Source organism: Ranitomeya variabilis, chromosome 3, assembly GCF_051348905.1.
Source record: "Ranitomeya variabilis isolate aRanVar5 chromosome 3, aRanVar5.hap1, whole genome shotgun sequence".
NCBI classification, from domain to species: domain Eukaryota; kingdom Metazoa; phylum Chordata; class Amphibia; order Anura; family Dendrobatidae; genus Ranitomeya; species Ranitomeya variabilis.
In genome coordinates, this window is record NC_135234.1 from 597,857,023 (window position 1) to 598,433,738 (window position 576,716).

Consider the following 576,716-nt stretch of genomic DNA (forward strand, 5'->3'; position numbering starts at 1 on the left):
TTTCTGTATTTTCATGACTATGAAAATTGTACATTCACAATGAAGGCATCAAAACTATGAACTAACACATGTGGAATTAAATACTTAACAAAAAAGTGTGAAACAACTGAAATTATGTCTTATATTCTAGGTTTTTCAAAGTAGCCACCTTTTGCTTTGATGACTGCTTTGCACACTCTTGGCATTCTCTTGATGATCTTCAAGACATAGTCACCAGGAATGGTCTTCCAACAATCTTGAAGGAGTTCCCAGAGATGCTTAGCACTTGTTGGCCCTTTTGCCTTCACTGTGCGGTCCAGCTCACCCCAAACCATCTCGATTGTGTTCAGGTCTGGTGACTGTGGAGGCCAGGTCATCTGGCGTAGCAGCCCATCTTCTTCTTGGTCAAATAGCTCTTACACATTCTGGAGGTGTGTTTGGGGTCATTGTCCTGGTGAAAAATAAATGATGGTCCAACTAAACGCAAACCGGATTGAATAGCATGCTGCTGCAAGATGCTGTGGTAGCCATGCTGGTTCAGTATGCCTTCAATTTTGAATAAATCCCCAACAGTGTCACCAGCAAAGCACCCCCACACCATCACACCTCCTCCTCCATGCTTCACGGTGGGAACCAGGCATGTAGAGTCCATCCATTCACCTTTTCTGCGTCGCACAAAGACACGGTGGTTGGAACCAAAGATCTCAAATTTGGACTCATCAGACAAAAGCACAGATTTCCACTGGTCTAATGTCCATTCCTTGTGTTCTTTAGCCTCTTCTGCTTGTTGCCTGTTCTTAGCAGTAGTTTACTAGCAGCTATTTTACTGTGAAAGCCTGCTGCACAAAGTCTCCTCTAAAGAGTTGTTGTAGAGATGTGTCTGCTGCTAGAACTCTGTGTGGCATTCACCTGGTCTCTAATCTGAGCTGCTGTTAACCTGCAATTTCTGAGGCTGGTGACTCGGATAAACTTATCCTCAGAAGCAGAGGTGACTCTTGGTCTTCCTTTCCTGGGGCGGTCCTCATGTGAGCCAGTTTCTTTGTAGCGCTTGATGGTTTTTGCCACTGCACTTGGGGACACTTTCAAAGTTTTCCCTATTTTTCAGATTAACTGACCTTCACTTCTTAAAGTAATGATGGCCATGTATTTTTCTTTACTTAGCTGCTTTTTTCTTTCCATAATACACATTCTAACAGTCTATTAAGTAGGACTATCAGCTGTGTATCCACCAGACTTCTGCACAACACAACTGATGGTCCCAACACCATTTATAAGGCAAGAAATCCCACTTATTAAACCTGACAGGGCACACCTGTGTAGTGAAAACCATTCCCAGTGACTACCTCTTGAAGCTCATCAAGAGAATGCCAAGAGTGTGCAAAGCAGTCATCAAAGCAAAGGTGGCTACTTTGAAGAAGCTAGAAAATAAGACATAATTTCAGTTGTTTCACAATTTTTTGTTAAGTATATAATTCCCCATGTGTTAATTCATAGTTTTGATGCCTTCAGTGTGAATGTACAATTTTTGTAGTCATGAAAATACAGAAAAATCTTTAAATGAGAAGGTGTGTCCAAACTTTTGGTCTGTACTGTATATCGTTTTTTGTGTTTTGGCACTTTCACACAATCAAAACTATTTTATAGAAAAAATAATTATTTTGCATCGCTTTATTCTGAGAGCTATAACTCTTTTAATTTTCTGCTGATGGAGCTGTATGGTGGCTTATTTTTTACGGGACAAGATGACATTTTCATCTGTACCATTTTTATTTACATCCGCCTTTCTCATCGCGTTTTATTGCACTTTATGTTTAGTGATATGATGATTAGGCATGGTTTTTCCTCGGTTTTTTTTTTGTTTTTTTACAGTGTTCACTGAAGCAGGATTAACTAGTGGGAAAATTTTTATAGAGCTGGTCATTACGGACGAGGATATACTAAATATGTGTACTTTCATTGTTTTTTTATTTACATAAATAAATGTTATTGGTAAAATATTTATTTTATTTATTTTTCTCTATTTGGGAATTTTTTTAAAAAATATATTTTTGCACATTATAATATTTTTTTTTAAACTTTACTACATCGTCCCAGTATGGGACATTACTATTGTACAGCAGATCGCTGATCTGACAATCTGCACTGCAGAATATCAGATCAGGCTCTGACAGGAAATGAAGGAGGCATGCCAGTGCCTGCTATCAGTAGGCGCTACCAAGCCACCTTCCCTGCAGGAACTGAAATAACCCCACAGCCATCTTGGTGCCAGGGGTCTCCATGGAGACCATCAGAACAGCACGATCACATCTCATTGTTCTGATGAAAGCACGCAGGGAGTCCCCTCCCTGCGTGATGCTTCTCTATGCTGCTATCACTACTGACAGTGGCATCAGAGGAGTTATTTGCCCACAATCGGTGCTAGCACCAATTATGGGCATTGCTACGGGGTGTCAGCTGTTACATACAGCTGCCACCCACACTTGATCACCACGGCGCTCAGAATGAGGCTACACGAACGTGGAGTCATACTAGTACTGCTCTTGGCATGAGCACATCTACTGCAGAGCAGTACTAGTACATGTCACGAAGGGGTTAAAAAGTTCTGAGGTGATCACTGATAGATACTCACTCATAACATTGTCTCTTTTTTCTATATTTTAAAAGTATAGCGTGGCTATTGCTACAAAGAGTGTCTCTCTTTTCTATATATAAATAAATATTTGTATGTCTCAAGAGCATTGTTCCCTTTATCCTCACTGTCCAGTTTGTGGTTGTAAGTCTACTGGATGCTGAATAAATCTTCCTGGTGGGCTCTGTAGCTTTAGCAGAACAAAATATTGAAAAGCTTCAAGTTCCACAACCTGTCCATTTGTTTTTATGGGACATGTGTCTCTAGATCTCCCTGGCAGTGCTTATGAACTAATCTAGTGACCTTACGGCATAATCCATATTATTTAGAAAATCCATATTACTACTATTAGGCTAAAGTCACACTACCAGCATTTGGTCAGTATTTTATATTAGTACTAGCAGTACTGTTGTGAATTTGGATTCTGGGCTCCCCCGGTGGCTACTGGTGGAATTGAACTTGTGACATCATCTTCCCTGTTCACCTGTTCTGATTAGATCTGGGTGTCGCTATATCACCTGGCTTCTCTGTTAGATGCTTGCCGGTCAACAATGTTATCAGAAGCCTCTCTGTGCTTGTTCCTGCTCCCAGACATCTACTAGATAAGTTGGACATTCGTCCATGTTTTGTTTTTGTATTTTGGTTCCAGTTCACAGCTGCAGTTTCGTTACTGTGTCTGGAAAGCTCTTGTTGATCAGGAATTGCCACTCTGGTATTATGAGTTAATGCCAGAGTCCTAAAGTAATTTCTGGATGTGTTTTGTTAGGGTTTTCTACTGACCATGAAAGTATGCTTTCTGTCTTCTGCTATCTAGAAAGCGGACCTCAAATTTGCTAAAACTATTTTCCTGCTGCGTTTGTTGTTTCATCTCATATCACCGCCAATATATGTGGGGGGCTTCTGTCTCCTTTTGGGCATTTCTCTAGAGGTGAGTCAGGTCTTATATTTCCCTCTGCTAGCATTATTTAGTTCTCCGGCCGGCGCTGGGCATATAGGGATAAAAAGTAGGACATGCTACCTGGCTACTTCTAGATGATGCGGTAGGTTTAGTTCATGGTCAGTACAGTTACATCTTCCAAGAGCTTGTTCCTATAGAGGCTTATGCTAGTTCTCTGGCCATGGAGATCATGACAGTTTGACCGGCCAACTAAAGGGTTAAAATCCTTGGCTGAGAAAGGAGAGAAATAAGAAGTCTGCTGAGAGTTTTTTTTTTTTTTTTTTCCTCTGTGCTCTTAATTGGATCACTTGCCAGTCTGTCTATGCTGCAGTCTTTCTTTTTTTTCTCTCTCCTTATAATCTTTGAATGGCTTTGTGTTCACCTGTTAATAATGGATCTTCAGAGTGTAACTGCAGGTTTGAATAATCTCACCACGAAAGTACAAAATTTGCAAGATTTTATTATTCATGCTCCGGTATCTGAGCCGAGAATTCCTTTGCCGGAATTCTTCTCAGGGAATAGATCTAGCTTTCAGAATTTTAGAAATAATTGTAAGCTATTTTTGTCCCTGAAATCTCGTTCTGCTGGAGACTCTGCACAGCAGGTTGGGATTGTGATTTCCTTGCTCCGCGGCGACCCTCAAGACTGGGCTTTTGCATTGGCACCAGGGGATCCTGCGTTGCGCAATGTGGATGCGTTTTTTTTGGCCTTGGGCTTGCTGTATGAGGAACCTCATTTGGAACTTCAGGCAGAAAAAACTTTGATGTCCCTATCGCAGGGGCAAGATGAAGCTGAAATTTACTGCCAAAGATTCCGTAAATGGTCTGTGCTTACTCAGTGGAATGAGTGTGCCTTGGCGGCTACTTTCAGAGAGGGTCTCTCTGATGCCATTAAGGATGTTATGGTGGGGTTCCCTGTGCCTGCGGGTCTGAATGAGTCCATGACAATGGCCATTCAGATCGATAGGCGTCTGCGGGAGCGCAAACCTGTGCACCATCTGGCGGTGTCCACTGAGAAGACGCCAGAAAGCATGCAGTGTGATAGAATTCTGTCCAGAAGCGAGCGGCAGAATTTTAGACGGAAAAATGGGTTGTGTTTCTATTGTGGGGATTCTACTCATGTTATATCAGCGTGCTCTAAGCGTACTAAAAAGCTTGATAAATCCGTTTCCATTGGCACTTTACAGTCTAAATTTATTTTGTCTGTGACCCTGATTTGCTCTTTGTCATCTATTACTACTGACGCCTATATCGACTCTGGCGCCGCTTTGAGTCTTATGGATTGGTCCTTTGCCAATCGTTGTGGGTATGATTTAGAGCCTTTGGAAACTCTTATTCCTCTGAAGGGGATTGACTCCACCCCATTGGCTAATAATAAACCACAATACTGGACACAAGTGACTATGTGTATTAATCCGGATCACCAGGAGACTATTCGTTTTCTAGTGCTGTATAATCTACATGAGGATTTGGTGCTGGGATTGCCATGGCTGCAGTCTCACAACCCAGTCCTTGACTGGAGAGCTATGTCTGTGTTGAGCTGGGGATGTAAGGGGACTCATGGGGACGTACCTTTGGTGTCCATTTCATCATCTATTCCCTCTGAAATCCCTGAGTTCCTGTCTGATTATCGTGACGTCTTTGAAGAACCCAAGCTGGGTTCACTACCTCCGCACCGCGAGTGCGATTGTGCTATAGATTTAATTCCGGGTAGTAAATACCCAAAGGGTCGTTTATTTAATCTGTCTGTGCCTGAACATACTGCTATGCGAGAATATATAAAGGAGTCCTTGGAAAAGGGACATATTCGTCCATCGTCATCTCCCTTAGGAGCCGGTTTTTTCTTTGTGTCAAAAAAAGACGGCTCTTTGAGACCATGTATTGATTATCGGCTTTTGAATAAAATCACGGTTAAATATCAATACCCATTGCCGTTGCTGACTGATTTGTTTGCTCGCATAAAGGGGGCCAAGTGGTTCTCTAAGATTGATCTCCGTGGGGCGTATAATTTGGTGCGGATCAGGCAGGGGGATGAGTGGAAAACCGCATTTAATACGTCCGAGGGCCACTTTGAGTATTTGGTGATGCCTTTTGGTCTTTCTAATGCCCCTTCAGTCTTCCAGTCCTTTATGCATGATATTTTCCGCGATTTTTTGGATAAATTTATGATAGTGTATCTGGATGATATTCTGATTTTTTCGGATGACTGGGACTCTCATGTCCGGCAAGTTAAGAGGGTTTTTCAGGTTTTGCGGTCTAATTCTCTGTGTGTCAAGGGTTCTAAGTGCGTTTTTGGGGTTCAGAGAATTTCCTTTTTGGGATATATTTTTTCTCCCTCTTCCATTGAGATGGATCCTGTCAAGGTTCAAGCTATTTGTGATTGGACGCAGCCCTCTTCTCTTAAAAGTCTTCAGAAATTTTTGGGCTTTGCCAACTTTTATCGTCGATTTATTTCTGGTTTTTCGGATGTCGTTAAGCCATTGACCGATTTGACTAGACAGGGTGCTGATGTTGCTAATTGGTCCCCTGATGCTGTGGAGGCCTTTCAGGAGCTTAAGCGCCGTTTTTCTTCTGCCCCTGTGTTGCGTCAGCCTGATGTGACTCTTCCTTTTCAGGTTGAGGTCGACGCTTCTGAGATCGGAGCTGGGGCAGTGTTGTCGCAGAAAAGTTCTGACTGCGCCGTGATGAGGCCTTGTGCCTTCTTTTCCCGTAAATTTTCGCCCGCTGAGCGGAATTATGATGTTGGGAATCGGGAGCTTTTGGCCATGAAGTGGGCGTTTGAGGAGTGGCGCCATTGGCTCGAGGGGGCCAGACATCAGGTGGTGGTATTGACTGACCACAAAAATTTGATTTATCTTGAGACCGCCAGGCGCCTGAATCCTAGACAGGCGCGCTGGTCATTATTTTTTTCTCGGTTTAATTTTGTGGTATCGTACCTACCAGGTTCTAAGAATGTTAAGGCGGATGCCCTTTCTAGGAGTTTTGAGCCTGATTCACCTGGCAACTCTGACCCCACAGGTATTCTTAAGGAGGGAGTTATCTTGTCAGCTGTTTCTCCAGACCTGCGGCGGGCCTTGCAGGAGTTTCAGGCGGATAGACCGGATCGTTGTCCGCCTGATAGGCTGTTTGTTCCTGATGATTGGACCAGTAAAGTCATCTCTGAGGTGCATTCTTCTGCGTTGGCAGGTCATCCTGGAATTTTTGGTACCAGGGATTTGGTGGCAAGATCCTTCTGGTGGCCTTCCCTGTCACGAGATGTGCGAGGCTTTGTGCAGTCTTGTGACGTTTGTGCTCGGGCCAAGCCTTGTTGTTCTCGGGCTAGTGGATTATTGTTGCCCTTGCCTATTCCTAAGAGGCCTTGGACACACATCTCGATGGATTTTATTTCAGATCTGCCTGTTTCTCAGAAGATGTCTGTCATCTGGGTGGTGTGTGACCGTTTTTCTAAGATGGTTCATTTGGTTCCCCTGCCCAAATTGCCTTCTTCTTCCGAGTTGGTGCCCCTGTTTTTTCAAAATGTTGTTCGTTTGCATGGTATTCCTGAGAATATCGTTTCTGACAGAGGAACCCAATTTGTGTCTAGATTTTGGCGGGCATTTTGTGCTAGGATGGGCATAGATTTGTCTTTTTCGTCTGCTTTTCACCCTCAGACTAATGGCCAGACCGAGCGGACTAATCAGACCCTGGAGACATATCTGAGGTGTTTTGTGTCTGCTGACCAGGATGATTGGGTTGCTTTTTTGCCATTGGCGGAGTTCGCCCTCAATAATCGGGCCAGCTCTGCCACCTTGGTTTCCCCGTTTTTCTGTAATTCGGGGTTCCATCCTCGATTTTCCTCCGGTCAGATGGAATCCTCGGATTGTCCTGGAGTGGATGCGGTGGTGGAGAGATTGCATCATATCTGGGGGCAGGTGATGGACAATTTAAAGTTGTCCCAGGAGAAGACTCAGCTTTTTGCCAACCGTCACCGTCGTGTTGGTCCTCGGCTTTGTGTTGGAGATTTGGTGTGGTTGTCTTCTCGTTTTGTCCCTATGAGGGTCTCATCTCCTAAGTTTAAGCCTCGGTTCATCGGTCCGTATAAAATATTGGAGATTCTTAACCCTGTTTCCTTCCGTTTGGACCTCCCTGCATCCTTTTCTATTCATAACGTTTTTCATCGGTCATTATTGCGCAGGTATGAGGCACCGGTTGTGCCTTCCGTTGAGCCTCCTGCTCCGGTGTTGGTTGAGGGTGAGTTGGAGTACGTTGTGGAAAAAATCCTAGACTCCCGTGTTTCCAGACGGAGACTCCAGTATCTGGTCAAGTGGAAGGGATACGGCCAGGAGGATAATTCTTGGGTCACTGCATCTGATGTTCATGCCTCTGATCTGGTTCGTGCCTTTCATAGGGCCCATCCTGATCGCCCTGGTGGTTCTGGTGAGGGTTCGGTGCCCCCTCCTTGAGGGGGGGGTACTGTTGTGAATTTGGATTCTGGGCTCCCCCGGTGGCTACTGGTGGAATTGAACTTGTGACATCATCTTCCCTGTTCACCTGTTCTGATTAGATCTGGGTGTCGCTATATAACCTGGCTTCTCTGTTAGATGCTTGCCGGTCAACAATGTTATCAGAAGCCTCTCTGTGCTTGTTCCTGCTCCCAGACATCTACTAGATAAGTTGGACATTCGTCCATGTTTTGTTTTTGTATTTTGGTTCCAGTTCACAGCTGCAGTTTCGTTACTGTGTCTGGAAAGCTCTTGTTGATCAGGAATTGCCACTCTGGTATTATGAGTTAATGCCAGAGTCCTAAAGTAATTTCTGGATGTGTTTTGTTAGGGTTTTCTACTGACCATGAAAGTATGCTTTCTGTCTTCTGCTATCTAGAAAGCGGACCTCAAATTTGCTAAAACTATTTTCCTGCTGCGTTTGTTGTTTCATCTCATATCACCGCCAATATATGTGGGGGGCTTCTGTCTCCTTTTGGGCATTTCTCTAGAGGTGAGTCAGGTCTTATATTTCCCTCTGCTAGCATTATTTAGTTCTCCGGCCGGCGCTGGGCATATAGGGATAAAAAGTAGGACATGCTACCTGGCTACTTCTAGATGATGCGGTAGGTTTAGTTCATGGTCAGTACAGTTACATCTTCCAAGAGCTTGTTCCTATAGAGGCTTATGCTAGTTCTCTGGCCATGGAGATCATGACACAGTACTACCCGGCTTCGCCCGGGTTAATATCTGCTGTTAGTAGGGTTGAGCGAAACGGGTCGGCCATTTTCAGAAGTCGCCCTGAAACCCGACCCCTGTGTGGGGTCGGCCATGAGGTCGGCGATCTTCTGAATCTGGTGTCGGAATTCCGATACCGAGTTCCGATATGTTTGCGATATCGGGAATCGGTATCGGAATCCATATTTAAGTGTAAAATAAAGAATCAAAATAAAAAAATATTGATATACTCACCCTCGGACGCGCCCTGGTACTAACCGGCAGCCTTCCTTCCTAAGAATGAGCGTGTGAATGACCTGCGGTGACGTCGCGGCTTGTGATTGGTCACGTGAGCGGTCACATGGGCGGTCACACGACCAATCACAAGCCGCGACATCATCTAAGGTCCTTAACGCGCTCATTCTTAGGAAGGAAGGCTGCCGGAAAGAAGCAGGGTGTGTCCGAGGGTGAGTATATACCTAATAGGAATATACTCACCCTCGGACGCACCCTGCTTCTTTCCGGCAGCCTTCCTTCCTAAGAATGAGCGTGTGAAGGACCTTAGATGACATCGCGGCTTGTGATTGGTCGCGTGACCGCCCATGTGACCGCTCACGCGACCAATCACAAGCCGCGACGTCACCGCAGGTCATTCACGCGCTCATTCTTAGGAAGGAAGGCTGCCGGTTAGTACCAGGGCGCGTCCGAGGGTGAGTATATCAATATTTTTTATTTTGATTCTTTATTTGACACATTAATATGGATCCCAGGGCCTGAAGGAGAGTTTCCTCACCTTCAGACTCTGGGAACCATAGTATCCCGTTGCACTGCATTGGGTTTCGTGTTTCGGCCGACACAGACCCCGACTTTTTTATAGGATCGGCCGATTTCACTCGACCCGACTTTTGAGAAAGTCGGGTTTCGTGAAACCCGACCCGATCCTATAAAAATAAAAGTCGCTCAACCCTAGCTGTTAGCAAAATAGAATGTGTTAACAAAAATTTATTCTGCACACAAAACCCACAAAACAAATAGATTGAAATGCAATTATTAAAAGGCAAAAACTAAGCTAATAGTAACATAGTAACATAGTTATTAAGGTTGAAGAAAGACTTTAAGTCCATCTAGTTCAACCCATAGCCTAACCTAACAAGCCCTATCAGACTAGTTCCCTGATCAACGTCCTATCAAGGAATCTAATTTATATAACCTGCAACATTATACTTTTCAAGAAAGGTATCCAGTCCCCTCTTAAATTTAAGTAATGAATGACTCATTACAACATCATACGGCAGAGAGTTCCATAGTCTCACTGCTCTTACAGTAAAGAATCTGCATCTGTTGTTATGCTTAAACCTTCTTTCCTCCAGACGTAGGGGATGCCCCCTTGTCCCTGTCTCAGGTCTATGATTAAAAAGATTATCAGAAAGGTCTTTGTACTGTCCCATCATATATTTATACATTAAAATAAGATCACCCCTTAGCCTTCGTTTTTCCAAACTAAATAGCCCCAAGTGCAATAACCTATCTTGGTATTGCAGACCTCAAAGTCCTCTAATAACCTTGGTCGCTCTTCTCTGCACCCGCTCTATTTCAGCTGTCTTTCTTATACACCGGAGACAAGAACTGTACACAGTATTCTAAGTATGGTCGATCTAGTGACTTATATAGAGGTAAAATTATGTTCTCCTCATGAGCATCTATGCCTCTTTTAATGCATCCCATTATTTTATTTGCCTTTGTAGCAGCTGCCTGACACTGGCCACTAAATGTGAGTTTGTCATCCACCCATACACCCAGGTCTTTTTCATTGACGGTTTTGCCCAGAGTTTTAGAATTAAACACATAGTTATACATCTTATTACTTCTACCCAAGTGCATGCCCTTACATTTATCCCCATTAAAGCTCATTTGCAATTTGTCAGCCCAAGCTTCTAGTTTACATAAATCATCCTGTAATATAAAATTGTCCTCCTCTGTATTGATTACCCTGCAGAGTTTAGTGTCATCTGCAAATATTGAAATTCTGCTCTGTATGCTCCCTACAAGGTCATTAATAAATATGTTAAAAAGAAGAGGGCCCAATACTGAACCCTGTGGTACCCCACTGCTAATCGCGACCCAGTCCGAGTGTGCTCCATGAATAACCACCCTTTGTTTCCTATCCCTGAACCAGCTCTCAATCCTCTTACACAAATTTTGCCCTATCCCCATTATTCTCATTTTTTTTAGCAACCTTTTGTGTGGCACTTTTGAAAAGTCCATATACACTACGTCCACTGCGTTCCCTTGGTCCAGTCCGGAACTTACCTCTTCATAGAAATTGATCAGATTTGTCTGACAGGAACGGTCTCCTAGTAAACCCATGTTGATATTGGGTCATGAGGTTTATTCCTCCTCAGATACTCCAGCATAGCATCCCTTAGAATGCCCTCCAGGATTTTACCCACAGTAGAGGTTAAGCTTACTGGCCTATAATTTCCGAGTTCAGTTTTTTGTCCCCTTTTTGAATATTGGCACCACATTTGCTATATGCCAGTCTTGTGGTACAGACCCTGTCATTATGGAGTCTTTAAAGATTAAAAATAATGGTCTACCAATGACTGTACTTAATTAGTACTCGGGGGTGTATCCCATCCGGGCCCGGAGATTTGTCAATTTTAGTGATTTTTAGACGCCGCCGTACTTCCTCCTAGGTTAAGCAGGTGACATTTAATGGGGAATTTTTGTTATCACTGATCATATTGTCTGCCATGGAATTTTCTTGTGTAAATACAGATGAAAAAAGTCATTTAGCAAATTGGCTTTTTCCTCATCCTCATCCACCATTTCACCCAGACTATTTTTAAGATTGCCAACACTATCATTTTTTAGTTTCTTACAATTTGCGTAGTTAAAGAATATTTTGGGATAATTTTTACTCTCTCTGGCAATGAGTCTCTGTGTCTCAATTTTTGCTGCCTTGATTTGCTTTTTACAGAATTTATTTAATTTTATGTATTTATTTAATGCCTCATCACTACCTACTTCCTTTAATTCTCTAAATGCTTTCTTTTTGTCACTTATTGCGCCCCTTACAGCCCTATTTAGCCATAGTGGTTTCCTCCTATTTCTAGTTTGTTTATTCCCATTGGGTATATACTGTGCACAGGTCTTATCCAGGATGCTAATAAACGTCTCCCATTTTCTTTATGTATTTTATGTCTCAGGATATCGTCCCAGTTAATTGCACCAAGATTATCTCTCATCTGTTGGAAATTTGCCCTCCTGAAGTTTAGTGTCCTTGTAACCCCTCCACTACACATCTTATTGAAGGATACATGAAAACTAATTATTTTGTGATCACTATTTCTTAAGTGACCCCCAACCCTTATATTTGCTATGCTGTCTGGCCTGTTGGTTAATATTAGGTCTAGCAGTGCCCCCCTTCTTGTTGGGTCCTGAACCAGTTGTGAAAGGTAATTGTCTCTCATAGTTGTCAAAAACTGATTACCTTTGCTGGAACTGCTGGTTTCTGTTCCCCAGTCTATTTCAGGGTAGTTGAAGTCCCCCATAATAATGACTTCTATTTGCTTTATGAGGATATTCTCCATTGCTTCCATTATTTTTGGAGACTTACAACAAACCCCTATAAGTAATGTATTATTTTTTCCCCCTCCCCTTATCTCCATCCACAGGGACTATATATTTTCATTAGATTCACCTATATTATCATGGAGTATGTGTTTTAAGGATGATTTTACATATAGACACACCCCTCCCCCTCGCTTATCCATTCGGTCATTTCTGAACAGACTATAGCCCTGCAATAGAAGCATTTCACAACATATATTTCAACACCAGAGATATTCCACACAGATTTAACTAAATTGGCCAAGTAATGTGAAGTAATCTTCTACTACTTATTCGAGAGCCTTTTGATAAATGACATTCTTAGTTTTTCCTTCAGGTGCAAAGACAAACAGATTTTTGGCTGTTCCAACTCTTGAACAGGCCACATAAAGTTGACCATGAGAAAAGCATGCAGATTGTAAATCGATTCCAACTACTTTCAAGGACTGTCCCTGAGCCTTGTTGATGGACATAGCAAATGCCAATCGGACAGGAAACTGGAGGCATTTTAAATCAAAAGGCAAATCAGATGGAATGAGAGGAATTGTTGAAATGAAAGCATCTTCTCCTGTGGCACATCCTGTCAAAATGGTTGCCTCAATTACATGTGGAAACAGGTTCTTAATCAAGAGTCCTGTTCCATTACACAGCTTTGGTGGATCCAAATTTCTCAATAGCAGAATAGGTGCTCCAGGTTTTAGAAAGAGGTTGTGAGGAGGAAGTCCTTGTGGCTCCAAGGAATTGAGGAAGTCAGTTGTATAAAATAATGCTTGAGCAGGGTCTATTACTGTATCCACTGACTTGTAGGTTGTGCACACACCTGGAAGGAGATTTAGAATTTGTAGAATGATCTTGTTGACGCTGTCATTTTTGGGAGCTAGAATAGCCTTTTCACACAGCCAGACAGAATTTTTGAAGTGGAGTTGAATGTTTGGAAAAACCTTTGCTTTCAACTCCTCAATAGAAGTCACAATGCAACAAAAGTTGCTTGGGAAGGTGATCTGTCCAGTGGTTGAGTTTACTGGTGCCTTGCAATCTCCAATAGTCAACAGCTGGCTTGAAAACAGTCCAGCAGAAACATTGCCTGTCATGTAGACCCTCATGTTTGTGTTCAGTGACATTTTCTTTACTTTTCTCCAAAGGTACGATGCTTTGAGACAGGCATTGAGTTCTTCTACAGGGGTTGATCTTGATATAACAGGTAGTGTTTGCCAGAAGTCACCTGCCAAAACAACAACTACTCCTCCCATGATATATTTGTTGCTACGCCGGTCTTGCAGCAGTCTGTCCACTGCTTCCAGAGCCCTTTTGTGTGACATGGTGCATTCATCCAAAACGATGGCACTGCATTTTTGAAGCAATTTGGCCAGTCCTGATCCCTTGGCAATATTACACACGGGGCTGTCACTATGAGACAGGTTAAGTGGTAGTTTGAATGTCGAATGTGCTGTCCTGCCACCTTTTAAAAGCGTAGCTGCAATTCCAGAAGATGCCACTGCAAGTGCAATCTTTTTTTGTTGTCGAAATTTTGCCAGAAGCAAGTTGATTACAAATGTCTTTCCTGTTCCACCTGGAGCATCAAGGAAGACAATCCCACCTTTGTTGGTTTCACTGACACTTAAAATGTAGTTATAGGCATCCCTTTGATCTGGTACCAATATTGGCTCATTCTGAGACACAAATGCTGTCAGTTCATCAATATTGTAGTTTATTTCTATGAAAATCTCCCTACACATTTGGATGCCTTCAGGATTTCTTATTGGAGCAGGCAAACCAAGCAACTGTAAGGCTTTTCCTGACATTGCTATGCACTGATCTTCACGGAGCATTAAAGTTTCATTGAACATTTCCTCAGTGAAGTTGATGAGTTGCTGAGGATTTTCCCTTCTAATCTGCATGAGGATGTCCTCACTGAGATCAGTTTTGTACTTTGTCCAAATATCAAGAGGATTTGAAATGCTACAGGTTGTTAGAATAATAGCAAAGAGGTGTCTTAGTCACTTTGGGGTTTGTGTGGCTGCTGCTTCACTGAGGGTCATGTCCCAGTGTCCATCATTTTCCAGAAGTCCTTTTCTTTGGCAAGCTTCCCTGAATGTTTCACACACATGGCCTCCGACGGTCTTCAGGTCAGAAAATGATGTAGGGCCTTTGACAACATGAAGTAACATGCCCAAGTAGAAGCACTCTGCATTTGATGGATGAACAGTGTAGACACGACCAAGAGTAGCAGTTGCTTTCACCCCTGGATAGCCTTCAATATCAAGCCCCCGTTTCCTCTGCTCCAATGTTTTTCTGGAGGCATTCCAAGTGTAGTACTTTGGCAAATCACAGTAGAGAATTGTTTTTGAAAAAGGGTCTTGTTGAAACAGCTCAAAAAATGCCAAGAGGGTGGTCTTAGGTGGTGTTAGGAGCTGCTGCTGCAAGTTTGCTGGGTTAAAGTAAATTCTCTGTCCATTTTCCAAGTGCACACTCAGATGCACAACTGGTGGGTAGCACTCATGAATGGAGAATCCTTGTATTCTCCAAACAGCTTCATTGTTGCTTATGTACCTGCCCATCTGTAATGCCTCCACTTCATCAATAATAGGTCCATTTTTCAGGAGTTCAAAAACTGCTTGATCACTTCCTTTGTTGACATATTTGCAGATATACGTGATTGATTTCACAGAGTGGCAAGATTCGACATTTATGTAGGCCTGGAAGATTTTTGAGAGCAAAGGGTTATAAGGCACTACCCACCTGTTTTCAATTTCTATCTCTTGGAGTGATGATCCAACATGCATTTTGAGCTTTGCTGTGAAACCACCTACCCCTGGCTTTCTTCTTCGGTAGCCTGGATATCCATCTTGTCCTGTTTGGGTTTCTTGGACCAGGGATTGTGGGTAATGTTTGAACACCTGCCATCAATCATACAGGGAGAATTTTTGTTGAGACGCCCACACGGACCATGGATCATGTTTTTTGTGATGGTGTCAAACAGCAATGGGTCAATCTGAAGGTCTGGCAATTCGGCACTGAAGATATTGTCAATTTCGGTAGGCTGTATTTTTTGCTTCAGCCAGATCAAGATGTGGGCGTGAGGAAGGCCTCTTTTTTGCCATTCAACTGAATACATCCAGCACTGTGTCTGACCATAAATATGTTATTTTTTTATGAGATTAGTCATTTATGAAAGTTTCTGTTTGAAAACCCGAGCAATAAGGTCATGGCGATTCACTGTTTTTTGGTCCGGCAACAGGTGCCCTCCAATTTCCTCCCAGACACGATTGCAAGTAAAGGTGATGAAAAGATCTGGACAGCCATACTTTCTCACATAAGTCATTGCATCCTGTGTGTATTCATGCATGTGTCGTGGGCTTCCAGTGACAGTTGATGGAAGAATAACCATTTTCCCCAACTCTTTTGGATCAGCATCATTTGCAACAGCATCTCTAAGATGAATATATTCCTCTGCCCTGAGCTTCTTTAGATTTAGTCGGATATATAAAAGATGTTCACTTTCAATCTTTGCATACATGTCAACAATAAATTGGTGGAAAAGGTGTTTGCATTTCAAGATGTGATTTTCCTCTGCAAATCTTTTCATGATCCTATATGCATAGAAGTCCATGGCAGACACTTCTTTCCTGAAGGGTTGCCTGTTGTAGGATATGTCTGAGGTATTCCAAAGTGATAGCCATCCTGTCCCTGCCAAAAGATTATTGGATATTGCAGTGCATCATAGGACCAGTGAGTTTCTGCCACTCGTTGCAAACTATTGTTCCTTTTCTGAAGAATGATGTCACTTCTTTGAAAATCATTACCTACAATCAAGATGGCTACCTCATCAAATGTGGGAGCATTGAAACATCACTGATGTTCACCTTGTGGTGTTTTGTCAGCTTGAATGACAACCTTGTAATCGTCATTTGGCATACATTCAAGTGCAGTCTTGAAAAATTGAACATATGGATTGTTGGGAGTGAAGCAACTGCTGCAAAATAGTGACAATATCAAGGCTAGTGTTAGGAATTAAAGAGTATCCCCGCTGAGCCTCTGCTTCTGCATTTCCCATGAAGAAGAGTTGAAGAAATTGAGGTTCTTCTCCTTGTAATGGAAGCAGTGAGCCAATTGAGTGGTAAACCTGTCCTTGAACTTTAAATGTCGACAAAAATCCTGTTGTAAACATTTCTTTTGTTGCACCAAATTATGTCATTTGGAAGCAGGAGTTGTACTTCCTGATGTTGTCCAAGAAATGCTTTGATATTGTACTGGTACCTGTCATCAGAGACTTTAAGGGATCTGGTGGTGAAAGGAGAGGTGGACGTTTTAACTTGCCATTTGCACAGCATAAACCTGGTGGTTCATGTTTCCATTTCAGGGCACTGCAGTACATGCAGACCACATCCATTTTTCCTATCTGAACTTTGGGATTATCCTGATAGTTGATGTCTGACTGGTAACAAAAGACAGCATGTTTCAAATCTCCAACCATTTGCTGTGCCCTGGTAGAAGAAATAGCAATTCTCTTAGTGGCAAGTCGGCCTTCTCTCTGCTGAGATGACTCATTGGCCCTTGAGGAAGCAGCTCTTCTCTTATCTGCAAGCCTCGCTTCCCTCTCCTCAGAAAGTTCATTGGCTCTTGAGGAAGCAGTTCTTGTTCTCTTGTCTGCAAGCCTTGCTTCCCTCTCCTCAGAAAGTTAATTGGCCCTTGAGGAAGCAGCTATTGTTTTAATGTCTGCAAGACTCGCTTCCCTCTCTTCAGAAAGTTCATTGGCTCTTGAGGAAGCAGCTCTTGCTTTCATGTCTGCAAGCCTTGCTTCCCTCTCCTCAGTAAGTTCATTGGCCCATGAGGAAGCAGCTCTTGTTTTCATGTCTGCAAGCCTCACTTCCCTCTCCTCAGAAAGTTCATTGGCTCTTGAGGAAGCAGCTTAGATTTTCATATCTGCAAGCCTTGCTTCCCTCTCCTCAGAAAGTTCATTGGCCCTTGAGGAAGCAGCTCTTGTTCTCTTGTCTGCAAGCCTCGCTTCCCTCTGCTCAGAAAGTTCATTGGCTCTTAAGGAAGCAGCTTCTGTTCTAATAGACAGGTCATGTGACTGACAGCTGCCGTATTTCCTATATGGTACATTTGTTGCTATTGTAGTTTGTCTGCTTATTAATCAGATTTTTATTTTTGAAGGATAATACCAGACTTGTGCGTGTTTTAGGGCGAGTTTCATGTGTCAAGTTGTGTGTGTTGAGTTGCATGTGGCGACATGCATGTAGCAACTTTTGTGAGATGAGTTTTGTGTGGCGACATGCGTGTAGCAACTTTTTGTGTGTAGAGTTGCATGTGACAGGTTAGTGTAGCAAGTTGTGTGCAGCAAGTTTTGCGCATGGCGGGTTTTATGTGTGGTGCGTTTTGAGTATGTGCAAGTTTTGTGTGCGGCAACTTCTGCATGTGTTGCAACTTTTGTGCATGTGGCAATTTTTCCGCGTGTGCAAGTTTAGCATGTGGTGAGTTTTCCATGGGGTGAGTTTTGCACGTGTGGCGAGTTTTGCGTGAGCCTAGTTTGCATGTGGCGAGTTTTGCATCTGGTGAATTTTGCGAGTGGCGAGTTTTGAGTGGCGACTTTTGTGTTTTGACTTTTATGTGGCGAGGTTGCTGTATGTGTGGTGAAATGTGTGATGAGGGTGGTATATGTGTTCAAGCATGTGGTAGTGTGTGGCACATTTTGTGTGTGTGTTCACATCCCCGTGTGTGGTGAGTATCCCATGTCGGGCTCCACCTTAGCAACTGTACAGTATATACTCTTTGGCGCCTCTCGCTCTCATTCTTTAAGTCCCCCTTGTTCACATCTGGCAGCTGTCAATTTGCCTCCAACACTTTTCCTTTCACTTTTTCCTCATTATGTAGATAGGGACAAAATTGTTTGGTGAATTGGAACGCGCGGGGTTAATATTTTGTCTCACAACATAGCCTATGACGCTCTCGGGGTCCAGACGTGTAACTGTGCAAAATTTTGTGGCTGTAGCTGTGACGGTGCAGATGCCAATCCCGGACTTACACACATACTGTACATACATACTTACACACACACACACACACACACACACACACACACACATTTATCTTTATATATTAAATTATTGATGAGCGAGTGTACTCGTTGCTTGGGTTTTCCCGAGCATGTTCAGGTGGTCTCCGAGTATTTCTGACTGCTCAGAAATTTATTTTTTATTGACTCAGCTGCATGATTTATGGCTACTAGCCAGCCTGAGTACATGTGGGGGTTGCTTGGTTGCTAGGGAAGCCCCACATGTATTCAAGCTGTCTATCAGCTGTAAATCATGAAACTGAGACAATGAAAACTAAATCTCCGAGCAGTTACAAATACTCGGAGATCACCCGAGCGTGCTCGGGAAAACCAAAGCAACGAGTATACTCGCTCATCACAAATCAGTATCTGTAAGCCAAAACCATGAGTGGAACAATCAGAGGAAAAGCATAATAGAAACACATCACCACTTTTTGCGTTTTTCACCCACTCCTGGTTTTGTTTTACAAATACTGATGTGAAATACTGACCAAATACTGAATGTGTGACCGTACCCTAACAAAAATAAAATGTCAGCATTATATTATCCCTGAATATGGGAACAAAGGGGTGCATTAGTAAGTACACTAAGAAATTAACTATTAAGGTATGGGTGCATGCTAAATATTCGATGCATACACTTCTGCAACATTTCTGCATCTCTTGTCCAGAAACACGCAATGTAAATTATTTGCTTTTTGCAGCGGTTTTAATGTGGTTTTGATGCATTTTTTAAATATGTTTTTGGTGCAAATTTTCCCCCACTCATTAGTATGGGTGAAATCTGCAGCAAAGGCCTTTTTAATTTTGTACATTTTAGTCTTGTTTTTTGGATTCACTATCCAAATTTTGGCACAGGTTGTGTCATGATAAAGTCCGGGGTTTGTTTCTGATTATTCTCTCCCCATGATAGTCGTGTGGGGGTTAATCTTCCTTGCCTCATTTTGGAATCTGTCTGGCTATTACCTGCAGGCTGTGTCAGCTATAGTACCTGTCTCTGGCTTGAACAGCTGACCTGTTATACCCTGATTTATCCTCTGCCTCTTTACCTAAGTCCTGTTCCTGTGTTCCCCTGTGACTTCGCTCATTGTAGTACTCGCTCTCCGTGTTGTGACCCCTTGGTATTTGACTCAGCTTGTCCTCTGACCTGTTTGACTGTCTTGCTTCACAGGCTTTCCTGCTCCCGATCAGATCTGACTTCTTTGGCTTATTTCCAACCACATGTATTGCTGTGACCTCTGGGAATTTGTTCCCTCTCTGTTGCTGACCCGGCTTTTTCTGACTACTCTTTCGCCACCTAGTGGCTCCTGCTTGCGGTTCTGTGATTTCACTGTGAGTGTACCTATTTTGCTTCACCCGCACCCGCATATGGTATATGATAGCCCATCAGAAGGATGTGGGACATACCAGAAAGTATAAAGTTTAAGGTCTGCTTGGTGGCGAGCAGGTGTTTTGCGTGGTAAGCCATTTTTATGTAACAACTGCTATCTGTCTATGTATACGCAAATGTTGTTAACCAGCACAGGACTTTAGTTGGTCATAGAGGAATGCTTTATGTGAGCTGGTCCATATAATATGCCATGTTGTGGTCTTATACAATTGCGTACTGTGGCATGAACACACACAACCTGGTTGAATATCTGACTCGTTTTTCTAAATACTGTGTACAGTTCTGGTCTCCGGTGTATAAGAAAGACATAGCTGAACTGGAGCGGGTGCAGAGAAGGTTATTAGAGTACTGGGGGGTATGCAGTATCAAGACAGGTTATTACACTTGGGGACATTAGGTTTGGAAAAACGAAGGCTAAGGGGTGATCTTATTACAATGTATAAATACATGAGGGGACAGTACAAAGACCTTTCTAATGATCTTTTTACTCATAGACCTGAGACAGGGACAAGGGGGCATCCTCTACATCTGGAGGAAAGAAAGTTTAATCATAATCACAGACATGGGTTTTTTACTATAAGAGCAGTGAGACTATGGAACTCTCTGCCGTATGATGTTGTAATGGTCTGGATTTTTTGTTCATTCCGCTACTTTCTGTTCCATGTCCATCACGACAATGTTTTTCCATATATCCTTTTCCTCCTTACCACAGGGGTTGATTACGGCACATTTTAACACCTCTGTTATACTTGCTTCCATAGGCACAATACACTTTGCACTGACTGTTTATGTGGAAGAAACTTGTCTGTTCTACAGAATTAGATCTCCATGGGAATTGCACTTCTTCAATTCAGGAGCACATATATCCTTTACAATGTGTTATCTTATATGCCCATATGGTTGTCCTCCTTTGAAACATGTAGGTTATACCCATGCAAACAATACCTGCCCCTTGGGAATGTCTGTGGTTGCACGACCTTACTATTTATATATTGTATACCATGACATATAAACGTTATTCAATGTATTCATTACCATAAAATGCTAGACAGGCTTTGTGGTTCTATTTGTTGTTGTTTCTAAATTTTTTCTTATTTTCTGTATTTTTATAATTAAAACGTTCAACAAACAAACTGGTTCTATGTCTGGATAAAAATAAACTGTATTTTCTGTTTTTCACAAAAAAATATTTGCTATTGAGGGTTGGATACCCTACTCGAGCACCAAAACTCATATTTCCACAGAGTGCCGTGTTTATTTGCTTTTACTAAAATTTAAGAAGGGACTGAATGCCTTTCTTGAAAAGTATATTGTTACAGGTTATATATACTAGATTTCTTGATAGGGCATTGATCCAGGGAACTAGTCTGACTGCCGAATGTGGAGTCGGGAAGGAATTTTTTTCCACAATGTGGAGCTTACTCTTTGCCACATGGGTTTTTTGCCTTCCTCTGGATCAACATGTTAGGGAATGTTAGGTTAGGATATGCGCTGAACTAGATGGACTTAAAGTCTTCCTTCAACCTTAAAAACTATGTTACTATGTTACAATGTAAGCCAGAACTAGTTTACAATTGATGTTGGGTATTGCTACCTGAGGATATCAACAACTGCTTTATTGTACCACGTAGGGAATAGACTGGGGGTCCATAAAAGTCTTCTATAGGCTACTGATTTTCCTTGGTTTTTTTGTGTGTTTTCACCACATTTGCTTTGTCTGTTCTAGCACCTTGCACTTTATTTGGTTTCTCTGCATTTTATTGACATACTTATTAAAAGTTATATTTTACCCACTACGCTACTTACAATTGAGACTAGTTGCATCTGCTACATACCTCCTCATGCTTTTTGCAGCATTTTACAGCATTTTTTGCACTACTCATTGCTTTCCAAGGTTGAAAAACGCTGCAAAAATGCGAAAAGAAGTGACATGCTCTTTAACAAAACAGACAGGAAAAAAGGTGTGTGCATGAGATTTCTGAAATTATTATATGCAACCGATTTTGTCTTTGACTTCTGTTCTAACATCAAGCGTAAAAGTAATTGTTGAGATTAGGGTTGAGCGAAATGGATCGGACAAAATAAAAAAATTGCCGACTTTCGGCAAAGTCGCGTTTCGTATGACGCTTTCAGCACCATTTTTCAGCCAATGAAGGAGGACGCAGAGTGTGGGCAGCGTAGGTCTCGGTCCCCACCATCTTAGAGAAGGGCATTACATTGATTGACTTGCTTTCTGCGGCGTCACAGGGGGTATAAAGGGGCGTGCAAGCCGACCACCATCTTACTTCTGCCGATCTCAGCATAGGGAGAGGTTGCTGCAGTTTCGTCAGAAGCAGGGATATAGTTAGGGAGGGAAGATTAACCCCCAAACCGCTTGCTCCCTGATAGCTGCATTGCTGTTTGCACCAGTGCTGTGCAAACCAACTGCTTTTTTAAAAGCAAAAATCCTGTTGCTCCTTTCTGCAGTTATCTTGCTTATTTGTCCACACTTTTGTGTGCAGCAGTCCTTTTTATTGCTGCCATACTTGTCCTGAGATCAGTGTAGGGAGATAGAAATAGTACTACAGTCCTTGGATTTTTTCAGATATCTTCCAGCCACTTGCTGCCATTTACATTGCGTTGTGTTACACACTGTGCCTGAGTTGTGGTGCTGTCTCCCCCCCCCCCAAAAAAAAAGGGAGATTCAAATTCTCACAAAGTGGATATACGTCAGTTCTGTTAGTTTGTCGTATATCAGCCAGCCACGTTCTGCCACTTACATTGTGTTGTGAAATACAGTGGGCCTGAGTTTGGGTTCAGTCTCCCCCCAATAAAAGTGAGACTGAAATTCTCACAAAGTGGATATACCTCTGTCTTCTTGTTTGTAGTGTATCAGCCAGCCACTTGCTGCCACTCAAATTGCGCTGTAAAATACACTGGGCCTGAGTTTGGGTTCTGTGTCCAAAAAAAAAGTGAGGTTGAAATTGTCACACAGTGGATATACCTCAGTCCTCTTAGTTAGTGGTGTATCAGCCAGCCACTTGCTGCCACTCACATTGCATTGTTAAATACACTGGGCCTGAGTTTGGGTTCTGTGTTAAAAAAGTGTGATTGAAATTCTCACAAAGTGGATATACCTCTGTCCTCTTTGTTTGTGATGTATCAGCCAGCCACCTGCTGCCACTCACATTGCGTTGTAAAATACACTAGGCCTGAGTTTGGGTTCTGTGTTAAAAAAAGTGAGATTGAAATTCTCACAAAGTGGATATACCTCTGTCCTCTTAGTTTGTGGTGTATCAGCCAGCCACTTGCTGCCACTCACATTGCATTGTTAAATACACTGGGCCTGAGTTTGGGTTCTGTGTTAAAAAAAGTGTGATTGAAATTCTCACAAAGTGGATATACCTCTGTCCTCTTTGTTTGTGATGTATCAGCCAGCCACCTGCTGCCACTCACATTGCGTTGTAAAATACACTGGGCCTGAGTTTGGGTTATGTGTCCAAAAAAAAAAGTGAGATTGAAATTGTCACAAGGTGGATATACCTCTGTCCTCTTTGTTTGTGGTGTATCAGCCAGCCACTTGCTGCCACTCACATTGCGTTGTAAAATACACTGGGCCTGAGTTTGGGTTATGTGTCCAAAAAAAAAAGTGAGATTGAAATTGTCACAAGGTGGATATACCTCTGTTCTCTTTGTTTGTGGTGTATCAGCCAGCCACTTGCTGCCACTCACATTGCGTTGTAAAATACACTGGGCCTGAGTTTGGGTTATGTGTCCAAAAAAAAAAGTGAGACTGAAATTCTCACAAAGTGGATATACGTCAGTCCTCTTAGTTTGTGGTGTATCAGCCAGCCACTTGCTGCCACTCATATTGCATTGTAAAATACACTGGGCCTGAGTTTGGGTTCTGTGTCCCACCCCCAAAAAAAGTGAGATTGAAATTCTCACACAGTGGATATACCTCAGTCCTCTTTGTTTGTGATGTATCAGCCAGCCACTTGCTGCCACTCACATTGCATTGTAAAATACACTGGGCCTGAGTTTGGGCTCTGTGTCCAAAAAAAAAGTGAGATTGAAATTCTCACAAAGTGAATATACCTCAGTCCTCTTAGTTTGTGGCGTATTAGCCAGCCACTTGCTGCTACTCACATTGCATTGTAAAATACACTGGGCCTGAGTTTGGGTTCTGTGTTAAAAAAAAAGTGTGATTGAAATTCTCACAAAGTGGATATACCTCTGTCCTCTTCGTTTGTGGTGTATCAGCCAGCCACTTGCTGCCACTTACATTGCGTTGTAAAATACACTGGGCCTGAGTTTGGGTTCTGTGTCCAAAAAAAAGTGAGATTGAAATTCTCACAAAGTGGATATACCTCAGTCCTCTTAGTTTGTGGTGTATCAGCCAGCCACTTGCTGCCACTCACACTGCATTGTAAAATACACTGGGCCTGAGTTTGGGTTCTGTGTCGAAAAAAAAAGTGAGATTGAAATTCTCACAAAGTGGATATACATCAGTCCTCTTAGTTTGTGGTGTATCAGCCATCCACTTGCTGCCACTCACATTGCGTTGTAAAATACACTGGGCCTGAGTTTGGGTTCTGTGTCCAAAAAAAAGTGAGATTGAAATTCTCACAAAGTGGATATACCTCAGTCCTCTTAGTTTGTGTTGTATCAGCCAGCTACTTGCTGCCACTCACATTGCGTTGTAAAATACACTGGGCCTGAGTTTGGGTTCTGTGTCCAAAAAAAAGTGAGATTGAAATTCTCACAAAGTGGATATACCTCAGTCCTCTTAGTTTGTGTTGTATCAGCCATCCACTTGCTGCCACTCACATTGCGTTGTAAAATACACTGGGCCTGAGATTGGGTTCTGTGTCCCAAAAAAAAAAAGTGAGATTGAAATTCTCACAAAGTGAATAAACCTCAGTCCTCTCAGTTTGTGGTGTTTCAGCCAGCCACTTGCTGCCACTCACATTGCGTTGTAAAATACTCTGGGCCTGAGTTTGGGTTCTGTGTCCAAAAAAAAGTGAGATTGAAATTCTCACAAAGTGGATATACCTCAGTCCTCTTAGTTTGTGGTCTATCAGCCAGCCACTTGCTGCCACTGACATTGCATTGTAAAATACACTGGGCCTGAGTTTGGGTTCTGTGTCCCCCAAAAAAAGTGAGATTGAAATTCTCACAAAGTGGATATACCTCAGTCCTCTTTGTTTGTGGTGTATCAGCCAGCCACTTGCTGCCACTCACATTGTGTTGTAAATACTCTGGGCCTGAGTTGTGGGGCAGTCTCCCCAAAATAAAAGGGAGATTATAATTGTCACACACTGGATATACGTCAGTTCTGTTAGTTTGCCGTATATCAGCCAGGCACTTTCTGCCACTTACATTGTGTAGTGTAATACACTGGGCCTGAGTTTTGCTGCAGTTTCTCCCCCCAAAAAAGGGAGATTTAAATTGCCACTAAGTGGATCTACGTCAGTTTTGTTTGTCGTATATCTGCCAGCCACGTTCTGCCACTTACATTGTGTAGTGTAATACACTGGGCCTGATATTTGCTGCAGTCTCCCCCCCAAAAAAGGGAGATTTAAATTCTCAACAAGTTTAGATACACCTTCCACCTTGTTTTACAGTACCATATAACGGTTGTTATTTTGGTTACATTTTCCCAAAAATGAGGAATTCTGGTGGAAGAGGCCTTGGGCGGTCGTTGCCAGCTGGTAACGATGGTGGTGGTGGTGGAGCATCTGGTGCTAGTGGGAAAAGCAAAATAGCACCTAAGGCTGGAGGTGTTGAGCCAGCGTCATCGTCTGGCTACACAAGGCCTTGAAGGCTCCCTTATCTGGGAGTAGGAAAACAGCTTTTAAAGCCGGAGCAGCAGGAAAAAGTTTTGGCTTTCATTGCTGACTCAACCTCTAGTTCTTTCGCCTCCTCTTCAGAAAGTTCCAAATATAAAAGCAGCGATTCATCAGTGGATGCTCCCGGTCAGGAACAAGTCGCTTCCTTGTGTCCTTCACCCAAACCAAAAGTGAAGGATGTGTCAGGCGACACTACAGGTTACTCCATGGAGCTCTTTACATATACCATGCCTGGGTTAGAAAGGGAAATTGTTAGCAGCCCATTACAAGATGAATCGGACATGGAGTGCACTGATCCACAGCCGCAGCTAGATTATTATGCTGTTCCATTTACTCAGATCACTACATTGCCCTCGCAGTGTACTGAGCTAGCAACTGACCCTGAAGAGACTATGGTGCCCTTTCCCGAACGCTATAGCACCTTACATGGTGACACAGAGAAAGGTGCACATGACATTGAAGAGGAGGTGATAGATGACCCAGTTGTTGACCCAGATTGGCAGCCATTGGGGGAAGAGGGTGCCGCTGACAGTAGCTCAGAAGCGGAGGAGGATGATCCGCAGCAGCCATCAACATCACAACAGCTTTCATCTGGCAGGCCCGTATCAGGCCAATAAAGTTTGTCAACCAAAAAAACAGTTTTAGGACAGCGTGGCCATCTGGTGAAAGTAGCACAGCGTGCAATGCCTGAAAAGGTATTGCATAGTAGGAAGAGTGGAGTGTGGCAATTTTTTAACCAAGATCCGAATGATCAGTGCAACGTTATCTGTAAGAAATGCTCAAGGACCTTTAGCAGAGGGAAGAATCCCCTAAATTTAAATACAACGTGCATGCATTGACATTTAACCAGCATGCACTTGCAAGCCTGGACTAACTACCAAACATCCTGTACCGTTGGTGCACCTGCTCAGAATGAAGGTAGTCAGCAACGCTACATTGCTTCCCTCACTGTAAGCCCACCAGTTAGGATACCACCAGCAGCGAATGTGGAGGTATCGTCGCAAGGCCAAAGCAGTCAGGGAATCACAAGGTTTTTGGTAGGAAACACTGTATGTATGTCAACATCAAGAATACCATCACCAACCCTCTCTCAATTCGCCATGTCCACCACCACCTCTAGTTCCACCATATGCACCTCTCCAGTCCAGCTCACCCTACAAGAGACTCGTTAAGAAAAGAAACTACTCATCCTCTCATCCACGTACGCAGGGTTTGAACGCCCACATTGCTAGACTAATCTTGTTAGAGATGATGCCCTACCGGTTGGTTGAAAGTGAAGCTTTCAAAGCCCTGATGGCCTATGCAGTACCACGCTATGACCAACCCAGTCGACACTTCTTTGCGAGAAAAGCCATACCAGCCCTCCACCAGCATGTCAAAGACCGCATTGTCCATGCACTGAGGCAATCAGTAGAAAGACGTTACGTGTCCATCACGGCACACTGGGTTAATGTGGTGGATGCAGGGTCCACAGGGGACAGCCATAGTGGGACAGTTCTGCCTAGCCCACGGTCTAGGAAACAGTTGGCTGTAGGCATTCGCCCCTCCTCCTCCTCCTCCTCCAGAAGCGAGAGCTCTTTCACAGAGTGCAGTCGCACAACCACGCCATCCGCAGCTGCCAGTGCTGCACACGAGGTGTCCCATTATTGAACAGCTTGTGGTAAGCATCAGCAGGCTGTGTTGGAAATGAAGTGTTTGGGCGACAACAGACACACAGCGGAAGTTCTGGCCGAGTACTTGCAGCAAGAAACTCAGTCATGGCTGGTCAGTGTACATCTTGGGGCTGGCAAGGTAGTCAGTGATAACGGAAGGAATTTTATGGCTGCCATAGCCCTTTCAGAACTGAAACACATACCTTGCCTTGCTCACACCTTGAACCTGGTGGTGCAGTGCTTCCTGAAAAATTATCCAGGGTTACCAGCCCTGCTCCTGAATGTGCGAAGACTTTGCTCGCACATCCGCTGGTCACCCATACACTCCAGCCGTATGCTGAACCATCAGCGATCGCTGAGGCTTCCCCAGCACCACCTAATAATCGACATTGCAACAAGGTAGAACTCCACACTGCACATGCTTCAGAGGCTGTGTGAACAGAGGTGTGCTGTAATGTATTTGTGGGAGGATACACATACACGGGCAGGCAGTTGGATGGCAGACATGGAGTTGTCTGCTGTGCAGTGGTCAAAGCTACAAGACCTCTGTCAAGTCCTTCTGTGTTTTGAGGAATGCACATGGCTGGTAAGTGCAGACGACACCATCTGTTATGATCCTAGTGGCTGAGGATCACAAAACGGACTAGCTAAGTTTATGAACATAAACACGAGCTCTAGGGAGGTGGTAACTGAACTGACCGCAAACCTGAACCTAAACAACACACCAAAGATAGCCGGTGAACGTGCCTAAAATCCTGGACGTCTCGACGCAGCCTGAGAAACTATCTACTCCTGGAGGGAAAGTAAGACCTCACTTGCCTCAAGAGAAATCACCCCAAAGATATAGGAAGCCCCCAACAAATAATAACGGTGAGGTAAGGGGAAAACACAAACGTAGAAATGAAAACAGATTCAGCAAATGAGGCCCGCTAATACTAGATAGCAGAAGACAGATAGGGAACTGTGCGGTCAGTAAAAAACCCTATGCAAAATATCCACGCTGAGAATACAAGAACCCCCACACCAACTAACGGTGTGAGGGGAGAAACTCAGCCCCCTAGAGCTACCAGCAAGCAAGGAAATCACATATTAGCAAGCTGGAAAAGAAACAAAAATAAACCAAGAAACATATGACCACTGATGGTCAAAAAATGAACAAAGCAAAACTTAGCTTCTCTTGAAGAGACTGATAACGAAGGACTGCAGGAGAGCTCCAAAATAGCACTGAAGACATTGACAGCAGGCATCAACTGAGAGTCCAAGTGAGCTTAAATAGGAAACCAGCCCACATATAATGAGACAGCTGATGCCAGTCACAAACCTGCAGAAAGACAGCACTCAAACAGTACCACTTGTGACCACAAGAGGGAGCCCAGAAATAGAGTTCACAACAGTACCCCCCCTTGGGGAGGGGTCATCGAACCCTCATCAAGACCCCCAGGGCGATCAGGATGAGCAGCATGGAAGGCACGAACCAAATCGGCCGCATGAACATCAGAGGCGACAACCCAGGAATTATCCTCCTGACCATAGCCCTTCCACTTAACCAAATACTGAAGCCTCCGTCTGGAAATATGAGAATCCAAGATCTTCTCCACCACGTACTCCAATTCGCCCTCAACCAGCACCGGAGCAGGAGGCTCAACAGAAGGAACCACAGGCACCACATACCTCCGCAACAAAGACCTATGGAACACATTATGAATGGCAAACGATGCTGGGAGGTCCACACGAAAAGACACCGGGTTAAGGATTTCCAAAAAGGACCGATGAAGCGAGGCTTGAATTTAGGAGAGGAAACCTTCATAGGAACATACCGAGAAGACAGCCATACCAAATCCCCAACACAAAGTCGGGGACCAACACCGCGACGGCGGTTGGCAAAGCGCTGAACCTTCTCCTGTGACAACTTCAAATTGTCCACCACATGGTTCCAAATCTGCTGCAACCTATCCACCACAGAATCCACCCCCGGACAGTCAGAAGTCTCAACCTGACCCGAGGAAAAACGAGGATGAAAACCAGAATTGCAGAAAAAAGGCGAAACCAAAGTGGCAGAACTAGACCGATTATTAAGGGCAAACTCGGCCAATGGCAAAAAAGTCACCCAATCATCCTGATCAGCAGAAACAAAACATCTTAAATAAGTTTCCAACGTCTGATTAGTTCACTCGGTTTGGCCATTCGTCTGAGGATGGAAGGCCGACTAAAAAGACAAATCAATGCCCATCTTAGCACAAAAAATCCGCCAAAATCTGGACACAAACTGGGATCCTCTGTCAGACACAATATTTTCAGGGATGCCGTGCAAGCGAACCACATTCTGAAAAAATAAAGGAACCAAATCGGAGGAGGAAGGCAACTTAGGCAAGGGCACCAAATGGACCATTTTGGAAAAACGATCACACACCACCCAGATGACAGACATTCTCTGAGATACTGGAAGATCTGAAATAAAATCCATGGAAATGTGCGTCCAAGGCCTCTTCGGGACAGGCAAAGGCAAAAGCAAACCGCTGGCACGAGAACAGCAAGGCTTAGCCTGAGCACAAATCCCACAGGACTGCACAAAGGAATGCACATCCCACGACAAGGAAGGCCACCAGAAGAATCTAGCCACCAAATCTCTGGTACCAAAAATCCCAGGATGGCCTGCCAACATCGAAGAATGAACCTCGGAAATAACTCTGCTGGTCCATCTATCTGGGACAAACAGTCTCTCTGGTGGGCAACGGTCAGGTCTATCTGCCTGAAATTTCTGCAGCACTCGTCGCAAATCTGGGGAAATGGCAGACAAAATCACTCCCTCTCTGAGGATACCAGCCGGCTCTGAAACTCCTGGAGAGTCAGGCACAAAACTCCTAGAAAGAGCATCAGCCTTCACGTTCTTCGAACCAGGCAGGTACGAGACCACAAAATCAAAACGGGAGAAAAACAACGACCAACGAGCCTGTCTAGGATTCAGCTGCTTGGCAGACTCGAGATAAATCAGATTTTTGTGATCAGTTAAGACCACTACACGATGCTTAGCTCCCTCGAGCCAATGTCGCCACTCCTCAAATGCCCACTTCATAGCCAACAACTCCCGATTACCAACATCATAATTCCGCTCGGCAGGCGAAAACTTTCTTGAAAAGAAAGCACAAGGCTTCATCACAGAGCAATCAGAGCTTCTTTGCGACAAAACAGCCCCTGCTCCAATCTCAGAAGCATCAACCTCGACCTGAAAAGGAAGAGAGACATCAGGCTGACACAAAACTGGAGCCGAAGAAAACCGGCGCTTCAGCTCCCGAAGGGCTTCCACGGCCGCAGGAGACCAATTAGTCACATCAGAACACTTCTTGGTCAAATCCGTCAAGGGTTTAACCACGCCAGAAAAATTTGCAATGAAGCGACGGTAAAAATTAGCAAAACCCAAGAACTTCTGAAGACTCTTAACAGATGTAGGCTGAGTCCAGTCATGAATAGCCTGGACCTTGACTGGGTCCATCTCAATAGTAGAAGGAGAAAAAATAAAACCCAAAAAGGAAACCTTCTGTACTCCGAAGAGACATTTTGAGCCCTTCACAAATAAAGCATTAGCACGCAGGACCTGAAATACCATCCTGACCTGCTTCACATGGGACTCCCAGTCCTCAGAAAAGACCAAAATGTCATCCAGATACACAATCATAAATTTATCCAGATATTCTCGGAAGATGTCATGCATGAAAGACTGGAACACAGAAGGAGCATTAGAGAGTCCAAAAGGCATCACCAAGTACTCAAAATGGCCTTCGGGCGTATTAAATGCTGTTTTCCATTCATCTTAATGCGCACAAGGTTATGCGCACCATGAAGATCTATCTTGGTGAACCAACTGGACCCCTTAATCTGAGCAAACAGATCAGACAACAATGGCAAAGGATACTGAAATTTGACCGTGATTTTATTTAGAAGACGATAATCTATACAAGGTCTCAGAGAACCATCCTTCTTGGCCACAAAAAAGAATCCTGCACCAAGAGGGGAGGAGGACGGGCGAATATGTCCCTTCTCTAAAGACTCCTTTATATAGCTCCGCATTGCGGCATGTTCTGGTACAGACAAATTAAAAAGTCGTCCCTTAGGGAACTTACTACCAGGAATCAAATTTATAGCACAATCACAATCCCTGTGAGGAGGCAGGGCACCGGATCTGGGCTCATCAAATACATCCTGGTAGTCCGACAAAAACTCAGGGACCTCAGAAGGAGTGGAAGAAGCAATTGATACCAAAGGAGCATCGCCATGAATCCCCTGGCAACCCCAACTTGACACAGACATAGCTTTCCAATCCAGAACTGGATTATGGGCCTGCAGCCATGGCAGACCCAACACGACAACATCATGCAAATTATGCAGCACAAGAAAGCGAATCACCTCCTGATGCACAGGAGTCATGCACATGGTCACTTGAGTCCAATATTGAGGCTTATTCTCAGCCAATGGTGTAGCATCAATTCCCCTCAGTGGAATAGGGAATTCCAAAGGCTCCAGGATAAAACCACAGCGCCTGGCAAACGACAAATCCATCAGATTCAGGGCAGCACCTGAATCCACAAAAGCCATAACCGAGTAGGATGACAAAGAACAAATTAAAGTAACAGACAAAATGAATTTAGGCTGTATAGTACCAATGGTGACAGGTTTAGCGATTTTTTTTAACGCGCTTAGAGCATGCTGAGATAACATGAGTTGAATCACCACAGTAAAAGCACAACCCATTTTGACGTCTATGATTTTGCCGCTCAATTCTGGTCAGAACTCAGTCACATTGCATAGACTCAGGTCTCTGTTCAGAAAACACCGCCAGATGGTGCGCAGATTTGCGCTCCCGCAAACGCCGATCAATCTGAATGGCCAAAGCCATTGAGTCATTCAGACTTGAAGGCGTGGGGAACCCCACCATAACATTCTTAATGGCTTCAGAAAGACCTTCTCTGAAATTTGCAGCCAGGGCACACTCATTCCATTGAGTAAGCACCGACCATTTCCGAAATTTTTGACAATACACCTCAGCTTCATCCTGGCCCTGAGAAAGAGCCAGCAAGGCATTTTCTGCCTGGTTCTCAAGATTAGGTTCCTCATAAAGCAGTCCAAGCGCCAGAAAAAACGCATCCACATTCAGCAATGCAGGATCTCCTGGCACCAGAGAGAAAGCCCAATCTTGAGGGTCGCAACGTAACAAGGAACAATTTTAACTTGCTGAGCGGAATCACCAGAGGAAAGAGGTCTCAAAGATAGAAATAATTTACAATTATTCTTAAAATTCAGAAACCTAGATCTATCTACAGAAAACAACTCAGGAATAGGTATTTTTGGCTCTGACATAGGGCTATGAACAACAAAATCCTGAATGCTTTGCACCCTTGCAGCAAGATGATCCACACTAGAAGTCAGACTCTGAATATCCATGTCTGCAGCTGAACACAAAACCACCCAGAGATTAAGGGGATGAGAGAAGCTGGACAGACTGCAGCAAAGATAGAGAGGAAAAAAAAAAATTGTACTCAGGGCTTCTCTTATCCCACTTCTGCGATGCATTAAACATTTTTGGGCCTGCTGTACTGTTATGATCCTAGTGGCTGAGGATCACAAAATGGACTAGCTAAGTTTATGAACATAAACACGAGCTCTAGGGAGGTGGTAACTGAACTGACCGCAAACCTGAACCTAACCAACTCACTAAAGATAGCCGGTGAACATGCCTAAAATCCTGGACGTCTCGACGCAGCCTGAGAAACTATCTACTCCTGGAGGGAAAGTAAGACCTCACTTGCCTCAAGAGAAATCACCCCAAAGATATAGGAAGCCCCCAACAAATAATAACGGTGAGGTAAGGGGAAAACACAAACGTAGAAATGAATACAGATTCAGCAAATGAGGCCCGCTAATACTAGATAGCAGAAGACAGATAGAGAACTGTGCGGTCAGTAAAAAACCCTATGCAAAATATCCACGCTGAGAATACAAGAACCCCCACACCAACTAACAGTGTGAGGGGAGAAACTCAGCCCCCTAGAGCTACCAGCAAGCAAGGAAATCACATATTAGCAAGCTGGACAAGAAACAAAAATAAACCAAGAAACATATGACCACTGATGGTCAAAAAATGAACAAAGCAAAACTTAGCTTCTCTTGAAGAGACTGATAACGAAGGACTGCAGGAGAGCTCCAAAATAGCACTAAAGACATTGACAGCAGGCATCAACTGAGAGTCCAAGTGAGCTTAAATAGGAAACCAGCCCACATATAACGAGACAGCTGATGCCAGTCACAAACCTGCAGAAAGACAGCACTCAAACAGTACCACTTGTGACCACAAGAGGGAGCCCAGAAATAGAGTTCACAACAGCCATCATAAGCATGAGCATCCCACTAATGCGTCTGCTGATGCAAAGTTTGATGCACATTAAGGAGCAGGCTTCTGCAGCTGAGGAGGAGGGAAGCCTTGATGACAGTCAGCCATTGTCTGCTCAGGGAACTCTCCTGGACGAGGTGGCGGACAAAGAGGAGGAGGAGGAGGATGATAGGGAAGAATATTTATTGGAGGAGGATGCTTCTCAGGGGACAATAGAAACTGGTGGTGTTGCAAGGTCAGGTACAGGGTTTTTGCGGGAGACAAGTGATGTTAATTTGCAAGAAAGTGCTCCTCAACCCAGCACAAGCAGTGAATTGGAACCTGGAACATTGGCCCACATGGCTGAGTACACCTTGTGTATCCTAAAAAGGGACCCCCTCATTATCAAAATGATGACCGGTGACAATTACTGGTTGGCCTGCCTCCTGGATCCACGATATAAAGGAAAATTACAAAATATCATGCCACATGAGAACCTTGAGCAAATATTGGCTACCAAACAAGCAACTCTTGTAGACCGTTTGATTCAGGCATTCCCAGCACACAGCGGCGGTGATGGTTCTCACACGAGCTGTAGGGGGCAACATGGCAGAGGTGTTAGAAGTGCACAAATCAGAAGTGGCGTTGGACAGAGGGGTTTTATGACCAGGTTGTGGAGTGATTTTGCAATGACCGCAGACACAACAGGTACTGCTGCATCAATTCAAAGTGACAGGAGACTGCATTTGTTCAGTATGGTTACGAACTATTTTTCCTCCCTTATCGATGTTCTCCCTCACAGGTCATTCCCCTTTGATTACTGGGCATCTAAAATGGACACCTGGCCTGAATTGACAGAATATGCATTACAGGAGCTCGCTTGCCCAGCTGCTAGTGTGCTATCAGAAAGAGTCTTCAGTGCTGCTGGTTCAATACTGACCGAAAAAAGGACTCGTCTGGCTACCCAAAATGTTGATGATCTAACCTTCATTAAAATGAACCAATCATGGATTTCAAATTGTTTTGCCCCACCTTCCCCTGCTGACACATAGCTTGTCTGGAAAATGTCTTGCTTTTGGCCTCCTCTGACTGACTGACCCAATTCCTCCATTTGCAGCTGCTGAATGTCCACCATAGGCCATTTTTTACCTCCCTAAATGGGCTGACTCCCCCCACAGGGCCGTGGTCACCACCTAGCGCAAGCACCCGTGCGAGTGCCATTTGCCTGGACAGGTGGGTGTGCCCACTCTTGGGCGATGGCACTGGCACAGGGTCCCTCATAGTACAATGAAGTGTCTCTGACGGTGGTGGTGCACAACCAACGTCAGACACACCGTCGTAATATGAGGGGCCCTGTGCCAGTACCGCCACCCACAAGAGAGTGTTCCCCCCAGGCCAAACAGCGCTCTACCACTTGCAGAACTTACCTCTCCCTGCTCCACCACTATGTAGTCTGTGCTGTTAAATCCTTCAATGGCACTGCCAATACAAATTTGTTGAAATGATAGATGATAGCAAAAATATACAGGGGCCCTGGCTTCCATTTAGACCAGTTAATATTTTGCGCCAACTACCACTGTCTGCTACTCAGCAGAGGAGCCCACCCCTGTACCTAGCTATGCCACCTGTTTATATATGAACATTTTGGGGGCAGACATTTACCTGACTTTATTATTTTGGCCTACTAACTGTGTCAGCCATTCCTTACAGTTGTCCTCCCCTGAACAAATCTCTGCCGCCTGTGTACTTCAGTTATCAATTTTGAACTGCATTTAGCCTACTTTTTTATTTTAGGCCTACTAACTGTGTCTGTCTGCGCCACTCAATACAGCTGTCCTCCACTGAACAAAGCTCTGCCGCCTTTGTACTCCAGTTACCAATTTTGAAATGCATTGAGCCTACTTTTTTATTTTAGGCCTACTACATGTGTCTGTCTGCGCCACTCCTTACACTTGACCTCCGCTGAACAAATCAATGCCACCTGTATACTCATGTTACCAATTTTGAAGTGCATGTAGCCTACTTTTTTATTTTAGGCCTACTAAGTTTGTCTGCGCCACTCCTTACACTTGACCTCCACTGAACAAACCAATGCCGCCAGTTTACTCCTGCTACCAGTTTTGAACTGCATTTAGCCTACTTTTTTATTTTAGGCCTACTAAGTCTGTCTGCGCCACTCCTTACACTTGACCTCCACTGAACAAACCAATGCCGCCAGGTTACTCCTGTTACCAGTTTTGAACTGCATTTAGCCTACTTATTTTGGCCTACTAACTGTGTCTGCCTCCCATTACAGTTGTCCTCCAATGCACAAAGCTGAGCCACCAGTTTACTCCTGTTTCAACTATTAAACTGCATTTGGCCTACTTGTTTGGTTGGGCCCACTAATGGTGTCTGCCGCTCCTTGCTTTTCTCCTCCACTGAACAAAGCTGAGCCTCAATGTTCATCATGTGTTGAATATTAAACTGCATTTGGCCTACTTGTTTGGTTGGGCCTACTAACGGTGTCTGCCGCTCCTTGCTTTTCTCCTCCACTGAACAAAGCTGAGCCTCAATTTTCATCCGGTGTCGAATATTAAACTGCATTTGGCTTACTTGTTTGGTTGGGCCTACTAACGGTGTCTGCCGCTACTTGCTTTTCTCCTCCACTGAACAAAGCTGAGCCTCAATTTTCATCCTGTGTCGAATATTAAACTGCATTTGGCCTACTTGTTTGGTTGGGCCTACTAACGGTGTCTGCCACTGCTTGTTGTTCTCCTCCACTGAACAAAGCTGAGCCTCAATTTTCATCCTGTGTCGAATATTAAACTGCATTTGGCCTACTTGTTTGGTTGGGCCTACTAACGGTGTCTGCCGCTGCTTGTTGATCTCCACTGAACAAAGCAGTGCCGCCTGTTTACTCCTGTTTTGAACTGCATTTGGCCCACTTTATTACTTGGGCCTACTAACTGTGTATGCCACTCATTACAGTTTTCTCCACTGAACAAACCAATGTTGCCTGTTTAGTCTTGTTACCAATTTTGAACTGCATTTAGCCTACTTTATTATTTGGGCCTCTATCTCTGTTTTTCCTCCTCATCCTGCCCATTGCCCAGCCAATGAGTCTGCTGGTACATTGACCCAGACCACTACATTCCCTTTGCACTCTACACAGCCAGAATCTGACCCTGCTGAAAGTCAGGTTCCCCTTCCTGCATACTATACCACCTTACTAGGGGACAAAGGGGAAGGTGCAGATGAAAGAGCAGGTTCCTTCATCAGGTGGGGGGGCATACTCGTTGGCGACGTCACTGGCACAGGGCCTCTCATAGTACACAAAAGTGTCTCTGCTGGTGGGAGGCGCCACCGCCGTCAAACACACCGCCATACCTTGAGGGGCCCTGTGCCAGGGCCAATGCGAACAAGTGGGCCCCCCCTGCTTGCTCAGGATCACAGTACTTGCAAAGTTGAAATACTTACCTCTCCCTGCTCCACCGCCGTGACGTAGTCCGCGTTTCCTGGGCCCACGACAAACTTGAACCAGCCCTACCCCCCACAACTTTAGCCAAATGACCCCCAATTTTCAATGCCTAACTGTTATTATAAGGTAAATTAAGATTGACAAGCTTAAGTAACAAGAATTGATGTTTTTGGCGTTAAAATGGGCACCATAGGTGTTTTCCTGTCCTCCACTCACTGCCGACTTTGATTGCCCATTGACTTGCATTGGGTTTCGTGTTTCGGTCGGCCCCCAACTTTTCGCAATAATCGTCCGATTTCACCCGACCTGACTTTTCAGAAAGTCGGGTTTCGCGAAACCCGACTCGATTCTAAAAAAGTAAAAGTCGCTCAACTCTAGTTGAGATATAGATGAATTTCCTGATATGTGTTATATGTGTTATACTATAATCATGTTGGGTTGAACAATTAATAAAATGTTCACTCTCTAGTTGCCTACTCCTGGCCTAATGGATATTGATCAGGTGCACACCAAAAGAAATAAACATATGACAACAAACAGTCAGCTGTAAACTCTCCTTGATCAATCTATGGCTCAGCTCCAAGGGGCTTTATTCAGTCAGAACACAAGTTTATATATCTCCTGTAATGGGGCTCGGTTAGCTCTAAAATGGGAGTGAGCAGATGTATTTCATTGGTTAGTGGGTTGGGCAATGAGCAAGTCCATGGGAGGATCCATGAGGTCATCAGGGTGGTTTGGTCCATGAGGTCATCAGGGTGGGCATCACTGTGGGTGGATCCATGAGGTCATCAGGGTGGGCGTCATCTTGGATACCAGCACATGGCATGCTGATACAGGAAATGGCAGCCATCTTTAGTGTCTCACTATCATCTGAGAAAACTTATGCAAGGTTAAACAATACACGTTATGGGTTACGTCTCTCAATCTCTTACGTCTTGAGCAGTGTTGAGCGATACCTTCCGATATTTGAAAGTATCGGTATCGGATTGTATCGGCCGATATCCGAAAAATATCAGATATCGCCGATACCGATACCCGATACCAATACAAGTCAATGGGACACAAATATTGGAAGTGATCCTGGATGGTTCCCAGGGTCTGAAGGAGAGGAAACTCTCCTTCAGGCCCTGGGATCCATATTCATGTGTAAAATAAAGAATAAAAATAAAAAATAGGGATATACTCACCCTTGGACGCACCCTGGTTGTAACAGCTGCAACCGGCAGCCTCTGTTCCTAAGAATGAGCGAGTGAAGGACCTTCGATGACGTCGCGGTCACATGAGCGGTCACGTGAGCGGTCACGTCAGCGGTTACGCGACCAATCACAAGACCGCGACGTCATTGCAGGTCCGTCACTCGCTCATTCTTAGGAACGGAGGCTGCCGGTTGTAGCGGTTACAACCAGGGCACGTCCGAGGGTGAGTATATCCCTATTTTTTATTTTTATTCTTTATTTTACACATGAATATGCATCCCGATCCCGATTCCCGATATCGCAAAAATATCGAAACTTGGTATCGGAATTCCGATACCGCAAATATCGGCCGATACCCGATACTTGCGGTATCGGAATGCTCAACACTAGTCTTGAGGTTAATTAAGTATTTGATCTTAAGGCTCTCCTCAACAGTCCCCTTAAATACTTTATTAACCTTTTTTTATCTTGATCCCACCGTGGTTCCCTAACCCACCCGTGTTAACTGTCACTATGACATCAGAGGCTTCATAGCAACACGGATGCTATTGACACCAGAGAATGTGTGACCAATTATGGGTATACCGAGGAGGTATATCGGAGCACATTACCAGTGTACTCGGGACTTTCCTACCTGCTGGATCTATTACTCTCCAATCTCCCATCTCCATGGTTACATAAAATACACATGTGACTAACCCTGATGTACACATCCTAGATCTGACCTTCTCGCCCGGGAGGGGGAATTGGAGTTTTCACCAGTTTGAGACAAGTTTTCCCTTGTGGAAAACCTCCCTTTGTAGCTGGACTTTGGCAAGCAGGTCAGATCCTACTCTGTCCCTAACTGTCTAACACGTTTACAATGTGAGAGATGGATCCAGGAGGCGCTCAGCAACCCTGACCGAAGTAGGCATAGTCAGGAGCACTTGGTAGGGACCCTCAAATCTTGACTCCAGGGATGTCTTTCTGATGAACTTATTTACCAGCACGTAGTCACCAGGTTGGAAAGTATGGGTACCTTCACTGGAATCTGGACCTGGAATGGATGATAAAACTTGTACATTTGTTACTGACAGTTCTTTAGTAAGGGCAATTACATAATTTACAAGAGTATCACTTCCTAAGACTAGCTGTTGTGAAAAATATTGACCCAACCTTGGAGGCCCCCCAAAAAAATCTTGAATTTTGTAAGTTTAGTGGGACCCCTTGGAGTGTTTTTGACTGAGTATAAGACAACGGGCAAAATGTCTGTCCAAGTCTGACCTCCTAACTGGCTTTCAGTAATTTATTTTTGAAGGTGCCATTCAGTGTTTCTACTTTCCCACTGCTCTGTGGGTGATATGGAGTATGTAAACCCAAATCAGCTCCCGCCAATGTCCATAGTTCCTTAGTGCTGCAATGAATGCGGGTACTTGGTCACTCTCAATTACCTCTGGGACCCCATATCTGCATACTACTTCAGTCATCAGTCTCTTAACAGTCACTCTGGCAGTCATGTTTGCTACTGGATAGGCTTCGGGCCATCCTGAGAACATGTCAGTTACTACCAGTACATTCTCGCACTTCCCTACTTTTGTCATTTGAATGTGATCTATCTGAATTCTCTGAAAGGGATAGAGTGGTTTAGCCAAATGTTTCTGAGTAACTTTCTGAGGCGGTGCTGGATTGCATGTTGCACACACAAGGCAGGACTTGAAATATTTTTGGGTGACAGTAGAGGTCACAGGTGCCATATAAGTCTTCCAAATCAGGTCATTCATCTGATTCTTGCCTCTGTGGGTGATACCATGTGCCCTTTCTGTCACCGAGGGGTTCAGATTACGGGATAGGCAGAGCTTTTTGTTCATCCTCCAGACTCCATCTTCATCCTTTTTAGCTCCTCCTTCTTGCCATGACTTCTTTTCATCATCTGATGTCTTGTCTTAATGTCGATGGATAATCCTCATAAGAGAGCCTTTAGTCCCTTCTTCAGTGTCTTGTGACACGTACACCGCTGCTTTCTCTTTCCCAAATGGATCCGTAGCATAGGTTTTTGCTGTTTTGTCAGCAAAGAAGTTCCCCCTTGCTTCTGGAGAATCCAATCTCCTGTGAGCTTTGATCTTGATCACTGCAACCTCCAAAGGTAGATCTAGAGCGGCCACAAGTTCTTTTGTGATAGCAGCATGTTTTACAGGAATTCCACTGGATGTTAGGTATCCTCTGGCTGCCCAGATACTGCCGAAGTCATGAGCCACTCCGAAAGCGTATCTTGAATCCGTGTAGACGTTGACCACCTTCTCCGTCACTTCCTGACAAGCCAACGTCAAAGCCTTAAGTTCCGCTTCTTGTGCAGACATGTGCGGTGGTAGGGATCCGGCTGAGATGACCTGGTCATGTGTAACCACGGCATATCCCATATGGAATCTTCCTGTTTCATCTGCAAATCTGGAACCATCAGTGAAGAACATCAGGTCAGCATGTGGGAATGGGTCTTCAGACACATTTTTTCTTGGAGGCTGCTTCTTCCTGCATTTGTTCGAGAAAGTCATGATCCTCCTCTGAGTGCGTAGAAGCATCTTCACCGAGAGCATCAGCATCATCATCCACATCCCCTCTGGAAAGAGGAAGCAGCGTGGACGGGTTAAGGATGGTGCAGTGGACAAGAGTGACATTATCCGGACCAAGAGGGAACATTGGAGTCTCACATGACACTGTAGCGACAGGTGTTTAGGTTGAGTCTGGCCTAGAATAGCTTTTATGTAGTATGGAGCCATTAAAAGAACCGGATGTCTTAAGATGATATCAGAATTTGGGATTCCAAGAGCTGGTGCAGACTGTATGGCCTGTTTAAGAGCGTAGGAAGCTTCCATGGATTTGGTACTTAGTGGAAATGCTGACGTCTTGAGGTCATCATACAATGGCTGCATCAGCTTGGAGGCATCTGGAATCTATTGGTGACAATAAGCGATAGGTCAGCCAGCTCATCTGAGGCCCATGTCTTAGGTTCTTGGCAGAACTCAACACTAGAGTCCCATGTGGTGTCACTGGCAAGTGAGGCATCATTGAACGCGATCTCCATAACAGGCCAATATGCATTGCCCGCTTTAAGATTTGCCAGGGAAATGAGATCTTGCCACGTGGCTGAGTAATTCCTTTGGATTTGAAGCATGCTTCTGTAGAAAGGCATCGGCTGTTTTTCTGGATCTGGAAGTTGGTTCAACAGAGTAGCAGCTTGCTGGGGTGTAAACTTGACATAGAGGGTGGGCTCGTCAGACATGAGCATTGGCACTGTTGGTGGTGGCACCTGAGGCGGGAGTAGAGATGGCACCGGGAGTACAGATGTATTCCCTTGTGTATGAGGAGCAGGAGGAGGTAACAGTCCTGGAATGAGGGGCTCTATTTGGGCAGCTCCAGTATCATGGTGTGGGGTACAGGTGATGCAGGCAGTCTTAAAAGCTTTAACAGTCCTGTCCGCATTACTAATTAACCTGATTTCAGAAAGGCAGCAAATGCTTGGGGGGCTACACTTGTTTATTATAATTTCAACGATTTCCCTTGTACATGCATGAACAATGAAACCGAAAATGCCAACACCAATGGCGGGAATTGCCAAGGTCTCAATCTGCTCACTAATATTCGCATAATCTGAAATGCGAGTTATTGCTGCACGAAGTTGTTGAGCACTAACGTCTGGATGAATAGGGTCAAAAGTAGAGGTCACAGTGTGTATGATCATTCTACACGGGAGATTGCCAGCTTTAGTCACCGCTATGTCCCCAACAGCTATCTGACCACGTGACTCAACAATGATTCGACTGTCAGCTTGAATAGTCGCCCCTCCTGCTTCCACTATAACTCTACCTACACCTCCATTGTGCTCTAACCGAGAATTGGCAGCATTAGCAATAGCGTCTGTCTCCATTGTTGTTATGTTGTCGGGGTCGTAAAACGACAATATACCCTTCCTTCACCAGTCATTCCAAATTAATATGTGTGCAGGGCATCTGGTACCGGATAAGAATAAATCAGACAGGTAGCTGGTTCAAACTTAGTTAATGCCCCGTGCATCCACACATGTCTGCAGCGGTCACACCAACTGGCTTTATTCTAAAATACACAATACTATATTGAGTGTTAGGGGAAGGCGTGCATTAGGCGGGGTTTAAGCTAGCATCCAGTCTTCCTGATTTGTTCTGACGTCTTCTGGTGAATCCTCCCTTTCTTCACATTCCTGAGTTTCGTTTCTGAGGAAATGGCTTAACCCTTCGGACACTAAAACCTGAAACGAAACTAAGCTCTGGCGGCCATCTTTAAATACAGTTACATATGCATTAACTAGCAGATAGGAAAAACTTATTGTTTCACAGTATAAGAGTATAAAAGTACAAAAAGAGTATAAAAATATATATTTTCACCTTGACAATCCCCCCTAAACACTAAGTTTTTCCCTTAAAGAAAGATCCTTCGAGACTGTCCATGTGATGGGAAAAGGGGAGGTGGATTTCTTCATCCAGACACCTCAGAAACTCTCCCCTAGCGAGAGGCCTCCAGGCAGCTGAACCCTTCACTAACCTCACATGGAGTTCTCCCACTGTCCCTAAACTAAATCTCTTAGCATCATCTGAGAATGAGGGATTTTGTCTACTCTCTTGAGAGGAATATACTTCGGGATCTCCCCTGGATCAGTACCATTGTACTCTGATGGATCTACTTCTTGATTGAGGAAGGTGCCAGTCGGAGTTACTTTGGCAATAACTTTTTATACAAGGGAATAACACAACAGAAAATTATCGATCCAATTACAAGGAGGGCAATTAGTACTAAACAAACTTATTGAAGGAATCCCTTGATCCCACCTAACCAACTGGAGAAGAATAATGTGTCCACTCCAGCATACATGACACGTCGTCTTATTGTCCTAATTTGTTCAACTTCTTTAGAAACCTTCAGGTCTTTCGGATCTACATTTTGCCATTCAGGTCTGGCTGTCTATATTTCGTCTCGTAAGTCTTTGGTCATACCGTCAATGAATGTATTTACCAATACTTTAACATCAAGTGGGTTTATGGGACTGTACCTCATGTCTTCCTATTTCAGCTGTAACCGTCCAAAGTATAGCTCTACACTCTCTCCTTTTGTCACATCTGCAAAAAGTCTTAACTTGCGTCCTAGCACGTCACCTGTTTTTGTGCTCACTAACTACCTAGGCCTGCCTAGGTGGATTTATACATCTATCATATGGTCATTATTTGTCTGTAGAATGAGAAAGGTTGGTTCTCAGGGTCAGCCAATTGTTTTTTGCGTAGCTAGCTAGTCAGTGGGCCTCCAGGGATAATACTCCTGTATCTGTCTTACCCTACCTGATGTGGTTGGTTCTCTGGTGGTGGGGGCGACATGACATGCTGGTCTACAGCTCCTTCCCAAAAGGATTACTGTCAGCCTACTCCTAAAAGTTAATGTCCCCACTATCCGCCAACCACAATCCTGTGTCAGCTTCTTATATCACTACATGTGATCTTGTCTGGACAGGATTCAGTGTAATTCTCTTAGGTCGGGTTGCAGCACGGGTCATACAAGTGTTAGGGCCCAAATCCTCAACTATACCCTAAAAGGCATCACAGCTATAATTGACAAATCTTTGTTCACTGTAATATATATATTTGATCCATTCAACATTTTTATTAATCTGCACCTGTGGGATTATAGAAGCAAAGCCGGCATAAATCTGGTTCTGGGCTTCAAAACTGGTCAGGCACCCCCCTTGGCACTCCAATGGCATCAATATATACTAGTGGATCTTCTTCATAACTCATATGGAGCTGATCGAGACTTCTCCTCTTTCTGGTAGGTTCGTCAGGTGTCTTTGGATCCCAAGGTAAAATCTTGAACTGCATAGCTAGTTTAACAAGGGTGCATTGGCCTATCCAGGCATTAGGCAACCTAGGACGGAGCTTACCATCCCCACATAACCAATAAATGTCGTACATATAATGTGTATGTTTGATTAGCAAGTCAGTATCTAAAGAACTGTTCTCCCTGCAGAAACCTGTCTCGAAGATCCCTACTGGTGTAATTGTCAGCTAATACGGTTACTTCTCCTGGGACCTTTAGTTTGGGTTTCTCATGAATTAATGGGACATAGTCTGGGCAATCAGTGGGCTTCAAACCTTTCAACAGATTCATAACACAGGCAGTGATGTTGTCATCAGGGAAAAGCAATGCATGTGTGTAGAGGTGCGTATTCGCAGCAGCACAAGCAATACATCCTACAGAGATGTTCTGGACTTTTACATTGTATCTTACCCATTCTAACCATAGGTTTTTCCTTGGGGCTGTTTGTGTTTCTATGGAGAAAACCTCTTGCCAACTGAGACCTGGAATGGGGATCACTTCATTAACTACATTTTGCAAACGCTCACCTGGGCCTAAATTCCCATGGTATCCACTACTAAGTACATAATTATAAGATCTTCCCAGTACAAACGTCTGCAGATCAGCAGATTGGGGGCTTTCAAGATTCAGGAGGAGGGGGTGACAACTTTTACCCCATTTACAGCCCCTGAGTGGTTGCAGAAGGGCTGTTAGATGCATTCTCTCACGAAGACTCCTACCCGTCCCATCCTTGGGAACATGGCTTCACTAGGTTTATATCCCCAATCGTCTCCCGTATTCCAGGCAGCATCTGACCAATAATAACGGTTATTGTTGTCATTTCTGGTAACGCACATATAAAACTGGATGATCTCCTCTACCACCCGTTCAGTCTCGGGACACTTGACTACATCACAGAAATCAAATCGCCAGATATTTACCAGGGCTGTCAGGTTTACCCAGAGAATAGTGGGACCAGAATTCTTATTTACAATAGGGGCCGAAGAGGTAGGGGCGAGGATGGCCCTCAGTTCCAGGATCAAAAACAACAGCAACATTTCCCTTCAGTCACTTCTGTGACTAAACACTGGTTCGGTCTCTTTTACAGTGTGAAGCGTGAATCCAGCGACAATCTCTACGCACAAACTTTTTCACATACACCAGGTCTCCTGGCACAAAGGGATGGTGTCCAGGAACCTTGTCTGGGTCTGGAAGAGAACTGAAGACAGTTAAATGCACTTTGGCAAGGTGTCCATGTGAGGCCTGCACATAGCTAGTCAAGTCCTGGTACTTGGGCTACAACTGTTGTGGAAAAAAAAAACATTCAAGATTGGGGCTCCTGCCAAACAGAATCTCATACGGTGACTGTCCTGTCTGGGGTATATCTTACTGAAAACAAAGCCAGAGGAAAGCATTCTGTCCATGGTTTACCAGTCTCTGTCATTGCCTTCTGGATTTTAAGCTTAAGAGTTCCATTTAGTCTCTCCACTCTTCCACTACTCTGCGAATGGAGTATGCAATGCTTGACTTACCCCCAGTGCTGCCATTACCTCTGACATGATCTCTCCAGTAAAATGGGAACCCTGATCGCTTTCAATGACTTCAGGAACTCCATACCTGCATATGATCTCAGCCATCAGTGTCTTCGCCGTTGTCTTAGCCGTAGCTTTGTCAACTGGGTAGGCTTCTGGCCAACCTGAAAATAAATCAATGCAGACCAATACATACTCATACGTCCCTACCCTGGGTAACTGAATATAATCATTCTGCAGTCTCTGGAATGGGTAAAGGGGCCGGGGAGTGTGTTTGGATGGGGTTTTCACTGTCCTACTCTGATTATGTGTGGCACATATCATGCAGCTCTGTACCTGCCTTTCTGCGCAGGTGGAAAACCCGGAGGGCAATCCATTGTTTCTGTAGGGTGTCACACATGGCCGTCTTCGAGTGGTGCACATTCCCGTGCAGAACCTGTGCCATCATTGGGTACAGTACCTGTGGTAGGCAGACCTTTTCACCCCTCCCCCATAGTCCGGTAACGGTATCAGAGCAAGCCCCTATCTTTTGCCACCTACTTTTCTCCTCCTTACTTGCCTGTTTTAGTAACCGGGCTAAGATGTCTTTCAACACAAGTGGAGATGGTGGGGTGTCTAGGTGATGTACTTGAGAGGCTACAGGAGTGCTTGCTGCTTTCTTGGCAGCCTGGTCTGCCAATGTGTTACCCTTCGTCCGTCCATCAGTGCCTTTGCTATGTGCCTTTACCTTTATGATGCCTGCTTAGGTGGGAAGCTGTAGTGCATTCATAAGTTGCTGGACTGCCTCAGCATGTTTAAAGGGGTGGCCATTTGCTGTCAGGAAAGCCCTGGCTCTCCAGATAGGCCCATAACCGTGTGTAATGCCAAAAGCATACCTGGAATCAGTGTAGATATTTACAGTCTTACCTTCTGCTAGTTTGCATGCTTCTTGTGCAGACATATGAGCTGGCATTGACTCTGCCTTGATTATCTCATGTTCTGAGACCACAGCATATCTGGTACAGTAGCGTCCTCGGTCATCTTGGTGACGGGATCCATCTACAAAAAGCTCAAAATCAGCATTAGAATAGGCACACTAGAGACCAGCCGTTTCCTGAGACATCAATTCTAGACAATCATGTGGTTTGGAAACCTAATCTTGTTCCTCTGGATCCATTCTAGAAAGAAAAAGAGTGTCCTTTTTCATGTCACCTACTCCTCCCCCCTTTGGATCCAGGGGAACTAGGAGAAAAGTAGCGGGGTTCAGGACAGCGCACCTTTTCAAAGTCACATTAGTAGGCATGAGAATAGCACACCGAAGTCGCAGCTGTCTGGTCATGGACATGTGGCTAGATTATACTTGGTTAGGGATACTATATACATCGTGTGGGGTGTGGACCATCAGTGGGTAATCCAAAACAATCTCTGAAGATTTGTGTAGCAATAGCTGGACAGACAACACAGTCCAAATACAGGAGGGACTTCCTCTTGCCACCCTATCCAGGCGGCCGCTGTAATAAGCAACAGGTCTCTATTTGTCTCCATGAAGCTGAGTCAGCACACCTGTAGCATGTCCTGCATAGGTGAGCTCTGTCTGCAAGGCAGTCTGCAATACTGTACGGCAGTGCTCGGGTGTCTTGTAATCAGTATCTAGGGCCTGCAGTGTGTAACACTATATCACAGGGCAAATTCCCTCCCTGGGTAGTCATAGCATCTCCTGGATGCAAGGGGCCATAAGTGGCAAGGTAGGCCTGGCACTCTTGGGCTATGGATGGGCCCCCCTTTTTTTTCTTAACGGGAAACACGGGTGTGTTACATGGGGAAACACAGGGTATCAGGGCACCATTATCGAATAACATTTGTATTTGCCCCTTGAGACACTGCTCCTGATCATATTTCAAAGAGTATTGATGGACTTTAGAAAAAGGGGCACCAGGTTTGAGAAACACTTTTACTGGTTCCACAGGCATTATTGGGGGAGAATCTGGGTCTATCAGGACCATCATAACTGTGGGAAGGGCAAGTAGGATACACATCTCTTTATATTCATCTGCATAGGAGTTATATAACGCAAGGACCATCTGACCATCATCTTGGAATTATATCCTGGAGCAGAACTGTAATAATAAATCTGCCCCCAGTAAATTTACCGAACATATAGAAAAGATTACGAACTGAGCAGTTACTTCAGGGAAAGGTCCCACAGGGATAGGTTTTATAAGAGTATATTCATTGGGTCTGTCATCTACTCTAATTAAAACAAGCTCTTGATCTGAGAATTTGCATGGCGGGGCTGGGGAGATAATGAAATTCCCATACGGGGTTAAAGGCGTATTGGAATGTGAAGCTGGACTCACGTGTACGAAGGGAGGAGGCAGAAACTAGAGTCTGTTACATAGACAGTAAGAAGCGCTGCTGATTTAACCCTTCCTTTCCTGCTGGACTAAATTCTTTTGAAAACCTTTTACTATTTGCAATGCATCATCCGGAGTGGAAATCCCAATATCGGATCTACTACAAAAAGGTATGAATGGGCTTTTTATTACAATGGGAATCCCAGATCTTCAAACACTACCATAAGACGCACATAGAACTTCTCGGCAATCCAGTATATATATTGCTGTAAGGGGCACAGGGTTTACAGTCGGGAGTAGAGGCTTAATTTCCTGGGGAGGGACCATATTATCCAGCAGGGAGACCCCCCCCCCTATCCCAAACTTTTAATTGCTTGCTTTACTCAACTCTTTTACCAATCTTTCAATTACACTGATACAAATCTCCTTATAAAACCAGGCACTATATCTCACTTTCAAATTCCAGATTATAATATTTCTTCATACTTCAAAACAATGTTGTCGCTTTAAACCAGACACAGATCCACCAGAGAAAATACAGAGAACACCATTACAGTATGTGCTCTCTCCATTCCAAGGACACAGAGATAAGAGATCACAGCATTCCTCTACACAGAGAAAAAAGACTACTAGAAACAGCACAGAATTCTTCAGCGTACAAGGGAGAATATTGAGCCCAGCTCTTTGCCCCCCTTGCTTCTCCGGCACGTAGCGTAGATAAGGAGAAAGAAGAAGAACTGACAAAGAAATCTCGCAGCGATCTGCTCAGCCCCTCCCCTACACCACATAGCACTGATACAAAGCTCCGTATCTTCTACAGTCACAAATTACAGCAGTTTTCAGACCTAATTTCTACAAAACTTTCCTATAATCCTCCGTGGTCTGGGCGGAGCCCCAAGGACGGTCCGTACGCACACACAAGGCAGGTCTCCACCCAGGTTGGATTCTGCACAACACAAACAGGACACACCTACGCTTCTGGAGATCTCTTTCCGCCGCCATTACAGGGCGCTGGCTGAGACTGCATTTTCATCATCAGTGGCACGGCGACCATTTTACAATCTGTAAGGTCACAGTTCACAGGCATTTTATAACCAAACACGGGCTCTACATTATCTGATCCTCCCCTCCATCAACCTATTCTCATCCTTTGTTCTTTAAGCCTCGCGCAACTCGCAGATAAGCTTCTTGACTGTCTCTTGCCCTCCCGTGACCATTGTCTTGACTTCCACAGCATCCTCATCTAACTTGTGGGGCACTGACTTCTTTTGCTTTAAGATACGCAGCTTGGCTCCCAGAATACTACGCCCTGCTATAGCTCAGGATCGCTGGCAGCGATTTCAACGCTGGTATTCCACAATACGGAAACTCGCTCAACGTATTAGAAAAAGACGAGCCTCGCGCTCAATATTTTCTGTCCCTAACCTGAACACAGCGATTAACAGACTATCCTGCCACGATATTCTAAACAGTCGGGAGGCGGTCTCCTAGTGAGAGCCCTCCACAGAAATACAGGTGGTCCCTGCTCGGGACGTCTTAATTACCTAGCTGGTACAATATCACAGAGGCTGCGTCTCCTATCCCTTCCTCTAAGCTGCCCCACAACCTACAACTGGCTCAATTTTTCAGTCCACTTCACTACTAGACAATAGTCACGGGTAGGGTGGTTGACCGGAGTACAATGACCGGTGAGGGAGGTGTGGTGTACAGAGGTCGCACAGGATGGGACGTCTCTCAGTTGCTGGTTCAGAGCGTGGCACAGGATCACGTTTGATCTCACCACTCGATCATTCACCTCCCGGACCCAAGGAGACTACAGACAAACCAATAACGGCTGAGGCACTAGCAAGTGGGACACATACAATGTATATGATCGCCACTTACCGCGTGCAGAGGGTGATCAGTCCTCGAGGTCAGCCACTATGGGTATCATCCACAGACATCCAGGCATGGGTCCAGGGGGCCTCGGATCGCTGGCCACGCCCCCCGTTGGTCGCGCCAAAATTGTCGGGGTCGTAAAACGACAATATACCCTTCCTTCACCAGTCATTCCAAATTAATATGTGTGCAGGGCATCTGGTACCGGATAAGAATAAATCAGACAGGTAGCTGGTTCAAACTTAGTTAATGCCCCGTGCATCCACACATGTCTGCAGCGGTCACACCAACTGGCTTTATTCTAAAATACACAATACTATATTGAGTGTTAGGGGAAGGCGTGCATTAGGCGGGGTTTAAGCTAGCATCCAGTCTTCCTGATTTGTTCTGACGTCTTCTGGTGAATCCTCCCTTTCTTCACATTCCTGAGTTTTGTTTCTGAGGAAATGGCTTAACCCTTCGGACACTAAAACCTGAAACGAAACTAAGCTCTGGCGGCCATCTTTAAATACAGTTACATATGCATTAACTAGCAGATAGGAAAAACTTATTGTTTCACAGTATAAGAGTATAAAAGTACAAAAAGAGTATAAAAATATATATTTTCACCTTGACAATGTCACCCTTTCCCACCACTAACAAGGATCCCTCAGGAAGTTCTTTTTCAAAAACAGGTTGCCAACATTCCCTCCCCTTTGTGCTTCCTGTGTTGCTGGTATCCCCCTCCCAGATTGAGCCCCCCTTGTTAGTTGCCACTGTCCAATACAGGTGTGCGCTTGGCTGCGAGAGAGCCTGTGGGGTACCGGGCATAGGGTTAGGTAGACTGTGTGAGACTGCTGTTGTAGTGGAAGCATTGGGAGGAGAGGCCGTTGCTTGGAGCATCTCATGTGGGGGTGTGCGGCTAAATTGGCATTGAAAGTGATAGTAGAAAGGGTCGGTGCCGGGGATGATCCAGGTGGGAGGATAACTGGATTCACGACATGAGTGATAGGGGAAAGGGTTGGTGCCCCATTGGAAACCACTGAGATGGGAAACATGGGTAAAACCTGTTCACTTCCCGAAGGAATATAGTATTGGCCGTTAGTGGTCATTACTGGGTAACAAGGATTTAGTCATGTGGTGTGTAGCCTTAGTCTGAGATGTTCACCACCAGGAGCAGCACATTTGCCATCCACAAAATGGCCACCGTCAGAATTACATTTGCCATCCACAAAATGGCTGCCGTTAGCATTAACACATTTGCCATCCACAAAATGGCTGCTGCCAGAATTACATTTGCCATCCACAAAATGGCTGCCATCAGAATTAACACATTTGCCATCCACAAAATGGCTGCCGCCAGAATTACATTTGCCATCCACAAACTGGCTGCTATTAGAATTAGCACATTTGCCATCCACAAAATGGCCACCACCAGCATTAACACATTTTGCCAACCACAAAATGACTGCTATTACAATTAACACATTTGCCATCAACAAAATGGCTGCTATTGGAATTAGCACATGGCCCATCCATAAAATGTCTGCCACCAGCATTATATTTGCCATCCACAAAATGGCTGCTGCCAGAATTAACACATTTGCCATCCACGAAATGGCTGCTATTAGAATTAGCACATTTGCCATCCACAAAATGGCCACCGCCGGCATTAACACATTTTACCAACCACAAAATGACTGCTATTACAATTAACACATTTGCCATCAACAAAATGGCTGCTATTGGAATTAGCACATGGCCCATCCATAAAATGGCTGCCACCAGCATTATATTTGCCATCCACAAAATGGCCGCTGCCAGAATTAACACATTTGCCATCCACGAAATGGCTGCTATTAGAATTAGCACATGGTCCTGGGCCACCATTATATGGTGGTAGCCGCTCACAGGATATATTTTTGTAATACACATAACTCAAAACTCTACCCTTTTTATTCCTTTCCTCTTCTACCCAATTTTCTCTATACAAAGGGCAGCATGGTGGCGCAGTGGTTAGCACAGCAGCCTTGCAGCGCTGGAGTCCAGGGTTCTAATCCCACCTTGGACAACATCTGCAAAGAGTTTGTATGTTCTCTCCGTGTTTGCGTGGGCTTCCTCCAGGCACTCCGGTTTTCTCCCACATTCCAAAGACATACTGATAGGGAATATAGATTGTGAGCCCCATCAGGGACAGCGATGATAATGTGTACAAACTATAAAGCGCTGCATAATATGTTAGCGCTATATAAAGATTATTATTTTATACAAACTTTCAGAGACTCTTTCCCCAGCCCTAGCAATAGACAACAATCCATTATCTTCTAGGATACCCTTTTTTTTTTCTTCAAGACAATCTTCCACTCCAGGGGCTGTAACCTCCCCTCTTCTGGCATTCCACACAACTTCATAAGCTTTTTACATTGCTTAACATGACTCTTCCCTTCACAAGTCGCCACTAATGTTCACGGGTCTAACTTGCCATCTGAATTTGGCTTAGTGCCAATACGGCAGAACTGCATTAATTTCTCCATCTTTCTATAGATATACAGTATATATATCTATCTATCAAGATAGCAAACACCAAACAAACAATAAGATGGGGGAGATGACTCAAACCTGAGATTTTAAAGGGAACTGAGTCTGCAGCACTCAGTTCCCATTCCTTCTTGTCACGTGGTCCCTGTCTGACTTCCGTGTTCCGTACTTTACAAACCAATTATTCCCTACTTATCAAGTTGCTCCCTAACTTACCAGTCCCCGTGCAGAGTCAATTCACTCAATGTCACAAGGCAAAACTATAAATTTAATTGGCTCAAACTGAGTCATCCCACTCCAAGTTTAACGGGCCGCTACACAATTTATTAGGTGCCGAACTGAGTCATCTCACTCCAAGTTTAACGGGCTCCTCCTAGGCCGAGTCAATTCACTCAAGGTCCTAGTCTCTCCTATACAGAACTGAAAATCGTATCACAGGTGACAACCGTGTACTGTACCACAGACAATTTTTTTTCTCTAACACTTGCTTTTCTTTTCTAATACTTGCTTTTCTTTTCTAAAAAATGCTGAAAAGAAAATCCGCTTGCTCTCTTAACTACCAGTCATCTCCCCTCTTCACAACACGTAACAGGCAGTAGGCAACTAAAACATGTGACGGTTCTTGCAATTAAATGACCAGCAGCGGAGAGACTCTTCTGCCGTCTTACAGATACCACGAAAACCAGACACAGTCAGGCAATCTGCACAGGATACCCCGAAGGACACAGGTAAAGACTACAGATTATAAAAATCAGCAGACTTGCCGTGTTCTGATAAGGAGGTGATCAGTCTCCAGGTTCGGGGTATTCAGCGCGTCCTGCTGTTCCACTCGCCGGTCCTCAGGGTTCTGGGCTCTTCTTCTGCTGGCCCCAGGTTGGGCGGCCAAATATGTTGGGTTGAACAATTACTAAAATGTTCACTCTCTAGTTGCCTACTCCTGGCCTAATGGATATTGATCAGGTGCACACCAAAAGAAATAAACATATGACAACACACAGTTAGATGTAAACTCTCCTTGATCAAACTATGGCTCAGCTCCAAGGGGCTTTATTCAGTCAGAACACAAGTTTATATATCTCCTGTAAGGGGGCTCGGTTAGCTCTAAAATGGGAGTGATCGGATGTATTCCATTGGTTAGTGGGTTGGGCAATGAGCAAGTCCATGGGCGGACCATGAGGTCATCAGGGTGGGTTGGTCCATGAGGTCATCAGGGTGGGCGTCACTGTGGGTGGATCCATGAGGTCATCAGGGTGGGCGTCATCTTGGATACCAGCACATGGCATGCTGATACAGGAAATGGCAGCCATCTTTAGTGTCTCACTATCATCTGAGAAAACTTATGTAAGGTTAAACAATACACGTTATGGGTCACTTCTCTCAATCTCTTACGTCTTGAGGTTAATTAAGTATTTGATCTTATGGCTCTCCTCAACAGTCACATATTAGAAGTACAGGAATTAGGTGACACATTGTTTTTATTAATTTGACAGAAGCACAACACGTGTTCTTCCTAATGTCATTAATACTATGCAAACATTGCTGGCCAGTAAGTAACCTGGCAGAATTGTTCTCACCCAATAGCTGCAGAATTGATTAATTCTTACATAAAGCAATTAAAGATTTTAAATCTCTGTATATTAATCTTTCTCTAACTTTCACTGGAAATCTGTGTTCCCTTTGTGCCCACCAAGCCAGTTAGTTCTGTAGGTAATTGCAGCTGTGCAGGTTAGATCCGCACAGATATGCAGAGTAGCAGAATAAGATTAGCTGATAACGTTCTTTAGGCCAGTGTCACACTTGCTTGTGCAATGCGAGAAACTCACATCAATTCCTGGCACTGCCGCTTGCGGTTCAGACAGGAGCATTCAGCTGCATAGAAATACATGCAACCGCACACTCCAGTACCGAGTGTCGGTGGCAGTGCCAGGTATTCATGAAAGTTTCTGGCATTGCACACACAAGTGTGGCCCCAGCCTTACAGTTCAAGATGGTGTGGTTTTGTTGGTGGTGGGATTAATGTTGTATTTTTATCTATGATAGTTCCAACCTTGTGTCAAGGGCACTTTAAGAAATTAAAAGAGCTCTAAAGATTGACACCTAAGATAGGTGAATTGGCCTGTAATCTTGGATGGATTCCATGGGAGATAGGTTAAGTGACTCCTTCATTCCTAAAATCATTAGTTGAAATTCTTCTTTTTTAGCCTAATTTTTTGTATTTTCAAACAATGAACTTTAAGCTTGAAAAAGCATCTATTGACTGATACTGATTTGTTATTTATAAAAATGTTATGTATAAATAGAAGGAGAAAATCACCAATACAGCTATAATGAGTTGCCAACATTTTTAGCTTAAATGTTAATTATATTCTTAATTGGTAAATATTGTATGTGTAATGCATTGCACTTATCTCTCTTCAACTGTGCAGATTGATTTTAAAAACATTTCCTTGAACGTATTTCTTTTATTTCTAATCTTCATCCATTTCTTTTAATTGTACCTTAATTTTTAAATAAATTTAATTTTGATTCAAATTATCTGTGAGACCAGATTATTGCATTGCACAAATTTCCATATTACTGCATACTAGATACTAAACACCATAAAAACAAAACCCAAACAATGGCAGAATTGTTAATTTTTGTTTTTGACCTTTGTCATTTTTTCAGTACATTGTATAGTAAAATGAATAGTGCAATTCACAACTATAACAACTCGTCCTGCTAAAAAAGGCTCAAATACGTTTTTGGAAAATTATAAAAAATTACGATCCTTGGAAGAATGGGAGGAAAAAACAAAATCACAATAGCTAAAATTGCATAAGGGAAGTCTATGTTTTTAACAGGATTCGCATGAACTTACCAGTCTTAGATGTATACACACAGTACAGTCAATTTCATGCAAAGCCAATTATCTTATGTGTTTAAACAAAACACATTAAGGGAGTTGTACACTACTAGGAAAACCCCTTGTCAATTTGAATTTTTGCCTCCGTTAAAATAAAAACACTTCAATGCTCGTCCGGTGCCGGCGCGATTCCAGCAGTGTGTTCCCGGGGTCATGTGAGGTTGTTACATCATGTGAACACTGTGTCCAATCAGTGCTGGCTTCAGTTTCCCTATCTTTGGACAAATAGACCATGAACAGTAAGTCAGAGAGAAGCCGCAGCCCTGACTGCCTGTTGATATTTAATACATCCAAAGGTGGGGACAGTGAAGCCAGATTTTATTGGGCAAAGGGCTTGTTTTACGTAACAACCTCACATGAGACCCAGGAATGCAAGTGTTGACATCTCTGGAACAGTGAAGGCACCGGAGGTAAGTGTAATTGTTCTTATTTTAAACAGAGCTAAACATTTAGATTGAGAAGTGGTTGTCCTAGTAGTAAACAACCCCTTTAAACCACATTCTGCAATGGTTCCTAACATGCCAGTATTGGAATCTTCAGTAACTAAGCCACAACATTAAGATAACACATCCACACTCAAAAGGTTTCAACAATGTGTAGTTCATTATGGAGAATTGTCATCTAAAAACTTAAATTTTTTTTTTAAAAAAATACACAATATATAACTAGATAAACTGAAGTGTTACATTTTTCTTCCTCCTTTTTTCTTGCTCTTAGAAAACATCCTGTAAAATATGCAATAAGTAAAATGAAAAGTCTCACATGTTACAACAATACAAGGATACATTTTTAAGGTGTACTTGTGTTTTGGAGTCTTTTATCTGTTTGTGTGAGACTTGATGACATTACAAGCTATTCTCTAGCAAGGACTTCAGCGACATAAGGCACATTCTGGCAAAGCTTTGGATACTTGGAATTCAGTAGATAGGAATAGGGTTTAGTTTATGAATAGATGAAAGCAGACGGCAGACATGGTGGCCTTGTCTATTTTTCACAAAACAATCCTAGCTGAAAATGGCCTTCTTACAATGTATTCCCTATGTAAGTTATATGCAAAACAGAAATTAGAATAATGTATGTGCTGTCGTATCATTTTGTGATTGAAAACAAAAACAGCCATGGAAATCAGAAATTAAAAATTAAATAGCATAAGAAAAAATAGACAAAAAAAGGAAAATAAGTTCATTAGATGTTGCAAACAGATATTATGCTACATTTAAGCTTGGAAATAAAAAAAACAAAAGGCAATTCTATCTTAATTATGAAGGGTACTTAGTGGCAGAAATGGTTCCTAGTAGAAAACGGTCAAAATAAAAATGTAAAAAAATATTTTGAAGTGCAGATGCTATTCTAAAAGTTATACTCACATTAGTATCATTCATGGCAAAGCAACAAAATCTCCTGTATGATTATCTAAATAAATCCAAAACAATCCTGAAGAAGCCTGTTTACCTGTTGACTTTTAATGGGGTCTGTGAGGTTTCTGTTTTATTCCTGTGTTTTTTTTACATTCAGAAGTGCAAAAACACCAGAACCTTAACCCCTTCCCGACCCATGACGCCACGTAGGCGTCATGAAAACCCGTGCCAATCTGACCCATGACGCCTATGTGGCGTCATGGAATGATCGCGTCCCTGCAGATCGGGTGAAGGGGTTAACTCCCATTTTACCCGATCTGCAGAGACAGGGGGAGTGGTACTTCAGCCCAGGGGGGGTGGCTTCACCCGCCCGTGGCTACGATCGCTCTGATTGGCTGTTGAAAGTGAAACTGCCAATCAGAGCGATTTGTAATATTTCACCTAAAAAACTGGTGAAATATTACAATCCAGCCATGGCCGATGCTGCAATATCATCGGCCATGGCTGGAAAACCTGAAGTGACCCCCCCCCACCCCACCGATCGCCCCCCCAGTCCTCCGTTATGGGGTCCGGTCCCCTCCGTCCTGTGCTCCGCTCCCCCGTCCTCCTGCCCGCTCCCCCTGCTCCTATGTCACCCCCCGGTGCTTCGACGCCCCCCCGTGCCCCGATCTCCCCCCCTTATACTTACCGAGGCTCCCGGTGTCGGTCTCCTCGCTGGGCGCCGCCATCTTCCAAAATGGCGGGCGCATGCTCAGTGCGCCCGCTGAATCTGCCGGCCGGCAGATTCATTACAAGTACATTTTGATCGCTGTGGTAGGTTCTATCACAGCGATCAAATAAAAAAATAATAAATAAACCCCCCCCTTTATCACCCCCATAGGTAGGGACAATAATAAAATAAAGAAAACATTTTTTTTTTCTTTTTCCACTAGGGTTAGGGTTAGAACTAGGGTTAGGGTTAGAACTAGGGTTAGGGTTACGGGTAGGGTTAGGGGTAGGGTTAGGGTTATGGCATGTGCGGATTTGGCTGCGGATCCGCAGCGGATTGGCCGCTGCGAATTCGTAGCAGTTTTCCATCAGGTTTACAGTACCGTGTACACCTATGGAAAACCAAATCCGCTGTGCCCATGGTGCGGAAAATTCCGTGCAGAAACGCTGCGTTGTATTTTCCGCAGCATGTCAATTCTTTGTGCGGATTCCGCAGCGTTTTACACCTGTTCCTCAATAGGAATCCGCAGGTGAAATCCGCACAAAAAAACACTGGAAATCTGCTGTAAATCCGCAGGTAAAACGCAGTGCCTTTTACCTGCAGATTTTTCAAAAATCGTGCGGAAAATCTCACACGAATCCGCAACGTGGGCACATACCCTTAGGGTTAGGGTTGGAATTAGAGTTAGGGTTGGAATTAGGGCTGGGGTTGGAAATAGGGTTAAGATTAGGCTTGTGGTTAGGGTTACGGATAGGGTTAGGGGTGTGTTGGGGTTACAGTTGTGGTTAGGGTTGGGATTAGGGTTAGGGTTGGGATTAGGGTTAGGATTAGGGTTAGGGTTGGAATTAGGGTTACGGGTGTGTTGGGGTTAGGGTTGTGGTTAGGGGTGTGTTGGGGTTAGGGTTGGGATTAGGGTTATGGCTACAGTTGGGATTAGGATTAGGGGTGTGTTGGGGTTAGTGTTGAAGTTAGAATTGAGGGGTTTCCACTGTTTAGGCACATCAGGGGTCTCCAAACACAACATGGCGCCACCATTGATTCCAGCCAATCTTGCATTCAAAAAGTCAAATGGTGCTCCCTTCCTTCCAAGCCCCGACGTGCGCCCAAACAGTGGTTTACCCCCACATTTGGGGTACCAGCGTACTCAGGACAAACTGGGCAACAACTGTAGGGGTCCAATTTCTCCTGTTACCCTTGCAAAAATAAAAAATTACTTGCTAAGACATAATTTTTGAGGAAAGAACAATTATTTTTTATTTTTACGGCTCTGCGTTATATACTTCTGTGAAGCACTTGGGGGTTGAACGTGCTCATCACACATCTAGATAAGTTCCTTGGGGGGTCTAGTTTCCAAAATGGGGTCACTTGTGGGGTGTTTCTACTGTTTAGGCACATCAGGGGCTCTGCAAATGCAACGTGATGCCCGCAGACCATTCCATCAAAGTCTGCATTTCAAATGTCACTACTTCCCTTCCGAGCCCTGACGTGCGCCCAAACAGTGGTTTACCCCCACATATGGGGTATCACTGTACTCACAACAAACTGGGCAACTAACATTGGGGCCCAATTTCTCCTGTTACCCTTGTGAAAATAAAAAATTGCTTGCTAAAACATCTTTTTTGAGGAAAGAAAAATGATTTTTTATTTTCACAGCTCTGCGTTGTAAAATTCTGTGAAGCACTTGGGGGTTGAACGTGCTCATCACACATCTAGATAAGTTCCTTGGGGGGTCTAGTTTCCAAAATGGGGTCACTTGTGGGGCGTTTCTACTGTTTAGGCACATCAGGGGCTCTGCAAATGCAACGTGACGCCCGCAGACCATTCCATCAAAGTCTGCATTACAAAACGTCACTTCTTCCCTTCCGAGCCCCGGCATGTGCCCAAACAGTGGTTTACCCCCACATATGGGGTATCAGCGTACTCAGGAGAAACTGGACAACAACTTTTGGGGTCCAATTTCTCCTGTTACCCTTGCAAAAATAAAAAATTCTGGGCTAAAAAAATATTTTTGAGGAAAGGAAACACATTTATTATTTTCACGGCTCTGCGTTATAAACTTCTGTGAAGCACTTGGGGGTTCAAAGTGCTCACCACACATCTAGATAAGTTCCCTTGGGGGTCTAGTTTCCAAAATGGAGTCACTTGTGGGGAGTTCCTACTGTTTAGGCACATCAGGGGCTCTGCAAACGCAACCTGACGCCCGCAGAGCATTCCATCAAAGTCTGCATTTCAAAACGTCACTACTTCCCTTCCGAACCCCGACGTGTGCCAAAACAGTGGTTTACCCCCACATATGGGGTATCAGCGTACTCAGGAGAAACTGTGGGCTAAAAATCATTTTTGAGAAAAGAAAAATTATTTTTTATTTTCACGGCTCTGCGTTATAAACTTCTGCGAAGCACTTGGGGGTTCAAAGTGCTCACCACACATCTAGATTAGTTCCTTGGGAGGTCTAGTTTCCAAAATGGGGTCACTTGTGCAGGAGCTCCAATGTTTAGGCACACAGGGGCTCTCCAAACGCGACATGGTGTCCGCTAATGATTGGAGCTAATTTTCCATTCAAAAAGCCAAATGGCGTGCCTTCCCTTCAGAGCCCTGTCGTGTGCCCAAACAGTGGTTTACCCCCACATATGGGGTATCATCGTACTCAGAACAAACTGGACAACAACATTTGGGGTCCAATTTCTCCTATTACCCTTGGGAAAATAAAAAATTCTGGGCTAAAAATCATTTTTGAGGAAAGAAAAATTATTTTTTATTTTCACGGCTCTGCGTTATAAACTTCTGTGAAGCACCTGGGGGTTATAAGTGCTCACTATGCATCTAGATAAGTTCCTTGGGGGGTCTAGTTTCCAAAATGGGGTCACTTGTAGGGGAGCTCCAATGTTTAGGCACACAGGGGCTCTCCAAACACGACATGGTGTCCGCTAACGATTGGAGCTAATTTTCCATTCAAAAAGTCAAATGGCACGCCTCCCCTTCCGAGCCTTGCCGTGCACCCAAACAGTGGTTTACCCCCACATATGAGGTATCAACGTACTCAGCAGAAATTGGCCAACAAATTTTAGGATCCATTTTATCCTGTTGCCCATGGGAAAATGAAAAAATTGAGGCTAAAAGAAATTTTGTGTGAAAAAAAAGTACTTTTTCATTTTTACGGATCAATTTGTGAAGCACCTGAGAGTTTAAAGTGCTCACTTTGCTTCTAGATAAGTTCCTTGGGGGGTCTAGTTTCCAAAATGGGGTCACTTGTGGGAGCGCTCCATTGTTTAGGCACACAGGGGCTCTCCAAACGTGACATGGTGTCTGCTAGCGATGGAGATAATTTTTCATTCAAAAAGTCAAATGGCGCTCCTTCCCTTCCGAGCCTTACCATGTGCCCAAACAGTGGTTTACCCCCACATGTGAGGTATCAGTGTACTCAGGAGAAATTGTCCAACAAATTTTAGGATCCATTTTATCCTGTTGCCCATGTGAAAATGAAAAAATTGAGGCTAAAATAAATTTTGTGTGAAAAAAAAGTACTGTTTCATTTTTATGGATCAATTTGTGAAGCACCTGGGGGTTTAAAGTGCTCACTATGCTTCTAGATAAGTTCCTTGGGGGGTCTAGTTTCCAAAATGGGGTCACTTGTGGGGGAGCTCCAATGTTTAGGCACACGGGGGCTCTCCAAACGCGACATGGTGTCCGCTAAAGATTGGAGCCAATTTTTCATTGAAAAAGTCAAATGGCGCTCCTTCCCTTCCGAGCCCTGCCGTGCGCCCAAACAGTGGTTTACCCCCACATGTGAGGTATCAGCGTACTCAGGATAAATTGGACAACAACGTTCGTGGTCCAGTTTCTCCTTTTACCCTTGGGAAAATAAAAAAAATTTGCTAAAAGTTCATTTTTGTGACTAAAAAGTTAAATGTTCATTTTTTACTTCCATGTTGCTTCTGCTGCTGTGAAACACCCAAAGGGTTAATAAACTTCTTGAATGTGGTTTTGAGCACCTTGAGGGGTGCAGTTTTTAGAATGGTGTCACTTTTGGGTATTTTCAGCCATATAGAACCCTCAAACTGACTTCAAATGTGAGGTGGTCCCTAAAAAAATGGTTTTGTAAATTTTGTTGTAAAAATGAGAAATCACTGGTCAAATTTTAACCCTTATAACTTCCTAGCAAAAAAAAAAATTGTTTCCAAAATTGTGCTGATGTAAAGTAGACATGTGGGAAATGTTATTTATTAACTATTTTGTGTCACATAACTCTCTGGTTTAACAGAATAAAAATTCAAAATGTGAAAATTGCAAAATTTTCAAAATTTTTGCCAAATTTCCGTTTTTTTCACAAATAAACTCAGAAATTATCGACCTAAATTTACCACTAACATGAAGCCCAATATGTCACGAAAAAACAAACTCAGAATCGCTAGGATCCGTTAAAGCGTTCCTGAGTTATTACCTCATAAAGGGACACTGGTCAGAATTGCAAAAAACGGCAAGGTCATTAAGGCCAAAATAGGCTGGGTCATGAAGGGGTTAATTAGAAAGTAAGAAAATGTCAATGTCAATTGAGCCCTAAACAAGCATATAACACAAACAGACTATACTTGCACTTAACCCCTTAGTGACCTGGCCAAATTTTTGAAATCTGACCCCTATCACTTTATGTAGTAATAACTCTGGAAAGCTGAAACAAATCCCAGTGATTTTTGAGACTGTTTTTTTCATGGCACATTATAATTTATGATAATGGTAAACTTAGGTCAATTTTTTATTTTATAAATAAACAGAAAACATATCAAAACATTTGTCAAAAATGTAAAAACAAAATGTGCAATTTTCAAACTTTGAATGATTATCCCTTTACACCAGATAGTCATACCACAGAAAAACATTAATAAATAACATTTTTCTCAAGTCTGCTTTACATCAGCACCATTTGTAAAATTTACAAAAGTTATTTTATTTTGTTAGCATTTTACGAGGTTTAAAAAGGCTTCCATTGCTCAACCATACAGTGTTACATGGTCTGTAAACATTTATGAGAAACTGAAAAAGCAGTGAAACTTTTTTCTGGATTAAATTTGATTGTCATCCATACACTTTTGCATTCTTTCTGTTACATTATGGTGGCGTAGACTCACAAAAAGCACTTGATTGCTGCAGGTGACCTTTTTTATTTTAATAAAAATAAATTTGGTTTCAAGAGACCTAGCAATTACAAAATGCATAAGATGTTCAGTAATAAACAGGGAATTGAAAGTGCTTGTGGTGCTGCATGCAGATGCCAAGGATGTGGAGCAGGTGTCACTATGCCTGTTTCTGGAGCACAAGAAACATGCACACCCACGACACATAGGTTCCTGTCCCACTTTGCAGTAAATCACGGTATACCACTTCTGAAGCCACACCAGTGCAAACAGGAGGTCAGTTGGAAAGCAGAAAATGCTACCAGCAAATTTGGCAGCACCACCCAATCTTCTACACAGAACAGTCTCACAGCCTAAAGTATGTATAATTTAATTCTCACCCTGATCCTTCTTCCTCCCACCATGTTGAGTCCCAGGAGACTATTGAACCCACACTAGGACACTCTGGGGAGCTCTTTACCACAACATTTTTTGATTGTAGCTTCTCAACCTGCATGCTCAAAGAGGGACAAAAGAACATGCTGTTTAGTGATACACAAAATTTAGAGTAGCCATGGCCAATAGAACATCAGAGTGAGGAATAGCAAACTTGGGATAAGGAGGAGGAAGATGATGAAGAGACACCATTGCCGCTAAGTCTTGTTGTTAAGTCACAAAGTCAGGAGGACCAGGGTGTGGTGGTAAAAGAAGAGGTGGTGGATGACAAAGACACCAATTCAACCTTGGAAGCTGGAATGCAGACTGATGCCAGCAGCGCTAATGGGGAGAGATAGGCAGCACCAAAACAGACAGGAAGCGGCAGTGGGAGACCAGAGGGATAAGGTGGGCAACTGTTTTGCAAAGCACCGACAGTCCTGAATTTCTTCATCAAAGAGTTAGGTGTTACTCCACTCTTGGACTTTTTTAAAGAGATTTCTGAGACAAATAAAATAGCCATTTCCAATCTGTGCCATGCCAAGATCAGCAGGGGCCTGACCACTACGAACATCATCACCACCAGCATGATCAGGCATATGTCATCAAAGCACCCTACTCAGTGGACCAAATGCCTGGGACCACAATTGGTGCCATCAAGTCACACCACTGCCTCTTCCCCTGTGTTAGGTGCTTCCGAATTTCCTGTCCAAAACTCTGGCACAGATGCTTCCTGCCATACACCTAACCCTGCAAATTCTGATTTACCATTATCAGCTACTTCCAAATCCTTGTCCCAGCCCAACACTTAGCTGACCCTACCCTAGGCCTTGGAATGAAAAACAAAGTTCTCAGCCTTTCACCCACAGGTCCAAATGCTGGTAGACACGGAGGATTTCTGCCTACTCATGATGGCACCTGTCCTTCAGTACTTTGTCCCCAGCTGACACTTTCTCCCGGTGTGGCGTCCCTGCCTTGCACCAGCATGTGTCCAGGAACATCACCGGTGCTCTTATGAATGCATTTACTGGCATTGTCCACTTAACGACCGACACATGTATATTCACTTGTGGCCAGGGATGCTACATTTTCCTGACGGTATGCTGGGTGAACATTGTAGAGGCTGAGGCACAACGCTTGTGCTCCCAGTTTGCTGGCCCTACTTTTATCAGGATTTCCTCCATCTCCAAGAGCAATTCCTGCTCCTCCTTAGCCTCCATCTCTGAGGTTGTATCTCAGAGCACGTCATCCATATCAGTTGGAAGCTGGAAGCTCTGCAGCACTGCCTCAACGAAGCAGTAAAAGGCACTACTAAAGCAAAATTGACTAGGACACACCACGGCAGAGTTACTTAAAAGGAATAACAGACCTGATAGATCTGTGGCGTTTGCTGATGAACCTGCAACTAGACATGGTCGTGTGTGATGACCTGATGGCGGCTGGGAAGCTTGGCAAGCTCACACACGTACCATGCTTGGCACATGTGCTCAACTTGGTAGTTCAGCGGTATCTGAGAACCTGACCAGATTTGCAAGAGCTTCTTGTCATGGTACGCCACATCAGCACCCATTTCTGCTCTGGCAGTGCTGCAGTAATGCATGTAAGTGCCTGCTCATCAACTCTTGTGTAATGTCACCACGTGCTGGAACTACACACTGCACATGCTGGCAAGTCTTTGTGAGCAAAAGAGGCCAGTGGTTGAGTACCAGCTCCAACACACCTGTTGGTATTCTGGTCAGCCTCCACACAAACCACTGAAGAGTGGACATGGATGTCTGACATTCGTTTGGTTCTCCAAAGCTTTGAAGACTCCACAAAGATGGTGAGAGGCATGACCAGTTATGAACGAATTTGTTCAGAAAGTTCTCCTGCTCACAGTGCCATCAGACAGGTCCTGTGAGTTCACGGACAATTAACTCACTTCACCTTTCTAATGGCACCCATCTATCTCTTCTATCCTGTCGGGTCCTGTAGTGATTTCACAGTACACAGCAGATGAATTGCTGGCTTTTCGTCTATCTGTATAATATGTGTGTATATATATATATATATATATATATATATATATATATATATATATATATATATATATACAGGTATATGTGTGTGTCAGTGACAACTATATATTCTATGTGTACATATCCACTCTATCTATTCTACTCTAACCTGTCACACTGTGATTTTACTGTACTCGGCACATGAATTGCCGGCATTTGTTCTATATAATATTTATATATATATATATATATATATATATATATATATAGTATATATATATATATATGTTTGTGTGATGAACATTTCCTTTTAAAATGATGTGTAAATGGCTTAAAAAACTGCTCTATGTACTGTATAAGCTCATTTTAAAATCGCGTTGCAGTAGGATAGCTAGCACACTGTATCACACTGTATTCAGATTTAAATCGGATGCTAGTTGTGAAAAATTGGATTGCACTTGCATGAAAAACGCATGGCACTTGCATTTTGCTCGTCCAACACTCCTGCATAAAAATCGGACTGATTTTTAAATCGCTAGTGTTACTTCAGCCTGACAGCGCAGAGAGGTTGCTCCTGATGCTGGCACTATTAGCAGCAAGATTTTAGCTAGTTAGCTAGGTGGTTGTATATCAGTCAGATAGTGTAGCTAGTAGTGATGATCGAGCACTAAAATGCTCGGGTGCTCGTTGCTCGGGTCGAGCAGATTGGAATACTCAGGTACTCGACCCGAGCAACGAGCCCAATGTAAGTCTATGGGAGACCCGAGTATTCTTACCCCCGGGGTCCTTTTAAGGTTTAAAAACATCTGAAAATGATGGAAACACTGCTCAAATGACACAGGAACATCATGGGAATCGCCCCTGGAAGCATTCCTGACTCCTAGTTCACAGCTTTAAATAATTTTTTCTGAGATTCATGCCATTTTTCGCGGTGCCACAAAAAACATACTAAAACGAAACAAAAACGGATTTTGATAGGAAATATGTTAAGGCACATCCTTTGCAGGTTAATGACTTGCCTATAAGGCCAAATAATTAACCCCAGACCGAAAATGTCCTCCCCCACTTGGGCGTAGTTCAGATGCAGCATTTTTGAATCGTCTTTCAACTTTAACATTGCTTTCAACCACTACAAATGCATTCACTGGGAAATGTCATTGTAACATTTAACAACCCTAGCTGGCCATGTGGAGTGTGACACATAAGTAGACACATGTTGTTTCTTTTATGAAGGAGGGATCCTTAAAGTCACAGAGCCTATTTTTACTGGTGCATCAGGTGGCATTAATCTTCTTAAAGGGCCATTATTAAATAGTGGGTCTCCTAAACTATAGTAGCCTATGCTGTGAGTGGATGGGCTGCCAAGAATTACGACGCACCACAATACCTCTTTCATAAGATGTCCAGGAGTGCCTCCTGAAAAAAAGTTGCATTGAATGCAAGGCCTGCCCTGCTACCAATTCATATGCACCCCAATAAGCCATTGAACCCACATAATGGATGGGCCCATGCAAATCCACTTCACAATATTAATTTTTTACTCCTGTACTCCTTTGTTTTACACATTGCTGCTGCACATAAACATAAGGGTGAATGACCTCGGGGAGATCAAAACATCCAACACCACGGAGACACCATCACGTGTTTCTCAATGCAGTGATCCAGAACACTGCCCCCATCCCAAAGGGAAATATGCAAATGCATGTAGAAAAGCCGTGGAGACACCATCATGTGTTTCTCAACGCAAGCAATGAATAGCCAGGTCTTTCACCGGGAAGGAACAACCATTGGAAGGGCAGCATCCAATAAAGGAAAACCACCTATGCCAAAACATGGTATCCATCCACAGACAGCTGTTTCGGGGTATTTGCCCCTCATCAGTGTGGAGTAGGAAACTGGCTATTAGGAGCAGTGCCTGGTGAAAAGACTATAAACATAAGGGTCCTTTTCTGCGGCCTCCCTGCTAACACCCTTGCACCTCTCCAGTCCATCCTTAACTCTGCTGCCCGACTAATCCATCTCTCTCCTCGCTACTCCTCCGCTTCCCCCTTCTGCAAATCTCTTCACTGGCTCCCATTCCCTCAGCGTATTCAGTTCAAATTACTAATACTGACCTACAAGGCCATCCATAACCTGTCTCCTCCATATATCTCTGAACTAATCTCCATATATCTTCCCTCAAGTAATCTCCGGTCCTCCCAAGACCTCCTTTCTCCTCCACACTTATTCGCTCCTCACCCAATCGCCTCCAAGACCTCTCCCGAATATCCCCCATCCTCTGGAATTCTCTGCTCCAACACGTCCGGTTATTCACCACATTCGGATCCTTCAGGCGGAGCCTGAAAACACATCTCTTCAGGAAAGCCTACAGCCTGCACTGACCCCGCTGCCTCCTCATCACTACCGAAGCTACCGCGTCACCAACACTGGAGCTCCTGCAACCTCCAAACTACTGTCTCCTTCCCCATAATCCTGCAGAATGTAAGCCCGCAAGGGCAGGGTCCTCACCCCTCTGTATCAGTCTGTCATTGTAAGTTTGTCTACTTTAAGTGATATCTGTAACTTGTATGTAACCCCTTCTCATGTACAGCACCATGGAATCAATGGTGCTATATAAATAAATAATAATAATAATATGCAAATATGCAAATATATGAAATATGATATGATATATGAAATATGCAAATGCATGTAGAAAAGCCACGGAGACACGATCACGTGTTTCTCAACGCAAGCAATGAATAGCCAGGTCTTTCACCGGGAAGGAACAACCACGGGAAGGGCAGCATCCAATAAAGGAAAACCACCTATGCCAAAACATGGTATCCATCCACAGACAGCTGTTTCGGTGAAAGCTTTGGCTATTCATTGCTTGCATTTCCCGGTGAAAGACCTGGCTATTCATTGCTTGCATTGAGAAACACGGGATGGTGTCTCCGTGGCTTTTCAACATGCATTTGTATATTTCCCTTTGGGATGGGGCAGTGTTCTGGATCACTGCATTGAGAAACACGTGATGGTGTGTCCACGGTGTTGGATGTTTTGATCTCCCTGAGGTCATTCAGCCTTATGTTTATAGTCTTTTCACCAGGCACTGCTCCTGATAGCCAGTTTCCTACTCCACACTGATGAGGGGCAAATATCCCGAAACAGCTGTCTGTGGATGGATACCATGTTTTGGCATAGGTGGTTTTCCTTTATTGGATGCTGCCCTTCCCGTGGTTGTTCCTTCCCTGTGAAAGACCTTGGCTATTCATTGCTTGCGTTGAGAAACACATAATGGTGTATCCGCGCCTTTTCTATATGCATTTGCATATTTCCCTTTGAGATGGGGGCAGTGTTCTGGTTCACTGCGTTGAGAAACATGTGATGGTGTCTCCATGGTGTTGGATGTTTTGATCTCCCCGAGGTCATTCACCCTTATGTTTATAGTCTTTTCACCAGGCACTGCTCCTAATAGCCAGTTTCCTACTCCACACTGATGAGGGGCAAAAAACCCAAATCAGCTGTCGGTGGATAGGATTGCTTCTCGGCCTTTTGGCTGCAACCCTGTGTCACGGTCAGAGGGTGCGGGTATTTCTGGGCAGCGTGCTGCAAATTTTCGTCTGCGGTATTCGTATCGGCAGTGAAGACTGAAGATGTTCATTAAGAATACGATTCGTGTGGTCGTGGAGGATGGTGCCAAAAATAACGTGGTGTATGTGGTTCGTGACCTGCTGGAGGGAAAGGCTGGAGCTCATAGGACTGACATTTTCAGTGTGAATGAATTTCACAACCAAGGTATATATGACGTTACCTTTGTGAGTGATCCTTGCTGTCTAACTGTCTTCAAGTAGTTAAGAAGCCATGATGGTGAGCCCTGCCTGGGGGGAGTGCGGGTGGAGCCTCTGTTTGGGCTCAAGGAGAAAGTAGTGACTGTTACCGTGTATAATCCTTACACAGAAGTAAGGCTGCTGGGGCCATTCCTGGCTCGGTACTGCAAATATGTGAAAAGTGGAGAGAAACAGAGAAATTGTTTGGGCATTTTTAATTGTATATATGTGTTTCGTGTGAAACTGAGGAAAGACCCAAGCTGTTTGGGAGGTTTTTTCCCATCCCCGGGCGAACTTTTCAGTGGCGGGTTATAGGGGCTTTCTGTCGTATGCAGGGCAGCCTCTATACTGCAGGAAGTGTTTCCAATTTGGGCACTTACAGAACATGTGTGAGAAGAGCATGGTTTGTTGTAACTGCAAGCAAGAAGGCCATGCGGCGGCTCAGTGTCCGATGCCACGTGAATGTGACCAGTGTAATAATACAGGGCACCTGTATAAGGACAGTCCATATGGTGTGCCAAGGAGGCCAACTAGAGAGGAGGAGAGGCGGGAGGAGGAAGAAAAGAAACGTAAGGAGGAGCGGAGGCAGGAGGAGGAAAATAGAGAGAGGAGGAAGTTAAGAAACGGGAGGAGGAAAGGAAGCGGGAGGAAAGTGAGGCATCTGCGCCGGAAAGCGCTGAGGTAATTCCGCCCTCCATGGTTGAGAGATGGCAGGATAGACGGCAGGCTGAAAGGAGGAAGGAGGAGCTGGAGGACAAGTTATTCTGGAGAGCCCCAAAGCAAGAAGAGCGTGCTATGGTTAAAAATAAAAAGGAAAAAAAGGAGGCCCCAGTTACCAAAGATGAGGAGTTGGGTGTTTTGATGGATTTTGACACTTCTGGGGCGGAGGAGATGGCTGCGTCGTTGATTCTTGATTCTGATCCAGAAAGCATTGGCATTTTTTCCTCAGAAGAGGAGCCTGGAGGTCGAAAGTGTCCGAGGGAGGGTGGTGGGGAAATCTGTGACTCTGAGGTTCGTGAAGGTGGAGGGCCCCAGAGGAAGGCTGGGCAGAAGAAGACGCGTGTGGAGGAGTGTATGGAGGTCAGCGGCTCTGAAAGCTGCTCAGCAGAGATGGTGGAGGAGGACAGTGGCGGTGCTGTGTAGTTATGTGCTATTATTTCAGTAGCTAGGTGGTTTTGTATATAGCATTTGCCTTTAAAAATGTTTTTTTGTTTTTTGTGTTTTTCATGTAAGTTGAGTAATGTCATGTTCGTAGGTTGTTTTCTTTAGTATTTTTTTGTGTATGTGATGGGTTTTGTAATCATATCACAAAATGTGAGGGTCTTTAAAAGCAGGTTGCGGCGGGCAGCCATTTTGGATTTTTTTGCAACCCAGAATGCAGGAATTTTTTGTCTGCAGGAGTGTGGGATTGTGGATGGTGTGAAGGGGAGTGAATGGCCTCATGGTGCGTCTGTGTGGTCAGGGAGAGTCTGTAATAAAAATGATGGTGTGGGTTTTTTGGTGAAGGGAAATGATGTGAGTTTGTGTGACTATATGGTGATTGAGGTTGGAAGGTGTGTGTTGGCTAATTTTGAGTTTAGAAATGTTCGTTTTTGCGTTATTAATGTATATGCACCTGTGAATAAACAGGAGCGTAGAGTTTTATTTGAAAAAATTAAGTTTTTTATTCCAGGAAGAGTGCCTGTTGTGATAGTGGGTGATATGAACTGTGATGTGGGAAGTGTGAATGTCGATGCATCAGGGAAAGTGTTAATGGATATGGTGAGTGATTTTGGTTTAAAAGATATGCAGCGGGCATGCAAGATAACTCCGTCGTTAAATACATTTTTTTCTGACAGTGGGAGGGTGGAGTCTAGATTGGACTATTGTTTTGTTTCAAAAAATCTGATTCCTGTTAGTTATGCACAGGAGAGGGTGTTTTTTTCGGATCATGTGTGTATGAAGTGTGAATTGGACCTGCATGTTAATGAGGTGGCTGGGAAAGGTGTGTGGAAGTTGAATGTGAGTTTGCTGGAAGGTGGGGGGGTGAGAGAGGAGTATGAAAGACATTATGCAGAGTGGTGTGGGTGCAGGAGTGATTTCAGAAATGTGTGTGAATGGTGGGATTGGGTTAAATGGAAAACCAAGAGTTTTTTTAAAAAACTCGGGTACAAGTGTGCGGCTGCAAAGAGAGAAAGGTTTGTTTTTTTAAATGAAAGATTGAGTGTGTTGTATAAGTTGAGGGCGGGAGGGATGGATGTGAGTAAAGATTTAGTGAAAGTGAAAAAAGAAGTGAATGATTTTTTGTTAGAAAGAGAGAGGAATATTGTGTATAGAGCCAAATTAGAGAATTTGGAGAAGAATGAGAAGTGTTCGCGTTTTTTCTTTAAGAAAGTTTTTGGGAAGAGACAGAGTATGAGTGTTTTGAATGGGATGGATGGAAATGAAGTTAGTGGCGCGGACTTGTGTGAGGAAGTGGCAAAGTTTTATGATGATTTGTATGCTGTGAAATGGAGGGATGAAGGTTTGGAGGGTGAGGTGTTGAATAGGATAGAAAGGGAAAGTTTGATGGGTGATGTGACGGGTGAAGAAGTATGGAAGGTGGTGTGCAGTATGGCGCTGAATAAAACGCCGGGGGAGGATGGTCTACCGGTGGAATTTTATCTTGTGATGTGGGATGTGATTGGGAAGGATTTTGTGGATGTATGTAAGTATATGTGGGTGAATGCAGAGGTGGCAAATGGTATGCGTGCAGGGCTGGTTGTGTTATTGCCAAAAAAAGGTGATTTGAAAAATCTAAAAAATTGGAGGCCGGTCACATTGCTGAATTGTGATTATAAGATTTATGCAAAACTTTTGACTAACAGGATGTGTGGCGTGGTTGGGAGTGTGGTGGGTGAGGAGCAATGTTGTGCTGTACCTGGAAGACGAATACATGGAAGTTTGTGTATGTTGAGAGATTGTTTGTGGGACTGCATGAATCGTAAGAAAGGGGTGTATGTGTTGAGTTTGGATTTTGAGAAGGCGTATGATAGATTGGCGCATGGTTTTTTGTTTAGTGTGTTGGTGAAGATGGGTTTTCCTTCTGAGTTTGTTGAGAGAGTGAGAAGTTTGTATAAGAATATTTATAGTTGTGTGTTGTTAAATGGAAATGTGGGGAGGAGAGTAAATGTATTTTCGGGTGTTCGGCAGGGGTGTCCTTTGTCCCCGATTGTTTTTATTTGCGCAATTGAGCCTTTGTTATGTCTGTTAAGAAAAGATAAGGTGATTCGGGCTGTGCAAGTACCCGGGGGTGGGGGGACAGAATGGAAGATGAGTGGCTATATGGATGATGTGTGTGTGCTGTGTGATTCAGAGTGTTCGGTACGGCGTGTGAAGTTGTTGGTTTCTATTTTTTGTGGAGCATCTGCTTTTAAAGTGAATTGGGAGAAGAGTGAGTGTAAGAATTTTGGGGGAAGGAGTCTGAGTGATGATGTTGGAGTAAATGTGGTGAGTGGATCGATAAAGGTTTTGGGTGTGAAATTTTCAGAGAAATTGGATGGAGAGGAAAGCTGGGTGGATGTGAAAGAGAGAGTGGAGTGCAAGTTAAATTTTTGGAGTTTGAGGGATCTTACGTTTTTTGGTAAAATTTTAGTTATTAGGAGTGTTGTGTTACCTATTTTTTTGTATGTTGCAATGGTTTTTCCACCAAGCTACATGTGTATTAGAAGATTAAATATGGTTTTGTTTGTCTTTTCTTGGGGTTCATGTATGGAGCGTGCGAGGAGAGAGATTGTTATGAAGAGTTTGGATAAGGGGGACTGGGTTTCCCAAATTTGAATGTTTTTTTTGGCGTGAATATTATGGTGTTTGTATTAGGTGTGATTAGGATGGATGGGAAGTATGAATGTATGTGCGGGTTTTTGTTTGGAAATTTCTTGTTTCATTTGAAATGGCGTGAAAGAGATATTAGGAGCCCAGTGGCTTTTGAGGTTCCTGTGTGGTATGTGTGGGTTTACAAATTTTTATTGAAGTATGAACTGTGTGATGTGCATGTGAGATTGTTAGAAAAGAAGAAAGCTGTATATAAGATGATTGAGTGTAGAGAGATGGAATGTGACATTATTGTAGGACGAGCCCATAGGCTGTCCTTGCCAGATTTTAAAATGGTAAGAGGGGATGATGTGCAGAAAGTATGGAAGAAGGTACATGTGAATGGTATAACAAATAGGCAGAGTGAGATTGTATGGCAGTCATTGCATGAGGTGTTGCCGGTGAGGGAGTTTCTCAAAAATCGGGGTTTAGTGAGGAGTGAGAGGTGTCCGAGGAGTGGATGTGGTGGGAGTGAGAGTGTGGTGCATTTGTTTTGGAATTGTCAGTATGCTAGAAGTGTGATTGCAGGTCTGGGTCGTTTGTGTAAGCAGCTGTGTGAGGTGAATCTGTTGTCTTTTGAGCTTTTTATGTTTGGATTGGGTATGTGTGGGGAGAAGGAGAGAGTATTGTGGTTTATGATGGCATGTATAAAAGAGGTTTTGTGGGATGTGAGGAATGTGTATGTGTTTAAAAGGAAGGATATTGAGGTTAAAAACTGTGTAAAAATTATTTTGGGAAAATTGTATTTTTGCTTTGTGTGTGATCAGAGGAGGAGAGGGGAGGTGGATGCAGAGGGAATTTGGAAGACTAAAAAGTGGAAACATTTTGTTAATGTATCTTGAAGTGTTTTTTTGGTTGTTAATAAAAAAAATTTTCTTGTGTTTTCCAAGGATGATGGGAATAGCGGTTGCACTAAGTATGTGGCACGCTGTTTTGGGAGATGAGTTCCTTATAGTTTTGGTTACCTGACTGTGAAACTTCCCATCTGAGGGAAAAAAAAAAGCTGTCTGTGGATGGATACCAGGTTTTGGCATAGGTGCTTTTCCTTTTGATCTCCCCGAGGTCATTCACCCTTATGTTTATAGTCTTTTCACGAGGCACTGCTCCTAATAGCCAGTTTCCTACTCCACACTGATGAGGGGCAAATACCCCGAAACAGCTGTCTGTGGATAGATACCATGTTTTGGCATAGGTGGTTTTCCTTTATTGGATGCTGCCGTTCCCGTGGTTGTTCCTTCCCGGTGAAAGACCTGGCTATTCATTGCTTGCATTGAGAAACACGTGATGGTGTCTTCACAGCTTTTCTACATGCATTTGCATATTTCCCTTTGGGATGGGGCAGTGTTCTGGATCACTGCGCTGAGAAACACGTGATGGTGTCTCCGCGGTGTTGGATGTTTTGATCTCCCCAAGGTCATTCACCCTCATGTTTATAGTCTTTTCACCAGGCACTGCTCCTAATAGCCAGTTTCCTACTCCACACTGATGAGGGGCAAATACCCCGAAACAGCTATCTGTGGATGGATACCATGTTTTGGCATAGGTGGTTTTCCTTTATTGGATGCTGCCCTTCCCGTGGTTGTTCCTTCCCGGTGAAAGACCTGGCTATTCATTGCTTGCGTTGAGAAACACGTGATGGTGTCTCCGTGGCTTTTCTACAAGCCCTGCTGAACAGTCATATGCACCCCATTATGCTTTGGAACCCACATACTGGATGGGCCCATGAATATCCACTTCACGATATGCATTTTGTACTCCCATACTCCTTTGTTTTACACATTGGCAGCAAGACCAGCCCTGCTGCACAGTCATATGCATCCTATTACGCCTTGGAACCCACATACTGCATGGGCTCATGAAAATCCACTTCACAATATGCATTTTGTACTCCTGTACTCCTTTGTTTTACACATTGCCAGCAAGGCCAGCCCTGCTGCATAGTCATATGCACCCCATTACGCCTTGGAACCCCCATACTGGATTGGCCCATGAAAGTCCACTTCACAATATGCATTTTTTACTCCCTTACTCCTTTGTTTTACACATTGGCAGGAAAGTCAGCCCTGCTACATAGTCATATGCACCCCATTACCCCTTGGAACCCACATACTGGATGGGCCCATGAAAATCCACTTCACAATATGCATTTTGTTCTCCTGTACTCTTTTGATTTACATATTGGCAACAAGGCCAGCCCTGCTGCATAGTCATATGCACCCCATTACGCCTTGGAACCCACATACTGGATGGGCCCATGAAAATCCACTTCTCAATATTCATTTTATACTTCCATACTCCTTTGTTTTACACATTGGCAGGAAGGAAAGCCCTGCTGCATAGGTATATGCACCCAATTACGCCTTGGAGCCCACATACTGGATGGGCCCATGAAAGTCCACTTCGCAATATGCATTTTGTACTCCCGTACTCCTTTGTTTTACACATTGGCAGTAAGATCAGCCCTGCTGCATAGTCTTATGCACCCCATTATGCCTTGGAACCCACACACTGGATGGGCTCATGAAAATCTACTTCACAGTATTTATTTTGTACTCCCATACTCCTTTGTTTTAAACATTGGCAGCAAGGCCAGCCCTGCTGCATAGTCATATGCACCCTATTATGCCTTGGAACACACATACTGGATGGGCCCATGAAAGTCCACTTCACAATATGCATTTTGTACTCCCGTACTCCTTTGTTTTACACATTGGCAGGAAAGTCAGCCCTGCTACATAGCCATATGCACCCCATTACCTCTTGGAACCCACATACTGGATGGGCCCATGAAAATCCACTTCACAATATGCATTTTGTACTCCCGTACTCCTTTGTTTTACACATTGGCCATTGGCAGCAAGGCCAGCCCTGCTGCATAGTCATATGCACCCCATTACGCCTTGGAACCCACATACTGGATGGGCCCATGAAAATCCACTTGTATTTTTTAATGGTATGATGGTTCCCTCTTTGGAAAGTTATTTACAGGAAAATTTGGCAATTTTATTTGCCATGTTTTTAACACTAAGTTTCAGATACGGCTTTAAAGAAGGCTAATGCTTGCAATACAATGCAATTTTATTGAAAAGTACAAAATTCAAGGAATAGTATGATTGAACAGTATGAGTGCGTACACTTTTGTATATGTACTTAACATACAAAGGTTAACAAGTACATATAATGATTAAATACATATACTGTAATGATTACGCATATATAAATATTAACTACATACTTACATCATCAACAAGAGGCTTTTAAATATCATCCATCTGGAATATCAGAGAAGCAACACCAAAACAGAGAACCCCTAGGAGATTACCAACACTGCATGGGCATCCCCAGTTATGCAGAAATGAGCACACTGTACATGTACAGGTACTTTTGGCATCTGTCTTAGTCATGTTTCTCTGGTCTTATATAGTGATTTACACTATGTAGTAACTCCAGTTTCACCCAGCCCTTCAAGTGGCCAGCTTTCAAGGTTGTATGAAACTGAGATATCATGGAGTCATTAGACGAGGGGCCATAAACCCCTAGAATATAAAAGCCACAAAGATTTAGATCAAACCACCACAGGCAGAGTTTCAGTAAACCTTAATGTTTTACAATGACAAACAGCAAACATATAGAGGCTTAGAACTGTTTGTGAAGTGAATAAACAAACAATTATCAAAATTGTGTCACTATGAGCATTGTCTGTCACATCTGTAAATGTTTTACAAGAAATGCAGCTATGTAATTGTCTGAATGCATTCGGTATACAGTATGTTAATCTGGATTCCAAATTGCCATTAGTATATTCGCCATTTGTACATTTGATGCAGCCAAAGTTATGGCTCTCAAGGAGAGAATCTAACATAGTGGACAAAGAAGTATTTGTAATGAACTACTGAGCCAAACTAACAGCATTGCTTCATCAAATTTATATGAAGTGTATTGTGTCCAACGTGAGCAACTAGGCAACACAAAAAGGAGCTATTCAAGTGAGCTCTTTAAGGTACACAAATGTTATGAAGTCTTTGCCAACAAGGATGTGGTTTCACCAAAGGGGGTTCCTTTTTTAAAAAATATACTATTGCCATCACAGCCCCCATTTCTCTAAATTCTGTGGCCTGTAACAGTACAGAACACGTTCACCCAGGTGATGTCGTCGGAGATAAGGAAGAGAAATTGCAGGAAACCGAGTTAAGAAGTAGGCCCAATGTAGGGGTGTTGGTCTCTGAGACTTGTAATGTAGTGCATGAGATGACAAACAATTCCCCAATGGTGGTACATTTTTTAAAAATATACTATTGCCATCACAGCCCCTCTTGCCCAACATTCACAGGCCTATATCAGTACAGAACACGTTCACCCAGGTCATGTAGCCCAAGATAAGGAAGAGACATTGCAGGAAACCAAGTTAAGAAGTATGCCCCATGTAGGGATGTGGGTTTCTGAGACTTGTAATGGAGGGTATAAGCTGACAAACAATTCCCCAATGGGGGTCCTTTTTTAATAAATAAAATAGTTCCATCACAGCCCCCTTGCCCAAAATGCAGTGGCATATAACATAGTAACATAATAACATAGTTATTAAGTTTGAAGGAAGACTTTAAGTCCATCTAGTTCAACCCATAGCCTAACCTAACATGCCCTAACATGTTGATCCAGAGGAAGGCAAAAAAAACCCATGTGGCAAAGAGTAAGCTCCACATTGAGGAAAAACATTCCTTCCCGACTCCACATACGGCAATCAGACTAGTTCCCTGGATCAACGCCCTATCAAGGAATCTAGTATATATAACCTGTAACATTATACTTTTCAAGAAAGGCATCCAGTCCCCTCTTAAATTTTAGTAATGAATCACTCATTACAACATCATACGGCAGAGTTCCATAGTCTCGATGCTCTTACAGTAAATGATCTACATCTGTTATTATGCTTAAACCTTCTTTCCTCCAGACGTTCAGGATGCCCCCTTGTCCCCGTCTCAAGACTATGATTAAAAAGATCATCAGAAAGGTCTTTGTACTGTCCCCTCATATATTTATAAATTAAAATAAGATCACTTCTTAGCCTTCATTTTTCCAAACTAAATAGCCCCAAGTGTAATAACCTATCTTGTTATTGCAGACCCCCAAGTCCTCTAATAACCTTGGTCGCTCTTCTCTGCATCCGCTCTAGTTCTAGTCTTTCTTATACACCGGAGACCAGAACCGTACACAATATTCTAAGTGTGGTCGAACTAGTGACTTGTATAGAGGTAAAATTATGTTCTCCTCATGAGCATCTAAGCCTCCTTTAATGCATCCCATTATTTCATTTGCCTTTGTAGCAGCTGCCTGACACTGACCACTAAATGTGAGATTGTCATCCACCCATACACCCAGGTCTTTTTCATTGAACCAAACAAGGGCATATATCAAATAGGGTCTGCCATAAATAGTTACATGAAAAACCAAACAAAAATGGACAACTGAGCTAAATAAAAATATATTATATTTTATTAGTACAATATTATTTCCATAAATAAACAAATACAGTAAGAAACAATTAAAAAACAGGAGGAACACCAATAGTGCCACGTCCTATACGATATATAAGATTAGAGTACAGACTGAAATAGGGGTCAGTTAAACTGCACAACTCAGCCAACTCCAAGCAAGCTATAAATACTAAATAGACACCATATTTAAAATACTATTCCACACCGTATACCTGTTGGTAACATAATCAAACTCCAGTACACATTCTCGGTGCCAGCCAATCAGATAATATAATTCATGAAAAAATCATCAGATAAATAGAGTAACAATACTTTGCAATAAAGTGGCTAGTGCTCAGTGCAAACTGAAATCATATATAAATAGATACCTGAACCATATATGTATATAAATGTATATTCAAAGATAGCCAGATTTTAAATAACAAAATTGCATTTAATAATTGGTAATAAATTGCGTAATATGGTAATATAAGGTGTATATACATGCCAAAAGTCACCATACCAGTATAGGATACATATATAAACATATATTCACAAGTGTGATAGAGAAATAACCTACAATTAAGTGCCTAATGACATATTACTCTAAGAGCATTCTGCCAAAGTAGAATATATATGAAAAAAATAAGGCAGAGATATAGCTGCGAAGATACAGCTAAAACTCACCAACCTGTAAAGGACGTGGAAGGATGGGGACCCCAACGCGTGTTTCGCACTCGGCTTCCTAGGGGGGCGTGGTCAATCTGTACTCTAATCCTGTATAGGACGTGGCACTATTGGTGTCACTCCTGTCATTGATGGTTTTGCCTAGTGTTTTACAATTAAAGGGACACTGTCACCTGAATTTGGAGGGAACAATTTTCAGCCATAGGGGTGGGGTTTTGGGGTGTTTGATTCACCCTTTCCTTACCCGCTGGCTGCATGCTGGCTGCAATATTGGATTGAAGTTCATTCTCTGTCCTCCGTAGTACATGCCTGCACAAGGCAATCTTGCCTTACGCAGGCGTGTACTATGGAGGACAGAGAATGAACTTCAATACAATATTGCAGCCAGCATGCAGCCAGCGGGTAAGGAAAGGGTGAATCAAACACCCCAAAACCCCACCCCTATGGCTGAAAATTGTTCCCTCCAAATTCAGGTGACAGTGTCCCTTTAAGCACATAGTTATACATCTTATTGCGTCTGCCCAAGTGCATGACCTTACATTTATCCCCATTAAAGCTCATTTGCCATTTATCAGCCCAAGCTTCTAGTTTACATAAATCCTCCTGTAATATAAAATTGTCCTCCTCTGTATTGATTACCCTGCAGAGTTTAGCGTCATCTGCAAGTTTTGAAATTCTGCTCTATAATGCTCCCCACAAGGTCATTAATAAATCTGTTAAAAAGAATAGGGCCCAATACTGACCCCTGTGGTACCCCACTGCTCACCGCGACCCAGTCTGAGTGTGCTCCATTAATAGCCACCCTTTGTTTCCTATCCCTGAGCCAGCTCTTAACCCACTTACATATATTTTGCCTATCCCCATTATTCTCATTTAATGTATCAACCTTTTGTGTGGCACCGTATCAAAAGCTTTTGAAAAGTCCATATACACTACGTCCACTGCATTCCTTTGGTCCAGTCCAGAACTCACCTCTTCATAGAAACTGATCAGATTAGTCTGACAGGAATGGTCCCTAGTAAACCCAGGCAGTTAAAGAAGAGACATTTCAGGAGACAGAGTTTAAGAAGTAGGATCAATTTTGGGGTGTGGGTCTCTGAGACTTGTAATGGAGTGCATGGCCTGACAAGCATTTGCACATAGGGGGTTAATTTTTAAAAAATATTTCATGGGGATCATAGACACCCTTGCCAAAAAAATTGACTGTCTGTAACAGCATGGAACACGTGAACCCTGGTGATCTAGTTGTGGAGAATGACGAGAGGTGGAGGAAGGCCTCAATAAAACCTATTTCCAATTTAAAGGAGTGCGTCTCCTACACTTGTAATGCCCAAACACTAAGTGCATGGGCTGTCAAACATTTCCCCATGGGGGGGTTATTTTTTTTAAAATTTGTTAACAAGCATCATAAACACCTTGCAAAACTGTAAAGTGGTTTCCTTCACAGTTGCTGCTGGGAAGATGCAGGATTTTTCCAAAAATAGGGCGGACGAATCGTTGGATGAAGTGATCAGGAAAAGGGGCACGGTGATGACAGGAATGGGAACATACATGATTAATAACAGTGGTGGCTATGGGAGGTATGAGATCCAGGATACAGCCTACAATCATTAGTCATTTAGCCACCACCAATTACCAGAATGTGTTTCATGCCCGTCAGAAGATCTGTATAACAGATGCCCGTGTAAGACTCGGCCTAAAAAATGCCTGTCATGTTATTTTCTGTTCGCCCATCAAAGGCATGTTTATTCTTTCTGTTTTGCTCATTATGCTTATGAGCATAAATGGTATAGTTACTAAGTTTAAACTGTTAGGGGGGATGGGAGGGGGGGAGGATCTCTGCGTGTACAAACATAATACTTTTGATTTGGGAGCTCTCGCGCCCACTCGCTGGGATGGGGGGGAGTCTCACTCACAGTTTATAAATACTGGTCAAATGTTTAAACATATGGGTGTGGGCTGATGACAGATCAGGTTAATTCTGAGGATGCCACGATTCGCTCTCTACACTGTGCTCATGGAATGTTAACGGGTAGTGTTGAGCATTCCGATACCGCAAGTATCGGGTATCGGCCGATATTTTCTGTATCGGAATTCCGATACCGAGATCCGATACTTTTGTGATATCGGGAATCGGTATCGGGATCGATATTAATGTGTAAAATAAAGAATAAAAATAAAAAATATTGATATACTCACCTCTCCGACGCAGCCTGGACCTTACCAATGTAACTGGCAGCTTCCGTTCCTAAGAATGAGCGCTTGAAAGACCTTAGATGACGTCGCGGCCTGTGATTGGTCGCGTGAGCGGAACGGAAGCTGCCGGTTACATCGGTAAGGTCCAGGCTGCGTCGGAGAGGTGAGTATATCAATATTTTTTATTTTTAATCTTTATTTTACACATTAATTCGGCGATTGCCGATACTTTTCGGGTATCGGCCGATACTATCCGATACTGATACTTTCAAGTATCGGACGGTATCGCTCAACACTATTAACGGGTTAAATACCCCATTTAAGAGGAAAAAGGTACTACATTTTTACATAAAAAAAAATTCCATATTATTTTTCTATAGGAAACACACTGGATAAAAAATAATCACCTATGTATAGTAGGAAGTACACCCTATGTGCCAAGGCTTCATATTCAAAAAAGCAGCGGGGAGTGGCCATACTAATTCATAATAGTCTTAATATTGAAATTCTTGATACGTTGGAAGATCCACAGGGGAGATTTCTCATGGTTAAAATTGTGATAGAGGGGATGAGTTTTAGTCTAGTTAATATCTATGCCCCTAATAATCCGGACGCACAATTTCAAGCTAAAATACTAGAGAGCATGGCGGGGTGGGACACATCTCGGGTAGTTATGGGAGGCGACTTCAATGAGGTATGTGATGCCTCTATGGATAGATCTAGACTGCGGACTTCACAACAAACATTGCAGGGAAACTGTATTCAGTTGTTGTCGGAACAATTAGACTTGGTAGATGTCTGGAGAGTGCAGCACCCAATAGAAAGGGACTACTCTCATTACTCCCATGTGCATGACTCTCACGCCAGGATAGACTGTTGGCTATTACTATTACACTACTACTATTAATACTGCAGACAGACATACAAAATATTCATATATCAGATCATGCCCCAGTAACATTTACATCAAGCTGTTAAGGGGTCAGATTATTTCCTATGTTAGTCATAAAAGAAAAGAATTAATGAAACAAACGTTGGAAACACAAAAATTACTAACCCAAGCTTATAAAGAATTCAAATTAAACAATACACCACTAACAAAGCAGAAATTTTTAGAGGCCAAAGAGGAAGCAGACGCTCTGGCACACGAGTCGGCCAAGCATAATTTAGACTATCAAAAACATAAATATTTTAAATGGGGAAACAAACCAGGGAGGGTGCTAGCATCCCTTATGCGACCGTATAGGACAGCCGTGAGAATACATAAAATACAGAAATGTAACGGTCCCATATTAACAGGAAATAGTGAATGAATTTAGGTCATTCTTCAGGGAGTTGTATAAATTAGAGCCAAAAGAGGATGGGGAAAATGGGAATATTTTAAAAAGCCATTTAGCACCAACACTTGTGGAGGAAGAGAGGGAGGCCATTAGCTCTCCCATTACCTCCACGGAAATACTACAGGTCATCAACAAACTAAAAAACTCCAAGGCACCTGGCCCAGATGGGTTCAGCAATGAACATTATAACATTTTGGGAACTTCCTTGGCATCTCATCTCAGTGTTTTGTACAATAATATAGTCAAAAGTGGTCATCTGCCGGATCGGTTTAACAAAGCTGTTATTATTGTTCTTCCAAAACCAGGCAAGGACCACATGCAAGTTGAGGGTTACAGACCAATATCATTACTCAATTCTGATTTTAAGATATTTATGAAAATTTTAGCCAACAGGCTCCAAAAAATAATTCCAAATCTGATCGTGCCCCAGCAAACTGGATTTGTACATGGAAAATCAATTACATATAACGTTAGAATGGCTTTGGGAGCTATATCTTACAGTAGAGCGCATAAACACATGAAGACTATTGTGGTTAGCCTAGATGCCGATAAGGCGTTCGATAGGGTGGCATGGGATTATTTGTATGATCTGCTAACATTTAGAAATTTTGGCCCTTGGTTCTGTGCTGCCATTAACCCCTTAACGACCGCCGATACGCCTTTTAACGGCGGCCGCTAAAGGTACATAAACCACAGCGCCGTTAATTAACGGCGCTGTGGAAAAAGTGAATAGCGCCCCCCAGAGTCAGATTTTCTCTGGGGTCTCGGTTGCTGAGGGTAGCCGAGACCCCAGAGAACATGATTCGGGGGGGTTTTACCGACCCCCGAGTTGCGATCGCCGGTAATTAACCGTTTACCGGTGGTCGCAACAAAAAAAAAAACACGATTTGCCATTTAATTTCTCTGTCCTCCGATGTGATCGCACATACTCACCCGGTGTCCCTGGGTCCTCTTCTGTCTTCTCCTGCCGGCCGGCTTTTTCATCATGGCGGGCGCATGCGCAGTGCGCCCGCCATCTGCTGCCATCTGCCGGCCGACAGGAGAGACGAGTTGGGGCTAAAATTAGGGTTAGGGTTAGGGTTAGGGTTGGGGCTAAATTTAGGGTTAGGGTTAGGGTTAGGGTTGGGGCTAAATTTAGGGTTAGGGTTAGAGTTGGGGCTAAATTTAGGGTTAGGGTTAGGGTTGGGGCTAAATTTAGGTTTAGGGTTAGGGTTGGGGCTAAATTTAGGGTTAGGGTTAGGGCTAGGGTTAGGGTTAGGCTACTTTCACACTAGCGTTTTTTGGCTTCCGCCGCAATGCGTCGTTGGAGAAAAAACGCATCCTGCAAAAGTGCTTGCAGGATGCGTTTTTCTCCATTGGCTTGCATTAGCGACGCATTGCGATGGATTGCCACACGTCGCATCCGTCATGCGACGGATGCGTCGTGCTTTGGCGGACCGTCGGCACAAAAAAGCTACATGTAACTTTTTTGTGCGACGTGTCCGCCATTTCCGATCGCGCATGCGCGGCCGGAACTCCGCCCCCGCCTCCCCGCACCTCACAATGGGGCAGCGGATGCGTTGAAAAAACAGCATCCGCTGCACCCATTGTGCGGCGCTTACAACGCTAGCGTCGGTACATCGGCCCGACACACTGCGATGGGCCAAGTACGACGCTAGTGTGAAGGTAGCCTTAGGCTTCTTTCACACTTGCGTCGGTATGAGGCGGTCGCAATGCGTCGGCCCGACGTACGTTGTGAAAATTGTGCACAATGTGGGCAGCGGATGCAGTTTTTCAACGCATCCGCTGCCCAGTCTATGTCCTGGGGAGGAGGGGGCAGAGTTACGGCCACGCATGCGCGGAAATGGCGGACACGACGTACAAAAAAAAGGTTACATTGAACTTTTTTCGTGACGACGGGGCTAAAGTTATGGTTAGGGTTGGGGCTAAAGTTAGGGTTAGGGTTGGGGCTAAAGTTAGGGTTAGAGTTGGGATTAGGGTTAGGGTTTGGAGTAGGGTTGGGATTAGGGTTACGTTTGGGATTAGGGTTGGTATTAGGGTTACGTTTGGGATTAGGGTTAGGGGTGTGTTGGATTTAGGGTTTTGATTAGGGTTATGGTTAGGGTTGAGATTAGGGCTGTTTTGGGGTTAGTGTTGTGATTATCGTTAGGGTTGTGATTAGGATTATGGATCGGGTTGAGATTAGTGTTAGGGGTGTGTTGGAGTTAGGGTTGGAGTTATAATTTGGGGGTTTCCACTGTTTAGGTACATCAGGGGGTCTCCAAACACCACAGCCAATTTTGCGCTAAAAAAGTCAAATGGTGCTCCCTCCCTTCTGAGCTCTGCCGTGCGCCCAAACAGTGGTTTACTCCCACATATGGGGCATCAGCGTACTCGAGATAAATTGGACAACAACTTTTGGGGTCCAATTTCTCCTGTTACCCTTGTGAAAATAAAAACTTGGGGGCTAAAAATCTTTTTTGTGGAAAAAAAAATATTTTATTATTTTCACTACTCTGCATTATAAACTTCTGTGAAGCACTTGAGCATTCAAAGTTCTCACCACATATCTAGATAAGTTCCTTAGGGGGTCTAGTTTCCAAAATTTGGTCACTTGTGGGGGGTTTCTACTGTTTAGGTACATCAGGGGCTCTGCAAACGCAACATAACACCCACAGACAATTCTATCAAAGTCTGAATTCCAAAATGGCGCTCCTTCTCTTCCGAGCTCTGCCAAAACAGTGGTTTACCCCCACATATGGGGTACCAGCATACTCAGGACAAATTGGAGAACAAATATTGTCATCCAATTTCTCTTGTTACCCTTGTGAAAATAAAAACTTGGGGGCTAAAAAATCTTTTTTGTGGAAAAAAAAATATTTTCTATTTTCACTACTCTGCATTATAAACTTCTGTGAAGCACTTGCACATTCAAAGTTCTCACCACATATCTAGATAAGTTCCTTGGGGGGTCTAGTTTTCAAAATGGGGTCACTTGTGGGGGGTTTCTACGGTTTAGGTACATCAGTGGCTCTGCAAACGCAACATAACGCCCGCAGACCATTCTATCAAAGCCTGCATTTCAAAATGGCGCTCCTTCCGAGCTCTGCCGTGCGCCCAAACAGTGGTTTACCCCCACATATTGGGTACCAGCATACTCAGGACAAATTGGACAACAACTTTTGGGGTCCAATTTCTCTTGTTACCCTTGTGAAAATAAAAATTTGGGGGCTAAAAAAATCTTTTTTGTGGGAATTTTTTTTTTTTTTTTTATTTTCACTACTCTGTATTATAAACTTCTGTGAAGCACTTGGGCATTCAAAGTTCTCACCACATATCTAGATAAGTTCCTTGGGGGGTCGATTTTCCAAAATAGGGTCACGTGTTGGGGGTTTCTACTGTTTAGGTACATTAGGGGTCTGCAAACTCAACATAACGCCCGCAGACAATTCTATCAAAGTCTGCATTCCAAAATGGCACTCCTTCCCTTCCGAGCTCTGCCGTGCGCCCAAACAGTGGTTTACCCCCACATATGGGGTACCAGCATACTCAGGACAAATTGGACAACAACTCTTGGGGTCCAATTTCTCTTGCTACCCTTGTGAAAATAAAAACTTGGGGGCTAAAAAATCTTTATTGTTAAAAGAAATATATTTTTTATTTTCACGACTCTGCATTATAAACTTCTGTGATGCACTTGGGCATTCAAAGTTCTAACTACACATCTAGATAAGTTCCATGGGGGGTCTAGTTTCCAAAATGGGGTCACTTTTGGGGGGTTTCTACTGTTTAGGCACATCAGGGGCACTCCAAACGCGACATGGCATCCGATCTCAATTCCAGTCAATTTTGCATTGAAAAGTCAAATGGCGCTCCTTTGCTTCCGAGCTCAGCCATGCGCCCAAACAGTGGTTTACCCCCACATATGGGGTGTCGGCGTACTCAAGACAAATTGTACAACAACTTCTGGGGTCCATTTTCTCCTGTTACCCTTGGTAAAATAAAAATTTGGAGGCAAAAAGATCATTTTTGTAGACAAAATGCGATTTTTTTATTTTCACGGCTCTACGTTATAAACTTCTGTGAAGCACCTGGGGGTTTAAAGTGCTCACCACACATCTAGAAAAGTTCCTTAAGGGGTCTAGTTTCCAAAATGGTGTCATATGTGGGGGGTCTCTACTGTTTAGGCACATCAGCGGCTCTCCAAACGTGACATGGCGTCCGATCTCAATTCCAGCCAATTCTACATTGAAAAAGTAAAACGACACTCCTTCTCTTCCAAGTTCCAAGCTCTGCGGTGCGCCCAAACAGTGGTTTACCCCCACATATGGGGTATCGACGTACTCAGGAGAAATTTCACAACAACTTTTGTGGTCTAATTTCTCCTGTTACCCTTGTCAAAATAAAAATTTGGGGGCAAAAAATCATTTTTGTAGAAAAAATGCGATCTTTTATTTTCACGGCTCTACGTTATAAACTTCTGTGAAGCACTTGTGGGTTCAAAGTGCTCACCACACATCTAGATAAGTTCCTTAAGGGGTCTAGTTTCCAAAATGGTGTCACTTGTGGGGGGTTTCCACTGTTTAGGCACATTAGGGGTTCTCCAAACGCGACATGGCGTCCAATCTCAATTCCAGCCAATTCTGCATTGAAACAGTCAAACGGTGCTCCTTCACTTCCAAGCTCTGCGGTGCGCCCAAACAGTGGTTTACCTCCACATATGGGGTATCGGCGTACTCAGGAAAAATTGCACAACAAAACTTGTGGTTAAATTTCTGTTTTTACACTTGTGAAAATTTAAAAAAATGGTGCTGAAATAAATTGTTTGCAAAAAAAAGTTAAATGTTCATTTTTTTCTTCCACAGTGTTTCAGTTCCTGTGAAGTACATAAAGGGTTAATAAACTTCTTGAATGTGGTTTTGAGCAGCTTGAGGGGTGCAGTTTTTAGAATGGTGTCACACTTGGTTATTTTCTATCATATAGACCCCTCAAAATGACTTCAAAGGTGATGTGGTCCCTAAAAAAAACATGGTGTTGTAAAAATGAGAAATTGCTGGTCAACTTTTAACCCTTATAACTCCCTAACAAAAAAAAATTGTTTCCAAAATTGTGCTGATGTAAAGCAGACATGTGGGAAATGTTATTTATTAACTATTTTTTGTGACATATCTCTCTGATTTAAGGGCATAAAAATACAAAGTTTGAAAATTGCAAAATTTTAAAAATTTTCGCCATATTTCCATTTTTTCATAAATAATCGCAAGTAATATCGAATAAATGTTACCACTAACTTGAAGTACAATATGTCACGAAAAAACAATCTCAGAATCAGCGGGATCCGATAAAGCGTTCCAGAGTTATAACCTCTTAAAGTGACAGTGGTCAGAATTGTAAAAATTGGCTCGGTCATTAAGTACCAAATTGGCTCTGTCACTAAGGGGTTAAAACAATTTATAAACACCCGATATCTAGGATCATTGTAAATAATACTCTATCTAAGCCTTTTGAAATCCAGCGAGGAACGCGTCAGGGTTGCCCATTGTCTCCCCTGTTATTTAATTTGGCGCTAGACCCACTCCTAAGAACGCTGCAGACTGAGAGGGCATTCGAAGGCGTTAAGGTAGGAGCCACCTCAATAAAAATCTCAGCTTTTGCTGACGATATACTTTTATTTATTGCTAATCCAACCCAAGCAGTTCTGGCCATCATGAAAATTTTAGAGGAGTTTGGCAGATGCTCTGGCTTCAAAGTCAATTACAACAAATCTGAGACTCTGGTGATATTCAGGACTGGGAGATTGAGAGATCCCTTATTCCCATTTCATTGGAGCCAGGAATCTATTGAATATTTGGGGATACGGCTACCGGCAGATCCGTCCATTTTATATAGAGTCAATTATAAACCACTAATATCCTCAATAGTCTCCTTCATTCGTGGAAACATTTTACATTATCTTTTTCAGGCCGATGTCACTTGATAAAAATGATAGCCTTTCCTAAGTTGCTGTATGCTTTTCAGACTCTGCCTCTTTTGCTGTCTAGGGCAGATCTTAGTCTACTAAATTCAACATTTCTGAAGTTTATCTGGGGTGTTGGGGGCAGATTGCGCATAGTTCTCATAAAACTGCAGGCATCAAGTGCAGAGGGCGGAATTACCTTCCCTGACATAGGAAGGAATAACCTGGCGGCCAACTTTAGGTATGCCATCGATTGGATATGAGGTGTCTCTCATTTCGCTAAGTTGGTTTACAGCAACAAATTTGTCCACATGTCACATTGTCAGCAATGCTACATCTGGGTGGGGAGGGGCTTCCGACGGAGCTACAGGAAGACCCGACGATGTGGCAAACGATACTGACTTGGAGACGTTGTAGAAGGCTTTGTAATTTACGAGCTGGTTTTTCCCCATTCCAACCATTTCTCGGTAACCCTGGGTTTCTAAGGGGTACTCCACCATTACTCTATAGGCTTCTGGCTGATCAGGGATGTAGGCAGGCAATAGGTTTAATGGACCTTAATTTCTCTGTGTTCTCCTTTGATGTAGCATCACAGCGTTTTCCATTATTTAATAATAATCCCTTTCTTTTCCTTCAAAAATGCCTGCAGAGTGGAGGGATAGGGGAGGAACAATTTAGACAGCTTTATCAGAAATAAGAGATCACAATCGGCATCTATAAGTAGTATCTATTCTCTATTACGTAAAAGATGGTCATGGGAGGGGAGAGATACGGCAGAGCTGTCAAACTGCATTCCTCGAGGGATGCAAACAGGTCATGTTTTCTGGATTTCCTTGTGTTGCACAGGTGATAATTTAATCACCTGCACAGCATGATTCCAGCACCTTGTGCAATGCTAAGGAAATCTTGAAAACACGCATGGTTTGAGGCCCTCAGGGAATGCAGTTTGACACCCCTGAGATACGGGATTAGCAAAATGGTCAAAAGACCTTCCAGGCCTAGGGGCAGGGGATTTCCTTGATGCCACCACAACGCAGAGGAAAACCTTGACATGTAGCAGCTACACCGACATGGCTCTTTTAATTCTACACAGGGCTTATATCACCCCACACTTGCAGTCTCGGATGTCTCCTTCTACTATATATTTCTGCTCCAAATGCAAAACACGCAATACTGACATATATCATCACCTATGGAGCTGTTTAAAGATCCAGGAGCTGTGGGGTACTATACATGATGATTTGGGTAGATTGTGTGGGATTAGCTTCACACTTACACCACAGTGGGCCATTTTCAACATTTTGGAGGAAGCACATCATAGGCTGCCTAAACATATCAAAGCAACACTCATGATTTGGGCCTCGGCGACTAGGAAAAGCATATTGCAACACTGGCTGAGCCCGATTGTCCCACCACACTCCCTTATACATGCCAAGGTTATGTTCCTTTTCAAAATGGAGTGGTTGGACATGCTATCCAATAGGGAGAAGATATCCGGCAAATTTTTAACCACATGGTCTCTCTTTATTCCGTCTCTTCCTTTGGGGGTCAGGGAAAAATTGCGAGCTCAGTTTGAAAATACCCAATGGTATCTAACACAGCGGATAAGTGGTCATACACCAATTCCATAACATAACTAGGTTGTTGAGTGCACGCAGAGAAGGGGATTTGGGGAGGGAATGGGGAGGGTGTGGGTTCTTGGGTTCTTGTGAGTGCTGTTTATTTGTCTTGTTATTCTTAAAATTTAATAAACAGATTTATAAATAAAAAAAAAATGCCTGTCAAAAACATGTTGCCAAAGACGCACGTGTCTGTCTAAAGATGTGGATTTGTCACACAACCTGATGCTAGAAAACTGCATAAGAATCGTAAAGCATCATGCACACATTGAGTATTTTAGACTTGCAGATTTGGTATATGTCAATTCTCTGTGCATTTGTGCACTGCAATTTTCACCATTGATTTCACTCAGAGCAATAAAAAATTAAGCAGAAAAGCACCCAAAATGCGCATTTTTGCAGGTGCGTTTTTCCTGTCAAGAGAAATAGATCAGTAAAGTACCTTATCGGTATTATCGGTATTATATTGCTCACTCATAGAATATTCCGTGGTCTGGAGCACATTTCTTTGGTATATAACCCTCAAAACTAGTTAAAAACTGATTGGTATTATGTTGCTCATCCATAGGGTATTATATCTTCCTGGGTATAGTTCGTTGCTATGTAAACCTCAAAAAACTTGTTAAAAATTTTAGGCTGTGTGTACATGTTGCAGATTGGCTGCGTTTTTGTTGCATTTTTTAGGCTCAGATTTTTGACAAAACCTGAAGCAAAACCTGATGACATCAAAGTGAATGATAAACATAAAGTGTCATGCACACATTAAGTATTTTTGACTTGCAGATTTGGTACAGAAAATTATCTGCTGCATTTAAATTTTTTGTGTGTTTAGCCCTGCTTTTTTCACTATTGACTTCACTCAAGTCAACCAAAAACACAGGGCAAAAATGCACCAAGCACAAAGCAAAAACGCAAAAAAAATCCTTTTTTTAAATTTTGGCTTATACACAAGTCATTATACCAGAAAAAATGTTAACATTTTTTCTGGTAAAATGCAATTTGTCGTTGGCTTGGATTGTTTTTTTGTCACTCTCTAAGGTGAAGTTAAAGTATGACACCATTGTTCTCAGCAGCGATCTGGGAGTCAGAGGTACTTCCAAGGGTCTTCCACATGCTGTTCTCCTTCCATTCAGCACTTGTCCAATCTATTTAAACAATTGTACTGACCCCAAGAACTCTTTGTAGGGTCTGCCGGAAAAAAGCTTGGCTTTCTCATTGACTTCCATTATACTCGCTATTTGAAATGAGCATGCGAGTATAATCGACCGCTCATCCCTAGTTTACATGTGTATAGAAAGATACAGTTATATGAAAAAGTTTGGGCACCCCTATTAATCTTAAGCTTAATGTTTTATAAAAATTGTTTCTTTTGCAACAGCTATTTCAGTTTCATATATCTAATAACTGTTGGACACAGTAATGTTTCTGCCTTGAAATGAGGTTTATTGTACTAACAGAAAATGTGCAATCTGCATTCAAACAAAATTTGACAGGTGCATAAGTATGGGCACTAGTGTTGAGCGATACCGTCCGATACTTGAAAGTATCGGTATTGGATAGTATCGGCCGATACCCGAAAAGTATCGGATATCGCCGATACCGATACCCGATACCAATACAAGTCAATGGGACACCAAGTATCGGAAGGTATCCTGTATGGTTCCCAGGGTCTGAAGGAGAGGAAACTCTCCTTCAGGCCCTGGGATCCATATTAATGTGTAAAATAAAGAATAAAAATAAAAAATATTGATATACTCACCTCTCCGACGCAGCCTAGACCTTACCGATGCAACCGGCAGCTTCCGTTCCTAAGAATGAGCGCTTGAAAGACCTTAGATGACATCGCGGCTTGTGATTGGTCGCGTGAGCGGTCACGTGACCGCCACGCGACCAATCACAAGCCGCGACGTCATCTAAGGACTTTCAAGCGCTTGAAAGACCTTAGATGACATCGCGGCTTGTGATTGGTCGCGTGGGGGTCACGTGACCGCTCACGCGACCAATCACAGGCCGCGACGTCATCTAAGGTCTTTCAAGCGCTCATTCTTAGGAACGGAAGCTGCCGGTTACATCGGTAAGGTCCAGGCTGCGTCGGAGAGGTGAGTATATCAATATTTTTTATTTTTATTCATTAATTTACACATTAATATCGATCCCGATACCGATTCCCGATATCACAAAAGTATCGGATCTCGGTATCGGAATTCCGATACAGCAAATATCGGCCGATACCCGATACTTGCGGTATCGGAATGCTCAACACTAATGGGCACCCTTATCATTTTCTTTTTTTAAATACTCCTGCCTACTTTTTACTGACTTGCTAAAGCACTTTTTTTGGTTTTGTAACCTCATTGAGCTTTGAACTTCATAGCCAGGTGTATGCAATCTTGAGAAAAGCTACTTAAAGTGGCCACTTGCAAGTTGTTCTCCTGTTTGAATCTCCTCTGAAGAGTGGCATCTTGGGCTCCTCAAAACAACTGTCAAATGATCTGAAAACAAAGATTATTCAACGTAGTTGTTCAGGAGAAGGATACAAAAACCTGTCTAAGAGATTTAACCTGTCAATTTCCACTGTGAGTAACACAGTAAGGAAATGGAAGAACACAGGTACAGTTCTTGTTAAGGCCAGAAGTGGCAGGCCAAGAAAAAAATCAGAAAGGCAGAGAAGAATGGTGAGATCAGTCAAGGACAATCCTCAGACCACCTCCAGACAGCTGCAGCATCAACTTGCCACAGATGGTGTCACTGTGCATCGGTCAACTATACAACGCACTTTGCACAAGGAGAAGCTGTATGGGAGAGTGATGCGAAAGAAGCCGTTTCTGCAAGCATGCCACAAACAGAGTCGGCTGAGGTATGCAAAAGCACATTTGGAGAAGCCAGTTTCTTTTTGGAAGAAGGTCCTGTGGACTGATGAAACCAAGATTGAGTTGTTTGGTCATACAAAAAGGCGTTATGCATGGTGGCAAAAAAACACAGCATTCCAAGAAAAACACTTGCTACCCACAGTAAAATTTGGTGGAGGTTCCATCATGCTTTGGGGCTGTGTGGCCAATGCCGGCACCGGGAATGTTGTTAAAGTTGAGGGACGCATGGATTCCTCTCAGTATCAGCAGATTCTTGACAATAATGTTCATGAATCAGTGACAAAGTTGAAGTTACGCAGGGGATGGATCTTTCAGCAAGACAATGATCCAAAACACCGCTCCAAATCTACTCAGGCATTCATGCAGAGGAACAATTACACTGTTCTGGAATGGCCATCCCAGTCCCCAGACCTGAATATCATTGAACATCTGTGGGATCATTTGAAGAGGGCTGCCATGCTCGGCGACCATCAAACTTAACTGAACTGGAATTGTTTTGTAAAAAGGAATGGTCAAAAATACCTTCATCCAGGATCCAAGAACTCATTAAAAGCTACAGGAAGCGACTAGAGGCTGTTATTTTTGCAAAAGGAGGATCTACTAAATATTAATGTCACTTTTCTGGTGAGGTGCCTATACTTATGCACCTGTCAAATTTTGTTTGAATGCAGATTGCACATTTTCTGTTAGTACAATAAACCTCATTTCAAGGCAGAAACATTACTGTGTCCAACAGTTATTAGATATAAGAAACTGAAATAGCTGTTGCAAAAGAAACAATTTTTATAAAACATTAAGCTTAAGATTAATAGGGGTGCCCAAACTTTTTCATATAACTATAAGTTAAACAATTCCAAGGTTTATTCACATTTAATGAACAGATATTACTGAAGGCAATGCTATTTTAACATAGGTAACTCTGGTCTGGACTGTCCTTCACTGTCTAATATTAAAAACCTTACCATGTGTTAATGTTGACCTCAGGACTGTCCCGAATGATCCGGTCCAAACTGCCGGTGGCAGTGCCAGGTATTGAGGCGAGAGACTCGCGGGTGTTTCTCCCATTGCAGTTGCTAGTGTCACACCGGTCTAACTTTCAAACTCAGCTATGTGTGTTATGATCTGTTGTAAATAAAATACAGGTATAAAAGACAAATTGACAGTTATTAAATAAATAAAACATGCACACATTTTGCTTCTAGAATACCTGTTTTACTTGTCCATTTAAAGTAACTGTAAACTACTGCTGGTTAGACCTTCCTGTGAATGTACCTACTGTAGTGCAGTGATATGCACATAGATGCAGTGAGGAGGCAGTGACCCACAAAGTTCCAACACAAAGTCTCTTTTACTGTGTTACTTCACAGCATTAAAGATTGAAACCGGTGGGTTTGGATGGACATCGTTCCCCACTGCTATCTAGGGCACAAACCTCCAATCTAGTGTGATCCTCACCCTTCTAACTCTAAGTTCAGATAAGTTTTTATGATTTAATGCAAAGTATGTCTCCTGGTGAACCATCCTCGGGGAAACGCGTCGAGATGAACATGCTTAATAATTATGCTAACTAAGATGTATTACAGGGGTTGGACAAAATAATGGAAACACCTGGAAACATCAACAAAAGTTAGTTTAATATGCTGTAGGTCCACCTTTTGCGGCGATTACAGCCTCAATTCTCCGAGGTATGGATTCATACAAGGTGTGAATTGTTTCCAAAGGAATTTTATCCCATTCTGCAGTTAAAACACCCTCCAGTTCTTTGAGCGACGATGGCGGCGGATATCAACGTCTAACTTGAATCTCTAAAATCGACCATAAATGCTCAATAATGTTGAAGTCTGGGGCTTGTGGGGGCCAGATGAGATGCTCAACTTTATTAGAATGTTCCTTGTGCCATGCTTTAATGATTCTAGCTGTATGAATTGGTGCATTATCATCCTGAAAGATGACGTTCCCCTCCGGGAACAGTGCTTGAACCATTGGATGCGCTTGGTCTCCCAAAATGCCTAAATAATCTCGGCTGTTAATTCTTCCATGAAGGGATATCATTGGCCCGGCGGATCTCGATGAAATAGCACCCCAGATCATCACAGAACCGCTACCATGTTTTACGGTTGGGAGAAGGCAGTCTGGATGGAATGCTTCTTTTGGCTGTCGCCAAACGTACACTAGGCCAGAGGTCGGAAATAGGGTAAATGATAATTCGTCTGAGAATATCACATGTTTCTACCGCTCGACGGACCAATTCTGGACGTTTCTACACCAGTCTGAACGCTTGGAAACATTTGTCATTGAGAGCAGCGGATTTCTAATTGCAGCTCTTCCATGGAATCCAGATTTGTGCAGCTCCCGATGAAAAGTTTTCATGGAAGCTGGGTTCTGTAGGTGTTCATTGAGCTCAGCAGTGATTTTCGGAACCATGGTCTTGCGATCCTCTCTCACAATTCGCTTTAGAGTCCGAAGGTCTGTCTCAGTCAATTTTAACTTTCAGCCGGACCTGTGCTTTGCTGCGGACGTTTTTCCTTCTCTTTCAAACGCAGTCATTACTTTGGAGACAGTACCTCTTGACACGCCAAGCATTCGGGCACTTTCTGTTACACTAGCGCCTGCCATACGAGCACCAACAATTTGGCCTCTTTGAAAATTCGAGAGGTCTGCCATTGGTATCAGGTTCTCATCAATGTTCTTACAATTATGCAAAACAAACAGTTAATTTACATACACATATCACATAACACAAATAATCAACTACAAAACATTACCATATGTCACGGTTTGCATGTTTATCACATGTTCGAAGATTATGATGCCAAAACGTTAGGTGTTTCCATTATTTTGTCCAACCCCTGTATATTATAAGGGAGAAATGTCATTAATATAATTAAATAAATATTTTGCACTGTGAACCTGGTGCCCAATCTGGTATATTTGTATCAACTCCTACCACTATAAGAACAGCATACCATTCCTATATCTTAATGTCCCCCCTAGATAAATGTTGATAGGGAAAACTAGGGGCAGACGACGATGAGTGGGGGCACCAATTGCGCAGGAATCTAGGGTGCCAACCTCTGCAGGTAGGTAGGGCGAACCTAGGTACAGTGTATAATTTTATTCCCCAGTGTTTATTAGTAGGGTTGAGCGACTTTTGCTTTTTTAGGGTCGAGTTGGGTTTTGTGAAACCCGACCTTCTCGAAAGTCAGATCGCGTGAAATCGGCCAATTCTACTGTAGAGTCGGGCTCCGGACCGGAACACGAAACCCAATACAAGTCAATGTGGATTATTTTGTGGATTATTTTGTTTTTTTATTCTCTCTCTCTCTCTCTCTCTCTCTCTCTCTCTCTCTCTCCTCCGTGCAAAGCATGTGTTGTGTTTGACTGCGGAAATCACTGCAGCCCAAACGGTAATATGGCTCTATGATGCCACAGAAACCAGGCCGGAACCTATGTCATCACGCTGCCCACACTCCTTAATTGGCTGAAAAAATGGCGGGGAAGGCGTCATACAAAACTCGACTTTGGCGCCAAGATCGCCGACCACGTGACCGATCCCACGCTGGAGTCGGGTCGGGTTTCACGAAACCCGACTTTGCCAAAAGTTGGCGACTTTTGAAAATGAACGATCAACCCTATTTATTAGCACACCAGCTTCTGGGAGTAGGTGCAATAATATTAAGTGTGTATTGTAACTTAACACACAATATTGCACTGGGCAATGTGCAATATATCTGAGCATATGTTTTCAATTTAATATTGATGATAATCTTTTGTATTTGTCTGTTTGAATTGTATGATCTGCTGTTTGATTTGCTGTCTTTTCCTGCATGACAGGGCACATTAGGGTGAATTAGGGAGAGCCTATGTTGAGCGGCCCCCGCACCACTGCGCAGGACTTAGGGTACCAACCTCTGCAGCAAGGTAGGGTACAGATAGTCTGTTAACTAGGGATACTGTGCACCCTGTATCTTTCAGCCAAACAATAGGCATTGTCTGAAGGTCGCCAGAAAAACCTCTTTAGCATACTTGCATCCACCTGGTAGGCATCCACCTCCCTTGAGAAAGCGGTCTGTTGTGGACGCGAAACGCGCGTCGGGGGGCTCTTTCTACACCCGGCCCCGGAATCCCTCCAACTTCTGCCCGTGGTAAGTGCTGGCTGGCCCCATATGATATTGTTTTGTTACTCTATTCACTACATACTCTTTTCCCTGCTGGGGTAATCGCATATACTGTATATGGGCTGTGCCAGCCTACCTGTGCCGTACTCTGTTGCACGTGCACTTTACATTTGATTAGACTACTAGGCACTAAGGGGCTTAAGTTGTTGGAGGCTTCTGGTTGCCCTGTTATCCTGTTTGCGCATGTGTCACTTTACTGGGTCTCTCTTTCTTTTTATACTGTTGGTATTTATATGTAATGTGAATTTTCAATAAACTTTTGTCTTTTATCTTCTCATACCCAAAAGAACTCTTGTTTCTCTTTATGAATATATTGTCTGAACGTTGTTTGTGTTATGTGGTTGTCATTTTAAATAAGTATTTTAGTAAATGTTAAGTTTTATTGGTATATTTAGTCTATTCTGTGTATATAGTGCTTTATGTCGGTGAAAAACTAAGCCTGACATAGCAGACTATATAATTTTTTTTTTGTTTTTTTGGTGAATTTTATTTTTTAAATGAGTGGAACAAAGCTAGCAGACAGAACTATGCTATGTATGCCTGTGAAGCTACGATTTTTCAACCACGGATACACCAGGCCTCAGCCTGACATAACAGAATGTATACATTTTTTTGGGGGGGTGAATTTTTGACAAAAAAAATTAGTGCAGGTCTCTTATAGACCTGATGACGCTGTGAGGCCAGCCAATTACTGTAATGCCACAACAAAGATGGCTGCGGTATTACAGTGCATGGCTGACAATCCCTGCATTGTCACAGATGCTCTAAAGAGTGCCAGATTTGCAGGGCGGAAACCCGAGCTCCCGCCGAATAATCCCGGAAATATGCAGTGCTTGCCGAGTACACCGAGCATACCGAGCATAGTGATACTCGTAGTGATGAGCACGTTCGCTCATCACTAATTATAATCAATGCTTCTCCAAAAATAAGAAATCACTAGTCTGGCTTTACAAGGACCAAAAGGGTGGAAATATAGATGATGTTGAATGATAAGACGAACATGTACAATGTTGGAAAAATTAAAACAGACAGGGGAAATTACAATAACTTATTGTCATGCAGCTGCAGTGCAGTACAGCACAACCTCCACCAGGGGGAGCTTGATAGGGAAGAGAGACTGCACACACTCAGCAGCAGAACAGATGCCACCTAGTGGCAAGAGAGTTGTCAGAAAAGCCGAGTCAGAGCACAAGATAGCATGACAGTACAAAAAGGATTTAGACAGAAAGAAGAGTCAGGAAGTAGCAAGAGATCAGTAAACCAGGACAGGCAAAATATGGTACAATAGGGACAAATCAAAACAGAGTCAATAGCCAAGCCAGGAGGTCAGAATCAGAGAATCAAGCAGAACAGACAAACGCTGGGAAAGGGCAGACAGAGGGAGATAACAGACACAGGACAAGTCAGGGTTCACAGCGGGACAAATCAAGGGCTTCCAGAGTCAGATTCACAAGCCAAAAACAGAACTATAGCTGACACTGCCAGCAAAATTCATGGGAGCTAAATAGCAAACCTGAACCCAGAATGAGGCACAGCAAAGTTAACCCCTGACATGATCCATCCAAAAAAGGGCAGACACTAATAAACCCTGGAACGGATCATGACAGTACTCTCCTCTCAAGCGGGGGCCACCGGACCCCCAGGTTTCCCAGGATAATGTGCATGAAATGCCCAGATCAATCGATCAGCATGGACCGATCACGCCGGGACCCAAGATCGATCCTCAGGACCATAACCCCTCCAATGGACCAAATACTGAAGTGAACTACGGACCATACGAGAATCCACGATCCGTTCAACTTCAAACTTGGTCTGACCATCCACAGAGACAGGAGGCAGAGGGGATGGGGGCCCAGCGGAAGATGGTACAAAAGACAAGAAGGGATTTATGGAACACATTGGGGATCCGAAGTGACTGAGGAAGGTGTAAACGAAAGGCAACTGGATTGACCACCTCAATGATCTCGTAAGGACCAATGAACCTGGGACCAAGCTTAGCAGAAGGAATCTTTAGACGAATGTTCTTGGTAGACAACCACACTTTATCTCCTACCAGGAATATAGGTCCTACAGACCATCGCTTATCAGCAAAAAGTTTATGTTTGCCCTGAGCCTTCCCAATGTTCTTCTGGACCTCACTCCACACCTCCCCCAACCGTTGCATTGCCATATCAGCCCCTGGACATCCTGAATCCAGCCTAGAAAATTCACCAAAATGGGGGTGAAAACCATAGTTACAGAAGAATGGAGAGGTGCCTGTGGACTGGTTAATCCAATTATTAAATGCAAATTCAGCAACGGGCAATGAAGAACACCAATCATCCTGCTGAGACATAGTAAGACACCTCAAAATCTGTTCAAGTGACTGATTGGTCCTCTCCGTCTGCCCATTGGTCTCAGGATGGTAAGAAGAGGAGAAGGTCAAACAAATACCCAATCTTTTACAAAATGCCCTCCAAAATTTGGACACAAATTGTACCCCTCTATTAGAAACCACACTCAAAGGCACGCCATGCAGCCATGCAACGTGCTCAACAATCTAGATAGTGTCTCAGCATTAGGCAATCCTGCCAGAGGTACAAAATGCGCTTGCTTACTGAATCTGTCAACCACTACCCAGATTACAGTTTTGCCATTGGAAGGAGGGAGATTAGTGATAAAATCCATGGACAAATGAGTCCAAGGTCTATCTGGAATTGGCAATGGCACCAATTCCCCGGCTGGCCGGTTATGGGAGCTCTTAGAACGGGCACAGGTATTACAAGCAAACACAAACACAATGATATCAGAGTTCATGGAGGGCCACCAAAACAGCCTAGCAATAGCTCTCTGTGTGGCAGAGATTCCCGGGTGACCACTAAGAGCAGAATCATGGAACTCCCGGAGAATCCTCAATCTGTACTGAACTGGGACAAAAAGCTTATTGTCAGGCAAAGAGGGAGGAGCAAGAGACTGAGCCTTTTGAATCTCCTGCTCCAATTCAGAGGATACCCCCGCAACAACCACCCTATGCTGAAGAATGGAGGAAGGAGGTTCGGGGGGTGATATCGGATCAAAACTGCGAGATAAGGCATCAGCCTTAACATTCTTGGAACCAGGCCGAAAAGGGACTGAAAAATGAAAACAAGAGAAAAAAGCGACCACCTAGTCTGTCTAGGAGTTAACCGTTTGGCAGTTTCAATATAAGACAAGTTCTTGTGGTCAGTAATCACAGTGATCCGATGAACTGCCCCCTCCAAAAAATGCCTCCATTTTTCAAAAGCCAATTTTATAGCCAATAACTCCCGGTTCCCAACATCATAGTTCCTCTCAGCAGAAGAAAACTTCCAGGAGAAAAAGGCACATGGCCTTAAGTTGGTCAAAGTAACGGGTCCCTGAGACAACACCACCCCTACTCCCACCTCTGATGCGTCCACCTCTACAATGAATGGTTTAGATGGATCAGGCTGAACTAATAAAGGAGCAGACATAAAAGACTTTTTTAATGTAATAAATGCTTCAACTGCCAAGGATGACCAAACTTTGAGATCAGCCTCCTTGTGAGTGAGATTGGTGAGTGGCTTGACAACCTGAGAAAACCCCTTGATGAATTTCCGGTAATAATTGGCAAAACCCAGAAAACTCTGCAACCCCTTGAGGTCTCTGGGTTGCACCCAATCAACAATGGCCTGTACCTTTCCGGGATCCATCCGAAACCCATTTGCAGTAAGGATGATCCCCAGAAAAGAAAGCTCCTGGACACAAAACAAACATTTAACTGGTTTAGCAAACAAAGAATTTCCCCGTAACCTGTGAAGAACAGCACGTAAAGGACCAATGTGAGATTCCTTGTCAGGCAAGAAAACAAGGATATCATCCAGGTATACAACCATAAAGCACCCAATAAAATCAGAAAAAAACATCATTTATGAAGTTCTGAAACACAGCGGGCACGTTCGTGAGACCAAAGGGCATGACCAAATTTTCAAACAGGCCCTCGGAGGTGAGAAATGCCGTTTTCCACTCATCCCCTTCCTGAATGCGGATAAGGTTATATGCTCCCCTAAGATCGAGTTTGGAAAACCACTTAGCCCCAGACAATTGGTTATAGAGATCAGGAATGAATGGGAGAGGGTAGGTATTTCTCACCATAATTTTATTTAGTTCCCGGAAATCGAGACATGGATGTAAACCACCATCTTTTTTCTTGACAAAAAAAATCCCACAGCCACAGGTGAAACAGAGGGATGGATGTGACCTTTGCGTAGACTATCAGAGATATAGTTTTTCATAGCAGTACATTCTGGTCCAGAAAGATTGTACAAACGGGCTTTGGGCAATTTAGAACCTGGAATAAGATTGATGGTACAATCATAAGGATGATGGGGTGGTAAGACCTCAGCCTCTTTTTCGGAGAACACATCCCCAAAGTCCTTTAGGTACTCGGAATACCCTCCGGACTAATGGCGGACACAAACACAGCAGAAAGACAACCATTGGAACAATTAGGACCCCATTTAACAATATCACGAGATCCCCAGTCTATAACAGGATTATGCCTCTGCAACCAGTGGAACACCACCACCAGTCCCACAGGAAGATTATTCATAACATAACTTGAAATTTGTTCCTGATGCAAGGAACCCACCTTGAGGAGGAACTCCTCAGAGACAAATTTAAGGACATTTTGAGCCAATGGTGTCTTATCAATGGCAACGATATGGATGGGAGTCTCTAGCCTAACTGTCCCTAACTTTAACTTGGACACCAGACTATAGTCAATGAAGTTCATGGAAGATCCACAGTCCACAAACGCTGAAGAGGAAGCAAAAACACCTCCATAACACAGTTCCACCTCTAGCAAAACTTTTTGAAATGATGAAAATGGTACCTGAGAGTCTGGATGACCTCCTAGACCATCACCAAGACTCGGCAGCTTGTTACTCGATGGACAAGAGGGGCAGTCTTTCTTCCAATGTCCCAGATCTCCACAATAAAAACATAATTCCCCATTACGTCGCCGTTTCCTCTCCTTCTCCTTGAAATTGATGGCACCAACTTCCATAGTCTCCTTGAATGACATAACCTCAGACTTGGCAGGCAAAACAGGAATCTCACGCTAAATAATTCTCTCCCGTAATCTCCGGTCCATACAAATGGCCTGGGTCATAGCCTCCTCCAGGGAACTGGGTGGCGTATGAAGGGCCAGTGCATCCTTCAGATGATCAGAAAGTCCTCTCTCAAACAGGCATCTCAGAGCAGAGTCACCCCAAGACACCTCAATGACCACCATCTAAACTCAGAACAATACTGTTCAGCAGTGAGTTCATTCTGGGAGAGACTCATAATTATGTCCTCTGCAACCCTGACCCAGTCTGATTCATCATAAATAAGTCTCAAATCCTCAAAGAATCTATCCACAGACACACATTCAGGGGCAGAAGAAGGTAAAGAGAAAGCCAATGATTGAGGTCCCTCCCGCAGTAAGGAAATAATTATCCCCACCCACTGACTCTCATCTCCAGAAGATTGAGGTCTAAGAGAAAAAAAAGCTTGCAACTCTCCTTAAAAGTATGAAATCTCTCCCTCTCCCCAGAGAAGGTATCTGGGAGTTTGACAGTAGGTTCAGGAGAGTGCAAAGAGACATCAACAGTGTCAGAGTGCTTACAGTCAGTCTGCAACAATTTAACTGAGTCAGAAAGCTCCTTTTGCAGGTGATTATGAGATGAGGACAAGACCCTCTGTTCCACAAACAGGTCTTGTATCATAACTGTCAAACTGTCCATTTGATCCGCTAAGATATGGAGTGGATCCATAGCAAACAGAGCAGAGAAAAAAATGCAGAAATCCCTTTAAATGTAGTGTGTCAACTATAATGTCATACAGCTGCAGTGCAGTACAGCACAACCTCCACCAGGGGGAGCTTGAGAGGGAAGCGAGACTGCACACACTGAGCAGCAGAACAGATACCACCTGGTGGCAAGACAGTAGTCAGAAAAGCCAAGTCAGAGCACAAGATAGCACGACAGTACAAAAAGGATTTAGACAGAAAGGAGAGTCATGACGTAGCAAGAGATCAGTAAACCAGGACGGGCAAAATACGGTACAATAGGGACAAATCAAAACAGAGTCAATAGCCAAGCCAGGAGGTCAGAATCAGAGAATCAAGCAGAACAGACAAACGCTGGGAAAGGGCAGACAGAGGGAGATAACAGACACAGGACAAGTCAGGGTTCACAGCAGGACAAACCAAGGGCTTCCAGAGTCAGATTCACAAGCCAAAAACAGAACTATAGCTGACACTGCCAGCAAGATTCATGGGAGCTAAATAGCAAACCTGAACCCAGAATGAGGCAGAGCAAAGTTAACCCCTGACATGATCCGTGCAAAAAGTGCAGACACTAATAAACCCTGGAACGGATCATGACACTTATAAGAAAGAGGAAAAGCTTAATTGTTCATTTAAACCAACAGGGTCATAGTGTCCAAGACAGTTATCCAGTGGCATTCAAGTTGTGCCAAAATCCATTTACTATCGCCACCCATGATGACACAACTTACCCGGTCAATACCAATTACCTTAAATCCTTTAGGGTTACATTTGTGGTGTGACCTGAAGTGGCGAGTGGTGAGGGATAGTCTTTAATCAAGCAACGTCGCTCACCTCACCCACGGCCATAATGTCTCTAACGCGTTCGCGGGTACGAACTCGTAACTCCCGTGATGTGAGACCAATATAAAATGTATCACATGGGCACTTTGCCCTATAAATGATATTTTTGGTGCTACATTAAATATATTCAGTGATCTTAAACTCCCTTTGATTCCGGCAGGCCAAACAATCGTCGCAAGGGTAAAAACCCCATTTTCCCTTACCAGTCTCAAATAACTTACGTGGTCTTGGTAAATTTCTGTGATCTCTAAAACAGAGGAAAAGTGTTCCAAAATTTTGTAGGGTTGGATTTCTCAGCCATTTTAATTGAACTTTATGAGGATACTCCTTTTTTATCAGAACATTCACTTGCATAAACACAATGGTTTTTTTGCATCTCTTGCCTGATATATTTTAGAGGCATATATTGCTATTTTTTTCCTGAATTTCGAATATATAGGTGTATAGCTCCAAAAGATTAAAAACTGATGGAGGTATTATGTCAGCACACTAAAAAAGAGTGGCTTCCTGCTTAGGGTCTGAAATGGTTGAATATTTCCAAACTTAAATATTTCTAAAAAATATTATTTTTATATTTTTTCCTCATTTGTATTTATTTATTTTTTAAAGAGGAAGAAAATAAATATTTGCCTTTCAAGAGTTAAAAGAAGAAATAAATTACATTATTCAGTTTTACCATCTCTCTATATATAGGGCTCAGGTTCAAATGCAAAACCTTGTCAAATATGTATTATATTTTCAGTGTGCAGCTTTTCTCTAGTTGCATGCTTTCAATATGTTCTGTAGATCACATATACAAATAGAATACTTTATTTTATTTTCACATAAATACTTTATTGCTTTAGCACACAAAGAGACTTATGTAGCATGTAGTTTCTGTGTGAGAATGAAAATACATTTGAAAACATCTGGCACTCTATATTTTGACTACACTTGTGTTTTCATAAGGAGAAAATATTTGTACTGCTCTTTATACACTGTATGGTCAAATTCTAACGTGCACTCTAATGGAAATTATATTCTTTACTTTACAAAACACTGGACATTAACCCCTTTACAACTTTGGACATATACATATGTTCAGGATGGCTGTTTCTTATCTACCTTGGACGTATATATACGTCATGGCGATTTTGCGTGCACAGAGGCTGCACGTGTGCGATCTCTGCCGGGTTTCACCTGATTCTGAGAGCCGACACCCACCATTCAGTGCCCGCACCACTCCTGGTACACTAACCCCCTAAATACTGTGATCTCTAGCAATCACAGCATTTAGCATACATGCAGAGGGAGGGAGCCCCTCTGCACTCTGATCAGCACCCCATGATCATTGCCATGGTAGCCCAACATCTAGGTCACCAGGCACTGGCAAGGCAGTTAGTTCTAATGGTGCATTGCAAAGCATTGGAACTGCGATCAGAATGCAGAAAAAGAAAGTCCCGTAGGGGGACTTAGTAAAAAAGTTAAAAAAAGTTTAAAAAATGGTAAAAATATTTTTTAACAAAATAACAAAAAATGTGGGCAGCACGGTGGCTCAGTAGATAGCACTGCAGCCTTGCAGCACTGGAGTCCTGGGTTCCAATCCCACCTTGGACAACATCTGCAAGGAGTTTGTATGTTCTCCCCGTGTCTGCGTGGGTTTCCTCCGGGTACTCCGGTTTCCTCCCACATTCCAAAGACACACTGACAGGGAATTTAGATTGTGAGCCCCATCGGGGACAGTGATGATAATGTGTGCAAAACTGTAAAGCGCTGCGGAATATGTTAGCACTATATAAAAATAAAGATTATTATTATTATTATAAAAAAATATATATTGTACCCATAAATAAATATTTTTATGACAAAAAAATAAACAAAACAGTGCACTTATTTGGTATCCCTTCATCCTGAAGGACCCAACTTATAAAACTGCCCCACCAGTAAACACCGTGAAAAAATAAAAATAAAAAAACAGGCAAAATATTATGCATTTTCAATATACCGCAGAACAAAAATTGGAATAAAACACAATCAAAAAGACAAATGTTAATAAAAATGTTTCCGCTAAAAATGTAATCTTGTCTAGGAAAAAACAAGCTGCCATAAAGCTTAGTCAGTGAAAAAATAAAAAAGCTATAGCTCTCAGTATAAAGCGATGCAAAAATAATTATTTTTTCCATAAAATAGTTTTTATTGTGTAAAAGCGGCAAAACACAAATAAATTATGTAAATGTGGTATTGCTGTAATCGCACTGATCCAAAGAATAAACTTGCTTTAATAATTTTACCACACATGAAATGGCATAAAAACTGCAGAAGAAAAGTATTCGTGAATTGCTGGTTTTTATTCTTTCTGCCTCCAAAAAATTGGAATAAACAAAGATCAAAAAATGTCATATACCTGAAAATGGAAACAATAAAAACATCAACTTGTCCCACAAAAAAGAAGCCCTCACATGAGTCTGTCAGCTAAAATATTTAAAAATTATAGCTATTAGCTATAAAAATATGGTGATGAAAACTTGTTTTTGCAAAAAAAGCATCTTTTAGTTTGTTACAAAAGCCAGTCATAAAAATCCAATAAAATCTGTTATCACTGTAATCGCACCGACCCAAATTATAAAGTCGTCTAATCACTTATACTGTATGAGGAATGGTGTAAATGAAAATAAAACAAGTTTTTTTACCTACTGTTGATTTGTTCATTCTGCCTCTCAAAGATCACAGAAAGTCTTGGTGCATATTTATCCTGGGCTCTACACTGAGCGCTTACATCGGGGTTTCCAAGCAAATCTCTGAAATATGTGATTCAAGCAGAACCCTAGGCAGATGGAGGCAGTGTGTGTTTCTTCCTCTTCTAGCACTTAGGAGCTCTGATATGGTGTCCACAAATTATTCTAGGAAAATCTGCACTGCAGGAGGCATATGGTTAAGGAGTACTGTACAGTCACATATGGCATATTTCAACATTCATAAGATATTGAGGGACAAATTTTGATTACATTTTTACCCATTTCCCAGTGTGAAAATGTAAAATCTGGGGCTAAAACAAAATCTTGGTGGTAAAAATGTTATTATTTTTTTCTTCACAGCTCAATAGTATAAAATTCTGTGACTCACCTGTGGTGTCAATATGATCATAGCACCCCTTGATGAATTATTTGAGAGGTGTAGTTTGTAAAGTGTGGTCTTTTATGGGGGTTCAGGAGTTTGGTCACCTTAGGGGCTAGCAGGGCCCTCACTCCTCCTGTAACTGTTGAAATGTGTTACATTGTAGTGTTTCTATTGTCTGTACATGTCCCTGCTTAATAGCAAAGTGCTGTGGAATATGTTGGTGCTACATAAATAAAATGTATTATTATATTATTATTGATCTCTGACCTTTCCTTAAAAAAACAAACCCAAATTACAGATACAGTACATAAAAAGCTCAAACACAAGTATACAAACACTTGTTCACATGCAAAGTTGAAGATTGTTTATTGCAATTACAGCTGTTATGTCTCACATGGTAAGGTGGAACTTCCAGATAAGTAGTTTTGAACCCCAAGGACAGACGGTGCTGATGCAGCAGATTAGTTGAATGAGGGTAAAGTGGTCATATAGATGTAACAAGGTGTAGTGTAGAATTCTTACTATTAGAGCAGATCTGGAACAGCTGTGACAAATTTAGCAGAGCTGGTATAGTAATGAGAGATGTATTAGAGCTGGATCTGCAATTACAGATGCAGCAGGGCTGTATCAGTGATGACTTGTGTAATAGAGCTGGAATTTGAAATTACTGATGAAGAAAAGCTGGCGCAAATATGACTGATGTAGCAACGCTGAAATGATGATGACTAGTGTGACAAAGCTGGCATAATGATGGGGGACAGTGAAATTACATAGTGGCAAGAAGCTAACTACATTAATACTCAGGCTGTGTACTGCCGCCTCAGTTAGGCTGGGTTCACATTACGTTTTGAAAGTCCGGTAGATGGACTGCGTTACACCGCGGCCGGCATAACGCGGTGTAATGCAGTCCGTTAACGCTGCCATTATGCTCTATTTCGGGCGCATCACTAGCGCATGCCCAAAATGGGCATGTGCTAGTGATGTGCCATCATTGAATGATGGACCCTGGGATGCGGGCTGCAGCTTTTCCGGGTCCGTCACCGCTAGCGCAGATAGAGCATCTGCTAGCTCTATCTGCGCTAGCGATATGACATGTCGGCACATGCGTTAACACAGCCCATTTAACGCATGTGTTGAACGGGCTGCTTTAACGCAATATGAACCTAGCCTTATGTTTAAGTGATCTGCCTTCTTTGAACAAGTTGACAAATGAACATTACTTACCTATGACATGTTCCCTGTGGGAGACTGCTGTGGCCAGGTAGAAGTCCTTTTAGTCCATTAATGTCCTCTGTCAGACTTGGTCATTATTGGATTTTTCACCTGCAAAAAATAATGGGTTCAAATAAATTTTCCCTAATGTACTTCATATTTATTACGCATTTTCCTTGAACACTAATCTAGCTTAATTTAATTTTAAAACTCTGAAATTTTGTGTTATATTAATTTTCCACATGTATCTTAGGTTTCTTTTTTGTCACCTTCTTGCCCCTTAATCTTCCCTTTATGTTTATAGCTCCTTGGTACACCTTATTACTTTTCACTAACACATTATTGTTTCCACTTACCACTATTCCATTATATTTTAGCACATACTTTCCATATTCTTTACATTACCATATCATCTTTTTTTCATTACTAATTTCTCCAGTCCCCTTTTTACTATAACATCAAATGAGTCATATATGGTATATGCGTTTTTTTTTACTTTTTTCCCGGGATTTTCATTAATAATTTCACATCTCTATATTTGCCCCTCTTTACACTATTTACCCTGTTCACTTATTACTATTTTATTTCAATCACTATTATTCCAGTCCTTTATAGACATTTCCTTCTTTCCCCTTATTTGCAGGATTGTTCTTGACACTATGTAATTGCTTTTCTCTTTTTTTCTTATGCCCCTCCCTCCTTTCCCATGCATTCCTCTTACCCTGTTCAATAGCAATTTCTCCACCTTGGCATTCAGTTCATGCATGCTCGCTTCGGGACAGCCTCGTGACTTCCGGCCCTACTCACCCGGTGACGTCAGTGTTCCATGCTTGCGTTACTAGCACAGGGATACGGAAGTCACTTTGTGCAGAGAGACAGTCTGGCGATCTGCGCATGCGTATTAATCAGCTGAATTCTCCAATCTGGGTAACAGCTGCTATGCCTTCTATTTAAACATCTGCAATGCACGGACCACACACATGCCCCCTTTGGAAGTAGCCAATTAGATGAAATGGCACTGTTGGGATGTAGCTGTGTGGTCTGTCCATGGCTCTGTACTGCATTTATGTAATTAACATAAGATCTATCTTTGCTTTATAGCTTCTCTTTTACATACTTCGGTAGTTGAACTCTCATCGCATCCACTAAACTGAAATCCTTTCTGTTGATTGAAATTTTGCACTTTCAAAGATTATTCCTTTCTTGCTCAGGCACTATGCACTTTAATTTACATCCATGTAGAAAATAATTTTTTGTTTACTGCAGTTTTGCTAATCAGATTCAGCCTTATCATATTCCTAATTTATAGCTAAACAATTGAGCTGCTGCTAAATCTTCCAACCACTAACATTCCACACCTGCTACCTCAGAGAATATGCTCTTAATTTTAAAGAAATTATTTTAATATGTTTCAAATAAAATATATTTTATACACTCCTGCTTATGCTTTTTTATCCCATTGATACCCTCATTTGGGAAGTTGTGCACTTTTGATAAATTGGAGGTTGCTTGCAAACTAACATGGACTGTTAATCTATAATAACTATCTAGCACTGCCTGACTTCGGAAGTTATTGCAAAACAATGGGGAGACAAAGTTCGCAATAGGGTCTTATTACACAGAGGAGAATATACACCAAATTTGCTCACCTGGTTAGGATGAGATTAGAGCATATAGATAGGGCTGCTGCAGATCCACAGGTCTTCACCAACCAGAGAAAATAATTTCTTCAAAGGGAGATCTGTAGTTAAATTTCTGCGCTGCCGCTAAGATGAATTTCAGGAGAGTATAGTTGATTCACAGTAGTTTTATTCAACGCATTTCAGGGGTCTCATGCCCCCTTCATCAGGGAATACCACGTGGTATTTCCTGATGAAGGGGGCATGAGACCCCTGAAACGCGTTGAATAAAACCACTGTGAATCAACTATACTCTCCTGAAATTCATCTTAGCGGCAGCGCAGTATTTTAACTACAAATCTCCCTTTGAAGACATTGACTTCGGAAGTTGGCACCCTATAAAATATGAGACTGGCTCCCCCCCTTGTTGACGGCTCTCCCGCTCTTCCCCTGTTATACCCTGTTATAATTAGATAAACAGATGAGAATACAGGTGAATTGAAAAGAGATGATAGAGCATATATATTAAAATTGAAATCCCATCATGATGGGATCGCTGGCCCACCAGGAGACAGGCAATATAAAAAAAAGGTGATCTAAAAAATTGAAGTTATAATAGATGCTAAAGAGCATGCAGATCATATTGATAGTGTAAATATAAAAGGGGACTTATCGCTGATAGTAGCTCTGCCTTAAATTGTTTCCTCGTCCATATACATATACATTAAAAACACACAAATTAGAAACATCAGCAGGATACGAAAATAATAAATTGAGTTAATTCAGTTATAAAAATGCACTAAAACCCAAAGTCTCATTGAGAACTTGTGACGCCATAGTTCCCAATTGGTACATCCACCTTCTCTCTCTGGGCCAAAATCTTATATAAATAACCACCCCTAATATTTAATTGTACCTGATCAATTGCTTGAATTTTTAATTCTGATGGATTCGAATTGTGGTACAATTTAAAGTGCTTAGGTAGGGTTTTCAACATACTAACATCCTCTATAGTAACCAATTTCTCAATGTCTCTGATGTGTTCCCTTGTCCTTATTTTGAGTTCCCGCATGGTTAGGCCTATGTAAATCTTGTTACAAGGGCATTGTGCATGATAAATAACTCCTTTAGAAGCACAATTTAGTATTTTCCGTATCTGGTAAATTCTTGTGCTGTCATGGTTAGTGAAGGCTTTGGAAAAAACCCATTGGAATCCGATTTTGTAGCTTTATGAGTAAAAGTAGAGGCAGTAGAGTAATGAGTTTGTACCAAAATGTTAATTACATTTTTAGATCGTCTAGGCACAATTATTGGATGTTCAGGTAATAATTCCTTAAGTATCAGGTTCTCACTTAAGATGCCCCAGTGTTTCTGTGTTGTGGCAGTTTATTCAGGCCATTGTTTATTATAGTTAGTAATCAGCCTAATCTGGTTTTTGTCCTGATGTTTACTGGTTTTCATTCTATTCCCATACAGCAATTCGTCTCGTGAGGCTTGATGCCTTGTTGTATCCTTTCTTTACCTGTCTACTGCTATAGCCAAGATCATTAAACCATTGAATAAGATCTGAGGATTGAGTTTGGTAATCCATTTCGGAAGAACAGATTTTCCTGATCCTCAGGAACTGACCAATTGGGATGCCATTTACTGTGGATTTATGATGTGAAGATGTGGCTTGTATTTGTAGCTTTCAGTTTTCTGAAAACATTAGTGATGGTTTTGCCATTTGGTAATGCCGTTATATTTAAATCTAGAAACTCTACTGACTTTCCGAACTTGTATGATAATTTTATATTGTAATCATTCTGTTTCAATTTACCCAGAAATGACACTAATTGTTCAGTGGTGCCCTCCCAGATGAACAATATATCATTGATATATCAAATCCACCCTCGTATGGCCTCTGTTCCTGTGAGTTGTTCATCATGAAAAATATTTCTCTCCCAAAATCCCATAAACAAATTTGCCTAAGATGGGGCACAAGTGGACCCCATTGCTGTTCCCTATTGTTGTAAATATGTTTTTATTGAAAATAAAAATGTTTTGTTCAAGGACAAACTGAAGTAGAGTAAGAATTAACTCTATCAAAGGTGCTTCTAGATTGCTTTCACGCAGATGATGGGAGACCGCAGAAATATATCATTGATATATCAAATCCACCCTCGTATGGCCTTTGTTCCTGTGAGTTGTTCATCGTGAAAAATATTTCTCTCCCAAAATCCCATAAACAAATTTGCATAAGACGGGGCACAAGTGGACCCCATTGCTGTTCCCTATTGTTGTAAATATGTTTTTATTGAAAATAAAAATGTTTTGTTCAAGGACAAACTGAAGTAGAGTAAGAATTAACTCTATCAAAGGTGCTTCTAGATTGCTTTCACGCAGATAATGGGAGACCGCAGAAAGACCATCAGAATGTTTGATGGAAGAATAAAGAGCTCTACATCAGCAGTTACTATCACAAATGCAGAAGATCTAACCTTTGGAGGGCTGTTGTGGTGTCCTTTATATAGGAAGGGAGTTTCTGCACAAGTGATTGTAAATAAAAGTCAATTATTGTACAGATAGTTTCACAGATACTACCATTCCCTGATACTATTGGTCTTCTGGGGGGTCCCATTATGTAATTTAGGTAGGAGATAGAAAGTTGTGAGTTTTGGTTGTAATTTCATTGTTAATTACGCTAGTTTTTTGGGGAATGATGTTATCCTCATATGGTGTCTCTAAAATGGTGATTAGTTGTTTGTTGCTGAAATTTTCTTAGATGGTTAAAAAAAAGTCTTTTATAGCATGCTTTATTGCTCAAAATTTTCTTAGCTTGCTTCTCATGTAATGCATTAATCCAAATCACCATGTTGCCACCTTTATCGGCTTGCTTGATGACTATGTCATCAAGTGCTTGCAATTCTCTTAATGCCTGATTTTCCAGCTTTTTTAAATTAGAGACCCAATAAGAGATAGACGGTAAGGCCTCTATGTCTGTAGTTACCATTTTTGTGAAAATTTCTACTGCAGGGCATGTACTCAAACTAGGGAACTTACTAGATTTGGTAATCAGGTGTAGTGAGAACTTACCACTATCAGTTGTGGAGGTGGTAAATCTTTTTTAGGAAGCTGCCATTTAAAGACTTTATCTGTCTCATAGTCATTGGTGTCCCTCATATATTTTTTTTTATTTTAGTTCATTGATTTCATTTTCCCACTTGTCAATCTCTTTTTACAGTAATTTAATAAAGTTCTCTAGTTTATCAGCAACTAATTGTCTCTTCAGACTTTTATGGAGCTCTTCAATCTGATTGTCCAACAGGTTCATAGAAGCAATATTCTTATCAATTATGACTGTCATAAAGTCTAAGGAGCATATTGTAGCTGCTTTTTTCATCTCTACCAGTTCTGAATCATTTAGGTCAAAAGATGGGCAAACCTGCACTCTAAGGTCTCTAGAAATAGTCTTCTGTTCTGTATAGTTTTCTAAGGTGGTTTTGTTCCACCACAGTTTCAATTTTTTGTGCAATGCATTTTTATACTGCAATGAAAGATCTCTATTTTCCAATGAAATATTCTGTGATGTGAAGAATTCCATTGTTGAAATAAATTCATAGATTTGGACCCCCAGATGGTCTCCCTGGCTTTAATGTCCATCTTAAATAGTAAGGATAGTCTGCTAGAAAACAGCAACATGCAAAATTATTATAGATCAACAGTCTATGTTAGTTTGGAAGAAACCTCCAATTTATCAAAAGTGCACAACTTCCCAAATGAGGGTACCAAATGGGATAAAGAGGCATAAGCAGGGTATAACAGGAGAAGAGCAGGAGAGGCATCGATGAGGGGAGGGCCAGTCTCGTATCTTATAGGGTGCCAGCTTCTGCAGTCAGGCAGTGTTAGACAGTGTATCAATTAGGGAACAATAGGAAAAGATTTTGCTTATATTCAGAATAAAAGGTATTATCAATGTCCGTCAAAACTCCCTATCATATGCACACTACCTGCACTATTTTCACTTTTAATAGTTAGTTCAGCATTTTGTGCAACATCTTTGGGGTCATCTTTTGAGGTCACTTGTTCCGATACTAGTTGTCTCTATATAAGCCGGTGACTCTTTCATAGTAGGAATATATATTTTTTCATATATGCTATACTGCCATATTATTTTAATCTTTTTTACCTTACCTGTACTCCCACCTTCTCATCTAGGTATATTATAGTTAATCAGGGTGAGAGATGGAGAGCCGCCAGTGAGCTTATAGGCTGCCAACCTCCACTGTCAGGTAGTGCCACATCAGTTTATATGATAGAGAACACTAGGATTTAGGTACTTGTAAATGATATACGGGACCTGCTGATATCATCTTTTTGAGTGGTCCAATTCACCTTTGAATAAGGAGACATTGTGTACCCTAGGTTGACTCTCTTAATATTAGGTGTTTTTTAGTATTTGTACAATTAAATTATTTACAGAGCAGGAGCGGTTGATGAATACTCCCATCCGGCCTTCCTGTTCTCACAATTATTAGCGGCAGCAAGTGTCAGCTGATGGGAGCTGTAGTTCCATTAGCTGATACCAATGACCGGAGGTCACATCAATAACATCACTGCCAGTTACTGATGCTGTTCTCCCAGCAGCTCAGTCACCAGTGGTTCTCAGCCTGGACAGTCGCATCTTGGCACCATCCAAGTTGAAAACTATTAATCCCTCAGACATGGATTATGGCATGGGACAGAACAACAGACAGGTATGGTATGTTGTTGATTTTTTATTTTAGTTTCATTACAGGAGAATGAGGCCTTCGGTGGAATTAGGCATTAGGTGAGTATAACTGTGTTTGTTATTTTTAAATAAAATGGAAAGCTGTTTAGTCTTACTTCTAATAATGGAATTTATTCTGGCTGTGTCTTTATTTACCATGTAACTATGGGATTAGTAATAGATAGGTGTCTTATAGATACCTCTCCATTAGTAATCCGTGGGCTTGATGTCACCTGACCATACAAAGGTGACATCAACCCCACAAATATGAATTCCTCTTGTCACCACTACAGGGCAAATGGGAAAAGCTGGGCAGTGTGCCAGAATTGGTGCATCTGAAAGATGTGCCTTTTTGGGGTGGCTGTGGGCTGCTATTTTTAGGCTGGGAGGCCACTATCCATGGCAACTTACCAGCCTGAGAATACCAGCCCCCAGCTGACTGCTTTAGCAAAGCTGGTTGTCAAAAATTGGGGGACCTCATGTAGTGATGAGCGAACGTGCTCGCCACTACTCGTTACTCACCAGAGTATCACTATGCTCGGTGTACTTGGCGAGCACCGAGCATTTCTGGGATTATTCGGTGGTAACTGGTATCTCAATCCAGCATTTTTGGCGGACTTTAGAGACCCAATCACGCTGCAGGGATTGTCTTCCAGGCCATGAAATGCCACAGCCATCTTTGTTGTGGTCGTGCAGTGATTGACTTGGCCGCACAGCATCATCCCCAGTATAAGAGACCTGGCGCAGCCCTGCTCACCGCGTTCTGCTCCGGATTCAGCGAGAGTAGGGAGAGCTGCTGCAGAGATAGGGTCAGAATCGTGCTTTTAATGGTTAGTGTAGGTCTGCAACTGTTAATTACACAACTCATGAGAAACCAACAGTCCTTTTTAGGGCTAATTCATGGTTCCCGAGATTGCAGCGCTAGGTAGGCAGGGCAAAGAATATCCATATCAGTGCAAGGTCTGCAGACACTGTATGTGCGTAGATAGCTCCCACTGCATCCCTCCCAAAGCTCCATAACTGTCTGCTGCTGCTATTTATTTACTATATACCTAGTTGCAGTTTTCATTTTTTTTCCAAAAATTCACCCCCCCAAAAAAAAAAAGATACAGTCTGTTATGTCAGACTGAGTCCTGGTGCATCTGTAGAAAAATCATAGTTTGTCATGCATACGTAGCATAGTTGTGTGTGCTAGCCTTGTTCTACTACTTTTTTTTTTTATATAAATTCACCCAAAAGCCCCCCAAAAAATTTAATACAGTCTGTTATGTCAGGCTGAGTCCTGGTGTTTTTTTTTTAAAATCATATTTCCACAGTAGCATAGTTCTGTGTGGTAGCCTTGTGCCAAAAAACAAAAAATATATCGTAGCTTGACAGGTATAAGTTTCATAGTTCCGTCTGCTAGCCTTGTTCTTTTTTTTAAAAAAAAATTATACAAAACCTTAAAAAAAGTTAATACAGTCTGTTATGTCAGGCTGAGTTCTGTTGTATCTTGTTTAGAAAAATCGTGTTTCAGCAGGCATACTTAGCGTTCTGTCCTGTCTGCTAGCCTTGGTAAAAAAATTTTTGTTTACATTCACCAAAAAGAAAAAAAAGACATTCGTACAGTCTGTTAAGTCAGACTGAGTCCTGGTGTATCTGTTTTTGAAAAATCAAGGGGAGTGACGAAGCTGCATAATGCAGCGATGCGCGTGGGGCTCTCTTCACACCCTCTTCCCTCTGAGACCAGACCCCATGGGCGCTCTTTATCAAAGGCTTATTTGATTCAGGCTGCAGCAATCTGAGCCTCATACAGCTTCTTTGACTCTAGGACACTTCTGATGGCATCATACACTATTTTCTGCTGCTCAAAGACAGGTAGTATATTTCTCTCTGTTATATCGATACCCCGTGCGGGTTTCTAGATACGCTACCGCGCAATATACATGCTGTCCCAATGTTCTTACTGCCCCTGGGTCTTTTGCTTTGTACCTACATGGGTTGCTGTATCCGAACTTTATACCAATTTTTGGATTGAAGAGTCATTGTTACTTGTGAATTGTGGGCATTTATTTATGCACATTCCACAAACCCAATTGTCGGTACCCCATGGGACCATATGCATTTCACTCTTGGACTCTTGGGCCGGTTTTCCACTGTTTTTGCTGTCTGTAACTCTACTTATATACAGCACTATTTAGCAGACCCCCCAAAAAGTACAGGCCACATATTTGGCAGTGTGTTATATCCGTCACAGGCCTCATATATCTGCGTGCTCCAAGTTTGGGTATTGTAGACCGGTTTCCCCCTTTTTTCTGTCTGCTGCTCTACTTATATACAGCACTATTTTGCATTTAAAAAAAATACAGGCCACATATTTAGCAGTGTGGTATTTCTGTGGCAGGCCTCATATATCTGCATGCTCCAAGTTTGGATATTGCAGGCTGGTTTCCCACTTTTTTGCGGTCTCTTACTCTACTTATATACAGCACTATTTTGCATTAAAAAAATACAGGCCACATATTTGGCAGTGTGATATTTTCGTGACAGGTCTCATAAATCTGTGTGCTCCAAGTTTGGGCATTTTAGGCCGGATTTCCACTGTTTTTGCTATCTGTGACTCTACTTTATATACAGCACTATTTTGCATTTAAAAAAGTACAGGCCACATATTTGGCAGTGTGGTATTTCCGTGGCAGGCCTCATATATCTGCGTGTTCCAAGTTTGTGCATTGTAGGCCGGTTTCCCACTGTTTTTGCTGTCTCTTATTCTACTTATATACAGCACTATTTTGCATTAAAAAGAAACAGGCCACATATTTGGCAGTGTGGTATTTCCGTGACAGGCATCATATATCTGCGTGCGCCAAGTTTGGGCATTGTAGGCCGGTTTTCCACTGTTTTTGCTGTCTCTTACTCTAGTGATATACAGCACTATTTTGCAGAACCCCCCAAAAAGTACATGCCACATATTTGGCATTGTGTTATTTCCGTGACTGGCCTCATATATCTGCGTGCTCCAAGTTTGGGCATTTTAGGTGTTTTCCACTGTTTTTGCTGTCTCTTACTCTACTTATATACAGCACTATTTTGCAGACCCCAAAAAGTACAGGCCACATATTTGGCAGTGTGTTATATCCGTGACAGGCCTCATATATCTGCTTGCTCCAAGATTGGGCATTGTAGATCGGTTTCCACCTTTTTTTGCTGTCTGTTACTCTACTTATATACAGCACTATTTTGCATTTAAAAAAGTACAGGCCACATATTTGGCAGTGTGTTATTTCCGTGACAGGCCTCATATATCTGCGTGCTCCAAGTTTGGGCATTTTAGGCCGGTTTTCAACAGTTTTTGCTGTCTGTGACTCTACTTATAAACAGCACTATTTTGCATAAAAAAATAAAAAATACAGGCCACATATGGAAGTGTGGTATTTCTTGAAAAATACTTCTCTTTCAAGTTGTTATGGCTGCTTCATGACTGTCTTAAATGTTCCAACTAGTACTACCACCACCATCATCATCTTCTGCGTAGAGGCAGTCACTGCACACATAGAAAGTCTGAGGAGCAGAGGGTGAACGCTTGGGCGGTGTTGTACTCTGTCTCTGTATTATAAAGGCATTTTCTCCCACCAATAAAAGCGGTACTGCCATAAAGCGAGGAGCCATGTACCCAATGACCGCCAGAGAGCGAGGCACCGTGTGCTCCATGAATGTGAGTACATTGCACATGCGCATTATAGAGAGACTCTAGTTCATGCTCCATGTTCAGCTTTGCTAAACAATAATTAAAGGGCACAGAGGATGTTGATACGGTCAGCAAGGTACTCCCTCTGCATTTTCCCAAACTTTTCACTCCTTGTGAGAGTCCACCATGCCTCAGGGCCAGGGCGATGGGAGGGTCTGAGAAAACTCTCCCCGAACTTTCCCAGTGTTCCACTGCCTCTGCTGGATTGGAGTTGTGTCTCTCTCACTGTACTCCTTACTTGACCAACGAACTGTGACCTCTTCAAAGTTTTGGAGGATGGTACATATGTCTGACATCCATGTTCACTCCTGAGATCTTATGTGTGAAGTGAGAACTGAATGCCAATGGCCTTGTTGATGCTGGTAGTCAACAACTGTCCTCTATGCAGTGTAGAGTTTCAATGCATGGGGAGGACATCACACACCAGTCGGTGAGACAGAAGCTGCAAGTAATGCAGAATCATGGCAAGGGCGGATGAAGCTCTAGCTGACTTTCTTACATGGGTACGCAGAGCCTCGTTCTTTTCCTAGCAGATCTGGCACCTCCGTGTTGCTTTTCAGAAAATGTTGAACAATGAGATTAAGCACATAGTCCAGACATGGCACGTGTGTGAGCTCGCCTCAACACAGAGCAGCCACCAGGTTCCAGCCATTGTCACACACAATTATGACTGGCTGTAGGTTCAGCGGTGTCAGCCACAGATCTGCCTGCTCTTTCAGAGCTGTCCACAAGTCTTCATCATTGTGCGGCTTGTCACCTAAGCATATTAGCTTCAGCACAGCCTGTTGCCACTTGGCTGAGGCAGTGCTGCAGTGCTTCCAGCTTGTGACTGATGCGCGACTTGTGGAGATGGAGGCTGAAGAGGAGGAGGTGCAGGAGCTGAAGACTGTGGGGGCAACCCAGATTGATGTACGTATGGCCTGCAATACTCATGGTTGGTCAGACGTGCACAATCCCAAGGTCGGACTGGGTTCCGGCTTCCACTATGTTAACCCAGTGTGCTGTTAGTGTGATGTACCATTTCTGACCACAAGCATTTGTCCACGTGTCTGTGGTTAGGTTGACTTTACCAATAACAGCATTGTGGAGGGCACGGATAATGTTTTGGGACACGTGCCTCTGTAATGCCTGGATGCCACACTGGTATAAGAAGTCCCACATGTTTGGGGCCTCAGGGTGATCCTCAATTCTGCCCTTTCTTTCAATATACATATCCAAGCCCTTGCCTCCTCCTGCCCACTAAAACTCAAAAACAGTTCTAGGATCCGTACATTCCAAGAAACTGCAAAAATGTTTGTGCATGCCCTCATGATCTCCCGCCTCCACTATTGCAACCTTCTACTGTCTGGCCTCCCCTCTATCACTCTTGTACCACTCCAATCTATCCTAAAGTCTGATGCCCGAGTAATCCAACTGTCCTCTGTTATTCCACGGCCTCTTCTCTCTGCTAGGCCCTTCATTTACTTCCAATTGCCCAGAGGCTACAGTTCAAAACCCTAATTATGACACGCAAAGCCTTCCACAACCTGTCTCCATACATCTGTAACATTGTCTCCCAATGTCCGACTGGGTCATGGCTTCCTCTACGTTAACCCAGCGTGCCATCAGCGAGATGTACCATCCCTGCCCACAAGCACTTGTCCACGTGTTCCGTGGTTAGGTGCACTTTCCCTGTAGCAGCATTTTTGAGGGCCCGGGTAATGTTGTGGGACATGTCCTTGCTTGTGTAATGTCGTGATGGCAGACCTGGCAAAATTGTGGTGGCTGGGTAATGAGTAACTTGTGATGGTCACCGCCATCAGGTTGCTGAAAGATTAGGTCTCACACAGGCCTAAAATGCAACATTTCGAGTGCAAACAGACGGGAAATGTGTGAATTTAGTACTGTGGCATTGGCTGCATATTTCCACTTGCGATCAGAGGACTGGGGTATGGACAACTGAACGGTGTGCTGGGACAAGGATGTGGAAGTGCTGGTTGAGTTTGTGTGCAACTACAGATGCAGGGCATGACGCATCTTTGCATGCTGCATGGACAGGGGAGTGGCTTGCACGCACAACATCGGAAGAAGCAGAGGTATCACCTGCAGACATTGTTCATGGAGCCTTGTGTTCAACCAATAAAGTCAGGTGCTTGCTGCCATGTGCCTGATCATGCTTGTGGTGGTTGGGATGGGAGTTTTGCTACCCCTGCTGATGCGGGCATGGCTGGTGGTGCAAATGGCCTTTTTTGGTTTATCGGTCTTTAAAAAACAACTCGGCTGTTACGGGGACATTCAGTGTCTCCGTTTCCCACACCACCTCCTCACTCCTCACCTCGACCCCGGACATTTGGTGTCCCCAAGGCTCATCTTTGGCAACATATTTTTGACAGGCATTTTTTAGGTCGAGTCTAAAATGCGCATCTGTTACACAGATCTTTTAACGGGCATGAAACACATTCTGGTCATTGGGTGTGGCTAAACGACTAATCATTGTAGGCTGTATCCTTGATCTCATTCCTCCCATAGCCACCGCTGTTATTAATCATGTATGTTACCATTCATGTCATCACCATGCCCCTTTTCCTGATCACTTTATCCAACAATTCATCTGCCATTTTGTTATTAAAAACCTGCACCTTCCCAGCAGCAACTGTGTAGGAAACCACTTTACAGTTTTGCAAGGTGTTTATGATGCCCGTTAACAAATTTTTTACAAAAATTAACCCCCATCGGGAAATGTTTGCCAGCCCATGCACTTAGAGTATGGGCATTACAAGTGTAGAAGATCTTGCTCCTTTAAATTGGGAATAGGTTTTAATTAGGCCTTCCTCCACCTCTCATCATTCTCCACCACTAGATCACCAGGGTTCAAGTGTTCCATGCTGCTACAGACAGTACATTTTTGGGCAAGGGTGTCTATGATCCTCAATAAATATTTTTAAAAAATTTACGCCCCATGAGCAAATCCTTGTCAGGCCATGCACTCCATTACAAGTCTCAGAGATCCACACTTCTACATTGAGCCTATTTCTTAACTCGTTTTCCTGCAATGTCTCTTCCTTATCTCCGATTACATGACCTGGGTGAACGTGTTCTGTACTGATATAGGCCGGTGAATGTTGGGCAAGAGGGGCTGTGATGGCAATAGTGTATTTTTAAAAAATGTACCCCCAATAGAGAATTGTTTGTCAGCTCATGCCCTACATTACAAGTCTGAGAGACCCACACCCCTACATTGGGCCTACTTCTTAACTCTGTCTCCTGCAATGTCTCTTTTTTAACTGCCACGAAATGACCAGGGTGAACGTGCTCTGTACTGTTATAGACCAGTGAATTTTGGGCAAGGAGGCTGCTATGGCACTATTTTAATTATCAAAAAAGGACCCCATTGGGGAATTGTTTGTCAGCTCATGCCCTCCATTACAAGTCTCAGAGACCCACACCCCTACATTGGGCCTACTTCTTGACTCTGTCTCCTGCAATGTCTCTTCTTTAACTGCCACTAGATAACCAGGGTGAACATGCTCTGTACTGTTATAGGCCTATGAATCTTGGGCAAGGGGGCTGTGATGGCACTATTTTATTTATTAAAAAGGACCACCCATTGGGGAATTGTGTGTCAGCTCATGCCCTCCATTACAAGTCTCAGAGACCCACACCCCTACATTGGGCCTACTTCTCAACTCGGTTTCCTGCAATGTATCTTCCTAATCTCTGACTACATAACCTGTGTGAACGTGTTCTGTACTGATATAGGCCGGTGAATGTTGGGCAAGAGGGGCTGTGATGGCAATAGTTAATTTTTAAATAAGGTACCCCCATTGGGGAATTGTATGTCAGCTCATGCCCTCCATTACAAGTCTCAGGGACCCACACCCCTACATTGGGCCTACTTTTTAACTCTGTCTCCTGCAATGTCTGTTCCTTACCTGTCACTAGATCACCAGGATTAACGTGCTCTGTACTGTTATAGGCCACTGAATTCTGAGCAAGGGGGTTGTGATGGCACTAGCTTATTTATTATAAAAGATACCCCCATTGGGGAATTGCTTGTCAGCTCATGCACTCTATTACAAGTCTTAGAGACCCACAACCCTACTTTGGGCCTAATTCTTAACTCGGTTTCCTGCAATGTCTCTTCCGTATATCCAAATGGGTAACATGAACATGTTCTGTACTGATATAGGCCGGTGAATGTTGGGCAAGAGGGGCTGTGATGGCAATAGTATATTTTTAAAAAAGGTACCCCCATTGGGGAGTTGTTTGTCAGCTCATTCACTACATTACAGGTCTCAGGGACCCACACCCCTACATTGGGCCCACTTCTTAACTCTGTCTCCTGCAATGTCTCTTCCTTATCTCCAACTACATGACCTGGGTGAACGTGTTCTGTACTGTTATAGGCCACAGAATTTTGAGGAAGGGGGGGCTGTGATGGCAATAGTATATTTATAAAAAATGTGCCTGCCATTGGTGAAACCACATCCTTGTGGGCAAAGACTTCATAACATCTGTGTACCTTACAGAGCTCACTTGAAAAGCTCCTTTTTGTGTTGCCTGGTTGCTCACATTGGACACAATACACTTCATATAAATTTGATAAAGCAATGCTGTTAGTTTGGCTCAGTAGTTCATTACAAATATTTCTTTGTCCACTATATGTTTCTCTCCTTGAGAGCCATAACTTTGGCTGCCTCAAATGTTCAAATGGTGATTTGGAATCCAGAATAAAATACTGTATACCAAATGCATTCAGACAATCATGTAGCTGCTAGTGTTGAGCGATACCGTCCGATACTTGAAAGTATCGGTATCGGAAAGTATCGGCCGATACCGGCAAAATATCGGATCCAATCCGATACCGATACCCGATACCAATACAAGTCAATGGGACTCAGGTATCGGACGGTATTCCTGATGGTTCCCGGGGTCTGAAGGAGAGGAAACTCTCCTTCAGGCCCTGGGAACCATATAAATGTGTAAAATAAAGAATTAAAATAAAAAATATCGCTATACTCACCTGTCCGACGCAGCCGGGACCTCGGCGATTGTAAGCGGCAGCGTTGTTTCTTTAAAATTCGCGCTTTTACTTGCTTACGTGAATTCCCGGCTTCTGATTGGTCAGGGCGGCCATGTTGCCGGGACTCGGACCAATCACAGCAAGCCGTGACGAAATTACGTCACGGCTTGCTGTGATTGGTCCGCGTCCCGGCAATATGGCGCCGTGACCAATCACAAGCCGTGACGTCACGGGAGGCTGGACACGCGCGCTTTTCAAAATAAGCGCGTGTCCAGCCTCCCGTGACGTCACGGCTTGTGATTGGTTAATGGCGGCCATGTTCCTGGGACGCGGACCAATCACAGCAAGCCGTGACGTAATTTCGTCACGGCTTGCTGTGATTGGTCCGCATCCCGGCAAAATGGCGCCGTGACCAATCACAAGCCGTGACGTCACGGGAGGCTGGACACGCGCGCTTTTCAAAATAAGCGCGTGTCCAGCCTCCCGTGACGTCACGGCTTGTGATTGGTTAATGGCGGCCATGTTGCCGGGACGCGGACCAATCACAGCAAGCCGTGACGTAATTTCGTCACGGCTTGCTGTGATTGGTCCGAGTCCCGGCAACATGGCCGCCCTGACCAATCAGAAGCCGGGAATTCACGTAAGCAAGTAAAAGCGCGAATTTTAAAGAAACAACGCTGCCGCTTACAATCGCCGAGGTCCCGGCTGCGTCGGACAGGTGAGTATAGCGATTTTTTTTATTTTAATTCTTTCTTTTACACCTTTTTACATTAATGTTGTTTCGATACCGATATCCGATATTACAAAAATATCGGATCTCGGTATCGGAAATTCCGATACAGCAAGTATCGGCCGATACCCGATACTTGCAGCATCGGAATGCTCAACACTAGTAGCTGCATTTCTTGTAAAACATTTCCAGATGTGACAAACAATGCTCATAGTGACACAATCTTGAGAAATGTTTGTTTATTCACTTCAGAAACAGTTGTAAGCTTCTACATGTTTGCTGTTTGTCATTGTAAAACATTAAGGTTTACTGAAACTCTGCCTGTGGTGGTTTGATCTAAATCCTTGTGGCTTTTATTTTCTAGCGGTTTTATGGCCACTTGTCTGATGACTCCATGATATCTCAGTTTCATACAACCTTGAAAGCTGGCCACTTGAAGGGCTGGGTGAAACTAGAGTTACTACATAGTGTAAATCACTATATAAGACCAGAGAAACATGTCTAAGACAGATGCAAAAACTGTGGTACCTGTATATGTACAGTGTGCTCATGCCTGCATAACTGGGGATGCCCATGAGGTGTAGTGATCACCCCAGGGGTTCCCTGTCTTGGTGTTGCTTCTCTAATATTCTAGACAGATAATGTTTAAAAGCCTCTTGGTGATGATGTAAGTATACTGTATGTAGTTAATCTTTATATATGCTTAATCATAACATGTAGTAAATCCTTATATGTACTTATTAACCTTTGTATGTTAACATATACAAAAGTGTACGCACTCACACTATTCAATCATACTATCCCTTGAATTTTGTAGTTTGCAATAAAATTGCGCTGTATTGCAAGTATTAGCCTTATTTAAAGCCATATCTGAACCTTAGTGTAAAAAACATGGACAATAAAATTGCCAAATTCTCCTGTAAATAATTCTGCAAACAGGGAACTATCATACCATTAAAAAATACAAGTGGATTTTCATGGGCCCATCCAGTATGTGAGTTCCAATGCCTAATGGGGTGCATATGACTATGCAGCAGGGCTGGCCTTGCTGCCAATGTGTAAAATAAAGGCGTACGGGAGTACAAAATGAATATTGTGAAGTGGATTTTCATGGGCCTATCCAGTATGTGGGTTCCAAGGCGTAATGGTGTGCAAATGAATTTGTAGCAGGGCAGGCCTTGCATTCAATGCAACACTTTTTCAGGAGTCCCCCCTGGACATCTTATGAAAGGAGTATTGTGGTGCATCATAATTCTTTGTAGCCTATCCACTCACAGCATAGGCAACAACAGTTTAGGAGACCCACTGTTTAATAATGGCCCTGTCAGGACTCTGAACATTTTTTACCTTTTGTGCATTACTGCCGTCTTCCAAGATGGCATCTTTGGACTCATGTGCACTGTGTCTTCCTGCTATAAAACTCCACCCCAGCCTTCAGTCTGTGCTAGAGTATTCTGCCTTGCATCCAGCTCCTGACCTCTGATTAATCCCTGGCTATACACCTGCTCCTGTGAACCTGTGTGGTGATCCAGCTACTCTACTCTGAGTTCCTGCTGCATACACAAGTTTCCAGTAATCCTCCTTCATCTGCTGCTCGTGTTTACTTCATCTGCATTTGCTGGACATGTAAGCTGCTGCTGCTTTGCATTAACCTGAGACTAATAACCAGGCCTCCTTGGTTGAGCTAAGATATGATTTGAACTGCCTATAAGCATATATATCTGTGTCTGGACTAAGACAAGGATTTATTTGTGTCAAGTATCCTCAAGAATAACTGTGCTTTATAGATTTTCTGCTTGATTGCATTTCTCTCTGAAGACTGCTGAGCTGCGTTTATTATTTGCACCAAGTGTTGTGGACTTGAGTTTCTCTCTGCACCTGTTTGAATCACCGTGTGATAATGTAGACTTTACCACTTATAAAACTGTGTCCTGTAGTTTTGTTCCACGCAAAGAGTCTCCTGAGTTATCCCCTATAATTATTACAGGATACTCTAGCCTTTAAAAAAAAGGAGACCGCTGGAACAATGACTGCAGAAAGCAGATTAGAGCAGGTGTTTTCCATAATTAGATCACTGCAGAAAGATGTGAAAAGTCTGCAAAAGAAGTTTGGAAGCTTTGAACTCAATCAACAAGTGTTTGGACAGACTTTTCAGGACTTGAGCAACCGCATGGCAGCCCAGGAAAACAAACTTGCTGGCATAGAGTCCCAGTATGGACAGGCTTTTCAGGACATAAGCACGCAAATAGCTGCACGAGTGACTTTACCCTCTGGGCAACCGCCACCAGCTAGCCCACCTAAGTTGCTTCCATTCAGATTTAATGGTGATCGCGACAAATTGTGGCTTTGTGAATCAATGTATGCAATATTTTGATGTGCATGCTGACCGTTTTCCTACTGATAGATCCAAAGTATTGTGTGTAATAATGCTACTGACCTCACGAGCGCTCGCCTGGGCGAATCCGATGATTGAGTCTCGTGACCCACGGTTAAATGACTTGGATGATTTCTTGGCCGCTATGGCATTAATGTTTGATGACCCTAATCGCCATGCAACCGCTGAATCTGCTTTGTTGTCTTTACACCAGGCTAAACATTCTGTTATTGAGTATGCCACTGAATTCAGGAGATTGGCGGTAGATACCAATTGGGACAGTTATGCACAATTGCCTATTTTTAAAAGGGGTCAGTCTAGTATTGTAAAAGATGAACTAGCCCGCTCTGAGTCACCACAAGAGCTAGAGACATTTATACAGCATTGTGTGCGCATAGACATTCGCCTTACTGAGCGTAGGCAGGAGAAATTTGCTGCATATAACTGTGTTTCTAACTTTTCCCTTCCTTCCAAAGAGCCTGCAGGTAAAACCTCTCGGGAGGTGGAGGAGGTGCCCATGCAAATTGATTCCATTCAGAGGCGCGAGATCAATGAGCGCCGGGAGCATCGCCTTCGTGAAAGTCTATGTTTCTACTGCGGCCAGTCTGACCACTTCTTGATCAATTGTCCTAAGTGTCCTAGACAGCCTAACAAGGTGCTAGCAGCAATAGGGGAGTATGACAACTGTGATGATGAATCTGACATCTCTGAATGTAGCCTGCCTTTAAACGCTGTATTTCATTCACTTTCTATGACTTCACCCCCCAAGGAGCTGAAGGAAAAGAACTCTCACTGTTCTCTCCCTATTAAGATCCTGTGTTCAGGACAGTGGATTTCCAGTTCAGCTATGATTGACTCTGGTGCAGGTGGAAATCTAATGGATATCGCATTTTCCAAGGAACATGGTATTAAAATTCAGCAAAGAGCCTCTCCAATTACCATGGAAACAGTGGATGGGTCACATTTAATCTCTGGGCCTGTGGATCAGGAGACCGTACCCCTTGAAATTTTGTTGGAGCCTAATCATCAGGAGCAACTTTCTTTCTTGCTAATTTCTTCTCCTCATTTTCCTGTGATTTTAGGCATTCCTTGGTTGCGTTCTCAGAACCCAATTATCAACTGGGAGACCAAGGAGATTATCTTCCCAACAAGGAGCAACTCAGCATTAACAGAAGCTGTCCCTGAGTCCACGACTACGGAACCACATGTACAGGTATTTTCTTTACCTCCAGCTTCTAAACAGTTCTCTGACATCTGTGACAAGAAGAATGCAGATCAGCTTCCTCCACACAGGCATTATGACTGTCCCATTGAGCTGCTTCCCGGGGCAGCCATTCCTTTTGGTAACGTATACCCTTTGGCGGCACCTGAGCTTCAAGCCTTAAAAGAGTATATTGATGAAAATCTGGCCAAAGGCTTCATACATCCTTCTTCCTCACCAGCAGGGGCACCTATCTTTTTTGTAAAGACGAAGGATGGGACCCTGAGACCCTGTGTTGACTATCGAGAACTCAATAAGGTAACCGTACGAAACCGCTACCCATTGCTTCTGATTCCCGAATTACAGGAAAGAGCCCGCCATGCTAAGGTGTTCTCTAAACTGGATCTTCGTGGGGCTTATAATTTGGTGTGTATTCATCCAGGGGATGAGTAGAAGACAGCCTTCAGATGCTGGTATGGACACTTTGAATCTCTTGTGATGCCCTTCGGGCTTTGTAACACCCCTGCAACATTTCAACACCTTGCTAATGACATTTTCAGAGATTTGTTGGACCAGTTTGTAGTGATCTATTAGGACGATATACTAATCTTTTCTGACTCTCTACAGGAACATGAAGAACATGTCAAAACTGTTTTAAGACGTCTGAAAGAGAACCATCTGTATATTAAGCCGGAGAAATGCGAGTTCCATCGTTCTGAGATACAGTTCTTAGGTTATATCATCTCTCCCCAGGGGCTGAACATGGAATCTGGTAAGATTCAGGCTATCCTTACTGGCCGGTACCCAAGAACGTTAAGGAGGTCCAACGTTTTATTGGTTTTGCAAATTTCTACAGACACTTCATTCAAAATTTTTCTGATATTGTCCGTCCCATTACTTCTTTGACAAAGAAGGAAAAGCCCTTTAAGTGGTCATGACAGGCTCAAGAAGCTTTTGATCGGCTTAAGATCTGTTTCACATCAGCACCACTGTTGATACACCCAGATCCATCACAACCTTTCATTGTGGAGGTGGACGCTGCTGATAATGCTTTGGGGGCTGTTCTCTCCCAAAGAACTGGAGAGAAGGGTCTGCTACATCCTTGTGCTTTATTTTCCCGTAGACTAACCTCAGCAGAGAAGAATTATGACGTGGGAGACAAGGAATTGCTGGCTATTATTGCGGCTTTCAAAGAATGGAGGCATCATCTGCAAGGAGCTGCACAACAGGTCATAGTACTAACTGACCATCGCAATTTAGAGTTCCTTAGATCCGCTAGATATCTTTCGCCTCGTCAGGCTCGTTGGAACTTATTTTTAAATCAATTTAACTTTGTTATCTCGTACTGTCCAGGTTCTCGTAATGGGAAGGCTGATGCTTTATCCCGAATCCATGCTGCGGATTCCGTACCTGGAGCCCTGTCCAAGACCATTCTATCTGATGCCAATTTCATCGGAGTTATCCATGATCAGGACTTGTGGAAGGAGTGCAGGGAGGCCTATGAAGGTGATGTATTTCTGGCCAACCCACCTGTGGATATTAATCTTGTTTTTAAGGGTGGCATGTGGTTCAGAGATCAACGTATCTACATCCCGGAGGTCGTCCGTCTGCAGATCCTCAAGTTGGTACATGACTCCAAGTTGGCTGGTCACAGGGGGGTACAGAAGACACAAGAGTTCCTGAGCCGATTCTTCTGGTGGCCAACTTGCCTGAAGGATACCAAGGACTATGTTCTCTCTTGCAAGGTATGTGCCCATTACAAGACTCATCATGTGGTACCTACGGGTCTTCTACAACCATTACCGGTTCCGTCCCGCCCTTGGGGGTCTATATCAATGGACTTTATTGTGGAGCTGCCTACATCAGGGTGCATGAATACAATCATGGTGGTAGTTGATCGCCTGACTAAAGCTGCTCATTTTGTTCCGTGCACCAGCCTCCCCTCAGCTAAAGATACAGTGAACTTGGTTATACAGAATGTCTTTCGGTTGCACGGGGTTCCGGATGAGATCATCTCTGACCGTAAAGTGCAGTTCACTTCAAGATTCTGGAAGGGGTTTTGCTCTGCACTCAATATTAATGTCTGTCTCTCTTCTGCTTACAATATCTAAGATGCTATGTCAGCCATCTCCAGGATGATTGGTTGGAGTTGTTGCCGTTAGCCGAATTTTCATATAATAATTCTCAGAGTGCCTCCACTAAATTTACACCTTTCTTTGCCAATCTGAGTTATCATCCGTGTATTTTACCTAAGTCTCCAATTAACCCTAGAACACATGATGTTAAAAATATACATATTAACGTATTGGGGGCCTTTTAGGCCCCCATGCACAAAATGTAGAAAAACACACTTAAATAACTTTCACAAGTTTATTTCAAAATTGCTCAATAAAACATGAATAGTGGACAAAATTTTAATTATAATTTTTCACAGAAAACACCCAAAAATCTTTTTTTTCCCAAATTTCACACAAAGACATGAAAACACACAAAAACGCATAGAAATCTATAGCAAACTAGCTGCAGCTACATTTTATTCTAACTTTCTTTTCTATTATATTAGTCTTCCAAACAATTCTGACATGTTATTTTTTCAGAAGAGTGTTCTTTGCAAACAGTTTCCTTACAAGTGGAACAATATCGCTCAGTTTTCCTCTCTATGTTTCTTGGACACATGAAACAACGCTTTCGTTTTCTTTCTCCTGGCTCTGGAATAATCTGAAACTGTACGCCACACCGTTTCATTGCTTCTTTAGTTTGCTTTGGCAAGCATTTCAAGTCACTTTGCTCTATCATGTGAGGCATTACAAGTTCATGACAAAGGTCCTTCAAGAATATGCGTCTCCTGTCCTTCCTCTGTGAATGAAATTCCAGATGAGTTCTGTATAAATAATGAATGAATTTAGGGCTGCTACATCAAGCATATTTGAAAATAGTACTACAAGCCATCGTTTTGTTTGCCTCTTACATGAATATTCTCCCACCATCTCATCCATTTTATCTACACCTCCTTTTGTTGTATTGTAATGCAGGATGATTTCTGTTTTCAATTTTTTGTCATTGCTGTCAACCCCTCAATCGCGATGCATGGTACTGAGTAAAATTATAGATTTCTCCTTCTTCGCCTTGTAAGATACCAAAGTCGCTTTGTTATTGAATCCAAAGACACTCTCATAAAGTGCTCGCTGACGATTGTGTTTCAGTGCTTCTGGAATTTCTGAATTTCTCGTCTGCTTTGCTTTATAGTACCAACAAGTGTAATAGCTTTTGCAAGCAGAAAATTGCCTAGTTCAACATTGGTGAAATAATTGTCCATGGTAATGTTTCTACCTGAATTGAATATTGGAACAGCAAGAGTTTTGACTATTTCAGACCCCAGATCCTTCTGTACTGGTGCACCAACCTCTTTGCCACAGTAGATTATGCCATTTATGCCATAATAGTTTGCAGAATCGCACATCCAGAAGATTTTTATCCTATACTTGGCTGGCTTGCTGGGCATGTATTGTATGAACTTGCAGCGTCCTCTGAACGGTACAAGTTGCTCATCTACAGTAAATTAGTACTAGGATTATAAAGTTTTGTGCAATTTTTTATAAATATGTTCCAGATATAACTGATAGGGGCTAATTTGTCTGTTTCAAACCTCGCTGCATGAGTTCGCTTATCATCAAAGCGAATGATTCTTCTATTTCCTCATATCTGCCCACTGACATTGTCGCCTCTAGCCTTTGCAAGCTTCTTGGAAACAGAAACTGAAAATGAATCAGATTTCCTCTCAACAGCTGATCTTATCACAGGTCCTTCAGCAATTAGCTCACAGTGTATACTGTCCTCAGTACTCTATACACAGCTCATTACTGTGTTCCGAAGGACCTGAGGTGATGTCATGGCATTATCACTCCCTCCAAAAATCACATGACATCCTCACATGTTATTATCCACACCCTGGCCCCTCCACCAGCATTACTGAGTACAAATAAAGTAACTTGAGACACAAACACTACTGAGAACATGATAAAAATAGCGGGGGCCTAAAAGGCCCCCAATTCGTACAGATGTAGTTTTCACCAAACAAGCATTGTTACACCATAATGCCTATGAAAAAAATTATATGAACAACTGGATATTATCAACAACGACATACTTGAGGAATACCTGGAGTTTCAAAATTCTAACTAAAGTAATTTTGCAGATATTAGCAAAAATGTAAGCATGGGGAAAATATGCGTTCTAGGGTTAATTCTCCAGTTCCAGCAGTGGAGGAAAGGCTGACTGCAATGAGACAAAATCTGGAGATTCTGAAGGAATCCCTGACCACAGCTCAAGAATGTTATAAGAGATCAGCTGACAGATTCTGTAAACCTGCACCCATGTTCAAGGTAGGAGATTCCGTATGGTTAGCAACTAAGAATCTGAAGTTAAACGTTCCTTCACAAAAACTTGGACAGAAATTCATTGGCCCTTTCAAGATCAACGGTATTGTGAGCTCTGTGGCCTGCCGGCTGAAGCTGCCTAGGACAATGAAGGTACACCCAGTTTTTCATGTATCTTTACTAAAGCCTGTATCTCCTAATACCTTCCAGGGACGTGTTGTGCCACCTCCGCAGCCTGTGGTGATTGACGGGCAATAACAATTTGTGGTGGAGGAAATTATTAATTCCAGGATTCGCAGGAATCGGCTCCAATATCTGATAAGAAAGCAGGGATATCCCCCTGAGGAAGACTCTTGGGAACCTGTGGAAAACATCAATGCCCAACAGAAGATTTCTCGTTTTCATCAGAGATTCCCTGAGAAACCAGGTTCAGGATCGTCCCGAGGCCGCTTCTAAGGAGGGAGTAATGTCAGGACTCTGAACATTTTTTACCTTTTGTGCATTACTGCCCTCTTCCAAGATGGCGTATTTGGTCTCATGTGCACTGTCTTCCTGCTATAAAACTCCACCCCAGCCTTCAGTCTGTGCTAGAGTATTCTTCCTTGCATCCAGCTCCTGACCTCTGATTACTCCCTGGCTATACACCTCCTGTGAACCTGTGTGGTGATCCTGCTACTCTACTCTGAGTTCCTGCTGCATACACAAGTTTCCAGTAATCCTCCTTCATCTGCTGCTCGTGTTTACTTCATCTGCATTTGCTGGACATGTAAGCTGCTGCTGCTTTGCATTAACCTGAGACTATTAACCAGGCCTCCCTGGTTGAGCTAAGATATGATTTGAACTGCCTATAAGCATATCTATCTGTGTCTGGACTAAGACAAGGATTTTTTTCATGTCAAGTATCCTCAAAAATAACTGTGCTTCATAGACTTTCTGCTTGATTGCATTTCTCTCTGTAGACTGCTAAGCTGCGTTTATCATTTGCACCAAGTGTTGTGGACTTGAGTTTCTCTCTGCACCTGTTTGAATCACCGTGTGATAATATAGACTTTACCACTTATAAAACTGTGTCCTGTAGTTTTGTTCCACGCAAAGAGTCTCCTGAGTTATCCCCTATAATTATTACAGGCTCTTTAAAAAGATTAATGGCGCCTAATGCACCAGTAAAAATAAGCTCTGTGACTTTAAGGGTCCCTTCATCATAAATGAAACAAGATGGGTCTGCTTATGTGTCACACACCACATGGCCAGCTAGGGTTGTTACATGTTACAATGACATTTCCCAGTGAATGCATCTGTAGCGGTTGAAAGCAAAGTTAAAGTTGAAAAACGCTGTGTCTGAACTATACCTAAGAGGGGGAGGAAATTTTCGGTCTGGGTTAATAATCTGGCCTTACAGGCAAGTCATTAACCTGCAAAGGATGTACCTTAACATATTTCCCAGCAAAATTAGTTTTGGTTTCGTTTTAGTGTGTTTTTTGTGGCACCGTGAAAAATGGCATGAATCTAGGAAAAAATTGTTTAAAGCTGTGAACTGGGAGTCAGGAATGCTTCCAAGGGTGATCCCCATGATGTTCCTGTGTCATTTGTGCAGTGTTTCCATGATTTTCAGATGTTTTTAGATCTTAAAAGGACCCCCCGGGGGATCACGGTAAAAATACTCGGGTCTCCCATATACTAACATTGGGCTCGTTGTTCTGGCTGAGTATCCAAGTATACCAATCTGCTCGACCTGATCAACGAGCACCCGAGCATTTTAGTGCTCACTAGTGTTGAGCGATACCGTCCGATACTTGAAAGTATCGGTATCGGAAAGTATCGGCCGATACCGGCAAAGTATCGGATCCAATCCGATACCGATACCCGATACCAATACAAGTCAATGGGACTCATGTATCGGACGGTATCCCTGATGGTTCCCAGGGTCTGAAGGAGAGGAAACTCTCCTTCAGGCCCTGGGAACCATATTAATGTGTAAAAGAAAGAATTAAAATAAAAAATATTGCTATACTCACCTCTCCGACGCAGCCTGCACCTTACCGAGGGAAGCGGCAGCGTTCTTTGTTTAAAATTCGCGCTTTTCTTTCCTTTACGTGAAGTCCCGGCTTGTGATTGGTCGCGTGCCGCCCATGTGGCCGGGACGCAACCAATCACAGCAAGCCGTGATGTAATTTCAGGTCCTTCAGGATTTTAAAATTACGTTCCGGCATTGTGATTGGTTGCGTCGCAGTCACATGGGCGACGCAACCAATCACAGCAAGCCGTGACGTAATTTCAGGTCCTTCAGGATTTTAAAATTACGTCCCAGCTTTGTGATTGGTTGCGTCGCGGTCAACCAATCACAAGCCGGGAGGCTGGACACGCGCGCATTTTAAAATGCGCGCTTGTCCAACCTCCCGTGACGTCCCGGCTTGTGATTGGTTGCTTCGCGGTCAACCAATCACAAGCCGGGAGGCTGGACACGCGCGCATTTTAAAATGCGCGCTTGTCCAGCCTCCCGGCTTGTGATTGGTTGATCGCGACGCAACCAATCACAAGCCGGGACGTCACGGGAGGCTGGACAAGCGCGCATTTTAAAATGCGCGCGTGTCCAGCCTCCCGTGACGTCACGGCTTGTGATTGGTTGCGTCGCCCATGTGACTGCGACGCAACCAATCACAAAGCCGGGACGTAATTTTAAAATCCTTAAGGACCTGAAATTACGTCACGGCTTGCTGTGATTGGTTGCGTCGCCCATGTGACTGCGACGCAACCAATCACAAAGCCGGGACTTCACGTAAGGAAAGAAAAGCGCAAATTTTAAACAAAGAACGCTGCCGCTTCCCTCGGTAAGGTGCAGGCTGCGTCGGAGAGGTGAGTATAGCAATATTTTTTATTTTAATTCTCTCTTTTACACATTTTTACATTAATGTTGTTTCGATACCGATACCCGATACCACAAAAGTATCGGATCTCGGTATCGGAATTCCGATACAGCAAATATCGGCCGATACCCGATACTTGCGGTATCGGAATGCTCAACACTAGTGCTCACTCATCACTAATCTCATGCCATTTTTTAAAAATATTTATTCAAATAATTAAAAAATGGGGCCTTGCTGAAGCTGATAGCTGAGGGTTGCAGCCCCCAGCTGTGAGTTTTGCCTGGCTGGTTATCAAAAATACAGGGGAACCCAAGCAGGGTTTTTTAAATTATTTATTTACAGCACAGGAGTGGTTGATGACGGCAAGTGTCACAATACCCTAGAAAAAGGAAGAGTGCTATGCAAGAAAATAGTACTCAGCCCAGTGTTAATCTATGGAGCAGCTCACATCAATGTTTATTGTCTCAGTTGTATTCGGCGAGCGTGTAAAATCATAGCATGCTGTGATTGTCACCGAGACTCATCAATGCAAGCCTATGGGTGCGAGAAAAAAATCGCACAGCGCTTGGACCATGAGAGTGCTATCTGATTTTTAAGCACCAATGTCCTTTGAAAAGCCAGCAATTTATGTGCCACGTACAGTAAAATCACACTGACAGAATAGATTAGATAACATAGATATATACACATAGAATATATATATATATATATATATATACAGTACAGACCAAAAGTTTGGACATACCTTCTCATTTAAAGATTTTTCTGTATTTTCCTGACTATGAAAATTGTAAATTCACATTGAAGGCATCAAAACTATGAATTAACACATGTGGAATTATATACTTAACAAAAAAGTGTGAAACAACTGAAATCATGTCTTATATTCTAGGTTCTTCAAAGTAGCCACCTTTTGCTTTGATGACTGCTTGCACACTCTTGGCATTCTCTTGATGAGCTTCAAGAGGTAGTCACCGGAAATGGTCTTCCAACAATCTTGAAGGAGTTCCCAGAGATGCTTAGCACTTGTTGGCCCTTTTGCCTTCACTCTGTGGTCCAGCTCACCCCAAACCATCTCGATTGGGTTCAGGTCTGGTGAGTGTGGAGGCCAGGTCATCTGGCGTAGCACCCCATCACTCTCTTTCTTGGTCAAAAAGCCCTTACATAGCCTGGAGGTGTGTTTGGGGTCATTGTCCTGTTGAAAAATAAATGATGGTCCAACTAAACGCAAACCGGATGGAATAGCATGCCGCTGCAAGATGCTGTGGTAGCCATGCTGGTTCAGTATGCCTTCAATTTTGAATAAATCCCCAACAGTGTCACCAGCAAAGCACCCCCACACCATCACACCTCCTCCTCCATGCTTCACGGTGGGAACCAGGCATGTAGAGTCCATCCGTTCACCTTTTCTGCGTCGCACAAAGACACGTGTGTTGGAACCAAAGATCTCAAATTTGGACTCATCAGACCAAAGCACAGATTTCCACTGGTCTAATGTCCATTCCTTGTGTTCTTTAGCGCAAACAAGTCTCTTCTGCTTGTTGCCTGTCCTTAGCAGTGGTTTCCTAGCAGCTATTTTACCATGAAGGCCTGCTGCACAAAGTCTCCTCTTAGCAGTTGTTGTAGAGATGTGTCTGCTGCTAGAACTCTGTGTGGCATTGACCTGGTCTCTAATCTGAGCTGCTGTTAACTGGCGATTTCTGAGGCTGGTGACTCGGATAAACCTATCCTCAGAAGCAGAGGTGACTCTTGGTCTTCCTTTCCTGGGGCGGTCCTCATGTGAGCCAGTTTCTTTGTAGCGCTTGATGGTTTTTGCAACTGCACTTGGGGACACTTTCAAAGTTTTCCCAATTTTTCGGACTGACTGAACTTTATTTCTTAAAGTAATGATGGCCACTTGCTTTTCTTTACTTAGCTGCTTTTTTCTTGCCATAATACAAATTCTAACAGTCTATTCAGTAGGACTATCAGCTGAGTATCCACCAGACTTCTGTTCAACACAACTGATGGTCCCAAGCCCATTTATAAGGCAAGAAATCCCACTTATTAAACCTGACAGGGCACACCTGTGAAGTGAAAACCATTTCCGGTGACTACCTCTTTGAAGCTCATCAAGAGAATGCCAAGGGTGTGCAAAGCAGTCATCAAAGCAAAAGGTGACTACTTTGAAGAACCTAGAATATAAGACATAATTTCAGTTGTTTCACACTTTTTTGTTAAGTACATAATTCCACATGTGTTAATTGATAGTTTTGATGCCTTCAGTGTGAATTTACAATTTTCATAGTCATGAAAATACAGAAAAATCTTTAAATGAGAAGGTGTGTCCAAACTTTTGGTCTGTACTGTATATATATATACAGCTCTGGCAATAATTACCACCACATCAAAACCCTGTCATGGGCAGCCCAATCTCCAGACCTAAACCCCATTGAAAACCTCTGGAATGTAATCAAGAGGATGATGGATAGTCACAAGCCATCAAACAAAGAGAAACTGTTTAAATTTTTGTACCAGAAGCAGTGTGAAAGACTGGCGGAAAGCATGCTAAGATGCATGAATGCTGTAATTAAAAATCATCGTTATTCCAGAAAATATTGATTTCTGAACTCTTCCCGAGTTTAACATTAGTATTAGTGTTGAGCGATACCATCCGATACTTGAAAGTATCGGTATCGGATAGTATCGGCCGATACCCGAAAAGTATCGGATATCGCCGATACCGATACCCGATACCAATACAAGTCAATGGGACACCAAGTATCGGAAGGTATCCTGATGGTTCCCAGGGTCTGAAGGAGAGGAAATTCTCCTTTAGGCCCTGGGATCCATATTACTGTGTAAAATAAAGAATTAAAATAAAAAATATTGATATACTCACCTCACCGGAGACCCCTGGACATCACCGCTGGTAACCGGCAGCCTTCTTTGCTTAAAATGAGCGCGTTTAGGGCCTTCCATGACGTCACGGATTCTGATTGGTCGTGTGCCGCTCATGTGACCGCCACGCGACCAATCACAAGCCGCGACGTCATTCTCAGGTCCTAAATTCCTAGAATGAGGAGTTTAGGGCCTGAGAATGATGTCACGGCTTGTGATTGGTCGCGTGGCGGTCACATGAGCGGCACGCGACCAATCAGAAGCCGTGACGTCATGGAAGGCCCTAAACGCGCTCATTTTAAGCAAAGAAGGCTGCCGGTTACCAGCGGTGATGTCCAGGGGCCTCCGGAGAGGTGAGTATATCAATATTTTTTATTTTAATTCTTTATTTTACACAGTAATATGGATCCGATACCGATTCCCGATACCACAAAAGTATCGGATCTCGGTATCGGAATTCCGATACCACAAGTATCGGCCGATACCCGATACTTGCGGTATCGGAATGCTCAACACTAATTAGTATTGCTACTTCTAAATGATTATGAACTTGTTTTCTTTGCATTATTTGAGGTCTGAAAGAACTGTTTTTTTTATTTTGACCATTTCTCCTTTTCAGAAAAAAAATCCAAAATTGTATTGCTTAGAAATTCAGAGACCTGTTGTCAGAAGTTTATAGACTAAAAGAACAATTTACATTTTACTCAAAAATATACCTATAAAGAGAAAAATCTGACAATCTAAAAATTTTGCAAGGGTCTCTTAATTTTCTCTCTCTCTCTCTCTCTCTCTCTATATATATATATATGTGTCAGTGGCACACACACACATATATATATATTACATAGATAGATAGATAGATGAAAAGCCGGCAATTCATCTGCAGTGTACAGTACAATCACTGCAGGAGCTGACAGGATAGAAGATATGGATTACATACAGTAAATACAAATGGAATAGGTAGATATATAGATGTTAGTGACAGATACAATTACAGTGTGTGTGCAGCTTACTGTACATGTATTTAATTAATTATGGAGCTCGCATTGATGTCATAAAGGTGAAGAGAGTTCATTGGCTGTGAACTCGCAGGACCTCTCTGACGGCACCGCGAGCAGGCTGAGTTACAACAATTCTGGAAAGATAAGTGGGCCAAAATTCCTCCAGAGCGCTGAAAAAGACTTGTTGCCAGTTATTGCAAGTGATTGATTGTAGTTGTCGCTGCTAAGTATGGCACAACCAGTTATTCGTTTTAGGGGGGCAATCACTTTTTCACAAAGGGCCCTGTAGGTTTGGATTTCTTTTTCCATTAACATAAAAGACTTTCATTTAAAAACAGAGTTTTGTGTTTACTTGTGTTATCTTTGTCTAATATTTAAATTTGTTTGGTGATCTGAAACATTTAAGTGTGACAAATATGCAAAAGAATAGGAAATCAGGATGGGACAAACGCTTTTTCAAACAGCTGTATCAATGTATATACATATCAAATCTATATACACTGCTCAAAAAATAAAGGGAACACTAAAATACCACATCCTAGATATCTCTGAATGAAATATTCCAGTTGCAAATTTTTATTCATTGTATAGTGGAATGTGTTCAGAACAATAAAACATAACAATTATCAATGTACATCAAAATGAATATCCAATGGAGGTCTGGATTTGGAATGATAGTCAAAATCAAAGTGGAAAATCAAATTACAGGCTGATCTAACTTCAGTGGAAATGCCTCATGACAAGGAAAATATGCTCAGTATTGTATGTGGCCTCCACGTGCATATATGCCCTCCCTACTGTTGAATGCCTGGCATGCTCCTGATGAGGCAGCGGATGGTCTCCTGAGGGATCTCCTCCCAGACCAGGACTACAGCATCCACCAACTCCAGGACAGTATGTGGTGCAACGTGACGTTGGTGGATGGAGCAAGACATGATGTCCCAGATGTGCTTAATCGGATTCAGGTCTGGGGAATGAGCGAGCCAGTCCATAGCTTCAATGCCTTCATCTTGCAGGAACTGCTGACACACTCCATTCACATGAGGGAATTGTCCTGCATTAGGAGGAACCCAGGGCCAACCGCACCAGCATATGGTCTCACAAGGGGACTGAGGATCTCATCTTGGTACCTAATGGCAGTCAGGCTACCTCTGGTGAGCAAATGGAGGGCTGTGTGGCCCTCCAAAGAAATAGTAAACCAAAAAGAAAGAGACATGCAAAACTGCAGGGATCATCCAAAAGTAATACATTTTATTATAGTCCTTAAACCACACCACTCACAGTTAAAAACATTTAAAAATACATAAAACACAACAAAAGTCTACCCAAGAGGATAATGGGAAGACAGATCTATAAACACAGGTGCGGACCCTTTTATAAATGTACCTCCATACTTGTAATATAGCAAATTAATCTCCCTGAAGCATATACAATAAGACTAGATTGGTACCCAATATATGAGCATAGAAAATTTACTAGCTGAAATAGTGTATACAAAACATCGTGTCTCTAGCCACTCAAACTACCAGTAAAATGCCATAGCTAAATATAAAGAAAATCATGAAAAGTTATGGTAAACTGGCTGTGAAGGCAATATTAAAGATCTACTAGCGAATACTGCTTCTGGTAAAAAATAGACATGAATTCCTAGTGGACATGCTCATACCATGAGAGTGGTCAGGGAGGCTGAAATGAAGAGAAAAGGGACCGGATCCTGCGTGGTCAACCCAACGCGTGTCGTCACCACTGTGACTTCATCAGGGGTAAGAATAGTGTGGTGACTATAGGACCCCAATATATATAGTACTCACAATTTATTATCCATTATGCAGCTGCAGCTAGAAAGCACGCTGTCAGGCATGCTGGCTCCCTCAGCGTCCCGGAAGTTACTACTGCGCATGATCAGGCGTTACCAAGGATACCCTGCGATGCATGTTACGCTGCGCTGCGCAGGCGCCGTTTAGAACTGAAGATAGTGCTATCAGGCACGCCGGCACCTTCAGCGTGCAGAGAGCTGCTAGTGCGCAACGCTAAGTGTTTTCTCTTCATTTCAGCCTCCCTGACCACTCTCATGGTATGAGCATGTCCACTAGGAATTCATGTCTATTTTTTACCAGAAGCAGTATTCGCTAGTAGATCTTTAATATTGCCTTCACAGCCAGTTTACCATAACTTTTCATGATTTTCTTTATATTTAGCTATGGCATTTTACTGGTAGTTTGAGTGGCTAGAGACACGATGTTTTGTATACACTATTTCAGCTAGTAAATTTTCTATGCTCATATATTGGGTACCAATCTAGTCTTATTGTATATGCTTCAGGGAGATTAATTTGCTATATTACAAGTATGGAGGTACATTTATAAAAGGGTCCGCACCTGTGTTTATAGATCTGTCTTCCCATTATCCTCTTGGGTAGACTTTTGTTGTGTTTTATGTATTTTTAAATGTTTTTAACTGTGAGTGGTGTGGTTTAAGGACTATAATAAAATTTATTACTTTTGGATGATCCCTGCAGTTTTGCATGTCTCTTTCTTTTTGGTTTACTGTATTGTATTGACATGTTGCGGGTTGAGCATCTTTGGATATTAGTTAGATGGTGCCCTCTATGTCTAGTGTTTTGCCCTCCAAAGAAATGCCACCCCACATCATTACTGACCCACTGCCAAAGCGGTCATGCTGAAGGATGTTGCAGGCAGCAGATCGCTCTCCATGGCATCTCCAGACTGTCACGTCTGTCACATGTGCTCAGTGTGAACCTGCTTTCATCTGTGAAGAGCATAGGGTGCAAGTGGCGAATTTGCCAATCCTGGTGTTCTGTGGCAAATGAAAAGTGTCCTGCACAGTGTTGGGCTGTGAGCACAACCCCCATCTGTGGATATCGGGCACTCAGACCATCCTCATGGAGTCAATTTCTAACCTTTTGTGCAGACACATGCACATTTGTGGCCTGCTGGAGGTCATTTTGCAGGGCCCTGGCAGTGCTCCTCCTGTTCCATATTCACAAAGGTGGAGGTAGCAGTCCTGCTGCTGGGTTGTTGCCCTTCTATGGCCCCCTCCACATCTCCTGGCTTACTGGCCTGTCTCCTGGTAGTGCCTCCAGCCTCTGGACACTACACTGACAGACACAGCAAACCTTCTTGCCACAGCTCGCATTGATGTGCCATCCTGGATAAGCTGCACTACCTGAGCCACTGTGGGTTCTAGAGTCTGTCTTAAGCTACTACGAGTGTGAAAGCACAACCAACATTCAAAAGTGACCAAAATATCAGCCAGAAAGCATTGGTACTGAGATGTGGTCTGTGGTCCCCACCTGCTGAATCATTCCTTTATTCACGGTGTCTTGATAATTGCCAATAATTTTAATCTGTTGTCTATTCCATTTGCACAACAGCATGTGAAATTGAATGTCAATCAGTGTTGCTTCCTAAGTGGACAGTTGGTTTGAGCAGTGTATATATCCACACATACATTTAAATAAAGCATATTTCTAATCTTCCTTTTACACATTCAGGTGCTTCTCACAAAATTAGAATATCATCAAAAGGTTAATTTACTTCAGTTATTCAATACAAAAAGTGAAATTCATATATTATATAGAGTTATTACAAACAGAGTGTTCTATTTCAAGTGTTTATTTCTGTTAATGTTTATGATTATTGCTTACAGCGAATGAAAACCCAAAAGTCTCAGTAAATTAGAATAATTAACAAAAAACACCTGCAAAAGCTTCCTAAGTATTTAAAAAGGTCCCCTATTCTGTTTCAGTAGGCCCACATTCATGGGGAATATAAACATGAGGATGAATGACCTCAGAGAGATCAAAACATCCAACACCGCGGAGACACCATTACGTGTTTCTCAACGCAGTGATCCAGAACACTGCCCCCATCCCTTAAGGGAAATATGCAAATGCATGTAGAGAAGCCACGGAGACACCATCACGTGTTTCTCAACGCAAGCAATGAATAGCCAGGTCTTTCACCGGGAAGGAACAACCACAGGAAGGGCAGCATCCAGTAAAGGAAAACCACATATGCCAAAACATGGTATCAAGCTAGCAACATGAAACAGGTATATATACAGCTGTCGCATGACACCAATCAGAGAAAGACCAGAAAAATAGATGTGCAAGCCTGTGGTGTATTTCACTTGTGCTTCTGATAACACTCAAGGCAGAGGTAAAATTCAAAAAGTTTAATATTAAAGGTTTTAAAAAGTCAATGCGTTTCAAGGCTCTACATGACTTCTTCATCAGGAAAAAATCTTAAACTGCTAACACTGAAGGCAGAGTAAAATCCAAAAATTGAATATAACAAGTTTTATAAAGTCAACACGTTTCAAGGTTATACATGACCTCTTCATCAGGACAAAAACCCGATGAAGAGGTCATGTAGAACCTTTAAACACGTTGACTTTTTAAAACCTGTAATATTAAATTTTGGGGATTGTACCTCTGCCTTTAGTGTTATCAGCAGTGCAAGTGAAATACACCACCGGCTTGCAACACTAAATAAATAGTTGCATAAGTGTGAACACCCCCTTAATATTGGGGATGTGGCTGTGTTCAGATTTATCGAACCATATTTAAATTCATGTTAAATAATAGTCAGTACACAGCAGCCATGATTTAAAGTGATTTAGATTGACACAATATAAAGTTTAGCTGTTCTGACATTTTCTTAGAGATGCAACTTACAGCAAAAGAAATGGAATACTTAAATTTTACAACACAACAAACTGATTTTATTGTTATAGTTATCAGTCAGAAGAAGGGAAGAACATGTTTTTTAAAAGCATTAAATATACCATGGAACTCTGTAAAAGTAGTTATCAAGAAGTGGCTTAAATTTAGCACAACTTTGACATTATCTAGTATTGGACGTCAATCAAAAAATGATGAGAAAATGAGAAAATTGAGAGTCTGCCGAAAGGCCTACAGCAACATTAAAGGAGCTGCAGTAATTTCCGCTAAGTACTGATTGTGTACTGCATGTTACAACAATCTACCAGATGTTTTTGTATGTCTGTGAGACTTTAGAGTATCGTAGCCTTTACTTACCAAGAAAAACATCTAAGTCCAGATATATTTTGCCAATCCTACACTACAGTTCCAAAGTTTAGGGTCACTTAGAAATTTCCTTATTTAGGAAAGAAAAGCACAGTTTATTCCGATGAAGCAAACATTAAATGATTCAGAAATAAACTCTATACATTGTTAATGTGACTATCCTATCTGCAAACGTCTGGTTTGTAATGTAATATCTTCCTAGGTGTATAGAGGCCCATTTCCAACAACCATCACTCCAGTGTTCTTACGGTACTTTGCGTTTGCTAACTATGTAAGAAGGCTAATGGATGGTTATAAAGGTAAAATACCCTTGAAAACCGTTGTGCAATTATGTTAGCACAGCAGAAAACAGTTTGGCTGATTAGAGAACCTATAAACCTGACCTTACTTTGAGCTAGTTGAGAATCTGGAGCATTACATTTGTTGGTTCCATTAAACTCTCAAAATGGACAGAAAAAATCTGTCAAGCATGGTGGAGGTATTGTCATGGTCTGGGGTTGCTTTGGCGCTGGTAAATTCGGAGATTTGTAAAAGGTAAAATGGATTTTGAATAAGGAAGGCTACCACTCCATTTTGCAATACCATGCCATACCCTGTGGAGAGCACTTGATTGGAGCCAATTTCATCCTACAACAGGACAATGACCCAAAGCACACCTCCAAATTATGCAAGAACTATTTAGGGAAGAAGCAGGTAGCTGGTAATTTATCTGTAATGGAGTGGCCATTGAAGTCACCAGATCTCAATCCCATTGAGCTGTTGTGGGAGAAGCTTGACCGCATGGTAAGCAAAAAGTGCCCATCAAGCCAAACTAACTTGTGGGAGGGGCTTCTGGAAGGATGGGGTGACATTTCTCCAGATTACCTCAGCAAACTAACTGCTAGAATGCCAAAGGTCTGCAATGCTGTAATTGCTGCAAAGGGAGCATTCTTTGACAAAAGCAAAGTTTGAAGGAGAAAATAGATTTTCAATTCATTTGGCAACTCATTTGATTAATAAAAGTATGACCCTAAACTTTGGAACCGTAGTGTACATCAAGTCTGCTGAAAGGATGTGGGAAAAAGTGCTATGGTCAGAAGAAACAAAGGTTGAAATTTTTCACCATAATTCTAAAAGATATGTTTGGTGCGAAGCCAAAACATTGTACATCACCAAAAGAACACCATCCCCACAGTGATGCATGGTTGAAATGACATTATGCTTTGGGGTTGATTGTCAGCTGCTGGATAAGGGGCTTTAGTTGAGGGAATTGTGAACAGTTCTGAATCTCAATCAATTTTGCATCAAATCGTTCAGGCCTCTGCTAAATAAACCTGACAGAATTATCAAAATAATGGCTTTGCCGGAAGGAGATACAAGTTTCGAAATGTCCACACTGGAGCCCAGATCTGAATCCAATTGAAAAATCTGTGAGCTGACATGAAGAGGGCAATACACAGGTGCTGCCCTAGCAATCTATCATCAGATACTGTTCTCCACACTTATAACAATATGAGCCTAAAAATTGTTTTCTCTTCAATGTAACTCATTAAATTACTTGTTTTGTGCTATTTTTTATATACCATGGACAATGCACATTCAGTATTGAATGCTTTTAGAGTTTATGTCTTTTAAGAATATGTAATATAAAATCTCATCATACACAAATTTAACTTCAATATTTAATACACTGCACATTCAATAGCATTTTATTATTTAAATACATGTTTTATTTCTCATTCTCTTTTTCCTTATCATATCTCCCACACTAAGTAAAACAATCCAAAATAATCTATATGTATGAATATACAGATAAAGACATAAGTACTCTGCATACAGAATGTCTGGTTTTATTGTTAGGAACATTGTTTTTCATTGTAGACGAATATGTATGATGAATGCAGCTTTAGTTGCTAAGTAAATCTGGTGAAATGAGAAGTCACAGGTATAGCATCACTTTTACATTTTGCTTTTAAATGTAATATGATGACTATAAAATTAAATAAATATCAGTCAGCAAAATAAAGGAAACACGAAGAAGCCAATCAGCAGACATCGCAGAATATTTTACCAGGTTCAAATTTAGCAGTAAAGCAGTTATTTTCATAATGGAAAATCAATGGAAAACAGAATAATTAAGGATTAATTCATCTTTACAAATAGTAAAATCAATATACTTTGAGGTTTTGCAGATAATCACTACTATTTGCATTTTTGGGATTAATGGTAAAAATATTTTTAAAGGAATATACTTTGAAGTTTTTTTATACGAAAGGCTGCCATGTAAATGTACCTTTACCTTAGAAATTGTGTTTGAAAATTCACTCATTCTTACTGCGGGTCAGAAGCATGTATAAATAAATAATATAATAGAAGACATTTCTAAAGCGATGACCACAGGAAAAAAAACAACAATGTGCTTTATGCAGATATATTAACATTCACAGCCTTTAAGTATCTATGTATTTTATAGAATCTACTAACTTGTAGATAAGAAAGTGAAGGAAACTCAAGCATAGACAGAGTCAAAAGGAAGCACTTATAATAAATATCACTTGCATGACTAAGGATATTACTTGCAGGTAATTTTACAGCATGATTAATTCAGAGGGTCTCAAGGAATGAAAGGTTGTCAAAATAGTTGGATGAATTTATTCAAGATGAATTTAATTCTGCTTGAATTTGACAAAAATTCATATTCTCCAGATTGTGGATTTCTTTGCAATTCTGAGTTAATTCAGCAATATAAATCCAGCCATAGTAGGACGTCAAAAAATTAAAAAAATAATAGTCACCACTCACTTCCCCAGCCACATCCACAGTTCAAAATAACCTATATGTTCCTTCCTGGGTTTTCATGCTTGTGGCGAATAACCTGGGCTGCTTTGATGTGACAAATCCACTTGTCTCATAGAGTACTTCTGTGACATGACAGTTTAGGCTATACATGACAGTAAGCCCACAGCAAACTGGGAAGTTCTTGCCACTGGTCCATTTGTTGACCCAGAAGTTCATTAGTTTGGAGCCCAGGGTACCACCTTGGGAAATGACACAGACTATGAATAACTAAACCTATCTGTTCAACCAGTGCATCTGTGTTTGCTGAAGTGCACCAGGCTGACACGATGACAGATAAAACATCTGGTAGATGTTGCAGCTACTTCTGTGTCTGCTAAATCACATACGTGATAGATAAACTCATTGGCACTGGAGCTCGCAATTCATTGACTTAATTTATGATTAGTTCACAAGTATGGAGACCCAACATAAACACTCACTACTGTGAAAAAATAAACAGAAAAGAAAATGTGTTCCCTCACACTAAAGAGCAGCTGAAAGTCATTGCAGTGTCAACAGTGTATTCACCATTGAACTGTGAATGCACGATCATTAACTGTATTACAGTGGCATGTAAAAGTTTGGGGACCTATGGTGAAAATTACTATTATTGTGAACAGTTAAGCAAGTTGAAGATAAAACAATCTCTAAAAGACCAAAAGTTAAAGATGACGTATTTCGTTTGTGTTTTAGGCAAAAATAAACAGCGTCATTTTATACATTTTAAAAGTTACTAACAGAAAATTGGCTGATGCAACAGTTTGAGCACCCCTGGAGATTTATCTAGCAAAAAGCAAGCAGTGTGCTTGGGATCATTATCATGCTAAAAGACCCATCCACGTTTCATCTTCATTGTCCTTGCTGAAGGAAGGAGGTTTGCACTCAATATCTCACAATAGATGGCCCCATTCATTCTTTCATGTACATGGATCAGTCATCCTGGTCCCTTTGCAGAGAAACAGCCCCCAAGCATGATGTTGCCAACCCCATGCTTCACAGTAGGTATGGTGTTCTTTGGATGCAACTCAACATTCTGTCTCCTTATAACATGACGAGTTTTGTTTCCACCAAACAGTTCTACTTTGGAATCATCAGACCATATGACGTTTTCCCAATACTCTTCTGGATAATCTAAATGCTCTCTAGCAAACTTCAGATGGGCCAGACATGTACTGGCTTAAGCAGGGGAACATGTCTGACACTGCAAGATCTGAGTCCCTGGCGGCGTAGTTTGTTACTGATGGTAGCCTTTGTTACATGGTCCCAGCTCTATGTAGGTCATTCTCTAGGTCCCGCTGTGTGGTTCTGGGATTTTTGTTCACCGCTCTTGTCATCATTTTGACCCCACTGGGTGAGATTTTGCGTGGACCCCAGATCGAGGGAGATTATCAGTGATCTTGTATGTCTTCCATTTTCTTATTATTGCTCCCACAGTTGATTTCATCACACCAAGCTGCTTGCCTATTGCAGATTCAGTCTTCCCATCCTTATTGCAGGGCTACAATTTTGTTTGGTGTCCTTTGACAGCTCTTTAATGTTCACCATAGTGGAGTTTGGAGTGTGACTGTTTGAAGCTGTGGACAGGTGTTTTTTATACTGATAACAAGTTCAAACAGGTGCCATTACTACAGGCAATGAATGAAGCGCAGAGAAACCTCTTAAAAAAGAATTTACAGGTGTTTGAGAGTCAGAAATATTGCATGTTTTTAGGAGACCAAATACTTATTTTCCACCATAATTTGCAAAATAAATCTTGCCAAATCAGATAAGGTGATTTTCTGGATTTGATTTCTTATTTTGACTCTCATAGTTGTGGTCCACCTATGATGCCAATTACAGGCCTCTCTCATCTTTTTAAGTGGGAGAACTTACACAATTGGTGGCTGACTAAATACTTTTTTTCCCACTGTAAATGTGATCCTAAATGTTATGTAAAATGTTCCTAATAAAAACTTCAACACAATCCATAAAAAAGCAATTCCCCACTCAGGTCTGTCATTTGTTAATGGAAATATAGGGGACTTCCATGTTACTGGCAGCACAAAGACTATGTAAAAGTGAAGTTGCTCCTCGCCCTTCAAAAGAAATTCAGCAACTTCTGCACATCCAAATCCAAATGCCCCCTCCCTTCTGAGCCCCAGTGTGTCTAAACCACATTTAGCACCCACATGTTTTGCATTTCTGCAGTGATGAGAGCCCGCCTAATTTACGGGTGCGTGTCCAGAAGCATGAGCTGGGCATAATATACTGGTTACTACAACGTACTGGTCACTTCAACATACCGGTCACTAGAATGACAGTTTGCCATTTTCATTCAGCAACATCCACTACTGCTTGTTTCTGGAAAACATTCATGGAGTCAAGATCATCACTACACCTGTAGATAAATTCCCAAAGGGGTATCATTTCCAAAATGAGGGCACTTGAGGGGGATTCTACTTTTCTAGCACTCAGGGGCTCTGTATTTGGAGCCCACAAACTATTCTAGGAAAATCTGCGCTCCAGAAGGCAAAAAGTGCTTCGTCCCTCCCGAGTCTCTCTGTGTGGCTAAGCAATACTGTACAGTCATATATAGCGTATTCCTACATTCAGCAGAAATTGTGGGAATAATTTTGGTGCCATTTGTACCCATTTCCCAGTAGGACATTGTAACACACAATCTTGGTGGCAGAAATGAACATTATTTTTTATTTACTGCCCAATTATATAAAATTCTGTGACACACCTGTGGTGTTAATATGATAACTGCACCCCTAGACAAATTGAGAGGTGTAGTTTGAGGGTCACTTTTGGGTGGTTCTGCTATTTTAGCACCTCAGGAGCTCTGCCAATGTGACATGGTGCCATCAAACCAGTGCAGCAAAATCTGTACTGTAATACGGCTCTCCCTCCCTTCTGAGCTTTACACTGTGCCTCAAAAGTAGTTTTTGACCACATATGGGGTATCTGTGAACTCGAGAAATTCTACAACACATTTTGGGGTCCATTTTGTCCTGTTGCCTTTTGGAAAATACAAAATTTAGGGAAAATACAAAATTGGTGGAAAAATGTGATTTTTTTTTTAATTTTGACGGCTCAACATTATAAACTTCTGTGAAGCACCTGAAGGTCCAAGGTGCTCATCACACATCTAACTACATTCCTTGATGAGTCTAGTTTCCAAAATCGGGTCAATTGTTAGGGGTTTCCACTGTTAAGGCACATCAAGTGTTAGGTGTCGAGTTCCCGCCTCTGCACAGGGGGAATCTCAAACCATCTCCGCTGCGGTCTCCCATTCTTCTCCAGCTGCATTGGAGTCTGCTCAGCGAAGATGTCAGTCCCAGCATCTAGCTCAGGCTGATACTGGACAACTGGTTACTACTGCCCTTCCAGGCTCTGTCCTTGTAGCCAGCAATTTTCAGCAGTGAGCAGGTCTTTCTGTGTCTAAGTCCTGCTTTTCCCATACTGAGCATGCCCACGGGATGACCTCCCATTGAAGGTCAGGGGTCACATGCTCAGGTCCTGTTGCGGCTCCTATTGGACAATCTGGAAGGCCTTGTAGCACTGCTGCTATTAAAGGTTCGCATGGCCACTCGGCCATGCGCTAGTGGACTCTTGAAATCGTGTGTGTGTTGATGAGTGAAAGTCGTTCATTAATCATCCCCTCCCTTGTGTATGACTGCGATCTAGCGCCCGGCTGAGCAATCAGCAATAAACACACAAAACAGTGTCTAATTGCTGTGACCGCCAGTGCAGCGCCGTGCATGCACTCTTGTGCATTTAAGTTATTTTACAGTTGCTCTGACACCCCAGTTGCAGTGTCGAGCACAAGAGGTCTAGACGAACTCTAATCCTGTGTCTTGGGATTGAGTTCTGAGACTCCTTGCTTGCGCTCTTAGTGCGGTACCACGGCCCTTTGATGCAACAGGGTTCACTGCCTTCACACATGGTGAAGTTAACCCATGTGCATCCACACTGTACTGCCATATAGTCCGTCATTACTTAGCAGCAGGTTCCATCTCTGCACGGTGGACCCCGGGCTGCAAACGCACCTTACCCTATCTTTCTAATTATTTGGTGCATTCCGCTAGCACTATCATCAAGGGCTCTCCAAACAGGACATGGTGTCCCCTAATGATTCTAGTAAATTTTGCATTCAAAAAGTCAAATTAAGCTGTTTAACTTCCAAGCCCTGACCTGCGCCCAAACAGTGGTTTTCTCCCTCATATGGGGTATCGGCACACTCAGGAGAAATTGAAAAACAAATTGTCAAGTGCAGTTTCTCCTGTTACGCTTATTAAAATGCAAAATTTGGGATAAAAACATGTTTGTGGGGATGATTTGATTATTTTTATTTTCACATCTCAATGTTATAAACTTCTGTGAAGCACCAGGGGTTTCAAGATGTTCACTACACATAGATAAAATCCTTGAGTGTTATAGTTTCCAAAATGTTGTCACTTATAAGGGGGTTCCCACTGTTAAAGTACATCAGGGCTCTCCAAACATGACATGGCATCCGCTAATTATTCCAGCAAATGTTTTATTAAAAAAGTCAAATGGAGCTATTTCCCTTCCGAGCCCTGCTGTGCATCAGTGGTCCGTCCCCCCCCCCCCCATATGGGGTATTGGCATGCTCAGAAGAAATTGTGCAATAATAGTATGGTCCATTTTCTTCTGTTACCCTTGTAAAAGTAAAAAAAAGAAATCCTTCCATATTCCATCAATTCCTGTGAAGCACCTGAAGGATTAATAAACTTCTTGAATATGACTTTGAAGCTCCTTGAGAGGTGCAGTTTTAGAAAGGTGTCACTTTTGGGTATTTTCTGTCAAATAGGCCCCTCAAAGTCACTTCAAATATGACCCTAAAAAATGGTTTTTAAATGTTGTTGTAAAAATGAGAAATTGCTGGTCAACTTTTTAATCCTTATAATTTCCTAATGAAAGTCATACCAATATCATGAAGTACAATATTCCTAAAAAAAAAAAACAATCTCAGACTCAGTGGAATCCATTGAAGCTTTCCAGAGTTATGACCTCATAAATTGACAGTGGTTAGAATTGAAAAAATTGGCCTGGTCAGAAAAGTGAAAACAGGTTTCAAGCTAAAGGGGTTAAAGAGGACTTACCACCATCATAGATACTATAGTATATTATACTAAGGATACTGCATATATGAATAAATATGAAAAAATTATTTGGAAGAATTATGACTATACTGAAATTTTATGTATTATGTTATGAGAAAATCAGTTTCTAGGAGCCACCATCATAGGATTGGCAGATCAGCGTGCTATGTTCTAAGGAGACATTGCCCCACATTCCAGGCTGTTTGCTAGGCAGCACCTCTGGTCAGAAGCAGTGTAGCAACCTTAAAAGCTTATTTATCAAATTGTACCAATATAGAAACACAAATAGTGTATAAAAATGGGCTATCTGTTTATTAAGTTTGTGTAGAATAACTTCTGTGGTGTGAATTTAATTTTTCAAGAAAATTTACTTGAATACGCAAATTCTAATTTTGCCTGATCCACTCATCACTAGTCTACACCATTCCTTGGCTCCAAGAAGGATACAGCTGACAATAACCATAATTTTTTTATGTTATTTTGAGTTCTAAGACTAAACTCTGATGAGTATTTGGGAGGAGGTCAGGAAGCAACTTAACAGTCTATTCGTGTTGTACAGCACGGGAGTGCTGTTCTGTGAGTGATGCATAATCCCACATATATATCTTTATACTACTTGTGTTAAGGCTGGCGGAATGCTCCAAATAATAGAAAGGTAAGAAGGTGCATTCGCAGCCAGGGGTCCACCGTGCAGTAATGTTACCTGCTGCCCGGTAATGGCGGACACTATATGGCGGAATAATAGATGAACACATGCGGGTTAACGTCACCCGGTGTGTACAGAGGTTGACTCTGTTGCTTCACAGAACCGCACTACCGAGGAAAATATATTCTGTAGCCTGTTAAAGCTCACAGAGCTCGGCAAAGTGAGCGCTAGTGTACAGTCACAGGACTCTGCCCAAAGGACACATGGTTAGAGTCCCACAAGCGCTCAGCACCGCAGGCCAGGGAGAGACTACACTAAAGATTTAGTGCAGTACATGCGTGCAGTGCTGCTCTAGCGGACGCCACTAAGCATCCTGACTACAGCCTGGAAAGCGCAATAATTGCGCACGGCGCCGCACTAGCAGTTGCTGCTAATTTTGACACAGTATACTCATGCCTAGTGCTAGATGGCACAGTATGGCACTAGTTAGCTCAATCACCCAACTACATGCAACAACACTAGGGAGGAGAACGATTAGGAGCTTTCACCAGATAACAATCACACATCCACACACACACTTGAGTTCAGTTTGATACTAGCGCATGGCTGAGCAGGCATGCAAGCCTTCTGAGACCTTCCCAGTGATCCAATCGGAGTCACTACAGGACCTGAGAATGTGACCTCCGACCTTCAATGAGAGGTCGTCCTACGGGCATGCTCAGTAGACAAAAAGCAGGACTTAGTCCCTGGAATGTCTGCTCGCCGCTGATACGCCATTTAACGGTGGCAGGTAAGGGCCTTATTCCTCAGTGCTGCTTTTTAATGGCAATGGGAAATACATGTACAGTTTTTAGAAAAGTCAATTTAAATGTGAGCTGGTCAATGGTGAAATTCTTGGTCAACTTTTAACCTTTATAACTTCCTAAAAAAAAAAATTGGTTTCCAAAATTATGCTGATGTAAAGTTGACATGTGGGAAATTTTATTTAGTAACTATTTTGTGTGACACGACTCTTTGATTTACGGGCAAAAAAATTAAAAGTTTGAAAATTGCAAAATTTTCTAAAGTTTTGCCAAATTTCTGTTTTATTAAAAAATAAACGCAAGTCATGTCATAGAAATTTGACCACTGGCATGAAGTAAATATGTCACAAAAAACAATCTCAGAATCAGTGATACAGGAAATATATATATCTTGGTACCATATTAGCCAGTGGATAGAAAAATATTTAGAATTGAGAGTCCTCAGTGGTTGATACCTTTTAATGGCTAACTGAAAAGATGGCAAAAAAACTGCAAGCTTTCGAGACTACTCAGGTCTCTTCATCAGGCATAGACTAATAGAAATTCTGAAGAAACACATATTTATGCAAAACACAGCACAGAATAATGCCATAGATAAGACAAGTGACGTTAAGCAGAATTACCATTATGTGAGTGATAAACAGTTATGTCCATAAATATTAGAACAGTTCGTAGATAAGGAGTGTGAATGTTTTATTGTGCTCTGATTGGGGTCTGGTTCTATGTTATGGTGACCCCACATGGTCTGAGGAGCAAATTCCTTAGTTGATGTAAAAAGACATAAATCCATGCAAGACATTCATTCCTACACTGAGTGTCAAAGGTCATCATCAGCTTATATTCCCAGACTCTTCTGTCTCTCTGAGATTTGAAGTTACCTTTTAATGCAAGTAATTTCATGTCCATAATGCTATGATCAAGGAGACAAAATGTATTGCCACAGGTAGATCCATTCTTTTTTCTCTTATTGTATGGCGGTGAGAGTTCATCCTTGTTCTCAGTTTCTGCCTTGTCTCCCTACATACAGACCCCCAGATGCATATTTAGTACAAAGAATTAAGTAAACCACATTAGAAGTGACGCAGCTGAAAGTACCTGGTATCTTGTAGTCCTGATGTGAATTGTGGATCTTTATCTTGTCCGTGGTCATTATAAATGGACAGGTTTTACATTTTTTCTGGTTGCAAGGAAAGGTTCCTGCAGCTGTTGGAGAAGCCAGCGAGCTTCTGACAATGATGCTTCTTAGATTTGGGGGCTGCCTAAAACACAGTAGTGGGGGTCTGGAAAAATGGATTGTAAGCGGGCATCTTTTTGTAGTAAAGGTTGTAATTTCCATGCAGCTTCCCTTAGCACCTACAGATTTGGATTGTAGATGCCTCTAGTAGTCACCTTGGTAATTGGGTAGGTGCCTCTAGTAGTCACCTTGGTAATTGGGTACCTGTCCTGTTTTTTTGGTTGGCACCTGTTCACAATAGCTTGGATGTGCTGTTCTGGTTCTCTATTTGTATTAAGCCTTTTTGGACATGTGCACTCCCACTCCCAAAAGCCACGGGTGATTTTAAGTAGTTAGCTGGTCCACTCCTGACCCATAAACTGTAGGCTTTTTGGCCCAGGAGAGGTGACAAAACAGGACAGGGACCCAACTACGAAGGACACCTTGACAGAATAGAAATTTTTGCAGATAAATATTTCATGTGTACATTATATAGCGCTTTTTCCCTATATTTTATTGTAATATAGTTCTGCACGGATTTACTGCATTTTACTGATCCCTCAAGGCATATAAAAGATTAAGAAACAAACAAAATATCCTTATTCTCACATTACCACTCACCTCATCATACTTCTGGATCTCACTGCATCTTCTAATCCCCTTTGTGAACCTCTGTTCCAATGTTGAAGCCCAAAACGGTTTTGCATGTGCTCTTGCAAGGCCATGGCGTGCATCGTGGCAAAGATCAAAAGATGAGTTAATTGCTCAATACGTGACTAAAGGTACCGTCACATTAAGCGACGCTGCAGCGATATCGACAACGATGCCGATCGCTGCAGCATTGCTGTGTGGTCGCTGGAGAGCTGTCACACAGACAGCTCTCCAGTGACCAACGATGCCGAAGTCCCCGGGTAACCAGGGTAAACATCGGGTTACTAAGCGCAGGGCCGCACTTATTAACCCGATGTTTACTCTGGTTACCATTGTAAATGTAAAAAAAACCAGTACATACTCACCTTCTGATGTCCATCAGGTCCCTGGCCGTCTGCTTCCCGCACTGACTGTGAGCGCCGGCTGGCCGTAACGTAAAAGCAGAGCACAGCGGTGACGTCACCGCTGTGCTGTGCTTTACGGCCGGCCGGCGCTCACAGTCAGTGCGGGAAGCAGACGGCCAGGGACCTGACGGACATCAGAAGGTGAGTATGTACTGTTTTTTTTTTACATTTACAATGGTAACCAGGGTAAATATCAGGTTACTAAGCGCGGCCCTGCGCTTAGTAACCCAATATTTACCCTGGTTACCATTGTAAAACATTGCTGGCATCGTTGCTTTTGCTGTCAAACATGACGATACACGCCGATCTGACGACCAAATAAAGTTCTGGACTTTCAGCAACAACCAGCGATATCACAGCAGGATCCAGATCGCTGCTGCGTGTCAAACACAACGATATCGCTATCCAGGATGCTGCAACATCACGGATCACTATCGTTATCGTTGCAAAGTCGTTTAGTGTGAAGGTACCTTAAGAGGAGGATAGGAGTCTAAGAGGTGAGTATAAGCTTAATTTTTACATATTACATTTACAGCATCTCACAAAAGTAAGTACACCCCTCAAATTGTTGTAAATATTTTTTTATGTCTTTTCATGGGACAACACTGAAGATATGACACTTTGATACAATGTAAAGTAGTCAGTGTACAGCTTGTACTATAACAGTATAAATGTTGTGTGCTCTCTAAGTACCGTGGCAGTGGCACCGCTTGTCTAAAGGTAAATACACCGGTTTACATGGCTTTATTTCCCTCCATGTTTTCTATATGCTTACCACTGCATATTTTTTTCCAGGTTAGTTTGCGCACTTTGCTTAGTCAGCATTGATACGATCAGGTATATGAGTATTTATTCTGGTAGGGTGCTAGTATAACCGTTATGTTTAATTGCCTTTGATGTGTGGTTCCACCTAGTAGTTGTCTCCATTATCGAATCCCATTGTTTGTACTATGATATTTTACAATATACTTTCAATAAAATGAATGTTTTTATTATTTGGATCCCTTTAGTGCAATTTTTATAGATTTCATATATACTCAAGTATAAGCCAAGATTTTGAGCCCATTTATTTAGGCTAAAATTGTCCATCATGGCTTATTGTCTCTTCAGAGAGGAAGAGGACTAGAACTCTAGTGCCACCTATTGGAAGTAGCAATCCTAACAGCCTTTAACGAGCCTTGTCACATGACTTAGGATAATAGCCAAACCAGATTCTCAATTTGCCGACACTGTGTTTTGGGGTACTGCCCCTCGTCAGTGCAAAGTGGAGATCTGGTTTGGCTGATTGAGAGGTGTCTGACCGGGATCCAAGAAGTATCTTAATGAAACTTAAAGCCGCAATGCTCCTCTGGGAAATACGCAAATTGTCTCTTCAGAGAGGAAGAGGACTAGAACTCTAGTGCCACCTATTGGAAGTAGCAATCATCATGGCTTATACTCAAGTCATTGTCCCAGGGCATTGGTGGAGGAGGGGCAGGAGCGGCAGTTGTCACATCATACTCACCAGCTCCCGGCACAATCTCTGCACTTCCCTGCTTCTCTGATGGTCTCTGGTGCCTACAGCTCTTCCTGTGTTCAGTAGTCACGTGGTACCACTCATTAATGTAATGAATATGGACGCGACTCCACTCCCATAGTCTTAGCACATATTGATTACTTTAATGAGCGTTTCCATGTGACCGCTGAACACAGGAACAAGCTGCCACCACACCGGAGACCATCGGAGAAGCAGGGACTTGCAGACCACGTCAGGATGGGGTGAGTATGATGGGGGAGGGTGAGCCATGCGATATTCACCCATCCCCGTCACACCGCCGGGCTCTGTCTTCCGCATCCTCTGGCTGTGACATTCAGGACAGAGGGTGCGATGATGTTGTTAGTGCATGCCCTCTGCATGAACAGTCACTGGAGAAACCCAGACAACACAGCAGCGCACGGGGTGAAATGGGGACAGGTGAATATTGCAAGTGCCGGTGACCTGAGCCAGCAACAACTCCCACACCTGGCCCCCATAGCGCCCCATTGTCCCCACCTGCTCAGGCCCCTGGCCCTCAGCACCCAGCGATGAGAGGTATGTATTTTTTTTAATCAAATCAGCAGCAGCATACGGGGCATATTATTCTATGGAGCATCTTATGAGGCCATCAACCTTTGTGCAGCATTATATGGGGCATAATATTTTATGGAGCATCTTATGGGGCCATCAACCTTTATGGAGCATTATATGGGGCATAATATTCTATGGAGCATCTTATGGGGCCATCAACCTTTATGGAGCATTATATGGGGCATAATATTCTATGGAGCATCTAATGGGGTCATCAAACTTTATGGAGCAGCATATGGGGCATAATTGTTATGGTGACCTGGTGGTTAGGAGCACTAGGAATGACCTGATGAGCAAACTAGTGATACAGGACCAGCTCTGGGAAGTGGGAGCTCTGCTGACCGCAACCCCTAATCCTATCACAACAACTAGAAATAGCCGTGGAGCGTACCTGACTCTGCCTAGACGCCTCTTCACAGCCTAAGAGCTAACTACCCCTAAAGATAGAAAATAAAGCCTACCTTGCCTCAGAGAAATTCCCCAAAGAAAACAGGCAGCCCCCCACAAATATTAACTGTGAGTTAAGATGGAAGTCACAAACACAGGAATGAAATAGGTTTCAGAAAAGGAGGCCAGACGTAACTAAAAAGACTGAGGATAGAAAAGGCAACTTTGCGGTCAGCACAAAAAACTATAAAAACCACGCAGAGTGTGCAAAAGAGATCCCCGCACCGACTCACGGTGCGGAGGTGCCACTCTGCATCCCAGAGCTTCCAGCTAGCTTGGCAAAATCATGATAGCAAGCTGGACAGAAAACAGAGATAAACAATTTAACTAGCAGGGACTTAGCTTTTGCTGGAGTAGACAGGTCATCTGCAAGATCCAGGAGAGAACTGAACCAGTACTAGAACATTGACAGCTGGCATCAAGTAACGATCTGAGTGGAGTTAAATAGAGCAGCCAGCCTAGAACTAAATGAGGTCAGCTGGAGAAGGAACCTCAGAACCAGCAGCTCCACTCACAGCCACCAGAGGGAGTCCATGGACAGAACTCGCCGAAGTACCATTCATGACCACAAGAGGGAGTTCGAGAACAGAATTCACAACACATAATATGCTATGGAGCATCTTATAGGGCCATCAACCTTTATGGAGCAGTATATGGGGCATAATATTCAATGGAGCATCTTATGGGGCCATCAACCTTTGTGCAGCATTATATGGGGCATAATATTCTATGGAACATCTCATGGGGTCATTATTAACCTTTTATGCAGCTTTATATGGGGCATATTTTAATATGGAGCTTCTTATGGGGCCCATCATAAAATTTATGGAGCATTATATGGGGCTCCTAATTCAATATGGATATTCAAAAACACTTAACCTACTGATGTCTCAATTAATTTTACTTTTATTGGTATCTATTTTTATTTTTGAATTTTACCAGTAGCTGCTGCATTTCCCACCTTAGGCTTATATTCGAGTCAAAAAGTTTTCCCAGATTTTTGTGGCAAAATTAGGGGTCTCGGCTTATACTCGGGTACGCTTACACTAGAGTATAAAAGGTAATTCAGAACACAGCCATTAATGTCGAAACCACTGGCAACAAAAGTGAGTACCCCCTAAATGAAAATGGCCAAATTGTGCTCAAAGTGTGAATATTTGTGGCCACCATTATTTTCAAGGACTGCCTTAACCCTCCTGTACTGTTTGAGTCTATTTGACCCGAGAAAAAGTTTGTGAATCTACAGATTATTTATTATGAGGATTTGCAAATCGTGGTTAGGTGAGTTTGTTTATGGATAGGTGTTGATATTACTACTGTTTTTTATTTTTTTTATTTTAACTATTTTTCTATGAAATAATGATTGATACATTTGTACTGTTCAGGTCATTACATTACTGTTTTATACAGATCTCCTTCCATATTTTCAGTCATATAAATTATTTATCGTGTCACTGTGGATTATTACTGAATTTACAATTGTTTATCAATTTCTCCAGTTCCTGCTGGTCCGTACTATCCATACATTTGCAAGTTACTGCAGATGGATGGATTTAAAGTAAATATCTGTGCAAGTCAGCTCTGTTAGTATATAAGCTTTTATTGCTGCTAAACTATTTAGTGTTTGCTGAGATTTTATTGCTATTGTTGTTATTGATATAGTGCTATTTTATTCCACAACGTGATATTACCTAGTTAAAATCGTGAGTGGCCATTATTTCAAAAGTTGGATAAAAATGTGGCAAAGACATCCACTGAGTGAAGCTGAACTGGAAAAGCGTGCCAACATCTGAGATTCTGAAGAAGATATCCAACTGGAAAAATTGTCGGAAGATGAGGATAACATATGTGGCAGGGAAAGTGATTATGCAAATTCTGATTCTGAAGTGGAACAGATGAGGCACAATACCCAGACAACTAGTCCAATGCAGGCAATTTAGCCGAAACACAAAAATGTAATTTGGAACTTGCAGCCTTCTGCCCAGGCAGGAAAATTATCCTCTGCTAAAATCATATAATTCTGTAATAAATAGCCACTTTTAAATAAATGGATAGAGAGTCTTCCAAAACTATACAATACTGGTGTGATGGAAATATATATCATATAGATCTCACTTGCATATACTGTATACTTCTATATAGTTATATATACTCATATATCCACAGCTAATATATATACTATAATCAATTGCTTAAAATGGCTGACATAAACTGATATAAGCCAGACAGACTGTTCGGGGATTTCCATCCAAAAGCAGAAACAGCACCAGATGTATTAAGTGATGATCAGATGTCTCAACTTTGTCCTAGATGCAGACAGCTACACTTTAGTTGCTTAATCAGCATTCATATGTGCATTAATCACAATATTCTATATATATTTAGATAACCAATAACAGAGGAGCTAGACAATATGGTAATTAACTAACCACCCGTAACCACCTCCTTTCTATATGCAATTATAAAACCACGTATGTACAATAAATCATCAGTATTGGTGGAATGTTATTGTCACAATGGTGTGCAGTCTCATTCTTGAGCACTCAAAATACTCAGTCTAATTGGGAACGGCCACAGCACACACAGGGATAGATTTAATCCAAACCAAATTTCCATAACATCTGGCGCCTGCTTGCGGGGCAATGGACAAAATGCATGGGGACCCTGCTGACTGGAGGGATGGAGGTGTTGGCCACAGCCTTGGGTCACAGGACAGAGACTGTACAGCTCCATAAGTAAGGTAAGAAAATGTTATCATCTTACCTGAAAGCCCCCTGTGCCTGGTCCTGGTCTATACCTTTGCCAGTCAGGTGTGGTCACCACCGCATTTCCAGGTAGCGTAAAAAGTCCAAGCCCATATCCAAACGCTGGGATATAAGCCAAGGTGACTGCTGTGTGCCTTGTATGTGTTCCATGTTTGTGTAGATCAGGAAGACAGCTGGATTGTTTGTGGTGGCTGTGTAACAGATGGCAGGAGGTCAAATCACTCGATAAGTTATTGCAGAATTCCCGTGCATAGGAGGGACAGGTAGAGTCAGGACAGGTAGTCCCAGGCTCGGGTAGTGATAACTTAGAGGGCTACCGCAGATTCCCATAGCACCGGCAAGCCAGTTAGGATGACCAGACCGGGGAGGTTGGATCCCCGCTTGTTGTGCTTGTCACTCAGGTGGCCCAGGCACAGGTGTGCCCAGTGCGATTGGCAGTAGTCTGTTCCCAGAGCAGTTAGCACCTGCCACAGAATAATAAAGAGGGTATTGGTTCTCCCGGACGTCTATATCTGTTTTGTTCATGTCATGTACTGTTGCTTTAAGTGCATACAGTTATAAAGGAAAGCTTTTTTTTTTCTTTTCCGCACTTCCCCTTCTGCTGTAAGCAAAGAAACATCCATTGTAAATCACACTGTCACATCTGTTTTTTGCAAAGTTTCCTGTGTCGTAGCTGTTTTCATTCTGACCCAAATGTCAGCTGACAGATCACCAGTGAGGCCTAATTGTGGAATTACGCCCGTTATTTTACAAGCGCGCTTGGAGACAAAAGACACCTCACACGTATCCTGTGAGCAAGTCACTTTTATCTGATATATAAAAAGCCAAAGCAATGTTTTATACCATTTACATCAAATGCATTTCAATGTAACTCATGTAGCCCCCACCATCACCCAGGGTCATATTCTATTTACCATAGCTCAGAACATGTTGTGACTGACTATTGAGAACATACATGATAAGAAGTGTAGTCTCCTTGAAGGGGGAGACCATCAGACTACTGCGTCAACAGATTCTAGTAATTCTACCACTTAAAGGTAAAAGGCACTTAAAGGCAAGGCAGTTAAAGGCAAACTATTAACCCTTCTATAACAATTTCCCCCTTTTGTAAATGGTATAACCTTTGCTATGGGGTCAGCTGATGTCCACAAAGGAGCTACTGTCTCATGGGTCTAGTACCCACAAGGGGGCTTTCTACCTGCTTCGCCCATCCACCCTCAGTGTGGACACTCAACTCCCCCGTCAGCAGTGGCCATACGGGGCCTATGATATACTACAGAAGGTTCAGCCTTAGATAAGACATATATTAGCGCTTTTACGGCTACATAAAACAATAAGCAAAGTAATAAAATTTGCATACAAGTCTGGAAAATACCAAAAATAATCCATCCTGCTAGGCAGCTAAGCCAATCGGCTGGATTTAAAAAGGAGTCTCTATATTGTATTAGTCTCATTAAGAGCCTTAAGGAACCTAGAAAACCTGAGTCCAAGTCTCATTGGGTATGCTGTGTGGTGTTAATACCTTCCTTGGCTCCAGAAGTAAAGGCTAAGTACAGCATAGCCATTACAAATACTGGGCTGTGTATACAGATCCAACAGTCCAGCAGTTTTTGTCCTTCCGCGTCGCTTGTAAGAAAAGCAAGACGCTGAATAAGTTTGTTGTCCTTGTCAACACTTAAAAGTTTATCCAGTGTCTATGTAAGGTGCAGACATCCTACCACTGCCAGCAAGGTGATTAGAACAACAGTCTTTCTGCTAGTAAAAAGATATTTTTGCTGTGACTGGTATGGATCCAGGTGGGCGTTCCCTCAAGTGAATGTGGTCAGCTGGACTTTATAAAGGGCCGTCAAACCGTGGATATAGGCTCCTTCTCACGTGTCTGTGTATGACCACCCAATCACCTGGAATCAGCAGATGTGCGTCTGCACTGGCATTAAGATCTGGAATGGATGAAAACACATGTTTATGCACCACAATAAGTATTTTCTGCAAGGTCTGGACATGGGCTGCGGTTATAGCACCGTGTTGCATTTGTAGCTCCTGTGGGAAGTACAGACCAGTCTCTGGCAACTACTAAACAGGACATCAAAAGGGGACAAGCCTGTCTTTCTATTTGGAGTATGTCTGACTGACAAGAGTGCAAGAGACAAGCACTCTATCCCGCTCTTTCCTGTGTCTGCCATGGCCTCTGAATTTTCAGTTTAAGTGTCCCACTTAGTCTTTCCACTTTCCCACTACTTTGTTGTCTATATGGTGCATGATATGCTTGCTGTACTCTCAGGGCCTGCATGACTTCCCTTATTATTTCTCCCGTGAAGTGTGTGTCCCTATCGCTCTCTATGGTTTCTGGGACACCATACCTGCAGATCAGTTCTTTCATCAGTTTGTCTGCAGTCACTTTAGCATTTGCACATTTTTACCAGATAGGCATCCAGCCAACCAGAGAAGAGATCTACACATACTAGGACATTTTTCACACACTCCTACCTTGGGTAGCTGTATGTAGTCAGTCTGCAGTCTCTGAAACGGGTAGAGAGGCCTGGGTGTCGCTTTCTTAGGGATTTTTTTACTGTTTTACCAGGGTTGTGCTGTGCACAGATGAGGCATGACCGTACGAGCTTTGCTGCTGCGTAACTGAAACCAGGAGCGATCCAGAAGGCATCTACCATGGACACATCTGACATTTTGAGGTGTGAGTGGGGCCAAGTGTTGCTTGTGCCATAATTAGGAACAGGGACCTTGGTATATACAATTTATCCTTATTCTCCCAAAACTCTTCTTGAATTCAGCTCAGCTCCCATTCTCCCCCGTGGTCCTTCTCTGTTTGGGCAGCTGAAGGGATTTCAGGACATCTAGGCTCAGTGTGGCTGGAATACGTTGACTCTCCGCCACCGTCCACTGCTCCCTAGGCCGCCGTGCTGCTACTTTAGCAGCGTCGTCCGCCCTTCTGTTGCCCTCTACCTCCACAGAGTCACTGTCCGTGTGTGCTGTTACCTTGACGATGCCAACCTAGACTGGTAACGTCAATGCCTCCACTAATTGTTTCACCAGCTCTGCATTTTTAATGGGCACACCGGCTGATGTAAGAAACGTTCTGCTTCTCCAGACAGGGTGATAATCATGGGATATTCCCCATGCACAATTCGAATCTTGTGTAAATATTAGCGACTTTACCTGCAGCAGCTCTACACGCCTCAGTGAGTGCCCTCAACTCTGCCTCCTGCACTGACATGTGAGGAGGGAGTGGTTCAACTCGGATTACCTCATGTGAGGATACTACTGCATGTCCAGTGTAGAATCGCCCATCCTGGTGGTATCTGGAGCCATCTATAAAAATAAAAACCTCAACATATGCATTAGGAACAGGTTTTTCATGAACATATGTAAAACATACTGTCTCCTGACTCATCAGTTCCTATGCAGTCATGTTTGTGCGTCATGTCAACGTACCAGTGTACTTTTCTTTTTTTTTTTTTCTAATGCTGTCACCAATTCCCCCTTTTCTGAATCCACAGGCAGATGAGTGGCTGGATTCAGAACACTATGTCTTTTGAGGGTGACGTATTCAGGAATTAGTATTAGAACACATTCGAGTCTGATCTGTCTATCCATAGACAGATGTCTGTCTATCCATAGACAGATGTTCTGGTTGTATTTGTATGAGTATGTCATTAATGTCATGTGGAAAACAAATTGTCAAACGAAAAAGTCAGTGTGAGCTCACATGCCTAGCTGTAATACAGCAGCTCTTACAACACAGACACACGTAGGAGACCCTCTAATCACTGGGTCTAATTGTGCTGAGTAGTAAGCTATTAGTATCTGTTCCTCTCCACGTTGCTGTGTCAGTACTGCGGTAGCATGTCCTCCCTGCTCTGTTCAAAATAGGGAAAATGGCTGATCATAGTTTGGAATGCCTAAGGCCGGGGCTTGACACAATGAGCAGCTTCAGAGAATAGAAGGAATCAATTGCTTTTTGATTGTAGGGGTTTGATGACAACCTGTCATAGAGTGGTTGCATCATTTGTGAAGCAGACCTTATCCAAGGCCTACAGTAGGTCACCAAACCTAGGAAAATACGTAGATGCTGGTGTGACCTGGGTAAAGGGAGATTTTGTATTGCCTGTTTTCTGTCTTCAGTCAGGTGTCTTGTACATTCAGCAATACAATGTCCTAAAAATGTCACCTTTTGTTTGTAATACTGTAATTTGTCACATGAGACCTTGCAATCCTTCTCTGCCAAAAAACACAGCAAGGAAACTATAGCTGTGGCAGGACGTCTGGTCCGGGCAGCAGAGCAAGAGGTCATCCACACACTGCAATAGTATGGTCTGTGGATGAGGTGGTTGCCACTGCTCAAGAATCCCTGCCATCGCTGTTGAATAGATGGTTGGGGAGTTCTTTCCCCCTTTTGGGAGGACCGTCCAACAGTATTGTTTACCTTCGCGAGTAAAAAAGAAAAGATGCCGTCAGTCAGGGTGCAGGGGTATAGAAAAGAATGCATTTTGCCAAATTAATGACTGTGAAACATTTTGTGACCGTACGGTGTGTGTATTAGGGACAATTGAGATTACACTCACTGTAACATTATTAATGGCCTGTAAGTCCTGAAATATTCTGTGTCAGGGGAACCCTTGGGTCCTTTTTTTTTTTTTCTTCTTAATGGGATACAAAGGGGTGTTGCAGGGGGAAGATCTCTGCACCAGAACCCCTGCCTTAACATACCGTATATACTCGAGTATAAGCTGAGATTTTCAGCCCAAATTTTTGGGTTGAAAGTGCCCCTCTCGGCTTATACTCGAGTCACGGTCTGTGGCAGGGTCGGCGGGTGAGGGGGAGAGGGTGCTGACGCATACTTACCTAGTCCCGGCGATCCTGACGCTCCCCCTGCCCGTCACACTGTCTCCGGGTGCCGCAGCTCTTCCCCTGTACAGCGGTCACGTGGGACCGCTCATTAGAGAAATGTATATTAATTTCTCTAATCAGCGGTGCCGGTGACCACTGATAGAGGAAGAGGCTGCGGCACCCGGAGACCAGCTGTCCGGGGGAAGGAGCGGGACGCCGGGAGCAGGTAAGTATCGCATATTTACCTGTCCACGTTCCACACGCCGGGCGCCGTTCTGTCTTCCCGGCGTCTCTCCGCTCTGACTGTGCAGGTCAGAGGGCGCGATGACGCATATAGTGTGCGCGCCGCCCTCTGCCTGATCAGTCAGTGCGGAGAGATGCCGGGACCGGACGCTGGGGAGCTGCAAGCAAGAGAGGTGAGTATGTGTTTTGTTTTTTTTATTGCAGCAGCAGCAGCGTTATATATGGCACAGATTTATGTGGAGCATCTATGGGGCCAAACTGAACGGTGCAGAGCATTCCATATGGGGCAGCTTTATAATGAGCATCTATGGGGCCAAACTGAACGGTGCAGAGCATATAGGGCACAGCTTTATAAGGAGCATCTATGGGGCCAAACTGAACAGTGCAGAGCATATAGGGCACAGCTATATAATGAGCATCTATGGGGCCAAACTGAACGGTGCAGAGCATATAGGGCACAGCTATATAATGAGCATCTATGGGGCCAAACTGAACGGTGCAGAGCATATAGGGCACAGCTATATAAGGAGCATCTATGGGGCCAAACTGAACGGTGCAGAGCATATAGGGCACAGCTTTATAAGGAGCATCTATGGGGCCAAACTGAACGGTGCAGAACATATAGGGAACAGCTTTATAAGGAGCATCTATGGGGCCATAATGAACGGTGCAGAGCATATAGGGCACACCTTTATAAGGAGCATCTATGGGGCCAAACTGAACAGTGCAGAGCATATAGGGCACAGCTTTATAAGGAGCATCTATGGGGCCAAACTGAACGGTGCAGAGCATTCCATATGGGGCAACTTTATAATGAGCATCTATGGGGCCATACTGAACGGTGCAGAGCATATAGGGCACAGCTTTATAATGAGCATCTATGGGGCCAAACTGAATGGTGCAGAGCATATAGGGCACAGCTTTATAAGGAGCATCTATGGGGCCAAACTGAATGGTGCAGAGCATATAGGTCACAGCTTTATAATGAGAATCTATGGGGCCAAACTGAACGGTGCAGAGCATATAGGGCACAGCTTTATAAGGAGCATATATGGGGCCAAACTGAACGGTGCAGAGCATATAGGGCACAGCTTTATAAGGAGCATCTATGGGGCCAAACTGAACGGTGCAGAGCATATAGGGCACAGCTTTATAATGAGCATCTATGGGGCCAAACTGAACGGTGCAGAGCATATAGGGCACAGCTTTATAAGGAGCATCTATGGGGCCAAACTGAACGGTGCAGAGCATATATGGCACAGCTTTATAATGAGCATCTATGGGGCCAAACTGAACGGTGCAGAGCATATAGGGCACAGCTATATAAGGAGCATCTATGGGGCCAAACTGAACGGTGCAGAGCATATAGGGCACAGCTTTATAAGGAGCATCTATGGGGCCAAACTGAACGGTGCAGAACATATAGGGAACAGCTTTATAAGGAGCATCTATGGGGCCATAATGAACGGTGCAGAGCATATAGGGCACACCTTTATAAGGAGCATCTATGGGGCCAAACTGAACAGTGCAGAGCATATAGGGCACAGCTTTATAAGGAGCATCTATGGGGCCAAACTGAACGGTGCAGAGCATTCCATATGGGGCAACTTTATAATGAGCATCTATGGGGCCATACTGAACGGTGCAGAGCATATAGGGCACAGCTTTATAATGAGCATCTATGGGGCCAAACTGAATGGTGCAGAGCATATAGGGCACAGCTTTATAAGGAGCATCTATGGGGCCAAACTGAATGGTGCAGAGCATATAGGTCACAGCTTTATAATGAGAATCTATGGGGCCAAACTGAACGGTGCAGAGCATATAGGGCACAGCTTTATAAGGAGCATATATGGGGCCAAACTGAACGGTGCAGAGCATATAGGGCACAGCTTTATAAGGAGCATCTATGGGGCCAAACTGAACGGTGCAGAGCATATAGGGCACAGCTTTATAATGAGCATCTATGGGGCCAAACTGAACGGTGCAGAGCATATAGGGCACAGCTTTATAAGGAGCATCTATGGGGCCAAACTGAACGGTGCAGAGCATATATGGCACAGCTTTATAATGAGCATCTATGGGGCCAAACTGAACGGTGCAGAGCATATATGGCACAGCTTTATATGGAGCATCTATAGGGCCATAATGAACGGTGAAGAGCATTCTTTATGGGGCACAGCTTTATATGGAGCATCTATGGGGCCATAATGAACGGTGCAGAGCATTCTATATGGCACAGCTATATATGGATAATATATGGGGCAATAATCAATGGTATGGAGCATTATATATGGCACAGCTTTATATGGAGCATCTATGGGGCAATAATGAATGGTATGGAGCATCTATTTTTATTTTTGAAATTCACCGGTAGCTGCTGCATTTTCCACCCTAGGCTTATACTCGAGTCAATAAGTTTTCCCAGTTTTTTGTGGCAAAATTAGGGGGGTCGGCTTATACTCGGGTCGGCTTAAACTCGAGTATATACGGTACTCTTTAATATCCCTGCTCAGGGACATTGATTTCACTAGACTTAAGGGGGTATTGCTTTAACTGGAGAGTAGTGGTTCCTTCTTTTAATTTAATCATGACAGGGCAGCTGACCCACATCAGATTTTCCCCTTGCCCAAACGGTGTCTGGTACCTGACTCTTTTCCCTGTCCTCAGACATTCCTGGTGTCAGGTGTTACTTTCACTACTCTTGCCATATACACCAGTTCTGCAATATTACAGAAGTGTTTATATAAGTCACACATTAATGTCCAAATATTATTTATACCCGTATTTGATTGGGTAGGGTACCCCTTAAGAAAACTAAATTTGATTCACAGAATATGTTACCAAAAGAAAATTATATATATGAAAATATATATTTATGAAAGATACTGAGTCGTAAAATGGGAGAGCACAATGCCATAGGCCACAGCAAAGCACAAGCTTATTCTAAGAAGGTAGCAGCCCTATATAAATCCATAACTAACAGTTCCAAATACAAAAGAAGGGATTTGAAAAATACCAAATATCAATACCAGTTGCTTGCGATAAGGTATAGGAAATGGAAAAGACAAATAAACAGTGACTATGATTTGAACCAATATAATGAATGGCTAAAAACTATATATCATATGAAGACAACCCAGAAATACACGGTAACTATACAACCTTGTGTAAGGAAACTACTAAACTGGCAAATGAATGGAATTAAGTGTAACTATAATAGGGCATGATTTACCTGTGGTATAATGTGGTAATAAAGCGCTGCGGAATATGTTGGCGCTATATAAATAAAATTATTATTATTATAATTATTATTATGTGCACGTGGAAGACCCTGGCGTCCCTCTGCCCCAAGTGTTTATATGAAAGGGGACTTGTGACTGTAATACCCTCAGGAGAGTACTGTATGGTGGCCTAGCCAGCACTCCACTCTGCTCCCAGCAAATTCATAGGGGAATTGTCACTAACAATAAGCTTGTAAGCACCTCTTGGCTGTCTCGTGATTCTAGCCTTATTTGTTTAGTCATAGGGGCTTCAGTCGCTTGTCCTTCTACACTCACGCATTCCACAGTCTCGTCAGTAATCATGTCTGGCATTATCAAGTCTTTGTGTACCACAGTTCCGGCTGCCCCAGTGTCAATCTAGAATTCTGTCTCCCTCCCTCCCGGCATTGTTATGGTGGTCATCAAGGCAGGACCAGGTCCGGAGGGAACAAGAACAGGGCACACATTTGTCACTGGGTTGTCAGTTTCCTAGTCTGAAGGTGAAGGAAGTGGTAAATTGGTCTGAGTGTCCATTTTCTCCACAATTCCAGCACTTAACTGTTTCTAAGTCCTTACTACGTCTCTACTGTTTTCCTTGTACTCCAGCATACATGACACGTCGTCTTATTGTCCTAGTTTGTTCAACTCCTTTAGCGACTTTCAGGAGATATTTTGGATCTACATTTCTCCATTCAGGTCTTTTTGGATCTCTGCATTTGCGTCTCATAAGTCTTTGGTCATACCGTCAATGAATGTATTTACCAATACTTTAACATCAAGTGGGTTTACTGGACTGTACCCCATATCTTCCTATTTCAGCTGTAATCATCCAAAGTACATCTCTACACTCTCTCCTTTTGTCACATCTGTATGTGTCTTAATTAAGTGTCCTAGCAAGTCACCTGCTTTTGTGCTCACTAACTCCCTAGGCCTGCCCAGGTGCACTTCATGTCCATCATATTGTCTTTATCTGAAAAATGGGAAAGGTTGGTTCTCAGGGTCAGCCAATTGTTTTAGCGTAGCTAGCTAGTCAGAGAGCCTCCAGGGATAATACTCCTGTATCTGTTTTACCCTACCTGATGTGGTTGGTTCTCTGGTGGTGGGGGTGACTAGACATGCTGGTCTACAGCTCCTTCCCAAAAGGATTACTGTCAGCCTACTCCCAAAAGTTAATGTCCCAACTATCCACCAACCACAATCCTGTGTCAGCTTCTTATGTCACTACATGTGATCTTGTCTGGACAGGATTCAGTGCAATTCTCTTAGGTCGGGTTGCAGTACAGATCATACAAGTATTTCTCCAGTCTGGGTTTGTCTGACCACAGTGTTTAGAAATCCATCTGTCTTGTCTGGGTCTCTGGTTATATAAAGGTATGACCGTAGCAGTAATGTGTCAGTCATAGTCGGACTTTTAAGCATCAAAACATTCACAATACACCTTACTTCCGTCCTGCTACACACTCTCAGACGCCATTTATTCACTTGTTATTTTCCTCCTTTGTCTGTGCCTTTTTGAACAACCAAACATCCACTCACTGGCATTTTTGCCTTTTTCAATATTGGTTTTTCATCTTTCACTGCTTCCTTTTTCCAATCTATACAGCGGTTTTTGGATCCCATTGGGGCACTGACTGCACACAGAATAAGTTGCCCATGGCTTCAACTTATCCGCTCAACAACACCGAGCAGGTTCCCTACCTACCACTCGGTGGATTTAAAGGATTTTACCGAGCAGGTTCACTACCTACCACTCGGTAAATCAGCTGGCTAGCACAGCTCCATGGACGGCAAGGTTACACCACCTAAAGCCGTAGACTGACTGTAGCAGGTTACTCCGTACACTACATCAGCCGTGCAGTTGGCTACCTCCTCTGTATTTTGTATAAGGCCGTGGTTTTTGTTGTTTGGCCTTAAAGTGTTTTCAGAGTGTCAGTGGACACTGCTGCAGTTTTATTTATATAGAGTTGTGTTAATTCCAAAGTGCAAAATAGGCAGGCTGTGTGAACCTTGTATGTATGTCTATGAGAAGCTCTGATTGAGATAAGGGATTTTCTTCTTGTAAAAATCAACTGAAAAGTGAAAGGAGAAAGAAAGAAAAAGAAAGAAAAAAAACAATCCCTGAATGAGCATGTATGAATGAGTGATCACAAAAGTATCATTACTTATCTAACTGTTGCTGAAGGTCCAGGATGAATGAGTTGTGGATATTTTTAATGTACATTTAATTTACATCTGAGATTCAGTGAAACCTGTGTTATATATGGTTTGACACTGGATAGGTTTCTATGTGTGTCTATGTGTGTTTTGGCCGGACACGGTCAGAGTCAGCTTCTTCAAGATAAAAGTGACTTGCTCACAGGATATGTGTGAGGCGTCCTTTGTCTCCAAGCGCACTTGTAAAATGACGGGCGTAATTCCACAATTAGGCCTCACTGGTGATCTGTCAGCTGACATTTGGGTCAGAATGAAAACAGCTACGACACCTGTTTCTGCATTCTGACATGACTGCTAGCTACAGTGTAGCAATTTTTGAAGAAGTGAAAATAAGTGGTATGTGTAACTTTCTGTGAGCTACTTGTTTTTAGATACGTGATTTTAGTGACTTTGGATACAGCAGCATAAGAAAGGGGATGTGTGCGTGTTGACTGCGTTTGAGCACAGACAAAGTGTTAAAAAATAGCCGTTTTAACTGTTTACTCTTTGAAGTTTTTCCTTCTGTCTTTTTTACTTTTTGCAGTTTTTCTTTCTGTATCAAAATTTTAAGTTTGTCTTTTTGTACCAATCTTTTTGCAGGTTTTCCTTTTCTTGTTTTTGTTTATATAACAATCTTTTTGAAGTTTTTTGTTGTTTTTTTCATTTTTGTTTGTTTTTCATTTTTGTTTTTGCCATGGGGAATAAGGTGGCCAAGCATCAGGAGGGTCTTTTACTTCCTAGAGAGAAAAAACAGCACCCCCAGATAGTGGCAGAACACGAAGGTGTTAAGTATGCAAAGAATTTTAGAAGGTATGAAGTATGTGGGATTCATGAGAATGGCAGACTTCAGACTGCAGAATGGCATGACGTAGAAAGGAAAATAAGGGAACTTAGCTGATGTTAAATTGCTGAGTACTAATACATGGTATAAAATGGCAGCAGACCTTACATCGTTTAGGTGGTACAGAAAGATATGTGAACAAATCTGGAAATGATTTTTATGTGTATAAGATGGGGAAAGGTATTAAGCCATCAGTGCCTCCTCATATGGGGATGGGAGATATTAGACATGTGCAGTCTGCTCTCAACAGAATCCATGGTATAGGGAGACTTGCGCAGTATGTGGCACACCCTGTCCCTCCCTACAGGGAGAAGGCATCATTGTTCCAAACATGCCCTCTCAGACTGCACAGAGGAGGGGGAATTCTCTTCTCTGTCCTCCTCTTTCTCTGTCACTTTCTCTCCTCCTTCACTCTCTCTCTCCTTTCCTCTCCTCCTTCTCCACACCTTTCTACTCCTCCTTCTCCTTCTTCTCCACACCTCTTTCCTCCTTCTTCACTCACCCCTTTTCTCTCCTCCTTCTCCCCTTCTTCACCTCTCTATTCCTCCTTCTCCTTCACACCTCTTTCCTCCTTCACTCACCCTTTTTCTCTTCTCCTTCTCTCCTTCTTCTTCACCTCTCTACTCCTCCTTCTCCTTCTTCTCCACACCTCTTTCCTCCTTCTTCAGTCACCCTTTTTCTCTCCTCCTTCTTCACCTCTCTACTCCTCCTTCTCCTTCTCCACATCTCTTTTCTCCTTCTTTACTCACACTTTTTCTCTCCTCCTTCTCTCCTCCTTCTTCACTCCCCCACCACACCTATCTCCTCCTGCTCTTCCTTCTCCACACCCATCTCCACACCTTCTATTTCTCCTCCACACCTCTCTTTCTGCACCACACCTCTCTCCTCCTCCTCTTTCTTCTCTGCCACAGCTATCTTTTCCTTTTACACACCCTTCTTCTTCTTCTTCATCATCTTTGTTGCCTGCTGTATTCAGTGCTTACAGGCACAGTCCAGCCATTGCCAGTTGTGATATCGGGGAGAGAAGGTGAAAATCTCCCTACCCTACAGCCGGCAGCCCCCAGACACATCAGGCAGCAGACAGCTCAGCCCTGCGTGCAGAGGGGGAGGACTGACATCACCATCTGCTGATAATGTACAACTTCAGCACCGGTCAGAGCTGCCTACATTCACACCAACATAGAACTATAAGCCTATGCTTCAGCAAGGGGGGAGACATCCTCAAACAAAAAGGCAACTCCTAAGTCCAAAATCAGCCAGTGTATGACCCCAGCACACGCTATCACAACTATTCCTCTGATGAAGATGAGGAGGGAACATCATACATGCTGCCGAGTACTAGGAGAAGAAACCCACAGGCACCAAGAATGCAGGGGCAGATAGAAGCACCACCATTACACTATGTGCACTTCACCCCAAGTCAGGTGACCAGCATTCTCAACAATCTTCCAGACCCAGAGATGCACCCCATGCCATTTTACCGAAGAATGTAGCAGGACCAGCGAACATATGCAGCCACCTAAAATGATCTCTGGGCCATAAATTGAAATAAAAGCAGGTGATGCACTCTGGCCAATCATGAAGGAACAATTCAAACTTCCAGCAGAATTAGATGTACAAACTTGGGAGTCAGACCCACAGCTAATTGAACAGCTTAGAGAGTGGGCCAAAGGCAGATTGGCAGGACAAGCCCTCAGTTTACATGACATGAGCCAAGACAAGACAGAGTCTGTAAAGAAGTTTCATGGCAGAGAAATGCAAGTGTTCCAAGACTTGAGCTTCACCATTCATGACCAGATACAATGGCAAATGTTGGCACAGGCCTTTGTGCATAGACTGAGACAGCCAATCAGGAAACCACTGATAGTGGCTAGGCCCGAGAACAGGTCAATAGCAGTGGACTGACCCAGCAAAACGGGTCATGTGTGCCTAAGAGACTGTTTATTGCCAATTGCCGCCAAAACTGTCATCATTATAGCGCCACGAAGAGCGCGAGGGAAGAAGAGACGTACCTTTGAGGGCAGAGCCAGCTGGAAAGAGCGCTAAGAAGGAAACGGGTGCCGCGCTGCTGAGAACGCTGGAAGGGGAGCCAGAAGTGAAGATGCTGCAAAGTGCCGAGCGACACACCGGAAGAACCGCTGCAGACTCTGGAGAAGAGACACTGACCTCAATAAGGTTAGCAAAGGGGAGAAGCTATGTCAGACCAGGGGGAAGAATTGGCAGCAGATGCAGCCGCAGCCCCTGTAATACCACAAGACCTCGGGCTGGATGCAGCCACCAGTCTCATGGCACCCCAGGGCCTTACCATGGATGCACCTGCATGCCCCATCTTACCACCAGGCCCCGCAGGGTCCGCAGCTTCAATCAGCAGGCCGGACCCCACTGCGACTACAGTGCCCATCATGCCGTTGTACACAGTAGCCAAAGGGATTGAGTCCCAACCAGGAGTGCAGAAGACAGCCCCTCTCATGGTGACCACTGACCTGGAAGGGCAACCACCCTACAAAGACAGAAGTGTCAAGTGTTACAACTGTGGCAAGTTTGGCCATTTCCGGAACCAGTGCAGAGCACCCATGCAACCCAAGAGCTGGTCCAGAGAAATAGGTCAAGGAAGAAGTACAGAAACCAGTAGAGTACCCCATCCATGGGACAGGGGCAAGCAAGCCAGGTCCGCAAGACACTACGCTCCTGACATGTAAAACCCCATCTGCAGGACCAATACCTCAAATTACCCTGAAAGTGGATGGCATTGTCAGATCTTTTCCTCTGCACACCAGTGCAGCCAGAAGTGTGAGGAGACCTGTGAAACTCCCCGATCCAACCTGCCTATCAGAATCCTCTGTGTCTCACATGGGCATTGATGGTCAAGTCAGACATTCTCAGCTTACAAAGCCTCTGAGCGTGTGCACTCAGCCAGGACTGTCATGATCTCAATGGCAAGAGATCATAGCATAAGCATATATAGGAACTAGCTCTTGGAAGATGGGAACTGAGCTGACCATGAACTAAACCTAACGCACAACTAGCAGTGGCCGGGTAGCATGCCTACGTTGGTTCTAGATGCCCAGCCCAGCCGGAGGACTAAATAAAGCTAGCAGAGGAAAATATTAGTCCTAGCTCACCTCTAGAGAAATACCCCGAAAGGAGACAGAGGCCCCCCACATGTATTGGCGGTGAGTTGAGATGAAATAACAAACGTAGTATGAAAATAGGTTTAGCAAATTTGAGGTCCACTTACTACATAGCAGAAGACAGAAAGGACACTTTCATGGTCAGCTGAAAACCCTATCAAAAAACACCATCCAGAAATTACTTTAAAACTCTGGCATTAACTCATAACACCAGAGTGGCAATTCCCGTTCACAAGAGCTTTCCAGACACAGTAACGAAACTACAGCTGTGAACTGGAACAAAATGCAAAAACAAACATGGACAAGAGTCCAACTTATCTAGTAGTTGTCTAGGAGCAGGAACAAGCACAGAGAGGCTTCTGATAACATTGTTGACCGGCAAGCAACTAACAGAGCAGCAAGGTTATATAGCGACTCCCACATCTTGATGGGAACAGGTGAACAGAGAAGATGAAGACACCAGTTCAATTCCACCAGTAGCCACCGGGGGAGCCCAGAATCCAAATTCACAACAGTACCCCCCCCTCAAGGAGGGGGCACCGAACCCTCACCAGAACCACCAGGGCGATCAGGATGGGCCCTATGAAAGGCACGAACCAGATCGGAGGCATGAACATCAGATGCATTCACCCAAGAATTATCCTCCTGGCCGTATCCCTTCCACTTGACCAGATACTGGAGTCTCCGTCTGGAAACACGAGAGTCCAAAATTTTCTCCACAACGTACTCCAACTCACCCTCAACCAACACCGGAGCAGGAGGCTCAACGGAAGGCACAACCGGTACCTCATACCTGCGCAATAATGACCGATGAAAAACGTTATGAATAGAAAAGGATGCAGGGAGGTCCAAACGGAAGGAAACAGGGTTAAGAATCTCCAATATCTTATACGGGCCGATAAACCGAGGCTTAAACTTAGGAGAAGAGACCCTCATAGGGACAAAACGAGAAGACAACCACACCAAATCCCCAACAGAAAGCCGAGGACCAACACGACGGTGGCGGTTGGCAAAAAGCTGAGTCTTCTCCTGGGACAACCTCAAATTGTCCACCACCTGCCCCCAGATCTGATGCAATCTCTCCACCACAGCATCCACTCCAGGACAATCCGAAGATTCCACCTGACCAGAGGAAAATCGAGGATGAAACCCCGAATTACAGAAAAACGGGGACACCAAAGTGGCAGAGCTGGCCCGATTATTGAGAGCGAACTCCGCCAATGGCAAAAAAGCAACCCAATCATCCTGGTCAGCAGACACAAAACACCTCAGATATGTCTCCAGGGTCTGATTAATCCGCTCGGTCTGGCCATTCGTCTGAGGATGGAAAGCGGACGAAAAAGATAAATCTATGCCCATCCTAGCACAGAATGCCCGCCAAAATCTAGACACGAATTGGGTCCCTCTGTCAGAAACGATATTCTCAGGAATACCATGCAAACGAACAACATTTTGAAAAAACAGAGGAACCAACTCGGAAGAAGAAGGTAACTTGGGCAGAGGAACCAAATGGACCATCTTAGAAAAACGGTCACACACCACCCAGATGACAGACATCTTCTGAGAAACAGGCAGATCTGAAATAAAATCCATCGAGATGTGCGTCCAAGGCCTCTTAGGAATAGGCAAGGGCAACAATAATCCACTAGCCCGAGAACAACAAGGCTTGGCCCGAGCACAAACATCACAAGACTGCACAAAGCCTCGCACATCTCGTGACAGGGAAGGCCACCAGAAGGACCTTGCCACCAAATCCCTGGTACCAAAAATGCCAGGATGACCTGCCAACGCAGAAGAATGAACCTCAGAGATGACTCTACTGGTCCAATCATCAGGAACAAACAGTTTATCAGGTGGGCAACGATCAGGTCTCTCCGCCTGAAACTCCTGCAAGGCCCGCCGCAGGTCTGGAGAAACGGCTGACAATACCACTCCATCCTTAAGGATACCTGTGGGCTCAGAGTTACCAGGCGAGTCAGGCTCAAAACTCCTAGAAAGGGCATCCGCCTTAACATTCTTAGAACCCGGTAGGTATGACACCACAAAATTAAACCGAGAGAAAAATAATGACCAGCGCGCCTGTCTAGGATTCAGGCGCCTGGCGGTCTCAAGATAAATCAAATTTTTGTGGTCAGTCAATACCACCACCTGATGTCTGGCCCCCTCAAGCCAATGGCGCCACTCCTCAAAAGCCCACTTCATGGCCAAAAGCTCCCGATTCCCAACATCATAATTCCGCTCAGCGGGCGAAAATTTACGGGAAAAGAAGGCACAAGGCCTCATCACGGAGCAGTCAGAACTTTTCTGCGACAACACTGCCCCAGCTCCGATCTCAGAAGCGTCGACCTCAACCTGAAAAGGTAGAGCAACATCAGGCTGACGCAACACAGGGGCAGAGGAAAAACGGCGCTTAAGCTCCCGAAAGGCCTCCACAGCATCAGGGGACCAATCAGCAACATCAGCACCCTTCTTAGTCAAATCGGTCAATGGCTTAGCAATATCCGAAAAACCAACAATAAATCGACGATAAAAGTTAGCAAAGCCCAAAAATTTCTGAAGACTCTTAAGAGAAGAGGGCTGCGTCCAATCACAAATAGCTTGAACCTTGACAGGATCCATTTCAATGGAAGAGGGGGAAAAAATATATCCCAAAAAGGAAATCCTCTGTACCCCAAAAACACACTTAGAACCCTTCACACACAAAAAATTAGACCGCAAAACCTGAAAAACCCTCCTGACTTGCTGGACATGAGAGTCCCAGTCATCCGAAAAAATCAGAATATCATCCAGATACACAATCATAAATTTATCCAAATAATCGCGAAAAATATCATGCATAAAGGACTGGAAAACTGACGGAGCATTAGAAAGACCAAAAGGCATCACTAAATACTCAAAGTGGCCCTCGGGCGTATTAAATGCGGTTTTCCACTCATCCCCCTGCCTGATTCGCACCAAATTATACGCCCCACGAAGGTCAATCTTAGAGAACCACTTGGCCCCCTTTATGCGAGCAAACAAATCAGTCAGCAACGGCAATGGGTATTGATATTTAACAGTGATTTTATTCAAAAGCCGATAATCAATACATGGTCTCAAAGAGCCGTCTTTTTTTGACACAAAGAAAAAACCGGCTCCTAAGGGAGATGACGATGGACGAATATGTCCCTTTTCCAAGGACTCCTTTATATATTCTCGCATAGCAGCATGTTCAGGCACAGACAGATTAAATAAACGACCCTTTGGGTATTTACTACCCGGGATTAAATCTATGGCACAATCGCACTCTCGGTGCGGAGGTAACGAACCAAGCTTGGATTCTTCAAAGACGTCACGATAGTCAGACAGGAACTCAGGAATTTCAGAGGGAATGGATGATGAAATGGAAACCACAGGTACATCCCCATGAGCCCCCTTACATCCCCAGCTCAACACAGACATAGCTCTCCAGTCGAGGACTGGGTTGTGAGATTGCAGCCAAGGCAATCCTAGCACCAAATCATCATGTAGATTATACAGCACCAGAAAGCGAATAATCTCCTGGTGATCCGGATTAATACGCATAGTTACTTGTGTCCAGTATTGTGGTTTATTATTAGCCAATGGGGTGGAGTCAATCCCCTTCAGAGGAATAGGAGTCTCCAAAGGCTCTAAATCATACCCACAGCGTTTGGCAAAGGACCAATCCATAAGACTCAAAGCGGCGCCAGAGTCGACATAGGCGTCCGTGGTAATAGATGACAAAGAGCAAATCAGGGTCACAGATAGAATAAATTTAGACGGTAAGGTGCAAATGGAAACAGATTTACCAAGCTTTTTAGTGCGCTTAGAGCATGCTGATATAACATGAGTAGAATCACCACAATAGAAACACAACCCATTTTTCCGTCTAAAATTCTGCCGCTCGCTTCGGGACAGAATTCTATCACACTGCATACTCTCTGGCGACTTCTCAGTGGACACCGCCAGATGGTGCACTGGTTTGCGCTCCCGCAAACGCCTATCGATCTGAATAGCCATTGTCATGGACTCATTCAGACCCGCAGGCACAGGGAACCCCACCATAACATCCTTAATGGCATCAGAGAGACCCTCTCTGAAAGTCGCCGCCAGGGCGCACTCATTCCACTGAGTAAGCACAGACCATTTACGGAATCTTTGGCAGTAAATTTCCGCTTCATCTTGCCCCTGAGATAGGGACATCAAAGTTTTTTCTGCCTGAAGCTCCAAATGAGGTTCGTCATAAAGCAACCCCAAGGCCAGAAAAAACGCATCCACATTGAGCAACGCAGGATCCCCTGGTGTCAATGAAAAAGCCCAGTCTTGAGGGTCGCCCCGGAGCAAGGAAATCACAATCCTGACCTGCTGTGCAGGGTCTCCGGCAGAGCGAAATTTCAGAGACAAAAATAATTTGCAATTATTTCGAAAATTCTGAAACCCGGATCTATTCCCCGAGAAAAATTCCGGCAAAGGAATTCTCGGCTCAGATACAGGTGCATGACAAACAAAATCTTGCAAATTTTGTACCTTCGTGGCGAGATTATTCAAACCTGCAGTTACACTCTGAAGATCCATTACAAACAGGTGGACACAGAGCCATTCAAGGGTTAAGAGGAGGTAAGAAGCAGCTAGACAGCAATTAAGGGCTAGGCAGCAAAACTCTGAGGGGAAAAAAAAAAAAAAATTTCCCTTCAACACTTCTTTTTCTCCTGCTTCAGCCCAAACAATTAACACTTTGCGGGCCGGTCAAACTGTCATGATCTCAATGGCAAGAGATCATAGCATAAGCATATATAGGAACTAGCTCTTGGAAGATGGGAACTGAGCTGACCATGAACTAAACCTAACGCACAACTAGCAGTGGCCGGGTAGCATGCCTACGTTGGTTCTAGATGCCCAGCCCAGCCGGAGGACTAAATAAAGCTAGCAGAGGAAAATATTAGTCCTAGCTCACCTCTAGAGAAATACCCCGAAAGGAGACAGAGGCCCCCCACATGTATTGGCGGTGAGTTGAGATGAAATAACAAACGTAGTATGAAAATAGGTTTAGCAAATTTGAGGTCCACTTACTACATAGCAGAAGACAGAAAGGACACTTTCATGGTCAGCTGAAAACCCTATCAAAAAACACCATCCAGAAATTACTTTAAAACTCTGGCATTAACTCATAACACCAGAGTGGCAATTCCCGTTCACAAGAGCTTTCCAGACACAGTAACGAAACTACAGCTGTGAACTGGAACAAAATGCAAAAACAAACATGGACAAGAGTCCAACTTATCTAGTAGTTGTCTAGGAGCAGGAACAAGCACAGAGAGGCTTCTGATAACATTGTTGACCGGCAAGCAACTAACAGAGCAGCAAGGTTATATAGCGACTCCCACATCTTGATGGGAACAGGTGAACAGAGAAGATGAAGACACCAGTTCAATTCCACCAGTAGCCACCGGGGGAGCCCAGAATCCAAATTCACAACACAGGACACTATATCCTGTCCCAGTTTGCAGTGTCAGGGACCTTCCACTCAATCTGCTGGGAGCGGACCTACTGCAGAAGCTGAAGGTGACCACAGTGTTCCAGGGAGATGGGACCATGACACTTTCTTCATCCCTGACCCAAGAAGAATCATGCTGGCAGCCCTACAGAAACCTCAAACAACCGAAGGAGGCCTACCCAAGGAGGTACTGGATGTAGTACCAGAAAGTCTATGGTCTAGGGGACCCCAGGACGTGGGAAAACCTCAAGTTGCCCCAGTGCAGGTATCACTCAAGCCTGGCATTCCATATCCTCGTAAGGCCCAGTATCCCCTGTCCATCGCCTAGAGTCAAGCTGCCTCAGACAAACTAAAGGTCTACCTGGAAATAGGAATCATTGTTCCTTGAACATTGCCTTGCAATACCCCGCTTTTCCCAGGCAAGAAAAAGACGGTAAAAGGAGAGCCAGCCAAGTTCAGAATGGTACATGACCTGAGAGCTGTGAATGCAGCCACGGTGTTTGAAACTCCAATTGTGCCGAATCCGCACACTTTGCTCTCAAATGTGCCTTCCACAGCAAAACTGTTCACAGTGACCGACCTGGCTAATGCTTTCTCCAATGTTCCCCTTCATCTGGAAGTCCAGTTCCTGTTTGCCTTAATGCACCAGGGGGCACAGCACACATGGACACTGATGCCACAGCAGGCCTAGAACAGCCCTTCACAGTTTACCAAAGCAATGTCCACAGTCCTCACCAACTGGGTCACAGAACATGCAGAAGTAACTCTGGTACAGAACATGGACGATCTACTCCTTTGTGCAGTTGACTTTGACATGTGTAAAGCCCATTCCTTGTCTCTCCTACTCTACCTGGTGGAGCAGCACTGCAAGGTCTCAAAGAACAAAGTCCAGTGGTGTCTGAAGCGAGTTACGTTCCAGGGACACTGTATTGCTCACCAGATGAAACACATGACAGATGATCGGAAGACCACAGTGGAGAAGATGGTTCCTCTAACAACTCAAAGGCGCTACAGGCCTTCCTTTGTCTAGTTTCGTATTGCAGAGCCTGGATCCTTGATGCCTCAGTCCTAATGCAGCCTCTGTATGATTGAGTCAACGTAACCCCATTCCTCCTGACAGATGCAGCCTTCTGCTCTTTCAAGAGGTTAAAAGACTCTGTAGTCTCCGTACCAGCACTAGGCCTAACTGACTATGAGAAGCCATTCCGTCTCTACCTCATGGAAAAAGAAGGCCTTGCTACTGGAGTCCTGTTGCAGCTTCAAGGGGGAAAGCAGAGACCTTTAGGCTACTTTTCAGCTCGCCTGGATCCAGTTGCAAGGGGAGCCCCCTCCTGCATGAGAGCAGCATTTGCAGCACATGCCCTCCTGGACAGGACTGCTGACATCATTCTTGGATATCCATTGGAAATCCTGGCTCCATTTGACATCTCAGCAATCCTCAACCAAACCCAGCCAAAACATCTCTCCACCGCCAGGCATCTTCACCTCCAGTGCTCTCTACTCCTGCCCGACAATGCCACCATCTACAGATGCACGGTCCTCAACCCGTCCACTCTACTCCCACTCCCAAGGGGGATACAGATATGGACCCTCAGATCAAAATTCTGATCAAAATCTGCATGACGCCTTCCACAGGGATCTGGATTTGCTCCGGATGGATGACCATGATTGCTTCAGCATCATGCAACAGGAAACAGCAGGACTACCCAAGGTGGCAGAAGAGCCCCTGACCAACCCAGAGTTGATCCTCTACATGGATGGCTCCAGATTTGCAGATGATGAAGGAAGATTCCACATGGGATGTGCAGTGAACAGCAATCAAGAGATCCTGTGGTCCAGAAGTCTGCCGTCTAGCCTGTCAGCCCAGGAAGCAGAATTGATAGCACTGACGAAGGCCTGCCAGATGGCAGAAGGCAAAACTGCGAACATATACAGTATACCGAATCAAGGTACTCGCATGGCATAGCACATGACTTTGGACCCATCTGGGCTGCAAGGGACTTCATCACAGCAAGCGGAACAGTCGTGAAGCATCATGGAGCCATCAAGGATCTGCTGGATGCACTCCAACTTTCAAAAATGGTGGCAGTACTAAAGGTCAAAGCACATGGAAAACTGAACACAGTAGAGGCACAGGGTAATAACATGGCGGATATGGCAGCCAAAGAAGCAGCCAAAGGAAGACGATATGGAGAAGTGGGAGAGATCGTAGAGCCGGATGGCTACTACATGACGACTGAAGACGAGAAACCTGACTAGATGATTCTTTTGGATCTGCTCAAAAAGCTGCAAGAGCAAGCCCCAAAGGACAATAAGGAATGCTGAATGCGGAAGGGAGCAACACATGAAGAAGGAAGGGTATACTCAATGGACTACAAACCCAGTTTACCTCAAAGCATGTGCCCTATGGTGGTTCAATGGGCATATGGGCCCACACACGGATCAAAGACACAGTTGAATGAACTGAAAGGTGCTTACTGATTCGCTCCAGGGATCTCCACCCTAACAGCCAAATTCACTAGCAGCTGTCTGACTTGCGGCAAATGCAACCCTGGAAGAATGGAGAAAGTTCCCACACATCATCTTGCCAACCACTGTACCCCTTCCAGAGGATCCAGATAGACCACATCCAGACGCCACCAAGTGGGGGATCTGAATATGCCCTTGTGGTCGTGGACATGTTGTCAGGATGGCCAGAAGTTTTTCCTAGTTTGGAACCAGTCAGCAAAGACTACTGCAAAGAAGCTACTCTCAGAGATGAGATATGCAGATATGGGGTCCCAGAAGTGATAGAGAGTGACCAGGGACCCGCATTCACAGCAAATCTCAAACGGGAGATCTGGTAAGCAGTAGGGTCAGACTTAGGGCTACACACTCCCTACAATCCCCAGAGTAGAGAGAAAGTAGAAAGACTGAATGGGACACTTAAGAACAGGATGTTGAAAGTTGCCCAAGAGACAAACAAACCATGGCAGGTGACACTCCCAATCACACTACTTAGTGTTAGACACACTCCCAGAGGCCCAGAAAAGCTGTCACCATATGATATTTTGTTTGGGTCTAGTCCCAGGTTAGGGGTATTCTTCCCTCGGCAGCTGACTATGCAATATGATACTTTGTCTGCTTATGTAATTGAACTCACCAAGAAACTTGCTAATATCTATTCTCAAGTTTTTTTCTTCATTGCCAGATCCAGATTCAGTTTCCGGTACGCACTCCTTGAAGCCAGCAGACTGGGTGTTAGTGAAAAAGATTGCAAGGAGAACACCACTCAGTCCCAGATTTGATGGTCCTTTTTTCAAGTGCTGCTGATGAAACCAACCTCTGTGAAACTGGAGGGAAGACCCACCTTGATCCACTCATCGCGTTGCAAGAAAGCTCCCCTACCAGAGGATGGCACCTAAGCCAGAATGATATTGTGGATGCCCTGCCTGATGGGATAGTGTCATGTCAGACGCTATTCACACTAGGGCGTCCGACAGACAGCAGTAATTCCACATTCGTCCACTATACGCTCAGTGGCCCTGGCTAGACTTTATCCAGGTTGTCCGGGGTTAATCTAGCTGGTAATCGGGTTGGAGGCTGGGTCACGCCCGTGGCCTTTAAATAGTCATTCTGGGCTTTGGGCATCGCCGATTATAGCTTGTGCCTCGTGCCTGGTGATTACGGTCTGGAGTGGTGGTCTTGGTGTAGAAATATAATATCTGGTGGTGTATTATCCTTTGTCATATTTCTCCTTCCTATATTTGTATTTGTTTTGCCCTGTGCACATTATAGTGTTTTCATGTGCATCTGCGGCGTGGTGCGTTTTCAGTTTTCCCTGTCTGTGCTTTCTGTGGGGATTGGTTTGTGGTCTCTTCACTGGGTGGCGGGTGGAGGTTTCAGCGTAGGGCTCAAACAGGAGTCAGGGTCAGGCCTGGTGGCCCAGACAAGCACACCATTAGTGTAAATTCTGGGAAAGGGTCAGACAGGGTTTTCCCTAGCCTGAGGGATATCGCAGGGGCCCGGGTAACCAGCCTTAGTCTACTCAGTACCCCCGTGACAGATAGATGACCTACCTGATAAAGAATACACACCGCTGACTACACATGCTGTTGACTAAGAGACTGATTGCAACAAACCCCCTTTAGGGACAGATCTCTTGACTGCCCATGTGCGAAAAGTCTGTACGGAAGGGGTGTATGTGCTAGGCATGCGTCAGCTCACCGGCAGCATAAAAGAGTTGCAGCATTTGGGACAGGAGGCGAGGATTAGGGCAAGTGATATCTAAGGGGGGATTGTGATGGAAATATATATCATATAGATCTCACTTGCATATATACTTCTATATAATTATATATACTCATATATCCACAGCTAATATATACAATGACTACAAGTAGTATTCAACCCCCTGCAGATTTAGCAGGTTTAATAAGATGCAAATAAGTTAGAGCCTTCAAACTTCAAACAAGAGCAGGATTTATTAACAGATGCATAAATCTTACAAACCAAAAAATGTTGTTGCTCAGTTAAATTTTTATAAATTTTAAACATAAAAGTGTGGGTCAATTATTATTCAACCCCTAGGTTTAATATTTTGTGGAATAACCTTTGTTTGCAATTACAGCTAATAATCGTCTTTTATAAGACCTGATCAGGCCGGCACAGGTCTCTGGAGTTATCTTGGCCCACTCCTCCATGCAGATCTTCTCCAAGTTATCTAGGTTCTTTGGGTGTCTCATGTGGACTTTAATCTTGAGCTCCTTCCACAAGTCTTCAATTGGGTTAAGGTCAGGAGACTGACTAGGCCACTGCAACACCTTGATTTTTTGCCTCTTGAACCAGGCCTTGGTTTACTTGGCTGTGTGCTTTGGGTCATTGTCTTGTTGGAAGATGAAATGATGACCCATCTTAAGATCCTTGACGGAGGAGCGGAGGTTCTTGGCCAAAATCTCCCGGTAGGCCGTGCTATCCATCTTCCCATGGATGCGGACCAGATGGCCAGGCCACTTGGCTGAGAAACAGCCCCACAGCATGATGCTGCCACCACCATGCTTGACTGTAGGGATGGTATTCTTGGGGTCATATGCAGTGCCATCCAGTCTCCAAACGTCACGTGTGTGGTTGGCACCAAAGATCTCGATCTTGGTCTCATCAGACCAGAGAACCTTGAACCAGTCAGTCTCAGAGTCCTCCAAGTGATCATGAGCAAACTGTAGACGAGCCTTGACATGACGCTTTGAAAGTAAAGGTACCTTACGGGCTCGTCTGGAACGGAGACCATTGCGGTGGAGTACATTACTTATGGTATTGACTGAAACCAATGTCCCCACTGCCATAAGATCTTCCCGGAGCTCCTTCCTTGTTGTCCTTGGGTTAGCCTTGACTCTTCGGACAAGCCTGGCCTCAGCACGGGAGGAAACTTTCAAAGGCTGTCCAGGCCATGGAAGGCTAACAGTAGTTCCATAAGCCTTCCACTTCCGGATGATGCTCCCAACAGTGGAGACAGGTAGGCCCAACTCCTTGGAAAGGGTTTTGTACCCCTTGCCAGCCTTGTGACCCTCCACGATCTTGTCTCTGATGGCCTTGGAATGCTCCTTTGTCTTTCCCATGTTGACCATGTATGAGTGCTGTTCACAAGTTTGGGGAGGGTCTTAAATAGTCAGAAAAGGCTGGAAAAAGAGATAATTAATCCAAACATGTGAAGCTCATTGTTCTTTGTGCCTGAACTACTTCTTAATACTTTAGGGGAACCAAACAGAATTCTGGTGGGTTGAGGGGTTGAATAATAAATGACCCTCTGAAAAGACTTTTCACAATTTTAACAAAAAATAAACAAAGAAATAACATTCTTTTTTTGCTGCAGTGCATTTCACACTTCCAGGCTGATCTACAGTCCAAATGTCACAATGCCAAGTTAATTCCAAATGTGTAAACCTGCTAAATCTGCAGGGGGTTGAATACTACTTGTAGGCACTGTACACTATAATCAATTGCTTAAAATGGCTGACATAAACTGATATAAATCCAGGAAAAAGATGTGCACACTGTCACTGGGTTGGTGCAGGCATGAACAAAAATAGTCCAAGTATAGGAAAAATCAGCCGCACTCAATTGGTTGAAAGTTCAGCAAACTGTGTAGTTTCTTTATTAACATATACAATAAACATCACCAGGTGCTTTTTTAGGAGGTAAATGGGTGGCGGACTATTCAATTCGGGTAACGTTTCGACCCCAGCGGGTCTTTATCAAAACCTCACTTGTGCCAAAGAGGTAGAGGAGAGGAGAAAGAGCCGAGTTCCCATAGGGCAGCTCTGGTGCAGTTGTGTGGAAGCGCGTCCGCCTGGTGGGTGATGTCGCCCACCAGGCGGACGCGCTTCCACACAACTTCCACACAACAAGTGAGGTTTTGATAAAGACCCGCTGGGGTCGAAACGTTACCCGAATTGAATAGTCCGCCACCCATTTACCTCCTAAAAAAGCACCTGGTGATGTTTATTGTATATGTTAATAAAGAAACTACACAGTTTGCTGAACTTTCAACCAATTGAGTGCGGCTGATTTTTCCTATACATAAACTGATATAAGCCAGACAGAGTGTTCGTGGGACAGACTGTTCGGGGATTTCCAGCCAAAAGCAGAAACAGCACCAGATGTATTAAGTGATGATCAGATGTCTCAACTTTGTCCTAGATGCAGACAGCTACACTTTAGTTGCTTAATCAGCATTCATATGTGCATTAATCACAATATTCTATATATATTTAGATAGCCAATAACAGAGGAGCTAGACAATATGGTAATTAACTAACCACCCGTAACCACCTCCTTTCTATATGCAATTATAAAACCACGTATATACAATAAATCATCAGTATTGGTGGAATGTCATTGTCACAATGGTGTGCAGTCTCATTCTTGAGTGCTCAAAATACTCAGTCTAATTGGGAACGGCCACAGCACACACAGGGATAGATTTATCCCAACCAAATTTCCATAACACTGGTGAAAATGTCACTGTGAATGAACAACTTGTGGCATTCCTAGATAGATGCATGTTTAAACAATATATACCGAATAAGCCAGCAAAGTATCAAGAATCAACATATGGACACTTTGTGACAATAGTGGTTCATACGCTCTAAACGCTACGTTATATCCAGGAAACTAGCCTGGAAAAAAATCTGAAAAGGGTATGCAAGTTGTTTAACCCTAGAACGCGTACCTGGGGCCTCGCAGGCCTGCTAGGTTACTTGTTTTCTATTATCTGTAAAACTACTTTAGTTAGAATTTTGAAACTCAAGGTAATCCTCAGGTATATAGCTGTTAGTAATATCCAGTTGTTCATATATTTTTATGTTATAGGCATCTCGTATAGCAACGCTTTTTTTGTGACTACCCCAGATTCACGTACCTGGGGCCTTTGAGGCCTGCTTTGGTTTACATGTACTCCTCAGTCTTTTTGTCTGTACTGTTGTTGGGGAAGAACTTATGACTCAGTCTTTATGACTATTGGTCGATGGCTGTTGCTGGGAAGAGTGTGGATTCTGCCTGACATGGTAATGTGATCCTGGAAGGGAGTTTCCCCTCACAAAGTAACGTGATTATGATATCAGTACAGGTCCTTTAGTCCTAAATCCTAGTTGCTGGAGAGACTTTGGAGGAAGAAGTCAGCTTTCTTTGGTCTGTAACAAAGAACCTTTCTGAGCTCCAAAACCAGAGGCTTCTACTGCACTTACAAGAAAGTGATCTGTTGAAGGTAAGAGTAGGGGGGCTGTACTTTACCCTAAGCACACAAACACTAACAAAGTCTTAGCACACACAGTGTATAGTGCACAAGCCTGATTGTAATCTTTATTTTTTACTTTTCATTTTAGTTTACTCACATCTAAGATTACAATGGCACAGTCTACATCAAGGGGATTGACTGTCCAAGAAATTGAGGCGATTATTTTCAATAGTGATGAAGACAGTGACATTTCTTTGTCGGATGAAGAGTATATTCCACCAGCTAATGTATCAACTTCATCGTCCAGCGATTCCTCAGATGATGAAGAAGTAATGGATCCAGCAGAATGTGCAAGTAGAACATCTAAAACAAATGTTTTTTGGAACAGTACTGCTGTGGCTCATGCACGCACCCCATCACATAACATTATTAGAGTTCCTCAAGGAGCTGTCGGAATTTCCCAATTCATGTCCAAAAAAGATGTTTTCAGTAAATTTGTTTCAGATGATATTGCAGATGAGGTAGTTTTGTGTACGAATGTGGAAGGTAAACGTATTGCTTCGGAAAAAAAAAAAACTTGGAAAAATTTAACTAAAGAGGAACTATATGCCTATATTGGCCTTACTCTTCTGGCAGGGTCGACTAAATCATATGATGTGCCAATCAGAGAGTTATTTCTGAACCCATTTGCAGATCCACATTACAAAGCCACTATGTCCGTAGATAGATTTGAGGCTATTCGGAGATGCATTCGTTTTGATGAAAAGAGAACTCGGCCTGTGAGGTTGGCAACCGATAAATTAGCGCCTATTAGCTATATATGGAATCTTTTTATCAAGAACTGTTACAAACTTTACAATTCTAGCGAATATGTGACAGTGGACGAACAACTTCTTGCCTTTAGGGGACGTTGCAAATTTATCCAATATATGCCCAGTAAGCCAGCTAAATACGGCATAAAAATTTTCTGGATGTGCGATTCAGCAACTTATTATGGGATGAATGGCATGATTTACTGTGGAAAAGAAGCTGACGCTCCAGTCCAGAAAGATCTATGTTCCAACATAGTGAAAACACTAGCTTTACCAATTTTCCATTCTAGAAAAAATATCACTATGGATAATTATTTTACTAATTTAGAACTGGCCAATTTTTTGCTTCAGAAACAACTAACACTTGTTGGTACAATGAGACCAAACCGCCGCGAAATTCCACCAATAATGAAGCACAATGCACAGCGACCAATCTACGAGAGTGTATTCGGTTTCTGCAATGAGGCAACAATGGTGTCCTATAAAGCCAAGAAAGAAAAATCTGTGATATTACTGAGCACAATGCATCACGATGAAAGTATTGACACCAATGACAGGAAACAAAAACCTGAAATTATACTTCATTATAATAAGACAAAAGGAGGTGTCGACAAGATGGACGAAATGATTACTGAATATTCGTGTAAAACGCAGACTAAACGTTGGCCTGTTGCCCTTTTTTCCAATATCCTTGATGTGTCATCCCTCAATAGCTATATTGTTTATTGTCAAAGTAATCCAGAATTCCATGCCAACAGGAAGGACAATAGACGTATATTTTTGACAGAACTTTGTTATGAACTTTTGATGCCTACTATGCTAGAGAGAAGCAGCACAAAATGCTTATCAAGGCAAATTACAGAGGCAATGATCCGATGTGGAATATGCTTTCAGGAACAGCCAGAGCAAAGAGAAAAAAAAAGAAAGCGCTGCTATATTTGTCCAGCAAAGAAAGAAAGAAAATCGGAGCGTTTCTGTTCTTCTTGCGGACAAAATGTATGCAGGGAACATTCTGAAGAAAAAATAATATGCAAGAATTGTCGGGGGAATATGTAAAGTGGAAAATAAATATTCCTGCACCAAGTTTGCTACAGACTTTATGTAAAAACTTTTTATAAGAAAAAATGTATCCATCATAAAAAATTGTACTGAGTGAATATATTGGGCGTGCCCGTTTAGTTACATTTTTGTTGTTTTATGTACATAATTTTTTTTTTTGAATTATACACATCTTAGGCTATGTTCCAAGTAGCGCTGGGGTTCACCAGAATGGGATCCATAATGGATCTGACCTCCTGGTAACTCCAGCTAAGGCTGATGGAATGCCGGGATTCCACCAGCCTTAGCTGAGGTCACCAGGAGGTCAGATCCATTACGGATCCCCTCCTGGTGGACCCCAGCGCTAGTGGGAATGCATCCTTACTTTGCAAATTTAAAATAAACTTTGAAAAGTATTTTTAATTGAGTTATTCCATGTTATTTGCACACAGGCCTAAAAGGCCCCAGGTACGTGAATATGGGGTAGTCATAAAAAAAGCGTTGCTATACGAAATGCCTATAACATAAAAATATACGAACAACTGGAAATTACTAACAACTATATAGCTGAGGAATACCTAGAGTTTCAAAATTGTAACTAAAGTAGTTTTACAGAAAATAATAAAAAAGTAACCTGACAGGCCTGTGAGGCCCCAGGTACGCGTTCTACCAGCCTTAGCCGGGGTCACCAGGAGGTCAGATCCATTACGAAATCCCGTCCAGGCGGACCCCAGAGCTAGTGGGAATGCATGCTTACTTTCAAATAACTTTGAAAAAAAAATTTTTTTGAGTTATTCCATGTTATTTGAAAACAGGCCTCAAAGGCCCCAGGTACGTAATAGTGTAGATTTCTATGGTCACGCATTCTAGGGTTAAGATTTGGCATGTGGACTGAAAGGACAAAATGTGATAACGTTTTACATTGCACCAACTGGGGCAGCTGTTGCTAAAATGAAGACTTACAATGCTGGGCACTGTAAGAAAACACAAGCCTCAACTGCCGCAAGATATCCTTGGTAAAAGAGATGTTCAGAGTTCAATGTTTTACTTTACTATAGCTACAATAGTGGTTTCTTACATTCCCCCAAAAAACAAACGGGTCATTCTGATGAGCACGATGGACCATGACAATGCAATAGGTAGTCTAGATGACAAAAAGCTGCAGATGATGTTAGATAATAATTCCACCAAAGGGGCATTTGATACACAAAATAAACTAATAGCTACGCACACAAGCAGACGCAAAACTAATCGATGGCACAAATTTTTATTTTATAACATTGTTTATGCATTTGCCTACAATGCATTTGTTTTAAGGTGTGAAATAAACCCAGATTGGAATGCCAATAAACTGCATAAATGAAGACTCTTTTTGGAAGAATTAGGAAAGTCACTTGTTATGCCATCTATTTTAGGAAGAAAAGTAAAACTTCGAAGTGAAGGAGCATCCATAGTAAACTGAATCCAGCAGCAGGCTCAATAACACAAACCCACTGCCTCCATCAGCTCTCAAAAAAGACTAAAAGGGAAAATATGCATTTGTCCATCTTCATACGATAAAGCAAACAATACATGCACTAAAGGAGAGAGGGCCAGGGAGCTTCAAACGTAGCAGCAATTGTGTCCAAATGAGGATGAGAATAGTGGAATCACAGGTGGGTGCCGATCCCACTGTGAGCACAGCCGTAGACATCAGAGAAGTGGAAAAGGATTTTGCCTGGCACACCATCTCAGTAAGAAACAAAAACTTTATTAAGGCATATGACGCCATGGTTAAAATAAAGATAAAAACACTGACGCGTTTCTGGCGTGGTTAGTGCGCCCTTAGTTGTAGGGCTAAAGAAATGCTCAAAGGATAGCAGAACATTTATATAATATTAATAATAAAAATAGTGTTAGGGGTCGAGTTCCCGCCTCTGCACAGAGGAAATCTCAGGCCATCTCTGCTGTGGTCTCCCATTCTCCTCCTGCCGCAGTGGAGCCTGCTCAGTGGAGACGTCAGTCCCAGCGTCTCGCTCAGTCTGACTCTGTACAAAGAGTTACTGCTACTTTTCCTGCTTCTGCCATTGAAGTCAGTGATGGGCAGCGGCGAGCAGACGCTTCTGGGACTAAGTCCTGCTTTTCTCATTCTGAGCATGCCCAGAGTAAGATCTCTCAGTGGAGATCGAGGGTCACATGATCAGATACTGCAGCTAAGGCCATTGGTCTTTCAGGAAGATCCTGTAGGTGCTCACGCTCTGTGGCAGCCTCTCATTGGTCCTTCTAGGAAGGTCCTGTACGTGTTGCAACTATTTAAGGCTCGCATGGCCGCACGGCCATGCGCTAGTATTGTTCTATGTTATGTGCTTTGCGCCAGTGTGGTCATGTGAGTTTGTGTTCAGGGACCCGGCTGAAATAAGCCCCTAGAATGCTGGCACCTCCGGCGAGGAGATTTTGTGTGAATGTATTCAGGGACCAGGCCGAAACAAGCCCCTAGAATGCTGGCACCTCCGGCGAGGAGCTTGTGTGCATGCATGACCACTGACTGCTCTCAGTTGGGTAGTTAGCCTGTGCCACTGTGAAGTCAAACAGGGTGCCGTGCTTTGAGTTTCGGCTACTCTGTGAAGTAACAGGGTTAGCTCATACCGCCTTATAGTTCCGCCGTTTGCTAGCAGCAGGTTCTCCTGCACGGTGGACCACGGGCTGCGAACGCATCTATTATAATAAAACCTCTATATTTACTTGGTGCGTTCCGCTAGCCCTAAGATATAGTTTCTATCCAGGAGCAACAAAACATTTTGTCAATGTTCACAAATGGGACGTTACTCATTTTGTGCTTTTTGGTTTTGAAAAAGTTGCTTATCTTGCACGTAACAGATGAAAACAGCTTACCATCAGGGAAGCCTTTTGGATTTTAAATTAGATACCAAATATCCACAAGGGATGCATTTCAGAATCAATCTGCTTTATATATACTAATGAAATATTGTTTTCCACTCTGACTATCCCTTGTTACGTCGGTGCAGTGCACTCTTTGTGCATTACCAATGTAATTAAGTTAGTCATTGCTGATTGGTCCTTTTTCTTGATATGTTTGTATATATTGTTATTTCTATATTCCTATGATTAAGGGTGCTCTAACTGTGCCAGAAAAGCATCAGGTGTTTTTATCTCTATTTTAACCATGGCTTGACATGTCTTAATAAAGTTTTTGCATCTTACTGGGATGGTGTGCTGGACAAAATCCTTTTCCCCTTCTCTGATTACATGTACTAGTCATAGTAAATATTTATGCAAAGCACATGTGAGTTATTTCTGTGCATAATGTAAGAATGCCTGAATATATCAATAGGTGAACATGTGCAACCTTTTTGTAAAGAAAATAAAACAAACTGAAGTTTTGATTTTGATTTGTGTTTGACAACCTTGTTCACATACAATTAAATAATGCTACTGGCATTCAAATAATATGCTTAGATGTGCTAGATGTAAAAATGAACAGACTTTAATAGGTCATATTGACCTGAACAGTACAAGTGTATAGCTAATAAGAACAGAACATCAGGGATAACTTTCTTGGACATGCAGGTCACTGGAGCATCACAGGTGGAGTTTAAAGATGCCCCACAGATGTTCAATAGGGTATCTTTACCCTCAGTTTCTTTAGCAAGGCATTGGTCATCTTTTAAGTGTGTTTGGGGTCGTTCTCATGTTGGAACACTGTCCAAGTTTCCTAATAGAGGGGATCATGGTCTGCTTCCGTATGTCACAGAACATGTTGACATTCATGGCTCCCTCAATAAACTGTAGCTCCCCACAGCCAGCAGCCCCCAACCATGACACTCCCATCAGCATGCTTGACTGTAGGAAAGACACAATTGTCTTTGTACTCCTCACCTGGTTTATGCCACAGATGCTTGACACCATCTGAACCAAATAGGTTTATCTTGGCCTCGTCTGACCACAGGACATGGTTCCAGTAATCCATGTCTTTAGTCTACTTGTTTAAATCAAACTGTTTGTGGTCTTTCTTGTGCATCATCTTTAGAAGAGGCTTTCTTTTGGGATTACAGCCATGCAGACCAATTTGATGCAGAGTGCGGCTTATGATCTGAGCATAGACAGGCTGACCCCTCACCCCTTTATCTTCTGCAGCAATGCTGGCAACACTCATACGTTTATTTTGAAAGTACAACCTCTGGATATGACATTGAGCATATGCACTAAACTTCTTTTAGTTGACCATAGCGAGGAACCTGAATGGAACCTGTCTTGTTACACCATGTATGGTCTTCGCCACTATGCTGCAGCTCAGTTTCAGGGTGTTGGCGATCTTCTTATAGCCTAGGCCATCTTTATGTAGAGCAACAATTCTTTTTTTCTCAGATCCTCAGAGACTTCTTTGCCATGAGGTGCCATGTAGAACTTCCAGTGACCAGTATGAGAAAGTGTGGGAGTGATAATACCAAACTTAACACACCTACTACCCATTCACACCTGAGAACTTGTAACACTAATGAGTCACATGACATTGGGGAGGGAAAATTGCTAATTGGGTACAATTTGGCAATTTTAACTTAGGGGTGTACTCACTTTTGTTGCCAGAAGTCTAGACATCAATGTTACACAAGCTGTACACTGACTACTTTACATTGTATCAAAGTGTTATATCTTCAGTGTTGTCCAGTGTAAACATATAATAAAATATTTGCAAAATATATGATGGGTGTATTCACTTTTGTGAGATACTGTATAATGCTCTGTGGTGCAGAAAGACCCCCAAAAAAAAATCCACGCACAGAGGCAAGCTAAAATTTTGTCTAATACCCTCATCTCTACTTATTATGCATATCAAGTTTATTGATGGGGATCCCTAGCTTAAATTTTTAGACAATACCACAATACCATGTATTAATTGGTTTGATACTTCTCTGCATGAGCATCGTGCAATGCAAGTACATTTTTACAGCTACACCTCGTGTGCAAATGTCAGTGATCAGCTGATTCTTGAGCATTTGAGGCAAACTCTTTAATATTTTGTTGCTTGTTGTTCTTGGTAAATCCTTTACGTTTTCTTACATGAGAAAGGTCAAATGAAGATATTCTACATAGGAGAGAAATGATACACAGGGATTTCAAGGTCAGAATTTGCAATTCTTAAAGTATTTAATATCAATGCCTAAAGCCATTCCTGCACTGAAAACATTTTTTGTCTTTCTCCAAAATAAATATAATACAGCTTAATTACACCATAAAAAGCAGTGTGTTCTATAATTTATAGGCACCTTAGAAATATATCTCAAACTTTCAGACGTGTGTGCATATAGACTAATCTCATACTTTGTTCTCAGCAGGCTGCTAAATAATAGAAGCTGAGTAGGTTGATGCTACGATTGTATTGGAGGAAGGAGCAATTCAAAGTTTAAGTATTTTCAAGGGCTCTTTAATACAATGCAAATATGGGATGGTATTACGCATACTGATTGTACTGGGGCAAAAACAACTTTTGGGGATTTTTTGATGACATTCATTCTAATTACACATGTTTTTTCTTATGGGGTAAAATGTAGATGCAGCAATAGGGAAAATTACAGCGTTGGATAGTATGAATCATAATTAATTAATAGTCATAGTTACTGAGAGTATCCCATAACTTATGTTATTGCCCTCGGTGCTACACTGAGACTTTTGTTCTCATTATTACATTTACTCAAAAATCTTTGTCAAAAGGAATTTATTAAATTGCAGTAAAATCACTTATAAAGTCAAATAAAAGACTAGCATTTTCTTATCCTTACTTATGAGATTAGCCGAGTTTTTCTCTATAGAAGGAATATCAATTGAAAATCTCTCATTCATGTTCTGATTACCGTGTGGAATAAAATCTCAGCATAGCCATGCATTTAGTGTAAGAGTTTAACTATGCGTGACAAGGTATAGCAGATGATGCAAAATACAGCAGAGGATTAAGCTGGTTATCAGTATATCTGGCTGATAAATCATCGCCGGTAGATGCTTGAAAAGACAAATTAATTGTTATGTATGGTTGCCATCCAAATTATTATGCACTGTTTCTTCTTTTTTCCTTTTTATACTTTGAACAGCCTCTATATTTCAGAATGGCTTCTTAGTTTACACAATACGTGTATGATAAATATATTAGGGTGTAGTAATCTCTGCTCCAGGAATGCACCAGGAATTTAATCTGAGATTGCTATTTTGAGACATTGAAGTTTTTTTAAGAAGGTAAATCAGCATGTATCTTATAGGGTCAAACATTGGTAATATAATTCTATCCTTTTATTCAATCATAAATCTTATTCATACTGGATTTTTTTAGGCATTTATTGAAAAAACGTAGGATAGTGCTTAGTAGCAGACCCCATTTAAATTCTATGGGATGCAACGTAATACAAAAACATGTTAATAATAGTTTATGATTCAGAATATGGCTTTATAAAACAAGGGTCTCTCTGGTCTTGGTAACCAAATTTGCTTACTTACTTATTTTCTAATTTGGTGGAATTTATCAAAGATGCAAAAAGTTGCAAGTTAACAAGGAACTTGTTTTTGGCACTCAGCACATTTGTTCAACGACTTTTGCAATTGTATGTTTTCTTTGTCACTTTGTAAAGGTGTCTAACTTAGTGAGCGGGTTTAGCAGTGGGCAAGTCATTGGTGACAGATTTTATTTAAGTTTTGACAAAAATTGGTGCAAATGATTGCCTATAATTGGAGTATACATTATGGTACATGGATAGTCATGTGTTCCTTATGATAATTTGAACTCAACTGCACTTTTGGCTAAGACAATCATGATAAATTCCACCATTTGTGTTTAGAATTGAGAGTCCTCAGTGGTTGATGCCTTTTAATTTCAATTCTAAATATTTTTCTATCTACTGGCTAACACGGTACCAAGATATATTTCTTTCCTGTACCATTTATGTTATAATTCTTCTTTCATGATCCTAGATTTATGCTAATTTAATTTATGCATTAAATTTTATATTAATTTGTTTGCGTTGGAAATCTGGTGAAAAACATTATGAAGTCATAACTTTTTTTGCGCAATGCAGAGTTGTGCCAACATTTTGGAAAAGCAGGGGAGGAGCCAGGCCATAGTTTGGGTATAAAAGTCCACTTTCCAGAATATAGCGGGTATTACCGGCACTGAACGCTGTTTAAATCACCAGTCTATAGCAATGTGATCTTCTACGGATAGGACAACCTGGGCTCACTGCTGAAAAGGGTGGTGCTCCACGCGAAAAAACCACAATCCATATAGCACACAAAGTGAAGAAAAGAAATGTGGCACTCACCCGATTTCTTCAGCTAAATGCATATCCTTTATTTAGCACTTAAGTGTGAACATTTTTCGGCTTTGGCAGGAGTGAATGAGGGAGCGGGGAGTGAAGAGACCGGATGATGGCCGTTTCGTGCACCAGCGCTTCTATGGGTCCAAGTGAGCAAAGGCTACTGGCAAATCTCACATGGACCCGTAGAGGCACTGGTGCGCGAAACGGCCATCGTCTGGTCTCTTCACTCCCCGCTCCCTCATTCACTCCTGCCGAAGCCGAAAAATGTTTGTTCACACTTAAGTGCTAAATAAAGGATATGCATTTAGCTGAAGAAATCGGGTGAGTGCCACATTTCTTTTCTTTGCATAGTTTGGGTATGCCTGCTTGTTGAATTAATGGAAAGTGTTTATTACAGCAGAAATGTTACTCCAGTCATTGTGCATTGAGGTGCACGGCCCTGATGAGATTTGGGTGCATTGAGGTGTTTGCCCCTGAGATTGGGTGCATTGAAGTGCATGCCCCTGATGAGATTGGGTGCATTGAGGTGTTTGACCCTGATGAGATTCGGTGCATTGAGGTGTTTGCCCCTGATGAGATTGGGTGCATTGAAGTGCATGCCTCTGATGAGATTGGGTGCATTGAAGTGCATGCCTCTGATGAGATTGGGTGTATTGAGGTGCATGCCCCTGATGAGATTGGGTGCATTGAAGTGCATGCCCTGATGAGATTGGGTGTATTGAAGTGCATGCCGCTGATGAGATTGGTTTCATTGAAGTGCATACCCCTGATGAGATTGGGTGTATTGAGGTGCATGCCCCTGATGGGATTTGGTGTATTGAGGTGCATGCCTCTGATGAGATTGGGTGCATCGAGGTGTTTGTCCCTGATGAGAATGGGTGCATTGAAATGCATGCCCCTGATGAGATTGGGTGCAATGAGGTGTTTGACCCTGATGAGATTTGGTGCATTGAAGTGCATGCCCAATGATATTTGGCGCATTGAAGTGTATGCCCCTGATGAGATTGGGTGCATTGAAGTGCATGCCCCTGATGAGATTCGGTGCATTGAGGTGTTTTTCCCTGATGAGATTGGGTGCACTGAAGTGCATGCCCCTGATGAGATTGGGTGCATTGAAGTGCATGCCCCTGATGAGATTGGGTGCATTGAAGTGCATCCCCCTGATGAGATTGGGTGCATTGAGGTGTTTGCCCCTGATGAGATTGGGTGCATTGAAGTGCATGCCCCTGATGAGATTGGGTGTATTGAAGTGCATGCCGCTGATGAGATTGGGTTCATTGAAGTGCATGCCCCTGATGAAATTGGGTGTATTGAAGTGCATGCTCCTGATGAGATTGGGTGCATTGAGGTGTTTGCCCCTGATGAGATTGGGTGCATTGAAGTGCATGCCCCAGATGAGATTGGGTGCATTGAAGTGTATGCCCGATGAGATTGGGTGCATTGAAGTGCATTCCCCTGATGAGATTGGGTGCATTGAGGTGTTTGTCCCTGATGAGATTGGGTGCATTGAAGTGCATGCCCCTGATGAGATTGGGTGCATTGAAGTGCATGCCCCTGATGAGATTGGGTGCATTGAAGTGCATGCCCTGATGAGATTGGGTGTATTGAGGTGTTTGCCTGTTATGACCCCAATGGCAGAGGGTCTCAGAAATAATTACTAAGTCTGCAAACACAAAAAACCAGCTCATAGGGCAGTGGTAACTGAGCTGACCAGATATCTAATCCTAGCACCACAAATAGCAGCAGCCGGGGAACGTGCCTACGTTGGTTCTAGACGTCTCGCGCCAGCCGGAGAACTAACTAACCCTAGAAGGGAAAAGAAAGACCTTTCTTGCCTCCAGAGAAAAGACCCCAAAAGTTGGATACAAGCCCCCAACAAATAATAACGGTGAGGTAAGAGGAAAAGACAAACGTAAGAATGAGCTAGGTATTTAGCAAAGAGAGGCCCACTAGCTAATAGCAGAATATAGTAAGATGACTTATATGGTCAGCAAAAACCCTATCAAAATATCCACGCTGGATATTCAAGAACCCCCGAACCGTCTAACGGTCCGCGGGGAGAACACCAGCCCCCTAGAGCCTCCAGCAAAGTCAGGAATCACATTTAGTACAAGCTGGACAAAAATAAGAGCAAAGCAAGTAACCAAAAAACAAAGAAGCAGGACTTAGCTTAATTTTGCACGAACCAGGACCAGCAGACAGGAGCAAACAGAAAGGATCTGATTACAACGATGCCAGGCACTGGACTAAGGATCCAGGAAGTTTATATAGCAACACCCCTGGACTAACGACCCAGGTGGGTGCCAAACTGAGGAAAGACAATCCCAGAGTCATATCACTAGTAACCACAAGAGGGAGCCAAAAAGTCTAATCCACAACATTTGCCCCTGATGAGTTAAATTCATTATCTGCTGTGTGCCTTAAGAATTTGGCACATATTATTTCTGCATTGTGCTCATTAAAATTGGCATATGACACCCAAGTCTTAATGAAATGAAGACTCAGTTTGAAAATCCATGCATGAGACCAGGATTCAGGTTGAATAGCTGAACCGGTCCTGGACTTTCTATGGGTCCCCTGTGGTTTGCCAGTAGCCTTTGCTGCTTTTAAAAATGTTCTAATAAATCTGAAACTTTATTTACAATCATGCCTGTCATCACTGGAGAATTGCTATTTGTCTCTGAAAATCCATGCAGACTTGTTCTACAACCACACAACAGGTTACATAGGGGCAAAACAAGAAGCTTCTAACCCCAAAGTAAAATCTGTAAAGGGCTCTTCCAAGTACCACCTGTTGCATATTAGAGTGTGCTCTTACATGACACCGGTATATTTGGCATATGTCAGGCACTAAGGCCCTACAATAAGTGTTATCTCTTCATTCTTTTTGACAGGGTAGCAGAACACATCTTTTAACTGTACTTTTCTATATTTTATGATTTTCTACTTTTAAATCTGATGCACAAAGTGTCAACCTGTATTACAGCCTTGTTGCTTTTCAAGGCAATTCCTAACTAAAGGGTTTTTCTTATTTTATTAAATGGGTAAAATTGCAAAGTGTTTGAAAACACAAGAAACTTTTATATTTAAAACTTATTAAAAAATCCTCTTTGCTTTAAAGAATAGAGGGTTTTTAATCAGATTCTTTAGTGCTCATTGGTAAGGTGGTCAGTTTCCTAAGCAAAGAGCGCATCCTTGCAAGCTTTGCTCCAAAGCTGACAATATGGCTAGATCAGACGGTTATTATACGGCTCCAACTCTGCAGAGGCAAGTCTACCAGCATCTGAGAGAGCATAGTTCTATCCTGAGACTTAGCTATGCTTAAGGCCCAATTATCATGGGCACACTGCCTTCTGGCATGTATGAAGCTGGAAATCAGCTGTGCCGTGCGCTCCTAAATACACAATACGGACACACCCTACTATTAATTCAATTTTCCATAAAGAATGATATAATTGTGTGAGCATACTGTACATTCCAAGCAAAATCATGCAGTGTACACATGTGATATTCAAGGAAATGTTGAAAATAAATGAAATTTTGCATTGTATAGCAGGTCTGGCAAGTAGATACTGCTTTTTTAAGTAAAAAAATCACCTGGTTGACCACCCACATGAAAAAATCCCACCTAAATGATGTCTAAATATGGAGAAGGTGCACAAACTATTTTCCATCCAATAATAGTTTGTAAATATATACAGTACAGACCAAAAGTTTGGACACACCTTCTCATTTTTCTTCTGTATTTTCATGACTATGAAAATTGTACATTCACACTGAAGGCATCAAAACTATGAAATAACACATGTGGAATTATATACTTAACAAAATAGTGTGAAACAACTGAAAATATGTCTTATATTCTAGGTTCTTCAAAGTAGCCACCTTTTGCTTTGAAGACTGCTTTACACACTTTTGGCATTCTATTGATGAGCTTCAAGAGGTAGTCACCGGGAATAGTCTTCCAACAATCTTGAAGGAGTTCCCAGATAAGCTTAGCACTTGTTGGCCCTTTAGCCTTCACTCTGCGGTCCAGCTCACCCCAAACCATCTCGATTGGGTTCAGGTCTGGTGACTGTGGAGGCCAGGTCATCTGGCGTAGCACCCCATCACTCTCCTTCTTGGTCAAATAGCCCTTACACAGCCTGGAGGTGTGTTTGAGGTCATTGTCCTGTTGAAAAATAAATGATGGTCCAGCTAAACGCAAACCGGATGGAATAGCATGCCACTGTAAGATGCTCTGGTAGCCATGCTGGTTCAGTATGCCTTCAATTTTGAATAAATCCCCAACAGTGTCACCAGAAAAGCACCCCCACACCATCACACCTCCTCCATGCTTCACGGTGGGAACCAGGCATGTAGAGTCCATCTGTTCACCTTTTTTGCGTTGCACAAACACATGGTGGTTGGAAGCAAAGATCTCAAATTTGGACCACTGGTCTAATGTCCATTACTTGTGTTCTTTAGCCCAAACAAGTCTCTTCTGCTTATTGCCTGTCCTTAGCAGTGGTTTCCTAGCAGCTATTTTACCATGAAGGCCAGCTACACAAAGTCTCCTCTTAACAGTTGTTGTAGAGATGTGTCTGCTGCTAGAACTCTGTGTGGCATTGACCTGGTCTCTAATCTGAGCTGCTGTTAATCTGCGATTTCGGAGGCTGGTGACTCGGATAAACTTATCCTCAGAAGCAGAGGTGACTCTTGGTCTTCCTTTCCTGGGGCGGTCCTCATGTGAGCCAGTTTCTTTGTAGCGCTTGATGGTTTTTGCCACTGCACTTGGGGGACAATTTCAAAGTTTTCCCAATTTTTCGGACTGACTGACCTTCATTTTTTAAAGTAATGATGGCAACTCGTTTTTCTTTAATTAGCTGCTTTTTTCTTGCCATAATAAAAATTCTAACAGTCTATTCAGTAGGACTATCAGCTGTGTATCCACCAGACTTCTGCACAACACAACCGATGGTCCCAACCCCATTTATAAGGCAAGAAATCCCACTTAATAAACCTGACAGGGCACACCTGTGAAGTGAAAACGATTCCCTGTGACTACCTCTTAAAGCTCATCAAAAGAATTCCAAGAGTGTGTAAAGCAGTCATTGAAGCAAAATGTGGCTACTTTGAAGAACCTAGAATATAAGTCATAATTTCAGTTGTTTCACACTATTTTGTTAAGTATATAATTCCACATGTGTTAATTCATAGTTTTGATGCCTTCAGTGTGAATGTACAATTTTCATAGTCATGAAAATACAGAAAAATCTTAAAATGAGAAGGTGTGTCCAAACTTTTGGTCTGTACTGTAAATTACAATGATGACAGAGTGGAGCCTATCTTTCTTAGGTGGGTACATTTTGACACCCCTCATTATAGTGCTAAATAAATGCGAAAAAGAATGAACATATGCATTGCAATGTAAAAACGACCTGCTGTGCTTAAGTTAAGCCTTTTGAGCTTCTTTTAACCACTACACTTTTCCATAGATGAACTGACCAAACTTCAGGCAGCTCCACTAGTTTATAAAATACAGATAATAATAATAAAAAATAAAAGATGTAGAAAACAAAATTTCAAAAATGTTTCAACCTGATGCACGTTAAAAAGGCTAAAATGTTCTGACCTTTTGCGTTCTCATGCCATTTTCACCCAGTTCTGACAAATTGTATGCACATACCTTTGTATAAAAAATATTTCACACTTTAAGCACTGCTAGTCAATGACTGTTGGAGTGGATTGCATTTAGACCGATTTCACAGGCCTGTGAAACATTGACAGTGCTGGGGTTGCAATACACATTTCAACAACTGGGTCTCTTGCCCTGAGCTATCTTCATCACGGTCATATATTACTTAATTCAGTCAAGTCAGGTGTCTTGGGAGGGTATTGCGATGTGGACACATTCTTTAATGCACAGACGTGTAAAGTTGACCTGAATTTTAATTGATTGCAAGTTTACAATATGCATTTATACTTGACACTTAACACTTTAGAATGACTTGAGAAAGGTTCAGTACAAAGCTGAAATGTAGTACACATGTGGTGGAGAATTAAACCATCTTGAAGATCATCTGTAGTTCTGGCTCTTTTACTTTTCTTGTTATCAGATGTTTTCAACCCTCTAGTGATGTGCAATGGGTTCATACTGATATAACGATTTGTGAGTGTGGCTTCCGCTGTGGATTTCTGGATCATATCCATTATCGATTATGCATTTTGACCTCCAGAATTTATATTTGAATCATATTTCTAACAACGTTAACACAAATTGATGATCCTTTCATGTATTTAATATTATTAATGTAAGTCTCTGTTATTAGAATGATTGGATCAGTTTTGCTATAGCCATGTATTAGTTATGCCCATTTGAAGCAAACCACAAATAATTTCCAAAATACCATTACATTTTAGTATCCATTCAGATAAAATAGAAACATACAGTGTTAAAAAATACAAAGACGACTTGTAAACATAACATGGCCGTTCCGTTCGTCAGGATATCTAAATGTCTCAGTGCGTTTTGGCTGAACTGTAGAACTGCAGAATTTTTTAGAGCCCAGAAGAGACGTAGTTTTGTGTAGGAAATCCATTGACTTATATTTTTATCAAATCAGCAAATTAAAGCATTAAACCAAACTGTGACTTATTCCATCAACTGTAGTTGCCTACTGAAATAATTATGTAGAGGCGAGAAATGAATTGGATTTTACTGTGGAATTTCAGTTGTCAAGCAAAATCAAGCTTTACCCTCCTGCCGGATAGGAACATTGCAGAACACATAGACATCACATTTAGGTACATAAATTGTCCAAAATATGTAGAGCAGTGCAGCATTTGTACACAGTCAGTTGCTGATGGCACCCTTCGTACCATGAAAATGAGATACAATTAACAATGCAACGCAGCTAGTAGGCAATTGACAATGAACCGCTGTCACAAGACATATCCTGGAGGAATGAAAAGACATGGAATTCTCAACCACAGACTCACAAGTACATGTTCTGACTTTTAATTAGTACAAAGGAATGGTTTGACATAGAGTTATGATAAAGCCAGTATTAAACCTGTCGGCGAGTTTATATGGTCATTATAACACCATCTTGTTCAATCTGAATCCAAATTCACATTCTTTTCTCCCAGCTCTAAAGAGATGTTGTATACATCATACATAATCTACACGGGGGACAGTAATGTTTCATCAGCTCAGTATCTGTGTGTGCATATCCTATGTATAAAAATCTTCATTTTTTTGTTTTGTATTTTTATGCCTTTGTTTTTTTCTGTTTATTTTATAAAGATGTATTAAAAAGACAAAGAAACATGCACTTATTAAAATTATACCTTTTAGAAATGTCTCTGGACACAAGAATATGATTTTACATATATATTTATAAATAAATCCTAATATTTTCCTATTATTATGGCACATATTTGCTAAGTGTGGCCTTTTCATAAGAAAGCTCATAATGCCAAATAGAGCTCTAGGCTTGGACATTCTTGAGTTGTCTTATGGAATTTGCGCTGCTTAGGAAACATGACATAGGCTTATTTTAATGAGACTTTGGTGGAGATCTTGAATGAAAAATCTATTGTATACTAGTATACTTTATTTTTGCCCTTTCACAAATATAAATTATTCAAGTCTGCATCAAAGCCCCTGAAAGGGGTTGTCACGATTTAGAAAAAAGGGTTTGCTTTATAGAAACAGTGCCACTCCTATCCACTGGACGTGTCTGCTATTGCAGTTCAGCGTCACATAATTCATATAATAGTAAGCTATCATGTGAAAAAAATATATGGGGTAACCTGCATGTTATTAGCATTCTGAACCTGTTTGGCACCTTCACCTACACCACTGCTGTCTGGAATTAATGATATGTATTCCTCCAGGAAGAGTTCGGGTTTCAGTTACGGGAGTGACACCAGCGCGGGTTCAGTGCATAGAGACTGACAGCCAGCCAGTCAGAGCTGTGGGTGGGGTTACAGCCGCTGTTGTCTACACACAGACGGTGACTGAACCCATGCAGGTGCTGCCCCTATGACTGAAACTGGAATGCTGCCAGGGGGAATAACGATCATTTCCTCCACGCAGCAAGGCTCTCAGTGCCGGCACCAGGCAGGTCTAGAACACTATTAACCTGCAGATCAATCCCCTATCTGCCGGATAATAGCGTTTTTTCACGTGAAAGGTTCCCTTTAAGCCGGTTTACAATAATAGACAATCAGTAGACAAAAGTAAGGCTGGTTCTGGGAAAAAAATATAAGTAGACCCTTTTTCTTAACATTAAAAACCCCCTTTAATAAGCCTTTAAACGTTTTCATTTGTGCATGAATACATTTCAAGAAAGATTCGTATTTAATCTGTAGCTTTATTTATATAATTCAAAATTGGTGCTATTGATATGATCCAAAATCGGTGCCAATACGGGAAGGAAGAAAAAAATGTTGCTAAGGCTTTAAATATTTTGTTCTTTTTTTGGTTTCCTCATATGGGCTTAAATGTAAACTTTTACAATGGCATGGTTGAAGAACGTTTGTTTCTTTCTCACCTTGCTCTGACAGTCCACTTGAACACATTTTGAACAGATTATGTACTACTGCAGATTGAAGACCATACATGTAACAAGAGACTCCGCTCTGAGGCGCTGCTTCCCATACTCCACAGGGGAAGAGGAAACAGGAAAACAAAAACTCATAGAGTTCGACAGCTACTGAGGCAACACTTGCCATTTACAATATAAGCCCAAATATTTTTTTTCTTTTTTTTTTTTTTTGCAACACAACTATATATTAATTTAATAAAATACACAATATAGCTCTTATACACTCAACGATTTGGCTCATATGCACTAAAATTGCAAAGAAATCATAAAAAATATGCCATTTTGATGTAAACACATTTAAATCTTCTTACATTTGCACATTTAAATGGTGATGTGATATTTGCTTCAATGAGTAGGACATTTACTTTCCTGAGAAAATTTTAGTGTCCACAAATTAATTTAAAAGAAAACTTTTTTTTATGACTTTGCTATTTAAGCTTTTTACCTTTTAAATGGTAAAAATATCTTTTTTGTTAAGAACCACCTTAGTCAAGTTGAAAAACATAATTATCTCTCTGGAGTGAATATACTGTCTGTTTTTGTCGGACACTAAAATTCTTTTTTTTCAACACTTTTCATTTTACATAAAGTGAATTAGCGTATGCTAGTGCAGGACACAATAAATTGACTATATATTTTTTTTTTATATCTTACTATGTGTGGCATGGAAATGATCTACATGACACGGACATGTTGTACTGAAATGGTCTGGAATGTTGCTCATTAATATAGAAATGTTTACCACAAATGGGTGTTGATGTTTGGTGCGGCTAGGACTACAGCAAAATTAGTCAGGACTTTAATTAGAAGCTAGTGATGCTGTTTAAAATCCACACATAAATTAGTCAACCCTGTTAATCAATGGGTTTATCCTCAGCAAATGAAAAGTCACATCAACAAGAAGTTCCGAGTTCTGTTCCCTTATATAACAGATTGTCAATATTCACTACAACATATTTTTTTTGTTGACCGAGTTCAATAGAATTTTTTTTGTCAAAATAAAGCCAGTGTAATCTGAATTACAGAAAAAAAAACAGTACAAGATTTTGGGGGCACTTTAAGCGTTCACTTAGAGCCACAGAGCAGCATCTGTCTCCTTTCTCCCCTGCAAATGTGCTGTTCCAAGGGAAAACTATTTCCTTGACAAAGGCAAACATAACAGCCTCTCCGTCCTTCTCACTTTCTTACAGCCACTGCTTCACTTCCTCGACAGTCTTGTAAAAGCTTATCAATTTCTCTCACAACTTCCTCAGCATCTACAGATTCTCGGCCCAAATCACGATTTGAATGCTCCAGATGGTCTAAGACAGCGTCCATTTCACTTGAGTCTCGGCTCACTCTGGAGTGCACATCGGCAAAAACATGAGCCATAGGGTCTGATGTGATGTACTGAGGGTCCTTTGTCTGTTTGTTAGGTGATATGTACTGACCATCAGAAGACAGGTATTGATTGGTTGTTTCTGCCAAGACTCCTGATTTGATTTCACAGCCATTCAATGGTCCCTTAGTGGAGGCACAAGGCTCAATGCATGTCTTGGTTGGGCTGCTAGATGCAGAAGGAACCTCTTGCAGAAGAGGACTCAGGGCACGCTTGGCTTTTAAATATGGTTTTACATTGGCAATGAGAATGGTGTGCTCTCTTTTGTCTTTTCCAAATGTACAAAAGGTCTTTTTCCCAGTGGGGTTTACAGTTTCATAAGTCTCAGTCTCAACGTGAGCTTCAACAGTTGGAACAAAGAGATTTGTGCGATAATCTGCATTTTCCACCTGGTTTGTTGTGGGAAATTGTGGCATCCAACACCTGTCAGAATGACCGAGTACTCTGCATTCATCTGTACAATTAACGCACTCCTCTTGCTCTGCAAAACAGAAAAAAAAACAAAGAAGGTGACTTCAATATACTAAACAATATTCATGCATTAGGGTGTATAGAGTTAAAAAAATATATATCTTTAGAATATAAAAAAAAAATTCATTTGGTTAGAAACAATTCTGACTGATGGGTAGAAGTTGGGCTCCTTCACTAATACATTTTTCTACTTGCAAACAAAGCACATTCATTTTAAATATTTTAAAAAAAATTTTTTTAGGAAAAATAAACGTCTAAACAAAAATCATACTAAGAACGTGCTGAAATTTAGTAAAAATGCCACTGACCCCACAAATGCTACATAAATTCAACAAACCAAGGCATTCTAGATAAATAAAGGCATAATTGAATATGAATCTCATCAGGTTGTAAAAGTAAGGGGGCCGTATAAGGTCGTAAGGTAAAATGACAGTGTGTCATTCTGTGCCAAAAACAGAATATTACACCTGTAGCCAATCATTTGCTGCCACCCTCCACCTTCTCTCCAGCCATGATATCATGGAGTGATCTGTAAATGGGCAGAAGGTGTGTGACTAGAACTGAGGCTATTTTATGTGCTGCTGCTTAAATAGAACCTGTCAGATGAAAAAATGCTATTGGACAGTTCGTATCTACTGGCTAACATGGTACCAAGATATATTTCTTTCCTGTATTGGACAGTTTAGAATGCAATTAACCTGCATATTAGTCCCATATCTGCAGGCTATGCCAGCATTTACACCCTCTGCTGCTAGTAGGAAATTAACATTGTTTCTCCCTGTAGCATTTGGGGTTCAGTCACCAAGGTGGCATTGAGTCGTGTTCAGTAAGAGCGCTGTGTATAGAGCACAATGTCTGTAACTGCGCCCCTGGCACTGACTGACAGCCAGCCCTACTGCTGAGCTGCTGTCAGTTCCGGGGTCGAGGTTACCGCTGCCACAGAGCAATGATTGAACCACCGCTGGCACCATCCTACGACTTAAGGTACCTTCACACTACACGACTTTGCAATGATAACGATAGCGATCCGTGACGTTGCAGCGTCCTGGATAGTGATATCATTGTGTTTGACACGCAGCAGCGATCAGGATCCCGCTGTGATATCGCTGGTCGTTGCTGAAAGTTCAGAACTTTATTTGGTCGTCAGATCGGCGTGTATCGTCGTGTTTGACACCAAAAGCAACGATGCCAGCAATGTTTTACAATGGTAACCAGGGTAAATATCGGGTTACTAAGCGCAGGGCCGCGCTTAGTAACCCGATATTTACCCTGGTTACCAGTGTAAATGTAAAAAAAACCAAACAGTACATACTCACCTTCTGCTGTCTGTCACACGTCCCCCGCCGTCCGCTTCCCGCACTGACTGTGAGTGCCGGCCGTAAAGTAAAAGCAGAGCACAGCGGTGACGTCACCGCTGTGCTGTGCCTTATACGGCCGGCACTCACAGTCAGTGCAGGAAGCGGACGCCGGGGGACGTTACGGACACCGGAATGTAAGTATGTACTGTTTTTTTTTTTTTACATTTACACTGGTAACCAGGGTAAACATCGGGTTACTAAGCGTGTCCCTGTGCTTAGTAACCCGATGTTTACCCTGGTTACCCAGGGACTTCGGCATAGTTGGTCACTGGAGAGCTGTCTGTGTGACAGCTCTCCAGCGACCACACAGCGACGCTGCAGCGATCGGCATTGTTGTCGATATCGCTGCAGCGTCGCTTAGTGTGAAGGTACCTTTAAACCTGAACGCTGCCGGAGGGAGTAAAGTTAATTTCCTCTCGGCAGTGGGGCTCAAAGCATGGGCACTGGGCAGATTCAGAACGCCATTAACCTGCAATTTAACCACATATTTGCAGGTTAACAGCATTTTGTCACCTGACAGGTTCGATTTACAGTCCTATACTAAAAGATTTCCGCCATTGTAATTTTCTTCTGTGGGGGTGACAGAGTATGTTCACATTCAGTATATTTCACTAAAATATACTTTGGAGAACAAAAAAGAAAAGATACAATTTGTATAAAACAAACGAATTAAACAAACAAAGAACACGATGAGCAAAATGGATCAATAAATCTATGGATTCTTTTAAGGCGCTCTTAACTATATTGTGGCTTTTATGTGCTGCATTCAGTGTAGAAAACGATTGCTAAGTTAGATGCGTTTTCTATTATCTGTTATTTGGTAGAGTAAGTTTTATTTTCTTTATGTTCTGCGTATAATAAATTTATATAAACAAGAAAAGAAATATTTGATGCAAAGATGAATAAATGATGGCTTATTGCTTCGGCTTTATTCTCCGTAAGAATGGTGCTGAATGCTATCCTCTAATGCATTAAAATAAAAATAAATGAACACTATACTATGGTCTGTGTTCTTCAGCTAGGAGTGAATAATTGATACGCTTCGCTGTTCCACAATCCTCCTTGTTAACATTTTTTACATTTTAAATTACATCGAACACAATAAGCCCTCACCATTTATGTTTCCAGTGAAATAAATAGCTACAGTTAGCTTTTATTAATGTACTTAGGGAATATCTAAAATTCACTTCATTATATATACGTAGAAATCATTCCAACACAAGCTCAATGATACTCCCACTCATTTTCTATTTCCACTCATTTTAGAACCTATGACTACAGTAAATTGTCTTCCAATTCCGCCTGTTGTCATATTACAAATTATAACCGCACATGTTGGACATCACACTATCAATATTATTTACCAACACTGAAGAAAATATCACAAAAGTAATGAAAGGGAAAGTACAGGGATTTCCTATAGCCATTAATTCTTCTAAAAGGGACATTAGAAAGTGATACCTAATGTCTGATGGATTGATCTGAGCAACTGTTCCATATTTTTTGCATTAGTCTTTAATTTAGTAGAATTTTCAGTACCAATGACAGCTGCAAAACCAAGGTTGCAGACTCAATTTTTTATTTTTTCTGGACAGCTCATCAAAAATTCATTGACAGCCAATACTTTGTACTGGAAAACCATAATAAATACTTTTTAACTGATAATTCTGGAACTAAGATATTAGCTGCATTTACTGCCAAATAATGGTAATAATTACAGTCAAAACCTGTACACATTTCTCAAATGTTGAAAAGTTGACAAACGTGTCTTTTTTTATGGAAAGAGGAAAAAAGTGCCTACGTCCATGGACTGTCAATTGGGAAACTCGGTCAAGACCCTCATTCCTGCAACAGACCTCTGTGATCAAAGTTCAGCTCACTTTTCTTTTGTAAGTCAGTTCTAATATATTAAATTCATACATTAACCCATTCAAAACATCTTATGTACAAGTATAGCACAAAGTCACAAGTAGGTGTATGGACAGGACGGGAGAGGTTATGGCTCTGGAAAGAAGGTGAGGAAAAAAACAGAAACACAAATTGGCCACATTGTGAAGGAATTAAATGAAGTGTTAAAACAAATCAAATTATATATGAATATATAGACAGAACAGCTAAATCATTAGACCGGCCACTTATCACACATGACACTATTGCCATAGAACTATTGGTAGGGTAATTTACGTACCATATATCAGAAAGCCATGAAGCATATTTTTCATGGAAATGTTGTTGCAAGGTTCACAAAGAGTGTCCTTTTTTGTGGCTTTGTTCTATTTAACATTAAAAAAAATAAAAATAAAATAGAGTTTGGATCTATGCGGAAATTAGTGAATTGATTTGATGCAAATCAAATTTATGTTGAACGTAAGAGGTCTAAGGGGTTAGCGTTTCTCCTTGTGAAGAGTAACATAACAGCTCTGACATGTCAAAGTTAGATGGCTTATTCACCGTGCAATGCTCCTTTGGGAAATTTGATACGCAAATTGCCTCTTCAGATAAGAAGAGGACTTAAAACTATATAGTGCCACCAGTTGGAAGCAGGAATCTTACAAGTCAATATTGTCCCTTACTTTGGCATGCCAGAGTCGGTATGTCACTTTCCACAAGGAGAAATGTTACCCCTTAAGACCTCAGTCCTGAGCCTCTCACCTAGCCAAATCAGTTCTCATACTTTGCGCTGACAAGGGGCAATACTATGAAACACTGTGCCTGCAAATTGAGATTCTGATTTGGCTTCTATCCTAAGTTAGATTGCAAGACTTGTTAAAAGGTCGATAGTGATTTGTACAATTGCTGCTTCCAACAGGTGAGAGTTTAATCTTCTTCCTCTTGGAAGATGCAATTTTCATGCTGAATGTTAGGAAATTGACTGAATCCAACAAATTCAAAATTCTTAGAGATTCGATTTGTGCAGTTTTGGCAAAAATGCCCACCACTATGTTCCCCCATGCAGAAGATTGCATCAGCCCGATGACTCACATGACCATAGGAACAACTTTCCAATAACGCTTTGCAACTATCAATCACACAGTATGGCACAACCATCACATAGTATAGGTCATTACATAGTACAGCACATAGCCTGCATATAAACCAAGGCAGGGGAATGCAGCGCAGCAATAAATTGGGGGTAAATCTGTTTAGTGAGAGGATATATCACAGTTTAGTAATAGAAACAAGGGAAAAAGCCCCCCCCCCAAATCAATGAACTTTCTGATACAGATAGATATAGTGTATGGGACAAATCAACAGTGAAGAACAGTCACCATCCGTTTACCCATATTCATATATGTGGAGGTCACTGAAATTACTAAGGATGTGTTTGCATCAAATAGTTTAAAAGGAGTTCTATACAGTCCTAGGAGACCTGGATGTATTATACACATCTTTATAGGACAATTGGTTTATTTGCAATTCGTGGAGACTAAATTTGTCTCACATAAAATTTTGGGGAAAAATTTGCCAAAGGTGTCAAATTTGAATTTCAAAAGATGTGATCATCGCTAGTTATATGTGATCTTTAAAGGCAGCAGTTATAGAAATGTTCTCTATTCAATATTTCTGAGGTTATCTATTGCTATTATTTATTTCTTTTTCTGTTTGGTTAAGATTTTAATTTAGATAGAAGAGAAAAAAAAATATTATTAGTCTACCGTGATGAGTGACATTAAATGTTTTCACTTTTTTATGCTTATTTGTCTGTTACTTGATAGGAAACATTCTAAAGGAAATCACTGTAGTATAGTAACTCCATGGGAACACAAAACTATGAAAGTATAATGGGATTTCTGCATAACAAACACGCAGGTTATCACTAGGTCACAGATGGCAGCAAAACTTGAAAATGAGAATGACACGTTAAGCATTACTGAATCATATTACAGCTCCTGTCTACTTTGTTATTCCATCACAAATAACAGAACACACTCTAAATTTATAGAGGGCACATTTCATTAGTACGGAGACGTACAGTGTCACTGGGGAACGCCCCGTGCCTGACCTTATCATGCATATGCTGTCACCTTTTTACCATTAATTCACATAACCTAGTGACTGATATACGTAAAGGAAGAAGAAATATTTACTCTGAAAAAATTGTAAAAGGGTAATTATGAATGTTTTTTATGTAGACGTATGGATGATATATTGAAATATGTTGTAGACTATGCTATACGAAATCTCACAGACCAGCATCCAAACATAAGCCTTTAAAAACCCTTTTATATATATATTTAATAATCAAAGCTGAGCAGTTTATCAGTGAATATGTCGCAGGATTTTTGGTGAATACGGTAAATATGGTGTAAATAGAGCCTCATTCATTTTCACTGCATTCTTCCGAACTGTCTCAAATGCTTTGCAACTTTCCGTTAATATAACCCAGCACATCAGTAGTTTTCCCATGCTATCAGACGGTACAGTGTGACAAACACTGAATTTATTATTCGCTATACCCAGGGATGAGAACTGGCTAAAATTCTCATTTACTTGTCACATAGTATGCTTTGTCAGACAAATACACAGGCAAATAAACATTTGGATATAAGACAGTAGACAGTAAAATCCAGACACAAGCTTTATGGCCCAGAATCATATTACACAAATGGAAATGAAGTTTGAAAACTTGATAGCCGCTGCAAAAATACAGTAAAACAGCAACATAAGAACATAGGCACACCATTCAGTCTATTTTCCAGACAGACAGTATACACTAGATTCCTGCAGTGCCTTTGTTTGCATGTTCTCCATTTTCTTTTATTACATTTTTAGTGTATATTATGATGATAGTATATACACTGGGGGATTAGTCACGTGTCCTCTGCCTAATTTATCCTCAATAGGATATATACTTTTTCAATAGGTCTCTTTGACTCAGTGGTAAATGTATAAAAGAACTGCAAGATCTCTGTCTACTGCATATTTTGGGGTCTCCATAAGTCACCACATTGTCCAATCTGCCGAATTTCCTATAAATGCACACAGAAGTACAGTATACTACAGATTTATAAAAATACAACAATGTGTAATACAGCAATGTGTAGGTGTCTTTACTCTTAAGATTTTAAAGATCACAAAACATAGAAACATAAGAGCGCATGTCTTTTATATCATGTCAAATCATTAATATTAGACATTACAGAGCCCATATTAGATGACACATGGCTTTTCCAAGATGCCAAATATAAACTGATGAGCTATTATGTGTAAACACCAGGGTTAACAGATAACCTACTTTATGGATAACTTAAGATCCTGTAATCTACTGTATGGCTTCTGTGGCTATGAAAATGTCAGCATAAAATCTTCTAAGTACACTTAAAGAGAGGGATTTTGTAGGATTAAACAGGTATATGAGTAACCAATAGTAATAGACTGGTGATGATCATTTTAATATGTATGTTGAAATACAGTCGTTAACAGAATCAGATATGTAGGTAGCTTAAAGGGCCACTGTCACCCCCCCCCCAGCCATTAAAAACTAAAAGAGCCACCTTGTGCAGCAGTAATGCTGCAGCCTAACAAGGTGGCTCTTTTAGTTTTTGATTCATTTATTAGCTCAATAAAGCGTTTTATAAATTGGCCACATATACCAGATATTATACCTGGAGGCGGTCCGAAGCGTCCTGTATGAATCCCCCAACTGCCGTCACTCTTCTCTTCAGGGCCGATGGTACCTGCCCCCTTCGCGTTGTTGCTTCTTAAATCTGGCGCCTGCGCTGTGCGTGCCTGCCTGGGGCCTGCGCAGTCTTCATTATCAGTAGCAGCTCAGATGCAGGGTGCCTGACTGTGCAGGTGCGGGCAGTGCGGCCGCCCTGTTACTGAATCCCCGCCCCGCACTGTGTTATTCATTATGCACAGTGCGGGGCTGGCATTCCTGGGCATGCGCACTGCGCTTGTCAGACGCTCCCCCGGTCCCCCGCCTTCCAGCGTTGTTCTTTGTGGCTGTTTCAAACGTCGGCAATGAAACCTGTATATTCGGGCAATGCTGGAAGGCGGGGGACCGGGGGAGCGTCTGACAAGCGCAGTGCGCATGCCCAGGAATGCCAGCCCCGCACTGTGCATAATGAATAACACAGTGCGGGGCGGGGATTCAGTAACAGGGTGCAGTCAGGCACCCTGCATCTGAGCTGCTACTGATAATGAAGACTGCACAGGCCCCAGGCAGGCACGCACAGCGCAGGCGCCGGATTTAAGAAGCAACAACGCGAAGGGGGCGGGTACCATCGGCCCTGAAGAGAAGAGTGACGGCAGTTGGGGGATTCATACAGGACGCTTCAGACCGCCTCCAGGTATAATATCTGGTATGTGTGGCCAATTTATAAAACGCTTTATTGAGCTAATAAATTAATCAAAAACTAAAAGAGCCACCTTGTTAGACTGCAGCATTACTGCTGCACAAGGTGGCTCTTTTAGTTTATAACGGCTGGAGGGGGTGACAGTGGCCCTTTAAAAATTGGTGAAGAACAGCCAAACTCTGCTAGAAAGGTGAGGTTGTGGAAGACCGTTTCATGACATGGGTCATACAAAATAACAAGACTGAGAACAACAACTAGACAAAAGGCAGACTGGACTCTCGACTCTCAATGTGTGCTGCTCAAGCTCTCTTGATGAAAAGCCAAGAAATGGGCAATGTGGAGGACCATAGACACAATGGTCAGCAAAGGAACCTTTAGTGCAGTAGATGAAAGACACATCATTTTTATTTCCCATTGACATGTGTGTATGTATATATACAGTGGGGAAAATAAGTATATGGTACACTGCCGAATTTGCAAGTTTTCCTAAATTCAAAGAAAGTAATTTTGATCGTACATACACTTCAACTGTGAGAGACAGGATCTTGAAAAAAATCTAGAAAATCACATTATATGATTTGTACATAATTTGCATTTTATTGCATGAAACAATTATTTGATACAATAGAAAAACAGAACTTAATATTTGGTGCAGAAACCTTTGTTAGCAATTACAGAGGTCAGACATTTCCTGTAGTTCTTGACCAAGTTTGCACACACTGCAACAGAGATTTTGGCACACTCATTCATGCAGCTCTTCTCCAGATCTTTTAGGTTTCGGGCTGTCACTGGGCAACATTGAGTTTCAGTTCCCTCCAAAGATTTTCTATTGGGTTCAGGTTTAGAGACTGGTTAGGCCACTCCATGACCTTGAATGCTTCTTACAGAGCCACACCTTAGTTGTCCTGGCTGTGTTTTTTTGGGTCATTCTTATGCTGGACAACCCAGCCACAACCTATATTTAATGCTCTTACTAAGGGAATAAGATTGTTAGCCAAAATCTTGCGATGCATGACCCCATCCATCCTCCCTTCAATACGATGCAGTTGTCCTGTCCCATTTTCAGAAAAACTCCCCCAAAGTATGATATTTCTCCCACCTGTTCCTGAGATTGTACTCATTTTTCTACTTCCTTCAGGCATGGCGAGTGGAGTTGATACCAAAAAGTTATATTTTGGTTTAATTTAACCACAGTCAGAGCTCTCTTCAGGTCACTGACCATGTGTTCCCACATAGTTATAGGTTGACTCCTGAACTTTCTCAGAATCATCCTTCCCCTATGAGGTGAGATTTTGCATGGAGCCCCAGACCGAGGAAGATTGGCAGTCATCTTTTGTTTCTCCCATTTTCTAATAATTGTGCCAACAGTTGTTTCCTTCTCAGTAAACTGCTTGCGCACTGTACTGTACCCATTCCAGCCTTGTGCAGATCTACAATTTTTTTCCCTGGTGTCCGTAGACAGCTCTTTGATCTTGGACATGGTAGAGAGGTTGGAGTGTGATTTAGTGAGTGTGTGAACAGGTGTCTTTTATACAGGTAACGAGTTCAAAAAGGCACAATTAATACAGATAATGAGTGCAGTGTAGGAGGGTTTCAAATATAAACTAACAGGTCTGTGAGAGCCAGAAATCTTGCTGGTTGTTAGGTGATCAAATATTACTTCATGCAATAAAATACAATTTAATTATTTACAAATAACACCATGTGATTTTCTGTTTTGATATTTATATTCTGTCTCTTGCAGTTGAGGTGTATCTACGATAAACATTACAGACCTCTTCATTCTTTGTAGTTGGTAAAACTTGCACAATTGTCAAATTGTCAATTGTCAAATATTTATTTCACCCACTGTGTATTTACAGGTGCTTCTCACAAAATTAGAATATCATCAAAAAGTTCATTTATTTATGTTTTCCAATACAAAAAGTGAAACTCATATTATATAGAGTCATTACAGAGTTATCTATTTCAAGTGTTTATTTCTGTTTTTGTTGATGATTATGGCTTACAACCAGTAAAAAAGTCATCTGAGTAAATTAGAATAACTAACAAAAACACCTGCAAAGGCTTCTAAAGCATTTAAAAAGGTTCCTTAGTCTGTTTCAGTAGGCTCCACAATCATGGGGAAGACTGCTGACTTGACAGATGTCCAGAAGGCAGTCATTAACACACTCCACAAGGAGGGTAAGCAACAAAAAGTCAATGCTAAAGAAGCTGGCTATTTACAGAGTGCTGTATCCAAGCATATTAATGGAAAATTGAGTGGAATGAAAAAGTGTGGTAGAAAAGGTGCACAAGCACCCTGGATAACTGCAACCTTGAAAGGATTGTTAAGAAAAGGCCATTCAAAAATTTGGGGGTGATTCAAAAGGAGTGGACTGCTGCCGGAGTCATTGCTTCACGAGCCAACACACACAGACGTATCCAGGACATGGGCTACCAGTGTCACATTCCTTGTGTCAAGTCACTCATGACCAATAGACAATGCCAGAAGCGTCTTACCTAGGCCGAGGAGAAAAAGAACTGGACTGTTGCTCAGTGGTCGAAGGTGTTGTTTTCAGATGATGCATTTCATTTGGAAATCAAGGTCCCAGGGTTTGGGGGAGGAGAGGAGAGGCACACTGTTGTGAATTTGGATTCTGGGCTCCCCCGGTGGCTACTGGTGGAATTGAACTGGTGTTGTCATCTTCTCTGTTCACCTGTTCCCATCAAGATGTGGGAGTCGCTATATAACCTTGCTGCTCTGTTAGTTGCTTGCCGGTCAACAATGTTATCAGAAGCCTCTCTGTGCTTGTTCCTGCTCCTAGACAACTACTAGATAAGTTGGACTCTTGTCCATGTTTGTTTTTGCATTTTTGTTCCAGTTCACAGCTGTAGTTTCGTTACTGTGTCTGGAAAGCTCTTGTGAACAGGAATTGCCACTCTGGTGTTATGAGTTAATGCCAGAGTTTTAAAGTAATTTCTGGATGGTGTTTTGATAGGGTTTTCAGCTGACCATGACAGTGCCCTTTCTGTCTTCTGCTATGTAGTAAGTGGACCTCAAATTTGCTAAACCTATTTTCATACTACGTTTGTTATTTCATCTTGATTCACCGCCAATATATGTGGGGGGCCTCTGTCTCCTTTCGGGGTATTTCTCTAGAGGTGAGCTAGGACTAATATTTCCCTCTGCTAGCATTATTTAGTCCTCCGGCTGGTGCTGGGCATCTAGAATCAACGTAGGCATGCTACCCGGCCACTGCTAGTTGTGTGTTAGGTTTAGTTCATGGTCAGCTCAGTTCCCATCTTCCAAGAGCTAGTTCCTATATATGCTTATGCTATGTTCTCTTGCCATTGAGAACATGACAGTTTGACCGGCCCACTAAAGGGTTAAAATCCTTGGCTGAGAAAGGAGAGAAATAAGAAGTCTGCTGAGAATTTTTTTTTTTTTTTTTTTTTTTTCTCTCCTAATCTTTGAATGGCTCTGTGTCCACCTGTTTGTAATGGATCTTCAGAGTGTAACTGCAGGTTTGAATAATCTCGCCACGAAGGTACAAAATTTGCAAGACTTTGTTTGTCATGCACCTGTATCTGAGCCGAGAATTCCTTTGCCGGAATTTTTCTCGGGGAATAGATCTGGGTTTCAGAATTTTCGAAATAATTGCAAATTATTTTTGTCCCTGAAATTTCGCTCTGCCGGAGACCCTGCACAGCAGGTCAGGATTGTGATTTCCTTGCTCCGGGGCGACCCTCAAGACTGGGCTTTTTCATTGACACCAGGGGATCCTGCGTTGCTCAATGTGGATGCGTTTTTTCTGGCCTTGGGGTTGCTTTATGACGAACCTCATTTGGAGCTTCAGGCAGAAAAAACTTTGATGTCCCTATCTCAGGGGCAAGATGAAGCGGAAATTTACTGTCAAAGATTCCGTAAATGGTCTGTGCTTACTCAGTGGAATGAGTGCGCCCTGGCGGCGACTTTCAGAGAGGGTCTCTCTGATGCCATTAAGGATGTTATGGTGGGGTTCCCTGTGCCTGCGGGTCTGAATGAGTCCATGACAATGGCTATTCAGATCGATAGGCGTTTGCGGGAGCGCAAACCAGTGCACCATCTGGCGGTGTCCACTGAGAAGTCGCCAGAGAGTATGCAGTGTGATAGAATTCTGTCCCGAAGCGAGCGGCAGAATTTTAGACGGAAAAATGGGTTGTGTTTCTATTGTGGTGATTCTACTCATGTTATATCAGCATGCTCTAAGCGCACTAAAAAGCTTGATAAATCTGTTTCCATTTGCACCTTACCGTCTAAGTTTATTCTATCTGTGACCCTGATTTGCTCTTTGTCATCTATTACCACGGACGCCTATGTCGACTCTGGCGCCGCTTTGAGTCTTATGGATTGGTCCTTTGCCAAACGCTGTGGGTATGATTTAGAGCCTTTGGAGACTCTTATTCCTCTGAAGGGGATTGACTCCACCCCATTGGCTAATAATAAACCACAATTCTGGACACAAGTAACTATGCGTATTAATCCGGATCACCAGGAGATTATTCGCTTTCTGGTGCTGCATAATCTACATGATGATTTGGTGCTAGGATTGCCTTGGCTGCAATCTCACAACCCAGTCCTCGACTGGAAAGCTATGTCTGTGTTGAGCTGGGGATGTAAGGGGGCTCATGGGGATGTACCTGTGGTTTCCATTTCATCATCTATTCCCTCTGAAATTCCTGAGTTCCTGTCTGACTATCGTGACGTCTTTGAAGAATCCAAGCTTGGTTCATTACCTCCGCACCGAGAGTGCGATTGTGCCATAGATTTAATCCCGGGTAGTAAATACCCAAAGGGTCGTTTATTTAATCTGTCTGTGCCTGAACATGCTGCTATGCGAGAATATATAAAGGAGTCCTTGGAAAAGGGACATATTCGTCCATCGTCATCTCCCTTAGGAGCCGGTTTTTTCTTTGTGTCAAAAAAAGACGGCTCTTTGAGACCATGTATCGATTATCGGCTTTTGAATAAAATCACTGTAAAATATCAATACCCATTGCCGTTGCTGACTGATTTGTTTGCTCGCATAAAGGGGGCCAAGTGGTTCTCTAAGATTGACCTTCGTGGGGCGTATAATTTGGTGCGAATCAGGCAGGGGGATGAGTGGAAAACCGCATTTAATACGCCCGAGGGCCACTTTGAGTATTTAGTGATGCCTTTTGGTCTTTCAAATGCTCCGTCAGTTTTCCAGTCCTTTATGCATGATATTTTTCGCGATTATTTGGATAAATTTATGATTGTGTATCTGGATGATATTCTGATTTTTTCGGAGGACTGGGACTCTCATGTCCAGCAAGTCAGGAGGGTTTTCCAGGTTTTGCGGTCTAATTCTTTGTGCGTGAAGGGTTCTAAGTGTGTTTTTGGGGTACAGAGGATTTCCTTTTTGGGATATATTTTTTCTCCCTCTTCCATTGAAATGGATCCTGTCAAGGTTCAAGCTATTTGTGATTGGACGCAGCCCTCTTCTCTTAAGAGTCTTCAGAAATTTTTGGGCTTTGCTAACTTTTATCGTCGATTTATTGCTGGTTTTTCGGATATTGCTAAGCCATTGACCGATTTGACTAAGAAGGGTGCTGATGTTGCTGATTGGTCCCCTGACGCTGTGGAGGCCTTTCGGGAGCTTAAGCGCCGTTTTTCTTCCGCCCCTGTGTTGCGTCAGCCTGATGTTGCTCTACCTTTTCAGGTTGAGGTCGACGCTTCTGAGATCGGAGCTGGGGCAGTGTTGTCGCAGAAAAGTTCTGACTGCTCCGTGATGAGGCCTTGTGCCTTCTTTTCCCGTAAATTTTCGCCCGCTGAGCGGAATTATGATGTTGGAAATCGGGAGCTTTTGGCCATGAAGTGGGCTTTTGAGGAGTGGCGCCATTGGCTTGAGGGGGCCAGACATCAGGTGGTGGTATTGACTGACCACAAAAACTTGATTTATCTTGAGACCGCCAGGCGCCTGAATCCTAGACAGGCGCGCTGGTCATTATTTTTCTCTCGGTTTAATTTTGTGGTGTCATACCTACCGGGTTCTAAGAATGTTAAGGCGGATGCCCTTTCTAGGAGTTTTGAGCCTGACTCGCCTGGTAACTCTGAGCCTACAGGTATCCTTAAGGATGGAGTGGTATTGTCAGCCGTTTCTCCAGACCTGCGGCGGGCCTTGCAGGAGTTTCAGGCGGATAGACCGGATCGTTGCCCACCTGCTAAACTGTTTGTTCCTGATGATTGGACCAGTAGAGTCATCTCTGAGGTTCATTCTTCTGCGTTGGCAGGTCATCCTGGCATTTTTGGTACCAGGGATTTGGTGGCAAGGTCCTTCTGGTGGCCTTCCCTGTCACGAGATGTGCGAGGCTTTGTGCAGTCTTGTGACGTTTGTGCTCGGGCCAAGCCTTGTTGCTCTCGGGCTAGTGGATTATTGTTGCCCTTGCCTATTCCTAAGAGGCCTTGGACGCACATCTCGATGGATTTTATTTCAGATCTGCCTGTTTCTCAGAAGATGTCTGTCATCTGGGTGGTGTGTGACCGTTTCTCTAAGATGGTCCATTTGGTTCCTCTGCCCAAGTTGCCTTCTTCTTCCGAGTTGGTTCCTCTGTTTTTTCAAAATGTTGTTCGTTTGCATGGTATTCCTGAGAATATCATTTCTGACAGAGGGACCCAATTCGTGTCTAGATTTTGGCGGGCATTCTGTGCTAGGATGGGCATAGATTTATCTTTTTCGTCCGCTTTCCATCCTCAGACGAATGGCCAGACCGAGCGGACTAATCAGACCCTGGAGACATATCTGAGGTGTTTTGTGTCTGCTGACCAGGATGATTGGGTTGCTTTTTTGCCATTGGCGGAGTTCGCTCTCAATAATCGGGCCAGCTCTGCCACTTTGGTGTCCCCGTTTTTCTGTAATTCGGGGTTTCATCCTCGATTTTCCTCTGGTCAGGTGGAAACTTCGGATTGTCCTGGAGTGGATGCTGTGGTGGAGAGATTGCATCAGATCTGGGGGCAGGTGGTGGACAATTTGAGGTTGTCCCAGGAGAAGACTCAGCTTTTTGCCAACCGCCACCGTCGTGTTGGTCCTCGGCTTTGTGTTGGGGATTTGGTGTGGTTGTCTTCTCGTTTTGTCCCTATGAGGGTCTCTTCTCCTAAGTTTAAGCCTCGGTTCATCGGCCCGTATAAGATATTGGAGATTCTTAACCCTGTTTCCTTCCGTTTGGACCTCCCTGCATCCTTTTCTATTCATAACGTTTTTCATCGGTCGTTATTGCGCAGGTATGAGGTACCGGTTGTGCCTTCCGTTGAGCCTCCTGCTCCGGTGTTGGTTGAGGGTGAGTTGGAGTACGTTGTGGAGAAAATCTTAGACTCTCGTGTTTCCAGACGGAGACTCCAGTATCTGGTCAAGTGGAAGGGATACGGCCAGGAGGATAATTCTTGGGTGAATGCATCTGATGTTCATGCCTCTGATCTGGTTCGTGCCTTTCATAGGGCCCATCCTGATCGCCCTGGTGGTTCTGGTGAGGGTTCGGTGCCCCCTCCTTGAGGGGGGGGTACTGTTGTGAATTTGGATTCTGGGCTCCCCCGGTGGCTACTGGTGGAATTGAACTGGTGTTGTCATCTTCTCTGTTCACCTGTTCCCATCAAGATGTGGGAGTCGCTATATAACCTTGCTGCTCTGTTAGTTGCTTGCCGGTCAACAATGTTATCAGAAGCCTCTCTGTGCTTGTTCCTGCTCCTAGACAACTACTAGATAAGTTGGACTCTTGTCCATGTTTGTTTTTGCATTTTTGTTCCAGTTCACAGCTGTAGTTTCGTTACTGTGTCTGGAAAGCTCTTGTGAACAGGAATTGCCACTCTGGTGTTATGAGTTAATGCCAGAGTTTTAAAGTAATTTCTGGATGGTGTTTTGATAGGGTTTTCAGCTGACCATGACAGTGCCCTTTCTGTCTTCTGCTATGTAGTAAGTGGACCTCAAATTTGCTAAACCTATTTTCATACTACGTTTGTTATTTCATCTTGATTCACCGCCAATATATGTGGGGGGCCTCTGTCTCCTTTCGGGGTATTTCTCTAGAGGTGAGCTAGGACTAATATTTCCCTCTGCTAGCATTATTTAGTCCTCCGGCTGGTGCTGGGCATCTAGAATCAACGTAGGCATGCTACCCGGCCACTGCTAGTTGTGTGTTAGGTTTAGTTCATGGTCAGCTCAGTTCCCATCTTCCAAGAGCTAGTTCCTATATATGCTTATGCTATGTTCTCTTGCCATTGAGAACATGACAGCACACAATCCAAGCTGCTTAAGGTCTATTGTGAAGTTTCCACAATCAGTGATGGTTTGGGGAGCCATGTCATCTGCTGGTGTAGGTCCACTGTGTTTTATCAAGACCTAAGTCAGTGCAGTTGCCTACCAGGAAATATTAGAACACTTCATGCTTCCCTCTACCGACAACTTTCTTGGAGATGGAAATTTCATTCTCCAGCAGGAGTTGGCACTTGTCCACAATGCCAAAAGTACCAATATCTGGTTTAAAAACAACAGCATCACTGTGCTTGATTGGCCAGCAAACTCACCTGACCTTAACCCCATAGAGAATCTATGAGGTATTCTCAAGAGGAAGATGAGAGACTCCAGAAGAAACAATGCAGACAAGCTGAAGGCTGCTATCAAAGCAACCTGGGCTTCCATAACACCTCAGCAGTGCCATAGGCTGACCGCCACCATGCCATGCCGCATTGATGCAGTATTTGATGCAAAAGGAGCCCCGACCAAGTATTGAGTGCATTTACTGAACATACATTTCAGTAGGTTAATATTTCATATTTTAAAATGATTTTTCAAGCTGTAAGCCATGATCATCAACATTAACACTTGAAATAGATCACTATGTTTGTAATGGCTCTATATAATTAATATATGAGTTTCACTTTATATATGTATATATATATATATATATATATATATATATATATATATATATATATACACTACGGTTCCAAAGTTTAGTCACCCAGACAATTTTGTGTTTTCCATGAAAGCTCATACTTTTATTAATCAAATGAGTTGCCAAATGAATTGAAAATCTAGTCCAGACATTGACAAGTTACAAAAAAAAAAAGATTTTTATTTGAAATAATTTTCTCCTTCAAACTTTGCTTTCGTCAAAGAATGCTCGCTTTGCAGCACTTACAGGATTGCAGACCTTTGGCATTCTAGCAGTTAATTTGCTGAGGTAATCTGGAGAAATTTCACCCCATACTTCCAGAAGCCCTTCCCACAAGTTGGTTTGGCTTGATGGGCACTTTTTGCGTACCATACGGTCAAGCTGCTCCCACAACAGCTCAATGGGGTTGAGATCTGGTGACTGCGCTGGCCACTCCATTACAGATAGAATACCAGCTGCCTGCTTCTTCCCTAAATAAATTTTGCATAATTTGGAGGTGTGCTTTCAGTCATTGTCCTGTTGTAGGATGAAATTGGCTCCAATCAAGCGCTGTCCACAGGGTATGGCATGGCATTGCAAAATGGAGTGATAGCCTTCCTTATTCAAAACCCTTTTGCCTTATACAAATCTCCCACTTTACCAGCACCAAAGCCACCCCAGACCATCACATTACCTCCACCATGGTTGACACATTGTGCCAGGCACTCTTCCAGCATCTTTTCAGTTGTTCTGCATCTTACAAATGTTCTTCTGTGTGATCCAAACACCTCAAACTTGGATTTGTCTGTCCATAACACTTCTTTCCAATCTTGCTCTGACCAATGTCTGCATTGTTTTGCCCATATTAATCTTTTCCTTTTATTAGCCAGTCTCAGATATGGCTTTTTCTTTGCCACTCTGCCCTGAAGGCCAGTATCCCGGAGTCGCCTCTTCACTGTAGAGGTTGACACTGGCATTTTGCGTGTACTATTTAATGAAGCTGCCAGTTAAGGACCTGTGAGGCGTCGATTTCTCAAACTCCAGACTCTACTGTACTTGTCTTGTTGCTCAGTTGTGCAGCGGGGCCTCCCACTTCTCTTTCTACTCTGGTTATAGCCTGTTTGTGCTCTCCTCTGAAGGGAGTAGTACACATCGTTGTAGGAAATTTTCAGTTTCTTGGCAATTTCTCGCATGGAATAGCCTTCATTTCCAAGAACAAGAATAGACTGTCGAGTTTCACATGAAAGTACTTTTTTCATGGCCATTTTGAGAGTTTAATGGAGCCAACAAATTTAATGCTCTAGATTCTCAACTAGCTCAAAGGAAGGTCAGGTTTATAGGTTCTCTAATCAGCCAAACTGTTTTCAGCTCTGCTAACATACTTGCACAAGGGTTTTCAAGGGTATTCTAACCATCCATTAACCTTCTTACACAGTTAGCAAACACAAAGTACCATAAGAACGCTGGAGTGATGGTTGTTGGAAATGGGACTCTATACACCTAGGAAGATATTGCATTACAAACCAGACGTTTGCAGCTAGAATAGTCATTTACCACATTAACAATGTACAGAGTGCATTTCTGAATCATTTAATTTTAGCTTCATTGGAAAAAACTGTGCTTTTCTTTCAAAAATAGGAAAATTTCTGTGACCCTAAACTTTGGAACGGTAGTGTACATGTATATATCTATCTATATATATGTATATATATATATATATATATATATATATATATATATATATATATATATATATATATATATATACATATACACATATACACACAGAAAATAAATTATCAGTGGCATTCAATCTGTGGCTCTGTAGATGTTGTAAAACTAACCCCCCGAGTACCCAGCATTTTTCAGGCTGAAGACTGTGTGTTTGGTTTTTTTTCTGTTTTTCTAATGCCTAAAGAAATATACCATGATAAAACAGTATATAGGCTGGAGGCTATAATATATGCCATTGCTATGTATAAACAATTGTAAGCTGAGCATATGTTTATGCTACATCTATGTGTAAATGCATTTTTATCCACATCTGCCTACACATTTCCCTTCTATGCAGAAAATATGTTTCAGGATTTTGACATTAAAACAATAGCATAAAAATAACATGGTAGACATGACAGTGTCTAAACAATACAACTTCAACTGTAGTCTGTGGCACCTAAAGACTTTCTAGCGTATACTACCTCCATCAGCACAGAGCCCACAGCATAAAGCCACAGATGGTGTTTATACAGAAAGTAGAATGTGTCTCAAAAGAAGATATAATTTTTTATATTCAAAGAAAGTAGAGAAAGGTAATTGGGTTTTGATGACAGGATATGTAGTCTTCTTGCTAAATAGATTTTTTTTCGCATTTTGCCATGCAGTAGATCATCTTACAGACTGTTAACAATATAGTGACTTCTGTTACAATACAGTGGGATGCAATTCTCAGGAGCTCAAATTGCTGCAACAATTGGTTTAGCCAGATGGCATCACTGATAGAGCCATTATATTACTGCACAGCTCACAAACTGGGGAAGTCACAGTTTTCAAAATGAATTACTGTATTGTACATGTTCAGCATCTCCTTCCAGCTAAGTAAGTTTATTTGTACATTGAGAATATTACAGCTCAGTTACTGCGAGGACACTGAGTTTAGCTATACTAGAAACCTTAAACACAAAATAAGTGTATGATGATATAGTGATATAGGCATGAATTTACAGATTGGTGAAAATGCCACAAATTGTGCCAAATGTATCAAAATAAAGCACATGACAAAATAAATTGGGCAAAATTAATAAGCCGCATTACATATTTTACTATATGTCATCACAAGGCTGGTGAACAATTACAAGAATAAAGTAGATTTATCAATGTAAATACATTGAATAATATAGAGTCAATATGTTAATTTTGGAGAATATGATGCGAGTCGGAGTTTTGCAGAATCCCAAAGTGGTTGGAGCATTAAAATTGTTTAGTGTAAACTGTTTGTCAAAGTTTTCCCACACCTTATTATTTAATTACGAGTTTGAAACTGAAGAAAAGATGATTGTTATTTGACTTTCATCTACAGAAGGTTCATCATAAAGTAGTTTGGCCTGTTGATGAATCTGGCTCATGCTAAACTAGGAGAAGACCGTCATCCTTTTTGTATGTTGCATTAGTCTTATTAAATCATTTATTTTATATTTTAAGCATTTTTTAATCCCTGATTTGTCAATTTTTTTCCTAGACTCTGTTTAAGAATGTAAACAAACCTAAGAAATTTGGTGCACACAACATTTTTCACTTTTTGCCATCATTCATATGATAATTCTGGGACATTTGCTCTAGTAAATCCCCCTCCTCTTCTGTAACACAAAGCAATATAGCAAATTAATAAATACACATAGTGTATTAACCTTAATTAAAGTTTGGCTTTTTTTGTAAGAAATGGCAAAACTCAATTCTATGAACTGCGTCTGGTATTGCTTCGGATTCCTACTTACTTCAATGGGAGTGAGCAGCAATACCAGACCCAGCCCATGGATAAAAGAGCTGCTCTTTCTGTAAAAAAAAACAAGAATCTTCTTTAAAACCTCAAACAAGTCCTTTAGGAAGAGTCTGCATTATTGGATCATCATCGACTGCTAGTTTTCATGAGTACAGCTATACAGTAGGAAAATAAAATCGAACACGCAGAGTTTCGCTAAGAGCAGAGACAATAAATATGAAATCGCTTTTTAACTCTACAAGAAAAGGAAGGGGTTATGAGAAACGTGAATCAATGGAAGACATGTCTACACTCTGGGCGCATGCACTGATAAGGTAATAGCAGGATGCACACTATTAAATTTTATGACGTCTGTAAAGTTTAGTCTTTTGGCAGCAAACAAAGATTCATAAAGACAATGATGTTTTTAATTTACAGTTTTGCATTAGCCATTGCGTAGTTAAAGCTTCTATTGTCCCTGTACCATTTCATGCAACATCAAAGAAACTACTTTAATTCACTGTTAATATTCTTTCTATATAAAAGTGACATATAATAGAGAACAGGTAATTTCATCAAACTAAATATCTCATAAAAACAGGATGTAAATAGGAAATAAAAGAAGCAGAAATCTAACTCATTGTTGGGAAGTGATATTGTTATTGCTGTTCTTTATTTATTGCTTTAATGCTTTTACCTAAGAAGTCCGTCCTTGTGGCATTCTAATAGCTATGAAATTACAGATGGCAAGGCCTTCATTTTAAGTGCAAGAATATAATTGTTTTGTAAATGTTTATCCATCCATTGTATTTGCTTCTATAATGCATTTTAAAGTCTCATTTATAACTTCTGAATGGAGTTCAGACTAAAATGTTTTGTGTGAGTCAAGGACCATAATTGCCCATTAAGCATGTACGGTGAGGGGTCTCAATCTGAGGGGTCCATGGACTTTTGGTGGCTATGCCAAGCAGGAAGCTTGGAAAATGACATTCCCCGCTTGTTTTCTCATGTTCATTTTATCTAGTGTTTTACAACTATTACTCACAATACTATTTAAAAAGAACATCCTAGGCCAAACTGGTAAATTGTGTTATGCCTAATGCAGATATTCTCTTTTCGATTTTATAGAATACTTTGTATTGCACTGCACTGTGCTAAATTCATTTTACATCAACTGTTCTGCTAATTTATTCTAATGGACCAATGAATTATCAATTCTGTACTTTCTGGATGAACACGAAAAAGTACCATACTCTGAAACCAGACTCATTAGCAGCAATCAAATATGATATTGGGGGTCACTAGTGCCATCATGACTGATATCTAACTTATTTATCCTCTCATCTATTTTTACCTATCTAGAAAAAAAAATGGGAGCAGCACTCTGAAGTCAGCTTATCAAAAAATGGATTTTGATCAGCTTATTCAATGTTCTAGCTCAAAATGGCAGGGCCTTTCTCAAGAAATATATAAGGGGAACACAAAGAACCAGAAATAAGTGTTAGACATAATAATAGCTAATGAAAGCAAGAGTAATGCAAATATTATAAAGAATATAAAGACTCTGCCATTTTGGGCCGAAGCATTGCATGAGTATCATCTGATGACCTTGAAGAGCTGCTCCCGTTTTTTTGGAGGTTTTTTTTGTATGCAAAAGATTTGGTAACACCTTTCTGGGCGTTGCATCCACTTTGAATGGAAAATTGCTGCTCTTAGTTTTCTAAGTTTATCTATTTCTCTGTTTGTAGGCTAGCTAATAACTATGTAAACTCTCTCAACTATATCTACCTAGCAAACTATTTCCAATATCTGTCAGCAGGTTTTTGCTATGAATTCTCAACACAGCATGATGTAGGGGTTAAAACAATTCAGCAATGTGTCACTTATTAGGATGTGGATCTCACATGACCAGCTAGACCAACCACACCCCCTCCTCTGATATGCAGCTAATTGTTTATAGACAGTGCACATTGAAATCTGTGATGTGGGTGGGGTTAACTTTTGGAGCTCTGCTTAATGCTTCATTCTACGTCTAGGACCTTTGATTATACGACAACAGCTGTACCCAGTAAACTAACTGATACATCATTGAAATCAGGGACTATTTTCCTACATCATGCTGCTCTAACATGAGGTAGCAAAAACCTGGTGACATATTCTCTTTAAGTAGGAAAGCTTTTCAAGGCTACAAGAAGAAAAACCTTTATTGCTCACTGTCCATCCTATGGAGAATTATTCCCACCCTGTGACTTTGGATATGCATCTGCTATTTGCAGAAGTTTTAGAATGCTAATGCAGTTCACAGCACCAGAAACATGTTGGTTAGTCACTACTGGCAAGAGGAAATACAAGCTATTTTTTTCTAGGCCAAATCAATATGCTAACCTTCACATTAATGTATAATTTTGAATTACAACAAATAAATTTGCCAAAATGATAGACAGCCATTTGAAGTCAAGGTTATTATATACAACCTTTTTTCACAGCAGCATGAATTCCAACAGCCGGTAACTCTACACTGAAAAATTATTTGGCAGATGGGTCTGGATAATGGACAAGGCTTTCTGTCATAATGAGCGCACTTATGGCTAAATGCATTACAAATAAAATTAGAACGATATATCTAATTTATCAACCGCACATGATAAAATTTAAATCAAACATTTATGGTGGAACAGATGTCTATTACAAAGGACCTTTGTGTAATTATTTTAAAGCGTAAGACCTACAAATATAGGCACTTCATATTAATCTAATATATATGTATATATATATATTTGTATGTGTGATGGTGCCAAGATTATACAGAGAATTATATGAATAGAATTATATGAATTGTTATAAATTAAGTTAATACCAACTACACTGTATTTTTAAGCTTGAGATACTTAGTACACAAATTGAACACCATATGTACATCAAGAGAATACACATTATAGTCTGTGAGGTTGTGCTTCTATACACTAACAGTTATGTTTTTTCCCTGGGTATATCTTGCTTTCTATATTGCTACTCTATACTTATTGCAATGTTTTGAATATTCAGAACAAGCTAAATATCTATCTATATACACTCAAAACACGTGAAAGGAAACCGATCATCCAAGTCATGCAGAATTTCAGGATGAAACATAAAACATACAAGGCTGCTGTTGTGCCGACACTGTCTGATCCTTGTTGGCCAAGTCTAGGTCAGCATGAATCTGATGACAGATTCTCTTAAAGGGCAGAGACAGACTGCCATATTTATCATGCGAGAATCACATCGCACTGCACAGACTGGCCTGGCACCTCTCCTGACTCAGCTCAGGTCAGGAGAGCCAACAGCCAGCACGAGGTTTACGATGCGATTCTCGCAGGAGAAATACGGCAGTCTGTCTCTGCCCTAATAGAAACATTGTTACAGACTATTATGTGGCAGATTGCTAGTTTACCATGGACACTACGGTGTTATGATATTTGACATTCAACAAGAAGACACAGCTGTGTGTTGGAAGCATAGTTGCCAACCATGAATTTGGCTACAGTGACCACATTAGTGGCTAATTCTCATTTGTACTATTGATTTATGAAATAAAATTGAAAAGATGATTACGCTTTCAAATATTTTTCCACTGTTGCCTAGTGAGAGTCATGTGCAAGTTTTATAAAGTCAAGTAGAATCTGTGCTTGATACTTGCTGGATGTCATACAGGTACTACTTTGTCAGGGCGAACCTCCGCTTTGCTGGAATATTGATGATCAGCAGCCGCTAAAGTATGTATTGTGAGTACTGCAGCCAAAGTCAAGGGAGCACATAGAGACTGGTGCTATCATCGATGGAACGGTATCGGAGTAGCATGTCAGTATACGTTTTTCTTATTTTACTGGGGGACACAAATAATTTAAGAAACAATGGGCAACTTCTTGAATTATATTTATTATATATACTACATGTAAATATAAAATGGTCTATTATCTCCCTCCTTAGTCTTCGAAAGAGGTTCAGTAGTAGCTGTGGTGCATTTATCCAGGTCACTGAGCTCCAAGTTGTCTTAAAAATTTTTTTCACAATTTATAGGACTATATTATGCCTTATTATACACACCTCAGCTGCTGCAGAACCATACACTTTGTATAGCATATGACAGACATAACTGGGAATTAAAGACATTGGCAGATATCTCATCATATCTAGAATACTGTATTCTGAAACTAAATGTCAACTGTAAACTACTACCTGAAAAAAAAATCGGCACATCGAATACGCGGGGGAAATATTAGAATCAAAGGCGTAATGCTGGCTAAGTAAAGGATATACTGTGCAAATTATAGAAATAAAATTTAAAAAATATAGGAAACTGACCATTTGTAGAAATAATAGCACAATAATTTTAATTTTTTCACATGGCATGGTGCATGATATTACAATTAGAGCTGCTATATATAATTACTATTTTCAGCATATACTGGGTAATTACTATTTATAGTGCAAATGATAATGACTATTTATAATTATATGGTATATGGGAAACTGCAGTGTAAACTGAGGAAAGCAAACACAGTCTAATACAACTATGGCCACACGTCACTAAGCTGCCTAGAATACTTGTTAATTAACAGGACTTTGGAAAATTCCGCACAACTTTCACTATGTGATCTTGAAGAGGAATAATAAATAAAATAGCTAATTGATATTTTAAAAATTTTATTGCAACCGTATCTTTTCCTGTACAGACAAAAAAACAAAGGCAACGCACCAGTTCAGGGTGAAAAAATGTGGCTATTTAATTGCCCAAAATGGCGACATTTCAGCTCTGTATTGTGAGCCTTTCACAATCCTGAGCCAAAACGTCACGATTTCTCAATACAAACTAAGTAAGTGATATAAAATACTTGACGAGGCATGTGTGCCTACTTACAAAAAACATGTCGAGTAGGATGTATAATCCTTTTTTAAAGTTCCTCCCAATGTTAAAATTAGCATTTTACCAGACCAGCTGGAAAAAAAATGCTAAATAAATTACACCCGGTCTAAAAAATCTATTTAGTAATGCATGCAGTACATATTGTAAAATCTGGCTTTAAAGACAATGGCCATCGTCCATCCATAATATAGTAAGGTAACATGTAAATACAGAATGCTTCCTCAAACCATAATTTCAGCTTCCAGTAGGCCTAGAGTCCCATACACAAAATGTGGCTCCAATTGACCTTTGACATAACTTCTCTCTAAGTGTAAATGGAGTAGAAGACATTACTTAAACGAGTCTCTGTTGTCAATGTTTTTTTCTCTTCATCTGACAAGAGAATATGGGGCAAAGAACCTGACTTCAGCAGTGCATCACTTACTGGGCTCCGTGCTGTACTTTTGTTATAACACTATTTTATTAGCAGGATATTATAACTGAGAAGACTAGCAAATCTGCAGAGATGAAGAGTTCAATATTAATTCACTCTGTCCATCTCACAATACTACTTGACATCTTACTTTCTATGCAAAGCTATGACATAAAGTTGTCAATCAACAGACTGGGAGTGTTGTACAAAGCTCATCATTGAGAGATCGAGCAGGGCTGCAGAATACAAAACAGAATTTATCAAAACTATAGCAATATGCACAATAAGTGACAGTGCTGGAATCGGGGTCTTCTACCCTACTTCATAGTACTCACAGATGGGGCAGCAAATCCTGGTGATGGATTCCCTTTAACTTAAGAGTTAGTAACATATTGTGGAATAAAGTTTGGGTGAAATGCTTGAACTTGATATTCTTTTCTAGAATAACCTGCTCTTGGAAAGGAAGAATGCAATATTTCATAGAAAATCATTTCTCAATAGAGATACATAAGTTGCTGATAAGATACTTGGTATGATCTTAGCTTCTTTGCTCTGTCATATACCGCAAAACAACAGAAGTGTCATTCCCGATTCTTATCATCAGCACATTGGGACTGAACAGTCTGCTCTTTGCCTTCGATCAATACGTGTCAGTGGGCAGTTCACCTGACATCTCATCAATTCTTCGTCTTCCAGAATCGCTGTGTGTATACACCCCTATTATAAAGGGACTGGAAAAATGTTTATATTAAGGTGTTGGGTTCCTGATCCCAACCAGAAAATTGCCTTGATTGAAAAAATGTTCCGGAGCGAAAAAAAGAATCTATCAGTGGATTTCTAATATAGATGAAACTAATGGCTTTTCTGCCTCGTTGTAAACATTAGGGGATATGTGACACTTCTGATGGGAACAATAAACTAAAGCCGTGCTCCTGATTGCAGGTACCCATTTAATTACTATTGATTTGACATAAATAATGGGGAGTAAATAAATAGTTCTCTGCACTTGTTTGCAGTTATTACGCGGAGACATCTGAAATATGCCCAGTATCGGCTGCTCTATTTATTGTCTTTAATTCCGTTTGTCAACACTTTAAATTGCTTGCATTAGCATACTGATTGGCAGTAAAACAAAATGACCCTCTGCACATTAGGACGGTATATAGGATACACTTCATTTTTGCCTGTCTTTGTCATAAACAACATACCTATAAAATTTTCTCTTGGGCAAAATCACTGTAAATCATTTTCTGCTCCAAAACTTAGAGTATAGCCACACAGAGTTCCTCATTACACTGACCTGGCAGCAGAGCCAGTTCAAGGTTAGACTAAGTGATTTTTTTTTGTTTACTTATTTTACTGCTGTGTCATCTGTTTTAATATAATAAAATCTCTTGGGTAGAAAAGGGCAGTAACACCACTTTATCTTGGTTTTTATTTCATACTCCAGCAATGGAGGAGGGGGTATCAATGACTGACATTATAACCTTAAGCATAATGACTATATAAAAACTGGAAAAGGTTAACACGTATGCCAAGAGATGGAATCTCAATAAATGATTTAAATGTTCTAAAAATGCTATTGAATATTAAACTGATAAATTCAAAAAGAAAATGGCGCTAAACAGCTAAAAACAGTAAATAATTGATTGATATCTATACAAAGTGGACACAAAAACATCAGAAGTATGTAGGATGACAAAGACCAGCACACTGGCTACCAGATAGCAAGGTTATAAGGTGAGATCAGTGTATATAATGATTTCAACAAATAAAATACCACATAGTCAAAAAGAAAAACACCAACTCTCAATATAGAAGTGACAGTATATAAATTAAAGGGAGAGCATCCCTACATCAAATAATTACTACTGTGGTCATACTATCTTCCCAAAATGCCACAATTCATATAGATAAGATTGAGAAGACCAGCCTACACATTATAGAGTACACCCAATCAGGCTGCCAGACATTGATAGAGCCCCAACGCACGGTTCGTATCTTTGTAGCGCTGCTTCTTCAGGGGGATGGACTTCATTTTATATACCCATCTTGCCTTACAACTTTGTTATTTGTGTGCTGGTCTTCATCGTCCTACATACTTTCGACTTCTGTGTGTTTACTTTGTATATACGTCAATAAAATATTTACTTTTTTTACAATTTAACTTTTTGTTCTTTTTTGATTTATCAATTGTGAAGTGGCTGATGGGTCTTTATCACTACTGTTCTGACTTATATATGGCCTTCCAATCTATTACCAATATACACCCGTTGGATTTATTGTAACTCATGAATATTAAACTGAATAGTAAAAGCTATGACCCTGATTCATCCTTGCCATTGCGCTTGTTTTTTATCCAGTTTTGCGCCTTTTTATTGTTTGCACCCAATTCATTTTTCTATTTGGACCTCTTTTGAACTCTATTTTATATGTGCTTGCCCAGTTTTTTCTCCATATTTTGAGGCTGATTCCAGACATGTTTGCCAGATTCATCAATTGTGACATCTTGAAAAGTCACAAAATTTGGAGCACTTTCACTACAGTCCAAAACGGAAGCCAAAAGTCACAAAAACAGTTCAAGACCGGGAAAAAAGCAATTTTTTTTTACTTTGAGCAATATTCATGAATCACCTTCACCATTTTGATGAATTTTGTGACAAAAACAGCAACTAATACCACAAAACAAAAAAAGAAAGGGACCCAAAAAATGCAAATGATGAATCGAGACCAAAATCCTACAGGTAAGAACCAGCTCACTCTTTACAACATATATGTCACAATGTAAATCACATGTCTAAGTAATTTTATTCACTATCCATGTTAACTCTGCTTTTCTGTAAAATCAACATACAACCAAGACTCGTACTGTGATTTTGGGACTTTTTCACTCACAAATGAAAATTCCTAAAACTGTAGAGGGAGTCACAATAATTCTGCCATTGTACTGCTTCTCATGAGCATCATTGTGCATTGTTCCTATGAGATCAGCAGTTTGTGACCCAGAGCGGCTATGATTTTAGGACTGTTTTAGGTACGTGTGAATGTGAACTCTACACTGACACTTCCAATAGTCATCCTCATCCCTGTGTTCGTTTCGTAGCTGCATCTCTAGAAATGCAAGGAAAAACACTTTTAATATGAGGCATGTACACCCACATGACAGCACACATGCACCCTAGGAGCATGGAAGTCATTCATATTAATGCAAGGAGCTCACTGTCAGGAAACAGCAATAGCATTCGAATACAATTATATTTGGCAATTTTTAGAACACATTCATAGTGTTTTAGCTTTACAACCACAATGCAAAACTCCAAGGTTTTTTTGGTAAATTAACTGGAAATCTTTTTTTTTTATTGATCTTTGTGTCTAGAAGGTTGGTGCAGGTTTTATTTTACAATTATTTCTAACATCACTTCTTAGCTTTGATACTCGATTCTCCGTATTCAGAGAACTGTATCCAATTTGAACAAAGGGATGAGAGTGAGAGGCCTTTATTCGCAGAGTGATTTTGCTTTTCTTTGCCGCTCGGCAGGAAGATAGATCCAAGACAGTTAATTTGTTGTTTCAGAGGGAAAATGTGAAACATAAAAAGATTCACTCCCCAAAGCTTTACATTTTCTAACACCAAGGGAACCAGATGTATTTGTAAAACTAATGCCTTGGGTATGTTTCCAGAGTTACTACTGAATAAATATCTGCCTCTGTTAAACACCCGTAATTGTTCTGGTGCAGAGTCTACTCTCAGTGGTATATAGATTAACAACATATGATAAAATAAATGTCAGAAAATTGTATAATATTTTACATAGTCATAAACATAATATGTCACTACTTTTTTGTGACAGCACTTAAAAATCATCAAAATATCACCCCAGAAAGTGAAAAGACTACATTATGATATGGAATTCAATACCAAAACACATGTCTTTCAGGAACTACTGTGTGTGTAAAATATAAATAATTATAGACATATACTGTAGCTACCTATTCATGCAACTTGTTAAAAGGGTCAAGAAGTTCTGGTGAGAACAGACAACTTTGCAATTTACTTAAACATATTAAAAATCTTCTTCATTCTCTGAAATGGAGGTTATTTTTAATCCTTTAGTCATCTGCTCATTGGTTAGGCTACTAGCCACCTGTAGAGTTTTTTAGCAGTGGCAGGTCTCTTAGGCCAGGATTAAAGCACTTGCAAGAGCTTGGAAGCACTGCTCTGGGTAGAGCTAGCATCAGTGCCCCTGTACTCTCCCCATACTAGGGGGTAAACCTGACTTTGCCTGAAACATGTGAGAGTATACAGGTCAGGCAAGCAGCATGGGCATACAGCTCACCCAAACTATTAATCATAAGGAGCAAGCTATCCCAGGCAGGTAGGAAGGCAGGAGAGCAGGACCCTTCTGAAAATAGTAAAGGAGGAAAAATATTAAAATTTGAGAATCCATAGTGGTTGATTCCTTTTAATGGCTAACTGAAAATATGGTAATAAATAGCAAGGTTTCGAGACTACTTAGGTCCCTACATCAGGCAACACAAAATCTGAAGAGTCATATATTTATGCACAACAGGAAAACAGGGATAATGCAGTAAATTAGGCAAGTGACAAGAAGCAGACCTATCAATTTGGGAAAAGGAGAAATAGTTGTGGCCATAAAAATTGGAGGCGTTCATAGATAAGGAGTGTGAAAGTTTAATTGTCCTCTGAGCTTGTGACGCCCTCACAGGTCTGAGGAGCACATTTCTTAATTGATGTAGAAAGACATAAATCCATGTGACACATTCATTCCTGCTCTGAACATGTCAATGTACTTGACTCGAGTTGTCTTGAAAGCCTGCTATTTATTACCATCTTTTCAGTTAGCCATTAAATGGTGTCAATCTATGGATAAATGGTATCACTGAGGACTCTAATTTTTTTTCAATTTTCGATCTACTGGCTAACACGCTACAAATATATAGTATCTATCCACCTGTGTCATTGTTAGGGGACATATTATATCTTAGAGGGAAAGAAAGACTGAAGGTTGTAGCACAAATACAATTGAGCATGTAAGAACAATTCTATCTTCCATGATCCTTACTGACATTGACCAGACCCCAGAGAGATCATGCTACAAGAGTTTCTACATAAGAAGGAGATATTCCATCAGGACTCAAGGATGATAGGTGAAGAACACCCAATCTACTCTTTTGGGGATAGAAATCATATCCCTAAGCACTTTCAGCAGAATTTGGGAGGGCTGGTGTTTATATCCAGCAGCCAATCTGAATAGACAGAACTGCAGTGTACGGCAAATGAGGGGGGCAAGATATCTGACAGCTATAGACTTATTCAGACAACATAAGTATAGTGGATTGACTGATAATAACTGTTTGCCTGATTTTCAGATGTATTCTAATACTTTTGAAAATACATAGCAGGTAAGAGCTTTGTCACTTATGAGCACAATTGCTGTAACAATGCATCAATGTCCATTTTGACTATTCAGTAACAGCAGAGATGCTCTGGGCCAATTTACATTGCAAAACGTTCATTTTATTCAATTTTTTTGCACTATGCCAAATCTAATATAAAAATGAATAACACACTTGTATTCGTCCATTAATAATGCTCCTTTTTATTTTTGTTGGTAGCAGGACATAATCTTGTGGGAATCAGTATATGTATGTAAGATAAGATTCTGCCTGAAGGCTCCTCTGTCAGACCCCATCACTGTACCAGAGATGAATATTAAAAGCTGGAAGTTCAGTATTTAAGATTGTGTATTTTATGAAAAGAAATATGTAATAGGTGAGAGCTTATGTGTGTGTGTCTGCCAGTTTGCATATGTGCTGTTTTCCATATATATTTACATCCTTGATCATCATTATTTTTCACATATATTATGCTGAACTAAAGGCGCTTGAAGATATGTTTCAGCCATCTCCTGTATAACCTTTTATTTTTTTATATTTTGATAAAGCGGTGTAAAATTATTTTGACCCCCTGGTTAAAGATCACTCTCTAGGGATCCCATGTAACACTGTCATTAACAATGTGCTATATTGCTCTATAGATACAAATCGATATTGCTACATAGCGGAATTACCAAATATTGATTACTGAAAAAAATGCATGTAAAACGTTGAGCATTTTCCAGCAATGTAGACAGTTACTGCATAGTTGGAGGAGATACATTATCTTTATGACTTTATATCTACTTTACATCTTGTTTATGGAACGTATGGTGTATGATATACAACGGGGTTTACGACAAAAGCAATATTAAAGCAGAGCATAACGGAGCCTACTGATACGGCAAAATGACTTAGTTTATGACCTTTAAATGCCAACACATAGTCATGTTTATGTTCATTTATGTTGATACAATTTCTTTTTTTAAGCTCTTGGCACTTAAGGGCGGCATTTTCTATTTTCATGTGCTTAGTCATAACATAATGGTGATATATGTGAATGAACAGAAAGAGCTGCAGCACATGAAATGATTAGATTTTATGACCGAGTTTAGACACGTATAAATTAAAAGTGAAGAAGAGGGTAAACATCCTGATGTGATATCGCCGTACATTAACACATCATAGAGGAATACACATGCAGATTATTAATGGTAATGGAGGCCTGGAAAGACTCATTACAGCAGTTACATGCTACATTTTGTTCACGGAACAGTTAGGATGATAATCCTAATGAAAAGAAAATCGCAATGATTGGAATTAATCTACAAAACTAGGGCACATGCTGCTAAACAAACGTACATAAAGATATTTCATCTAGGAATGAAAGGGTTATTATCAATCTATCCTACTGCGATACAAAACATACTTTATGTATGGAAAGTACCGGTATGTTCTAATTATAACAATGATCCTTATTGTTTTCCATGTTTCTTCCTGTGCAAGATGATTAAGGCCAAGTGCATGACATTTCAGACAATTAGGAGACTCGAACAATGGAGCTCCGTTATTTATTTATGTCACTCGTCAGCTAATGCATTTCAATTGTTATTGTTGTTAGAAGAGGAAATCGCAATCTGAAATCTGGATCCCATATTTCATTATCACCCACTGTCAATGTACTTACATTTTTGACAAAGGTTGACAAATTAAAGCTCATGGCCTGCAATGAAAGCCAACAAGCAAAAAAGCAGAAATCAGTCTACATTAGCCATGTTCATGTGTACAATGAAAACTGCATTTTACTTACATCAGTCTAAGGTCTCATGCACATGCCAAATACATGTACTTAAAGAAACACTCCCATCAAAGTTTGGGAGCAATCATCATATTACATAGCATTGTGGACATACAATTGCTCATTTTGCTTTTTATCCAGCTAATTCTTCTCTATTCTTTGATCTATGTAAAAACAGGAAGTTTCTTGTCCCTGCATTTATCATTCCCCTCTTCAACTTCCGATCCAGCTGTTCCCTCCCCCCCCCCCCCCTGGGAGGGATGTTTGCAGTGACTTATGATTCATACAGGAAAAATTGACCTCTTGTTTCTATATAGAGCTTGGAAGAATTCAGCTAGTCAGTTTTAATTACATGATGTGAAATAATGGAAAGGATAAAAATTAACTGGCTAGAAAGGCAAAATGAGCAATTGTAAGGTCACAGTGTTACATAATATGATGACTACAATATTTTAAGAGGATAACAATTTTGATTGGTTAACAGCAGTAAATGGTGGTAATGAGTGGTAATGCCAATTTTAGCAGACAAGCCTAGCAACAATGCAGTTGAACATTCTTAATGGTAGTTGAAAATTCTTTTTCACATACACCATAGGTTCTGCTCACATGTTCAGTAATCACCCATTAGAATGTATCCAGCAGCAATCCATTGACAATAAAGTTGTGTAGACACAATGTTTTGTCTGGCTAAAAATTGATTTCATTTGGATGCATTTTTTTAAAAACATTGAAGTCAATGGAAAATGGATCCCTTAAATAGCCATATGTTTTTATTTCATTTTAAGTGGATTTTTTTTTTGCTTATACCAGTTTCATATGGAAGAAATGGCTATTTAATGGATCAATTTTCCATATACTTCGATGTTATAAAAAGGATCCAGAGAAAATATTTTTTTTTCAGCTAACAAAAAAAAAAATTGGACATGTGAGCATTACCTTAACTCCTTTTGCCACATAAACTCGTGACAACTGATTGAGTGCAGCAGTCACAAGGCAATAATGGAACATCTTCATTAGCGGTCTGTAAAACAGACTAATGAGGGACCGCCAAAGTTTTTGCACTGGAATAGCAAGGATTAAAGAAGCAATGATTGATTTATATGTCTTAGAACAGGAGTACACAAACTTTTGTAGACCAAGGTATGCCTGTAAGGTTCATGGCATATAAAATGTATATAATAAATGTCTAATAGATGCATGTTCTGCTTACAGGACCCTTATCTCTACCAATCAGAATTCCAGTAGCTCCTAAATCCACATCAAAGAGTATTTCATACGGTTTTAGAATAGGCTTCCAATTTATTTTAATGGTAAACCCCCCAGTATAGTGCAATAAGTGCTGTTTTCCTTTAATTTTGAGGAATCAGTAGGAAGCTTATTTAAGAAGAGTACTTGAAGCATTTTTATATGTGGATTTTGCAGTAAAACCTATTTTTTGAATCTTGTTAAAAACTGTGTGACAATACCATAATGAAGAAAAGATTGTGAATGATCATGACTCTACAATACAGGTTATAAGTTTTGTACTTACATGGAAGCCACATGTCTAATTCACATACTCTTTTCTGGAGCCAAATGAGTCAAGCCCTTTCTCCTGGTGTAGGAGAGTAGTGACAAGCAGCTGAGGAGCAGGGACTGCTCATAGTGCACTGTGTAGACATTTCCAGTTGTCTACACAGTGCACTTTTAGTATTTGCCAGTCCCTGCTCCTCCGCTGCTTGTCACTACTCTTCAGTGTGTGGCTGCCTACATATAGTTAACCTATCAGATAAGCAGTTTTCAGCCCATAGGGATGGAGATCACATAGAATGGCATCACATGTGGCCCCCGAGCTGATGGTTTTGCACCCGTTTTTGAATATTTGTTATCTCTATGCTACAGCCACTCTAATACAAAGATGATGAACACTCATGTTACATTAGTTATGTGGGGCATTGTGGTTATTACATTAACACTACTGTACATCTGATCTATCAGCCATCACTTGTAATTACTTTTGGGCTATGCTCACATCATGTTGTAGTATATCTTCAGTAGCGCCAATGAGGCTTACATTCGAACCCCTATAAAACGGGTTTCAGAATATCCGCCGATGGAGTAATTGACTATAATGATGCAGAGTCATGATATGCTCTGTCATGCATCATTTTTGGCATTAGATGTCTATTTGAAGAGTGAAGCAAGATGCAGTCTACTGACTGTAGTTGCAAACACTATGTGAACCTAGCAGTAGAGGTTGGACTTATCCACAGACATGAATACCGGTGTAGAGACCGCATCAAGTTTCAAGTTTTAATACTATATGAATGAATGCCAAATTTAGGATGATCCCTTTACCCAATCCTACTCCAAGTGAAAGAAGTCACTCCAGCATCCATTAATAATCTATCTGCTTTCTTATGTCAATCAAAAAAACAGAAACAGCAGCAACATTTCAAGCCATGGTATAAATCTGAGCCATTGTTAAAAAATCCTTAGCACGCTATGACTGACGTATTCAAGAATAAGGACAGCAAATGTGGATTAAAGTAGCTAAATTAAAGTATGCAGCCATGCCCTTTCTGTTCTCTATATCAACTCACAAACATCATTTCACAATTACTTTTCAGATATCATTAACGTATTTCCCAGTGATGTTCACACAAGGCAATCACAATGGTTCTTGGGATTCCTGCTCCCAAGGTCCCATACTCCAGATCTTATGCACAATATCACCTAGGTTTGAAGTATGCTATCTGCACTAGATATAAGCCCTATATCACACCATAGACCTGTGCAGTTTACATTGGGTGACAGTGCCATGTACAGTAATTGCTTCATTTGCTACCGTTAGGACGGTTCATTTCAAAGACACTGTTACCTAGAAACATAAAATCTGAGGTAAAACATGACAGAAAATAAAAAGGAGTGTGACTAGGAGAGTAAATTTTGCAAGTACTAAGTGCATCTTGTCAATATGATAGGAAATTATGCAAAGTAAACACATGAATCCTCTCAATGGAAATCAGATAAAATGGATATTGCCAGTGATATATTATGATATTATGCATTCAAATTGATTTGAAGGTGTACATATAAGTGGTTGGGGGTGTAAAATAAGTGCCTGACATTTTATCAGTAACATTGAGCTATTACTGCAGCAAACCTGTGCCCAATATGACAGCCTAAGATAGTGGAGACTAATTTCTTCTACAGTGAATATACAGCGAGGTCTAATTATGCTAGTGTGCATACGACTGACTCACAGTGTGATGTGAACATGGTGGTATCAATGCTTTATCTTGCAGGCTTAAGGCCACATATATTTGTTAATTAGATATCATATCACGCCACCACACCCTTTAGCCTTTATGTTTCATAAGCACAAAAACAATATATAAAATCTGAAAAAAATCTGTTTTCTCCTTAGAGCACTGTTTTTGTTATGTCTAGGAGAAAGTTTGGTCTGTAAGACGGCACCTCATCACAACTAGGTGAACTCTGCTATAGAATGCATATTTTTTTTATTTCACACTGCTTTACCTGCTAAAATACACAGGTCAATATAAATAGTACATAAAAGAGGGAGACTTATAGTTAACATCAAAACAGGACCCCATTGAGAAGCAGTTCCACCACTAAATGCAGATGTAGCAAAAGGATTCTTTGGGTCTGATAACACAGCACATAAAAAGTGCAATTTGACATCTGACTTGACATTGGTCAATGGTTTGTGCAATATTAAAGCAGTTGTCCACTACTTTATCAATATCTGATTGGTCGGGTTCCGACACTCCCACTGATCAGATCATCTTGACTTGTCACAAAAGGTTAGCTTACTTAAAAGGATTAAAATAATTTAAAGAGGTTGTCTACTACTTTTTGATTGATGTATCCTTAAGACAGATCATCAATGTCTGATTGATAGGGGCCGACACCTGGCACCCCTGCCGATCAGATGTTCTCGCTGTCAGCAGCGGCGGCTGTGAGACGGAACTTCTCAATTGCTGAGCTACTCCTCTGATAGTGGACGCAGCAGGCTGTGTAAAGAATGAAGGACTTGCTGTTCGCCTCAGTTCCATTTCAGAGAAAAGGACAGCTTTATGCTCAGCTGGGTCATGCCTTTCTCTGAAGGGTAGTGACGTCCGTAACGTTACTGATCTCCAAACATTCCTAGTCACTCTGCGCTCTGGACTAGGTCAAATTTCATTGGCTAGGGTGGACCTGTGAAGGAACTTTTTTTCTAATAAATTGGTAAACAAGGGACAGTGTTTTGTTTTTTCTCTCTTTCTATGTGTTTAAGGTTTCCACTTGTGGACTACGTCGGATTCCCTGGACTACGTTGGGCCTGTGTGAGACCATTTTTATAAAAAGAATTGGTGAGCAAGGGATAGTGTAGGGCAGAGTTTATTTTAATGAAGTATTTTTGTGTGTGCATTTTATTTTACTTACTAAGGTAGTAATGGGGGTGTCTGATAGACACCTCTGCATTACTAGCAACAGGGCTTGATATTAGCTGTTGTTTTGGATTATTCACAGCTGACATCAACCCCAAACCCCGTTGCCCTGATTGCCAACACACCAGGGCAATCGGGAAGAGCCAAAGCAAAGCACCAGAATTGGCGTATTGATTGTTATGCGCCACTTCTGGGGCAGCTGAGATCTGGTATTTTTAGGCTAGTAAGGGTCATGGACCTTTACAGCCTGATAATCTCAGCTCTCAGTTGTCTGCTTTATCTTTGCTGGTTACAAAAAATGGGGAACACACGTCATTTTTTATTTTACTTATTTAATCATACAAAGTTGTCCAATAAGCTCCACAGGGTGAAATTTTATGTTTGGGGGGGGGGGGGGGTTGTGCTATTATTTGTGTATATGTCTGTTGTTCTGTCTATATGTCTGTCTGTCTATATATGTTTACCTATATCTTTTATACTGTATATATTTAATAATCTATCTTTATGTATTACCTATCTCTATAGCATTCAATGGTGTCCAAAAATGCATGCAAGAACACATGCAAAAAGTGCATCGAAAGCACGGCAAAAACATATTTTTCCTGCCAAGAGATGCAGAAATGGTGCAGAAATTTTTGCATTTAAATACTCACCATGTCCACATAGCTTAATAGTAAAGAATGACATATTTAAGAAAATCTGATCTAGCATATTGATGAATAATGGTCAGTGATAAGTCAGTTTTTTTTCACGCAAGAGAAAAAAATAGACATCTGAATGAAGCTTTAGGAAATCCTATTTCCAACAATAAATATTTGACAGGTTACTGTGATTTGGCACAAAAATGCCAGACACCACATAGACATCTCCTGAGAAATTTTCACAAATCATGTTATGATTTGAACCAGTTTGTAAAACTGGTTACCTCACATCTTTCAATGTGGAATATGTAGAGTTAAAAAGAATGGACTATTAAGCAGCTCCTCGTTTTATATTATTCTTTAATTAAAATAGATCACAAATGTAAACAGTATACATTAAATGTAAATGATTTATTGATCTCCATGTTAAGAGATTTCTGAGACATGAATTATGATTAGAATAAATACCAGTATCTGATACATAAATGCTAATAGGTGTCAGAATGTAATACACAAACTGTGATTACTGCATTAGCAAAATTATTTAAAACCAACTTATTATTAATCAGATGGTTGAAAGCAAAACTCTGTTGACATCAGATGCATTTGGATTGTATATTGTACAGCTGTATTCTGGCAATGGAGCAGACCGGTTTACACTGAATTCAAATAAATTCAGAGGCAGCTGGGTGCTTACATCTTCTTCCAGCAATTCCAGCTATTTAATGCACCTGCGCACCTTCAGGGAACGTTTCAGTACCCAGCTGACTCGCTGGATAGAATACTAAGACTAATATTAACAGCATGGTGCGAGGAAAGTATTGGCAGCCAGTAGAATACCCCGTGGGTGAAAAAAAACCTAAAGGGAAATTGGACAGAAAACTATAAAAAGAGAATTCGCTGAAGCAAAATAACAAATGGAATTATGCTTGGAAAAGTCATTAAAAATGCCCTGTAAAACAGTGGCTTATTAAACCATTAGGAGACTTTTCAAGGAGAATAACTTTTAATTTATTTTAAAACAAACCATTATAGAGTAAACATAAGTACTGATTGTTTGGCACATTGTAAAATGCTTTATTAAGGCTATATTGCTGCTCCAGAAAGAACCTTAACCCCTTAGCACCCAATGATGGATATATCCATCATAGGGCACCTCCCCCTCTTTGGTGCGGGCTCCTGTGAAAAATGGGTAAAAAATGAAAAGTTTTGGGTTTATATTTTTGTTCAGTGTATTATTTGTATATATATTATATATACAGTACAGACCAAAAGTTTGGACACATCTTCTCATGTAAAGATTATTCTGTATTTTCATGACTATGAAAATTGTACATTCACACTGAAGGCATCAAAACTATGAATTAACACATGTGGAATTAGATACTTAACAAAAAAGTATGAAACAACTGAAATTATGTCTTATATTCTAGGTTCTTCAAAGTAGCCACCTTTTGCTTTGATGACTGTTTTGCACACTCTTGGCATTCTCTTGATGAGCTTCAAGAGAGAGAGAGAGAGAGAGAGAGAGAGAGAGAGAGAGCGCTTTTAGGCCACCATTTTGTACTTCTTATTCTTCACTTGTAAATCACATACTATATATTCTCTCACTCTATCTCATAATGTTGTAATTTCTAAAGAAGGAGTATAAATTAAAGAATAAAGAATACTAAAGCAAGTATGATAGGAGAACCATCCTCATCTGCATCCCACACTCTGATGCACATTTTGTGTGACCATTTCAGGGAATTATGACATTGCCCTCTATCCTGCATCAACCAATCTTTTTGTATCGTTGGAACTTCCTTCTAGTATATGGGCTTAATACTCTGAGCAATGTTACTGGAGTGGGCACTTTAATTACTTGGCATGCCAATTCTGGATATAATTTACAATTGTTTTGAACAGTACAAACTTTTTATATTAAATAATAGAATAGAATTCCCCAATAGAATAAGAGCAAACTAAAGATTCTTTGTATATAAATTATCAATAAACCGTCTACAAAAACTAACTTTCAACTTTATATCCGACAGCATTACCAACGATTTATTATTAGATCCTTTGGTCTTTGGAAAGAAAAAGTCATATACACGTCCTTTCTACTGAAAACACATACATGTAAATAAGTTCTCTGAGGCGTCTTTTTTCGAAGCTAAACAAGCCCAACTTTTCCAACTTGTCATCATATGAGAGGCCTAAACTTTTTTTGTTCCACAATATCCCAGTGCTGCGTTAACTGAGTCAATTTAACTCTTGCAAGATGTGTACTGGTGTGGTTGAGAAGAGATCGTTTGACACATTGGGACTATTAATGCTACAGAAAAGAGACGTAACCTGGAAAATATAGGAGAGACTTCCTGACCTTCTCTAGTTTTCTTTGGAGTTGAAAAATGTTGCGTTTTCTACTGGATTAATAAATGGAAACTGAAATCTAAGACATTCCATCAATTACACAATACCTCAAACCAAAGTATTATACAAATCTATGCCAGACTAAAAGAGACATGACAATATTTTAAAATGTTGTCAATACATAGTCCATCCATGCTCAGTAACTTTGGGAAAAGTGGAGAATCGCTACGCAAGAAAGACTTTGAATCAAACAAAAACGCGGAGATTTTTATAGCTATAGTACAGTCTAGTGAAAATATACGAGAATTGTGAATGAAGAGGCTGCAGATATGGCATTACTTGAGTTAAGCTATGATGGGTTTCATTAATGGTTCCTGAGGTATAAACTAACAAATTACGGAAATAACAGAATTATGTATTTTTGAGCAGAGTTTACATTTATGAGCAAAAGATATGAAACTGAAATGAGTCCAAATAATTTAAATGATTCAAGCAATTACAGGAGCAGGAAACCAGGAGTATAAATGGTTATGAATATTCAGTTAGGTATTAACAGCAAATAGATCTTCAAAATTAAATTTCAAGCAAGCTAAAAATCCCTCAACGTAATGTGTTCCTTTACTGTTATCTGGATCTAAAGTTAAGCACGGATGCTAGAAGTGAATTATTAAACAAATGAGATTTAGTTTCTTCCTAAAATGTCTTCTAAATGATGGGAGATGGTACTTACTAAACATACCTATACTTGGCATCTCTAAATCTGGATAAAAGAAACAAATGGAGGAAAGAAAGAAGTCATGGATGCTTTATTTCAATGTCTGTTGTTACAGACTAGATAGTCTTTATGAATAAAGCGAGGCACAAGACAGAGTGACCAGTCTCCACCTGCAATAGCATTAAACTCCATGAGAAAAGATCCAGTAAAATATTCATGAGTTAATGGTATTCAAGAAATTGACTTTTGCATCATTCTTTATTTAGTTTCCTTACAATGAACAAGAGTGTTTGACCTTATAGTATCTGTAGGATACCGTGTGGAAGATCCTGGAGATACTGAATGAAAGACGAGCTTTCAATGCATTTTAAATGTAAGCATATGTTAAAATGGGAAAAATAATTGTTTTCTTTTCTACTAAGCTAAACAGAATTAAGTGACATGAAATATTTCAAAATAAAAAAAACACCAGTACACCCTTTCTGTTCCGAATAGTGAGCCTATAGTAAGTGAATGAATCTAGGCCTAGTGAGCCTATAGGAAGTGAAACAGAATCCTGAATCAATATTGAGTGCTATTTAATTAGATAAAATAACCTACTGTAAAACAAATTTTAGAAAGGTAAAGAAAAATGTTTACATGTGCACATGAATATATATGGACAGGGAAGAAGAACTGGTTAAGAGCCAGGAAGCATTCGTTGTAAATGGTACATTCTCTAAATGGGTAAAGTCACCAGTGAGGACCACAAGGATCAGTGTTAGGAACAATTATTTTGAATTTCTTTATTAAAGGGAATGTGTCACCAGGTTTGGCAGATAAGAGATACGGCCAACACCTTTTAGGGCTGATATTCAGAATTCTCTAATGCTGTATATTTGCCCCCAATCTGACCTGTGAGAGAAGACAAATAACTTTTATTATTCTCACCTGCGCGGTGGTCCAGTCCAATGGGTGCTGCTCTTCTTGGTCAGGCAACTCCCTTCTTCTTGCGATGCCACCCTCCTACTTACTTCATGTGGATGATGCATTTCCTCAGCACCATGCTCCTGTGCAGGTGTTCTTCTGTGCCCTGTTGAGGGCAAAGTACTGCAGTGCGCAGGTGCCAGGAAAAGTTAAAGTGTCCCAGCGTATGCACACTGCAGTACTTTGCTCTGCCCTCAACAGGCCAGAAAAGTACGCCTGTGCAAGAGCACTGTGTCAAGGAGACTGTGTGAATGACAAAGGGACATGTCATCCACACGAAGCAAGCAAGAGGATGGGGATCATAAGAAGATGGGAGGCGCTGGACCAAGACCAGCAATGCCCATCGGGCCACACTGCGCCGCAGGTGAGTATAATAAAAGTTATTTATTTCTTCTCTTCCATGTCGGGTTGGGGGCTTATATATAGTATTATAGAATGCTGTATATCAGCCCTGAAAGGTGATGGCCGTGTATCTCTTATCAGCCAAATCTGGTGACAGGTTCACTTTAATGACCTTAAAATTGAAGTGTCAGTCTTTTCTGATGACATAAAACATGATAAAATGATAAAAACCGATCTAGACAGTATAATATTACAAAATGACCTAGATAAGATGTGTACATTGGCTAACATTGGACAGATGAGGTTTAATGTTGATAAATGTAAAGTAATGCACCTCGGAAGGAGTAATCATATTGCCGAGCATACAATAAATGGAAGTATATTAATGATTATATAACAAGATAAGGACTTGGGAATTCTGGTTAGGCCAGGTTCACACATTCAGTATTTGATCAGTATTTTACACCAGCATTTGTAAGCCAAATAAAGAAGTGGGAGAATCGCAGGAAAGGTATAATTGAACCACATCACCACTGCTGCATTTCTCAACCACTCCTGGTCTTTACCAAATCCTGTGATCGAAATTTAACAATACACCTCCCTAAATCACTTGTGAGGCTACATCTAGAATATGGGGTCCAGTTTGGGGCTCCACAGCTTAAAAAGGACTTTAAAAAGTTAATGTCATTAAGGCCGATAACTAGATTATTAAAAGGAATGGAGAGCCTGTCATATGATGAAAGGTTGGATAAGTTGGGCTTGTTTAGCTTAGAAAAAAGACGCCTCAGAGGGGATCTCAATTACATGTATAAATATATGTGTAGTCAAGTAAATAAGGCAGCATACTGCAGCGCTGAAACATGCAAACATGAAACATGAAAACTGAACTGCATTACTGCACTAGAAATATGAAAAATGAGAGCGTTTTGCGCATTAAAATGGCCAATTTTAAGTGTACCTGGTAGCCACTTTAGGGCATCTCTCGTATACCAGGTCATACGCTTTCCTTTCCTCGCTGAGAATAAACATCTCCATCTGAATGGGTACCTGTGAAACCTCTTCTTAGACTAACATTCTCTCTCTGTGGAGGGGTAATGGACCTGTTGCGATTAAAACACCTGTGGCTAGGAGGCGGAGTGCTCGGTCAGAAGGCTAAAGAATACATTTCAAAAAACTGACCGTCACATCCAAACATAGACATATAGAGTTGGTGACTCTAGGTTCAGCACCTGTTCACACTTGGTCTATGTTTGGATGTGACGGTCAGTTTTTTGAAATGTAAATATATGTGTAGTCAGTACAGAAGACTGGCACATGGCTAGCTCCTTCTAAGGACCTTACATAAGTCAAGGAGGCATTCACTACAGGGTGAAGGAAAGGCTATTCTGGCAGCTAAATGTGGATGGATTCTTTACAGTTACATCAGTCAGACTGTAGTAACGGCAGATACATAACAAATGGCATTGTGGGCTATAAATAATCAAGTGAAAAGGTGATTGGTCAAGAAAGATTGACTTATAATAACAAATTTATTAAAATGATATTCTTATTCAAATTGTGAAACTAAAATATCGAATGTGCTACAGATTAAAGCACGGAAATCGATAGTGTGCTTTCATTGTATTCCGTACCACTGACCTCTCCAAGTATGAGGGTCCCTCCATGCTACAGTACTCTGCAGTCATTGCTGCAATCGATAGGAGGTGATAAATCAGATGCTTGCTTGTTTGTGTTCTAAGAAGACGGGCATATTTCTCTCATTGCTGGTACACTCAAACACTACCAGCTGACAGTCATGAATATTGCATGCAAGCCAATAAATATTGCCTCCCTTTAATAATCTTCATCCAGAAAATATAGCTTAGTAAACACATGAATTTCTACAAAAAAAGCATTTTTTTCCTTTTAGAAGCCTTGTAATACAGTACATTTGACAGTGTTATTTATTATTTGCGACCCAGAAAGAAGCATTCTTATTCATTTTTTTTTAGGTAAAGATAACCTTCCAAGTAATCTTTGGTTCCTCATTCATTATATGTCTGTGCTTTCTCTTTGCCACAAAGGAATTGTATGATAAAAGGGAAAGAGCAGCTTATCTGCTGAAAGTATTATATCACCTGCATGCAGAATGCAAACAAGTGTTGTCAGTTACAGACCATCTCAATGCAAGAAAAGTTACAACTGCTGAATAACTTTTATAAAACTTTTATGAAGAAAAAAAGGCGATAAAGTCATAGGAACAATTGAAACTATAAATAAAAACCTCACCTCGTAACTCCTGGTCTGTATATCTAAAGATTCATTAACAAGCATCTATCACCAGTCTGTGGCAGCTCATTTTTATTTAAGAAAACATTTGGAAGCCACAGACTTATGAATAAATAACAGTTTTTATCAGAAACCATGCCATTTGCCATAAAGCCCCGCTAATAGACCCACCTTGCTAGCAAAAGTTGGGTCTGAACTTCCAGGTTGTGGATTCCGACATGCAGAGGGGATCTCACAACTTTCCTCGCCCTCCTCACTGTGAGATTGTGAGTTATCATGAGATCTCACGCTTTGAACTTCACCAACGCCATCACACCCTTTACTAAGCGGTTAAGGATCAGAAGCGGCACTGCTGATGTTACCAATAGGTAACTGCTTAGTAAAGGATACGGCAGTGCTAGAGTTGTTAAACGGAACCTGTTACCAGCAAAAACACTATTAACCTGCAAAATATGGAGTTAATCTGCAAGTCAATAATCTGCCTGGCGCCTGCAGGTAGCCAAATGCTATGGGACAAAATTAACTTTATTCTCCCCGGCAGCATTTGGTTTTAGTCACAGGGCAGGAAGGAGCTGATTCAGTCACTGCTTTGAGTATAGAAAATGGTGGCTGTAACCGTACCCACGGCCCTGACTGAATGGCTTTGCATTAGGGCCAGATGTATGTCAGGGCATGGGAATCTGTTACAGCCACTACTCTGTATTCTCATAATAGTGACTGAACCCGGATTGTCGAGGCCTGTGACTGAAACCCAATGCTGCCAGGGAGAGTAAAGTTTATTTTCTCCTTGCAGCGTTTGGCTAAGTGCAGGCGCCAGACAGGTAGCGCTATTAATCCCATTTATGTAGGTTAATAGAATTTTTACTGGTGATAGGTTACCTTTAAAAGCACAAGATTTTGTGATTATAAGCTAACAGTGAGAAGTACCACAGAGGATTGTGTGATCCTAGAATAAAAAGTGGTATCCCAAGAAAAAAAAGGAACAAAGACAACAGAAACTCTATGTTAAAGGGGTTGTCCAGTAAAAAAAGAAAATCATATAGCCTATTAGGAAATTTAGAGACAATAAAATAGATTGCATTGTTTATATCGATCATTTCTGAAAGGAGGGATATAACCAAAAACATATCTATTTCTAGAAGGCATATCATCATCTATATTACATCGACACTCCATTAATTTGAAAGTGCTCTGTGTTAGGGCTCATGCAGACAAGCATATAGATCAGGCAGCATAAGGACAATACACTGACCCATGCTATTCAATAGTGCTAATCAAATGACTAATTTTCTCTCAGCTCGAGAGAAAAAAAAAGTCACAGCATGCACTACTTTTATGCATTTTTTTGGATGAGACACCCATTAAAATTTATGGGTGCGCAACCCCCCCCCCAAAAACAAAACAAAAAAAACAGATGCTACACTGAATATCCTTGTGGCATCCAAGCTTTATGATGACATTTCTATTACAAACCTAGAAAACTGTAAATGATCATGATTCAAGGGGTAGTGTTCCTCCTTGCGAAGTGCGACACGTCAAGCCTGACAGATGACGAGACTTTTAAGCCATAATGCTTCAAAGGCTTGCTAGAGAGTCAATATAGAGTTCTAGTCCTCTTCCTCTCTGAAGAGACAATTTGCACACATGATCATCTACATTTTTAAATCTAAACATATGAAAACGGATGTCACATGGACTTCATCCGCAGCTAGCCTAAAGCTTCATTTCTACTGAGGCTGTGCTCTATGGAAACTGAAGACTTACTCCCTTATTTTCCAACAGATAACAGCTGATTGCTGAAATATAAATTTAGGGAAAGTTGATAATGAACGTATTGTCTGGAAACATTTCTAACAAGTAGCTATAGTCCAAAGAAGAGAACATCTTCAATGGTTAAGACATCCAGGAGTTTTACCAAGCCCTGTGGCTTATTTGTTCTAGGACTCAGAGATGACCTCACTAAAGTTACTGATTTATAAAGGTAAAATCCATAATAAATCATATATCAACCTATGTCTCCATGGTAACAGACTACAAACATCCTGTGTAGTCTGATCCTGCATTCATATATTACTCTATTCCATCTACCTCCTATCTTTGCTAAACTACTAGCAGACAAAGGTGTGGCACATAAAGGGGTTACACCAAATGTATTGCTTTCTGACATTACAGTCTTTATTTTAGTCGGCTCCCTGCAAGAGCTTTAATAGATTATAAAATAATTCAGTTAAAGATTTTAGTTCTTTCAGATATGTGAGCAGACAGTCATCAGACTGGTTATTGACACTTAGTAGAATAGGCTATCATGATAGAACGGTCTTTATGTGCTAAAGTTTGAAAAATTAGGAAGATTAAATACATTAGAATTAGTGATGAGGGAGTGTACTCGTTGCTCGTGTTCTCCAGAGCACGCTCGGGTGACCTCCGAGTATTTATGACTGCTTGGAGATTTAGTTTTCATCGCGGCAGCTGAATTATATACATCTGTTTGCCAGCCTGAGTACATGTGGGGGTTGCCTGGTTGCTAGGGAATCCCCACATGTAATCAAGCTGGCTAGTAGCTGTAAATCATTCAGCTGCTGCGATGAAAACTGCACACGTAGAAAATGTGGTGCAGAATTTTCTGCACTAAATATGCATCTCCTGGCAGAAAACGCAGGTGCAGATTTGATGCAGTTTCTGTGCAGTTTCTATGCAGTTTTTGTGCAGATTTTGCCAGTGCAGACTTTTATCATGGAGGGGTGCAGAAACGCTACAGAACTGCACAAAAGAAGCGACATGCACTTAATTGAAATCTGCGTTTCTGCGCAGATTTTTCTGCACAGCTTTTTTTTTTCACATTGATTTACATTGTACTGTAAATCACAGTGCAGTTCTGCAGCGTTTCTGCAGCAGAAAAATCTGCTGCAGTTCTGCACCAATTCTGCACTAAATCTGCATCGTGTGCACATAAATCTCCGAGCAGTCATAAATACTCGGAGGTCACCCGAGCGTGCTCGGGAAAACATGAGCAACGAGTACACTCCCTCATCACTAATTCTAATGTAATATTTCCACTTATATTTTTAATGCAGCTTTTCATTTTAAATACATCCCGGAATATTCTCAGACTATTAAATATTAATGTATGTATTAATTTGTGCACATGAATGCATCGTTTGTTGGAGTAAGTTCTCCATATTTGTGTTCTTTGAAGCAGAGGACTTTTCTGGCATTTCACTTTTCTTATGTTGACTGTAATGTATATACATGCAGCTCTACGTCCGCTTGCAATGCTTTATTTCGTTACATGTTGGTTCTCATTGCATCTAGTTTTGTAAGGGCTTAGTCACAATTGGAATAAAATGCTCATGTGAGATTGAACATAAAATACATCTTAATTTGCACTCTATACCTGAAAGCAATAATGTTTTGAAGCAAATGCCCATTTTTTTCCTTATCTAGGTGCACTATTAGGATGTCAAAGAAAACAATCTGTAGGAATTATATTTAAATGCACTTACAGAGTAAAAGTATTGGATTTGCAGGATTTCTATTCTAGATATAAAAAATATATTGGCACTTAAATTATTACTAGTTCCAGAATTACTACTTCTACTTATGAAGTCAAACTTCTGACTTCAAAGCTTTTATTTCTAAAGTTTTACGCTTACTAAAGTTGCCAAAACAAATTTCATAAAGCTGGAGTTTCAAAATAGAAAGCTATAAAAAAAAATTATATTACAGGTTTAGAAAATGATTCATTTGGCACAATCATTACAAAACCTATAGGAAAACAGAAATCTGTATATTAGTAATCCAGGTTGTTTGGGCTCCAAAATAAAAATGTGCATTTTTTTTAACATTGTTAACTTTGTTTCTAGTAATTAATGTGCTCTGTGGGAAAATGTTTTTTTTCCATACACTATCACTACAGGATAAATCAAGTATTATAAGGATATTAAAATCAATAGACTGTACAATTCAGGGACATAAGGGACTCTGCTAAACAGCACTTCCCATGCGCGGCTGCTGACGTACAATGCAGGTGCAGCAAAATGGTGTGATGGAAGGTTGAAGGTGATTTAGTGGATGTGTCAAAGAATGGACCCTTTACTTTCTCTTTACTTTCTTGGAGTTCAGTCTTTTTGAGATTGCTGCTAAAAATCACATTCTGTGAATTGGTGTTTGACAGCTCCAGCCAAGATGGCTAATGAGAAACAGAAAGAAGGGGTCTCCATGTTTACCTTACGTCCCCTATGATGGGCAGGTTGTTGGTGTCTAATATGGATCACAATTAGGGATCTCCTATTTGTGAAAGTATCGACTGAGCCCAGAGGAGGTGTGGATGCTGATGTATAAAAGAAGCATGCTGAGTCCATAAGTACAGCCATTGCCTTCAACGTCATTCTGTTGGACCTGCAAAAGCCAAAATACAACCTATCGAGGGGCGGGACAATGCTCAACTATAAGTAACCCAGTTAATTTACCTTTTATATACAACATCAGTGAATGGAGGACTGTAACTGGACTTAAAGAGAACCTGTCACATGAAAAAAAACAGTATTAATCTAGATATATAGGGTTAGTTTGCAAGTTAATAGAGCTCTAAGTCTTCCCCGAGCCAACACTATGAAACCCCTTCTGGTAGAAAATGAACTTTATTAATCCAGGCAGTATTACAGTTTCAGTCAAGAGGGCGATGCTGGTATAGTTTCATTCACCGCTTTGTGTATAGAGAGCGACGGCTATAACTGCGCCCCCCCGTACTGACTGAAGGCAGGTCATAATGATGAACTTGAATGCGGTGCCCGCTGTCAGTCAGTGCCAGAGGCATGGTTAAAGCTACCACTCTCTATAAACAGAGCGGTAGCTTAATCCGTGCCGGTGCCGTCCCTGTGACTAAAACACGAACGATGCCAGGATGAATAAAGTTAATTCCCTCCCAGCAATGGGTGTCTAATTGCCGGCAAGGGGCAGATTCAGAATGCTAGTAACCTCCAGAATGACCCTATATCCGCATGTTAATAGAGAGTAATCACATGAAAGGCTCTTTTTAAAAACAGATAAAACAAGTAGAAATACACTGGCGCTCTGCTGAGATAAATATGGGGGGGAGGGGGGAGAGATAAAGGAACCAAATACAGCTGCTGGTGATAGACAGGGTCTGTGCAGCATCCTGTATATCTGAATGATAGTAGGTCGATAGTGGGTGATCACCTGCGCTGTAAGGTGCATCTGAAGTTAAGCTCTAGAGTTGTGTATGGGGGCAATACATACACTAAAAACCTGAAAACATGTAATTATGCACTTACTGAATGCTGCAGTGGACGTGGTCTTCAAGTGCAAATGTGTAGGTCCTCCCAAAATGATGTGACTGGCTCCGTGCTGTGAGCGGGGCCGGGGGATAGCGGTAGCGCTCCGATCTCCACACAGCAGCTCAGGCAGTTGGAAGCCAGGGACAGGTAGATACCGCCAACTTCTAGCGTGCCCTGGCCGGAAGCAATGCCGAAGCAGTGTCGGAGTGTGAGGGGGGCGTGGCGGAGTGTGACGTCACACGCCTAATGGGTGGGCGCGTATAGGGTTTGTCCAAACGTTGCTTCCGGCCGGGGCACGCTAGAAGTTGGCGGTATCTACCTGTCCCAGGCTTCCGACTGCCTGAGCTGCTGTGTGGAGATCGGAGCACTACCGCTATCCCCCGGCCCCGCTCACAGCACGGAGCCAGTCACATCATTTTGGGAGGACCTACACATTTGCACCTGGAGACCACGTCCACTGCAGCATTCAGTAAGTGCATAATTACATGTTTTCAGGTTTTTAGTGTATGTATTGCCCCCATACACAACTCTAGAGCTTAACTTCAGGTGCACCTTACAGCGCAGGTGATTACCCACTATCGACCTACTATCTTTTTAAAAACAGAATAAAGAAAGCACACGAGTAATTTTGACTCATCATACCACAGCATATATTTCCACTGATATGTTGTCCTGTCCATGTGTTTTTTCACCCTATAAAGTCTCTTCTTGTTTGTAGTCCTCAGTAGTGATTTCTTTACAACACTTTGACTACAAAGGCTTGCCTCTTGCAGTCTTCTCTGGGTAGTTGATGTTGAGATGTGTTTGCTACTTGATGTCTGTGCATTACTTAAGATGACTTATCTGAGTTGCTGTCAATTTGTGTTTTCTGAGACATGTAACTTATCCACTGCTTCAGGAGCTCTCCTCATGAGAACCAACTTCAAAACAGAGAATGATAGTTTCCATGACTGCACATATTAATGACTGCACAAGGTTCAGGCAATTTTCAATATTGATTGATCATCATATCTTAAAGTAATGATGGACTGTAATGTTTTCTCAGTTGAGTGGATCTTGCATATTCTGACTTAAAACAGTTAAGGAATAGGGCGCAGAACTGTATGTAATTGTGTACCAATTTTGCATCTGTAAAACATATGTTATGGTTGGAAACACTTTCTGAAGGCCACTTATTCCACACATGAACATTTGATGAGACATGCCTGTTTAATAGAAGCCATTCCAGGTGATTGCCTGAACACCTGAAAAAGCTACTTGAGAGAATGCCAAAGATGTATTAAGCTATCAAAGTAAAAGGGGGCTACTTTGAGGAATCTAAGGCTTAACCCGTTAACGACCGCTGATACGTCTTTTAACAGTGCCAGTTAAGGGTACTTATTCCTCAGCGCCGCTTTTTAACGGCACTGAGAAATAAGGCTATAGCCCCTCCCAGAGTCAGAAAATCTCTGGGGTCTCCGCTACAGAGGGTAGCAGAGACCTGGAAGAGCATGGATCGAGTCAGTTTTTACCATCCCCAGTGTTGTGATCGACTTTATTCACCAAATAACTGCGACCTAAAAAAAAGTCAGACTTCCCATTTATTTTTCCCCCCTCTGATATGATCTAGCATACCAGAGAAGAGAGAAATGGGGTCCCCTGGAACTTCAGGCTCTGTCCCCAGCACTCGGCATCTTCTTCTAGGAAGAAAACGGCGGGCACATGCACAATGCGTCTGCAAAGATCTGCTGGCCAACACCCGGCAACATTAGTAGATTTTTTTCTATTGGTTCATTTTGATCACTGTGATGGACAAAATTAAAAAAAATAATAAATCAAACCCCCCCCTTTATCACTCCCTTAGTTAGGTAAAAATAATAAAATAAAAAAATGTATTTTTTTCCATTTTTAAATTAGGGTTAGGGTTGGGCTACTGTTGGGCTAGGGTTACAGCTAGAGTTAGACCTGGGCTAGGGTTAGAGTTGGGTTAGGGTTGTGATGTTGGTGTTAGAGTTGTGGTTAGGGCTAGGGTTAGGTTTGGGGTTAGGGCTGTGTTAGGGTTGGAGCTAGAACTGGGTTTCCACTGTTTAGGTACATCAGGGGGTCTCTAAACACGATATAGCAACCACCATTGATTTCAGCCAATTTTGTGTTCAAAAAGTCAAATGGCGCTCCCTCCCTTCTAAGCCCTGCCATGAGCCAAAACAGTGGCTTTCCCCCTACATACAGGGTATCGGCGTACTCAGGAAAAATTGCACAACAAATTTTGTGGACCATTTTCTCCTGATACCCTTGTGAAAATAAAAAAGTTTGGTTCCAAAGTAAATATTTTATGAAAAAAGTAAAATGTTAATTTCTTCCTTCCACATTGCTTTAGATATCGTGAAGCACCTGAAGGGTTAATAAACTTCTTGAATGTGGTTTTGAGCACCAAGAGTGTCACTTTTGGGTATTTTCTGTCATATTGACCGCCAAAATTCACTTCAAATGTGAGGTGGTCCCTAAAAAAATGGTTTTGTAAATTTTGTTGGAAAAATGAGAAATTGCTGGTCAACTTTTAACCCTTATAACGCCCTAACAAAAAAAAAGAAAGATCTTTCCAAAATTGTGCTGATGTAAAGTAGACAGGTGAGAAATGTTTTTTAACTTTTTTGTGCAATATGACTCTGTGATTTAAGGGCACAAAAATTGAAAGTTTGAAAATTGATTTCTGCTTTATTCATAAATAAATAAATGCAAGTCATATCACAGAAATGTTACCACTAACATGAAGTACAATATGTCATTAAAAACATTCTCAGAATCAGTGGAATCCGTTAAAGCGTTCCAGAGCTATAACCTCATAAAGTGAAAGTGGTCAGAATTGTAAAAATTGGCTTGGTTACTAAGTACAAAATCTTCATATGTTATGATGCCTTGCATACAGTCAAGGCACCTAGTGGCAGATGCAGCAAAACAACCTCAAAACATCTTTGAACTTATACCTTACTTGACTATAATTACTGTGTTCTTTACTTTATAGGCCTCATTCTGATTTCGGTAAACAGTACAATAATGTGCTTTACCAAAAAGCTCTATCTTGGTCTCATCTGCATCAATCCACGCTAGGCCCGCAGAACAGCTTGAATTTCTTTGGAACTTTATTGGGGCTCCTTATCCACCATGTAGACTATCCTGCATTTCAACTTTTCATCAATTTCATCAATTATCTGTCGTCAATGTCTAAGGAGATTAGCTACAGTTGCATGGGTTGTAAACTTCTTGATTATTTTGTGCACCGTGGACAAAGGAACATCAAGATCTCTGGAGATGGATCTTGTAACCTTGAGATTGTTGATATTTCTCAAAAAATTTTGGTTCTCAAGTCGTCAGACAGTTCTCTTCTCTTTCTGCTCTCCATGCTTAGAGTGGCACACAAACACAATGCAAATAATGAGTTAACTTCTATCCTTTTTATCTGGTTTCAGGTGTGAGTTTCATATTGCCCACAACTGTTACTTGCCACAGGTGAGTTTAAATGAGCATCACTCACTTGAAACAAAGTTGTATACAAATTTAGGAAAGGTGTCAATAATTTTGCTCAGCCCATCTTTGGGGTTTTGTGTTAAATTATGTCCAGTTTGCCCTTTTTATCAGATTTTTGTGTTGTTCCAATACAAAGGAAACAAGCATGTGCATAACAAAACATGTGCAATTGCAATAATTTTCTTGGATAAATACTTAATTTTCTGGAACAATCTCAAGGGTGCTAACACTTTCAGCCATGGCTGTATATAATATTTATTTTTAGGTATAGATATGCATATTACACAAGCACACACACTGGTACTGTATATAGGTACAAAGAACAAACAAATCAATGACTGTTTTTTCTGTGTTCTATACATTTTTCATGCAAGCTGATGATTTATGTAGATTGTCAGAAATGTATTTATTACTTTTTACAGTGTCAGTAGCATATTTCTAAAGTTTTGTTATAAGACAAGACCGATTTGCAAATGTTTTGAAGAATCTAGAAAAGCATCATGGTTACAATCATCTATTCCAAAGTGCTATGCAGTACACTGCGGCAGTGATATATTGACCACAATCAGCAGCTTGTCAAGTCATCTAATATGAGCTTGACTACCACCTAGGACATAATAAAAGCATTGGGTTTTTATATACAAAGTTAATGAAATGTTATTACACAGTCTGAACCACCTTGAATAAATTCTGGCGTACAGGCCCTGAAATATTAATCAGGACCGGGAAACCAGAATATAAATTCTTTCTTCTATCTCCAACCAGTGGATCACACCTACTCACTGTATGAGGTGCAAATTGAAGCCGTATGTCATAATGATTGGTAATCACAAGAAAGCATACCCTGCCAGATTTAAGCTGCTTATAATTATGAAAAATGGTGCAACATTATAAAATAATTCTTCTTCTTTCATTTCCGCATGAGTGCATTTTAAAATTATTTTATAGACAAAAAAAGTTCTGCAATCCATGACTCCTGAATAAAAAGGAAATAATAAAAACACTTCTAATGTCTTTCAGATTGTTTCTATGAACAAAATATGAGAACAGGAGAATTTCTTCTTTGCATTAGTCACCATTAACAATGCCATAGAAAATTATCCTATACATCAATAACAGATCTTTCGTTTTATGACACTTGTCATAAAAAAATGCGCTTATTATGTAATAAAATGCAGTTATAGACTTCAGTAGAAATTCTGCATCTAACTAAATCCACAGGCATATAAATCTAAGGCTCAATGGCCAATGGCCAAACCAACTGAATCCAAACGAATCCATGACATGGCCCCATATTCACTTTTTCTCTTAAGCTATGCACTATGGAACTTGCCATACCGATAACTATACAGACCGTATAGGTATTCTCAGCGTAATGTAGGAACAGTGACCCTGAAGCAGAGCTCAGAAAGTTAACCCCGCCCCCACCACAGGTTTTTGTGTACATTTTATAGTGATAGGGAGTTGCTTATCAAAGGAGACATGGTCGGACCAGGGCTCACGCGATGTGTCACTTATACAACCTAATAAGCGACACATCACTGAAATCTGTGTCTCAGCCCATACTTTATGTAGCCTGTTATGATCCTAGTGGCAAGGATCGCAAGTAGGACTAGCTAAGTAACTAAACCGACTACAAACTCTGGGGAAGTGGTAACTGAATTGACCGCAACCTGATCCTATCCGCAAACAACTATAGGCAGCCGTGGAACGTTACCTGAAAATCCTAGACGTCTCTTCGCAGCCTGAGAAACTGACTATTCCTAGAGGGAACGAAAGTCCTCACTTGCCTCAGTGAAATGACCCCAAAGATATAGAATAGCCCCCCACAAATATTAACGGTGAGTTAAGGGGAAAGCACAAACGCAGAGATGAAATTAGATTTAGCAAATGAGGCCCGCTAACACTAGAAAGCAGAAAATAGAAAGGGAACTGTGCGTTCAATTAAAAACCCTATTCAAAATATCCACGCAGAGATCGCTCGAGCCCCCGCACCAACTAACGGTGCGGGGGAAGCAACTCTGTACCCCAGAGCAAACCAGCAGAAGAAATCACATATTAGCAAGCTGAACTAAACTCATCATACACAGAAATCATATTGCAGACTGATGAGCAAAAAATAATTAAACAGAACTTAGCTTCTCCTGAAGAGACTGAAACCGAAGATAATCAGGAGTAATCAGAATAGCACTGAGTACATTGACAGCCGGCAACAAGTGGAAGTGAAACAGAGCTAAATAGGAAACTCCCAAGTGAATAACGAGGCAGCTGATCAGCCACAGACCCGCAGGATAACAAACAAAGCCACCAGGGGGAGCCCAAAACAAAAGTCACACAATACCACCTGTGACCACAAGAGGGAGCCTGAAAACAGAGTTCACAACAGTACCTCTCCCTTGAGGAGGGGTCACCGAACCCTCATCTAAACACCCAGGGCAATCAGGGTGAGCCACATGGAAGGCACAAACCAAATCGGCTGCATGAACATCAGATGCGACAACCCAGGAATTATCCTCCTGACCATAGCCCTTCCATTTAACCAAATACTGAAGCCTCCGTCTAGAAATACGAGAATCCAAGATATTCTCCACCACGTATTCCAATTCTCGCTCAACCAGCACAGGGGCAGGAGGCTCAACCGGAGGACCCACAGGCACCACATACCTCCGCAACAACGACCGATGAAACACATTATGAATAGCAAACGATGCTGGGAGGTCCAAACGAAATGACACAGGGTTAATGACTTCCAAAATCTTATAAGGACTGATAAACCGAGGCTTGAACTTAGGAGAGGAGACCTTCATAGGAACAAAGCGAGAAGACAACCACACCAAGTCCCCAACGCGAAGTCGGGGACCCACACAGCGATGGCGGTTGGCAAAGAGCTGAGCCTTCTCTTGTGACAGCTTCAAATTGTCCACAACATGATTCCAAATCTGATGCAACCTATTCACCACAACATCCACTCCAGGACAGTCAGAAGGCTCCACCTGACCTGAGGAAAAACGAGGATGAAACCCCGAATTACAAAAAAAGGAGAAACCAAAGTAGCAGAACTAGCCCGATTATTAAGGGCAAACTCGGCCAATGGCAAAAAAGTCACCCAGTCATCCTGATCAGCAGAAACAAAACATCTCAAATAGGTTTCCAAGGTCTGATTAGTTCGTTCGGTTTGGCCATTCGTCTGAGGATGGAAGGCCGACGAAAAAGACAAATCAATGCCCATCTTAGCGCAAAAGGTCCGCCAAAATCTAGACACAAACTGGGATCCTCTGTCGGAAACAATATTTTCAGGGATCCCATGCAAACGAACCACATTTTGAAAAAACAGCGGAACCAACTCGGAGGAGGAAGGCAACTTAGGCAAGGGCACCAAATGGACCATCTTAGAAAAATGATCACACACCACCCAGATGACAGACATTCTCTGAGAGACAGGGAGATCTGAAATGAAATCCATGGAAATGTGCGTCCAAGGCCTCTCCGGGACAGGCAAAGGTAACAGCAAACCACTGGCACGAGAACAGCAAGGCTTAGCCCGAGCACAAATTCCACAAGAATGCACAAAGGAACGCACATCCCGCGACAAGGAAGGCCACCAAAAGGACCTGGCCACCAAATCTCTGGTACCAAATATTCCAGGATGGCCCGCCAACACCGAAGAATGAACCTCGGAAATAACTCTGCTGGTCCATCTATCCGGGACAAACAGTCTCTCCGGTGGACAACGGTCAGGTCTATCTGCCTGAAACTCCTGCAGCACTCGTCGCAAATCTGGGGAGATGGCAGACAAAATCACCCCTTCTCTGAGAATACCAGCCGGCTCTGAATCTCCAGGAGAGTCAGGCACAAAACTCCTAGAAAGAGCATCAGCCTTCACATTCTTCGAACCAGGCAGGTACGAGACCACAAAATCAAAACGAGAGAAAAACAACGACCAACGAGCCTGTCTAGGATTCAGCCGCTTGGCCGGCTCGAGATAAATCAGATTCTTGTGATCAGTCAAGACCACCACACGATGCTTAGCTCCCTCGAGCCAATGTCGCCACTCCTCAAATGCCCACTTCATAGCCAACAACTCCCGATTACCGACATCATAATTCCGCTCGGCAGGCGAAAACTTTCTCGAAAAGAAAGCACATGGCTTCATCACAGAGCCATCGGCGCTTCTCTGCGACAAAACAGCCCCCGCTCCAATCATCAACCTCGACCTGGAAAGGAAGAGAGACATCTGGCTGACATAAGACCGGAGCTGAAGAAAACCGGCGCTTCAGCTCCCGAACGGCCTCCACAGCCGCAGGAGACCAGTTAGTAACATCAGAACCTTTCTTGGTCAAATCCGTCAAAGGCTGAACAACACCAGAAAAATTAGCGATGAAGCGACGGTAAAAATTAGCAAAACCCAAGAACTTCTGAAGACTCTTAACAGATGTAGGCTGTGTGCAGTCATGAATAGCCTGAACCTTGACTGGGTCCATCTCAATAGTAGAAGAAGAAAAAATGAAACCCAAAAAAGAAACCTTCTGGACTCCAAAAAGACATTTTGAGCCCTTCACAAATAAAGCATTGGCACGCAGGACCTGAAACACCATCCTGACCTGCTTAACATGGGACTCCCAATTATCAGAAAGAAACAGAATATCATCCAGATACACAATCATAAATTTATCCAGATATTCGCGGAAGATGTCGTGCATAAAAGACTGAAAGACAGAAGGAGCGTTAGAAAGTCCAAAAGGCATCACCAAGTACTCAAAATGGCCTTCGGGTGTATTAAATGCAGTTTTCCATTCATCACCCTGCTTAATACGCACAAGGTTATACGCACCACGAAGATCTATCTTGGTGAACCAACTAGACCCCTTAATGCGAGCAAACAGATCAGATAACAATAGCAAAGGATACTGAAATTTGACCGTGATTTTATTCAGAAGGCGATAATCAATACAAGGTCTCAGAGAACCATCCTTCTTAGCCACAAAAAAGAACCCCGCACCAAGAGGGGAGGAGGAGGGGCGAATAAGTCCTTTCTCCAAAGACTCCTTTGTATAACTCCGCATGGCAGCATGCTCCGGCACTGACAAATTGAAAAGTCGTCCCTTAGGAAACTTACTACCAGGAATCAAATTTATAGCACAATCACAATCCCTATGAGGAGGTAGAGAACTGAGTTTGGGCTCATCAAATACATCCTGGTAGTCTGACAAAAACGCAGGGACTTCAGAAGGAGTGGATGAAGCAATTGACACCACAGGAGCGTCGCCATGAATTCCCTGACAACCCCAACTTGACACAGACATTGCTTTCCAATCCAGGACTGGATTATGAGTCTGCAACCATGGCAGACCCAACACGACAACATCATGCAAATTATGCAGCACAAGAAAGCGAATCACCTCCTGATGAACAGGAGTCATGCACATGGTCACTTGTGTCCAGTACTGAGGTTTATTCGTAGCCAATGGCGTAGCATCAATTCCCCTTAGTGGAATAGGGAATTTTAAAAGCTCCAAAACAAAACCACAGCGCCTGGCAAATGACAAGTCCATCAGACTCAGGGCAGCACCTGAATCTACAAAAGCCATTACCGGGTAAGATGACAAGGAACAAATCAGGGTAACAGACAAAATGAACTTAGGCTGTAAAGTACCAATGGTGACAGATTTATCAACCTTTTTTTGGCGCTTAGAGCATGCTGAGATAACATGAGCTGAGTCACCACAGTAAAAGCACAACCCATTTTGCCGTCTATAATTTTGCCGTTCACTTCTGGTCAGAATTCTATCACATTGCATAGACTCAGGTGTCTGTTCAGAAGACACCGCCAAATAGTGCGTAGGTTTGCGCTCCCGCAAACGCCGATCAATCTGAATGGCCAGAGTCATTGACTCTTTCAGACCTGCAGGCGTAGGGAACCCCACCATGACATTCTTAATGGCCTCAGAAAGACCTTTTCTGAAATTTGCAGCCAGGGCACACTCATTCCACTGAGTAAGCACCGACCATTTCCGAAATTTCTGGCAGTACACCTCTGCTTCATCTTGCCCCTGAGAGAGGGCCAACAATGCTTTTTCAGCCTGGTTCTCAAGATTAGGTTCCTCATAGAGCAATCCAAGGGCCAGAAAAAACGCATCCACACTGAGCAATGCAGGATCCCCTGGCGCCAATGCGAAGGCCCAATCTTGAGGGTCGCCGCGCAAGAAAGAAATAATAATCTTAACTTGCTGAACGGAATCACCAGAGGAACGAGGTTTCAAAGAAAGAAACAATTTGCAATTGTTCTTAAAATTCAGGAACCTAGATCTATCTCCAGAAAACAACTCCGGAATAGGTATTCTAGGCTCTGACATAGGACTGTGAACAACAAAATCCTGAATACTTTGTACCCTTGCAGCAAGATGATCTACACTGGAGGCCAAACTCTGAATATCCATATCAGCAGCTGAGTTCAGAGCCACACCAAGATTAAGAGGAGGAGAGAAGCTAGACACACAGCAACTAGACACACGGCAAAAAAAAAAAAATTCTCAAGGCTTCTTTTCTCCTGCTTCTGCCATGCAATTAACACTTTACCGGCCGGCTGTACTGTTGTGATCCTAGTGGCAAGGATCGCAAGTAGGACTAGCTAAGTAACTAAACCGACTACAAACTCTGGGGAAGTGGTAACTGAATTGACCGCAACCTGATCCTATCCGCAAACAACTATAGGCAGCCGTGGAACGTTACCTGAAAATCCTAGACGTCTCTTCACGGCCTGAGAAACTGACTATTCCTAGAGGGAACGAAAGTCCTCACTTGCCTCAGTGAAATGACCCCAAAGATATAGAATAGCCCCCCACAAATATTAACGGTGAGTTAAGGGGAAAGCACAAACGCAGAGATGAAATTAGATTTAGCAAATGAGGCCCGCTAACACTAGAAAGCAGAAAATAGAAAGGGAACTGTGCGGTCAATTAAAAACCCTATTCAAAATATCCACGCAGAGATCGCTCGAGCCCCTGCACCAACTAACGGTGCGGGGGAAGCAACTCTGTACCCCAGAGCAAACCAGCAGAAGAAATCACATATTAGCAAGCTGGACTAAACTCATCATACACAGAAATCATATTGCAGACTGATGAGCAAAAAATAATTAAACAGAACTTAGCTTCTCCTGAAGAGACTGAAACCGAAGATAATCAGGAGTAATCAGAATAGCACTGAGTACATTGACAGCCGGCAACAAGTGGAAGTGAAACAGAGCTAAATAGGAAACTCCCAAGTGAATAACGAGGCAGCTGATTAGCCACAGACCCGCAGGATAACAAACAAAGCCACCAGGGGGAGCCCAAAACAAAAGTCACACAATACCACCTGTGACCACAAGAGGGAGCCTGAAAACAGAGTTCACAACAGTAGCCCACAGATTAGATGGCAAAAACCCGCTAATAGATTGACTATAAGTACAAAATGAACCTATAAAGTTCAGCGGCACCACTATATGGATCAATGCCGAAAGGATCAGTAATTTGCCAATGAGAATATTTTAATGATAATATAGGTTATTTGCTTTAACTCCTTACTGACCTCGGACGGGATAGTACGTCCGAGGTCAGCTCCCCTGCTTTGATGCAGGGCTCCGCGGTGAGCCCGCATCAAAGCCGGGACATGTCAGCTGTTTTGAACAGCTGACATGTGCCCGCAATAGCGGCGGGTGAAATCGCGATTCACCCGCTGCTATTAACTAGTTACATGCCGCTGTCAAATGCAGACAGCGGCATTTAACTACTGCATCCGGCCGGGCGGCCGGAAATGACATCATCGCCGACCCCGTCACATGATCGGAGGTCGGCGATGCTTCAGACTGGTAACCATAGAGGTCCTTGAGACCTCTATTGTTACAGATCCCCGGCAGCTGTGAGCGCCACCCTGTGGTCGGCGCTCACAGCACACCTGATTTTTTGCTACATAGCAGCAAACAGCAGATCGCTGCTATGTAGCAGAGCCGATCGTGCTGTGCCTGCTTCTAGCCTCCCATGGAGGCTATTGAAACATGGCAAAAGTAAAAAAAAAGTAAAAAAAATGTGAAAAAAAAAAAAAAAATATAAAAGTTTAAATCACCCCCTTTCGCCCCAATCAAAATAAATCAATAAAAAAAAATCAAACCTACACATATTTGGTATTGCCACATTCAGAATCGTCCGATCTATCAATAAAAAAAGCATTAACCTGATCGCTAAATGGCGTAATGAGAAAAAAATTAGAAACGCCAGAATTACATTTTTTTGGTCGCCGCGACATTGCATTAAAATGCAATCACGGGCGATCAAAAGAACGTATCTGCATCAAAATGCTATCATTAAAAATGCCAGCTTGGCATGCAAAAAATAAGCCTTCACCTGACCCCAGATCACGAAAAATGGAGACGCTACGAGTATCGGAAATTTTTTTTTTTTATTTGCAAAGTTTGGAATTTTTTTCACCACTTAGGTGAAAAATAACCTAGTCATGTTAGGTGTCTATGAACTCGTACTGACTTGGAGAATCATAAAGGCAGGTCAGTTTTAGCATTTAGTGAACCTAGCAAACAAGCCAAACTAAAAACAAGTGTGGGACTGCACTTTTTTTGCAATTTCACTGCACTTAGATTTTTTTTCCCGTTTTCTAGTACACGACATGGTAAAACCAATGATGTTGTTCAAAAGTACAACTCGTCCGGCAAAAAGATAAGCCCTCACATGGCCAAATTGACAGAAAAATAAAAAAGTTATGGCTCTGGGAAGGAGGAGAGTGAAAAACGAACACGGGAAAACGGAAAATCCCAAGGTCATGAAGGGGTTAAACTCCTTATGTTCCTTCATAGAGTAGAGTACAATAAGCTGGTAGAAAACTTCTATTGATGGGAACACCGTTTATTACGTAAAACGGAACACAGCATGGGTCCTAAGGTATCACACACTTTAGAGCAAAGGCAGTTAAACTCACGGATTATGGCAGGAGCAATAGATTTTAAGTGTATGGGACAATTCAGGCTTTCCCCCAATGACAAATGTTAGGTAAAGGAGTAGGCATGTTAAGTTTTTCCATACCCATCCTTTGAGAACACATGCACACTAGGCTGAGCCAGGTAACTCATAAGCATCTGTCACTTAGGACTAGAAGGTACTTAATGCTTCTGATAGACAAGTCTGTCATTTTCACATAAGTCAAAGGTGATCTCACAAAATAACTGCCCTCAATGTGACCACTAAGTGTAATTTACCTGTTATGAATAAAATAAAAATAAATTATCTTTTTTTACATATACATACAAAATTATGAAAACGGAGATATAATTGACTCAGGTTTGTTTTAAGAACAGAAGAATAGCACATATGAACGTACACTTTCCTTTACCTTGACACATCAAGCTTTCAAAAGAACGAAAAGCAGGAGGCAATCATTTATGTTTGATCATGCAATAATCATTTGTGCTTCTTTGCATAAGATTCTATCTTTCATGTCTTTTTTCATGTATAAAATAGTTCGGAAGCTGATCTTCTCTCCATGAAGCAACATCAAGCAAGGCATTAAATCAATCTCCACATGTCAAACAGGAAGACACAGAAATAGTGTTTCTAGTCCAATGCATTTTGAAAAGAACAAGAACAAAAATATATAGATTGTAAAAAAATACTGAGAAAATAGCGAACTAACAAAATGCAAGTCCAACCATGCCAATTCCAGCATTGATCCCAGCTGATTTCAATGTCTATCTGCAATGTGGAAAAAAATAAACATGATAGATTTCATCTTACAGCCTGTGATGTGGGCAGCAGTAATTGAATAGACAGTTTTATGTTTCTAGGATCTATTTCAATATTTGTTCACTTTGTAAATCAAGTATGTTGTGCTGAATAATTATAATACACCGCTTTTATCTCTCAAATCGCTTTATGGAGCTAAGGAGCAGGAAGCAAAATATAAATGTCGCTTAATGTTCATAATGTAGCCATAACTATGTTACTGCTGCTAAAATCAGCCTTCCATATTTCATGGCGGAGTTTTTATTGTACAGCTTCTTGTAATTATTAGACTCACTTCCACATAGCTATCAGCAGAATCCTGTATTTGTGGGCTCTGATTAGGTACCACCCATATAGCATTACTAGAGTTACACATCCTGCGCAGCAGCACAATGAGGTGCTACATTTCACCCCATGCTGCCTCCTTAAAAGGCATGGCTTCCTTCCCACTGCTCCGCTATGTTGTTTGCTTACCATCAGGCAGTGGTGACTTCCTGTCTGCAGCACATGACCAATGCAGCCAATCCCTGACCTCAACGAGTGATGCAGAAACAAATGCAAGGAAACATGGAGGCAAAGTTTCGACATTGAGGTTATGGGTGCCAAATTAACGATATATATATATATATACACATGCTCAATACCCCCATGTTCACGAGGTATTATTCTTTCAGTACAATCAATCATATAACAGTAAAGTACAGTAATTGATTATTGATTCTTTTTGCGCTCAAACAGTTTTACCTAAAATATATTTTTAATATTGTAAATTTGAAATCTACAGTGGTTAAGCCTAAAAACACACACAAAAAAAAAAATTCCAATTGGATAATTTTTACTTATATTTATGCAAAATAATTCCAAGCTCAGACAACCTGTGTAAACTGTGAACATAGTTTTATCTACACAGTATAACCAAAATATTCAAAACTTTAAATACAGACTGAAAAAAAGGTAATAAAAGAACCTATAGCTCAATTCAAATGATGTTTGTAGTGTATCTGTTAGGTGTCGGGATTCTCCTGCTGCGCGGGATAGACCCCAAGCATTATTTGCTTCTGCAGTCTCCCATTCAGGTCTGGACACTGCAATTGCTGCTCAGCAAAGACGTCAGTCCCAGCGTTTTGCTCAGGCTCGTGGTATACCTTTTGTTACTGCTGGCTCTCCAGTCAAGTCTAGGGTAACGAATGATATGCAGGTGCAGCCTTATGCTCTGGAGTCTAAGTCTAGAGATCACCTTACTGAGCATGTCCGTGATGTGGCGTCTTATCATTGGTGGTCAGATGTTCACTGCTCTCATGATGTGGCAGCTCCGGATTGGCCCGCGGGCGATGTCTCGGTTGACTGGGAGTGTTTGGGGTGGAGCCTAGTGTATAAAAGGCTCTCAGCAGCGCACGCGGGTGTGCTAGTGTCATTTATATTTTGTATGTGTGGGTGGCTACTCTACCACTCTGTCTGCACATTTGTGTGTGTGTCTTTGCCCAGAAACTGTACACGCTGGCAGGCAGGTTGCACACTTATGTAGTTTCATACCGTTGGCTCAATGCGTGAGTCTCTAGTCTGCTACATGCTTAGAGTGCCAGTCAGACACAGGTTCAGTAGTGTCAGGACTGGAGTAAGTAGCTGCTTGGCCAATCATGGAATGGACAAGGCAAATGTTAGGTGGATTCAAAACTGGCTTAGTGATCAAACCCAAAGAGTGGTCATAAATGGCTGTGAATCAAGTTGGAAGGATATCTCAAGTGGAGTTCCACAAGACTCTGTCTTGGGCCCTGTGTTCATCAACATCTTTATCAATTATCTAGATAAAGGAATTGAGGGTAAACTGATTATGTTTGCTTAGAACACAAAGCTAGGAGTGATAGCTAATACTGGAGAAGAGAGAGAGAGGGAGGATTCAAAAAGATCTAAACAAACTGGAACTGTGGGCAGAAACTAGCAGAATGGTTTGGTAAAGTTCTACATCTGGTAAGAAAAATAAAAAAGCATATACAGAATGAGAGGTATAGGGCTATGCAACAGCACATGTGAAAAAGACTTGGGTATACTAATAGATCACAGACTGAAAATGAGTCAACAGTATGATGCTGGAGCAAGAAAGGCAAATACAATTCTGGGTTGAATTAATAGAAGCAATAGAGTCTAGATCACGTTAAGTAGTTTTCTCCTCTACTATTTGGTCAGATCTCATCTGGAATACCGTGTCCAGTTCTGAGCACTACATTTTAATATAAAGACATGAACAAACTGGAGTAAGCTAAGAGAAGAGCGACCAGAATGGTGACCATTCTGCATACAATGTCCTATGAGGAACAGTTAGATTTGGGAATGCTTAGATTGCAAAGGAGAAGACTGAGAGGAGACTTAAAGATACCTTCACACTGAGCAACTTTACAATGAGAACGACAACGATCCGTGACGTTGCAGCGTCCTGGATAGCGATCTCGTTGTGTTTGACATGCAGCAGCGATCTGGATCCTGCTGTGATATCGCTGGTCGGAGCTAGAAGTCCAGAACTTTATTTCGTCGTCAGATCACCCGCTGTCATCGCTGGATCGGTGTGTGCGACACCGATCCAGCGATGTGTTCAGTTGTAACCAGGGTAAATATCGGGTTACTAAGTGCAGGGCCGTGCTTAGTAACCCGATATTTACCCTGGTTACCATTGTAAAAGTAAAAAAAAAAACACTACATAATCACCTTCTGAAGTCTGTCACGTTCCCTGGCGTCCACGCGCTGCTGCAGAGAGCTTTCCCTGCATTGTGACAGCGCCAGCCGTAAAGCAGAGCACAGCGGTGACGTCACCGCTGTTACTGCCGGCGCCGCTGACACATTCAGTGCAGGGAAGCTCTCTGCAGCAGCGCGTGGACGCCGGGGGACGTGACAGACTTCAGAAGGTGAGTATGTAGTGTTTTTTTTAACTTTTAAAATGGTAACCAGGGTAAATATCGGGTTACTAAGCGCGGACCTGCACTTAGTAACCCGATGTTTATCCTGGTTACCCGGGTGCTGCAGGGGGACTTCGGCATCGTTGAAGACAGTTTCAACGATGCCAAAGTCTTTCCCCTGATCGTTGGTCGCTGGAGAGAGCTGTCTGTGTGACAGCTCCCCAGCGACCACACAACGACTTACCAACGATCACGATCGCTGGTCGTGATTGTTGGTAAGTAGTTTAGTGTGACGGTACCTTAACAGCTGTTTACAATTATCACAAAGGCTGTCACACTGTAGGGGGGATCAGCTTTATTTTCATTCGCATAAAGAGAGACTAGAAGCAATGGGATGAAACTGAAAGGGAGAAGTTACAGATTAAATTAAAAAAAAACTTTTTGATACTGAGGGTGATCAACGAGTGGAACAGGCTGACACAAGAGCAAGTTCTCCTTCAATGGAAGATTTCAAACAGAGGATGGACCGACATCTGTCCGGGATGATTTACCAAATCCTCCTTTGAGCAGTGGGTTGAACCAGATGACTCTGGAGGTCTCTTCCAACTCTACCATTCTATGAAAGCACAGAGTCCTTTGTCAAAAACACATAGCATGTGAAATGCATTGTTTTAACAAGGTTACACCATTTTATGATGTATGCCACTGCATGGCATGTATGTCGAGGCTTTTGTGAAATGCATTGTTTTAACAAGGTTACACCATTTTATGATGTATGCCACTGCATGGCATGTATGTCGAGGCTTTACATTCAGGGTATATGTCAGGAGATTTTTCCTGCATATATACTGAACTTAAAAATAAAATGTGATGTAAAGAGAGTAAAAAGATTGAGATACAGCTCCTGAAAGTCTTACTTGCTCCCAGATGTAATAATATAGACATATAATAAAATATAAATCTATATATAATTATTAACGTAAGTCATTTTAGGATGAACAACTTATCTGCATTTTTTGCAAGACTACTATGGGCATATTCTCAAATATCTTACTATTGACAATGATCACAAAATTGTTCTTCTAATTTCAGGTGGGATTTTTTCAAGCTTGATGGCAAGTGTATTGAACCATATCAATATTACTTTAGACATGACAAATAAAAATCAGAGTTGCATCATTTCTTTTATGGCTGCTGATCAGAACTATTTAAATGTAAAAAGCACCTGAGGTTATTTGCATTGTATTATTACATACATGGAAAATTTCTGTGTGACTGCACAATAATGGAAAAATAATTGTATAATAAAGAAAAAGAAAAGATCTAACTTTGATTGAAACATTACAAATTAGAAAATGCATTAAGTAAAAGCATCCAAGACAATGTATCTTCTGTTTGCTCTTTAGAAATGTGTGTATTTTTAATCAGCCTAAAAAGTCTAAACATCTGAAGCTGCAGAACGCTATATCTGTAATTTATACCCATTCAACTGGAAATAAGCAGAACATTTGTGATCATTTGTGGGAACAAGGGTGGAAAAGAAAACAGCTTTCACTGGAGTTCTTAAACATTGTGCAGCATTATAGTAACCAAGGAATACATATAAATGCAGTTTCTTTGAATTAACCATTTTTGGAACACATGAAGGGAATAAAAAGTATACATGTGAAAGAATCAGATTTTTTATGGATGGTAGATTTAATGTTTTATTTAGTGTTTAAAAAATGAATGTGAAACAAAATGTCTTTTAACAAAAATTGAAACGCTTATCTGAGTTTAAATACCATAGAAGATGGGTGTGTATTTTATATTCTACAAAAGACCAGCCCTATCTTGGGACAATAGGTCATGGGAGCATTAGGGTGGCCATACACAGCTGTCAGCAGATTGCACATTTGGCCGACAACTATCCCTCATGGCTTGTTCATGCATATGAAGAGTTGTTCAGTCACATATCTTCACTGGGGAAGGGTGGCAAAATCCATTGGCAGCAGCTATTCTCTCCTGAGTACAAAAGGATTGAGTATTTACATTAAAAAGGCTGAATTCTCTCTCAGAATCTTACCCTGGAGATATCTCATATTCAGTAAATATTTATGTAGTAAGAGTTTGTCCATACTATAAAAACGCTCTAACCTGGATTAAATCCCAAATTCAAAATGCATTCTTTTGCTAGGAAAAATCATTTTTATGTCATTAAAAGAGGTCTCCCAAATATAGAGCCATATGAGTAGATAGATTGTTTGTAAGATTGTCATACAATTGTAGACATTCTTCTGAACATATGAAGAGCCAGTGAGTCTTCAATGGAAAGTGTGGTGCCCGATTCTCTTCTCCCATTAAATGATGTGTCTGCAGAGTTAAGAGGCCCAACACCCATCAGATTATCAGATGGTTTCACCAAAATGAGAAAGTTTGGCCACCTTTAATCCAATGTGTGAGTTTCTTTATAATGAAGACTAGTCCCAGCAGCTTTTCATTGATATCATCATCAGAAACTTTTATGTAGTGAAAGTTTGTTCATCTTAGACATCCTTTAACTTTAATTAGATCTCTACTTAAAATTCTAGAAAACCTCTGTAACCTGAATTAGATCCAGACTTCAAAATACATTTTTTACCAAGATAAATCATTCAGATGTTATCAAAAGAGGTCTCTCAAATATAAAGGCATATAAGTAGATAGATGGTTTTTCAGTGTTGTCATACAACTGTGCTGGTATGTCACTGTCCACAAGGAGAAACCTTACCCCTTTCCCCTTAGACCTCCGTCCAGAGCCTCTAACCTAGCCAAATCAGTTCTCATGCTTCGCACTGACGAGGGCCAACAGCCCGAAACACCGTGTCTACGAATTGAGATAATGATTTGGCTCTTATCCTGTCATATTGCAAGACTCGTTAAAGGGTTGATTGTGACTTGTAGGATCGCTACTTCCAACAGGTGGCGCTATAGAGTTCAAGTCCTCTTTTTCTCTGAAGAGGCAATTTGCATACAACTGTGGACATTCCTATGAACATATGAAGAGCCACTGGGTTTTCAATAAGAAGGATGATGACCGATTCTCTTCTATTGTTACATGATGTGTCAAGGAAGAGTTGGGAGGCCCAATACCTATCTGATTGTCAGATGGTTTCCCCAAAATTAGAAAGTTTGGCCACCTTTAATCAAATTTCCACTGCGTCCTTTACACGGAGTGACTATTTAGCACATTATGATGTTTCTTCACAATGAGGACTCATTCTGGCAGCTTTCACTTGATATCATCAGTTAACTTTTATGTAGTAAGGATTTGTCTACACTACATAACCCTTTAACTTTAATTAGATAACTATTTCAAAAGATTCACCTCTACTTTGTATAAACTATTTATCATTATATCACATCCCCAAATAAAGAGCAGATATAGGATACAGATGGTAAATTTGTCATACAGCTACAGACATAAAAAGGATTCCAAGAGGGAAGAGCTAGTCAAAGCACCAAAATTGGTGCAATACCCATGCCCCTCCCAGCTGTCTGCTTTAGCTAAGCAGGTTGTCAAAAATGGGGGGGTGGGGCACGCCGTTATTTTACATGATTTATTTAAATAATTAAAAAAACGGTGTGGGGACCCCTTTATTCTTGATACCAGCCATGAAAAAATTGACAGCCTGCAGCTGTCAGTTTTACCATGCTGGTTATTGAAAATAGAAGGACCACCCCATGCCTTTTTTTTATAACGCAGGCTGATAAATACTGCCATCAGCCACAACTGCTCTCGATATTAGTGACAGCATGAGTAGGCTAATGGGAGTAGTACTCTTATTAGCTGACACCTCTGTGACTAGTGGTAAAATGTTTACCACTGGATACAGCTGCTGGCTCACAATGTCATCTGACCGCCCAATCTTACCGCCAGAGTCAGTGTTTGCATGACAGTGTGGCAAACAACGAATGCTTGGGCACCCATTTATCTGAATGGGGTCTGGGTTCGGGTACTGTTCTGGCACCCGAATCAAACTTTTTTTTAAAATGTATGGCCGAAACTGCTGGACCCGAACATCTATGGGTTCGCCCATCACCGCTATGACATTTCCTCAAAACATAGCGAATATGAAAGCTAATTTACAATTTTTCAGAGGAATACAATGTTAGTCCTTTTAGCCTCCTTACTGAAATAAAAGGATTTTTTCAATGTAAGTACTTTAGGAACGTCACAACCAAGAGAACAGGATGCTTTGAAGCCAGATGTAGTCATATTCTACTTCTCAAAGTACAAGGCTGATCGTTGGTATGTTTTCATCTATATTATCTTAAAGATTATTGCCCACTTTAGTGTTTAACATATGTCTTTTTATATATAATATCAAACTGTGCCATGGATAAAAGAGTAGAACAGTAGATGAAGTAACTTAAACAAAATAGGAACAGATACTCATGTAAAGACAGATAGACTGGTTCAGAAGTTTTTTCTTCTCGATAACATGTATAAAAGAAGTTGTAAATGTACCATCTGTTTCTCTGTCAAACCCACAACATAAGTATAGTACATGAGGAGGGAACACACATGTTAATGTAAAACATTCTGAAGGAGAAATTAACAAACCATGAAATATAAATCTGCAACACAATATTGTAACTTATTAATCCAGCGCTCAACAAACAGAACTTAAATGTATATCGTTCAAACAGAATATACTATTTTTTTATGTATACAAGTTTGATAATTATCCTAGAAACCACAATCAAAGTTTTCACAATTTGTAATTTTAAATTGACTATCTCAGCACAAGATAATCAGATCTTTATGGTGCTTTCATATTTATATCCTTTCAATTGTCGGAGCATCATGATACCTTATTGACAAAATGTCTCATGTGATTATTATTTTGGACAACATGAAAAATTAAAAATGAACTTTAAATTGGATGAATAGTTTCAAATGTAGCACAGGGGTTCTTGAATTACATTAGCACAAACTAATAGAATACAATAGTGACGTGTACTGTTCATATTTGACAGTTATTTTTTTTAGACGTTTAACATCTTCAAAAATTAGTACATTGAAAAATATATATAAAACATAATGAGATCCGACCACAACATGCCAGATTAAAACAAATGGTCCAATTTATCTAAAATGTCTAAAAGGAAAACTGTTTCCTATAGTAATCAATAAGAGCTCGGCTTTCATTTATAAAACAGCTCTTTTAATAAGAAAACTGCAGCTTTGGTACATCTGACCAATAGTTTTTCTCAACAGGTTCTCCAACGTGACAAATGATCACCTGAATTTGGGATATTATGTCATACATTGGTATTCTTAGCCAAAAATAGATGAGCAAATCCATCCTGGCAGGTCAGATTTTAATACATGTCTAATTAAAAAGGGGCAAACGTTGTCCATCATATGTAGGTTTATGGGCATTTTTCTCATCCGTAACTATTACTACACAAAAAGATTAAAAACATGTTTTTGGCTCCTGTCATAATCACTTGACAAAGACTTCTCTCTGGAGCTTAAAATTAGCTTGTGATTTATTAAGTGTGGATTTATATTAAAGGTAACTTATAAATTGCTGTTACCGGGCAGTGCACCGACACCTCTATAAACTTGCTACCCAGCTCAATCCCTGAACAAGTTTTCTCCTGGTACGGTATCCCATTTCGAAATTGAGATTAGCTATTCAGCAACCACTTTCTATTCTACCACCAGAGTGCTACCTAAACTAAATATCTTTATTACTACATCAACACACAAAAATCAGTAAAGTAACTTAAAATTTGTGGGTCCCAATAAAAAAATCTTCAACAGGGCCCCCCTGTTACAGTAATTAAAAGTATTGGTCTGCTCATATAAGCTAGAGGGACCTTTGAGGTCCTCCGAGGTTCCAAAATACAGGTCCAACTGAACTCTGACAAAATATTATTTAGCAAAATACATGTAACGTGTGTCAACCACAAAAAGAGGTCAATTGTTTTTCTTGTACTCAAAAAAATTCTGAACGAGTCCTTAGAGATCAATGTATTAATGTAAGTAGTTTGATTGGTGAAATCTGGTGAGGTGACAGATCATCTTTAACTACAATGGGAGCCGGAGGCCTGATGAATACTTAGGCTATTTTGTAATATAACTGGTAAAATGGTCAGCATAACTTTTATATGACACAAAACTATATTTTTCCTACACCTGAAAACAATGGCAATGTTACTTCATATCTGATTTGTTCTACATAGATCAAAATACTATCTCAAACATCATTTGTAATAATGCCGCCTACAAAGAAAGCACGAGTTCATGTCATCAATTTCATAGGGAGATCAGTAACTAACAAGTCCAGACGTGGTTAACTACAATAATTGATTCCCTTAAGCATAGTACATTAATTGTAAGACAATTAAAATTAACACATCAGACGTGTGAAGTTAGAATCAAACGACTGCAAAGTCTCTGAGAAAACTGTACTATCCGCGAGTGCTCTTTTTTCCAGACGGAGACATCTGTTGTTATTTCTTCTTTATCACAATTATTAACAGCTAAACATTACTTCATACTGTTGTCACACAGTTCTTCTTTTATTGCTCGCTGGTTTTATGGGATATTTTTATTCTTTTTTTTTTTCCCTATTTTTTCTTAATTTGAAAAGTGCTTTTTATGCATAAAGACGGAAATATTTATATATAAACAAAGATCACTCTAACTTCATGTTGTCTACATCACTTTCTTCTGGGAATATGTCCTTTTAGCAAAGTATGAAAATTATATTTAAGCCCTTTTTTGTAAAATAACATTTCTGCTAGCAAAATAAATGAATACACTTAGGAATTGAATAGACGTTTTCAATAGATGCCTGGCAAAACAAATCATACAGGCAACAATAGGACCAGTAATCTTTCGTATTTATATTATTATACTATAAAAACTTGTAGACCAAATGTATTACATTGGGCGGAAGTGCGATTATGGAGATCTCCATTTTCCCTTTACTTGCAAAGTTCAATGATGCGGATGGTGAAAGGTGTCAGCGTTACCTGCATTGTGCATCACTCAACAGGCTGCATTCTCGACAGTATTTAGATTTCCATATTCACCTCCTGACCTGTTTACTCAGGTTATCCTCAGTTGCCTAACCTAATTGTGTCTACAGGTATTTATATTATTTATATTATTTACTAATGTCTCACTGTTTTTTGGTGAATAGGTCAATTTTATTAGATACTTTACGTGCAATGGTCCCAATTGTGAGTTAATGATGTCATAAGAGCAAGTATTAGCTATAGGGGTTGACTGTTTTGCTTTTTAGGGGGTTGATTTTGTATTGTCTTTAGGGGTCTTTTTTTAGTAATATTTACATATATGTATATGTATAATATGCATAAAAAAAGCATGTTAGAGAGGCAGAGTCTCGCAAAAGTAAAGATGGTCAAAGGTTCAAAATTCAAAGGCTCAACAACTGCATCTAAAAATTATGTAACAATGCAGAAAAATGTTTTTCAATATAAAATTGCAAAGACTTTACAGTACAGATTATCATTAAAAGATTCAGATATTCCGTAGAAATCCATGTGCATAAGGGACAAAACCGACGGTCAATAATGGATGCACATGATCTACAAACTCTCAAGTGGAACTGCATTAAAATAGGTATAACTTGGACATACAAAGCACTGAAGGGGTTCAGGAATATGTTCAGAAATTTTAGCCTGCAAACCCTTTTTGCCATGCAATCCACAAATAGAAGTTAAAGCTCTATCATGCAAAGGATATGCCATGTAAAAACACAATCAAGAAATTTTGCCATCTTTTCTGGGCCAAATCTCATTTAAGATGGGCTGAAGCAAAATGAAAAACTGTTCCGTGGTGAGATAAATGAAAATGTGGATTCAAGAGTAGAGGGACAATCCAGCTAGTTATAAGAGCACAGTACAAAAGCCTGCATATCTGATGGTATGGGGTTGGATTGGTGCCTACGGATTGGGGAATATTACACATTTCAAAGACACTACCAATTTTGAGCAACATGTAGGGGTTTTAGAACAACATACTCTCCCATCCGACAAGATCTATTTCGGGAAGGCCTTGCAAGACACAAACTGTATTTGTGACACCAGCATGGCTTCACAGAAGAAGAGTTTAGGAAATGAACTGGCCACCTGCAGTCAAAACCATTCTCTGATAGACAACAGTCGATGTATTATAAATTAAATATAATATAAATTAAAGAAGACCCAGGACAGGTGAACATTTAAATTCCTACATCAGACAGGAAAGGAACAAACATAATATCTGAAAACTCCAGCAATTGGTCTCTTTACTATTTCAGACTGTTGTAAAGTAAGAGGAAGATGCTACATAGTGGTAGATATAGCTTTGTTCCAACTATTTTGAGATGAGTTACAGCAATCAGTTACTAAATTAGTAACACCTTTTTAAATTAAATTAAAGAATTTCTAACACCCATCTTCCAATATATGTATGTATTCATTGTTCTGTTGAAGAAAAAAAAAATGCTGTTTTCTTTACACTTTCCACAGAGTCCCTAATTTTTTGGAATTGGGGTTGTACATATTAGTTATGGAAACAAGAACGGTGAGAGAAAGCATATTTCTGTTCTTGAGTTCACCTTTAAATAATGGTGGGGAACCTCCAGCCCCTGAGTAGATTCCCAGGGACCACAGTACTTTGGCCAGGGATTATAGTTCTCAGGCCATTGGCCAGCATAACACAGGTCAGACCTTCAATTGCTCCTGATGCTGCATGCAGGTGCATGCAGCGCTCACTACTGAATACTGAAGTCCATTGAATAAAGGATTATGTCACGAAGCTTGCAGGCATTTGGATGTCAGCCCTTCCTCTGATGTATATATGCCCCGAGCCCCTTCTGTGAGTTATATGCCCCCAGCCCCTCTCTGATATGTATGCGCACAACCCATCTTCTTATGTATATGTGCCCCAAGACCCTCCTATGATATATGTGTCCCCAGGGTCTCCTGTGCTGTATATGCCCCAGCATCTTTTGTGATGTATAGGTCCCAATGTCTCCAGTCATGTAAATGCCTTAGCATCTCCTGTGATGTACATAGCCCAGTGTCTCCTATGTGATGTATAGAGAGCAGTCTCAGTCTCCTATGAGATGTAAATACCTCAGGCCCCCCACTGCTTGAGTTCTATAGATGTAACATGAGAAGTGATTTCCCCTGTGAGGAGATATGTAGTGTAATATACATCTGTTTTCAGAATTTACTGCTACAAGCTGTTTTCAAAATTAATTGAAGAAGAGTTGAGGGAGCTCCTGACTGAGGCAATTCTGGAAAAGAAATTGCAAGTAGCAACATCATCAATACCACCTAATGTCATAGCTGAACCAAAAACAAGCAGTTCCATCCATTATATTAGGGGCAATTTAATTAAATGTTTGAACAAATATAGCAGAATACATTTCAAGTTGATAATTTTGTACGGCCCCCGAGTGATGGCATAAATATCTAAAAGGTCCCTTGCAGAAAAACATTTCCCACCCCTGGCTTGGATTAAATGGACACATTTGTCATATTCTACTTTAGAAACACTGCATAATTCAAGGATCTTTCCTGACTGCAATGAAGTTCTGCTGCTTACATAACCAATGTATGAGTAATAATAAATGACATAATTGCTAACTGTGAAGAGAGACCCCGAGCTGTCTTGGGGAAAGAAGACATAAGGGATTGCCACTCTTGAATCATAATTTTGCACTGGGCCTATTAAAGTCTTAATTGCAACAGTTTTTTGGATGAAGAAACATTTTAGAGGAATTGCAAATAGATGCAAACTCTAAAACTATTATTAATACATCATTAATTGTAGCATGCCACTGTGCTCTGTTATGGTAAAGCAACTTATGTCAGATACATTGGAGGGAATGTAGCAAGAGGCCAGTCTTAACATTGAGCAAAGCCTCTTAACAGGTTTTCCATCACTTTAACACTTTCCCTAGGAAAGGTCATTAATATAAAATTGGTAGGGGTCCAACATTCAGTACCACCATTGCTCAGCTATTTGCAGCACCAGTAGAGGCTGGATATATACAGTGTACAGTGTGAAACAGCACAGGTCCCTACATTGTTTAGTAGCTTCTGCCAAATACTACAGATCAGCTCCTATTATCAGAATAATGTTATCGGAATAAGAACTGATCTACAGATCTAAAAAGAGTAGTGGAATGGTGGTGTTCCACTACATACACTGTTTATATCTTTCCAACGCTAGTACTACAAAGAGCTGATTGGTGGGGGTGCTGTGTGTTGGTCCCCCACACTGATTTGTTATCAATGCCCTTTCCTAAGGATATGTTATGAGCATTCAAGTGATGTATAACCCCTTTAATTAATTTGCCAAAATCATCAGTATTAAAACAATAAAAGACCTGACAAATTTCAGTTGGTGGATAATGAATCTATAGTATATGAAAGTTTAATTGTAATCATTACATTATGGTAAATAATGAAATTTAACACTATATGCTAATTTTTTGAGAAGGACCTGTATAACACAGACCATGTAATATATAGCACAGCACACACAGTATATATCACAGCCCACATAGTATATAACACAGCCCACGCAGTATATAACACAGCCCACGCAGTATATAACACAGCCCACGCAGTATATAACACAGCCCACGCAATATATAACACTGCCCACACAATATATAACACAGCCCACGCAGTATAACACTGGCCACATAGTATATAGCAGCCATGCAAGAAAAACACAGCCCACATAGTATATAGCAGTGTGGGCACCATATCCCTGTTAAAAAAAAAATTAAAATAGAAAATAGTTATATACTCACCCGCCGGCGACCAGCGAAGCTGTCCCGATGTGTGAGCGGCTGCCGCCAGCTTCTGTTCCCAGCGATGCACTGCAAAATTACCCAGATGACTTAGCAGTCTCGCGTGACCAAGTCTTCTGGGTAATTTTGCAATGCATTTCTGGGAAAGGAAGCTGGCGGCAGCCGCGCGCGCATCGGCGGACGACAGAAGGTGGGAATAGCAGGTTTTTTGTTTTTTTATTATTTTTAACATTAGATCTTTTTACTATTGATGCTGCATAGGCAGCATCAATAGTAAAAAGTTGGTCACACAAGGTTAATAGCAGCATTAAAGGAGTGCGTTATCCGCGGCATAACGCGGTCCATTAACGCTGCCATTAACCCTGTGTCAGCGCTGACTGGAGGGGAGTATGGAGCGGGCATTGGGCACTGACTGGACAGAAGTAGGGAGGGACTAATTCTCGGCCGGACTGTGCCCGTCGCCTGGTGGCCGTGACCAATCGGCAACGTAGGATTTCCGTCACAGACAGACAGACGGAAGTACCCCTTAGACAATTATATATATATATATATATATATATATATATATATATATATATATATATATATATATATACACACCAAAACAAACCTGTGTATCTAACTATGCCCACTTTCTTGCCCACTTTCAAAAGTGGAAGCAGAGTTGCAAATCATCAACAATTTCTTGACAAAAACCACTTGCAACATAATTTGCTACTTTTTGATGCCAGAAAAATTGCGGAAAAGTCTTGATAAATATTGTCACCCTCCTGTAATGTCCTTTGAAAAAGTTGTACTATTGTTAGGGTTTGCAGATTGCACTAAATATAAATTATGAGAAGGTGTGATCGCAACCCAGGGTCCACCGTGCGGTGATGGAGGAACCGCAGCTAGTAAACAATGGCAGAGCGATGCTGCATGAAAGCACCATAAACACACTGAGTGTGCAAAGTACCTGCTCGGTTACTCCACAGAGCAGTACTAAAACAGAGAGCACTATATCCTGTTAGACGTCACAGGGATATAGCAGGTAATAATAATACTAGTTGGGGTCCCTATAACTTCCCCCAACTAGGCTGCTGTTTGTGCTTGCTCTGAAACTCAGCTGTGCTAACCGCACTCACGACCGGAATCGGATGCTAAGGCAAGCGGGAGTTCCCACCCTATAATGCCTGCCTAGACATATAGTTGCTGTGCTAGCAGCAGCACATGTGCACACAGGGTGGAAACATATCCACTGACACAAACATATCATAAAGGATCTTAGCACGCCAACGTGTACCCCAAAGACCCTTTTATATGCTCCACTTAAGTCCAATCAGACAGGACCTTGCTCGTAGACCAATGCGGAGCTGCCACCTCACCCGACCACCAATGAGAGGTCGCCACCTTACGAGCATGCTCAGTGGGGTAATTCCTGGACTTAGCCTCAGGAAGGTCTGCTCGCCGCTGCCTATTGCTAGTTACTATAGCTTTGGCTGGAGAGCCAGCAGTAGCTAAGCAAAAAGCACGAGACTGAGCAAGGCGCTGAGACCGACATCTTTGCTGAGCAACCTCCACTGCGGCCGGGGCTAAATGGGAGACCGAAGGAGGAGACAAAGCTTGGGATCCACCCTATGCAGCAAGAGAATACATGCGTCTAACAAATACACCTTAATTCCCACTTGTATCTACTCAGAATATAAATAAGGTTTACACCAATGGCTGGTCAGGTAATACATAAGCTAAAACATAGTTGAGACAGCAATTCCTTTAGAAACAAAATGGATTTTATTCACTACTTTATGTGATATACTTTATGCGATAAATCACAGTTATACTGTACGTCTAGGAAAAAAAAAACTGCCATGATCTACTACACAACAATCAATTTGAAGCATTGAGCTACTCCCTTTCTCGGTGATTGAACACATACTTGTCAGCTGTCAATACAGCAAGTCCCCTATGTTACAATATGCTGCAGCACAGGCGATCAATCACTACAATTTCAGCAGTCTTCATGCTTCGAATGATCGTCCGTGTAGCTTAGGCCTTAGGCTTCTCAGAATTAAAATGAAGCTTCAGTTTGGAGACGGTTTAACTATTAAGTCCTCAAGTAATCTTTTCACGGTTTATTCCTGAATGCAATGTCATCCTTGGTAAGCTGGTACTTGGTAAGCTTGGTAAAACTTCCCAAACATATATAGGGCATTTAATATGATAAATATGCTACTTGTAAAAGACCTTGGTGAAAAAATGTATTTTCTTCTAGTCCATCTTAAGACCAACCGTTAAGAACACATCCACCACAATGCTTTATTTCCTCAATAATGTTCAGTATGCTGTGGTCGTAAATATTTACTTACACCAAAACATATTTATTGATGAAGAAGCTAACTCTCTGCAAGGGTAAGATAATAAAATACACTATTCCACCTGGGGAAGTTATGATGGACGATTTTTTACAACTGACACAGATCAGGGTTTTGTTAGCACTGCAGCTTCTGATGTATGTCGGAAAAATTGGTTGTCTTGAAAGTAATCCTGCCAGCTTGTAAATTACTGCGAAGATAGTGAACCAAAATGACAGTATCTTCAATTCAAAAGCTGGTTATTTCATCACAAACTGGTATGAATCTGCTATTGTGACACTTGGGAAGACCGCGTCTGACACGTATGTGCTGAATCGTTGAGCAACTAGCTAATGTATTCTCTGTGTAATGCTGCAAATGATCCCTGGTGATTTATGCTTTAAATAACCTCTTCTATGTAGCATCCAAACATCTCAAGGTTCAATGTTTCCTATTGGGAATAATCTAAAGCTAAACAGACTTTTCTTCTGGGATTAAGCACGCCTTTAATTTAATTCTCTCCTGACATTTGACCAATTATTTATTATGTTGATCAGAAGAGTTACGTAAAATTAGACCGTATTTTCACGCCTCTTAATTCAATCCAAAAATGTTAGGTACAGGGCATCACAAAGCGTTTTAACCAGTTGGCTGCACTGAGCAGCAATAGGAGAAAGTCATTATTGGGGTAAGAAATGGTATATCAGGCAAAAGTAAGAACAAGAATATTATATTGTTGTTTCTCCTCTGGAAAAGAAGATGGATAATTCAAATGGGAAAGCTGAGTGAATGGAAATATTATCAGTGCTTCTTAGCGTTTCTAAGCTAAGTAAATGCCCCTACTCACGTAAATTGCATCAAAATGCCAAAAAAAGACCCATATATGTTAGACCAACTTTGACCAAATGTGCCGATGTCAGTGGGCTCACCACAGACATTCTAATGGGTATGGAGACCTCCCGAATCTCCACAGGCAGGTGATGTTGGGGAAAATAAGGATGTCTACTTTTGGAATGCTTATTCTTTTATTGTCGGCAAGCTAATCCGCCGCTAGAGGAGTTTGACAGCAGCTCTCTAGTAGAGAACACAAATGCGCTCAGTACAGCAAGCGCTCCTCTCTATGGAGCAGTTTGGAGATATGATTGGTGACCAAACAGGTATTTATTGTGTATGGTGTCCCAAGGTTATGATCATGCACAGTGCTGTACTTTATGAACACCGAATGAGCACAGTATGGGAAATGCCTAGAAATGGAACATGTACTCTTTACCAAATGTTGAGAAAATAGGATTCCTAATTGATTGAGATGGGTTATTAATACAGGGATTTAGTCTGAATACATAATTTGGATGAGGACCATTGGTTACTACACTGTATTATTTTTGCCTGCCTCTGAGATATCACTACATGATTATCATGAACTATATATTGAACTATATGAAATCTCATGCGATTGCTAGACTTTACTATGCCACCATGTACCTATGCTTTTTCATAAACAAATGTATAGATTGTATCAGAATTAATTATAATTATTGTGGAAATAATCATGATGAAAGTCCTATCGTAAACCACAAAACCCTTATGATATAATAGCACAGAGTACTAAATTCCAAAATTAGCTCTGCCCAATTTGCTACAGAGTCAGGGAACTACATTTTTAACAATCTCAGAGAGGACAACTCAAGGACGTAATATTGTAGTACTACTCTCTGCTTAGATGCATCAACCTCAAAATGTAAAAAAAATAAATTAAAAATATATAATTATAAAGCTGTAAATGTTGAGAGGAAAGACATCTTCTATGAGAAGGAAAACGTTCATCCACAAAGTGTAAATGTCTCGGTTTCGCCAATACACTGAGTTTTGGCTTCTAGCTGTTATCTGATTCAGTGATGCTCCACAGCAAATGCTGCTTAAAATAGTAAGCCCCCTGCCGAACATGCAGTTCTCATTTGGTATACATTTGGTCACAAGCTGATGCGACACTGTACCAGCAGCTGCTAAATGTTTAAGCTTGCTATTAAGATGCTTGTTGTACCAGACAAAGTGGCCTCACGGTTGATTGCACGCACAAATTAGTCTTTACTCAGCCTTCCAAGACATGTTCACTTGTGACAGCCAGATTCTATAGATTCTAAGGAATGATCTTTGAATCTATTTAAATTATCTGGCCGTTTCTGTGTTTTAGATTGATGAGATTAATTCATTTAGTTTCCGCAGTATTCATGTTGGTCAGACAATAGAGCGCATGAGTGCAGAAAGGCACCACAAATTGTAGGAAATACAAGATAAAAGGAACGTTGATGAATGCAATCAATATATTATGTTTTATGGGAATTTTGTCAGTAGGACACATTTCTTTCAATGTGTGCATTTTTATGATACCCTCATAAACATAAGCAAAAGGATGTGAATTCTACACTGTTGATTAGCCATTAGCAGCAAAACATGGAAAATATGCTCTTTTTTTAAAGACAGATGACCCAATAGCACAAACTTTAAAAACAAACTTATCAATGAAGTTGATTATGTATAGCTCCCAGGTTATTTTAACATTTTACTGGATAATAATTAACTAGAAAATTTACTAATGAATAATAAAATTAATAATTTAGTCCATACCATATCTTAATCCTAGATACTGTTTACTGGCTGTTTTCTTGGAGACAGGTTTACTGTCAAATATGAGTATCTTTTGTCCTATAGAAATAATCTATTGGGTACGAACAAAAATAAAGATAATTACTTAATAAAACTGTACAATATCATATTTTATTGCAATTTTTGCAGTCACTCTTATGGGAATGAAGATTGCCGAATCCTGACATTGTCAGGATTCCCCTCTATCTCCAATGAGAGTGGGCAGTCACATGACTTCAAGCGTGCCATTTGCATACTTGCAGTCACATGCTGACTAGAATCTCATCCACGTTTCTCGATGCTCTAGTAAGAGACGCAGATGAGAATCTAATCAACACTTGACCAGAACTATCTAAATCACATGTTTGGTCAGGCAAAAACCCACTTGCACTGGAGACAGAAGACAATCCTGACAGAGTGACTATTACACAATGTCACAAATCAGCAATCTGCAGTCACATGAAAACCCTCTAATACTACATCCTCTAGATTGTATTCTTATTATTTGCTAGTGAATTTTCTGGTGTCGGGTTTACTATAAAATAGGAGCAAATCTTTAGTCCTATAGAAGTAAACTGTATTAATAGGATGAGAAGGAACTAGAGGAAGAAGGGCTCATGGTTAAACTGTTATTGGCAGTAACATAACACAAAATATTAATACAGATTCCATAACTAGAAGTCCTGTCTACAGGTATCACAAACCAACCACTGACCATTTAACAAGATCAATATTATCATGATCTCATTTTTCTTAAATTTATAATTATATCCAATACACAAATTTAGAAACAGACAAGTCAGATCACAGGTACAGATCATTTGTGTTCAGGTGCAGTAATTGCATTTACTTGTTACTGTTTTCTTCCATGATGCACAATAGATTTACCTTCAGATAATATTTTAAGATATCATGAAGAAGTAATAAGAAGAACAAACCCTTAAGAAATATAACTAGGTCTTTCTTAGAGTACTAGAGTGAGCCATGTGGGTATAACAAATTAGATTTCTTGTGAAAATACACTCTGTATCCACAAATCCAACTAATGCTGTTGACTAGGGAAAAGCATGCAATATTGTGCAAGGTTAAGAGGAAAATGGATTAATTTAATTGATAAATCGATAGAAACTTGTATTGATTCCTTACTATCATAGTTTTCTTCACAGTCATAATTGAATATACCTTACTTATGTCACTAAAGCCTTGCTTCTTAAACTGTGGTTACTGACATTGATTGACCTGTAAAGGGTAGACGTGGGTTACTTTCATGTTACTTAACGCTCATCAGGTTTATATCCAATGACAGAATATTAGAGAAATACTTATATAAGCATTTAAATGGAACCTATCAGTCCATATATCTATAGGGTCAATCTGCAGGCTAATAGTGTTTTGAAGGTTCTTGGCTGCTGTACTGAATGCTTGATTGCATTGAGAAAATGAATATTATTCCTCTCGGAGATGCTGGCTTTCAGTCATGCAGGAGTACCAGCGTGGCTACAGTCACTGCTCACAGCACTGTGAAAGGCAGCTGTAAGCCCATGCTGTCACTTTGACTCACAGCCGGTTTTGCTTGCTGCGTACTGAGAGGTGACTGTAGCCATGCCGGCAAGCCTGCATGACTGAAAGTTGGCAGCTCCCAAGGGCGAATAAAGATTATTTTCTCCACATCTTCAGTACAGTGAGCGGGCACCTTTCTTGCTCTTTTAACTTGCAAATCAACCTGACGAAGGCAGCGTGCCGAAACATGCGTTGGGGTGGACACCATCCAGGAGAGGGAGTCCCACACTACCCTTGTAAGTACCATTACTTTTCTATTTTCGATTGATTCTTACCATCATTACATGGCTTTTCCTCTCTATCTAATGAAAAGCTAATATGTTGCCTACTGTGCCCCAATACTAACAATATGATTATGTATGTTAATACCATGGATCCATAGTAACACCTACTGGAGCTGTCTCGCACTAGCACTTTATTATTAACAACATACTGTACAACTCCTTATATGCACTTTATAGAGTATATGGTCTCTTTATATATTGATATTTTTATAATTATATTTTTGTGCGTTTATCCATTCATTCACAGTAATTGGCACTCAACATTTCCCCATCTCTCCCTCTTGACTCTCCCTTGTGACTACGGTCATTCTCATGTCTGGGTGTGCGGCCTTGTTTTTCACTTTTTAGTTTGTTGTATACATTGATGTGTTTTTATTCTGTTATTGTCACCTGATGTAATGTAATTTAATAAACTACTATTTATTTTCCACCACATTACGCTTGGACTTTATGGTCAACTCTCCTTCGTTTTTTCCAAGTTCATGCTAGGAACACAGTAGTTAAAGAGAACCTGTCAGCATGATTTTGCAATGTAAACTAAAGACATGGCTGTAATGATGCTGCAAAGCTGAATAAATTGATACATTTGGTGAAGAAATCCACTTTGTGGTTTCTCTTTAATCACCATTGAAAGTTTTCTGCTAACTAGATTTCAGTGCACAGGGGCCGGACTGTAAATGGGGTCTTCTCCTCCTTGTCTGTGATTTCTTGGCCCCTCCGCCATCCTCTGGTCTGTGAATGACAAGTCACTACTGAGATTTCAGACAGTGGAAGCAGATCGTTCAAAGGCAGTAAAGGAGCCGGAGAATCACATCCAGTTAGGAGAATATACAGTATACAGTCCGGCCTCTGTGCACCAAAATGTAATTAGCAGAAAACTTCAAATGGTGATTGAAGAACCACAAAGTTGATTTCTTTACCAAAGGTGTTAATGCAAATCAGAATTACAGCGCCATTACAGCCATGTCTATACTTTACAATATAAAATTGTACGGACATTTTCTCTTTGATACTATAATCCTGAAAGGACTGTACAGTATGCATCAGAACACATTCCTTCTTTGATGGAGTAACATTTGTTAATATTGGAATAATTTGAAAATATTGAAACCAAAACTGAGAATATCATAAAATGTTAAACCCTTTCTGCCATCGGACGGAATACTATGTCAGATGGCAGAACCCCCGTTTTGATGCGGGCTCCAGCGGTGAGCCTGCATCAAAGCAGGGACATGTGCCTACAATAGGCGCAGGCGGAATCGCGATCCTCCCGCACCTATTAACTAGTTAAATGCCACTGTCAAACTCTGAAACAAGTGTTTCTGGCCATTCGGCTGGAAATGTGCACACTTGTGACCTCCGTCACATGATCGGGGGTCATGGGTGCATTGTCATAACAACCAGAGGTCTCCTGCAGACATCTATGGTTGTTGATGCCAGATAGCTGTGAGCGCCACCCTGTGATCTGAGCATCGCTCCTATGTAGCAGAGCCGATCAGGCTATGCCAGCTTCTAGCCTCCCATGGAGGCTATTGAAGCATGGCAAAAGTAAAAATGTTTTTAAAAATATGAAAATAATAAAAAAATATAAAAGTTCAAATCACCCCCTTTTTGCCCCATTCAAAATATAACAATAAAAAAAATCAAACCTATACATATTTGGTATTGCCGCGTTCAGAATACCTCAATCTATCAATAAAGAAAAAAGACTAACCTGATCACTAAACGGCACAGCTAGAAAAAAATTAAAACCGCCAGAATTAAGTTTTTTGGTCGCTGCGACATTGCATTAAAATGCAATAACGGGCAATCAAAAGAATGTATCGGCACTGAATTGGTATAATTAAAAACGTCAGCTCGGCATGCAAAAAATAAGCCCTCACCCAATCCGAGATCACAAAAATGGAGACGCTACGGGTAATGGTAGTGTGGGACTGCACTTTTTTTGCTATTTAACCGCACTTGGAATTTTTTCCCCCAATTTTTAGTACATGACATGGTAAAACCAATGGTGTCGTTCAAAAGTACAGCTCGTCATGCAAAAAAATAAGCCCTCACATGGCCATACTGATGGAAAAAAAAAAAGTTATGGCTCTGGGAAGAAGGGGAGTGAAAAATGAAATGCAAAAGCGAATAAAGCTCCGGGGGTTAAGCTATGATGCTCTATCAAGATAAAATAAGACTATCCTGTAGTATTCCTGGTCATTTTTTGCATTGTTCTTTATGGGAGACATAAAACAGTAATAAATTATTTTAGTATTGATGTACACATAGAAAGTTATGTAGCCGCTTCTAGAAAAAAAAACAAAAAACTGAAAAAAGTAAAATTCACCTTTATCTGATGCAAATTATTTTAATGCACCCTCAGCAGGGCTAGAACAATTATTATTCAGCTATGGTATATCTTAAGTGATTGCGGATAAGCATCAAGGGGGTTATTTATTAAGACTTGCACTTCAAGTTCCAGTCTTAAGGGCTAAAGTAACTTGCCAAATTTATTGAAGTGCATTCACATTAATACATTTAGTGCAAATTGATCTGCCGTAGTAGTTTTGAGCTATAATTGATGCCATTTTGTAGCATAAATAATATCAAATATGGCATTTTTTTACCTAACACTGAATACTTTTCTTGTTACATTTACAAAGCAGAGAGATAAAAGTCGTAGATTTTGGCACTGACTTTTCTGATACCAATAAAATGTAAAGACTTCAAAAAATACCTGTCAATTTATTCAGAAATTTAAGAAATACTGAAACATATGATTTTTTTCATACAAAAGCCTATCAAAACAGAAAATGCTTTAATCTCGGAGATAACATTTATAAACACAGAGCACAGACATTAACAGTAAACTACAATCCAGATATTATCCTGTTTCGAGAGGATAAGCATGGGTCTTAATGGCCGCCATGCAAAGATCATCCCTCACTTGACACTTTATACGGCAGGGAATGGTCACGGCGATATTAAACATAAGCTGACGTTACCCTATACCAGCTTAATTAGGTGGTAAATTATTGGTTTTGTAAATTGGGCTTTGACTGTGATATTCGTTAAGTTCGCTATTATTCAGTGCACTGTAAATAGAGCAACAATTTGATAATGGCTCTCATGGCTTTAGGCACAGACTTAAAGCATTAAGGGATAATGTAAGACTTAATAGATTAGCCTATGCCATGATCATTTAGTGTCCTAGAAATTATTATTAGTGGTAGAATTTATTTTTGTCTGACGATGCAGAATTGTGTTAGAATATGACCTCTTTTTCCATAAAATAGACAGATGAAAGAATGCTTGGCATAACATAACATGATATTCCCGTATTCTAACTTTCCATAGGACGGCAGGTGAACTTATTACATTACCTTAACTCTGCTCCAAATGTAAATTGCACAGAGCTACAATAGGAAATATGAGCTCATTTCCTTAAATCAACCAAAGAGAGGCTTTCAGAAAATACGACAAAATATCAGATAACGTACATTTTCCACATCTTGAAAGACACAACTTCAGTTTGAATTTTACAAATCCATTAACATCCACTTATCATTTAATTTAAAGTATTTCTTTGATGTTCCCTTGTTCCTGCATTTCCCATAGTGTGATCAAATAAACAATTTATAATTAGCATACATTCTATAAAAATCCTAAACTGGGAAAAATTCATAAATAGCCTTCTTTAAAAAAAATAAATAAATAAACATATCACTTAACTGCAATATATTATTTATCTGTAATATACTATCACTGTGGGATTTTAAAGGATGAAAGCTGCCTCTTTTTACTTACTCACATGGTTGTTGCTTCATCTACAAAGAATGCTAGCTCAGCAGGCACTAAGCTCCAGAATTAAGATCGGCTACTTAATCAGAAAAGGCAAAAACCAAGAGTATTTGTAATATATTTATAAGAAATACTTTGATATTTAATTTAGTTTGTTATTAAGAATCCGGCAGTTAATAGGAAACTGTCAAGAAGCTGATGTTTATAGATTCATAAGGCAATATCCACATAAGCATCACAGGCCATATCACAATCAGGAGCCTCAATCCCAGGTTCCATTTTATTTGATGGTGAAAATAGTGCTGAATACAAAGCCATCTCCTCTTTACAATGGCAAACGTTGTGGTGGAACCTGATAGACTCCATTATAAGATAGTAAAAACAATGAACATGACACTCCTGGGTAGATACAAATAAAATGGGATTTTTTTTGGGGAAAAGCAATCCACTGTATAAATTGATAATGTTTTGGTGTGAAATCCAACCTTCATCAGATACTAGAATATTCTCAACCGGAAACACATCACACAGCATAGACATTGAACGGCCCTTGTTCACGCTCTCTGTATATTCTAGCTCTCACTCCAGCATATTTATGCCGTAACTCAACGCTGTTATCCCAAATCTTACCGCAACATTAAGTCTCTTATATTCTGTAATCTGGTGAGTTATTCCGATTAATATTTGAATCTTTTTTCAATCCTTGAATTCTTAGATGTTTCAGGCAAATCTGGTTCTGCGCTATACACCTTTTTATTTTCCGGATGTGGTCCACATGTTCTGTAACTGTGATAATACTTATTCCATGATCCATTATTCCTTATGGGATTTTCTGCCCCACCATATTCAGGAACAAGCTGCAATAATACCTATTCAATGATCTATCATTCCTTACGGTAATTTATACCGCACCATGACATTATATAAATATATATTGTCTCTATTGAATATTCCACTGAGTTTCACTATGTAATTTCATGTAGAAATATTGGAATTTGTTCCAGTTTTCTACTGCACCAGAAAGCTAATTGGACAGTTGATTCCTATATATTTTTGCATTTTGTACATACCATATGTATACTTATTCTTATAATAATATTATCAATTTATAAATGGAATACTTTTCCAAAATAAAAAGCTCATCTTATTTGCATCTAACCTGGAGTGTTCCTTGTTTTTATTACATTTGGAGTGGAATCCTACTTGAGCATCCACTTACTAGGAGTGTTGTGTACCGTTATGTTACCATTATTAGATAGATGCAGAGCATTGAGATTTATTTTACAAAAGGGAAGACATAACACAGATCTTTCGTGTTAGTTAATGTCTCTGTTTAAAAGTTGGAGTAAAATGTGATCTCTTTAAAACCCACCACACCCCCACTTCTACGCACAAGCAAGAATGAGATAGCTGAATGTTAAGGTACCGTCACACTGAGCAACTTTCCAATGAGAACGACAGCGATCCGTGACATTGCAGCGTCCTGGATAGCGATCTCGTTGTGTTTGACACGCAGCAGCGATCAGGATCCTGCTGTGAGATCGCTGGTCAGAGCTAGAAGTCCAGAACTTTATTTCGTCGCTGGATCACTCGCTGTCATCGCTGGATCGGTGTGTGTGACACCGATCCAGCGATGTGTTCGCTTGTAACCAGGGTAAACATCGGGTTACTAAGCGCAGGGCCGCACTTAGTAACCCGATGTTTACCCTGGTTACCATTGTAAATGTAAAAAAAACCCCACTACTTACATTCCGGTGCCTGTCACGTCCCTCGCCGTCAGCTTCCCGCACTGACTGTGGTGATGTCACCACTGTGCTTTTACTTTACGGCCGGCGCTCACAGTCAGTGCGGGAAGCTGATGGCGAGGGACGTGACAGGCACCAGAATGTAAGTATGTAGTGTTTTGTTTTTTTTACATTTACAATGGTAACCAGGGTAAACATCGGGTTACTAAGCGTGGCCCTGCGCTTAGTAACCCGATGTTTACCCTGGTTACAAGCGAACACATCGCTGGATCGGTGTCACACACACCGATCCAGCGATGACAGCGGGTGATCCAGCGACGAAATAAAGTTCTGGACGTCTAGCTCCGACCAGCGATGTCACAGCAGGATCCTGATCGCTGCTGCATGTGATTTACAATGGTAACCAGGGTAAACATCGGGTTACTAAGCGCGGCCCTGCGCTTAGTAACCCGATGTTTACCCTGGTTACCCAGGGACTTCGCCATCGTTGATCGCTGGAGAGCTGTCTGTGTGACAGCTCTCCAGCGACCACACAACGACTTACCAACGATCACAGCCAGGTCGTATCGCTGGTCGTTATCGTTGGTAAATCGTTTAGTGTAACGGTACCCTTAGTCAGATTAGGCTTTTAGAAAACCAAGGTATCTAAGTGTATGGAGGACTTTAACTTTATTTGGTAGCTGTCAATTGAATAATGGTTCTACCAACAGTTCAACTGGCAGCTATCTCGTCCGACACTCCCAAACACAGGAGCGATCTATCTGCGAAGCTCCTGAGTCCTCTATGAAAAAACTACAGCCAGCTATCTCTGGCAGCTTATCTCTTAGAAAACAATGGGATCAGTCTAAAATCAGACATGCAGATCCTTGACTCAGAACATCTGTTGGATAACCCCATACATATTAAACTGTAAGCCAAATCCATCAACATCAGCCATCATTAGGCTAATATGTATTGGGGCCTAAAGTGAGAGTAATCACTAAAATCATATTAAAATCATTTAATTTTCAAGCAAGAGATTTTATTTATTTGTCTCTTTGTAATGGTTTCTGAGGAATGATGGAGCATCGCTATAAGGGGATTTTCAGAACTAACTTTTCCTTCATAAACAAAATAAACAAAATAAAAAAGCATTATTCCTAATTGACGGCTTATCTACAGTTGATCATGTGGTGGACATTTTTGCATGATCTCTTCTAGTCAAGTCAATGTGCAGCTTTATAGTAGTGACTACACAAGTATGAGCCAGTCATGGTACGCAGGCAACCAAAGGCGGGAATATATTGTTTTGAGCTGTAAAATGTACATGCCATTATGAATGAAAAAAAAATATGAGCCACAAATATTAAGGCAGGAGAAAAAAGCACACAAATGACTTCAATTGCTTAGAAACATATTTTTTTTCTTGAAACTTTTTAATTGTACTAAAAAACAGGTTTTCTCAAAATGGAAGTGGTTTTGTATAGAGCCACAGAGTCTGCTTTCCTGCTCCGATCACATAAGCTTAGTTGGGTACTACAAATCTGCCTATATCATTCTAGGATTCTCTGGTCATTATTGATCAGCTGACACAATATCAATGTGTGACCGGAGACACAAGTGCTTCACCGGAAATTATGTTATCGATACAGAATCATGATTGAGCAGGTTGGGAAATGGAGAAGATGATCATCAACCCCAATTAGACGCAGGTCATGCTCTAAAGGCTTCATTATGTTGCATTAGAGACTACTATACATTGACCTGGTCTTTCAGCCTACTTCTTAACTGACTGATCTTGTGAGGACTAAAATTTACTTTAATGTGTAAAATCGAAATGTACACTATACTATACATATAAATAATGTGTATATGTACAGTATAAATTGATACATCCACATAAAGCACCAAATTGCCACAGGGAAACTCTGCTGTCTAGAACAAGTTATAGAATTCACCTTCCATCTCCTGAGATTCAGTAGGGCAATGGAATAATGCTTTTTTTATTTATTATTTAAGTGGTAGTAATCTTGGATGTGAACAAATATTGCATACATAATTTATCTGTATTAATTGGTCTCATGTATGAAAATTGTTTCTGAAAAAGAAGAAACATAACTGCCCAAAGCTGGTCTTCTCATGCCACTCATCTTCAGATAAGGCATAGTAAAGAAGGACTCATCTGTAAATCTATATGGTCTACTATGGCCAATGATCAATGATTATCATCATATTTTACCTCAACTATTGTAACCGACCATAAAAATGACTAAAGAAAACCAATTCCCTAAATATCACTTTTATTGGCATAATTTTCATTTTAGGCATGAAGTTTTTGCTCATAAGCCCACATTACTCTTGCCTATTCCTCATCACTGCCTTGTAAATCTATCATTTGGACATAAGTTGAACTCCATTATGATCTGTATTTTGCCTACGAAACAGCAGATACAGGCTAAGTTACATTTCCAAATCCATTTTCAATATAAAGGAGTATTTCCTTCTGGGTCCACACAGGTTGACATACCCATGTTTACATATGCCTTGTATGCACCTTGCTTATAAATGCTTCCTTTGAAGGTATGTGAAAGTCTATCTCTAGGGATTTATTTGTTTGATTAGTGCCACATTCGATTTATGTACTTGTCCAGGACTTAGCTGTTAGACCGTTGTGACATTTATACATTTCAAGGGTCAATGTTTTAAATAGGACTATGTCCACTGCTATATAGTTAAAATGATGTCGAATACCATTATTCCTCTGTATTACACTCCAGAATCATATGTATTGATTTTTTAGTACATTTATAAATTGATAAATATTGACCAGAAGGACTATGCCCACTGTTATCTATCTAGTAGTACATTTTGCAGTTCTGCACAAAGCACTTTATCTGTGTGCCCTGGAGTGATACATATTTTTTTTCTGAAGTGGTCTTATTAATCATTCACTCCTCACAAAAGCAGCAATGTCTATTTGTATGCAGTGGCACAGTCTTGGCTTTGCACAACCTTAAACTAACATTATTGTAATTTCAGTACTGCACATTTATTGAGATCTAATTTATCTAATTTATATATGTATTACTCTACATTTTGGATCTTGTGACATTTCTTCAATTATCTCTATGCAATGGGTGGTACTAGGCATTTATTTATATTGCATCATATCATTAAAGAGGTTATCCACTACTTTTACATTGAAGGCCTACTCTTAGGATAGGTCATCAATGTGTGATCGGCTGGGGTTCGGCAACTGGCACCCCCACCCATCAGCTGTTATCAGTGGCGGAGATCACCGGCCAGAAGTACTTCCTTGCGGAGCTGTTGGTCTACTTGACATCTGCCTCCTATTGATTTGTATAGGGGACAGATGAACAGTACCCTATGGAGGTCACTACAAGTAGACAGCCAGCTCCAAAAGTAAGTACTTCCGGTTGGTGGCTACCAATAACAGCTGATTGGCAGTGGTCCCGGAACCCAACTGATAACACATTGATGACCTGTCCTAAGGAGAGGACATCACTACTTTTACATTGGGCAATGTCTTTAACCCCTTTCTGCCCGAAGACAGAACCCCCGCTTTGATGCGGGCTCCGGCAGTGAGCCAACATCAAAGCTGGGACAAGACAGCTGCTATGTACAGCTGACATGTGCCCGCAATAGCGGCGGGTGGAATCCCAATCAATCCACTGCTATTAACTAGTTGAATGCCATCGGGCCGGAAATGCGTGCATCGCTGACCCCCGTCACGTGATCAGGGGTGAGCGATGCGTCGGCATGACAACCAGAGGTCTCCTGAAGACCTCTATGGTTGTTGATGCCAGATTGGTGTGAGTGCCACCCTGTGGTCGGCGTGTCATAGCAATGCTGTAATTCAGCTATATAGGAGCGATCTGAGCATCGCTCCTATGTAGCACAGCCAATCAGGCTATGCCAGCTTCTAGACTTCCATGGAGGCTATTGAAGCATGGTAAAGGTAAAAAAAGTTTTAAAAATATGAAAAAAATTAAGATATAAAAGTTAAAATCACCCCTTCAAAATAAAACAATTAAAAAAAAAATTAAACATACACATATTTGGTATCGCCACATTCAGAATCGCCTGATCTATCAACTAAAATGCAATAATGAGCGATCAAAAGAACATATCTGCACCAAAATGGTATAATTGAAAATATTAGCTTGACCCGCAAAAAAATAAGCCCTCACTCAACCCCAGATCATGAAAAATGGAGACGCTACGGGTAACGGAAAATTGCTCAATTTTTTTTTTAGCAAAGTTTGAAATTTTTTTTACTACTTAGATAAAAAATAACCTAGACATGTTTGGTGTCTATGAACTCATAATGAACCTGAGAATCATAATGGCAGGTCAGTTTTAGCATTTAGTGAACCTAGCAAAAAGCCAAACAAAAAACATGTGCGGGATTGCACTTTGTTTGCTATTTCACCGCACTTGGAATTTTTTCCGTTTTCTAGTACACGACATGCTAAAACAAGTGATGTTTTTCAAAAGTACAACTCATCTTGCAAAAATTAAGCGCTCCTATGGCCTTATTGATGGAAAAATAAAAAAGTTATGGCTCTGGGAAGAAAACGAAAACGCAAAACCGAAAAAAGCTGTGGTCATTAAGGGGTTAAAATATTTATTTGTAACAGATTGTAAGATATCCTGGGTGGCCACTGTTTGACGTTTTCTCTTTTTTTTATAGTGTTTTGTATATACGGTATATATTTTAATAAATCATGTAATCAATAAAGATTGAATATTTCACATTGGCGGTGCAGCTTGTAGGATGTATAGATTATTTAGGTGTGCTTTTCACATATTGGGTCGTTCATAAGTATTTTCTTTATAAAGGAACAGATACAAAGAACATTTATATAAATAAAATGGCACTTTATTCCTGTTCAGCATACAACACGTGATAATGTAATGCATCAACATTTCTCTACAAAATAGGATATCGTCCAAAAGAATGGTAACGTGTGGTGAAAAAATCCTAATATGTGGTCATTATCCAATAGCAAAAACAGCCTCCAATGATCCTGAAATCAATCCAGGGTCAGAATGTCCAGACATTAACAGATTATATGAATCCATATGTTGACAATACATTATTGACCACTGGATCATTTCCAGACTCTAACTGTAAAGCAAGTGAAAGATCCTGGTCATCAACCCTCTCCTGTCGACACAAAAAATTAGACAAATCTAAATTATTACTCACATTTTCCTCTTTTGTGGAGTCAGATGCAATATTGTATGTGAGTGTTTTGTGCTTGCTGTGTAAAGGTATAAAAAGCCCTATGAATTTACTGATTAAAATGGATCATGTCACCAGGTCTCCGGTTACATGAGAACCCATCTAGCTTGTTTTATTGAACGAAGTGTTAGTGAACAATACATAATGTGCTGAGATAGATAACACATTTCAGTGTAACATAATAAGGTGCAATTTGCAAATTTATAGTGATTTGCTTTAACAGCAGAAGAGCGGATCTCATTTGCATCTTTACTCTTTTACATAAATTCTTATTTTGCCACCGTAAAAGAGATGAAAATACACAAATTCACACATTTTCATGCCTGTCTAATCACATAAACACAACAATGCTTTTACTGAAAGACCCTAATTAGCTAACACATAGTCATTATTTCCATGTTCTCTTTAACTTTCTATTTATGTTTTTACTTTACATCATCTTTCACACCTTTCTTATATTATGCTCAGAATCCTATTTATAATCCCTGTGATACACTATATACAGTTAGGTACACCGGAAAGAAACCTTACATGCTGTAACATAAGAGGGTTTTTCCCAAAAATAAAGTTATTCCCTATCCACAGTATAAGACATCATTCTAATTAAGGACCCCCAGTAATACTGACATGGGGGCTTTGGGACCCAGAGAATGAGGCACTGCTGCTTCTTCCTAAATGGAACAGAGGTGTGCATATGTGGCCTGCACTAAATTAACTGGATACTGGAGCACTGTGCTCCACATTCCAACAGACACTGAATGGTTAAGAAGCAGCAGAGGAGTATTGTCTCTCCACTGAAAATAGGGCTACAGGGCCACATTCCTTGGGGTTCCAAAGCTCCAGTTTGGTATTGCTGAAGGTCCCAGCTGCCAAACTTCAAGCAATCAGTGATATAGCTCTAATCCAATGAAAAGGGGGTAATTTGCTTGTTTTGGGAAAACCCTTTAAAGGGAATCTGTCACCTAATTTTTCACATATAAGATGCAGCCACTGCCATTAGGGGCTTATCTACAGCATTCTGTAATGCATGTAACCTGAAAGATAAGAAAAACAAGTTATATTATACTCACCCAGGGGCGGTCCTGATTCGGTTCAGGTCCGTTGGGCGTTGCAGGTCCGGGTCCGGCACCTCTCATTTTCATACGATGACGTCCTCTTCTTTGCTTCCTGTTGCGGCTCCTGCGCAGGCACACTTTGTCTGCCCTGTTGACGACAGAGTAAAGTACTGCAGTGAGCAGGCGCCGGGCCTCTCTGACCTTTCCCGCATCCTGCACACTGCAGTACTTTGCTCTGCCCTCAACAGGGCAGACAAAGTAAGCCTACACAGGAGCCGCGACAGGAAGCAAAGAAGAGGACGTCATCGTATGAAGATGAGAGGTGCCGGACCCGGACCTGCAACGCCCAACGGACCCGAACCGAATCAGGACCGCCCCTGGGTGAGTATAATATAACTTGTTTTTCTTATCTTTCAGGTTACATAGGGGGTCTTATCTACAGCATTACAGAATGCTGTAGATAAGCCCCTAATGGAGGTGGCAGCATCTTATATGTAAAAAATTAGGTGACAGATTGATTATTTATATCTGTCTTTTTGATCGTGTGCTATTCCACCTTTTGTTCGGCGGTATGATGATAAAGCATTGTTTTTTGATTCTTTTTTATTTATTTTTTACGGTGTTCAATGAAGGGGTTAACTAGTGGGACAATTTTACCAAATATGTCTACTTTTATTATTTTTTTTATTTACATAAAGAAATGCAATTATTGGAACAATATTTATTTACTTTTTTCTTTACTTAGGAATTTTAAAAAATATATATTTTTACAAATGTACATTTTTTTTTTACTTTTTTACATTGTCCCAGGGTGGAACATCACTGTATAAAGTCAGATCGCTGATCTGACACTGCACAGCACTGTCAGATCAGTGATCTGACAGGCAGTGTAGTAGGTTTGCCAGCGCCTGCTCTCAGCAGGCACTGACAAGCCACCTCCCTGCAGGACCCGGAAGGACCCCGCAGCCATCTTGGATCTGGGGGCCTGCAGGAAGGAGACCAGAGGAGACCCTCAGAACAACGCCATCACATCGCATTGTTCTGAGGGTCTCAGGGAAGCACACAGGGAGCCCCCTTCCTGCACGATGCTTCTCTATGCCACCGGAATGTTGCGATCTTCTTTAATTGCAGTGTTCCGGGGGTTAAAGTGCCAGCAGCGGTCCTTGACCACTCCTGGCACATAGTGCCGGGTGTCAGCTGATTATCCCCCGTGAGCGAGGCTGATCGCGCATGATGTACTATCCTGTCAAGGTGACCTGGGCCCATATGACAATCGACGGGATAGTACGTCATATGCGATCAGTACGGGGTTAATCTAAATTGTGTCAACTAAGTACGCTACTTTATTTACATGTACTATTACTATTTATTTATGTACTTACTGCAGTTCATTTGCTCATTTAGTTTTTATTTTAGCTTTTTTCTGATAAATGGCCACCTTGTGAATGTGCACCTACACATTGCACTTACCGTATATACTCGAGTATAAGCCGAGATTTTCAGCCCATTTTTGGAGGCTGAAAGTCCCCCTCTCGACTTATACTCGAGTCATACCCAGGGGTCGGCAGGGGAGGGTGAGCGGGGGCTGTCTAATTATACTCACTTACTCCTGGCGCGGTCCCTGCAGGTCCCTGGCTTCCCACCACCCCAGCTTCTTCCTGTACTGAGCGGTCACATGGTACCGCTCATTACAGTAATGAATATGCGGCTCCACCTCACATAGGGGTGGATCCACATATTCATTACTGTAATGAGCGGTAATGGTGACCACTCAGTACAGGAAGAAGTGCGGCGCCGGGAACCAGGGACTGCACAGCGCCAGGAGCAGGTAAGTATAACGGGGAGGGGAGCGCAGCTCTGCGCGATATTCACCTCCGGCTTCAGCGTCTTCTGCAGTGAAGCTCAGGTCAGAGGGCGTGGTGACATGGTTAGTGCACGCCCCCTGCCTGAACGTCAGTGCAGAAGACGCTGAAGATGGAATGGCGCCGGAACGAAGTCAGGTGAATATTGGAAGTGCCGGGGGCCTGAGCGACGAAGAGGTGAGTATGTGTTTTTTTTTATTTTAATGCAGTAACAGCAAATGGGGCAAGTGTCTGTATGGAGCATCTGGGGCCATAACATTTGTGCAGCACTATATGGGGCAAGTGTCTGTATGGGGCCATAACGTTTGTGCAGCACTATTTGGGGCAAGTGTCTGTATGGGGCCATAATCAACATCTGTGCAGCACTATATGGGGCAAGTGTCTGTATGGAGCCATAATCAACCTTTGTGCAGCACTATATGGGACAAGTGTCTGTATGGAGCCATAATCAACGTTTGTGCAGCACTATATGGGGCAAGTGTCTGTATGGGGCCATAACGTTTGTGCAGCACTATATGGGGCAAGTGTCTGTATGGAGCCATAATCAACATTTGTGCAGCACTATATGGGGCAAGTGTCTGTATTGGGCCATAACATTTGCGCAGCACTATATGGGTCAAGTGTCTGTATGGAGCCATAATCAACCTATGTGCAGCACTATATAGGGCAAGTGTCTGTATGGGGCCATAATCAACATTTGTGCAGCACTATATGGGGCAAGTGTCTGTATGGGGCCATAATCAACATTTGTTGCAGCACTATATGGGGCAAGTGTCTGTATGGGGCCATAACATTTGTGCAGCACTATATGGAGTAAGTGTCTGTATGGGGCCATAAAGTTTGTGCAGCACTATATGGGGCAAGTGTCTGTATGGGGCATATTATGGCGCCATAATCAACGTTTGTGCAGTACTATATGGGGCAAGTGTCTGTATGGAGCATCTTATGGGGCCATAATCAACGTTTGTGCAGCACTATATTGGGCAAATGTCTGTATGGAGTATCTTATGGGGCCATAAAGTTTGTGCAGCACTATATTGGGCAAATATCTTTATGGAGCATCTTATGGGGCCATAATCAACATTTGTGCAGCATTATATTGGGCAAATGTGTGTATGGAGCATCTTATAGGGCCATTATTAACCTTTATGCAGGATTATATGGGGCATATTTTAATATGGAGCATCTTATGGGGCCATCATAATCTTTATGGAGCATTATATGGGGCTCCTGATTCAATATAGATATTCAAAAGCACTTAACCTACTGATGTCTCAATGAATTTTACTTTTATTGGTATCTATTTTTACTTTTGACCTTTACCAGTAGCTGCTGCATTTCCCACCCTAGGCTTATACTCGAGTCTTTAAGTTTTCCCAGTTTTTTGTGGCAAAATTAGGGGGGTCGGCTTATACTCGAGTATATAAGGTATATCAACATATACTTTGGATAATTTCTTTGGTTTTACATTTTCATTTTTGCAGCATGCCCAACACTGATGCATTCTCATAAAGCCGTGAGGTCACTTCGAGGATGCACCCATTTACCAGCACCTAAAAATTATCCTAAGGCCAAAATAAGAGGACTTCAGTACTGAAATCGGCATTAGACAGTTGTGTTGGGCCTGGTTCATATATTGCACTAGTGCCCGGGAGATTGTATTTCTGCCTTCATGCTCAGCTAATCGCCTCTAGTTCGGGTGTCTTTATCTTTAGTTAATATTTCCATCGTTGAAGAAACCACTTGCAAGCTACCGTACCATAACAAAGTATTGTGGCTTTATGCACATTTTTCATATCTATATAAAGTTTATGGAACAAGTTGGACAGCAGCAGAACATTTCATCGGGGAAATTAAATGAATTTTAAATAACATCAGTTTGCAATTCCATTTTTATGCTTGGTGATGGCAGTAAAACTGCTTCAAATATCACTGCTCACGGCATTACTTTTTAATACGTGCCCATTTTCTGAAGACAATTGTATACAAGCATACACATATACAAATCTGTTGTTCAGTTTTTAAGGTTTCCATGGAAACAAGAAGTTCCCGGAGCTGTTCGTTAAAGTTCTTTTGTTACAACAAGGATGTTTCTTTTCAGCCACAGCTTTGCTCAGTCATAAAGATCTCCCACTTTTCACCACTATATATACTGTTATTTTTTTCTGCATTATCATTCATTAAGTTGATATCTGTCATGTAATTTGTGGAATGAGGCTAATAAAGTCTCTTTTGGGCTGGGGACGGTTTTGTGTTTTTGGTGCTGTTTATTGCGTGCATGCATTTTTTTCTGGCATTTTAGTCCTTTATGAAACCTATGGACATAGTAGCAGAAAAATAAATTCCAGTCTAGAACATTCTGTTTTTGACAAAAAAAAAATATATATGTTTACAGCATTTGAAATGTTTAATTTTAGGTTTTAGACTGCAGTGTTTAAAGAAGAAACGGTGAAGGTAGAGTCTTACAAGCAGTTTTAAGGCAGTTTTCAGAAGCAGTTTTTTGCCTGGTATGGATCTAAAACTAATGGAAAATATAAGGTAATAATGTGTGCTTCTCGTTCTTGCTGGATCCTTTTCTGTCTTTAGTTTCATAAACTGCATTAAAAATTGAATGTGTGATTCCAGCCTAAGACTTGATCGACACCGGCAGTTTTGATGCACATTGTGATTAAATATGTATGCCGTTTTTTGGCACCCAAATTTATCCCTAGATGCAAAAGGGAAAGAAAAGTAAATTAAGGCTATAGTACCCAATACTTTTAAGCTAAGGCCAGAAATGCATCCAACAAGGAAAAGTATATTCATCAAGCCAATTATACTTTACTCTCCCTTTTGTATCCACTTTTTGGTTTGTGCAAAAAAACAAATAAACTGCAACAAAATCAGTCACAAAAACTGCATGGCATGCTTATTCTTTGGGTGCTTCCGCTGGGAAGCCACCTGCTGTTTATACTTACATATAGAGGAAAACACAGAGCAAGAGCAACAGGAATTCCGCCAGTTAAGTCGCTTCAAGAAAATTACAGCTAGTATTTTCTTGAAATGGCTTCACTTGGTAAAACTCAGTGGTACCGCTCATTAAGGTAATGAATATGCACGTGTCTCCACTCCCATAGGCGTGGATTGCATATTCATTACTTTAATGAGCGGTACCATGTGACCACTCAGCACAGGAACAGCTGCTGCGCCGATACAATGGAGATGCAGTGATGGTGCGAGGAGGGAGGGTAGGAGGGGGAGAGGGTGAGCCATGCATACAACGATGGGAAGGGACTGGGGGAGCCATGCATACAGCGATAGGACGGGGGAGCCATGCATACAACAGGGGAGCCACACATACCAGGACAAGATGGGGGAGCTGTGCATAGCAGGACAGGGATGAGGGGACAATGCATACCCGGCTTATACTCGAGTCAATAAGCTTAGGCTAGTTTCACATTTGCGTTTAAAAACGCAGCATTTAAAACGCAAACACAGGTGGTGAAAAAAATGCATGTAAATGCGTGCAAACGCTGCGTTTTTTAGACGCATGTGTTTTCTCATGCGGTAAAAAAAAGCTGCGTTTTGACGCGTTTACATGCGTTTTTCCCTGCGTTTGCGTTTTTGAAACGCATGCTCAGAAGTGTGTGACAGCTGCCAATCATCAAAATCATCTAGAAAACCCACTATAAATAGCAATAGCTAGGGTTGGGGTTAGGGTTAGGATCTCTAGGGTTAGGGTTAGGATCCCTAGGGTTAGGGTTAGGGGTAGGGTTAGAGTTAGGGTTTGGATCCCTTTATGACCTTGATGGTGGGGGTGGCTTATCAGTGTGTATTCTTGTTTTTTTCTATTGAAACACATGCGTTTAAAATGCAACCAAACGCATCTGCTTAAAAACGCATGCGTTTACATAGACAGCAATACTTTTTTGCGGCAAAAAAATGCCTCTAGAAATTACTACATGTTGCATTTCTGCAACAAAACGCAAGCATAGAAATGATGCATGCGTCGTCAAACGCGGCAAAACGCATACAAAAAAAACGCATGCGTTTTTAATGTTAAATATAGGAAAAAAATGCATGCGGTTTTTTGCGCTAAAACGCAGCGGCAAAAAACGCAAATGTGAAACCAGCCTTACCTAGTTTTCCGTGGCAAAATTAGGTGCCTCGGTTTATACTCGGGACGGCTCATACTCGAGTAAATATGTTAAGCAAAATAATACTCTAAAAGAGGAATTGATGTTTATCTTTTGTATTCAAATTCAATACGGGAAAGCTTGTAATTGTTTGTAAAATATGTATGAAAGACTAGGAAGGGGACCCCTTTGATCTTTCCCTCAACAGCATTTATAAAAAAATATTTTAAGTGGCCAATTATCCCCTTTCTGTATGAAATGATATACAAATACAAATTCACACCCAATGCGTCACTAAAAAATGTAATATTCAGTAGAGATTCAATTGAATTGTATTTGAGTAAAATTATTTGCAGTTTGCTGAACCCAAGATTGCATCAGCTAGAGAAAAATCTCCCAACATCAGGAAAGTTTCCTTGTGATGCCTCCCAGTTGTCACATTATAAGGTAGTGGACGTCAATCAGGAGGGATTATCAAAGCTTTTTAAGAAGCAGAAACAGAAAATGCAGCAGCCATTTTGTGGTAAGTCTGGAAAATGTGAGGACATTGCAGCTCACAACTTTAGCATAGAAATAGGAAATAAAGCTGTAAAAAAACTGAGCAAACTGTACAGTTAGTGTGTGACAGCAGAACAGCGAAGATGATTGGTGTATGAGGAAAAGAGAACAGCGTTATACACATTTGTCTCTGTAATTATGGCCATTGGAACTCCTTTGATCAATAGCGAATTTATTAGCTATTGATACAATTTCTTTGAAAGAAAGCTGGCTAGTTTGGATTTCAAAAGATTATCTCATCTTTATTATTTAACGTTATTTTCCAGATTCTTGTTTTTTCCATTTCAAAAGTCTTTTTAAGTGAAAAAAATATAGCTTTCCTAGAAATAGAGAATATTAAAAGCATAATAGACATTACAGCTGACTTCACTGTGACATGTATTCATCCCCAGTCCTTCAACAAATAATGAACTGCGAAAGCAGTGACTACATGGAATACAATCAATATTCCACAGCCACTCAGCAGAGCATAAGTGCACATCTCATTATGGAGGGCAACAACAAGGTTTCCAACGAGGACAGACAAAACAATGAGATTTGTTTATAGGCAGCAGATTTCTTTCTTAGAACATATATTTATGCTACATACACACGTAAATTGATTCACTAATGCTATAATAATAATACATTTCACCTCTGTAGGAAAGTTCATTGACTGGCACTTCATGTAAAACTAACTAAATGTTAATTTTTCTTCAGGCATACTTACTTCCAATGTTATGTGATAATTATTATTCTCTCTCCTTTAATCTTTTCAGAAGTATTATGTGGCAATCATTAGTCAGATACTACAGTAGCTACAAGCAAGAAGAACAGGCCACTTAGTTCTTATTATGATTATTAAATAAGAACAAAACTAAGAACTAAGTTTGTTTCAGAGACATCGGCAAGTACAGTACATGAGTAGGATGCACGGTGTGAACTCTGACTGTTCTGCAGAGTTACAGAAAACTTTTATATATAAATACATAAGTATATAGAATCTTATAATTATATATATATATATATATATATATATATATATATATATACACACACACACACATCTCTCTCTCTCTCTCACTCTCTCTATATATATATATATAATCCACATACAGCTCTAGCAAAAATTAAGAGACCACCACATCAAAACCCTGTCATGGGCAGCCCAATCTCCAGACCTGAACCCCATTGAAAACCTCTGGAGTGTAATCAAGAGGATGATGGATAGTAACAACCCATCAAACAAAGATGACCTGCTTAAATTTTTGCGCCAGATGCAGTGTGAAGGACTGGTGGAAAGCATGCCAACTGTGAATAAAAATCAGGATTATTCCACAAAATATTGATTTCTGAACTCTTCCTGAGTTAAACCATTAGTATTGTTGTTTCTAAATGATTACGAACTTGTTTTCTTTGCATTATTTGAGGTCTGAAAGCACTGTTGCTGTTTTTTTTTATTTTGACTATTTCTCCTGTTCAGAAAAAAAAAACAAAATGTATTCCTTGGAAATTCGGAGACATGTTGTCAGAAGTTTATAGACTAAAAGAACAATTTACATTTTACTCAAAGATATACCTATAAAGAGAAAAATCAGACAAACTGAAAGTTTTGCAGTGGTCTCTTTATTTTTGCCAGAGCTGTATACATACATATGCACACTCATACGTACCTTGTTTCCCCAAAAATAAGAACTACCCGGAAAATAATCCCTAGTATGATTTTTCAGGACTTTTGGAGTATGCTTAAAATACACTGTGTTCCAAATTACTATGCAAATTGGATTTAAGTGTCATAAAGATTTAATTGTTTTGTTTTTCAAATAAACTCGTGGATGGTATTGTGTCTCAGGGCTCAATGGATCACTGAAATCCATCTTAAACACATGTCATAATTAGTTTTCCAGGTGATTCTAATTAAAGGAAAACTACTTAAAAATGATGCTCCATATTATTAACCCTGCTGTTCTGTTCGGGTCATAGTGACCCGAAGAGAATTTGTGAGGCCCTGTAGATATTTTTCTATAAGTTTCTAAAACTTGAGGTTACTTGACTTTTCCTCATTTGGCGGGACCTATCTATGAGTATTTTTTTTTTATGTTTACTTTTTGCCACACACCGATTTGTACACTAGTCGTGTTCGGGTCATAGTGACCCGGACACATTTTTACAGCTGTGAGGCCATATTTTCAGTGAAATAAAGGAGTTATAACCTCAGTTGGGTCTATTTATTGCATCTGCTATTGTATATCAATTTATTTATTTCCTAAATTATTTCAATGGGGTCGTACACGCGCTCTGCCGGGTGAATGCATTGAGATCTGCGCACCATAAAAATGGCTTTATATTGATTATTTTTGGTGCACAGTCTATACTAAAATGTAGAGCGCATCCAGAGAGATCACTAGGTGTGCACTACACATGTATATTCTGCGCAGAACGGGCTGCGCAAAACGCGCTGTGTAAGGCTGTGTGCATATGTTGCAGATTTTTCGTGTTTTTTTCGCGTTTTTCCCAATAAAAACACTATAAAACCACAAAAAATCTGCATACATTATGCATCCCATCATTTTTAATGAATTCCGCAATTTTTGTACACATGATGCATTTTTTTCCGCAAAAAAAACGCATTGCGATAAAAAAACGCAGCATGTTCATTAATTTTGCGGATTTTTCGCAGATTTCCCACTATATAATGCATTGGGAAATGTCCAGAAAAATCCGCAAAAAAACCAACCAAAAACGCAGTAAAAACGCGGTAAAAACACGCAAAAAACGCATGCAGATTTCTTGCGGATTTCTTGCAGAAAATCTCAGGATTTTCTCAGGAATTTTCTGCAAGAAATCCTGAACGTGTGCACATAGCCTTAGAGGGCCTTATTTTGTAAAGCTGAGCTCTAAAGGCCTGCAAATGATTTTTTTTGGCTAAGTAAGTCTATCTTCCTGGCTTATCTCCTTGTTTTCAGAACGGAAGGAGCAGCAGGCCTTGTACAGAGCATCCAGCAACATGCTCAGGAAAGTGAAACCATGGCCTCCACAAGCACTTCTACCCCCATGGCCTCTACCAGCGGTGCCTCCAGAATAAAAAGAAAAAGGTGCAGCTATTGCCCTTATTCTTGTGATAATAAAACAAGTATTACATGTTCTGGATGCAAACAATTCTTATGCAAAGCCCATGTTTATTGTCCTTCATGCAAGAATACATAAATTTATATTGCCATGTAAATATGTTCAAATTGAAGTGTTTATTATCTTTAATTTTTTTCACAAAATGTTTGATTTGCTTGTCTTGGTTTGGCTTTTTTACCACATATATGTAGTTTTCTATTTTTCGTTTTGCTTATTACTAAGTTTTTTTTAATAAAAAAAAAATTCAATTTCATTTTTCCTTTTTTTATTTCTAAACATGTTCCCATACAGTCTAGTAAGCAAAAGGTATAAAAATAATTGAGTTAGAGTATCTAAAATCAAGATTTAATAAACCGGGTCATAGTGACCCAGGAGCAGTACAAGCGTATAGTACATGTGAAAAGAAAAGCAGGGTTAAGCAGGCCACAGGTTTCAAGCAATATGGGAAATAAAAAGGATTTCTCTGCTGCTGAAAAATGTTAAATAGTGCAATGCCTTGGACAAGGTAAGAGTGATCATCATACTGTGAAGAGATTTGTGACTGAAACAGAGCACAGACAGAGTTCATGCAGATAAAGGCATAATCAGGAAGGTTTCTGCCAGACAAATTCATTGGATTAAGAGAGCAGCTGCCAAAATACCATTACAAAGCAGCAAACAGTTATTTGAAGCTGCTGGTGCCTCTGGAGTCCCTCGAACCTCAAGGTGTAGGATTCTTCAAAGGCTTGCTGTGGTGTATAAACCTACTATTTGGCCACACCTAAACAGTGTTCACAAGCAGAAATGGTTGCAGTGGGCCCAGACATGCATGAAGACTAATTTTCAAACAGTCTTGTTTACTGATGAGTGTCGAGCAACCCTGGATGGTCCAGATGGATGGAGTAGTGGCTGGTTGGTGGATGGCCACCATGTCCCAACAAGACTGTGATGTCAGCAAAGAGGTGGAGGAGTCTTGTTTTGGGCCAGAATCATGGGGAAACAGCTGGTAGGGCCCTTTAAGGTTCCTGAGAGTGTGAAAATGACCTCTGCAAAGTATATAGAGTTTCTGACTGACAACTTTCTTCCATGGAATAAAAAGTAGAAACGTGCCTTCAGGAGCAAAATCATCTTCATGTAGGACAATGCACCATCTCATGCTGCAAAGAATACCTCTGAGTCATTGGCTGCTATAGGCATAGAAGGAGATAAACTCATGGTGTTGCCACCATCATCCCCTCAATCCTATAGAGAACCTTTGAAGTATCATTAAGCAAAAGATCTATGAGGGTGGGAGGCAGTTCACATCAAAACAGCAGCTCTGGGAAGCTATTCTGACTTCATGCAAAGAAATACAAGCAGAAACTCTCCAAAAACTCACAAGTTCAATGGATGCAAGAATTGTGAAGGTGGTATCAAAGAACGGTTCCTAAGTTAACATGTAGCTTGGCCTGTTAGGATGTTTTGGAGTTAAATAGCTTTTTGTTCAGTGAATGTGACCTCCTAATTGTTAGGGTTGGCAGAATGCACCGAATATATATATGAGACAGTTGGTGCGTTCGCAACCCGGGGTCCACCATGCAGGAGAAACCTGCTGCTAGTAACAGGCGGTACTATATGGCAGTATAAGCAAACTATGTTACTTCACAGATTCACTACGAAAAGAGAACGCCGTGCCCTGTTAACCTCACAGGAGATCACAGCTACCTAATAGAGCCAACAGTGGTCATGAAGTCAGAATAGCACACAAGGAACTCTTCTCTGGTGGAGCCAGAATTCTAATGGCTATACGCCAGCACTGAATCAAAATACACAATACTCCTCACCGGAGGTGTCGGTATTCTAGGGGCTTATTTTAGCCAAACCCTGACCACATACAACCATGACCACACTGGCGCTGAGCCATAACATAGGTTTGATACTAGCGCATGGCCGTTCGGTCATGCAAACCTTTTATAGTTTTAGCACTCAAGGACCTTCCTAATGGTCCAACAGGAACCGCTTCAGGGCCTGCGCATGTGACCCCCGACCTCCAATGGGAGGTCATCCCGTGGGCATGCCCAGTATGGGAAAAGCAGGACCTTGTCCCAGAAAGATCTGCTCACTGCTGGTCAGCGCTGGCTACAAAGGCAGAGCCTGGAAGAACAGTAGTAACCAGTCGCCCAGTATGAGCCTGAGTCAGATGCTGGGACCAACGTCTCTGCTGAGCAGGCTCCACTGCGGCTGGAGAAGAATGGGAGACCGCAGCGGAGATGGCTCGAGATTCCCCATGTGCAGAGGCGGGAACTCGACACCTAACACTAATTCTGCAAGTTCCACAAATGAGCATTTTCAGTTCTTTAAAACATATCAAATGTTTAGAAATTCTATTGTGCCTAATAATTTGTAACAGTGCATTTTAAGTTTTTATTAATTTTAGAGATTATACTGTTATCATTGGGAGGTTTCTTCAATAAAATTTGATGTATACTCTAACGGGTGATGAGTTTTATTAGATTAGGAAAATCCGAGAAAAATGTCATTTGCATAATAATTTGGAACATGGTGTAGAAGCTCTAATCCAAAAATAAGCCTTAGTTACAGTTCAATTAAAAAAAAGTGTCCAGGCAGCAAAAAAAGTTAAAGAACACAGTAGGACTTTTATCGAGGAAAGCACACATCCCCAAAATCACACTCACCACATCCCAAACAATTAGTTGGCAAGTGTCAATGGTAGATGGGCTCACACATATAACTGCGTCACTGTCAGGTCCCTTGCACTGCAGCTCTCATATACAGAACGGGTACCAGTTCCACTCCGCTCCCGAGCCCGAGAGTTGTTGCTTTCAGTTACTGGGGGAGCCAAACACTATGGAACATAGGGGGACCTGACAGTGATGCAGATTTGTGTGTGTGAGAGCCCATCCACTTTCAGTACTTCCCAACTCTAACTGTTTGGGATCTGGTGAGTGTGATTCTTTTGGGGGTGCCTACTTTCTTAACTGACGGAGGAAGATCTGCTGTATTCTACTGTATTTACGTTTTTACATTGACTATAACAAAAATTCATCCAACAGAGGTGCTTTATGGGGAAAAGAAGTCTTTTTATCCAGAGTTTAAAAGTATCATGTAATTACATTATAGGTAGTGTGTACTGTAGTATCAATAATGGTACAACGGAATCGTTTTTTTTTTTACCATAAATGTGGCTATGAAAAAGACCTAATCACAAATGATGCATAGTCATAAATAAATTATAAAAGAATATCTTTAATACTTGTATCAAATATCACAAAAAGGTTAAAAACAAGGAGTACATAATAATTTATTCATGGCTACACTTCATTTGTGAATACTGTAGAGATGTTTAACCTTTTTACATGTGTACCGGTACAGTAACTGCCTGGACACTTTTACTGATTCTGCTTTTCTTGGTGAATAGATATCCACCATCTACTGCAGTAAATTATATACCGGTAAGCAGAGGAACAAGAAATAATATATTGTACTGGTATTGGTACATTTTGACCCACAGACAGCACAAGTTAAAAAAGAAAGAGCTATTTTGTCGAGTACAAGAAAGGAATCGTGGGGGATTCTCTGGGCAAAAATCTTACTGCTTTCTGCAAAGAGAAGATATTAGAAGTCAACAAATGTGTAAGGGATGTGCTAAGCAGCACAAGTGTGGATCAGGTCAGCATCCATTATTTCCTGAGCTAGAAGACATAATCTGTAAAAGGGTTGCTGTCAGGAGAGCAAAGGTTTTGGTTGTCCACAAAGTTGATATTCAAGAATTAGACCTTAGAATGGCACCACAATTTGAAGTATCCCCAGAAGACTTCAAAGCATCCCAACACTGGTTGGACAGCATCCTTCTGTGATGTGAACGGTCTTCAAGAAGATGCAATTCACAGCAATGCTTAGGCTGGAAGATATTGAAATTATTAAATGTGCACTTGCATTCAAGTCCTTTGTTGATGGCTTCAACTTTTCTCAATGCCAACTTTCAAAACATGATTGCAATGGATGAAACTACAGTGTTTTGGGGCTAAGGACCACAAACAACAGTTTATCTGTGAGGTGCCTCCTCTGCAGTAGCATAGCTACCGGGGGGCAGAGGGTGCGGGTGCCCCGGGCCAGGTGCTCAGAGGGGGCCCACCCGGAACTACAGTACTGCAACTTTATCAGTGCGTGCAGCGCGCCGATACAGTTACCTTCTGTGGCAGAGCAGGGAGAATCGATCTCCCTGCTCTGCCGCCGGCCGCTATGGGGCCCCTGAGCAGGCGGGGGCCCCGGTGCCAGCAGTGGGCCTCCCGCCTGTCATCAAAAGGTCAGCTGCACCAGCATTTAGCCGATACAGCTGACCACAATGATGAGGGAAGGAGCACTGCACTGTGCTCCTTCCCCCATCATCCCCCTGTCAGCGTCTGACGTCAGCGACGCTGACTGCGGGTGTGATGACATCACTGCCCAGCGCCCACTGTCAGGAGATGAGCGGGCGCTCAGAGCAGCGCAGGAACCAGGAAGAAGAGAGGTGAGTATTTATTTTTATGGGGTGATGCCTAATACTACAGGGTCTGCCCATGGGGGTCTGCCTTATACTACAGGGTCTGCCTATGGGGGGTCTGCCTAATACTACAGGGTCTGCCTATGGGTTGTCAATCTTATACTACAGGGTCTGCCAATGGCAGTCTGCTTTATACTACAGTCTGCCTATGGGGGTGCTGTCTTATACTACAGGATCTGCCTATGGGGGTACTGTCTTATACTACAGGGTCTGTCTATGGGGGGTCTGCCTTATACTACAGGGTCTGCCTATGGGGGGTCTGCCTTATACTACAGGGTCTGCCTATGCGGGTCTGCCTAATACTACAGGGTCTGCCTATGGGGGGTCTGCCTAATACTACTAGGTCTGCCTATGGGTTGTCTGTCTTATACTACAGGGTCTGCCTATGGGGGGTGCTGTCTTATACTATAGGATCTGCCTATAGGGGGTACTGTCATATACTACAGGGTCTGCCTATAGGGGTGTTGCTTTATACTACAGAGTCTGCCTACGGGGTGCTACCTTATACCACAGGGTGTGCCTGCGGGGTGCTACCTTATACTACAGGGTCTGCCTATGGGGGTGCTGTCTTATACTACAGGGTCTGCCTATGGGGTGCTGTCTTATACTACAGAGTCTGCCTAAGGGTGCTTCCTTGTGCTATAGAGTCTGCCTATGGGGGGTGCATTATACAATATAGAGTAGGCCTACGGGGAGTGCATTATACTAAATTGAGGACTATCTGGAGCATTATACTATATTGAGGACTATCTGGTGCATTATACTATATTGAGGACTAGCTGGTGCATATTATATGGAGGCTATCTAGAGGGGCATCATACAGTGGGCGATTACAGTGAAAGGGCCATTATACAGTGTTGGAGCCATCAGTTTGGAAGCTACTAAGGGGTCAGTATACTGGGTATAAGAGAGCATCATGCTGTGTATAAGGGAGCTGTACAGGGGGGAGACTCGGGACACTATTAAATGTAAAGCGGGCACTTATTGTTATAGGGGAACTCAGGTTACTGTGACTATCAAAGGGTCAAAGGGGCACACATGGCAATATTACTTTCTAGGGGGCAAAATATGGGCACTGTTTTCTAGGGCACTTGGCATTACTATATTATAGAGAGTTGCTTTAGAATTTAGAGGGCACAGTGAACCACACAGTAGGTGCAGTAATAGGAACACATACGGCAGCAGCGACTCAGTATTGGGGTACCAGGTGCAGTAATAGGGACACATACGGCAGCATCGGCTCAGTATTGGGGTATCAGGTGCAGTAATAGGGACACATACGACAGCAGCGGCTCAGTATTGGGGTATCAGGTGTAGTAATAGGGACACATACAGCAGAAGTGGTACAGTATTGGGGTATTAGGTGCCGTAATAGGGACACATATGGCAGCAGAGGCTCAGTATTGGGGTATTAGGTGCCGTAATAGGGACACATACGGCAGCAGTGGCTCAGTATTGGGGTATCAGGTGCAGTAATAGGGACACATACGACAGAGCAGCGGCTCAGTATTGGGGTATCAGGTGCAGCAATAGGGACACATACAGCAGAAGTGGCTCAGTATTGGGGTATCAGGTGCAGTAATAGGGACACATACGGCAGCAGCGGCTCAGTATTGGGGTATCAGATGCAGTAATAGGGACATATACGGCAGCAGAGGCTCAGTATTGGGGTATTAGGTGCCGTAATAGGGACACATACGGCAGCAGCGGCTCAGTATTGGGGTATCAGGTGCAGTAATAGGGACACATATGGCAGCAGTGGCTCAGTATTTGGGGTATCAGCAGGATGATGAGTTTGTGCAGGTTGGGAACAGATGGTGATGGGGCTGGAATATGAGAAGTGAAATGTGTCTTTATTATAGTCTCTGCAGCCGAGTCGTGGCTGGAAGAAGTTGTCATGTCAGTCTGGGCCAGATGGAAAAGACGGGAAAAATGAACAATTCCATCAGAAAGGACGTCAGCTGTAAGTCACCATCTGGGACTGTACTTTGATCTGTTATATGTTCTGCAGGACTGGTATTTACCACTGACCATATGGCGGTAATATTCATGTTGGTCTTTATATAGAGATAATTTTCAGTAACATCTGTCATCTGCTGAGGTCCTCCTCCACTATTAGGGTGCGTCATTGAGTTGTAAGCAAGGTTACCTGGTTAAGGGCCCACTCAGAAGCTTCGCCCCCCCTGAACCAAAACCCTAAATACGCCTCTGCTCCTCTGTCTATGTTCTCTCCACTGGTTTTAAAAGTGAAGGTGTTACCTGTGTTTTGGCAATTTGTCTAGAAGAAACTAATTCTTCACCTCTAATCATTACTAAGGGTAAGAAGGAGAAGACTGAATGTGTTTCAAGAATTTAAAATTCTTAAAACCAAAAAAGTCTGGTGCACACAAGCAGTTATAAGGAAATGGGTTGAGTTAATGCTGCCGTTTGTTTTGTGAGGTAGACAAAGAGGCCTGCTAGTCTGGGATTCAGCCAGTGCACACCATGCTAAATACATGAAGAACTTCCTTTATGAGTAAAAAAAAAAGATTAAATAATGATTCCCGCAGGAATGGCTGCCGATCTCCGGACTCTTGATATTTCAATAAACAAGTCATTCAAGGACCATTTACGCATGAAAATTAATAACTACGTAGAAAATAGATTGGAGAGAAGTCAGTGTGGTAACTTCCTGAAAGCTAGACTGCAAGAAGTTGTGACTTGGGTGAAGAATTTAAGGAAGAAAATCACTGACGGTTGTGTTGCCAATCCGCTACAAGGACAAGAGATGCTCATTTAAGAAAAGTACTATTGCTAGACATGAGAAATTAGGGCCAATGATTCTAAAAACAACAAAGTCAGAAGAAATTCATGATGGAATTCAAGGTTTGGAAAGTTATGATGAGGTTCCAGAAAATGATGACGTGATCATATTTGAATAAATGTTGATTTTTGTCCATGAATACCAGTTAATGTAGATTGTTGCGCATGGAAAAAGGAAATACCCGAGGATCTCAAGAAATGTATGATGCACTTCATGGTTTGTAGAGTGACTATTCTCTAGAATGTGATGACATGATTATATTTGAATAAATATTGATGTTTTGTTCAAGAATAAAGGTGAATTGTTGTTCATGGAAAAAAAAAAATAAGACATCCCCGGAAAATATGCCGCAACTCATCTTTTGGAGCAAAGACCCTGCCTTATTTTCGGAGAAACACATAAAGATACACACAAGTATGTATGCATTTATATAGCCCCTGGTTTGTCAGAAGAAACCAATTGAAGGCATTGTGGGAAACCATGATCATACAGTTTGGTCGGAATTGTGTCATAAATGGTTGTAAGGGAAGGAGTGCCAGGTTTTCTTGGTATTTATTTTCATTCAATTGTCGTGTAATTGATTTCTGTCCATGCTCTGCATTAATCCCTTGGTACATCTACATTAGCATTTAAAAACACGCTTGGTTAAAATGAAGGGACAGTCCACAGGCTAGACAGGAGAAACAGCTACATTTTAGGCTAATCAACAGAGAAAGGGAAACCTTGCACAGACATTGGGGGTTCCTTAAAATGGATAAAGATTCAATATTGCAAAATTACATAAACCTAAGCAAAAAGTATATGTACTGGAGCAAAAAATAAAGAAAACCAGTTGTGTCATATACCATTAAATACTGTATTAGGCCCCAATCAGACATCTTTGGATTTTCACATATACAAAAACTTGGTAACTTTTGCTCCTGGGATTTGAAGGTGCCCCAGTAGCTAGACCCCCACCTATCTGGAAAAACTTTTAAAACAATTGGTAAAAATAAAAAAAAAAATCAGAATGAATGAAAGGTTTTCACCCATCTGGCATACTTGTTATGTTATTGAAGACTCAGACATGACCTGTATGTTCATGCCATAAAGAAGAAATCTATCTCAATTTTATGGCAGGAATGATTGTCATTTCCACTAAATGCATTTGCCATTCTGATAAAGTTAGAGTGCAGATATTATGGGAGATTAGAAATGCATTCTAATTTTGTGAACAGCCCTGCCAAAGCTGATTTGCAACATTGTATTACAGATAGATGAAATCAGGCTGAGCGTATTCATTTAAAGTAGTTGAATTATTTTCATGTAAAAAGGAAAGTTGTTTTTTCTTAACCTAGTTGAAGTGAATGGATAGAAACAGGCTTTTTACCATTTACCCTGAAGAGCTAGTTTGGATCCTCACATTGCCTGAAACATAGTGATCAGACCATGGGACTACGGACTGGTGCCTGCGCTGTCCAGGACAAGAACTGATGCTCCAGGCAGGTGGGAATGATTCCAATGCAAAAAAATGGGATCAGTTCATTTATGAATTTCTGTGATTACACAGAACTCCCTACATGTGGACCCGGCCTCAGAGAGAATCTATCAGCAGCTTTACGCTATGTAAGCTTAGGACAAGCAGAAAGTAGGGCCTGACACAAATTTCAAGGATGTGTCACTTATTAGGCTGTGTGCTGTTTCCATACAATGAAGGTTATATCACTAGGAGATTATCACTGCCCTGACTACAGCTCACGTTAGCGCTGGTCTGACTCTGCCCCCTCCTATGAGAAGCAGCACACTCTCAATCGACCTGCGTCAGCTTCTACTTAGTGCTGTCCTTAGATTACGTAGCAAAACCCCGCTGACAGATTCCCTGTGAGGCCAGGTCCATAAGTGGCCAGTTCTGTGTTGTCACAGAAATCCTTGAATGAACTGGACCCATTGGACCCATTTTTTGCAATGGAATCATTCACCCCTATCTGGAGCATCAGTTCTTGTGCTGAACACCTGCAGTCCGGAGTCACATCACCTGATCACTATGTTTCAAGCAATGTGAGGATCCAAACTAGTTCTTTGGGGTAAATGGCCAAAAAACCTGGTTTCAACACATGTATTACTGCATTAGTTTTACTATCAGCTTTTAATCATTGAGTTGCATTAGGTAAAACAAAACTAAGCCTAATGCAAGATATATATGTAAAATCAGCCATACTCCCTTGTGCCTCCAGCTCTGCATCCTCGTCGCTGTCATTCAGTTTCTCTTGACAAACTGCAGCGGTGACTTGACGACAGCACATGTAACCTCTGCAACTAGTCACTGAGCTTAGCGAGAATGTCTAGGTACATTGATCAACACAAAACCCTTGAGCTCAGTGATTAGCTGCAGAGGTCATGTGATTTATAGTCACAATGTCACCGCTGCAGCCTGTCGATAAAGATTGACAGCAGTAAAGAGGCAGAAGTGAAGAGACAGGGGGTATATGACTCAGTTTGATAATCTTAACCTCAGAAAGAATATTCAGGAAATAGAAAAATTCTTGAAAAACCTCTTCAAAATAGGACTGGCCAGTGGCCACCAAAAAAGTCCCTAAGGTGATATAAATAAGTGTAGACTAATTGGAGCCTAATTTCATTTTTGACTGAAGACATTTTTCGTCATTGCTTCAAGTACATTTATTATAACAAATCAAGCTTTATTCAATCAGCTGAAACACATATAGAACATATGATATACAGGAAATAATAGGACATTGTAGAGTTAACTTAGGCCTCATTCAGACAGCCATTTTCCACGTGTTCTCCTTTTTCCCCTTCTAGAACACGTACACATTATATTCTATGGTTCTGTACACGTCTGTTGTTTTTCTATGTCCGCAAAAAAAGTCAACAAGACATGTCTGTTTTGGATCTAAATTCACTCACACAAGTCTCGGGGTCAATAACAATCACATGCGCAATTTGTGTGGTGGCCATTTTTTAACACTACAATGGGTAGGAGACGTTTTGATTTTTTTTCTTTTTATTGCATAAGAAATGTAAAAAATATCAACCTAAACCAAACACTGCTGAAAATCTGAGCCAAAACACTGACAAAAATTGTTTTCTTTTTTCATGTCCGTGATAATCCGGACATCTGAATGAGGCCTAAGACAGAGGCGTTTATACACATACAGGAATAAAGACGCTGGTCCTTACCTGTACAGACTGTCTTACACACCGACTTGGCATTACATCGCTCCAGAGTTTTACAACAGGGATCTGAAAGGGCAAGAATAGAGTAGACATCTATGAGCCAACACTAATTCACAACCACTGTCAGGAATACAGGCCTGATGGAAAAATAAATATTAGTTTTAATTGAAATAATGAAAATGCGTTAATACTTTGACTCGGAAAATTCCTTTGATCTGACATCAATGATTTATTGCATAAAAAGTGCTGATGAAGTCATATTCTTGATGGTTGAATTGAGTTGATAGTTAAAAAAAAACAAAGATTTTTTTTGTGAGTATAGATCATTCAGTAGTTCTGTGGGGAAAACGTGCAATGAATTATCAGAATTTTTTTTAACAATCAGATACTGGAGCGTTATTCCCATTTCTACCATAGATGGCTGAAATGGCAGTAACCCGCTCTAGGTCGCGGCCCCCAGAGCAGAGGTCATGAAAACAACCCGGGGCAACGTCTCTACGCTGCTTGTATAGGAATGAATGGGAATCACATCTTGGGAATAGCTTGCCTTACTATACGGTTTCCGACACTTCCTTTCTTTTATACGGGAGTTACACAAACAATGTAGGGCACCTGTGATTTTCTATTTTCAGGGCCCCGTCTCTGGAAACCTGGGACCTCTACTCTAGTTACTCCCATATCGGCCATGACAGGTAAAGATGGGAAAAATCCGGTAATGTAATTTCATAGAACAAATTTCTACACGTGTTTGAGTTGCGGTGCGAGTCATGGCAAGCTTTCAATAACACCATAACTCGTGTGCACAGTATCGATGTGTTACCCTTACTTCAAAAACAAAGCATTTTGTGTTAGAATTCACACAAACATCTTACCAAGGAAACAAAATGTGACACTATATCAAAATGGAAGAAAGAATATAAGACTCAGTCATATGGTACAATTATAACTTTTTTTTTCTTTAAGTGTACAACATATTTAAAGTGGTTGTCCGAGACATAACACATCGTTAGGATAGGTCATCACTGCCAGATTGGTAGGTGTCGGAAACTCAACACCCCTCTGATAAACTGTTACCTGGAGCCATTAGAAGTTCACAGTGGATGGCGGCAAAACACCACAGCTCAATACACTGTGTAGTGGCCACTTTTAGGTACTGCAGTTCAGATTATATTCCTCTTAAGAACTAAGAACCGCAACGACATTAGGGTTGCCAACTTAACTTGACATTTTTTCTGGACAGCTGATTAAAAAACCATAGACAAGACAATATTTTTTTACAGACACACTGGAAAACAATAATAAATCATTATGATTATAAGTGATCCAGGTCTACAGCCCAAAATTCTGTTATGAAGACATGAGCTGCCTTCACTGTTTACTGTAAACTGATGATAGTTACAATCAAAATAATCAGTATAAGTTTCTTCAGCTTCAAAAAATTCAAGGACGCCTCAATTTTTTTTATGCACAGTGCAAAAAACGTGCTTACTTTTACATACTGTCTAAGAATTTCTGGATGATTGGCAATCCTGCAAGACATACTGTATTGCACAGATGTGCGGTGCTCTAGTTCAGTACTTTGGAAAGGCTGAACCTGATGGATTTATGTATTTCTTCAACCTATATAAATATTGTAGCTTAACTATGTACCTATGTAACAGTGTGTTCTTCTAGCGACCAAACTCCAGGTACCAGCTGATTAGGCTGGGTTCACATTACGTTATAGGCAGTCCGTTAGACGGACGTTACAACGCGGCATAACGCGGTCTAACGCAGTCCGTTAATGCCGCCATTAAGCCCTATGTCGGACGCATCGCTAGCACATGCCCACAATGGGCGTGCGCTAGCGATGTGCCGTCATTGAGTGACGGACCCTGGAATGCGGGCTGCAGCCTTTCCGGGTCCGTCACCGCTAGCGCAGATAGAGCATCTGCTAGCTCTATCTGCGCTAGCGCAATCATATTTTGGCACTTGCGTTAACGCAGCCCGTTTAACGCATGTGTTGAATGGGCTGCTTTAACGCAATTAACCTAGCCTTACGGTGGGTGCCAATTAGGATATAGTGTCTCACCAAAAAAACTAATACCACAAAAATAATTTTTATTAATCTGCTTTTTTAAAAAATATAACCAATGACCTAAAAACAAACCACACCAAGCAATAATTAATCAACTATACTAGACAACACTCGCAGGTGGGCATGGGGGATGGGTATCCCTGATACACCCTAATAATCCCTATCTGTACCCTACCTGTCTGCGGAGATTGGCACCCTCTTGGACGCAATGTGGCGCCCCCGCTCCTCGGCGGCTTGCCCTTATCTCCCTAGCAAATCCCTTGTATATACACCAATAGGGGATTCACGGAAAATGCCACTACACAGGGATACAGCACACAATGACTTTTCTTGATTATAACCAAAAAAAAGGGGAGTAGGACAGCAATATACAAAACCAACCAAAAAAAGTGCAGTGAATAAAACCAATCTGATATTCTAGGAGCATAAATATAGATATAAGGATATCTTGCCTAACAGGTCCCTAGAGTAATCCCTGCCTGTCAGCGGAGGTTGGCACCCTCTTGGACGCAAAATGGCGCCCCCGCTCCTCGGCGGCTCTCCCTCGTGTCCCTAAAAGTCTCCTGGGTTATAGATACTAAGACATATACACCAGAAACTGGGCACTCATTAAGCCATCAATCTTCTGCATTCAAAGTTAGAGACAACTCTCAGGGATCTCCAGCTCAAAAGTATGGAAACACAGAAGGAATATAGAGGATAAATGGTATTATTACTGAATATATTAAAGTACCCCATACTTATTATACTGAAATGGAATACAAAAAGCATGCTTAGATAACACTGGAAATAAGCATGCTATTTTCAATTGATTTATTTCAGGGTAGGGCTGCAAATGGTTTAAACTCAGTGTTAAAGTCACAGGGGATACTATATAATTGGGACTTCAGTGACGTATTGATGAGTGTGGTTTTTTTATGCAGCCTTAAATATCCTTTTTCACTGTGTTTTCATACTTTTGAGCTGGAGATCCCTGAGAGTTGTCTCTAACTTTGAATGCAGAAGATTGATGGCTTAATGAGTGCCCAGTTTCTGGTGTATATTTTTTATTATCTATAACCCAGGAGACTTTTAGGGACATGAGGGAGAGCCGCCGAGGAGCGGGGGCGCCATTTTGTGTCCAAGAGGGTGCCAACCTCCGCAGACAGGTAGGGTACAGATAGGGATTATTAGGGTGTATCAGGGATACCCATCCCCCATGCCCACCTGCGAGTGTTGTCTAGTATAGATGATTAATTATTGCTTGGTGTGGTTTGTTTTTAGGTCATTGGTTATATTTTTTTAAAAAGCAGTTTAATAAAAATTATTTTTATGGTATTAGTTTTTTTGGTGAGACGTTGTTTACAATAATCCAGCAATATAGGCAATTAGGATATAGGTCATCAATAACTTAGTCCAGAACAACCTGTCTAAGGCTTCCCCTGATTTCCAAAGAATCTCAAACAGTAACTAATATTATTCTGTATTGCATGCATACAGACAGAAGAAATACAAACATTCAATGGTTGGAACAAAATTTAAGTTTAAAGTTAATGATAACCTTTCAACAAAATTTTCTGAACACACAAAATTGTGGCTGCAGAGTGGAATAAAAAGGCAGTGTGGGGGACAGCAGAGGTGGCAGTGCTATGAGTGCTGATAAAAGGCTTTATAATGTGAAACAGCTAAACTCAGCCGTGCTGCCCCCCAGCCACACTTACTCATACACAAATTTAAACCATATGATCAGGGTTGCCTGACATTATACATCACACACTGACAAACATGATCCATGATATTGTGGAGGAAGGGTTCTTCTTTCATTCTGTGTCCAGTTCAACATGAAAAAGGAGAACTGCTTCAGACTAGTCATCCAAGACACATAGTGCCAGGCTGGCTTTCAAAGCATACTTTCTCTGAAATGCTGCAGCATTTCCCAGTAAAGCATGCACGGCTGAAATAAAGAAGCCACTGCTTCATTGTAGCAGCCTTTGGTCTGGGCAGCATAAATCAACTGTCTGGCTCACTATAATGCAAAAAATGAACAAACAACTACAGGCAGTGCAGAGATAAATGCATTCTTATAAATGTGATAAACTGTAAATAACCAATGAAAATTAAAGGATTAAAATGGTGAGCTGCTAATATACGCACAACGTTAACACAGAGTTCAACAAAATACACAGTCAAAATGAGATTAATTCTTACAGTGACAAATACATTAATGAATAACCGTGAAAAAGATGGGGAGGTGACACAATTTAGTCATCATTTTATTTCAGGAAAAAGCTCCAAGGACCTTAATGTTTGTAATGAACAATAGGTTGGCATGGAGACTTGAGACGCTGTAGGGAAGATAGGGTGGGGACGTAGAGACATATCTTACTGGAGACTTCAATATTGCTAATATGGATAAATTGATGGTGATATGATTGTGTATTGTAATGGGAGTGAAACTAGGACATAAATGAAAGAAACAGAATTCAGTTAATAATGTTACTAACCTGCCTGACCCCTACACTTAGTTGAACGTGGCGAGGAGAAAACAAACTTTATTCCCCTGCAAGAGTTCAGGTTTCAATCACTGGGGTGGCACCAGAACGACTTCAGTCACCGCTCTGTGTATACAGAGTGGCGGCTCTAACCGTACCACCGGCCCTGACTGACATTGGCTCTGCACTGGGGGTACAGTTACACCTGACGTTCTGTATTCTCAGAGCTTTTACTGAACCCGCTTCGGCGACGCCTTAGTTACCAAAACCCGTACGCTGATGGGGGAATAAAGTTAATTTTGTCCCTGAAGCTTTTGAATAAGAGCAGGTGACGGGCAGGTTAGTAATGCTATTAACCCCAAAACTGCAGGATAATAGTGTTTTTCTGGTGACAGGTTCCCTTTAAAACACTTGTCACCATAGTCAACAGAAAAGGGTTCTTCAAAGCAGAAGCTGGCCAAGAATATTTACTTCTAAATTTATATAATTAAAGTAAAATTGCCATTTCATAAAATGCCTGACATATGCAGTAACATTCTAGATGTTTTGTGGGTCAAGGCACAGAGACCTCCACCAGTTGCTTGAAACAAAACGATGATCAGCTTAACACGGTGACCCATTGCCAGAGTATAGCACTGCTCAGCTTTCCTCAGTGGCTGAGAATAGTCCTGCTAGACTCTCCTTGGTGACTGAGATCAATCTTGTTTTTTCCCCCTGGTGGCTCACATAGGCTACGTTTGGCTCCCTTTGTTGGCAGAGAACAGTCATTTTTGGCTGTAATTGGTGGCTGATATCAATCCTGCTTGGATTTCCTTGGTAGTTGAAATAGGCCATGATTGGCTCTATTTGGTAGCGGAGATCAATCCTGTTTGACTCTCCTAGATGGCTGAGACAGGCTATATTTTACTCTCCTTGGGTGAAAGAAATGCATGTGTATGAACTCACAGTTGCAGGGACAAAGAACTCATGTTTCTGATTTTAAAAAAACATAATAGTGGGCCCCACTGCCTGAAAAATTGATCACAACATGTCACTATTATATTTTAAAATGTTAAATGGAACCTGTCACCCCCAAAATCAAAGGTGAGCTAAGCCCACCGGCATCAGGGGCTTATCTACAGCATTCTGTAATGCTGTAGATAAGCCCCCGATGCATCCTGAAATATGAGAAAAAGAGGGTAGATTATACTCACCCAGGGGCGGTCCTGCTGCGGTCCTGTCCGATGGGCGTCACGGTCCAGGCCGGGGGTTCCCATCTTCTTACGATGATGTCCTCTCTTGTCTTCACGCTGCGGCTCCGGCGCCGGCGTACTTTGTTTGCCCTGTTGAGTGTAGTGTAGTGTGCAGTGTGCAGGCGCCGGGAAAGGTCAGAGAGGCCCGGCGCCTGCACACTGCAGTACTTTGCTCTGCCCTCAACAGGGCAAATCAGTACGCATGCGCCGGAGCCACAGCGTGAAGACAAGAAGAGGCCATCATCGTAAGAAGATGGGAGGCACCAGACCGAACCACGACGCCCATCGTACCGGGACTGCCCCTGGGTGAGTATAATCTAACCTCTTTTTCTCATCTTTCAGGATACATCGGGGCTTATCTACAGCATTACAGAAAGCTCACCTTCGATTTTGGGGGTGACAGGTTCCCTTTATGTATGCTATATATTTAAGAATAAATTTGATGTAATATAAAATTATAACTTAGAACTTTGTCATTCAAGACTAGCAGTGTAGAATTGATTAATTAATTTCAACTTTCTTATAACAGTTACACATCAGTCCATACGACTGTAAGTTGCATTCCTTTTATATTCTCTGCTTCCCATCTACAATATGGAGGAAATGAACACTTCATGCTACTGAGTGGGCAGAGAGGATGTTTCACAATTTATTTTCCTTATATTTAATCATTCAAGCATAGTTCTTCAGTTTAATGAACTCATACATACACAGCTTGAAATGTATTTTATCTAGTCTAGACTAATCCTAAAAGCCCAAAACTTTGATGGAAGTTAGCCAATCAGAAATAGCAATCAAATGAAGTATGTACTGATTAAATAGAAACGATGATTATTTCACTTGTTTCAGCTTCATGCAAAACTAATAATGTTTCTGTAAAATGATAAAAGGAACACTCTCCTACATTCCCATTACCCCTGCCAGCTTTCTCCAAAATGCAAAAATAAAGCTTTTAAAAATTGTTTTCCTTCTTTATGTTCATAGACCTGTTTCTGGGCTAAATTGAGTGACCATTTCCAATATGACTACTATTACAGATGAAAGGTTTGTTAGATTACTATATAGATGGACCTATGTGGTAAAGCATGTATCACTTACATATTGATGCCCAACTATAATTGTTTCAGGAGTCTTGGAGAAGTGAGTGACAACTTTATTAGGAGCCTTAATGGTGCTGTCCTGTCTGTATACTCTCTTTTGCCTTCTCCCGTGACCAGGAGATGTGGTATGATCAGACCATGTCCCTGTACGGTCAGAAACAGACATTACACAGTACACAACAGGGGCACATTTATAAGATTATCTCAGCACAGGGACATTTTTTAACACATCCAATTGTGGAATTTTAATGTATTCCAAGATCTATTAATAAAAACTTACTTTGTGTGAAAACCCCTTTAATTTTCATTTTCAATATTACTGTAGCTACTGTAACTGAAACACACTTGTATTGTCACAGTAGATTAACAAATAAAACATATTAGTGATTTCTCAGTGCAGGTTATGTAATAGGTAAGTACGGTGCCACGTTGTAAAATAGTAAAAACCCACCAATAACACTGCAGCAGCTTACTGGACAGAAAGAGTAGTTACATTACAGCTAGCTTCTAACTGAAATATGCATATCACAGATGCATACCTGATGAAAACTAATTGTAAATTCACAGCATGGTACCTGTTAGGGTATGTGTCCATGGTCCGGAATCCCAGCACTTTGGATGCAGGGGATACCCCGCTCCGTCCAAAGTGCTGCCCCCTCTTGTACGTGTGGTGATTCAGCCTGTTTTCATTGAACACAGGCGGAATCACCGCATCCTATACATAGACTGTGTTATTCATCTTGCGGAGACTGAGCGTCTCCACCAGATAAATAGACATGCTGCGGTCTAGAAAGACGAGCCGCATGTCCGGTTATGCAGGTCTGCCACCTGCGTGTTTGTACGCATAGTGGAGATGGGATTTCATAAAATCCCCTCCAATATGCTGTAACATCTGGACTCTGCGGCTGTACACAGCATCCAATCTGCAGCAATTACTGAAGGAATATGGGAACATACCCTTAAAAACCCACTTGAGAAGTCAGTGGTTTCCCGTACTTTAGCTCACCTGTGATGTTACAGATGCTGACAGAAGTTCAATGACTGTAACCAACATGTGTTGTTACAACAATTTACCTGATGAAAACCCCTAATTCTGTCATCAAAGTCCACTTTCGAGAAAGCCACTGGTGTTATCAGAATAGCTAAGCACACAGGAATCCTCGTGTGCGAGCGAAAGGCCACCTCATCTATGGTTGTCTAGAAAATCTATCACGGCTGGAGTGTCCCACAATTCATTGTGAGAATTTGGTAGGAAGAAACCCCGGCCCCAATTCATCCAGATTGAGTTTTGAATGCCAGTCTTGAATGTGATGTGCAAAATTCATTAAAAGATGTGCCTCCTAATGACTTTGGTACATCAAACAGCTGCTGTCCTCCATTACAAGAAATTTCCTCTGTCAAAATTTACATCACTCTCAGGAGAAAATTATGATTACTTTTTTGACCATCCTAGGCCACACCCTTCCTTGCCCACTTTTCAAAAAGTGGGCAAAGGTGACCTGGACTGGTCTACATATGACAAAAAGAAAATTACAACACAACTCTGGCAAAAACTGTTTGATGAAATGGCGCCTATATATTTTAACGGAGCAGTAGGAAAACCAGCCTGTGGCAGCATATGTTGCACACAGCATGCATGCCCTAGTTCTATGATATTTAACCCCTTAAGCCCCGAGGGTGGTTTGCACGTTAATGACCGGGCCAATTTTTACAATTCTGACCACTGTCCCTTTATGAGGTTATAACTCTGGAACGCTTCAACGGATCTTGGCGATTCTGACATTGTTTTCTCGTGACATATTGTACTTCATGTTAGTGGTAAAATTTCTTCGATATAACTTGCGTTTATTTGTGAAAAAAACGAATATTTGGCGAAAATTTTGAAAATTTCGCAATTTTCCAACTTTGAATTTTTATGCCCTTAAATCACAGACATATGTCACACAAAATACTTAATAAATAACATTTCCCACATGTCTACTTTACATCAGCACAATTTTGGAACCAAAATTTTTTTTTGTGACGGAGTTATAAGGGTTAAAAGTTGACCAGCAATTTCTCATTTTTACAACACCATTTTTTTTTAGGGACCACATCTCATTTGAAGTCATTTTGACGGGCCTATATGATAGAAAATACCCAAGTGTGACACCATTCTAAAAACTGCACCCCTCAAGGTACTCAAAACCACTTTCAAGAAGTTTATTAACCCTTCAGGTGTTTCACAGGAATTTTTGGAATGTTTAAATAAAAATGAACATTTAACTTTTTTTCACACAAAATTTATTTCAGCTCCAATTTGTTTTATTTTACCAAGGGTAACAGGAGAAAATAGACCCCAAACGTTGTTGTACAATTTGTCCTGAGTACGCTGATACCCCATATGTGGGGGTAAACCACAGTTTGGGCGCATGGCAGAGCTTGGAAGCAAAGGAGCGCCATTTGACTTTTCAATGCAAAATTGACTGGAATTGAGATGGGACGCCATGTTGCATTTGGAGAGCCCCTGATGTGCCTAAACATTGAAACCCCCCACAAGTGACACCATTTTGGAAAGTAGACCCCCTAAGGAACTTATCTAGATGTGTGGTGAGCACTTTGACCCAACAAGTGCTTTACAGAAGTTTATAATGCAGAGCCGTAAAAATAAAAAATCATATTTTTTCACAAAAATTATCTTTTCACCCCCAATTTTTTATTTTCCCAAGGGTGAGAGAAGAAATTGGACCCCAAAAATTGTTGTGCAATTTGTCCTGAGTACGCTGATACCCCATATGTGGGTGTAAACCATTGTTTGGGCGCAGGGCAGAGCTCGGAAGGGAAGGAGCGCCATTTGACTTTTCAATGCAAAATTGACTGGAATTGAGATGGGACGCCATGTTGCATTTAGAGAGCCCTTGATGTGCCTAAACATTGAAACCCCTAACAAGTGACACCATTTTGGAAAGTAGACCCCCTAAGGAACTTATCTAGATGTGTGGTGAGCACTTTGACCCAACAAGTGCTTTACAGAAGTTTATAATGCAGAGCCGTAAAAATAAAAAATCATATTTTTTCACAAAAATGATTTTTTCACCCCCAATTTTTTATTTTCCCAAGGGTAAGAGAAGAAATTGGACCCCAAAAATTGTTGTGCAATTTGTCCTGAGTACACTGATACCCCATATGTGGGTGTAAACCATTGTTTGGGCGCAGGGCAGAGCTCAGAAGGGAAGGAGCGCCATTTGACTTTTCAATGCAAAATTGACTGGAATTGAGATGGGACGCCATGTTGCGTTTGGAGAGCCCCTAATGTGCCTAAACATTGAAACCCCCCACGAGTGACACCATTTTGGAAAGTAGACCCCTTAAGGAACTTATCTAGATGTGTGTTGAGCACTTTGACCCAACAAGTGCTTCACAGAAGTTTATAATGCAGAGCCGTAAAAATAAAAAATCATATTTTTTCACAAAAATGATCTTTTCACCCCCATTTTTTTATTTCCCCAAGGGTAAGAGAAGAAATTAGACCACAAAAGTTGTTGTGCAATTTGTCCTGAGTACGACGATACCCCATATGTGGGTGTAAACCATTGTTTGGGCGCATAGCAGAGCTCAGAAGGGAAGAAGCGCTATTTTACTTTTCAATGCAAAATTGACTGGAATTAAGATGGGATGCCATGTTGCGTTTGGAGAGCCCCTGATGTGCCTAAACATTAAACCCCCCCACAAGTGACACCATTTTGGAAAGTAGACCCCCTAAGGAACTTATCTAGATGTGTTTTGAGAGCTTTGAACCCCCAAGTGTTTCACTACAGTTTATAACGCAGAGCCGTGAAAATAAAAATTATTTTTTTTTTCACAAAAATTATTTTTTTAGCCCCCAGTTTTGTATTTTCACAAGGGTATCAGGATAAATTGGACCCCAAAAGTTGTTGTCCAATTTGTCTGGAGTACGCTGATACCCCATTTGTGGGGAGGGACCACTGTTTGGGCGCATGACAGAGCTCGGAAGGGAAGGAGCGCCATTTGGAATGCAGACTTAAATGGATTGGTCTGCAGGCGTCACGTTGCATTTGCAGAGCCCCTGATGTACCCAAACAGTACAAACCCCCCACAAGTGACCCCATATTGGAAACTAGACCCCCCAAGGAACTTATCTAGATGTGTTGTGAGAACTTTGAACCCCCAAGTGTTTCACTACAGTTTATAACGCAGAGCCGTGAAAATAATTTTTTTTTTTTTTCACAAAAATGAAATTTAGCCCCCAGTTTTGTATTTTCACAAGGGTATCAGGATAAATTGGACCCTAAAAGTTGTTGTCCAATTTGTCCTGAGTACGCTGATACCCCCTATGTGGGGGGGAACCACTGTTTGGGCGCATGACAGAGCTCGGAAGGGAAGGAGCGCCATTTGGAATTCAGACTTAAATGGATTGGTCTGCAGGCGTCACGTTGCATTTGCAGAGCCCCTGATGTACCCAAACAGTACAAACCCCCCACAAGTGACCCCATATTGGAAACTAGACCCCCCAAGGAACTTATCTAGATGTGTTGTGAGAACTTTGAACCCCCAAGTGTTTCACTACAGTTTATAACGCAGAGCCGTGAAAATAAAAATTATTTTTCTTTTTCACAAAAATGATTTTTTAGCCCCCAGTTTTGTATTTTCACAAGGGTATCAGGATAAATTGGACCCTAAAAGTTGTTGTCCAATTTGTCCTGAGTACGCTGATACCCCCTATGTGGGGGGGAACCACTGTTTGGGCGCATGACAGAGCTCGGAAGGGAAGGAGTGCCATTTGGAATGCAGACTTAAATGGATTGGTCTGCAGGCGTCACGTTGCATTTGCAGAGCCCCTGATGTACCCAAATAGTACAAACCCCCCACAAGTGACCCCATATTGGAAACTAGACCTCCCAAGGAACTTATCTAGATGTGTTGTGAGAACTTTGAACCCCCAAGTGTTTCACTACAGTTTACAACGCAGAGCCGTGAAAATAAAACATATTTTTTTCCCACAAAAATGATTTTTAGCCCCCCAAATTTTTATTTTCCCAAGGATAACAAGAGAACTTGGACCCCAGAAGTTGTTGTTCAATTTGTCCCTAGTACGCTGATACCCCATATGTTGGGGTAAACCCCTTTTTGGACGCACGGGAGAGCTCGGAAGGGAAGGAGCACTGTTTTACTTTTTCAACGCAGAATTGGCTGGAATTGAGATTGGACGCCATGTCGCGTTTGGAGAGCCCCTGATGTGCCTGAAAAGTGGAAACTCCCCAATTCTACCTGAAACCCTACCCCTAACCGTTTACTGAACATTTTCTGACAGTCATAAGTGCCACGTATATAAGTGCCACGTATATAAGTGCCACGTATATAAGTGCCACGTATATAAGTGCCACGTATATAAGTGCCACGTATTTAAGTGCCACGATATTTCAGTGCCACAATATTTCAGTGCCACGTATTTCAGTGCCACGTATTTCAGTGCCACGTATTTCAGGCACTGAAAAATACGTGGCACGTAAATACTTCAGTGCCACAATATTTCAGTGCCACGATATTTCAGTGCCACGTATTTCAGTGCCACGTATTTCAGGCACTGAAAAATACGTGGCACGTAAATACGTGGCACGTAAATACGTGGCACTTAAATACGTGGCACTTAAATACGTGGCACTTAAATACGTGGCACTTAAATACGTGGCACTTATATACGTGGCACTTATATACGTGGCCACTGAAATATCGTGGCACTTATATACGTATATACGTATATAAACGTATATTTCAGTGCCACGTATTTCAGTGCCACGTATTTCAGGTTAGGGGTAGGGTTAGGGGTAGGGTTAGGGTTTTTTGTTTTTTTCTTGTTTTCTTGTGTTTTTCTATAAAAACGCATGCGTTTTACCGCGTTTACATGCATTTTTTCACACATGCGGTTTTTTTAAAAAACGCATGCAGATAAAAACGCAAGTGTGAAACCAGACTAAAAGACGCTTTTTATAGCAAAAAAGTTTTTGCGTCTCCACATTTTGAGACCTATAATTTTTCCACATTTTGGTCCACAGAGTCATGTGAGGTCTTGTTTTTTGCGGGACGAGTTGACGTTTTTATTGGTAACATTTTCGGACACGTGACCATTTTTTATCACTTTTTATTCCGATTTTTGTGAGGCAGAATAACCAAAAACCAGCTATTCATGAATTTCTTTTGGGAGAGGCGTTTATACCGTTCTGCGCTTGGTAAAATTGATAAAGCAGTTTTATTCGTCGGGTCAGTACGATTACAGCGATACCTCATTTATATCATTTTTTTATGTTTTGACGCTTTTATACGATAAAAACTATTTTATAGAAAAAATAATTATTTTGGCATCGCTTTATTCTGAGGACTATAACTTTTTTATTTTTTTGCTGATGATGCTGTATGGTGGCTCGTTTTTTGCGGGACAAGATGACGTTTTCAGCGGTAACATGGTTATTTATATCCGTCTTTTTGATCGCGTGTTATTCCACTTTTTGTTCGGCGGTATGGTAATAAAGCGTTGTTTTTTGCCTCGTTTTTTTTTTTTTTTCTTACGGTGTTTACTGAAGGGGTTAACTAGTGGGCCAGTTTTATAGGTTGGGTCGTTACGGACGCGGCGATACTAAATATGTGTACTTTTATTGTTTTTGTTTGTTTTTTTTAGATAAAGAAATGTATTTATGGGAATAATATATTTTTTTTTTTATTATTATTATTTATTTAGGAATTATTATTTTTTTTTTTTACACATGTGGAAATTTTTTTTTTTACTTTTTTACTTTGTCCCAGGGGGGGGACATCACAGATCGCAGATCTGATAGTGTGCACAGCACTCTATCAGATCTGCGATCATACTTTCATCGGAGCAGGCTGCAGCTTTCATCTGCAGCCTGCTCCGACCCGGAAGTGCTCCCTGCAGGACCCGGATACAGCCCCTCGGCCATTTTGGATCCGGGGCCTGCAGGGAGAAGACGTTCGGTACGAGGTGAGTACATCACCTTGTACCGATCGTCTCAGGGAAGCCCGCAGGGAGCCCCCTCCCTGCGCGATGCTTCCCTGTACCGCCGGTACACCGCGATCATGTTTGATCGCGGTGTGCCGGGGGTTAATGTGCCGGGGGCGGTCCGTGACTGCTCCTGGCACATAGTGCCGGATGTCAGCTGCGATATGCAGCCGACACCCGGCCGCGATCGGCCGCGCTCCCCCCGTGAGCGCGGCCGATCGCGTATGACGTACTATACCGTCACCGGGAATTACATCTGCGACCTCATCTCCCGGTACTTTCCTACACGCAACCTCCGATCCTCACAAGATCTCCTTCTCTACTCCCCTCTTATCTCCTCTTCCCACAATCGCATACAAGATTTCTCTCGCGTATCACCCCTACTCTGGAACCCTCTACCACAACACATCAGACTCTCGCCCACCATCGAAACCTTCAAAAAGAATCTGAAGACCCACCTCTTCCGACAAGCCTACAACCTGCAGTAACCACCGATCGACCAAACCGCTGCATGACCAGCTCTACCCTCACCTACTGTATTCTCACCCATCCCTTGTAGATTGTGAGCCTTCGCGGGCAGGGTCCTCTCTCCTACTGTACCAGTTATGACTTGTATTGTTCAAGATTATTGTACTTGTTATTATGTATACCCCTCCTCACTTGTAAAGCGCCATGGAATAAATGGCGCTATAACAATAAATAATAATAATAATAATAATAATAATTAAGGCCCACCCCACCTCGACGGTATAGTACGTCATATGGGATTAAGGGGTTAAATAGGTTGTTCAGCTTTTTTTTTAAAGACACACTCCAATACTAATATATTGCAGTCATCATATTATATAGCACAGTGTACTTAAAATTGCTCTTTATGCCATCCACCTAGCTAATTCTTAAGTGTTCTCTCTGCTGTATGTAGAAAAAGAAAGCCTCTTTTCCTTGAATAAGTCTTCAACTTCTGACCCAGCTGCTCTGCTCCTCACCCTGCCAGGGACTGCAGTGATGACTCATGAGGAGAAAAGAGACTTTTTATTTCTACATAGAGCTTAGAAGGATTCAGTTAGTTTGTTTTTAATAATGTGTTCACATATACCTAATGGAAAAGAGAATTAGCTGCGTAGAAAGGCAAAATTAGCAATTGTAAGTGCACAGTGCTATATAATATGAAGATTGCAACATATTAGGAATATAAGCATTTTGATGAGAGTGCTTCTTTAAAATGGGTCCAAACATTGCATTGTCGTTGTCCCATGAGATAGGCTCCAAGCATTCTGTTCCAAAGGGGATTGTCTGCAGCAGTAACCACTGCGTCCAGTGATTGCAGCTACTAAAATCCTGTTTCTGTCAGAAAAGGAAGCTAGGAGATTGATGTACATAGAAAAGAGGATCCGTAGGTTACTATGCATTTTTTATTATTTTTGACAATGCTGGATCCTGTTTGAAAGGAAAAATATGCTGGACTATACCTTTAACATCTTGGCATGTAATTTGCTAACATGAAAGACATAATGCATCTGAGAGAATAAAATTCTATTGGAAGATAGAGGTGACATATCTGCACCTATTTATCATCCCTATATATTCAACACTGTAGAATCAACAATGTAGAACCCATTCATTTTACATAACCATTGTTCACTCTACAATAGAAGTTAACAATAGACAACACTTTATTGACATCCTGCATTCAAGATTCTATTCTCTCTCTTTCTACGGCTGATGGCAAAATACATTTTTTAAGCAATTCTTTTCTATATTTTCTAGCATAACTTTAAACTAAGTGAGCAATAAGACTCCAGCAAAGACAGCAAAGATTTGTAAAAATCTCAATCATTTTTTTATGGACTTAACATGATTTTAGTGAAATACTCCCATAATCAAACCCTGTTCAGTAATGAAGATTAATAGAGGATAACACCAAGGGTATGTTCCCACAGTCAGTAAACGCTGCGGGTTGGACGCTGTGGATGTACGCAGCATCCAACCCGCAGCACCCAGATGTTACAGCATAGTGGATGGGATTTCAAGAAATCCCATCTCCACTATGCATGTACGGATGCCTCCAGCTTCCCTGGGGAGACAGACATGTGGCGCGTCTTTATAGACTGCAGCATGTCTACTTATCTTGCGGAGACGCTCAGTCTTCGCAAGATAAATATCATCAGTACAATGTATTGGATGCGGTGGTTCCGCATGGTTCAACTCATGCAGATTCATCTGCGTTCAAAAGCTGGCAGCTCTTTGGACGGAGGGGACATGCTCTGCGTCCAAAGCGCTGCCTAATACTGTCTGTGGGGGCGTAGTCCAAAAGGTACACCTGGGTGACAATGTGTTGACTTCTTTGGTGAAGTCCATTAGCACGGTTTTTGGCCCATTTAAAGTTATCACGTCCTCCTGCTTAAGTAACAAACACTAATGACATCCATATTCTCCAAAGTAGTAGTCACCAAACTCATGAAGGATGAAGGTTCTCAAACACGTGGAACTTGAAAACTGAATATAAGGAGGGCAATTTTGGCTAGCTCCTGTAGCTTTGGCCAATTAAAAAAATAGATAAATAAAATAGTATGTTAATAATTTATGATTATAATTTTCACTTTAATCTAGTAGTGGCCTAAAATGCACAGTGCTTACAAGCTCTTTCTAATATAGCTTGCAAGCAGTGCTCTGAAGCTAGCTGGATTGTGACGGCGGGCCGTTAGCTACCATTCCGGCTAGCTTTAGTGCAACTGCACTCCTTGGCTTCCAACATCAGAAAGGGCAGAGTTGTAGCTAGCATCACAACGATGCTCCTTGTCCAAACTGTCAATCAACCAGGAGCACAGTGCCCCATGGAAGTAAGGAGTAGATTCCCTTTAAGGCTATTTGCATCAGATTATCATTAATTGCATGACCTAATAACTTATATTTGCAGCTTGTTAGAAACATTTATTGCAGTAAATGTCAGATAACGTTTTACAAAATGCAAATCTCTTAATTCCCTGTTAGACACTGAACCATAAGCGTGACACTCGCGTCTTACGGAGATTCTGCATAAATTCTTAATCCAAGTCATCAATATCTTGCACGAGCTGTTATCTTGTCATGCTATGCCGTTCATGGAGCTGATGCATCAAGCAAAACTAAGTTTAACTATAATTGATGAGTCATCTTAGAATGCGATTTCTTGTCACATCGGGAAAACGACACAATTTCCCTGTAAAATCTATCGCCTCATACATGTCGATGCAGCTGTAAATTGGTTATTTTTTTCCCCTTTTAGTCTTACGGTGGAAACACATTCGCTTTAACGTTAACCTTTTATATTTAAATATTTGACATTTCCGAATAAAATGCTGCATTGTAAAAGTTTCAAATTAAAGCACAAATAATCCCATAACCGGCCTAATAATAGCAGGCAATGCCATATAATAATTCTGCTGTGTCCTTTCTTCTCTGACCTTTACTCCAGTGAGAAACCTCATTTAATTCTGTCTATTGAAGGAACATAAAAACAGTTTATGTAGCGCTCGGCCCAATCCCACTGGAAATAAGTTTGAAAGAATAAAGCTTGGTTCATCTTTTTTTTTCTAAGTGTTACTCATTTTATTGGCTAAACGGAGGAAGCCAATAATTGGGAGCACTGGGGTATCATTTAAAAGGTTTAGTATAAGTCAATCTCATTTTTAACACAGGTTTTATTGACTGTTCTTTGTTTAGGCAGGGAAATCCAGTAAGGTGCCGTTGTTTAGCATCCAAAGGTTTTTGTTCTTTAATGTGCTAATAAAAGCAGAGGAAAGACTGTTATTCAATAAGTCAAAGTGCATTTGTGTCAGCGTCATTATCTGAGGCTAACAGTGGCGATGTCAGATACTACTTTTAAATTGTAATGAAAAAGAGGGCACTGAGAGATCATTTCCTTAAGATGTAGGATATCATCTGAAGTAAAGTGCACAAGACGACTAGGCCTGTGGGAATTGTGAAAGCACTTTGTTTACGTACCTGTCATTTGCTCGCATTGTTCGCAGATAAATTGGTCTAATAAGATCCAAGCGTCGTTAAATTCTACCGTAAAGTTCAAATCCCAGCAAAGTAGAGTGGCAACGATGAATATGATGATCAATTATCATGTAACGGTCAGAACTGCCAACTTGACTTTTTATTGTTTCTTGGCGGCTTATTAAAAAATTCCAAGACAGACAATATTTTTTACAGACACATTTGAAAACCATAAAAAATCATTATTATTATTAGTGATACATTTCTATGGCCCATAATAAGAAGGTGTTGGCTGCATTCATTGTAAACTGTAAAATGATGATAATCACAGTCAAAATAATCTACCGTATTTTTCAGACTATAAGATGCACCAGACTATAAGGCGCACCCAGGTTTTAGAGGTGGAAAATAGGGAAAAAAATATTTGAAGCAAAAAAATGTGGTAAAATATTTAATAACATACTATTATATGTGGTGTTATTATATATAATAGTATGTTATTATGTTGGAAGCTGCGGGACCAGTGTGGTGTCTGTGAAGTACTATATGAAGATGCTGGAGGGTGAGTATAAGAATGGGGGCACAGGGCTTATATTGAAAGCACCACTCCAGCACTGCAAAATAACACTGGATTGCTGCTTTAAAATCCCATGGGAGAACTATAACTCCCAGCATGTCCTGCAGATCCTATGACATGCTGGGAGTTATAGTTCACTAAAGGAGTGGCAGAGTGCTTTATTGTGTTTTGGAAAGACTAACCTCTTAATTGTGGCAGCCAGCCACACTGCGGTGAGGTAAAAGCATCCCATGACTGCACACACAGAGCCCTCCCTCTTGTTGCCTTTCCACAGCACAGGTTATAAGAGGAATCCTGCAGATTTTAGTGTTGGAGTCTGAAGGACCTGTGATGATGTCAAAAAGAGGGAGGGCTCTGTGCTGCCATGTGATGCTCCAGCCTGCCCACTTCTGACATCCTCACAGGTCCTCCTTGTGCACACTGCACAGCACTCAGCTCCAGCCCAGGAAGGAACGCAGCAATCTCCTCTCCCCCGGACCCTGCTGCTGCTGCCTCCTCCTCCCCCGGACACACGGATCTCAACAGCTGCTGCAGGAATCAGCGCTGAGGAAACCATGTGTGTCCCTGCTTAAGTGCAGTATTCATTTGCTGCTCCCGGCTCACTGCTCAGCTGATAGGTTGGCGGGGAGTAGCTAATGAATATTCACTGCACTTAATCATCGGGACCACGTGGTTTCCCCAGCAGCTGATTCCAGGCAGTGGGGACATTTTTCTGCCTCCTGAAGTGGGATAACAGTGCGATCCCACTCGCTGCTGCTCCCCTCCCCACATGCTACATCCCTACCATAAGACGCACCCACACTTTCCTCCCAAATTTGGAGGAAAAAAAGTGTGTCTTATGGTCAGAAAAATACGGTATATAAGTTTATTCTGCTTCAAAAAAGCTCAATTTTGATTCTACGGACAGGGCAAAAAATGTTTCTAATTTTTATGGACTGTCCTAGAATGTCTGGATGATATGCAACAGTGGTAACGGCACATATAGAATGCAAAAATGTCATTTTTATATATTTATAATATTATATTATGTCAGCACGTCCCCAAATTTTTGCTATTGGGATGATGCCTTATATCACAGATTTACAGTGGGTACAAATTTTTAAGAAGCTGTCCAAAAAAAAAATAAAGTTGGCAACCTTTGTTTGTAGTCAACAAAGCAAAAAAAAATCCTTTTCTTTGGGAAAAGAAAGTGTTCGGTAGAAAAGGACATATCTCTTCGAGGCACCTCGAACTTTACAAAAAACGTGTTTGTGAATTGGAAAGTTTGAGGAGAGATGGGAAATCCTTCCGCTTCACTAATCTACACTGTGTTGGATCTTTCGGGTCATATGATCAGTCACATGCTTGGGAGGATCTTCAATATGTGGCAGTGTAGAGATAATATGTGTATGTATTGGTGTAGTAAATATGCGAGTGTGTGTGTGTGTTGTGGTAGCAGAAATGTGTTTATGTATCAAAGCTGTCTGTGTTGGTTTAGCAGATATGTGAGTGTTCGCATATAGCAGAGTTGTGTGTGCATGTAGCACAGCTGTGTGTAGCAACGTGGAGTATGTGGTGCAGCAGAATTATGTAAACGTGTGTAGGTGTATGTGATGCAAAGCTGTGTGTGCATGTAGCAGAGTGTGTAGTTACGACACTGCTTTGTGTACATGTACTGTGCATGCAGTAGTGCTGTAAATATGCATGTGCTGCAGACTGTACATAATATGTGTCTGCAAATATACATTAGACCTGACTGCATGTACTGAGCATGCAGCAATGTTGTGTATGTGTGCGCTGCCGAGAGTGTATATATAGTGTGTGCTGTAACTATATATATATATATATATATATATATATATATATATATATATATATATATATATACACAGGGTGGTCCAAAAGTAGGTGGACAGTATGTGTAATAGGGTTATGAAGGGGGATATTTATCAAACATGGTGTAAAGTGTAACTGACTCAGTTGCCCTTAGCGACCAGTCAGATTCCTCCTTTCATTCTTCACAGACTCTTTGGAAAATGAAAGGTGGAATCTGATTGGTTGCTAAGGGCAACTGAGTCAGTTACACTTTACACCATGCTTGATAATCTCCCCCTTCATAACCCTACTGTCCACCTACTTTAGGACCACCCTGTATAACTATATGTACAGAATGCACATGCTGCAGAGAAACACTAACAATAGGTCCATTACCTCCTATTCTACCTTAATGCATTATAATTAGTGATATTGACTCCTCCACTTCTTTACACTGCACGTTTTAATAAGCAATATATCTCTTTCCTATTTTCAGCAGTTTAAATCTATTGTGCGCGTCCCAGAGCCTGAAAAACACAGATATGTTCATTTGGGGACTATTTTAAATTTCATACATAAAAAAATGACAATAATGTAAGTTATACGAAGCTCTGTAACTAATTGAAAAAATAAAATACACTGATTCACAGGTCTGCAAAACAAATTTTTTCAAGAGCTGTTCTGGTTATTCCACGTAATCGTTATGTTTTTAAGTGCGCTGAATCCGAAAATGACCTCCGTTTTGTCATAGGACATCACGTTTTCTGACAATTTAAGTAACTTTGTTAAATAAGACAATACCTCAAAATAAATGAAAATAGACTCATAAAAATATTTTTTTATTACAAGTGTTTCATGAAAATCATTTTTTACCTGCAATGAGCTCACTAACACACACTAAAAACGATTCTTCTTCCCTGTGAGGCTTCTCTTAGTACATTTACGCTTGTGAGTAGCATCTGGAATGTCTCTCTGAAGCGTCCAACAGTAGTCTGCCATCATTGTAATGCTCCATCTTCCCTGGTATCTTCTTTCCATCTCTTTAATGTCCTGGTGGAATCGTTCACCTTGCTCTTCACTCACAGCTCCCAAATTTTCAGGAAAGTTGTCAAGGTGGGAATGGAGGAAATGCACTTTCAAACTCATCAGGCAACCTAAAGCTTGAAATGCTTTCAGCATTCGTCCGACAATTTTTTTGTAGTCAGGGTCTTTGTTATTGCCTAAAAATGTTTCTACAACCTCTTTAAATGCAAACCACCCTTCTTTTTGAGGATATTCACCACAAATGTAACAGAAACTGTCAGGCGAATTAATACACTTCCGCTGAGCCATAATGCTAATTTTGGGAAACACGGTTGAATATGATGAGCTAACACGAACTGAGATGAAAAAGTGTGAACAGGCGAGAACCAAGATAAAACAATTGAATCAAGCCCGGGCATGTCAGAGCCTGCTCGTTCAGCTTGCAACATGTTGATGCTGGTTTCATTAGCTCACTCTGAAAGTTCTTTTCTTTGAAAGTTATATTTTTTTGGCATTATATATCTTTGATGCATTGATGTGAATTAATTAGTAGTAATTTTGACTTTCAAAACCCTAAAAAAACCCATTAAAAAAATACCAAAAATTGAGAAAAATATACTAAATTTGAAGAGAATTTTGCATTTTGTGGCAAATCCTGACGTCCAGGATTTTTTTCAATATTTCTTTCGTTTTCAGCACACCAAAATACATGGAAATTAGATGAAAATAATCAAACAGCTTTTTAGTTGCAGACCCGTGTTATTTAGAGAATTTGATATGACAAAAAAAAAATATATATATATATGTGTGTATATATATATATATATATATATATATATATATATATATATATATATATATATATATATATATATATATATATATATGTGTGTATGTATAGTATTATTTCAGTTCCCATCATAGATTTCTCATGGCTAGCCAGGTTATAAATAGTAGTAATAAATATGTATAAAAATTAAATCTTTTTTTAACCTCATTTTTGACTGGAGCAATTTTATTACTTGTACAATTTGGCTCATAAAACATGATATCAGTGCAAAAAATTTATAGCGGCTTTGTTTCTGTGTTTGTCCTTGTGTCGAGGACTAAAAGGTGAGCCATGGAGTATGACAGTTATAGTCTGCCAGAGAAATTACTGTTTCTTACTAGAAAAGAGCCAGTGGTTCAGATTTACTTGGCATACCATTTAACTGATATGATCCGGTCTCTGTAAAGGCTGAAGTCTTCGTAATGAAAAAATAATGGGTTGTGAACCAGGCGTACTATGATGGGGGTATTTAATGTATTCTGAAGTGGCCAAATGTACTAAAAATGTTCCTAAATTCCCTGTAATGAGGCTATCAGATGCTTTTAAAATGTTTAATTTACCACTGAGTGGCACTACACATGATTATGGCCAAATAGCACGCTTTCTGCTATGCTGTAGGAAATCATGATTAAGTGGTTTATTTATTTTCTGTGGCACCGTAAAAGCTAGAATGTTCTCCGATCCATTCCAATAAGGTTTTTTTTCTCCTATAGGGCTTTCATTTGCGTAGTATAGCATACGAGCCTGCTTAAAATTAGAAAGGGTAGCTCTAGTGTGAAATGTCTTCTATAAAAAGGCCACAACATATTTATACAGATCAATGTCCAATTATAAGCAGAGAACCACTATGGTAAAAGGTCAGAAAATAATAATCTTTCTGGCATTTATTACTTGCAAAGCAAGGTCTTTTGCAAGGTCAACCATCAAAATATACAATACAAATTACATTGCGGTATTTCCAAGTATTCCACGCAGCACAATTTTACTGTTTTTAAAGAAATGGAAGCTAGGAAAAGGACAAAGCCACCAATATCCTGCTAGAGGAACGACGGTGTTACTGAATTATTATAAGTGTCTCCTCTCTGGGTCCGTTAATTGGTCTAATTTATGACCATGGAGAGTACAGCACACGCCTTACTATGCATGTGAATATAGATACAAAATCAGATATTACCTGATAAGAAATGAGGCTATAACTAAGTTTCCCCTTTTTAATAGCACTGGGTATATATTATAAATGAGCACTTCTAGGTATGGATGCTAACTAATATCCAGATCATTATCACCGTGTGCCCATGAGGACGTGGGGCTTTTAGAGAACTTAGCTCACACAAAACTTAACTGTTGTACAGAAGAAATCCATATTATCAGTGTTGATGATGATGCACCAATCAGTTACATTAGTTAGAACTATAGGAAATCTAAGCTCGCATTATACGCACGAGTGATTCAATTGCAGGACTAGATTGGAGAAAAGGAAATATTTTGTCGCTTGAGGGTATCATCAGACTACCGTTCAAATCTTCATGTTTAATTATATTTTTTAAGGATTTTTTCCATGTTATAATTTATTTTATAAACTCCTTAAAGAGTACCTATTGTATCACCAACCTGGGGATGCCCTTATTATTTAATAGAAGAGTGGACAACCCCAGAATGGTGATGTAACTAAATATGCAGGGGTAAGGAAAGGTAAGAATAGTAGTTTCTTTTTTATGTTTAAATGTAATTGAGGATAGCGACATGATGGGGGAAACTATTACACGAATGGGCCATGTACAGAGGACATTATAAAAGGACGTGCCAGGATGGGGGGAAATTATTGAAAGAAGGGAGCCAGGATGGGGAGATTATTACAGGATAGGGGCCAGGATGGGTAGATTATTACAGGATAGGGGCCAGGACGTGGAAGACTATTACAAGGGTCAATAAATCTGACCAACTTGCTGGGGGGAGCCTTGTCCAAAATTTGTACAGTGGACCATAGGACTCTAGTTACGCCACTGAGGGAAGCCCACTGGCTCTGACTCCTGCATGTAGAGCACAATTTATCAGGCACAAATAAAGTGCAAACAACACATAGAAACGTTCCCGTTATGTAAATTAACAGGTACTACATTATTGCATATTCACCCAGATGCTTTTTGCTTTTTTTACTTCAGTCCAGGATACATGCTATATAAAAATCTTTAAGTATTTTCGGAGTCTGCAAATTCCAAGCTATATTGTTGGAGAACCCCAACCTTCTTCAAAGTAGCATTTCCCTCAAAATGTAACTTGAAATGTGCGAATACTAGAGATAAATATGGATTTTGGTATAGCATGCAGCAGTTTAGAATGAAATTCTAGTTTTGCCATTCTGGTCATTTAGTGTGGTGTTAGTAGCTGAGGTGCGTATTATGAGCCTGTGCAGCAGCTGAAGTCTGTATTATGAGGCTCTACAGCAGCTGAAGTGTGTCTTGTGAGATTTTGCAGCCTCTGAAATCTGAATTATGAGGTTGTGCAGCAGCTGAGTAGTGAATTTTGAGGCTGTGCAGCAGTAGAGGGGGGATTATAAGTTTGCAGCATCTGAAATGTGTACAATTTGGTTCTTAATTGCATAGTTGTCCAGCATTCCCAGGAAAAAAAAAATCACACCTTTATCTAATTTAAAAAAATGATTAAAATTCATCATAAGTAGATCAGAATTGGGGATGGAAAGAACAAGGATTAAAAATGCAAGTCAAGCAGAGCGTTTTGAACCATCATAGCCAAAAAGGTGCGATTTCTGAGATTTTTCCTTGGAAATGCTGTACTATTCAACAAATTTTTAACTACCGGTACATTACTTGAAAACCAGTTAGAACGTAACGTGTGGATCCCATCGAAATAAATTAATTGGATCCAGATTCCAAGGAGACTTAAGCAGAGCTGATAAATTGATCACTTTTCCCTGTATCATTATTAGGTTCTGCAGCAGCTGCGGGTGTATACCAGCATTTCCCAAACTCCAAGTCCTCACGGACCCCAACAGGACATGTATTCAGGATTTCCATAGTGCTGCACAAGTGAGAGAACTCCTGATACTTCCATCACCTGTGCAATACTAAGGAAATCCTGAAAACATGACCTGTTGGGGTCCGGGAGGACTGGAGTTTGGGAAACACTGGTGTATACTATGCAGTGCAGTTTTGTACATTTTCTAGATGGTCAGAATTAATTTGTGTAGGGAATCCGACCACCTCTACCCGAAATGCAGAGAAGTTCAGGGCTCCTTCTTCAGATAGATGCAGGTCCTATTGGTTTGATCCTTATCTACATATTCATACTATATCTTGTCGATGGATATACCCCTTTACAGGCGAGTTCAGACATGGTGAATATTATGTGGCTTTCTGCTACAGATTCCTCACAAGATATTTAGCAATTTATAGTACAATACGTGTAGATGGCAGCATTTAATGACAACACAAGTCTAAAGTACCAATTTATCAAGCAAGTTCAGACAGAATTCTGTTGTAATTCTTCTTGAAATGTTGAAAAATGTTTCGTAACAGAAAGTTGCACAAAAATTTTGGGACTTGTAACATGTTTACACCAAGACAGGGCATCTTCAAGTTTTTGAAAAGTGGGTGGCATGTAAGCAATGCAGGGCGTAGCCAAAACATACAAGTGGATTGAAATTACTACAGAAACGTTTGCCAGCCCTTGTCTGGTGTACTTCTTTGACAGTGGTGCATATGAGTTGACATGTACGCCAAATTCAATAAGAGAAACACCATTTTAATTAATTTGCCACTTCTTACTCCAGCACAGCCTTCATTAACACTAACTGCTGCTCCCTTGGGTATTCTGTTTCTCTATCAATAAACCCGCCATGGTTCCAGAGATATGTCTGGGCTTTTTTATATAATGTCTATAATCTTTAATAAGGGGGCACACTGCTTACAGGATTCTCTGGAGGGACTATTACTCTGTGAGCACCGCCCCGTTACTAAAGAACATAAAACAAGTACCAAATAAAAAGGGTCCGTATCTTTATAACCGCATGGCAAATTTTAAAAGAGAATAAAAAATGGAATACTCAGAGGAGCAGAAGCAATAAAATAAGAGCAAAAAGTGGAAATTCATGACCTGGTGACAAATCCTCTAAAATCCATGAGAAATCCTCCAATGCGTGTTTAGTTGTATAGTGAATTTCACAGGATATAAAACCTATAACAGTGTTCGTCTTTAGATGTAACTTATGGTAAGTGACATACATGTATAAAGGTTAATATGTGAACTGTCACACCGATAGCATCCTCTTTATTGAGACCACGGAGTCTTGAGAGCATTGTCTACCTGACAAGCCATTGCTTACAATAAGGACCCTCAATGTGATGCTGCACAGGATGACCTACTGTCCTGTATTATGAATTTCTTATCTCCGCTTCTACATAGATCGCCAGATGTATTTTTAATACAAAGCTATTTATAAAGATGACATTTATGTAAAGCATATTATTAAAAGGTACTGAAGAAACAGAAGTGCTATTTATTCTCTAGCAGATGAAAGGGATGCAGCTCACACGGAGAACAAGACTTTGTACATAATACATTGGGCTTGCAGGGTATTTTTTATGAGTTTCTATCAGATGTAAAAGGAAAATGTGTCAGAAGAACCACGTATGTATAATAACTCAGGGTTTATACATATCTACAAGCCGTCCTTGGGCTCCTGAATACTCTGGAGGAGCAATCATCACCAAATGTTTTCTTGGGTATTGATTTTGCTACATTAGAATTTTTTTTTCAAATTCAAGACTTTCACTAGGGGACTACAGCTCCAATTTACATTTGAAGATACTGAGCAATGTTCATTGCCTGAGAAATGGGGTGTAGACAATGAAATATTACATACTAAAAGCAAACATCAGCAAGAAAATATTATTTGAAGACCACAGAAGAACCTCATCAGAAAGCCTTGAAAAGAACAACCCTTTTTATTTATAGCTGATACTATGAATAGATTATATCTAGGAACCTAAGCAAGTATTTGCTTTACTTTATCAGATCTCTTTTTTATAGAGAAATTGAAAGGAGACTCAATACTCATCATGTTATGGCTTACGGTGGGAGTATATTGCATTGGTTCCATTTAATGAATAACTTTAAGATTATTGACGTCAATTGAAAGCTCTATTGGCCGACAGCTATCTCTCCAAGTTCCATCATGTCAATGGATGATCAGGTCCGCCTGTATTTCCAATGAAAAAATAGAGTTTGCCACTGTCAGACATTTCTGGAAGAGGCTCATCTCCAAAGGAAACAAAAGGATAAAGTAGAGTTATTCAACATGCCTGACTTTACATTTCCTGACATCATCAGGAGGCCCTCACTTATTAGATGCTCTGTTTGCCATAAATATGATGGGAAATGTCAGTGACATGGTCTTCGAACTTTCATTAGAGTCATGTGGTCAGATGTTGGTGCTAGTACTATTGATAGACTGCAATAACATTGTATCCACCTGACACTAGGCTTGACATTTGTATTTGACACCAGAATTGAATAGTTTTTCTGGTTCATGAAGCAAGAATTAAGGTTCTTGGAAGAAGTGTTAGGATCATGTATTTTGATGTTACTGTTTAATGGGAACCTGACATCCTGACAAGTGGCAGCATGAATGGTAGCCTGCCTGCATGACTGAATTTTTCTTCTCAGAAATGCTGGAACTGTGAAGGAGAGACCTGTCGATCAACTGCAGTGGCACTGAGAGAGTAACACAAGTCTCATCTCTTGCTATGGCCGGATCTTCAAAGTATATTTTCTCTGATATGACAGAGCATTTCAGAGAGAGTTATATCAGGCTACAATCATGCAGCCAGTCTGTGATTCATGCTGCTTGTGGATTGGGCAGCATGAATTACCTGACAGATTCCCTTTAACTAAACCTTTTCAAAATTTGTTTAGCAATTTGCTACAAATATTCAGGTTTTAATGGGTAATATGATGAAAAGTATGGATTGTAGATTAATTTTTCAAAAAATACATTGGAAGGTTGGTCCAATAATCATGACATTATTTTAATTAAATGTATGTATTCAAGACGAAAAATAATTTTTGCAATTTGGCTTCATTATAAATTGTTCATGGTTTGGTTTTTACAGACTCTTTATTTCCTGCACTTTGAAATTTTATGTAGTCTGTGGTCATCAGCTGAGAGAAGCTTAGAAAAACAAATTCCCCAGTCAGTCAGAACAAGCTCACCGATGGATTTTCAGTCCAAACATTAGGCAGCAAGTAATAAACATATTCAAGAAGAACTTAAAGGGGATTTACCTTGAATAAAGTATTAAGAGCACTTTATCAGGCTCCTACTATTGTCTTTAATAATGCCTTTACCATAACTGTTACTGTTTTAGGTGTAAAAATAATGTGTAATCTGGTGTGCCTGAATCAGGACTACTCTGTGTGCACCATCAGTCTATATCATATGTAATAGTGAAATTAATGACAGGTAGCACGCAGCTTTGCCAATACATGAAAAAAAAGCCAAGTAACATGCAAAAGCCACACTGTGAAGTACAAAAACAAATATGACTGTAAATACACTGTTATATTCATTCAAGGTATTGTCTGTCAGCCACCCATGTTTGCCATAATTAAATATGCTAACAGCCTTTTCAGAGCGGAAGAGGACAGGAACTCTAGAGCCACTTAATGGAAGTAGCAAACCTTAAAGTTACGGTAATATCAACCCTTTAAAGGGCCTTGCCATAAGATTTAGGATAAGAAGCCAAAACAGAAACTCCATTTGCCAATACAGGGACGGGATGTGTGCCTCTCATCAATGCAAAGCAAGAGAGCTGATTGGGCTAGAGGAGAGTCTTCTAACAATACGTATAAGGTTTAAAGGTTCTCCATGTGAAGAGTGCCATGTCTGATTAAAGGGATCCTGTCACCCCCAAAATGGCTGGTGAGGTAAGCTCACCGGCATCAGGGGCTTATCTACAGCATTCTGTAATGCTGTAGATAAGCCCCCGATGTTACCTGAAAGAGGAGAAAAAGACTTTAGATTATACTCACCCAGGGGCGGTCCCGATGCGGTCTGGTCAAATGGGTGTCTCCGGTCCGCTCCGGCGCCTCCCATCTTCATTCCATGATGTCCTCTTCGGGTCTTTACGCCGCGGCTCCGGCGCAGGCGTACTTTGTCTGCCCTGTTGAGGGCAGAGCAAAGTACTGTAATGTGCAGGCGCCGGGCCTCTCTGACCTTTCCGGCACCTGCGCACTGCAGTACTTTGCTCTGCCCTCAACAGGGCAGACAAAGTACGCCTGCGCCGGAGCCGCAGCGTAAAGACCTGAAGAGGACGTCATGGAATGAAGATGGGAGGCGCCAGAGCGGACCGGAGACACCCATTTGATCAGACCGCAGTGGGACTGCCCCTGGGTGAGTATAATCTAAAGTCTTTTTCTCCTCTTTCAGGTAACATCGGGGGCTTATCTACAGCATTACAGAATGCTGTAGATAAGTCCCTGATGCCGGTGAGCTTACCTCACCAGCCATTTTGGGGGTGACAGGTTCCCTTTAAGGAGGCCTATAAGCCATGTAGTTCTGCTCTGGGAATTTAAATATAAAAATTGCTTCTTCAGCGAGGAAAAAAAACTCTCACCCAGTCAAATCAGCTCTCTTGTTTTGTACTTATGAGGTGAAACTTTGTGAAACATGTTACTTTCTGTTTCACCTTCTTTTATACAAAATCGTGTGGCAAGACCGTTAAATATTTGATATTTACTTTTCAGTCTGCTAATTCTAATAGGTGCCACTAAAGTACCTATCCTCTCCCTCTCTGAAGAGATTATTTTCATTTCCAAATTCCCAAAGAAGAAATGCATGATTTATAAGTCTCATTATGCTCACTTGCCCTCTCCACAAAGAGAACCGCTACCCCTTGCACAACCTATCAGAAGCATCATGCCCAGTCAAATCAGCTGTCCTGCTTTGCACCAATGACGGGCACACACCCCAAAATGTCACTTCAAATGGAGTTTCTAGTTTGTCTTCTTATCCTAAGTCATACGGTAAGGCCTTTAAGGGGTCGATACTGACTTTTAGGCTTGCTAATTCCAATAGGTATTACTACAGTTCCCGTACTCTTTCTCTCTATTTGCATATTGAAATTTCCAAAAGAGTGTTGCATGGTTTATAAGTCTCTTTATGCTGACTTGACATTCGTCAGAAAGAGAAACTTTGCCATAATTTAAAAAATGTCCCTACCTAATGTGGAGGTAGGTAACTTCGTAGAAGAGCAGATTTTGAGATTTAATATTCTTCTACAGGGACCAATCCAATTTATGTGGATTAACCCTACCTTAAATAGTTAAATAGTTGTGTGTTACCTGTTATTAGTTTATTTATCACACAAACGATATAGACTGACTTTTAAAGGCAATTTTTCAGCAGGTTTTTGTTATGTAATCTGAAGATATCGTGAGACAGAGTTTAAAACACAGACTTCAGCAATGCCTCTCTTATCAACAAATGTGGTTTTGTTCACTTGCAATAATTATTTTAGCACAAGGAGTTTATCATTGCGGAGACATAACAGCAGGTGCCTGGCAGTCCGACACGCCCCTACTGTGATAGGCACCTCACTGTCTATGGACATTGTATATACAGAGCCTGGTGGGGGCGGGGTTAGCGTTCTCAGCTCTGCTTCGTGCTAAATGTAAAAACTCAGATTGTGTCATAACGACTGCACCCAGTAATCTAAGTGATACATTCTTGGATTCTGCTTATCTTTACCTAAATCAGGCTGCTCTCAGATGAGGTGGCAAAAAATTTTGGGCAGGTTCCTTTTAAGCAAGGCTGTCAAATACATTTTCAATAATGTATTGAAATTTGAATAAAGGTTTGGTCAATATTTTAAGGAGGAGAATAAGTCATTTTTTTCCTTCTCTCACTGGTTATCAATTACACTGCTCTGAGCATGATACCAAACTCCCGGGATGAGAGACGGTGCTCTCGGACTACATTTTGTACATGAGCACTAAAATTAAACATTATTTTTACACACACTGCAATAACAGTTACACTAAAGCCATTATTAAAAAAATGTACTAACAGTCTGATACCCAAGTTAAATGCTCTTTATTTGTTCCGCTTTGTGAAGACCATTTGCAAAAAATGATATTTAGACCCAAATAAATATATTTAAATAAATAATGGTCCTCCTAGGTGGGCAAGCCCTGTAATCTAATATATAAAGCTGAATGTGTGTATGTATGTATGTATGTGTGTATGTCTGGGATTGGCATCTGCACCGTCACAGCTACAGCCACAAAATTTTGCATAGTCACACGTCTGGACCCCGAGAGCGTCATAGGCTATGTTGTGAGGCGAAATTTTAACCCCGCGCTTTCAAATTCACCAAACAAATTTGCTTCTATCTACATAATAGGGAAAAAGTGAAAGGAAAAGTGTTGGAGGCAAATTGACAGCTGCCAGATGTGAACAAGGGGGACTTAAAGAGTAAGAGCGATGGCGCTAAAGAGTATATACCGTACAGTTACTAAGGTGGGGCCCAGATATGGAATACTCACCACACACGGGGATATGAACACACACACAAAATGTGCCACACACTACCACGTTCTTGAACACATATACCACCCTTAGCATACATTTCACCACACATGCACCAACCTCGCCACATAAGTCGAAACACAAAAGTCGCCACTCAAAACTCGCCACGCGCAAAACTCGCCACATGCAAAACTAGGCTCACGCAAAATTCGCCACACGTGCAAAACTCACCTCATGGAAAACTCGCCACAGGCAAAACTTGCACATGCGGAAAAATTGCCACATGCACAAACCATGCACATGCAGAAGTTGCCTCACACAAAACTTGTACATACTCACCATGCGCAAAACTTGCTGCACACAACTTGCTACACTAACCTGTCACATGCAACTCGACACATAAAACGTTTGCCACACGAATGTCACCACACAAAACTCATCTCACAAAAGTCGCTACATGCATGTCGCCACACGCAACTCAACACACACAACTTGACACATGAAACTCTCCCTAAAACACACACAAGTCTGGCATTATCCTTCAAAAATAAAAATCTGATTAATAAGCAAACTACAAGAGCAACAAATGTACCATATAGGAAATACGGCAGCTGTCAGTCACATGACCTGTCTATTATGTGTATGTGTGAGCTAATATATACTGCCAGGGGGAGGGCTTCCTGTTGGCTGGGGATTTATCAGGCTGCCAATAGCAACCAATCACAGCTCAGCTTCTATTTTGCTACAGTTAATTAATCTGAGCTCTGATTGGTTAATATAGGCAACAAAGGACATTCTCAGTATAACAAAGCTTGTGTGAGGTAATAGCATGTCAGTTAGGGTGTGTTGGTGGAAAGGCTGATGTCAGTCACATTACTTCTATGTGAGAGGATATAGAAACTGCCAGTTACAGACTATTTTTACCACAATAATGCCTCATAAGAAAAGGAATTCCATGGCACGAATGTCAGCTGATTCGAAAAGAAAAGCTGCATTAGAGGCCAATGAAAAATGTGAAGACTGAGAAACAAGGCTGACACACATGAGAACAGCAGCTGCTTCCTCAAGAGCCAATGAACTTTCTGAGCAGAGGGAAGCGAGGCTTGCAGACATGAAAACAAGAGCTGCTTCCTCAAGGGCCAATGAACTTTCTGAGGAGAGGGAAGCGAGGCTTGCAGACATGAAAACAAGAGCTGCTTCCTCAAGGGCCAATGAACTTTCTGAGGAGAGGGAAGCGAGGCTTGCAGACATGAAAACAAGAGCTGCTTCCTCAAGGGCCAATGAACTTTCTGAGGAGAGGGAAGTGAGGCTTGCAGACATGAAAACAAGAGCTGCTTCCTCAAGAGCCAATTAACTTAGTTTTTGCCTTTTAATAATTACATTTCTATCTATTTGTTTTGTGGTTTTTGTGTGCAGAATACATTTTTGTTAACACATTCTATTTTGCTAACAGCCGTTATTAACCCGGGCGAAGCCGGGTAGTACAGCTAGTATAAAATATAAATGACGTGTTTGTTCTATAGCATATTACTGGGCTCGGATGATCTCCAGTATATTTTATATAATGAGGACCTAGTGCAATAATACTACACATAACGTACATACATAGTACGGTAAATATGCGACTAGTTCCAGACCTTACTCCAGCAGATGCCACTTAGCTGAAATAAGATATGATGTAAAATGTATTTCTCAGCCTCTTCGTTCATATTAGAGTGATGAGGTTACTCTGTGTTGTGGCACGGCTGGAACACGACACGGTGTGATATTTAACCCCTTACTTAACATGATAATGGAGTGGTTACTCACCCTGCTCTAGTGGTTGGCATTTAGCTGAAGTGGTTTTCATCTTAAGGGCTTCTCTTACAGACATGTCACAGCAGGAACCTTTGTTAGTGTCTTGATCACTGTCAGCTTGATCACTGTCTCCATGACCACTGTCCCTTAGGCTTGCTCTCTCTGGGTCTTTGAAGGTTGAACTACTGATTTATTATAAAGAAATAAGTAAATGTAAGTGTCTGCCAATGAGAAATCTGCCCAAAAAGGTGAATTATTGAGCATAATTTTCAATTTTTTTACCTTTGAACAAATTGCTGTCTGCTTCCCATGTAATTGGACTCTGCAGGAAAATTGTCTGTCTGCGGAGAGAAGGGAACATAAATATATAAGTATACACATATGCAAACATTATATTCATTAACGGGGGTTCTGGCATAAAAATTTATAAACAGGGAAAATAATGTATGCTTTTACATTTTAATTAAATTCTGGAGCAAAATTTAACACAGTGGAAAACAAAATTAACCAACCCCAGACACAAGCTCCTAAAATAGGAATTAAAACTGTGCTATTGTTTTATACGGAGAGAAGGACTATGTTTGTCTATGTATTTTTTATTACTTGGCTATGATGCGGATCGGAGGGAACAAAAACAAGTTAATCATTTATTGCTCATTTTTAGCTAGGGTTATACATGTGGGTGCAGTGAATCCACTGAGATGGCCACACAACATTGCGTTAGACAATGGATTTTAGAAGGGTGGTCTTGTCAAGGAGGATGTCTAGTATACAGAATACAGTATGTGGTGGATCGAGGAATCTGGTCTGGATCAAAGAGCTTGTGGTTAAGAGAAATTGTGCACATTGCAGTGCTTGAAGTGTAAGTAAGAAGTCTTTTAACCCTGTAGCATAGCCTCTAAAAAGCCATTTTTATTACCAAGGGTCCATATTCTGAGACATACACTGATTGCTGAAACCAACAGTAAGAAGCACTCAGCTTATGCATGAACGCACTAAGATGTTTACCGGTTCGATAGTAAGTCTATGGGTCTGTTAACCATTCTGCTCACACTCACGAATTAGCTAAATGCTTCTGACTTGTAGTTTGAGCGATCAATAGGGGTCTCAGTACTCAGATTTCCACCAAACAACAGAGGTTTAAGGGGTTAATCATATAAAAGAAATATATTTTATAGGCTTAGTTACACTTTAACCATCACTTTCAAATTACTGGTATGACACTGGCAAAGTCTACAATTATACAGCCATTTATATCAACGTGTCTACAGCGGTATCAGTCTGATTAGATGGAATCTGTCTGAAAATTTTTGCCATTTAGGCCACGTTCACATGTTCAGTATTTGGTCAGTATTTAACATCAGTATTTGTAAGCCAAAATCATGAGTGTGTGAAAAATTCAGAAGTGGTAATGTATTTCTTTTAAATTTTGTTCCTCTTGGTTTTGGCTTACAAATACTGACGTAAAGTACTGACCAAATACTGAACATGTGAACGTGACCTAAATCTGAGAACAGCATGATGTAGGATGAGAAACCCTTATTTCAGGGATGTGTCACTTACTAGGCTGTGTGTTGTTTCGATAAAATCAGTGTTAAATCAGCAAATTATCACTGGAGGACTAGGTGTCATATGCCTCCTCATCCACCCACACCACTGATTAGAGGCTTTCTGTCATTATATAGTGCACACAGAAAGCTGCCAATCCGTGGTGTGGGCGGGGTTATACAGAGCTCAGCATTCAGAGAACTGAGAGATTTTATCAAAACAGCACCAAACAGCCCAGTAAGTGACACATTGCTGGAATAAGAGTCTCTGTCCCTACATTATGCTGCTCTCAAATACATAGTGAGAACCGGCTGACAGATTCCCTTTAAGTGTCATCCGTATAAGATCTAAAAACCATAATGAATTTAAGAAGCAGGGCATGGGGTGAAACTCAACAGAATAACTGTTAATGTTACTTCGTCGTAGTATCAGAGACAAAAAATTCTTCAGTCGCGCTTTATGGTTCCAAAACTGAACAAACCCCTTAAACGCCCTTGAGTGCCCCTAGAGATTTAGTGCTAGTGTCTAACAGTTTGGCTATTTTTTCTTGACGTGTATAACCGGTACTATTGATTTGTAACTGAAAAAATAAAATCTTTTTGTCTTCTTAAGCTTACAGTAATTTATTCACTCCTGACTAAGATCTTGTAGCCAAACTATTCATTTTCATTAATTCAGTTATAGGGTTTTTCCATCTTTAGAAGTTATCACCTATCCTTAGGAGAGGTGATAACTTGTCGATCAGTGTGGGGCCCAGTAGTCGGACTCCCCATCGTCAGCAAGTAATCACCTATCCTGTGGATAGGTAATAAATGCAGAAGATGAGAATGAACTTTTAAAACTTTAGAACTTTTCAAAGATGCGGCCAAAAACTGCTGACTAACTATATAAAATAAGTCTTGGGACACCCAAGTTTAATACAGCCACATATTTTAACAGTATAACGGTGCAAATCCTGACATAGCAAATAACCTTGATCTGAAAGCATTCTTTTGAGCCATGATCACAAAAGTTCATCTCACTAGATCAACAGTTTGGAGAATTTTTTACATCATAACATAGGCTTAAGAATGTGAAGAATGTGCCCAGATGCTATTTGTATAAAACTAGCCTTACAGCACTGCTGCCCCACTGTGTAGAAAAAGGTGTTTGGTCTCTTAATGCATGAGATGGTAATATCAGCACTCCCTAGGTATATCAATTTTCTTTTCTACACACAGTGACATGTAAAAGTGTGGGCATCCCCTGGTCAAACTTACTTTTATTGTGAACAGGTACGCAAGTTGAAGATTAAATGATTTTTTTTTTCAACTTTTACATTTTAAAATTTACAAAAAGGAAAATGGGCCAATGCAAATATTTGGGCACCCTTGAAGATTTGTGTGCTTTGACCAAGGTTTCAGACCTTAAATAGTCTTTTATGGTTATGACATATTCACTATCATTGTTAGAAAAGGACAGGAGATGCAAATTTCCTCGCTTTATAAAAACCCAGCATCCTCTAACCTTGTGCAGGAAAAGGCTATAAGAAGATAGCAAAACATTTTCAAGTTGTCCTATCCTCACTTCAAAATGTAATAAAAAATAACAGTTAACGGGAACAGTGGAGGTTAAGATAAAGTCTAGCAGACCAAGCAAAATTTCAGGGAGAGCTGATTGTAGGATTGCAAAAGAGGCAAATTAGAACCCCCACCTGACTGAAAAAGACCTTCAGAAAGATTTAGCAGACTCTGCAGTTGTGGTACATTGTTCTGCTCTGCAGAGACATCTGCACAAATATGGTCTTCATGGAAGAGTTATCAGAAGAAAACCTCTCCCGTGTCCGCATCATAAAATTCAGCATCAGAAGTATGCAAAAGAACATCTAAACAAGCTTGCTACATTCTGGAAACAAGTCCTGTTGACCTATGAGGTTAAAATATAAATCTTTGGCCACAATAATCAAAGGTATATGTGAAGAAAAAGGGGTCAACACTCCAGAAATGAACATCTATCTCATCGACCATTAAGCATGGAGGTGGATCAAACATGCTGTTGTGTTGCAGCCAATGGAAGAGGGAAGAATGGATTAAATTAAACTTCAAATATGCAAATTTGAAGATTTTACCTCTAGTGCCATCCACTGGAAGTAGTAATCCTATAAGTCATTATTGACCCTTAAATAAGCTTTGCAATATGACTTAGGAATAAAAGCCAAATCAGAATCGCACACTGTTTCGGGGCATTGCCCTTTGTTAGTACAAAGTATGAGATCTGATTTGGTTGGGTGAAAGGCTAAAACTGGGATCTAAGGGGTAACGTTTTCCTTGTGGAGAGAGACATGCCAGGTCAGACACAGCAGTATGAGAACTTAGATAAGATACTTAAACACCTTGAATGCTCTCAACTAATTCTTCATGCAAACATAACATCATCTGTAAAAATCTGAAGTTGAAAAAAGGATGGCTTCTACAAATGGATAATGATCTTAAACACAAGCCAGAATCCACAATAGACTACCTCAAAAGGTGAAAGCTGAAGGTTTTACCATGGCCCTCACAGTCCCCTTATCTAAACATCATTGAAAATCTGTGCCCAGATGTCCGTCCCAGGAATCTCATAGAACTGGAAGAATTTTCTAAGGAAGAATGGATGAAAATCCCTCAAACAAGAATTGAACATACAGGTTCTGATACTATCAAAAGGGGCTGCTACTAGGCGCTAACCGTGCAGGATGCCCAAACTTTTGCATCAGCCCATTTTCCTTTTTTGTAATGTTTAAAATGTAAAAGATGAAAAATATCCTTTTTTTTTAAATGTGTCATCTTTAGCTTTAGGCCTTTTAGATATCATTTAATCTTCAATTTGCTTAACTGTTCACAATAACAGTAATTTTGACCAGGGGTTCTGAAACTTTTACATGACACTGTATATCACATACCAATTCAGTCTTTTCAAAAGAGATCAGAAATTTGTGGAAAAAAAATCGTATGGAAATGAAAAGATATCCTTTAGACCAAATCTCTTATGGGTATTTTTCTTAATTTGAACAAAAGCAAGCATTGCATGTATGGCTAATTTAATCTTCATAATTAAGTCTCATCCATATTAATAGCTGTTGCTGTGTAACACCACTGCATGCAAACAATATTATTAATGATCACAGTTGCCTAGTGCAAAAGAAAAAAAATGTCATTTAATGGTTCCGTTAAGTATTTTTAGCACAGCAAGCTCGCAAACCAAAGATCTAATGTTGTTTACTAGATTCAAATTATATGGGCTCCTGCCAATTACAGTCTGAATTATCGCTGTATAAGCCATGGAAGCTTCAAGTGACATAAACAATAGAAATGAAACAAAGGAAATAAAGAGGCTAGGAATGAGGCGAATGCATCAACCGCGAGCATCAACAAGCCCTTGCAGCTGTCATATTGATAAAGTCTTGACTGCTCTACATATCTCATCACATCGCGCTGCACTTGCAATGCTATTTTAATGTGCGTGTGTGCATGCAAAAAACATTTAAGAAGCGCTACGAAAATGCTTAATTAATGAAGCAGAAAGCCTAAGGTATTGGTTAATGTTCCACAGCGAGTGTTTACATAAATGGCTAATCTTAAAAATTACCCTCTTTTTTTTCTGGGAGTTAATTTCCTTTAATCTTGCTGGTGGCCTTGTGTCATTAAAAAGATTTTCAGTAATGAAGATCTAATGATGTCATTTATAAGACTGTACAAGATGCTAGAAGTTTGGTTGTAGCGACATCCTTCACGTAAAATCGCTTTGAACTGCTATTTCCGCCGTCTCCTAAATGATTTTATAAGTGTGCTACTTCCAACTTTGTACGGTTCTTGCTAAATCTGATCAAATTAGAATCTTAAAATGTTCAAGACTTTATTTTAGGTTAAGAAAGTCTAAGAAATATCATCAGTAACTACAAGTAGTTACAGTGGCATGGAAAAGTTTGGGTACCCCTGGTCAAAATTACTGGTTCTTGAGAACTGTTAAGTTGAAAATGAAATGATCTCTAATAGGCCAAAAGTTAAAGATGACACATTCACCTTGTATTTTAGGCCAAAAAAAAAATCTATGTATATTGCACATTTTAAAAATTACAGAAAGGAAAATGGGCTGATGCAAAAGTTTTGGCATGCTACATGGTTAGTACTTAGTAGCATAACTTGTAAACGCTTTTTGTAGCCAGACAAGTCTCTCAATTCTTGAATTGAGCAGTATCTGCCAAGTGTCACACCTCCACCGATCAGACAGTGATGACCCAAACTAAGGATAGGTCATCAATGTTAAAGTAGTGAACAACTCGTTTAAACCCTTTAAGACTTAACAGAGCATACTTTGCTGCAAATGTAACTCCATCTTTTGCACTGTTATTCTAATCTTATTTCTCATGAGCAACAGACTCACTAATATTCTTGGGTTATCAAGAGTAGTTCATAAAAGTAAGAGAAGATATTGTTTTGAACAAACAAGGAAAATGATACAAAAAGATAACAATTGGCATTGATTTTTACACAGCTAGAAGTTTATTACTCAAGTTCAAAGCTAAAGAACACCATACAAAGTGCGGCTGCACGAGCCGGTGATGCTACTGTGCAGTTGCGAGATTTTGTTGGGATGATGCAGCCCATGACATCCATATCAATGAAAGCTGGATGATGGCTAATGGGCGCAGAGAGGCGGCACAGAAGCCACAGCAATGATCAACATTGAACCGGATCATACAATTTACATACAGGATGGGAGAAATTCAAAAGGTATTTTTGAGGGGTATATAGAGAGAGAGTCAGGAGACAATACAATAGTTTGTAGAATGGATTACAGGAGCTGTAAAAAGTGGTGGCATTTGTTCAGACACTAAAACACTGGTGACAGGCTGTCATTAAGAAAAAAATATTTTTCACAATTTTTCTTCCTTGGAATAGTCTAGAAAAACTAACATTTTAACTATTTGTGGTTTATTTGTATGCAGCAAACTCAATGCAGTGATGTCTACATCTTTTCTAATCATCTACAATTAATTTGCTACGTATCCTTAGTGGATATACAGTAGATGTAGGATATAAGTTGTTGAGTGTAAAACAACTGGGTTTAACACTTTTGCATAATTCAATATAGTTTCACATGTCAGACACTCAAGGTATGTGTGTCTGGACTGGTTGTGGGTATCCTGTCCTGAGCCCAACAGCCTTATATATTGTTGATTTAAGCTCAGGAAACCAGTGAGGACATCATAATCCATACTCAAATCGTGAATGTCAGACCAGTGAAACCAGCTCTGCGCTGAGCAGTGCAGGGAGTCAGAAGATGCTGAGGAGACAGTAGCAGTGTGGGAAGAGGGAGAGATAAGTATTTGATTATTTTTTTATGTATGGAGCATTATATGAGGCCCATCGTGTATGGAGCACTATATGGGGCATTCTGCATGGAGCATTATATTGGGCCCATTCTCTAAGGAACACTAAATGGTCCCATTTTGCATGGAACACTATATGGGGCACATTCTACATGGAGCACTATATAGAGCCCAGTCTGTAGATAGCATTATATGGGGCTCATTATACTGTATGGAGCACTATATGCAGCTCATTATACTGTATGGAGTACTATATGGGGCCTGTTCTGTTTGGAGCATTATATGAGGCCCATTTTTTTGCGTGGAGAACTATATGTAATGGTGCAATATCAAAGATATAACTCCTTTGAACAATAATTTTAAAATAAACAACTACATAGTAAATTCAGTGATGTTTCAATTATATATTTATGATCATTTTTTATTTAGAATCAGAAATATCCCATTTTCACTAAAGCATTTTTTCACTATTTAGACATTTTGATAGGCTAATTTAAAACTTGCTTCAAAATCAATGGGAATACAAGAGGTTGAAAACTGTTATGGCCAAGATGATGAGATTTTGCGATAGTGTGATTTTGTTGTCTTAATACAGTTAGATGAAAATTGATTAAAAAACACTTAAACGTGGAATTCAAGAGATTCCGATCTATCAATACACTATGGAAAAATGAGGTCAAGTCACTAGTATATTAAGCTCTGGCCTCACTGAGCTGTAACACAATTTATTTTGTATATTTCATAATAATATTATTTTACGTATATGGTGCAAAAAATATTGTAAAATTTAATAGTTGTATTAAATGCATATTGCAATTACAGGTAAATCTGCTGTGCTCTAGATCAGGAATAGGTAATGTAGAAATAGCTATGATTGTTTTATACAGTAGGTCTATAAGGCTTATACCATGACAGGACTGTAATACCCTGTTCGATTGTCATTCAAAAGGTAAAAAAAAAAAAAATATGCAAAAAATAACAGGTAAAACTGTGAGCACTGTATTACTTATTGATCAGGTTACAGTAAAATATGTGTCATATGGATGGATATATAATACTGTCTTATGACAATAAGGGTTTATCTGGGACTAAATTACTGATGACCTATCTACATGATAGGTCATCAATATGAGATCAACATGAGTCCAACACCAGGGAACCCTCACCGATCAGCCGATATCTGCATACACCCAACCACTACTGGAGCAAGGTACAGAGTAGAACACAGCTTTGTACATTGCTTACATCTGACTGCTGCTTGAGCAGATATCCACTAATCGGTAGGGTGCCTGGTGCTGAACACCTACCAATTTTATAATAGTGACCTAACCTATTAATAGAGTAAATGGTCTGCATTCAGTGTAGCACTTGTGGAGGTGCCAGTAAGGAGAATTAAATTTGAATACTTTTAGGAAACCAGCATTCTTCAATTCAGGATTCTTGATAATGAAAAGCATTTTATTGGCAAGACAAATATTTATTCATGTCTGCAATGCTTATTGTGAGCTATTGTGACATTTCAGCTCCTGCCAAGCCTTGGTCTCACTGGCACAGGCACAGTATGCAAAGGAAAAAAAATCAAATCTGCGGTTCCTCAATTGGGATCACACCAGAGCTGTTGGCAAAACCAATGGAGCAGTGTGCTCTAGTGAGAAGTCGCTAGAAGTGGCATACTACTTGTAGCCATCTGTGCTACAGAGCACATCACTCCATGCCACTTCCAGCTGCCTCTTCACCACAGCACACCGAGTCCTTGCCACTTTACAGCTGCCTTTTCACCAGAGAACATCTCTCGGTACAATCTCTAGCTGCCTCTTCACCAGAGTACATCTCTCGGTACCATCTCCAGCTGCCTCTTTGCCAGATCACATTGCTTGGTACCATTTCTAGCTGCCTCCTGACCAGATAACATCGCTTGGTCCCATTTCTAGCTGCTTCTTCACCAAAGTACATCGCTTGGTAACATTTCTAGCTTCCTCTTGACCAGAGAACATCGCTCGGTACCATCTCTAGCTGCCTCTTCACCAGAGCACATGGCTTGGTCCCATTTCTAGCTGCCTCTTCACCAGAGAACATTGCTTGGTACCATTTCTAGCTGCCTCCTGACCAGATAACATCGCTTGGTCCCATTTCTAGCTGCTTCTTCACCAAAGTACATCGCTTGGTAACATTTCTAGCTTCCTCTTGACCAGAGAACATCGCTCGGTATTATCTCTAGCTGCCTCTTCACCAGAGCACATGGCTTGGTCTCATTTCTAGCTGCCTCTTCACCAGAGAACATTGCTTGGTACCATTTCTAGCTGCTTCTTCACCAGAGCACATTGCTTGGTCCCATTTCTAGCTGCCTCTTCACCAGAGCACATCGCTTGGTACCATATCTAGCTGCCTCTTGACCGGAGAACATCTCTCAGTACCATCTCTAGCTGCTTCTTCGCCAGAGTACATCTTTCTGTACCATTTCTAGTTGCCTCTTCACCAGAGAACATTGCTTAGTTTTGCCAATAGCTACGGCATGATCGCAAGATAGGACCCACAGTTTCTTCCTCTGCATTCTGTAACAGTGAGATTAAGGCTCGAGAGAAGCCGAAACATCACAATAATCACAATAAGCATTGAATACATGATTTTATTTACAAGACAACAAATAATTTTCTATATTACAAAAAATCCTGAATTGCAGAGTGTTGTTGTTCTAAACTATCCCATTGATAGTCCATAAGTAGATTAGCTCCAGAAAACCCTTTTAAACATTTGAGAATTTGGCCCAAACATCATGATGAATAGCTTCTCCTATTATATATTGTTATAAACAACTGTACCATTTGGTAGAAAGTGAAAAATGTAACTTCGATCCTTGCTACTTGTATGTTCTCATTTTAATGCAAAGTTGAAGACTTGAGTAGAATATGATAAAGTTGTAGTTCTTACACACTGTATTGTAGTAACCAGTCTATCCTAAAGGTGTTGATTACTTTTTAAAATTTCTTTTATCAAAAGAGTTCCTATGAAAATAAGTATTTCACATTGGGCCTCCAGGCTCAGAACTGTTTTCTGGTGCAGTGCCATCATGGGAGTAATGAAGAATTATGCCACTCTTCTAGATATTCTGGGTCTTCCAGAGAAAGAATCTCTGTAGCAGCTCAGTGCTATGGCAAATATATCAGGACTCTGAAAGACAATTACTATTAACTCCAAATTCTCTAACACGGCATTCTGAGATTTGATTATCAAGACAATTCCTTTAACTAATTCATTTGCTCACTTCAAAGCTACATTGGCACTGTTCAAAGAAAAGAGAAGGTAAAGTTAGCCTAACAGCAATCAAATAATTTAATTCCTTGATCTCAGTTTCAATTATTAATTTGATACGTCTACAAATTAAAGACAAAAAAATTAATATAGGTAGAAAGAACCTCTTTAAGAATTTACAACTTAACTCAAATCCCAGGTACATATATATTATTTCTAAATGTATCAGACCTTCTAAAAGTTTTCTCCTGAAATTCTTAAAATTGTGCTCAACATTAAAATGATGTCTCACTCTGCTCATAATGAAATATATTACACTTTAAATGTGAGACAATCACTTCATACAAAACTCTTAGATATTGAAAAAACTGTGACAAAGAGTCATTGAGATTAAGAATATACGTAGTAGATACAAGTCTGTATGGCCATGGCAGCAATGTGAATACAGCTACATAGTACAGAACTGCAGGGACTTTTTGCACCAGAATAAGGCTTTGTGCACACAGCTTTGTCATATACCTGGTGCGCACTTATGGTTTCAGGTCTGCCCGTAGTAGGGCAGGGCATAGTGTGCAGGCACAAGCCGGCGATTTCTCTGTGAAGGCGTGTGATTTCGCCCGGCTATGTGGATGATGCAGGGGGTGTCATCCTAGGATGGCGAGCAGCAGCCTGGAGGAGGGATAAAGAGCCCAGAAAGGACGCCTATCAGTCCGGACTGACAGGATTAACAAACATTGTATGAGAACTTTAAAAGGTTTTTGGGGGTATACAGAGGGAGTCAGGGGGTTATATAACCATTTATAGAATGAAGCACAGGCGCTGATTAAGATAACTGTGTTAGTTCATACATGACAAAACTGTTGACAGGTTCCCTTTAAAGTGTATCTATCACCAATATCGGGGGCTGCCTTTTTTTTAACAAAACAGATGGCAGCCTCAACAAAACAGATGGCAGCCTCAGCATGATGATTTTTTTAAAATATTATCCAGTAACAAAACATCTCAGAAGTCCCCTAATGTCACGAAAGGGCCTGATCTTATAGCAAAGTCAGACCAGAACTTCTGGGCTCTGGGATCCGGGCATGTAGAATTTGGACTCTCAAACTTCCAAAACTATTCTGGTTCTTTGCACTAATCCAGCTATTTCAAGTACTTTACTAAGCTGTTATAAAATGGTAATCTCTGTAATAATGAGAGGGGTGAGCGAGATCTGGCTGTAGATGGGTCAGTGGTCCCGATCTTCATATATCACAACTGGAGTTTGGGCCTTACTTTGCTAGCAAATTGGACCTTTTTAGGAACATTAGGACTACTTCTGGTTTTGTTATTAGATTACATTTAGAAAAAAAATGACCAATCTGGGGTTAACCACCATTTTCTTAAATTAAAAGTTAAGTGCTAAACTGGTGATAGTTACACTTTAAAGGAATATTTTAGAAAAACCTTACACTATCGCGACCCCTGAGGCCAACACTGCGTATGCCAGAATGTAATAGCCTTTTATGGTCATTTTCTTTAATATGAAGTTTTCACTTAAAGTAAAAAGGAATTATATTTTTATATTTTTTATTTCCTATTTGAGTCAGCTAATACAGAAACTCTACAGCACAAAATCTTCACCATGTAATTATATTATGTTAAAGCCTAGAGTGATGGAATAGTTTAACACTTTCTCTTGGGAATTAAAACCTCCATGTTATAATACTGCTATGTGAAATCAAACTGTCACAATATTTTTACTTTTACTACTTTATCTTTTATCAACCCAAACTGAGTAAAATCACCCACCAATATCTGCAGACCATTAAAGACCATCCGTCGTGTGTGTGTACAGTTATATGTGAGTACACCAAACACAATCTCAGCCAACTTGATGAGGGCAATTGATCAACTAGAGTTCATGATGCAATCTAAATTAATTGCGGGTATAAGCTTTTCAAAATCATATGACTTAATTTGCATTAATCAAGCTCAAGGTGCAATTGCCAGCAATTTACAAAGTCAGATTAGATCAATTTCTATCACTATCTACATATTTTATGTAAGATTGTGACATGGGCTCTACAGGACTATGAAAAGTTTGGAGAGTTCATTGCTACACACACATACATATATACTGTATATAGTGGGTACAGAAAGTATTCATATCCCTTTAAACTCTTTGTTTCATTGCAGCAATTTGTTAAATTCAAAAAAGTTCATTTTTTCACATTAATGTACATTCTGCACCCCATCTTGGCTGAAAAAAAAAAACAGAAATGTAGCCATTTTTGCGAATTTATTAAAAAAGATAAACTGAAATATCACACGGTCAACAGTATTCAGACCCTTTGCCCAGTATTGAGTAGACGCAACCTACTGAGTTAGTACAGCCATGAGTCTTCTTGGGAATGATGCAACAAGTTTTTCACACCTAGATTTGGGGATCCTCTGCCATTCTTCCTTGCAGATCCTCTCTAGTTCCATTAGGTTGGATAGTGAACGTTGGTGGACAACCATTTTCAGGTCTCTCCAGAGATGCTCAATTAGGTTTAGGTCAGGGCTCTGGCTGGGCTGGTCAAGAATGGTCACAAAGTTATTCTGAAGCCATGCCTTTGTTATTTTAGCTGTGTGCTTAGGGTCATTGTCTTGCTGGAAGGTGAACCTCTAGCCAAGTCTGAGGTCTAAAGCACTCTGGAAGAGGTTTTCATTCAGGATATCTCTATACTTGGCCACATTCACATTTCCTTCAATGACAACCAGTCGTCCTATCCCTGCAGCTGAAAAAAAGCCCCATAGCATGGTGCTGCCACCATCATCATTCACTGTTGGGATTGTATTGGGCAGGTGATGAGCAGTGTCTGGTATTTCTCCACACATACCACTTAGAATAATCACCAAAAAGGTCTATCTTTGTCTCATCAGACCAGAGAATCTTATTTCTCATAGTCTGGGCGTCCTTCATGTGTTTTTAAGCAAACTCTATGTGGGCTTTCATATGTCTTGCACTGAGGAGAGGCTTCTGTTGGGCCACTCTGCCATAAAGACCCAACTGGTGAAGGGCTGCAGAGATAGTCGACTTTGTGGAACTTTCTCCCATTACCCAACTGCATCTCTGGAGCTCAGCCACAGTTATCTTGGGGTTCTTCTTTACCTCTCTCACCAAGGCTCTTCTCCCACGATGTTAGGGCTAGCAAAACGCACCGAGTAAATAGAGATGTTTTTACTGATATTGGTGCGTTCGCAGCCCGGGGTCCACCGTGCAGGAGTAACTGCTGCTAGCAAACGGCGGCACTATATGGCGGTATGGACTAACTCAGCTAATTCACCGAGTAGCCGTGAAAGCAAAGCACTGTGCCCTGTTAAGACTTCACAGAGGCACAGGCTAACTGCCCAAACAGAGAGCAGTCAGTGGTCACGCATGCACACAAAACTCCTCGCCGGAGGTGCCAGCATTCTAGGGGCTTATTTTAGCCAGGTCCCTGAATACATACAAACACAAACTCCTCGCCGGAGGTGCCAGCATTCTAGGGGCTTATTTCAGCCGGGTCCCTGAACACACTCACGTGACCACACTGGCGTAAAGCACATGTGGCCATGCGAGCCTTAAATAGTTGCAGCACCTACAGGACCTTCCTAGAAGGACCAATGAGAGGCTGCCACAGAGCGTGAGAACCTACAGGACCTTCCTGAAGGACCAATGGCCTTAGCTGCAGTATCTGATCATGTGACCCTCGATCTCCACTGAGAGATCTTACTCTGGGCATGCTCAGAACGAGAAAAGCAGGACTTAGTCCCAGAAGCGTCTGCTCGCCGCTGCCCAGCACTGACTTCAATGGCAGAAGCAGGAAAGGCAGCAGTAACTCTTTGTACAGAGTCAGACTGAGCGAGACGCTGGGACCGACGTCTCCGCTGAGCAGGCTCCACTGCGGCAGGAGAAGAATGGGAGACCACAGCAGAGATAGCCTGAGATTCCCCCTGTGCAGAGGCGGGAACTCGACCCCTAACATTACCCCCCCTCCTAGGGCCCCCCTCCTTGGGCCTCGCTACGTTTGAAGGCAGCAATGAGCTGTGGAGCCCGAATGTGCTCAGCAGGCTCCCAGGACCTATCCTCAGGACCGTAACCCTTCCAGTCCACCAAATAAAATTTTTTGCCACAAACCACCTTGCACCCCAAAATAGCGTTCACCTCGTAATCGTCCATAGACGAACCCGATGTCCCGGCAGATGACTCAGAAAACTGGGACATGTATAAGGGCTTAAGGAGGGACACATGAAAGGTGTCGGTGATACCTAGGCATGGAGAAAGGGCTAGATGGTAGACCACAGGATTAACCTGTCTGAGGACCTTGAAGGGACCCAAGTAGCGAGGAGCAAACTTAGGGGACTCAAAACGCAGCCTGATGTTACGAGCGGAGAGCCACACTAAGATGCCAGGAGCAAAGGTCGGGGCAGGGCGCCGATGTGCATCGGCGGAGGACCTCATTCTCTCCTTGGAGGCCCGGATGGCATTGAGTGTGGTCTCAAATATCTCGTGCCTCCACTGCCCAGTCTGCCACCCTGGAGTCAGCAGAGGACACGGGCATAGGCACAGGAACCCGCGGATGCTGGCCGTAATTAAGGAGGAAAGGAGTCTGACCAGTGGAGTCGGCTACAGCGTTAAGGGCAAACTCTGCCCACGGTAACAAGGATGCCCAGTCATCCTGCCTGGCAGAAACAAAATGTCGTATATGAGTGACCAGAGTCTGATTGGCTCTCTCAACCAACCCATTCGTCTCGAGATGATAAGCCGAGGAGAGATTTAACTCAATACTGAGTAGATGACAAAGCTCCCTCAAGAATCGAGACGCAAACTGGGGACCCCGGTCACTGACAATCTTGTCCGGCATACCGTGTAAGCGAAAGATATGCTTGATGAACAAGGCTGCCGGAGCCCGTGCAAAAGGTAGCCGTGGAAGAGGCACCAAATGAACCATTTTGGAAAAATGGTCGGTGATCACCCAGATAATGGTGCAACTACGAGACTTGGGTAAGCCCACCACAAAGTCCATCCTGACCATCTCCCGGGGCCTGTCCGCCACCGGCAGAGGGTAAAGCAACCCAGCTGGCCGTTATCGAGGGGACTTGTTCTTGGCGCAAGAGACACACACCCGAACATAGTCTGCGACATCACGAGCCATATGCGGCCACCAGTAAATCCTCGCCAGTAACTCAGATGTCCTTTTGGAACCAAAATGTCCACCCACCCTGGACGAGTGTGCCTAAGAGAGAATCTCCGGTCGCAAACTGGATGGTACAAAAGTCTTGCCCGGAGGCGCAGACTTTAGCGAAACCTAGGCCACAGTTCTCAGGCTCTCAGTGGGGACAATAAGCCGAGGCTCCTCTTCCTCCTCCACAGATGACACAACAGAGCGAGAGAGAGCGTCAGCATGAATGTTCTTCTCCCCAGAAAGAAAATGGAGGGTGAAAGGAAACCGGGAGAAGAACAAGGACCATCTGGCCTGGCGAGAATTTAACCGCTGGGCTGTCTGCAGGTACACCAAATTTTTATGATTTGTGAAGACTTGGAAGGGAATACGAGCTCCTTCCAAGAGATGTCTCCACTCCGAGAACGCCAACTTCATGGCTAGCAACTCCCTGTCCCCAATGGAATAATTCCTCTCTGCTGGTGAGAAGGTCTTAGAAAAGAAGAAGCAAGGATGCTTCCAACCTTGAGCATCCTTTTGGAAGAGGACTGCTCCAGCACCAACAGATGAGGCATCCACCTCCATGATAAATGGCGTATCTACATCGGGGCAATGTAGGATGGGAGCGCTAGCGAAGTGTGACTTTATCGAGTTAAAGGCCTTGGAGACCTCCTCAGACCACAATTTGGGATTTGCCCTCTTCTTGGTGAGGGCAACCAAGGGAGCTACCAAAGTTGAGAAGTGCGGAATGAACTGGCGATAATAATTAATGAACCCCATAAAGCGCTGCACCGCTTCAAGAGAATGAGGTTCCTGCCAGTCCATCACAGCCTGTAGTTTGGCAGGATCCATAGCCAATCCCTGGGCGGAGATGATATAGCCTAGGAAAGGTAAGGACTCCTGCTCGAACATACACTTCTCCAACTTAGCATAGAGGGAGTTTGCCCGTAGGAGGTCGAAGACTTTGCAAACAACTCTCCGGTGGGAGTCAATATCTGGAGAGTAGATGAGAATATCATCCAGATAGACTATGACCAAGGTGGTGAGCATATCCCGGAAGATGTCGTTCACAAAGTCTTGGAAAACAGCTGGGGCATTACAGAGCCCGAAGGGCATCACCAGATATTCATAGTGCTCATCCCTGGTGTTAAAAGCTGTCTTCCATTCATCCCCCTCACGGATGCGAATCAGGTTGTAAGCGCAGATCTAGTTTAGTAAACACCCTTGCTCCCCGAAGCCTATCGAAGAGCTCAGGTATCAAGGGCAAAGGATACTTATTCTTAATGGTGATGACGTTAAGACCCCTGTAGTCTATACATGGACGCAGTTCCCCAGCAGGTGACACTGACTTCCTGATGAACCCTCTTGCCAGATTCTCTTAAATGTACTGAGACATTGCCTCCGTCTCCGGGAGAGATAACGGATAAACTCGACCCCGGGGAGGCTCAGCACCAGGCAAGAGATCAATAGGACAGTCATAGGGGCGATGGGGCGGAAGGGTCTCCGCCGCCTTTTTGGAGAACACGTCTGCATAAGACCAATATTGCTTGGGGAGAGAGGATAGATCTGCGGGTACCTCTGTAGTCGCAACCTGAATGCACTCCCTCTGACACCTACCCCACAAGATTCACCCCATCCCAGAATTCTGCTTGAGGACCACTCGATATGAGGAGAGTGGTACCGTAGCCAAGGTATCTCCAACAGGACCTCATCAATTCCTTCAGGAATGATGAGCAGAGATATAATCTCCTGATGGGATGGCGACATGGACAGAGTAAGAGGGATGGTCTGGTGTGTTATCTGTGAGGGCAGTGTCGACCCATTCACCACTCGTACCGTTACTGGTTGAGCTAGCATAACCAGGGGTATTGCGTGACGTTGGGCGAAGGTAGAAGACATAAAATTGCCCTCCACCCCAGAATCCACGCAGAGCTCTACCAAGTGGGAGGATGAGCCTAAAATAATTGTCCCCTTAAAGGACAATTTGGAGGCAAACGTCGCCGTGTCTAGTGTACCTCCACCTACTACCACTAGACGCTGACGTTTCCTCGACCGCTGGGGACATCTGGTGGCAAGATGTCCTGACTGCTGGCAAACATGACAGACCTTGAGTGCACAAGCGGTCCTGGACTTAGATCCCACTCGTGACACTTCCATGGCCTCATGTGACTCAGGAACCTGGACCGGAGATTCCAGAGGTTTGGCGAAGGTGGGAGCCAGACCGAAACCTCTGCCTACACTGGGCTCGCTCTAACCTCCGCTCGTTAAAACGGAGGTCAATTCGAGTAGAGACAGATATTAACTCCTCCAGTGTGGCAGGAATCTCCCTAGTGGCCAGAGCGTCCTTAACGTGATCAGCCAGGCCCCTCCAGAATATGGGGATAAGGGCTTTATCTGACCACTCCAGCTCAGAAACTAAAGTACGAAAGCGGACGGCAAAATGGCTGACCAAGGACTCACCCTGAGTTAATGCCAGCAGTTGGAGCGCCGTGTCATCGGTGACTTGAGGTCCTAAAAAGACCTGTTTCAGAGTGCTCAGGAACAGCGGAGCACTCTGCACCACATGATCGCCACGCTCACACAGCGGCGTAGCCCATTCCAACGCCCTGTCCGACAAGAGAGACAGAATAAATCCCTCCTTAGCCCACTCAGTGGGAAAACGTGCAGCCAGGAGCTCGAGGTGAAGAGAGCACTGACTCATGAATCCCCTACAAGATTTGCTATCTCCAGAAAATTTTTCTGGCAGCGGGAGGCGAGATAATGTCGGAACAGGGGTGGCAGTGGACAAGGTTGCTGCAGCCACGCTAGCAGACTGTACAGCAACTGCGGTAACATCCACAGTGGAGGTTGAGCTCTCGAGAGCTGCCAACCTACCCTCCAGCTGCTGGATATACCGCAAGGATTGCTGAATGTCCGCCATTTACTAGCAAGACCCTGGCGCTAGTATTCTGTTAGGGCTAGCGGAACGCACCGAGTAAATAGAGATGTTTTTATTGATATTGGTGCGTTTGCAGCCCGGGGTCCACTGTGCAGGAGTACCTGCTGCTAGCAAACGGCGGCACTATATGGCCTAACTCAGTTAATTCACCGAGTAGCCGTGAAAGCAAAGCACTGTGCCCTGTTAGACTTCACAGAGGCACAGGCTAACTGCCCAAACAGAGAGCAGTCAGTGGTCACGCATGCACACAAAACTCCTCGCCGGAGGTGCCAGCATTCTAGGGGCTTATTTCAGCCAGGTCCCTGAATACATACAAACACAAACTCCTCGCCGGAGGTGCCAGCGTTCCAGGGGCTTATTTCAGCTAGGTCCCTGAACACACTCTCACGTGACCACACTGGCGCAAAGCACATAACAAAGAACAATACTAGCGCATGGCCGTGTGGCCATGCGAGCCTTAAATAGTTGCAGCACGTACAGGACCTTCCTAGAAGGACCAATGAGAGGCTGCCACAGAGCGTGAGCACCTACAGGACCTTCCTGAAGGACCAATGGCCTTAGCTGCAGTATCTGATCATGTGACCCTCGATCTCCACTGAGAGGTCTTACTCTGGGCATGCTCAGAACGAGAAAAGCAGGACTTAGTCCCAGAAGCATCTGCTCACCGCTGCCCAGCACTGACTTCAATGGCAGAAGCAGGAAAGGCAGCAGTAACTCTTTCTACAGAGTCAGACTGAGCGAGACGCTGGGACCAACATCTCTGCTGAGCAGGCTCCACTGCGGCAGGAGAAGAATGGGAGACTGCAGCAGAGATGGCCCGAGATTCCCCCTGTGCAGAGGCGGGGACTCGACCTCTAACACACGATTGCTCAGTTTGGCTGGACGGCTAGATCTAAGAAGACTTCTGGTGGTCCCAAGTTCTTCCATTTAAGGATTATGGAGGCCACTGTGCTCTTAGGAACCTTGAGTACTGCAGAAACTCTGTTGGAACCTTGGCCAGGTCTGTGGTGTGCCACAATTCACACATTGACAAAAAGTCAAGGCCTAGAGTCAACTAGTTTGGCGATAAGGCTTCTGATGGAAAATGAAGAAACAGGTCTGAGAACCAGATGGTCGGTCTGATAGCATATTTCATATGGGCTGGACAGGTTAGCAGTGTAGTGAGGCATTTTTTTTTCTGTCATCTATGGAATTTACTCAATTTGAATTAAAAAGATCATATACTCAAAAATGCATATGCAGTGTATATTCCACTCAAATAAGTTTGGTCACCTTGAATTTCAATTAATCTTCTCTAAGTGCCTTGCCACAATTATGTCTCTGAGCTCCTTGGCCAGTTCCTTTGACCTCATGATTCTCATTTGGTCTGACATGCACTGGAAGCTAGGAGGTCTTATATAGACAAGTGTGTGCCTTTTCAAATCAATTCATATCATATTAAAAACAGCTGGACTCCAAAGAAGGAGTAGAACCATCTCAAGGAGGATCACAAGGAAATGGACAGCATATAACTTAAATATGAGTGTCTGACCAAAGGGTCTGAAAACTTATGACCATGTGATATTTCAGTTTAACTTTTACAAAAATGTCTACATTTCTTTTTTTTTTCAGTCAAGATGGGGTGCAGAGTGCACATTAATGTGAAAAAAATGAACTTTTTTGAATTTACCAAATGGCTGCAATGAAACAAAGAGTGAAAAATGTAAACGGGTATGAATACTTTCCGTGCGCATTATATATATATATATATATATACTAGATGGTGGCCCGATTCTAACGCATCGGGTATTCTAGAATATGTATGTCCACGTAGTATATTGCCCAGCCACGTAGTATATTGCCCAGCCACGTAGTATATTGCCCAGCCACGTAGTATATTGCCCAGCCACGTAGTATATTTCCCAGTTACATTGTATATTGCCCAGTGACGTAGTATACAGCACAGAGCCACGTAGTATATTGCACAGCCCATGTAGTATATTGCCCAGCCACGTATGACACAGGTTAAAAAAATAAAAAAATAAACATATACTCACCTTCCGCAGGCGCGTTGTAGCTCTGTCGCCTGTGTGGGGTGCAGGCGGCAGCTTCCGGTCCCAGGGTGTGATGACGTCGCGGTCACGTGACCGTGTAGCAGTCACATGACCATGACATCACAGCAGGTCCTTCTGCCAGACCATCCTTGCCACCGGAACGTTCCGCTTGCATAGCAAGGAGCGGGAAAGGCGGCGTAGGTGAGTATATAATCATTTTTTATTTTTTTATTATTTTTGACATTAGATGTTTTTACTATTGACGCTGCATAGGCTGCGTCAATAGTAAAAAACTTGGTCACACAGGGTTAATAGCAGCGTTAACGGAGTGTGTTACCCGCGGCATAACGCGGTCCGTTACCGCCGGCATTAACCCTGTGTGAGTGGTGACCGGGGGGTGTATGCAGGCGCCGGGCAGTGAGTGCGGGGAGTAAGGAGCGGCCATTTTCTTCCGGACTTTGCGCATCGCTGATTGGTCGTGGGCGTTTTGCCACGACCAATCAGCGACTTGGATTCCATGACAGACAGAGGCCGCGACCAATGAATATCCGCGACAGACAGACAGAAAGACGGAAGTGACCCTTAGACAATTATATATATATATATATATATATATATACACATACATATATACAGTATATTATATATATATATATATATATATATATATATATATATATATATATATATATATATATATATATATATATAGTAGCAGGTGTCAGTTATATCCCCAATATGGATATGGCACTGTATAGCTGTAGCATAAAAGTATGAGGATTGCATTGCAATGCACGGACTGGCCCAGTACCTCTCCTGACTCGAGCATTTCAGCATGATGTATTTCTAAGCAGCTGTCATGCTCAGGTCAGGAAAACTAATGGGCAGTTTGAGGATTGCAATGCGATCGTCACACGAGAAATGTAGCTGTCTATTTGCCTCCTAACAAATGAACACTCATGGCACAACAAGCGATTGGTAAATATATTGGTCCCTGAATACCAATAACATTGTATATCCAGTTTGCTAAATGCACATACATACACATTGATGCCGATAACCAACTTTGCTTCTACCTGGAGACTTAACTGAACGTATATGAGCCTCAAAGCTAATTCTGCGACCGATTCCCCCACCTACTTTGTGCCTGTTGTCTTTTCTGTAGCAGAGAGGTCATTGGCACCCTAAGGCTCCAAGCCAAGGAGCAACAGTTGGCTCTTCCTCCTTATATCTACACTCTTGTCCCTAGAAACTGCTCTTAGGAAACATATTACTTTATACATCAAAGTAGTACACGAGCAGTATGAGAATCTACTGCACTAAATATATTAGCTGAAAAGCATTGTGGCCCAATGACTACCATAATTATTTTTCAGCAATGTAGTACTATGTCCAAAATGGACCAATAATTACATTGCTTGAACTTTACATGTTCTACCTGTACTTAAACAGTGTCAAAATTGTGATTTAACTGTTTATCTGAAAATTAGTAATAGTGTGTCACTGGGCTGTACATGTGAAAAATATTAATGACATTCCCCGCAGTTTAACCAAAATTGGCCTATGAGATGAAACACAAAGGAATTTGTGTATATCGCCATTCAACATGTAAAGTGCCATGGGTATTCAACAACATACAGAACACAGAGTATTTGCCAGCTCACTGGGGAGAATGCAACTGAATACCGAAAAAAACCCGACGTATTGAGAATCAGTGTCATTTCCTTATACAGCCATTTTATACAGTATGGAAATGAATGTCTTCTTCGTTATTAAGGACTACTGATACCTGTGGTAAATGCCATTACTGGCATTTATTTTTCCAACAGAAAAAAAAAATCATATTTGACTATGGGCCGCTTTTGGTACTGCAGCTCAACAGTCAGGTGACTGAAGCTAAGTTACAATAATAGAATGGGCAGCAGTGCTGGAGTTTTTGAAAACTAACTTTTTTTTTTACAAACTGTTAACTATTAAAGCCATGGTGATTCTTGGAAGTTGAACATGCTGACGTTAGCAGTTTTATATGGGGTGTGGGGTTCAGCTAAGTTGCAATTCAGCATAAGTATCGGGTGATTCTGGGATAATGGACACAAAGCATCACATGCACAATTGCCAGTGTAATGTATTTGCATCATTCTCTTTACATCAGACCTCATTTCACTGATATACTGCCAATAAAATGCATTAGGAGCCATTTCAAAGAGTCACCCTGTTCCAGTTTTCTTGTCAAGTTAATACATTGGATCATATTAACAGTAATTCCTTGTCAATAGTGCAGATCAAAATCCTGTTAATGGAGTCATGCTGCCAATACAGTGCTCTCTTTACTGATTACCTTCAGAATGTGTCAAAAATTAAATCGGATTACACTTCTTCTGCTATGGTGCATAAATATTTCACGAATTCTGAGTCAACAACATGGTAAGAGAACACTTGTCAGACACATTTATTTTAAGTTGTATGTTCTCAACAAGAAAAATGAGCCTTCCACCAGTATGGCGGCATAAAATGACACTCACTTATCACTACGCACTGTTCATTTAGCCGAGCCAATTCACAATGTCACTTTACTTATGTGCCACACATGGCCAGACACCATGCCACGTGGCACTGACCTAAGAATCAGCGACAATACATAAGGGGAGAAAAGAGAAGTGCAAATGCAGTGACTATCGCTTATGTCAATGAAGATACACTCCAACATGATTAAGTGACAAGTAAAATAATTTTTGATGTGGTACGAAAAATACAGGTGCTTCTCATTAAATTAGAATATCATCAAAACGTTAATTTATTTCAGTTCTTCAATACAAAAGTGAAACTCATATATATTAGATAGTCATTACAAACAGAGCAATCTATTTCAAGTGATTATTTCTGTTAATGTTGATGATTATGGCTTACAGCCAATGAAAACCCAAAAGTCATTATCTCAGTAAATTAGAACACTTTATAACACCAGCATGAAAAATCCAAAATGCTGGCCTACTGAAATGTATGTTCAGTAAATGCACTCTATACTTAGTCGGGGCTCCTTTTGCATCAATGCGGCCTGGCATGGAGGTGATCAGCCTGTGGCACTGCTGAGGTGTTATGGAAGCCCAGGTTGCTTTGATAGCAGCCTTCAGCTCTTTTGTATTGTTGGGTCTGGTGTCTCTCATCTTCCTCTTGACAATACCCCATAGATTCTCTAGCTGGTTAAGGTCTATATAATATATGAGATTCACTTTTTGTATTGAACAACTGAAATAAATTAACGTTTTGATGATATTCTAATTTAATGAGAAGCACCTGTATGTTTTTCTGTGTTATTACTAGGAATATAATAAAGGTTCCTTGAAATGTCACAAAAATTCAAACATTAACTATCTGGTGTACTGTTACGGGGAAATCCAAAGTTATGAGTTTAATTTGCCTAGAAAACGACGTCCTAATGTGCGCCACTATTATTTGGACAGTGGCCCCATTCTTGAATATGTAAATGTGTATTCACCTATAATAAATGCGACCCGAATATATCATATATCCATGTAAGCCATAAATGGGACAACTCCCTTTAATAATTACAATTTATACATTAAAAATGATTGATCCTGGTTTCATATAACACAACAATGATTCAGTTATGTAGAAAGCTGATGTTTTTTGTGAAAAAATTAAATAAATTACAGTTCTTCAATGAACAGACATAAAATGCACACCCTAGTGCCAGCTTCACTCACCATAAAAAAACAGGTTTAAAAAGCCTAAGGCCGGGGTCACTCTTGCGAGTGCAATGCGAGAAACTCGCGCGAGTTTCCCTCATCAATACCCGACAGTACCACCGGCACTCGGGGACGGAGCGTTCAGCTGCATAGAAATACATGTAGCTGCACGCTCCGGTCCCGAGTGCCGGCGGCAATGCTGGGTATTAAGGCGAGAGACTGGTGCGAGTTTCTCGCATTGTACTCGCAAGTATGACCCCTGCCTAAGAACCGACCACAATTTGGGGGAGGAAGACGCTTCAGGAAACGATGCTTTTTTTTTTTTTTTTTTAAATCGCTTTTTCAATTGCTTTCTGAGTTTGGCTGCCGACATTTATTTATTTTTTTTATTAGTCGTGTATAAACTAGTGAGCAGCTTCCAAGCAGAAACCACGTGAAGAATGGTAATGTAGCTTCTTTTCACTGCTTTAGCTCTTTGGAAACCTGGTGGGTAAAAGAAGCTGAAAAGACTAAACATTTGCAGAGCAAATTTTTTTTAATTTTAATCCATACATTAATGATTTTTAGCATCTTTTTAGCGCTTTTTCAGGAGGTTATGGAGTGTACCGGCCTGAAAAAGATGTCAGGCGCACACCCTAAGATTTCTCAATACTGTGTTAAAAAACCCAAAATAAATTCTTATATTAGTTTATAACAGTCTTAATGGTGATGTCTATTTTAATATATTACAATGTTGTTCAATCATTTCAATGCTGAATATAAAAAAATGACATCTGAAGGTCAATGAATCGAATTCTCATTTATATTTTCATTTAGCAATGGAGCGCACTGAAACTTAACGATTACATTTGCCACGCTTTAGTGCACCTTTTATCTCCATTCCCCACCCTGCTGACAGCATCTTAAGAACACCAACCTGAGATCATGTGTACAAGATTTAGCCAACTGGAATGACATGTAATCTCCGATTATATGTAGCTTATTAAATTACAGACTGAAAAGAGAGCAATTAAGTCAGGTGATCAAATTACAATATTTTTTAAGACAAATGTTTGAGATTTGTCTTGGTATACACCTATATTACACACTAATTTATATACATGTTATCTAGTACAAATAAATAATAATCAATCAGCTAGTTAAATACCTATTGTAAATGTAATACTACATATTAGACCAGATATGGATAAATTGCAAAAATATAATCAACCCTTAGTGCTAAGAAAAAATATCAGATTACACTATGTATACCGTAGAATAACTAGTCCGTCTAGGACAAAGCCCCAATACGACTCTTCTCAGCAATATCCAATACCTTAAAAAGGTTTACTGAGTTACGCTGTGCTGAATTCATTAAGATGCACATGATACTTACCGTATTTTTCGGACTATAAGACGCACCAGACTATAAGGCGCACCCAGGTTTTAGAGGTGGAAAATAGGGAAAAAAATATTTGATGCAAAAAAGTGGTAAAATATTTAATAACATACTATAATATGTGGTGCTATTATATATAATAGTATGTTATTATGTTGGAAGCTGCGGGGCCAGTGTGGTGTCTGTGAAGTACTATATGAAGATGTTGGAGGGTGAGTATAAGAATGGAGGCACAGGGCTTATATTGAAAGCACCACTCCAGAACTGCAAAATAACACTGGAGTGCTGCTTTAAAATCCCATGGGAGAACTATTACTCCCAGCATGTCCTGCAGATCCTATGACATGCTGGGAGTTATAGTTCACTAAAGGAGTGGCAGAGTGCTTTATTGTGTTTTGGAAAGACTAACCTCTTAATTGTGGCAGCCAGCCTGTGGTGAGGTAAAAGCATCCCATGACTGCACACACAGAGCCCTCCCTCTTGTTGCCTTTCCACAGCACAGGTAATGGAAGCCAGCAGATTCTAGTGTTGGAGTCTGAAGGACCTGTGATGATGTCAAGAAGAGGGAGGGCTCTGTGCTGCCATGTGATGCTCCAGCCCGCCCACTTCTGACATCATCACAGGTCCTCCTTGTGCACACTGCACAGCACTCAGCTCCAGCCCAGGAAGGTACCAGCGATCTCCACTCCCCCGGACCCTGCTGCTGCCTCCTCCTCCTCCCCCGGACACACGGATCTCCCCAGCTGCTGCAGGAATCAGCGCTGAGGAATCCATGTGTGTCACTGCTTAAGTGCAGTATTCATTTGCTGCTCCCGGCTCACCGCTCAGCTGATAGGTGGGCGGGGAGTAGCTAATGAATATTCACTGCACTTAATCATTGGGACCACATGGTTTCCCCAGCAGCTGATTCCCGGCAGTGGGGACATTTTTCTGCCGCCTGAAGTGGGATATCATTGCGATCCCACTCACTGCTGCCCCCTCCCCACATGCTACATCCCTACCATAAGACGCACCCACACTTTCCTCCCAAATTTGGAGAAAAAAAGGGCATCTTATGGTCAGAAAAATACGGTAATTAATTCCACGCATTCTCTCTATGACACGCGCCGACATGCACTTTGCCAAGAATTTTATTCCAGTCAAGGCCTGGCGTTACATTTCTGCCATAAAAAAATGGTGGAAGTCATGCTGAATTTTTATGGGTACGCATAGGCATGTCCTGACCTGGTGCTTCTCCAGCTACGCTTATTTTGGAGGACCTGCTTCAAACCAATGTGAAATTGCCAAAAGTCAATTTTGTTCCGCAATTCCAAATTGCGTAATAAATTGCAACTTTTCAAAGCGTTTTGCACAAGTATTCTAGCATAAAATCTTTGATAAAGAGCATCACAATAAAATGCTGTATTTTAGTTGCCATTGAAGGGTGACCCAACAAGAAACCAAATAACATAGTAATTGCTGACAACACAAATACACCATAAATGGGATATCTGGTTATTTTAAAATACTCTGATTCAATATGTCCTCCTCAGGTGACTGTTGAGAGGTTCCAGCAGTCAGACACACTGACCAACTTATCTTTGGAAATTCCTTAAATTAAAATAGACTGATCAACAAATATCAAATCTCCTTTTAGTGCTTCTCTTCATAGAGGCTCATATTAAGGGTAAGCTCACACTGGGGTATAACACGGCCAAGTTCTATCTGATGTTTAATCAGATAGCACTCAACCCAAAGTTATACTATTGGGCCGTGCTTGTTTGCAATTGTTTTATTACGTAGATTCAGCATGAGGAAACAATGGCGGCATACTGTGGGTTCGCCCGATGATTGGATCACGTGCACCCATACAAGACTATTGGTGACTTCATCTTCTGCGCATCTGTGCTACAAGAGAATCAGCTCACACTCAGAAGACACTTGGATCACACTCCGACACAGTTTTAGCTGAGTTTAGTGTCATTAGCATAATCAAGCCGATTTTCTTACATGACTATACGCCCGTGTGAGCAAGCCAAAAATAAGATTTTGTTTCATGTTTTTTTTTAGTTGATAATGCGTCTTTCAATTTCTCATATCACTATAAAAAATTACAAAGAAAATCTGAAATCTTGTAACGAGTTTCAATATACGGTACTTTTATAAAAAAAAAAAATAGATATACCATATATGTTCACCATATGAAGCAAAATAATAAGGGGCTGAAATTAAATTCTGATGTACAAATGTTAGCTTAGGAGAGTCTCCATAGAAGCAAGTCATGCTCCCTATAGTGAATATATGAAGGACATAATAAGGGCCATGTGAGCGGTTACCTGGAAAATGAGAAAAAAAAAAGCTCTATTTATAATCGCTAGGGTGATTTTTTTCAAAGCAGAAAATCTATAAAGAAATGTTCCAACTGTTGAACTTTATAATCATAATTATTTGTTTTTAATATAACTAGCCATGGGTGGTTAGCAGTTACATTTTATCATGAGAACGCGAGTGAAGAATTCCTCCCACTGAGCTGGTTGAAGTTGAAGTGCCAAAAGCATTATATTTAGATGGAAAGATTAAAGGATTTTCATTAAAACATTTTTCCCAGGTGAAAGTCCATGATTTATATAATGGTTTACGGAAATCAAACCTGTTTCATTTTATATAAAAAGCATGATAAATACCGTATGTAGTATTACAGAATATACAGTATATACACATTATATACAAAGCAAGCCATTCTTAAAACATTTATTTTATTTTTTTTTACAAAGACCTTGTGCTCACTATGTGCTCCTCTGCTGGTCCTCTGGGTTTTAAACCATGTCTCACAAATCCTAGAATGCTGTATTTAAGTCCTCAATGTGCTCTGCATGACCCAATGAATAGCTATTATTATACTCACCTACGGGGCGATCTGGCCCAATGGGCATCACTACTCTTGATATGGCACCTAATTTCTTCTTGCAGGGCAGATAAGTACACCTGCACCGGAGCACAATGGAGAGTACTGCGTGGATGATGTACGACGCAACATCCACATGAAGCAAGAAGGAGGACGGTGACCGCAAGAAGAGAGGACCAGCAACGTCCATGGGACCGGAATCCCCCATAGGTGAGTATAATACAAGCTATTTTTGTGTTATGCAAAGCATATTTGGAACATACATACATCATTCTAGAATGCTGTAACAGTTGACTCACATGTGCTGGCCCTACTTTATATGGGGAAAAACCCTGGTGACAGTTTCCCTTTAATTATGTGTCCCAAATTGTAGGGGTGCCAAGACAAACAAATGGATGATGGGGAAACAGGGAAGCAAAGTTTGATCATATTTAGCTATAAAATGCCAGCTTATCAGAAGTATGTCAAAGTGTGCACTAATCAATCCATTGACCAGTCTGGACCATCAGTGATGTGAGCTTTATCCACTTCACTAATCTTGATAAACAGGATTTAATAACCATTTCACTATTGTACAGAACTAAAGATCCGACACTAATGCAATGCTTTATTCAAATATTCATCTATATTTTGTGATAAGAAAATGTGTACAACACACATGGCCGTTGCTGTAGCGTTTCAAGCTCTATAGCTCTTAAAGGGAACCTGTCACCAGGTTTGGCCGATAGGAGATACGGCCATCACCTCTCAGGTCTGATATACAGCATTCTATATTGCTGTATATCTGCCCCCAACCCGGCCTGTAAGAGAAGAAAAATAACTTTCATCATACTCGCCTGCGAGGCGGTCTGGTCTGATGGGCGTCGCTGATCTTGCCCTCCATTCTTCTTGCAATGCCGCCCTCCTGCTTGCTTCATGTGGATGACGCTTCTTGGCACCGTGCTCCAGCACAGGTGCACTTCTCTGCCCTGTTGAGGGCAGAGGAAAGTACTGCAGTGCACAGGTGCAAGGAAAGGTTGAAGAGCCCCGGCGCATGCGCACTGCAGTACTTTGCTCTGCCTTCACCAGGGCAGATAAGTACGCCTGCGCAGCAGCTCTGTGCCAAGGAGACTGTGGGGATGACGAAGGAATGCGTCATCCACACAAAGAAAGCAGGAGGACAGGGATCGTAAGAAAATGGGAGGTGCTAGACCAAGACCAGTGACGCCATCAGACCGGGGCGCCCCACAGGTGAGTGTCATAAAAGTAATTTTTCTTCTCTTACCGGTCAGGTTGGGGGCAGATATACAGCATTATAGAATGCTGTATATCAGCCCTGAAAGGTGTTGGACATATCTCGTATTGGCCAAACCTGATAACAGGTTCACTTTAATCATAGTCACGGTGGTTATGACTAAGAGCTGCTAAGCTTGAAATGCAAAAGTGTCAGCCATGTACATTGTACACAGTCTCTTTTTGTGATGAAATAAAAGATGAAGATCTAAATATAGAATTGCTTTCATGCTGGATCTTTCGTTTTGTACATCTGAATTTTCAGATAGAAGCGAGGGCAGAAAATTGCATATCAGTGGGCTTACTTTCAGCAAGAAAGTTTCAGAGCTGGAATCAGGTGTGTTTCACATGAATTGTGGACATTGTAGACCACCACAGATGATTAGTTTAGAAAACCACAAATGGTACCATTGAAGAGAAGCTGTCAGCAGGATTTAGCACTATAAAGTAAATGTTTGGCCATAATGGCCTAATAACACTGATTAAACTTTTATTTTTTCTGAAGGAATCTGATCATTGGTTCTTTTTTAATCATGGTTTCAGTTTTATTTCTGATTATGTCTTCTGTGCATCGGGACGGGACTTGGGGGTAGGGTTGGAGCAGAAGAAGACCTTACCACCCACTCCTGCCAAATGCACAGAAGACATCAACAGAAGAAAACTTAAAGCCATGATTAAAAAAGAACCAATGATTGGATTCCTTCACCAAAGTTATCAGTTAAATCAGTGTAATAGAGCCATTATAGCCATGCCTTTATTTTATAAGGCAAACTCCTTCCGACAGGTTCCCATTAACTTTTTCACTGCGTACAGCTTATTCTATGCCCTTACATATCACGTTATGGTTTAGCACTTTGGGGAGATATTACATTATGTGAGAAAGTAAAATTCGGCTGGATAAAGTGAACATTATTCACATTCAATAGGCTGTATCAGCGCTAAATATTTTTTGTATTGAAGCTTTGGCCATGATGCACCTTGTTTGCCTGCATTATTTCAATAATTCCACTAAAAGAATCATATTTTAATTAGAACTTTCTTTCATTCTTGTGCTATTGTCTTTCTTCAATGTAATCATGGAAAGATCAACAAGGAACATACCGTTCAAAGGTTCCTCAAGACTCAAGATACTTAATCTCCATGATCATCAAAGCACAATTGTCTTTATGATCTCCAAATCTGCATATTAAATTACACTAAAGTTATGCAAAACTGTAAAGATGGTATCACATTCGCCAGCATTAGGATTATCAGAATACACCGGTATCCAGTATCCACATTCAGCTCTGCCCTATTAAAACCCATCACTCATACAATGAATTTAATAGCGGTGAAGAAATTAAAATAATTAAGTGCTTTAGAACTGGAAGACATGGATTTTCAAACAGCTTGCTGTGCAGTTCATGCTAGACCTCTCCCCCCCAAAAAAAAAAAATCTAAATACTTGCTTTATTGCTGTATATATAAATTGTTGCCATTATGTATAATCTGCTTTTCTTTTATTTATCAAAAAATCCACTTATGACACATTGTAATACACTTTGGCATAATTTAATGCAATGTTATTGAACAATTCTGAGAGTGAATCTATTCATAAGTGGTTGCTAAGCAATCAACAACGATCTGGGGGAAAATACTGTATGGAAGACATTGATCGGAGCCGGGATTTCAATAACAATGTTTACTTAGAAAGAAAAAAGAAAAAACATTAGACAAAGAAAAGTAATCCATATATAATGTACAACATCTTATAAAGAAAAGCCAATTCTGAGATGCTACAAAACATGAACGTGTAAAACTTCAAAAGGAAAATATTTAAAACAATGTACAAAAAGAAATATGTAAAAATAAATAAATAAATGTTTGAAGACTTGTAATTGATTTTATTGCGCAGGCTGTCAAACAGCATAAAGGCTGCATTCAGCTGATAAACACAGTAGACTGGCCTGCACATTTTCTTTGTAATGCTTTCTCCTTTTTAATTAAAAAAAAATAATTAAGACACAATAGTACATTAAATGACAAATATTTGTGATGTTAAATTGCCACTCATTATGCAGCTTAGTATGATTTGTTTTACCTTTTCTTAGATTGCCAATTAAACATTGTTTTCTTCCTTACTCAACTTTTTTTAAGGAAGCTTAACCTTTTACTGTCAGTGCAGATAAATGAGTATTCAGTTGGTTTTATGGGATTTATAAACAGCCTTTAAAAAGAAGTCACACTTGTCCATAGATTATGTCTGGTTTAGCAACTCAGCGCCAAAGTTAAAGGATCTGAGCCTGCAGTGAAGCATATATCCTATGTCACCACTGTGATAGCCTTTAAAAGATCCTGTCACCTCCACATGCAGCATTTAACTGTAGATATAGGGGTGAACGCCAGGTAAATAGCGTTAACATGATGTCTGGCTGACAGTGGCTATTGGGAAAAAATAAAGTTATATTCTCCCTGTAGCTGCTAACTTTCAGTTACATGGGCGGTGCAGGGGGCTGTAACAGTTACTTCTCACTACACGATGAGTGCCCTGTAATCCCTGGCTGCATTCTGATTGACAGCATTTGTGCTGAGCAGGTATCAAATTGAATTATTACAGCCGAACTCACTGTGTAGTTAAGAGACTTTTATAGCCCTCTGCACCACCCTGATGACTGAAAGCAAGCGGCTGCAGATAGAACATAACTTAATTTTGTCCCTGTAGGCAAGTAAGCCTGCCAGATATTATTTTGATGCTATTTACTGCACTCAAGGGTTGCTTTTTCAAAAGTTAAGATTGGAATCAGATAGAAAAAAAAAATTGTGATTTCATAACTGAGAGGCCATTCGTTTGCCACAGCCACAGGTGGGCAGGAATATGGCATGACCGGCTGCACCATGTGGCCATATCCCTATGACTGTCTGACTCATGCCTTACTCTGCAAAAGGAGACTGTTTCTGCATTCAAATGGATGCCGATTCCATATAATGTTATCTTCATATAAGGCCGAGCTTGGTATTTTCTTTGCATTTGCACCGCAGATATCTTTCTAAGATGTAAACGTGGGAAAATGTTCCAGTCCCAGTAAAATAATGCCTTGTTATTCCATACAATGGGGCTTTCACTGTGCTATCATAGCAATTACCGCAATCTTATTGGGAAAATGTTATGTAGGTCATATACTGTAATGATCTTATCTAATGGATCCAGTCATTACTGTTGGGTAGTATTAACTCTTGCAAGGGTGTGAATGCTTTCAACGTGGCTTTGTATAACTACATACATGCTCTACAATAATCATTTCACACTAATAATGTGTTCTGGTACATTAACATAGCACAACAAATTATTCAATGCTCCGACGCTACAATTTATCTCTAGCATACTAATTAAAAATGTACATTCAAAATGAATTATTTTCACGTAGTTTCCAGCTATTTTTCCATAATATTCTGTACAGATGTACCTCGGGTTGCAATATGAAAAAGCTATATATTTAACAGGCGTTTGTCTGGAACGATACAATTTATGACCCCTCCATAAGATTGGTGAGGATTCAACCCCATCGATCATGTCAGGTGATCCCTGATCAGATGATTTCTGCTCCAGCAGAAGATGAGGCAGTGTACGGAAAGGAACACCGCCACACAATACATTGTTTAATGGTCGCTGCGGACTACTGAAGTTTATCTGCCATTCACCTTTGACTACTACATTTCGGTTTTATAATGCAACTTAAAATGGTATGGTACTTATATGAAAATAATCTTCCAGTTGGAAACTAATGTGAAAATGGCTTGTATTACAACACTAGATAAATAACTTTTTTTTAATAGGCCTATTGAAAATATATAGAAAAACAGACTTGATAGTGGCTGAGATTATTGTAATATATTCTCTCCATCAGAATACGGCTTATTTATGCAGATTAGTTACATCCAAAGTCTCATTTACCACCTGCATTAAACCTTTGATCACAGAGCTTGTTAACATAAATGATTCTTTATTGTTATGATTTCCTTTCACATAATTACACAGCGGCTTAACTAACCACTTTTTTCAAAAAGACATGAAACATGCGCCAATAACATTCTGAACACCTATATTAGATCATCAGTCAACTGGAAGAATCCTTACAAAGGCACGATTTTAACTTCATCAGATGAAGCAATATACGGCGGTAATTAGTAATATCTCCTCAGTCAGTTGGAAAAAAGGGAAAGAATATATCACCAAGGAATGCACATTAAAGTGGAAATATACCTATATAATCAACCTTATTTTTCCCTTCAGAATTCCTCTGTGTAACTACCGTATATACAGCTCTGGCAAAAATTAAGAGACTACTGCAAAATGTTCAGTTTGTCTGATGGATATATATATATATATATATATATATATATATATATATATATATATATATATATATATACATACATATATATATATATATATATATATATATATATATATATATATATATATATACATATATCGTATATGCACGAGTATAAGCCGACCCGAGTATAAGCCGACCCCCCTAATTTTGCCACAAAAAACTGGGAAAACTTATTGACTCGAGTATAAGCCTAGGGTGGAAAATACAGCAGCTACCGGTGAATTTCAAAAATAAAAATAGATGCTCCATACCGTTCATTATTGCCCCAAAGGAGGTTCCATATAAAGCTGTGCCACATATAATGCTCCATACCGTTGATTATTGCCCCATAGATGCTCCATATATAGCTGTGGCATATAGAATGCTCTGCACCGTTCATTATGGCCCCATAGATGCTCCTTATAAAGCGGTGCCATATATAATGCTCTGCACCATTCATTATGGCCCCATAGATGCCCCATATACAATGCTCTGCACCGTTCATTATGGCCCCATAGATGCTCCATATAAAGCAGTGCCATATATGCTCTGCACTGTTCATTGTTGCCCCATAGATGTGCCATATATAGTGCTCTGCACCGTTGCCCCATAGATGCGCCATATAAATCTGTGCCATATATAATGCTCTGCACCGTTGCCCCATAGATACTCCACATAAATCTGCGCCATATATAACGCTGCTGCTGCAATAAAAAAAAAAACACATACTCACCTCTCTTGCTTGCAGCTCCTCAGCGTCCCGTCCCGGCGTCTCTCCGCACTGACTAATCAGGCAGAGGGCGGCGCGCACACTATATGCGACATCGCGCCCTCTGACCTGAACAGTCAGAACAAGAGGACGCGAAGACAGAGCGGCGCCCGGCGTGTGGAACATGGACAGGTGAATATAAAATACTCACCTAGTCCCGGCGCTCCCCCTGCCAGTCACACTGTCTCCGGGTGCCGCAGCTCTTCCTCTGTCAGCGGTCACCGGCACCGCTGATTAGAGAAATGAATAGGCGGCTCCGCCCCTATGGGAGTGGAGTCCATAATCATTTCTCTAATGAGCGGTCCCACGTGACCGCTGAACAGGGGAAGAGCTGTGGTACCCGGAGACCGTGGGATGGGCAGGGGGAGCGTCAGGATCGCCGGGACTAGGTGAGTATGCCTCAGCGCCCTCTCCCCCTCACCCGCCGACCCCACCGCCGACCGTGACTCGAGTATAAGCCGAGAGGGGCACTTTCAGCCCAAAAATTTGGGCTGAAAATCTCGACTTATACTCGAGTATATACGGTATATATATATATATATATATATATATATATATATATATATATATATATATATATATATATATATATACACAGTACAGACCAAAAGTTTGGACACACCTTCTCATTTAAAGATTTTTCTGTATTTTCATGAAGTAAATTGTAAATTCACACTGCAGGCATCAAAACTATGAATTAACACATGTGGAATTATATACTTAACAAAAAAGTGTGAAACAACTGAAAATATGTCTTATATTCTAGGTTCTTCAAAGTAGCCACCTTTTGCTTTGATGACTGCTTTGCACACTCTTGGTATTCTCTTGATGAGCTTCAAGAGGTAGTCACCGGGAATGGTTTTCACTTTACAGGTGTGCCCTGTCAGGTTTAATAAGTGGGATATCTTGCCTTATAAATGGGGTTGGGACCATCATTTGTGTTGAGCAGAAGTCTGGTGGATACACAGCTGATAGTCCAACTGAATAGACTGTTAGAATTTGTATTATGGCAAGAAAAAAGCAGCTAAGTAAAGAAAAACGAGTGTCCATCATTACTTTAAGAATTGAAGGTCAGTCAGTCCGAAAAATAGGGAAAACTTTGAAAGTGTCCCCAAGTGCAGTTGTAAAAACCATCAAGTCCTACAAAGAAACTGGCTTACATGAGGACCACCCCAGGAAAGGAAGACCAAGAGTACCCTCCGCTTCTGAGAATGTTTATCCAAGTTACCAGGCTCAGAATTGCAGGTTAACAACAGCTCAGATTAGAGACCAGGTCAATGCCACAGAGTTCTAGCAGCAGACACATCTCTACAACAACTGTTAAGAGGAGACTTTGTGCAGCAGGCCTTCATCATAAAATAGCTGCTAGGAAACCACTGCTAAGGACAGGCAACAAGCAGAAGAGACTTGATTGGGCTAAAGAACACAAGGAATGGATGTCAGACCAGTGGAAATCTGTGCTTTGGACTGATGAGCCCAAATTTGAGATCTTTGGTTCCAACCATCGTGTCTTTGTGCGACACAGAAGGTGAACGGATGGACTCTACATGCCTGGCTCCCACCGTGAAGCATGGAGGAGGAGGTGTGATGGTGTGGAGGTTCTTTGCTCGTGACACTGTCTGGGATTTATTCAAAATTGAAGGCATACTGAACCAGCATGGCTACCACAGCATCTTGCAGCGGCATGCTATTCCATCCCGTTTGCGTTTAGTTGGACAATCATTTATTTTTCAACAGGACAATTACCCCAAACACACCTCCAGGCTGTGTAAGGGCTATGTTGCCAAGAAGGAGAGTGATGGAGTGCTACGCCAGATGACCTGGCCTCCATAGTCACCAGACCTGAACCCAATCGAGATGGTTTGGGGTGAGCTGGACCGCAGAGTGAAGGCAAAAGGGCCAACAAGAGCTAAGCATCTCTGGGAACTCCTTCAAGATTGTTGGAAGACCATTTTCGGGGACTACTTCGGAAGCTCATCAAGAGAATGCCAAGAGTGTGCAAACCTAATCACAGGCCGCGACGTCATCGCAGGCCCTAAACACCTCAATGAGTTTAGGACCTGCGATGACGTTGCGGGCTGTGATTGGTCGCGTGAGCGGTCACATGAGCGGCACGCGACCAATCAGAAGCCACAACGTCATCGAAGGCCCTTCACGCGCTCATTCTTAGGAACGGAGGCTGCCGGTTACAGCGGTAAGGTCCAGGGGCCCCCAGAGAGGTGATTATATCCATATTTTTTAATTTAATTCTTTATTTTTTACATGAATATGGATCCGATTCCGATTTCCGATATCACAAAAGTATCGGAACTCAGTATCGGAATTCCGATACTTGCGGTATCGGAATGCTCAACACTACTTAGGAAGCAACACTGTTTAACAATCAATTTCACATGCTGTTGTGCAAATGGAATAGACAACAGATGGAAATTATTGGCAATTAAATTATTGGCATTTATCAAAACACGCTCAATAAAGGAGTGGTTCTGCAGGTGGGGACCACAGACTACATCTCAGTACCAATGCTTTCTGGCTGATGTTTTGGTCATTTTTGAATGTTGGTTGTGCTTTCACACTCGTGGTAGCATGAGACGGACACTAGAACCCATACAAGTTGCTCAAGTAGTGCAGTTCATCCAGGATGGCACATCAATGCGAGCTGTGGCAAGGTTTGCTGTGTTTGTCAGCGTAGTGTCCAGAAACTGGAGGAGCTACCAGGAGACAGGCCAGTACACCAGGAGACATGGAGGGGCCATAGGAGGGCAACAACCAAGCAGCAGGACTGATACCTCAGCCTTTGTGCAAGGAGGAAAAGGAGGAGCACTGCAAGAACCCTGCAAAATGACCTCCAGCAGGCCACAAATGTGCATGTGTCTGCACAAATGGTTAGAAACTGACTCCATGAGAATGATCTGAGTGCCCGACGTCCACAGATGGGATGCTTGGCATTTGCCACAGAACACCAGGATAGGCAAATTTGCAACTGGTGCCCTGTGCTCTTCACAGATGAAAGCAGGTTCACACTGAGCACATGTGACAGATGTGACAGAGTCTGGAGATGCTGTGGAGAGCGATATGTTGCCTGCAACATCCTTCAGGATGACCAGTTTGGCAGTGGGTCAGTAATGGTATGGGGTGGTGTTGTGAATTTGCTTTTTGCTCCCTCTAGTGGTTACTAGTTTTTTGACTCTGGTTTTTCTGTCATTCCTTTTATCCGCACCTGGGTCGTTAGTTAGGGGTGTTGCTATATAAGCTCCCTGGACCTTCAGTTCAATGCCTGGCAACATAGTTATCAGAGCTAGTCTGCTGTGCTCTTGTCTACTGATCCTGGTTCCAGTTATATCAGCTAAGTCTGCCTTTTGCTTTTTGCTATTTGTTTTGGTTTTGTATTTTTGTCCAGCTTGTTCCATATCTATATCCTGACCTTTGCTGGAAGCTCTAGGGGGCTGGTGTTCTCCCCCCGGACCGTTAGACGGTTCGGGGGTTCTTGAATTTCCAGTGTGGATTTTGATAGGGTTTTTGTTGACCATATAAGTTACCTTTCTTTATTCTGCTATCAGTTAGCGGGCCTCTCTGTGCTAAACCTGGTTCATTTCTGTGTTTGTCATTTCCTCTTACCTCACCGTTATTATTTGTGGGGGGCTTCTATCCAGCTTTGGGGTCCCCTTCTCTGGAGGCAAGAAAGGTCTTTTGTTTTCCTCTACTAGGGGTAGCTAGATTCTCCGGCTGGAGCGTGTCATCTAGAATCAACGTAGGAATGATCCCCGGCTACTTCTAGTGTTGGCGTTAGGAGTAGATATATGGTCAACCCAGTTACCACTGCCCTATGAGCTGGATTTTTGTATTCTGCAGACTTCCACGTTCCTCTGAGACCCTCGCCATTGGGGTCATAACAGGGTGGCATTTCTTTGGAGGGCCGCACAGCCCTCCATGTGCTCACCAGAGGTAGCCTGACTGCCATTAGGTACCGAGATAAGATCCTCAGACCCCTTGTGAGTCCATATGCTGGTACAGTTGGCCCTGGGTTCCTCCTAAAGCAGGACAATGCCAGACCTCATGTGGCTGGAGTGTGTCAGCAGTTTGTTAGGGGTTGAGTTCCCGCCTCTGCACAGGGGGAATCTCGGGACATCTCCGCTGCGGTATCCCATTCTTCTCCTGCCGCAGTGCAGCCTGCTCAGCAGAGACGTCAGTCCCAGCGTCTGACTCTGTACAAAGGGTTACTGCTGCTTTTCCAGCTTCTGCCATTGAAGCCAGTGCTGGGCAGCGGCGAGCAGACGCTACTAAGTCCTGCTTTTCTCGTTCTGAGCATGCCCTGAGTAAAATCTCTCAGTGGAGATTGAGGGTCACATGTTCAGATACTGCAGCTAAATCCATTGGTCCTCCAGGAAGGTCCTGAAGGTGCTCAGGCTCTGTAGCAGCCTCTCATTGGTCCTTCTAGGAAGGTCCTGTACTTGCAGCAGCTATTTAAGGCTCTCATGACCACACGGCCATGTGCTAGTATTGAATCAGTTATGTGCATGCGCCAGTGTGGTCACATTTATGTGTGTTCAGGGAAATAAGCCCCTAGAATGCCGGCACCTCCGGCGAGGAGATTGTGTGCGTGGATTTTGGGGCCCAGCTGAAATAAGCCCCTAGAATACCGGCTCCTCCAGTGAGGAGATTGTATGTTTGTGTTGCCACACACTGCCATCAGCTCGGCAGTTGCTGGATACTCCTGTGAAGTCAACAGGGTTCCGCGTTTCTTAGTTGCCAAAGTCTCAGCTGCTGACTCGGGGCGTCCTCAGGCGTGGGCTCAAAAGCCACCAAGGGTCAGAGTGAGACCTGGCACAGCATCTCTGTGAAGTAACAGAGTTCGCTTCTACCGCCATAAAGGGCCGTCATTTGCCAGCAGCAGGTCCTCTCCTGCACGGTGGACACCGGGCTGCGAACGCACCAAATAACATCTCTCAATTAACTCGGTGTGTTCCACCAGCCCTAACACAGTTCCTGCAAGATTAAGGCATTGAAGCTATGGACTTGCCCACCCGTTCCCCAGACCAGAATCCGATTGAACACATCTGGGACATCATGTCTCGCATCATCCACCAACGTCACATTGCACCACAGACTGTCCAGTAGTTTGCGGATGCTTTAGTCCAAGTTTGGGAGGAGATCCCTCAGGAGACAATCCACTGCCTCATCAGGAGCATGCCCAAGCATTGTGGGAGGTCATGTGGGCACGTGGAGGCCACACACATTACTGAGCATCATTTCCTTGTCTTGAGGGATTTCCACTGAAGTTGGATTAGCCTGTAACTTCATTTTCCACTTTGATTTTGAGCATCATTCCAACTCCAGATCTCCTTGGGATATTAGTTATGATTTACGTTAATAATTTTTAGGTTTTATTGTTCTCAACACATTTCACCATGTAATGAATAAAGATTTACAACTGGAATATTTCATTTAGTGATATCTAGGATGTAGGATTTTAGTGTTCCCTTTATTTTTTGAGTAGTGTATATAGTCACAGCCATCAAACAAAGAAGAACTGCTTACATTTTTGCGCCAGAAGCAGTGTGAAAGACTGGTGGAAAGCATGACAAAACGCATGAAAGATATATATATATATATATATATATATATATATATATATATATATATATATATATATATATATATATATATATATATATATATATATACACACACACACAATCCCGAAATAGAAAATTTGAGAAATGTAATAGCCCATAGTGACGGTAACGTCTCCGTCCAACAGAGGACTTTTTTTATGTGCATTTCTTTCTTTTCATTACATACTTTTCTATCTCTTTTTAAATAGACTATTACAGGCTTATAAAGAAGCGATTATGTCTCTTTTCTGGCGATTTTTTTATTTTTTATTTTATTACATATATTTAAGATTGATATTAAAACAGAAAAGGCCCAATACCACTGCAGCTTGTCAGTCATTGCAGGAAAAGGTTGGATAGTACGAGGATGAGTGTTCCTCCTTACATACAAAGATTGTGGCATTTTCGCCAATAGAAGAATGGGTCTGTATCTGTAATATTCTGCCCTTATTCAAATGACTGATCTAGTTTAAAAGTTTATCACTATTAAAAGCCATGTTAAATTTTCCATTTTCTAAATATACATGTAAAAGGTAAACCAAGAATACATTTGAACATACTAATACTGGTCACTTTACACGTGGCTCACCAGTAGATATTTTAGATATGTTTTATAAAGTTGAGGCATGGCTGTATGGTAGCTTGTCCTCCAATAAAAATCATACCATTTTTGTAGAATTCTTATGTGCCAATCATGTGAAATTTAGCATAATGTCATATGCAGATGAAGCAAGAAGTCTACTGGGGGCTTGTCAATGCTTTTAAAAGAAGCCTTCCTGATGCGCTAACGCTTCCCCAGTGTACAACTTGTCTAATTTGCATACAGCACCTACGCTAGATTTTTTTATCATTAACAGCTTGGATCTCTAGAAAAACAAGCAGACATACATCTATACCACTACTTTCATCAGTAAAAATATGCATAACTCACCACCACTCCTGCAATTTGGTAGCCACAAGTCATACCTAAAACAGCTAAAGGCTTGATAAATATTGGCCTGACTCAAAGCTTTTACATCAGTATCCTGGCATAAAAAAGCTTTGAAAAGTTCAATAATTTTATCACAACTCAAGGCTGTGATAAAATGTTGTTATTTTTGGTGCTCTGCCCCAACAAAGTTGGTATGGTATGGCGGGATGGGAGAATGGCAGCGACCGCCACTAGTCAAATTCATGCCGAGCGGTGGCATTGGCCATGGTACAAATCTTACTTTCCAGCCAGGGATTTGTTTTGTACACATAGAGGTGTAGTCACTCATCTCGCAGTCCTGATTCATGAACAGGCTTTAGCATCTGACATCTCCTCAACAACAACGGAGAGAACAATGCTGATCTTGATGAATCGGGGCCTTTTTTACAAAAACATTCTTTACATTCACATTTTGTTGCTATCTCATTCAAGTGATAAACTTTATTACTTATGTACAGATCATCAGTTTAAAATTTGGGGTATGTTTAAGGCTGTACACAAACCTACAGAACTGTAGTCATTAGGCTTCTCTTGTTGACTCCAGACCTACTGTATATAGAGCTTGTGCTGGTAATTTACATTAATGCAAGTGTAGTCTGTACCATAAAAAGATGAAGGAAAATTAATTTTCCACTTGAATATCTGAAATGACCACTGCCAAACTGTTTTTCCTCCTGCCAACCTAACTTTGGACTGACCTGCTAAACATTTTGTGACAGGATTGGACGCCAGGGTCACATCCACCTTTCAAATAAAGTCCTATTAACAAGTTAACAATCATTCTAATGTTTATGATCATCTCCAGCTAATGGAAATTAATTTCATCATTTTTATCTGGTTCTGTTCTAAATTGCATTGGTCATTACTGTATTGATTAGCTACAGTCGTAATATTTTACTAGTTATTTTATAATTAAATGTATGGAAGACAGTGTCCTTAAAAATATTTTTATCAAACTCTTTTCAACCCAGAAACCATTTTGATCACAGAAGATATCCTATATTTTGTGCACCTTTTATGAAAGGTGTCCACTGCTTACATGTATGGCAACTTATATTGCTCAATTCTTATCATTGAGTCACAAGTATTCTAAAGTAAAAAAAAAAAAAAAAGAAATGTCTCTGCTAAGGACAATATGATTTTTCTGGTATCAAGTAATTCAATACCACATAAAGTGGTATTGAATAAGAGAAGGCAGCACTAAATGTCGGATGTTGGTATCCACTGGTCTTATAGAGGGAACAAAAACAGGAGACAGAGGCAGCGCTTCAAAAATTGAAAGTCCTATTCTTACCTCTTGTAACGTCTTAGCTATACATGTCATTTTCAAGCATAAATTAGTTTCAGTTCCCATTGTCTTTGAGGGTAAGCTGACATAGTCCACTATTACCCACTAACCACCATAAAAATATTAATTAGTACATTTATGACATAACTATCCTATTAGAAATGAGAAGATCTGGTGAGATTCAGATTCATCAAATTGTGCTGATTTTATAGGACAATTAGTTCACAGCAAAGTTATTCTGCGTAAACTGAATGTTCCCACAATGCACTGAGGTTTCAAAGCATAATAAATGTAACATGTAGGGGGAAAAACCCACTAATACTCATCATATCGCTTACCTGTCCCAGCAACCCCGCTGACTTCAGTGCTCACTGTCCACCTATGTGGTTCTCAGGACCTCTTCCGCTCACATTCAGGAGACATTGGCCTCACTCTAAAACAGGAATTCCGGGTGTGATCAGTCCTTGGAGATCACAGAGTGTTGCGTGTTCACAAAGTCACAATGTGCCATGACCTCTGAGGCTCAGTCGCACCCTGAAGTTCTCTTCTCTTAGATGAAGACACCAGTGAGTGACTGTGGAAAGAAGAGGCCCTGAGGACCAAATTGTGAGCAGCAGGCACTAGAGATAGTGGGGGTTCCAGGACATGTGTGCGGTGAGGTACTAGTTTTAGCTAGATACATCCATTTCACTTAAAAATCTGTATTTTGGAGAAGAAAGATTATTTTAAAATTTGTGAAGATTTCAATTCCACTCGAATAAATTCTAATATTAATCTATATTATTAATACAATGAGGCAAGAAAAAGCCAGGGACTGTCCAAAGCTCTATGTACGCAGTCTGTACAGCAATGTTTTGGGCATGAATGATATCCCTGCACTTGAGTAGGTTTCCGTATGTGCTATTATGGCCTGCAATCACATAAATGATTTTTGACAATGCAGAAAGTCACAAAAACTATTTTGGTAGAGGAGCTGGATTGACAACTTGAATAAAATTTTAATAATTTATCTTGAGATTTGCCATCCATAACTGTGACAATACATGTAGCGTCTAACAAGCAGTCATAATAAAGACCATGTCATATGTGCCTGGAATGAAGAAAAGGCTGTAGACTTCCATTTATTATACAGTCAGAACCTTTACATCTAAGAAGGAAACAATAAGAGATGTAGTAGGAGATTGGATTTATTAGATGCTGTCATCAAGGGACAAAAGCACATAAGAAGAGCAGCTATATTAAAATGCTGCAAGACACTTACTCTGCTTCATGTTCTGTGATATCCTGATGTAACCTCGCGCTGAATACTGCAGGAAGGATTTTTATTCATTGTTGCTAAAAATGCTAGAAGGTTTAGCACCTTAAAAGCATTGTGAAAGGTGGGAGGCCGCTGACACATCAGCTACATATTGCAAGAATGGGACACAACAAAAGTGGCTGTCAATCTACAATGATGGGGATATTTATGCATACTCTACCTAACATTTCAGGATGTGACTAAGCAGTAACTAATGGATAATGTAGCTATACACATGCAAATATGACCATGGAACAACTCAATTACTTTCTGCTATTGTATGGACCACAGTTACTTTAGATGACAGGCAGATTTCAGAGAAACACTTTTTTCTTAAAGGGGAATTCCCATTTTCCAGATCCTATCCCAATGGTAGTAATAATATTAGAAAATACCTCCAATTAGAAATTTTGTATAGTTTTTTTCAGTATGTCTCTTTCCTCATGTGCAGGCATTGCAGGACCTTATGTGTCCATGATAAAAACCACTGAAATAGTGATAGTTGGCTAGTTGCTTGTGTTCGTAACCATGGATACCTAAGGTCCTGCAATGCCTGCACATGAGGAAAGAGACATAGCAAAAAAAAAAAAAAACTATACTACATTTCTAATTGGAGGTATTTGCTAATATTGTTATTATTATTACACATTGGGATAGGATCTGGAAGATGGGAATACCCATTTAAGTAACATAAATAAATTAATACATATGCAAATTGCCTCTTCTGAGAAAAAGAGGACTTAACTCTATAGCGCCACCTGTTGGAAGTAGCGATCTACAAGTCACAATCAACCCTTTAACGAGTTGTGCAATATGACTTAGGATAAAAGCCAAATCAGTATCTCATTTCGCAGACACAGTGTTTCGGGCTGTTGGCCCTCGTCAGTGCGAAGCATGAGAACTGATTGGGCTAGGTGAGAGGCTCTGGACTGGGGTCTAAGGGGTAACATTTCTCCTTATGGAGAGTGACATACCAGCTGGCTTGTCAAGGTAAGGAGGCTTATTCGCCGTGCAATGCTCCTCTGGGAAATTAAATATGCAAATTGCCTCTTCTGAGAAAAAGAGGACTTAACTCTATAGCGCCACCTGTTGGAAGTAGCGATCCTACAAGTTACAGTCAACCCTTTAAATTAATATCTGACATAATCAACATCTATATGTCAGCAAGTTTTTGCTATGTAATGTGACAGAACACCGTGCGGTAGGACATCACCCTCTACCTTGGTGTGGTATTATTGGAGCCTTGTTGGTATATGGATCTTTTTGTTATACGGCTCAACTATGATCTCTTGGTTAAATTTGGGTTTATTGCAACTGCTGCATTTATTTCCCTTACTCCCATATACATTTTATATTCATTTACTTGTATATATATGCATAAAGTTGTATTTATTATTAGTGATGAGCGAGTATACTTGTTGCTCGGGCCTCCCTGAGCACGCTCGGGTGATCTCCGAGTATTTACTGCTCGGAGAATGTTTTCATCATCTCAGCTGCATGATTTACAGCTGCTAGTCAGGCTGAATACATGTGAGCAATGCCTGCTTGTTAGGGAATTCCCACATGTATTCAGGCTGTCCAGAAACCGTAAATCATGCAGCTGAGGTGATGAAAACTAAATCTCCGAGCACACCAAATACTCGGAGATCACCCGAGCAACAATGCTACTCGCTTATCGCTATTTATTATCTGTCTAGCATGGTTTCCATTATGGTCTTGTTTCTATTATGGCGATATCCTCTGGCTTATCATTGCCATTGTATTCCATTTTTTGTTATTATTGTAGGTTTGTTCTTTTATATATTAGTAATAAAGATTACATTGATTTTATTGGCTTGCATTTTTCGATATTGGTGTTTTCTACTGCAGTTCTAGCAGAGCTCAGGTGTTGAGACGTGTATAACTGCGCCACACCACAGCTTTCTGTATACATTGCATGGTGATAGAAAGCTACTAATCAGTTATGGTGGCGGGTTTGGACTAGGAGGAATGAGGCTAGTTGTCCTGTAGTGATAATCTACTGACAAAACACTGCATTGAAACACCCTACTAGGTGACACATCTCTGTAATTAGGGTCTCTGCGACTACATTATGGTGCTCTCAGCATATGAAGCATAAAACCTGAAGACAGGTTCCCTTTAATCAAAAGTAGTTAAACAGCTAGAAGCTATCCAAACAAGCTTTTTTTGATGGCCAAGAATTTAAGACCATGATGATATTCAAGATTTAAGAATTTCCTATGGTGTTGCAGCAATGGCACTATATAGATCATAATCGTGACCACTGCAGTCAATCACTAGCCTAAGCAGTATAACTGTATGAGGAGCACATGATGGTTATAACGACTGAATGGTTGCAGTGGTCTCCGAAATGTGGTATTGCACGCATGGTACCACTGAAATACTGACGAGGACCACCATAGTGGCTGAGAAAGTGGTGCAGTCAAATGAATGTGATTGGTGGATAATTAGCAAAAAAAAAGATAAATATGATGCACGCTTAAAGCTCTGTTAAAAAGAAGCATTGGAAGCATTTATCTATCACATATGTGAGCTCACGGCTAAAAGTTATCATTCAACGGCATGTGAACGTTGCAGAAAATATTACAACATTTAAAAAAATAAATAAATTCAGTGAATCCTGACACAAATCACAACACAATAATAGTAGAAATATCTAGAAGGACTGCAGTTGGAACTTGTAATTTCTTTAGAAACAATTTTTTCAAAGGCCAACACTTAACCCCTTCACCCCCAAGGGTGGTTTGCACGTTAATGACCGGGCCAATTTTTACAATTCTGACCACTGTCCCTTTATGAGGTTATAACTCTGGAACGCTTCAACGGATCTTGGCGATTCTGACATTGTTTTCTCGTGACATATTGTACTTCATGATAGTGGTAAAATTTCTTTGATATTACCTGCGTTTATTTGCAAAAAAAATGGAAATTTGGCGAAAATTTTGAAAATTTTGCAATTTTCCAACTTTGAATTTTTATGCCCTTAAATCACAGAGATATGTCACACAAAATACTTAATAAGTAACATTTCCCACATGTCTACTTTACATCAGCACAATTTTGGAACCAAAATTTTTTTTTGTTAGGGAGTTATAAGGGTTAAAAGTTGACCAGCAATTTCTCATTTTTACAACACCATTTTTTTTTAGGGACCACATCTCATTTGAAGTCATTTTGAGGGGTCTATATGATAGAAAATACCCAAGTGTGACACCATTCTAAAAACAGCACCCCTCAAGGTGCTCAAAACCATATTCAAGAGGTTTATTAACCCTTCTGGTGCTTCACAGGAATTTTTGGAATGTTTAAATAAAAATGAACATTTAACTTTTTTTCACAAAAAATTAACTTCAGCTCCAATTTGTTTTATTTTACCAAGGGTAACAGGAGAAAATGGAACACAAAAGTTGTTGGACAATTTGTCCTGAGTACGCCGATACCCCATATGTGGGGGTAAACCACTGTTTGTGCGCATGACCGAGCTCGGAAGCGAAGGAGCGCCATTTGACTTTTCAATGCAAAATTGACAGGACTTGAGATGGGACGTCATGTTGCGTTTGGAGAGCCACTGATGTGCCTAAACATTGAAACCCCCCACAAGTGACAGCATTTTGGAAAGTAGACCCCCTAAGGAACTTATCTAGAGGTGTGGTGAGCACTTTGACCCACCAAGTGCTTCACAGAAGTTTATAATGCAGAACCGTAAAAATAAAAAATCACATTTTTTCACAAAAATTATTTTTCGCCCCCAATTTTTTATTTTCCCAAGGGTAAGAGAAGAAATTGGACCCCAAAAGTTGTTGTACAATTCGTCCTGAGTACGCTGATACCCCATATGTGGGGATAAACCACTGTTTGGGCGCATGGGAGACCTCGGAAGGGAAGGAGCGCCGTTTGACTTTTCAATGCAAAATTGACAGGAATTGAGATGGGACGCCATGTTGCGTTTGGAGAGCCACTGATGTGCCTAAACATTGAAACCCCCCACAAGTGACACCATTTTGTAAAGTAGACCCCCTAAGGAACTTATCTAGATGTGTTTTGAGCGCTTTGACCCACCAAGGGCTTCACAGAAGTTAATAATGCAGAGCCGTAAAAATAAAACAAAAATTTTTTCCCACAAAAATTATTTTTCAGCCCCCAGTTTTGTATTTTCCCGAGGGTAACAGGAGAAATTGGACCCCAAAAGTTGTTGTCCAATTTGTCCTGAGTGCGCTGATACCCCATATGTGGGGGGAACCACCGTTTGGATGCATGGGAGGGCTCGGAAGGGAAGGAGCGCCATTTGGAATGCAGACTTAGATGGAATGGTCTGCAGGCATCACATTGCGTTTGCAGAGCCCCTAATGTACCTAAACAGTAGAAGCCCCGCACAAGTGACCCCATTTTGGAAACTAGACCCCCCAAGGAACTTATCTAGATGTGTTGTAAGAACTTTGAACCCCCAAGTGTTTCACTACAGTTTATAACGCAGAGCCGTGAAAATAAAAAAAAAAAATTTTTTCCCACAAAAATTATTTTTTAGCCCCCAGTTTTGTATTTTCCCAGGGGTAACAAGAGAAATTGGACCCCAAAGGTTGTTGTCCTATTTGTTCCGAGTACGCTGATACCCCATATGTTGGGGTAAACCCCTGTTTGGGCACACGGGAAAGCTCGGAAGGGAAGGAGCACTGTTTTACTTTTTCAACGCAGAATTGGCTGGAATTGAGATCGGACGCCATGTCGCGTTTGGAGAGCCCCTGATGTGCCGAAACAGTGGAAACCCCCCAATTATAACTGAAACCCTAATCCAAACACACCCCTAACCCTAATCCCAACAGTAACCCTAACCACACCTCTAACCCTGACACACCCCTAACCCTAATCCCAACCCTATTCCCAACCGTAAATGTAATCTAAACCCTAACCGTAACTTTAGCCCCAACCCTAACTGTAGCCTTAACCCTAGCTCCAACCCTAGCCCTAATGGGAAAATGGAAATAAATACATTTTTTTTATTTTTCCCTAACTAAGGGGGTGATGAAGGGGGGTTTGATTTACTTTTATAGCGGGTTTTTTAGCTGATTTTTATGATTGGCAGCCGTCACACACTGAAAGACGCTTTTCATTGCAAAAAATATTTTTTGCGTTACCACATTTTGAGAGCTATAAATTTTCCATATTTTGGTCCACAGAGTCATGTGAGGTCTTGTTTTTTGCGGGACGAGTTGACGTTTTTATTGGTAACATTTTCGGACATGTGACAGTTTTTGATCGCTTTTTATTCCGATTTTTGTGAGGCAGAATGACCAAAAACCAGCTATTCATGAATTTCTTTTGGGGGAGGCATTTATACCGTTCCGCGTTTGGTAAAATTGATAAGCAGTTTTATTCTTCGGGTCAGTACGATTACAGTGATACCTCATTTATATTATTTTTTTTATGTTTTGGCGCTTTTATATGATAAAAACTATTTTATGGAAAAAATAATTATTTTTGCATCGCTTTATTCTCAGGACTATAACTTTTTTATTTTTTTGCTGATCATGCTGTATGGCGGCTCGTTATTTGCGGGACAAGATGACGCTTTCAGCGGTACCATGGTTATTTATATCTGTCTTTTTGATCGCGTGTTATTCCACTTTTTGTTCGGCGGTATGATAATAAAGCGTTGTTTGTTGCCTCGTTTTTTTTTTTTTTTTTCTTACGGTGTTTACTGAAGGGGTTAACTAGTGGGCCAGTTTTATAGGTCGGGTCGTTACGGACGCGGCGATACTAAATACGTGTACTTTTATTTTTTTTTTATTTTATTTAGATAAAGAAATGTATTTATGGGAATAATAATTTTTTTTTTTTTCATTATTTTGGAATATTTTTTTTTTTTTTTTTTTTTTTACACATTTGGAATTTTTTTTTTTTACTTTTTTACTTTGCCCCAGGGGGGGACAATACAGATCGGTGATCTGCCAGTTTGCATAGCACTCTGACAGATCACCGATCTGAGAGAAGTGCAGGCTGCTTCACAGTGCCTGCTCTGAGCAGGCTTCTGTGAAGCCACCTCCCTCCCTGCAGGACCCGGATCCGCGGCCATCTTGGATCCGGGTCTGGAGCAGGCAGGGAGGGAGGTAAGACCCTCGCAGCAACGCGATCACATCGCGTTGCTGCGGGGGGCTCAGGGAAGCCCGCAGGGAGCCCCCTCCCTGCGCGATGCTTCCCTGCACCGCCGGCACATCGCGATCATGTTTGATCGCGGTGTGCCTGGGGTTAATGTGCCGGGGGCGGTCCGTGACCGCTCCTGGCACATAGTGCCGGATGTCAGCTGCGATAGGCAGCTGACACCCGGCCGCGATCGGCCGCGCTCCCCCCGTGAGCGCCGCCGATCGCGCTGGACGTACTATCCCGTCCGTGGTCATGGGGGCCCACCCCACCTCGACGGGATAGTACGTCCGATGTCAGGAAGGGGTTAAAGGGAAGGTGCCATCAAAAAATTTTTTTTTACAGCAATTGTAAAAATGTAAAGAATTAATGTTTACATTTTCTTAAAAAATATTATCATTTGTTTATAATTTAGTAAAATATAAAAAATAATTTGAAAAGTTTTGGAATTTCCACTTTTAAACACTAGGGGGAGCAGCTGCTGAAATTTCAGAAAAACCTAGTGTACAACTAGCTCACATTACAGCACTGCAGTAATTATGGGCAGAGTCTGCTGACGTGTGTGTGATGTCTCCTCTCCTTCCCTTCTGGGTGTCTGCTAAGGGATGAGAGGATGATATTCAGGAACCCAGTGAGCAGCCATTTTGTTGGTGACTGCAGAGTTAGGCTGCCGTCACACTAGAAGTATTTGGTCAGTATTTTACCTCAGTATTTGTAAGCCAAAACCAGGAGTGGAACACTTAGAGAAGTATAATAGAAACATATGCACCACTTCTGTATTTATCACCCACTCCTGGTTTTGGCTTACAAATACTGAGGTAAAATACTGACCAAATACTGATAGTGGGACCGCAGCCTTAGGCTACTTTCACACTGGCGTTGTTTGCAATACGTCGCAATGCGTCGTTTAGGAGAAAAAACGCATCCTGCAAAGTTGTCTGCAGGATGCGTTTTTTCCCCATAGACTAACATTACCGACGCATTGCGATGTATTGCCACACGTCGCAACCGTCGTGCGACCGCCGCCACAAAAAAAGTTACATGTAACTTTTTTTGTTTGTCGAGTCCCACCATTTTCGACCGCGCATGCACGGCCGAAACTCCGCCCCCTCCTACCCAGACCTTACAATGGGGCAGCGGAAGCGTTGTAAGACTGCTTCCGCTGCCCACGTCGGGCATTTCTTTCACAGCATGCGTCGATACGTCGGGCTCCTCAGATCCTGTCTTGGCGATGTGTGAAAGTGAGACGACAGGCGCAGTCTGGGGTGACGCTGGGGGGAAATGTAGCCATATAGTAACGATAAAAATGAGACCCCTCTCTAAAGCTGCCTCACCAGCCCTGACTGCACCTAACTGGAGGTCATGCTGCCCCCTCTATTACCCCAGACCCGCGTGCAGGTGCTCAGCCAGAACCACCATAGAATGGGTCCGCTTTCTGAAGATAATACTGCCATAGTGTTCTCACATAATACCGCCATATAGATCACACATAATACCGCCATATAGATCACACACAATACTATCAAATAGATCACACAATACTGTCATACAGATCACATAATACCGTCATATAGATCTCACATAATGCCATAATACAGCATGACCCCTGCAGCTCCTGTTATCGCACGCATAGAGTTGTGTGTGCAATGGGGAAAGACATGCAGGGGGGAAAGGAATGCATAGGAGAGGATTAGATACACTGTTCACCAGACAGTATCACACAGGATAGGATTAGATATACGGCTCAGCAGCCAGTATCATACAGGATAGGATTAGATACACGGCTCTGTAATAGTATCACACAGGATAGGATAAGATACACGGCTCAGCAGAGAGTATCACACAGGAGAGGATTAGATACACAGCTCAGCAGTCAGTATCACAGAGGAGAGGATTATTAGATACACATCTCAGCAGACAGTATCACACAGGAGCAGATTAGATACACGGCTCAGCAGTCAGTATTCCACAGGAGGATTAGATACACAGGTCAGCACAGTATAGGATTAGATACACAGGTCAGCATACAGTATCACACAGTATAGGATTAGATACACGGCTCAGCACAGTATCACACAGGAGAGGATTAGATACACGGCGCAGCAGACAGTATCACACAGGACAGGATTAGATACACGGCTCAGCAAACAGTATCATACAGGATAGGATTAGATACACGGCTCAACATAGTATCACACAGGATAGGATTAGATACACGGCTCAGCAGACAGTATGACACAGGAGAGGATTAGATACACGGCTCAACATAGTATCACACAGGATAGGATTAGATACACGGCTCAGCATAGTATCACACAGTATAGGATTAGATGCATGGCTCAACACAGTATCACACAGGATTAGATACACGGCGCAGCAGACAGTATCACACAGGATAGGATTAGATACACAGGTCAGCATACAGTATCACACAGTATAGGATTAGATACATGGCTCAACACAGTATCACACAGGATAGGATTAGGTACACAGCTCAGCAAAGTATCACACAGTATAGGATTAGATGCATGGCTCAGCATAGTGTCACACAGTATAGGATTAGATGCATGGCTCAGCACACAGTAGAGGATTAGGTACACAGCTCAGTTAGTATCACACAGGAGAGGATTAGATGCATGGCTAAGCAGACAGTATCACACAGGAGAGGAGTAGATACACAGCACAGTAACATACATGGGAGGAGATAACTGCTCAGTCAGCACCACAAAGGAGAGGATTAGATTCCCTCTCCCCCTCCCCACTGATACTCACGGCTGCCTGCTGAGTCCTTCTCCCTCCCGTCCATGGTCTCCTCCTCCTCCTATGACTGCAGGGCTCCTGCGATCATCCTGGAAAGCTGGCCTGGAGCCCACAGCTGCAGTGTAAGCTCCAGGAAGATGGCGCTGGTCTCCTGCCTCTGCCGTGCTGTGGACGGCTCAGGGGGCGTGGCCAGACCAGAGCAGGGAGCAGATTATAATGGTAGGTATAGAGTCGCCTCCCGACCGCAGATCTCTATGCCCTGGGCTGCCGTAAATGCAGAGTGAAAGTGCCGTGCAGCTACACTTACACTCCTGCAAAGCAAAATGGCGGCGCCCAGTGGCTGAAAAAAAAATTAATAATAAAAAAAATGTTAAAGTTAAAAAATGTAAATTTGTATTAAAAATAATTGTTTATATAAACAATCATTTTTAATACAAAAAATAAAATGCGGCACCTTTCCTTTAAAAGATAGCAAACGTAACATTCTACGACATGCTCCTGCTCCTTGCCTCATTAGATTGTACTACTGTAATTAACGAGGAAAAAGACACTTAAAGTAAAATCTGTACATATCCTAACCAGCAGGAGTCATTTATTTGTTTGTTTCAGGTTTACAGATACCTAATTATGGGAATGGTAAAATGTAATAAGCAAAGAAAAGTGAATTCAAAACATATTTCCGACCCTGGTTTGTATAAAAATATATTACTTATTTCAAGAATCTCGAAGAATATATAACTAAGAAAATAGAGCTACCTCCATATTAGGAACAGACAAATTGAATAAGTTATCAGTAACATCAGGTATGCAAAAGAAGCAGAGGGGCCCATTGACCATGGGTCCGTCTGGGTTGCATTCTTGAGAACGTAAAAAAAATTCTGCATGTGGACTTTTCCCCGATTCTAAAAAACCTACGCCAAGAAAGACCCCATAATAATCAGTGGGGCCCCTCTACTTCTGTTTGCATAACTAATGTAAGGGATCTCTTACTTTATTTGTTTGGACATTCTATTTTACTGTTTGAAAAGACGATTTATGAGCAGATGACTTGGAAGGAAAAACTCCTACAATTAAAACATTTTCCCACCCAGACTATTTGTGCTTTAAACTCTAAAAGCCAGACAGAGGTCTTATCCTAAAACTGAGCCATCCTAATCAATATCTCTAAAGAATAACAAATAGTTGTACAGAACAACGTGACCTCAACAACATCACATGAAAGCCCTATTACAATCCTTTATATTAACTAATGGGAGCCATCGCAGTGCATTTAGAGGCCATTATTTAGCTTTCCACACACTCCTATTTACAAAAAAAAATAAGGAAAAGGGAAAGTGTGATTAAAATGCATAAGGGTGAACTGGTTGTGTAAGATATAACCCGTTGTATTGTTTGTCAAAGTGATCTATAGAAAACGGTTTTCAAAAGTGGTCAAGCTGCATTCGCCATAATGAAGACAAAGTGCAGGGCAGTCACTAGGAGTACACGCTGAGCCCTCAGAGGGTAATTCATTTTAGCATTTGTCACATTATTTTCATTTTGTCTACCCAAGGGCCTCTTGCCAATGCTAATCATGTGTAATAATCCATTCACAATAAAACATCCCAAAGAAAATGAATGCGCAACAGTCTGGGGGTATGGTACAAGTCTGCGAATGCACAGGAAACACATAACACAGGTAACTAGCAGAAAATAGTAGTAATAATAATACTATACTTAAACCATTAATACTGATTTTGAACATTTAACTAATATGTAGATTTGAAAAACGCTATTTGAAAACAGCCAAATAATTAGAAAAATATTTGCTTGCTTACTAATAAACATAACAAAGACGTAACAAAAGGAAAACATAACATTTTTAATGCACAGCTAAATATTTTACTATGCTTATTATACCTAAAGAGACTCTGTTAGCCCCAAAATGCCAATGACATGCTAATGATACTCCATCATTTATATAGGGAACATAGCTTCTATGCCTTGGTGCACCGTTTCGCCCTATCTGCATATTAATGCCAGTCCTTTATCTTGATTGACAGCACTCTGCTGGCATGATAGAATGTGACCTAGAATCAGTTTGTGTATCTGCATTTGCACATGGACATTGGAGGAGCCCAGTGCTCATCACTGTCTGTGTGACCGTGCACATTGTGTCTGCAGGCGTGGTCGGATGCCTGGCTAATGCCAATCTGCAGCGGACGCTTGTTGCATCCAGAAGTGTAGCGAGTGTGCGGCTTCAGTGTGGGGAGGGTGATGTGCAAATGCTGTCTGCTCGCTTCAACGCCCTCTCCTCCTCACTGAATCCACTCATTTACTTCATTCCCCGATGAATTAAGCGGCGGCCACAGACAGTGAGGAACCAGGCATTAAAGAGTGCCCACAGAAACCCTTTGAGCGTGTCAGCGTCCAAGCACAGACACACAAAGTGATTTTAGAGAGCGCTCACTCTTACCAACAGAGTGCTGTCAATCAAAATAAGGGGCTGGCATTAATAGTAGGAGGGCGTAGCGGTGCACCAAGGCATAGATAGGCAAGGGTGCTCCAAAGCGACAACATAAAAAATAAAAGTACTGTATATACTTGAGTATAAGCTGAGATTTTCAGCCCATTTTTTGGGGCTGACAGTCCCCCTCTTGGCTTATACTCAAGTCATGCCCGGGGGTCGGCAGGGGAGGGGGAGCGGGGTCTGTCTAGTTATACTTACCTGCTCCTGGCGCGGTCCCTGCAGTCCCTGCTTCTCCCGGCGCTGCATCTTCTTCCTGTATTGAGCGGTCACCCCATAGGGGTGGAGCCGCATATTCATGACTGAAAATGAGCGGTAACTGTGACCGCTCAATACAGGAAGAAGATGCAGCGCCGGGAGAAGCAGGGACTGCAGGGACCGCGCCAGGAGCAGGTAAGTATACGGGGAGCGCTGCGCGATATTTACCTGCTCCTCGCTCCGGTGCGGCTCAGTCTCCAGCGTCCTCTGGCAGTGATGCTCAGGTCGGAGGGCGTGGTGACGTAGTCAGTGTGCGCCCTTTGCTGAGCGTCAGTGCTGGAGAGGAGACGGAGCCGCACGAGGAGCAGGTAAATATTGAAAGCGCCGGTGTCCTGAGCAAGAGAGGTGAGTATGTGATTTTTTTTATTGCAGCAGCAGCAGCATTATATATGGCACAGCTTTATATGGAGCATCTATGGGGCAATAATCAATGGTGCAGAGCATTATATATGGCACTGCTTTCTATGGAGCATCTATGGGGCCATAATGAACGGTGCAGAGCATTATATATGGCACACCTTTCTATGGAGCATCTTTGGGGCCATAATGAACGGTGCAGAGCATTATATATATGGCACAGCTTTATGTGGAGTATCTATGGGGCCATAATGAACGGTGCAGAGCATTCTATATGGGGCACAGCTTTATGTGGAGCATCTATGGGGCCATAATAAACAGTGCAGAGCATTCTATATGGGGCACAGCTTTATGTGGAGCATCTATGGGGCCATAATGAACGGTGCAGAGCATTCTATATGGGGCACAGCTTTATGTGGAGCATCTATGGGGACATAATGAATGGTGCAGAGCATTCTATATGGCACAGCTTTCTATGGAACATCTATGGGGCCATAATGAACAGTGCAGAGCATTATATGGGGCACAGCTTTATATGGAGCAATAATGAACAGTATGGAGCATCTATTTTTATTTTTGAAATTCACCGGTAGCTGCTGCATTTCCTACCCTAGGCTTATACTCGAGTCAATAAGTTTTCCCAGTTTTTTGTGGCAAAATTAGGGGGGTCGGCTTATACTCGAGTATATACGGTAGATATTTCAGCAAATATTAAGTTAAACTGCATCTGCCCAGTATTATTTTTATTGGGGCTATAGGGATTATCTGCTCATCTAACACATCTTAAAATTGGGAATAAGAATTTATTTGTCCTTATTACTATTTGGATTTTGTGTTATAGGGCTTGTAAAATCAAAGCAATTTTGAAATGTACTTATTATTAAAATTCACGTGAAAAGTAGAAAAAGACCAATACAAAAATAGGTGTGCACACTTGGTAAATAATCAAAGAATACAAAAGTTTATTTCAGGACTATGGATACACAAACACATTAAAAACATGTAAACAACACAATGATTATTCAACACCCCTGGTACTATATTAAATGCCTAAATGGAATAAAACACCAAAGATGGCTGAATAATAAGAGCAAATCAAATAGAGTTGCACTTGCATGCATAACCATACACAGAAAGAGCCTTGTAGTCAACACTACCTCATGTGCTCCATAACCGCTCCAGGCCACAGGAAAATACCATAGTGAGCAAAAGGAGCACAAGGATCAGGGGTGTGGGGAGAACTCCACGCGTATCGCTGTCCTGCGACAGCTTCGTCAGGAGTAGTGTGTCCATAGACAGAAATAAGCAGGATATAAAACGAGTCTAATAAGGGAGAAGTGCTTGCCGGCGTGCAGAGTTCACACAATCAATGAAGCTCAGGGAGGCGTATACATCAAGAAGTATGCTTGGTTTTCTTACCATTTTCAGCAGCTGCGCCCAAACGACCATGCTTACCCTAGCAGCTGATTGCGGAACACGCCTACTTCCGGGCCGGTAGCTCTGTTGTCACCGGTTACCAGGCATGCTTCTTGATGTATTCGCCTCCCTGAGCTTCATTGATTGTGTGGACTCTGTGTAAGGGCTATTTGACCTAGAAGGAGAGTGATGGGATGCTACGCCAGATGACCTGGCCTCCACAGACACCAGACCTGAACCCAATCGAGATGGTTTGGGGTGAGCTGGACCGCAGAGTGAAGGCAAAAGGGCCAACAAGTGCTAAGCTGTTGTGAACTCTATTTTTGGGCTCCCTCTAGTGGTCACAAGCGGTACTGGGTAGTGTTGTATTTCTGCAGGTTGCTTCATCAGCTGGTTCGTTATCCTTGGTTGGTTTCCTATTTAGCCCACCTGGATACTCAGTTCCTTGCCTGCTATCAATGTATTCAGTGCTCTTCAGATTCCTTGTGATTACCTTGCTCCCAGCCTCTCCAAGACAAGCTAAGTTTCTGTCCGTTCATTTTTTGATTATCAGCATTCATCATGTTTCTTGTCCAGCTTGCTAGGATGTGATCTCCTCGCTTGCTGGTTGCTCTAGGGGACTGAGTTTCTCCCCCCACACCGTTAGTTGGTGCGGGGGTTCTTGAATCTCAATGTGGATATTTTGTAAGGGGTTTTTTACTGACCGCACAGACCCCTTTACTATTTTCTGCTATCTGGTATTAGTGGGCCTCATTTGCTGAATCTGTTTTCACCCCTGTGTATGTGCCTTCCTCTTACCTCACCGTTATTATTTGTTGGGGGCTTCTATATCTTTGGGGATTATTTCTCTGGAGGCAAGAGAGGTCTTTCTTTCTCTCCGGGGGTGGTTGGTTCCTCGGGCTGGCTCGAGACGTCTGGGAATTTTTTGGGCGCGTTCACCGGCTACTTCTAGTGTGTTTGGATAGGTTCAGATTTGCGGTCAGTCCAGTTTGCCACCTCCCTAGAGCTTGTCCTATGTTTGTTACTTAGCTGGAGTAATTCGTGATCCTCAACCACTAAGGATCATAACACTAAGCATCTCTGGGAACTCCTTCAAGATTGTTGGAAGACCATTCCCGGTGACAACCTCTTGAAGCTCATCAAGAGAATGCCAAGAGTGTGCAAAGCAGTCACCAAAACAAAAGGTGGCTACTTTGAAGAACCTAGAATATAAGACATAATTTCAGTTGTTTCACACTTTTTTGTTAAGTATATATAATGTACAATTTTCATAGTCATGAAAATACAGAAACATCTTTAAATCAGAAGGTGTGAACAAACTTTTGGTCTGTACTATATATATATATGTATATATATATATATATATATATATATATATATATATATATATATATATATATATATATATATATATATATATATATATATATATATATATATATACACACACACACACAGCACATGCTACCTGGTCTATGTGTGACCTCTATACCATGCATGATTATTATTTTCATTCTACATAGGGGTGAATATATGTATAAATCAATCAGAGTCTTACAAATATTATTTGTTTATTGCCCCTTATTACATTTGTGGCCATTTAGGCATTTGATACAGTAACAGGGGTGTTGGATAATGATTGCATTGTGTTTACATTTTTTTAATGGGTTTCTGTGTCCATAGTTATGAAATAAAGTTTTGTATTCTTTGATTATTTACCAAGTGTGCACACCTATTTTTTAGTACTGGTCTTTTTTTCCCTTTACATGTACTTTGTCTCCCATACAAAGAGTAGCACCCTGATGTGCATTTAGCTTGGTGTTTCTCTATACTATTCCATCATAGGTGCGCCCTAGTTTCTTTATTATAGTATTACAATTCTTTTTTTTTTTTTTACAGCTCATTGCCTAGGAGATCGACCACTGCTGTCATCTAGCTTGTAAGCACTGCTAAAGCTGGCTGGAATTAGAAGGCACCAGTGCGCCCCAGTAATCCTGACACAGTACTTACAAGCTCAAAACAGAAGGGTCCGGTAACTGTTCTGCTGTCAAGTAGTGGTGGTCGGTCTCCAAGGCAATGAGCTGTGCACAAAAAAAGTTTATATATAAATAAAACACACATATGAAAATAAATTAAATTGCTTGTATTTAAAAGCAATATCAAACAATACCCAATAAGTTTCAAATAATGCTTGCAGGTCAAATCACCAAAAATATATTTTTTTTTGCATAATAAAAATGAACAAATTTTTATTTTCAGGTAAAATTCTATTTGGTTTTACTTGCTCTTATAATATTTTAATACATTGTTCTAGGCAAGTTTAAAGATTCTGTAGCCTGGTTAATAAATGTGCATAATTTACTATATTTATCTGACACTGCTTTAGTTAAGTAAATGGGACTTTGACTACTTTGTCACGGCTCCTATATAAGATTAGTGTGCCTAATGTTTATTAGGGCATAGACAGTAAATGAATAATACCGTTATCAGATCCATGTGATCTTTGTCACTCATATGCTGATTTTTCTGTTTTGTTTTGTTGGGTCTCGACATGTTGCCAGAAAGAAGATGAAACTCATTAGCCTCAATGCGTTTAATAAAGGGATGGAACCAGTTGCACTGCCAAATGACAATGAGTTGCATATGTGATCATCTGTTTTATGTGGGAGGCAACTTCAATAGAGAAGAATTTGGCTCTTACTGATGGGGGAATTTATAAGACATATATCCCATGTACCCATATTAATGAAAATAAGTATCTAGAAAACTTCCTAAACTTAAACAACTTGGTGAGTTCAGATTATACATTTTATTGCATCTCTGAAGAAAAAAACAAAGATAAAATCTCTGTTTTATACACCCATTATCATGCACTAATTATACCATAATTGTTTCAATTTTTCTAGATTAGTAAATATTCACCATTAACTCTTCCATGCATCTACAGTATATATTCAGGGTGGATACAACAGCAAGCACTTTCACTTATGTTTATGACATGTTCTATGAGACCAGCAAATCTAATGCTGACATCCCCAAGGATAAAAGTAGCTGACCTCTCTTGGAACCAGAATGCTAACCAGTTATTACTGGCAATATTCAGAAGTGAGGCTTTCCCTTACCCAGGGCACAGGAAAAATAAATACTCACTTCACCGCTCACAGATCCGGCTACCTCCGCTGCTCACTCTCCCCTGCTTCAGCCTACTGAAACTCCGGACGTGACATTACAACCTTATGATGCGGACTGTAGACCAGGACATCCAACTGCAATTAGAAACAGGATGTCCCTGCACACGTGCATTGTAGAGTTGTCGGAACATAACAATGTTAGCTGCAACCTCACAGTATGCACATCTGGATGGGACTTCCGACTACGACTAGGATGTGCACGACGTCCTGGGACTAGTCACAAAGAGGTGCCGAGGAGAGTGAGCAGTGAGATGAGTTTTTTTTCTACATCTTACGTTTAATATGAGCTAGGATTTCTCCAGACCACAGAGCATAATGATGAGCCCTCAACAGGCGGACAATATATCATATAAAGAATGGCTATAGTAGTGGCACTTTCCACAACTCAAGAAAAACCTACAAGACAAGGAAGCCAATGCCAAATTTCCAAATATATTAACAATACATCTTTATTTAATACTAATTTAAAAAGTTATTTTACAAACGGAGATACAATGCAAAAATAGTACCGCCATATACAGGTAAGCATAGAAAGCATGTATATTTAGAATCCTTTAGATACTCATTCAATATTCATATAATTTTAGTTTTGTCAATCAAATCACCAGTTATACTGCCATCTAGATCTGAACAAAGGACATACAAACTCCTATTCTTAATCCTTTAGATAAAGTTAGATTTCATCCGCTACAAATATATCCTAGGTTTCTCAATCAGAGTAAAGTGCTCAGTGCATATGCAGCCATTTTGGGATAGTTACAATAAGTGCTTAGTGCCAAATAAATACAATTGCAAAGTGCAAGTATGTTTTTATATCCCTGGCTTGTATCATAGTGCAGCTAGATGTAACATTATCAAATAGTCCAAGAGATATCAGGAGAATAGATGCGATCTATAGCGAATGCTCCATTAACATGCATCTATACATAAACTATAGTAGAGTAAAGTAAATATAGATCAATACATAACCTGTAAAGGCGGTGCCTGCACCCCGACGCGCGTTTTGCGTTTTCTGAAGGTCTTCTACAATTAAGCTGGGGCTCTGATTTGCCTATGTAGCGATCCTATGAGCAGTTCTCACTGAAATTTTGCTTGGTCTTCCAAATCTTATCTTTGACCTCCACTGTTCATGTTTTCTGCCATTTCTTATTACATTTTGAACTGAGCAAAAGGCAACTTGAAAATGCTTTGTCATCTTATTCTCCTGATTTGTGGGCCTCCACCATTTTCATTTTCAGAGTACTAGGCAGCTGCTTGCAAGAACCCAAGACTGCTGTTTTTTGGAACAATGTTAGAGGAGACTTTGTTTTTAGAAAGCTGCTAAATTTGCATCACTTGGCATTTCCTAACGATGATTGTGAACAAGCTATAACTTTAAAAGGCTAATTAATTTCTGAAGCCTTAGTCAAAAGTTATCCGAGCACACAAATCTCCAAAGATGCCCAAACTTTTCCATCTGCCCATATTCCTTTTTATAATTTTGAAAATGTAAAAAATGACAATATTTCTTTTTGCCTAAAATACAAAAGGAAATGTGTCATCTTTAATAAAGATGAGCAAATGTGCATGGGTTCCCTCTTATTCGGCAAGCTATAGCGCTTGCCAAATAAGCTGCAGAGGGAACCTAAATTCGCTCATCCCTAATCTTTAACTTTAGACATTTTAGACATCATTTCATCTTCAACTTGCTTAACTGCTCACAATAACAGTAATTTTGATCAAAGGTGCCTAAACTTTTAAATGCCACGGTAGATTATTATTCCTCTTATATTGAGCAAATTATTATGGAGACTAAATTTTTGTTTTTAACCAATAAATTAATAGCTTATGCTTTACGTCTACAGAATATGATGAGGTCATTTTTTTCCTATATTAGCAATGGACCCATCTCTTTCTTGTACCATGTAAGGGAGAAGGAAATTGAAAGGAATAAAGTCAGAAACATTTTAAAAAGTAAAAACTGTTAAAAAAGAAAACAAAAAACTTCATTTTTCAGAAATGTGTCACATTTGTATAACTACTCAAGTGCATACAGCTTCCATTCTGTGGTCACAGTGGATGTCAAGTTCAACAGCCTATGCCAGCCTAACATCCTGATCATTGGGGGATTCTTTACAAGGCTTACTACAATATCAGAAAATGTATTTCTTCATTGTTTAATGAAATGTTACAGTTGTCAGTACCGATTCCTCCTGGTATTCAGGATCTCTGCTTGCAAACTGCGACTAGCCCTTTACTATATACTTTCAGGGCATAAAAATCTGACCCATTTGTGTGCTAATCAACACTGGTGCAGATCTGGTTACAGTTATAGTACATTGTCACGAGCCATGCAGCTGTGTGATCATTACATGACACAGACAGATGTGTATCCACTGGAATGAAACTAGAACGGCTCTTACCGAATCACTGAACATACACATCTTTTAAACTGTGCTAGAATGATACAAATGGAACCTGACTTGTTTAAAATTAAAGCATTACTTCAGAAATTTTAGTTTTTTTTTATCATAGTAATATATTAAAAAGAATACTAAAAAGAAAAAAAAAACAGCATTCCTGAAATGGATGAAATATATGTAAAAATGACCTTTTATTTGCAAAAGATTAAAAAACAATCCAGCAAAAAAAAAAAAAAAAATGCAAACTGACGAGTTTCAAATGAAGTATGAGCTCTTAGTCACAGAATGTTACGTCTAAGAGCACACTCTGTATTCAAAATGAGTTAGTTTGCATTTTTTTGTGCTGGATTGGTGTTAACTGAACCATGTGGATTCACCGTGCTTAATAAATGCTATTGGTGAAATTTCTCTTGGAGACTAGCGACTCCGCAAGAAAAATTGACATGCTGCAGGCTGGAAAGATGCGCCGCATGTCATTCTCTGCGGGTGATCTGCCAGCATCTGTGGACTCATAGTGGACATGGGATTTCTAGAAATCCCATCTGGTACGCTGTAACATCTGGCCACTGCAGGTTTGACGCTGCATATTTAAACTCGAAGCAACTCTGGGTCATGTGAACATACCCTTATCCATTCTGGCAGTTCTCCTCTCTTCTCCACCTAGCCATGCCCTCTTTGTCTCTCTGTAGAAGTGAAAGCCATCTAGAAAAATACATGTCTTTGCTGCTCACGGTAACCAATCACAAAGCAGTTCTATTTTTTCAAGAGAGGAATAAAAAATTAAAGCTGATCCATGATTGGTTGCTATGGTCAGCAAAGAAAGTTTTTCTTTTAGGCCGCTTTATAAATCTGCCGACATTATTTTTACTTTGTAAAAGAGATCAGTCACATAATGGACAAGGCAGGCTAAAGACGCGGCAGGCTAAAGACGCATCAGGCTAAAGAAGAGGCAGGATAATGATGAGGCAGGATAATGACGAGGCAGGATAATGATGAGGCAGGATAATGACGAGGCAGGATAATGACGAGGCAGGCTAAAGACGCGGCAGGCTAAAGACGCAGCAGACTAAAGACGCAGCAGACTAAAGACGCGGCAGACTAAAGACGCGGCAGGCTAAAGACGCGGCAGGCTAAAGACGCGGCAGGCTAAAGACGTGTGCAGGCTAAAGACGTGGCAGGCTAAAGACGAGGCAGGCTAAAGACACGGCAGGCTAAAGACGTGTGCAGGCTAAAGACGCGGCAGGCTAAAGACGAGGCAGGCCAAAGAAGAGGCAGGCTAAAGACGCGGCAGGCTAAAGACGCGGCAGGCTAAAGACGCGGCAGGCTAAAGACACGGCAGGCTAAAGACACGGCAGGCTAAAGACGCGGCAGGCTAAAGACGAGGCAGGCTAAAGACGTGTGCAGGCTAAAGACGTGGCAGGCTAAAGACGAGGCAGGCTAAAGACACGGCAGGCTAAAGACGTGTGCAGGCTAAAGACGCGGCAGGCTAAAGACGAGGCAGGCCAAAGACGAGGCAGGCTAAAGACGCGGCAGGCTAAAGACACGGCAGGCTAAAGACACGGCAGGCTAAAGACACGGCAGGCTAAAGACATGGCAGGCTAAAGACAAGGCAGGCTAAAGACGCGGCAGGCTAAAGACAAGGCAGGCTAAAGACAAGGCAGGCTAAAGACACGGCAGGCTAAAGACAAGGCAGGCTAAAGACACGGCAGGCTAAAGACAATCCAGGCTAAAGACAAGGCAGGCTAAAGACACGGCAGGCTAAAGATGTGGCAGGCTAAAGATGTGGCAGGCTAAAGATGTGGCAGGCTATAGGAGCACCACAGAAGATACACCAACACTGCTGTATACAGTGACACCAGCTTTATGTGACTAATCTCCGGCCATTAGATAGGGGCAAGAAAAATATGAGGCATAATGGGAAATGTAGTCTGCTTTAATAATGAGTATACATAAGGCATACACCGAAGACTCAGCATTATTCTTATTACATAGAAAAACAATGCTGCAGCTCTCCAGCATTAACCTTTTACTCCTGAATAATCCTTGTTTGTTGTCCCATAATGTCCCTATAACATACAGCACAAATACTCTTGTCACATGCTGCAGCCCTCTTGGCGTGTTCAGTGATGGTCGAGATGCTTTAGAAATCAACGTATAACTCTTGTGATGACTGACATGCCAGCTGTGCTAATGCACGAAGGAAGGAAATGCATTTGCCTTGTTTCATTGCACACTTTCAAATCATTTGAATGTATTAGTTTCCAAATGCCTTCCAGCCACTGCTTCCCAATGCATTGCTACATTCTGCTGTCTCCTGCCCGGCAATATTTATTCTACATGGTTAGCTGAGTTTTTCATTTTTATTGACCGTCAATATGCCACATTTCTACAGATCGGCTCCAAGGCATACCCAAAAGCAACATAAATGTTATATTGGCTCTAACTAAATCAAATACATCAAGGAGGTCTTCAATATATTGTATATAATGAGTTGTCAAGGAAATTGTTTCTATTCATAAGCGTATATGCAAAAGTGGAGATTCTTGTGCAACTTCATTTTACACCAGACATATCTGCAAAAAAAAAAATGCAATTTTGATGCTGCCTTACATCAAAATTATTACAGACTTTTCCCTTAGCACTCCAAAAATCTGTAACATTAAATCAGTATTTAAAGGGGTATTCCCATCTCTCCAAGATCATATCCCAATATGTAGAAGATGAAATAATAATAAATGCAAATATTTCCAATAAGAAATGTAGTATAGTTTCCCTGCTTTGCGAGGTCACTTACCCCATATGCAGGGCATTCCTGGACCTTAAGTATCCATGATTACAACCAGTAAAAAAATAACTGTCAATATCTATGAGTAGTCGTAACCAGCATTGGACTGGGTTTGTAAAGGCCAATCAGTAACATTGATACTTGGGGCCCACTGTTCAGCCACCTGCCAAAATAACCTGACCATAGTACAAAAATGTATTTTTGCTTCTATATAATAATATTTTGGCTAGCTTGTTAAATGAATGACTAGATAATACATTTTTTCTGCAAATTGTGAATCAAGTTTAATAGCACTACTTATTAGCAGTCCTTCACAGAGGCCTACCAGAGGATTCTCCTCTTCTCCTGTGGGCCAGTCCAGTTGAATGATCTGCCAAACCATCAATCAGCCAACAGCTATCTACAGTGTATGGGCAGCTTTAGTTAAAGGGGTATTCCCATCTAAAAAATCCTATCCCAATATGTAGTAGGCGTAATAATAATATTATTAGCAAATACCTCTAATTAGAAGTTTATTATAGTACTTCCAATTCGCAATGTCGCTTACTCCATATTCAGGGCATTGCAGTAGCTTAGGTATCCATGGTTAAGACCACTCATAGTGACAGTTAATTAGTTGTTAGTGGTCATAACCATGGATACCTAAGATACTGTACTGTAAGATAATCAGTAGAACTATACAATACAACTAGTACATATAGGAATAGAATCTTAGCGATGAGAATACCCATTTAAATCTGCATAAAGCTCTGCTGAAACACTGATTTTGTGGCCGATTTTCCTGTGGCGTAAGTTTATGCAGTATTTCAGGGTAAAATTCACCATTAGAAACCATAGTGAAAAATACTATGGAATCCGATTCATTAATGCTTTTCAGCCATTTTCATTTGTGTTTTGTACATCTTTTAAATTGCACCTTTTTTTAAAGTCTATTATAAATAACTTTTTTTATTTCCACCCTTGTTTGACTTTTTAAGATGTTGCAAAGTTTGGCACAAATGTACTCCAGTCTACCAGTTTCAGTGATTTTATGCGCACCTTAAACTTTGGTACAAGTTTGAAACATCTTAGCAGAGAACAAAACTTTTTGGGCTAAAATGTCACAAAACAAGTTAAAACACAAAAGATAAAGAGACTTTTTGTGCCACATAAATGAATTGCATTCACCATTTTGATAATTTTGGCACAAATAATAACGAAAAAAAAAAAAAAAACAGTAAATACCACTGGCCAAAAAAAAAAGAAACAGAAATCGTGAATGGGGCCTTATATGTCACAACAGTGACAGAATTCAGTATTTTACATCAGTATTTGTAAGCCAAAATCAGGAGCAGGAAAGTATAGTAGAAACACGTCACCACATCTGCATTTTTCACCCTCTCCTGGTTTTGGCTTACAAATACGGATTTAAAATCCTGACCAAATACTGAACATGTGAATGTGGCCTTATAAAAAGAACATCAGAGAAATGTTCTAGGTTTAAGACTTTTACTGTATATTAAATAGTATTAAAACCCATATTAAACTACATGGCACTGCTCCTACCTTCGTTAATGGTATCCAGGTAGATGTGTTCTCCACTGATGGTCGGATTTGTCCTGTATCATTGTTGTGGCTGTGACATTCAACATTTCCTTGAGACTCAGTCTGGTTATTGGAAGTAGGAGTAAGATACATCACTCCTGAATGAGAAGAACTGAGAGGAAGTCGGGACTGACTATCAAAGTACATGGGAGATGTAACTAGTAGAGGACAGCTGACAACATTCATGGCATTTTTTTCTTCTATTTCACTCTGCACCAACATAATATCGTTTTTGTTGATTTTCTTGTTTTTCATTTTTCCTAGCTTTGGTTGTGAAGTATATGCAGCTCTGCCATTATATGGACCAACTTCTTTATTCTCTTTCTTACACTTAACAACTATTGTGACCATTGCAGCAAAGAGAATTATGGAAATTGCACTGAGGGCAACCAATACGGGCAAATAGATGTCCCAGTCCCGCTGTTCTCCTATAACATTATCCTCCTCTTCATAGCAGCCTAAACAGTCTGAATTTGCCTTAATGATGAGTTTCGCTACAGTTGATAGTGAAGGTTTTCCATTATCAGTGACCTTGATTATCAGTTCTACTACTGGGGCGATATCCTCCCAATGTGGATTGAGCAGTCTGATCTCTCCAGTTACTGAATCTATTTCAAAGAGGTGGTCTTTACTTTCTTGAATGATTTCATAAGTGACCCTACCACTTTCTCCAAAATCAATGTCCATGGCTCTTACGGTGCTTATGATGTATCCCATGCCTACATTCCTGGGCACGTAGATCTCTGCAGTATCATTCTGTAAGCTTGGCAAAACAATGACTGGAGCGTTGTTGTTCACATCCAGTACAGACACTCTCACAGTGGCATTACTTTCTAAATGTGGAGCGCCTAAATCTTTTGCGATTACTTTAAACTCAAAATATTTGGTCAACTCATAATAGAAAGTTCTCAAGGCATAAATAGCGCCATTTCGAGGGTTGATGGAGACATATGTATAGATGGAAACACTGTCGATGTATGATGGGAAGATAGAATAAGATACGGTGCCATTTTGTCCTAAATCTGGATCTTGTGCTAGTACTGAACCAAGGTATTCTCCTGGTATATTGTTTGCAGATACTTGTAGTGCATACATACTTTTAGAAAAAGATGGAGGATTGTCATTTTCGTCCAATATTTTCACAGAGAATGAATTGGTGGAATCAAGAGAAGGGTTGCCATTATCTCGAGCGATGATAGTTATGTTGTATTCATCTTGTATTTCTCGGTCTAGAGGTCTACTTGTCACCACTGTAAAGAAATTGTCGTAATTATCTTCAAGCTTGAATGGCACGTTGCCCAAGACCCAACACTGGAATTGTCCATTTTTTCCCGAGTCTTTGTCTGTAACTCGAACTAGAGCAATGACTGTACCAGGAGGTGAGGCCTCACTAATTGCTCCCTGTCTGACTGACACAAAGCTAATTGATGGGAAATTGTCATTTACATCAGTAACTAGAACAGTCACTTTACAATGCACAGGTATTGGATTGGGGCCTTCATCTTCTGCCTGAACATCTATTTCAAGCATCTGGATTTCTTCATAATCTATGTTACCCTTGACTTGTATGATACCAGTTTTGGAATCAATGGAAAATAACTCCCATACCTGATCAGATGCATAACCACTGAATGAATAGATCACATCAGCATTGGTGCCCTCATCAGCATCTGTAGCATTGAGATCGATAATCATTTTGCCTATAGGTGAGTTTTCAGCTATTTCAACGGTGTAAGATTTTGCTTCAAAGACAGGGCTATTGTCATTGGCATCAATAACTTTAATGTTGATTTGCAGATTGGCTGATCTCGGAGGGATGCCTCCATCAAAAGCAGTTAAAATGAGGGTATGATGTGACTGTTCTTCTCTGTCCAATGCTTTCTGAATAACTAACTCTGGAACTTTTGTACCATCACCCCTGGATTTTATATCCAAAGAAAATAAACCATTATCACCTCTCATCCTATACGTCTTCAAGCCATTATTGCCCAGATCAGGATCTTGAGCAGTAGTCAATGGAAATCTGGTTCCTGGAGAAGCATTTTCTGAAATATCAATGTCGATCTGGTCTGATGCAAACTTAGGTGAGTTATCATTAATATCAAGGATCTCCACCTTGATCATACATACATCTTTGTCATTAGCAAATACCTCTAGTGAGAGAACACATTTAGGGCTGTTTTTGCACAGAGTCTCTCGGTCAATGCGTTGCTTAGTATACAACAGCCCACTATTCGGATCAACATCCAGTAGGTGCGGAGCAGAGTTCTCCAACACTCGGAAATTAGGTTTTTTACCTCTCTCAGGTAATTCCAGTTGTGCATCATTAATATTGCCGATGGCATTTCTTGACCCCCCTTCTTCTGAAATGGAGTAATTTAACGTTTTCAAAGCCTCAACAGAAACCCAATAGAAAAAGTAAAAAACTACAAAGCGGTACATCCCAATGAGTGTCTGTTTATCAGTTTACTAATTGTTTTGTCAGTCCAGTCGCAGATGAATTAAAAACTAATCCAGACGATAAGCTCCCAGCGAGCTGACACATGAGGGCAGATATGACAGTATTAGGAGATTGATTTCAATTTCCAAGAAAATCAAGTTTTCCTATCTTGGAAGGTTTAGAGCTGCCGATAACTATCTCTGCTAAAGAAGATTAGACAGACTGCAATCTACACATTCATTTCTGATGCACCGTGAGGAGGCAAGGGAGAAGAACTGTTCCTCTGATAGCATAAGCGCTGGATACAAACACCTTGCAAACAGCATTCAGAATTTAAGAGGATTGACAAGTAGTTTCAGAGCATCCAAAAATGGCAATTAAATAAAATGCTATTTCTCAAACAGCTTCTGTGCTTTCAATGTAATGTCGCTTTCCTGCCAGATGTCCTTTTAAAAAACTGTCAATTTGTATTTTGCTTCACATTATCTCTATTTGCAATAAAAAAAAATCATGAATATTAAACATTGGGATTTGCAAGACTATCTGGAAAAAATCCAAAATGCAAGGACCCATCAAAGTTGATCATCAATTGCAAAGTATTACAAGCACAGCTTGGTTGCAGTCATTTCACACTTGGGTTTTTTTTTTGTTCTGCAAGGCCAGTAGCCACATCAGCTTACAGCTGACAATTGCATTCAGTTAAATTCCATTTTTTTTTATTCTGCAGGCTGGAACAAATCAACAGGCAAACCATGGCTGGATGCCCCGATTATAAAACCGCACAGGGAAGAAATATCACAGTTGTAAGGAGAACAATTCCAGCATTCATAGCTAGCGTTCCTCTAATGCGTCCTATTTCGGTTTTATGTTCACCGCATCTATCTCATCTCTCTCCGTTATCTTCGACACAAAGTTCATTACGGTAAAATAGGAAAACTAGCGCGCAAAAAAAAACTGGGTAATCTTCTGCGATATTAATGTGAGTGATGAACATAAGCAATCAATAGCTGCAAATCCCCAATGGACTCCACATTAAAGCAAGATCCGCAGTGACTACTGCTTGTTCTGGATGAAGAACGTTAAAGACCTTGGGAATAACATTTCATTGGCGGAAAAAAAACAAAAAAACAACAATAGATGCCCGAGAGGTAAGTCAGTATGTGGAGTCACCAGGCACCAAAAAAACACAGCACGGCATGAAATCTTCTGGATTGTGCCTTCATTAGAAGGAGCTCAGAGTTGTAAACATCTCAGCTGCGAGTCTCCACATCTTGCTCTACAAAGCGTATTGGGAAAGGTTCACAAGAATAGACGGAGATATTAGAGGTTAGAGGATAAAGAGGCTTGAAATGGTTCTACTTACTCCAGCGTCCTTGCAGGAGAGATGCCGAGAATACACAACAGCCAGTTATCCAACCAGTCCCGAGTATTAATTATTCTCTTCAGCTGCTACGCATGGAAATGCCACTGATCTGGTGAGCAGGAAAAGCACAGAGAATTCAATCCAAAGGCAAGAGATGCGTGTTGATTTGTTTCTCCATCTGCTATTTTTTTCCTAAGTCCTAGACCAAACGCTGCTATTTCTGCAATCTGCAGCAGCTCGTGCTGGGACTTCAATCGCTCATCCACAGCATTCAGAAGACCCGGCGCTACGGTACACTAAAAACGTTGGATCGAAAAACACCAAAACACAAGCAACGGATCGGAAGTTGGTAAAATTCAACAGTTTAGAGGCGTCTTAAATCCTCTGATCCTCCATTTGCCATACGCCAACCTTCACTCTCAGTTCTTCTCTTTGACTGACTTAATTTCTTGTCTCTCTCCTTCTCTCTCTACCTCTCGTTTTTTTTTCCCATTTTTTTTTTAAGAAAGCCTAAGAATAAAAGATCAGCTTATTACTGCCACCTACTGGCTATTCGCTGCACTGCTTAATATTCCATCAGTCGGCTAAACACTGATATACTTGGTAGTGGAGCTTATATTGCCATAAGGTATTGGGTTTTCACAAGCATGTAGTGTCTGGTACATTTCAGCTCGTATATTTACTACCTTCAAAGCATTCAGGGAGAAGTATTTTTCTGCGCCGGGACGTGACAGACCACAACAAACGTACGATTAGTTCTACCAGTTGAAAATTAATGCTGCAAGCTATTTAACAAGACAATGTAGGCAAATAGGTATTTATAAAGTAAAGCACAAATAATATTTCAATATATATGTCTATATCTGTAGATGTATGGGTAGATAGTATATAGATATTAGACAGATACATAGATGATAAACATATTATGATGATAGATAATTATATCTCTTCATTTATCATTTGCAGTTAATTGAAGAACGGATGCACGGAATTAATTAAGTATTTTTTAGAGTTTTCCCTTTGGCTTTAGATACCTTTTAAATCTTAATCTGTCTTTTCACGAAAACCAATTGCATATGTGCCCTTAGCAGGGTTAGATCAATTTCAATTCCAAGGTGCATTAACTGTTTAACCTTTCGTAAGCTGAAGAGGGCTATGGTGCAGCACAGAGATCTACTCTACAAGGCCCATCTGACAGTAAATTCCATATGGGATTGTCGTGAGATCTGTCCTCCATGCATGAGGTTTCGGATTCGGGGGTTAGAAGGGCAAGCAATTAATTTCTCTCTTAAAGCTTAATGTGCCATGACCAAATCTGACTCTCATTCTAACCACCATTATTGACGCAGAGATTGTTCCAAACTGCATTCTTCTTGTTTTGTAAAACAAGTTGCTGAAAAGCATTACTGGCGGCTGAAGGGTAGGAGCATAGTCAGATCCTCGGCACAGGATAAGAAATGCCAAAGGTTCCATATCATTCGCTTTGTAACTAGGGACAGGAACCTTTACCAAGCAGACAAACTGCGGAACTACTTATGGGATCCAGACTGGAAAATGTAATAAAATCTCATCGTATTTTAGCTCCCCAGATATCTAAGAACATATCTTATATTTTGTAAAACGACCACACATTTTCCTTAATGATGGTAATAAAACAATCAGGATCATTAGCAGATATTTCAGTCCAGACAGAGAGACGCCATTGCCCACACACATACAGAAGGTGTGATAATTGATAATAACCTATGCTGCATAGTTCACAACTTCTACTGGTGAGAGAAATCCCAGCAACTCTCTGGAATCCCACGGTCTGTATACAGCAGCCCCCAGTGCTGTTCCTGCTATATAATTACTGCTGTGACAGGGTTCATTTCTCTCCTAGGGTTGGCAGATCTGCAGCATGCAAATTCCGGGGGTAGAAAAAAATGATACCATATATTCTAGTTTTTACATCCTTCACAAGTGTCTGTTACACAAATGGTAATGTGCGCATGTAAGTTATGTAATGTGCGCATGCAAGTTATGTAATGTGCGCATGTAAGTTATGTAATGTGCGCATGCAAGTTATGTAATGTGCGCATGCAAGTTATGTAATGTGCGCATGTAAGTTATATAATGTGCAGATGTAAGTTATGTAATGTGCGCATGCAAGTTATGTAATGTGCGCATGTAAGTTATGTAATGTGCGCATGCAAGTTATGTAATGTGCGCATGCAAGTTATGTAATGTGCAGATGTAAGTTATGTAATGTGCGCATGTAAGTTATGTAATGTGCGCATGTAAGTTATATAATGTGCGCATGCAAGTTATATAATGTGCGCATGTAAGTTATATAATGTGCGCATGCAAGTTATGTAATGTGCGCATGCAAGTTATGTAATGTGCGCATGTAAGTTATATAATGTGCGCATGTAAGTTATGTAATGTGCGCATGTAAGTTATGTAATGTGCGCATACAAGTTATGTAGAAACCCATGATTAGGCAATGAAAGTAACTCACAATAGTGTGGGTGAAAAACATTAAAAACACAAGTATTATAAACTGTACATTGAGTGCATTATCTCTGACACATGTACAAGTGAGCAATTAATAATAAGTTTTAATAGTAATAATTATATTCATGGGAGAGAATTTAACTCCAGAGCAGATGCATGGATTTATTTACTTTATATATAAAGAAAACACTTAAAAATACAAACTTTACAGTTTCTTAAAGTCTATAGATTCACACGGAGAGGCCAAGTGAATGCCATAAGAAAAGGTTTTTAGGTTTTTTTTGTTTTAAAAAAGGAGTTGTACTGCAAAGTACAGAGCTGGTATTGGCCCAAGTGAAGGTTCACTTGGTGTGTATTTGGATTGAATGCAGATTGCGAAACTAAAAACTGCAGCATTTCTGAAAATAAAGTCTACTCATATTTATCACACTTAGTCATGCTTTTATGCACTTTTTTCGGGGGGAGAGGAGAGAAGATAATAACTGCTCCAAAAAACCCCACAAAACAAGGCCAGCAGCCTGAGGACGAGGACTTGAGATCCATATATATGTATATATATATATATATATATATATATATATATATATATATATATATATATATATATATATATATTTATACTGTATATATATATTAAATCACGGTGTATGGATAAGTTAAAGTAAAAATCATCCATCTAGCTGCCGCTGTTAAAACACTGGAGATTTTACAAGTGAAAATCATACAATCTACAACTTGTGAATCCAATAATATTAGCAAATACCACCAATTAACAATGTTCTGTAGTTCTTCTGATTCCCCATGTTGCCTACCCCATGTGGAGGGCATTGTAGTTGCGTAGACATCCATGGTTACAACCACTTATTGTCACTATGAGTGGTCGTAACCATGAACACCTAAGCCACTACACATGGAGTAAATGACATACTGAATCAGAAGAACAATACCACATTTCTAATTGAAGGTGTTTGCTAATATTATTATTACACCTTCTACATATTGGGATAGGATTTTGGAGATAGAAATACCCCTTTAACTAAAGCCGCCCATACACTGTAGATAGCTGTTGGCTGAATGATGGTTTGGCAGATCATTCAACCGACAGCTATATCGCCCACTCTCCCTTACACAGGAGCCCTCATTCAGCTGGACTCATGTTTTGTATGAAAGAACCACTGACAGGTCTCTTGTACTGGCTTATCTCACCAAGAACAAACCGATCAGTAGCCCAAAATGAGACAATACCTGATCCCTAACTCCTCTAACATCTACTCGTTGGGGGCCTCCATACACATTAGACTGTCGACTAAGCTCGTCAATAATGGCAGGTTCGGGCAACAGACTATTGCATATGGTGCTTTTAGTAACATTTACAACAAATCGTAAAATAATTAAAGCTAGCTTCACATTTGTATATCTACAGAAATATCATGGATGCATTAGATATATACCTCAAAAACTCACATAAACCTATGCCATTTCTCAGCTTACAACTGCCTGAATTTGGACATTTTAATGTATGGAACACATTCATCCATGACTGTGTTATTAATTAAAAGGAAGGTATCCTTTAGTCCTAGGTATTGTTAGGTTCAGACAGGCCCACTTGCTGGATTTCAGAGCCACTTCCAAGAGGAGGCACATAGGGTGTGTGGAGGAGTGAACTTTTCCTCATCTCCCCCAACAAACTCATTGAAAAATGTATGTTTTAGACATAATAAAAAGTTCTGCTTTATGTTACAATACATCCCCCATTAATAAAGTGTAAAAAAAAACTAAAAGTTTTTAGAAATGTTTGGGGGTGGGGAGATGGAACAAAGTTTTGCCACCTATTGTTTCTGTACTTCCAAAAGAGAGAGAGAAAAAAAAAAAACACATAAAATACATATGATGTAAACCTTACAGAGTCAAAAGATGATTTTTTTTTTGTTTTACTATATGTGACAACACTGCATTTATGTTTAATTATTCAGCGGGTCAAGAGACATAGGCCATTGTTCATATGAGCCTGAACATTGACTCTTGAATTGATTTTGCTGCAGTGGTGATGACGCAGCATTTGTTCTTGATTAGGTCAGACATATTTTCTGGTAGGTCAAGAGACGTAAGTCATTGTTCATATGAGCCTAAACGTTGACTCTTGAATTGATATTTGTTGCAACTTATTGTGCGGCTATCCTTGGAAGACAGTGAAGTAAGGTAATTGAACAATTGATATTTGCTAATATGTTGATTAACCATTGTATTAGTTTATGCAGCTTGCTGACCTGCAAAGTGAATGACAAACTATGCAAATTGTTTGAATACTTGACCAATGAGAGTTGACCTTATCCCACCTTCCCCCTGAAATGTGGTGATGGCCTGGAGGACAGATGCGAATATAAAAAACGACCTCTATCCTTCTGCAAAAAAAAAAAAAACACCTCTATAGAACAGCAGCCACAGGACCAAGGCTCCATCTGAAGGAATACAGATCTGATCCACTGTCATCACTGAACCCATGGAGACATTTGGAGAAGCCAGGTTGGTACAATCAGGTCACCTAGTCCCATGGGGACATTTGCAGAAACCAGGTTAGGACATTCATTCTCCTGGCCACATGCCTCAATGGACTGTAAGCTTCCTAAGCTTGTTGTTACCTCCTTTCTGTGGGGTCCCTTTTATAGTGGGGTGACACTGGTGGGGAGGTCGGCCCTGGAAGCCCATAAGTTGCAGATATTCTAATTCACAGTGATCCAGCAAAAGGGTGAGACTCTAATTTGCACCATATTATGTACTTGTTGGTGTAACAACTCTGCTGGCATCACGGCATGGCCTCTCATCTCTCACACTATCTTACCCACTGCTCCAGGCCATGATGTGGTTTCTGTTTCATGCCAGCTGAATATTCTGTGTCTCTGCTCTCTGAATGCTTCCTGGCTGTGTGCACATGGGGCCCGCACCTGAACTCTCTGGATCTTATAGGAATCAGGTGCATCTGTCTAATCTGTTCCTGACCAATTGCCAGGAGGCCTCCAGTATTTAGTGCAGTTCCACCCAGTGGACTGGGCCTGTGCAATGTGTTAGCTCAGTTTGTGTTTAGCTTCTGAGTTTGCCAGGCCTTGCTCTGAGTTACTCCCTCTCTGGAGGCTTTTCCCTGTCTTATTGCCTTGATCTTGTTGTCCGCCCTCCAGGAGGCAGAATATCCTGGTCCCTGTGTCTTTGTCTTTGTTTCTTGTCTTGTTCCATTTCCTTGTCTGAACTTAGTCTTATCTCGGTCTCCTTGTCTGTGGCTTCCTTCCCTGCTGTGTCTTTCCTCGTGTTCTCAGTCTGCTTACACTCCGCACTCTTGCGGTTCTGCCTGCTCTGTACCTTTGTGGCTTTACCTCTGCTCCGCACTCCTGCGGTTCTGCTCCTTTCTACTCTGCTTAGCTTCTGCAGCTGCAGTGATCTCTTGCTGCAGCTCCTGTGATCTCTTGCTGCAGCTCCTCTCCACATTCCTTGTGGCTCCGCTCTGCTTAACTTCTGCAGCTGCAGTAATCTCTTGCTGCAGCTCCTCTCCACATTCCTTGTGGCTCCAATCTGCTTAACTTCTGCAGCTTCAGTAATCTCTTGCTAAAGCTCCTCTCCACATTCCTTGTGGCTCCGCTCTGCTTAACCCCTTCCTGACGTCGGACGGGATAGTACATCCGACGTCAGGTCCCCTGCTTTGATGCAGGGCTCCGCGGTGAGCCCGCATCAAAGCCGGGACATGTCAGCTGTTTTGAACAGCTGACATGTGCCCGCAATAGCGGCGGGTGAAATCGCGATTCATTCACCGCTATTAACTAGTTAAATGCCGCTGTCAAACGCAGACAGCGGCATTTAACTACCGCATCCGGCCAGTGGCCGGAAATGACATCATCGCCGACCCCGACACATGATCGGGGGTCAGCGATGCTTCAGTATTGTAACCATCGAGGTCCTTGAGACCTCTATGGTTACTGATCGCCGGTAGCTGTGAGCGCCACCCTGTGGTTGGCGCTCACAGCACACCTGATTTTCTGCTGCATAGCAGCAATCTGATGATCGCTGTTATGTAGCAGAGGCGATCGAGTTGTGCCTGCTTGTAGCCACCCATGGAGGCTATTGAAGCATGGCAAAAGTAAAAAAAAAAAAAGTTTAAAAAAATGTGAAAAAAATAAAAAAACATAAAAGTTTAAATCACCCCCCTTTCGCCCCAATCAAAATAAATCAATAAAAAAAAATCAAACCTACACATATTTGGTATCTCCGCGTTAAGAATCGCCCGATCTATCAATAAAAAAAAAGCATTAACCTGATCGCTAAACGGCGTAATGAGAAAAAAGTCCGAAACGCCAGAATTACGGTTTTTTGGTCGCCGCGACATTGCATTAAAATGCAATAACGGGCGATCAAAAGAACGTATCTGCACCAAGATGGTATCATTAAAAACGCCAGCTCGGCACGCAAAAAATAAGCCCTCAACCGACCCCAGATCATGAAAAATGGAGACGCTACGAGTATCGGAAAATGGCGCAATTTTTTTTTTTTTTTTTTTTAGCAAAGTTTGGAATTTTGTTTCACCACTTAGGTAAAAAATAACCTAGTCATGTTAGGTGTCTATGAACTTGTAATGACCTGGAGAATCATAATGGCAGGTCAGTTTTAGCATTTAGTGAACCTAGCAAAAAAGCCAAGCAAAAAACAAGTGTGGGATTGCACTTTTTTTGCAATTTCACCGCACTTGGAATTTTTTTCCCGTTTTCTAGTACACGACATGGTAAAACCAATGATGTCGTTCAAAAGTACAACTCGTCTCGCAAAAAATAAGCCCTCACATGGCTAAATTGACGGAAAAATAAAAAAGTTATGGCTCTGGGAAGGAGGGGAGTGAAAAACAAATACGGAAAAACGGAAAATCCCACGGTCATGAATGGGTTAACTTCTGCAGCTGCAGTAATCTCTGGCTGCAGCTCCCCTCCACATTCCTTGTGACTCCGCTCTGCTTAACTTCTGCAGCTTCAGTAATCTCTTGCTGCAGCTCCTCTCCACATTCCTTGTGGCTCTGCTATGCTTAGCTTTTATTGCTGTGCTATCTCTTGCTGCTCTACCGCTCCTATTCGCAGCCTTGCAGTTCTCTTCCAGTCTGAACAGGTCCCAACCTGTTCCTTCTTTCTCCTTTCTTTCTGGCTTGTTTCCGTACCTGCATCTCCTGTGTGAACAGGTCCCAACCTGTTCCTTCATACCTCATTCCTTTCTGCTTGTTTCCTTTCCTGCAACTCCTGTGTGAACAGGTCCCTACCTGTTCCTCCATACTACATATCCATACCTGCACCTCCAGTGTGAACAGGTCCCTACCTGTTCCTCCATACTTCATATCCGTTCCTGCACCACCTGTGTGAACAGGTCCCTACCTGTTCCTTCATACTACATATCCATACCTGCACCTCCAGTGTGAACAGGTCCCTACCTGTTCCTTCATACACCACATCAACCAGCCCTGTTTTCTCTGCCGTGTCTCTTCCAGCCCTGTGTTCTCTGCTGTGTCTCTGCCAGCCCTGTGTTTTCTGCTGTGTCTCTTCCAGCCCTGTGTTTTCTGCTGTGTCTCTGCCAGCCCTGTGTTCTCTGCCGTGTCTCTGCCAGCCCTGTGTTCTCTGCCGTGTCTCTGCCAGCCCTGTGTTTTCTGCTGTGTCTCTGCCAGCCCTGTGTTCTCTGCCGTGTCTCTGCCAGCCCTGTGTTTTCTGCCGTGTCTCTGCCCGCCCTGTGTTCTCTGCTGTGTCTCTGCCAGCCCTGTGTTCTCTGCCGTGTCTCTGCCAACCCAGTGTCTCAGCCGTGCCAGCCTACTCATCTGAGTTTCATCCGTGCTGATCTGCTAGTCCTGCCTGATGCCCCCACCTGTCCTAGTGTTCCTGTTCTCCAAGTGGGATTAGCAGCCACAGCCAGACACCACCCTGGAGTAGCACCTGGCAGCTGCCTGCTGCACAAGCCTGACCTCACCATCAGAGGCTCCAGTGAAAACCCAGGCAGCTGTCATAGTCACACCCCTTCCAGGGTAGTCTGGTTTGTGGCACAGTGGGGCCACAAACCCCCCGAGCTCATGCCCACCATCCAGGGCGTGAGCGTGACAGTTGGGACTGTACTATATGTTATTTTCTGTTGGTGGTTCAATAAAGTATTGCCACACTGTTTGATCCTCACACTGTGTTGTCTGAGTAGTATTCTGCCCATGGAAAGGAGTGTGGGCATTCAGTGGGATGAGCCCTGGTCCATGCAGTCTTTCTAAAGACAGCCAGGCCAGCAGACGAGAGCATTCACTGACACTCGTGTCTCCACACGGTCTTGCCCTTTTGGTTTTTTTTTGCAATCCAGGAGCATACATCAAGCAGACAGCCCTGTACAAATGTGGACCGAGCCTAAATATAACCCTTGATACATAAATATATAACCCTAAATTTTTTATTATGAGATGCACAGCTTTACTATATGAAGTATCCTATTTGCAGAGTGAATGCTTCCATTTGTCTGTATTGTGTCCAGCAAGGCAGACAGACGGATCATGACAGGAGCGTGGTTTCATCCAATCAGCTGCCGGCTTTACTGCACATATTCAGAAGCATTACACAGGTACACACTCAAGTACCACAATCACTTCTATGAGCATGTACCATTCAGTAAGTAATGGATAGTGTGGCTACTCAGCCTATAAAAAGCCCATGGACTCTTTAAATGAAATTATGCAAAATCAGAAGCTACATTATATTTTGGAGGTAGCATTTTAACTCAGACAATACCTGCCTAGTGTCCTCTCTGGATTCTGGTGACAGAGGAGGACATTTTGATAGCCATGTGTTAGAATCCAGGCCAATCCTGGGCACAGACCATGCTGGCTAGTCTGTCATTGTCATTTCTGTTCTAGAATTATTTTCTGTTACATTATTTGGTAGAGTACAGCAGATTACCAGTAGTAGTTACCTACAGAGACATTGCCGTTACCCAAGGAGAAACGCTATGGACCCAACTGGGTCAATCTTGAAGTTACAAAGCATCAAAGGCAAAATTCATTGGAAAAAACATTGTTCTCAAACTATAGAGCCATAAATGTAACCTCCACAATTAGTGGAATTAGATGGAGGTTCTGGTGCAGTGTTCATTACTGCTTTTTAAAGAACTCGCTCAAAACCTGTTGAAAATGAGCTGATGACTACTGTATATGTACGTCAATATGCATGTCTGTAAGATATGCATGTACTGTATGTATGTCTATATGCATGTATATATGTCTATACACATGTACTGTATGTATGTCTATATGCATGTATATATGTCTATACACATGTACTGTATGTATGTCTATATGCATGTATGCGATGCATCTATTGCCGTATATCTACATGTATGGCAGTATGTCTATATGCATGTATATATGAATATACACGTGTACTGTACATATGTCTATACACATGTACTGTATATATGTCTATACACATGTACTGTATATATGTCTATACACATGTACTGTATATATGTCTATACACATGTACTGTATATATGTCTATATGCATGTATGCGATGCATCTATTGCAGTATATCTACATGTATGGCAGTATGTCTATATGCATGTATATATGAATATACACGTGTACTATACATATGTCTATACACATGTAATGTATATATGTCTATACGCATGTACTGTATGTATGTCTATGTGCATGTATGCGATGCATCTATTGCAGTATACCTACTGTATATACATGTATGGCAGTATGTCTATATGCATGTATGGCAATATGTTTATATGCATGTCTGTAAGTCTATATGCATGTATATATGTCTATATGCATGTACTGTATGTATGTCTATACATATTTATGTGATGCATCTATGGCAGTATAGCTATGTCTATACGCATGTATGTTAGTGTATCTGTACGCATGTATGGCAGTATAGATATGAATTATATGGCAGTATGGCTATATACATGTATGGCAATATGTTTATATACAGGTACAGTATGTATGTATGGATGTCTATAATCATGTATGTTTGATAATTCTCATCTTAGAAGGGACACTAAAAACACATCTGTGACAACTCCTGCAAATAATGACTAAGTGATTTAAAATATATATCTAAACCGTATAAAAAAGGAAGGATATAGGAAACAGAGACAATCTCATGGCTTTACTCTGTAACAGGACTGCGGGTGTCACAGGGCTTTATTAGCACTGGGTTAGGCAGTACAGCTCCATGCATTCACTAGCAGCTCCCTGTGTCTATTCCTGCAGGATGTTAAGAGGATGTGAGGCGGAATAGATGAATACCCCAAACTACAATGTTTACACATACAGTATGAGGAACCACGTCACCAAAGTAATGAATCACCATTACAGTCGTAGCTCCTTGGATTAGGATCAATACTACCAATAAGTCACAGGTTCAATACCATGGATTAAATTAATAAGAGAGTAGGTGCCTAATGTAGAACCAATGCCTTCACCATCAGCAACGCAAACTATTAGTGGCTAAAAGCTTTTTAAACATTTTTCAGGTCCTCTACACGCAGTCACGGGCACAGTATGTGATCACTCAGTTCTCCTTAAGACATGCAAAAGGTGCTGCTGTGCTGCCTGGAGACTTAGGGGAACTACTGAAGTCATAGAAGAAGATTTACTATGGTAGCTGCACTCAAAGCAGGCACAAATAGTGTGCACAGAGGATGGATGGATGGATGGATGGATGGATGGATGGATGGATGGATAGATAGATATGGGCTAGATAGATGGATAGATAGATAGATCTATAGATAGATAGATATTGGATAGACAGACAGATAGATAGGTGATAGAGAGATCTATAGATAGATATTAGATAGACAGACAGATAGATGATAGATGGATGATAGATAGATAGATAGATAGATAGATAGATAGATAGATAGATAGATAGATAGATATGGGATAGATAGATAGATAGATAGATAGATAGATAGATAGATATAGATAGATATGGGATAGATAGATAGATAGATCTATAGATAGCTAGATATGGGATAGATAGATAGATAGATAGATAGATAGATAGATAGATAGATAGATAGATAGATAGATAGATATGGGATAGATAAATAGATAGATAGATAGATAGATAGATAGATAGATAGATAGATAGATAGATATGGGATGGATATATAGATAGATATGGGATAGATAGATAGATAGATATGGGATAGATAGATAGATAGATAGATAGATAGATAGATAGATAGATAGCTAGATATGGGATAGATAGATAGATAGATCTATAGATAGCTAGATATGGGATAGATAGATAGATAGATAGATAGATAGATAGATAGATAGATAGATAGATAGATATGGGATAGATAAATAGATAGATAGATAGATAGATAGATAGATAGATAGATAGATAGATAGATATGGGATGGATATATAGATAGATATGGGATAGATAGATAGATAGATAGATATGGGATAGATAGATAGATAGATAGATAGATAGATAGATAGATAGATAGATCTATAGATAGCTAGATATGGGATAGATAGATAGATCTATAGATAGCTAGATAGATATGGGATAGATAGATAGAGTTTGGATCCTAGTTGGTAAAATCTACCTGTTACACTCGTTACCACACTACACAAAGAATAGGTCTGCTTATCGGAGTGCATGAATGGAAGAACGCACAGTCACAGATGTATTATCACGAAACCAGCACATACAGAATTTTTGGCAATGCATTAGCTAAACTTGCAAATGTTGTCATCTTAATCCTAACATTTAATTCTTACATATCTGCCTTGGTATTGTGCTCAGTCCTGTAGAAATCCAGCACAAGCCCAGCTTTGCTTGCTCTCCGAACACCTACCAACTGCAGTAACAAATATAAACTCTGCATACAAATAGCATGGCTTCCATGGTAGACTCTAGCAGGCCATTTCCATGCAATCTGCTGCCTTTGTAACCTGTCCAGAGGTTAGTGATATTCACGGTTTATGCGGAAAGACATATTATATAAAGATATGTCTGCGTAATATTGCAAAACAGAGGGAAGGAGAGGAGGCAAGAGACCAGAGACTACAAGGTTCTGCTCAGTTAAGGCTGCATGACTGCAAAATAGGGGCAACCATTTCCATTATTTTCTTACCCAAGCCAATGCAGATAGACATCAGCTATTAGTATTTTCTCTATAGAGCAAAACAGTAGTCTTATAAAAGTATACATCAAAACAGCTCAGTAGTTTTTTTTTTGTTTTGCTAGTAATTTACTATTGTCCATGTCCACAAAAGCATTTAATTAGCTAAACAAATCAGAGATCCAATAGAAGAACTGGTAATATGATTATATTCCTATTTGCCATTTGTGAATTACCAGTAAATATCATGGTCCAATCAGTAAATACCAGTAAGAGCTTTTATAAAGAAATATTCATTGCTAAAATATGAAAATACTGCAAAACAACAGCAATGCAAAAAGCATACAAGTGAATGTGATGACAACTGATGCCATTTACTTGTATGCAAGGGTGGTGGCCATACCTGAATTATGGACATCCGATTAGATGTAGTCTCAGTCGTGTTGCTCACTGGTCCAGTAAAACTGTTGTGGCAGCCAACATGGCCTTGAGGGACAGTCAGATTATTCGATGTAGGTTTGAGGTACATCACTTCTGAACGAGGAGAACTTAAAGGGAGCCTGGTCTGGTAATCAAAATACATTGGTGAAGTGGCAAGTGAGGGGCTGCTGACAACGTTCATGACATTCATGGCATTTCTTTCCTCGACTTCACTCTGAACTAACATAATGTCATTCTTATTTATTTTCTTCTTTTTACTCTTGCCCAGCTGGGGATGGCTATACTCTGCAATCCTGCAGTTATAAGTTCTGATTTCCTTATTTTCTCTTTTACATTTGATGGCAATGGTGATCATGGCAGCCAACAGTATTATCGAAATTGTGCTTAGTGTAACGATAAGAGGCAAGGACATATCCCACTGGTGTTGTTTCCCATTCACCCTAGGTTCTCCTTCTGGTAGAGATCCAGAAGAGGATTTAATGATGAGTTTTGCAACAGCAGAAAGTGCTGGCTTTCCATTGTCGGTCACTTTGATCACAAGCTCTACAATTGGTGACACTTCTTCCCAATATGGATTCAGGGTTTTTATCTCTCCAGTCACAGGATCAATCTCAAACAGGTGTTCTTCATTGCCATACGCAATTTCATAGGTCAGTCGCCCACTTTCTCCAAAATCATTGTCCATGGCTCGGACTGTGCTCACGACATACCCCACACCTACGTTTCTAGGAACATGAATTTCTGCAGTGTCATTTTGTAGAATTGGAAGGGAGATAACCGGTGCATTGTCATTGACGTCCAGTACGGTCACCCTCACGGTAACATTGCTCTCTAGATGAGGGGAGCCTGAATCTTTTGCAAGGAGCTTGAATTCAAAGTATTTTGTTTGCTCATAATTAAAAGATCGAAGGGCATAAACTGCGCCATTGGTGGGATTAACTGACACGAAAGTGTAAATTGATACATCTCCAACATAGGACGGCAATATTGAATAGGACACTGTGCCATTATGTCCAAGATCTGGGTCATGTGCTACCACAGATCCTAAATATTCCCCTGGAATATTGTTCTCAGACACCTGCAACACATGCAATCCTTTGTTAAAAGTGGGGGCGTTGTCGTTTTCATCTAAGATCTTAACAGTAAAAGATTTAGTTGAGTTTAGTGGAGGATTCCCATTATCCCTGGCAATAATAGTGACATTATATTCATCCTGTGTCTCCCTATCCAGTGGTCTGTCTGTTACAACTGTGTACAAATTGTCATAATTTTCTTCCAGCTTGAAAGGCACATTGCCCAGAACCCGACACTGTAACTGGCCATTTTTGCCAGAGTCCTTATCGGTCACCCTCACTAAAGCGATGACAGTGCCAGGAGGTGCTGCCTCGCTGATAGCTCCCTGCCGGACTGACACAAAGGTAGTAGAAGGAGCATTGTCATTCTTATCGATCACTTTCACTGTAACTTTACAATGGGCCGGTATTGGGTTCGGGCCTTGGTCACGTGCTTGCACATCAATTTCTATAATGTTATTCTCCTCATAGTCAAGATTGCCCTTTACTTGAATAACACCTGTATTGGGATCAATAGAGAAAAGTTCCCGGACTCTGTCAGGTGCATAGCCACTGAACGAGTATACAACATCACCATTGGAGCCTTCATCTGCATCTGTAGCATTGAGATCAATTACAACTCTTCCCAGTGGTGAGTTTTCTGGGATCTCCACCAAATATGAAGGTGCCTCAAAAACCGGACTGTTATCATTGGAATCGATGACTTTGACATTTATTTGCACCGTGGCAGATCTAGGAGGATTGCCACCATCCAAAGCAGTTAAAATTAGGTTATGATGGCTTTGTTCCTCTCTGTCCAATGGTTTGTCTATGACCAGCTCAGGAAACTTTGTTCCATCCCCTCTGGATTTTACATCTAAGGAAAACAATCCATTGTGGTTGATGACATATGTCTTTAAGCCATAGTCTCCAGAATCTGGATCATGGGCACTGGTGAGAGGAAATCTTGTCCCAGGGAAGGCATTTTCTGAAATATCAATATCAATCTGCTCAGATGGGAAAAATGGTGAATTGTCATTAATGTCTGTGATATCCACTTTGATCATGTATATTTCTTTATCGTTTGCAAAGACCTCCAAGGACACTTGACATTTTAAACTTCTCCGGCACAAAGTCTCCCGATCAATCCTCTGTTTGGTGAACACCAGCCCACTGTCGTGTTCTACATCAATCAAGTTCGGTGCAGAATTTTCCAAAACTCTGAAGTTCGATTTCTTCCCCCTCTCTGAAATGCCCAGCTTTACATCATTGCTTAGGTTGCCCACCATAGTTCCAGCAATTGCCTCCTCCGGGACGGAAAAATTTAAATTTTTTAAAGTCAGGGCAGGAGCCCACAAAAAGAATAACAATAAAACTGAAAGGTACATCCCCAAATATGTATGTGAAGGGTCTTCTTTGCTTCACTCTCCTCTTCTCAGTTCCTTGAACCTGTTGATTTAAAAACACCTGCAGTTAGATAAGCAGCAAATGGACCATGGCGGAGGAGGCTGGCGGGGTTAAATCGGTGATTGGTTTTCTGCTGGAAAAGACAATTCTTCACCATCCCGCCTAAGCTATTTGTCTCCTGGCAATTATTAATTGGAAAGGACAATTTAAATATCAGATCCCCACAGCCCAATGAAAAGACAGCGTCATAGTAATATATGTCTATCTTCTTAACATTATCCTGCAGTTATCATTACAAGACAAATCAAACCTCTATTAGAGATGCAATAATGCACATTTCGCCCGCAATAAACATGATTTGTTTGGAATTGTATTGTAGTCCTAGACTAACATTGGGAAAAAGCTGGATCCTGGATATAAAGTCTGCTGTGAACGCAGACATCTGCAGGTTCAGTCTACAGCACAATGTATCTCTCCGGCAATTAGTGCATCTCTAATATAGAAAAACACAATATTGGCACCAAGGCTGGCCGGATCACAATCACCTATTCACTCCATTCTCCGCACAGGAGAGGGTTTATTTCCAAGAAATCGTGTCACTGCATTGGCTTACAAGCGGTAGGATTCAGTTCATTTCCAGTTCTCATTCCCTACAGTAGATCAAATCAACAGGCAAAGCATGGCTGGATGCACAAATGGAAACGGGGAAGGAAAAACTCTATGGGAACAGGCAGCTGCTGCATTCAGAGGGATGATAATATATATATATCCAATAAATGCATGCCGACGTGGCATGGTTTGGATAGAAAACCTCGAAGCAATCACCCAGACCGGCGCTTGAAATGAGATGCACGTAGATCAATTGCAGAAGGTGGGTGCACTGATATTCTCATGGTCGCCCCCTTTTATTTGGAGCAATTAGAAGTGGGCTCTGCGCACAGATTGCACATTCACACTTAATTGTTGTCCCTTTCCACATGAATGACACATGCAGAATGCAGATGTTTATGACCTGCATGAGTCAGATCCACAGAGAGGGGGATAAGGGGAAGCAGAGGGGTCTGTGTGCTTAGTGATGGGGGCTGCACTCACCTCTGGGCATGGGCTGTCACTGCCTCTCCTCTCCTCACACAGGCAGCACCATGGGCAGCTCCGAGTCACTTCCAAAGTGCCCAGCTCATGTCTTCTCCCTCTACAGCCCAGCGGTCAGCAGCAGCAGCAGCAGCAGGGATGACGGCAGCCCCGGGCTTCCTCATTGCAGCTGGCAGCACAGATGCTTCCCCCAGTCAGTCCTACGGCAGCACAAAGCCCAGCAATCCATCGCAGTAGTGGACAGCGCAACAGTTGTGGCTGTAACCCCTCCGCTCCCGCACCGCGTCACATCCCAGCTCCGCTCCGAATGCCTCTTTACTGACTGACTCTATTCACATCACGCTGCTGCTTAAACATTGACACTGTTCTCTTGCCAGCCAATCCGCGCTCGCCACCATGACCCGCCCCTCACTGCCCGTCCACCAATAGCAGAGGAAGGGCCGGTATAAAGGGCGTGTCTGGCACGGCAGTGCTTTGTGTCATTGATTAGATCAGTTAGGGCTGAGACAGTAACGCTGGGAGAAGGCTTCAGCTTGTACAATGCTGCATTTCATTTCCTCCGCGTGTCTGGCTCGGGGATTCAGGCCAGTGACACTTATTTCAGGGCTGAAGGAAATCAGCATTTGGATTCCTGAAGGAGGGAAGTTTGTAGCGCAGGGAATGGAGTATTAGCCCCAGATCATCAGTTAGGGGGCAGCTCGGAGTGATCAGGGCCAGGATGGGCTCTAGGATGTGTCCATAGAGTACATACTTGTATATGGCTGGTCAGAAGCCAGGGCCGGTATTATAGGATGCAACCTATCTCTGACCTGTCAGTCGCTGGTCACATGGCTTCTGGCTGGACGGTTTTAGGAACGGAGCAATGGAATAAGCGATGATCGAAATCAGTTTTTTAAACAGAAGCCGAGGGGTCGCATTGATTGCTGAAGGGTCCGACTTATTTTTTTCTGTTTGTTAGAAAAGAAGAAAAAGTTCTGCAGGTGTGATTTTGATTTCTCCATTCTGTAAAACAAGCATCAGACGGAGCCCCTAATAACCAGTGGCGCCCCTCTGCCCCCTTTTCCGTATCTGATGTCACTTATTCCATAGGGTTGTTCCTATAATGGAACAGAATGTCCTTACAGGCGTGAGGACGGGGCCTCGGGGTACGGGCACACATTGAGTATTCGCATCAGATGTTTCTGCATCAAAAACAGAAAAAAACGTTGCCTGAAATACGCTACATTGTGATGCATTTTTACTTGTATTTTTCCACATTAGATTAATAGTGTGAAAAAATGCTGAAAGAATTAATATTCTGCAGGTTTGAATAAAATAACACTGATGGTTCAAATCTGCAAAAAAAAAACAGCATGTTCCCTTGTAAAAGGTGCAGAAAATAGCTAGTGCTCTCCCTTCCCTGCCAGAGGCTGCAGCAGTCACATCATATCAGCAGCTCACATGACCGCTGCAGTCAATCGAAATTTTCTTTGCTTCACATTTCTATCATGACTGAGTGACTGCGCCATGCCACTATATTAAGTATATTCCCTTTGCCAATATTCCTGACACAGCTGTGCTGCATCTACATTGTGTGTTATGTACTTTTCAACATTGCAAATCCGAGAAGAAAAAATTGTGACATTATGGAAATCACAGGATGGCTAGACACAGGGTCGGACTGGCCCACCGGAGAATTCTCCGGTGGGCCCAGCCACTGACACCTGCTGGCATGCTGGCCAGCAGCTGCCTAGGGCCCCCACTGCTCCAGGGGCCCCCAGACAGTGGGCAGCTGCTATGGGGCCCCGGTGCCAGTGGAGCAGCAGTGGGTGACAGGAAGCAAAAGCCCCTGTCCCCGCTGCTAAAGGGAAATTAATATTCACTGCTCCCCATGCCCCCATGGGTGTGGAGAGGGGTGAATATTAATTTCAGTTTAGCTTACTGGGCAAAGAAGTGGCAGAAAAAGTAATCAGAATGCAAGAGCGCTCTGTTAGGCCAGTCTCACGCGTCCAGATAATTCCGGTACCGGAAAAATCGGTACCGGAGTTATCTGTGTCCGTGTGTCCATGTGCTCACGTGGCACATCAGTGTGGCACACGTGCGGCAGCCGTGTGCCGCCCGTGTGCCGACTGAGTACCACACGGACCGTGCAGGAGACAGCACTACAGTAAGCGCTGTCCCCTGCTTTGGGTGCTGAAGCCAGAATTCATTCCTTCTTCCCAGCAGCGTTCGCTGGAGAGAAGGAATGAAAAATCATTGGTTTTTTATTATTTTTGTGGTTAAAATAAAGATCCTTGTCACCTGCTGCCTCCCACCCCCTGAGCACCCGCCCGCTGGCATTAAAATACTCACCCAGCTCCCTTGATGCTTCCTCTCAGCGCCGCAGCTTGTCCTGTATGAGCGGTCACGTGGTACCGCTCATTACAGTGATGAATATGTGGCTCCACCGCTATGGGAGGTGGAGCCACATATTCATCCCTGTAATGAGCGGCACCACGTGACCGCTCACACAGGTCTCCGGTCCGTGAAAACACACTGACATGTGCAGAGACATATTGATTTTAATGTGTCTATGTGAGTCAGTGTCTCCGGTACATGAGAAAACTGTCACCACACGTACCGGAGCCACTGACGTGTGAAACAGGCCTTACTAACAAATAGTGCTCTGCAGTCTGCAGCTGCAGCTGTGTTATCCGTGACGAGTGTACTGCTCTCTGACCAGCTGTGGGAGCAGCCATGAGCAGGACGTCCTCCCAGCATGACGTCACCTTTACTCCCGGCTCCGGTGCTCAGAGCTAGTCAGAGAGCAGTGCGGGCGTCACGGATAACACGGCTGACATGTTCGGCTGCTGCAGACTGCGGCACACTATTTGTAAGGAACACTGCGCTCGTGTCCTGATGACTTTATGTCACTGCACTTCCCTGCGATGAACAAGCAGGGAGAGTGGAGCAGCTATTGATAAGGCTAAGGCTACTTTCACACATCAGGTTTTCAGTGTCAGGCTAAATCCGGCGAATGTTGGAAAAACTGGATCCGGCGCAGATAGTGAAAAACTGATGCGACGGATCCCTTTTTTTTATGGATCCGGCTAGCCTATCTAGATTATTGGATAAAAAAAAAATTTGGAGCATGCTCAGTTTAAAAAACCGGATCAGGCCACCAGATCCGCCTTTTTCCGGATCCGGCACCTTCCGGCTCCTATAGGCTTCCATTCTAGCAAACAGCCGGAAGTGCCGAATCCGGCGCTTCAGGCTTTTTTGCTGGAGACAAAAAACGTTGCTATGGATGCTTTTTCAAGAAACCGGAAGCGGCAGATTTGCCGGATCCGGCGAAAAAACGGACGAAACTAAATGTCTTCCAGTGCAATCCGGCACTAATACAAGTCTATGGGAAAAAAACCTGATCCAGCGGCAACATTCGCCTGATACGTTTTTTGAAAATTAGCCGGATTTAGCCTGACACTGAAAACCTGATGTGTGAAAGTAGCCTAAAACTGATTGGCCGCAGCGCAACCAATCAGTGTTAGCTTTGTTTGTGTCCTCATCTCCCCGGCTGTACAGCACAGCTCAGGTAATGAGCTGCTGTCATCCATAACACGCTCCCCTCCCCCACAGTGTAAGCAGCAGAGGGAGATAGAGGACTCCCTGCTATAGCTGCAATGGATGAACAAGGGCCGGCGCGATGTACCGACGGACATTGTGAAAATTCGGCACAACCTGGGTAGCGGATGCAGTTTTTCAACACATCCGCTGCCCATTCTAAAGTCCCGGGGAGGAGGGGGTGGAGTTCCAGCCGCACATGCGCGTTAGGAAATGCAGGACCCGACGTACGAAAAAACATTCCCTTGAACATTTTTTCGCTACGACGGTCCGCCAAATGCCAACGCATCCAGTGCCCGACATATGGAACGTGTGTCCATATGTCGTGATGCGTCAGTATTATACAAGTCTATGTGCAAACTTTGCAGGATGCATTTTTTGCACAGAACGACGCATTGTGACGTACAGCAAAATACAGAAATGTGAAAGAGGCCCAAATGGGGGGCCTTTAGTCTGGGGTGATAGAGTGAGAGGGGCTAATTTTCTTAGGGATAAATGAGGGCCCCATTACCTCATCTCTCCTTTCACTCCTGACTGACTGCACCCCCTCCCCAATATCACCCCTGACTACACCCCCTCCCCCATATCACCCCTGACTGCACTCCCTCCCCCGTATCACCCCTGACTGAGCCCCTCCCTTGTATCACCCCTGACCGCACCCCCTCCCCCATATCACACCTGCTGAATCCCCTCGCCCCGGAATCACCCTGGCTGAGTCCCTCTCCCTCTGTATCACCCCTGACTGACTGAGCCCCCTCCCCCTGTATCACCCCTGACTGACTGAGCCCCTCTCCCCCTGTATCACCCCTGGCAGTGCCACTTCCCCCTGTATCTCCCTGGCTGAGTCCCTCTCCCCCTGTATCACCCCTGACTGACTGAGCCCCTCTCCCCCTGTATCACCCCTGGCAGTGCCACTTCCCCCTGTATCTCCCTGGCTGAGCCCCCTTTCCCTGTATCACCCCTGGCAGTGCCCCCTCCCCCTGTATCACCCCTGACTGACTGAGCCCCTCTCCCCCTGTATCACCCCTGGCAGTGCCACTTCCCCCTGTATCTCCCTGGCTGAGTCCCTCTCCCCCTGTATCACCCCTGACTGACTGAGCCCCTCTCCCCCTGTATCACCCCTGGCAGTGCCACTTCCCCCTGTATCTCCCTCAGTGGCGGACACTGACAGCTTTGGGCCCCTGTGCAAGAAATGTGTCTGGGCCCCCCTCCCTGCCCAGCATCATACCTCCCAAGTTTTGAAGATGGGAAAGAGGGAAAAAGTGTGCGGTGCGCAACGCGGCAAATTTTAGGCCACGCCTCTGGCCACACCCATTCATAACTAGTCACACCCATATCCACCTCCCAACCACATCCATTTAGCACTGCTGATCACATTGTTTTATAAAAAATAATTATAAACAAAAAAATATGGCCACACAGTGCTCCATACTGCATATTGGCTGCACATGATGCTCCATACTGTATAATGAACGCACATGATGCTCCATACTGTATAATGACCGCACATGATGCTCCATACTGTATAATGACTGCACATGATGCTCCATACTGTATATTGACCGCACACGATGCTCCATACTGTATAATGACTGCACACGATGCTCCATACTGTATAATGGCTGCACATGATGCTCCATACTGTATAATGAACGCACATGATGCTCCATACTGTATAATGACCGCACATGATGCTCCATACTGTATAACGACCGCACATGATGCTTCATACTGTATATTGACCGCACACGATGCTCCATACTGTATAATGACCGCACATGATGCTCCATACTGTATAATGACTGCACACGATGCTCCATACTGCATATTGGCTGCACATGATGCTCCATACTGTATAATGAACGCACATGATGCTCCATACTGTATAATGACCGCACATGATGCTCCATACTGTATAATGACTGCACATGATGCTCCATACTGTATATTGACCGCACACGATGCTCCATACTGTATAATGACTGCACACGATGCTCCATACTGTATAATGGCTGCACATGATGCTCCATACTGTATAATGAACGCACATGATGCTCCATACTGTATAATGACCGCACATGATGCTCCATACTGTATAACGACCGCACATGATGCTTCATACTGTATATTGACCGCACACGATGCTCCATACTGTATAATGACCGCACATGATGCTCCATACTGTATAATGACTGCACACGATGCTCCATACTGCATATTGGCTGCACATGATGCTCCATACTGTATAATGAACGCACATGATGCTCCATACTGTATAATGACCGCACATGATGCTCCATACTGTATAATGACTGCACATGATGCTCCATACTGTATATTGACCGCACACGATGCTCCATACTGTATAATGACTGCACACGATGCTCCATACTGTATAATGGCTGCACATGATGCTCCATACTGTATAATGAACGCACATGATGCTCCATACTGTATAATGACCGCACATGATGCTCCATACTGTATAACGACCGCACATGATGCTTCATACTGTATATTGACCGCACACGATGCTCCATACTGTATAATGACCGCACATGATGCTCCATACTGTATAATGACTGCACACGATGCTTCATACTGTATAATGGCCGCACATGATGCTCCATACTGTATAATGACTGCACATGATGCTCCATACTGTATATTGACCGCACACGATGCTCCATACTGTATAATGACTGCACACGATGCTCCATACTGTATAATGGCTGCACATGATGCTCCATACTGTATAATGAACGCACATGATGCTCCATACTGTATAATGACCGCACATGATGCTCCATACTGTATAACGACCGCACATGATGCTTCATACTGTATATTGACCGCACACGATGCTCCATACTGTATAATGGCCGCACATGATGCTCCATACTGTATAATGGCTGCACATGATGCTCCATACTGTATAATGACTGCACATGATGCTCCATACTGTATACTGGCTGCACATGATGCTCCATACTGTATAATGGCCGCACATGATGCTCCATAGTGTTTAAAAGTTTAAAATGGGGCCCCAAATGCTAGCATATTGCACATCATACAGAAGCATTTCGGTTGTATTTACCTGCGCTGATCTCAGGCCGCTAAACGAGTGTGATCGACAATACTGAAGTCATGGACGCTTGTTTCCCTGCCTCTTTCCACCATCTGAGAAAGAATGAAGGGGACAGAACGATCACTAATAGATCACTACAGATCACCATACAGCATCATGTTATCAGCAGCATATCTACAGTTTACACCAGGCGATGTGCTGCTGAGAACAAGGATTCTTATTCCAGCATAATCCAATCACCCAATGAATATGTAGCATTTTGCTTGTTTAGTATAATACACCCCATAGTCCTCCATATAGTATTATACACTTCCCATAGTCCTCCATATAGTATTATACAGTTCCCATAGTCCTCCATATAGTATTATACACTTCCCATAGTCCTCCATATAGTATTATACACTTCCCATAGTCCTCCATATAGTATACAGCACTGACCACAGTAGTATACAGCAGAGCCCACAGTAGTGTACAGCAGAGCCCACAGTAGTATACAGCAGAGCCCACAGTAGTGTACAGCACAGGCCACAGTAGTGTACAGCAGAGCCCACAGTAGTGTACAGCACAGGCCACAGTAGTGTACAGCAGAGCCCACAGTAGTGTACAGCAGAGCCCACAGTAGTATACAGCAGAGCCCACAGTAGTATACAACAGAGCCCACAGTAGTATACAGCAGAGCCCACAGTAGTATACAGCAGAGCCCACAATAGTATACAGCAGAGCCCACAGTAGTATACAGCAGAGCCCACAGTAGTATACAGCAGAGCCCACAGTAGTATACAGCAGAGCCCACAGTAACAGCACAGGGCTCAGTAGTATACAGCGCTGCCTACACAGTAGTATACAGCAGAGCCCACAGTAGTATACAGCAGAGCCCATAGTAGTATACAGCAGAGCCCACAGTAACAGCAGAGGGCTCAGTAGTATACAGCACTGCCCACAGTAGTATACAGCAGAGCCCACAGTAGTATAAAGCACAGCCCACAGTAACAGCACAGGGCTCAGTAGTATACAGCACTGCCCACAGTAGTATACAGCAGAACCCACAATAGTATACAGCATGCTCATCCCCCCTTCCCTCCCCTCCCCACCACTCCTCTCCTCTCCTGAGAATGGCCCCACATTCCAGTAAAAAAAAAAACAAAAAACACAAGCTCCTCACCTCTCCACACGTGCCCGCGCTGCTCCCTGCTCCTGTGTCAGTGGCTGCCGCTGCTCTGCCTGGGACACAGTGAGTGCGCGCGCACCCGCTGTGTCAGAGGCAGAGCGGGGAATGATGGGAGAGGGGGCGTCGTCAGGTGACGCTCTCTCCTCCATCATTGCATTGAACTGTACCGGCAGACGCCGGTATAGTTCAATGCGGCGGGGGAGTCGGCGCTGGCGGCAGGCGGGCCCCACTGCCTCACAGGGGCCCCATAGCGGCTGCGTGACTTGCCGCTAGCTGGGGGCCCCTGGGGGAGTGGGGGCCCCAGGCAGCTGCCTGGTCTGCCTGCCCCTAACGCCGGCCCTGCCTGCAAGGGCCCCCCTCCACCTCCGGGCCCCGGTGCGGCTACAGCGGTTGAACCGGCGGTAGGTCCGCCCCTGATCTCCCTGGCTGAGCCCCCTTCCCCTGTATCTCCCTGATTGAGCCCCTCTCTTCCTTTATCACCCATTTAAAACTTTTCTTTCCCTGCTACTAACAGAATGAGGCCCTTCATAAAAAGTTATGGCCTTATAGGTGGCAGAGAGATTTCTGTAAAAACTGTATGGGGGAATGTGAGGGAAAGCTCTTTTGATATTACTCCAATGTCATACATAAGTGATTTAGGACCCCCACCACTAGAAGAGGGGGCATTCACATAATGTATTTGCTGCAGAAATCAAGCAGCAAATTAACAGCGGAAATATCCACACACACATTGTGCAGATAGTGTGCAGATATTGTGCAGATACTGCTGCGTTTACTACTATGTAATGTCGCACCTTTACCACTGATCTGATTCTTTGTATTGCAAAGGATGAAATCGGTGGTGAATATGTTAAATTTGTATCTGTCAATTCCCGCCGTGGATTTTCTCATGAGTATAGATGAGATGTCATAAAATGGTTAATAAACACCAGGAGACATTTATCTTTGAGTTTGAACCAAAATGTGGGCGCCAACCCCTGCTATATCATTAAGACGTGTACTACCTTATGTTATGCCCTGATATTAGCGTATAATAGCGCACAATTGGTGGTCTTGTATCTATTTCTATGTAGCTACATAGTGGGCCCCGAGAATGATTTTCTCTGGTGGGCCCAAGGTGCTCCAGTCCGACGCCGGCTAGACAAGTTACTGATATGAAAAAAAATCATGGGGGAAATATTCCAGCTCCTGGTAAAAGTATTTTCCTTTATTCCATATAAAAGTTAAAAATTCCATCCAAGGAAAATGTCCGAGGAACTGCGGTAACCTAACTGACATCACCGATCACAGCCTAAGAAATGTATCATACTGCGAGTGGTGGCGTCAATAAGTTTACCACAGTTCTTTGGACATTACTGATGTCACAGCTCAGCACTGTGTCCAGATATAGCAGTGTCGGGGATCGTCTTGGGTCCTGGGATGGATTTTCAGAGGACCATTTTAGATTATTTTATTTTTTAAAGGTATTGAATTGATTAAAGAGTGTCGAGGAGTGTGTTTTACAAATTAAGGGACTGTGTGTGTGTTTATTGCTTTTGACTACAAGGTTAGTTATGGGGGTGTCTGATAGACACCTTTCTATTACTAACCCCTGGGCTTGATGTCAGCAGACATTGCACAGATTACATCAACAGCAAAACCATTACCCCGTGTGCCAATGTACCAGTGCAAGCGGGAAGAGCAAAGGCTAAGCATCAGAATTAGCGCAACTAATGGATGCGTCATTTCTGTGGCGGCTGATGCAGCGCCCCAGAGTCCTGGTTGCTGCAGTAATATTATTCTTCCACCAGGGGGAGTGATATTACGTCTGAAGGTAATAAAGGAGTTCACCTTACCAGGTATCACAAAACACACACTACACTTCACACTCCAGTCCACCTGGGGGGAGCCTTGCTCCTATCTATTAGGGCACTCCTCACATTAGGGTAAAACTGGTGGGTTGGATAGGAAGTTAGTCAGAAGCTGACTGGGCTCGGCCCAGGCAACACCTGTCAGGCAGACAGGGGGAAAGGAGGAACATCTGAGCTGCAGACAGAGGGTCTCTGTCAGGGGTGGGATCCTGGCAGAGGCCTAGCACGAGACAGAAAGACACGGAGCTGCGCCTGCCCCACGTGCGGCAGCATCCTAAGAAAGGATAAGAAAGGAATTGTATTGTGGAGAGTGAGAAACGAAGTCACAGCACAAGGAGACAACACCAGGAGGAGTTCTGCCCTGAGAGAGGCTGCCTCCTTCTGAGGTGTGTAGCCGGTGGCCGGAACACCGAGGGAGTAATTGACTCTACGCATTATTTCAGAGACCGGCAAGACAGTCAATTCCAAGTTGGCTGCCCGACCTTAATACCTAAGAAGACACAGTGGCAAATTGTGGGGGTCGGGGCATCTCTAGGGTCCCTATAAACAAGCCTCAGGCCATCAGTCATACGGGTTTGTCCTATCCATACCATCTGGGGGACAGAGAGGAATAAATAACATCTAGAACATCTACAAAGGTTGTGAGGATTATCCCGAGTTGCTCAGCAGGGAGGTACTACAACACCCAGGCACTAGTAGAAAGGCTACTAATTTCCACCTGGATAAGGGAACTCTGGATTTGCCTTCGGACCGGCCGAACTCTGCCTGCCCTGTGATCTGTACCCTGGACTGTGGATGCTGAAGTCTTCAGTAAAAGGTAAAGAGACTGCAACCTTTGTGTCCTCGTTATTCACTGCGCCTTACACCATCACCATCTACACCTCTGGGAAGCCCTGGGCATACACTTTACCTGTGGGAAGGTATACCATCTAGCTGCCATTCCATCACCCCAGCGGACCCCTAAGCAGCGTTGGTCACCCTGACCGAATACCACAGGTGGCGTCACAAACATTTTCCATATAAACACTCTGCCGTTTATTGGATGCCCCTCATAGGGCCACGGGCCGGGTCGGGCCACCGTGACATCCCCGTCAAGTGCTGAAGGACCGAGTACCCCATTGCCCTTACGTGGGGGCGATCCAGCTGACAGCTGGTGATATTAGTGTGGGAGGGGGACAATATCCATGCCTTCCTAGCAAAGGCTAAGAAGACAGCTATGGGATATTAAAAATAAAGGGGACCCCAAGTCATTTTTTTGCAGGTCCCCCTTTTTAATTGCCAGTAAAGGCTACACAGACAGCTGTGAACTGATACTAATAGGCTGGGAACCTTTTGGATATTGGCCTATTTCCAAGAATAATAAATCCAGCCCCAAGCTGTCTGTTTTCAGCTGTGTATTAAAAATAAGGGTGAGCCCAGGACATTTTTTTCTTTTATTTCTTTATTTATTAGCTAAATACATGTACATTAAGCTACACATGCACACGCACTGCACTAATTATATATCTCACTGACATATTTCTTGCTACGCACAGGCACTAGTTGGTGAATACTCTCATCAGCATTGCCTGACATTAGACATTAGTCATTAGCCGGTGCCTCACCGGTGGTAGCCTTTTTCACCGCCAGTAAGAGCCGTTGGCTCACACGCTGTCCTCTGTATGACAGCGGTCTACAAAACCCAGCTGCTGTGACCGGTGGTGACTTCAGTAAGTCAGACCCGGTGTTTCCAACACTGTCAGACAGAGGACAGAGTAGGAACCGTCGGATGTTTTGGCCCCTCATTCACTTGAATGAGGTCGGGATTTGGTATTAAGTTCCAGTACCGTTCTGGTACCTGAACCAAACTTTTTTATAAAGTTTGGACTAACCTGATGGACCCAGGTCCGCTCATCCCTAATAATGATGCTTGTTTTTTCTTATACTGTATATATATATATATATATATATATATATATATATATATATATATATATATAAGTTTTTGGCAAGGCCAGCTTACCGCTTTCAAGAAACGGGGATACATCCAACCTGTGGTTACAGTTCACACGGAAAACGGATTGGGACAAATCCACACATGTAAAGAAAAAACTTTTTGTTTCTCCAGCGATCAGTCCAATAGTAGAGTAAAATATACCTTTTATTTATCCATTAAAAAGTTCCAGATTTCTTCAGTTACAATATTGCATACATTCAATCCCTTATGGACGACATGTTTCGACACCACATGTGTCTTCCTCCAGGTCCCTGCTGACATCAGAGATCTGGAACTTTTTAATGGATAAATAAAAGGTATATTTTACCCTACCATTGGACTGATTGCTGGAGAAGCAAAACGTTTTTTGTATATATATATATATACACACAGTGGTGTGAAAAAGTGTTTGTCCCCTTCCTAGTTTCATATTCTTTTGCATATTTGTTACACTTAAATGCTTCAGATCACCAAACAAATGTAAATATTAGACAAAGATAGCACAAGTAAACATTGCATTTTTGTGGAGAGTAGTAATAATAATAACACAGGTCTACAAAAAATATTTTTTTGTAATCATCGCAGGTGACTTTTTACTTTACTTACTTTACTTTTCTGAATCATCTTTTTGTCCTGATGTCAAAAATGAATATAGTTTTTCTGTAGCACGCATAGTTTCCATGGAGCAGCATCATTATTATAAGGTATAGGAAATATACTGGTGACATTAAGAAAACAGTAATCTACATATCAGAAAAAAATGCTTCACCTTACAAAACAGTTTTTATTGAAGCAAAATTATTTCAGATGCAAAATAGAAACCAAAATATGAGCAGAAATTATAAGTGCTTGACATTAGACTGTCGTTGATACGATTTTTCAGGGTTGCCCCTATATAACATCCAACAGTAATCTGCCATCAGTGAGTCATTCCAAAAACCCTGGTAGCGGTGTTCCATTACTTTAATGTCCTGGTGAAACCGCTCTCCTTGTTCATCACTTACATCCCCAAGGTTTTGAGGGAAGAAATCTAAATGTGAATTGAAAAAGTGCATTTTCAGAGACATGCGCCATCCCATACACTGGTATGTATTTAGCAGTTCCTCAACACCTTCAACGTATTCTGGAGATTTTTGGTTTCCTAAGAAGTTTTCACAGATCCACTTGAAGCTTTTCCAAGATCCCAATTCCTTATCATTTAGAGTTCCATCAAACACATCATCTCTTATAAGCTCTCTGATCTGAGGACCAACAAATACCCCTTCCTTCAGTTTTGCTGGTGAAATTCTAGAAAATTTCTGTGAAATGTACTGGAACCCTAGTGAATTTGTCTTTGCCATGGCTTTCACAAAGTTTTTAGTCAATCCCAACTTTATATGTAGTGGAGGAAGAAAGATTTTTGTTGGAGCAACTAAAGGATTATGTTGAACATTGTCTCTACCTAGAGCAGTGGTGTCAAACTGCATTCCTCAAGGGCCTCAAACCATGCGTGTCTTCAAGATTTCCTTCTCATTGCACAAGGTGATGGAATCATTCTGTGCAGGTGATTAAATGATCACCTGTGCAATACAAGGAAATCCTGAAAACATGACCTGTTTGCAGCCCTTGAGGAATGCAGTTTGATACCCCTGACCTAGAGTATAGATGTTTCTCTGTCCCCCAATCACGACAAATATAATGCTCTACTGTATTTCTACTGTCCCATAAACACAAGAAGCAACAATATATTGCGAAGCCTCCATGCATTCCCATTAGCAGACCAATCACTTTCAAATCTCCACAGATATTCCATTGATTCCGAGCAGGCAAGTCAATCGTGGCATGCCTGGCAGAGGTAGGGATAACAAAGTTGCAATAAGATTGAGCATTACAATTTCCTCAACCCACTCACTTTGACTTTAGTTCTCCTCCTCTCTTTCCTGACTCAGGAACTCCAGAAGACTCTGCATTACACATAAAATGCAGGTAGAGAGTGACAGAATCTGTACTACCTGTGAAGGACAGGTAGCACGCGGAAGACACTACACTACACATAGAGGGCAGGTAGAGAATGACAGAATCTGCACTACATTTGGGGGACAGGTAGCACGCGGAAGACCCTGCACTACACATGGATTGCAGTTAGAGAGTGACAGAATCTGTACTACCTGTGAAGGACAGATAGAGAGTGGCAGACCCTGCACTACACATAAAGGGGAGGTAGAGAATGACAGAATCCACACTACATTTGGGGACAGGTAGAAAGCAGCAGACCCTTCACTAGACATGAAGGGCAAGACGAAAGTTACAGAATTTCTACTTTATGTGGAGGACAGGTAGAAAGCGACAGACCGTGCACTACACATGGAGGGCAGGTAGAGAGAAAAAGCCTGCACTACACATTAAGGGAAGATAGAAAGTGTCAAATCCCACATTACACCTGGAAAGCAGGGGACGTTCTATCATATGAAAGTTTCTTCATGACGTTAACCATGTTGTCTCCAGATGGAGTCCACAGGCTGGAATAGAGTAATGCAGACTGACATTTAGGTCTATCATCTTCATCAATAAGTCCTGCTTTTGTCTTTGATGCAATGTTAGCCAGAAATCTGCAGACCATTGTAAGGCAATGATGAGGCCTTCACAAGGAAACATCACACCAGTCATGCTCCTGGGATAATGGTGTGCAGTAGCATAATGTATGGTAGTCAAACCCTTCTTGTTTTAATCCAGGTACCAACAGCTAATTATTACAATGATTTGGTCATAGAACCAGTACTTCTGCCAATTTCCCCAAAGTGTCTCAGGAACGGTTTTTCAACAAGGCAATACAAAGCCACATGTTTCTTGTGCTATTATACAGTAGATACAGGCATTTATACAGTATATACACACGTTGACAAAATAGTTGGTACCCCTCATTTAATGACAGAAAAAACCCCAATGGTCACAAAAATAACTTGAATCTGACAAAGTAATAAATAAAAAATCTATGAAAATTAACAAATGAAAGTCAGACATTGCTTTTCAACTATGCTTCCACATACCGTATGTACTCGAGTATAATCCGACCTGAGTATAAGCCGAGACCCCTAATTTTGCCAAAAAAAACTGGGAAAACTTAATGAATCAAGTATAAGCCTAGGGTGCAAAATGCAGCAGCTACCGGTAAATGGCAAAAATAAAAATAGATACCAATAAAAGTAAAATTAATTGAGACATCAGTAGGTTAAGTGTTTTTGAATATCCAAATTGAATCAGGAGCCCCATATACAGGTCCTTCTCAAAAAATTAGCATATAGTGTTAAATTTCATTATTTACCATAATGTAATGATTACAATTAAACTTTCATATATTATAGATTCATTATCCACCAACTGAAATTTGTCAGGTCTTTTATTGTTTTAATACTGATGATTTTGGCCTACAACTCCTGATAACCCAAAAAACCTGTCTCAATAAATTAGCATATCAAGAAAAGGTTCTCTAAACGACCTATTACCCTAATCTTCTGAATCAACTAATTAACTCTAAACACATGCAAAAGATACCTGAGGCTTTTAAAAACTCCCTGCCTGGTTCATTACTCAAAACCCCCATCATGGGTAAGACTAGCGACCTGACAGATGTCAAGAAGGCCATCATTGACACCCTCAAGCAAGAGGGTAAGACCCAGAAAGAAATTTCTCAACAAATAGGCTGTTCCCAGAGTGCTGTATCAAGGCACCTCAATGGTAAGTCTGTTGGAAGGAAACAATGTGGCAGAAAACGCTGTACAACGAGAAGAGGTGACCGGACCCTGAGGAAGATTGTGGAGAAGGACCGATTCCAGACCTTGGGGAACCTGAGGAAGCAGTGGACTGAGTCTGGTGTGGAAACATCCAGAGCCACCGTGCACAGGCGTGTGCAGGAAATGGGCTACAGGTGCCGCATTCCCCAGGTAAAGCTACTTTTGAACCATAAACAGCGGCAGAAGCGCCTGACCTGGGCTACAGAGAAGCAGCACTGGACTGTTGCTAAGTGGTCCCAAGTACTTTTTTCTGATGAAAGCAAATTTTGCATGTCATTCGGAAATCAAGGTGCCAGAGTCTGGAGGAAGACTGGGGAGAAGGAAATGCCAAAATGCCTGAAGTCCAGTGTCAAGTACCCAGTCAGTGATGGTGTGGGGTGCCATGTCAGGTGCTGGTGTTGGTCCACTGTGTTTCATCAAGGGCAGGGTCAATGCAGCTAGCTATCAGGAGATTTTGGAGCACTTCATGCTTCCTGGCACCTGCTCACAGTGCCAAAACCACTGGTAAATGGTTTACTGACCATGGTATTACTGTGCTCAATTGGCCTGCCAACTCTCCTGACCTGAACCCCATAGAGAATCTGTGGGATATTGTGAAGAGAAAGTTGAGAGACGCAAGACCCAACACTCTGGATGAGCTTAAGGCCGCTATTGAAGCATCCTGGGCCTCCATAACATCTCAGCAGTGTCACAGGCTGATTGCCTCCATGCCACGCCGCATTGAAGCAGTCATTTCTGCCAAAGGATTCCCGACCAAGTATTGAGTGCATAACTGAACATTATTATTTGATGGTTTTTTTGTTTGTTATTAAAAAACACTTTTATTTGATTGGACGGTTGAAATATGCTAATTTATTGAGACAGGTTTTTTGGGTTATCAGGAGTTGTAGGCCAAAATCATCAGTATTAAAACAATAAAAGACCTGACAAATTTCAGTTGGTGGATAATGAATCTATAATATATGAAAGTTTAATTGTAATCATTACATTATGGTAAATAATGAAATTTAACACTATATGCTAATTTTTTGAGAAGGACCTGTAATGCTCCATACAGTTCATGATGGACCCCATATAATGCTCCATACAAAATACGCCCCATATAATGCTCCATACAGTTTATGATGGGCCCCATAAGATGCTCCATATTAAAATATGCCCCATATAATGCTGCACAAATGTTTATTATGACCCCATAAGATGCTCCATACAGACATTTGCCACATACAATGCTGTACAAATGCTGATTATCGCCCCCATAAGCTGCTCTATAGACACATTTGCCCCATATAATGCTGCAGAAATGCTGATTATGGCCCCATAAGATGCTCCATACAGACATTTGCGCTATATAATGCTGCACAAATGCTGTTTATGGCCCCATAAGCTGCTCTATAGACACATTTGCCCCATATAATGCTGCACAAATGCTGATTATGGCCCCATAAGATGCTCCATACAGACATTTGCCCTATATAATGCTGCACAAATGCTGTTTATGGCCCCATAAGCTGCTCTATAGACACATTTGCCCCATATAATGCTGCACAAATGCTGATTATGGCCCCATAAGATGCTCCATACAGACATTTGCCCCATATAATGCTGCACAAATGCTGATTATGGCCCCATAAGATACTCCATAGACACATTTGCCCCATATAATGCTGCGCAAATGCTGATTATGGCCCCATAAGATGCTCCGTAGAGATATTTGCCCCCATATAATTCAGCACATGGCCCCATAAGATGCTCCATAGAAATATTTGCCCCATATAATGCTGCACATGGCCCCATAAGATGCTCCATAGAGATATTTGCCCCATATAATGCTGCACATGGCCCCATAAGATGTTCCATAGAGATATTTGCCCCATATAATGCTGCACATGGCCCCATAAGATGCTCCATAGAAATATTTGCCCCATATAACGCTGCACATGGCCCTATAAGATGCTCCATAGAAATATTTGCCCCATATAATGCTGCACATGGCCCTATAAGATGCCCCATAGAAATATTTGCCCCATATAATGCTGCACATGGCCCCATAAGATGCTCCATAGAGATATTTGCCCCATATGCTGTTGCTGTGATTTAAAAGAAAAAGAAAATAATATGCTCACTTCTCGTTGCTCAGGCCCCCAGCACTTGCTATAGTCACCTGTCCTCTGTTCCACCGTCGAGCGCCGTTCTTTCTTCCCCATCCTCCGCACTGATGTTCAGGCTGTGGGCGACACGCACTATTCGCGTCATCGCACCCTCTGACCTGAGAGTCACTACAGAGGATGCAGAAGACACAGCGGCGCCAACGGTGGAACGAGGAACAGGTGAATATCGCGCACTGCCCCCACCATACTCACCTGCTCCCGGCGCGGTCCCTGGTTCTCCGGGCGCCGGCAGCTTCTTCCTGTATTGAGCAGTCACATGGTACCGCTCATTACAGTAATGAATATGCTGCTCCACCCCTATGGGAGTGGAGTGGGGTCCATATTCATTACTGTAATGAGCAGTACCATGTGACCGCTCACTACAGGAAGAAGCTGTCAGCGCCCGGAGAACCAAGGACGTCCAGGGACTGTGCCAGGAGCAGGTGAGTATTATTAGACAGCTGTCGCTCCCCCTCCCGTGCTGACCCCTGAGGATGACTCGAGTATAAGCAAGGGGCAATTTTAGCCTAAAAAAATGGGCTGAAATTCTCGGCTTATACTCGAGTATATATGGTAATTTAAAAAAAATAAATAAAACTCATGAAATAGGCCAGGACAGAAATGATGGTACCCCTGAAAATAATGTGACAACAAGGACATGTTAAATCATCGTGTGTCCACTAATTAGCATCACAGGTGTCTACAATCTTGGAATCAGTGAGTGGGTCTGAATATGAGGCTACAGATACTCACTGTGCTGTTTGGTGCCATGGTGTGTATCACACTCAACATGGACCAGAGGAAGCGAAGGAAAGAGTTTTTGACCACGTGTACATATATGTATACTGAATACATTAAGCACACCGTCATATACATACAATTGAAACCAGAAGTTTACATACACTACATAAAAAGACACATATGCATGTTTTTCTCAATATCTGACATGAAATGAGAATACACTTTTCCTGTTTTAGGTCAGTTAGGATTACTATAAGTATTAATAATTGCCAAATGCCAGAATAATGAAAAAGAGAGAACATGCATATGTGTGTTTCTATAGTGTATGCAAACTTCTGGTTTTACCTGTATATATAGAAATCTATGTAGGACTGAGGACATCCAGTTTTTTTAGCTGTAGAACTCCAATTCCCACCATGTCTCACTTGAAGGATACAAAGGAAACAGAACATGCAGTATAGTTCACCAACAGAAGTAGAAGGTTAGCTGAGCAGTCCTGACCATAGGACGCCCCAGATTAATGAACATCAGAATCTGATCGCTATGTTGGTTATGAAATGATGGACTCCCAAGGTATATGTGTGATGGATGAAGTGAGAGCCTATATAACATCAGTGAGGAGCACAGTATATAGTCCGGGATGTGAATTAAGTTAGGAATCTTTTATAAAAGTCCCATTTTTTGTGGTGACCTGCTTCTTGTCTACCATTGCCCGAGCCCTACCCGCTTGCCATCTTGTTAATAAACAATAGTGGATAGCCCAAACTTGGAATGTAGCAATGAATACACACTAATAAACACAATAAAGCATGCATAAGAAACTCTACACATCAATCTGGGGGAGAGCCACACCCCGCTCCTAACAGGGATCATGAGAGTCAATGGCAGTCAAGCCCTTTAATTATACTAACAAATAGCTAACAAAATCATGATAATTATTATAATATAATAATCAATAATAATTAAAATAATCAATAATTCATTTCTTAATAAATGGTAAATAAAACTGATATTTGTAGAAAAGGTTGCAATATTTACTGCAAAGGGAGAGTTTCTAATAATATTATGCATGCTGGATGCTGTGTAATCTGTGGCCTTTTTATTGACTGAAGATATTGTGCACTCATCATAGTTCTCTTCCGTAGCCTCATTTTTCCCTCTTGCAAGAACTGGTTGAATTTAGTTGAATTGTTTTCTATGCCCTCTAGAGGTCTATAGAACATTGCCTTGTTCCAGTGCTAATACAGAGATGTACTGTGGAGAAAACAGCATGTTAGTAAAAATCACAAAATAAAGTGAAATATTACCTACAGCATCACAATTTCTCAGACTATCTGTGTATAAAATTACTTTAAATTATTAGCTCTATGCATAGTTCTGTATATTCTACGACTAATTTGCTGTTTATTATCACATAATTTTTTATGATCTTAAAAAATGATCTTTCATTGTAATAAAATAATTCTTACTGTATCACATATTGGACTGCAATGTACAATGCCTGATCAGTACAAAATAGTTTGCAAAGAAGGATTAAGGAGATATATACTCTGAATATACTGTATATATAGTATATCATATAGAAAAAGATTATATATATATACAGTCTGTATATGTATATATAATATGTGTCTGTGTATATACATAGTACATGCAGTTAAGTCCACATTTGGACAGTGACCAAATCTTCGTTATTTGGCCGCTGCATGCCGTTATTTTTTATTTAAAATAAAATAACTGAGATCCTTTTGAAGTGTAGACTTTCAGATTTAACCAAAGTGGTTGAACAAAAGTATCCTGTAAAATGTTTAAGAATATCGACCATTTTTATACAAAACCTCCCCATTACAGGGGCTCAAAAGTAATTGGACAAAATATCTTTACCATAAATAAAATGTTTATATTCATTAGTTTGTAGAAAATCCTTGGAAGATAAATGATTGGAATTCATGAACGTCACCAAACATGCTTTGCCAGGTCTTTACTGCAGATGACTTCAGTCGTTTCTTGTTTGTGGATCTTTGTGTCTTGAGTTTCATCTTAAGCCTGTGAAATGCGTGCTCAATGGAGTTGAGATCTTGTTATTGACTCAGTTATTGCAGAATATTCCACTTCTTTGCCTTAAAAATACTCCTGGGTTACTTTTGCAGTGTGTTTGGGTAATTGTCCATCCGTATTGTGAAGCACTGTTTAATCAACCGTGCTGCATTCGGTTGAATCTAAGAATATAATACCCATAAGCTACAAAGAAGTAGCTAGAAGAGTCAAAGACCAATGAATTTAGTAAAACGAATAACCCTTAGTAGTAGTTATTTTAGATAAAATACACAAGTTTATTTAATTCAAATTAAAAACCATGAGACAGCCACATACAGATATACACAAAAACCACATAACCGTGCATTCTACATATACCCTATTGATACAGCCAGTAATAGACTCCTACCTATCAGCGGAGGTTGGCACCCTAAACAAATATACGAGATTGGCGCCCCCGCTCACCGACGGCTGGCCCTGTGACTCCTGATATATACCCTCTTATAAGTGTCACAGATGCCTACTCATATATACCAGACCAGAAAAGGAGATAGGAAGGATAAACCAGACCAATGTATTATGTATCTATATCTTGGTCTTAGTGTAATAGGGTGAGATACACGGACTAAAACAGTGCAAAAACAAAAACGTGCTCATGCTAAACAAACATGTAAATCTCACTACCTCTGACCCCTGCTGATATACTCCTGCCTAGCAGTGGGGGCTGGCGCCCTACTTGACAGCAGATGCGGCGCCCCCACTCCACAGTGGCTGACCCTGGGACACCCTATTTATAAACTAGTGATGGTCCTCAGGCTGATTTTCGCCACTTAATGTATGCACACATACAAAGGCAGAGCAGTCATCAAAACAATAGTCAGCTCTGATCTACAGCTGGCTACTACATTAACACCATAGCATAATAGCAGAGGGGGAGAAACGATACTTATCGGAGATGATGATTAATACGCCTCTACGCGTTTCACCTCATCGGATCATCAGGAGGCCATGATATGTAGATGCTGCATGGAATCCAACTTTAACTGTTTATATGCATTTGTCTCAGTGACAGAGTAAAGTGTGGGCGGTGTCATAATGGAGCCACTAGAGGCCGGGTCGGATCCGCCATTAAAGCAAAGCCCTGGTAAAAGGACCAAAGGTAATTGTTCTCAGTTTATAGATTTCTGGCAGCCGCCCACTCTTGTGGACATATATATAACTATCAAATGCACCCACATTGCTGGATGTAAAATGCACATGACCCATACCTCATCACTGACCTGCCCACCTCGTGCTGCTACTCAGGAAGTTAGCATAGCGTGCTGTTATGGACTGGTAATTTAGGAGCGACATGCGACTAGCTCTGAGCAGGTGGTAGCTATACAGACCGCAGTTCCTGATCTTAACACAACACTAGCAGTAGCCGTGGGATGTTCCTGTCACTCCCTGGACACCTCGTCACAGCCGGAGAACTAGCTACCCCTAAAGGTAGGAATAGGAAAGCTATCTTGCCTCAGAGAAGATCCCCAAAGGATAGGACAGCCCCCCACAAATATTGACTGTGAGAGGAGAAGGAAATGACATACGTAGTATGAAACAAGATTTAGCAAAGGAGGCCACTTCTAGCTAGATAGACAGTAAGGAAAGGACACTGTGCGGTCAGTAATAAAAACTAGAAAAAGTCCACCGCAGAGATATGCAAAAATCTCCACACCTGACTAAAGGTGTGGAGGGCAAAATCTGCAGCCCAGAGCTTCCAGCTTAGCTGAATAGATCCATACTGGTAAGCTGGACAAAGAGAGCAAAACATAGAATGTGCTGAACAATAAGTCCACAACAAGTGGACTGCAAAAGGACAAGCAAGGACTTATCTTTGCTGAACTGGACAGAGTGTCAGGGAAATCCAAAAGAGCAGTGGCTCCAAGCAGGAACAATTGACAACTGGCATTGATTGAGGGATAAGGCCAGACTAAAATAGCCGAGCCAGAAAGATGATCAGTGGAAGCAGCTGCTGATGCTAAATCCAAGAAGCAGCTATACCACTCAAAACCACAGGAGGGAGCCCAAGAGCAGAATTCACAAAAGTGCTACTTACAACCACCGGAGGGAGCCCAAGAGCGGAATTCACAACAGTACCCCCCCCCTTGAGGAGGGGTCACCGAACCCTCACCAGAGCCCCCAGGCCGATCAGGACGAGCCAAGTGAAAAGCACGAACCAAATCGGCAGCATGGACATCAGAGGCAACCACCCAAGAATTATCCTCCTGGCCATAACCCTTCCACTTAACAAGATACTGAAGCCTCCGCCTCGAAAAACGAGAATCCAAAATTTTCTCAACCACATATTCCAACTCCCCCTCAACCAACACCGGGGCAGGAGGATCAACAGAGGGAACAACGGGTACCACATATCTCCGCAACAAAGATCTATGGAAAACATTGTGGATGGCAAAAGAGGCTGGAAGGGCCAAACGAAAAGACACTGGATTGATAATCTCAGAGATCTTATAAGGACCAATAAACCGAGGCTTGCACTTAGGGGAAGAAACCTTCATAGGAACATGACGACAAGATAACCAGACTAAATCCCCCACACGAAGCCGAGGACCAACACACCGACGGCAGTTAGCAAAACGCTGAGCCTTTTCCTGAGACAACGTCAAATTGTCTACCACATGAGTCCAAATCTGCTGTAACCTGTCCATCACGGAATCTACACCAGGACAATCAGAAGGCTCAACCTGCCCTGAAGAAAAACGAGGATGGAAACCAAAATTACAAAAAAAAGGCGAAACCAAAGTAGCCGAACTGGCCCGATTATTAAGGGCAAACTCGGCCAACGGCAAGAAAGCCACCCAATCATCCTGATCAGCAGACACAAAGCATCTCAAATAGGTTTCCAAGGTTTGATTAGTTCACTCAGTTTGGCCATTTGTCTGAGGATGGAACGCCGAAGAAAAAGACAAATTAATGCCCATCCTAGCACAAAAGGCCCGCCAAAACCTGGAAACAAACTGGGAACCTCTGTCAGACACAATATTTTCCGGAATGCCATGCAAACGAACCACATGCTGAAAGAACAATGGAACAAAATCAGAGGAGGAAGGCAATTTAGGCAAAGGTACCAAATGGACCATTTTAGAGAACCGGTCACAAACCACCCAGATAACAGACATCCTCTGGGACACAGGAAGATCCGAAATAAAATCCATGGAAATATGCGTCCAGGGCCTCTCAGGGACAGGCAAAGGCAAAAGCAACCCACTAGCGCGGGAACAGCAAGGCTTAGCCCGGGCACAAGTCCCACAGGACTGCACAAAAGAACGCACATCCCGCGACAAGGAAGGCCACCAAAAGGACCTAGCCACCAAATCTCTGGTACCAAAAATCCCAGGATGACCGGCCAACACCGAACAATGGACCTCAGAAATTACCTTACTTGTCCATCTATCAGGAACAAACAGCTTCCCCACAGGACAGCGGTCAGGTTTATCAGCCTGAAATTCCTGAAGCACCCGCCGTAAATCAGGGGAGATGGCAGAAAGCATCACCCCTTCCCTAAGAATGCCAACAGGCTCAAGAACTCCAGGAGAATCAGGCAAAAAACTCCTAGAGAGGGCATCCGCTTTAACATTCATAGATCCTGGAAGATATGAAACCACAAAATCGAAACGGGAGAAAAACAGGGCCTGTCTAGGGTTCAGCCGCTTGGCCGACTCGAGGTAAATCAAATTCTTATGATCGGTCAAGACCACAACGTGGTGCTTGGCTCCCTCAAGCCAATGTCGCCACTCCTCAAATGCCCACTTCATAGCCAACAACTCCCGATTGCCGACATCATAATTGCGTTCCGCAGGCGAAAACTTTCAGGAAAAGAAGGCACATGGTTTCAACAAGGAACCATCAGAATTCCTCTGTGACAAAACGGCCCCTGCCCCAATCTCAGAAGCGTCAACCTCAGCCTGAAAAGGAAGAGACACATCCGGCTGACGCAAGACAGGGGCAGAAGTAAATCGGCACTTAAGCTCCTGAAAGGCCTCAACAGCATCAGAGGACCAATTTGTCACATCAGCGCCTTTCTTCGTCAAATCGGTCAGAGGCTTAACCACACTAGAGAAGTTGGCAATGAAACAGCGATAAAAATTAGCAAAGCCCAAAAATTTCTGAAGGCTCTTCACAGATGTGGGTTGAACCCAGTCATGAATGGCTTGGACCTTAACAGGATCCATTTCTATAGACGAAGGAGAAAAAATAAACCCCAAAAAAGAGACCTTCTGAACTCCAAATAGGCACTTAGACCCCTTCACAAATAGAGCATTATCACGAAGGATCTGGAATACCATCCTGACCTGCTTCACATGAGACTCCCAATCATTGGAAAAAATCTAAATATCATCCAAATACACAATCAAGAATTTATCAAGATAATTGCGGAAAATGTCATGCATGAAGGACTGAAATACAGAAGGAGCAATAGAAAGCCCGAAAGGCATCACCAGGTATTCAAAATGGCCTTCGGGCGTATTAAATGCAGTTTTCCATTTGTCACCCTGTTTAATACGAACAAGATTATATGCCCCTCGAAGGTCAATCTTGGTAAACCAACTAGCCCCCTTAATCCGAGCAAACAAATCAGAGAGCATAGGTAAAGGGTATTGGAATTTGACCGTGATCTTATTAAGAAGGCGATAATCAATACAGGGTCTCAAGGAGCCATCCATCTTGGCAACAAAAAAGAATCCCGCTCCCAATGGTGACGAAGACGGCCGAATATGCCCCTTCTCCAAGGACTCCTTAACATAGCTCCGCATAGTGGTATGTTCTGGCACAGACAGGTTGAAAAGTCGGCCCTTAGGGAACTTAGAGCCTGGAATCAAGTCAATAGCACAATCACAGTCCCTATGTGGAGGAAGGGAACTGGACTTGGGCTCATCGAATACATCCTGGAAATCTGACAAAAATTCAGGAACATCAAAAGAGGGGGAAGAGGAAATTGACATTAAAGGAACGTCACTATGTACCCCTTGACAACCGCAACTAGTCACAGACATCGATTTCCAATCCAACACTGGATTGTGTACTTGTAACCATGGAAAACCCAGTACAACAACATCATGTAAATTATGCAACACCAGAAAACGACAATCTTCCTGATGTGCTGGAGCCATGCACATAGTCAGCTGAGTAAAATACTGAGGTTTATTCTTGGCCAACGGTGTAGCATCAATACCCCTCAAAGGAATAGGGCTCTGCAAAGGCTGCAAAGAAAAACCACAGCGCCTGGCAAATTCTAAGTCCATTAAGTTCAGGGCAGCGCCTGAATCCACAAATGCCATGACAGAGAAAGATGACAATGAGCAAATCAGGGTCACAGACAGGAGAAACTTAGGCTGTACAGTACTAATGGTAACAGATCTAGCGACCCTCTTAATACGCTTAGGGCAATCAGAGATAGTATGAGCTGAATCACCACAATAAAAACACAGACCATTCTGATGTCTGTATCCCCTCTGTTCCGCTCTAGTCAGAATCTTATCACATTGCATAGGATCAGGACTCTGTTCAGAAGATGCTGCCATATGGTGCACCACTTTGCGCTCGCGCAGGCGCCGATCAATCTGAATGGCTAGAGACATAGATTCACTCAGACCAACAGGCGTGGGGAACCCCACCATAACATCTTTAAGGGCTTCAGAAAGACCCTTTCTGAAAATTGCTGCCAGAGCGTCCTCATTCCATTTAGTGAGCACAGACCATTTTCTAAATTTCTGGCAGTATAATTCTGCCGCTTCCTGACCCTGGCACAGAGCCAACAAGTTTTTTTACGCATGATCCACAGAGTTAGGTTCGTCATCCAATAATCCGAGCGATTGAAAAAATGCATCTACATTAAGCAATGCCGGATCCCCTGACTCAAGGGAGAATGCCCAGTCCTGAGGGTCACCACGCAGCAGAGAACTAACTATTTTAACTTGCTGAGTGGGGTCACCAGAGGAACGGGGTTTCAGAGCAAAAAACAATTTGCAGTTATTTTTAAAGTTCAAAAACTTAGATCTATCCCCGTAAAACAAATCTGGAGTAGGAATTCTAGGCTCTAATGCTGGAGTCTGAACAACATAATCTTGGATACTCTGAACTCTTGCAGCAAGCTGATCCACACGAGAAAACAAACCCTGAACATCCATGTCCGCGCCCAAATCCACCCAGAGATTAAGAGGAAGGAAAAAGACAAAACAGACTAAAGAAAAAAAAATGGCTCAGAACTCTTTTTCTTTTCCTTCTTTTGAGATGCATTCAACTCATTTTTGGCCAGTTGTACTGTTATGGACTGGTAATTTAGGAGCGACATGCGACTAGCTCTGGGCAGGTGGTAACTATACAGACCGCAGTTCCTGATCTTAACACAACACTAGCAGTAGCCGTGGGATGTTCCTGTCACTCCCTGGACATCACGTCACAGCCGGAGAACTAGCTACCCCTAAAGGTAGGAATAGGAAAGCTATCTTGCCTCAGAGAAGATCCCCAAAGGATAGGACAGCCCCCCACAAATATTGACTGTGAGAGGAGAAGGAAATGACATACGTAGTATGAAACAAGATTTAGCAAAGGAAGCCACTTCTAGCTAGATAGACAGTAAGGAAAGGACACTGTGCGGTCAGTAATAAAAACTAGAAAAAGTCCACTGCAGAGATATGCAAAAATCTCCACAGCTGACTAAAGGTGTGGAGGGCAAAATCTGCAGCCCAGAGCTTCCAGCTTAGCTGAATAGATCCATACTGATAAGCTGGACAAATGAGCAAAACATAGAATGTGCTGAACAATAAGTCCACAACAAGTGTACTGCAAAAGGACAAGCAAGGACTTATCTTTGCTGAACTGGACAGAGTGTCAGGGAAATCCAAAAGAGCAGTGGCTCCAAGCAGGAACAATTGACAACTGGCATTGATTGAGGGATAAGGCCAGACTAAAATAGCCGAGCCAGAAAGACGATCAGTGGAAGCAGCTGCTGATGGTAAATCCAAGAAGCAGCTATACCACTCAAAACCACAGGAGGGAGCCCAAGAGCAGAATTCACAAAAGTGCTACTTACAACCACCGGAGGGAGCCCAAGAGCGGAATTCACAACAGCGTGCGTGTCAGCCGACACGCATGATACCGCGCATGTCCAAAGCGTCATTGTGTACATCAACACGCGTGTCATCGCGCTCAGACATGATGAAACGCTTACCGATATTGTCACACCATACTGCGCATGACAAGACTACATTCCAGCGATCAGCAGCGGCGAGGCTCCTCCCTCTACACCGCGCGGCTCTGCGCATGTCATGGCAGCATCCTAATCCCCTAGCAATGGCCAGAGAACCATGCACAGCAACCAACTCGCATACCACTGCGCCTGCGCCAGTGTAAGCACTGTCACAGGCCTCGGCAGCTGATGGAACACACATCGTGCAGTACTCATAGGCCGTGCATACCCGAGAGAAAAGAACATATTTGATTAGATATCATCTGTGGGTTAGCACTCCATACTCATTTTAAAGCGGGGGGATACTGCCCTATTTTGTACTCCACTGGCTGATATGTGCCTAAGGCTAAACATTACAGTGGACCAGATAAGACAAGCTCAATTAACCCCTTCAAGATGTTTATAGAGTCACAACAATTAAATATTGAGTGCCGCCTAGATTTAACAGAGTACCGTGTGAGCTATACACTTATATATACAATTGCAATATAAACAAAAAGCAACGTTGATATACCTAGTAAGTTGATATTGGCAATACTCACAGCTAATACTGTGTAAACCCCTATTACTAAAATAAGGGATATAATAGTGGCATGGTAACAACAGATGTCCGTTTAAGGACCCTACCATAACAGATAAAGCCTGTACTTCAATGACTCAACCCTGTGGGTGAAAGATGTCACATATGTATGCACATATGGTCACAGAAAGCAAGCATAGGAGACATTCTCATTAAGGCCTCGTGGGGCTATACAATTTATGGGATGGATCCACGCACACTCCTTTTGTAATAGGAGTCTGTCAAAGTCACCACCCCTCGGATTCTGAGTGTATACTTCAATCACACTGAATGATATCTCATTTGCATTGCCCCCATGAGCATTATTTATGTGTCTGGCTATGGGGGTATCACGTTTATGTTTGATATCTCCCAAATGTTCGCCTACACGTCTCCTGAATTCCCTCCTCGTTAGATTCGGTTGAATCTAAGCAAAAAGTACCCTTCACCTGTACACTTCAGAACTCATCTGGCTGCTTCTGTCTTCAGTCACATCATGAATAAACAATAGTGACCCAGTTCCACTGGAAGTCATGCATACCCATGCCATTATTCTGCCTCCACCATGTTTTACAGGGGATGTGATGTTTTTTGCATTATGAACCGTTCCAAGCCTTCTCCTTACTTTTTTCATCCCATCTTTCTAGTACAGGTTATTCTTAGTTTCATCTGTCCAAAGACTGCTTTTCTGGAACTGGTCTTCTTAAGATTTGTTTTGCAAAGTCTAATTTGGCTTTTCTATTTTTAAGGCTAATTAATAGTTTGCACCTGGTGGAAAACCCTCTGTATTTCCTTTCATGAAATCTTCTCATAATGGTAGACATAAATACTGAAACACACACTACCTGGAGAGTGTTCTTCACTTGGGTGGATGTTTTGAAGGGGGTTTTGTTCACCATGGAAAGGATTCTGTGATCGGGAACCACTGTTGTCTTCCGTGTATGTCCAGGCCTAGCTCACAGTGCACTCATTTTTTTGCAGAATGTACCAAACAGTTGATTTAGCCACTCCTAAAATTTCTGCTATCTCTCTGATGGATATCTTTTTTTCACAGCCTAATGATGGTCTCTTTCTCTCCCATTGAGAGCTCCTTTGACAACATGTTGTGGGTTCACGGTTAAAGGTTCCAAATGCAAGCCTGAAATCATCTTCAGACCTTTAACCTGCTTAATTGATGATGGATTAATGAGGGAATAGCCCATGAAACCAATTAAAGGGATTTGGAGATAATTACTTTTGGTCCCTTTTAAAAGAGGAGGTTACATTCTACAACACTGTAATTCCTAAACCTTTACTCCAATTCTGATGTAAATACCCTCAAATTAAGACGTCACACTAAACGTATGGAAAATTGGTCCGAGTCTCCCTGCCAAGAGTTGCACAAGTGTAATGCGAGGGTCACGCAAGTACAATCCGATTTTTCACAATTAGCATACGATTTACATCTCAATGCAGTATGATTGATATCCAATTGCAACACGATTCTAGCATGAGCTTTTACATAGAGAAATTCTCTATGTCATTTACACATCGTTTTCAAAGGAAATATTAGTAAAAACACATACACACATATATACATGAAATTTTCCCACCGTGCTTACGCCGACGTCACATGGGTGAAGTGAGTTCATTGGCAGTGAACTCACAGGACCTATCAGATGGCACCGCAAGCAGGAGAAGTTTCCCTCAGACAGGGAATAGCAGTTCACAGGGAGACACTGAGCACACGGTGCTCAGTGTCGACTGGATGACAGGCTGTATGGACGCATCATGCATCCATGCAGCCTGCCATCTAGATGTAGCAGACTGGACCCGTCATGGGACAAATGGATTAAAAGCATCTCTGCGGAAAGGTGAGGAATACTGTTTGTTTTTTTTACCTCTTTTGCAGATGACAAGGGCATCGGGGGAATGGGCAAGTTCGTAAGAATGGTTTAATTAAGAATATTAAAGGAGTCTGTGACATTCTTTCAAATAAAGGACTTTTTTTCTGGGTGTCTGTGGTTTTTTGCAATGTGACTATGGGGTTAGTAATGGGGGCGGCTTATTTATGTCTCTCCATTATTAACCTCTGGACTTGATGTCACCTGACAATCACCCTACTTGCCACCACTACAGGGCAAGTGGAAAGAGCAAAACTAAGTGCTAGATTTGGTGCATCTTAGAGATTAGCCTTTTCTGGGATGGCTGAGAGCTGATGTTTTTAGCCTAGGGGGGTCAATATCCATGGCCCCTTCCTAGGCTATTAATGTCAGCCCACAGTTGTCTCCAAAGCTTTTGCTGGTTATTAATTACAGGGGGACCCTGCGTCATTTTTTTTAGGGTCCCCATTTTAATAGCCAGTAAAGGCTAACTCTGCACTTTAATCTCATATTGATTGTATAACTGTATTTAGAATATGTTTTAGTAATCAGTTAAAATGCCAAATGCAGCTGTTCAAATGTTTCTGGTCCTAACTCTATCCATCTATCTACATATCTATCTATATATCTAGAAAAAGAAAACAAAAAGCAGCACCAAAAGAAAACAAAGGGTGCAAAAAATCCTTCCAGGTATATACCAAACCTCATGCTATTGTCCAGAAAAATGAAGGCAGCACTCCAATAGAAAAAATAAAAGTGGTTTATTGGCCCATGTGCAACGTTTCAGTCCAGGATGTGGACCTTTCTCAACCTTGAGAAAGGTCCACATCCTGGACTGAAACGTCGCACATGGTCCAATAAACCACTTTTATTTTTTCTATTGGAGTGCTGCCTTCATTTTTCTGGACAATATCTATATATCTATATATAGATATATGTATATCTATATATCAGAGAAAGATATGTCATGTTCCAAACATAGAAAAAATCATGAAAAAAATGTATTTCATGCCAAAAGTATGCAACGTTTCAGCTTAAGGTCAATCTGGACATCTTCAGAATATTGTCAAGTGTATAAGTAACCTACTACTATATACCAAACAGATGATAATAATCATCATTTTCATTATGAAGAACGATGTATCTTTCATCTACTGTGCTAAGTTTGCTTGGCCAACTCATATATCTACAGACTTCAATGTTGCCCTTTTCTTGGAGCATCTTCAAAAGAGCTTGAATAACACATCTTCAGACCCTAGTCTGCTTTAAAGCTTTGCCTGAAAGAGACCTTGCTGATGCAGTATAACTACCTCGTGTCTTGTTGCTGTGCTTATTTTTGACATAGTCTATGATCTGTGACATGCATATTTCTTCCACCTTCCACAAACTCACCTTTGTAGCAAAATTTGGTTGTTCATTACCCCATTTTTAGCCACCTACATATTTGTTTCTGTTTTAGTTAATGCTAATAAATGTTATTGTAAATGTTTCAACCTACATCCGAAAATGATGATCATTATCACCTGTTTGGTATCCAGTAACATCAATAAAAGGGAAATCTAAATCCAATCAATATTTGATGTAACATCAACATCAATACTGTTGGTATTTGATGTTGTGGTCACACCAAATTTTGATTTAGATTTCCCTTTTGGTAACTGAAAAAAAAATGATCTGTTAACATCTCTATGTATTTTTTATTTTAAAAGCATGCTTACTTTTTAGCACCCGTATATAAACACATAGTTTCTGTTTATTAATGCAGTTGTGGCATAATTGCCTTCAAAAGAGTGGTATTAAATCTGATCATAATATTTAGCAAATTTCCCACCACATTTCCTGATGCACGGAGTCAGTTTCCTATTGCACTGTTTTGACTCATATACAGAAATTTTCTGCCATATTGGAATACAGAAAATTGAAGATAAACTATAGCCTGGTGTGCTGTACCATATTCCCCAGTTAGCAAAAAAACTATTTTTCCTAGGCACTAGTATGGAGTTCCTATCACTAATTGTGCCCCACTATGTACATATCCACACTGTATGAGTTGTCATAAAGCTATGCAGTTTTTTTTTAAAGTACGTTTTCTTTTATACTATGTCTTTACATTCAGTTGTATATGGCAGCTGGCACTGCAACATTGTTATCACCAGAAGTAAAGGACAAGGTAAAATTACATGAATACCTAGTACTGACATTGCTTAATAAAATCTAAATGGAATTTGCTTTTTCAATCCTTATAATATAGTAGTATGCGAATTAGAAATATATAAAGAAAATTGTATAGCCTGACATAACCTATATAAATATTTGCCCTTGATATTAATTAGTTGTAAAAGCTATAGAATCAAGTCAAAACAAAAGTGAAAAGCAAACACATAATAGTCAGTGAATAATCAGGAAGACCCCATGACTGATATGGATCCCTCAGTTTAGGTAAGGGATATGCTCAAAGCTTTATTTTTTTAAAAGCACTAAAATATTACTAAACAATTTAGGAGAAAAAAAACTATGGTAAAGGCCTAAAGCACATTACAGCTCTATGAAACCTCCAAGTCGTATCGAAGTATAATACAGCCCCAATGGCAGTATATGGCTTTATTGTGCTCTAATAGAGAGGTATAATGATCTTTTTCTATTTGAATGCCATAGGAATGCATCTGTCATAAAAAAAGAATAGTTAAATAATCTTGTAAAGCAACACAATACAAATTTAAGAAAACCAGTCACCCAATGGCAGCCACAGACAGAAAATGGTCCCCTTGCAAAAGTTTATGGGCCCTTTGCAGCCCAATATCTCATCATAATGCATAACTCCACCTACTTTGAGGGTGGAACTGGGCCCCTGACATCTAGGGCCCCTGTGTGGCTGCACAGTTTGTGCCAATCAAATGTCCTCCCGTGCTGTTTCCTCCCAGAAAACTATTTACAGATATTTTGGTAACCTGCAGATACGTAGCATGTTAATTTCTGGCAGGCTTAATGAGCCAGCGGTTAAAGGGAGAAAATGAAGTTTTATTCTCCCTGCAGTCAATCCCTCAGTGACCTGCCCACTAGTTTACATAATATATGTACATACTGAGAAAAAACCCTTCTGCAGGCGGGTGCCAGCCGTGACGCCTGTTCTGCAACATAATCACATTTTTACTGTGTTAATAAATGTGCTTGAGATTATCTTGATAGTATAAAAAAAATCCATTTGAAAATTGCACCCGCCGCGCCTGTGCAGATCCTATAGCTGCTATTGTGCAGGCACTGGCGGCTCCATCATGCTTGAGAAGAAAAAAAAAATCCTTCTTCAAGATGGCACAGCCCGTGCCTTGTGCAGCTGGTGGCCATTTTCTGTATCCCTCCCTCTCTTAACTAAACAAGCATCTAATGCAAGATAAAGGCATTTGTGAACGTATTTGTTATTTTGTGCATTCATTTTTTTTCCCCTGGAGAACCCCCTTAGGACAACCTTAAAGCAGTACTTCAGACCCTTTATTTAAAAAATCATTGGGAGTTCCACAAGTCAGATCACAGTGACCAGAATATGATGGCATATATGAATTATTTGCTATCACTATCGATAATGGTAGAAGACCATTATGCATTCTAATAATAGTTACAAATAAAAATGAATATGGTGTAAATTTGTATTCTGAACCACCATACTGCATACTATGGAGAATTCCTATGAAAGCTGTTGTTAGTATTCCATTTTTTGTGTCAAGGTTGGAATTTTTTTTTACACCCATCCATGCCTATTCATTTCTAATAAACGAGATAAAATAACCTTCAACTGTTTAACTTTCAGGAGTATAGGAAGTTTCATTTATCATCTTTCTTGACAATGCCTGGGGGACAATAGGAATGGCATTTTTTAGAATCCGTGTCCAATAGAGAGTGAATGCCAAGGGTCAAGACATCAAGTTCAAAACGTGTCTATTACTTTATGCATTGAAAAAATACTCATATAGCATAATATGTAAAAAGAACAGTGTAAGTCAATAGACTCTGCCTGGAGAATTCTCACAATTTAATGCAGGTTTGCAGAACTGAATCTTCTTTAAAACAAAGTTTTCTTGTGAAAATCACTTTAAGTGCCACCAAAATACCATCCCCCACCTCGATATCCTGCTGTGAAAATATCTGGCCTGCTGCCAGTTATACTGACCATGTGGGTTTCCATATTCCCAAAGTCTTCCACTGTCAGTAGTCATCACCACAGCAGTCATAAAAAGAATATGTAAACAGCTACAGCTGGTTGTATCTATGCCATCGCTCCGTAATAGTAACACATGCTGGGACTATTGTGTATGGCTGTATGCTAACATGCTGTAACCTTTGTCATGACTGCCAGCCCCTGATGCATCATGACAGTACTGCTAAATGTGAGGAAACATGCAAGTTATAGTGGAGAAGATAGCAATGGAAAAAAAAAAGAGTCTAGGAACAAAAGGCTACTGTTTGACCAATCCTTAGAATAGGTCATCATTAGTGAAATGCTCAAGTGCTCAGTACTCGAATTGAGCAGATTGGATGCTCGGACGGGCTTGATTCGAGTTATAGGTGTAATCACAGACAATGGGAAACTCGAGCATTTTTCCAGAAGACCCTCACAGGAGGGCAGGAAAATCACTGAAATGAATGGAAACAGCACTCAAATGGAATGGGAACATCTCTGACTCCCAGGTTGCTGCTGGGATCTAAATAAATAAATAATTGAAAAAAATGACGTGGGGTCCACTCTAATTTTGATAACCAGCCAATATGTGGGCCGGGGACTCGAGCTTGGGGCTTGATAGTTGATGAGGTAACAAGCGCAGGGTCAGACTGGCCTGATGGGGCACCAGTGAAATGCCCGGTGGGCCCCAGAGAGGGAAGAAGGAAAAAAAAACATTTTTAGGGGCATGGGCCCTTTGAAAATGCAGGAAGAAGGGGCGCACGCATGCTGACCTGATCCACCGCAATGACCAAGGCCAGCTTCACCACCCGGTGACCCCAGGCAAGTGCTGGGGCCCCTGGGTGGATGGGTGGGGGCCACTTGCCATCAGGGACACAGGCACGCCATGAGGCCTGTGAGTCAAGGGACCCCGGCGCAGCTCCAGTGTCTTCAGCGTCTTATGACTCTGTGACATTTCAGGGCAGAGATCACGATGACATCACTAGAGTGTGCTTTGTGTCCTGATCACTGCAGAGAGTTAGATTGCGCTGAAGAGACCAGACCTGCGGCGGGAATGGAAAATGTGAGTATTTGATTTTTTTTCTTGTATGCAACATTATATGGGTCACATTATTCTATATGGAGCATTATATGGGTATAATTATACTGTATGGAGCATTATATTGGCACACTATACTGTATGGAGCAATACATAGAGCCTATTATACTGTATGGAACATTATATGGGTCCCCTTATACTGTATTGAGTGTTATGTAGGCCCATTATACTGTATGGGACAGTATATTATAGGGTCTATTATACTGTATGGAGCATTACATGGAGCCCATTGTATTGTATAGAGCAATATATGGGGCCCATTATATACTGTATGGACCAATTATATGGGGCCATTAAACTGTAGGGAGCAATATGTAGGGCCAATTTTACTATATGGCACAATATATGGGACCCATTATACTGTATGGGGCATTCTGTGGGACTATTATACTGTATGGTTCATTATATGGGGCACATTATATACTGTAAGGAGCAATATATGGGGCCATTATATACTGTGGAGCAATATATGGGGACCATTATATACTTTATGGAGCTATATTTGAAGGCCTTTATATACTGTATAGAGCAATATATGGGGCCATTATTCTGTATGGAGCATTATATGGGCCCAATACACTGTATGGAGTACTATGTTGGGCCCCTTATACTGTATGGAACACTATGTGGAGCCCATTATACTGTATGAAGCATTATATGGTGCCAATATACTCTATGGAGTGCTACATGGGGTCCATTACACTATATGAAGGACTATGTGGTACCAATAATTCTGTATGGAGAATTATGAGGTCAAGTCTGAGGTCTAAGGGGTAAGGTTTCTCCTTGTAGAGAGTGACATACCAGCTCTGGCTTGTCAAGGAGGCTTAATTGCTGTGTCATGATCCTCTGGGAAGTTTAATATACAAATTGCTTCCTCAAAGAAAAAGACGACTTGAACTCTATAGCGCCACCTGTTGGAAGTAGCGATCCTACATGTGACAATAATGTCATGAACGGGTTTGTGTTTGGTTGCCCCCAGTTCTTCATCAGGGGATTTATTATATCCCACTTCCCAGTTCCGGTTTGCAACTTGCAGCTCTCTGGCACCCCCCTTACCCTCAGGTCAGTCAGGGAACTGCAGCTAGGATAATTAGTCACCAGGAAGACTGCCTTGCGATGTACTGGCTATTGGGCACACTGCAGTGAGTGCAATATAACTATTCCCGGTCTCAGTAGCGAAATACAATTATCAAACGCCGTCTGTCACAGCCCTAGTTTCCCAAAAGCTCAGAACACTTCGCTGCCACCAGCTCCTATTACTTATGATTAATAACGTGTCAGGAGCCAACCCAATCAGTAGCGATGACTTAGTTCGGAGGCCCGTTGGGGTACATTTTAGAGCAAGGAAAACAAAACTAGTAAATATTTTATCTTTTACTCCAAAAAAAGAATAGGTAGTGTTTACAAAAGTATAATAAAGGATTGTTACAAAAATGAGACAAGTACAATATGTACACAACAATTACAAAATAAAAGGGATTAAAGATGAAAAGCACTTACAGTTCGCTCAGACAATGGTAAGCCATGAGATGGGGGAGGGAGAAACGTCCCAATACATCAGGACAGCCTCGGGTAGCTGACTTCCTGGGTACTGTGACTTGTAGGATCATTACTTTCAACAGGTGGCACTATAGAGTTCAAGTCCTCTTTTTCTCTGACGAGGTCAAGTCTAAAATTATACGTCTGCAGTCACTTTGTGCGCCAAACCATGTGGATTTACACATTCAATACATTCTATTGATGAAATTTCTATTGTGAAGATGCAAGAGAAAATGACATTATGCAGCCCTGAAAGATGCCCCGCATGTCAGTTTCTGCAGGTGATCCACAGGTGCACATGAATGCACAGTGGACATGGGATTTCTAGAAATCCCATCAACTATGCTGTAACATGTTGCCGCTGTGGTTTTGACCCTGTATAAATACATAGCATCAAAACCATAGCAATACTTGTTCATGGGCACGTACCCTAATCTTACTCAGTGTAAAAGTTGAGGAAAAAGTGGGGAATGTGCTCTGGACGCGATAAACTATAGATAACAGTGTCTTATTTTCTGTAGAAACGAGTCCTTGCAGGAAGAAGTGATGGCAATCTGCACTGGTTGAAGAAGAAAAGCAAAGAGGACTTTAACTACAGACATCACTGGTGAGCCAGTGTGTTACCTGTATGCTAACACTATACACTGTATACTATTTACAGAGCTCCTGTGTGGAATGTCACTAAGGAGTCACTGTATTGCCTGTACACAGACACTATATACTGTGTACTATATATAGAGCTTCTGTGTATGATGTTGCTGGTGATCACTGCATTACCTATACACTGACTGTAATGCTGTAATACTGAGGGTTAATGCAGAGTAGCACAAACTCCACTAGATAAGAGAGTGGAGAGTAAGCTGAATATCCTGCTATGAAGCAGACCAACAGTTATACAGCGAAGCTACTACTAGGCGACAGCGGAATATTCAAAGAGCCGAGTCAATACCAGAGGATAACGCAGTAGAAAAGGGGAAACCAAAGCACAGAGTCAGATGAGAGCAAAAAGGTCAGTATCCGTCAGTAGCAGAGATACCAGAAGAGAGCGACAGGATCAGGTCAGAGCCGAGCTAAAGTCAAATACCAGGGAATCCAAACATACAGGCAAATAAGGAGCAGGGACGGGTAAGAGGAAGGTCAGTAGACATGGGTCAGGTAAGATGAACGCAGCAGGACAGATCAGGAACTCACCAGAGCCAGCTAACACGCCGAGGGCAAGCAATATAACTGGCACTGCACACAGGTTGCAGCGCAGATATATAACAAACCAGACACAGGAACGAGGCAGGGAAAGTTAACCCCTGACATGACCAGACCGGGAAAGCAGAGACAAGACAAAACCCGGCCTGGATCATGACACTTACACTATACATTATATACTGTATTCAGAGTTACTGTGTAGAATGTCACTGGTGATCACTGTATTACCTTTACACTGACAATATACACTGTATACTATATATAGAGCTTCTGTGTATGATGTCACTGGTCATCTCTGAATTACCTGTATACTGAAACTATGTACAGAGCACCTATGTATAATGTCCTCAGTGGTAATGTTAACCCCTTAGGCCCCGAGGCTGGTTTGCACATTAATGACCGGGCCAATTTTTACAATTCTGATGACTGTCCCTTTATGAGGTTATAACTCTGGAACGCTTCAACGGATCTTGGTGATTCTGAAAATGTTTTCTCGTGACATATTGTACTTCATGATAGTGGTAAAATTTCTTTGATATTATCTGCGTTTATTTGTGAAAAAAACGGAAATTTGGCAAAAATTTTGAAAATTTCGCAATTTTCCAAATTTGAATTTTTATGCAATTAAATCACAGAGATATGTCACACAAATACTTAATAAGTAACATTTTCCACATGTCTACTTTATATCAACACAATTTTGGAACCCAGATTTTTTTTGGTTAGGCAGTTATAAGGATTAAAAGTTGACCAGCAATTTCTCATTTTTACAACACCATTTTTTTAGGGGCCACATCTCATTTGAAGTCATTTTGACGGGTCTATATGATAGAAAATAGCCAAGTGTGACACCATTCTAAAAACTGCACCACTCAAGGTGCTCAAAACCATATTCAAGAAGTTTATTAACCCTTTAGGTGTTTCACAGGAATTTTTGGAATGTTTAAATAAAAATGAACATTTAACTTTTTTTCACAAAAAATTTAATTCAGCTCCAATTTGTTTTATTTTACCAAGGGTAACAGGAGAAAATGGACCCCAAAAGTTGTTGTACAGTTTGTCCTAAGTATGCCGATACCCCATATGTGGGGGTAAACCACTGTTTGGGTGCATGGCAGAGCTCGGAAGCGAAGGAGTGCCATTTGACTTTTCAATGCTAAATTGACTGGAATCGAGATGGGACGCCATTTTGCGTTTGGAGAGCCACTGATGTACCTAAACATTGAAATCCCCCAACAAGTGACACCATATTGGAAAGTAGACCCCCTAAGGAACTTATCTAGATGTGTGGTGAGCACTTTGACTCCTTAAGTGATTCACAGAAGTTTATAATGCAGAACCGTAAAAATAAAAAATCATATTTTTTCACAAAAATTATTTTTTGCCCCCAATTTTTTATTTTCCCAAAGGTAAGAGAGAAAATTGGACCCCAAACATTGTTGTCCAATTTGTCCTGAGTACGCTGATACCCCACATGTGGGGGTAAACCACTGTTTGGGCGCATGGGAGAGCTCGGAAGGGAAGGAGCGCCGTTTGACTTTTCAATGCAAAATTGACAGGAATTGAGATGGGATGCCATGTTGCGTTTGGAGAGCCTCTGATGTGCCTAAACATTGAAATCCCCCACAAGTGACACCATTTTGGAAAGTAGACCCCCTAAGGAACTTATCTAGAGGTGTGGTGAGCACTTTGACCCATTAAGTGATTCACAGAAGTTTAAAATGCAGAGCCGTAAAAATAAAAAATCATATTTTTTCACAAAAATGATATTTTTGCCCCCGATTTTTTATTTTCCAAAGGGTAAGAGAAGAAATTGGACCCCAAAAGTTGTTGTACAATTTGTCCTGAGTACGCTGATACCCCATATGTGGAGGTAAACCACTGTTTGGGTGCATGGGAGAGCTCGGAAGGGAAGGAGCGCCGTTTGACTTTTCAATGCAAAATTGACAGGAATTGAGATGGGATGCCATGTTGCGTTTGGAGAGCCTCTGATGTACCTAAACATTGAAATCCCCCAACAAGTGACACCATATTGGAAAGTAGACCCCCTAAGGAACTTATCTAGATGTGTGGTGAGCACTTTGACTCATTAAGTGATTCACAGAAGTTTATAATGCAGAACCGTAAAAATAAAAAATCATATTTTTTCACAAAAATTTTTTTTTGCCCCCAATTTTTTATTTTCCCAAAGGTAAGAGAGGAAATTGGACCCCAAACATTGTTGTCCAATTTGTCCTGAGTACGCTGATACCCCACATGTGGGGGTAAACCACTGTTTGGGCGCATGGGAGAGCTCGGAAGGGAAGGAGCGCCGTTTGACTTTTCAATGCAAAATTGACAGGAATTGAGATGGGATGCCATGTTGCGTTTGGAGAGCCTCTGATGTGCCTAAACATTGAAATCCCCCACAAGTGACACCATTTTGGAAAGTAGACCCCCTATGGAACTTATCTAGAGGTGTGGTGAGCACTTTGACCCATTAAGTGATTCACAGAAGTTTAAAATGCAGAGCCGTAAAAATAAAAAATCATATTTTTTCACAAAAATGATATTTTTGCCCCCAATTTTTTATTTTCCAAAGGGTAAGAGAAGAAATTGGACCCCAAAAGTTGTTGTACAATTTGTCCTGAGTACGCTGATACCCCATATGTGGAGGTAAACCACTGTTTGGGCACATGGGAGAGTTCGGAAGGGAAGGAGCGCCGTTTGACTTTCAATGCAAAATTGGCAGGAATTGAGATGGGATGCCATGTTGCGTTTGGAGAGCCACTGATGTGCCTAAACATTGAAATCCCCCACAAGTGACACCATTTTGGAAAGTAGACCCCCTAAGGAACTTATCTAGAGGTGTCGTGAGCACTTTGACCCATTAAGTGATTCACAGAAGTTTATAATGCAGAGCAGTAAAAATAAAAAATCATATTTTTTCACAAAAATGATATTTTTGCCCCCAATTTTTTATTTTCCCAACGGTAAGAGAAGAAATTGGACCCCAAAGGTTGTTGTACAATTTGTCCTGAGTACGCTGATACCCCATATGTGGGGGTAAACCACTGTTTGGGCACATGGGAGAGTTCGGAAGGGAAGGAGCGCCGTTTGACTTTTCAATGCAAAATTGACAGGAATTGAGATGGGATGCCATGTTGCGTTTGGAGAGCCACTGATGTGCCTAAACATTGAAACCCCCCACAAGTGACACCATTTTGGAAAGTAGACCCCCTTAAGAACTCATCTAGATGTTTTGTGAGGAGAGCTTTGAACCCCCAAGTGTTTCACTACAGTTTATAATGCAGAGCCGTGAAAATAAAAATTCTTTTTTTTTCCACAAAAATTATTTTTTAGCCCCCAGTTTTGTATTTTTCCAAGGTTAACAGTTGAAATTGGACCCCAAAAGATGTTGTCCAATTTGTCCTGAGTATGCTGATACCCCATACGTGGGGGTGAACCACCGTTTGATCGCATGGCAGAGCTCGGAAGGGAAGGAGTGTCATTTGGAATGCAGACTTAGATGGATTGGTCTACAGGCGTCACATTGCATTTGCAGAGCCCTTAATGTACCTAAACAGTAGAAACCCCCACAAGTGACCCCATATTGGAAACTAGACCCCCCAAGGAACTTATCTAGATGTGTTGTGAGAACTTTGAACCCCCAAGTGTTTCACTACAGTTTATAACGCAGAGCCATGAAAATGAAAAATCTTTTTTTTTCCACAAAAATTATTTTTTAGCCCCCAGTTTTGTATTTTCCCAAGGGTAACAGGAGAAATTGGACCACCAAAATTGTTGTCTAATGTGTGCTGAGTACGCTGATACCCCATATGTTGGGGTAAACCCCTGTTTGGGCGCACGAGAGAGCTCGGGAGGGAAGGAGCACTGTTTTACTTTTTCAACGCAGAATTGGCTGGAATTGAGATTGGACACCATGTCACGTTTGGAGAGCCCCTCATGTGCCTAAACAGTGGAAACCCCCAATTATAACTGAAACCCTAATCCAAACAAATCCCTAACCCTAATACCAACGGTAACCCTAACCACACCCCTAACCCTGACACACCCCTAACCCTAGTCCCAACCTTATTCCCAACCGTAAATGTAATCCTAACCCTAACTTTAGCCCCAACCCTAACCCTAACTTTAGCCCCAACCCTAACTGTAGCCTTAACCCTAGCCCCAACCCTAACCCTAGCCATAACCCTAGCCCTAACCCTAGCCTTAACCCTTGCCCTAACCCTATCCCTAACCCTAGCCCTAACCCTAACTCTAGCCTTGAACCTAGCCCTAACCCTAACTCTAGCCCTAACCCTAACCCTAGCCCTAACACTAACCCTAATGGGAAAATGGAAATAAATATTTTTTAAAAAATTTTTTTAATTTTTTGCTAACTAAGGGGGTCATGAAGGGGGGTTTGATTTACTTTATAGCGGGTTTTTTAGCGGATTTTTATGATTGGCAGCCGTCACACACTGAAAGACGCTTTTTATTGCAAAAAATATTTTTTGCGTTACCACATTTTGAGAGCTATAATTTTTCCATATTTTGGTCCACAGAGTCATGTGAGGTCTTGTTTTTTGTGGGACGAGTTGACGTTTTTATTAGTAACATTTTTGGGCACGTCACATTTTTTGATCGCTTTTTATTCCGATTTTTGTGAGGCAGAATGACCAAAAACCAGCTATTCATGAATTTCTTTTGGGGGAAGCGTTTATACCGTTCCGCGTTTGGTAAAATGGATAAAGCATTTCTATTCTTCGGGTCAGTACGATTACAGAGATACCTCACTTATATCATTTTTTTATGTTTTGGCGCTTTTATACTATAAAAACTATGTTATAGAAAAAATAATTATTTTTGCATCGCTTTATTCTGAGGACTATAACTTTTTTATTTTTTCTTTGATGATGCTGTATGGTGGCTCGTTTTTTGCAGGACAAGATGTCGTTTTCAACGGTACCATGGTTATTTAGATCCGTCTTTTTGGTCGCGTGTTATTCCACTTTTTGTTTGGCGGTATGATAATAAAGCGTTTTTTGCCCCCTTTTTTTTTTTACGGTGTTCACTGAAGGGGTTAAGTAGTGGTACAGTTTTATAGGTCGGGTCGTTATGGACGCGGCAATACTAAATATGTGTACTTTTATTGGTTTTTTTATTTAGTTAAGGAAATGTATTTATAGGAACAATATTTTGGGGGGGGGGATTTTTTTTTTTTTTTTTACACATGTGAATTTTTTTTTTTTACACCATAACATTTCCCCGGGGTGCACTTTGCTGTGCACTGTGTCAGATTGGTGATCTGACGTGCACAGCTCCAGGCTTCCCGGCGCCTGCTTTGAGCAGGAGCTGTGAAGCCACCTCCCAGCAGGACCCGGATGCTGCGGCCATTTTGGATCCATGCCTGCTGCAGCGAGGAGGAGGTAAGAGACCCTCAGAGTAACGCGATCACATCGCGTTGCTCCGGGGGTCTCAGGGAAGCACGTAGGGAGCCCCCTCCCTCCGCGATGCTTCCCTATACCGCCAGAACACTGCGATCATGTTTGATTGCAGTGTGCCGGGGGTTAATGTGCCAGGGGCAGTCCGTGACCACTCCTGGCACATAGTGTCGGATGTCAGCTGTGATAGTCAGCATATGACGTACTATTCTGTCACTGGGAATTAAGTCCCAGGTCACGTTGCCGGGATAGTACATCATATGGGATTAAGGGGTTAATGTTATTAGTATTGTGGTTTTTATTACTGCTCAGTATTGTAGTATTTGGTCACTATGTAGTGGCATGTGATCTGGACATGGTGTGGTGGTATTTCTCTCTTGTATGTGGTATTATTTGGCACTGTTAGGTCATAATATGTGGTCTGGTCATGGTGTAGTGGTATTTATCACCTATATGTGGTATTATTTTGGTCACTATGTGGTAATAATAAGTAGTCTGGTCACGGTGTGGTGGTCTTTGTTCCTTGTATGTGGTATTATTGGTCTTCGCATAGTGGATTGTGTTGTGTATGAAGGTCACTTGTTCTCTCTGATATCAGTAAGTGGAAGATTCTTGATTTCCAATAGAGATGAAATAATTTAACCCCTCTATTTGTCTATTTGTTGGGGTTCTGACTGCTTGGCCCTGCACCGATCTGCAAAATGTGCAACTTTTATCCCCATTAATATGGATTGACATGTACGACTCGACCACTGATCCGTTCATTCCTTAAGTGGCTGCACTTGACTTTTTCTGGAAACCCCCAAAGAGGATGAATGGAGGACATCCCACCTGCCACTCCTTTTTAAGTTGGCATAAAAGTGCCCTATCAATGATAAAATTTACCAGTTCTGTCGATCATTGCAGTTTTCAATGCACAAATTCTACCGATCAATAAGTTATCAATAGTGAGGAGCAAGTGTACTCGTTGCTTGGGTTTTCTCGAGCACGCTCGTGTGGTCTCCGAGTATTTATGACTGCCCGGAGATTAAGTTTTCATCACCTCAGCAGCATGATTTACAGCTATTAGCCAGCTTGATTACATGTGGGGATTACCTAGCAACCAGGCAACCCCCACATGTACTCAACCTGGCTAATAGCTGTAAATCATTCAGCTGCCATTATGAAAACTAAATCTCTGAACACTAACAAATACTCGGAGGTTACCCGAGCAATGAGTACACTCGCTCATCATTAGATATCACCTACCTCCCCTGTGGATTGGTGATGACTTGTTTCAATCAAAGAAACCCTTAATACAAACATCCCATTCCAATTAGAGTATGTGCACAGTAGATGTGCAGGAGCTGCCTGTGTTTTACATTTGATGCTCCATTATGACGGGGATAAAGGCTAATAGGTATTTGCACATAGTTATAGAGTTGGCCCCTAGAGTCCGTTCACCCTGTGGGCCCCAGACACCCCAGTCCGACCCTGAACGAGTGTGCCCGAGCATCCTGATGCTCGACCGAGTATAAAGCAGTGGCGATCATGCTCGCTCATCACTGGTCGTCGTCAATATATGATTTGTGGTTATCCAACACTAGCTTCCTCAATTATAACTTGTTGGCTTTTCCTAAAAAGACCAATCGCAAAGAGCATACAGAGCCAGAGCAGTGCAGCTCTCTACCCTGTGAAGTTTCTATATTCAGATACTGCTGCTCAGCTACCATTCCCTCAAATAGTAGCTGATCTGCAATACCTGAGAGCAGCCACTAACCAGTGAATGGAGCTGTGTTGTTTACTATCCATATAGTGTATACATCTGGCCATCACTGGAGCTGTAAGTAGCTGATCAGATGGAGTGCTGGAAGTTGGACTTCCACCAATCCGTTATTGATTAACTATACATAAAATAACTCTGAGCCTGGAAAACCCCTTTAAATAACATATCATGCCTCAAAAACACATTGTACTCACACTGAATGTACACAGCACACACATCACAAAATCATAGTGGACATACATGAGACACATCAAACAAGCACAGTGCAAATGTCAGATACACTTATTACATATGCCTGACACATCAGGCAAGTATAGAAAACAGCATGTGTTATAATGTTTGCCAGTTTAACCGTCTTTTAGAGATGTAGTTGTGCATTGCCCATCAACAGGTAGTTAGCAGGTAGAGATAGAGTTAATAGTTATGACTAGCCCAGAAAGAGAGGGGTTAAGTGGAAGTAGAGAGGATAATTTTCCTGTAGAGAATAGTTAGGGCCCAGCTTTCAGCTTTCGCAGACCTCAGGTCTAACAAGTTGACAGTGGGTGTTCTTGTGGCAAGAGGAAGAGGAGAGAAGCAGATAGTAAGACCCTGCAGAGAGAGATGCAAGTATTTCAGAACAGAGACAGAGAGAGCAGAACAATAGAGAGTTTGCACCTGGAAAGGTAAAGGAACAAGGACTGGAGAGGGAAGCAAAAACGAGAGGAAGTGCACTGCGAGGTGGTTCAGAGGTGTCAGCAGAAAAAGGAAGCTGAGCAGTCGCCATATTGGCATAAAGAGCTCTCTTATGGATAGAAGGATAGAAGGATGCAATACCACAGGTTGGAATTTAGAACTCTTACTTGCTGGACTTTAATTAAGATATCTGAGGAAGACAGAAGTTCCCAAGGTAGTGTGCTTGGCTAAGCTAAATGTGGAGAGAAAAACCGAGAGAGGGTAATTTCAGCACGTCAGGAAATGTTTGTGATGTGTGCTACTAAAGAAACGTTCATGACGATATATACCTACTATCTGCTGCATATAGCTCATCTTAAGTTATCCTTCAGTAAAAAGTTTATTTTTGAGTTGTGGTCTCTCTCACTTAACTCCTTAACACCTGGTCCTAGCTAGCCTAAAATAGGGGCACCATGCAGTCTGTAGAGGTATATCGCCAAAGTAACACAAGTCCACACACCCATCTAGGATCCCCATTTTCATGTAGCGTCCCAGAGTGTGGAAGACGAGTACCTTGCCCACGGCTGCCAATCCACGTTGCAATCACGCAAGCACAGCATTCATCATAGGAATCAGACAAGCACAGTATAAGGCACAATAGACAGAATCAAAGTGCAAATCAGACAAGTAATGCAGACGCCACACAAGCTCATGACATACAGTGACATATAGAAGTTTAAGCACCCCTGGTCAAAATTACTGTTATTGTGAACAGTTCAGCAAGGTGAAGATGAAATTATCTCTAAAAGGGCTAATGTTAAAGATGACACATTTCCTTTGCACTTAAGACAACAAATATATATATATATATATATATATATATATATATATATATATATGTATATATATATATATATATATATATATATATATATATATATGTATATATATATATATGTATATATATATATATATATATATATATATATATAATATAACTCTGGGAGCGTCACTCTGTCTGAAGCCTTTATAGACTGTGCAAGCGCAAGCGCCGGCGCAGTCTGGACCCCACAGAGTGACGCAGCCCAGGAGATCACGGTATGCATAAGCACTGAACGCACACCGCGATCTCCAATGGAGAAGCAGGGACGTGCCAGGAGGGTGAGTATGCTATATTCACCTGTCCTGTCCCACCGATGCGCGCCGCTCCATCTTCCACATCTTCTGCCTGTGATGTTCAGTTCAGAGGGCGGGATGACGCGCTTAATGCGTGCCGCCCTCTGACTGAACAGTCACAGCCAGAGGACCCAGAAGACAGAGCGGCACGCAGCAGTGGATCAGAGCCAGGTGACTATAGCAAGTGTCGGGGGCCTGAGCTAGCGGCGACTCCGGCACCTGACCCCCACAGCGCGCCTGTGTCCCCGCCTGCTCAGGCCCCCCAGCACATGGCGCCCAGCGATGATAGGTGAGTATGTTTTTTTTTTTTTATTGCAGCAGCATACAGGGCATATAATACTATGGAGCATCTTATGGGGGCCATCAACCATAATGGAGCAGCATACAAGGCATATACTATGGAGCATCTTATGGGGGCCATCAACCTTTATGGAGCAGCATATCAGGCATATACTATGGAGCATCTTATGGGGGCCATCAACCTTTATGGAGCAGCATATGAGGCATATACTATGGAGCATCTTATGGAGGCCATCAAACTTTATGGAGCAGCATATGGGGCATATACTATGGAGCATCTTATGGGGGCCATCAACCTTTATGGAGCAGCATATCAGGCATATACTATGGAGCATCTTATGGGGCCATCAACCTTTATGGAGCAGCATATGAGGCATATGGATGGGAGCAGCAAATTACAGAACGGTGGCGCAGGATGGGAGCAGCACATGACACAATAGAGCAGCACATGACAGAATAGGGCAGCACATGACAGAACGGGGGTGAAGGATGGCAGCAGCACATAACAGAGTGGGGGCGCAGGATGGGAGCAGCACATTACAGAACTGTGGCGCAGGATGGGAGCAGCACATGACAGAATAGAGCAGCACATGACAGAACGGGGGCGCAGGATGGCAGCAGCACATGACAGCATGGGGGCGCAGGATGGGAGCAGCAAATGACAGAATGGAGGTGCAGGATGGGTGCAGCACATGTCAGAATGGGGGCGCAGGATGGGAGCAGCACATGACAGAATGGGGCTGCAGGATGGTAGCAGCACATGGCAGAACTGGGGCGTAGGATGGGAGCAGTACATGACAGAATGGGGGCTCAAGATGGGAGCAAAGCATGATAGCATGGGGGCACAGGATGGGAGCAGCACATGACAGAATGGGGGGGTAGGATGGGAGCAGCACATGACAGAATGGGGGCGCAGGATGGCAGCAGCACATGACAGAATCGGGGCTCAGGATGGGAGCAGCACATGACAGAACGGGGGCGCAGGATCGGAGCAGCACATGACAGAATGGGGGATCAGGATGGCAGCGGCACATGACAGGATGAGAGCAGCACATGACAGGATGGGGGCACAGGATAGGAGCAGCACATGGCAGGATAAGGGCGCAGGATGGAATCAGCACATGACAGGATGGGGGCGTAGGATGGGAGCACCACATGACAGGATTGGGGTGGAGTATGGGAGCACCACATGACAGGATTGGGGTACAGGATGGGACCACCACATGACAGGATTGGGGTTCAGGATGGGAGCAGGTGACAGGATGAGTGCTCAGGAAGACAGTAGCACATCACATGATGGAGGCACACAAAACAGGATGGGGGCTTCACATGACAAGATTAGGGCGCAGGATGGAAGCAACACATACCAGGATGGAGAACATATACCAATATAAATGCTCACCACCCGGGCGTAGAACGGGTTCAATAGCTAGTATATATATATATATATATATATATATATATATACATATATATATTTAGTACATAGTCATGTTTTATAATTTAAAAATTACAAAAAGGAAAATGGTCCATACAAAGGTTTGGGCATTCTTGGAGATTTGTGTGCTCAGTAGTGTTGAGCATTCCGATACCGCAAGTATCGGGAATTCCGATACCGAGATCCGATACTTTTGTGGTATCGGGAATCGGTATCGGATCCATATTACTGTGTAAAATAAAGAATTAAAATAAAAAATATTGATATACTCACCTCTCCTGAGGCCCCTGGACATCACCGCTGGTAACCGGCAGCCTTCTTTGCTTAAAATGAGCGCGTTTAGGGCCTTCCATGACGTCACGGCCTCTGATTGGTCGCGTGCCGCTCATGTGACCGCCACGCGACCAATCACAAGCCGTGACGTCATTCTCAGGCCCTAAACTCCTCATTCTAGGAATATAGGACCTGAGAATGACATCGCGGCTTGTGATTGGTCGTGTGGTGGTCACATGAGCGGCACGCGACCAATCAGAAGCCGTGATGTCATGGAAGGCCCTAAACGCGCTCATTTTAAGCAAAGAAGGCTGCCGGTTACCAGCGGCGATGTCCAGGGGCCTCCGGAGAGGTGAGTATATCAATATTTTTTATTTTAATTCTTTATTTTACACAGTAATATGGATCCCAGGGCCTGAAGGAGAGTTTCCTCTTCTTCAGACCCTGGGAACCATCAGGATACCTTCCGATACTTGGTGTCCCATTGACTTGTATTGGTATCGGGTATCGGTATCGGCGATATCCGATACTTTTCGGGTATCGGCCGATACTATCCGATACCGATACTTTCAAGTAACGGACGGTATCGCTCAACACTAGTGCTCAGATATCTTTGAGCAGGGTTTAAGGCCTTAGTTAGCCTCGTATGGTTATAGCTTCTTTACTGTCATTGCTAGGAAATGCCAGGTGATGCAAATTTCCCAGCTTTATAAAAACCCAGCTTCCTCTAACCTTGTGCCAAAAAACAGCAACCATGGGATCTTCTACGCAGCTGCCTAACACTCTGAAAATGAAAATGGTGGAGGCCCACAAAGCAGGACAAAACTATAAGAAAATAGCAAGGTGTTTTCAAAAAGTTTTCCTAAAGTTAATAATGGCACATTTCCTTTGTATTATATATATATATATATATATATATATATATATATATATATATATATATATATATATATATATATACTGTATATATATATATATTGTGATAGAGGTAGAGAATCACCTGCTGGTTTATTGTGGATTGCATAAACCTTGGCAAAGTTCAGCAAAATAAACAGAGCCTTGCTGGCATAACGGTAAACAAAACAAATAAAGTAGACTCCTTTCTTTACCCGCAGGGTTCACCTGCAGGTAACCCACACAGTCCTTTAGCTCCTCCGGGAGTTATGTGCTAGTTCCTACTTTCCAAAGACCCACCTTCACCTGACTATCATGTCCAGATATTTAACAACCCATGTGATGGTCACATGACCTTGAACTCACACAGGTCCTGTGAGGACTGTGCAGGTGGAGATACAGTGGACCTCTGCTTATCCACTCTATGGAGGACCATCAAAACCAGCCCATAACAGGTTCCTATTAACCTTCCAGCCTGCTGGAGGAAAAACACTCTGGTTTTACATCACTGACCACAGTATTGCCAGTGACATGTTTCTCCCTTCATATACTATGCAAGTATATATATATATATATATATATATATATATATATATATATATATGTATATATATATATATATATATATATATATATATATATATATATATATATATATTTATATATATATATATACATATATATATATATATATATATATATATAGATCATCTTTTACATTTTGAAAATTGCAAACAAGGAAAATAGGCTGATGCAAAAGTTTGAGCACCCTGCATGGTTAGTACCTAGTAGCACCCCCTTTTGAAATTATCACAGCTTGTAAATGCCTTTTGTAGTAAGCCAAGAGTCTTTCATTTCTAGTTTGAGTGATTTTCATCCACTTTTCCTTGGAAAATTCTTTAAGTTCTATGAGATTCCTGGGTCATTTGCATGCACTACTATTTTGAGTTCTAGCCACAGATTTTCAATGATGTTCAGATTAAGGGACTGTGAGGGCCATTGTAAAACCTTACACTTGTGCCTTTTGAGGTAGTCTATTGTGGATTTTGGCTTGTGCTTAGGATCAATATCTATTTGTAGAAGCCATCCTCTTTTCAACTTCAGCTTTTTTTTAGAGATGATGTTATGATTGCATCAAGAATTTGTTGAAATGTCAATTAATCCATTCTTCCCTCTACCTGTGAAATGTTCTCCATGCCATTGGCTGCAACACAACCCCAAAGCATAGTTGATTCTCCCCATGCTTAATGGTTGACAAGATGTTCTTTTTCTGAAATTATGTTCCCTTTTTTCTTCACACATACCTTTGATCATTGTGGCCAAAGAGTTCTATTTTAACCTCATCGGTCCATATGACTTTTTTCCACAATGCATCATTTGTGCATGTGTCTCTGAGCAGTAAACAATGTACCACAACTCCATAGTCTGCTAAATCTTTTGCATTCAAGCGGGGGTTCTGATTTGCCTCTGTAGCAATCCTACAAGCAGCTCACACTGAAATTTTGTTTGGTGTCCTAGTCGTTATCTTGACCTCCACTGTTCCTGTTAACTGCCATTTGTTAATTACATTTCAAACTGAGGAAAGGACTACTTGAAAACGCTTTGCTATCTTTTTATAGCCTTCTCCTGCTCTGTGGTCCTCCACCATTTTCATTTTCTGAGTGTTAGGCAGCTGCTTAATAGAACCCATGGCTGCTGTTTTTTTGCCATAAGGTTAGAAGAGGCTGGCTTTCCATAAATCTGAGAAATATGCATCACTGGACCTTTTCTAACAATGAAAGTGAGGTATGCATAATCCAAACAGGCTAAATAATGTCTGACACCTTGGTCAAAAGTTATCTGAGCACACACATGTCCAATATGGGCCAAACCTTTGCCCTGGACCATTTTCCTTTTTGTAATTTAAAAAAAAAAATACTATATGTATATATATATATATATATATACATATATATATATATGTATATATATATATATATATATATATATATATATATATATATATATATATATATATATATATATATATATATATACACACAAATTGCCTCTTCAGAGAAAAGGAGGACTTGAACTCTATAGCACCACCTATTGGAAGTAGCGATCCTACAAGTCACAATCAACCCTTTAACGAGTCTTGCAATATGACTTAGGATCAGAGACAAATCAGTATCTCAATTCGCAGACACGGTGTTTTGGGCTGTTGGCCCTCGTCAGTGCGAAGCATGAGAACTGATTAGGCTAGGTATATATTTATTTATTTACATTTTTTTGTTGCCTTAAGTACAAAGGATGGCTAAGTGAAGAAAAAGGGTGCACCACTATCACTAATATATATCAATTACTAATCCAATATGGGGTGCATAACCTAGTCTGTGAAAATTGGATGAATTGAACAAAGAGAAAAGACTAGACTAATAAGGTATGCACAACCACAGTATAATGTAAAAAAATAGAACAATCTTTATTTACACCACAAGCAGGACATTATTAAAAAACATTAAAAAGACATATACATTTGACCAATCAACCAACACCCCTCCAGGCTGTGTAAGCCATAGATATATGATATAGCACAATTAGCATAACGGGCTAACTACAAGTGTGAATGCAAACACATATACATAATAGATTATAGCCCATGAGAACTACAGTATACAAAGTGTTCCCAAAATTCGAAGCCACACTAAGTAGCAAATATGCTGACCAGCAAAATATGGAGAGCCTAAAATGATGTACAATCACATACAATAATATCCCTATTGCTATGGAAATAATTGCCCACACTATAAGAGGCCCATGTGAACAGTTAGCCACAAGGACAAAAAAGTATGTCAAAATGACAAAGATATCGCAAACCTGGGAAAATGAATCAGAGCAAGCATCCTGACCAACGATCACTAAATGTGATGCAGAGCAAGAGAGGCTACAATAGCCTATAGGCTGTCCATAGATTTTAAGTATAATACCAGTCCTTGAAGCAATAAATAGAATCAAGTGGACTTAGAAGATTCCAAGATGGAGGAGGAGTGAGGTAAGGGCCCCACGCGTATCGCTGCTACCGCAGCTTCGTCAGGGGAAGTTAGCACAAAAAGACCTCATGAGGTATAAATAGAAGTACAAGGTAATTATAAATATCCTACCGGTGTGGGATCATGTGAAGAGGGAAGCGGAGTTTCCACACCAACAGTCTCAGGACGCCAGAGTGTTTGTAATATACCCGGATAGAACCCGGAAGTATTGCTGTTGCCATAGCGCTGTATACGCATGCTCCGTAACAATGTCACTGGCTGCAAAGTGCAACGCTCGAGTAAGCTCAAATAAATTGTCAGGCAGCAATACAAAGGCAACGTGTATTACTGCCGAATGTAAAGGTTAAATCCAAAGGGTATTACCGTTACCATAGCGCTATATGAGCATGCGCAGTGACAATGTCACTGACCACACAGCGCAAGCACTAATACCCATGGAACGGATAATCAGATTGCAATACAGAGGCAGTATATGCCACTGTCAAATGTAAAGAAGGCAATAACAGGCAAAAATCCATAGATGTGCATCATAGTAAGATCCAAACAAAGAAACCCAAATAATTATTATGTAGTTAACAAATGTAATGGTAGTGTTGTTTGATCAGTGGCCACTGAATATCTGAAGTATGTATATGTAACATCACCAGTAAGTATAGAGAGTGAATAAATGGAAAAATCATATCCTGAAAAATTCTGATACTCTGCAATTATTTATTCATCATTAGTGTTGAGCATTCCGATACCGCAAGTATCGGGTATCGGCCGATACTTGCGGTATCGGAATTCCGATACCGAGATCCGATACTTTTGTGGTATCGGGAATCGGAATCGGAAGTTCCCAGTGTATGGTTCCCAGGGTCTGAAGGAGAGAAAACTCTCCTTCAGGCCCTGGGATCCATATCCATGTAAAAAATAAAGAATTAAAATAAAAAATAGGGATATACTCACCCTCGGACGCACCCTGGTAGTAACCGGCAGCCTTCTTTGCTTAAAATGAGCGCGTTCAGCACCTTCCATGACGTCATGGCTTCTGATTGGTCGCGTGCTGCTCATGTGACCGCCACGCGACCAATCACAAGCCGCGACGTCATCCCTCAGGTCCTAAATTCCCTTCTAGGAATTCCGGTTCACAGCGGTAAGGTCGAGGCTGCGTCGGAGAGGTGAGTATATCAATATTTTTTATTTTAATTCTTTATTTTACACATTAATATGGATCCCAGGGCCTGAAGGAGAGTTTCCTCTCCTTCAGACCCTGGGAACCATCAGGGATACCTTCCGATACTTGAGTCCCATTGACTTGTATTGGTATCGGGTATCGGTATCGGATCAGATCCGATACTTTGCCGGTATCGGCCGATACTTTCCGATACCGATACTTTCAAGTATCGGACGGTATCGCTCAACACTATTCATCATTAAATTGACGTCAAGTGTGGTAGCTTACATAATGCCACACTTAAGAATTTAGTCAGGATCATAAAGGACATGTTATGATTGCAACAGACGCCCATACAAAAAATATGTAGATATATATAATAGAGCATGGCATGATATCTGGGTCAAACCAGCCCAACAAAAAAGAAGATATATAAACTTAATAATCAAAAAAGAAAAAAGAGAGGAAAGAGTCAGCCTCAAATATCAATGAAATGAAAATTAGGCATAAAAAAAGCCACATAGATGAGACATACATCTCCTATGTAAGTTGTTCTGAGTTTTGTAACACAAACACGAGGCCCATAGGATGGTAGGAGTGGAGGGGGGAAGAGGAAAAAAAAAAACCCTATATTAGGAATAAACATTCTTGATGATGTGATTAATATACATATTAACGATACACTAGTAAGGTGTCCAATATCGATGTTATGACTTGGCAGCCATTTTATTCTTGCTGTACCAGTCCATTTTTTGTTGTCCAACCACTTCCATGTAATCCAAAAAGAATAGTATATATAAATGTCCCCTCAGATGAATTCAGGCACATATCCACCAATGAATAGATGGACCCCAGATCACGGGACAGAATCTAGAGCCAAAATAGGATTCACACAGGATATCATCCAATGGCACCTGTTCAAGAGAAGTTCAACCACATCCACGTGATCCTCAAAGGATAGTGTATATAAATGCCCCCTCAGATGGATTCGGGCACATCTCTACTGATGGATGAATTGACACCAGGTCACGAAGTCGGATCTAGTGTAGAGATAAACTCCACACAGAATATCCTCCATTATTACCTATTTAAGAGAAAGAGAGGACACTTCATTAGAATCCTACACGTGCCATATAGGTATATAGCCCAGGAATCCAGTAAAAAGAAGCTCCTCATTCAATCCTAATGGTGCTACAGATTGCAATACGAAGATCCACCTAGATTCAATCTGCAATAGGTGCTTTTGTAGACATCCACCCCTACCACCATAGAAAACTTTCTGTAGTCCAATGATCCGGACATTTTTTTTGATCTTTAACTTTAGCCCTTTTAGAGATCATTTGATCTTCAACTTGCTTAACCGTTCACAATAACAGTCATTTTGACCAGGGGTGCCCGAACTTTTATATGCCACTGTATCTTTTGGGACATTTTATCTTACAGTTGGCTCTTATACTATGATTAATAGCTTTGATATTATGAATCAAGGTGCTTGTTCAATATTATTATGGATACTGAATCCTCTAGCTATCTTATATCTAAATAAATAGTGAAAAAATGTTTCTGAAAACATTTTTCTGGGTTATATGTATATATCCAATCCTTATAAAGGAACATCCTCTGTATTTAGGAATATAATAAAGCATTTAAATGTACCTAGAATGTATCAAAGCTCTCTATCCATTACTATAGTAATATATGTATACAGTATACAGGGTTATTTAAAGCCTATGATGAACCCAACTGAAACTACCGATATGGTTTAGTTTAGTCTTTTTTTGTGACTTTGAATCTTTAACTATTCATGTGTCCTAGTTTTAGTCCTTATTGATAGACACGGTTGTTGGCATTTTTTTTTACCTTTTATGTTTTTATTAAAGACAATATTAAAAGTTTAATTTTAATCTATCCCTGAACTATGTATGCAAACAGTAAAGCATTACTAGTATGGATCATTCCTCTTGCAAACATGATAGCTAAGCCACAAATGCACACATTTTCAGCAATCTTCCCCTTTTTTCAGGGTAACTGAATTTTATAGAATAAAAAGGAATTCCATATCTGTATATAATATATCCGGAAAAGTTTGCAAAGAGATTTTGTATAGCAGATTTGGGCAACATGGGTCCCATTATGTGTAGAATAAAGTTAGTAAGGCACTGTACGGTAAGAATTTTATTTCAGCAGTCAGACATTATAGTGGTACAGTAATATTATGGTGCAGGGATGTTTCGCTCCCGCAGGACATCTTTCTATTACTGCAGAAATCAGGAATTCGGAGGATGGTCGATCATGAGTGTAAGTTGAAGCATAACTTAGTTATGTAGCAAGGCAACACATCAATATAGTTGTATATTATAGGGAACTATCAATATTCATGGGATGCATATCACTTCGCTTGAAAATATATCCAGCTGTGAGCAGCTAGAAATTCCAGTAGCATACACATAGAGTATTTCCAGTTTTCTCTTTCAAGTACTGCTACATATGACACTCTAGCTTATGTTAACCTTTTCTACTTCAGATAAAAAAGATAAGTCATAAAATTATTACAATTTCTTGCTCCAAATTAAAGTTAAGTTTGGTATAGTACATTGGGGATATTATACTTTAGCCAGCAAACAGACAACATAAAAGTGAGAATCATTTCCTCACCAAAGCCATTGTCTATTGTTTTGTGCATTTGGACTGTTTGCACCATTAATGCAATGACCAGAGCACAGGAAACTAAGGACGGAATGAATATTTCTGTTTTTAATACGTCTAAATGGAAAGAGAGACATGTGCTTAACAGAGACCAAAACTGGGTTCACTTCACAGTTGTTATGCATGTTTGGCATACTGTGTCCTCTAGGATGTTCTCCTGTCTGGTATACCTCATGACCAAGCACTTTCATTTTTATCAAAGACTAGCTGAAGAGCCCGGCGCTGCCAGGGAATAGTAACTATTTGTGGTTAGTGATAACAAATTATAATGATTACATTGTACATAAAACATTTCAGATCATATACATTTCAGTGGCCCTTGAGGAAGCAGCTCTTGCCTCCCTTTCTGTACTCATTTCTGTAAGTCTTGGCTCCCTTTCTTCTTTCTGCAAGTCTTGCTCATTGAGGCTTAATACAGCTTTTCTCTTAGAGAAAGCAGATTTTAACCTTGTGGGAGCGTAATACCATTTAGTTAGAAATTTTAAAGAAGGACTAATTTAGAGTGGCATTAGTTGTAGATGTATTAATAATTTTAAAGCGAACCTGTCATCAGGATTTTGCTAAGTAAACTGCAGGCATTGTCAGGTTGGCGATGTTACACCAATTAAAATGATACCTGGGTTGGAAAAATCCATTTTATGTTTCTTTTGTTAATCTGTGTTTGAAGTTTGAAGTTAATGAAATGCTGGTGCTCCAGGGGGTGCCGGTATGCGGATCGTTTTTGGTGATCTGGGCTTAAATGACAGGTCACTGAACCTTCAGTGACGTGTTTTCTCTTTTAAATACTGCACTTGCGCATTTTTATATTGTGGTCTTCAAAAAAAGAAACATTTTGCTTCAACAAAAAGGTGATGGCGCATAACATCTATCAGCAAGCAATGCTCTCAATCTGCACATGTGCAGCCCACTGTGCTCTGAGGACCAGTGTGGGAACGCGCACAAGAAAAAAAAATTGTCGCTGTTGAACATAGCAACGCTCCCGCACTGGTACACGGAACACAAACGGCGCCATTTTGTTAAAGCAAAAGGTTTTTTTAAACACAATATTAACCCCTTAGCGACTGCTGATACGACTTTTAACAGCGGCAGTTAAGGGACCTTATTCCTCCTGCATCTCATGCTCCTTTTTACATAGCCACCTCCTGCACCTCACACTCCTCCTTTATACACAGCATTTTTCTGCAGCACAGCTTTTCTCCTTTATAGTCGCCTCCTCTGGCAGCACTTCACACTCCTCTTCCAGATACAATTGGAAACACTTGATCCCAAGAGAAATTGCACTAGTTGCAATAAAGCGTATTGTATACACAGCCTACTTCTTCTGCAGCACCACACTTTCCTCCTTTATACCTCGTTCATATGTCATTTGGTCAGTATTTTTACCTCAGTAAAACAATCAGAGGAAAAGTATATTAGAAACACGTTACCACTTCTATATTTTTCTCCCACTCATGGTTTTGGCTTATAAATACTGAAGTAAAATACTGACCAAATACTGAAAGTGTGAATCTGTACTTATAAACAGCCTCAACCTGCTGCTCTCACTCTTCTCTATTCACAGCCTCATACTGCAGCAGCACCTTACTTCTCTCATTTTCCCCCTCACATCTCTCATTTTCCCCCTCACATCTCTCATTTTCCCCTCATTCCTCTCATTTTCCACTCACTCCTCTCATTTTCCCCTCACACCTATCATTTTGACTTCACTCCTCTCATTTTCCACTAACACCTCTTCATTTTTACCTCATACCTCTCATTTTCACCTCACACCTCTCATTTTCTGCTCACTCCACTATTTTCCCTTCACTCCACTATTTTCCCCTCACTCCTCTCATTTTCCCCTCACTCCTTTCATTTTCACATCACTCCTCTCATTTTCACCTCACTCCTCTCTTCCCCTCATACGTGCACAGCAACTTCCTGTTATGAGCACAGTAATCCATGAGGCTCCTCCCTTTCTTTTGATGTCATGCCTCACAGGAGCAACTCCATTTTAGACATGACAGAACTAGATGTGGCCTGTACTCTGAAGGCAGCAGCCCTGATTGTAGCTTGCAGCGGCTGGGACGTCGCAGCAGGTGAGTTTTGCAGGGTGGCTTTCGAGATGAATGGAGGTGAATGTGTCTCTGCCCCTGTTTGCTAACAATGTGGGCCGTGTGGATGGGGCTTTGCGTGTGGAGTGAGTGTGGCTATGTGGAATGGGCGGGGCTATGTGGAATGGGCATGGCTTGATACATACATACACACATACATTCACTCAGCTTTATATATATAATATACCAAAAAGAATATCCTCTTGATACACATTTGTCCAATATTTCATTGTCTTAGCTGCAGTGAAAAGTATAGACATAGACTTTTCAATCTAACTATGAACTAAAATATGTGAAATTGAAGTTCATTGTTTTTCTTTGGGAATCATTGAAGGAATCAATATAAGGACACATTTTCTTATACAGCTAAACATTATATTCACAGGAGCTTTCCCTTAAATCAGTAGGCATTGAACTGGAGTTGTCTTCTCCTTTGCAGCTAAAACAGCTTACAAGGCTTTTTTCAAGATTATGGCGTATGTCCTTTTGGAATTTTTGTTCATTAATCCAGAAACGCATCTGTTAGATCAGACACTGATGTTTTCAAGAGGACTTGGCTTGCAAATGTTCATCCCAAAGGTGTTTAATGAGGCAGATCATAGCTTGATGTGAGCCAGTCAAGTTCTTCCACACCAAAACTCACCCAACCATGCATTTATGGACTTGTGGTTTTGTGCATGTGGGCACAGTAATGGAGAACACAAAATGGGCTTTCCTAAATTTTTCCAACAAAGTTGGAAGAATACAGTTGTCCAAAATGTCTTAATATGCTGAATCATTGAGATTTCTCTTTACTGCAACTTAGGGGCCTAGGCTAACACGTGAAAAAACAACCATAAAACATTTTTCCTTCTTCACCAAGCTTTACAGTAGGCACAATACAGTCACACAGGTAATGGTGTCTTGGCATTTTCCAAACCCAGACTGCCACATAAACATAATTCGTCACTTCACAGAACACTAGAGTCCTATGATGGTGTGCATTACACCACTCTATCTGACGCTTGGCATTATCCTTGAGATTTAAGGCGTGCATGCAGGTTCTTGGTCACGGAAACCGGCGCCATAATGCTCCTGGTGCATAGGAGGTTTGTTACTGTTCAGTTATTGAGTCAGTAGAGTATTGGTAATGGCTATGCACTATGCTCTTTTGCACTTAAATTTACATGGTCTACTACTTTGTGACTTAGTTACCGTGGTTCTTAAACACTTTCACTTGTCAATAATACTGCTCACAGTTGATTGTGGAATATTAAAGAGGGAAGAACTTCGTTGTTTTCATTGTATTGGTGGTTCCTATTATAGTATCACTTTCGGAAAAATATTTGGAGAGCCAAACTGCATGGTTCCATGATGATTTCATACGTTTGTGGCGATGGGACTGACTGAAATACTTGGGAGCCAATACATTAAAATGTTTATGCCAGAATACTGGAGTAACACACGTTAATAAGCCACAATATTTTTGCACAATTCAGACGTTGTTCTAAAAAATCACAACATTTGGTGTTTATTCGCCAGTCTCAGCCAGCTCCAATAATATTGGTGAGATGGGGCGTGATTATGCCCTTCTATAAAATGTATGAAAAGTTAATGCCACTTTAGAGGTGGGATTTATTCCAGAAATGCACTGCAGTCCCCGACTTCTGCACCAACACACCATTTATGAGATGTGCCTAATACATTAAAGGACTTTCACCTGAAGTAGGTGCGTCATACTCTAGAGAACCACTTCATTAACATTGGCATGTGCAACACCTGTACTAATAAATTGGTCCCTTGGTCTCTCAATACTTTTGCCTATATAGTATATACACAGGTGCATGGGCACATACATGTTTGGGGAATATCTTCAGATGAAATTTGTAAAATTCCCCACCATGTATTGTGAACCAATCTAACTGATAACATCAAAACATATATTAAGGAATATAAAACGCCTCAAAAATGTTAAAATCCTCACAAAAGCAAAACTTTAGTAACACACTTCAACATTAGTACTACACAGTCCAGTTTTAATAGACCAATGTTCTAAGAATAGGAAAGCACAGACTCTAAAGTCCAAATCTATTAAGAACAGGTGACCGCAAGGAAAGGAGGTGATTTCAGTGCATTGTATCTCTCCAGAACATCAGTTTAGTATGCTTGATCTGTAACAGCAGCCTTTCTATGTGCTCAAGCACAACTTCTCCATTTACTATTTAAGTCACTATCACTGTTGACCAGACAGACACAGAAATCCTTGGGTTAAAGCAGCCGGAATACAAAATCTTTCTAGGGAGCAACAATCTTCGGCTTGGAGTTTTCGTTATTTTAGTTGCCATTTTGCTAGTAAATGCATGCCACAGAAACACTGCAGCATTTGACATATTTATTTTGAACCCTGCTGTTTTAAGATAGCACAGTTGATGTATGAAGGCACTTAGGATTGTGTGTGCTACAATGAAAGTAGAGTTTTATCTGATGTATTTGCAAGTATAACTGGGAAGTGAGTGCTTTAAAATAATATTTGAAATGAATCAGTTGTCACAACATTCAGTTTTTCTACCTCGCAGCAATTTGTTGCAAGTGTGAAGATGGTTCTAAATATACATCTTATGTCAAATGTAAACACGGCTTTACATCAACAAAAGGAGGAAATAACGGGAAGGAACAGGAAGTTTTGCATGTTGTTGGCTAATCCTAGAAGCTCGATTTATAACTGGAACATCCTGCCTGTGTTTCCTGCCTTTTGATATAAGGTATGTGAAAAAAAAATTACCCCAAATTTCTAGTGAAGATTGATTCTGTAACTTATAACGTCTTCTATTAGTCCTTGGGTATTCTAGCAACAATGTGCCATAAACAATGAACTACTTGTGTCACTTGTATTTTTCTATCTACTGGCTAACACAGTGCAAAGATATATACTGTATCTTTCCTGGAGAAAAGTATTGACATTTTAATGCACGCATATTATTTTATTTATATATACATTATCATTGCTCTCTACAACACTTGTACACAATACAAAGAAGACAATAGAATAATAGAAGCGTTAAATCTTCTGCACATCCTGTATAGAAATCCTGTTAAGAAAATCATATGCAGATCACATTATTATATGTACAGTTGTGCTCAAAATTTTACATACCCTGGCAGAATTTTTGCTTTCTTGGCCTTTTTTTTTTTTTAGAGAATATGAATGATAACACGAACACTTTTCCTCCACTAGTGCTTAGTGGTTGGGTGAAGCCATTTATTGCCAAACTACTATGTTTTCTCCTTTTAAATCATAATGACAACCCAAACCATCCAAATGACCCTGATCAAAAGTTCACATACCCCATTTCTTAGTACCGTGTGTTGCCCCCTTTAACATCAATGATGGCTTGAAGTCTTTTGTGGTAGTTGTGGATGAAGTTCATTACTTTCTCAGATGGTAAAGCTGCCCACTCATCTTGGCAAAAAGCCTCTAGTTCCTGTAAATTCCTGGGCTGTCTAGCATGAACTGCGCACTTGAGATCTCCCCAGAATGGCTCAATTATATTGAGGTCAGGAGACTGAGATGGCCACTCCAGAACATTCACTTTGTTCTGCTGTAGCCAATGACAGATCAACTTGGCCTTGTATTTTGGATTGTTGTCCTGTTGGAACGTCCAAGTACATCCCATGCACAGCTTCCAGGCTGATGAGGGCAAATTTGCCTACAGTATTTGCTGATAAAGTGCTGCATTCATCTTTCCTTCAACTTTGACCAAGTTTCTTGAGCCTTTGTAGCTCACACATCCCCAAAACATCAGCGATCCACCTCGATGTTTTACAGTAGGAATGGTGTTCCTTTCATCATAGGCCTTGTTGACCTCTCTTCAAATGTAGCATTTATGGTTGTGGCCAAAAAGTTCAGTTTTAGTCTCATCACTCCAAATTACCTTGTTTCAGAAGTTTTGAGGCTTGTCTCTGTGCTGTTTTGCATATTGTAGGTGAGATACTTTGTGGCATTTGTGCAGTAATGGCTTTCTTCTGGCGACTCAACTATGCAGCCCATATTTCTTCAAGTTCCTCTTATTGCGCATCTTGAAACAACCACACAGCTAGTTTTCAGGGAGTCCTGTATTTCAGCTGATGTTATTTGTGGGTTTTTCTTTGCATCCCGAACAATTTTCCTGGCTGTTGTGGACTATATTTTTGTTGGTCTACCTGACCGTGGTTTTTTTTTTACAGAGCCTCTGATTTTCCATTTGTTAATCCCAGTTTGAACGTTGCTGACTGGCATTATCAATTCTTAGTATATCTTTTTGTATCCCTTTCCTGTTTTCTACAGTTCAACTACTTTTTTCCATAGATCCAATGACAATTCTTTTGCTTTCCCCTTGACTCACATCTCAGAAAAGTCAGTGGCTGGATGAAAGATGCAAGAGTCTGTTTGGATCCCAGAAACTCACTCAGCTTTTATGCACACACACTGATTACAATCAAACAGGTCACAGGTGAGGATGTCACCTTTAGTAGCCATTCAAACCCATTTGTGTCAACTTCTGTGCATGTTATCAGGCCAAAATCACCAGGGTATGTGAACTTTTGATCAGGGTAATTTGGATGTTTTGGGTTGTCATTATGATTTAAAAAGAGAAAACACAGTAGTTTGAAAATAAATGGCTTCACCCAAACACTAATCATGAGTGGAGAAAAAGTTTTGGTGTTATCATTCACATTCTCTGAAAAAAGACCAAGAAAGTACAAATTCTGCCAGGGTATGTAAACTTTTGAGCACAACTGTACGTAAGATCTGATAATGGCTTCCACCTCCAAATCTAATTGATTTTGCCCAGTGTACAAAGGCATTTTAGTCCAAGACAGGTATCTTGTCAGGACAGGGACCCAACTAAAAGTTACGCATTGATGTTGCAGTTGGGCTCATATACATTGGCCAATCTATGTGCTAAGTACCTCCTTTTTATTGTAAATTCCAAATGTACATAATATGGCACTTAATCAATGTTTTATGGCAGTAATGGAGTTCCAATTTTCTAGATGTACCATTCTAAGCAATCCAGAATGCAGCTTTGTATTTTCTTACAAAGGCATGTGTATACACTGCTCTATATATTGTCACAACTAGGGATTGTGATTCAAGGGAATCTGTCAAAAGTTGTTTTGCTACCCCATATGAGAGGACACTAAAATAAGGCCTAAATAGAAAGCACTTCCATAAGTACATACTACATCAAAGAAGGAACAAGGGAAGCTTTAAGCCAGTAAAAACAATAATATTTTATTAGATAACATAAAGATAAAAACCTAACAGAAACCTAATATTAATCAGTGGAAATACAAATGACAGAATATACAGTCTGCATAGGGAAATACAACACAGTCCTATAAATGATCAAGTGATCAAGAATGCCTAAACAAGAGAAAATATAGTAGTGTGGTTATAGGTTACCTAAATGATGTTCACATGACATATTTTGCAAAGCCTATAATTCAAAGGAGAGACGGTCCACACCATAGTAAAGTAATATATGGCAAAGAGGTGCCTATAGTTCGTAGTGAGAACCATGCAGTCCTCCGGAGGCTACTATACACAATGTGCAACACAGCAAGGGTACATATAATGCATAATACAAGGCATAAAGGAGAGTGTGGGTGTATTTACCTAAAGATGCAGTGCAGTAAAAGGTCCCCGACGCGCGTTTCGCGTGATGCTTCGTCCAAGGGGGATAATCACAGAAAGCTGTGGCTATGAGGTAACTTTTATAGTGGGTATAAACAGTGGTGGCAGCGGTTTCTAATGGCGCTCAGTTCAACAGACCGGCTGGGACGTCACTGCCGGTCAGTGTCACGTGAGGCCTTTCCACTCCCCCGCCCGACGCGTCAGGGCAGGGGGCGGAGTCAGCCGCACAACAGACGCGTCTCTACAACAACCTGATACCGGAAGTCTCTGCGAGCACACACCGCAAGAAAGGGAGAAGAGAGAATGCAGCTAGGACACTGAGAAAAGACAAAGCCTGCACCAAGAGATATCAGGCACAGCATAACGAAAATAGTGCATTAAAGTGAGGTGCCTAATGTAAAGACAATCAAAGCAAGTATATAATATATACATGCATATATCCCATATATAAAAGAATATATAAAAAAACTTTAACTACGAATAATAATACTAATACTACCAATAAAGAATGCTGATGTGCTCACTAAGTAAAATATGCAGTGTGAGGATATAAAGTATATCTATATAAAAAGTGAAAATATACTCACAAAGAGAGAGCCACTGCTATATAATAGAATAAAGTGCAATGTGCTCACATATATATTAGTAAAGTGTATATGACCAATACATATATAGTATATTGATCAAAAGGATACAAATAATAACTCTAAAAAGTATTGAGTATACCATGCACTCGTACATAATAAACAGTTAACAGGCCATGCCCATTAGAAGTTGAATCGGACATGGAGTGCACTGATGCACAGCCACAGCCAGATTACTATGCTGTTCCTTTGACTCAGACCAGAACATTGCCCTCGCAGTGTACTGAGCCAGAATCAAACCCAGCTGAGACTATGGTGCCCCGTCACGAACGCTATACCACCGGCTTACACAGTGACACAGACGAAGTTGTACACGAGATAGAAGAGGAGGTCATAGATGACCCAGTTGTTGACCCCGATTGGCAGCCATTGGGGGAACAGGGTGCAGGCGGCAGTAGTTCTGAAGTGGAGGAGGAGGAGGAGCCGCAGCAGGCATCAACATCACAACAGGTTCCATCTGCCGGGCCCGTATCTGGCCAAAAACGCGTGGCAAAACCAAAACCAGTTGGAGGACAGCGTGGCCATCCGGTTAAAGAAGCTCAGTCTGCAATGCCTGAAAAGGTATCCGATAGTGGAAAGAGTGCAGTCTGGCATTTTTTTAAACAACATCCAAATGATCAGCGCAAAGTCATCTGTCAAAAATGTTCAACTACCTTAAGCAGAGGTCAGAATCTTAAAAGTCTAAATACAAGTTGCATGCATAGACATTTATCCACCATGCATTTGCAAGCCTGGACTAACTACCAAACATGCCTAAAGGTTGCAGCACCCTCGGCCAATGAAGCTAGTCAGCAACGCTACATCCCTTCCCTCACTATAAGCCCACCATTTACCGCAACACCTGCAGTATCTGTGCAACTTTTGTCTCCAGGCCAAAGCAGTCAGGGAATCACCAGGTTCGTAGTAGGAAACACTGCATGTAGGGCACCGGCAAGAATACCATCTCCAACCCTCTCTCAGTCTGCCATGTCCACCGGCACCACCGCTAGTTCCACGATCTCCAGCTCTCCAGTCCAGCTCACCCTACATGAGACTCTTGTTAGGAAAAGGAAGTACTCATCCTCGCATCCGCGTACACAGGGTTTGAACGCCCACATTGCTAGACTAATCTCATTAGAGATGATGCCCTACCGGTTAGTTGAAAGCGAAGCTTTCAAAGCGCTGATGGACTACGCTGTACCACGCTACGAGCTACCCAGTTGACACTTCTTTTCTAGAAAAGCCATCCCAGCCCTCCAACAGCATGTTAAAGACCGCATCGTCCATGCACTCAGGCAGTCTGTGACTACAAAGGTGCACCTGACAACAGATGCATGGACCAGTAGGCATGGCCAGGGACGTTACGTGTCCATCACGGCACACTGGGTGAATGTGGTGGATGCAGGGTCCACAGGGGACAGCAATATTGGGACAGTTCTGCCTAGCCCACGGTCAAGGAAAGAGTTGGCTGTAGGCGTTTGCCCCCCCTCCTCCTCTTCCTCGTCCTCCTGCAGAAGCGAGAGCTCGTCCACAGACCGCAGTCGCACATCCACTCCATCCGCAGCTGCCACTGTTGCCCACCAGGTGTGCCATTATGGGACAGCTAGTGGCAAGCGTCAGCAGGCTGTATTGGCAATGAAGTGTTTGGGCGACAACAGACACACCGCGGAAGTTCTGTCCGAGTTCTTGCAGAAAGAAACTCAGTCACGGCTGGGCACTGTACATCTTGAGGCAGGCAAGGTAGTGAGTGATAACGGAAGGAATTTCATGGCTGCCGTAGCCCTTTCCCAACTGAAACACATTCCTTGCCTGGCTCACACCTTAAACCTGGTGGTGCAGTGCTTCCTGAAAAGTTATCCGGGGTTACCCGACGTGCTCCTCAAAGTGCGCAGACTTTGCTCGCATATCCGCCGTTCGCCCGTACACTCCAGCCGTATGCAGAACTATCAGCGGTCTTTGAACCTTCCCCAGCATCGCCTAATCATCGACGTTGCAACAAGGTGGAACTCCACACTGCACATGCTTCAGAGACTGTGCGAACAGAGGCGTGCTGTTATGTATTTGTGGGAGGATACACGGGCAGGCAGTTGGATGGCAGACATGGAGTTGTCAGGTGTTCAGTGGTGTTGTCCTCAACTGTATAAATCTGAGCTTCAACCTTCTGGCTCTCATTAAGTACTGTTTTTAAAAAAATTGGGGGTTAGGGCCTACTATCGGTGTCTGCCGCTCCCTGGTGTTGTCCTCAACTGTATAAATCTAAGCTTCAACCTTCTGGCTCTCATTAAGTACTGTTTTTAAAAAAATTGGGGGTTAGGGCCTACTATCGGTGTCTGCCGCTCCCTGGTGTTGTCCTCAACTGTATAAATCTGAGCTTCAACCTTCTGGCTCTCATTAAGTGCTGTTTTTAAAAAAATTGGGGGTTAGGGCCTACTAACGGTGTCTGCCGCTCCCTGGTGTTGTCCTCAACTGTATAAATCTGAGCTTCAACCTTCTGGCTCTCATTAAGTGCTGTTTTTAAAAAAAATTGGGGGTTAGGGCCTACTATCGGTGTCTGCCGCTCCCTGGTGTTGTCCTCAACTGTATAAATCTAAGCTTCAACCTTCTGGCTCTCATTAAGTACTGTTTTTAAAAAAATTGGGGGTTAGGGCCTACTATCGGTGTCTGCCGCTCCCTGGTGTTGTCCTCAACTGTATAAATCTGAGCTTCAACCTTCTGGCTCTCATTAAGTGCTGTTTTTAAAAAAATTGGGGGTTAGGGCCTACTAACGGTGTCTGCCGCTCCCTGGTGTTGTCCTCAACTGTATAAATCTGAGCTTCAACCTTCTGGCTCTCATTAAGTGCTGTTTTTAAAAAAATTGGGGGTTAGGGCCTCCTACCGGTGTTTGCCGCTCCCTGGTGTTGTCCTCAACTGTATAAATCTGAGCTTCAACCTTCTGGCTCTCATTAAGTGCTGTTTTTTAAAAAATTGGGGGTTAGGGCCTACTAATGGTGTCTGCCGCTCACTGGTGTTGTCCTCAACTGTATAAATCTGATCTTCAACCTTCTGGCTCTCATTAAGTGCTGTTTTTAAAAAAATTGGGGGTTAGGGCCTACTACCGGTGTCTGCCGCTCCCTGGTGTTGTCCTCAACTGTATAAATCTGAGCTTCAACCTTCTGGCTCTCATTAAGTGCTGTTTTTAAAAAAATTGGGGGTTAGGGCCTACTAACGGTGTCTGCCGCTCCCTGGTGTTGTCCTCAACTGTATAAATCTGAGCTTCAACCTTCTGGCCCTCATTAAGTGCTTTTTTAAAAAAAATTGGGGGTTAGGGCCTACTAACGGTGTCTGCCGCTCCCTGGTGTTGTCCTCCACTGTATAAATCTGAGCTTCAACCTTCTTGCTCTCATTAAGTGCTTTTTTAAAAAAAATTGGTGGTTAGGGCCTACTTACGGTGTCTGCCGCTCCCTGGTGTTGTCCTCCACTGTATAAATCTGAGCTTCAACCTTGTGGCTCTCATTAAGTGCTGTTTTTTTAAAAAATGGTGGTTAGGGCCTACTAACGGTGTCTGCCGCTCCCTGGTGTTGTCCTCAACTGTATAAATCTGAGCTTCAACCTTCTGGCTGTCATTAAGTGCTGTTTAAAAAAAAAAACTTGGGGGTTAGGGCCTACTAATGGTGTCTTCCGCTCCCTGGTGTTGTCCTTCACTGTATAAATCTGAGCATCAACCTTCTGGCTCTCATTAAGTGCTTTCTAAAAAAAAAATTGGTGGTTAGGGCCTACTTACGGTGTCTGCCGCTCCCTGGTGTTGTCCTCCACTGTATAAATCTGAGCTTCAACCTTCTGGCTCTCATTAAGTGCTGTTTTTAAAAAAATTGGTGGTTAGGGCCTACTAACGGTGTCTGCTGCTCCCTGGTGTTGTCCTCAACTGTATAAATCTGAGCTTCAACCTTCTGGCTCTCATTAAGTGCTGTTTTTTAAAAAATTGGGGGTTAGGGCCTACTAACGGTGTGTGTCGCTCCCTGGTGTTGTCCTCAACTGTATAAATCTGAGCTTCAACCTTCTGGCTCTCATTAAGTGCTGTTTTTAAAAAAATTGGTGGTTAGGGCCTACTAACGGTGTCTGCCGCTCCCTGGTGGTGTCCTCAACTGTATAAATCTGAGCTTCAACCTTCTTGCTCTCATTAAGTGCTTTTTAAAAATAAATTGGTGGTTAGGGCCTACTTACGGTGTCTGCCGCTCCCTGGTGTTGTCCTCCACTGTATAAATCTGAGCTTCAACCTTGTGGCTCTCAATAAGTGCTGTTTTTTAAAAAAAACTTGGGGGTTAGGGCCTACTAACGGTGTCTGCCGCTCCCTGGTGTTTCCCTCAACTGTATAAATCTGAGCTTCAACCTTCTGGCTCTCATTAAGTGCTTTCTAAATAAAAAATGGTGGTTAGGGCCTACTTACGGTGTCTGCCGCTCCCTGGTGTTGTCCTCCACTGTATAAATCTGAGCTTCAACCTTCTGGCTCTCATTAAGTGCTGTTTTTTAAAAAACTGGTGGTTAGGGCCTACTGACGGTGTCTGCCGCTCCCTGGTGTTGTCCTCGACTGTATAAATCTGAGCTTCAACCTTCTGGCTCTCATTAAGTGCTGTTTTTAAAAAAATTGGTGGTTAGGGCCTACTAACGGTGTCTGCCGCTCCCTGGTGTTGTCCTCAACTGTATAAATCTGATCTTCAACCTTCTGGCTCTCATTAAGTGCTGTTTTTAAAAAAATTGGGGGTTAGGGCCTACTAACGGTGTCTGCCGCTCCCTGGTGTTGTCCTCAACTGTATAAATCTGAGCTTCAACCTTCTGGCTCTCATTAAGTGCTTTTTTTAAAAAAATTGGGGGCTAGGGCCTACTAACGGTGTCTGCCGCTCCCTGGTGTTGTCCTCAACTGTATAAATCTGAGCTTCAACCTTCTGGCTCTCATTAAGTGCTTTTTTTAAAAAAAATTGGTGGTTAGGGCCTACTTACTGTGTCTGCCGCTCCCTGGTGTTGTCCTCCACTGTATAAATCTGAGCTTCAACCTTCTGGCTCTCATTAAGTGCTGTTTTTTGAAATTTTGGTGGTTGGGGCCTACTAACGGTGTCTGCCGCACCTTGGTGTTGTCCTGTGTTATTTTTCTGACCTTTAATCTTCAGGCTTTCGGCCTTCATTTGTAATATTAAACTGCATAGGGCCTACTAGTTGGGTTGGGCCTACTAACGGTGTCTGCCGCTCAAAGGTGTTCTCCACTGAACAAAGCAGTGCCGCCTGTTTACTCCTGTTACCAATTTTGAACTTTATTTTGCCCACTTTATTATTTGGGCCTACTAACTGTGTCTGCCTCTCATTACACTTGTCCTCCACTGAACTAAGCAATGCTGCCTGGTTAGTCCTGTTACCAATTTTGAATTGCATTTAGCCCACTTTATTATTTGGCCCTATATCAGTGTTTCCTCCTCATCCTGCCCAGTGCCCAGCCGGTGCTACATGAGTCTTGTGGTACTTTGACCAAGACCACTACATTCCCCTTGCACGCTACACAGCCACAATCTGACCCTGCTGAAAGTCAGGTTCCCCTTCCCGCATACTATACCACCTTACACAGGGACAAAGAGGAAGGTGCAGATGAAAGTGCAGGTTTCTTTAACAGGTAGGGGCATACTCGTTGGTGACGTCACAGGCACAGGGCCCCTCAGAGTACGCAAAAGTGTCACTGCCGGTGGGAGGTGCCCCCGCCGTGCAAACACACCGCTGTACTTTGAGGGGCCCTGTGCCAGTGCCAATGCGAACGAGTGGGCCTCCCTGCTTGCTCAGGATCACAGCACTTGCAAAGTTGAAATACTTACCTCTCACTGCTCCACCGCCGTGACGTAGTCCACGTTTCCTGGGCCCACTAAAACCTTGAACCAGCCCTACCCCCCACAACTTTTGCCAAATGACCCCCAATTTCCAATGCCCAACTATTATTAGAAAGTTAATTAAGATTGACAAGCTTCAGAAACAAGAATGGATGTTTTTGGCATTAAAATGGGCACTGTAGGTGTTTTCCTGGCCTCCACTCACTGCCGACTATGCTTCCCCATTGACTTGCATTGGGTTTCGGGTTTCGGTCGATCCCCGACTTTTCGCGATAATCGGCCGACTGCACTCGACTCGACTTTGGGCAAAGTCGGGTTTCGCAAAACCCGACTCGATCTTAAAAAAATGAAAGTCGCTCAACCCTAGTCATTACCCTGTGCAAGACCCATGACCTGCGACTGAGAACAAGCTTTCTGACACTGGGCAGCACATTGCTCTCTAGAAATCCTTGATAGTCTTGAGATTTCATTGTACCCTTCACAGATTCTAGACACCCTGTGCCAAATGCAGCAAAGTAGCCCCAGAAAATAACAGAGCGTCCTCCATGTTTCATAGTAGGGACAGTGTTCTTTTCTTGATATGCTTCATTTTTCCATCTGTGAAAATAGAGCTGATGTGCCTTGCCAAAAAGTTCCATTTTTGTCTCATCTGTTCATTGGACATTCTCCCAAAAGCTTTATGGCTTGTCAACATGTAGTTTAGCAATTTCCAGTCTGGCTTTTATATGATTTTTTTTCAACAATGGTGTCCTCCTTGGTCGTCTCCCATGAAGTCCACTTTGGCTCTTAAAATGAAGGATGGTGCGATCTGACACGGATGTTCCTTGAGTGTGAAGTTCACATTTAATCTGCTTAGAAGTTTTTCTGGGCTCTTTTGTTACCATTCGCATTATCCGTCTCTTTGATTTGTCGTCAATTTTCCTCTTGCGGCCACGTCCAGGGAGGTTGGCTACAGTCCCATGGATCTTAAATTTCTAAATAATATATGTGAATGTAGTCACAGAAACATCAAGCTGCTTGGTGATGGTCTTATAACTTTTACCTTTAACATGTTTGTCTATAATTTTCTTTCTAACCTCCTGAGACAACTCTTTCCTTTGCTTCCTCTGGTCCATGTTGAGTGTGATACATATCATGACACAAAACAGCACAGTGAGTATATGTAGCCCTATATACAGGCCCACTCACTGATTCCAAGATTGTAGACACCTGTGATGCTAGTTAGTGGACACACCTTGATTTAACATGTCCCTTTTGTCACAGAAGAAATAGCAGAAGAAATTTTTGAACCACTCTCCATAATCTTTGAAAATTCTTGGAGAAGGGGAGAAGTCCCAGAAGATTGGAGAAGAGCAAATGTTGTTCCTATCTTCAAAAAGGGGAAGAAGGTGTACCCTGGGAACTATAGGCTGGTGAGTCTGACTTCTTTACCAGGAAAGATCTTTGAACAAATTATTAAACAACATGTATGCAAGTACCTGGATAAGAATGAAGTTATTAACCAGAATCAGCATGGGTTTGTAACTAATAAGTCATGTCAGACTAACTTAATTTCCTTCTATGACAGAATCACTGAGTGGGTGGATCAAGGAAATGCTGTAGATATAGTATATCTTTTCTTCAGCAATGCATTTGACAAAGTCTCTCACACCATCCTTATTGAAAAAATGACTAAGGCTACGTTCACATTTGCGTTGTGCGCCGCAGCGTCGGCGCCGCAACGCACAACGCAAACAAAAACGCAGCAAAACGCATGCACAACGCTGCGTTTTGCGCCGCATGCGTCCTTTTTTTCATTGATTTTGGACGCAGCAAAAATGCAACTTGCTGCGTCCTCTGCGCCCGGACACGGGCGCCGCAGGGACGCATGCGGCGCAAAACGCAAGTGCGACGCATGTCCATGCGCCCCCATATTAAATATAGGGGCGCATGACGCATGCGGCGACGCTGCTGCGCCGACCGCAAATGTGAACGTAGCCTAAGTATGGAATGGACAAGGCAACTGTTAGGTGGATTCATAACTGGCTTAGTGATAGGACCCAAAGACTGGTCGTAAATGGATGCACATCCAGTTGGAAGAATGTCTCAAGTGGGGTACCACAGGGTTCTGTTCTGGGCTCTGTATTGTTCAATATTTTTATCAATGATTTAGATGAAGGAATTGAGGGTACACTGATTAAATTTGCTGATGACACAAAGCTAGGAGGGATAGCTAATACTAGAGAAGAGAGAGAGAGGATTCAAAAGGATCTAAATAAACTGGAGCAGTGGGCAGCAACCAACAGAATGGTTTTTAACAGGGAAAAATGCAAAGTACTTCATCTTGGCAATAAAAATGAAAAAAAGCATATACAGAATGGGAGGAATAGGGCTAAACAACAGCACATGTGAAAAAGACTTGGGTATACTAATAGACCACAGGCTGAACATGAGTCAACATTGTGATCCAGCAACAAAAAGGGCAAATACAATTCTGGGATGTATTAACAGAAGCATACAGTCTAGATCACGTGAAGTCATTATTGCCCTCTACTCCTCTTTGGTCAGACCTCATCTCGAATACTGTGTCCAGTTTTGGGCACCACATTTTAAAAAATACATCAACAAACTCGAGCAAGTTCAGAGAAGAATGACTAGAATGGTGACTGGTCTGCAAACCATGTCCTATGAGGAACGGCTCCAGGATTTGGGAATGTTTAGTTTGCAAAAAAGAAGACTGAGAGGAAACTTAATAGCTGTCTACAAATATCTCAAGGGCTGTCACATTGTAGAAGGACCATCTTTATTCTCATTTGCACAAGGAAAGACTGGAAGCAATGGGATGAAACTGAATGGGAGGAGACACAGATTAGATATTAGAAAAAACTTTTTGATAGTTAGGGTGATCAATGAGTGGAGCAGGCTGCCACAAGAGGTGGTGAGTTCTCCTTCAAAGGAAGTCTTCAAACAGAGGCTGGACAGACATCTGTCTGGGATGATTTAGTGAATCCTGCTTTGAGCAGGGGGTTAAACCAGATGACCCAGGAGGTCCCTTCCAACTCTACCATTCTATGATTATTTTCAGGGGTACCATCATTTCTGTTCAGGCCTATTTCATGAGTTTCATTTTTTTAAAAATTCTGTGGAAGCATGGTTGAAAAGCAATGTCTGACTTCATTTGTTCATTTTCATAGATCTTTTATTTATTATTACTTTTGTCAGATTCAAGTAATTTCTATGACTTTTGTGGGTTTTTCTGTCATTAAACGAGAGGTACCAACAATTTTGACCACGTGTGTGAAACTCATCGTGGGAATGTACAGTAGATTTATTGCTTGGTGTACCATATATATTTTGCAGGATAGACAGTGTAAAAACATACCCTTTCTGTCCTTATTATTCTTTCTAACTGTCTTTTCTCACCATCTGTACATGTAGAGTAGGGAAACACTTTTGAAAATGTCACTTTAAGGCTACGTTCACATTTGCGGTCCTCGCCGCAGCGTCGGGCGCCGCAGCGGCGCCGCATGCGTCATGCGCCCCTATATTTAACATGGGGGCGCATGGACATGCGGCGCACTTGCGTTTTGCGCCGCATGCGTCGCTGCGGCGCCCGCGTCGGTGCGCAGAGGACGCAGCAAGTTGCATTTTTGCTGCGTCCAAATTCAATGAAAAAAACGACGCATGCGGCGCAAAACGCAGCGTTGTGCATGCGTTTTGCTGCGTTTTTATTTGCGTTGTGCGTTGCGGCGCCGACGCTGCGGCGCACAACGCAAATGTGAACGTAGCCTAAGGTATGTGCACACGTTGCGTATTTGGTGCAGAAATTTTGGCATCTCTTGGCAGGAAAAAAACACATCACAAAATAAGTGCATTTGCGCCACATTTTTTATGCTTTTTTACATGAATTTTTGTTGGAGATTTTTTCCCACTTATTAGGCCACATTCACAAGTTCAGTATTTGGTCAGTATTTAACATCAGTATTTGTAAGCCAATACCAAGATTGGGTGAGAAATACAGGACTGGTGAAGTGTTTCTATTATGCTTTTCCTCTGATTGCTCCATCCTGGTTTTGGCTTATATATACTGAGGTAAAAACCTGACAAAATACTGATTGTGTGTACGTGGCCGGAAATAATTGACATGCTGCAGATTTAGATCTGCACAAAATCTGGAATACAAAAATCAGCAATGTGTGCATGAGACTCCAGGATTCTCATTAACTTTGTTGGCACCAGGAAAACCCTTCAGGTTTTGTGACAAATTTGCGCAGTTAAAACGGGAAAAAAACTAGATAAATCTGCAACGTTTGCACAGGCCTGAAAACCTCATTCAGAAGCCCTTGTGGTTTGCAAACAATCACATCAACATGTCCAATTTGATCTAAGTCACATATCAAACTTCCACATACATGTCTATGGATTTGTGAAAATAATGGGCAGCACACAGTTGACATAATGGGCAGTTCGTGTACTTTCCCTGTGCTGTCCATGATTAAGATTACAAAAGATGTCGGATGATTTGCAATTTATTTATTTTTCCATCGGTGGGAGTTACTGATGAAACACTGATGTTAAAAACTGACACATGGACCAAACACTAATCCAGAATACTGAAAAACAACAGCTTGTGTCTTCATGTAACATAAAAATCACAAATGTCTGAATGATGTCTTAGACGCTAGTAGAAATAGTCAGCCTAGGACGGTAGTGATTTTTCCTGTACGCAATTGTCATGAATCATCATCCCACCGCTGCCACCAATATGTCATGAATGGGGGTTGTTTGGTTGCCTCAGTTACTTTCTGAAGGGGATTTATTTATATCCCAGTTCCGGTTTGGAACTCGCAGCTCTCTGGCACCCCCCTTACCATCAGGTCAGACAGGGAACTGCACCTAGAATAATTAGTCGCCAGAAAGGCTGCCTTGCTATGTACTGGCTATTGGGCACACTGCAGCGAGGGCAATATAACTACTCCCACTCAGGCGGGGCCAATAAATATCAATGCCTACGCTGCCACCAGCTCCTATTTCTTTTTTAATAATTGGTCAGGAGCCAACCGAATTGGTAGCAATGGCTTAGGTCAGAGGCTTTAGGGTAAGTTTTAGAGCAAGAAAAACAACGCTAGTAAATATTATAACTTTTACTCCAAAAAGGTTAGGCAGTGTTTACAAAAGTATATAAAATATATTATAAAAGGAAACAATTATCATATGTACAGACAATTACAAAATGAAAAGGGATTAATGATGAAAGTACACTTACAGTGGCTTAATTTCATTTCATGGCAGATCATGCGGGATGGGGGAAGGGGCGATACATCAAAATGCATCACAGATCGTCTCTCAGCTAGCTAGCTCCCTGGACAAAGATTAGTGCAAAATGACCTCCCACTATCTTATACATGTGCCCAAAACCAAATCACTCCTCCTGTGCTGACCTCACTGGGTGGCTGAATACTCCTCTTTTTGAAAGATATGAAATCCTGCTATTACACATATTTTTTAGGGTGAACCTCGTAGAAGAAAGACAAAATTATCATTATGCTCAGCATGACATGGGGGTTCATTTAAGTATAAACACAAAGTGGGTACATGACCTGCTTATGGAGAAATCCATTCCTTGGATTTCATTGGCTTTGGATCCTAGAGACCTCAGTGGGTTATAGATCTCTCTGTGGACATTTGGAATATGTAACTTTTATACCTCTATCACTAATTGGGGTCAAGTTATACCCTACTATTAAGTTTTTACATGAACAAAAGAGCACATGTTACCACAACTGCCTTCAGCCATCTTAAGGCCATAAACTACTCGGGGAGGGGGGGCTACTGCACACTGGTATCAAGTTGCACAGAGTGTGTAGTGAGAAGAAGAGTTTTCTATGCAGTGTGAAGAGGGAGGTCAGAAAGCCCACAGTGTGTGTCTGTAAAGCCATGGACTCTTCTAGAGGTATACTTAGAATATGGCATATTTACATTATCGTGACAGCAATAAAAAGGTCTGAGTTTCTGTTGTGAACTCTATTTTTAGGCTCCCTCTAGTGGTCACAAGCGGTACTGTGTAGTGTTGTCTTTCTGCAGGTTGGCTGCATCAGCTGGTTTGTTATCCTTGGTTGGTTTCCAATTTAACTCACCTGGATACTCAGTTCCTTGCCTGCTATCAATGTATTCAGTGCTCTTCAGATTCCTTGTGATTACCTTGCTCCCAGCCTCTCCAAGACAAGCTAAGTTTTTGTTCGTTCATTTTTTGATTATCAGCATTCATCATGTTTCTTGTCCAGCTTGCTAAGATGTGATCTCCTCGCTTGCTGGTTGCTCTAGGGGACTGAGTTTCTCCCCCCACACCGTTGGTTGGTGCGGGGGTTCTTGAAATCTCAGTGTGGATATTTTGTAAGGGTTTTTTACTGACCGCACAGACCCCTTTACTATTTTCTGCTATCTAGTATTAGTGAACCTCATTTGCTGAATCTGTTTTCACCCCTGTGTATGTGCCTTCCTCTTACCTCACCATTATTATTTGTTGGGGGCTTCTATATCTTTGGGAATTATTTCTCTGGAGGCAAGACAGGTCTTTCTTTCTCTCTAGGGGTAGTTAGTTCCTCAGGCTGGCTCGAGACATCTAGGAATTTTAGGCACGTTCACCGGCTACTTCTAGTGTGTTTGGATAGGTTCAGATTTGCGGTCAGTCCAGTTTGCCACCTCCCTAGAGCTTGACCTATGTTTGTTACTTAGCTGGAGTAATTCGTGATCCTCAACCACTAAGGATCATAACAAGTTTCATCAATGTTTCTTATTGGAGCGTTATCAGCGTTTGGTCAGTGTGTCAGTTTTTACCATTAGAGTTTGCTCACTGTTTCATCAGTTTCTCTCAGATGAAAGAAATAACTGTTGGAGACATTTCAAGTTTCTCCTATCAGTCTGTGAAACACGGACAGCGCACACACGTCATCCGATGGCTGTATTATTTCTTCACTGATCTATTAATTTGCATTGGCGAGTTCTATCAGTGAAAAACATGGATAGAACTCATATGAGAAAAACTTACATCTTAATGAGCCCTAACTCTATTTGTCCTACTGTATTAGGAAGCTTACATCAAGATGTATGGTCATTATATATAATATATTGAGTCTACATATGCTTCAATCATTACATGACTTAGTTTCCACACTGAACCTTTTTAGGCTTGGCTGACATATTTGTTTTTTTAAGGTTCAGTATTTTATTGCCTGATGCAATTCAAATGGATCACAACTTCTGGCAAAACTAATGCAAAAGTGTACCAATTACCATGGGTTTTTCACTATTTTACTTCAGGACACCATTTGGGACTTGGATCATAGCATTAAATTAAACTTTGTGATCCCACCACCGGTTTGGCACCCGCACTTGTCTGGTTTGACAATTGATGCCCTGGACAGTTGGGTATGATCTCATTTCAAACAATGCCATCAGGGTTCCCATCACTTTTTATCTGCCATTTTCGTTGCAAACTGGATGGCAATGATGACTGAGAACCTTTCTTATGTGCGGGGGGGTCTTATTGTGGCTTTTTGTGTAATTTACCTTCCTGGAAACTCAGCCTAGTCTAGTGCCTCGTCTCTATATAGGTTTTAGACTGATACAGGCACCATGCAGTAGTAGTAAGTTATTAATGAAGGGATTCTACTCTATAAAAAAGTATTAAATATCTAATTCAACCTCAGACAATGTGGGTAAATTGAGTACACTGCGGGTGAGTTATCATGCTAAGCAGTTCTCATAGTTTAATAGAGACTATTTTCTGGTGTGAATTTGTGTGTTTTAGTTGTTTAGAGCAGAAAAATGGCAATATATTTCTAAAAATGTTACTATGGAAAACCATGGCACGATGCAGCCATAAAAAATGCATGTAAAATATAATTGCATCAAAGTTTTATATTGAAGCCAGTAGGAGAAAAAACAGTGAAAAAATCCAACAAAGAGCACAAATAGAGCTTGCTGCAGTTTCCAAAAAATACAGCATGTCATTAAAAACACATAGGTGTAAACAGCGAGGTACGAGTAGGAGTTAATAAACCACCATTAACCACAAAGCAATATCCTGCTAATGATTTATTTTTGGAGCAAAAGCTGAACTATTTCCTTTATATATTCTTGCCAGATAACAATTGCTTATGTAAACATACAGTCTGATCTATATGATAAAATTAACACGTAGATGGTAATTTGTTATAATATAAATAGGAAATGCAAATAGACTAGCATGCAGCAGCAATGTAAGCATGAACATATAGAAATAGTCTAATAGTATAATAGATATAGTATTAAAGGGAATCTGTCACCCCATTTTTCGCATATAAGCTGCGGCCATCGCCATTAGGGGCTTATCAACAGCATTATGTAATGTATATAAACCCCTGATGTAACCTGAAAGATAAGAAAAACAAGTTAGATGATACTCACCCAGGGGTGGTCCTGGTTCGGGTCCGATGAGCGTCGCGGGTCTGGGTCCACTGCCTCCCATCTTCATGCAATGATGTCATCCTCCTTGCTTCTGTCGCGGCTTCTGAGCAGGCGTACTTGCCCCATTGAGGGCAGCGTAAAGTACTGCAGTGCGCAGGCGCTGGGCCTCTCTGACCTTTCCAGGCGCCTGTGCACTGCAGTATTTTGCTGTGCCCTCAACAGGGCAGATCAGTATGCCTGCGCAGGAGCCGCGACATAAGCAAGGAAGAGGACACCATTGCATGAAGATGGGGGGTGCCGGACCCCGACCTGCGATGCCCATCAGACCAGGAGAGCACCAGATCGCCCCAGGGTGAGCAAAATCTAACTTTTTTTTCTTATTCTATGTGTTATCTTGATGAAGGAGCCATGGTGCTCTGAAACCCATTGAATATAGTCGCTTTTTCATTGGATTACTTAATTGGACTTCTAATTTTATAAGCGGCACAGGGAAGAATCTATATCCCATTTTTTTCTGCAATAAAACATCGTATAGCACTCGGACCAATATTCATCTATGGGGCAGCTCACATAATCATTTTTTTGTTGGCCGTTTACAACGTGCAAGGGAAATCGCAGCATGCTGCAATTGTCACCAACACTCATCCGAACTTCGGCTCAATCACACTCATATAAGCCTATGGCTGCGAGTGATACAAAGCTACGATATCATCTGAGTAATGTGCGATATATACGCTGACCCCGGAGAGAGACTCGGTGCACAGACACATGACACTCGGCTCCTGCTCGCAGCAGAAAAGGAGTCATTAGTATATTGCATCCGATGCTCTCACATCGGATGCCATAAGCTAGTCTGACTCCGGCCTTACTGCCACAATGCTCTGAGAGTTGTTGTACTAAAGATATTTGGAAAAAAGTGTTCCTTTCCTTTTCTTTTCTTTTCTTTTCTTTTCCTTATTCTTTCCTTTCCTTTTTGTTATCTTTTCCCTTTCCACCCTCTTTTCCTTTCATTTATTTTCCTTTCTTTTTCCTTTCCTTGCCCAGCATCAGTCTTGTCCATAGGAAAAGTCTAGCATTGCATTACAGCCTATTGAATCTCTTCATCTTTATTTTTTCCGTACCTCATTGTCGATAGAAAAGTTTCATGGAAAAGTTTAATCTTTTGCAAAGGCACCTTTAACCCCTTTCTGGCATTGGACGTACTATTCCGTCCATGTGACCTGGGACTTAATTCCCATGGACGGAATAGTACGTCATATGCAATCAACCGCACTCACAGGGGGAGCGCGACTGATCACGGCTGAGTGTCAGCTGATTCTCTCAGCTGACACCCGGCACTAATTGTCAGGAGCGGTCATGGACCTCTCCCGACACTCTAACCCCTAGAACAATGCGATCAAACATCATTCTGGAGCCGGCAGACAGGCTGATAGCCCCTCTGCCTTTGGATCGGAGACCCCGCTGCATGCCGTGGGGTCCCGATCGCTGCCACGGAGACCCGATGTCATGTTGACATCTGGGTCTCCAGACAGCCAAACAGCGCTCCTTCCCTTCCGAGCTCTGCCATGCTCCCAAACAGTGGTTCCCCCCACATATGGGGTGTCAGCGTACTTAGGAGAAATTGCACAGCAACTTTTGATGTCCAATTTCTCCTGTTACCCTAGGGAAAATAAAAAAAAATTGGATTTGAAGTCATTTTTGTGAAAAAAGCCGGATTACTCATCGGTAATGCTCTTTTAGTGAGTCCACGACAGCACCCCACTGGAGAGAGGGATCCGCCCCGCAGGAACAGGAAACCTATTGAGAAATAAAAGGGGGCGGTCCGCCTCTCCTCCTCAGTTTTGATTTCAGAGTACCAGGAGGACCGCCAGTATTAGGCAAATATCATTTATTTCATTCTTTAAACTTATTTGCTTATGATTAAAAGGATTTTACTCAAATAATATGTATTATATTAATCTAGGGAGGGATGTAAGAGGGTGCTGTCGTGGACTCACTAAAAGAGCATTACCGGTGAGTAATCCGGCTTTTTACTCTTCGCCACGACAGCACCCCACTGGAGATCTTTCAGAGACCATCACCTAGGGAGGGGACCACCGTGCTGAGGACAGTCCTGCCAAAGTCTAGGTCAGAAGTTGACGATAGGTCTAGCCTATAGTGGTTATAGAATGTAGACGGATTTGACCAAGTTGCCGCCTTACATATAGTTTCAATTGGGACGTCTCCCCTCTCTGCCCAGGAGGATGCCATCGCTCTGGTAGAGTGCGCTGTTATGCCTTCCGGAGGATTTTCTTTCCTCGCGGAATTAGCCAGTTTGATAGACTCTCTGATCCACCGGGATAAGGTGCTTTTTGTTACTCCATGACCCTTCTTGTGACCCTGGAAGGAAATAAACAGAGCCCTACCCTGTCGCCAGCTGCCGGTCCTTTCAATGTATTTTAACACTACTCTTTTAACGTCTAGAGTGTGATATTTCTGTTCTTCAGGAGTGGAGGGATTACTGAAGAAAGTGGGCAAGATTATTTCTTGTGACCTATGGAATTTTTTTGCTACTTTGGGAAGGTAGGAAGGGTCTGGTTTAAGAATTAACTTATCCTGAAAGGTTAACAAAAAAGGTGGATTTATAGAGAGTGCTTGGATGTCACTTATTCTCCTAGCTGAAGTCAGTGCTACCAAGAGGGCCGTTTTTAGTGATAGACATTTAATGGGTATTGAGTCTATTGGCTCAAATGGAGAGTCTGTTAGGGCTTGTAAAACTAAATTTAAATCCCAGGGTGGAATTCTAGGTATGTTAACTGGATTTATTCTTTCGCAGGCCGTAATAAATCTGGATACCCATCTATCCCCTGCTATGTTATGGCCATAGAGGGCTCCTAGTGCTGAGACATGAACCTTTAAGGTGTTTACAGTTAGACCTAGTTCTCTCCCTTTTTGAAGAAATTCCAGGATAGAATGTATCGGAATCTCTGATGTGTTGGTAGATGTATGGAATTGTAAAATTTTTTTTCCATACTCTCGTATAGATTTTTGTGGTGGAGGGTTTTCTACTATGGAGAAGCGTATCAATCAAACCCCCCGAGAATCCTCTCGATCTTAGCATCTGCCTCTCAAGTTCCAGGCCGTCAGGTGGAGATTGTCCACCTGAGGGTGGAAAAACGGACCCTGGAAGAGAAGGTTGGGCGTTGAGGGGAGGACCCAAGGATCTGAGACTGACATGGTCTGTAGCCATGAGAACCATGGCCTCTTGGGCCAGAATGGAGCTATCAGTACAATTCTCGCTCATTCTTCTCTGATTTTGCGTATAACTTGAGGTAGCAATATGATCGGAGGAAATGCGTACGCCAGACTGAACTGCCAAAGGGCTTGGAGAGCGTCCAGAATGTCCGGATGATCCGATGGAGATAGAGAAGCAAATCTCCGGACTTTTCTGTTTTTCCTTGTGGCGAAGAGATCTATCTGAGGACGGCCCCAAAGAGATATTATGTCCAGAAAAATTTGCTGGTTTAGGCACCACTCTCCTTGTCTCAGGGTGTGTCGACTTAAAAAGTCCGCCTGCTGATTGTTTGCTCCTCTTATGTGCAGCGCAGTAAGGGATGTTAGATGACTTTCTGCTAGGTTTAAGATTTCTGTAGCAGAAGACATCAGAGTCTCTGATCGCGTACCTCCTTGCCGGTTTAGATACGCCACCGTGGTGGTGTTGTCAGACAGGACTCTGACGTCTTTCCCCCGAAGCTGTGGGAGGAAATGGTATAAGGCGTATTTTACAGCATTTAGTTCTTTAAAGTTAGAGGAGCTGCAGCTTTCCTCCATGCTCCATGACCCCTGGCAATAATCATTCCCCATATGAGCGCCCCATCCATGAGGACTGGCATCAGTGGTTATGGTATGAGATGGCGTTATTACCCATGGAACCCCACTCATCAGATGGTTTGAGTCTAGCCACCACTCTAAGGAAGTTAGAACCTCCTGAGATAAGGTTATTTTTGTATTTAGATGACCAAATAACCGTCTGTCCTCTTGTAAAATTTGATGTTGTAGTGTTCGAGTATGGTGTTGATCCCATCTTACTGCAGGTATACAAGAGATAAGAGACCCTAATAATGACATAGCTTGTCTTAGGGATATGCGTGGATTATTTATTACGGCTAGGACTTTGTGTCTGATCAGTAGAATCTTTACCTGTGGCAGAAGACACTTTTGAGATATGGAGTCTAACTGGAACCCCAAGAACGCCTGACGGGAAAGTGGAGTGAGTCTGGATTTGTCGGTATTGATTATCCAGCCCAGGTCCTGTAGAGAGGAAATTGCGTGAGCTAAACGATCAGTACATTGAGTAACTGAATTTCCTATTACCAAAAAGTCATCCAGATAGGGTACAATCAAAGTCTCCTTCTGGCGAAGGTATGCCATCACCTCTAGCATTATCTTGGTGAAGATCCTCGGCGCTGTTGAGAGGCCGAAGGGTAAGGCCGCATACTGGAAGTGACGAACCTCGTTGTTGATTTTTACCGCCACTCTGAGGAATTTTTGGTATCTGGTATGAATAGGGAGATGATAGTAAGCATCCTTTAGATCAATGCCCTCCATCATACAGTTTGGGAAGAGGAGCTTTATGGTGGACCTAATGGATTCCATTTTAAATGTATAGTTTTCAATAAATGAGTTAAGTTTTTTAAGATTTATGATTGTCCTGAAAGAACCGTCGGGCTTAGAAATTAGGAATAGGGGAGAGTAGAATCCCCTACCCTCCTGTCCCACCGGCACTTGGACTAGGACCTGTTTTGATACTAGGGTTTGAATTTCAAGCTCTAGAGCCTGTTGCTGTATAGGCGAGCTGAGAGATGTTATAATATAAGACTCGTGGGGAACACGAGAGAATTTTAGTTTAATTCCATCTCGGATGATATTTAAAACCCACGAGCTAGATGTTATTTTCTCCCATTGAGTGGTGAAAAACTTCAGTCTACCCCCAACTGGTATATCCTCAGTATTTGTTGTCTTTTGGGGGGTTGGGTCTTCTAAACATGGTACCTCTCTGCTTGTCGTCCTTAGTAGTCCATGTTGTAGACCTATCCGTTTGTTTCCTTTTTGCCAAACGGCCTCCTCGTAAAGGCTCTCCTGTAAAAGGGAATAGAGGAATCAGGAAACGCTTTCTTCCTGTCCTTTGCCTTTTTGAGTATCTTGTCTAAGGTTTTGCCAAAGAGGTACTCACCCTCGCATGGGATTGCGCATATTTTGGATTTAGATTGCGCGTCCCCTTTCCAACTTTTCATCCACAGAGCTCTTCTTGCGTTATTCACAAGGCCCGCAGATCTTGCTGCTAAACGGAGTGAGTCGGCGGAAGCGTCTGCCATAAAGGCCGCTGCTCCTCGTATTAAGGGGATGGCTGCTCGTAGTTTTTCCCTTGAGCTTTTATTCTCGATTTGCTGGTCTAATTGATCAATCCAGATGATCATTGACCGGGCTGCGCAAGTGCTGGCTACTGCAGGCTTGAATATTCCTGTAGCTGCTTCCCAAGACCGTTTAAGGGATGACTCGGCCTTACGATCCAAAGGATCAACCAGTAGTCCCGCATCCTCCACAGGTAGAGTGGATTGTTTAGAGGTCGAGGCTACAGCTGCGTCGACCTTAGGGACTTTGGTCCATGTAAGAAGCTCCTCATCACTAAACGGATATTTTCGTTTTGACGCTGAGGGTAGAAAGCTTCTCTGATCCTGCTTCTCCCACTCTCTTTTAATTAATGTTTTCACTGCCGGTATAACTGGAAAACATCTCCTCTTTCTGTCTGCCAAACCCGCGAACATTATGTCCTGCGCGGTTTGCGCACCCTTAGTTTCCACACACCCCATGGTATTTCGGATTGACTTTACCAAGTTGTCCACACTGTCTAAGGGAAAACATGAGCATCCCTCAATCTCTGATGAGGATGATGATGCTGAACCTGATGACAGGGAAGCGTCTGACAGTACAGGTTGGTCACTGTCGGAGTCTGACACAAGTGTCGGTGTTTTGGACTTAGTACTACGTGGTTTGTCCTGGGTCATATTTTTTAATTCCTCCCTAATAATGGCCCGTAAATCCGTAATGGACACTGCTGCTCCCTGTGTTGTTTCCTTAAAACAGTCCTTGCAAAGTTTTTTGGGGTATGAGTCAGGAAGGGGCTGGCTACACAAGGCACATTCCTTGTGCTTCGTTTTTTGTCGTTTTTTGCCCTAAGCGTAATAAGTAGAGAGAGAGAGAAAAGAGAGAAACAGGGAGATAGCGTCAGCTTAATAGGCATAGTTCACAACTCACCCAGTGAAGCAAATAATACCGGATCAGAAGGCCGAGATCCTGTTCTGGAACCGTCACTTTTACGAGCGGTCTCCGAGGATCCTCTTGCGTTATCTTTGGCGGGGGGTACTGGATCTCCAGCTGTGGGGTCCATGGCACCTGGGGATGACATCTCTGCATCGCCGTTTTACTGTTTGTGAGCGATTTAAATAGTGCGCCCAAACTTCTCTCTTTTTTTTTTTTTCGCGCATGCGCAGATCAGCGCCGGCACCCCCGCCTTGGATCTGGCCTAGGCGCCCCGGAAGTCCACCATTCATTTCCGGGGTAGCCTGTATTGCGGCGGTCGGCGCATGTGCGGCCCGGGATTCACGTCGGGCCGCACTAGGAGTGCAGCCGTTCTCCTACCTCCAGCCGTACCGCCACCGCAGATGATGCCGGGCGGCCCTCCCCGGACCCGGCCATCTGCGTGGTCCTTCAGACGAGGAGGGAGCCATCTAACGAAACTCCCCCGATGCTGCTTCTGAGCAGCAGCCCCTGCCGTTCTCGCGGATACTGCACAGGCGGCATGCTTAGCCCAGGTATGTTCCCTTGAAGAAGTCCTGTCATTCCCGCAGGAACAGGAAACCTAAACTGAGGAGGAGAGGCGGACCGCCCCCTTTTATTTCTCAATAGATTTCCTGTTCCTGCGGGGGGATCCCTCTCTCCAGTGGGGTGCTGTCGTGGCGAAGAGTAAAAAGTTAAATGTTAATTTTTTTTTAAAACATTCCAAAAATTCCTGTGAAGCACCAGAAGGGTTAATTAATAAACTTCTTGAATGTGATTTTGCGCACCTTGATTGTGCAGGTTTTAGAATGGTGTCACTTTTGGGTATTTTCTATCATATAGACCCCTCAAAGTGACTTCAAATGTGATGTGGTCCCTAAAAAAAAAACGTGTTGAAAAAATGAGAAATTGCTGGTCAACTTTTAACCCTTATAACGCCCTAACAAAAAATGTTGGTTCCAAAATTGTGCTGATGTAAAGTACACATGTGGGAAATGTTACTTATTAAGTATTTTGTGTTGCCTGCATTTATTTGTGAAAAAAATGGAAATTTGGTGAAAATTTCGCAATTTTTCAACTTTGAATTTTTATGCCCTTAAATCACACAGATACTGTATCAAAGTCATATAAAAGAAATTTTACCACTAACATGAAGTACAATATGTCGCGAGAAAACAATGTCAGAATCACCGAGATCCGTTGAAGCGTTCCAGAGTTATAACCTCATAAAGGGACAGTGGTCCGAATTGTAAAAATTTGCCTGATCGTTAACATGCAAACCACCCTTGGGGGTAAAAGGGGTAAAAAAGTAAATATTATTTCATTCTAACCCATTTTGTTTGTGGTGCAGTTGTGGTTTTATTATGATGAGAAAACAGGATTGGTATTATAGATGATAAAAGCAAGAAAAATCAGCTATTTTTTTAACCTGATGGTAGGGTCACACGAGTGTATAAAAAAATCGTCCATTCATCAAATTTCATCCAGAAAAGTGGGACAATTTTTTTCTCAATTGTCATCTGTTTACAATCCATTTTTGACAGCAGTAGATATTAATATCTGACAAGACCTTTTACAGTTTCCTATGTTACAGAATTGCTATGTTTCTGTAAAAATCAGATGCTGTACTGTGTCTCCTTATGGTATCTGATTTTTTTTTATGCACCCATAGACGTAAATGGGTGAGTCTAATCCTATTTATGGAAGAAACTAGTGCAGGTTGCACACATGCAGTAGATTTAGTCAGTGAAAAATAGCCCATCTACACTGCCCTAATGAATAACATTGATCCAAGTGCTGTCCCATTTATTCATGGATAACACTCAGACCAAAAATACGGTCATGTGAACAAGCTGTATAGCTGAGATTCTCAGCTTCAGGCTTATCAATATCACGTATGGTATCTAGTGGTTCATCGGATCGGATAGCACACTGACCTATGTAATTGAATAGGTCTGTTCAGATAAACAATTTTTCTTTCATTCCGACTAGCCGTGAGAAAAAAAACGCAGCATGCACTACGTTCTCTTGAGTCTCGGATGAGACTCACTCATTCAATTCTAAGGGTTTGTAAAAAAAATAGTATAACATATGGAGATCACATGGATGTTACATGGACATAAAAACCCAACACAGGGATGGCACACAGATGAACATTAGAAACGAATTGGCCAAGTTTTCTGGTTGAAGCTCAGACATTATTTCTTCTGTTGAGACCCTCAAAATTAGATCAGAATCACCATTATAGTATCATGGATTAAAGTGTGAATGGCATCTGCATTTTACACTCCATATTCTAACTTAGATGGCCGTATAACACGGACGACGATCATATCGCAATGTTCGGACTGGACAGTGACTCTCTTGACCCTAGCATGACAGCTGCATAAAAATATATCTGTTATCCAGTTAATGCACTATGTTCACCAGTTCAGCCAATTCATGTACTGATGATCCTTCTTAGAGGAAATGCATTGAGAATGATACATACTTTAGACATTTGAATGAGACTTGTATGCTTTACATTAGTTACTATAGTACTTCAGTGAATATACTTCATTGGTTGTGGACTAGACCTCTCCCATCATAACAAACTTCTAGTGTTAAATTGATGTGCTTGTAAGTCCTACAATTACCCTCATATTTAAGGGATTCTACCCACCTCATCATCGACTCAAGTTAATAAGCCATTATTCCTTCATGATATTAGACATCAAAGCATTTTATTCTAGTATTCAGCATGAGGTGTGTATAACAGCCGTTCAAAACTATTTCAGCCAAGATAAATCCATGTCTGACATTTAGTCCACCTTCATATTAGAAGGCATTAGATTTGCGCTGGAACACAATGTGTTCTCTATTGAGGGTGTGGCCTATTGGCAGCTGAGGGGCTGTGCGATGGGGACACGTTTCGCACCCATTTACGCTAACCTCTTCACAGGGCTATTTGAGTCCCACAACATCGCTCAGCCCCCCTGCCGGAAGGCCACATCCACTTTTACAAGATATTCATAGACGACCTGTTCATCGTATGGACAGGGACATCAAAAGAAGCTGAATCTTTTGCAATGGAGCTCAACAAAAACTCCTGGGGTTTCGAGTTTTCACATCATTTTTCATAGCCTAATATCGAATTTTTAGGTTAAAACATCTATAAAGGTGATTATGATGGCATTTACACCTCCACTTTTTTCAACAGTGTTGATGTAATCATTTATCTTGATTTCTACAGTGGTAATTATCTTAAATGGATTATGAACTTCCCCTAAGGCCAATTTAGGCAAATATGCAAGAATTGTACCACAAACACAGAATTCTTTAAAGATGCCTTCATTCAAAGAAGAAGTTTAAAGCAAAACACTGCCCCATTAGATTATTGAATGATGCTTTAATATGAACATCATGGTTTAGTAAGGCTACTTTCACACTAGCGTTAACTGCATTCCGTCACAATGCGTCGTTTTGCCGAAAAAACGCATCCTGCAAAAGTGTTTGCAGGATGTGTTTTTTCACCATTGATTAACATTAAGCGACGCATTGTGACGGATTGCCACACGTCGCACCCGTCGTGCGACGGATGCGTCGTGCAGTGGCGGACCGTCGTGAGCAAAAAACGTTGTAACGTTTTTTGCTCACGACGGTCCGCTTTTTCCGACCGCGCATGCGCGGCCGGGACTCCGCCCCCACCTCCCCACACCTCCCCGCACCTCACAATGGGGCAGCGGATGCACTGGAAAAATGCATCCGCTGCCCCCGTTGTGCGGCGGAGACAACGCTAGCGTCGGGAACGTTGGCCCGACGCACAGCGACGGGCCGAGCCCGACGCTAGTGTGAAAGTAGCCTAAGAATGATTGCTTGGGGCAATCCAACAAACCTTTCAGTCCAGTAGGGAAGAAGGGACAATTAGATAATTAAATCAAATACAGTTTCCTCACAATGTATAATCAGTCTTGCAACAAGATAAGACATGTCTTGTCTAAATATTGGAAGCCTTTGTTGAACGATCCGATACTATCAGCAAACATAATTTCGCAACCCAACATAATTTTCCAGAGAAACATGCATAGAAAAACTATATAGCGCCAAGCAAACGAAGATCCACACAATCAAATTATTCCTCACCTTCTTGGCCTTTAAAGACCTCAGGATACCGGAGCAATGCAAAGAACTGCCTCTGTTGCAGGATGATCACTCATGGAGATAAATCCTTTTCCTCCAACTCTAAAGAAGAAGTGTGTCCCATAAAGCATCATGTTAACAGCAACTTTGATTTTGTAAATTGCAATATGTGGCACGCACGACACAAGAAACGCACAACAGGATGAACGGGCACTGGCGCAACATTAAAATAGGTATTGTATGTCATAGCCTATCCAGACATTTCCTTATGGAACACAGTAGGGAATTCACAAACCTGAAATTAACCATTCTGGAAAAAATAGCCCAAAACATCCCTAACAGATTGCAAAGATTGGTCAATAAAGAGTCATATTGAACCTTCAAATTGGCGACACTCAAACCCAGGGTTCTAAATGGATGTATTAAAAATACAGGCTAGATGAGATCAAGCATAAAATTAAAACTGTAAAGCAATACAAATAAAATAAAATTTGAAAAAAAAATCAAAAACACAATAGCAACAAGAAAAAAATCCCATAAAATCTCCAAAATCTCATTAAGATTGCACCAGAACAAAGATTATTTTCAGTACATGTTTTTTAAATTTGTGTGGCTGTTACTATTTTCTTCAGCTGCCAATGCGGAGCACAGTGCAAGTGACAGTTGATCACCAGCTAATCATGTGTTGAATTAAATTTCCAACATTCTATAGGAGTGTATAAAATCATGGGTAGTTATTATGTTTGTACACCAGCCTGATGAAGGAGCTAGTCTGGCCCCAAAGCTTGTAGCAATGAATAAGTTTTTATACAATTACCCCAGTGGTACACTAATTCTCATACTAATAGCAATGCTGAACCAAACCACTGTCTTTTTTTTAAGTAATGGGTGTATGCTGGCCTGTTTAAAAAAGGAGGGAAAAACCGCCAGAGAGTGAGAGATTAAATATTTTAGTTAGGTAAGTGATGACAACCAGGGAAAGAAACTGGAGGTGATGTGAGGAAACAGAGTCACTGCTGCAGATAGTAAGGAGAGAAAATGCAAAGAAACTGCTTACTTCTTCTTCAGTGCCGGTTCAAATACAGAAAGTGAGCTAGATGCAGTGCAGAAGGGAGGAGCATACATAACGTTAGGGGATTGGGAGAAATTTTCCTGTTGGATATGGTCAATTTTTCTTTGAAATAATTGACTAGATTGTCAGCGCTGAGGTCGGTGGTGGGGGCCTATGCTCTTGGATTGAGGAGAGGATGAAAAGTCAAGAAGTCATTTAGGACTGTTGGCTAGTGCAATGATATGGGTGTTGAATTAATTTTGCTTAGAGAGGTAAAGGGTGAGAGTTGTATGTTTTAAGCATAAACTTATAATGGATGAAATCTTCTGCCAGATTGTATTTTTTCCACAGACATTTGTGGCATATGCCAGGGTTTCTGCCGTATGTGCAGAGTTGTTCTTTGTGTAGGAATAGTAGCTTCATCAAGGGAACTTTGCAATGTTTCATTTTAATGTTTCAGTGCAGAGTCAGGACTTGAAAGGTAGGAGATTGGGGCCAATGATGACTGCAAATTCTTCATAAGTTTCTGAATGTTATTGGCACGTATATTTCTATATGTTTGGAAAGTGGGGGTGTCCTGAGCTTGGGTGATAGTTTTTGACGGAGGATGAAAGAATGTTGTAGTCAGAGAGCAGAGAGGGAATCACCAATGGGTATTTTAAAGTTCTCCATGATGAGGGTGGGGATGTCACTGGAAAGGAACTGTGGGAGATAGGTAGCAAAGTGATCCAGGAACAGATGGGAGGTGCCAGGAGGGTGATAGACAACTGCCACTTTCAGGCAGAAGAGCCGATAGAGTCTGACAGTGTGGACCTCAAAAGAAGGGAAGATAAGTGACAGTACCGGGAGGAGGATGACCTGAAAAGTACATTTTGTTGAGAGGAACAGATCAATATTTCCACCTGGTCTGTTGTCAGGCCTGGGAATATGTGAAAAATGAAGGTCACCATACAAGAGTTCGGCAGAGGCAGTGGTGTCTGACTGCTGTATCCAGGTTTCAATAAGAGCCAGAAGGTTAACCCCTTCACCCCAAAGCCTGTTTTCACCTAAGTGACACGGCCAATTTTTACAATTCTGACCACTGTCACTTTATGAGGTCATAACTCTGAAACGCTTCAACGGATCCTGGTGATTCTGAGATTGTTTTCTCGTGACATATTGTACTTTATGATAGTGGTAAAACTTCTTCGATATGACTTGCATTTATTTGTGAAAAAAACAGAAATTTGTCGAAAATTATGAAAATTTAGCAATTTTCAAATTTTTCGTTTTTATGCCCTTAAATTAGAGAGTCATATCACATAATATAGTTAATAAACAACATTTCCCACATGTCTGCTTTACATCAGCACAATTTTGGAAACATAATTTTTTTTTGTTAGGGAGTTATAAGGGTTAAAAGTTGACCAGCGATTTCTCATTTTTGCAACAAAGTTTGCAAAACCATTTTTTTTACGGACCACCTCACACTTGAAGTGACTTTGAGGGGTCTATATGACAGAAAATGTCCAAAAGTGACACCATTCTAAAAACTGCACCCCTCAAGGTACTCTAAACCACATTCAAAAAGTTTATTAACCCTTCAGGTGCTTCACAGGAATTTTTGGAATGTTTAAAAAAAATTGAACATTTAACTTTTTTTTCACAAAATTTTTACTTCAGATCCAATTTGTTTTATTTTACCAAGGGTAACAGGAGAAATTGGACTAAAAAAGTCGTTGTACAATTTGTCCTGAGTACGCCGATACCCCACATGTTGGGGTAAACCATTGATTGGGCACATGGCAGAGCTCGGAAGGGAAGGAGCGCCATTTGACTTTTCAATGCAAAATTGGCTTGAATTGAGATCGGAACCCATGTCGTGTTTGGAGAGCCCCTGACGTGCCTAAACAGTGGAAACCCCCAGAAGTGACACCATTTTGGAAAGTAGACCCTCTAAGGAACTAATCTAGATGTCTAGATGTGTGGTGAGCACTTTGAACCTCCAAGTGCTTCACAGAAGTTTATAATGTAGAGCCGTAAAAAAAATTAATATTAATTTTCACAAAAAATGATCTTTTTGCCCCAAATCTTTTATTTTCCCAAGGGTAGCAGGATAAATTGGACCCCAAACGTTGTTGTGCAATTTGTCCTGAGTACGCTGATACTTCATATATGGGGATAAACCACTGTTTGGGCGCACGGCAGAGCTCGGAAGGGAAGGAGCGCCGTTTGAAATGCAGACTTAGATGGATTGGTCTGCAGGTGTCATGTTGCATTTGCAGAGCCCCTGATGTACCTAAACAGTAGAAACCCCCCACAAGTGACCCCATATTGGAAACTAGACCCCCCACGGAACTTATCTAGATGTGTTGTGAGAACTTTGAACCAACAAGTGTTTCACTACAGTTTATCACGCAGAGCCGTGAAAATAAAAAATATTTTTTTTTCCACGAAAATTATATTTTAGCCCCCACATTTTTATTTTCCCAAGGGTAACAGGAGAAATTGGACAACAAATGTTGTTGTCCAATTTGTCCTGAGTACGCTGATACCCCATATATGGGGGGGAACCACTGTTTGGGCGCACGGCAGAGCTCGGAAGGGAAGGAGCGCCGTTTGAAATGCAGACTTAGATGGATTGGTCTGCAGGTGTCATGTTGCATTTGCAGAGCCCCTGATGTACCTAAACAGTAGAAACCCCCCACAAGTGACCCCATATTGGAAATTAGACCCCCCACGGAACTTATCTAGATGTGTTGTGAGAACTTTGAACCAACAAGTGTTTCACTACAGTTTATCACGCAGAGCCGTGAAAATAAAAAATATATTTTTTTCCACGAAAATTATATTTTAGCCCCCATGTTTTTATTTTCCCAAGGGTAAGGCTGGTTTCACACTTGCGTTTTTATCTGCATGCGTTTTTTTAAAAAACGCATGTGTGAAAAAACGCATGTAAACGCGGTAAAACGCATGCGTTTTTATAGAAAAACACAAGAAAACAAGAAAAAACCAAAAAACCCTAACCCTACCCCTAACCCTAACCTGAAATACGTGGCACTGAAATACGTGGCACTGAAATACGTTTACATACATATATACGTATATACGTATATAAGTGCCACGATATTTCAGTGGCCACGTATATAAGTGCCACGTATATAAGTGCCACGTATATAAGTGCCACGTATTTAAGTGCCACGTATTTAAGTGCCACGTATTTAGCGTAAATGCCACGATATTTCAGTGCCACGTATTTCACTGAAATATCGTGGCACTGAAATACGTGGCACTGAAATATCGTGGCACTGAAAGACGTGGCACTGAAAGACGTGGCACTGAAATACGTGGCACTGAAATACGTGGCACTGAAATACGTGGCACTATGACTGTCAGAAAATGTTCATTAAATGGTTAGGGATGAGTTTAGGGGTAGGGTTAGGGTTTGGATCCCTTTATCACCTTGATGGTGGTGGGTGACTTTTCAGTGTGTCTTCTGGTTTTTTTCTATAAAAACGCATGCGTTTTTAACGCAAACGCGTTGAGATCGGACGCCATGTCGCGTTTGGAGAGCCCCTGATGTGCCTAAACAGTGAAAACTCCCCAATTCTAACTGAAACCCCAACCCTAACCCCAGCCCTAACCCTAACCCCAACCCTAACCCCAACCCTAACCCTAGTCCTAACCCTAGCGCTACTTTCACACTAGCGTTTTTTTGCATACGTCGCAATGCGTCGTTTTAGCGAAAAAACGCATCCTGCAAAGTCATCTGCAGGATGCGTTTTTTCCCCATAGACTAACATTAGCGACGTATTGACACACGTCGCAAGCGTCGTGCAACGGTTGCGTCGTGTTGTGGCGGACCGCCGGCAGCAAAAAACGTTACATGTAACTTTTTTTGTGCCGACGGTCCACCATTTCCGACCGCGCATGCGCGGCTGGAACTCCGCCCCCACCTCCCTGCACCTCACAATGGGGCAGCGGATGCATGGAAAAACAGCATCCGCTGCCCCCGTTGTGCGGCGCTTGCAAAGCATGCGTCGGTACGTCGGGCCGACGCAGCGCGACGGCCCCATACCGACGCTAGTGTGAAAGTAGCCTAACGGGAAAATGGAAATAAATATATTTTTTAAAATTTTATTATTTTTCCTAACTAAGGGGGTGATGAAGGGGGATTTGATTTACTTATATAGCGTTTTTTGGGCGGATTTTTATGGTTGGCAGCCATCACACACTAAAAGACGCTTTTTATTGCAAAAAATAGTTTTTGCATCACCACATTTTGAGAGCTATAATTTTTCCATATTTTGGTCCACAGAGTCATGTGAGATCTTGTTTTTTGCAGGACGAGTTGACGTTTTTACTGGTTCCATTTTCGGGTACATGACATTTTTTGATCGCTTTTTATTCCGATTTTTGGGAGGCGGAATGAACAAAAACCAGCAATTCCTGAAATTCTTTTAGGGGGGGGCGTTTATACCGTTCCGCGTTTGGTAAAAAGGATAAAGCAGTTTTATTCTTCGGGTCAGTACGATTACAGCGATACCTCATTTATGTAATTTTTTTATGTTTTGGCGCTTTTACACAATAAAAACTATTTTATATAAAAAAATAATTGTTTTTGCATCGCTTTATTCTGAGAGCTATAACTTTTTTATTTTTCTGCTGATGATGCTGTATGGTGGCTTTTTTTTTGCGGGACAAGATGACGTTTTCAGCGGTACCATGGTTATTTATATCCGTCTTTTTGATCGCGTGTTATTCCACTTTTTGTTTGGCGGTATGAGAATAAAGCGTTGTTTTTTGCCTCATTTTTTTTTTATTTTTTTAACGGTGTTCACTGAAGGGGTTAACTAGTGATATAGTTGTATAGGTGGGGTCATTACGGACGCGGCGATACTAAATATGTGTACTTTTATTGTGTGGTGTTTTTTTATTTAGATAAAGAAATGTATTTATGGGAATATATTTATTTTTTTTTTTCTTTATTTAGGAATTTTTTTTTTTTTTTTTTACACATGTGGAAAAAAATTTTTTTTACTTTTTTACTTTGTCCCAGGGGGGACATCACAGATCGGTGATCTGATAGTGTGCACAGCACTCTATCAGATCACCGATCTGACAGGCACACTGCAGAGGCTTGCCGGCGCCTGCTATGAGGAATTCTCAGCAGACGCCGGCAAGCAGGGACATCTCATGACCCGGAAGGAGTCCCGTGGCCATCTTGGATCCGGGGATTCCTTCCAGGTCACCGGAGCAGCGCGATCTCATCGCGCTGCTCTGGTGGGAGAGCGCAGGGAGCCCCCGTCCCTGCGCGATCCCCCTCTATGCCGCTGTCACTATTGACAGCGGCATCAGAGGGGTTAAATGCCCGCGATCGGCGACAGCGCCGATCGTGGGCATTGCTGCGGGGTGTCAGCTGTCATATACAGCTGACACCCGCACCCGATCACCGCGGCGCTCAGCGTGAGACCGCGGTGATCGGGGCGCCGTACTAGTACTGCGGCTGGCACTAATGCAGTGCCGGCAGCGCCGTACTAGTACGGCGCATGGCACGAAGGGGTTAAGGGAATTTGAAAGGAAAAAGTCATGGATGTAGTAGTGATTGGGTTCAATATGGTTTAAGATTGTATAAAAAGTAAAAGAACTGTACATAGGAGAGAAGAAAAGAGAGTGACTGATATGGATTGAGTGCATAGATTATGTAAAAAGGTGGTAGATGTGAGTGATTACAGGAGCTGGCAGGTAAATTATACAAATACATACCATGAGTGTATTTTGTAATGCAAATCACTTGGAACCAAGTTTCTTGCATGTCTTACCTATCTCCTGCCCTGTCTAATTGCCATGTTTAACTTAACTGGCACTTTTTTAAAAAAACGGTACTTTGATAAAATCAGCATAAATGACCCCGGCATAAATTCTTCCACTTAGCTCTGACCAAATATATAGGAGATGTGTTCTCAGTCTAACACTAATTTAACTCTTAATCAATCAATCAACTAACTTAAGACAGCAGGAAGCAATAAATGCAGAGACAAACAAGCAATCTTGCAGCTCAACATGGATCATAAACTGTAAAAGTAAGTGATATGACCTTACAGCATCAGGGATTAAATAATGAAATGAATATACCATTGAATAATTTTACAGACATGGGGATGAGATGCAGTCTTCAGAGTGATTAAACACAGCAAATTAATGAAATGCATATACCTTTGTTTATCACAAAAACTTTATTAGGTAATGAAATACAGGCAAGGGAAAAAGGAACCATACCTGCGTGTAAGACAAATGTTCCACCTGGCAAAGGATTTGCGTCGAGGCAGAGACGCAGGTACTCTGGAGCCCCTGTATATATTGGTGTCCATTCAAGGTAAAATATCAGTTAATGCCATTTTTTGACAATTGTTATCTGTGTGTTATTTATGTATCTTGATACCAAACTACATGGTTTAGCTATAGCAGTGTATAATATGCATGATTATTACACAATACTTTTTTAGTTTGTTGCTATAAATATTTATATTTACATATTGTTCCTATCCTGTGCATTGCATACACATGCACATACATTTCCCTTGCTTGCATTTTATCTAATAAAGCTTTTGTGATATAATTTTTAATATTACTGGACCCCCGATCATCGTTTTTCCTTTTTCCTTTTCCTTGTATATGCTTTTTGGCAATTTGTCCTTCCCAGTCCAAACATATTGTATTTGTAGCACCAAGGATACGGTATAATCTTTGTTTAGGCTGATACCTTGTAATTATCATGCTGCATTTTTTTGTGAGCAAGTATACATTTTCAGGCATGGGGATTGGATGCAGGGTTCAGAGAGATAAAGCACTGCACATGAATGAAATGTGTATACCTGTATAAAAAGAAGAGAGACGAATATTAGATTCATACCATGTTTAACTGCCCTGGAACTTTGAACAAAAAGTGGCACTTCGATGAAATCTGAATAAATGTCCCCTTTAGCTCATTCTAAATATATAGTAGGTATGCTGACACTAGGCTCTACATTGTGACTCAAAATCCTTTTGTAGACTTCACATTTCACGATGCCTTGCACACAGATAATGCACCTTGTGCCAAAGGCAGCTAAACAACCCCAAAACATCTTTGAACCTCCAAGATATTTGACAGTAGGTATTGTGTTATTTCTTTTTGTTGTTTTTTGGTAAACAGTAGAATGATGTGCTTTACCAAAAAACTCTATCTTGGTCTCATCTGTCCACAAGACTCTTTCCCAGAAGTAATAGGGTAATCACTTACATTTTGACAAACTGCAGTGTAATGGGAATGGTGGAACAACCATGTCATGGTCCAAGGAGAGCTTGGAGCAGCATGACTAGTTGAGCACTTGACTCTTCACTAGAGCCCCTGATGGTGTGGTTAGGCTTGGCTCCAAATAGACACCAGATGCTGCTCCAGGACAGACCATGGATGCATGGCAGCTGACCCCCAGGGGACAGGTAGCTGGAACAGTCCAATAGGAGAATACAGATGATAAAGGCAGGCAAGACAGGAACACAGGAACCACAGATGATGATGGGTTGGACTGATATACTGATGGGCATGGCAAGTGCAGGCAGGCCAGCTGAAATACAAACTAGCATGGCAGGTGCAGACGGGTCTGGCTGATATATAGGCTGGCATGGCAAGTGCAGATGGGTCTGACTGACATACAGACTGGCACGGCAGGTGCAGACGGGTCCAGCTGAGATGTAGACTGACAAGGCACGTACTAGCAAGGACTGACAAGAACAAGGCAAGAACCAGCAGGTAGGGATGGGCAGACACTAGTGGAACTAGTGGCAGTTAAGGGGCCTTATTCCTCTGCTTTTTAATGGCATTGAGAAATAGGTGTATAGCTCCACCTAGCGGTTTTTACCATCCCCAGTCATGTGATCGCCGTTATTCACCGAATAGCAGCGATCACAAAAAGTCAGATTTTCCATTCATTTATCTATCCTCTGATATGATCTTGCATACCAGAAGAGAGAGAAATGGGGTCCCCTGAGCCCCCCAGTACATGTACATCCACCATCCCAGGACCCTCCGGCTCCAGCCATCTGCCCTCCGCGTAATCTTTCTGAATATGGCAGGTGGGAGATTTTTCCTATTGGTTCATTTTGATCACTGTGATAGACCCTATCACAGTGATCAAAATAAAAAAATAGTAAATAAAACCCCACGTTGTCACCCCCTTAGTTAGCCAAAAATAATAAAATTAAAAAATTGTATTTTTTTCCATTCTTTGCAGTTAGGGTTAGGGTCATTGTTGGGGCTAGTGTTAGGGCTAGGGTTAGATTTGGGCTAGGGTTAGGGTTTGGGCTAGGGTTAGAGTTACGACTAGGGTTAGGGTAGGGGTTGGGGTTAGGGTTGGGTCTAATGTTAGGGTTGGGGCTAGGGTTAGGGTTGAGGTTGTGGCTAGGGTTAGGGTTGGGGCTAGGGTTAGGGTTGTGTTGGAGTTAGGGTTGTGTTGGGGTTAGAGTTGGAGTTACGGTTGTGTTGAGGTTACAGTTGTTTCAGGTTTATGGTTGTGGTGTTGGTCTTAGGTTTATGGTTGTGGTTAGAGTTATGTTTGTGGTTAGGGCTAGGGTTGGGATTATGGTTAGGGTTGTGTTGGATCAGGGTTGCGATTAGGGCCGGAGTTAGAATTGGGGGTTTTTACTCTTTGGGCACATCTCCAAAGGTCCCATGGTGCCCGCTATCGATGCCAGCCAATTTTGCATTCAAAAAGTCAAACGGTGCTCTCTTCATTCTCAGTCCTGCCATGCGCCTAAACAGTGATGTTCCCCCACATAAGGTGTATCAGGAGAAATTGCACAACACATTTTCTGGTCCATTTTCTCCTGGTACCCTTGTGAAAACAAAATAGTTTGGGTCTAAAGTAAATATTTTGTGAAAAAAGTTAAATGTAATTTTTTTCCTTCCACATTGCTTTAGTTCTTGTGAAGCACCTGAAGGGTTAATAAACTTCTTGAATGTGGTTTTGCACACCTTGAGGGGTGCCGTTTTTAGAATGGTGTCACCTTTTGGTATTTTATTTCATATAGACCACCAAAGTCACTTCAAATGTGAGGTGGTCCCTAAAAAAATGGTTTTGTAAATTTTGTCGGAAAAATTAGAAATTGCTGGTCAACTTTTAACCAATATAACGTCCTAACAAAAAAAAAAATATATTTCCCAAATTGTGGTGATTTAAAGTAGACATGTAGAAAATGTTGTTAACTATTTTGTGTGACACGACTCTCTGATTTAAGGGCATAAAAATGAAAAGTTTTAAAATCGGAAAATTTCAACATTTTTGCTAAATTTCCATTTTTTCCATAATAAACTCAAGTCATATCAAAGAAATTTTACCACTAACATAAAGTACAATATGTGATGAAAAAACAATCTCAGAATCAAATCAGTGGAATCCATTGGAGTATTCCAGAGCTATAACCTCATAAAGTGACAAAAATTGTAAAAATTGCTTGGTCATTAAGGTCAAAATTGGCTCGGTCACTAACGGTTTAAAGATAAAAGAATTACATTTGCTTGCTTCCTCGCCTGACCTTAACCTTATTGAGAATTTATGGCCCCTTCTTAAACTATAAATTTAAGGTTAAGGAAAATAGTGCACCTTAACAGAGTCTGGGAAATTGTGGTTTGTGCTGCCAAAAGTTGATTGTTAACAAATTAAGAAACTGACACCTCCATTGATGCTTATGACTGCTATTGAAAAGAATCGTGGCTATATGGCTATATTGGTCACTGATATTTTTTTTGAAATGTCATACATTTATTCTTGTACTTTTTCAGTTTTGTTATTATTCTCAATGTAACACATGAAATAAAGAATTGAGATGGAAAAATTTACATTTTGCATTTAATTTAGTTAATAATAATTCTGAAAAGAAGGGTGGCTCACTAATATTTTTTTTTAAATGTCAGAAATGTATTCTTGTACATTTTAAGTTGTCTGGTTATTATTCTCACTCTCAGTGTATGAAAATTAACAATTGAGACAGTAAAATGTATGTTTTTCATTTAGTTGCATAATAATTATTCACACTAATAGTTGTCCAATAATTATGCAGACAGATAATATAGGAAGAAAAACAAAGCCTTCACTTTTACTTTTTTTAAAAAAATATTGAAGTTTTAGGTTTATTAACCTCCTTGGACTGACTGACATCATTGTAGTTCTTCAATAATAAAATTAATCATCAAAAGTACAAAGTGCCTAATAATTTTACATCCAGTGTACCTAAAATACAAAGCTACCAAGCATAAAAATAAGTAAAGGCTGGGCAGAGCAATGCTATATTATTTTGTCCACAAAAATGCTGGATGCTATTATTGAAAATGTTAGCGTCATCTTATGAGGTTACTCTACGAAGTCTGACTGTGCACACGGACCCAGGGTGTTGGTGCAGCATGCAGGTGGGTGTTGGTGCAGCATACAGGTGGGGAGTGAGGACATATCACACAAGGGACAACTGGAAGAGGATGGCAATTGATGGGAGACAAGGCAAGTCCAAAACAGCCTCAAGGGAAAGCAGAAGAACCACAGGTATAATGCAGCATTGAATGTGTTAAATGAACAGAGAGTAACAACAGAATTTAGCATACTGCACCTGAAGGTGGATTTCAGAAGTTTAACAAGCAAGGCAGAGGTTACGTAGGGTCACAGAAGTAGATGCAGACTAGGAATTCATGGTGGAGCACACCAAACAAACTGGATTTAGGACTAGGAGTCTTAATCCTAAAATACAAATGCATCTAGGTGGGCCTTAAATAGGCCTAGGGAGGTGATGCCATCAAGCCACACAGGGCAATTAACAAAACATGATGTGGAGCTTGACGGGTGGAGGGGCAGCAGAACCAAAGGAAAACAGAGGATCCCAAGATATCTGGGACAAATGGGTAACAAAAAACTTACTTTTAGCCACTATTATAAGCATTTGAGTCCATCAGACTCACCAACACTGGAGCTACTGCAACCCCTCAACCTACTGTCTCCTTCCCCACCATCCTGCAGAATGTAAGCCCGCAAGGGCAGGGTACTCTCCCCTCTGTATCAATCTGTCATTGTTAGTTTGTTTACTGTAAGTGATAGCTGTAATTTGTATGTAATCCTTTCTCATGTACAGCACCATGGAATCAATGGTGCTATATAAATAAATAATAATAATAATAATAATCAGACATTACTGGTGCTCCACATGTAAGGGGTCTTCAAAATAAAATAGTTTTGTTGTCCCTATAAGCAGGCCAAAGATTTTTAAAATATGATCACCTGAGAGTCACTGGATTTATAGATGAACAACCTCTTACGTTAACCCAGGACATCCAGCAGTCATGAGGCCCAGGAGAGTTCTACTCTCATCATTGTACACCTGGTCCTGCTGATAGCAGCAAGAGCAGGTGTACGATGATCAGAGTATTTATCAGCCGGAGTCTGTGCAATAAATTAATACAATAAAAAAATGGTGTAGTGTCCCCTCTACTTTTGCTAACAAGCCCTCAGCTGTCAACATTATCTTGGCTGGTTATCAAAAATATAGGTATCCCCCAAGCTGTTTTTTTAAATGTTTAAATAATGAATGTAAAAATACAGCTCTGACAAAAATTAAGAGACCACGGCAAAATTTTCAGTTTGTCTGATTTTTCTCTTTATAGGTATATTTTTGAGTAAAATGTAAATTGTTCTTTTTATTCTATAAACTACTGACAACATGTCTCCGGAGTTCCAAGCAATTCATTTTGTAATGCAAAAAAAAAAAAAGCAAGTTCACAATCATTTAGAAACAACAATACTGACATTTTAACTCAGGAAGAGTTCAGAAATCAATATTTTGTAGAATAACCATGATATTTAATCACAGCTTTCATGCATCTTGGCATGCTTTCCACCAGTCTTTCATACTACTTTTAGGTGACCTTATGCCACTCCTGGTACAAAAATTAAAGCAGTTTATTGTTTGATGGCTTGTGACTATCCATCTTCTTTTTGATTACATTCCAGAGGTTTTCAATGGGGTTAAGGTCTGGAGATTGGGCTGGCCATGACAGGAATTTGGTGTGGTGGTCCTTCATCCACACCTTGATTGACCTAGCTGTGTGGCATGGTGCATTGTCCTGCTGGTAAAAACAGTCCTCAGAGTTGGGGAACATTGCCTGAGCAGAAGGAATCAACTGTTTTTCCAGGATGACCTTGTATACGGCTTGATTCATACATCCTTCGCAAAGAACAACCTACCCAATTCCAGCCTTGCTGAAGCATCCCCAGATCCTCACTGATCCTCCACCAAATTTCCAGGTCTCCATCTAACCATTAGACGTGCAGGCATTTTTTCATTTATTTTTTTCATTTTTACAAGTACAGTAAAATACACAACTAAGGTAATCTTGGTTCACAGCCTCCAGGTGTTCCAGCAACCAGTAACACAAGTAACCTTAAAAGTATCCTTCAAAGTTTCCCATGGGGTGTCTGGGACTCGCAGCTTCCGGGAGATCTGGTAGCTGTGAACTCTGGTTTAAGGTCACCTGAGTTCACAGCCACTGGGTCTCATGGTAGCTCAAGTGTCGGACTGATGAATGCTGGAGTGCCATGTGCTGGACTCACAGTCATTCAATAGTCCGGCACTGACACTTGCAAAGCAAGAGAAGCAGCTGCTGTGACCATACTGCACTTGTTAATAAACAAAAAAATAAATGAACAAAAAAGGCATGGGGTCCCCTGTAATTTTGATAACCAGCTGAGGGAAAACCGACGGCTGGGTGCTGGCGTTAAAATTCTGAGTATGAGCCAATATCAATAAAAGCTCCCAGGCTATTAATATCAGCTCAAAACTATTTGCTTAGCTTTTACTGGTTTTTATAGGGGACAACCCCTCCAAAAATGATGTGGGGTCCCCTCTATATTCAATAACAAGCAGAGGCTAAACAGATAGCTGCAAGCTGACATTAATAGCTTAGGAAAGGGCCATGTGTTTAGGACCCCTTTCAGACTAATAACATCTGGGCTCAGCAGCTCCAGAAATGGTGCATCCATAAGATGCACCTATTCTGGGACTTAGACCCCATTCATCCCATTTGCCCTTGCACGGTGGAAAGTGGGTAATATATTGAGGGTTTGATGTCAGCTGTTTTATAGCCACTGACCTCAAGTCCAGGGATTAGTAATGGAGAAGCGTCTATAAGGCACCATCATTACTAACCCCACAGTCATATTGTAATAAAGAAGACACAGCCAGAATAAAGTCCTTTATTTGAAATAGAACTCCCCTCCTTTTTTTACCTTTTTATTTACAAAAATAAAGAAGCACAATATTCATCACCTGTCTGACGGTAATCCATATGTCCCATGATGTACTTCAACTCTGCTACATCTGGATTTCATGACCAAGCAGTGGTATGATGCGAACACTCAACCGTAAATCCAGGAGACACTGAGCTGAGCCTGAGAACTCAGCTGCGGTACCATGCGGTGACGTCAATAAGCTGAGCGGAGTTCATAGTCATCTAAATCCAGTGACCTCAATGACGTCAGCGCTCATGAGAAAGTTCTGATGCTGCCAGTGCTGACGTCATTCATGTCACAAGAGTGCATCGACAATAAACTCTTCTCAACTTAATGATGTCACTGATCAGAGCTGCAGCAGAGTTCTCAGGCTCAGCTCAGTGTCTCATGGATTCACGTCTGATTGTTTGCTTCATGCCACTGTTCAGACATGAAATGCAGATGTAGCAGACTTGGAGCACATCGTGGGACATATGGATTATCGGCGGACAGGTGAGGTATACGGTGTTTTATTATTTTACATTTTTGTAAATAAATGAGTAAAAGAAGGTCAGGGAATTTTATTTCAAATAAAGGACTTTATTCTGGCTGTTTTCTTTATTGCAATATGACCAAAGGGTTAGTAATGTGAGTGTCTTATAGGTGCCTCTCTTTTACTAACTCCTAGGCTTGATGACAGATGACATTACAAAGCTGACATATATGGATGCAACATTTTTGGGGCGACTGAGAGCTGATCTTATTAGTTTGGGAGGGGGGCCAATATCCATGGACCCTTTCTAGGCTATTAATATCGGCCTGCAGCTGACTGTTTAGCCTCTGTTGGTTATTGAATATAGGGGGACTATACATCATTTTTTGTGAGGTCCCATCTTTAAAAGCCAGTTAAGGTCAAGCAAACAGCTGTTAGCTAATATTAATAGCCTGGGAACCTTTATGGATATAGGTCTGTTCTCAGTATATTGACAACACTCAGCCTTCGGCGTTCCCTCTGCTGCTAATGAAAACTACGGGGGACCCCATGCCATTTTTTCATTAATTTTTTTATTTATTCAACAAATACACAGAATAGCGCACGAGAATGTTAATGGGCTCTGTACTGAGCACCCTGTTCTGTGTGCATTACTGAACCTCAAACATGGATTTTTAACCAAAATCACAATGGCTGCACCTAATAAAACTTGGTGAAAGGCTACATCACAACCAGTCACCAAGTTTAATGACTGTGGGCACTTCCTGCTGCATCAGATCCATGCCAAGTATTGGCATTGCTGGGACTGGGTGGTGCAGCACATGGTACAGCCTTTTTAATGGCAGGATCAGGTGTTGCAAAGCCAGTTTCAGGATTGTTAGACAGGAGAAAAGAGTGCAATACAGCCTAGTGCATATAGGTCCTATTAATCTACTGTATGCAGCCTGATTAATATTGCTGGTACAGCCTAGTACACAGTCAAGTTCCAGCCTTGTGTATTGTACCCATCCAGCCTGGTGCACAGTGTACTTCCAGTGTAGTGTATACTGCCCCACCCATCGTTCACAGTCAACATCTTATGTTGTGTATCGTGGCTGTAAATATGAGACCATCAAATAAGCAACATGGTTGTGTTGCTGCTAGTCATGATGGTGGAGCTGTTGTTGAGAGAGGACGTGGTATTTCTGTACCTGCACCAGGCATTTGGCTTCTTTTCGTAGGACCGAGTAATGCTGACGGAATGATAAGGCCACAAGATGCTGAAAAGGTGCTACTGTCAGGACTCTGGATTCCCTGTTTTCATTTGTGGTACTTTTCACCCTTTTTCAAGATGGCATCTGCTGCCTCGCTTCTGCTCATGTGATCCGCCTTCCCTGTCTTTATAACCCTGGTTCACATCTTACTCCTTGCTTGTCTATCTGTAATCTTCTCCTGCCTGCTAGGACACATGAGCTCTGCCTGCTACAGCCAATCTAGTTTGGTATCTGCTGTCAGTTTGACTGTTTCTGGACTCGAAGCTCTGCACTGCTTCTGGACTCTTTTCTAGTGACTGCCAAACCTAGTATGAACTGTGTCTTATTATCTGCTTCACCACAGAGGGTGCTACACCCATAAGACTTTGCTCGCAGCAGAGCTGCAAATGAACTACTCCTAAGAAGGACCTTGTTGCTATTTACTTGAACTTGTGTGCACGTCCTGCATCCACGTTTGTGCATATAACACTGACTCTGCCTGCAGCAGAGCTGCTAAGGCACTTCTCCTGATATTATCTTGTTTGCTGTGTTTGAACTTACTCACGCCTTGCACCTGTGTTTATTTTGTATAATACAGACTTTACACTGCACTTTGGTTCAACTGCCTCATTTGTCTCAAGCCAAGAGATTCCTGAGTGTACCACTATAATTGTTACAGGTAGATTAAATGGATGAAATTGACTGTAGATCCTTGGCATTGTCTTTCACTTATCCTCTGCAGAAAGTGCAGATTTAGCACCTGAAGACCATGGTCAAGCATATTCTTCCACCTCACCCCTGATGCCCAATTACTTGTTATGTTGGAGGATGAGTACATAGGAGGGCCAGTGCCCACTGTCAGTTGACCACTGCAGCACATATCAGAAGATGAGAAAACGCAGGTACTGGCTGGTGAGTCTTTTTGTCATGTGCCGACCAGCAAGGAAGGCAGGTGTCCAGAGTGGTTTGAAGATGATGCAGAGGATGATGAGTGTTGTGAATTTGGTTTTTGGGCTCCCCCGGTGGTCACTGGTGGTACTGGACTTGTGTGCTTCACTTTCTCTGTTCACCTGTTTCCATCAGGATATGGGAGTATCCTATTTAGCCTTGCTACTCAGTTATTCTAGTGCCGGCCATCAATGTAACCAGAGCCTTTCTGTTGCATGTTCCTGCTTCTAGACTACTATCAGCTAAGTTGGACTCTTAGTCCTAAGTTTGTTTTGCATTTTTGTTCCAGTTCACAGTTATGTTATTTTTCTGTAGCTGGAAGCTCTTGTGGGCCGAAATTGCCACTCCGGTGTCATGAGTTGACACATGAGTCTTAAAGTAATTTCGGGATGGTATTTTAATAGGGTTTTCAGCTGACCGTGAAGTTCCCTATTGTATCTTCTTGCTATCTAGTAAGCGGACCTCGCTTTGCTGAACCTACCTTCATACTACGTATGTCTTTTCCTCTGAACTCACCGTCAATATATGTGGGGGGCTTCTGTCTCCTTTTTGGGGGAATTTCCCTAGAGGTAAGCCAGGTCTGTCTTTTCCTCTATTAGGGTTAGTTAGTCCTCCGGCTGGCGCTGGGCGTCTAGGGATAAAACGTAGGTACGTCACCCGGCCACTGTTAGTTGTGTGATAGGTTTAGCTCACGGTCAGCTCGAAATTCCATCACCCAAGAGCTGTTCTGTTATTTATGTTCTCTGACTTTCCCTTGCCATTGGGAACCATGACAGATGAGGTCCTAAACCCCACATGGAGCTAAAGCCATCATAGTGATATGCTTAGTTCAGAGGAAGAGGAGGTCGTGTCGCTGCCCCATCATAGAGCCAATGAGGAAGGAGGGGGAAAAGCACAGCCATCAGCCCATAGCCTGTACATCGACTGCTATGCCCACTGTGCCAAGAAGATGAGCAGACCCAAGACAGCTAAAAGAGCTCCCATACGCATGGGATTTTTTCACACAATGTCCTGAAAACAAGACATGGGTAGGTTGAAAGCTCTGCCATCAGAGCCTGAAGTGAGGCATACATCTGCTGAACCTGAGCACCACCTGGATGATCAGGCATCTGAAATCTTAGCACACGCTAAAGTGGAGTACACATGTTAAAAAACATGACATATCAGAGCCTTCTCTAGCTCCCTTTTCTACTGCTGTATCTGCCTCTTCCCCCTGCTCACGATCAACTGGGCCACCTGCCTTCCCACAAAAAGAGGATGTGACACTACCACCATCACCAGTGTTACCACCAATCTCCACACTGTCCCATGGAACTGATCAGATTTCCATCTGCTAAACCCTGGAGAGAAAGACTACATTTGCTCCTAACTACCCACACGAGCCATGTTCATCAATTACAGCTTTTTATCAAATATGGTAATTTAATACATGTGCGACAAAGCAGCAGTGAAGAACATTTGCTATCAGTTTACCTACAGACATATATGTGGAGATCATTTGACATTATTAAGGGTTGATTTTCACTGCAAGATTATCACAAATGAGTGTTTCTAGGAACACTCGTTTCTTGATAGTCTTTCAATGTAAACAGGTTGACAATCAACTGATAAACAAGGAAAACATTTTTGTTATCTAAAATTATCTTTTGTGCTGCACAAAAGATCATCATTCTCAGCACACCATTATGTGTGCTGCCGAGAACAATGGAATCTTATGTATGCTGAATGAGCTATTACAGAATGCTCAGTGAGCAGCATTAAGCATGGTCTGCCTGTGTAAATTGGCGAAACAAATAAAAATTACTAAACAGTGTTCATTTAATGGCACAAATCAGGTGGTGTAAACCCCACAAGAAGGCTATATTTTCATTGAAGGGCATAAATGGGGTTGTATAAAGTCCTACGATACCTAATATTATTATTCACATCTTTTTCAATTCAAGCTTCTCCAAATGAAATTTTGGCGAAAAATTGCCCAAGCTGGCGAATTTCAATTTCAAAAGATTCCATATTTGTTATTTACAACCTTTATTAATGTGTTAGCTTTCAAATAAATTATATGTTGAAAGGTTATTTATGACACTAGATGGTGGCCTGATTCTAACGCATCGGGTATTCTAGAATATGTATGCACAGTGTATAGCACAGCCCAAGTAGTATATTGCACAGCCACGCAGTACATTGCGCAGCCCACGCAGAACATTGCGCAGCCCACGCAGTACATTGCGCAGCCCATGCAGTACATTGCGCAGCCCACGCAGTACATTGCGCAGCCCACGCAGTACATTGCGCAGCCAACACAGTACATTGCGCAGCCCACGTTGTATATTGCGCAGCCCACGTTGAATATTGCGCAGCCCATGTAGTATATTGCGCAGCCCACACAGTACATTGCGCAGCCCACATAGTACATTGCGCAGCCCATGTAGTACATTGCGCAGCCCATGTAGCACATTGCGCAGCCCACGTTGTATATTTTGCAGCCCACATTGTATACTGCGCAGCCCACATTGTATATTGTGCAGCCGACGTTGTATATTGCGCAGCCCACGTTGTATATTGCATAGCCCATGTTGTATATTGCGCAGCCCACGTTGTATATTGCGCAGCCCACGTTGTATATTGCGCAGCCCACGTTGTGTAGTGTGCAGGCCATGTTATATGTTGCGCAGCCCACGTTGTATATTGCGCAGCTGACGTAGTATATTGCGCAGTCCACGTTGTATATTGCGCAGCCCACGTAGTATATTGCACAGCCCACGTAGTATATTGCGCAGCCCACGTTGTATATTGCGCAGACCCCGTAGTATATTGCGCAGCCCACGTTGTATATTGCGCAGCCCACATTGTATATTGCACAGCCCACGTATATAGCAATGTGGGCATGATATCCCTGTTAAAAAAAAAAGAATTAAAATAAAAAATAGTTATATACTCACCTTTCGTTGGCGCCTGGATCCAGGAAGCGGGTACCGACGCCTGGGATCCACCGAAGCTCCGTGGAGCTTGTCCCCGTAGTATATGGACAATGATGATTCCGACTGTGCCCGTCGCTGATTGGTCGAGGCAACCTTTTTGACATCATCGTCGCCATGGCAACCATTATGACATCTACGTCGATACTGTGCCCGTCGCTGATTCCGTTCCCGGCGATGCATTGGGGAATTACCCAGAAGACTTAGCGGTCTCGCGAGACCGCTAAGTCTTCTGGGTAATTTCGCAATGCATCCTGGGAACGGAAGATGGCGGCCGGTGCGAGCAGCTCGGCGGACTACGGAGTGTGAGTATAGCAGGTTTTTTTGTTTTTTTAATTATTTTTAACATTACATTTTTTTACTATTGATGCCGCATAGGCAGCCTCAATAGTAAAAAATTAGGGACACACAGGGTTAATAGCAGCGGTTACGGAGTGCGTTACCCGCGGCATAACGCGGTCCGTTACTGCTGGCATTAACCCTGTGTGAGCAGTAACCGGAGGGGAGTATGCGGGCGCCGGGCACTGAGTGCGGGGAGTGAGGAGCGGACTGTGTGCGTCGCTGATTGGTTGTGGCAATGGTCGTGGGCGTTTTGCCACGACCAATCAGCGACTTAGATTCCATGACAGAGGCCGCGACCAATGAATATCCATGACAGAAAGACAGAAGGACAGAAGGACAGAAAGATGGAAGTGACCCTTAGACAATATCTATATATATAATTGTCTAAGGGTTTTTCTTTCTGTCTGTCTGTCTGTCTGTCCCGTTTATTCATTCGCTGATTGGTCGAGGCTGCCTGGGCCTTGACCAATCAGCGACAGGCACAGTATCGACATAGACATCCCGCGTCTCTAATTGGTCGAGGCCGCCAGGCCTCGACCAATCAGCGACGGGCACAGCATGGCGACGATGATGTCATAATGGAAATCCCACGTCTCTGATTGGTCGAGGCCGCCAGGCCTCAACCAATCAGTGACGGGCACAGTATCGACGTAGATGTCATAATGGTTGCCATGGCGACGATGATGTCATAAAGGTTGCCTCGACCAATCAGCGATGGGCACAGTCTGCCGCGAATTCTGGAATCATCATTGTCCATATACTACGGGTATTCTAGAAAATGCATGTCCCCGTAGTATATGGACAATGATGATTCCAGAATTCGCGGCAGACTGTGCCCGTCGCTGATTGGTCGAGGCAACCTTTATGACATCATTGTCGCCATGGCAACCATTATGACATCTACGTCGATACTGTGCCCGTCGCTGATTGGTCGAGGCGAATTCGCGGCAGACTGTGCCCGTCGCTGATTGGTCGAGGCAACCTTTATGACATCATCATCGCCATGCTGTGCCCGTCGCTAGATTGTGGCCCGATTCTAACGCATCGGGTATTATAGAATATGCATGTCCCCGTAGTATATGGACAATGATGATTCCGACTGTGCCCGTCGCTGATTGGTCGAGGCAACCTTTTTGACATCATCGTCGCCATGGCAACCATTATGACATCTACATCGATACTGTGCCCGTCGCTGATTGGTTGAGGCCTGGCGGCCTCGACCAATCAGACGCGGGATTTCCATTATGACATCATCGTCGCCATGCTATGCCCGTCGCTGATTGGTCGAGGCCGAGGCGGCCTCGACCAATCAGAGAATGAATAAACGGGACAGACAGACAGACAGACGGAAAAACCCTTAGACAATTATATATATACTAGACTGTGGCCCGATTCTAACGCATCGGGTATTCTAGAATATGCGTCATGTCCCCGTAGTATATGGACAATGATGATTCCAGAATTCGCGGCAGACTGTGCCCGTCGCTGATTGGTCGAGGCAACCTTTATGACATCATCGTCGCCATGGCAACCATTATGACATCTATGTCGATACTGTGCCCGTCGCTGATTGGTCGAGGCCTGGCGGCCTCGACCAATCAGAGACGTGGGTTTTCCATTATGACATCATCGTCGCCATGCTGTGCCTGTCTCTGATTGGTCGAGGCCTGGCGGCCTCGACCAATCAGAGACGCGGGATTTCCAGGACAGACAGACAGACAGACAGACAGACAGACAGACAGACAGACAGACAGACGGAAAAACCCTTAGACAATTATATATATAGATAGATGATGGGATAATAGCAGTACAAGTAGAAGCAATACAACCAAACGGTCACTAGACCGATTAAACAATTACTATGACAATTAGTGATTTTACTTAAACTTAACCCATTAAAAATTTTGTAAATCCATTTACTCCAGCTATTAAATGAATACATGTTTATCTGCATATTTTGAACAATTAATTATGAAAGTAGATGGCTTTTTCAGTAATTACTTTCATTATGTAATGAAAAAAACAAACAAACAATACAGGTGGGGAGTGAGCAATGGGAAAAGGATATAAAAAATTATTCTGAATGGTTGTATATCTGGGCTGGATGAATATGATTGATTAAGAGAAAAGGCTGTAAAGGAATATAAAATGATTTTTTTAATTGATCAAGAAAAAATGGCAACAAAATGTGTCCAACAAGTAGTAAACAATCCATTTCAGAGATGAAAAATGCCTACATTGAAAATATGTGATGCAACAGAAAAGCCAAATAAGTAAGTTGAATGTACTACACACTTTTTTTTTCAGAACATCATTTCATTCATTGATTTCAATTCCAGAAAAAGCTTAGATTGAGTGGTACCAATTTAATGAACAATATAAAAGTCACTTAAACAAATTAACACTAGCACAGTCGCATCACTTAAACTGATTGATGTGAACTTTTACCATTCAATTGTTTCTGTTCTACTGGTGCTTACACAGTAAAAATGCTGGAGATTTGTTCCTGTTAGAGGATAACCTAGCAGAATAGCTGTAACGCACATGGCCAAAAATCACAGAACTGCTTGGTGCATTACCTATGTTAATTTTGATTGTTTATTTTAGGCATGCTTTTGGATGAAAGAATGCTTAGCAATGGTATTAGGATAAGTGAAAAAAGTTGGACTACTAGAATCCCCATTGATTATTTGTACAAAGGTCCAAAAAAATCACAGTGAAAATGAGTTTGTATTAGACTAAGGGATGAGTTCTGGCATTATCACCTCATATTTAATATATATGTCTTACCATGTACTGTGTTGGTTTATAACTGAAATATTGCCTTCATTTGGTTGGATGACCACATGACATGCTAAGGCATTTATATATGTGAGCCAATAGAGGGGGACTTGACACCTAATTGTTTATACTGTAGATGAAGCTGTGGCACGCACTCAGCAGCCGGATGGTGAAGGTTGAGAGAGAACAATTCCACATTACCTACCAGTGTAGAAGAGAGCGGCTCTGGCTACACTCACAGTCAGCATCAACATTAAATTACTGTACAGGAATGTACAACATGATATGGGTGATACCAAGCAGAGATGGGAAATAATGAAGCTGCCTCATTGAAACTCACTCCATTGTTCTCTTTGTTCTGCACTCAGAAGTATTATGGAGAGCAGCTAAAATCTACATTTGGCTCAGCTCAGGCCTGCACAACAAACGGCCCGCTGAACAATGTTGTGCGGCCAGCGGAGCTTTCCTTCTTTACATATTCAAATGTATTTGTGTCTTTCATTCGCGACTGCAATTGAACACTGTGATGCCAGGACAAGGTGTAGCTCTATTGCCGGTGCCTCTGCACAGTGTACCCTTTTCCAATAGACACCGGCTTACTCACTATTCTGGTCCTTACAGCGGCCCCCTGTGTCTTCTGGTTATTGCTGCTGTGCATGCCACACTGTGTCTCAACAGCATGCCTTGTACATGCAATAATGCGCTTCCCTGCTTTTAAAGGGGCAGTGTGTGCACATAATGAAACGCCCTAAGCGAGGTGCCTGAGCAACCCCTATTGTTTCTGTTAGATGGTTTAGTGTGTAACTGTATGTTGTCAGGTCCTCCGTCCCTAGTCTCTTAATGTTTCCTGTATTCTGTATCCCGTAAGTCCACTATAATTACACAGTGTCTTTAACATGAAACCACATCGGCAGTACATGAACTGTTTCTTGAGACCAGTGTGTCTAACCTTTCCTTGTGGCCGTCCTGTCTGTTATCCAGAGACTGCATAGTCCGAACCTGTCCCTGTGGCCTTCCCATCTGCTATCCAGTCAGCTTAGTCTGAACCTGTCCCAAGTCACTGTCCTGTCAGCAGCATCTGACCATGTCCCAAGCGGCCGCCCTGTGTGATGCAAGTCACGCTAGTAAATATAAATACTACTTACCGTAAGTAAAGGGAGGTCAAACAATCTGAGGTCAGGTCAAGGAAATGGCATGGTACGACAAAGGGAAGTCAGGAGCCGAGGTTAGGAAAGCCAAAGAGACAAAACAGTACAGGGAGCAGGCACAAGGAAAGTCAGGTCACAAGCAAAGGGTCAGAGTCTGGGAATAGAATCAAGTCAAGCTGGGTCAGGCACAGAGCGCAGAGGGATCAATGTTACACAGACAACAGCAAGTGTACAATTGACACTGGGGGAGGAACTAGCATGCTTAAGCAGAAGCCTGATTAAGGAAAATGAACACAGGTGATTGCAGCACAGACCCAGCACAGACTGACAACCCTGACACAAAGTAGCAAAAAGAGAGAAACAGTGTGGAAGTCGTGACACCCTGTATGTACAGTCTGAACCTATTCCAAGTGGCCATCCTGTCCTATCTAGGAATCTGAGGGTCAGCTGTACTGCTGGACGTTGCCCTGTAGTGGCACCTGGCAGCTACCTGCTGAACAAGCCTGACCTCACCACTATAGGCTCCAGTGAACACCAGGTAGGTGCCTAGTCATGCCCCTCCAGGGTAAGTCTGGTACATGGCCTAGTGGGTCCACCAACCATGTGCTCCACCTGTATGCATAACAGTTTGCTCAGGCCATGAGCCTCTCTTAACCCCAGTCCTCTAGTCCTCTCTACATTCAGACTTGTGTAGGCAGCTGAGGAATCAGCGAGAGAGACATGATTAAAAAAATATTTCCTGATTGGAAGTCCTGACTTTCATTGCAAAAGCCCAAGTCGCAGCTCCTGTGGTCGAGGCTATTCAATATCCGACTTGCACTCCCAGAGTGGAACCTGTCTGGCTAGATCCACCACAGTACAATGGGGATCCATAGCAGTGCTGTGAATTCCTGGAGCAGTGCATGTAATACATCAAGTTTTTTGCTCCTTATTTTTACTGTGATCACTCTGATCAGGTTAAAGTGGAATTCCTGATGTTCTACCTACCTGGCATGGCTTAGTCCCCTGTGGGAGCTTCAGTATGGTCATTGATGAGCCGAACCCGGAATCTCCTGAAAAAACTTCCCTTCCTGGCTTCCAGGAGCAGATCAGACGGATGACACATGTGAGTAAACAGCCACGTCTGTCCCTGTCCTTTCAGAGACCACCTGTTCCTCAACCCGTAAAGGCTCCTACTATTGCAGAACACAAGGAGGAGAACAGGAGTGGGCTGGCTATGCACTAGCCTGAACTCAGTCATGATAAAGGTTTGCGGTGCCGCTGTGGTGTAGTGTGGAACATCATGACAGTCTTTGTACTGAGAAGCCTAAAAAACTCCTAAACCTTGGGACTGTAAGAGAGGCTGCCCTTGGCAGGATTATTCCCTCTTCACAAATGAGTATGACTGTATCCATGGCAGGTGGATGCTTCGGATCGGGGGGAGAGTTTGTGCTGCAAACCGTAAAGTGTAGGTGTCAGACTCCTGTCCCATAGCTCCAGAATCCGTAGAGGGTATTGTCAAGTGAAGGACAAGCCCTACTCAGAAACAGACAAGTTATGAAGGAACAACTTAAGCTCCAAATTCGAGCATCACACGTGGAGAAGATCGCCCTCCACATGCTGTCTGATATGCCCATAGGTCATCCTGAGCCAAGAACTCTGGGGCCCGTTAAGGTCTGGAGACCCAGTGTGATGCTTCTTTGGAAACACTGAGTCACAAGAGGTGTCTGGTACCCATTCATTCTGGTCAGTCCACAGTGTTGCCATCTTCTCCACCAAGTCTGTTAGTTGCCTAGTTGCTGAGTGCTGGTGTTTCCAAAGGAAGTGAAGAGGAGGCGACAGTCCCACACAGTCCCAATGATTGTTCCAATGATCTGGCCCCAGTAACCTCCTCACCTCATGGACATGTCGTCTTGAAGACCTGGCTGAAGACAAACTCAGAAGAGGTGTCTTCAGTTAGTAGTAGATCTGGCGAAGAGAATGTCAAGGCGATGGCATCTTACAAGTCTCTGCAATTCATTAACCAGGCAGAGGAATGCCAGTCAGTCCTTGAATCCTCCAGGGTGGTACTATATCCCAATGAATATAGGGAGACTTTCCAATACCCAGTTTCTGGTACTATGCCCCCTTCGTCCTAGGCTGAAGATGCCTTGATGGAGAGAAGCATACTAGTAGTGAACATGGTAAGAGATGTCACTTTTCTTCTAGTGGACAGAAGCACTCATGGTCCTGATGAGAAGTTATGGAAGTCCCTAAAGAGGGGTCGGCCTCCAACTTCTATGCAGAAAGTCCTCTCCAGCTTGAAGAAGAGGGGGTATAAAGGTGGGTACTGTAGCGCTACTGCCAATGCCCCTCCACAGTGTACTTTTCTCCTTCAGTTCAGGGATGCCAGCTTACCCACTGTCCAGGTCCTCAGCGCGGCCCGTGGCATCTCCTGGCTTCTGCTGTTGTGCACGCTGCACTTGGTCTCGGCGGAGTGCCTAGTACGAGCGAGCACACTCTCCCCTGCTCTTAAAGGGGCAACACTGTCAACTGGGAGGCATTTAGTTAAAGTATTCACCTGCAAGTTGCCTCCCAGCCAATAGCCACTGTTGCTGCATTCACTACTCACATTGTAGCGCTGTACAGGGATGTGCAGCATAATGCGGAAGGTATCAACTTGTGGGGTGGTGTACCCCAGCTTCTGTGCATGCTGGTTTCTGCTGCATCCAGAGCCCACATCAAAGTGCCATACAATATATGGATTATATTAATTTTCTTAGCACAAGAACTCTGCCCATAAATGGTCGCATTTTCTATTACAGTCATGATCCTGGAATGGTCTGTCTACTAGTAGCTTAATAAAAAAATATTGATAATATTAATATTTATCATCTATCTTTTGGCTTAAAACTTTGTGTAAAACTGGTCTTTAACCCCTTAGTGACCGATGCTTCAATCGATCCCACTGATTCTGAGATTGTTTTTCATGACATATTGTACTTCATGATAGTGTTAAAATTTATTTGAAATGATGTGCGTTTATTTGTGAAAATATCAGAATTTGGTGAAAATTTTGAACATTTTGCAATTTTCAATTTTTTTACATTTATGCCCTTAAATCAGAGAGTTATGTCACACAAAATAGTTAATATATAGCATTTGCCTTATGACTACTTTACATTTGTATAATTCTTTTTGGGGGGTTAGGAAGTTACAGGGGTTAAAAGTTGATTTCTCATTTTTCTAACAAAATGTATAGAAATATTTTTTTTACGGACCACATCACATTTAACGTGGCTTTGGGGGGCCCTCCATGTCCTCAAAACCACATTCAAGAAGTTTATTAACCTGGTGATTCAGAGGAACTAAAGAAATATGGAAGTAAAAAAGAACATTTTACTTTTTTTTCACACAAATTTTACTTTAGCTCCAAATGTTTTATTTTCTACTACGTTGATACCCAATATGTGGGGGAATACTACTATTTGGGCGCACAGCAGGGCTCAGAAATCAAGGAGCACCGTTTGACTTTTTGAACGCAAAACCGTCTGGAATCGAGAGCGGAAGCCATGTTGTGTGTGGAGAGCCCTGATGTGCCTAAACATGGAAACTTCCCACAAGTTACCCCATTTCAGAAAGTAGGTCCTTCAAAAAATTTATCCAGATATGTCATGATCACCTTGAACCCCCAGGTGCTTCACAGAAGTTTATAACGATCTGTGAAAATAAAAAAAAAATCATATTTTACCCACAAAAATTTATTTATAGCCCCAATTTTTTTATTTTCCTATGGGTCACAGGAGAAAATGGACCACACAATTTGTTGTACAATTTCTCCTGAGTACGCCAATACCCCATATGTGGAGGAAAATTACTGTTCCAGCACAGGGCAGATCTCGGAAAGGAAGGAGTGACGTTTTTGAACACAGACTTTGAAGGAATGATCTGTGGGCATCATGTCGCATTTGGAGAGCCCCTGATCTGCTTAAACAGAGAAAACCCCACAAAAGTGATCGCATTTTGGAAACTACACACCTTAAGGATTTTTTCCAGGGGTATAGTTAGCATTTTGAACCCACACGTACTACACATAATTTTATTTTCCAAAAATGTTGTTTTAGCCCCAAATTTGTAATTTTCACAATAGATGGGAGAAATTAGACCTCATAATTTGTTGTGCAATTTGTCCATATCCAGTATGTGGTCAAAAGCCTCTGCTTGGGCACATGGCAGAGCTAAGAAAGGAAAGAGCGCTTTTTGCCTGGGATAGATTTTGAATGCTATGTCACACTTGTAGAGCACCTGACATGTAAAAGCAGCAGAAACTCCCCATAAAGAAACCCATTTTGGAAACTAGACCCTTCAAGGAATTCATCTAGGGGTGTACTGAGTATTTTGATCCTATACACAGAATTTTATGCAATTGAGATGTGGAAATATGACATTTTAGTGGTAAAAATGTAATTTTTGTGTTTGCTGCAAATTTGTCAGGTACACAAGGGTTAATAAGTGAAACTAGAAATCACAATTTATTGAGCAATTTCTCCCGAACGCGGTGCTGCCCCATATGTTGGCAGAAATTACTGTTAGGCCACATGTCAGGGCTGAGCAGGAAGCAGCGCTATTTGGCTTTTGGAGCACAGATTTTGCTAGAATAGTTTACGGGCGACATTTGCAGAGCCCCGAAGGTGCCAGAAAAGCATAAAAATCCCAAAGTGACCCCATTGTAGAAACTCTCAATGAAATCATCTATGACTATAGTGACTATATTGTAACATTCATGCCATTTTTTTTTTTGGGGGGTGGAATTGCAAATCTGACATTCTAGTGTCCATACATTGTGTCCCCATACAGTGTAGAGCCCCTATATATTCTAGCGCCCCACACATTGTGACCAGCTTGTGCTTCTGGTGATATGCACCTGTATATTAAGTGCCTCCTCTCTATTACAATAATGGCAAACATGTGGCTGCTTAGTCGTTTAGGCACAGTGGGACTCAGAATGAGGGGGCATTTGGAAGCTCAGAATTCACTAGATTTTATTTGTCGCTTTTCCAGAGCATTTGTTCTACCAGTACTGTAGTAACCCCTTATAGTTTCAGTGACAGATGACGAACCTGCTTGGGGGCTGATTTTTTGTGGGATAAATTAGGGTTTTTATTGGTAATATTTTGGGGTACATAACATTTTTTGATCGCTTTCAGAATAAGGCTGCATAACATTCTTGTGTTCTACGCTGAGCACTTATTTTTGGGGTTTCCTTGTAAATCCCAAAAAATGTGATTCAGACAAAACCTCAACAGAACCACCCTGTTGTGAATCTGCTTTTGGGCTCCTTCTGGTGGTGGCTAGTGGTACTGGTGACTCGGGTGTGTTTTCTTTCTCAGTTCACCTGTTTTCATCAGTAGTGGGGAGTTCCTATTTATTCCTGCTCTTCAGTCATTGCCTTGCCGGCCATCAATGTAACCAGAGCCTTTCTGTTGCATGTTCCTGCTCCTAGACTACTGATCAGCTAAGTTGGACTCTTAGTCCTAAGTTTGTTTGCATTTTTTGTTCCAGTTTACAGTTATATCATTCTCTGTAGCTGGAAGCTCTTGTGGGCTGAAATTACCACTCCGGTGTCATGAGTTGACACATGAGTCTTAAAGTAATTTCAGGATGGTATTTTAAAAGGGTTTTCAGCTGACCGTGCAGTTCCCTTTTGTATCTTTCTACTATCTAGTAAGCGGACCTCGCTTTGCTGAACCTACCTTCATACTGCGTATGTCTTTTCCTCTGAACTCACCGTCAATATATGTGGGGGGCTTCTGTCTCCTTTTCGGGGGAATTTCCCTAGAGGTAAGCCAGGTCTGTTTTTTCCTCTACTAGGGTTAGTTAGTCCTCTGGCTGGCGAGAGACGTCTAGGGATAAAACGTAGGCACGCCCCCCGGCCACTATTAGTTGTGTGGTAGGTTTAGCTCACGGTTAGCTCGAGATTCCATCACCCAAGAGATCGTCCATTATTTATGTGTCCTGACGTTCCCCTGCCATTGGGAACCATGACAGTATGGCCGGCCAAGTGTTAAAACTGTTGGCAGAAGAAAGGAGAGAAAAAGAAGTCTGCAAATTTATTATTTTTTTTTTTTTGGTGCTTGCTCTATAGTTGAATCAGTTGCATTTCAGCTCTAATTGCAGTCTTTGTCTCCCTCTCCTTCTAACCCTTGAATGGCTCTGATCTCACCTGCTTAAAATGGATCCTCAGAGTTTGGCTATAGGTTTGAATAATCTTGCCACAAAAGTTCAAGATTTACAGGATTTTGTTATACATGCTCCTATATCTGAACCTAGAATTCCTATACCAGAATTTTTCTCCGGAGATAGATCTCGTTTTTTGAATTTCAAATATAATTGTAAATTATTTCTTTCTCTGAGACCTCGCTCCGCTGGAGATCCTGCACAGCAGGTTAAGATTGTAATTTCCTTGCTGCGAGGTGACCCTCAAGATTGGGCTTTTGCATTGGCACCAGGGGATCCTGCGTTGCTCAATGTGGATGCATTTTTTCTGGCTTTGGGGTTGCTTTATGAGGAACCTAATTTAGAGATTCAGGCTGAAAAGGCCTTGATGGCCCTGTCTCAAGGGCAAGATGAAGCTGAAATATACTGCCAAAAATTTCGTAAATGGTCTGTGCTTACTCAGTGGAATGAGTGCGCTTTGGCGGCGAATTTCAGAGAGGGTCTCTCTGATGCCATTAAGGATGTTATGGTGGGGTTCCCTGTGCCTACAGGTCTGAATGAGTCCATGACAATGGCTATTCAGATTGATCGGCGTTTGCGGGAGCGTAAACCTGTGCACCATTTGGCGGTGTCTTCTGAGAAGGCGCCAGAGAATATGCAATGTGATAGAATTCTGTCCAGAAGCGAACGGCAGAATTTTAGGCGAAAAAATGGGTTGTGCTTCTATTGTGGTGATTCAACTCATGTTATATCAGCATGCTCTAGACGCACAAAGAAGGTTGATAAGTCTGTTTCAATTGGCACTTTACAGTCTAAGTTTATTCTATCTGTGACCTTGATTTGTTCATTATCGTCAATTACCGCGGACGCCTATGTCGACTCTGGCGCCGCTTTGAGTCTTATGGATTGGTCCTTTGCCAGGCGCTGTGGGTTTAATCTAGAGCCTCTGGAAGTCCCTATACCTCTGAAGGGTATTGATTCTACGCCATTGGCTAGTAATAAACCACAATACTGGACACAAGTGACTATGCGTATGACTCCAGACCATCAGGAGGTGATTCGCTTCCTTGTGTTGTACAATCTACATGATGTTTTGGTGCTCGGATTGCCATGGTTACAATCTCATAATCCAGTCCTTGACTGGAAAGCAATGTCTGTGTTAAGCTGGGGATGTCAGGGGGCTCATGGGGACGTACCTTTGGTTTCCATTTCATCATCTATTCCCTCTGAGATTCCGGCATTTTTGTCTTATTATCGTGATGTTTTTGAGGAGCCTAAGCTTGGTTCACTCCCTCCTCACAGAGATTGCGATTGTACCATAGATCTGATTCCAGGCAGTAAATTTCCAAAGGGTCGTTTGTTTAATTTATCCGTACCTGAACATGTTGCTATGCGAGAGTATATTAAGGAGTCCCTGGAAAAGGGACATATTCGTCCTTCTTCATCTCCCTTAGGAGCCGGTTTTTTCTTTGTGTCTAAAAAAGATGGCTCTTTGAGGCCGTGTATTGATTATCGACTCTTGAATAAAATTACAGTCAAATATCAGTATCCTTTGCCACTGCTGACTGATTTGTTTGCTCAAATAAAGGGGGCTAAGTGGTTCTCTAAGATTGATCTTCGTGGGGCGTATAATTTGGTGCGAATTAAGCAGGGGGATGAGTGGAAAACCGCATTTAATACGCCCGAGGGCCATTTTGAGTATTTAGTAATGCCTTTTGGTCTTTCAAATGCCCCTTCAGTCTTTCAGTCCTTTATGCATAACATTTTCCGTGAATATTTGGATAAATTTATGATTGTGTATCTGGATGATATTTTGATTTTTTCGGATGACTGGGACTCTCATGTCCAACAAGTCAGGAAGGTTTTTCAGGTTTTGCGGGCTAATTCCTTGTGTGTGAAGGGTTCTAAGTGTATTTTTGGGGTTCAAAATATTTCTTTTTTTGGGGTACATTTTTTCCCCTTCTTCCATTGAGATGGATCCTGTCAAGGTTCGGGCTATTTGTGATTGGACGCAACCTACTTCTCTTAAGAGCCTTCAGAAATTCTTGGGCTTTGCTAATTTTTATCGTCGATTTATAACTGGTTTTTCGGATGTTGCTAAACCTTTGACTGATTTGACTAAGAAGGGTGCTGATGTTGCTGATTGGTCCCCTGCTGCTGTGGAGGCCTTTCGGGAGCTTAAGCGCCGCTTTTCTTCTGCCCCTGTGTTGCGTCAGCCTAATGTTGCTCTTCCTTTTCAGGTTGAGGTCGACGCTTCCGAGATCGGAGCTGGGGCGGTTTTGTCGCAGAAAAGTTCCGACTGCTCCATGATGAGACCTTGTGCGTTCTTTTCTCGAAAATTTTCGCCCGCCGAGCGAAACTATGATATTGGTAATCGGGAGCTTTTGGCTATGAAGTGGGCTTTTGAGGAGTGGCGTCATTGGCTTGAGGGGGCTAGACATCAGGTGGTGGTATTGACCGATCACAAGAATCTGATTTATCTTGAGTCTGCCAAGCGCCTGAATCCTAGACAGGCGCGCTGGTCGTTGTTTTTCTCTCGGTTTAATTTTGTGGTCTCATACCTACCAGGTTCTAAAAATGTGAAGGCGGATGCCCTTTCTAGGAGTTTTGAGCCTGATTCCCCTGGTGATTCTGAACCTACAGGTATCCTTAAGGATGGGGTGATATTATCTGCTGTTTCCCCAGACCTGCGACGGGCTTTGCAGGAGTTTCAGGCGGATAGACCTGATCGTTGCCCGCCTGGTAGACTGTTTGTTCCTGATTTTTGGACCAGTAGAGTCATCTCGGAGGTTCATTCTTCTGCGTTGGCAGGTCATCCTGGAATCTTTGGTACTAGGGATTTGGTGGCTAGGTCCTTCTGGTGGCCTTCCCTGTCTCGAGACGTACGAGTTTTTGTGCAGTCTTGTGATGTTTGTGCTCGGGCCAAGCCTTGTTGTTCTCGGGCTAGCGGATTGTTGTTATCTTTGCCTATTCCGAAGAGGCCTTGGACTCACATCTCTATGGTTTTTTTTTCTGATCTCCCTGCTTCTCAGGAAATGTCTGTCATCTGGGTGGTGTGTGACCGTTTTTCAAAGATGGTTCATTTGGTACCTTTGCCTAAGTTGCCTTCCTCATCCGAATTGGTTCCTCTGTTTTTTCAAAATGTGGTTCGCTTGCATGGTATTCCGGAAAATATCGTTTCTGACAGGGGGACCCAGTTCGTGTCTAGATTTTGGCGGGCATTCTGTGCTAGGATGGGCATTGATTTGTCTTTTTCGTCTGCGTTCCATCCTCAGACTAATGGCCAGACGGAGCGAACTAATCAGACCTTGGAGACTTATTTGAGGTGTTTTGTGTCTGCGGATCAGGATGACTGGGTTGCCTTTTTGCCATTGGCAGAGTTTGCCCTCAATAATCGGGCTAGTTCTGCCACTTTGGTTTCTCCTTTCTTTTGCAATTCGGGGTTTCACCCTCGTTTTTCTTCCGGTCAGGTGGAGTCTTCGGATTGTCCTGGAGTGGATACTATGGTGGATAGGTTGCATCGGATTTGGGGACAGGTGGTGGACAATTTGAAGTTGTCCCAGGAGAAGACTCAGCATTTTGCCAACCGCCGTCGTCGTGTTGGTCCTCGTCTTCGTGTTGGGGACTTGGTGTGGTGGTCTTCCCGTTTTGTCCCTATGAGGGTTTCTTCTCCTAAGTTTAAGCCTCGGTTCATCGGTCCTTATAGGATTTTGGAGATTCTTAACCCTGTATCCTTTCGTTTAGACCTTCCGGCATCTTTCGCTATCCATAATGTCTTCCATCGGTCGTTGTTGCGGAGGTATGAGGTGCCGGTTGTTCCTTCTACCAAGCCTCCTGTTCCTGTGCTGGTTGAGGGTGAATTGGAGTATGTTGTGGAGAAAATCTTGGACTCCCGTATTTTCAGACGGAGAGTACAATATCTGGTTAAGTGGAAGGGTTATGGTCAAGAAGATAATTCTTGGGTAACTGCTTCTGATGTTCACGCCTCTGATTTGGTTCGTGCCTTTCATAGGGCTCATCCGGATCGCCCTGGTGGTTCTTGTGAGGGTTCGGTGCCCCCTCCTTGAGGGGGGGGTACTGTTGTGAATCTGCTTTTGGGCTCCTTCTGGTGGTGGCTAGTGGTACTGGTGACTCGGGTGTGTTTTCTTTCTCAGTTCACCTGTTTTCATCAGTAGTGCGGAGTTCCTATTTATTCCTGCTCTTCAGTCATTGCCTTGCCGGCCATCAATGTAACCAGAGCCTTTCTGTTGCATGTTCCTGCTCCTAGACTACTGATCAGCTAAGTTGGACACTTAGTCCTAAGTTTGTTTGCATTTTTTGTTCCAGTTTACAGTTATATCATTCTCTGTAGCTGGAAGCTCTTGTGGGCTGAAATTACCACTCCGGTGTCATGAGTTGACACATGAGTCTTAAAGTAGTTTCAGGATGGTATTTTAAAAGGGTTTTCAGCTGACCGTGCAGTTCCCTTTTGTATCTTTCTACTATCTAGTAAGCGGACCTCGCTTTGCTGAACCTACCTTCATACTGCGTATGTCTTTTCCTCTGAACTCACCGTCAATATATGTGGGGGGCTTCTGTCTCCTTTTCGGGGGAATTTCCCTAGAGGTAAGCCAGGTCTGTTTTTTCCTCTACTAGGGTTAGTTAGTCCTCCGGCTGGCGAGAGACATCTAGGGATAAAACGTAGGCACGCCCCCCGGCCACTATTAGTTGTGTGGTAGGTTTAGCTCACGGTTAGCTCGAGATTCCATCACCCAAGAGCTCGTCCGTTATTTATGTGTCCTGACGTTCCCCTGCCATTGGGAACCATGACACCACCCACCATGAGGCAGATGAAGACACTTCTTACTATGTTTGGCGTCTGCGCCGGTGATATATATCTTTTTAGGTGTGTACAGATCTGCGGTCGCTTACATTTGTGCTCTAAAAAGATGCCTAAAGTTATGGGACACCGCCAGAACACAGACAAGTCCGAAGTGACTCTATATGCCTCATAAGTGAGTGGTTTCATCAGGGTTTTATCTGAATCATGGTTTCCATTTTATTGAAGAGCTGCCTGGAAAACAATTTGCGCATGTTCCGCCTGCTGCAATAACAACTCCACTGCAAAATTTCAATCTGGAGACAGTTAACTGAAAAAGCAATGATCTGCCATTCAAACACTGGAGACAGGTGGAGGGGCCAGGCCAGGAACAGAAGGCACAGTGCATAGTCCCACCCCTGTGCACCTAAATCTCATCACCAGAAAATTTCAAATGCTGGTTAAAGAAGAACAACTAACTGGATTACTTTACCAAAGGTACCAATTTAATCAGTATAACAATTTGGCTATGACTTTGTTTTACCTTGCAAAGCTGTTCTCTATATTACCCTGCTTTTAATAGAGACTGAATGTAATTCTGAGCACTTTTAGAGGTGTGTTTAAGTGTCAGTGATCACTGTACTTTTGGCATTGTATTTATATGTTAGACAATTCATTATCAAAAGAAACAGTGGTCTCTCCAGCACAGTTTATTTTTGGAGACATTGCATAGGTCTAGAATCCCTAATTGCAGTCATTATCTATAGCACTTGGCTGTGGATCAAAGGTTAAAAAAAACAAGTAACCTGCAGCCAGTCCTTCATTCTTGGGATTAACAACCTTCCTGTCTTTATTAGTGCCACCAGAATGGAGGTAGGAAATGTGACAAGGAATGCGTGTGAGAGAAAGGAGGTGGACTACAAAGTTATCCTTCACATCAACTCACTTTTCTTCCTGTCACAGCTCTAAGCTATGGGACTAGGAGGAGCTGCACACTGTGATCGTAACTTTTGCTTAACTGCTCACAGGATCTCCTTCTCTACTCCCCTCTTATCTCCTCTTCCCACAATCGCATACAAGATTTCTCTCGTGCATCCCCCCTACTCTGGAACTCTCTACCCCAACATATCAGACTCTCGCCTACCATCGAAACCTTCAAAAAGAACCTGAAGACCTACCTCTTCCCACAAGCCTACAACCTGCAGTAACCACAGATTGACCAAACCGCTGCACGACCAGCTCTACCCTCACCTACTGTATCCTCACCCATCCCTTGTAGATTCTGAGCCCTCGTGGGCAGGGTCCTCTCTCCTCCTGTACCAGTTGTGACTTGTATTGTTCAAGATTATTGTACTTGTTTTTATTATATTTACACCTCCTCACATGTAAAGCGCCATGGAATAAATGGCGCTATAATAATAAAATATAATAATAATGTTCACTATCAGTGATGATCGAGTCGTATACTGAATGATGAGCAATGTCAGTGAATCACTGACACTGATCACCGGTCTACCTGCACCCTGCTTTTCACTGTACTACAATGACAAATGCTCAGTCAACATTAAGAAGGGTGTACTCTTGCCGGATCAGTACTTCTTTTTAAATTGTACCCACCTCTTCACCTCCACTCGAGAGTGGTATAAGTTTGCTTCCCAAGTAGTCACCTACCTTGACTTACCTTTTGTCCCAGATTTGTATGGAGGTGTTCTCCCCTTAAGGAGTTATATCTTTAGTACAGTGTGTTCAACAAAACCCATATGACAGGTCACTTACTTATATCTGTGCCAAGGGAGTTGAGAAGTCTCAAAACTAATATACAAGCTTCTTGCCAGTATGCCAATGTGCATAAGCCCTTTGTTGTGTTTCCTGCAGGTTTGCAAAAAAGTAGGTCTAGACTTCACATAGGATTAGTTTGTGTTTTAACTGAAAAATAAACAGTTTTGACTAGTATAGTTGCCCTAGGTGATTTTTTTAATCCCATTACTACTTCTGTTTTGGTGATTCAGTTTCTATTTATTTTATACAAAGTCTCTTTAGAAACAATATTCAATTTTGTTACAAAGAATGGTAAACATTAAAATCAAGGTGTAATCATACATATCAAAAATATAGGGGCACAGAGGATCAATTCTTAGCAAGTGGGACACAAGCAAAAAGCATCATGATGGACATTTATTGGGATTAAAGCAATTAATTAGAAAATAGATACATAGCTACATAATTTTAAGGTTGTAAGAAGACACTAGTCTACAGTGTTTACCATTTTACCTAGCTTGCTTAAGAAATGCAAACAAATACCCTACGAGGCAGATGCTAATTGCCCCATATTAGGGTAATCATTCCTTCCTTAGTCCATATAATGTTACATCTATTAATAGCCCAAATAAAAATAGAAACATCTGTAAAAATCTCAATATAATTAACTGCAATGTAAATTAAGTACTGATTAGTTGGACGTATAAAGGAAAAAGGGTGTTGAAGGTGCCTAATGGGTAGCATTTGGATGATTAGGAAAAATCAGCAAAGGATGAAAGACCTTGACCTACCTTAGATCATATAAGATTGTATTTCTCATAAGGCACTTTTGGGCCAGTGCCTAGGGTGGCAGGAACAAGTGAATGACACTTTATTTATTAATTCAATACATTCGTGCTCACAGACATTTCTAGATATCAATCAAGCAGAAGCTCATAAATGGCCAATAAGCATATTAGGGATGTAGGGTGTATGGGATGGAGGAGCCTTAGTCTGTTTTTACTCATACTTTACGTCTATGTTTATGAATATTGGAAATCTATAAGAGAGAGGGATTGGTGGAATGTTATAGTTACATAAAACTGTATATCGGTCAAATATAGTAAGTGAAAATTTACAATATGAGGGGCAACGTACAATGCATCAGTCACCCAGAAATCATTCTCTGGTAGACAGAACAGAAAGGTTAATTACCAAACATGCAGGCCCTTCAGAGCCCTGATTTCAATATTGTCAAGTCTGTCTGGAATTACGTGAAAAACAGAAGGCTCAGTCATATATCTAAAGTAGATTTGTAGTTCATTCTGCAAGATGTTTGGAACAAAATCCCTGCTGAGTTCCTTCAAACACTGTGCGAAAGTGCACCTAGAAGAACTGATGCAGTGTTGAAAGAAAAAGGGACTATCACAGCAAATACCGATTTGATTTAGATTTCTCTTTTGTTCATTCACATTACATTTTGCTAATTGATCAAAATAAACTATTAACACTTACTTTTGGAAGCATTCTTGCTTTGCAGATTTAGTTTACTTCACACACATTTATTTACTTCTTGTTTTTATATGTGATTTTTAATGATTTTGCTGCCTTCAGTCTGAGCAAAACTAAACCAAACTTTTGACCAATACTGTATATATATATAGTACCTTCAAAAGTCCCCACGCATCTTTTCATGCAGTGTTTTACTTGTTCTTATTGGAATGTGCACATTGTTGATTCAGTTGTTATTCATCCAGATACAATAGTACCACTTCCATTTTGTCATGTATGTATGTGTATAATCAGATAATTGTGTCATTTCAATGTCAATTAAGAAGATGAAAAATAGCATGTATCTGGGTGAATAAAGTTCATCCCTCTCACTCTACTGCCATTATAAGCTGGTCTACATTATTACCTTTTGATCAACGATCCCTTACTAAAGACCATAAAATTATCACTAACTAAACAGGCTGGTATCTCCGGAGTCATATGGGAATTTAAAAAACAAGATGCTATCCTCAGGGTAGTAAAATAAATGAAATACGAGCAAAAACTGTCCTCTTTTCACCTGGTGACATGTCCTTCTTAATGACTCATATAAAAATTCCAGAATTTCTAGTTTTGTTCATCCCACCACTCAAAAAAAAATTTATATATGTGATCAAAATAGAAAAATGCAAAAGTTATGGCTCTAATGATATGACAACCCCAATTTTTTTCAGTCATTTTTATGTGCAAAAGCAGTAAAATATAACAAACTAAGACTATAAATTTCACGCTATTTGCCGTGATGCATAAATAAAGTGTTTATTTTATTCTGTGAAAATAAGGCAATAGCAAAGTTATAAATGTATTTAGTTACTGTATGTACTCGAGTATAAGCCAAGTTTTTAAGCACATTTTATGTGCTGAAAATGCCCCCCCTTGGCTTATACTCTAGTGAGGGTCCCAGAAGATGGAGGAGGAGTGGCAGCGGTGAAGCAGCGGGTCACAGGAGGCAGGAAGCAGCTGCTGCAGCTAAAGCCTGTGCCAGCTGCTAAAGAGAAATTAATATACACTGTGCTGGCAGTAAAGATTCATTTCTTTGTAATAGCGGGCACAGTAGTCCTTTTTCCTCCAAACATAATGATGGTCATTATGCCCAAAAAGTTAAATTTTAGCTTCATCAGCCCACAGAACATGTCTCCAAAAATTGAAGTCTTCATGTCACTGTGGATATTTACACCGATCGGTCATAGATGAACTATATGTGGTTATTATGGATTAAATTATTATTAAATTATTAATGACTGAATGTTTCCTATTGTAACATCTGATATGGGATGTACCCTGCTTTTCACCTGTTGCTGCACGTCAACATTGGTAATGGGAGAAGGATATTGTCCTATTCCCCAAAGCTGTCAATATGGTTTTTAAAAAAAAAAAAAAAAAAATTTTTGTTATATTTCAATAAAATTAAATTTGATTACATTACATACTGCCTTCTAATCATCTTTGTGTGGGGTTTTTCTATGTAGTAGTTGATGATAGGCTATTTATGTCCTGTCGTTTGCATGGTTACTAATTTTTGATATATATGTATTCTACCATGCTTCGTTGTCATCTGTGTATATTAATATCGACTTCAGCCAGTTCAGCTACAGTCTTCAAAGCCTCAGATGGAATGTCAGTATAGCTCATTTGGTCAAACTGTCTGTGGTCAAAGTACGCTAGATCTTGGATAAGGTTTTTGTTTTTTGAGAATTTTTTTTCAATGCTCATTGCTGCCTGGTCAATGACGACATAAAAAACCTGATGCTGAAAACTTTTCATGGGGTCAGAAGAAAGCTCCTTCTTTGCTAACTCACCAGACATTGGTTTTTTTTATAGCTATTCTTTTCTGTGGTAAGGCTTTTTCAATAATGACATTTATTGAGTGTTCGTCAAGTGTGGAATCCATCTTTTCAATAAATGAATTGACTGTTTTAATAAGATGAGAGAAGGCACCCCTGAGCCTAAGAATCTGGTTTCTGGCAATTTCGATCATGCGCCATGCCTGTAAAACATCCAGTCCACGTGTCTGGAGGTAGTCTGAAATGGGAGTAGCAATTTCGAAAATGTTAATAAACAAAAATGCAACAAGCAACAAGCATACTTTGTCCAGCAATGAAGTAGGTTATTTGCCTCAGTTATTCCTTTGTCATCAAAGGTTGGGCATGTTGAAATGTAATGCAAGCAGTTCAATAGTGTGCTGTAGAGTTGCTTTGATTGGTCATGGAAGCATCCAAAAATTGTATGTAAGGCCCTTGGTGTGCTCCACCAGCGAGTGTCACCAATTTTCTTAAGTCTAGCCAATCTGTCATGACCTTCAGTCTGTGATCTAACATGTTGAGTCCATACAGCAGATCTTTAATAGGATTCTGAGAAAAAGACTGCTGTCTTCTCTAAAATACCAAAGAACGATTTTACCTGATAGGCAGATTTTGTAGCATCAACAATGACCAGGTTAAGTATGTGCGCATAACACCAAGTAAACAGAGTTGCATGAAAAGGTCTTTATATGGGCCTGAACACCATTGTAACATCCACTCATGTTAGCAGCTCCATCAAAAGAACAACCAATAATATTGGTAACACTCAACGAAAATTTATCTAATTGTTCTTTCAACCCTGAGAACAGCTCTTGCCCAGTTGTGCTACTGACATTATTAGAGAAAAAAGTCGTTCATGGACGGTCCTGTCCTTCACATAACGCAAAATTATGCTGCACAGTTCTTGAACAGAAATATCTTGTGTACTGTCCATTTCCACACTGAATTTAACAGCATTTTTTACTTCCTGACTTATTTGGTCTTTCACCATTTTTCCTATCATTACAATTAGACGGTTGACTGAAGTTTTACTTAAAAATGTCACCAAACCACCACGTCCTTTGCTATGTGGATGTGCTTTCTTTTTTTTCTCACTAATTGCCACAACATCATCTACATGTTTTTTCAGCGTGCTATCACACTTGCTAAGAAGCAATGCTATCTCCAGAAAATTCCCATGATTGAGATCAGGATTTAGCAAAGAATGAGCAGCTTCATCCTTTCCTCTGTATGCAAGGCTAAGCTTGGCTATGCACAATATAATGTCAATAACTCTTTTAACAACAGTGCGATTTTGTTGTATTTTTTCTTTCTTTTTATTGACTAAATTTATATTGATCATCGTTTCAATGTCTTTTTTTTCAGCAGACAAATAAGCTGTTGCAGATGACTGATGTTGGATTTATTCCTCATGTTCCTTTATGCGAGCATACACATGTGTTTTATCAACTGTCCAGCCATTAATGAAATGGCTTCTTCTGTTGCTACAAAATGCCATGCATGTAGAGCAAAATAGCTTTTGAGTTTGAACACAGTAGGACAGCCATTTTCTTTGAATGGCACTACCACCTGGCACAGCCCTGAAGTACACTTTGTATGCATGGAATGGCAATGTATGGGTACCAATCAGATGATGGTTGAAATGGATGTTTTTTCATAAACTCCAACTTTGTAGTTAAATTGCACATTTGATCTGGTACTCTAAATGCAATGCAAGTGTCTAGTGTTGAAGACCCATCACACGTTACATCATAGACTGAACTTTCTGAATCGGAGTCACTTATCTTCTCTGACACACAATCCTGTTCAATGGTATGTGATGTGTACGGCTCTCTGGCATCACATGTTATATTTACAGAAGTAGAGTCATCTGGTACTGGGTTGTCTTTTAAATCTGGATTTCATTTAGAAGACATTGTGCTATCTCCTTCCTATAGAAAAAATTGTAATCTAAGTATTAGCTAATTAAACTTAGTGCATGACCTCTAATAAAACTTCTAACTACAATCCTTGCATATGAGCCTACGCACTTGTACTTTACATAGGCATATCAAGCTTATTTTGCAGCATATGGAATCAGTATTGCTGCAGAATATGCAACCAAACTTACTCCAGGTTTGGTAAAATGGGTCCTACACAAGACACTGCATTGCTTCTAGATCAGCATGTTGCTTCAATAGGGAGACCTGTCAGCTTACATGTATGGTGTCAGGTGAGAAAATGGGTACAACTTACAGAACTACACTGGAGAGCCAACAGATCCGCTATATACTACACCACACAGGACACATCATCTATATACTACACCACACGGGACACATCCTCTATATACTACACCACATGGGACACATCCTCTATATACTACAC

At 41.6% G+C, this 576,716-nt stretch overlaps 1 protein-coding gene across 7 annotated transcripts; it reads right to left on the reverse strand.

Annotated features, from left to right (window-relative positions):
- Window positions 1-203,140: 203,140 nt before the first annotated feature.
- On the reverse strand, window positions 203,141-444,456 carry PCDH17 (protocadherin 17). 7 transcript variants are annotated; one of them, XM_077297286.1, is made up of 7 exons: window positions 444,123-444,456; window positions 440,534-443,072; window positions 356,740-356,798; window positions 356,470-356,642; window positions 323,021-323,083; window positions 240,115-240,150; window positions 203,141-207,680 (listed from the first exon to the last, which is right to left on the reverse strand). In XM_077297286.1, the coding sequence occupies exons 2-6, from the start codon at window positions 443,009-443,011 to the stop codon at window positions 240,137-240,139; spliced, it is 2,787 nt and encodes a 928-aa protein (XP_077153401.1). In that variant the 5' UTR covers window positions 443,012-443,072; window positions 444,123-444,456; the 3' UTR covers window positions 203,141-207,680; window positions 240,115-240,136. The 7 variants fall into 7 exon arrangements, with proteins under 7 accessions (XP_077153401.1, XP_077153398.1, XP_077153396.1 ...); XM_077297283.1 differs by lacking the exon at window positions 240,115-240,150 and having other exon boundaries at window positions 356,470-356,639; window positions 444,123-444,455; XM_077297281.1 differs by lacking the exon at window positions 240,115-240,150 and having other exon boundaries at window positions 444,123-444,454.
- Window positions 444,457-576,716: the final 132,260 nt, after the last annotated feature.

What these genes read in the sequence shown, in the direction of transcription:
- PCDH17 (XM_077297279.1), bottom strand. Translation starts at nt 426,132, where the DNA reads ATGTACCGCTTTGTAGTTTTTTACTTTTTCTATTGGGTTTCTGTTGAG. An exon ending in AGACAGCAATTTGTTCAAAG is followed by an intron (nt 356,643 to 356,739) that starts GTAAAAAAATTG and finishes ATAATAAATCAG; the next exon opens with TAGTTCAACCTTCAAAGACC. An exon ending in GTGTAAGACAGTCTGTACAG is followed by an intron (nt 207,681 to 323,020) that starts GTAAGGACCAGC and finishes TCTGTTTTGCAG; the next exon opens with AGCAAGAGGAGTGCGTTAAT.